The 576,716-nt window shown below is 41.9% G+C and overlaps 1 protein-coding gene across 4 annotated transcripts; it reads right to left on the reverse strand.

The window, feature by feature from the left end:
- Positions 1-91,196: 91,196 nt before the first annotated feature.
- On the reverse strand, positions 91,197-392,563 carry PRKD1 (protein kinase D1). Of its 4 annotated transcripts, none has more exons than XM_073348909.2 (19): positions 392,027-392,563; positions 234,998-235,136; positions 190,281-190,412; positions 185,818-185,978; positions 176,257-176,280; positions 135,295-135,505; positions 133,377-133,454; positions 129,228-129,432; positions 128,449-128,572; positions 127,470-127,547; positions 125,897-126,176; positions 123,468-123,520; positions 121,521-121,593; positions 119,638-119,744; positions 118,199-118,360; positions 117,009-117,107; positions 114,660-114,927; positions 94,028-94,113; positions 91,197-91,695 (listed from the first exon to the last, which is right to left on the reverse strand). In XM_073348909.2, exons 1-19 carry the CDS (start codon positions 392,216-392,218, stop codon positions 91,477-91,479), a joined length of 2,691 nt encoding a protein of 896 aa, XP_073205010.2. In that variant the 5' UTR covers positions 392,219-392,563; the 3' UTR covers positions 91,197-91,476. The 4 variants fall into 4 exon arrangements, 3 of the variants coding, with proteins under 3 accessions (XP_073205010.2, XP_073205011.2, XP_073205012.2); XR_012159485.2 differs by lacking the exon at positions 91,197-91,695 and adding an exon at positions 112,909-113,045 and having other exon boundaries at positions 94,026-94,113; positions 392,027-392,422; XM_073348910.2 differs by lacking the exon at positions 176,257-176,280 and having other exon boundaries at positions 392,027-392,422.
- Between the last annotated feature and the right edge of the window lie 184,153 nt (positions 392,564-576,716).

Consider the following 576,716-nt stretch of genomic DNA (forward strand, 5'->3'; position numbering starts at 1 on the left):
AAAATAATCTTAGTTAGAACTCATGCAATGCACAACTCAGTGATTTTATTTGCAGAATTACATTTTCAAAGCCAAATTTTGGTTCCCATTCCAATGCTGCTCTAGTGGTGCAAAGACACTGGAAAGCTGGTTTAATCTCAATTGAGGCTTCGCCTGGAGTAGTGAAATCCTCAAATGGCACAGGCCATTGCAATAATTAATTAAAACCAGTTTGCTATTTGACAGAAAGTTGGAGGTTTTGAAGAACCAGATCTATTGAATTTATGGTAAAGTTTTTGACAGGAACACAAGATTTAAAAAATGGTATCTAATATGGAGGCAGAAATAAGATGACATTGGCTAGGTGGGAGGAATCATCATGGTGACTTTCTGAAGTGAGAAATTGGGATTTTGTCCAAAGTCCATTGGAGTCAATAGGTGTCTTTCCATTGATTTCAATGGACTTTGAATCAGGCTGAGAGAGAGAAAATTGTGAGCTGCAAACCAGAAAAGGGGCTTAAGTAGAATGCACTAGAAGGAAATATATAATTTATCTAGATTTGAGCCAGAGTATGAAGAATAGCAAGGAGGAATGGTGAAGAAAGAGTTTCTACATGAATACAAGGAATCAGCATTACTTTTTTCTTGCCCAACTTTGAGTCACCTACCAAAATGTCTTGCATCTTTTGAGACACTAACCTGGTAACTGAGGCAGTCGAAGGAGAGAATTAAACTAAAACTATATACTTCCATGATAAGATATTAACCTATGTGGGGGTGATTATCTCAGGAAAACTTATGACATTATTTTTATTATTGACATTTATTTTGCTTACAGTCTTCAGTGAGGTCAGAGCCCCATAATGTTGAGCATCATACAAATGTGTAGTAAATGACTGTCCCTATTCCAAATGTCAAGTCTAAGTTAATATTTTTTGCACATAAATTATTACACACTCGCCTGGTTAGATTATATTTCAGTAGTTCACACATTAAATAATAGCAAATTTAGTAAACACTAACTGGTGTAGGACATCAACTTTTCTTCATCCCTCTCTTTACAAAATAGAATGATTGTTCAGATCAGTGACAGATATAAAATTGTTTTCTGGTGGTATTTTGGTAGGATGATCCTGTATATAGTGCATACTTCAACAGTATTTCTGGTTGTCGTGCTTAATACTATATGTTTGTCATACATTACTGATCAGGTGTAATCATTACTGATCAGTGTAACTGTATTGTTTTCTACTCCATTTATTGTTTGTAGATATATGCTTTTCACAGAGTGTTAGATCAGTAAATAAAAGGTTAATGATATGGACTAGGATAGAGATCATGTGAATTGTGTTTCTATTGGTTACAAGATCCTGGTCAAGATCAATTTAGAGGATAAATTTTTTGCAACCAAAGTTTTAGACTTCACCTGGGTTTAATTAATCTGTAGGTAGAACAGTGCTGGCTTGAGAACTGACTGGAATGACTAGAGACTGATGCTTTTATCTCCCATTCTTTGGGAGTCTCTTTATTTTCCTTATTAAAAGTTAAGAATTTGTTAAGAAAATTTTGGTGGGTACATTGAGATTCTTCAGTACACAACAATTATTGTATGTAACATCAAGTAAAAAATCTATCAAAAATAATCATCTAATAAGTAATTTAATGAGTGTATGTGTGTAGAAAGTGTAATCTGTGGTAATTATCTATAATTATGTTTTCCTTGCAATTTAAAATAACTTGTCTTTTTCAGTAAGGAACATGCCCCCTTTTTTATTTTCCTCCACCTCCTATGCCATTGACTGCCTTTCTACAATGTGAGCGTTTGCTATTTGAACCATGAGAAAAATAGAGAATATGGTAACTGTTTATAATTATTTGAGGATGTAAACACCACGCAGGGTAGGACAAAGCTATAGAATGAAACTGAGCAACAAAAAACTTAGGCTATCAGGGAAAAATCTTCCCATCAGTTAGGTCTATTAGACTGTTTGGGAGACTCTCCCCCAGAGAAGTGAAAAATCCCTTCTATCTAACTTTCAGCTTTGGCCTGATGCTCCAGTTTTACACATCTGTTCACTGGTAGGAGGAATGAGAGGAAAGAGATGGAGAACTAGAGCAACATTAGCATCTGAGAATTGTTGAGGAGAAGAAGAGCCTATGAGGTCCTGGGGGGAATTAATGTGGTAGGAGAACAGGAGTTTGGGAGAATTCACAAAACAGGGTGAGCACTGGGAATTGATGGAATGTGAAGGGAAGATCGCTGGAGCTGTAAGGGAGCATTTTATGTACCTGAAGACAGTTGTGCAGTGGGGCAGCTACTTTGGAGATTCATGCAATGCTATGCAAAAGAAGGGGAAAATGTTAGGTCTTCAATGTGCCCCTTTGGGTAGGTCTGCCCATGAATAATTTTACATGTTTGAATAAAACACTTAAGAATATATGCTGTAAATCCTGCACCGGCAGAGAGCTAGTTTAGGAAAATTTAGAATTTCTGCCAGATGGAGTTTAGCAAAATTTAGAATTCTGTTTCCTGGAAAACTCTGACATGTCAACATTGTTTTCATCCCAAGCCCTTGCACACCAAGACAGCTTAGCTTGAGAGCACACTGGTGATGCCTTTTAGAAGGTGTAGTAAGGGGAGACTCACTATACTCACCCTAGTTCTTTTCATGGCATATTGCCTCCAGACAATGCCACTCATGCTTTGGGTTTCTTCCCCATTCACAGTATGGATCAGTCTCCTACGAGACACCATAGAGGCCCTAGCTCAACAAAATCGTCTTGTGAAACATTCAGAACTTTTATTTTGACATGAGGAAAACCAAGGAAATAGATGTATCTTTTATTTATTTAGCAGAATTTACAGTACAAATAATTTATTCATAGCCAGATAGAGATAATTTATGTTATAGACAAGGATATCCCCGGAGCTCAATGAATTAAACTCTTTTGCTATTGTTCATTAGTAAGTCACATTGTCAGTATTCAGCACCTGCACCTTACCTGATGCTGCATTCTATTCACGCACATCCTATTGTGAAAACCACTGCAACTAACTGCAAATTCACTGAACATAAGATAGAGGAAGTCATAATATTCTATCAGTTCAAATCTAAGGAGAGTGTAGCGAGAAAGGATTCAAGCCTGTTTTATTAAAAAGGTTCTGAAATCTAGAGATAGGGCCGTGAGCAAAAGTTGCATGTGAATGTTTCAAATCAACATACATAATATAGTTCATAGAGTACGTACAACTGTTAAATGACATCATGCTGCTCTATTGATAAATTGTTTGTGTGCAAAGGTATAAATGCCTGATACAGTTCACCACAGAAAAGGTTATAGAATATTTGTAACTGTGAATTCTTTTAACACTGTCAGACTGTCAATCGATTTAATATTTGCTGATGGAAGCAGACTTAGTGATACTGATTTATAGACTGTGGGATAATGACAAATGACAAAGAAACTCTGGCCATATAATGTCATGCCAGGTTTGTTCTTACTTGTGAGGTCAAGTGGATAGGCCAGCGCCACCAACTTCGTCATGCTCTTGCCAACAATGGCAGGGCTCTCTTCAGTTAGACTCTCAAATATGATCTGCATAAGCAGACCTGGAGAGGCTTTTATCAGTACATGTACTGAGAGAGAGGCTGATGAGGAAGAACATTGTGATGGCTCACAGGGAACTGCTAGCTCAATTTCCTCAGAATAAAGTGGAATGTTTTCTATCCCTAACATTTACATTTTGGCTAAGTGAATTTAAACATATATGTGGTTTAAATGAAAGGTTGACATTTTCAAACTGATAAATGTGGATTTGTGATCCTAGCTGACACTAATAGCAGTTTCACTTTTAAATGTAGGGGTAAGAGGTGGAGGTGGGTGAACCATTTCAGGAACAGGAACCCTCTCAAGCCTTTTTTCCTTTAGTGAAGCCAGAGTGAATTTTTTTATTAATGGTCTGAAATGTTCTATTGGGATTTATCTTAAACTGTCAGTGCAGTTTTACGTTGGGGTTCCAGACAGTACTTGACCTGCAGCAGCCAAAATATTGCAAGGAAAGTTTATCCTTATCTTTTTCTGGCTAGGACTGAGATCCCTGGGAGGGACAAATTAGATTCATAAGAGATTTGTAGCAAAATTCTGTGGAATTAGAAAGCTTAGATAGTTGCATTACTTTGGATGAGCATAAGTTCCTACACACAGAGAAGATATCAGATACCAAAGTGCTTATTAATTTAGTAGACAAAGGCATAACAAGATCTGACCTTGTGGCCAGAAGCTGAACTCAAAGATCTAACTAGATGTAAACTGTAAAATGGTAACAGTAAGTGAAATAAACCACTGGTACAGATTCCCCAGGGATGTGGTAAATTCATCACATGAAGTCTTTAAATCAAGAGACCATGTCTTTCTAAAAGATATGCCCTGTTTGAACCACAAGTTATTGGCTAGACCCAGGAATCACTCTGTGAAATTCTATGGCTTGCATTATATAGGGCATCAGATCAGATGTTCATAATGGGCTCTTTTGCTCTTAAAAATCTGAATCTATGAAACTCAAATGGTTAGAAGCTGAATCTGTCATAATCAAATCCTGTCCAGTCTTATATATAACAAAAGAAAAAACAACACAGGGCTTGATTCACAAATATGATAACCTCTTTAGAGTTAAATTATATTTCATTATCATCCAGAAAATACATCCATCTGGCATATTCTACCATGCCTGGCATTTCCTGACATTGCATCCCTTTGAATGGATATTCTATTAAAATCTGCTATCGGAACACATATGTGTAGTGGCAACAATGAATCTTTATAAAAATACTGCAGAACTCCATGTTTATCTTTATAATACAGGGTAGTGTATTTGATTGTTACAGTAGAATACTGTAATACTTTTTTGTAAAACAAGGAAAGAGGCAACATATAAACGAAAGTATTTCTTGGAATTTACTCAAAGGAAAAACACCAAGTTAAATGTTGTCAGAAGAGGCAGTTCTAAAAAGATTAATCCAGCCTATGTTTTAAATTTTCATTCTCATTTCTTTAACCAAAAAGATTATGTCTTAATTTAGAATTATTTAATTTTCTATATTTTTCACATTCCTACTAGAATTAAAAAAGCAGAAATCTTTGGGTCTCTCTCAGACCCTCTCTCTCAGTTCAGTCAGTTCACTGCACACATTAAATTAGCCCGTCACTCACTCCGAGATGTCCTGCTTCTCTCCTTGAAAAAGAGTTATTGGTGATGCCAGATCAAGATAAAATATAGACAACACAATATACTAGCACTTCTTAGAAGCATTAAAAATAGCTTTTGCTGGATCATTTCTGATTCTGATCAAAGGGGAGAAAATATGGGGATAAAAACACTCCATTCAAGTCCATCTTAAATGGCATACCTTCAAAATATGGGTTTATGAATGGAGATGCTGCTACAAGCTCAACAAGAGTGGCATAAACAGTATGCAGTAATAAACAAAATATATAATTACATTGGAAAAAAGGTGCAATTTTTGTGGAGGTGGTGCATTTTAGTCTCAAGAAACAAGATGAATGCAAATCAGTTACATTTTGGAGGCAGAATTATGAGTAATATGCAAATAAGAGAGAAAAAACAAACATCTTTGCTATTCATATTTTAATGTAATAGATCCTTCTGCAATATAAGGGTTAAAGTTTGTAATTTATTTAAAGATACACTGGGCCAGATTTTGATTAGCATTACATCAGTGTGAATTCAGATTACTCAACTGACATCAGTGAGTTACTCCATCTCTTCACAAGCGTAATTAAGATGGTCTCCATTTTGTACAACAAAATAGTGGTAGAATAGACTTGTGACAACTACATAGGGTATGAAATAGAGTGTAACTGCAATGCAATTTTCAAATAGATTGAAAAAGATCATATCACTACAAACAGAATTATAATACTATACATATTACAGGATGCTGCTAGGATATATGTGCATGTATGTGATTAATTTATATTTCTATCTTCATGCAACAATACACAAAAAAGTAGTGAACAACTTTAAAGTGAGATTACAAGTATAAAATATGAGAAGCAGAAATGGGCAAACATGAGATTCACAGATTGGCAATGCAACGTGTACATGTGAATCCAACGCTTACAATATCTGTCAAGATGACTAAAAACCTGATATAATTGTACCTCTGGGGGTACATGAAAGCCCAGGTCTGTGGATGTGGACAAGGCAGGGCAGGAAACAGCTAGCCAAGCTCTGCCAGTTTTCTTCTTCCCCAAAACTCAAAGCAGCCTAAGTTCCCACCTCCCATGGACTTAAGCAAAGTTAATGTGATTTTAAGCAATTATTTGTTCAGGCTGCTCTCTGTGTAGTTTGCAGCTCCCTGCTGAGTGGATTTTGGGGGTGGTCAGCGATTCTTTGAGCTATTGATAGTATGGTTCCTATTAGAGCTGTAGAAGTTGGGTTGGGAAGGACAGATGGCAATGCAGAGGGGCAAGGAGCCTTTATATGAAATCCCCTCACTCTTGAGATTTACAGGTTTCAGGGAGAAGCTGGGGTCTGCTTCTTCCACCCCTCTATCAAAACAGCTAGAGGGTCTCCTGCTGGGCCAACACTACTGTTTGACTATATGAGGGAGAGGGAAAGAGAGTGAGGAGCCTGTACAAGTGTCCGAGTATGAGTGAGAATGTGGATGTAAGGGAGACAGGAGGACAACTACTGAGGGGGGCTCTTGGGCAAGATTAAATAGAGTTAAAATTGTGTACTATTTTAATCTCAGGAACACAGCAAAAATCATACCAGATCAGATCAGTGGTCATATTGGGCCCAGTGTTTCTATGGTCTCTATGTTTCTATGGTTTACCAATATAATATTGAATAATTTAGCAAAATACAATCTGCAGTAATAAGGTAAATGATTGTAAGATATTTCATTAGTGGATTATTAGTACAAGAGATTTAATGGCACCCTGAAGTCTCTACATGTCATAGCCTACTTGGGGATATCTGAATGTAGTTATTTCTGATTTATCAGATATTTGCTATATCAGAGTTAAATTGTGCCACTGGAGCAGCAGCAGACACACAGGAAACAGTTTGTGAAATTTGGTCCCAGTGTTCATCATGGATCCAACAGTGAACCTCTTGAACTTAGCTTAATTCATTCCTGTATGTGGCAGCGTTAAGGATATGGAACTAGGTTCTCTTTTCTTTTATAAAGGCTCCAATACATTTCAAAACTTTTGAAGGTAGAGTGTTTTTGATTATTGCATTGGGATGTTTTTATTATTTATTTTTAATATGGAATTTTTATAGGTGGAAACTACTCATTTCAGAGTAAACAACAGATGTTGGCACCTATATTATGAGTTGGTACTGACATCGGTATAAAACAATAATAAGAAAACATGTCAAAAACCTTAATGATAAATAAATGTGTGTCATCAAGAAGAAATATTCAACACTCTGGGGGAAAAAAAACTTAAAAAGGCGCATATCTTCTCCCAGAACTTTTTCTAACACCCAAAACCCTGAGCAGCTTCAAACAGTGGCATTAAAAACAAAAATCATAATCTGTCACAACAAGGTGTTTTCTTCCTCCCCTTATATGTAGAGGTTCCTCCAGAATTAACCTTGCCTCAAACACAAGGTAAACAAAAATTCACTCCTAGCCCAGTACCAGCTCTTCTAAACATAAAAATGGCACGGCTTTAGGCCTGGCTATCATACAGCTGTAGGGGGAAAGGAAAAAAAAACAACAACAAAAGTAGAGCTTTATATCACCCAGTACTGGGTTCATAATCTAGGAGTGTTAAACCTCATTGGAGCTTAATATTCACCGCAAGTCTTGGAGTGGCTGAGATTTTGGATGAGACATTTATAGAAACACCATTGTCTGTGGTATATTTTCTTTCCCTCTAGATTCTGTACTGTTGGACTTGAGGGGCAAAATGTTGCTTCTATTGAAGTTTATGACATAACTTCCATTGACCTTAATGGAACCAGGATTTCACTCATGGTGACTAAGGGGTCTGGATTTACAGGCATTGGGATACAAGAGAGAGTCCCAGTAACATTTTATAAACTTTCTAAAACTTTCCTAATAGTGTTTCTGTTACATGCTTGTTACACACTGATGGGGTGTTTCAGAGTAACAGCCGTGTTAGTCTGTATTCTCAAAAAGAAAAGGAGTACTTGTGGCACCTTAGAGACTAACACATTTATTTGAACATAAGCTTTCGTGAGCTACAGCTCACTTCATCAAATAAATGTGTTAGTCTCTAAGGTGCTACAAGTCCTCCTTTTCTCTTAACCCAGGAACCTATCCTTGCAACAAAGCCCATTGCCAACTGTGTCCACATATCTATTTTGGGGACACCATCATAGGACCTAATCACATCAGCCACACTATCAGAGGATTGTTCACCTGCACATCTACCAATGTGATATATGCCATCATGTGCCAGCAATGCCCCTCTGCCATGTACATTGGCCAAACTGGACGGTCTCTACGTAAAAGAATAAATGGACACAAATCAGACATTAAGAATTATAACATTCAAAAACCAGTCAAACGCTTCAACCTCCCTGGTCACTCAATTTCAGACCTAAAAGTTGCAATTCTCCAACAAAATAACTTCAAAAACAGACTCCAATGAGAAACTGCAGAATTGGAATTAATTTGCAAACTGGATACAATTAACTTAGGCTCGAATAAAGACTGGGAGTGGATGGGTCATTACACAAAGTAAAACTATTTCCCCATGTTTATTCTCCTCCCCGTCCCTCCCCCCCTCCCCCCCCACTGTTCCTCAGACGTTTTGTCAACTTCTGGAAATGGCCCACCTTGATTATCACTACAAAAGGTTCCCCCCCCCCACTCTCCTACTGGTAATAGCTCACCTTACCTGATCACTCTCGTTACAGTGTGTATGGTAACACCCATTGTTTCATGTTCTCTGTGTATATAAATCTCCCCACTGTATTTTCCACTGAATGCATCCGATGAAGTGAGCTGTAGCTCACGAAAGCTTATCCTCAAATAAATTTGTTAGTCTCTAAGGTGCCACAAGTCCTCCTTTTCTTTTTACTGATGGGATGGGATGGATTAAGGGTTTTGTTAACATAAGTTTGGGAGGATCTGCATAATGCTGATAAACACTTTATGCCACATCACATCATCACGTACTGGCGTCAGTCCGAGCCTGCTTATCTCACAAGCCTTACAGCCAAAGGTCCAGCTGGTATCTTGAATGTAATTTTTTTCTCATTATGAGGAAGAATGTAAATTCCTTTTCTACTCTGTTACTGATAGAGGATTTAAGGCCTTCCCATTCTCAACATGATTTATTTTATTATAAAGTACTGCTGTAGGGAGTCCTAATAACTGAGGTAAAGTCTGATGGTGGGACAGTTTAGAGCCTCCCAAAATGTGGGCGCAGATGGATGTCCAATTGGTGAGGGATATTTTCAGGCAAGACCAAAGAATTTGTGTAATCGCAAGTGTTATCACATCTGCAGCTGGTTGCTGATTTTATGATGCTGCCTGTCTGAAGCCTGAGCCAGCAACCATTAAGGACTTTATTTAGGATAAAATGTAGATTGGGCAATGAGGATGTCTGCTCTATTCTGAGCAGTATAAAACACATTCCTAAGTATACGCTGAAAATATTATGACACACCATTAAATTTAAAGCAAAATTAACTGACAAATAAGAGAAAAGGAAAAAAACATTTGGTCAAACCATCAATAATCATGAAAGAATTCTCATCAAAAAGTGATAGGGCAAATGATGCTTAACCCTGGGAGAAAGGAAAGAGATGGCAGAAATGGCATGGTGTCAATAGATCAGTAGCAGACAATAATGACAAATGGACACAGGTCATCAAACTCCAAATATGAAGCCCTATCCTGGGCAGACTGTACCTACCTCTGAGAGGTTGTTTTTTGTTGTGTTTTTTTTTTTTTTTTTTTTTTTTTTTTACAATTTTGCAACATCTGGATAGCTTGCCAGGCCAAAGTTTTACTCAGCTGGAAAAAAAAAAATTGAATGAGAAGGAAATACAAGAGCCTCTGTTTAACTCAAAAGTGAAGAGTACTCCAAACTGATGAGTTGACACAGAGTTGTTTGAGGGAGGGAACCTGGGCTGATGAGGAAGGGAGACTTTTTTTAGGGGAGCAACAATAGTAGCCAAAGATAAGGAGCTTTCACTTTAAAGTCCCTATACCCATTACATCATCTGTACATACTCACCCTGGGCAATTTCAGTGTTTTGATCTTCATAAGGAACCCACCCCTTTTCAAATTTAGCAGAAAAAAGTATTCAGATAATTCAGGACCATTAAATTGTGCACATAGCTTATTAACTAGTCTGTGTAAGTACTTGAACTTCTCATTGTTGCCCTCATTCTCCCCCCTCAATTCCTCCTATTGTTTATTACACTGGCTTGTTGCATTTTGCTTCAGTTAGGATTATAAACTTCTTAGGTCAGGGACCTCATACAGCATCTGGCACAGTGGAATCCTCATTGGGGCCTTTGGATGCTACAGTATAAACAATTAATAAATAATGATCTAATTTCATTTTTAAACGCTTGCCATTTCTGCCTAGCTTTAATGCCTGTTGGGAAGATGTGCATGAAATAATATTTAGCCAGTTACAACTGAAACAAACAGTTATGGAGATTAAACTCAAATGGACAAATGGAAATTCAGGGGTCTGAGTATAGTTTGGATGGAGCGTTTGACTTTAACGTAGAAAGGATAGCTTGAGTGTGGGATGTCAGTTTGTATTGCTGGATGAGGAATGTTTCAATTACTCCTGTGGGAATTCTGCCTCACTGCACAAGCACAGAGTTACTGTCCCCCCCAGATTCCCCCTCCCCCCCCAGAATAATTGATTCTGACAGGGAAGCAAAGGGAAGCTGCCATTACACGTTTCAGCCACCAGGGGCTGATGTGGCTCCAGAAGAGAGGGCAGCTAGCTCGCACAAGTCTGAGCAGCCAGCGGCAGAGAGGAAAGGGGCAGAGGCTGCCTTCCTCACAGTGCCCTGCCCACGGGGCCAGGTGATGAGGCATGGGATATGGGTGAGACAGAGTGGGGAATATGGGGTTACGGGGGGGTCACAGATTGGAGTTCAGAAGGGCTAATGGGGGGGGACAGACTGGGGCAGGGGCACAGGAGCTAGTAGGGTGGCAACGTGGGGCTGAATGGGATTAAGGGTGCAGGGGCACATGGGGACAGGGGCAGCTATGCCTAGCTGAATAAGGAGTGGGGGTGCATGGACACATGGAGACAAGGGCAGCTATGCCTGGCTGAGGGGGGGTGAAGAGGAACGTGGGGACATGTGCAGATATGCCTGGCTGAATGAGTAGTCAGAGTGCAGGGAAACACAGGGTCTGGGGCAGCTGTGCCTGACTGAATGGGAGAGGCTAGGAGTCAGCCAGGGTCTGCATGGGGAAGGCTCCACAACTCTCTAACAATGCTTCCCCACAAAAAAAACCCTGTTCCATACTTCTCCCATTCATACCCAGCACTCTCCAGGTTCACTCCCAGGCTCCTTCCCAGCAATTACTTCCCTCTCGCTCAGCTCCTCCATTACCCCTCCCACAAGGCTTTGCTCTGCTTCTGATGGATGTGGGAAATACATTTCTGTATTGTAGTTTCAATTAATTATTACTTAACGTTCTGTATTAATATGCCTAGTAAGGAATTTATTTGTCAAAAAACATTTCCTGAATCTCTTTTTATTGTCTGTATTTTACAGACATACTTGTGACAGGTATTTTGAAATAAATTACCAAAATTATTGAAACTGGCGTGATTATATTGTGTTATTTTGACAAATAAAATATGCAGAATTTTGTACAATTTTAAAATATAGTGTGCAGAATTTTTAATTTTTTGACGTAGAATTCCCCCAGGAGTATTTCAATAGAAATATCTTTTGTTAAATTCAATAGCTCTCTCTTACTATGAGATTTCCCATCTTGTTGATTAATTCACTCCATGAGGTTTCCTCTGATGAAAGAAGCTAGGGAAGGAAGACATTTTTATTTAGTTAGTGCCATGATTTCTTCAGAATTGCTTGGGAGGTTTGCTTTTGAGGGGAAAGAGTGTGGCAGGGCTATGTAGGCGTGTTTTCGCTATTGCAGAAAGATGAAGTTATTTCCCTCTAAATTGAAAGCCACAGCAGATTGTTTATGCTGTATATATCTGACAGTCTAACCACCTCTCTCATATGAAACAATAAGTAATATGGATAAAATTTTCGCAAGTACTGAAGTGACTGAAGAGCCTAAGTCCCATTTTCAAAAGCACCTAAGTCACTTAGGGGCCTATTGGCCTTAGGCACCCAAGTGACTTAAGTGCTATTGAAAAACATAATGTATACATTGAGGCTTAATCTATCCTTATGCTAAGAGCTTCTGAGACCCTTGGAGGCTTTTCAAGACATAAACTGAACCTGAACAAGAGCCTATTGAGGGTTTTAGAAAGTTTGCGCTGGTATCTTTAGGGGGAAAATACTTATGAAATAAGTAGTATGGACAACAGGTACAGCTTCAAGACTTCAGCTTTGAAACATGTTTACTAAAGGCGGTTTGCACCCATTTCTTAATTTCTCTGATGGGTTTTGGTTTGTTTGTTTTTTTTGAGATATAATGTAGGCAAAAAGTGGTTATTTTCTTTAGGTCCTTAGGGAAAGAAATGTCTAGCTTGTTTGCATTAGTTCAAGGGAATGCCAGGCTCTTTTGTACGGGGACCCATTTGTCCGAGGCATCAGTTAATGCCTCGCAGTTTACGTTGAAGCGAGAGAAGCTGCTGAACTAATAACTTGCAGGAGGATTGAGATACTGTCCTTAAGACTGGAGCAAAAGAAGATGATGTTATTTATATAAAAGGCCAGCTTTCAGTGCCAGGTTAGAAAGGCAGGGGATGTAGGTAGAAACCTTTGCAAAATGAAGGAGTACAGACCTGTTTAAGAATATTTTCCCAAATCAAAAATGTAGTGGGTGCCACTTCTCTTTCAAGAGTTACACACTAAGGGCCCAATTTGAAAAGATAAAATCTTAACTGTTTGTAATTTTAATAATCCAGATGTTTGTTGTCATTTACCTCTGTTATTATTAATAGAAACCTAATTTATAATAATTCTTCACCACAGAGAACAGAAATTTCTACTGTTCAGCTTCATGTCCCTTTGGGGATGTCACATCTTGCTGTTTCATGAATTATCTCAAAGTGAATCTTATGTGAATCTTATCATCTGTAATGGAAATCTGTGCATAAAAGCAGTTTTTCTTGGAAATACATTTTTTCAGGCTTGAAAGTTAATGAAATCTCATCTGTTAGCTAAATATCATGCATGTCATGCTTCACTTTTTAGATAGTTCACATTGTTTTCCATAATGCAATTACTAGTGCCTGGGATTTTTAAATGGTACTTCAATGTGAAAACATGGTCTATACTTTGTAATGATTATACAAATACTCTTCTATGGAATTTACTAATCTTTCCTGCCTTGCATCTCTTAACAAAATGGCTGAAATTTTCAGCCATTATGGATGAGCTATTCAGCAAATCTGTGAAAGCAATTCCACTTGAAAAGGCTAAAGCACTACTTTAAGAGACTGAATCACTTTGATTCCACAGTAGCAGGTCCTTACTATTTGTACATGATTTATTGGATTTCTAAGACTACATCCAAAATGACACCAACCACAAACTGAAAGTGAGCTGTGCAATTTATACAAACTAATACTAATTAATTTTCACTAAAGCAGAATAAATCAATTTCTCCTGGACAAATTCCACAGTATTTTTGCTATTCTTTTATTGTATAAATTATGAACCATTTCTAATTAATGTGAGCAAGGGTAATCCTATATTTCTTCCTCACCATGGTAGCTAGTCTTTACTAGTAATTGAACTGTAGCCTTAAAACAAGGTGAGGTCATGAAGCTTGTTTATCTGACACACTGAATTCTATGCCTGCCTTAAAGGGAAAGGGATGTTTTTTGCCCTCTGGGTATTAGTCATGGTCCATGGTCGTGGGAAAAACTTAGGAAGTCTCAAAATTGTGTTCCTATTATTTCAATTTCTCTTAGACTTTGTTTGAATTCCAAAGTGCATTTTCTATTATTCCTTTGTAGGGTGCATAGGAGGGTACAAACAGTCTTTGAGGAGTAACACCTGCAGTTACATTCAAAGGCATGACTTTTCCAAGCAGTTTCTGAGCTGCCTGGTATTGTCCCAGGAAGGATAAAGGCCTAGGTTCTTTACCTGACTGGCAGAAGCATTCCAGCACCAATAGGACTCTAAATGTTGTTTTATAAGTAATGAGTCCTGCTGGTTTCATCCTGCAAGACATTGAAATCCCACAGGGAAGTGTGGTTAGAAATAAAACAGAGGGCTGGGGCTTTTAATGAGTTTCCTATCCACAGATGCCATCAAGCTTTTATACTATTCATTTTATTTCTACTGCTTCAACAAAGAATTCCAGAGCTGTGGGCAATACTCTTACCACTGAAGTGCACAGAACTTGGCAGAAATCTACACTTCAGAGACAATAAGAGATCATTACAAGAAATAAAAGAAAAAGCATAATAATAAAAAAGAAGTTAAGTATGGAAAACTGTTTTGACAACAATGAATACAGATTAAGCCAGACAAGCTGGACAGCAGCTGGCACTGGGTGGGGCCAGGGCTGGGGGACCCCAACAGCTCATCAGAAATTATTTGGCAAAGGTAATGCAGCCTGGCGAGGGAAGATTACTTTTCCCAGGTAAACTGTATGGGGACAGTGCATTCCTGGAACCTGCCCCACTCAATGCTATACATCCTAGTCCCCACCAGCTCTGCACAGTTAGTGGATCCTAACTAGGTGGAGCACTCCACAGAATCAAAGGAAGGGAGGGATGGTGCCACAAAGGCAGTTGATCTCTTCCTTCCATGCCAGAATGGTAAGATCTAGGCATGGAGGGAACCCTTCCATGCTTTAGGAAGATTTATGGAACACTAATAGGTATTGCCTTTCCTATATACACTCTCTGGGAATATCTTTAAGGGAGGTCCTGGGGCAGCCATAGCTGGGAGGGAGTGGGGGAGGTGTCCTGGCTGGTCTGGCTCCATTAGAACCAGGCTACCAGAGATTCAGGTATGAGGTAAAGGCCCCAGGCCTCCAGAGCGGTACAGAAGCACAATGCCACCCTACAGAAGGCCCTAAACTGTGGGAGAATATGTGTGGTTCAATGACTCGCAGCACTTTCCCTGGGGAGAAGAACTTGCCCCGACTCCAAGTTGCCTCAGAATGGAATGATATCAGATGGATACTGGAATGACATGCTGGTTTAACTGTGGAATGGGGTTTGCTGGCTCTTCTGATAAACAAGCTGTATCAGGCTTTATATTTGGAATGGGCCAAACCAGTTCAAATACCTTAAGAAGCCTCCTCCAAATCTTCACCCAGTTTTACAAGAAAGATTGTTGTTGCCAGTTTTCCAGCCCAATTTTACAAGCTTGAAGGCTTTGGATAGCTTGGATAAGCATCCAGGCTTTCCAGTACAAACTAGATCCTCTGCAACTTCTGAAGTTCATCAGTCACGCTTTTTCATGAACTGTTACGGACTTGTTTCACATTTTAATTGCCTTTAAATGGAACAATGTGTCTTCATATCTGAAGCATTTTCTGGATTAATACAGTTTGGCCTCCTAAGGTGAATGCATTATGAACTATGAGTTGTTATCCCTGACTCTGGAGAGTTGCATTTATTTTAATTTTTACTGTTACCAGGGGAAGCCCAGTTATGAAATGTCCTGAGTTTGTGGCAAAATTATAAGGAGCAAATTGCTATATGTGGTCAGAATCTAGGGTGAGGGGCCTATTTTCAATTCTACCTCTGTAAATCTGGAGTAACTCCATCTATTTCAGTGGAGTTCCCACTATACCATGACCAGATTCAGCTCTAAAACTGGAGTTTTCTAATTCCAGGTGGTTAAAATGGAGGGAATTAAGTTCAGATATCTTAGGCACTTGTAGAGTTTCATTATTAGAAAAACAAAGACACATAGCTCTAGGAAGCATTTACACAAATGGGTTTTCAAGTTCTAGGTTTTATATTACCATAGTTTGAATGGCTTTTATTTATTGATTTTTCCTATTACTGTTTTGCATTATTTGGCTCTTCAGTGTGAATGCTTTCACATTGAATATGAAGAAGGGGGCCTCAACTTGTCCTCCTTTCTTGGGCAAAACTCTCAATGAAGTCAATCAAAGTTTTACCGGAATGACATATATACCATTGATACGTAAAGCCGTGGGGCATCAGCCTTAAACAAGAATTATCCTATTGCTACCGAGCAGCTGCAGTAAGCAAAATAATAAAGGGTAATACGGTTGGTTGGGTTTGGTTTTTTTTGTAAAATGAGAATTTAAAAGCTTCAATTTAAATATATGCCCTAAAAATGTAGTGCTCTGACTAATGGCTAGGCTGATATCCACCGGTAATTGCTGATATTCTATTTTTGCCTTATAATTAAAAAATACTTCAAATGACTGAACCATCAAGTTGTAAACATAAAATATCTAGCCTTGTTCCTATTACTATTACTTATGTGTTTTCTCCCACAAACCCTCCAGTACAAATCTTTCCATTGACTTCAGTGGGCTTTGAATCATTCTCATTGTTTGTTATACCCATTTATTGTACCTTTTCTTAAATTAAGCCCCCGTCCTGCGAGTGTATTTCCAAGGGCCAACCCCTGTGACCACACAGAGCTCCAGTGATTCTAAGGGGCTTTGCACAGGCATAGGGTTTCACACATGCAGATCAGTGTCATAGGATTGGGGCCTGTGGGGCTGGGACTGTTTTCCTCTATGTACAGTGTCTATTACAACCCTATTAAAATAAATAAATAATGAATGGAAGGTATGGGAGCTTTTTGTGCTTTATTTTTGTTCATGGCCATGTAATTATTTATTTAAAAGCTAGTTTCTGTGTAAAATAAATATCAAATGATCTCCATAGTAAAGGCTATACCCTGAACATTTTTAAAAATGCAAATATGTTCTTTAGTTAAGAATGCAAATTTAAGGGCTAACTAGTATTTTGGATACATACCATGAGATAGGAAACAGCATGTGCTTTCTATTTATATTGGTTACCAATCTCGATATTCAAGGGAAGAGTGTATAAAGTTAACAAGCAATTATTTGGCAAATTAGTACTCAACAACCCTGAGTAAATAGGAAGTTTGAAACCTATCTGTTATACAGCTACTTTAATTTGCATAGCACACTGGTGTGTTTGCTTTGCAAATACTTTGCAATGAATCATCATTTGTACTATACAGTCCAAAGAAAAGCAATCAAAATTCACAGCAAGACAATGAAATTAATTATAACTGTTGAATTCTGTGGTGGTAATTCCTCCTCATGCAGGAAGATTAATTGCATTGCACTTTCCTTGCACTCCACTAAATGATCTGATGAATGTATAATCATTTACAGATTTCTCAAATGCTGAAAATTGATTACCTTTGATTAGCTCTGATCTGCACAAAGAGCTCTGACAGAGTATCAGTGAAACATTACAACATTACAGACAAAGTAACAAATGATTTAATTACCAGTGTGCTTATTAATGTTAGATTCCCTGCAGTGATCCTGGCAAATCAGGAGCCTATAATAGACCTGTGGGTTTCGCTGAATTCCATTAGGGTTTAAATAATATTTCTCACTATTTCTCAAATCCTTCTTTTCATGGCTTCTTAATAACGCTAATTAATTTTAATTTGCACAAAAATCCATCACATCTTCACAAACTTTTAATTAGTGGAAATAAGAAAAGTCGCTGCTTTCAGAGTAGAATATACATATGATCTGCAGTTGTGTATCCCTCCAAATAAGTTTTTCATTAAAGGAAGTTATTTATGATGCTGTTTAATGGAAATTTGGAACAAATGTTGAATTGTGCATGTGGTCCAACTATGCACTTTTAGCAGCAAACATAATAATAGTGGCTTAAACATGAACCAAGTGAAAAAAACAGGATGGTAAAATGTTTAGCTAACAAATGGTAAACATCATTTTAATACTTTTTTATGTATTGCCAATACATACATTCACTCATTTTGTTAATTGTAGTAGATAAAACACACTGATTAAGCAGCTACACTGTATGCTGAAAGAGTATTTGAAAATGAAAGAGCAAGAGAACACTAGCCCAGTTAGATACAGACCGTGATGAATGTTGTTGGCACAAACAAATCAAGCTTTTCTAGGCTTCTGCTCATGAACGCTTAGATCAGTTTAGATTGGCAGCTTCTTTGGTTTTCCCTGGTTTTATGTCATTTTATATGACATTAAATTATTATGAAGCCATGACAATGGAAACCCAGATGATCAGAGAAGTCAAACAGAGTTCAAATTAAGCTCTGTTTCTGCAAGTGTTTACAGGGGAAAAAAATAAATGTTGGTAATTAAAAGCTTATTTAGCACTGAAGTATTAATACATAGACAACTTATAATAATATTTTTGCATTTCAGTTTTGCACAAAAGGAGTGACTGTGTAATACTGCAGGTGTTACTGTGTCATTTGTAATGCACAGCCTGGGAAACTTAAAAAATAGAGATATGCAGCCCCCAAGGCAGATGATTACATTTATTATATTCAGTGCTGTCAGCAGCTGAAAAGCTATCCATCACAATGAAACAGCAATGAGAGTCAGAAGGCTCTTTTTGTGGAGAAATATTGAAGTCAGATTGTTGATGTCAAAAGTCAAACTTGAGTTCAGCTATCTGTTTTATGAATCTGACGGAGACACATTGTGCCTGTGTTCAAACTGATATCTAGCAGAGCTCATTTTAGCGAATGTGTGATTTAAAAGTCAAAAAAACATTTGTATGAGCAAAATCTTAGCAGGAAATTCCTAGGACACTCATACATGATATTTAAATATAAAAACTATGTCATTCGATAGTGTTTACTATTTATCATCTACTAAACATTGAAAATTTGTTATGTCTGATACTTAAGCTTATTTTACCCATATACTGTGTACATGAAAACATTTCATAAACACTAGAAAAAAATACTGCATTTGATTTCCTTCCCTGCCTCTTGACATTTTCTATGGAATTGGAATAGATAGTGTATTTCTTATTCATAACATGTTATAGGTGTATAGGATTAGGTATAATAGATTAAGCTTGCTCCAGAAGAAAATTAGGAGGCTTACATGAAAATATATTGTTATGAAGATGAAGTAAGATTTATACATTATCTGACTGTGAAGATCCAGTGCAGGCATAGTAGGGAAAAAGCACTTTTTAGTCACAGAGAGTCTGGTTACATGTTCACGGCTGGAATTATCTATCTATATCAACAGTAGCTACTATTTGCTGAATCCTGCATTCTCATAGCAGAAATAGGATGATGTTAAAAGTAAAACAGGAAAATAAATGTCAAACATACTGTAGTTTGGACTCCACATATCTCCTCAAACCTGAATTCCGTAAAAAAGTGAAAGGAATTAACTCCCCTTTATTCATTTCACCAGAACTTTAAAAAAACACAACAGAACAATTGAGACGAAAGTTATTTATGTTTAACAAACTAAACTGTGTTGAATAAACACAAAAAATTAGGAAATATATATATGCTGCTTGGGGAATAGCATTTAATATAAGCATATTCAGCGGCTTACATTCAATATTTTTAAGAGCATTTCTTTAAGAAGGTGCTTTGTATCTCAGAGGAAGCGTATGCGCTACACATTACTGAACTTGCTATCATCACTGCAGATTTGGTTTGTTTAACAAACAGAAGCACAGTTTGTGAATTCAAATCAGGGAGATCCTTTTATTTTTGCTAATTTCACCATCCTTTTCCTTTTTAGCACAGCCCTCAGGGTACATGATGTCATAGTCACCAATGTAATAGTCACAGAGGACAAAAAAAAAGGGTATCATGAAATGCAGAATTGAATGCTATGTTTAAAAAAGAAAAATGTATGCCAGAATTACTTTCCAAGTAAACTCTTGGGAGAAAAACAAACAAACCATGCAGATAGTGTATAAAGCTTCTTAGATCAGCCCTTAGTTGTTGGTTTAAAAAAAAAAAATTGGCAATAAAAAAACCCAAAAGAAAACGGAGAGTTTTAAAAACAATAATTAAAAAAAAATACCCACTGGGGGACTGATTCAGTGATACCAGATGTAACATGCAGCACTGTGGATTGAAGGGTCATGAGTTTGAGTCAAAACTCAACTCCAAGTTAATTGGCTGGCAGTGGAGCTGCACAAATTGCCGAGATAGAATATTTGTTTGCTAGCAAGGGGCTCCGTCTTCCTGTGTTTTTGTCCCCCGTGCTTGGTAGCCAGGAACTGACACTTGTATTTGCTCTGAAGGCTCTTGCATAATTGTTGTCATCTTTTTAAATAAAAGGAAAAGAATTAACGATTCTGGTTGAGCATAAAACAGAGACGAATTTAAAAATATTTAAAAGCTGCTGAGAGCTGAATTATATGTATTACCCTCTCAGCATTTTTTTCTTTACAAAACAGTACAACACACAATAGTGTATTGTAGTTTTAGTGCACTGATTTGGACCAGAAATGTGGAATACTGTGGCATTTTATAAATCTCACTTTAACATGTTTCCTATATGTAAACAAAAAACAAAGTTCTGTCTTATAGTTCTTTCAGCACTAACCTGGTCAAAATGTTGCTATGGCTAATAGAATAAAATACTTGTGATTATTGACCTTTCTGAAAAAATTGGTCCTTAAAACATTTAAACAGGCAACTGGGAAGTACATTTTTTAAAAGCTTCTAAGTATGTGCATGGAACACTTTGGATCTATGCCAGAGATATACAGTACAAAACAACATATGGAACTCGCCACAGCCTAAAATCCCTTTCCACAAAAATTACACCACTCCCCACCACAATAAAATGACTCAAGGAGGGATGTGTTTTATGCCTCCCAGGCAGAACTCCATAGCCCACAATTAGTCTATATATTCAAGGGCCAAAAAAACGTATTGTTTTACTTGCTGTATAATTATCTGTTATGATGAACTGTGATTCTAAGGACTATTGTCTTTAAGCTTGGATCTGTGTATAGAGCAGTTGTCTGGCTGAGACCCAGGAGTGGACCTTCCATTTAGAGTCTATGCCTGAGTGATTTCTCTGGTCTCTTCCCGGCTGGGTGAAACAGGGACTGTTTCTGCATGATTTCTTGGGTTGATGAGAAGCAATTATGCCTTAAATGAAGTCATTCATGTCTGCCATTTTGTTTGCATATTTTTCAGCATTCACCTGTTATTAAACCTGTCTTCAAACTGTAAACTAGTTTCAAGTAGACTTTTGTGTCTAACACAGTTTTCTAACCAGAGGAAAACAAAGTAGATATAATGTTTTCTGCACAAATCACTCAAGCAAGAAATCCAATAAAGTGATTAAGAACCAAAATAGTCTTTAAGAATGTCCTGGGCACTTTCATTTCTGAAATTGGAAAAGATTAAGAAAATCATTCTTAGACGCAAGCTAATATTCCTAGTCTGTGACCTTTAAACAACTTCATTTTAGGGAAACAATGACCAAAAAATTATACTTCCTTAGACCATTTAAATCTGAAATGTGGGAAAGCTAATAATATACCCCATGTAATGCATGTGCATATAAAGCAAGAGATCCCACTGTATAACTCAGTTTCTGTTAAAGTGTGTAAAATCCTATGAAACATCCAAATTTTGCAAAAAACTTTTATTTCTGAAATGCCTCAGATTACTTAAAAAAAAATCCTTCATTCTGTATTGAACTTTTCTAAGTAATACAGGCATTTATCAAACTCATACAATAATTTACTACTTCCACTGTTTAGATGCCTGGTAGAGCTTTTCCTGATAGCGGTTTCCAAGGTGACGTTAGGTACAACACTGATGTAAAGGTAGTAGTGTCATGAAAATAAATAATGTAGAACAAGGTACGTTAATTCATATTAAACTGGATATACTGAATACTAATTTACAAATCTTTTCTTGTTTTGTCAGGCTTCCGAACGTATTTTTTTTTAATGAGGAACACTAAATTTTGATCTGTACAATTTGCCTTTCAAAGTCTCTTCCCAAGAACCAAACTACTTTACCATGATTTTCCCCTGTGGTAAAGACACAAAGGAAATAAAAATATGTACATCTGAGAGTACCTAATACAATGGCAAAGCTTAGAAAACAAACACCCCCAAGTTTTCAGGTATCTGAATGACTCTTAATTATTTGTGTACTTCACAGATTAACATGAAGTGAACATATTTAAGAAACCCTCCTTTTATGCTGGGAATAGTCTGTTATGGCCAAGTACATGGAAACCTAGCCAACAATATATTTTAGACTGATTTTTGAATTTCAGTGAAATATCAGTGGAGTTGCGGGTGGTTTGAAAGTGCTCAATTTATCAGCACTGAGCAGAAAGAAAAGATTGTTTTTTTGGGGGGGGAAGAGGATTGTACTAAGGTGACCTCTGCTGTTTAAAAAGAAGGCTGCAAAAAGGAGCCCATTCCTAAATCATTCTGCAATCCTAAATTACTAGGACCGATGTGGATACAGCGATGCTTAAAATTATTGCTAAATTTATTACTGTTTGGGTAACTACAAATGATTTTAAGGTTTCTTTCCTATGGCACTGGAAATTTCCCCTGTTGTTTACTGCCTTGCCATTTGCGTGCAAATTCTGCCTGCACTGGGATCCCTGCCATTACATTTTCTTCACACTGAAGGGTTTTCTCTGCTCCTGGTGGGGCAAAGTCGTGACCCAGAAAAAAATTGATTCATGAATTCTCAGGGTGCAACTAAAGAAGACAGGAAATATGCCTTGGCTGAGCTCCTACCAGTGACAATTTAAAACCTGTAATTAGTTTGGATTCAAGCTGCAAAAGGAATCTGAATTTAAAATGCATTAATTCAAACTGATATATTAACTTTAACAAACTAGATCCCTTATTATGTAGAATCATTATTACAGTCTGTTTAACTGTTGGAACTCAAGCTTTATTAACTTAAAAAGTATTAGAAAATGAAAGTAAGCACTGGGGAACTCTTTATGTATGTGATGGTTTTCATGGAGAAACCTAATTTTTTGGGGGGGTTAGTTAGCTTTAACACCTTAGTTATGGATTCTATTTTTGGAAATTCCCATCACCCACATGCAGCACAATAGCCAAGGCCACTATCCCCTGCTGGTATCAGGACCCCTCATCCCCTTTAGCTAACTCCCTGACATTTCTATGAACTACACAGTTGAAATGTTATACAGTAATTAATGTTGATCCTAGCACACACACAGCCTCCAGTACAAATTAGGATGGAAAAGGTTATCATAATATTTTGCTAGCCTGTTTGGTAGACTTCAATTGCTCCCTGTGGGGGACAAACAAAAATGGTATTTTAAAGTTATATGGCATGAAGGAGGAGCGTCTAGGTAATTTTATAACAAAAAAAGTTGGAACTATTGTGAACATTTCTTCTGAAAATAACTAGTCTTGCCATTTCAACATGTTGATACTTATTAGGTTTCTGTTCCCTTAGGACCAGTTTGTAATGTTGTGGTATGCAGGTTTGCAGGCGAAGCCAGTGTATGGTGTCTGAAACTCTAACTAAAGCTCTGTTATCTTGTGGAGTTCAAATCCAGGTACAACTAGCAGCTGGATCCTCTCGAACTGTCAGTGGTGTCTGAAAAACACCCAGAGACTAAATAATTTAGATTACACCATTCTGACCTGTATAATTGTTTAAATGAGTAATGCAGCCACTGACTGAAAGAGGTCAACCATCTGTAGAGGAAACATAGAATTTGGTTTCATTTCCAAACAAACTTTTGAAGAGCAATACTGTGGGAGGTAGGAGAAAGTCTGAAGACAGATCAATGGCTTATCAGCTAAACCAAGGTTAAAACTTCTATCACTTGCAGAAAGCAACATTAATAGAAAAATTTCCTGGGAGAGTAGCTAGCACAAACAGTTTGATCCATGCAGCATGTCATTAATCTGACTTTTTGTTTTCCGTAAGCTAATATGAATGAGCTTTAAACAGCATTATCAGTAGGGATGTATATTAATTCATTACTCAGTAAACAAGACCACAATATTACTTAAATACTTCTGAAGAAATTAGGGTCATCATGGTATCTTCCCAAGCTATGTGCATTATCAGTTTGCTCTCTGGGAAAAAAAACACTACCAAAGTTATTGCGAAGTTATCACACATGAATTACGTTCCAATTGCCAATTTTCAATGGCAGAGAGAACAGGTGCTTCCTCAAAAGCTGGCATTTGCTCATATTCATCCTGCGTTTTTATGCTTTAGCCCATGTAAATAAGTAGTAATTGGCTCCCTAGCCACGAGTTTGTGTGCACAAGTGCCATTTTGCATGGGCAAATAACGGGATTTATGAAACCCCAGTCAGTGCAAGGGGATGTATAAAAGTGCACCCACTTACAAAAGTTTGGGCTCTTCCTCTTCCCCCACCCCCGATCCCAACTCACTCACAGATTTGTATGTGTACTCCACTAAAGGCCTCCTATTTAAGTCACATTTGTAATAATTAGGTCCCTCTCTCTCAGAAAACACTGCAACATATGTTGGTAAGACGAAGGGAGGTGGATGAGTAATTGGACGCTTAACATTGTCTTTTCTTCTTGACTATTTTTCCCCCTTGCATTTTCAGGCCTTGCCATGGCAAAGCAAACTGTTTTAGAGGCTGTAAAATTCAAAACTAGGCAATACATTTTATGTGCAAGTTTGCTTTTGGGAATTAATCCATTGTGACACTGCACAAGGTGCCATCTTGTTATATGTGATGCCATCCACTGCAGAGGGCCAAACGACAGGAGAACCAAACTTCAACAGACCACTAGGTCTGCTGCTGAGAACACAAACAGCACTCCATTACACTTTGCCTGGGCTGATGTGGTGGCGTCTTATTCAGGCATGCTCTGTGGTCAGTAAATGATGAGCTGGAGGGGACTCACACAGAACCAGCCTTTGGGGCCAGCGGAAGAGAATCTCAACTTTCATATCAAAATTAAAAAGTAATTCTTCCTTGCAAATATAGCCTTGGGAACAAACCGACACAAACTAATTGCTAGGGTTGGAAGTAACAAGCTACTGGGCTCCACTTTTGCAACAGAACCCAGGAGAGAACCTAAAGTTTCCTCCTTCCCACATACCCCATTTTTTATGTAAAATGAGTCAGTTAAGTTTGGGGCTTATCCCAAAGAATTTTCTCGCGAGACCTCCCTAGAATCCTTAAGCCATCCCCATGCAATAATGGTGAAAAGAAACCCATTATATTTACAAGTGGGGTGGGAGTTGCAAACATTTGTTTGTTTGGCTTGCTTGAAAATGCTCAAGCTGGCTCTGCCTGTGACTTGCTCAACTTTCTGAAGCAGCTGATGTGGCAGGTGTGCCTGCCATTGCAATGGCAGTGGAGCGGCTGCAAGGGGAACTCTCTCCTCCTGCATGACCCACCAGTGTTCCAAAGTCACGTACTTCTCCTGGCCACGACAACAGTCGCAAGCAGTTCTGGAGGGGAGGCAGAGCAAAGCTACTGCTACATGACTAAAAGTATGGTCCTGTGGGTAAATCTAATGGCGGAGTTCAGATCCCAGCTCTGCCACACACTTGCTGTCTGACTTGGGCAAATCACTTAATCGCTCCGTGCCTCAGTTCTCCAGCAGTCAAATGGAGATAACACCAGTTCCTTTCCCCAGGCTTTGGCTCTCTTTCTATTTAGATTATAAGCTCTTCAGAACAGGGACAATCTCTTAATATGTTTTTGCTTTTTAAAACACAATGCCTGACACAATGGCTCCCTGCTCCGGGTTAGAAATACCCAATAATAATATTAATAATTAATAAAAGCAGCTATTGTAGCCTATTTCTGCTGACCCCGGAGTCTGAAAACTGCTAGTGGAAGGGAACCTAGAGCACTATTCCTTCCCAGTTTATGGAAAACCTACTCGCTCTCCTGACCTCTCCTTCTAATTCCCGATAAGCATGCTGGCTAGGGAAGACTGCCAGCACTACCCACCTCAAGAACCAAAAGAGATCAATCCACTGCTCATCTACCCAGAGCCTGTCAAGCAACCTGCCTGCTACCACCTCTGTTAGGCCTCCATGAGAAGTTCTGCAGAAGATTGATAGATGAAAGGATCAGGGAGTACTGTGAAACCAGTAGATATTTGGGGAATGGGAGTGTGTGCAGCTGGTAGTTTTTCTGAGGAGGAAATAATGGAATTGGTAAATGTTCACGGCAAGGGAACAACACAGAATGGGGTGATGGAGGGGAAGAGAAGGGAAGCTTTACTCAGGGCATGTCATAAGGAGATCATATGAAGGAGCCTTTGTTAAAATTTGGGCAGCACATCCCGGGGTACATATAATCCCATGTATGTACAGAGAATTTTACTGTTTTAGGCCCAAATCTTTATTCATTAAGTTCTAGATCTGGATATAAATTTAATTACTAAACTTTATATCGTCAAGGAAGGAAGGAGAATAGTTTTATTTTCTGTTTTGACTCACTTGTTATATTAGTCTTGTCATTTTGAAACCATCTCCATGTTATTTTACCATTGTTTCTTTTAGCTAAGAAAAGAATTTGTCTTACCACATTGGACCACTGGTCCATCAAGTCCTGTCTCCAGCAATGAACATGTGTTGTTTCAGAGGAAAGTGACGTCCTACCCTCACAGCTCACAAAGTCAATTGTGAAATGCCACCCACAGAAAGAAAAAAGTCCATCTGATCCCTGCAGTAACCTCTTTATTCCCTGAAGCATGAAGTTTGTTCATAGATTCATAGATTCCAAGGCCAGAAAGGACCACTGTCATCTAGTCTCACCTCCTGTATAATACAGGCCATAGAATTTCCCAAAAATAATTCCTAGAGCATATCTTTTAGAAAAACAACCAGTAGTTCAACCTACTTAACTAAAAATTTCCTTGGGTGAAAGCAGCAAAATTTGAATCCTTGTATTTGCTAGAAAGGCACTTGCTTGTCCAGTGTGTTTGAATGTATTTAGAGATATTGAAAAGCTGGGTCCATTTCTAGATATCATTTGTTATAAAATCTTCCAGCCCTTCTTCAAAAGCAGCTACAGTATGGGACTCAACAGTCTTTTCTATAAGGAAAGTGAAATTTTATTTACTAGGCAATTTTCATGAATACCTCAATAAAGCAAGTTTAACAAGTCTCTATTTTGGAGACAAAGGACCTTATCCTGAGAAGGGTGAAGTACCTGTAACTTTCCTTGACTTGAGTGGGCTTTACAACACCCCAGCACCTTTCAGGACCAGACCCTTCTAGTGTATTATTTTTTGAGATGGTCAAAAGATTTTAATAGGACAGTTTTCCATCAGATGATTGAGTCTCATAATCAAAATGTTTCTTTGGAACGTGTTGATTTCAACATACTTTGTAACGGGGAAAAAGTCAAAAGGAATCATTTTGACATTCTCATTTCTTTTTGATAAGGTAAAAACATTTCATGTTGACTTTTGTTTTGATTTGTTTCAAATTTAATATTACATTTAATATTATATAGCTAATATTTTATATCACATACATTGTTTTGACATTATTGAAACAAAATGTTTTGATAGTTGCAACTTGAAATTTTTTGGAATTTTCGTTTTGCTGGAAGTTAATATTCAGGTTATAGTGAGTAGTAATGTGTTATCACACAGATACCATGGCAATGTCCCTGTGGTTCATATCACCATAAGTATTTATCTAGCACATCACTGAGATTGAAAATGACACAAGGAGCCAGATTCTGATGGTCATTTACACCATCATCAATCTGAAGTCAGTGGAGTTGTTCAGGTTTCACACTGCTATAAAGAAGAGCAGAATCTGGCTGGGAGTGATGAGCATATGGAATGCCCATGTCAGGGGCTCATGTGGCAGTTAAAGACTTGGGCGGATTTTCAAAGTTTGGCTGCTCCCATGTAGCTTAGGCCTCCAAGCGGAAAAGGTCTGGGAAACGGTTACTCAGACAGTAGTTTCAGAAGGACTCATAAGGGCAGCACCAGATGCTCAAAAGTGAGTCATCTCAGACGCATACCTAAGCCAGAAGGCTCAGGTTAAGGTGCTTATGTAGAAATCCCTCACTGGTTGCTCCACAATCTGCTCCAAATTGTGCTGTCCCCCTGTCCTGACAGGGCCCAGAGTCCAGGATGTATAAACGTGATTTACACAGAGGCACGGCTCAGAACTAGGACATTTACAGTCTCTGCAGCAATTTCTTCTGCAGATAAGTGAGGTTCTTCAGAAAAAGTTTCTGAAAATAACCTTTGGTTGTGGCAGTTTGGTCTTCTCCAATGGCCAGAATAAACACCAGTATTTCTTTGTTTGTTAGATGGCTTATACAGTAACTAATATAGAAGAACATACTAGCATAATCTCCAATCTAGTAGCCAAAAAAATTGATAAACCAGAACCCAGTCAAAGAATTTTAACAAATGGTTTGTGATCTACAGTTAACCTGTTCATAGATTTCTTAGTTCTAAACATAACAGTCAAGGCTATTTTTTCTCTGCTTTAGGTTCCTGAAAGCAAAAAAGCTTGACCTTTCAGTCCTATTTGGCATTTCTGTGACAAGACCACACCCATATTTACTGAGGAGAACTCATAAGCTAAGCACCAGTGCTAACATAGAATTTACAAGTACTAGTAGTCAGATATCACTAACTGCGTGGTCTGTTCAAATATCTTATTTTATTCAGCTCAAGAACAGGAACCAATTTTTTTTAACTGAGTCATTGGGTTATTACTATAGCTAAGTTAGGCATATTTTTCTATAATAATTAAATAAGACCAAAAATAACTTCAAATACATGAGTCTTTTAAAAAAAATCCACCTTTTGCTTTTAATATCCTGGGATCAACAGGGCTACAACAACACTGCAGAGATAAATACATTAAGACAAGTTACATTTAATTTAATTTCTCCAATGAGCTTCCTCATTTGCATTTGTAATGAATATATCATCCAGATAACAGATCACGCTGCTTACAGTCTGTAATATTTGGTCCATGATACTTACTGAGATACCGGGTGGAGCATTAGCTATGTTATAGAGAAACCTATCACACTGGAACAATCCCCAATGGATGTGAGAGACTTTTGTTTAAATTCTAATTGATATAAGTTTGCAAAGTATCTAATTTTATGCATTTTGTCCCATGGCTAAAGGTGCAATCGGATATTGGCCCACATCCTGCCAGGGATTCACCTTATAGTCTCCCCCCAGTGTTGATGTGTCACTTTCCTGTGTCAGAACACTTAACTGGTGCAGCAGCCTCTTTGACAAAGTTCACAAGGGACAGGACATTTTGGCTAATTCCTCTTACTGTTCTGCAGTAGGTGCTTAGGGACCTGGTTTGGCCTTCAAAAATGACTTCTACAGTCAGATATAATTCACTCTTCTTGCTTTTACTGAACCCACTACTGAAGCAAACGCATCAGCAAATTTTTCACATTACCTTTTTAGCATATGGACTATTTCATTTCCAATGGACCAATTTAAGCATAAGTTTTTTAACTAGTTCTAGTCCAACAATCATGGACCTTCACTAACACTACACAGCACATGGTCCCCCTCTAGGAGAGGATGAAAGAACCAACCATATGTGACACCATGTAACACTACTGCAAGACACTCAGATACTATGCTGATAAGTGTAAGAAACTTTGTAGAACCTGACCCTTTCCTGTTGTTACACTGAGGCCCACATCATGCTGTTTACATCCTACTTCCATTTTTATTTTTTTCCCCATGTTTTGTTGTATACGGATATGAAGTTCACAATGTGTGTAGGTTTGAAGTGTACTTTAATCTTTTACTGTATTGCCTCTGAATTAAGATTATTACAAGACTTTCATGGATTTTCCTCCACTGTGATTGGAGTTGCTGCCTTTTATTGACTTCCTCCATAAGTCCATTAGCAAAATAATTTTAAAGGCTATCAGCAGCAAAGATGTCAGCTATACCAAACAGCCATGTTAACAGTGAATAATGTCTTCTCCACCTCCCCTCAGCAACTGGCTTTAGAATGCGGTTGTGGTGTGGTGGGAGGAAAAACTAATACTGTTCTCACAAGAGGGGAGGGGAAAGAGCTCTGCCTGAAGCCTCGATGGGCTGCTCTTCTCTTGGATGTGGGGAAGTGGAGAAGGCAGCCAATCAGAGTGGGTTTTCCCCTGTGCAGGGCTGAAGGCTGGAGCTTCTCACGTCCTGGAGAGTCTGGCTGCCCCAGTGGCTAAAATTTGCATTGCTTACAAGAGTTGGCAACCCTACTGAGTTTTAATGCTGCAAAATTGGAGCACTCATGAGAATAGTCCAAGAGTTAGCAGTCATACCCATAGCAGGAGGTGCTGCAGAGACAGCCTGCCACACCTGGAACCCTTGTGCTCAACAATCAATGTCTTCAGGTGTACAGGAAAAGTACGGCTACAGCAACATCCCTGGATTGGCTACAGTACCTGCTTACACAATGCTGGAGATAGCTCCATTGGATAGAACCAGGCCCCTCATGTCTGTGTCACCTTTAGGGAAAAAGTTTGCATTTGTGGTCAGTACAGCAATCTAACCATCCCCAACTGCTCTGTGCGGTTGCCCCAGACCAGCTCAGAGAAGTCAGCTTTGAAACAGACAAGAGAGTTTTCCAACTAGCTTACAAATACAAGAGCAGATAAACAAGTTTGCCCTATCAGTGACACCACAGTCACTGGTAGCCAATATGAACAGCTCAGACACAGAGGGTCTAATTAAGCCTTATGCTGCTGACTCAACTCCTTAGCTGCGACTAGATGCAAAGCACGTGTCTAGCAAGTGTGATGTTTGTCATGTTCTGCTCATGCACCATGAAATCATGATGCAAAGGCATCATGCCATGTCACAATGTGGTCACACAATGATCATGCAATTTCCGTCGTGTCACTTTGCAATGTGCCAGGTTCAAAGAGAACCTGAGACACCCTTTTGCGGAACCGTCAAGCAGTTAGTGGGCTTGGGGACACCTTGACGCCTGAGTCTCTTTGTACTCCCTCCTTATAAAATAATTCCTGGAAGGGGCAGAATATATTCCATCTACAGGTAGAGTCTTGATAGATGGGATTCTGCCTATCAGCCCCTGTGGCTGGTTTGATGATTCCAGCTCATAATATCAGACCAGTACCCCCAATACCTGTCTCCAACCAGGACGTACAAGTTTTAGCTAGGGATCATACTTCACAATCACTAACTAAGCCTTTAAAACAGTGGTCCCCAAAATTTTCAGGGTCATGCCCTCCCTTACCCAAGTGCATGTGCATGCGTGCACACACACACGGAGCAGGGGCCAGGGGTGAGCCATGGCTCCCGGGTGTGGGGAGGGAGCAGACGGGGTAAGGAGGCTGAGGCAAGGGTTGCCGCTATGAGGGGGCCAGGTGTGGAGCCACTGCCAGGCCATGGGCAGGGGCCAAGGCTGGGGGCGGGGTAAGGCTTGGGGCCGGGAGCTAGGGCCGCAGCTATTGGCGGGGCTGGAATAGAGCTGGGAGCGGAGTGGGGCTGGGTGGCCCTTCCTCCCCAGGCCCTGCCACATCCCACCAAATGTTCATCGAGGGGGGCGCGTCCCACAGTTTGGGGATCTCTCTTTTAAAACTTCCATCCAGGGATTTGCTATAAATATATTCTTCAAATATGACAAGAGTATTTTGAGGAAATATATTCCTTTTAATGGGAGTTGCACAGCAAAATAAAAGGTCTAATGTTGCCAACCGTCATGATTTTATCACAAGTCTCACAATAGTTTCTGGGTTTCTTCAAGCCACAGTTCCTGTGTGAATATGAGAAAATCCCAGCTTTAATTTTTTAAAAAGGAAGGTTCTAGCCCTCTGGTTGCAGAAAAGAGATTGAAAATATAATCCCTAAACCTTCAAGCACCAGCAGGCAAATGAAAACTACCCAACACATACTATGTTTACATCTCATTGTTTTTATGCAAATCTCATGATGGGGGGTGGGGTGAGTTGTGATTTTTAAACCCTTGGGATTGGCGATACTGATAGTGTCTACTGATGCCCCGACATTTGTTTATTTCTCTCTGTGAGTGCCAGAAAATTGATATGGTACAACCCATTGCACGGGACGTATCTGTAAGATGCATATTACTGTTACATTACCTTAATGTAAAGCTAAATATGAATAACAATAGCTATTATATACTGTGGCCCAATCAAAACATGGCATAAGTAGGTGAAGTATCACTGAAGTCAATACAGTGTAAGAATGGAAGTAATATTCAATTTCTAATGGGAAGAGATGCTGTTTTATAATTACAGCATTCAAATGTCGTTATTCCAGACAACATGCCTCCTCCTTTATAGCGTTTTAAGAACTGTATAAGCCACTTTTAAGTTACCAAACCTGGGACCTCTTGTACAAAACTGTGCCATCACATCAGCATGTAAGTGCACTCTGCATAAAAAGGACGGAGATTGATTTAGGCCACACTGCGGAGTCAACCCCAGGCTGAGAGTAGCTTTATTCTCTGCTTGTTTTCTCAGATTTTTATTCATTTGCAACGAAGGAGTGTGGTGCTTTTTTGAAAATGATTCTCTTGATGAGGTCCCTGATTGTAAAGTACTTTCAAACTGGGAACCTTACAACCTTTGTTGCTGAGGGAATAACTTTTACATAAAAAAAAAAATTGTCAGCCTGCCTTCCACAACAAAAAACCTCCTCATTATTCTTCATGTGCATCAAAAGTTATTTTCCACACCATACCGTTCACAGGAATCTGGCACAAAAGTAGATCAATCCCAGTGTAACCATAGCATGGCAGCCAAAATACTACCTTGCACTAGCAACAGTTTTTATAAACAGAGGTTAAGCTTTAATCTCAGACATCCCAGTCTCTGCATCCACCTATTGGCTTTTCTGTCCCATTTGCCTCTCCTCCCATGCTCAAAATGCACACAGGTGCACACACACTAGATCCATAACGGTGAAAGTCATATGATAAATTGCAGAGTCACATGATAAATTAATATATTTTCCACCTTTGACTCAAGACCTTGCTAAACTATACTTTGTATTAAGAGCCTCTCCATAAGATGTTTCTCTTCAAAAGTTCTTCTCCAAAGTATCCTTGAGTATAGTCTGTGTTTGTGCTTAACTAACCATATGACTTCAACCCTCTTGATTGGCTACTGTCCAACATTAGCCCACTTGACTTGTTTTCACATTCTCTCTCAGGGTGAGAGCAATTTCCTGCTGTCATGAAAATTGGAATTTTTTTCTCATCACCATTTGGAACTGGCCTCTCCTGTACCCTACTTACTCTTCCTTATATATGGTGACCTTGACAGCCAGATCTCCAAATCAAAGGCAAATTACTAGTAAAAAAAAAAAAAGAGAGAGAGAGAGAGAGAGAGAGAGAGAAATGCTTAACATTTTTGCATGAGTTTTGGCAATATTTAGCACCTCAGTTTTAGAGGAAGTGAGAATTCAAATTGTCAGCACTTAGCACTTTCATTCATATTCACTAATCTCAGGAAATTATGTCTTGAGAAACCAGCACATATTTAAAACTAAAGCAGCCAGTTTGAAAAACAATCTGCATTACATCATTTTTTCAGTATTCAAATTAGAGATTGATTATTTTTCTTGTTTGCATTAGGCTGGGGATCATATCTCTCCAGTGCCCAGAGCAGATTGTCTAATAGCCTATTGCTGCTTCGGTTGCAGTATCCCAGGACAGAATCTCTCACAGCTTATTTGCAAAAGACATTACCAGGATCTGTCAAATCTGGATGTGAGATTATGTTGTACATTGTAAATTACAACAGCAGATGTTCTTGTAAAAAGTTGTGGTTTCTTTAAGTGATCATAGTAGATGCAACTCTGAGTCACTGTGGTCAGAGCCAAAGTTGATGACAGGCTGATTTAATGGTGCACTTTTTAACCAACAACTTGAAGAGATTAGGAGGTTGTGAGAAAGATATCAAGGGAGGTTAAGGGATTAATTTCAAAGGTCGTTTTAAATTAACAACTAATGGGTGGCTTTCTTTGATAACTCTTTTATAGCTGGGTGCAGCTGGATGGAAAAATCAACCACAAAGGGAATTTTATTCTTTATTGTTAAATTTGGCCTTTTTTGAGCAGAGGATTTCTGAGTACCCAAGGAGCATGCTAATTTGTCTCTGTAAAGTGTGAATTGGACATTTCTTGATTAACAAATTGATTAGTTAAGTTCTTTCAACTTTTTCTTCATCCTTACAAAATACATTGAAAGGTCAGACCAGTAGCTAGCAAGACCAGCGTGCATGTTTGGGATGACAAGACTGACAATGTAAATACAAGTGCGTATCCATCATTTCAGCAGTTGTATTGAAGACAGTAAGAAGTATATTGGAGCAGCTTCCTAGCAAAGCTGTAACATAAAAATACGTAACAAATATGTAACAAAAAATTGTTATATGTGCAAGAAAAGTTCAGTGAAAAAATATTGCTGGATGTAAGCCATGAAAAGAAAGACGTTGTGTGACTGAAGCAGTCTCTGCATCATTGCTGTATTATTCTCAAAAAGAAAAGGAGTACTTGTGGCAGCTTAGAGACTAACCAATTTATTTGAGTATAAGCTTTCGTGAGCTATGGCTATGGCTCACGAAAGCTTATGCTCAAATAAATTGGTTAGTCTCTAAGCTGCCACAAGTACTCCTTTTCTTTTTGAGAATACAGACTAACACGGCTGTTACTCTGAAACCTGTTGTATTATTGATTCCAATAATGTCTGTGTGCCATTTTCAATGGAAATGTTGGCATTGAAGGTCATTGGTTGGACCTAGGTTGTTTACACCAGTTCCGTCCAGACCAGTAAGGAGTCAAATGGAATTGCTACCTGCAAGGTTGTAATTGTACATCAGCGTGCCAACCTATGTTATGAACTTTAATTTTGGAAGAGAGGTTCACCTTGGTTTCAAGGATGTGCCTTTTACTGTCCCCATGAAAATTTGCCCAAATTTGGCCAAGTTTATAAGTCTTTGAAAAATCTCAGTTTGCACATGTTCAGGAGAGACTTATTAAAGTTTAGCAGCTAAATTCTCTGAAGATTCCATGTATACTGAGAGCATGCTGCACCCTGGGGATGCAGGGCCTGTGCTGGACTATCTCTGAAATTGTTCCTCCTAACTGCTGTGGCACCAGACACTGGAACAGAGAGCAGTGTCACCTGTGCTCTCAATGCTTCTCTTGCTAGCCACCAGGAGGCATGGAGGAGGAGGAAGAGGACATGGCTTAAATCAAATGCAGCAGGGTGAGGAATGGGAGTAGAGGAAGATGGGTTTGCAGGAGCCAGAGGATGGGGAGGAACAGAGTGGGAAGGGGATAAAAGACAATGGTGTGAGGTGGACAAGAGCAGAGGGAAAATGAGGAAACCTTTTTGATGGAAAATGCATTTTCTGCAAAAAAAAAATTGAGTTTCCATCATGGTACATTATGGAGATATAGTGCGAGCAGTTAGGCCAATGCAATCCCACTTGTATTGGTTGCTCCTCCTCTCTTTAGAAACTACCATTGCAGGCGAGCTAATGTAAAAAAACTATATTTTAGGCTGAATTCCTCTTGTCATATCTCCATCCCCCATCATGTGCCCTTCCCCCATTCACACTGTCCTTATTGAGACTACGGGCCAAATCTGAAACATGGACAGGTATGTCTACAAGCTTGAGGATGTGGGCAGATGTCAGATAAATGTAGTGTTTTACTAGCAATAAACTATATGGCAAGGAAGCAGAACCATAAAAAGAACAGCTTTATTTGATTTACTAAGGATTTGTCTTAACTGCAAAGTTAACTTAAGTCAGAACTCGAGTGTTGCTCCTGACTTGAGTCCTGTCCATGCACCAAAAATCCTTATCTCAAGTGTGGTGGTGCTTTTTAACATGAATTGGCTAGCTCATCAGGTGGTGGAGGCTACAGGTCGAGTTAGCATAACTCTAGGCCAAATGGAGCCCCAGGTGAGGAGCATCTTTGGTGCCCCCTCCCCCTCCATTTGTTAAACTTTGTAATACCTTATTTTTTATTGAATTTGTAGCCCATTTCATGACTTTGATGCACAATTTGCGTACATGATATATCCCTGTCATATAAGATGACAAATTTGCACGCTAGAATATGTAAATCTGTATTTATTCATGATAATAACAAAAACAGCACCCCCCTAGCCCGTGCTTGAATCACTTGCCCCTAAATCCTCCCGAGTGGGGACACAGGATAGCTCCAAGTGAGTGCCGCTAGTCATCCAATGCCTTCCCTCATTTCTCCCCATCTGCCTTGGAAGGACAAAGAAGTTCTCCCACAATGCACTGGGAAAGAATTTATAAAGCATCTCAGCTTAGTGCAGGGCTAAGAACCATGGAATGTGCTCCCAGAATTCTTAATGACAACTGTAAGTGAGTTCAGTGCCAGTGTGGACACAACAGCTCAATTGTTTCCTGGAACAGTCACTCTTACTTGAGCTAGGTTAACTTGAGAGGAGTAACTCATGTTAACTTTGCAGTGAAGAAACACCCCGAGAGTACACTCTGACTCTGCTGTTCGTCTCCATGTCACTTGCAAGAGCAACAATCTGAGCCTACATTCCTGAACTTTTAGCCTCTAGTCTCAAAATAGTAGAGTGCACCTTCCCTAGGGAAAAAAAGATATGTTCTTGGCTCATGTTAGCTAACACATGGTAAAATCCTTGTGGAAACGATACAGTTTATCATTTTCCCAGGAGCTACACAGGCTGCGATAAAGGCAATGTGGGAGCACTAGGGTTTACTTCAACCTGCTAACTCTTGTTAAAATAACAAACTGCCTTGTCATCACAGGATTTTACCTCCTGTTAGTTACCATGTATTAGCTAACACAAGTTTTTCTCCTAGTGAAGACAAGACCCATGTGTCCTTCATGAACCTGATCCTCTTCATCCAGTTCCACTCATCTTATTTCAATGCTGTTGGCAAATCTCAGAGATAGTATCATGAGTCTCACAATATTTGGTGTTTTTCTTAAAGCCGCAGCTCTTGTAGTCTCTGCTTTCATTTTTAAAAAAGCATTCATGGTTCTGGAGAAAAGCTTGAGATTGTGAACCCTAAATGCTCAAAAAACATAAAGAGAACCCAAATTTTATTATTTCTCAAAATCCATAAAATCGTAACATTTTAAGCCAGTCTCAAGTGTTTTAGCTTCCTGATGTATAGTGTTTGAACATTCTAGCAATACTGTTAAACAGATGAACAGTTATCCAGTTCAAGCTCACAAATGCTCCTTTTCACTTGTAAATACGGGGTTTGATGTACTCAAGAAATGCATAGGTTTTTGAAGGTGCTTCCATTTTGTCTTCATGTTAAAAACATGGCCTGGTGTGTGTCTAATCCCAGCTCCTTACCCAAGCAGACATCACTGTCCAATAACTAGGGACCCCTTCCTCATCTGCAGAGTGGTGTCTAAGAAGTCCAAAGCACAGAACTGTCAGACCATCTTGAGAAAAGCTGTATTTGTTCAAGCTGTGGTTTTGTGGGCTCCTCTTTTCTATTGTCTCATTACAGAACATTACATTTCTGGTGTACTTGCACAGAGTGAGAACATCCATTAGAGAGGACAGATTTCTTTTTTACATGGTATAAACCCTCATGCTTCAGACTATAACCCAACCATTTACTGGCAAGAGTTATGAAGAAACTTCCCATTCGGAAACTAATCCATAATTTGTTACAGGATTTCTTGTAACTTCCACTGAAGCATCTGATATTGGCCACGGTCAGACAAATACTGCAGAAGACGAATTAGTGGTCTGAACCACTATGGCAACTGCTACCTTCACTTCCAATGATTCTTATTGCCTCATACCATATAGTCCCCCACTGTGAACATTGTCCCATAATTAACACATAAAATAACAAGAGTGTAAGATAGCAACTGGTAATGAGTTTTCCTAATCATAGATTTTTTACAAAGAAGATGCTAACAGATCATATAGAAGATTTAGAGTCCTATAGGACAAGAAATGAGCAATTGGTCAGATAGAATATAAATTTTAGCTCAGTCTTAGCAATCAGCTTCAGATATTCAATACTGCTTTGAGGAATGTACTAGCACCTTGGTCAGTCTCTAGTAACATGTGATGCTACAGCATATGTTTTGTTTAGAAACAGTAACTCTACTTTGATTTGGATTTAAAGCTCTGCCTAGTCCTGACATAATCCTAGCTTTAGGCTTTGTTGAACCAGCCAGTGTTTATTATGAAACTGTCATCTCAATTCCAGTAATCTAATTGTTCATTGCTGGTCATTACCTCTCCACTAATACACTGACCAGTATAAGGGGTGGGTGGGGGAAAACATTAACTACTAAGTTTCTTAATTAATTTGTTTTCTTTACATCATGCCATTTTGTGGGAATGATTGTAAAGGCTGTATTTGTGTTTCTGTTTTCAACCTCTCTCATCAGTTGTTTGCAACTATGCTAGAAAGATTCTCTCGTGGCTGGAGCCCAGCAGATTGGTGTTCAGCCTGAGAGGAAGAGTATTTTTTTAAAACTTTGAAAATATTTATCGATTCATGTTTTAATTAGCAGAAAAAACAACATTTTGTTTATTTTCAGAGCATTTTCCCCTCACATTTAAAGGGCAAATTCTACCCGCTCTGTGTTCCACTTGCATAAAGGTGACATTTTCATGGATGTTTGCTTGGCAAAAGGCAGAAGAATGTACTTGGTATCCTGCCCTTGCTTTTTGGAAGATCTAGAATTGGCAGCTCTGGCTGTGCGTGGGGGGGTCTCTCTCTACATTTTGCTACCCACATCAAATATGTTAATTTTTAACCCATATTTTGTGCTCTTTTGCGTCTCTGCTTTATAGGTGTTTTTCCTATGATGTGCTTTGTTCAGACTTTTAAATACAGAACAAGCCTATTTGTTATTTCATTGCCTGCAGTACCATTGACAATTTTATTAATTTTGTACAGTGTTATCCAATGAACAGTCAACATTATGTTACAACTTCAGGGTCCAAAAACCTAGATCTACTAAGCATAAAACTTGGGGAAAATAGGGAAAATGTTTGGAATAAATAAACGTTTAAATGAGATTGCACCCCAGTCATATGGTGTTGATCCAACATTATTCAACTTGTTTCTAGAAAAGACTCTCCTACCAACGGCACTAGTAATAGAGATGCATACATTTGATATCAAATACTGGTAGAACTTACAAAATTATTACCATTGCAGTCTGAAGGTGCTGGTGGTATTTCTTGTCTGTCATTAGTGCTTCAAGCATCTAACACTAGCTGCATTAACTTGCAGGAGAACTGAGGAAAACGATCATAAAAGGTTTTGTTTTCGACAAAAATTGCCTGTTTTCCAATTTGTGAAACTTCTGTTAATTTAGACATTTCAGAGTGATTTGTAAAAATTTTATTTTTTGTGATCTGGATCTTTGCAGAAACTTGGGGGAAAACGTACCATCACTCCAAGATTTCCACTTGTGGTTTTGTTTCAAACTTCAGGACAAGCTAAATGGGCTAGCGTCTCTAAGAGGCTGAGAATTCTGTTACCACCTCTGCCACTGGCTGCCTTAATAATACTTCATACCTGTATATAGAACCTTACAAATGTTATTCCAGTGATATGTAGCATTATCCACATTCCACCAGTGGGGGAACTGAGGCACACAGAACATATAGGATATGCTCAATGTAACACAACCATGTGACTCTCTGTTCAGAGACTGTAAGCCAGAACAATAAGCCATTGTGTTACCTCTCTGCCTCAGTGAGGGAGGGCTTTGCTGGAACTTAAGACTATGTGTCAGCTCCCTGCCACACCGATCCGTCCACCTCACCAGCAAACTCCAGGAGACGCTGCCAGTCTAGTTAGACCTTGCTTTGCAAGTAATATTCAGTCAACCCCAGTTCCTGAGTTCCCCAGAGCTGTCTCTCAGCAGCGTTCAGTCCCTCTTAGTGGACACTCACAGAAACTATTAAGTTTGCTGCCTCCGTAGAGACAGTACACACACCAGCCTGCAAGGTGTGCTGAGGACTCACTCTTTAGTTCAACATAATAGCACTGAGATGGTTTATAGTAAAATTAAGAATAAGTTGATTAATACCGAATAGAGATTTAAGTGATGGTAAGAAGAGAAAGAGAGACAGGTATGATTACAAACAAAATAAAACATGCTTTCTATGTCTAAAGCTTAATTTTAGCAAGTTATAATCGTTGCCTAAGCAGTTTTCTCACTTATATCAAGTTATCAGAATTTCTAGCCCTCCAGACCAGAGGAACCAACATTCACAGAATCGGGGTGCCGACTCCTTTGTTCCCTAAATGATGGATAATTAGCATGTCTTTTTCCTTCCCTTATATTTTCCAAAGTCCATTGTCTTTGCCTCAAGAGTCAGGAAGACTTCCTGGGCATGCAGACTCTGTCCCCCAGTGTGCTCACTAAGCTGTTTCCACCCTTGCTTGTTAGCTTGATTGCCTTGTTTACTGTAAATGTACTTTATTTGTCCTCTGCCTGTAAACAAGCTGGTCAGACAGGTAAAGTCACATTCCTTTATGTAGGACAGGCCTGATTTATGCACTGCCTCCCAAACACATTTTAAGAACATATTTCCAGCACACATACTTAACTCTTTACATACAACCTGTGCATACATCACACAATGACATTCCTGACCAACGCCTTATCAGTTTACACGTGAAACCTTACAAGATACCTTTTGGATACATATTATGAGGCAGTGCTAGCCCACTGGTAGCCCTAAGCAGAAATATTTGGGGGGGCCCTCCCACACACCACATTATAAAAAGGGAATAGGGGGCCCCCTTGAGCTGCTCGGGGCTCTAAGCAATTGTTTAGTCTGCTTATGCCTAACACCAGCTCTGATTATGACAACTGCATGTTGGGGGTAGTGAGTGTGTCAAGCCTGATGAGCAGCAGTATAGTGAGCTATCAGTGGACACGGAGGATCTCTTAGGGTCACAAGCCGTCAGTAACAGAATCAAAGTTAGGGTCCTAGGTGCCTAAAGTTAGGCTCCAAAACGTCATATTTATGCTTGTAAATAAAGGGCCAAATTGTCAACACTGCTGAGTACCCAAACAGCACCGACTGACTTCCATGGTTGCTACATGGTGCTCAGCACTTTTGAAAATAAGGCCACTTATTTACAAGCCAAAATATGGACTTTTCAGAGCCTGATTTTTTAAAATTAGGCAACTAATTTTGGCTCTAATGTACAAAATTACAGTGCACCGCAGATCAGACACGCAATCTCACTGTGTCTCTATTTCTCCATCTGTAAAATGGGCTAATGAGCTCTACTACTGACAAAATCTTAAGATATACGTAATTTACACTGCCCACAGCCACAATTACATAACTATCATTAGCTGTATTTAAAGTATTGGTGTTAAACCACAGTGTTATAATGGCCTTTATTTTATAACACAGCAGTAGAAATTAAACTCTAAACTTCCTAAAATATTGATTTTAGCACAAACTTCTACTGATCCAAGAAGACATTAAGATTTACATCCACTCTGTTATTCAATTTGTTCTTACCGTGTTTCTCTTCAGTCATTGTTGGTCTTTATATCTTGTCTGGGGGGGTGACTAATTTGAAGTCTCCAGATCCCCTCATGCCTTAAGAGTATTCTTGGCTCCTTGGTACACAGCTACTCCAACAGTTGAGTAGCTATGGATGATGGATCATCAAACAGGAGATCCATTCATTTCAGAGGCACTTAAACAGTTTCTTGGGGTTCCTGCAAAACCCATGAGATTCCTGTTTTCTTGTCTCCTGGGATGTGCAGACCCTTTTCATCACAATAAATTAATAATGTTGAAATTTAAATTGTCCTGCAGAGGCAGCCTTCAGAGTTGGCAGCCTACTGAGATGAATGAGAGGAGAGGTTCTCTGACAGGCTCTCTGTCTTCAGCACTCTCAGCACAGCCTTGGGATGTACTCCGTTCACATTTGGAAAGCTCTCTTTTCAACCACTGTGTCTAGAAACGTATTAATTATTTTGGGTTTGTTCAGTATTTTGGCCCCAAACCTTAGATTCTGCAGATGTTTATGAACCTCATGCCAGGTGGGTAGGATGTGCTCCTTTGACCCTCTGCATTCAACACTTCTTACAAATGAATTTACATGATAGACTCCATGTGGAAAGGGAGCTGTACCATGGCATAGCTATCAGTTGCATATATATATATGTGGACTAATATATGAAGGGGGACACACATTCAAGGAATTATTATATTAACTTCTACATCCAATATGTAAAACAAACTAATAATATAATATTTTTATGTACGTAGAATGTTTTCCCATCCCCTTTGGGAGCATAACTGCTACAGAAGAGCATATAATCTATACTAATAACAGCCTTTTTAACACAAAGCATTCTATAACATATTTTGATGAAAACTCAGAATGGCTTTGAAGGGCTTGTCAATATCTGATTCACAGGGATGCATCATCATTGATGTGAGATTTTCCCACTCATCAGGAGAGGAGCATCATATGTACTTTCCAACATAAATAGCTATGACTGGAGAACCCAAAGTGTTCAGAGAGTCATAGTTTAGTTTATAACCTCTCAGATTCTGACCTTTCAATACAACCAATACCACCCACACACACCCTGAACTTCTTACTAAGGGCTTCCCTATAGGGAGACATAATGGGTGGCAAGCAAGGGTGTAAATCTACAGTACATTATTGCTATGCACTAAGAGGCCATACGGATCCTTGGATCTCAATCAAAGCACACTACAGAACTGTTAATGCACTGCAGCAAAGACCACATGGCCACTTAGTGAAGGGCAGGCTAGAGTCCTGTAGATTTACACCCAGGCCTGCCCTGCACTAAGTGGCAATATAGACAAGTCCTCAGTCTTCAGCTCCTACATCTTCCCTCCCCTTGATTCTCCAGTAAGCTCCTCCTTCCTTCCCCTATTAAATTGTTGGGGGAAAAGAATTCAAGGTCTCAGGGAAGGAAGGACAACAGCGAGGCTCTACCGCTGGGGTAACCTGACACACTGCACTACTCACAAGGTGGGGAAATCAAATCAGAGTAAGATGCATTTATTTTAATCTAATTTCTCTGCATTACCAACTCTCATCATTTTATCAGAGGTCTTGTGCTTTTCTGTGTATTTCTTAAAGTTCTCTCTCCTGGAAACGTTTGATTAAATAAGAATCTCAGCTTTCTGTTTTAAAAATGTACATTTCTAGCCCTTGTAGTTGTGGGGTAACACTCGATGTAAACCTGAGTGCACTGTACAGGCTCAAAAACTAGAACAAAAATAAAATAACCCCAAATTACATTTTTTTTAAAAATCTCCTAATTTTTAAGCCAATCTGATGATTTTGGGGGGCTATAAATACTTTCAGTTGGCAATACTGTTTCTTTGTGCCATAGCTACGCCATGGTACACCTCCCTTTCCACAGGTGGAAAGGGCTGAATGGTGGAGCAATGGGAGCAGAAGGCTGTTATGTTTAGTGGGTGCTGCTGGGAACACAAGACAGACATAAGCAGCTGAGCACAGATCACAGAATACCTCCTCCCAAACTCTCTAGCTGCCCAAGGGACAGGACAGGCAAGAGTCACTCCTGGTCCATTGACAGATTTAAGGCCCAACATCTCAAGACTCCTGAGAGCTACACATTTGGATTTGGGAGATTTCCAGTTTTCCAGTGGGATACACAGACCTTGCCTCTATAACCTTGGATGGTCCTGAAATGTCAGCCTTCAGAACTGAGATATCTTAAGCTATTTTTGTCATTTTTAGAGGCTTAGAGTCTTAAAAATATTAGTTCATCATTATTTTCTTCTGCCCCTCACTTGAACATGTGGAATTTGAACAGCCTGGATTTACCAGTGAAAATTACAAACAAAAAAATCCGCCAAATTAAACACCAAATATGCCCTAAAACACTTTTTAAAATACTTATTCTGCAGCAACTGACAAAATACATGCTCCTATGGTGGGGCACAGTGCTAAAAGCATGAGTTTGGGATGACCTGTATAACTCTCTCATTTTGTCATGAAGCATGGCCATGGGAATAAAGCCTTTTAACCAAGCCATCATGTGTTCTCTCTACATAAGTTATATAAAATAGTAGTATTAAAATCCATTCATCAATCTCTAATAAGAATATCTGAAATACAGATCCAAATGATGACATCTTAGAGGATCAGACTGAGCACAGACTTGCATGTAGACTTCACAGAGGGAATTATCTATACCAGGGTTCTCAACTGTAGTTCACAGAGGTCTTCTAGGGGGGTCAACTTATCTAGATCAATGTTTCTCAAGCTGCAGGTTGCACCCCCCTGGTGGGTTGTGGGACAGGTTGGGGGGGTCACAAGTGGAAGGCTGGCATTAGGGGGAGGCAAGCAGGGCAATTACCTGGGGCCCCATGCCACAGGGGCCCCACAAAAAAGTTAAATTACATGCTTCAGCCCTGGGCGGCAGGGCTTGGGCTTCAGGGGTATAGTAGTATGGAAGGGTTGAAAACCACTGATCTATACAACCAATTCCTTTAATCTTGGAAAGAAAATTTTAGTTTTAACACGGAATGATATCTGTTGTTTATAATTCAGCTTCAGAGCAAATGTTTGATTTCATATAGTAGGTCCAAAGTGGAAAATAATATGGTGTGCGTTGTTCTCTACCAGTGGTGCAATTGCACTTTCATTGAATTGGATTAACAGGTGCAATATAGCTGTTTTCTTTGTGTATGCTATTCATGGTTCTGGTATGAACTACAAAGCTGTGGCTAGTTTGGTATGTAGCTACTTTGCAGAAAGACTCTCCCCATGTATCTGAGACCACCTGAACCTTCAGGATTAAATGGGAGGAGCAGGGCATTCTCAATGAAGAGTCCTCAGTTCTGGAACTTATTCCACACAGCACTCTGCAAGAAGCTGATTCTGCTGAATTTCAGGACATACTGCATATATTTATTCAGGTTTTGTCCAAGAAGATATATGGAATAGAGGCTAATATCTGAGATGTTGGAAGGGGATTGTGTCCTTTAATTGGCATTGTATCACTTTATGAATTTGTGATGCAGTTGATGTGTTTGTTTTTTTATTGTTCTTCTGCTTTGAGTTTCTGATCGGCACTGTATATAAATGAAAAATCATTCAACGGAACTAGATCTTCACATGCTTGAAGTAATGTCTACATCAGTCCACAAGATATGCAAGAGCAGATTTGAAGGTTTACTGTTCACTGTTCCACACTCACTGGCATTGGACTCCTGAAGAGTGACTGTGCATTAAACAAAACCACAAAACACTTGGGTTGTGTGGGCAAGATTTTGAACTATATCAATAGGGTTGGTTATTGTAAGCATTGGATTATAAATGAATATGATCATTTGTTTTTGCAATAGCCAAAATATAAGTTTTTCAAAAGAAAAAGAAAAGAAAAGAAAAATCATCTTATCCTGATACCAAGGAAAAGCATGTTTTGATTGGCAGTTTGCATTATATATATGTCCAGCAAAAAAGAGTTCACCCTTAAATGTTTTATTACCAAAGTCAATTTCTGCTCTTTTTTTTTTCCAGATAAAAGCTGTTACATGTATGATAAAGCTGCACAATGGGCAATATTAAAATGAGCACCCATATTTGCTAAAATAATATTCTTGGCCCCAATCCTGCAATCTGTTCTGTATGGGCATACCCCACTTCTGGCACAAAGTTCTATTAACTTCAATTGGGCTCTACCTGTGTGGAACAGCAGGCAGAACCAGGGCCCCTACTTCACCTAATATTTAGATTTTTCTCACTCAGCTGCACAGATGTTGCTTTTTTCCTACTTTTCCTTTTTTGCCTATTACTTTATTTTAAAAATACTGCAATAATTTAGCATTTACTGCTCTAATTATCCAGTTTAGAATCATGTTACTATGGTAGATTTCAGCAATATGCTTTAGAAGAGTTTTTAGTTCACTTTCCCAGGTATCATCCTGTTGAAATATTTGCAATCCATGCTGCTGAACACTTTTCTGTATTTTGCACCAATGTTCTGTATACCTTCCCTCAAAAGAAATTTCACCTGATGTGCAAGACATTTCTAACAATGCTGCTGGATTCTTACCCCATTGGGAACTCAAACAACTTTGATCAGAGTCTTTTAACTGTTATATAAATATATTTTTATGGACTTAGCCCTACTATTTTGCATCATGTCAGCTTGCACTACCTGATTGCTAATAATTTCTCCAAACTTTTTGTTATTTTATTAGACCATTTATGATTATATTCCTTGAGAGGCTGATATTTAAGAATATTAATTAGCTTGTCTATCAGCACAGAAGTTGAAATCATTTTTTTAATTTGTTTTATGTTAACTGCAACAGTCCTAAAAAAAATTATGAGCTTTTCTCCCTTCAAATTTTAGATAAATTAATGCTGACAGAGTATGGATACAAATGTTTATTTTCTCTCAATTTGTTTTCTCTTTTCATTACCTTCTTTTCAATGTTTTGTGACAAAGTAAGTTTGAAATACCTACAATGTACAATAGAAAGAAAATAATCATTTTAGAATAGCCAGTATAACCATTGGTCAGCAGCTCTATTTTGAAATGTAGCATTAATTTAAGTCAAAACATGCTTGTATGTCCCCTTCTCTCCTCCTTTTCTTTTTTGTAAAGCAGCATTTTAAATTTTCATATCAATATAATGCAATTTGGGATGTTTCTCAGTGTTTCTACAGAAAGTATAGAAAGAAGTCTAGAGTTAGTCCATAAATGCCCTCTCGTGACAGTCTGCAGAAATGCAAGTCTTTTTACCTTTGATTTTATACTTGCTCCATACCGAGCACAGCAGTTCAGCCAAAGGATGCCGAAATCCTCAAAGAAAATAAATAAATGGTAACTTTAAGGATCAAAGATTTATTTTAGTTGGGCTCCCTCTGAGTACTTTTTTTTGGGAGGTGGAGGGCCTGAGATTTTAGGGTAAGCATCCAACTCTTGGCATTAGCCAACACTTACTAGCTCTCATGGCCCTAAAAAGCCTACTATGAGACATATATGTTACGTACCTTTTTCAAAGAAAAACTTTACAGCAGTATAGTACATTACAATATATCTGGGTGCTGTCCAAAAGATAGAAAACAATTAAAATAAAGATGGGGCCAATAGTTCAAAGGGCTGTTTTCTGTATTGATGATATAGAAAACTAAAAAGTTGGCCAAAAAACAAACAAGCCAAACCTCCCAGACCATATGAAATATAAAAATGGTTAGAACAAAGGCCAAAATAGACTGTTTGGACTGCAATTAACCTTGCACTGCAACTTTAAAAAAGCTACAACGATTGCGATGGAATAGGGCCTATTTTAACATCTTCTGCGTAGACGGGAAAATGAATATGCATTTGAAAAAAGTAGTTAGTTCTTTGAGTTGTAACAGAATTTCATTTCATTATCATCACAGAGTATAGAATTGTCTAATTATATTCTATTTGTTGGGCAGTTCTCTTACCTGATCTGTTAGATTTTATTAACTGGTGAAATTATCTCGCTATGACACATACCTCACCCATTCTTGGATTTGCTCCCTGGTTCCTGGAATTTTGAAATTGAAATTTGTGGATAATAAAACTATTTTCCCTGCCTCTGATTATAAGAGGAGTTGAAAAATCTCCACCTCAGGTACACTCTTTTCTGCTCCCTAGATTTGTTTGTGTAGTTAGGGATTTTCTTTAGAATAGTCCCTCTGGTGGACATATTCGGGGATGAATTTCCATAGAGGAGGGTCCTTAAGCAAGAACATCCTACTCCAGCCTGATCTAGTGAAGCCTCAGAACAGAGAGCAAGAACAATGTCTCACTCCACAAGGTAGAAGTGAGACATTAGCTCTACAGTACACGGGGTCTAGAAAATTAAGAGCTTTATGTAACAAATTCTTTGGAATCATAGAATTTTAGGGTTGGAAGAGACCTCAGGAGGTCATCTAGTCCAATCCCCTGCTCAAAGCATGGAATTGAATCTGATGGTTTACTGACAACCAGTATAGGCTCCTGGCTAAATTCCCACTAAAGTCAATGGGAAACTTCAGTGGGAGCTGGATCAGGCCTCAGGATCACGGAGGCATTACTAATTTTCCTCAATTTTATACTGAGGAGCAAATGTAAAGCTGCATTTTGCATCATCCAGCTCCATTTCAACCCAATCAAATTTGCAATATTTTACTCTTAACATAGTATGCCATCATCTAATATGTCATGAATATCACTCTAATATATAGAAAAAGGAAACCTGGAGTTCCCCTCCTTCCACCTGACTATTTCTTTATGAGTATATTGAACATGTATGCCAAGGCACTAAAACAACACCAACTGTATACAGGAGTAAAGTAAGGCAGTCTAAAGGTGTCCAAAACCATTTCAGACAGTCCAGTGACTGGTAATTTAGGAATTATATAGGTCCACTTATTCTGCATTCAGCAATAAACACACACAGCATTTGTGATGGACTTCACTGCACTAACCAACACAAAACACTATGAATATTTTCTATTTATTTACACACCTCCCCTCTTGCAATTCTTTTTGGACACTTGGCCAAAAGGGGAATAGTGCACTCATCTTTTTCTATGAGCTTAACAAGAAATTCCCATCTTATATAGCACTCCAGTAATTTACGTTTCTCTGTCTAGAAAGAAATAGCACCCTACAGATGCATCAGGCACTGATTTAATTCACTACATTATTGCAAGTATATCATTAAACAAAGAAAAGATGCATATTATGCTGTTTATCTACTGGAACATTATGTCTGGGTAAAGATCTTAACAACAAAGCTACGTCAACAATATTTATCGTATTAAAAAACCCAGTTTGCTTTGCACTGCTATGTGCTAATATGCCATATCCTTAAGTTACAAGAGGATTTTCTGTATTGTTCTGGTGATGGTCATTATACCACCTATAGAAAAGCAGCCCTTTTCCCCATCCTAATTTGAATACTGAGTGCAAAGGAGACTAGTGAAACACCAGTGCTCCATTAACATACACAGTAAAAGTAGCTATCATGTTTGCACAGCTCTGAGTACAAATGAGCCCATAGATCGTTCGGGTTCTATCTCACCAGTTTAGAGGATGGCAGAATTACCCCAAAAGACTCAATCTGACTTTACATTGACAGTAAAAAAAAAAAAGAAAAGAAAAGAAAAGAAAATATTACCATGGTAAGCATGCCCCCAACTTTCTTATACTGAGAAGTGTGAAGATGTCTGTTCTCAGCGTTGACAAAATATTATGTTCTCTTCAGGAGTTTCCACACCATCTAGTGTTGTTTACTGATATTTATTTATATATATTTTTAAATGACTCAATCTGCTAATTATGCACATAGCTGGCCTGTGTAGCCACGAGTTCCTAGAGCTGTCAACCCTTTTCTTCCCCCCCTCAGTTTGCTACATCCACTTGTTGCATCTTATCTTGAATTAGATTATACATTTTTTCCAGCAGAGGCAGTTTCTTCCTATGTCTCCTATTTCCCTGCAATTGCAGGGGCCTCTAGCACTGGTGCATCTCAGTCCCTCCTATTCTTTTCCTGTGGCACATAATAGTCTAGTCCAGTATTTCCCAAACTTGGGATGCTGCTTGTTCAGGGAAAGCCCCTGGCGGGCCGGGCCAGTTTGTTTACCTGCCGCGTCCTCAAGTTTGGCCAATCGTGGCTCCCACAGGCCATGGTTCGCCGCTGCAGGCCAATGGGGGCTGCAGGAAGCGGCAGCCAGTACGTCCCTCGGCCTGTGCCGCTTCCCGCAGCCCCCATTGGTCTACAGTGATGAACCGCGGGACACAGCGGGAGCCGCGATTGGCCGAACCTGGGGACACAGCAGATAAACAAATTGGCCCAGCCCACCAGGGCTTTCCCTGGTGTCCCAAGTTTGGGAAACACTGGTGTAGTCTCCTGTGAGCTGTGATACTGTGGTCTAATTCCAGTTGTTGTGTTTAATATGCGGGCACTGAGTGGTGTTGATGGCCTGTGACACACAGGAGGTCAGACTAGATGATCTAGGGATTTCTTCTGGCCTTAAATTCTAGGACTCTATACAGTGCCTACCTTGCTGGGCCCTGATCCTGACTAAGGCCTCTGGGTGCAATATATTATAACAGTTTTGTCATAAGGGATCAGAATGTTGCATCCAAATTAGGCTTGTGCCTTTGGAAATGCTCAGTAGATATATTTCATTCAGAATGTACCCTCCGTGTTGCTGCTGGCATTGTTAGAGACACAGGGACCCTGCTTAGCATGACCACCATACTTTTGTAAAGACAAAAGTACAATGCTTCCTAGGTTATACAACTGCCTGTTCCATCTAATTTCCATATCAAAAGATACAGCTCACGGTGGGATAGGAGAATGTATTACAAGTTGTTAGGCTACTCTTTCTACCACTGCAGAAGATTCATCCCAACTACCACTTAAATCGAAATAAACTTCTGGATATGGTTGTCACATCAACATAAAATGTTATGTTCCAGATAGGACTAGCTCTACTGTGCTACATGCCATTGTGGATATATCTGCAAGACACGTCACAAGGCAGATGTTTTACCCTGACATAGGCTGGAGAACAACATCCATTAAAAAATTCTGCATCAGACTTAAGCAGCTTTAGCCTTTCCAGGGCGTCCTCTTTTATTTCTAGTTGTCAGCCATCATCCCACAGGGGGGAGGGATATCTCAGTGGTTTGAGCATTGGCCTGCTAACCCCAGTGTTGTGAGTTCAATCCTTGAGGGGGCCATTTAGGGATCTGGGGCAAAAATTGGGGAATGGTCCTGCTTTGAGCAGGGGGTTGGACTAGATGACCTCCTGAGGTCCCTTCCAACCCTGATAGTCTATGATCCCCTATCATTCAATGACTGAGATTCAGACTGAAAACCACCCAATACTAGTTGTAACTCAAGGCAGACATTTTTTCAAGTACCAAAAATGGATCATGCACTTTTCAAGGTTTGAAACTATCTTTAGGTTAGTCCCTGCATACTAGTGCTTCCATCTAGCTAACCTGCAGAAGCAAGTAAGTCAATGAGATACAATTATATATGCTCCTGTCATGATGCATGTGCAAGATGGAGGTATACTAGCTGGGGGCCAGACTGGAGCAAAGCACCGTGACTTATAAGTTGTACATACACACTTTCCCAGGAATAGAGAGCTTAGCTATTACGTGATACATCCCTATTTTTCAACTACTAGGAGGGCTGAGTTATCCATTTACATTTCACCACCTGCTTGGTACCCACAGAAAAAAAGGTCAAATATTTCAATCTTTGTTCCTCTCTAAATTTCCCCAAATATTTTATAAGAAGGTTCCTTCTTTTTTCCACTGTCTCTGTGCAGATGTGATGAAAAATCAGTACAGTTTATTTTATACTCATGCTAGTAAATATTAACTATGAATATATAGCACTCAGGTGTTAGCAGAAGCATATAATATGGTGTCCAACTCTGAAATGTTTGACAAGCTGTTAATACAGAACCATTAAAAGGGTGTATTCTTACTGAACTGTAGAGGCACTGAACAGTTAATGTACTTATAAACCAGTCTGCAAAGTTCTAGGCCCACTCACTGCATTCTGAACTCGTTTGAAAGTCACATTGATACCAGTAGGTTTCAGAGTAACAACCGTGTTAGTCTGTATTAGAAAAAGAAAAGGAGTACTTGTGGCATCTTAGAGATTAACCAATTTATTTGAGCATAAGCTTTTGTGAGCTACAGCTCACTTCATTGGTTGCATACTGTGGAAAATACAGAAGATGTTTTTATATACACCAATAGGAATACTAACTGAACTAGGCATTTAACCTAATGAGACCCATGGGCCTAGATTTCCAAAGTGACTAATGATATTTGGTACCTATTTTGGTTACTCATCTTAAGGTGGGTTTCTGAAAATCATGTCCCTTTAAAGGTGTATCAAGTTAGGCACCTAAAAATTGAAGTACCCAAAATCAATAGTCACTTTTGAAAAAAATATTGATTTTGAGCTTTCAGTTTTGTAGCTTTTCCTTGTAAACATATAGTGCAACATAGTTATAAGGAGTGAAGAAAACCTCCAAGTTTATGGTTTCTCTTGAAACAATGGCCAAGAAGTTATCATGATATCATTAATAAAGGCTGCATTCATACTATTTAGGATTTCACTTATCTACACACAATGGATTCTCTTTCTATTAATGAGCTGCTTATTATATTACCTGGTTTGCAATTCACATTTAAGTCTAAAAGTCTAAAATGTTTATTCTTAGTAAGAAAATGATGGACAAAATACTTGAATTCAATTAAAAAAAAAAAAGCTTTCTGATAGCTGAATCATCTCGATTTCACAAGCCCACCATCTACTTACTCCATAAATGTCTTGAAATTGAATTTTGAGTGCTAAATATACATGGGGGGGGGGGGTAAGATCATTTTGATTTGAAATTATATTTTGCCCCCATGGGACCTGATTATATCTATTTTTGTTAACTTATGCAATCCATAAGAATGGCGACACAGGGTCAAACCAATGGTTCATCTAACCGACTATCCTGTCTTCTGACAGTGACTAGTGTCAGATGCATCAGAGGGAATGAACAGAATATGGCAATTTCAAGCGATCCAGCCTGTTGTCTAGTCCCAGCTTCTGACAGTTGGAGGTTTAGGGACACCCAGAGCATGGATTTGCATCCCTGACCATTGACGGACTTACCTAATTTTCTTTTGAACCCAGTAATGTTTTTGGCCTTCATGACATCCTATGGCAATGAGTTCCACAGGCAGACTTTTTGTTCTGTGACAAAGTACTTCTTTTTGTTTGTTTTAAACTTGCTGCCTATTAATTTAATCAGGTGAGCCCTAGTTCTTGTGTTACATGTAGGGATAAATTACAATTCCTTATTCACTTTTCTCCATACAATTCATGATTTCATAGACCTTTATCATATCCCCCTTTAGTCATCTCTTTCGTAAAATGAACAGTGCCAGTCTTTTTACTCTCTCCTCCTATGAAAGCTGTTCCATACTCCTAACCATTTTGTTGCCCTTCTCTGTACCTTTTCCAATTCTAATATATCTTTTTTAAGCTGGGGTGACCAGCACTGCACACAGTACTTAACACGTGGGCATACAATGGATTTATATAGTGGCATTATGATATTTTCTGTTTTTATTATCTATCCTTTTCGTAATAGTTCCTAACATTGTTTGCTTTTTTGACTGATGCTGCATAACGAGCAGAAGTTTTCAGAGAATTATCCATGATGACGCCATGATCTCTTTCTTTAACCAATTTAGACCCCATCATTTTGTATGTATAGTTGGGATTATTTTTTTCCAATAGAATTATTTTGCATTTATCAACAATGAATTTCATCTGCCATTTTGTTGCCCAATCATCCTGTTTTGTGGGATCTCTTTGTAAGTCTTCGCAGTCAGCTTTAGACTTAACGACCTTGTTTAATTTTGTATTGCCCACAAAAAAAGATAATACAGAACTGTGCAAGGAAAGCTACTGAAACGTCTCAAGATATTAATGACATCAGAAAAAAACTGATTGTTGATTACATGGTCAGCAAAGGATATTATCAGAACTCCTTGATCAGACTATAAATCAATATTTCTTTGTTTACTCAAATTCTCTCATTCACATTTACACATATCTTCACATTATGGGCTTGATTCTCCTTTCAATTACACTGATTTTATACTATGTAACCCCATTTACTTCAGTGGAGTTACTTTTCATTTACACTAGTAAAAGAGGAAAATCAGGCCTTATACATAATGTATGGGTCAAATGTAGATGAAAATGCACTATAATGTTATATATCCCTAAATTCTACAAGCTTCTTTCTTTCTTAGTTTTCCTTGTTACATTAAAAATGGTCTTTTAAAAGCAAGTGTTCCACATAAATATGTGATCTTACCCAGTGTGACATAGGCTTCTAACATGTGATTTTATTTAACAAGCTAACATAAAGACATCAATTTCAGTAGCTAAAATACGTTTTAAATTTTAGTTTGGGGTTTTTTTAAGTCAAACTTTAGAAATTAGCAAAAATGTGTGAGCGGCAGGGGGGATTTAAGGCCTTTCAGAAGAATATGTACCTCCCATACAGAAACATACCTGCATTACTACATCTTACAAGAATTGCCCCCCCCTTTTGTCATAATAAAGAAGATAATTTAATTGATTGCCTATAGTATTCAAGACCCACCCACTGTTATTTACTGTATTCATTCATCTTTGATTTACATACAGATACAGCTAAGGATATTAGAGTACCTCAGGTGAGAAATCTGAACGCCATTTTATAATGACAAAGTAATTTTTCATTATTGGAATGCCTGCAATTGAAAGAAGTCTTTTCCCCAAGGTTTACAGCTTTATTTTTACTCATCAGTAAATGCTCCCTGGAGCAGCAATGGTTCACATATATTAAGGATGGTCTCAATTGATATTTTAAAAAGGTCTTTTTATGTTGCATTTTTCAGAAGGTAATCTGGCTTGTTATACTGTATGACCAAGTCATGATGTATTGCACCTTTTGTAGAATGCCTTCAGTTGTCCAAGCATCCATGAACATCTTTGACAAACCATAAAATAAAGGGTGGGGTAGACGGTGTGCATGCAAGACCAGTTATAATAGTAAATGTGTATTTCATGATAGAGATACCTGAAATACCATGTTCTTTATTTTGGTATGGTTGGTGTGCATCACACATGTAAAATGTTTGTTGCTAAGAATGTGTGTCTACAAGAGTGGAATGCCCTGAGGATGAGTAGAGCTGATATCCTCTCCTGCAGGTGCAGACTCCGAAGGCAAGTTCCTAACCCTAACCACCCGCCCTCTAACTCCCTTTTCCTTATCGTGCCTTTGGATGGTCTCAATTCACAGTAAGTATCACTTGTGCGTATAGTGGACTATATTTATTTAGCTAGACACGTAACTAGTTCTTTTCAGTGAATAAAACACAAAATACACTCATTTGAGAGAACGGAGTGGTTTAATTAAATATTTTAGGAGTGTTAGAATACTAAGAAACATTTGGAAGAACAGATAAAACTAGATAAATGTTTAGCCTTGTTATGAGTAACACACTAGCATACGATTAGGTTTACAATGGTTGTAATTTAACAAAACTGTTGTATGAAATATTTTGCTTAACGTTCATTAAAAACTGCTAATGCACTTATGTTTTTCATGGACTAAATTTTTTTTACACGTTATTAGTAGAATACAAATATGCAAAAAAGCAAACAGTTTGGAGTTAAAATGGGAAAAGAAATTTTACACCAATCTTGTCTTTAATTTGTATGGGGAAATTTTTTTTAACCACAAATTCTGTATTTTAATGATATTATCCCAACACTATTTTTTAAACTCATTTTGTCACTGTTTTGTAACAGAAACACTGTAAATATTATAGATGTGGTAAACTATTATACTTGTTTTCTTATAAATGAAATGATCTGTGCCAACACTGACAAAATGAATTAATGTGTTACTAAGGCAACAGTCACATTATATGCTTTCTCTTTCACAGTATGCGGTAGAGCATATGGTTTACTCTTAATGGAACACTAGCTTCTCATTAACATACCAGTAGCAATGTCAGAACTTACAAACCAGCATAACAGGAAAATGGGAAAAACTTATAAATTAGACCCTTTCAGTACTATTGAGAAGGAAATGACTGATGTTCTAAGGTACAATATTTAGCTAAAGCAGTGCCCTTTTCTGCACCTTCCTTTTCCAAAAAAAAAAAAAAAAAACTTTTTTCTCGTTACAAATACAAATATAAATATTGAAGTGCAAGTAATTTTTTTTACCTTGCTTAAAAATAATTGGCACTCTCGATAACTCTTTTTTTAAAATGGCGTTTCTGTGCCTTCCTCCCCCCCAGTAGGTTTTAAATAGCTGTTTTTTTCCCTATAACTTCTCAATACTAAGCAAAATTCTGAATATAAAAGCCAAAAATTGCTTCTCCCACACGCAAAGGCAAATGATGTAGAGCCACCAAGTGGTTATGTCATCATTTGCGGGAAAGGACTAACGATAGTATTTGTTGAACATCCAGACCTGCCTGACGGTTACTGCTATATTACAGCCAAGTTATTATACCTGAAATAAATATGATTTAGTTGGGGATTGGTCCTGCTTTGAGCAGGGGGTTGGACTAGATGACCTTCTGGGGTCCCTTCCAACCCTGATATTCTATGATTCTATGATCATTTGAATTTGCCTAATTAAGCATTATCTTTTTTATTTATTTATTTAAATGTATGCTTTACTAACAGTTTGGCTGGATCTGTGACAGAAGAGCAGCCCAGTAACATGTTTTAAGAATTGCCATACTGGGTCAGACCTATGTCCCTCTAGCCTGGCATCCTGTCTTCCAACAGTGGAAGGTGCCAGATGCTTCAGCAGGAACGAACACAACAGGGCAATTTATCAAATGATCCATCCCCTGACCATCTTGGCTAATAGCCATTGATGGAGCTATCCTCCCTTTCAGAAGGAATTGTTGAAAATGTATTTATTCTCTGCTTGACTAAGGGAATAGAGTTCATCTTCTGAGAGTGATCTCAAACATCTCAAAACCATAAAAAACTGAAATTCTATTATCTTTTTCCAATCCCAGTGCCCATATTAATTGTTAATATTAATTAATTAATTTCCTCTAAATGATAGAACACAACATAGTGGAAAATTACTGAAATAAATGCAAATATTCTCAGCACTGCTGGGCTTGCAACAATTTCACCTTCATGCTGCCACCACCACTAGCTTTAGGCCCCATCAACGCTGCAACAGGGATAGAGACAGGGGATCTGGTCAAAATATGGTTATCCACTGATCCAATTACAACATGGTTAAAATTGTTAAAGCCTTGGACACTCCAGGTTTTTAACCCAGTTACAGGGGCACAGTTACTAACGTACTAAATTTAACTGTATTGGGGTTGGATTAAGGCGCAAGTGTGCTCTAAACTGGTCCCAGATAGTTATAGTTGTAGTGTGGATGCGGGTTTCTTGTCACAGTGGACACACCGAGGTAGATTTGACTCTTATTTGATTTCAAAACAGGTCAGAGACCATAACCTGCTTATATGATCAAGTGCATTTTATTTATTTGTTTTTGCATGGTATCTGAAAAAGACAACTGAATAATGTGAGCACACAAACAATTTAATCTCCAAAGACTTCCAGATATAGTCCAAAAAACAAACACACACACACACACACACCTTATTTCTCTCAAGTGGAGAGAAGATGGTACATATTAATGTGTTGAGATTGTTATCATGGGCCAGACTGTAATATCTTTACTCACAGTCAGTAGCATCTTATGCCAGAAGTTGTGCTGTCGCACCACTGAAATTAGGTTGCAAGGCACTATTCTACATGACTAAGGTTACCGCAATCTTGACTTATGTGAGGTCTGAGCAATTCTGTAAGTTTGCTAAGTTTATAAATTTGTGTTCAATATTATTGTTTTTTTAAATTTTGACATGTTTAGAACTTGAGATAGCTGCTGATCAAAAGAATATATTGTTAAAGGTCAATAAATTTACAGTTCAGACACTTACCAACCTATAAATCAAACTAACATGCAATATATAATTAGCATAGAAACAGAGTTTGTATTTCCAGTTCAGCTTCAATAATTAGCCTACAGAGGATTACATTTTTCCCTGTTCACTCTCCGCTGATTAAATTGAAAGGTTTACCCTTGGTCTCCCACTATTCTTCTGATTCTTGTTTATTCTGCATCAGATTCTTAGCCTGTTTCCAACAAATTGTGAGAGATTTCTGCAACCAGGAGTTAAAGAATTTGCAATCCAACTTTAAGAAGTCAATCTGTGCCCCTGCATATTTTTAGCACAGATTGACAGTACCCTAAAGTAGCTTGAAAGACAGAATGCAAACATTGGAAGTGCTTACAATGAAGATCACCAAAGTCAAAAAAGACAAGAGCTGTTCACACCCAGGTGTGTGCATGTATATACAAGAATAAATAAACACAGTAAGGCATGCTTCATTTGTGGAAACCTATTCTTTCAATTAAAGGAAACCACCATGAAAATGAGTAATCATCAGACTGGTCGATCTTTTCTCTTTTCCCAAGCTTATCACAAAGCTGCAATTTACTATTTTCCTCACCCCAACCAACATACCTAGGCTGTCTAAACAGATATGTTCCATAAGTGGCAATTCAACTGTAATAATGCAAACTGTTAATGCAATCAGTTCTACACCGTAACTCAACAATGAATTCAATCCCCGGTCTTGTGCAGTTTTTCTAAGTGGAGTCAATAAACTTTCAGTAGTTTGCAAGATATATTTATTCAGATTCTCACCTCCACTGCAGAGCCTGAAAAAAATTGCATGTTATATCACTGGTATTTCCAGATCAGCCTTTCTTCAATAAAAGCACAAATCTCTACTCTTCACCTCTTGCACCTACATACTATTGAAAACACATTCAGCTGAAGCCAACTCTTGCCTTTCAATAAAAATAAAAACACAGAATGATGTCTATTATATAGATGCAGACGATGTCCTTGTAAAATGTCATTTGATCTGGTCACTACCTCACTGAACTGCACTAGATGTCTGCAGGCAGAGACCAGAATTTGTAAAGAAAGCCAATTACATTACAATACAGTAGAAGATAATAAACGTCTAATGATGTTACTGACTCAAAAGAGATAATTAAAATGTGAATCTATCCGACCCCAGCTTCTGTCAGCTTTATGTTGCCAGCATACTGACATATCCTTGTTTTGTTTAGGGCAAGACACTCTGTTGTGTAACAATAAAATAAGAGCAATTTTTTTACAAGTAGATGTTTGGCTTAAAACTATGAGCAAGTCGAAACACTGTTGCAACCATGTTGAAGCTCATACTACCCAGGACCCTGCAACAATGGTTGTTTTCCCTTGAGGGCATTATTTGTGTGTGTTTCTATTGGTGTCCAGGATTAAACCTTTTCATGAGTTTCATGCGATTTTAAGACACTCCTTTCAACACAGAGAGAAAAATTAATTAGAAAGCAAAGGAAGAGAGTTTGCTTATCATTTGATCAAGTCATTGACATAAGTGCTCCATGCTTAAAAAAAAAACAACAAAAACACCAAAAGCTCCCTGGTACACCTGCTCTTCAGGTCTCATCAATTTTATCTGAGTAAAGTCAGTGCTTTTAAGCTTGTCCACTAAAGAGGTCGCAATTGCAATTGGGAGGGGGGAGAGAAAGAAGTGTTGCGAGCTCTTTATCTTGATCTGACTGTTTGTTTTTGCAGTGATGTATGTAATGAAACAAAGAGGGTTTAATCGTGTCAAACAAAAGCCTTTTGATACCCAGAGGGATCTCATTTACTCTGCTCCAGTTCTTTCTTGTTTCAGGTTGCAACCTCTTCCTCTTCGCCGATCCACTAGGCTGAGTTTCTTACCTGGGGCTTAAAATTGCGAGGTGTGAAGCTCTTCTTTTGTTTTGACAGGTGCTCTTTGCTAAACATCAGCCTAGCATTGGTGGTGCTAATACACAGAAGAAAAAACTTCTACATATGCTAATGGCAGTAGTTACCAAACTTCTGACTTTAATGAGTTTTATTAGCTTACTTCACTTTTAGTTCTTAGGATAAAGTGGTGAAAACAAATTGTACTGATAGGAAGGGAGTGTGAACGTTTGTTGCTTGTCAGGCGTGTGCAGGAATAGCTCCCAATTCTCTCTCTCTCTCTCTCTCTCTATATATATAAGCCGTACTCTTTGTGGAATAAAGGCGCGTGCACAGCAAACATTTTAGCTCCTTTTATAACGCTGCCGGACGCCTCGTCTGCAATGGCAAAGAGAATGCCTGGAACATTTCAAGTGTTCCGCCACTTCGCTTGCAAAGTCCTTGGGGCAGAGATGATCTTTTCGTTATACGACGGTGCCTCGCACACTGGGGCCTTGCTCCTTAATTGGTGGCCTCTAGGGGCCACCGCAACACGAATAATGAATAGCAGCACTCGGCATTTTTTGCAAGCGAGCAAATCAGGCAGTGCGTCGTTTAGCTGGAAGTCCATAGGGTAGCAAATATTTTTTTTTTCCCCTTTGTAATTTGTGGACACACAAGAAGGTACAAGCTGCTCTGAGATACCCAGCCTGTTCTGGGAAGCAGCGATAATGGGCAAATGAGAGTTTGAAATTTGCTACTTTGAAATTTACCACTGCTCTACCTTCTAAATTTGGTAGGCACAAGCCACAAGTTGCTTTGCGGGCTAGCTAGGTAAGATTAGGAAAGGGTCCAGGTATACCTTAATTCAGCCCCTCAAGTCTTTATTTCCTCTTCCACGCTTACACAATCTTTTCCTCTCCTTCCTTCCTTCTTCATTCATTCATGCTGGGATCGATTCCCTACCTCACCTGGGAGTCTTAATTAGCACCTCCTTTACTGCACCGCTGATCTGTCCCATTGACCTGCCTACAACACAGGACATTATTTCTCATAGCAAAATAAATAAATATCCCCCCCCCCCCAGCTACTTGGCCACCACTACTTCAGATTTGTTTCATCCTTTTTAACTAACACCTTTTCACTAATGAGGACTTTCCTCCTAAGACACCGATAAATATACAGCTTGACAAGTAAATCAGAAAGATCTTTTCCTTTTTTGACAGTTAAATAATGTGGAACTGACGCAGATTTTGATCTCTTGTCGGTTTGCAGGGAAGTTAAAGCGCTCCAACTGCAATTACAAGGCTTAAAGAGAGAGAGAGAGAGAGAGAGAGAAGTTAGAGGGAGGGGGTAGGAAAAGGAACACATCGACTGCAGCAGTGAGCAAATATCTTTCACACACTCACACCCATACACACAATGTCTTTTGGCAAAGTGCAGTAACAATTTATTTCCCTATTCTGGGGAAATAAATCCAGCATCTGAAGGACAATTCTCTAATGGTTTGATTTTCATTTTTAATGCTTTGCTCTACATTGCCACAGGAGAGAAAAAGCAGAGCTGTGGGACCCTGCAACACAGGTGGACCTGACCTTTGTTTGGTTTTGTTTAAAGATATCCAGATTTTGAAATCTCTGGAGTCTATGATTTCCACACTGGCAGGGATAATTTAAAAGGTTTATTCTGTCTCTAGACTGACTCTATTCCTGGAGCAAGCTTTAGAGTCAACAAGCACCTCATTTGCCCCACCTGTGAAATGTTGGCTACAAAATGTGTATCCTACCAGCCGATTCTTCTCTTTCTGCTACGAGAGAGCATTTCCTCCTCAAGCCACATATTTCTCATTTGTGAGGACCTACCTAACCTCATGGCTTCACTCCTGAGTAATCCAGTCATCCCAAGAAAACCTTTATACCTCAGTCAAAAACCATCGCAGACAAGAGGATCCCAAAGCACTTTACAGTACAGCTGTAATTTCAACTTTTCAAAATTTCAACTCTTTGTCAAAAAAACAAACCCAAAATGTTTTGGTCAAAAGCCAAAATGTGTTAGTTTTAGAGTTTTTGTTCTTTTGATGAAAAGTCAAAGTCTTCCAGGACAGCAGCCACTGTCGATAAACATTTTCATTTAGTTGAAGAAAAAAACAAACAAAGTTTTGACAGAAAATTTTTGACCAGCCCTACTTCACAGCACTCTGCAGGTGGCACTATTGAAATGCAGCTCTCCACAGGATAAGGACAACAACCAACGACATTGTGAAATTGGGAGAGGAGAAGCTTTACCCCTTCACACCTTACCTCTTGCTTGAAGCACAGTGGGATCTTTAATGAAGAGTTGACAGGAGCTCGGCTCATCCTAAAGATCCACAGCTGGTAACCACCATACTACTTGACTTATATACTTTGGAAGACTGAAGGGCCAAGTCATTCCTGCTGAGATTTTACCTCTCTGGTTCCAGAGAGCCTAGAATCTACAGCTTTCTAACACTAAACAGCTTGTCATAGTGGAGAGAGAGGAAGGAGCATGACAAATCTTCCACAGCTGGCATTAATTCTATTATTTATAGGTTATTATATATGATCGGCATAGGTGTTCATGAGAGAGACAAGGTGGGTGAGGTAATATCTTTTAATGGACCAATTTCTGTTAGTGGATGAGACAAGCTCTCAAGCGATACAGAGTTCTTCATCTGGTCATGACACTTCACAGATGGAAGAAAGGCCCCTGGATCTAGGAGTTTGCAGTCTTGATTAGAGGTTACATGAAATACACACCAGGAGAGGGATGTCATGTATATTGATTTACCTGGAGGAAGACAAAAGAAACTTACCTGGACTTACTGCATGACTTTACTGCATGACTTTTCAATAAGTGTCTAGAGTACAGTGAGACCTGCACTAAGGACTGCCTCCATTAAACATTTCCTGTCTTAAGTGTTCTGGTTTGTTCCATCTCTATGCATCTGGCCTTTAGCATGGTCACTACCTCAAGTTTCTGTCAGGTGCTGAAGTGACATATTAAATCAGATAGGCAAGTTACAGGAGTAAGGGATTACAGAAAAACCATCGAATACTAAACATAACAGACATCACTAGATTCCTCTAGAGTTTACATTGTTGGACTCATGCCCTGACAAACTGGCCAATTCCAACAGACTGCAGCACATGTGGGTGCAAGGACCCCAGGCTAGGGGTTCCCAGAGGGAAGTAAAGAGTTAGAGCCTGGTTGCCTTCTCTGCCTAGAGTTTTGAAGCTACCCAATGCCAAGACAACCCCGTCTCCCACCAACCAGCTGTGAGACATGAAGGCATGAGCAGTGCAGTAGTGTCAGAGGTAAGGGGATGTTTGAAGTTTGTGGGATGGACAGGGGGAGGTATCAGTGTATTTTGTAGGACTAGATGATCATAATAGTCCCTTCTGATCTCAAAAATCTATGAATTTATGACCCCCTACTCACTGCTCCCTTTCTACTCCCCAACTCCTTTTGTCTCTGAATGGAGATTTATTCTGCATTCTCTTTAGCTCCAGTTCTATTGCTTCCCCCAGCTGGGGAACTCCTCTGTGCTGCATCCCTGACAAGCTGCTGCCCTAACTAGCCAGTCCTTGTCCCTTCAAACCTCTTCTTTTCTCTATCCTAAACTCAGTCTCAACCCCCCAACCAATGTACCCCTATTCCTCTCCAGCCAACCTGCCTGCAACACCCCATCTAGCTAATCTTTAATTATAGAAGTTGCCATTGTTTTGTACAATTTTAGTTGTAAGCAAGTGGTTGGAAGGGAGGCAAATAAACTGGGTCCACAACAAGCCCATTTGCATTTGAACTTGCTCGGCCAAGGGGAGCTAATCCCAAAGGCCCTGGCCTTCACCTAACAATGTCCTGCCACCCATCTCGGTCTGTTCAACTGAGGCAAGTAACAGTAGGAACCTCTCTGCCAATCTTCACAGTTGAGAAGAGGTACAGTGTATGACACAATCTGTCAAATGAGTAGGTCTAAGATCATCCAGGGCTGTAAATGTAATCATCAGGACATTGAATTGCCCACAGAAATGAATGAAAAGCCTGTGTAGAGGCTCTGCACTCAGAGGTCACCACCCTGGAAGCAGGCCGCTGTATTCTGCGCTAGCCACGGCTGTTGACAAATGGAGCCCCAAGTAGAGAAAATTACAGCACTCAAACCAGGGCAGGTGAGGCTGCTATTTGCAAGGACTATGTCAGGTTAGAGAGGCTGGGACAACATCTGTCTTTTTCAGAACAAGTGTAATATGGACCATGCAATGGTCAGCCTCACCTTTGTCACCTTCTGGCTTGACTGCAGTAACACACGCACACACAGTCTGTGTCCTCTGAGCCCATCACAAAGTCAGAATGTCAGACTACTTTTTCTTCCTTTTACTCAGCCATCTAAAAGCTCAGTATGAACCTAATGGGCAAGAGGAATCCTGGGCCTGGATATTTTAAGCATGTTTGCCAGAGTTTGACTACCTTGTGAACAGCTTACTGAAGTTCTTGTAAAAACCTATTTTTTAACTGATATCTGGTTGCACTTGCAGAAGATGAAAGATTTATCTGTAGGGCTGCGGCAGGTGAGAAACGTGAATTTAACAACAGATCAGTAACGCAGGTTGGGTTGTTCATTTGTTTTTTCGGTAGGAAGGGATAGAGGAGAGAGAGAGATAAAGCTGTTAACACTAAATCTATATAATGAGTCCTCTAAACCAAAATACCTGACATTTAGCTTCATGGAGGGTGGTAAAACAAAATATATGAAACCATCTACCACGAATCACAAGGAAGTATCTTACAGTCCAAGTATATTCCCAGCCTCAACGGCTGTTTTGATTCATGATAGGCACTATGGCCCGGTTTATTTAAAAATACCAAACAGGGATGGAGTATTCAAACATTAGTTACTTCACCATAAGGATTCAAAACTGAATGGCTCTTGAACTGAAATGAAACACATGGCAAATATTTCACTTCCTCTCACACCTGGGGCCCAATCCTGCATATGCTTTGTACACAGAACTCCTGCTGACTCAAAGTCAATGCGTGAAATCCTGACCTTATTTATAGTCAGCAGAAGTTTTGATCTTAACTTGCTGATTTCACCCACTGGGTGTTCTGCTCACAGGGGTTCAGTACTTACAGTCACAGGACCATTATGTTTCAATTCTAGGTCATTTAATCTAAAAAAAGATCCTTCTAAATAAAACTAGAATGTTTTTAATAACATTTATTGAGGTTGATTCCAGTGTCTCCAAATAATGCAGTTTTTCCAAGCTCCTCTTCTAACCTGAATCCCTGCATTATATTCTTTTACCTTTAATTGCAGTTAGTCTATTTCACATAATCAATTCTTGAGGATTTAGAAACACTTATTCTGGAAATACAGGGTCAGCCTATCCAGGTTAACATGGAACAAAAGGATAAAGAAATTGGGAAATGCATTTTCAGTCACATTTTGCAAATCAGAATTTGCTAATCTGAAATGAAAAGACCATTGAGTGATTTTGTTGATTCTTTTTCAGCATTTTACATGCTGATGCAGGGCTTGAACTGAAAACCCAAACATAGCAGTCACTAGTCACACAAGTGGTCCTTTTGCCATCACTGGGACCACTCACCTGTAAGGACTGCTCAGATGAATGATTTGCCATTTCAGGCCCACATTGAACACCTGGGATTGCCAATGCATTCAGACATACCGATGGCTGCAAAGAGCTTGTGTGTGGCTCTCAAATTATTTTGTTAATGGTGCCATCTCCTGGTGGCAATTTGCTTAACTCATTTTGCCCCCTGAAACCTTGTTAAATGGTTACACATTTATTTTAGAACTACAACAACATAGAAGGGAGATAAATTAAAAAAAACTAATTGACATTGGTAAGGCATTTGTAAACAGAAAGGCAGTTTATTAAATAATACCTTATTTAATAAAGTTTTAGAAAATAATTTATAAGATGTATGTTTATTTGGTTCTTTTTTGGAAAAGTAATTTTTTTCCATTGCAGATTTTTCCAGAAATTCTTCACTGATTACTTTTATATTTAATAAATATTGGACATAAATGTAACTGCTGTTCATAGACAGAGATGGCTCCAGCTATAATCCCAGATTCCAAATCACCAAATTTTGAGGAAATTAACATTTGGACCCAAATTTTGCAGCTTGAGCTCAGATCTAATCACAAGCCAGAGGCAATGTTCGACACATGAACACAGGAACTGCATACTGGAACAGATCAATGGTTTATCTAATCCAGTGGTTTTCAACCTTTTCTCATTTGCAGACCCCAAAAATATTTTGAATGGAGGAGCAGACCCCTTTGAAAATCATAGGCATTGTCTATGGCTCTCCAGGGGTCTGCGGGCCACAGGTTGGAAACCACTAATCTAATCCAAAGGGTATCTTGGCCCAAAATTTTAAAAGGGACCAGTGATTTTCCATACCTCAAATTTTTGGGTGCCCAATCTGAGAATTTTATAGGGGCCTGATATTCAGAAGTGCTGAGCACCAGCCCTATAAAATCAGGCCCTTAAGATGTCTCAAGTTAGGCCCCTTTAGTTGAGGCACACACTTTTGAAAATCCCTGACTCTAACAGTAGGCAATGTCACACACCTAAAAGGAAGGAAATGTCTATGTAGTACACCTCATTCAGCAGTATTGGACTATGTGAGGGAATGACTTCCTGAAAGTAACTGGTGACCTTACCCCCAATGCATAAAGGTTAGTAGCATTGACTTGTTAGTAGCCTGGTCTTGTGGTTAAGGCATTGCAACATGGACTGTGGAGATCTATGTTCTGATTCTACCTTAAACTTCTGTTGAAACCTTGGGCAAGTCACTTAATCTGTCTGTGACTCAGTTCCTTGTACCATCCCTAGTAAAATGGGGAAAATAACATTTTCTCCCTCTTGGGGGAGTTGTGAGGATAAACATTTGCAAGGTTTTCAGGTACTACAAAACTCAGAAAGCCACTAAATAACATTTTAACTAGAGCTGGTTGGGATTTTTCTGACAATTTTATTTTAGATGCAGAATCGTCAAAACTGAAACCTTTCACAAGGTTTCTGTCTTCAACAAAACTTTCATCAGGAAGGTTTCTCAGGTCTATGATAGAATCACTAGTCAAAAGCAGAAAAAAAACACCCCTTTAGCCTGGTGCTTAGAACCCTCACTGAGGATGTGAAACACCCAGATTGAAGTCCCCTTTTTGAAATCTGTCTGAGCAGGGATTTGAACTGGGTCCCATATACATATATATAATGTGTGTCCTCACCACAGTCTATTGGCTATCACAGGGGCAGCTAATCTAATTTTTTTTCCTGAAAATTTTTTTTCAAATGGTCTTGATGTCATCCCACTTCAGAATGAGAAAAATTCCAAAAATCACAACATTTTTCACAGGATGGGAAAAACATTTCCTTCCCATCTCTATTTCTAACTCGTGTAAATGGGATGCTATTCCTTCATATATACTGTATGGGCTGATTCCGCCCTTGGTTTCACAGATGAAATTCCCACTGAAGCCAGAACTGGACCTATATGTCTAATTCTTGACGTATTTTTACTAAGCTAATTACCACACTTCTTTCCTGTAGCAGTCCATTCCACAGGCTAATTACACACGAATTCATTATTTTTGTGTGATTCTCTATAGTGGATTTTACCATTTGTAAAAATGATAGAGACTAATAGCACAACCTGGAGTCATGTCTAGGGTAGACCAGCTTCTCAATAAAAACTGTACTATGGAGCCAAAGTCCTTTTGGACTTGCCATTGCAAGCTTGGATAATAATACTGTAATGGGCTATGACAAGTGTATGGTTTGAGAGAGACATTGGGTGGAGGGGGATAGATATTAAAACAAAATGTTCTTTTGATAGGTGGATTTGCCTATCTCCAGCTCTAGGGAAGACTGGTACTACTATATAAGGGCTCTGGCTGCATTCAAGTTTGTCAGACTTTTTTTGACACTGTAATAATGCCTAAATAGCCCTGTTGTTACACTCTCTTACCATAGACAGGACCTTTCATATTAAGGGTTCTCAAAGTGCTGTACAAATTTTACCAGCTGATATATATATACACTGATCTACACATGAACTGTATGTTGATTGCTTCATCCACTACTGAATTGCAGCTACCCATGATGTGAGGTGTGCCAATTTAACAGTACTCTGCTTTACTACACAACCTATGCACCACTTTCAAATGAAGAACATAATTAATCCTTCACCTCTGAATCATTTGTGGGTAAAAACCAGTTCCCCCAAAAAACACACTTACTTAATTGTAAGCTAAGGCAGACTGATGTATCCCCTCCCCCCGTCCCCCCGCCAAAATTGAATGTATACTTCATATTAACTGTTTCACTGCTAGTCATCCACTGTGGCATCTGGGTTGCTGGGGTGCTGGAACTATGGGTGCTGGAGGTGCGGCAACACCCCCTTGGTTTGAAGTCGTTTTCATCATATACACGGTTTACCGTTTTGTTCAACAGCTTTCAGCACCCCCACTATAAAAATTGCTCCAACACCACTGCTGGGTTGTGGTAGCACCCCTTCTTTCATTGTAGTCACAATGGTACATTAGGTAAACCCAATACAATGGGCCACATTGAAGGTGCATTTTCCCCATCCCAATATCATTGGTACTTTAAGCAATATGAAAGGAATGTAGCTCCATAGGGGAGCCCCTTGGGTATTATTACATTATAGCTTTTGTTTTTAGCAACACATTTTCAGGTATCCTCCTGAGGGGAAATACATTGATTTTAAGTATGTTGTTTTTGCTAACAGTAAAAGGGATTTTTTTATTTTGGAGAGTTAATTTTTTATTTTTTTAAAAATATAAAAGAGGAGCAGTTACTACAAAACATTGTAACTTGACTTCATCCAAACCATTCCAGGATTTATATTTATCTGATTAAACACCGAACCTGTTATTAGGAATCTCACTATTATCCCCTTTTTAGTGGGGGTTTTCTTTGCCATTATAAAGCAAAGGAAATTAATAAATATTGCTTACTACAATAATTCTTAGCAATTGTATAGAGGTATTTCACCCATAGTTATTTTCCAAATGTTGGTAAACTGAAGTAGAGATTGAGGCCCAGATCCACGAAGAGATTTAGGTGTTCTGATGCTGAGTGTCGCAAGGCCTAAATTTAGGTGCCTAGAACAATCACAGAAACAACACTACCAAAATGCCTGAGTTAGGTGCTAGGCTCCTATACAATCAAAGGGGATAGATAGGTGCCTTAGAATGCAATCCACAAAGCCAGCACACTGGGGAAGCTACCTAAACTAGCCAATGGGAGATGCCAGTGACTACTCCCAAGGATAGGCACCTAAATCCAGGTTGCAGGGAGGTGCCTATCTCTGCTAACAAGGCACCAACTAGGGGAAGATAGCATTTCTCCGCCTAATGCAGGGCCAATCCAGTAGGAATGCTCAGAGGCCATTTAACTCCACACAAATGAGGCGGGGGGAGGGTGCTCTTGTAACATTTAGCCCAGAGGTTAAGGTACTCACCTGGGATGTGGGGCTCAAGTCCCCCCTCTGCCTGATGAAGAGAAGGGATTTGAACAGAGAGCTGCCACATCTCAGGTGGGCATGCTAATCACTGGTCTATAGAGTCATTCTGACTCTCTCTGACCCAGTTAATATTCAATTATGTAGTTAAAGTGAAACAACTTCAATAGGAGAGGTTGAGGGAGACTCATATCAGAAAATCCCACAGTCCAGTAGTAGGGCTCTCTCGGGGGATGGCAGATCCCTGTTCATAATTCCTTCTCCTTATCAGGCAGTGGGGGAGACCTGAGCTGGTGGTCTCTTCCCACATCCTAGGTGAGTACCCTAACCACTAAAGTGGTTAAAGTTAATAAGGTTAAAGTTTATAAGGAAGCATTTCCTCCTCCACTGTTTTGTGTGGAGTTAGGTGACCTCTGAGCACACCTACCAGATTGGGCCCCCCACAGCAGTTAGGCAAAGATGTGCCTATCTTCTGAGTCTTAGGTGGGAGATAGGCATCTGGCTGCCCAAGGTGAAGGAACAGGGAATATGCCCAGGAACAGAAACATAGGTGCCTAGGGAACTTTTCCCACACAAACTTAGATGCTAAGCGAGTTCAGGCACCGACAGGGTTTGGCAGCAGCCAAGTGGGAGTTTTGTGAATCACAGTGGTAACTAGCTACCGGGGTTAGGCACTTAAATACCTTTGTGGTTGGAGGCCTAAGGGAGTCTCAGGTTCACAAAAAGCAAGGCAATGATAGAGCCTGGATGAGAGGTTTTTTGTCTCACAATCCAGTGTGTTGCCCGCTCCATCACACTGCCTCACACTTCAACAGTAAGATAATGGCACAGGCAAGTAAGTTGATAGCCTCTTTTTCTAGTTTACGTCACTCTGTCCTTTAGGGACTTTGCAAGGATCTGAGGTAAGTATGAAACATTTTTATATGCCATAAACTGCAATAATTAGCCATAAGAATTCCAAGCACACCACATATAGCATAAATGCACATTCCACAGCACCTCTCGACATGTATTGGAGGACATAGCCAGAGCCTCCACACGGGTCAAACTTCTCATGTAGGAAGAAACAATGGACTGCGTACACTACTCCTCTTCACCTCAGTTCCTGCAGTACTGGCTGCATGTTGGGGCTAAAGAATCCACCCTTTAGTCCTATGGGTTTTGAATCGGTTTCCTGAGTGCACAAGCATGTTTATTTGGGCTTTGCATTTCCCCCCCCAGTATTTGGTCCTAAGTCACAAATCCTGCTCCACAAGCAAAGCACAGATACCTTCATGAAGTAAACTGAAAATATAAAAACATAATTTCCCCCTGCTCTTTTCAGCTATAGTAACCCTCATTGCTGCTTGTAACTAGAGCAAGAATGAAATCTTCAGGCAAAAATGTGATTTCAATTTGGCTATGCAACTTCTAGCAGGTGTAAGATTTGGGTCCAGGACCTGCCCTGGACCTGCAAATAACTCCATGCAGATGGACATCTTTGCCCCACACTGAAATTATGGGTCTCTGTATGTCAATCTGTAGTTTATTACAGGATCTGGGCTCTAGTCACTGAAATAGCATATTAAAGGGTCTATTTTCAATGTACAGTTACAAATGTCTTCAAAACTAATAAAATTGTATTTAAACTTCTTCCTAAATTTCCTTACCACAAAAACACCTCATTCTAATTTAAGAATGTGATCTGAACTATGAGATCAGACCACTGTGCATGAATTCCAGTACCCTGTCTCCAGGACTGGCCATAACTTTACACACCAGAGTGAAAAGTATATACAATTTGATGTCAGCATACTTAGTCTGAGCCAGAACAAAAACCAGACAAGCAGACTGTTCACAGATAAAACATGCATCTCAAGACTTGATATTTTAGTTTCTGTTGTGGCCTATTAAATTTCAGAAGAGTCGCCAGACATAGAACCAAATTGTACCATGAGGTACAAACATGCATTCTGCAACAGCAAGATTTCCAGAATGAGCATCAGACACAAGAGGGATGATCTGCCACACGCTACTCTCAGTTTAGCTCAGACACTGGAATGGTCATGAGTGATGGCTGGAAAAGTAGCAAATGAGTCGAAAACCCAGTGGATTATCTGCTTGCTTTCATAGACTTTAAGGCCAGAAGGGATTATTCAATCATCTAAACTGACTTCCTGTATCTCACAAGCCATTAAAATTCACCCAGTTACCCCTATACTGAGTCCAATAACTTGTTTTTGACTAAAGCTTCTGTATTACATTGTAGCAGGTACATTAAAGACAGTGTCAGTAGGAAATGTGCAGAAAGATGAACACAACACAAGACAGACATTTGGGAAGATTAGGAGATTCTCAGAATACAGCACAGTTAGTCTGAGCATCTCCATAACATGCCACAAAAGGTACAGGTACAGTTGTCACCATTAAAAAGTCAACATTTTCAACACTTAATCACACAGAATTGTCTGAGATTACCACAGTTTCCACCCTTCACTTAGGGTTGGAAATAACGAATAGTTGACAAATATTTATCTTTAATGGCACCTGCTGCATGAAGGAAACCATCTCAGCTGTGGACAGGACACCATCTTGGAGGAACTAAATTAGCTGGCATTTGAGAAGCATGCACAGCTCCTGAATGTAGATTGATCCCACTCACAAACACGGATGGGCATGAATTCCACCTGCTGAAAGCTTTGCTGCGCTGAATTCCACCTCACATCCTGTACATGGTAAGCTGTTTATTTTTCTGTGAAGTACAGAAATTAATGCTGAGTAGATTCCTCTCTGCATTTGTGCAGAAGCAATGCCTTATAGGTTGATGGGTAGTGGCTCACCCCACTTTTATCCTTCTCCCAGCATGTCTCTTTTTAACATTGCATCTGTGTCACAGGCTAATGACTGAAGCAAATCAATCCTGCATTGTCATTTGCCTCCTTTGTCCATGTGTTTGTTTCCATGCTTCCCTACTTCTGTTTAAAATATAGCTACACAGCACCTTCACATTCACAACTGTAAGAATTTGCCATCACCACAGAAACAAAGGGGAAACATAACAAGAACTTGAGAATACTTACCAGCTAGAGAGAGAGAAAGGTGCAGCAAACATCCAGTCTCAAAATGACCACTTTAGGGTTGCAGCTTCTTGGCTCTGCCAAATTTAAAGGGCCAGCACCAGAAAGACATTCTGGAAACTGTTCTTGTAAAACAACACACCTAAACTGACAAGGGTTAGTAGGAACCAATCAATCACACAGGAAGATAGTCCTAGGGATCTTTCTGTGTCCCATGTAGTTCTGATTTATTGAGATACTGGTTGAGATGGTTGTGAGAAAATCAACCACAAAGGGCAGATGCTGGTCATGGTGTTTGAGGCATTACTGGAAAGTGCTCTGATGAAGTTGCTACAAGAACCTACAAAAAAAATTACTTAAGTGATGGAGAAAGTTTTATGAAAGGGAATATTGCACCATAAAATCTGAAAGCAACAGAGTATCTACTGCATAGTACTAGTACCATGCAGTCTTTAAAAAAAATACTTTATCTGGATCAGTGGTTCTCAACCTGCGTCCCACTCAGCAGAGAACTGTGACCCATGTGACATCCTCAGGTAGTATTTAATGCGACCCACATAACACATTATGGGGTGTATATGCGGCCCACAATGGTAAATAGGTTGAGAATCACTGATCTAGATATAAAAAAAGTAACTTAACAAAGCTTTTCAACAAACCGAAAGCTAATAATACTTAACATTTTACATATCTGTGAACTTCAAAAACAACGTGTTCCTCTGTGGGGAATGTGAGTACTATCCCCCATCTACAAACAGAGATACTGAGACAGAGAGGTCAAATAACTTTGCCAAGTTTACACAGTGAGCCAGTAGCATCACCAGGATTAGAATACAGCACAGGCTTCATTATAACTGATACTACGTTTTTTTTCTTTGAACACCTGTTTAGAAAAGCTATCAAGGTGTTGCTGATATTCAAACTCTTTAAAGGCCTTTATACAAACGAAGTTTTTCATAAGTGCTTGGCACGGCATGTTAATTAAGCAATTACATGGTTTATCTCACAGTGTATGCATGTGAGCTACCCTGGATTTTGTGTGCTGCTATGTTTTTATTGGCAAGAAGTGTTTGTGGACAATAAAAGCATTGTTGTAAATAATGTTCTAATCTGCAACTATTTTTAAATTGGTCTGCAGCCATCTGTCTGAAGACAGAGGTTTGCAGTAGAGCAACTTGAGCTCTGCTAGCTAGAAGGCTGCTGGTAAGAATGATGTATGGATCCTGTTTCTATATTTCAATATGTTAGACCTTTGTTAAGGAAATCCAGGTGGGTGCCTTAAATATACAGCAATTATCAGTATAGCATAATATAAATAGCAGTGATAGCTGAGAAAGATACATTCTTTCCAAAATTAGTCAGTGAGAAAAGTCAGCCATAGCTCTTTTTTCACATTACTATACTTATTAAAATCAAAACATGGGCACAATATCTATATTTGTGTGTGTGTGTGAGGTGATAACTGTAACATGCAGAGGCATTTCTGGTTAGTTCATCTGAAGACTCCTCAATTCAAGACCTAGCACACACTGTATGTCTCGGTTAACTCCTTCATGCAAATATCCAAAACAGCCACAAGGTGGCAAGGTACACAAATGCACCAAAGAAACGTATTTCTCCTGTAAGCAAAAAAGAGCAACTTGTATTATTTGTTAGGAATAGTGATTATAAGACCAGATGCACCATCTTCAATTTCCCAGAAGAAAAGTACTTTGTCGAATATAATAGTTAATACGATAAGTGTGCTTAGGGTTGGAATGCAATGATTACTAATGATTCTTACTGGTCATTTCCTGTGCTCAAGTAAAAGCTTATTCATCCCCATTCAAACTATTTGGGCCCATTGCTCAGCTAACATGAATCTGACAATATCACCTCTTGGGCCTGGATGGTTCAGGGGATTGGAAATGAGCTGTAGAGCTTTTTGCCTTTGATCACTGATTTGAATCCAGTTCAGGGTGGTAGCTGTCAATTGTTTGGCCCAGATGAGATGGACTTGGTGATTTCAGCCCGGTGAACAATTGTGCACATTGTGGAATGATGACAGCTACTTGGCAAACCAGTCTGCAGTCAAAGAAAAGAGGCTAAGGCCTTTTCTGGATGCAAGTTGTACGGCTTTAGCTATACCCAGTGAAGTTAAAGCAATAGAACCCCTGGATCAACACAGCCATACTGGAATAAAAGTGCTTATGCCTAGCTATTCCTGCATGAGAAGGGGACTAAGCTATACTGGTGTAAGACATGTTTATACTGGTATAACTGTGTCCACAGTATCACCATAATTATATCAATAAAAATTCACGCACACACCAGCCAGTGTGGTTATATTGGCACAAAAACTGTGTGTAAAATGGACACAGAATGAAATGGGCATGGAGATTATCTAGGGGTAGTCCTTTTGCTTGCAGACTGAAACATTTTGGTGGGGAATCTTATGTGACTGCTGCCTGGTTTGTGCCTTCTCTGTGGATTTCAATCTTCAGAGCTCATGAATCTGGCACCTTTTACCAGCACAAATCAAGAGATTTTGTGAACCCTGTGGCACTTTTGCTGACAAGTCTTGGAAACAAACAATCCCTGTAACTTCTCTTAAAAGTTTGTCAAATTCAAAGAAAACATCCAGCTTCTGATTATTCCCTACTTTACCCTCACAACCAATCCTGGCACTTTCCCATAAAAGAGTTCTTCACAGGGTCCTTGTGCTTTGTGTGTGATTGGCCTGCAACGAGTAGAGAAGTTCTCCAACATTTTAACCTTTTCTTGATTCCAAGTCTGTGCTTAATCCACTAGACCACAGTGCGCCCAATCAAACCACTTAATCTCTGTGTCTCTTTTCCATATCTATAAATGGGGATAAAATATATAAATATAATGGGAATTTGGCTGTGAGTACTGTAAATCCTGCATAGTTTTGGATTTTGCCTATGGTAAGTACAATTAGTTACACATTAGTATAAAAAGTTAGACATTTTTAAGTAAGCAGGTCCAGGAAAATTTGCATTCAAGAGTTTTAAAAGAGCTGGCTGATGAGTTTGCTGGACTATTAATATTGCTTTTCAATAAGTCTCGGAGCACTGGGGAAGTTCCAGAAGACTGGAAGAAATGTTGTGCCAATTTTTTTAAAAGGGTAAATTGGATGACATGGGTAATTGTAGGTCTGTCAGTCTGACATCGATCCCAGGAAAGATAATGGAATGGCTGATAAGAATTAAAGGAGGGTAATAGAGTTAATGCAAATCAACATGGGTTTATGGAAAATAGACCCTGTCAAAATAACTTGATATCTTTTTTTGATGAGATTACAAGTTGCTTGATAAAGGTATTAGTTTAGACTTCTCTAAGGTGTTAAACATGGTACTACATTTTTATCAAGCAGGTGTGTTTTCAATGGAGTACCACAGGGATCAGTTCTTGGCTCTATGCTATTTAACATTTTTATCAATGACATGGAGGAAAATAAAAAAATCATCACTGATAATGTTCGCAGCTAACCCAAAACTTGGGGGAGCGGTAAATAATGAGAAGGACAGATCACTGATTCAGAAGCAATCTGGATCACTTGGTAAACTGGGTACAAGCAAACAATATATGATTTAATATGGCTAAATGTAAATGTGTACATCTAGGAACAAAGACCGTAGGCCATAATTACGGGACTCCATTCTGGGAAGCAGTGACTCGGAAAAGTTTTGGGGGTCTTGATGGATGCTTAGAGGAACATGTGTGACACTGTGGCCAAAACAGCTAATGTGATCCAGGGGTGCATAAATAGGGGAATCTCAAGTAGACATAGAGAGGTTATTTTACCTCTTTATTTGGCACTGGTAGAACCACTGCTGGCATACTGCGTCCAGTCCTGGTGTCCACAGTTCAACAAAGATGTTGATAAATTGGAAAATAAAGTATTAGAAAATATGGCTTAGAGTGATAGAGGGAAGTTTCTGAATCAATTTAGTTTAACAAAGAGAAGGTTAAGGGATGTCTTGATTACAGTCTGTAATTATCTACATGGGGACAGTGAATTAGAGCGACTGCCCCGGGCCCTGCACCTTGGGGGGCCCCGCAGGTCGGTCCGATTGGCTAGCGTTGCATGGGCGGAAGGTCGGTCCGATTGGCTAGCCCCCTGGAGCCCAGCAGCACCACCGAAGTGGGGCCCTGGGGGTGCGGAGTGTGGACGGGGCCATGCCTGGCTGTTTGCATAGGCACCGCCTCCCCATCCTCCCCTACCTGCCCCCAGCACGGGTCGGTCCTGGAAGTAACATCACTTCCGCCCCAGGCTCCGCACCCTCCTCGGGTCGGTCCTGTACATGGAGACCAAATATTTGATAATGGGCTCTTCAATCTAGCAGAGAAAACTATAACAGGATCCAATGGCTGGAAGTTGAAGCTAGATAAATTCTGACTGGAAACAAGGCATATATTTTTTGACAGTGAAGGCAATTAACCATTGAAACAGTTTACCAATGGTCGTGGTAGATTCTCCATCATGAACAATTTTTAAATCAAGATTGGATGTCTTTCTGAAAGATTTGCTCTAGGAATTATTTTGGGGAAGTTCTATGGCCTGCATTATACAGGATGTAGACTAGATGATCACAATGGTCCCTTTTGGCCCTGGAATCTATACCTCCACTTTACAGATGGGAAAACTGAGCTATAGAAAGGTTAAGGCTCAGATCCTCCGAAGGTATTTAGATGAGTAACTCCCATTAAAATCAATGGTGCATAAATACCTTTGAGGCTGTGAGCCTAAGTGACTTGCGTGGGGAGTACTAAAATGATCAGGCATGGGAGGCAGAACACCTGTGTGCCAATACAGTTTCTGAAGCTGATTTGCTATGTGTCCTTGAGCAAGTAGTTTAACTTCTTTCATCCTCATGTTATCCCACGTGTAAAGGGGAATAGTGATATGTACCTAATCAATGAGACCTGACTAATATTTGTAAATTGCTGTATAAGTACATAGTTTTATAAAGGCCTGTAAGTGGCAGAGATGGGTATAGAATTCAGGAGGTCTGGTCTTCCAGCCCAGTGTTCATTCCATGTAAGTATGGAGACCTCCTTCCATAACCATATCTCTTCTTGAAAGGAAGTTTTTCTTTGATTTCATTGAAGTGTTGTAAATTGAAATTCAGCAACAGACGTCAAAACAATTTTTCCCCAATGAATATTTCCCCAGATTTTAGAATTGAATTAAAGACTTTAAGTTCAATGGTCTTAATATTTTGGGTCTAGTTGATAATATGTTTTGAATGTTTAGTGAGAACTTTCTTTCTATCATCTAACTATATACATTTTGAAATGGGGGAAAGGCTCTTTTCAGGCCTCTGTGAATGAGGACATTGACAGGACTCAGCATAATCACTTTTGAATCCATCTCGTTCCCTGGACCTTTTATTTACAAGACTGTCCTTCAGGATTCAGTTAAAGCTTTGCTAAATCCAGGAATGTAAGGCAAGGGCTGAATGACCAGTCCGTCATTCCCCTACAGAAGGGTTCAGTTATCATAGTTCTATCAGTTTGCCTCATTTTGCTCATTACTATTTTTTTTCCAGACATGCAAATACATAGTGTGAAACAAAGATTCACGCTAACCTTTTCACCCCCATTGTCCATTTTCAGAGGGAATTTAGGCACCTAAGTCTCATGTAAAGTAAATGAGATTTAGGTTCCTAAATCCCAGATCCCCAAACATATTTAGGCTCGTAATTCCCATTGAAATCAATGAGAATTAGGCACCTAAATACCTTAAGCTCCGGCTCCACAAAGATACTGAGGTGCCTAGCCTCCAAATTTTGGCTTCTAGTCCCAAATTTAGGTTCCACTGCAATCCACAAACCTCCCACTCAATTGCCAACTACCCCTGTAGATGCCTAAACTCACTTGGCGCCTAAATCTTTGCAGTAAAAATTCCCTTTGTGCATAAGTTTCTGTCCCAGGCATGCACACTGCTGCCTCACTCTAGGCACCCGGAGGACTATCTCCCTTCGAAGCCCATGTCTATCGCAGTATGTGTGCTTAGAGGCCTCCCACTGGATCACGTCCTATTCAAATTCTGGCCAGAAAAGGAGGTACTGACTATCTTTATAATGTTTAGCGCAGTGGTTAGAGCACTTACCTGGGATGTGGGTAGACCTGAGTTTAATTCCACCTTCTGCCAGTGGAGAAAGAAAACAGGGGTCTTCTACTTTTCAGAGTCATGTGCTTACCCCTGAGCTATAGGCTATGATGGTGTGGGGCTTCCTCAGTCTCTCCTTTTGAAATTGTTCCATGGTGTTTAAATACTTACAGTCACTGGGAAAGAAAGAGACGGCACAAGTGCAAACGATTATGCAGGCTGGTGGTTAAGGCACCCATCTGGCAGGGGGAGACCCAGCATCCAGTCCCCCTGCTCAACAATTATTTAATGCAAAGTGGAACAGCTACAATATGGGAGACTGAGGAAGCTCAGCTCAGAATAGCTGATAGCTCAGTAGTTAGATTGTGCTTCTGAAAGGCAGGAAACTCCTGTTCAAATCTTTTCTCCCCATCTCCACTGCTTGGGAAGGGGGTGGAACTGAACCTGTTTCTCCCACACTGAAGGTGAACTCATACATCCCTCACTGTTGAGGAGCAGCACTCCAGCCCATGTCCCGCATCCACTCTGGGGGCCCATATCCCCTCTCCCCTCCTTGCTGACCATGTGGGCCCATCCCCACCCACTACACAGGCCTATTACCCATCCATCCCATGAGCCCATCCCTCCCATATGTCACTTGATGGCCCATTCCATGCCCCCCCCTTCTAAACCCAGACACATCCCCCCTCCCACCCTGCATCCCCATCAGAAGCCACTCCACACTCCCTGCAGGGTCAGTGTTGGCCCCTCTCTTCTGGGAAGAGGGAAAGAAAGGGGTCCAGGAGGCTGACGAGCACAAGTGAGGGCACAAGTCTCAGCCAGATGGTACGTGGCCCTGGGCCTGGCCTACTCCTTTGAGCAGGCTCCCTGCTATGGCTGCTGTGATCCTGCCTTCATGCATCACCTCCGCCCTGCAGGTAAAGCCCAGAGAGGGACAGAGCTGTTTACATAACAGCTAAGCAGGAGTCCTCCCGCCCACCCATGACTGAGCCCAGTGGGGGCCTGTGGGGCTGGCTGGGTTACTGGGGAGTTTGCAAGACAGGGCTGGGACACCTGTCCAGGGTGCCCTACCATGGTGCCAGACTGGTGTGGGGGAGGGATGAGAATGTGGAATGGTTATATAACTGGGGATGGGGTCAGCATTAGGGGAGGTTCATGTTAAGGTGGGCAGGGGATGGAGTGAGCATATGGGACAGTAGCGTAGCAGAGGGGTGTGGTGGGGGGGCAGGGCAGTGTCACAGGTTGGCTGGCCTCTGCTGGCAGTCAGGCTCTCAGCCTACCTGTGTTGCTCTGCTGAAGAGACTGAGCCAGCCCAGACCCAGTTGGGGATAATGGATTGCCTAAGTAGCTGGCAATACTTAATTAGTTACGGCGCACCTGGGCCTTATGAAGGGTTATATGGGCTCAGGTAGGAGAAAACACTGGGAGGAAGTATCTGGAGGTAAGAATAACTCAGGGGAGCTGGCTAGGAAGAAGCTACTTCTGGGGTACTCCAGAGGTTCCTGGGGAGAGGAACAGTCCCCAGAACACAGAGATTGAAAGCTTTTAAGGGGAGGGCTTCTCATGGGGAGCCTGGTGAGGGAGCTGACCATGAAAGGAAACCAAGGAAGAGTGTTCCTAGATAGGAGAGTCTCTGTGAGGGAAGAACTAGGAACGCAAAGTCTCAGCAAAACCTGGTCCTAATGGAAGGACTTCACCAAGTAGCAACAGGCATCCCAGATCAAAGGAACTAAATGCTGTTAAGTGAAGGGGTTGTCATGGTTTACCCTTTGTGGCGATCTTGACCCAAAAGGAGCGACCCTTTTCCAACTGATGACAAGAGACCCTGACTCCAGAAGAGAGTTCTGGGTCAAGTAGACCTCAATGGTAAGGGACCTGGCCATAATTGGCACAGATGGACTAAAATTAACTCACCACCTTCTTGCTCCAGTTAAAACACTGGAGTGAAAGCCGATTTGTGTAATGCTGCACCGTAGGGATAAATAAACTCTTCCCCTGAAGGGGCACTGTTCAATATACATATGTCTCATGGGACTTATTGAAAGCCCACTAGGGGACACTAAGTTGGAGATATAGTTGTGGTGCTGTACCGGGGTGCCAGGGGTGAGATCTCCCATTACAGTTGTCCACGGGGAGAGGCTGGCATCACAGATGGGGTGGGGTGAGTGTGGTGGCATTGCATACTCAAAGGAGGGCCTTGTGGGGGCGCTATACTATTGTTGCTGTGCTGTGCCTGCTGTTTCAGGATGGTGCTAGGGAGGGGCATAAGGCCAGGAACTGCCTTTCCAGCCTCCATGTTGCCCACTTTCTTGGGATGGGTGTGGGCCCCAGCATGGGGATGGGAGCCAACAGCCAGGCCAGGCCTACCCTGCATATGATGCCTGGCCTGGCATTTATAGGCTGAGCAGCCCTGCTGCCTATAAGGGGAGCGTTCTCCCACAGGCCTTGTCTGTGCTGGCTGTTGTTTATTCCTTCTCATAACACAAGAACTAGGGGTGGTCACCAAATTAAATTAATAGGCAGCAGGTTTAACACAAACAAAAGGAAGTATTTTTTCACACAATGCAGTCAGTCTGTGGAATTCTTTGCCAGAGGATGTTGTGAATGTGAAAACTATAACAGGGTTCAAAGACTAATTAGATAAATTCATGGAGGATAGGTCCATCAGTGGCTGTTAGCCGGGATGGGCAGGGATGGTGTCCCTAGCCTCTGTTTGCCAGAAGCTGGGAATGGGTGACAGGGGATGGATCACTTGATGATTACCTGTTCTGTTCATTCCCTCTGGGGCACCTGGCATTGGCCACTGTTGGCAGACAGGAAACTGGGCTAGATGGACCTTTGGTCTGACCCAGTAGCCTAAATCTCATTTTTAAAAAATACTTAGGACACTTATAGGACACGCCTCCCTCCCCCTTTTTTTTAAAGTGAAACTTAGGCTTCTAGGCACTTTTGGAAATGGGATTCACGCATTTGGAAAACTGACTCATACTAAATTACACTCTGTAAGTGTAGGTGTGTTATTCCTCTGACAAAATAGGTTTTGGGCTTAAATTATATCATTAGGACTCAGATTTAGGTTGCAGGGCTACAGCTGGAAGGAGGTTTTGACTGCTATTCAGGGTCACTGACTTCAGTTCCATATCACCAATATTCTACTGACTGCAGGGCAGACAAAGTAAAGGGGTGTCTCCATTGAAGGTGACCTCAGCTCAGATAGCACAGTGACTTTCACCCTCTCACCAAACCAGAATAATTAGACTGTTTTACATGTGGAATGCAGGAAACCATTTGGCCTAGGTCTTAGGGATATTGGGTCCACGTAACTTCAGATTCTGTGACATGTAGCTTGGTCTGCACCTGTGCTACAGAAGGCTGGAATGGAGTTTCCTGCCATGGAATGTGGAGGGATATAGATCTCTGCTCTACAGCTGCTACCATGGCAATCATCTCCCCACAAACCTCACTGTAGGCCAGACCCGGTGGATGTTTCATTTAAAAAGATTGAAGCTGAATTCAGGTTAAGTTGAACAATCAGATCTCTGTTAAATCCCATGCCACTACTCTGTTCATGTGGCTTAGTTGCTTCCAATCTAACTACCCATATTCTCTGTTTGATTGGTGACCCCTCACTACAGCCTCTCCAGAGTACCTGGGTCCCTCTGTCTCTAGTTCCATTAATCATGATACAATACAGATGGTTTGTGCTAGTCTAATGCTGATAGACCCTGGTTCTTGGTGGGTGGGGTTGAATCTGGGACCTCTGAAGGTTTGTATATGAGCCTCTACTCCATGAGCTAAAAGCCACCTGGCTTTTAACCAAGGTTATAGCAGACTCATCAATCTTTAGATCAGGGGTCTCAAAGTCCCAGCCCACGGGCCATCTGCAGCCCGAGAACCTCCCCACTGCGGCCTGCAGAGAAGGGATGCATGCAGACACACTGCCAGCAATGTCTGCTGCAGGCACCACCCCCTGCAGCTCCCATTGGCTGGGGGAGAGGAACAGAGATACCATCACTAGTCGCCGGGCAGAGTCAGCCATGGAGGCAGCATCACTTTTTTCCACGATGAATATAAACAAGTCAAAATACTGAACACAGCTATCTGATGCACCCCTTGCTGCAATCCTGAAGGTTTCAACTGCTCAGTCACTGAGGCCAAACATCAACAAACTTACAGAACTGAAGCGTTGCCAGATGTCTGGCCAACACTAAAATCTCTCTGGCAGGCAAAGACTTGTATAAAGTTGTATGACAGTTTTATTACTTCTAAGAAATTTGAAATAAAACATACAATATAAACGTTTTCTTTTCTGAACACCATCTTCAGTGACATTATTGGCCCGCTGGGAGGATTTGATGACTGGCACTGGCCCTAAGGTAAATTGAGTTTGAGACCCCTGCTCTAATGGTCTAGGTGCCAACAGAGGGGGGACAGAGCACCATACCAAGCAGGCATGGGCTACACCAGTCCTCCACCACTGGTTGAATTTCTACTCTAATACTTACAACAGTCTGCACTATGCTGTGTAAACAGTAGGCTTGCATGTAACTGTAGCTGAAAACCCTCAGTGAACAATAGATTCCCCCCAGTACTTGTTTGTTCTGCCACTGTCGGTTTCATATACAAAATCCAATATTTTTTCCTGTATAGAAGTTAGTGGTCACTCTAATATACATTATTTAAGTCTACACAGCATGTCACTTGTTTGTTTGTTGTTAGCACTAAATTTGCTCCTGCATTCATCTGTGAGTATATCTTAAAAACTCCCCTATGAATTAGCATAAATCCAGCAGCTGATGTTTTTGAACAAAGCAAGGCTGAAACATAGAGACATTTATACTTCCTGAATACCTGCAACAGCTTTGCAAATTGGTTCAGCTATGAGAGTGCTGGTGGAAAAGTAAGGGGAAGGATCAAGAGAGTTAAAGGAAGCTCAGGAGTTTGGGTGGCCCATGGTGCTCCCGATAATCTGTAGGAAGATGGAAATGAAGTGGAAATAGCCAAGGGGGAAAAAAGGATCAGGAATAGCTGTGGGCAGAAGAGAGTACAAGAAAGAAGAGACCAAAGGAAGAGAGGCTGCACCTAGGAAAGAGACAAAGGCCTTGACCCTGAGGTGCACTTTGGATTGCTCCGTAATGGAATCTCACTTACAGAGGCTTAGGTAAAATGGAGGGGCTCTGTATGGAAAAGGTAATACCACCAATGGATTCCCCACAAGGGTTGATATTCACACATAGCATTAGCCATCCTCTTAGATGCATGGCAGCCCTCTCCTCACTGCACAAACAGGAAGCCCTGGCCCCATGGAGGACCTGCCTCAGGACTAAGGACATTGTGCTAGGAAATGCCTTCTATTTCCCTTCCCTGCAGTTAGGGGTAGACGGGTGGTCGGAGAATCTGTGGAGGATGATGACACAGCCCAAATTTACTTCAGCACATTCTGATGCTGGTGTTTTTAAAGGAGCAAGGTTTAGTTCCATGTAGACTGTCAGGCTTTGGGGGTGAGGAATATGTGAATTAAGCTGTCTGGCTGAATTGCAAACAACTCACATTTCACAGGGTAACATTTTTGAACAGCAACAGGGAAAATTTCAGTATATTATGTTGGCTAATGGCAGATTCTCTTATGAAAAGCAATAAATATTTGAACAAGAAGTTTCTTAAAATATTTGGCAAGCACCAGAGCTCATATAAAGAGGCATGGGAAAAAAAGCATCATTTGCTCCTAGTAAAAAAACAATTCCCTTGTCATATCCTCAGGTTTGGTAGCAAGTCTGAAAGAAAATCTCTTATGAAAATGATATATTCATACTCCTGGTTCAGCTGTATTTTCAAACACTTCATCATCCATTGTACATGAGAGAAAATACAAAGGTCCTGTAGTTAACAAGCTCTTAATTTATGCTATACTGTTTTGGCAGGAGTCACCAGATGGCACTGTTACTCATCGTCTTACAAGTTCCCTGTCTTAGTGCATGAGTGCTGGTCAGTCTTCGAAGAAGTGCTCTGTTGTTGTTTTCTGATGTTTCCTTTTAGGAAGCTTTTGCAAGCTGCAAGGCAGTTTTCTCTCTGCCTTAATCTCTCTAAATGAGAGTCAATTCTGGGGACAGAGTTGCTCCTTGGGAATTGGCCATTGGTGCTGAAGTTGAGATTTATGAAAGCGGGATTTACCTTTGTGCTGTTTGTGACCACCTTTGTTCAAGGACTGGTGTACATGGTGTAAATAAACAAGTTGCACTACAAAAATTCCCTGCCTCTCACTGATTTCTCTTTCAAGAAGAACCTGGCCTCCACAGTCTCAATGTCTGTTATGCATCAGAGGCGAGACATACAATGAAGTAACTTGGGCTAGATCATCACTCACTATGAACATTTATGATTCCAGTCTGAACAATGTCTATAGGACACTGATTAAGGGAAACTGAGAACAATTATCTCAAACTAATTTAATGGGCCTGACTCCCAGCTTTGCTAAACAATACTGTAGATTTCTTAATGATAAATCCACTGCCACTGTGCTGTTAAGTGGATTTGCTTTTAAATATATATTATTTTACCTATGTCAAAGGCTTGAGGTTCACAGTGTCCTTCGGTTATATAAGTTGCCAGCATTGCTAGGCAGAAATCTCTTTTCCATAATGAACAGGAACAACTTCTCAAAAGAATTCCCACTTCATAATTCATTTTATGAAACCTATTTACCACAGAAAAATTTAGGTTCAACTTCTCTTAAAAAATCAGTCTTTTTAATCCAACCCAGATTTATAGCTTTATCCACCTGCCAATCGCTGCTGCTCTTCAACTACTTCACAGCACACATTCCAGACAGGTTGGGGAGAGAACAGAGATAAAAAGGAAGATAGGAGAACATAGTCTTTCCTTGTAAAAACTAGAGGAGGTGAGGATACTCAGCAGATGGGAAAGATGCTGCAGCAAGTGGCAACATTGGTCATCAAAATAGTCTTTTTATTTGTCTGGCAAAAATTAAAGGGCCAGTCCCCAGAAAGATATGCTGAGGGACAACAGTTCTCGTGAGAAGATAACTCCACCATGGGAAGTGTTAGTAGACACCAGGCATCTACTTAAAAAGTTGCTACAGGTCCCTACAATACACAAAGGGCAAGAAAAAAATACATAGGGGGAAAAAATCAAATGTACAAATATAAAATAAGGAATAACTGGCTAGGCACTAGTATTGCTGACAAGGATCTGGGGATATAGTGGATCACAAAATTGTGATGCAGCTGTCAAAAAGGCTAATATGTTGGTGTATATTAACAGGAACATTGTATGTAAGACAGGGGAGGTAACTGTCCTGCTGTACTCAGAATGGGTAAGGTCTCAAATGGAGTACTGTGTCCAGTTTTGGACACCATATTTTAAGAAAGATGTGGATAAACTGAAAAGAATCCAGAGGAGAGAAGCAAAAATGGTAAAAGGTTTAGAAAAGTATTACCTATGAGGAAAGGTTAAAAAAATAGGGCATGTTTAGTTCTGAGAACAGAAGACTGAGGAGGGATATATCATATGTTGTCAAGTATGTTAAGGGCTGATGTAAAGAGGACTGTGAGCAATTGTTCTCCATGTCCACTAAAGGTAGGACAAAAAGCAATGGGCTTAATCTGCAACAAAGGTGATTTAGGTTAGTTCAAAAGTTTTTCCTGATTTCTGTAAGAGTAATTAAGATCTCGAATAGACTTCCAAGGGAGCCTGTGAGAACAGGTTAAAGAAACACTTATCAGGGATGGCCTAGGCACATTTAGTCTTACTTCAGTATAGATGGCTGGACTAGATGACCTTAAAGTCCCTTCCAGCCCTACATGTCTATACTCAGCTCATATGATTTGCAGGATGAAGACAGCGACATGGTCTTTCATAAAGTTCTTCACTTGAAGATTAAAGTTTACAGCTGAGATGAGGTTTGCCGTGGAAATGAATGAGGAACAATAGCCCAAGATACAAAATGTTTCAGACCCACAGTCTTTTAGACTGGTTTAAATTAAATTTGTCACAAAGATTGTCTTGCAAACTGTTTGTCATTTGGTGTGATAGAACCCTTATTTATGTTTCCTCTCAACTATAGCTTTTCATGGGAGTGGGGGAGGTTTACAAATAGGGATTTCTTCCATAAATGGTCACAGGACAAACTCCAGGATAGTACTTCATAGTTGAAGTTTCAGATATACAGACACAAGATTTAATTTAGTGGATTATCTGGTGATTTGGTGACTAAAAGAGAGAACCTGAGCATTTCTATTTTATTTCAGAATAGTTGAGCTGTTCCTGTAAGTATTGTGGAACTCCAACTGGAGTAAATGGCAGCTGTATCTGTAAATAACTTTCAGAATCAAACATACCATTCAAAATACTACTTTTGGCACCACTCTTGCAATATGATGCATGCAGTCCCCTTGAAGTCAATGGAGATCTGCAGGGATCCACCCACATAGGTTAGATTGCAAGAGTTTTGTGCATGAAACAACGTGGAGTGGATAAAAATGTCTTAGGGCTGGTCTACACTGAAATGTTACCTCAGCGTAGCTATGTCTCTTAGGGTGTGAAAAATTCAAACTCCTTAAAAACTGAGGGCTTGTCTCCATTTACTGGGGGATCGACGCACGGTAATCAGTTCACTGGGGGTCAATTTAGTGGGTCTAGTGAACCTGTCGACTCCAGTACTCCACTGGAACAAGAAGCACAAGGTAAGTCAATGGGAGAGTTTCTCCCGTCAACCCAGCCCTGTGTAGACACTGCAATAAGTCGACCTAAGGTACGTCAACTCCAGTTACCTGTATAACGTAGCTGGAGTTGCGTAACTTAGGTCAACTTAGCTCCATAGTGTAGACCTGCCCTGAGTTAGCCAACCTAATCCCTGGTGTAGACAGTGGTGGGTTGATGGAAGAATTTCTTCCATTGACCTAGCTACTGCCTATCAGGGAGTTGGAGTGCCTATAGTGATGGGAGAACCCTTCCCCTGGCTGTAGTGTCTACACTGAAGCACTATAGTGGTTTCACTCCATCTGTATGGCTAAAAAATGTCCTTAAAAGTGATTTTTATAACAGGAATAAAATAACCTCATCGCTCCTGTTTTATTCTCTTGACCATCCTTTTTCTTCAATAACCTCACTAAAACTTTAACATTCAGTGTGCTTATTTTAATCTAATTTTGGCCTTCTCCTGGCAGCAGTTAGCGAACTCCTTTTACTTTGCTCCTTCCTTCTCCACCCACACTTAAGGAAAGTGGTCTGCAAAGATTCCCCCTGTCTACCAGAGTGCATATTAAGCCATGCAGCAGCTACCCCATTTCTGCTGAGGTTTGGGTGTGGCCCATCAGATGTGCAATATGTTTGGTAGCATTGTCACATTCCTTCAATTCTAGTGGCAACTCCTCCCTACAACAGGATTGCAAGCCCTAAACATTCAAAATCACAAGTCAATTTCTTCAAAAATGAGATTGGCTTAAAAATCATGAAACTTAAACTAGTAAGTGCGGGGTTCTTTTTATTACCCCACTGGCTTGAATGTTATAGGGAGTCACATTTTTAAATTTCAAGTATGGGGGCTAGAAACTTATGGGTGTTTTAAAAATGAAAGCTGAGACGATTCTCACCAAATAACCTGATTCCTGGAGCTGAGGCTTTAAGAGAAACACACCAGATCTCATGCAAGCTGGCCAAACCAGAAATTTTCCCAGTTGATTAAAATGAATGGCCCATAGTTGGAATGATTATGGCTTGCAAACTGCTAACCTTTCCCTGAGGGAGCCTGCCTCTAGGTTTCTTTTCACTTGTTCTTCTGTCGGGAGATGTGGGAAGGGGAAGCAAGTAGGTATATGTGAAGGGGAACTAGGGGAAGGGGTCTGTGGTGCCGCTGGGTCCAGGAGGCAGGGAGCTGCTGACAAACTGGAGCTCTCCACCTTTCTCCTCTCCAGGTTGTAGAGAAAAGCTACAAGGCCAGAGATGCTAGTTGTTATATGGAAGGAAACAAGGAAAAGAGAAGGAGGAGAATGCACACCAGTCTCAGAAGATTGGAACCTCAGCTCCTGGGGTGGGTGTTCACATCTGGGCCTGTCTCAGCCACACTATGCCCAGCTGCAAGCAATCTATATGGGTGTGGCTTTAATTTGATTATATTATGCCTCTCTAAGTGCACTTACACAAATGTAATATTGCATAGAAAAGAGAAATATCAAATTTCAATAGCGCCACTAGCAACTCTTGTGACATACAGAAAAACCACCCCTGCAGGAAAATCCTGAATGAATAGACAGACTGTGTAACGTGTTCTGAAAGTCAACACATCTGGCACAATAGAGTCCAAATTTCTTGACTTTCAGGCAAAGCCATTTTATTTACTGAAAGTTTTCTTGAGGGGGATAGATGAAATTGGGAGGCTACTTTGAGTTTTAGGGGGATCGGTTTTCCTTTTGTGGGCAGTAGAGGTTTTTGGGGTTTTAAAGTCAATTTTCATAAATTTTCTTTTATATCACAAAGAGAACTGAAAATAATTTGCTCCTTTTGACAATACTCTGACCCCATTTTTCCCCTCACCCAGCCAACAGGTTACAAATGTCCAATGTGGGCCACACACATGAAATATTCCAATGTCTGAAAATCCAAACATTGTACTAAATATTGTGATTTTAATATTCATTTTTAACTTCCATCAATAAACAAGAGATACAGATAAACTTTGCACTTTTACTGCGACTACCTAACAGGACAAATGAAATTAAATAATTACACAAAATATACTGAACAAAACCTACTTTTTTAAATAACATTTGTGTAGCTTAAGAGTTTCTAAGTTCCTTATGTTTTAAAATTATTTAATGATTATTCTGAAGAGCATTATAATAAAAGGTGCTTGGATTGTCATCCGTTCATTGAAGAGTTTGAGATCAAAACAAGTAAAGTTAAAGTTAATAAGGAGCAAATAATGTCTGTGGGAGAAAGTGTTTCTTTTTGCTTTGTGCTTTGTTGAAGATTTCTGTTATCTGGTCCAATCACCCTACGTAAAAAGCTATGGATGGAGCTCTTGGCATGGACAACTTTGCAAAGAATCCCTTGTGGAGATTGCTTGTTTGAGTAGAGACCCTATTTCTCCACATTGGCTCTGTCTCCTAGTGGCCTTTCCCTGGCAATACCACTGCCCATTGTGGCTAGGGATGCCAACTTTCTAATCACACAAAACTGAACACCCCTCTCCTGCCTCTTCTAAGAGGCCCCGCCCATGTCCTGCCCCTTCTGATGCATCCCCCCTTTGCTCCCTCCCTCCTTCGTTCACTTTTCCCCACCCTCACTCACTTTCACTGGGCTGGGGCAGGGGTTTGGGGTACAGGAGGAGGTATGGTTTCTGGGCTGGGGGTGCAGGATCTGGAGTGTGGCTGGGAATGAGGGGTTTGGGGTGAAGGAGGGGGCTCCAGGCTGGGGCAGTGGGTTAGGGGGCGGGCTCCCACTGAGGGTGGGGCCGGGGATGAGGGGTTTGGGATACAGGAGGGGGTGGGGTTCCAGCAGTGCTTATTGGGGCTCTGAGGAAGTGGCCGCCAGGTCCCTGCAGCTTCTAGGCGCATGGGTGGCGGGCGGCTCTGTGCACTGCCTTCGCACCCACAGGCACCCGCTCTCCGCAACTCCCATTGGTTGCAGTTCCTGGCCAATGGGAGCTGGAGAGCCGGTACTTGGGGTGAGGGCAGTGTGCAGAGCTTCCCTGGCCACCCCAGTGCCTAGGGGCTGCAGAGACCTGGCATCAGCTTCTGGGAGCCCTGCAGAGCTAGGGAAGGCAGGGAGCCTTCCTTAGTCCCAGGCCCTTGCTGCAACGCCCATGGGAATTTTAATGGCCCGGTCAGCAGTGCTGACTGGAGCTGCCAGGGTCCCTTTTTGACTGGGAGTTCTGGTTGAAAACTGGATGCCTAGCAACCTTAACAGTGGCCTATAAGGCAACTGAATTGAAAGGAAGTGCGGCCGTATTACTTTTCTGGATAATTTCCAACAGCCATAGGGGAGAGGATATGAATCCTGAAGCTCACATATGTTAACTACGCGGTGAGCACTAATCGAAGGAGTCAAACTTAAAAGGAAAACAAACATCTCCATGTAACTAAGAGTGTTTCTTCCTCAATCTACTGATGCTGAGAAAGACCCCATTCCTGTGCTCACTGAAGTCAAAGCTCCCACTAACTTAACTGGTGCAAAAATCAGGTTCCAAATCAGACTGCACTCAGTATATTAAATCATCCAAGTGTTCATAGAGATAGCCAGGTCTTAAGGGGAAAGTAATTTTTAACTATACAACTCATCCTTGCTCTGCAGATGGCACATTCCTGCTCCCTTATGGAAGGGCTCCTTCAGTGGTTCCATATCACTCACTTCCACAGGCTGAAAGAATAATCTGAAAGATGCTCTAGTCCCAACCAAGCCAGGAAAAGCAACTCAGGATAACTTAAAAAGAATCACCATCAAACAGATCCATTTCAACAAGACTTTTTATTGAAAACATACACAAAGGCAACGTGTTTTTCAGCTTCTGAATGTACATGTTAGAGCAGAATGCTTTAAGAAAAGGGGAAATACAACTGACGTGTACTGCAGTTTACATTACTAAGGCATTCAGGCTTTAGAGCAGGTTGCACCGCATGTGTGTGTGTGCTTGTGTCTATATAAATACACATACACAGATGGTGCATCTGACTTGAAACTGTACAGTATATGAAATTTGTTATATTCATGCTTTTTTTGTATCTTTATCTTAATATATTTTTTCCATAGCAAATAAACACTTTATCCAAATGGTAGAAGTTGTTCACAGAACAGCAGTAATAATCTACTCTTCAAGAGTTTGCTTACACTTCAATACTAATGGTGCACACACAACAGAGACTGGTATGGAAAGGTTCTCCTTACCAATATGAGGCTCAAGTAAGAAAAACACTAGTTTGCAAAGGCACAGCGGAGACAGGTTTTAATGCATTTAATACATGAATTATTCACAATAACAAGTTTAGTGTGTCTGGGAACTTTTGTTAATACAACACAGTTGGTCACACAAAATAAAAATGCTTCTGTTGATTTGTCTTGGCAACTCGGATGCATCAACAGTGATAACAGTATAACAGCTTTGTTCCCATCTGACAGAAAATAATGGCAGTTCTGCAAGGCAAATGTTAAACCTGACCGTATGTATTTATTAATTCCACAGTGTTTTGACAGATGATAGGGGATGCACCTTAAAGGATGCTGACACGCTCACTAAGGGCTTTCATCTCTGCTTCCTCTGGCTCAGTATTTTCATTGTGATTAGCACTTGGATTGATAAGATGTGCTGGATACTGCAAATCATGCTCTCCTGCATACTGTTCCCATCGTGAGTCATCGCTTTCATGGGTGATGTAGCGTTCTCCGATTTTACATTCAAGCTCCCTTAAATCTAACCAGGTTTGATAGTCCTGCATGAAAAACCAAAAGGGGTAGTATTAGTTTGAGTATTTGTAAAAATAAGTAATCTCTCTCCAAGTAGTGTGAGATGTATCATTCAGTTTTGCTGTCTAAATGCCTTGCTTTCTTCAAATGTATGACAGACAAGGCAGTTTCATAATCTCAACGTATTGGTGACAAGATCAGGGGTCAGCTTGGACAGGAGGCTCTGATTTTTCAAATCCTACGCAAGCATCAATTTGTTCGGGTAAAAATACACACTTGCCTAGGATTCCAAAGTAGCCTTGAAGTTATTTGCACAGTCCATTTTACAGGTAGAAAGGGGGTCTAGGGCATTAAACTTGGACCTGAGCCCTTGCTTCAATTCCAAACTCAGCCACAGATTTCTTGTGACTTGGGGAAATTTAATTAATCTACCTTGTGCCCAGGGCTGTCCCTAGGGGGGTGTGGGGCCCAGGGCAGGAGTGATGAATCCGTCACTTCCGGGACTGACTGCACTGGTGAATTGTATGGGCCCACGGGGCCAGCCAAAGCGTGGGGCCCAGAGCAGTTGCTCTGATTAGCCGTACCCTTGGGATGGTTCTGCTTCTGCCTCCATTCCCCATCTGTAAAATGGGAATCTCTATGTCAATAGGGGTAGTATAAAGGAGAAAAATCCATTAATTATTGGGAGGTGATCAAATAATATGGTAAGGAGGGCAAAGTAAGTACCTAGTTTAACAGAAACTGGGAATTTTATTACATTTGTTAAAACAGGAAATGTAGTCAGTCTGCTCTGCAGCCTAGAGAGAAATGGCAACAAATGCTAGTGGGCTGGGGCAAACATCCCAAAATATAATATTTAATTCAGAAACTGAGTTTTATAGCTGCTTCCTAATGGAGATGTTGATATTTGAGAGAGAGATGCACAAGGGTGGAAGAGGCTCTATTACCAATGTGAATATCTTTTCATAAGAGAGCAAAAAGAGTAATTCATGACCAATTAAAAAGAAAATGTGGTGTGGAAAAATTACATAGCCTGTAAAACAACTGAACAATATGAAAGATTCAGTAATCATTAATAGCAGTGCCTTAAAGGCTTGCTACAAACCAAGACCTCCACATTCATTGTTGTGATTTATTTTGGTTTCTCACTCAAACAGGAGCTAAAATAGTTCATAAATACCTAGTCCCTGGCAATAGGAGAAGATAGACAGAAATATTCCTGTCAGTACACTTTGTATCTGTGGGAGGTGATTAAATATCACAATCGTGGGGGCTGTAGAAGAAGCTACTTATCTCTGAGCCTTTTACAGAATGAGGGAGAAAAGTACATATCTCCAAATAGTTAGGGGCAAATGCTTCTATGACCCCAGGATTCTCACTGCCTCATGACTACAAATGATAACTTTGAAACTAAAGCCTACATACCAGTACAATCTAGGAGCTCCTAATATACATGCCAGTACTTCAGGGTCATGAGCAACACAATTAGCTCCCTCACACCCCACTCTTACAGCTTGTTCCTGTGAGGTGAACAACATTCTCAACTTCTTTTGCAGGCACCTCTCTGAATGCCTGTTGACTTCAGTGGAAGATTAAGGACTTTCTATACCTTGAGGAATCAGGCCCTGAATGGTAAACCTCTCTGATAGGGGACCCAACGCACACCCACTGCCTGCATCCATTTAGTTTTCTGTACTTTACCCTGCAACAGATTTTGGCTGCTTCCAACTTAAGTCTCAACTGACTGGAAGACAGTTCCACTGGATAGTAAAGCCTAAGATTCAGTGTGAGAAACTGGTACTGTTGGACATAAAGTTTAGGAACAGCTTTAACACTTGCAAAATTTCCTTTCATTAAAAATGATAATAATGCTGTATTCTCCTTGAAGACACAGTAGAACTTTGCTAATTCACACTGATGCATGAGAGACCTGCTGCCAGTTAATTAGCTGTGTAAATAAGCAAATTAGGACCTGATCCAAAGGACACTGAAGTGAATGTCTTTCTATCAACTATAATGGGTTTAAGATCAGGATTTAAAAAAAAAAAAAAAAAGATTCTACAGCACAAAATGTATGTTATTCAGTTAGTTTGACAAGCTTAGTTTTTTATGGCATTTCATAGTACACAAGTGTATTGTAAAGTAGCATATTTTGTAAAAGTAATGAAGTCTTAGTAATATGAAACTTTGCTATCTTAAAAATAAATAATATCCTGTGCACAGGGAAAAGTCTGCTTGGAACCGAGGAAAATTATCAGGGTTTACAGCTTCTACTCTGTTTAAAGACCAAAATATGTTCATGTTTAGAATCTAAATATGGATACAGAAAGGGGGAAAAAGCATGAAGTGCAGCTTTACCTGTAACCATGGATGGCTTAGAGTCTTGTCCACACTGTAGCGCTTCCTCATTTTCACTTGCAGCAAATTATTTATGAGATCAATAGCTGAAAAAAATAATTTCAGAACATATCACACTGAAATATAAAAATGTATGGCAGGAAGGGGTTCACAGATCTCGGATAATGAGTTTCAGCTGGTCTGACCAATTCAGTGTGGTTATAATCTGTATCCAAAAGGTGTCATGTAATATGTCATTGGAAAACTAATAACTCATGATCATTAATATTCTTGTGGGATGTGTGTATTAAGAGTTATGGATCTATTCTGGAATGATGACTAAAATGTGTTTAAGCCAGGCATATCAAAAAGGAGTTGGTAATCAGGTCTGCCCTAGACAAAGGAATTTACTGTGTATTTACTTCTATGACCTGCCTGGTTATCAAAGACAATGAAGATCCATTTACATATAAAGTAAACAATGCTAAAAAGCATGGGGCAAGGGGCAGACGTGGGGGTGGGGGCGGGGGACGGGACAGATTCCAGTAGGGAAGAGAAACTTTATCTGGGCTGTAGAGACAGGGGGTCTGAATGTCTAGTAATAAGCAACTGAATCGACTGATTGTATACAATACTACTGTATTATAAATGTTTGTCAAATGAGGTGTTTATGAAAACTTATAATACACTAGTGATTAACAGCATTGTAAAATATATATATTAACACTATATAAGGAATTTTGGATACTCATTGATATAAGGCTGTACTGTCTGTCTCCAAACTAAGCGAGAGACAGGTTTCTGCCAGAAAGGAGTGAACATGATAGCTATTTACCTATCTTCCATGTACATCTTAGCATGGTGGAATTGAACACTGGAAGCCCAATTTACATACGGGGTGGCGGGGGAAGCCCACAGGAAGGGAAAAACAGCATGAGGTCACTCTGCCTCTTGAAACAAGGTAATTGAACTTTGGAAGATACAAGCAAGGGCAGAAGCCATCTTTGATATCCATCGCTATACAGACACAAAGGAACAAAGCTCTTGCTTGCAAGCTTAGAAAGGTGGGTCCTTCAAGCAAGGGTTGGGGAGTTGAAGTCTCTGGGAACTGAATATAGGTGAGAAATGCGCTTAGGAAAAGATTTTTCACCTAAGAAGACACCATCTTGTACTTCTCAGAAAGGCCCTGACTACGGGAAAGTCAGCCATGACTTGAAAGAAGGAAGATTTGGTGAGCAAAACCACATAGAACAAAGCCTGTATCTTGCTAGATTAAGTTTTACACTCTTGGATTCATGTCCTCACTTTTATTTGCTTGTAATCCTTTCTAACTTTATTCCTTTCAGTTGGATCACTTAACTTATGTCCTATTGTTAATTGTTTGTCTGTTACTGCAAACCAACTCAGTGATGTGTTTGAAGGGAAGAATGTATTTACCCCAGTTAATAAGCTGCAATGTGCTTTTGTCTCTTTAAAGAAGTAACAAACCTTTTTATTTCCCTGAGTTGTCCAGGAGAGGGCTGGACACTTCAGGACACATGGTTTTGTGGAAATTTGGTACTGGGAGTGTGTCGAGGTCACCTTGCTGGTTGTAACCAAACCTGGTGAAAGCCAGCGTGGGGCTGTAGACAGGCTGCTGGGGTCAGAGCTGCTGAACCAGCAGTTGTTTAGCACACAGACACTAAGGGTTTGACCTGAATACTTGTGAGCTGGCTGTGAGTGTCCTAGGCTGAAAGCTACAGCAGCAAAGCACTGAAAGGCACCCAGGGTTGTAGGGCAAGTGGTGACACCTTCCCCCCTGCCCACTGGTCTGAATTGAACCTCGAAGCATGGCACCATGTTGGCTATTACTTATTATCTTATTATTTTCTAGGTGCTTACAAACTGATTTAATGGTCTATAATTTCCTGGGTCCTCTTTGTTCCCCTTTTTAAAGATAGGTGCTATGTTTGCCCTTCTGCCGTCGTATGGGACCTCACCTAGGAGTTCTCAAAGATGATAATACATTTTTTTCAACCTCAGTATGAGTTTTTTAAAAAGGGCAATTCAAACAATGGAAAGAATTCTGAAAACAGACCTAATATCTGTGTTGATTGAATTGCATTATTAAAGTATTGGAGATTCACAAAGTCACACTTTGGCTATCCCTCGATGTGAGGATGATGTCTGCCAAAGGGGTTCATTAGTGGATTTTTAAGTGGCTGAGGAGCCCAATTCGTGCCCTACAGATTTTCCCACAGGAGTGACAGGTGGAATCTTGGAGGAGACACAGTTGTTGGCTGGACTGTTGTGCCCTTTCTTTCATCCTTTGTTACTTCTCTGTCTCATGAATATGTCTGTTCTCCTCAAAGTGAGCTGTGGCTTCGTGGATGGTGTGGTACCACTGTGTTGTGTTGTTCACTGAGTCCTCCCAGTTTGTTGGGTTGATGCCTCCTTTTTTAAGATGTACTTTCAGTATGTCTTTGAAACGCTTCCGCTGCCCTCCATGAGCCCTTCTTCCTTGACTTAACTGAGAGAAGAGTACTTGCTTTGGGAGGCAAGTGCCAGGCATATGTATACAGTGGCAAGCCCAGCAGAGTTGGTGTTTCTTGACCTGAACTTCTATACTACTGATGTTGGCTGCAGAGAGAATGAATCATAGAATATCAGGGTTGGAAGGGACCTCAGGAGGTCATCTAGTCCAACTCCCTGCTCAAAGCAGAACCAATCCCCAACTAAATCATGCTGATGTTAGTGTGTTCGTCTTCCCAGCTGAGAATCCTCCTGAGTCCTGAGGCAGTACTGTTGGAACCACTCCAGCTGCTTGAGATGTTGTCTGTAGGTTACCCAGGTCTCAGACCCACAGAAGGGTGGGGATGAAAACTGCTTTGTAAACCAAGATCTTGGTGCCTGTTTGCAGATCCCTATAATTGAAGACTCATTTAAGCAGTTTTCCAAAGGATGTGCTGGCACAGTGGATCCTATATTCAATTTCTGTGTCAAGGCTGGCTGTTTGGGAGAGGTGGCTGCCAAGGTATGGAAAATGATCCACATTTTCCAGGGGTTCTCCGCTGATGGTGATTTGTGGAGTACGAAGAGTATTTGTGCAGGTGAGGGCTGGATAGAATACCTTGTTTTTCCCAATGTTGAGAGAGACACCCAGGCTGTGATATGCATCTGCAAAAATATTTAGGGTACTTTACAGGTCGGTGTGTGTGAGAATGACGCAGTCACCTGCATACTGAAGGTCAGTGATGCCAATTCTTGTGATCTGAGATTTTGTTTGGCGATGTCGGAGATTGAGTATCATATGGATGGCCAAATCCTCAATCCCAATTCCATCAAGAAGGTGGTCTCGGAGGAGAATCAGGATCACAGCAAGGTAAATGAGAAAAGTGTTGGAGCAATGACACAGTCCTGCTTGACACCAGTGCTAATAATGAATGGTTTGGTCTCTGAGACATTGCATGGAATGGTGGCAGTCTTTCCATCATAGAGTAGTCTGATGATGGAAATGAATTTCTGTGGACAGTCAAACCTACATAGCACCTTCCATAGGGCATCACAATTAATGGAGTCAAAGACCTTGGTTATATCGATGAATGCCATGAATAGTTCCTGGTGCTGCTCTCTGCACTTCTCCTGAATCTGTCGTGCTATGAAGATCATGTCAGTTGTGCCTCGGGATGGCCTGAAGCCACACTGTGATTTGAGGAGGAGTTCCTTGGCAAGGGGGAGAAGGCAGTTTAGTAGGATCCGGGCAAGGATCTTCCCTGCGATGGAGAGGAGAGCAATACCTCTGTAGTTCCCACACAAAGATATGTCCCCTTTCTTGAATATTGTAACAATGTTGGCATTCTTAAAGTCAGGTGGAATTTCTTCACAGGTCCAGATTTTGTTGAGGAGTTGTTAAAGTTTGTGCTGGAGCATTGTTCCACCAGCTTTAAAAACCTCAGCTGGGATGCCGCATGAGCCTGGTGTCTTGTGATTTTTTTTTCTGTCTGGGTGATGGCATGCCAGACTTCCTCAAAAAATGGGGGATCAAGAAGGTGTTCCTTTGCTAAGTGTTGTAAAATAGACTTGGTGTCTTCAGACTTGGTGTCTTCAGAGACTGTGGATCTGCAATTTAGTAGGCTCTCAAAGTGTTCCTTCCAGTATTGTTTAATTGCTGCATTGTCCTTGAGGAGGGTAGAGCCATCCTGGGAACGTAAAGGGGTTGGGCCTTAGGAGCTTGGCCCATTTATAGCTTTTGTTGCTTGAAAGAAGCTTCTAATGTCATCCTGGTCTACGAAACCCTGGATCTCAGAGGCCTTCTCTTGTCACCACTTATTTTTGATGTCACGTAGCCACCTTTGGACTTCGTCTTTGAGCAGGTGACAAGCCTCATGTTTTCACTGGTTAGAGGAATAATTTTGCCAGTTACAGAATGCAGTTCTTTTCTGCTGAATTAATGCTAGGATTTCCTGGTTGTTTTAGTCAAACCAGTCTTGGTGCCGATGAGTGGAATATCCTATTGTTTCAGCACATGCACCGTCAACGGTATTTTTAAGTTCATTCCAGTGCTCTTGAGTGTCAATGATGTTATCAGGCAAGTTAGAGAGTTTCTCAGACAGATGGTGCTGGAACATCTCGCAGCTGGCTTGGTCCGGAAGTGTTTTGCTGTGGTACTGCTTTTGCTTAGTCTTGGGGTGTTTGCGGTGTGGTGGAACTGCGGGTATAGGATTGATCTTACTAACCAATGGTCTGTCCACCAGTGATCTGTACCTCTCATGGCTCATGTTATATGGACATCAGTGTAATCTCAAGTTCTGATTATAACATAGTCAAGGAGGTGCCAGTGTTTGGAGTGAGGCTGTTTCCAGGTGGTCTTAAATTTGTTACTCTGCCTACATTTGTTACTCTAGTATTTGTGATGAGCAGGTCATTCTCCACACATTTGCTGAGGAGGAGAATACCATTGGGGTTTACATTTCCCACCCCTTTTTTGCCTATTGTGCCGCTCCAGAGTTTGGAGTCCCATCCAGCTCTGGCACTGAAATCTCCCAGGAGGATGAGTTTGTCTGCCTTAGGTGTGGCTGTGAGGACTGCATCAAGAGCACTATCCAACTGCTTCCTGTTGTCTTCCTCCTCAAGTGTTGGGGCATATGCATCAATGACTGTGGCATATCGGATCGCTACCCCTTCCTGCTTCTCCACGTGGGCACCAATGATACTACCAAGAATGACCTTGAGCAGATCACTGCGGACTATGTGGCTCTGGGAAGAAGGATAAAGGAGTTTGAGGTGCAAGTGGTGTTCTCGTCCATCCTCCCCGTGGAAGGAAAAGGCCTGGGTAGGGACCGTCGAATCATGGAAGTCAACGAATGGCTACGCAGGTGGTGTCGGAGAGAAGGCTTTGGATTCTTTGACCATGGGATGGTGTTCCATGAAGGAGGAGTGCTGGGCAGAGACAGGCTCCATCTTACGAAGAGAGTGAAGAGCATCTTTGCGAGCAGGCTGGCTAACCTAGTGAGGAGGGCTTTAAACTAGGTTCACCGGGGGAAGGAGACCAAAGCCCTGAGGTAAGTGGGAAAGCGGGATACCGGGAGGAAGCACAGGCAGGAACGTCTGTGAGGGGAGGGCTCCTGCCTCATACTGAGAATGAGGGGCGATCAGCAGGTTATCTCAAGTGCTTATATACGAATGCACAAAGCCTTGGAAACAAGCAGGGAGAACTGGAGGTCCTGGTGATGTCAAGGAATTGGAATAACAGAGACTTGGTGGGATAACTCACATGACTGGAGTACTGTCATGGATGGTTATAAACTGTTCAGGAAGGACAGGCAGGGCAGAAAAGGTGGGGGAGTAGCACTGTATGTAAGGGAGCAGTATGACTGCTCAGAGCTCCGGTACGAAACTGCAGAAAAATCTGAGTGTCTCTGGATTAAGTTTAGAAGTGTGAGCAACAAGAGTGATGTAGTGGTGGGAGTCTGCTATAGACCACCGGACCAGGGGGATGAGGTGGATGAGGCTTTCTTCCGGCAACTCGCAGAAGCTACTAGATTGCATGCCCTGGTTCTCATGGGTGACTTTAATTTTCCTGATATCTGCTGGGAGAGCAATACAGCGGTGCATAGACAATCCAAGAAGTTTTTGGAAAGCGTAGGGGACAATTTCCTGGTGCAAGTGCTAGAGGAGCCAACTGGGGGGAGGTTTTCTTGACCTGCTGCTCACAAACTGGGAAGAATTAGTGGGGGAAGCAAAAGTGGATGGGAATCTGGGAGGCAGTGACCATGAGTTGGTTAAGTTCAGGATCCTGACACAGGGAAGAAAGGTAAGCAGCAGGATACGGACCCTGGACTTCAGGAAAGCAGACTTCGACTCCCTCAGGGAACGGATGGGTAGGATCCCCTGGGGGACTAACATGAAGGGGAAAGGAGTCCAGGAGAGCTGGCTGTATTTCAAGGAATCCCTGTTGAAGTTACAGGGACAAACCATCCCGATGAGTCGAAAGAATAGTAAATATGGCAGCGACCAGCTTGGCTTAACAGTGAAATCCTAGCGGATCTAAAACATAAAAAAGAAGCTTACAAGAAGTGGAAGGTTGGACATATGACTAGGGAAGAGTATAAAAATATTGCTCGGGCATGTAGGAATGAAATCAGGAGGGCCAAATCGCACCTGGAGCTGCAGCTAACAAGAGATGTCAAGAGTAACAAGAAGGGTTTCTTCAGGTATATTGGCAACAAGAAGAAAGCCAAGGAAAGTGTGGGCCCCTTACTGAATGAGGGAGGCAACCTAGTGACAGAGGATGTGGAACAAGCTAATGTACTCAATGCTTTTTTTGCCTCTGTCTTCACTAACAAGGTCAGCTCCCAGATTGCTGTGCTGGGCATCACAACATGGGGAGTAGATGGCCAGCCCTCTGTGGAGAAAGAGGTGGTTAGGGACTATTTAGAAAAGCTAGACGTGCACAAGTCCATGAGGCCGGACGAGTTGCATCTGAGAGTGCTAAAGAGAGAGTGCTAAAGGAACTGGCGGCTGTGATTGCAGAGCCATTGGCCATTATCTTTGAAAACTCGTGGTGAACGGGGAAAGTCCCAGATGACTGGAAAAAGGCTAATGTAGTGCCAATCTTTAAAAAAGGGAAGGAGGATGATCCTGGGAACTACAGGCCAGTCAGCCTCACCTCAGTCCCCGGAAAAATCATGGAGCAGGTCCTCAAAGAATCAATCCTGAAGCACTTGCATGAGAGGAAAGTGATGAGGAACAGCCAGCATGGATTCACCAAGGGAAGGTCATGCCTGACTAATCTAATCGCCTTCTATGATGAGATTACTGGTTCTGTGGATGAAGGGAAAGCAGTGGATGTATTGTATCTTGACTTTAGCAAGGCTTTTGACACGGTCTCCCACAGTATTCTTGTCAGCAAGTTAAAGAAGTATGGGCTGGATGAATGCACTATAAGGTGGGTAGAAAGTTGGCTAGATTGTCGGGCTCAACGAGTAGCGATCAATGGCTCCATGTCTAGTTGGCAGCCGGTGTCAAGTGGAGTGCCCCAGGGGTCGGTCCTGGGGCCAGTTTTGTTCAATATCTTCATAAATGATCTGGAGGATGGTGTGGATTGCACCCTCAGCAAGTTTGTGGATGATACTAAACTGGGAGGAGTGGTAGATACGCTGGAGGGCAGGGATAGGATACAAAGGGACCTAGACAAATTAGAGGATTGGGCCAAAAGAAATCTGATGAGGTTCAATAAGGATAAGTGCAGGGTCCTGCACTTAGGACGGAAGAACCCAATGCACAGCTACAGACTAGGGACCGAATGGCTAGGCAGCAGTTCTGCGGAAAAGGACCTAGGGGTGACAGTGGACGAGAAGCTGGATATGAGTCAGCAGTGTGCCCTTGTTGCCAAGAAGGCCAATGGCATTTTGGGATGTATAAGTAGGGACATTGCCAGCAGATCGAGGGACGTGATCATTCCCCTCTATTCGACATTGGTGAGGCCTCATCTGGAGTACTGTGTCCAGTTTTGGGCCCCACACTACAAGAAGGATGTGGATAAATTGGAGAGAGTCCAGCGAAGGGCAACAAAAATGATTAGGGGTCTGGAACACATGACTTATGAGGAGAGGCTGAGGGAACTGGGATTGTTTAGTCTGCAGAAGAGAAGAATGAGCGGGGATTTGATAGCTGCTTTCAACTACCTGAGAGGTGGTTCCAGAGAGGATGGTTCTAGACTATTCTCAGTGGTAAAAGAGGACAGGACAAGGAGTAATGGTCTCAAGTTGCAGTGGGGGAGGTTTAGGTTGGATATTAGGAAAAACTTTTTCACTAGGAGGGTGGTGAAACACTGGAATGCGTTACCTAGGGAAGTGGTAGAATCTCCTTCCTTAGAAGTTTTTAAAGTCAGGCTTGACAAAGCTCTGGCTGGGATGATTTAATTGGGGATTGGTCCTGCTTTGAGCAGGGGGTTGGACTAGATGACCTCCTGAGGTCCCTTCCAACCCTGATATTCTATGATTCTATGATGATATTGGTTGTTGCTGAGTTTGAGCTGAAGTGTCATGAGACAATCATTGAGCCCAATGGGAAGCTCCAAAAGCTGACTGGTGATCGTATTTTTGATGGCAAAGCCAATCCTATTAATGTGTTGCTCTTCAAGTGGCTTTCCTTTCCAAAAGAAGCTGTAGCCACTTCCATTCTTTCATTTGGCCCTCATCGGTTCAGCAGGTCTCACTAAGAGTTGCAATGTCAATTTTGAGTCTTGCCAGTTCTCTGGCAATTATGGCAGTTGTTCTTTCTAGGCATTCACTGTGCAGAGAGTCCATAAGGGTGCAGACATTCCAGGTGGCGAAATTCATTGTCTTATCTCTTGTTTCAGCCACGGAGTTCAGTGATCCCACTGGACGGGGCCATCCAGTTGGAAGAGTGTGAGATAGCCTCTGTTTGGGGCAACTTTTCTGTCCCCCTCCTATTTGGAGTGCGCAGAGGGGATCCTAAAAAAACCTGCTCAGTCACAGCTGCTGCTGCCGAAATGCATTTCTGTCTCATCCAAGCAAAAGACGACTGTCACACGGCTGCCCCCTGCATGCAAATTTATGTCTAAAGACTCCCAGAGATCACTGCTCCTGTCTTCACCGCCACTCGTCCGTCGCTGCAGGGCTTTGTGTGAGCCCTTTAACGTGGGGAAACCGGTGCGCAGGCATTGACCACACAAGACTTGACAGGAGGGAAACCCTGACCCAGGGGCAAGGAGAACCAAGACAGCCAGGGGCCTCCTTCCTGCTGCAGCCCTTATTTGCCTTCACAGCCACAGAGTACTAAAGGTCCTCTAGATGCGCCTAATCCATTGTTGGGGTTTTGTGAAGTTCGGACCGCGGTTAGTCAGGAGCCTCACCTCAGACCTGCTTGCCAAGGGGGACCCTACAAGGAGTATGAAAGCTCCGCACGATGTAGCTCTGAGGGTCTTTAGCCCACACAAACCTCTACATCACAACAAGGTCACAGTCCATCAGAGAGGATACACTTGGAGACTGATTTGTTTTTTTAAACCAGTTTCTAAAAAAATCAGACATCAGACTCAAACACTATGGATTGCAAACATTTTAATAGCTCTAGAAAGCCTGGTTAAATTACTTTTACAATATTATACAAAAATGATTAAAAATAGAAGGTTAAGACTAACAATGGCTGTAAGTCTTCTACTACTGGACTGCTGGCCAGGAGAGGCTTCCTTATAGCAGGCTAGGTGAAAGTGCTATGATGATTACATTGCTGCTTCTCCAAACTTCCTTACAGTACAGTACAGCACAGCACAGCACAGCACATTACTACCTGCTGCAGGTTATTCCCTTCTACTAAGTGCAGTATAAGGGCTTGTCCACACTTGAAATGCTACAGTGGCACACCTGCAGCACTTCAGTGTGACACAAAATGAAGTTACTTACCCATAACTGGAGGTTCTTCGAGATGTGTGGTCCCTATCTGTATTCCACTGAGGGTTATGCAGATATACCATGTGCTTGGAGCCAGAGCTTTTGAAAGTAGTACTGTTTGGTGGTCTGCACATGTTCCCTGTGAGAAAGGGGGCAGAGGGTCACCAGTGTCTCCAATTCCTTCTCTACCACAGATCTGTTGGATCCGCAGCAGAGGGGATAGAGGGGGTGGTGATGTTGGAACACAGATAGGGACCACACATCTCAAATAACCTCCAGTTATAGGTAAGCAACTTCGTTTTCTTCTTCGAGTGATGGTCCCTATTGTATTCCACTAAGGGTGTGTAACAAGAAGTACCTATGTGGGGGGGATGGTGCGAGGAGACTGTGGAACAGAGGATTGCTGCTCCAAATGAAGTACCCATCACAGAATCATGCACTCGAGCGCAGTGTGTGGAAAGGTGGGTACCGAACTTGCATATGTCTGCAAGGGGCATGTTGTGGAGTGCAGCTATAGTTGATGCTTGCACTCTCATAGAATGGGCCCGAATCCCTTCAGGTGGAGCTTGCCCCAATAACTGGGAGCAGCATGTAATGCACCCTAAAATCCACTTGGAGATTCTCTGGGTGGAAATGGCTTACCCTTTGACCCTCTCCACAATGGCTACAAAAAGCTGAAGAGATTTCCTAAATGACTTTGTCCGCTCTCAGGGGTCAATGGTATCCATTCCACTGGAGGAGCCAGTACCAGGAACTGCATCTGTCTAGAGACCAACAGCTCCTGAGACGCTGGCAGAACTGGAGCAGGCAGAGTCGCAGGATCCGTGATTGGTGCTGGCGGATCTGGTGACCAGTGCGGCCGTTTCTTGGTCTTATGAGACTCGGAACATGTAGCTCCTTTGTGACCAGAACTCATGGATGGCGCTGAATCCTTCTTAGACTTGGAAGATGACTCACTGCCATGCTTATGCACATGCTTCCTTGGTTCGTGGCTAGGCCCCAACACGGGGTCCTTAGCACTGGTATCGGAGGAGCCTGATGGAGGTCCCACAATAGGGGGAGCACTCTTTGCCTGTGCAGGTTGATGTACGGGGGCGGGGGGCGGTTCCCTGGTCAGGCTTCAAGACCAGTCCCATGGCAGTCTCCATAAGGTGGTTCCTGAGGTGTAGAGTCCGGTTCTCTTGAGCATAGATAGGAAAGGACAGTCAGATACTGCACCTGGATGTGAAGTGGGCTGCCCCCAAGCAGTACAAACAGCAATGGTGCTCGTTGCTGATGGAAATTGGGCGAGGGCAGGAAACACAGGTTTTGAACCCCAGCATCTTTGGCATAATCTAGTGTCCAGGTCCAGGTACTAGAGGGGGAAAGTTTGGTGGAAACACTGCCAAAGCAGCATCACCAGTGCTAAATCTAGTATGAAAGGAAATTTCAAACAAACAAAAAAACCAGAACAAAATAATAAATCTAAACTGCAAACAGTACTAAGGATATTTTTGTAAAATTTTGGAAAGTGTATCACAAGGACAATAGGAGAGTAAAAGCTCTGACTCGCTCCATCCATCAGGAGGAAGGAACTGGAGACACCAGCAGCCCACTGTCCCCTTTATTGCCTCAGGCAAAATCACAGGTGGCACAAGGTACATGTACAGACCATCAAACAGTACAGCTTTCAAAAGGGCACACAGCCCTTGGTGGAATACAATAGGGACTATCACTCCAATAAGAATTTACACAGATGGGAGGGCTCTCCTTTTGGTGTAGGTAATCCACCTCCCTGAGAGGCAGTAGCTAGGTTGGCCGAAGAATTCTTTTGTCAACCTAACACTGTCTATGTGAGGGGTTACTTTGGCTTAAGTACACTACTTAGGGGGGTTGGATTTTTCACACACCTGAGCAATGTAGCTGAGTCGAACTGACTTTTTGTGTAGACCAGGACTAAGTGTTAGCCAGCTATGGCGCTTAATGGGTCCCATTACCTGCAGACCTTGCCTCAGGCTTGGTCCACACTTCAATGTAGCTATGTCAACCTAACTTTTGCCAGGGAGTGAAAAATCCACCGACATAGCTAACCCTCAGTGTGGACTCAATTTTGTCGATGGAAGAAAGCTCCCACTGACATATCCAATTTAATTTGGAAAGGTGGTGTTCCTGCCTCTATTGACAGAAAACGCCCTTCTTGTGGTGTAGACTACATCTACACTATGGGGTTATGTTGGTGTAACTTCCCTTTACTTCCCTTCACTTTCAAGGACCTCCTCAGCATATACTCAACCTACCTTTCATCTTTCATGGGCTATGAAGATGCCTGCCTTCACTTTGCCAATTATGCCAGTCTTGATTGCCCTTTTCCTTTCCCTTTTCCAAACACTTGCTTGGTTTCTACCATGCTACCCCTCCAATGCCTGGAAGGAGCCCTCTGTAAATAGCCACAAAGCCACCTTATTGCCTCCTTCAAATCCTTACTTAAAACTCTCCTCTGCTATCATGCCTACAAAAACTCAACAATGATTAGGCAGGTAGTGTGCTCTAACCTCTGCTTATCATGCTAACCAGCATCATCACGCTGTTTACTTGTGCTTCCTGTCTGTTGAATCCACCTCAATCGTACACTTAGGGCTTGTCTACCCTACCGCTTAAGTCAATGTAACTGATGTCACTCAGGGGTATGAAAAAGCCGACATTGCTTCCGCCTCTTGTTGAAGCGGAGTAATTATGCCAATGGGAGCACTCTCTGTGGTCAGGAATAATCTTTAGGTTAAGTGTTTTTGTACAATGTGTAACACAATGGGGGGTTGATCCTTGACTGAAATCTCTAGTCGCCACCACAATACAAGTAATAAAAGATAGTCATAAGGGGGAAAACAGCAAGAAATGTAAAGACACTGAAGCAGCAAGTGTGACCTTTTTTACTTCTTTGATTTTCCTCTGGTTGTGGTCTAATACCCCATCTGTTTTATTTTGAATTTGACAATCTAAACACAAACAACAGTCCGAACAATAAGTAGTGTTAGTAAATCACATGTCCATTCTAGTTATTGTTCCTTGGAACAAACAAGCCTGTTATCAGCATTTTTGCAGTCTGCTCCTTTGGCTTGCTTTCTGGCCCTGGTTACTAGATCAGTAACCACAACAGCATTCTGAAAGGGTTACACTTTTCCATTCATTCTGCTCAGAGTGATGTCAAATATTGTGTGTGTGTAGTCCATCTATGAAATGGGGACAATGATATTCTTATATTCCTCTATAAGGCACTCTGAAATCAAGGGTCACAAATGCTATGAAACAGAAAGGTGATATTATTATATAATGCTGGTTTATGTATTGAGATTTTCAAAATCAGAAATGCCCCCTTGAAAGCTCTAGTCACTTTTTCATATATCAGTTAAAAGTTTAAAACAACTTAAAACAAGAAAAGCAAGTACTGACACTTTCTAAAGCCAAAAAGAAGAAAAGGAAAGTCCCAACAAAGCCACACAATACTCTCCAGCACACTATATTATTATTACTGCCATGTTTGTGTCTGGTTCTGGCCGCCTTAACGTATTACTCAATAAAATGTAAATTGACATTTTGGGAAACAGCCTTCAGAATTATATTTACAGCATCCTTTTGAAAATGTACACATTACAAAATTTCCTAAGAACTGCACACAGTACAATAATGACCAAAAATTCCAATCTACAAGTTTTATTGCTTTGTATCATTAGCTGTTTTATAAACCTGCTGTAATTGTAACCCAAGTTATGTCTTTAGGAATATAAAATTGTTAACTAAACATAGTAACATAAGGTTGGGGTGGGGAAGAAGCTGGTAGATTATATGAAAGAACTGTTACATTCTAACGGGCTTCCAAAACTGAACAATTCTCTCCAGAAACTTGGTAAACAATTCTAACGTAAGGTGCTTTACCACCAAGCGGCTGCATTTTCTCCACCTCTGATTTTGTGTATTGTAGTAATAACCTGTCTTCATGAAAAGTATCTTTCAAAAAGCTAAGTATATATATTAGTCTTAGGGTTTGCCTACTCTTGAAATTTGTTGTGGGTGAACTCAAATTATTTCATGTTAAAGTGCCCTGTGTCCACAAACAAAGGTGGTGGTTTGGTTCATTATTTATTTATTTATTTATTTATTTATGTAGGCAAATCACACATTAACTTCACTTTGGAAGCTGGCTGCTGTTCAATGCCTTTAAATTCTGGCGTATAACGGAAGTAATCTGGGGTACTGTGGTGATGTAATTTCTTTGGTAATCTTGCACAAAAACAGATTTAATAATGCCTTTCAACATCTCATCTTGCTATCTACTGGCAACCTTTTGTTTATATCTTCTGTCTTCAGTTACTGGCAAGCCAGCCTCAGATAATCTCTGAATTGCTCCAGGTTTCATCTGACAAGGTGCAGGTTTAATTCAGGTTTATTTTGGGAATTTTACTAGCTACAGAATGCACTTGGTTATACCACAGAATTCTCTTCTAGCTATGGATCTCCATTGGACCTGGAAGCCATTTTCAATGATCTCCTTACTTAGTTCCAACTTGAACCTCTCAGACCTAAATTAATATGACCTAAAAGGGCTTCTCACTTGACCATAGACTACTAGAACTAACTTCTTTGGGGTCAATTAAGGGTATGTCTACAATGCAAACGAACAACAATAAACAAACCCTGCAACAGTAAGTCTCAGGCTTGTGCACAATGTTCTCCGGTGCTAAAAATAGGTGTGTAGGCATTTCTGCTCAGGCTAGAGCTTAGGCTCTGAAACCGACCTCTGCCAGGCTTCAGAGCCAGAACTCCAGTCCAAGCAGGAACACCTAAGAGGTTAGTTTTAGTACTGCAGTGCGAGCATGAGTCTGTAGACTTGGGCCCTGAAACGCACTGCTGCAACCTTTTTTTGGGGGGGCAGGGGCCCACTGTAGACATACCCTAAGAAAGTAAATATACCCTCAGGTCTCTCCCCTTTTGTCCAAGAAAACATTTTATCCAGCATGTTTTCATTTTCTCTGCAGTGTTTGTTCAGGTGCACAGGCATATAGTGTACCATGTCAGAAGGCAGTGCATGCTTCATTAGGCTATATGATTTTCTTACATCATGCACTTATCCTAGTCCCAAGATTTCTAATCAAAACTCCATCAGGTACCTTCAGAGCTGCTGAAATTTGTAAAAAGAAAAGGAGGACTTGTGGCACCTTAGAGACTAACCAATTTATTAGAGCATAAGCTTTCGTGAGCTACAGCTCACTTCTTCAGATGCATATCGTGGAAAGTGCAGTTTCCACGATATGCATCTGAAGAAGTGAGCTGTAGCTCACGAAAGCTTATGCTCTAATAAATTGGTTAGTCTCTAAGGTGCCACAAGTCCTCCTTTTCTTTTTGCGAATACAGACTAACACGGCTGTTACTCTGAAAGCTGAAATTTGTATTTTTTAAAAAATGTTCTTTAATAATTTCTTCACAAAAAGTTCCTTTTTTATGTGTTGAAAGTAATTAACTTTTTCAATGTCAAACCATTTTCATAACATTTTAATAAAAATAAAATATATTAAAATAATGAAAATTTTTAAAAAATTAAAAATGAGTCTGAATATTTCAAAATAACGGAAACCCTTCAGACAGGTTTTTATTTTTTGTCCAGCTATAGTATGTTTCACCTATCACTGTAGTATCGAGAATATAATCAAGACAAGAATTGCCCCCAAAATGGATAGCATGCATTGTTTTTTGAACATACTGAAGTTAATGGGTAGTGTTTAGATTTGAGAGTTTTGTTTAGTCCATTTTAGAGATAAAATTCAGCTTGCAAAATTTGGAGTTGCATTCAGATTCCAATTCCCTGCCTGACTTTCAACAAATTCGGGTTGTTATGACTGGGGATTTTGGTTCAGTTCATCTCCAGAACAGGCTAACTGATCAAACAATTAAGTAACTGTAAATATATAAAACAACCACAATGTGTAAGCAATTTTTAAAATAAATGATCTTTAGAATTAATTGTTAAAATGTATGGTAGTTTCCCGCCCCCCCTTTTATATATGACAAGCTCAGACTCTCCATTCTGCAGTATTATATCTGATGACTCTCCTAACTAAAGCTTGAGAGTAGCAGCCTTGTTAGTCTGTATTCGCAAAAAGAAAAGGAGTATTTATGTCACCTTAGAGACTAACAAATTTATGTGAGCATAAGCTCACTTCATCAGATGCATTCAGTGGAAAATACAGTGGGGAGATTTATATACACAGAGAACATGAAACAAAGGGTGTTACCATACACACTGTAACAAGAGTGATCACGTAAGGTGAGCTATTACCAGCAGGAGAGCGGGGGCGGGGCGGGGGAACCTTTTGTCATCATAATCAAGGTGGGCCATTTCCAGCAGTTGACAAGAACGTCTGAGAAACAGTTGTGTGTGTGTGGGGGGGAATAAACATGGGGAAATAGTTTTACTTTGTGTAATGACCCATCCACTGCCAGTCTCTATGCAAGCCTAAGTTAATTGTATCCAGTTTGCAAATTAATTCCAGTTCAGCAGTCTTTCGTTGGAGTCTGTTTTTGAAGTTTTTTTGTTGAAGAATTGCGACTTTTAGGTCTGTAATCGAGTGACCAAAGAGACTGTCGTCCTTCAGGATAGGTTGCAGATCCTAGCCATCACCATCTTCTCCCAACTAAAACCTCTCCAATGCATCATCAAGGATCTACAACCTATCCTGAAGGACGACCCATCACTCTCACAGATCTTGGGAGACGGGCCAGTCCTTGCTTACAGACAGCCCCCCAACCTGAAGCAAATACTCACCAGCAACCACACCCCACACAACAGAACCACTAACCCAGGAACTTATCCTTGCAACAAAGCCCATTGCCAACTGTGTCCACATATCTATTCATCATCATAGGGCCTAATCAATCAGCCACATTATCAGAGACTCGTTCACCTGCACATATACCAATGTGCTATATGCCATCATGTGTCAGCAATGCCCCTCTGCCATGTACATTGGCCAAACTGGACAGTCTCTATGTAAAAGAATAAATGGACACAAATCAGACGTCAAGAATTATAACATTCAAAAACCAGTCGGAGAACACTTCAATCTCTCTGGTCACTTGATTAGAGACCTGAAAGTGACAATTCTTCAACAAAAAAACCTTTAAAAACAGACTCCAATGAGAGACTGCTGAATTGGAATTAATTTGCAAACTGGATACAATTAACTTAGGCTTGAATAGAGATGGGGAGTGGATGTGTCATTATACAAAGTAAAACTATTTCCCCATGTTTATTCCCTCCCCTCCACCCCCCCGTTCCTCAGACGTTCTTATCAACTTCTGGAAATGGCCCATCTTGATTATCACTACAAAAGTTCCTCCCCCACCCAGCTCTCCTGCTGGTAATAGCTCACCTTAAGAAGGCCAATGGCATTTTGGGAGGTATAAGTAGGGGCACTGCCAGCAGATCGAGGGATGTGATCGTTCCCCTCTATTCGACATTGGTGAGGCCTCATCTGGAGTACTGTGTCCAGTTTTGGGCCCCACACTACGAGAAGGATGTGGAAAAATTGGAAAGAGTCCAGCGCAGGGCAACAAAAATGATTAGGGGACTGGAACACATGACTTATGAGGAGAGGCTGAGGGAACTGGGATTGTTTAGTCTGTGGAAGAGAAGAATGAGGGGGGATTTGATAGCTGCTTTCAACTACCTGAAAGGGGGTTCCAAAGAGGATGGATCTAGACTGTTCTCAGTAGTAGCTGATAACAGAACAAGGAGTAATGGTCTCAAGTTGCAGTGGGGGAGGTTTAGGTTGGATATTAGGAAAAACTTTTTCACTAGGAGGGTGGTGAAACACTGGAGTGTGTTACCGAGGGAGGTGGTGGAACCGTCTTCCTTAGATATTTTTAAGGTCAGGCTTGATAAAGCTCTGGCTGGGATGATTTAGTTGGGGATTGGTCCTGCTTTGAGCAGGGGGTTGGACTAGATGACCTCCTGAGGTCCCTTCCAACCCTGATATTCTATGATTCTATGATCACTCTCGTTACAGTGTGTATGGTAACACCCTTTGTTTCATGTTCTCTATCTATATAAATCTCCCCACTGTATTTTCCACTGAATGCATCCGATGAAGTGAGCTGTAGCTCACGAAAGCTTATGCTCAAATAAATTTGTTCGTCTCTAAGGTGCCACAAGTACTCCTTTTCTTCTAACTAAAGCTGTGACTCTGGAAAGGGTAGAGATAACAGCACAGCAGGTGGGTTTTCCATAGATGCTGCTACAGAATCTTCAGCTGTGAATGTAGAGACTGATCTTCTGTCTGCTGTAGTAGGGACTTGTAGGAGACAATTTCCTACTGTCTGTTCTGTGTTGATTGCCGTCTGCTTATCTCTCTAATGCCAGGTAAAGCATCCTGCACAACACTCAGATTCAATCAGAATGCATAATACAAAAAGTTGTGGAGGTTTTTGGTGGTTTTCTGTGTGTACTTTTCTAGAATTACAGCATTTTTAACTTTTTTTTTCAGTTGATCTTATCAAACTTTATTCTGCCAGTGTAAATACAATATCAGACATAACTCATTCATTTACCTAGCACCTTTCATCCAAGAGTCTCAAGGCACTCTATAAACAATTAATTAGGCCTAAAAGCACTTCTATGAGGGAGGTATTATTATATATGTTTTAAATGTGTCAGTGGTGGCACAGAGAAGTTAGTTAATTTGCCCGAAGTCACATAATGAATCAGAGACAGCAATAAAAGCCAGAACTCCTGATTCCAAGTCTCTGTTTTAACAACTAGAGGAACACTCCCCAGGATATTTTAAATTCCACCTCTTTAACTCTCCCTGGTATATATTGTCATATATAGTTAAATTAGGATTGTATTATTTCTATTGATTCTTTTTTTGTTTTGCTTAAACATTCATCAAATAAGTTTAGAAAAAAAAATATTTTTGGATGTGGGGGTTGAGAGAGAAATAAGATAGAACAACTAATGTTTAGAAATGGAAACTCAACTTGGCTGAGGAAATCCATTACACACAAACACTCTGTGGTGAAGTCATGCAGCCATCATCTGAAGGCAGCTAGTTTCAGTCAGCCCTGTTTGGTTAGGCCTGGTGCAGAGACTTCACTAGTCTTGGTTGTTGATCTCCCTAGAGACATCCAAGGTCAGTTATCCATATTGATTCTTTTATATTTAACAGCAGTCTTTGATACCATTTACTAGTGCTCTAGTTCCCAGTGCCACACTTCTACTTGCTAAGCCTTTCCCTCCACAGTCTCTCCTGTGGCGCTGTTTTCATGTTCTGCTTCTGAAAACCAATCTGTTTGTGACTCCCTCTGCTCTGTAATTGTTTAATTCCCCCTTTACCTCACCTACAGAGGGGGTGGCATGATACATAAGCAATCTGTAGATGAGAAGTGGGTTGTAGAGATAGGTGGGGATGGAAGAGGAGGATGTGCAGAGGCAGGTAGGTGCAGCATTAGGGAGACAGAGCAATTTCAAATCAGGGAAAGTGATCATTTCACACAAACAGCCGAGAGCAGTCTCCAGTTGCATTTATGGTTTGGTAGCAGTGGCATGTGGTAGCTAGGGGGGTAAGCAGTATTTAGCTTACAGAGGCATGATACCCTGGAGGTAGGGTCACCACCTATCCAGCTTTTCCCAAGATCATCCTTTTTTTTGAGGCGGTTGTCCCAGGAAATCTGTAAGTCTTCCTGGGACAATAAGAATTCCAGTTTTTGTCAGTTGCGTAATATACCATTCACCACAAATTTGATCAAAGCTGAAGCCATAGAAGGGAGGGTTAAGGAGCTCAATCCGAAAAGGGGAAGGGTCACTTTGTGCCTAGCCCTGACAGCCCATGCTTCCAACAGAAACGCAAATACGGTTGCCTCCCCTTGCCCCAATGCCTTGGCCTGGCTGCACAATCCTGCTCCCCCTATCCAGGTGGCAGCTGCTGGCTATCTCGACTCTGACTGTTCCCACAGCATAACCACAACACCTCCAACTTAAGAACTGGGCTTGGCCAGGCCAATAGAGGGAGAAGGAGCCTGACTTATTGAGAAAGCAGAGACCACAAAGTAAAGGCTCCATGATGGATGTTCTGTTTTTTTGTACTTCAGAGGTGGCAACCCTACCTGGAGGAACTATGAGCAGTGAGAGCAGCAGATAAGGCAAGAAAAGAATACACTCCAACTTGCTGCTCACACACCCAGCATCTCTAAAACGTCCTTCCTGCCTGAACTTTGGGTGTCCAAGGGTCAGAAGTCACTCCAGTTTCTCCAATACAACATGTAGCTCAACGTGCTCTTTTAATCCTTATAGTGCCTGAAGAATTAAGGAACATGCACATAACTGTGCCCCTAACTCAAGGCCCTCTTGCCCAGCCTTTGTTTAACACTGCACCGCCCCCACCCTTCATCCTTCCCCCCCCCCACACTATTTCACCACAGGGCAGACAGTGCAGGAGGTACAGAAAATTAAATCCTGTGGAGACTCAAGAAAAATTCTCATTGCATCACACTATTATTTCCATAACAAAAAGCTCTGCACTGAGAACACAAAAGTTCATTGTAATTTAACAATGTTCCTCACAGTAGAAGGCCTAACAGGACTGATGTTTTAAAAAATCTGAATGATACTTGATTTGATTTGTAATTTTAATATCTTTTTGTCACTTGTCAAATGGAGATAAACCCAATATAAGGCACTATAGTTATACTGCATAGGCACGCAGATTCTAGAATCAAAAACGGGATATTACCTTCATGAGAGATTTCCTTCCAGGGATTTGGTGGGTACATGAAAGCAGCATTCTGGATTTGGTCATGAATGTCTTCATCTTCATTGAATGGAAATGTACCACTAAGGCTCACATAAATAATGACACCCACAGACCACATATCCAAAGACCTATTATAGCCTTTGTTTCTCAGCACTTCTGGAGCAAGGTAGGCTGGTGTGCCCACTACTGAGCGCCTGAATGACTTCTCTCCAATGATTCGGGCAAAGCCAAAGTCACAAAGTTTTACCTGTTTGAACAAAGTGTTATAGTAAAATCAACAGAAATAACATTTTAATTTTGTTTTACTCTCTGCCTACTTCAGATTCTTTTGTAATTCATTGCTGGAGCTCAGGGGTGAGCTGTCTTTGTCCTGTCTCTCCATAGGCACCTCTTTCAAGTAGCAGGCCTATTCATGCACTTCTCTCAGAGGGGAATCACACAATTCAACCCACTGTTAGCCTTGATGAACAGTTTCTCATCTGTGCTTTCCTCAGCAGGTTCAAGGAACTGTGATCAGTTGGTACATGCAGTGACACCAGATAGGTTGTTCAAAAGAAAAAAAAAAGTATTTATTTATCCATAGGAACATAACAAGGAGAGAGAAAAGGATTAAAACAATAAAAGCCTAAATACGTAAATGCTAAGCCTAACATTTCCTTCAGTTAGATAGGCCAGATATAGTCTTGGTATTTCCCTGCTCTCCTGAGGATCAAGCTACCGTCTGCTCTTCTGCAGACCCATGTCTCCCTGTCTCTTCAGAGGCTCAGCTTTTAATCACTTTCAAGCTCCTTGTTTAAGAGTTCCCATCTGAAAGCTCCTGGGTGTTTCAAAATGGGATCACACCCCAGGGGCCCAGTCAGATTCCCAATTCCACATTACTGTAAGCAAACTTCAAAGGAATTATAACCTCCACTAATCATTTCAGTACCAGCAACTGGGGATATCTACAGCCATTTACTTTGTTTCCTGCCAACTAAAGCTAAGACTGATTTGACCCTTAGATACCCTCTACCCTGAATTGCTATGACCACCAGACCCACAGATGTCTCTCTCTATATAAAAAAGTTCATGAAATTAATACAGATATTTCCCACATTCTTCACAATCATGGACCTAATTTTCAGACAGATAGGTGAGTGATTATTGTGGCTGTGTGTGCAAATGACCAATTAGCATGGCCAAAACTATCCATTTGCATGTGTAAAACACCTGAATTGCATGCTAATATTGTACAAATTAGATATCCAGTTGTCTGCAAGTTTCTGCACACAAAGTGACATGGCTGATTTTTTGAAAATCAGGTAAAATATTACTGCAAAAAAACAAAACAAAAAAACCCCTAAAGCCCAAGATTTTCATAAGTAACTTGTGATTTTGGATGTATCTAGTTGGGTACCCATCAACAGATGCACCCAAAATCACAGGTCACTTTTGAAAATCCTGGTCCATACAAATAACCATAGCTAAAGCAACAATTTAGTAATGGGTATTTTTAGTAAAAGTCATGGACAGGTCAAGGGCAATACATAAAAATTCATGGGTTATGACCTGTCCATGACTTTTACTAAAAACACCCATTACCAAAGCTTAAGGGGCTTGCTGCTGGGGAGCACTGGGGCTTCTGCTGGGGGAGGGGGGAAGAGGGACATCTGGAGGAGCCGCTTCTGGGGGAAAAGATGGGGGGTTGCTGCTGGGGAGGGTGGGGGTGTCTGGCGAGCTGGTGCTGGGGGACAGTCGCCCTGGGGGAATGGGTGTATTGGGGGGGGGCAGGGCCAGCCACGGCACCAGCTGCCAGGGGCTGTTGGCAGCTGCTGCACCGGCCACCCAGGCACTCCTGCCAGGGGCCACTGGCAGCGGCTGCACTGGCTGTCCGGGAACCGCCGCCGGGGGCTGCTTGCAGAGGCTACACTGGTCACCTGGGGACTGCGGCTCAGGCAGTCCCTGGGGCCAGCCGCACCAGGTGCTGCTCAGGTGGTCCCCAGAGCTAGCTGCCTGGGTATGCCTGAGCAGCAGCCAGTGCGGCTGGGCCTGGGGCCACTCCAGCAGCGGACGGTGCAGGTGGATGTGCGGCCGTCGGAGCAGCTGGCTGCAGAGCTGCTCCAACAGGCTCCCCCGGGGCCACCTGAGCAGCTGGCACCAGAGCCAGCTGCCTGGGCGGCTCTAGGGTCAGCCACACTGGCTCCCACAGAAGTCACGGAAAGTCATGGAATCAGTGACTTCTGCAACCTCCATGACAAACACGGAGCCCTAACCATAGCTAATATGATCTAACGTTGGGGCTTCTTAATATACATTGATGTTTATATAGAGAGAGTATGTTCTACTTGCCTGTGGGAAAGGATCGGCTGATGCTAGCAGTACATTTTCTGGCTTGAGATCACAATGAACAATATTTTTAAAGTGAAGATGCCTCAAGGCAACAAGGATCTATGAAGAAATACATAATCATTAACATTCAGTTTAGAATTTCATTCTCTCTATTTATTTTTAATTTCAATAGGATTCTGACAGCAATTACAATAAACAGAGGATCATTGGTTACACTTCAGTGTTTCTTAGAGAAATACACAATCACATAGAAATATAAATTTTACTAAACTTTCAAAAAATGGAATTGCTAAAAAATTCTATTATCATCACTGGCTATTATTTATAGAGTGCCTGAAAGTGTTCTAAATGCTTTACGACATGAAATAAGGTAGCTTCTTGTCCCAAACAGTTTCCATTCTAAATGAACACACAATTCACAAATTTTCACAAAATTCCTTTCCTTCAATTCTGGAGTCCTACTCCACCCCCCCCGTGAAATTTTGGGACTCCAAAAATGCTTCATGGTTTTGCTTGCAAAGCTCTGCTGTTCAAGCTCTACATTTATACTTTTCAAAATGTGCATTCAAAGTTTTCACAGCATAGGAGCCTTTTGGCAGGGGGAGAAAGGAGAATTATAGCTTGTGGAAAGATAGGGAGGCACACCTGGATCCACAGAGGAACTTAGGCATTACAGTGGTAAGCATGCCTTTAGCCCAATGGTTAGGGTGCTCAACTGGTATATGGGAGACACTAGTTCAATTCCCCTCTCTGTCTGTTGAGTACAAGGGATTTGAACAGGTGAGTGCCCTAATAACTGCAGTAAAGAGAGTCCTTCTCATTCTGTCTCTGATCCAATTAATATTTAATTACAGTGGAACAGCTTCAACAAGAGAGGCAGAGAGCCCTGTATCACAATATACCGTAGTCCAGTGGTTAGAATGTTCACCTGAGTGGCAGGGAACCTCTATTCAAATCTCCACACCACCCTAACTGCCTTGTGTGGATATTAGGCATACTGAGAGCATGCCTACTGGATCGGGCCCTGTGGGGATGATAGGCAGGGCATATGAAGGTATCAATACAGGTCTTAATAATATAATACCAGGTTTAAAAAAATTACTGGTGTAAATTATGACAACGGAAAATGTAGCAAATAATTATAACACTTGATGTTAAATACCTTTCTGGCTCTATAATTAGGTTCTTACCTGGGTAATTAAAAACTTTGTTATTCGTTCTGGCAATCTGCCTTTTTCACTTGACAAGATCATCTCCAACATGTCTCCATGGAGCTTTTCCATAACAACGAACACTCTTTCCGGTGTCTCAAACATACACTCCAGATTTACTACTCCAGGATGATGAAGGTTCTGTTAAAGATAAATATAGCAATTGAATCAAATGAGTTTTTCCCAGTACTGTAGTGAGCTCTATTTCTATATAGCTGTTCAGACTTTAGGTCCCATATACCCTGGCCACCAGTCCAGGCTCAAATGGTTTAAATAGTTTTGTCTGGTAAGTATGGGCCAAGCATAAAAGTTGTAGAGACTGTTTTCTTGGTGAGGTAGCATTAGTAGCAACATCAGCAAGGGCAAATTTAAAACCAGTTCAGCAAACATGGTATTTTTCCCAGTGTGCATGAGGCTTCAAAATTACAAATTTTTTTTCCCTAATATTTAGTATCATAAGGGTTACAAGTAAAATATCTTTGAGTTCTATACAGATTGCACCATTTTATTAAAAATAGAGAGTTGAACATTTTAGGCATGATTTCAAGATCTACAATTTTTTCTCACACATATGTGCAAACTTTCAACTCACATTTTATGACCATAAAATGGTAATTAGGTTTTAATTAATGCCCCATCACGCACATACTAGTTTCTATGGTAGCCTATCAGAACGTATGGTCTCTAAACCCATTTCATATTATTTTAAAACCAACTGTGGTATAATTTTAAAACCCATTGCTCTATGTAGTGAACCAACAGATAAGACAGTATTTCTGTGAAAAAGTTTTTAAGATTTTGAATGGTAATTTAGAAGGGCCTGTTTAAAAGAAAACGTATAGTGTATTCTAGGGCATGCCATGTGCAGAAGACCAATGCTGCAACAGCTCAATCTGTCCTATGGGGAGGAGACCTCCAGTGCAGAAGGGTAAAACTAAAAACAAAACCAAATAATCAAAAAGCTAGCTCTGTGCCTGGGAGTTGTGAAACTTTTACTGATGGTGTTCTGTGAGCCAGAAAAAACACATGACTTTACGATTCCAAGTGCAGACATTTATCTATTGGGATCAAATGACAGAGGTACAGTTACTACTCATCAATAAAAAGCACATTGACTGGCCAGCTCACAATCATAAACATCTGCAGCATTTAATTATATCCCAGTAAATTTTTTCTGTGCTCTTTATATGGATGCTGATTAGTCAAGCCAATAATATTTTGGGAAGAAGAATTATTTAAAGCAGTTGTTTTCAAATCTTTCTCAAAAAGAAGCATCACTTAACACATTTAAAATCTTTATCCAGGACTTCACTACACCATTCAAACGAAATTAGCTATCACCCAGATTGGATCATGAATTTTACATCATGATAAGTGAAGTTAAAACAGTAAATAAATGGTAATGAAAAAAAAAATACCTGTAAAATTGCAACCTCATTACGAAGTTGGCTTTCTTGTTTGGTTGGAAATCTTAGTTTGTCAATGATTTTAATTGCAACATCTCTTCCTGTTTTGCGATGTTTTCCTGCACATTATTAAAAAATACACCAATTAGCATGATTAGAGATGATAAGCATTTGATTTTTTAGATCTCATCTTCACGGTATTTTATAAGGGCAAAAATTAAGCATTTTCAGGAGAAGGCTTGCAATGAGTAGAATTGTATAAGGCATTAGAGGTTTTCTTTTGGTTTTTTTTAAGCAAATGAGCATTTCTTATGTTAAATAAATCATCATTTGACAAAGCTGCTCAAACACGATATTAATTTGGGCTATACTCAAGAAAAAAGAAAAGAACCTTAATAATTCAACCATATGATTTTCAGACTACGGGCTCAAAGCTGCAAGATTCTGAACACTATGACCCCAACCCAGCAAAGCATTTGAGTAGTTCCATTGAAACTACTCACATACTTAAATGCTTTAATGGATCATCACCTTGCAGGATTAACTCCTGAGTATTTTACATGTGATTCACAAATAGAATCTTATTATCTCAAAAATATGAACACACTTCATTGAAAATCGTTCCAAATGAGCTAATGTGCACATTGTTTATTTCTCACAGTGCTAAATCCAAATGAGGTAATTTTTTGATAAAGTCTGAAAGATAAACAGGAAATACAATTTTATGAGATTGATCCAGCTCCATTCCTAAGCATGAACCTGTATCACCACATTTACGATTAAGTTGCCCTATACTAAAAACTCCCTTTCCTTTCTCTCCGTCGACATGACATTCAGGCCATTACTAGAACCAACTTTCCGATTATGTCTTAATGTCTGTTTTCCAGAGGAAAAGTCATACTGTAATATATTTGTGACACAGTGTTTCTATTTTCTTCTTGCTTGACAAAAAACAATTATTTCCCCACCCTTCTGATATTAGTTTAAATGAAAATAATTTCCCATACCATGGAGTTGCAGTAGCAGCTCCTTATTTAATTGTTATAGTCTAATGAAAGGATTTTGTAAAAATAGCAATGACACAGTATGAAGCATTCACATTTTACAAGCAAAAAGGTTATTTCCCCCCTCTGACAGCCCTGTGAACTCAAGTCAGAATCTTAAAGTCAAGCTATGTTCTTTCTGGCTTATACACTATTGCCAGAAAAAGATTCTGCAATTCAAATTCAGTGAACAAATTCTGTTCATGATTTGCAAGCCAGAAAAGAATCCTATTTACTCTCCTCTAGCTACATTCGCTCTGCAGTGCTGACAAAAGTAAAACACAATAAAAACTTACATTTGTCATTAAGGTCAGCAGATATGACTGAATAAAAACAGGGAATTTGAGTAAACACATTCTGATTTTACATAAAAACCAGTACTTTCCATCTAAAATTCGGCATGTTTTGTCTCTTGCCAGAGGATTTTTTCCCCCAAAGTTGAAGTGGATCAGAAGAGTCATTCATGAGATATGTGACTTTTAAAAAAATAGTATTTCTCTTTCGAAAAAGGCATGATTTTTTTGTGTTCCATCTCATTCAAGAGACTTGTGTCTATGAACTTCAGGTTTACTGTGTTCACTAAGCCTTATGGAGAATTTGTGCGTAATATCTGTCCTGGGTAAAGAAATGAAGCTGCCAATTACAAGCAGAATCAAAATAAAGTAACATTGTCAAATAAAGCTAAATAAAATATGTTTAGTTTCTTAGTATGAAACATATTAAACAGACAGCTACTTTCCTGAATGTTACAGATTCATTTAAAAATCCAAATATCCTGAATGTTTAGGAAATGTTACCTGGCATCGAGACTTGTTTTTTTATATCAAAAACATATGAAACAATTGGTCCTACCTCCATAAACAATTCCAAATTGTCCCGATCCCAGCACTTCATCTGGGAAGATTTGGTATACTGTACTAATATCCTGTTGGTATGAATATAATGCATATTAAGCACTGAGATATGAAAATAAAATCTTCTTTTGAAATATTTTTCAAATGGGAACTACCATATTTTTAGAATATCACATTTTAATGACACATTAGAATAATGGAGACTCTTGGGGCATCCAGATGGATTTTCTAAAGCAAACAACTAACTGTGATGGCAGCGGGGAGTGCAGTAACCGTAAACTAGACAATATTGGCCCCCCAGTTTTTATGAGTGGGTAGAGGTGCAGAATTTAGAGGCTCCTTTTTTACTTTTTCCAAGCCCACAGCCAGAGAGAATAGTGTCAACAAGTTGTGAGTCTGAGAAAACCTAATAACTTTGGGCTTCAGATTCTTTAAACTTCTTCCCCAGCTGAGAGATGTGCAGAAAGAAAAGAGCTTCTCTCGATATTAGGGTATTCAGTGAACTCCCTCTATCAATTCCTGGTGCCTAATTGCAGGGTAGAGTAAGACAGTTGGCAGATTCACCACCTGGGGCAGACCAAATAAAGTGCAAATGCTCAAGTTTAGTTCCACATCCCTATCTTCAGGACCGTTATTTAATAAGCAGAAGATGAAGAAAGGTTCAAAATGATATAAAACTCTTTTAACAGAGCGCATTTATGTTTTCTGCACCTGGACAGAGGGAGGTAGCCCTTTCCCGGCTAAAATGGAGAGATCTATAGTAGGGCCTCCATGATCTTGGGTCTCTCTGGTCTGTGACCCCTGCCTAAACATATGTCTACACTGCAATCATGAAGTATAGACATACCTGAGCTAGCTTTAATCTGGTAACTTGGGTACCAGAGCAGTGAAGCCACAGTACTACAGACTTCAGTGTGGCTACCCCCTAAGTAAATACCCAGAGTTCCAGGCAAGCTTGTTTAGCCTGTGTTGCTGCAACTTTACTAAATCTAGCTCGAGTATGTCTACATTATACCCTTAGAGTCAGGAAGCCCGCAGGTCACATAGTTGTTCCTCGTCATGTGCCCTGTTGACTCCAGTTCCCAGTTTTAAAGGGATCAATGGCTGTAACCGGTGCACTGAGATGTGCACCCATGAGCCACAGATCCAGACCCTAGTACAGCTCCATTCTTGGGAAGATGTGCAGTGAAGAATGCCTACTCTTTCTTTGGCAACAGGAAAATGTATATTTACTAAATATAACAGGGTGCTGGTCAGAAGGCCCTGAGCCAGGCCTCTGTTAACCCAGCTCCAATTAAGAAGGATTAATTGGGGCTGGTTGAGTATGCCACACCTAATTGGTGAAAGAGAAGCAACTGCGGGCCTTATTTGCCAGGGGGCTATATAACGCTGGCAGGAGGGAAGTCAAAGGAAAGGGAGGAGCCACAGGCTGTGTATCTCTGCTGGCTGGAGAAGCTAGCTGTCCCCCAGGTTGCTGGTTTACAACTGTCTGTAAATAGAAGGTGGTGGGAGCTGATACTTAATAAAAGAAGCACTGGTGATTGCATGTGGAGGAGGTCTTTCACTGATTTGTGCGAGGGCAAGCGAAGGTGTTGTTACACTAAGATTTGAGACTATCCTCTTAGGTGTATATTTTGCAGTGCTTCTACAAACACCACCTATGCAGGCCAATTTTACCTGGTTTGCCTTTAATAATCAGCATACTGCAACAAGAGTTAACTAAGCTACCCATTCTACCTAAGCTACCAAAATGTAATTCTTCTGTCTGAAGGAAAGAGTACTACATGGGAGATTTCCTTAAGACTTAATTGTATTTCTGGAAAATATCACCAAGTGAAAAATAGCTGATGAGCAATTCTCTCAAATACTCTTCTTACCAAAACAGATCAGTTTCTTTACAAGCGTTATCATAGGGGTCTAGCACAAGCATTCAGAGAACACTCACCACATTTTCTTGAATCTGGCAGTTTGATACCGAAATACTGATGGAGATATCCCCTGGGGAAAAAAGGGAAATAAATACTCTAGATAGTTGTGCTTTTAGTTTTAACATCTACTAGACGTCTCTTCTTATTACATTACATTATATTAATGCCTGCTGATAATCCACAAAGACTGTATATAGTCCACATTTACACGATTTGAGCAATTTGGCTTCCACTTCCTTTTGGATGTGATTCATCACTTTAAACAATTCCATTCTATCCTTGGCATTTACACCCTAATATAATATTTCAGTATGTAAATGTCATTGCATGTGGGGCAAATTATTACTATTTATTATTGGTTTATGGTGTTACCCTTATTACCCATGGTGCTTTCCAGACCTTCAAGAGGGGACAGTCAGACAAAGCCTATATATTGTCTTGAGTGGCTTGAGGTTGAGTTTTCCCTTTCTAAAGGTTAGATCCCAACCACCTGAAGACAAAGAACCCTATTTTATTCTATATTGGTTCTTATAACACGCTTACCACAATAGTATCTGAGCACCTCCCAATAGTCTATTAAGCAACATGACTAATCTCGGTCATATGTGGCTCATTCTCTCTCTCAGCCTCTGCAGTGTGCAGTGGAATGCTTTAGTTTTGTGGTGTTTTATTTTTGTGAGACAGGGTTCAAAACATACATTGTGCTCCTTGTTTACATTCGAGAGGGCAGGTCAAAGAACCTCACACCTTGAGTGGAAGGTGGTGTGGACTGTGACAGTCTTTAGTTGTTGTAGGAGTTCATTCCAGTGTTGGACCAGCCCTTGAGAAAGCAATGTCTCCTGAGCAGTTGAGCTTTATTTACCCTTATGATAGAAAGTTCCATTATGCCTAAGGAGTGGAGTTGTGAGCAACATCTTCATCCCAGACTTTAGGCAATCTTTTAGATATGCTGAGCCCAGGCCATTGAACACCTTGAAAACAAGGACTGAGACCTTGAACTTAACCCTAAAACGTATGGGAAGCCAGTGAAGAGAGCAGAGGACAGATCTGATGTGATTACTGTAGCTGGTGTTGCTGAGGAAATGCGCTGCAGTGTTTTGTACGAGCCTGAGTTTCCTAAGGGCTGGAGGTTTTATGCCCAGGATACCGCATTAATATAATACTGATGGGGAGTGACAAAGGTGTGTATAACTGAGGTGAGACCATCTTACGCAAGGATGGGATGGAGTCTTCTAGTCAGTCAGAGAGCACAGAAGATGCTATTCACTGATGCTGCTAGGTGAGAGCTTAGCATGAGTGAGGAGTCCGAGAGCACTCCTAAACTCCATACTGAACTGACCATTTGTGCAAGTCTGCTTTCAATCAAAGGAGACTGAACTATAGCTGTCTTCTTGGGTTCATCTTCAATCTGCTGTTCTTAATCCAGGAGTTGATTTTGTCTCAGCACTGGGCCATCTGGGTGATAGTTGTATAAGTCATATGTGGTGAAGTGTAAGTAGAGCTTTGTGTCGTTCACAGACCAGTGATCTAGAAAGTGGAAGAAACTTTATCTTGTCCACAGGGAAGTAGCGATGGGCCCCCAACCAGCTCAGCAGACGTTTGTGTTGGCAGCAGAGCCACAATCACCCCAAGAACAGGCAGGACTACAGGGAGCTCCATATGGAGCTATGTGATTGCCTTTATCTGGCCCTGCCCACCAGCAAGCCCTCCAACAGAAAGTGATCAATGATCAGAGGAAAAGCCTACACCTCACTATTGCTCTAAATAACCCAGAACTGAGAGTGGAATATTTCCTAACCTTCCTTGAAATATCGTTTTTTCCAAAAAACAAAAGAAACTCCTATGACCCAGCTCTTGTCCCATCCCTCGGTTCCCACCCCCCTCACACAAACCCCTGCATAACTCCACTTGAGGGGAAAAGAAGGGAACCCACAATCAGAAAAGTGGGACAAAAGGAAGCGAGAACTCAATTACAGGCTCTCCAGCAACCCAAAGGTGCATAACCTTCTTTATGCTTGTTGTTCTTGCGTTGTCCTCATCCCCCAAGTGCAAGCAATGTATGTAGCCTTCTGGGACTCAGGCTCCTTCAGAACACTGTGTGCCCATGTCTGAATGCAGTCAGTATTCATGTCAGTAACTCCAGTGACGATGAGGATGATGCACTACTTTAGGACAAGCTCTAAAGTTTCTTGTACATTATTTGCTTGCTAATAAATTTGTATATTGAATATTCATAGACTCATGCAAAACTTCGCCCAAAATGTTCCAGTGAGAAACTACCAACAGCTTAAAATATATGCATGGCCAGTTCCTCCGCAGGAGTACATGGGAGGAGCCTTGTTGACTTCAGTGGAACTATCCTTATTTACACCAATGGAAGATCTAATCCATATATATTTTAATCCACTGCCTTTATGTAAAGATGGAACTGGGTAAATCAACTTACTGTGCAGGCTGGGTCCTGATCCAACCGATGCCCCTTTGGGAATGACAGGCATCAGAGCATGCTGAATTGCCATCTCCCACATTCTCGCAACATCCAGACCAATGCCACTGGTGAGAACACTATTATTCAGTGGTACACTTGAGAGGTTTTCTAGGTTTTCTCCAACATAATAAACAATATTTGCTGTGGTTATTTCAAAGCAATGAGGATTGGCTTCTTGCGACAGTAAAGAAAAGTTTTTTGCAGGTTCCAGGGACAAAATTTCAGATAATGGAATTTCCTGAGGAGAAAAGATATTTACTTTTTTCATTCAGATCTATCAACATGCTGTCAAATAAGACTAAAACATAGAGCACATTTAATTTCATTGTGGTATTAGCTGTGATATTTAACCAGGTGTAACTAAAAGCAATGTGTTTTTATGAACTAATGTAGAGGCTAACCTTGTAACTTGGACTTTACAATGCACAATTCTGTTTGGGAGGCCACTGCAAGTGATCCTTTGCAAGACTAAGTAGTGCTTTTAAATTATAATTGTGAATTTATCACAGAGATTAAGTGGGCAATGTCAGGCAGGGATGAGTAGGGCTGCTCCATACATAAGCAGACCTCCATTAGAAAAATAATTGCTACCTTTCTTATAGGTGCTGGAACTAGGGATGTGCAGGATGTTACAGCACCCCCTGGCTTGAAGTGGTTTCCATCATATACAAGGTTTACAAATTGGTTCAATGACTCTTAACACCCCCATTATAGCCATATAACTCCCATCATACGTAACACCCATTATACAAATTGTTCCAGAACCCCTGACCTTTTTTGCCATAAGTAAGGTATACATGAAGGAGAATTCAGCTGTTTTGAAGTGAGAGAGAAGACACAAATTAAGGCCCCATTCACAACACATATGCCTCTGTTTAATGACCTTTAACTTCAATGGGACCCATTTAAAGTTAAGCACATGCTTAAGTGCTTTCTTGAATTAGGGCCCAAAAGGTCAAAGATGACAGCAAAAACTTTAAAATGTTCTTTATTATTTAATATTTATATTGCCATAATGCCCAAAGGCTTCAACTATCTTTGTAACAAGGGATACCTGAGAACAAAAGCCATACCTATCGAAGTCTAAATCAGAACACTAATTGTCCAATGGACAAAATTAAAACATCTCCCTCCATATACATAGTAATTTAGATGGGTTTTATATTATGAATGATGGGAGCATTAGAAAATGAACCCTCTGCTCACAGATATGTCCTAAATGGGTTTTTCCAACAGAGTCTGAATCTCTCATCAACAGTAAAAATATTATCACTTTGACAGCATGAGTATTATGCTGGCCATTGTAACATTAAATTCTACTGCTTTTTGGTTGTGACAGGCAAGGTAAAGGTAAATGTATTCAGGTTCAACAATTAAAACAAATATTGAACAGTGTAGTTCAAAGAATTACCACTAGTGTAGTACAAATAATTATTAACTAACTCAACTATGCACTCCAATTCTTGATGATTATATGTCAGTATGGGAAAAGATTGAAAAGCCCTGCATAAATAACAGAAGCCATCTTTACCTTGTAATATTTGCTTCCAGTATCATTTTGAAAGAGTGTAATGCATTTGCTGTCTAGCCTCCAATAGTGTCGTTTCCGCTATAATAAAAATAATAATTTCTTTACAGCTTTTTTAAAGTAAATGAACAAGATATAGTTATTAAAATTCACTTTTGCAAAAGTTTTATTTAACTCTACAGTGGTTAGGTGAAGGGATACACTCTGACTGATAAAAAAATAATTTGTATTAAATGATTTGCAGGAGGACTCTGTATTTGTCTGGGGAGTAGTCTTGGATTCAGAGAGGTGACTGTTTCTGTCCCCTTGAAAATCTGTTCAGATCCATTCAATCTGCATAATGCTCAATAGAGTTTGCCAGAGGTTTGCTGCTAAAATTACTCAACATTCCATCTGCACTGAGAATGATCCCTAGTGTTTCACTTCAGCATGCCAACAAAACCCAACTTCTTATCCTTGATTCAACAGTTTCGAAGGAAAATAACCTTTTCCCCCCTCCAAGTTTTCCATGTCCCTCTTAGTAGCCATGGATGTTCTTGTATCAGATAGTATAACTTTTAGTTTTACAAAAGCCCTGACTCTCCTCTATGTCTAGCTAAGAAATGACAGTCAGAAGTTAAAGCTATTTTTCAGAACATCTCAGATAAGAGAGATATATTGATTTTGTTTTCTTAGATTTTTTTTCAAATTTCTTCATATTCTACTTGCTACAGTAAATCTGACACCTTTAGATTTGTTTTGTGCTCTAACTAATTCTCTCCTGGAGGAGTGAATATTTGTTACATGTGCTTCAGGCTTTGAGTAGTAGACCTGAGCTATAAAATAGTTACAACTTTAGGCCCCGATCTGCAAACGCTGAGTAGCTTTGAAGTCAATGGTACTATTTTTGTGAACAAAGTGTGTAAGTTATTTGCAGGATCAGGTCCTTCAGTATTATAAATTATATACAGTAAGAGAGGTCTTTTTTAACATTCTTTCTTACCAGTGTGTCCTTGCTGGTATAGTGAACCATCCATCCCTCCTTCATTACTGTGCTACTTTTCCTTTTTGTATGCTTGACAGATTGCACCACTCTCATTAGTGGAATATTGTTGCTTGTTGAAGGGCTTAAAAATCAATAACAGCTTCTTACAAATTAGACAATTTTAGACAAAACAGAAGAAAATCCTTTCAAAGCATGACATAGTATGTCATGGGTCCACATTTACTGTTACTAGCTGATTTGCCAGTGTGTGTTGGGGGGTATACCATCTCCCATTTTCAGTGACCACCCAAGTGGAGGAATCTGATGAGTCCATTACTGGTCCAGATTTTGAGAAACAAGCACACAACTAAATGTGCTACATCATTTTTCATCCCCATTGGAGAGGTGTGTACTTACATCTCAAGAGGGGGTGGGAGAACCATTCAGCTGAAACCACAAATATTCTAATACTACTTTTAGAAAATAGCAGGAAAAAAGTAAAAATCAAAGTCTATTGCATGCTAAAAAAAGAATATTCTTGTTTTATTTCATAACCAAACAGACCTAGGATGCTTGTTTTCTTTTCAATTTGCTGCTGCTTTATCTACAAGACAGTTATATATAGTCCTCTCTCAAACCCCTTATAAAAATATCCAGTGAAGCAGCTGCAAGAGTTATTTGAGACTCCATTCTGTTTAGGAATCAAAATATCTGCAGATTTTTCAAGCTTTTGACTTAGTTATAGACATAGTAGGTGCAATAAGATATGGTGGTAAAGGTTGTGCTACCCGGCTCACCTGATCATTCTGTTAGAATCATCATGGTCTGGGTCGGGATCTTGCATTTCCCCATTGTCACTGTGGCATCCTGTCATTGCCATCTCAGAATCATGAGCCATAGACTCGTCCATGTCATCCATAAGACCACTATTTCTTTCACTGTCATTGTCATCACTTCCCTCTTCCATGACCACATCTGACTCAGCACCAGGACTAAGCAAATCTGGAATATGGTTTTCAGAATTATATAAAAATAGCAGGGATAGGTCAAATCAAAACCATGGACTTAGGGAAAGTTCAGGTCCACATCTGATCACTACAGCCTCTAGGCCCATCTCTGCCACAAAAGTAAGCTTATCACACTGACCAAGCATGAAGTTTAACTAGTTATTGGTAATCACTATCCAGAACCAAAAACCTGTCAAAATGCAATACTTTCAGAAAGAAAATGTGAAATATGATCTTCTGTTAAAACTGCCAAAGTCAAAGCAGGCATTTTTAATCTATCGGCCTTTGTTCAAACTCTCTATACTCATGGGCATTCAGCCTCTATAATTCTTGGCAGATTATCTATGCAGCTTGAATGATTTGCACCATGCCTAATAGTTGTTGGCAGTCCACAGGTGCAGACTGATGTGTGGTTAGGTTGGAGAGCAGGAATTTCAAACCTAGCAATTTCCTGTTATGTGACCATAAGCTATTAAAATAAACTCCCGAGGTAATTATTTACCATAGCACTATATATATAAATCAAAGAAAAATACCACCCCCTTTTCACCACTTTTCCCTCCTTTGCATAGAAGTTGCAAAGAATGGCATGTTAATGCATAATATTGAACAGAAGGTGCCCATGTTTAACATGAAAATAGTAGATTGATCTCAACAGTTCCATTATAAAACAGCATTGCAATATGGATGCATCTCAGGATGGATGTGGAGTTGCTAGAGGTGAAACAAAGACAGGGCTAGGTGAAACCAGGGCCAAATTCACCAGTGATTAGGTTCCCCCTCCTTTCAAGTATTAAGATGAGGCACAGACTGCATCTCCTTAGTGGCTGCTAAAACTAGACTCAATCTCTAGCTGGAGCCAGTTTGATTCTGTTACGTATGAAGGTATGTGCTCCTTCAGCAGTAATTTAAATTTCATATTGTGTTTATATTTGTTTCTCCTAACATGGTGTTGAACTTTCTTCTTCACTTGAAGATATGAGTTGCCTAAGTGAGATTAGAAGAAAAAACAACATGTACTATATACAATATACCTATATATCTTTAGTTCAAGCAAATTATTTTGGCCTATTTTAACCCTGATGCTACACAGGCTATGATTCAACCACCCAAAACCTTTAGTGCTGACAAGTAGGAAAGACAGCATTAGATTTTCTGGGGTATTCCCTTTCAGTTGTTAGCACTGTAGTTGTTCCCACTCAGCTAGCCATGTACAGAAATCTGAGACAGGGAAATACCATCTGGAAGACTCTGAGCATTCTCCATGACCCACTCATTCTATCTATGGGGAAGGTTCTTCTCAAATGTCAGGTAATAAAAATAAAGTCAGTCTGACAGTAAAGGATGCCCAATGAAGAAAGAGAACATGAAAGCTTTTGCTGTCAATCAACTTCACACAGATGGCAAGAGGTTGGTGGGGAAGAGAGAGGAGGAAAGGTCCCTCTGGCAGACGATTAGGTACGTTAACCACTCAACTCAGAGGCAATAGTTTAATACAGTTTGGATTCTAATCATTTATATGTGGCGGTGCAAGGAACATATTATACGCCATCTTTGGCAGATGTAATCATATGGCCATGGATGATACATTAAGGTCTGGGACTCTATTTTTTCCCCAACATTTAAACATTTTTAATCTTTATGTATAATAAACCCCAAAGTGGTTAAAAATAATCTCTTACATTTAGTGTTCAATTTGTTTATTAATTAAATCATACTTTGAATTTCATAGCTCCAGACTTCAATTGCTGTTCTGGGGGAGAAGCATCACAGAGCAGATGGGCAGAGTGACATTTTTTAATTTTATTTATGTATTTAGATTTAAAGTATTAGGAAGACACCTATCCAATGCTCTAGTTAAATAAATACAATGCAATACTAGGATGAAACTTCCTGTTGTAGTGGGGCCCTACATTCCTGCATCTAGGATGCAGCACACAGAGTCCCAGTGCTGGGTGTGGACAGGTGATGGAGAACTTACTAGGTACTGGGGGAAAGGAACATTAAGCAGATATAGAGGGACAGGAGCTGCAGATGGCTGAGCCCTGCTTCTGAAGAGCTGTATGTGGGGAAGGGAGAACTGGCTTCCTGTCAGCACCTTCTAAACACTGTCTGCCTCCTTCCCCAGCAGCAGCTTCAGACAAGCTTGCCTCACTCTATCATTTCCACAGAGATAGCACCATGTGCCTGTCATCGGCTTGGCATCAGACACACGTGTAGGAGGGAAGTCAGTGAAAGCAGCATGGTACTTTTCCAAAGGGAAAGGCTGGAGTGACTGGGAAATGGACTGCAGCTGTCAGCAAGGGAAGCAGGTGGTTTCAGGCAGTGATTAAGGAGCAACTAAGGGAGTGCCTTGGTCATTCATCCCAGCTCTTGAACAACAGCACCTGTTTCACTGTCTGCCTGTGGCTCAACTCCTTCACGCCCACACTTCTTCTTAGCACTGCCCTACGTACCCCCAGCCAGACAGCAATGAGACTCAAGGACTCTCTCTGACCCCACGTAGCTCTGTGCTCATAGGTATTTGCACTGTCAAAATAGAAGTTGGGTTGGAAAAGCTGCATAGATTAATTTTTTAAAACCAGCTGGAAGTTCTCTAAAGAGAAGAATCAATAACATCATCAATAAAATGAACTTATGAACAATTTACAGCATATTTTTGGCCCTTGGATTTGAAAATTATGCTGTGTTCTTCCTTACTTGGGCATCATCTCCAGTTATCCTGACTGAACAGAGGTATACTACAGGAGTGGTTATGGTGAACTGAGGTATACATCTTGTCCAAGATTTTTAAAAAAGACCAGAAATTTTGGATGCCCACTCAATAGGGGTCTGACTATAGAAATTGTTGAGCATTGACTTCCTGAAAAATCAAGCCCCAATAAGTTGTCTCAAGTTGGGCACTCAAAATCACTAGCCATTTTTGAAAACCTTCACCTTCATTTTCACCCTCCCCGACTAGCAATGAACACTGAAAATTCTCATTTTTATAGTCAGTTTTCCTTAGTTTAACAACACTTTATTCAACATTTATTTAAAAATAAAAAATCTTTATTTTACTCTCAATATCTGTTTAATGAAGCACAGAATTAAAAAAAAGGTTTAACAGAGGAAATTGTTTAATAAAAACCTTGTGTGTACTTTATTTAAGTTATGAAGAGTTCAAGCTGACAACTTAAAATATTGCAACATGGATTAGGAAATGTAACACTTGACCACATTTTTTCTTCCCTTATCTCATGGAAAGTGACATTTTCAAAGTAATCAGCAACTAATCTAAAACCACCCTCTTTTCCTCCAGTGCCGTCTGTCAAGCCTACCCCTACATTCCTGCGCTTGACACAAAACTGACACCACATGCAGGGGAAAGTGGGCAGATTTTCAAGCTTTCATTTCTGGCAGGCAGTTGATGTAATGAATATCATGCTAACAGGAAGGGGTAGAATTTTTTCTTGGAGGGCCTTCCCAGTTCTTTCAGATATACATTTCTGCACAGGAAGATTACAGTAAACACATGTTCCTTCCCAGACTAAAATACAATTTTGTTTTTGTCTCCGATAGGTAAGTGCTCTCTTTTATTGCCTAGGGGTTTGGAAGTTTTTTGGCAGCCACTGACACCCCACAAAATGTATGCTACTGACAGCCCACACTGAGTGAAACATTTTATGGTCATAGCCTGCTGTCTGTTCTGCCAATATGGTACAGCTGTGCCTACCTACAGGTGCTAAATATCTTGGAGAACCCCTTTTGATGAAGATGAAATATGAACCACCAGTGGGTTTCCTCCCACACTTCATCTTCAATACATAAACAGAAATATTATAAAGCAAAAAACTATGCTAAGGCAATGGGAAAAAACTCCTCCTGAAAACTGCTTTACAAAACTCCTCCTTCCTTTAATTGTTAGTTTAAACATAAACAGTCATTAAGACAACATACCTCCATTAATGGCTACTTCACCAAGGCAGTTATTTGGCACTTTAGGTGAACAGCGCTTGTGACAATTGAACCTACAATCTGATTATTAAAAAAAAAAAAAAATTATTTTGTTGATTTCCTTTTTCACTGATACAATTACAGTTCTACACATAAAAGTTACCATCTCTGTCATTTGATTAATGTGAAGTTAACCTGAGGTGGCCAGAGAATGCTATGCTGGCCACATGCCAGCTGCCAATGCAACTCACAGGATACACACTCGAAGTTTTCCTGGGGTGTTTGGGCGGAGTGTTAGTTACGGCAATCTGGGTGGGGGCATGTTCAGAATGGAGGTGAAGTCCTAGCCTTATCCACGCGAAGACCCCAGGGCTTGGTTTAAAGACCTTTATTTGTCCTTCCAGGGAGCTAACTGCAGATCAGGCTGCAGTCTGATTAGTTGGTGCCACAGAATGGGGCACTATCTCCAATTCTGAAGACTGATACTGAGAATAAAAGAAATCTATCTAGGGTTTTAGAGAACAATATGACTATTCTTTACAATGGTACATCATTGTGTATGGTATTTCTAGGACATATTTAAGTGTTTGGTTGTTTCAGTAATTTTTCTCTCTGTTGTGATACTTTTAAACTTGGCTCAATTTGTCTTGTCTATTTTTTGCACATTTGTATATACAGTAGAACCTCAGAGTTATGAACTGACCGGTCAACCAACCATACCCCTCATTTTGAACAAGAAATACACAATCAGGCAGCAGCAGCAGAGAGAAAAAAAAAAGTAAATACAGTACAGTACTATGTTAAATGGTTTTACACTGGTTTAAGTCAGTTTACACCCACATCTTTAGTTAAACTGGTATAACTTTGACTTTAGACAAGGCCCTAGTCTAAGGTTTTGTCTATGCTGGCACTTTCATCATTAAAACTTTTGTCGCTGCGGGGTATGAAAAAAACCAGCCCTGAATGACAAGTTTTAATGACAAAAAGGGCCAGTGTGGACAGCGCTTCGTCGATGGGAGCCGTGCTCCTGGCAATGAAGCTACAGCCCCTCGTTGGGGGGTGGTTTTATTTTGTCGCGGGGAGAGCTCTCTCTCGGCAACAAAGAACAGCAACACTGCTTACCTTACAACAGCATGGCTGCAGCAGCATAGCTGTGCCATTGTAAGGTGCAGTGTAGACATAGCCTTAAACAGTTGCTTTCTAAGTATACTACTCAACATTACAAGGGGACTTAACTGTGTATAATTTAAACACAAAAAGGTTGTCTTCACTAAAGATAAAAGTGAAATGTTTGTTTTTCTAGCAGAGACAAGACCACTATATTAATATGTGCCAGCTCATCAAGTTGAACTACTAGCCTAGGCTTCAATTTGACCAGCTAACACGTACTAACATGCTACTTTCCTTGTCTACGTTAGAATTTTAAAACACATTAGTCAAAATATGTTAGCTAACATCTTATAAAATCCACATCCTTTTATCATAATCAAGACAAATCCTTAGGCCCTTAACTTTAAGCATGAGTCTTTGCAAGACTGAGGCCTTAAAGACACTTCAGATAGCTGTTGCTGTCACTAATCAATAAGGGATTATGATCATCACAACCAAAATATAAGCATGACTGTAACACTACATGGTAAATATTTTGAACTGTTATTATTGATGTTTCACATATTCAATTCTTATGCACCTGAATGGGTTCTTCCATTTGATTCTTGTAAATTGTTAACACACAAAAATATTAAAATAATTCAGTGAATCAAGTAAAGGATAGCCATATTGATGTTTTATACAAATTATAAATTACTGTACACTCAATTATTAATACATTCAGATTACAGCCTGAAAAGAATAGTATTATTAAAATTTCTGTGGTCTTCTCTTGTAATGTTGCAATTAGCACATTGTTGACCACACTTACCTTTACACTGCAAGCCCTGTCTAAAAAGCCCTTTGAGAAGCTTCTTACAGTACTGGCAAACTGTTGGGCGTGTGTAGGAGTGGATGACGAAAGTGTGAGGCACTTTAACCTTGGAAAGTAAAATCTTGTCTAGTTGAATAGGTCGTCCAATGTAGGACTGTGAATTTGACCTCTTCTCTCGCCCAGTGAATGATTCAGATGGTGTCTTTTGCTGTAAATACAGACAGAAGAAATATTTTATACATATCTAGGTTAGTCACTGATTTTTAAAGACTGCAAGGTTCAAGCCCACTTGCTCCAAAATTAAAAAGTCTTTAATCTTAAAATGTAATTATATATAGCTAAGGAAAAATCGAATATTACCCTAAAATTCATACCTAAAGAAATCCATGACTTTGGGAAAACATCTGGATTTAAAGTAAATTATGCTAAATCTTAAATGCCAGCTATAATTTTGCCAGACTCTGAGAAGTTGTTCCTACAGAAAACATTTAGGTACAAACAGGAAATGAATTGTATACGATACCTGGGAATTAAGATCTCAAACACCCTAGAAGAGCTCAATGATTTCAATGTCAAATCACTACAGCAAATGTAAAAAGATCTGGAGTGCTAAGGGAAGTATGCAATTTCGTGGCTGGGAAGAACAGCCACAGTCAAAATGAACATTTTGCCAAGGATTTCTCTCTTGTTTCAAAATCTTCCTGTAATCACCCCAGATAAAATTCCAGCAGGAATATAGAGGATGATGTTAGAATGTATATGGAATAAGAAAAGACCAAGAATGAGTGCAACTATTTGCAGAGGCACATTAAACAGGGTGAGCTAGCTGTTCCAAATATTCTGTGATACTACGAAGCCAGCCAGCTCAAAGCAGTAAGAGAGTGTGTGTGTGTGTGTAACTGCAGCAGTGTAAATTTCATTATGCTACCGGGGATTAATAACGAAAATCACACCCTCCAGAAATATATACACATCCTTTAAAAAAGGCTACTCTGTGGGTTTGGGATAGAACTAGAAATAAAAGAAGTTATTTTCTTTCACCAATGACACCCATTGCACACAATCCAGATCTTAACTCATATCACAACTGTCAAGGTTCCTCCCCCACTCTGAACTCTAGGGTACAGATGTGGGGACCTGCATGAAAAACCTCCTAAGCTTATCTTTACCAGCTTAGGTCAAAACTTCCCCAAGGTACAAAATATTACCCCCGTTATCCTTGGAATGGCCGCTACCACCACCAAACTAATACTGGTTACTGGGGAAGAGCTGTTTGGACGCGTCCTTCCCCCCAAAATACTTCCCAAAACCTTGCACCCACTTCCTGGACAAGGTTTGGTAAAAAGCCTCACCAATTTGCCTAGGTGACTACAGACCCAGACCCTTGGATCTTAAAAACAATGAACAATCCTCCCAACACTTGCACCCCCCCCTTTCCTGGGAAATGTTGGATAAAAAGCCTCACCAATTTGCATAGGTGACCACAAACCCAAACCCTTGGATCTGAGAACAATGAAAAAGCATTCAGTGTTTTACAAGAAGACTTTTAATAAAAAATAGAAGTAAATAGAAATAAAGAAATCCCCCCTGTAAAATCAGGATGGTATATATCTTACAGGGTAATTAGATTCAAAAACATAGAGAACCCCTCTAGGCAAAACCTTAAGTTACAAAAAAGATACACAGACAGAAATAGTTATTCTATTCAGCACAATTCTTTTCTCAGCCATTTAAAGAAATCATAATCTAACACATACCTAGCTAGATTACTTACTAAAAGTTCTAAGACTCCATTCCTGTTCTGTCCCCGGCCAAGACGACTACAGACAGACACACAAACCCTTTGTTTCTCTCCCTCCTCCCAGCTTTTGAAAGTATCTTGTCTCCTCATTGGTCATTTTGGTCAGGTGCCAGCGAGGTTACCTTTAGCTTCTTAACCCTTTACAGGTGAGAGGAGCTTTCCCCTGGCCAGGAGGGATTTCAAAGGGGTTTACCCTTCCCTTTATATTTATGACACGCCCCCCAAATCTCAGCTAGGGTGAAACACTGGCTGGGATTTCTTCCTGGAGCTCTAGGAAAACAGAGTTAATAAGACACATGCATCTCTAAATATACTACCAAGTACATAAAGACTAACAATATTTTCCACATCTCAAGGACGATTTTAACCAGTTGATTCTGGGAAACTTTCACGGGAGAGTGCATCAGCCACTTTGTTAGAAGCTCCTGAGATGTGTTGGATGTCGAAATCAAAATCTTGGAGAGCTAAACTCCACCGAAGAAGTTTTCTGTTAGTTTCTTTGACGGTGTGAAGCCACTTTAGTGCAGCATGGTCGGTTTGCAGGTGGAAACGCCGTCCCCAAACATATGGGCGTAGCTTTTCCAGAGCGTAGACAATGGCATAACATTCTTTTTCAGTGACTGACCAGTTGCTTTCCCTCTCAGACAGTTTTTTTGCTGAGAAACACTACAGGGTGGAATTCTTGATCAGGTCCTTTCTGCATTAAAACTGCTCCCACACCACGCTCGGATGCATCTGTGGTTACTAGGAATGGTTTGTCAAAGTCTGGGGCCCTTAGTACAGGGTCAGACATGAGTGTCGCTTTAAGCTTGTTAAAGGCCTTCTGACACTTTCCGGTCCACTGAACAGCATTTGGCTGTTTCTTTTTGGTTAGGTCTGTCAGTGGGGCAGCGATTTGGCTGTAGTGCGGTACAAATCGTCTGTAATAACCGGCCAAGCCTAAGAAGGATTGAACCTGTTTCTTTGACTTTGGGACAGGCCACTTTTGGATAGCATCCACTTTGGCCTGTAGGGGGCTGATAGTTCCTTGACCCACCTGGTGTCCAAGGTAAGTCACTCTGTTTAGGCCTATTTGACACTTCTTAGCCTTAACAGTTAGTCCTGCCTCCCTTATGCGCTCAAGGACTTTTTGTAGATGTTCCAGGTGGTCTGCCCAGGAATCCGAAAATATGGCCACATCGTCAAGGTAGGCGACTGCATATTCTCCTAATCCCGCTAGGAGACCATCTACAAGTCTTTGGAAAGTGGCGGGTGCATTTCGCAGCCCGAAAGGGAGTACATTAAATTCATACAGCCCGAGATGTGTGATGAAGGCTGACCTTTCCTTGGCAGATTCATCTAGCGGTACCTGCCAGTACCCCTTGGTGAAGTCCAAGGTAGAGATGAACTGGGCCCTTCCCAGTTTCTCTAATAGTTCATCTGTGCGTGGCATGGGATAGTTGTCTGGGCGAGTTACAGCATTTAGCTTACGGTAGTCCACGCAAAAACGTATTTCCCCATCTGGTTTGGGAACTAGAACCACTGGAGATGCCCATGCACTTTCAGAGGGGCGGATTACACCCATCTGTAACATATCCTGGATCTCCCGTTCTATAGCAGTTTTAGCTTGAGGAGACACCCGGTAAGGTTGGACCCTAATTGGGTGAGCATTACCTGTGTCAATGGAGTGGTATGCCCGTTCAGTCAGTCCTGGGGTGGCTGAGAACGTTGGCGCGTAGCTAGTGCACAGCTCCTGGATCTGCTGTCGCTGCATACGCCCAAGGGTCATGGAGAGGTTCACCTCTTCCACACCACCAGCACATTTCCCTTCGTAGTAGACACCTTCAGGCCACTCAGCGTCGTCTCCTCCCTGGGCTGTAAACTGACAAACCTTTAATTCTCTGGAATAAAAGGGCTTTAGAGAATTAATATGATACACCTTAGGCTTTCGGTTGGAGGTGGGGAATGCTATGAGATAATTAACAGCTCCCAGGCGCTCCTGGACCACGAATGGCCCTTCCCACGATGCTTCCATTTTATGGGCCTGGAGCGCCTTTAAGACCATGACCTGGTCTCCTACTTTGAAGGAACGCTCTCTGGCATGTTTATCATACCAGGCTTTTTGCTCTTTTTGAGCATCCTGTAAGTTTTCTCTAGCAAGGGCTAAAGAGGTTCGGAGGGTGGTTTGTAGGTTGGTTACAAAGTCCAGAATGTTAGTTCCTGGAGAAGGTGTAAATCCCTCCCATTGCTGCTTCACCAACTGCAATGGCCCCTTAACCTCACGGCCATATACAAGTTCAAATGGGGAAAACCCTAAACTGGGATGTGGTACAGCTCTGTAGGCAAAGAGCAACTGCTGCAATACTAGGTCCCAATCATTGGAGTGCTCATTTACGAATTTACGTATCATGGCCCCCAAAGTTCCATTAAACTTCTCCACCATGCCATTTGTTTGATGATGGTAAGGAGTGGCAACCAAGTGATTTACCCCATGAGCTTCCCAAAGGTTTTTCATAGTTCCTGCCAGGAAATTAGTCCCTGCATCTGTGAGGATGTCGGAGGGCCAACCTACCCTGGCAAAAATGTCTGCTAGTGCCTGGCACACACTTTAGCCCTGGTGTTGCTTAGAGCTACTGCTTCCGGCCATCGGGTGGCAAAATCCATGAAAGTCAGTATGTACTGCTTTCCTCTGGGTGTCTTTTTCGGAAAAGGACCCAGAATATCCACAGCTACTCGCTGAAATGGAACTTCAATGATGGGGAGTGGCTGGAGAGGAGCTTTGACCTGGTCTTGGGGTTTTCCCACTCTTTGGCACACCTCACAAGACTGGATATAGGTAGAAACATCCTTGCCCATTCCCTCCCAGTGGAATGACCCCCCCAAACGGTCTTTGGTCCTGTTCACCCCAGCATGGCCACTAGGGTGATCATGGGCTAAGCTCAAGAGCTTGGCCCGGTATTTAGTTGGAACTACCAACTGTCTCTGAGGATGCCAGTCTTCCTGGTGTCCCCCAGAAAGAGTTTCCTTGTATAAAAGTCCTCTTTCTACAACAAACCTGGATCGATTAGAAGAGCTGAGAGGCGGTGGGTTGCTCCGTGCCGCCGTCCAAGCTCTCTGGAGGCTTTCATCTGCTTCCTGTTCGGTCTGGAACTGTTCCCTTGATGCTGGAGACATCAGTTCCTCATGGGATTGTGGACCTAGGCTTGGTCCCTCTGGAAGCGATATAGGGGATGGAGCTGTTTCTGTTGACTGTGAACCGCTCTCCGCTGGTGCACTATGTTGGGATTCAGGCTCCGGCTGAGCCTCTTGTGTAGGGTTATCGGCTGCTGCCAGTTCAGGTTCGGTGGGGCCCTCTGGTGTTGAGGTTGCAAGTACTGGATTCAGTGCTGACACGGTTGTTCGGCTGGTTCCGGTTCTGGGACTGGTTCCGTCTGGGTCTCTGGGACTGGATCCACTACTGCTGTTGCAGACATTGGCCTGGGGTCCAGGTCCATCACCTCTGACTGGGTCCTGATAGAAGTTTCCGGAACAGAGCTAGGCCTCACGGCTTGTTTAGCCTGGTTGCGGGTGACCATTCCCACCCTCTTGGCCTGCTTCACATGATTGGCCAAGTCTTCCCCCAACAGCATGGGGATGGGATAATCATCATAGACTGCAAAAGTCCACATTCCTGACCAGCCCTTGTACTGGACAGGCAACTTGGCTGTAGGCAAATTGAAAGAGTTGGACTTGAAGGGTTGAATCGTCACTTGGATCTCTGGGTTGATTAAATTGGGGTCCACTAAGGAAGCATGGATAGCTGACACTTGTGCTCCGGTGTCCCTCCACGCGGTGACCTTCTTCCCACCCACACTCACAGTTTCCCTCCGCTCCAAGGGTATCTGGGAGGTATCTGGGCCTGTGGACCTCTGGTGTGATTCCGGTGCAATGAACTGTAATCTGTTGGGGTTCTTGGGGCAGTTGGCCTTTACATGCCCCAGCTCGTTACACTTAAAACATCGTCCAGCTGACGGGTCACTGGGGCGAGGAGGGTTGCTGGAGAACGGGGTGGTGGGACGATAAGGGGTCTGGAGGGTTCTTTGGGAGGTAGGTGGGGCTTTGGGCGGCCCCCGGTAATAGGGTGTGGTCTGGGGTGGTCCCTTCTGGTCTCCGCTCCAACTGCGACCAGTTTTCTTCTTCTCTGCCACCTCCACCCATCTGGCTCCAATCTCTCCTGCCTCAATTACAGTTTTGGGTTTCCCATCTAGGATGTATCTTTCTATTTCCTCAGGAACACCCTCTAAGAATTGTTCCATTTGCATTAGGAAGGGCAAATTTACTGGAGATTCAACACTTGCTCCTGATATCCAGGCATCCCAATGTTTTACAATGTGGTAGGCATGTCGGGTAAATGACATGTCTGGTTTCCACCTTAGGGCTCTGAACCTCCGATGAGACTGCTCAGGTGTTATCCCCATTCTGACTCTCGCCTTGGATTTAAACAGTTCATACTTGTTCATGTGTTCTTTAGGCATTTCAGCTGCCACCTCAGCTAAGGGTCCACTGAGCTGCGGCCTCAGCTCTACCATGTATTGGTCAGTAGAGATGTTGTACCCAAGGCAGGCCCTTTCGAAGTTTTCTAAGAAGGCCTCAGTATCATCACCTGCCTTGTAGGTGGGGAACTTTCTGGGATGGGAAGTGGTACCTGGAGAAGGATTGCTAGGGTTTGTTGGTATATTCTGCTGGGCCTTTATCCTCTCCATCTCCTCCACATGCTTCCTCTCTTTTTCCTTCTCCTCCTCCACATGCTTCCTTGCCTCCATTTCCCTCTTGTGGGCAGCCTCTTGGTGTTGTTCTGCCTCCCTTTCTTGTTCCTTCTTCAGCTGCATGAGTTCTATCTGTCTTTCATGTTCCCTTTGTTTTTCCTCAGCCTGAAATTTGGCTAATTCCAGCTGTAGTCGAGCTGAGGATTTGGCCATTCTAACCTCTCTGTTTTTAACTAACTTTACACCCGAGGTTTAGAAATAAACAAACAAAACTTGGCTGTAAAATTTTGCTGTGCTGGAATAGAATACCTATTCTCTGATAGTGATTGTCAGCCTACAGAAAAAGACAATTCCCTTGTCTCTGCTCTGGGCCCAAATTAAAGCAAAAACCCTCCAACTACTTGGAAACCTGCTTACCCAGCCCAAAGAAGAAAAAAAATTTCTTTTCAAACCTGTGCTCCTTGTAAAACAAACAAAAAAAAAAATCAAAATCCTAAAAAAAACCCTGCCACTTTTGTCTCCAGGCAAATGGGTAGAGCACACACCCCCTATTTACTTTTAGGAAGAAAAGAAAAAAAAAAAAACCTCTGGGTTGGAAGACTGTGAATTTCCCTGCAGGAGTTAAGTACCCTGCCTCCAGGCAAAGAAAACCTGCAATTCACAAGATAATCCCCTTTTGTCTCTGCTTGGCCACAAAGCAGAGAGAAACCAAGCTGCTTTCAGTTTCAAAGCTGCCTTCTGGACTTCCTAAAAATTCCTTTTTAAAATCTGTATTTCTAGTTCAAAAAATCTCAACTGGATCTCAAAATGATTTCAGGTTAATCCCACCACTGTGCCACCATGTCAAGGTTCCTCCCCCACTCTGAACTCTAGGGTACAGATGTGGGGACCTGCATGAAAAACCTCCTAAGCTTATCTTTACCAGCTTAGGTCAAAACTTCCCCAAGGTACAAAATATTACCCCCGTTATCCTTGGAATGGCCGCTACCACCACCAAACTAATACTGGTTACTGGGGAAGAGCTGTTTGGACGCGTCCTTCCCCCCAAAATACTTCCCAAAACCTTGCACCCACTTCCTGGACAAGGTTTGGTAAAAAGCCTCACCAATTTGCCTAGGTGACTACAGACCCAGACCCTTGGATCTTAAGAACAATGAACAATCCTCCCAACACTTGCACCCCCCCCTTTCCTGGGAAATGTTGGATAAAAAGCCTCACCAATTTGCATAGGTGACCACAAACCCAAACCCTTGGATCTGAGAACAATGAAAAAGCATTCAGTGTTTTACAAGAAGACTTTTAATAAAAAATAGAAGTAAATAGAAATAAAGAAATCCCCCCTGTAAAATCAGGATGGTATATATCTTACAGGGTAATTAGATTCAAAAACATAGAGAACCCCTCTAGGCAAAACCTTAAGTTACAAAAAAGATACACAGACAGAAATAGTTATTCTATTCAGCACAATTCTTTTCTCAGCCATTTAAAGAAATCATAATCTAACACATACCTAGCTAGATTACTTACTAAAAATTCTAAGACTCCATTCCTGTTCTGTCCCCGGCCAAGACGACTACAGACAGACACACAAACCCTTTGTTTCTCTCCCTCCTCCCAGCTTTTGAAAGTATCTTGTCTCCTCATTGGTCATTTTGGTCAGGTGCCAGCGAGGTTACCTTTAGCTTCTTAACCCTTTACAGGTGAGAGGAGCTTTCCCCTGGCCAGGAGGGATTTCAAAGGGGTTTACCCTTCCCTTTATATTTATGACAACAACTCAGAAAGTTTTGAAGACCAGGAAAGGCATGGAACACATATTGCTGTCCAGCTATTCAGCAAAGAAACTTTAAAAATTTATTTAGAGAACAAAAACTTTAACTAGTCCACTCTCCCTTGGTATCAGTACTTTCAAGTTAGGCATTATGGGTCTCAAATTTCTAGAAAAGCTGTTTTCTACAGAAAAATAAACTCTAATAGAAGCAATGGTGTCTGACCAATTAGGAAAACATCAAAATAACACCTAATTTTTTTCAATCTTTGCCAACAACTTTCCTAGCAGTCTGGGGAAAAGACATGATTAGACAAATTACCCCAGAGAACGAGGGTTTGATTTGGAAAAGAGGAACAGCAACCTCAGTGTGTAGCACAATAAAAGACAATTTCTTTAAGATACTGTTTCAATGGTATCTCCCACCAGTCATGTTTTCATATATATATAAGAGAATATATGCATATATGGTGGACATGCTCAGTCATTAAAGAGTACTGGGGTGTAATCTGTAACCAAACATCACAAATTATTGGCTATTTATTACTAGGGCTGTCAATTAATCGCAGTTAAGTCATGCGACTAACTCAAAAAAAATTAATTGCGATTAATCACAGTTTTAATCACACTGTTTAACAATAGAATCCCAATTGAAATTTATTAAATATTTTTCTATGTTTTTCTACATTTTCAAATATATTGACTTCAATTACAACACAGAATACAAAGTGTACAGTGCTCACTTTATATTATTTTTATTACAAATATTTGTACTGTAAAAATAAAAAATACTATTTCTTTTATCAATTCACCTCACACAAATACTGTAGCGCACTCTCTATTGTGAAAGTGCAACTTACAAATGTAGATTTTTTTGTTATATAACTGCACTCAAAAACAAAATTTCAAACTTCAGAGCCTACAAGTGTATTCAGTCCTACTTCTTGGTCAGCCAACTGCTAAGACAAACAAGTTTGTTGACATTTACTGGAGATTATATTGCCCTTCTCTTATTTACAATGTCACCTGAAAGTGAGGACAAGTGTTCATTGGCATGGCACTTTTGTAGCCAGCCTTGCAAGTTATTTACGTGCCAGATATGCTAAACATTCATATACCCCTTTATGCTTCAGCCACCATTCCAGAGGACACGCTTCCATGCTGATGTCACTCGTTAAAAAAAATGCATTAATTAAATTTTTGACTGAACTCCTTGGGGGAGAATTGTATGCCTTTTGCTCTGTTTTACTTGCATTCTGCCATATATTTCATGTTATAACAATCTTGGATGATGACCCAGCACATGTTGTTCATTTTAAGAACAATTTCACTGTAGATTTGACAAAACACAAAGAAGGTACCAATGTGAGGTTTCTAAGAATATATACAGCACTTGACTCAAGGTTTAAGAATCTGAAGTGCCTTCCAAAATCTGAGAGGGATGACATGTGGAGCATGCATTCACATGTCTTAAAAGAGCAACACTCTGATGTGGAAACTACAGAACCCGAACCACCAAAAAAACAAACAAACAAACAAAAAAACACCCCACAATCTTCTGCTGGTGGCATTGGACTCAAATAATGAAAATGAACATGCATTGGTCTGCACTGTTTTGAATCATTATCAAGCAGAACCCATCATCAGCATAGATGCATGTCCTCTGGAATGGTGGTTGAAACATGAAGGGACATATGAATCTTTAGCACATCTGCCACGTAAATATCTTGCAACACCGGCTACGACAGTGCCATGCAAATGCCTGTTCTCACTTTCAGGTGACACTGTAAACAAGAAGTGGGCAGCCTTATCTCCTGCAAATGTAAACAAACTTGTTTGTCTGAGCGATTGGCTGAACAAGAAGTAGAACTGAGTGGACTTGTAGGCGCTAAAGTTTTGCATTGTTTTATTTTTGAATGCAGGTTTTTTTTGCGTAATTCTACATTTGTAAGTTCAACTTTCATGATAAAGAGATTGTAATGGGGGACTTGAAATATACTATTTCTTTTGTTTTTTTTTACAGTGCAAGTATTTGTAATAAAAATAAATATAAAGTGAGCACTACACATTTTCTATTCTGTGTTGTAATTCAAATCAATATATTTGAAAATGTAGAAAACATCTAAAAATATTTAATAAATTTCAATTGGGATTCTATTGTTAAAATAAAAAGGTGGCTTTAAAATAAATAAAATAGGTTAGTAAAACGTATAGTAACCATGCTGCCCTACCCATATCTGAGCCCACTTTCCATAAATTAGAATGGTATTGAACACGATCTTTCCCAAAGCTTGGAGCATATATTTCATGATAAGAGTTGGTTAAAAATTTGGTCAAAGCCCAATTTTTCAGTTACAAATGGCTTTTTGGCCAAAAGGAAACCAGTTTACGAAAAATGTACATTAAATGTTTCCGCAAAAACATTTTGGCTCTTTAGCAAGAAGTCATAATTAAAAAAAAATTCAGTAACATTTTCAGTGTTCAATAACTTTTTTTGAAACCACAACTGCTTTGAAAACCTGTTTTAGTGAAAAACTGCAAAGAAAAAAAATGCAGAAAATGAAAAAGAAAAAACAAGATTTTAAATCTATTTTTTTAGATTTTTTCCATCAAAAACTAATTGCCATTTTTCAATTAGCTCTATTTATCAACCTTCATATTATCAAACCAGCCACTCTCAAATGATTCCTGAGGGGCTAGAATGGCAGCCCATAGAAAAATCTGAACAAAAAGATGTAGCCTATATTCTCACTAAATGTATTTAAATGTTTATATGGTAGGATCACATTTCACAGCAAAAGGTCTGACATGGAGAATTGCCCAACCACTGCTTACATTAACTTCTTCCTATGACAGGACAGACAGCTGAAGCATATCTACAGTTACCAGTTAGAGCAGAGCAGTAGAAGTTGGGTCTAACTAATTAGGGCTAGGGTCATTTAAGGCTTAGCAGATAGTAACAAGCACTTTGATGACACCTGGAAATGAATGGCAGGTAATAGAGTACAGACCAAAGGTGCCATGCCCTAGCAAGCTGCCCTACCTAAAAGACAGGCAGTTGTACATTGTACTAACTGAAGCCTCAAAATGGCCTTCAAAGTTACCTTCAGATTTAGGTTGTTGTAATTGTCTATCCTCAAAATAACAATAATAATATAGTCTACTATAGCAATGTCTGTATCTGAGAGGACTATATGCAATCTCCTGGCCAGCAAAAGATGAAAGAACTTTCTGCATCTTGCTATCTGAGAATCCAGGTGCACAGAGGAGTCTGCAACACCTTGAGCTAGAAAGCTCCAATAGGAGGGGGGCAGCTGAGCAGTTGTCCGTTTTGCCAATGTTTTCCCTACTGTGTGTCTTCAATACAGATCTCCCTGCCAAAAAGCATCACATCCCTCCAAAAGCTAGCTAGCTTCCTGTAGGAAGGTGGTGTGGTTCCCCGGTGCCCTGGAGGGGAACAAGCTCCACTGGACACCACAGTGGGCAGAGCCAGAGCACTCCAAGCCTGCCCCCAAGAGGGTCAGAGGCTGGACAGGAAGTATAAGAGCCCAACCTCAGTGCTCACTCAGGAGGCAGCTGCCAGAGAGGCCAGATGCCTCTGGCCCAGCTCCCGCTGGGGAGACTACAACAACCAGTGGCGGACCTAAGGACTGGGACCTAGAGATTGGCCCGATCGGCCAGTACTCAACACAGGTCAGTGTGTGGGAGAGTCACGGAGCCTAGCCCGTGCCAGCTACCCAGAAGGGTTGCCAAGCCTACCCTGTGCCAGCCCCCCTGAGGATCCCTAGCAGCCAAAGGCCCGCTGCTGTGTCAGTGGGGATCGTGGCCGCAACACACTGACATGGGTTCCGGCTGTGCTGCAGCCAGACTTGGGTCAGCTGCCCCCGGGCTACTTCCCAACTCCCCCTCTGGAGGTACCTGAGTCAAGGTGAAGCCTGGGTGAGCTATTTACCTGTGTTTGCTCAGCCCCGGCCTGAGCTCTGACTCTTTGCTGCCCCGCCCTGACCCAGGGTCTGGGCTTATTAATTGCTAATTGTTCCCTGTGTTTGCTCAGCCTCCTGTTGGATGGCTTGAGCCAGGACTCCTGTGGCCCAACCAATTCCCCAAGGGGCCGTGCAAGGACTAAAGGAGGCGGTGTGGTTCCCAGCCGTTCCGGAGAGGGATGAAGCCCGACAAACCCTCTCTACACTTCCATGCTGTGAGCAGCATTCATCTCTTTGCACTGTTGAGAAATCTGCTTGTTTCCCAGTTTAGAGCTGCTGATTGCTAGATCCATCCCTTTAGCAGGCCATGATCCCCAAATTCATCTGGAACCTCAACTGTACCTTGTTTGTGCAATGCACTCTTGTCAGATCAGGGAAATGTATACAATATATGCACTGTTCCCCTTCTTTCCTAATTTATGACTCAGCTACACATGACCACTATACACTTGCTCCAATTCATGGCGTATAGCAGAGAGAGACATTTGATCCTTCCAGTACAGACAGAAATCATCGAGTTCTATCCTATGGGACTGCAAAGTTTTACAGTGCAGTTACAGTACACGCTCTGCTATTAACCCTTTCATAGAATATCAGGGTTGGAAGGGACCTCAGGAGGTCATCTAGTCCAACCCCCTGCTCAAAGCAGGACCAATCCCCAATTAAATCATCCCAGCCAGGGCTTTGTCAAGCCTGACCTTAAAAACTTCTAAGGAAGGAGATTCTACCACCTCCCTAGGTAACGCATTCCCGTGTTTCACCACCCTCCTAGTGAAAAAGCTTTTCCTAATATCCAACCTAAACCTCCCCCACTGCAACTTGAGACCATTACTCCTTGTCCTGTCCTCTTCTACCACTGAGAATAGTCTAGAACCATCCTCTCTGGAACCACCTCTCAGGTAGTTGAAAGCAGCTATCAAATCCCCGCTCATTCTTCTCTTCTGCAGACTAAACAATCCCAGTTCCCTCAGCCTCTCCTCATAAGTCATGTGATCCAGACCCCTAATCATTTTTGTTGCCCTTCGCTGGACTCTCTCCAATTTATCCACATCCTTCTTGTAGTGTGGGGCCCAAAACTGGACACAGTACTCCAGATGAGGCCTCACCAATGTCAAATAGAGGGGAACGATCACGTCCCTCGATCTGCTCGCTATGCCCCTACTTATACATCCCAAAATGCCATTGGCTTTCTTAGCAACAAGGGCACACTGCTGACTCATATCCAGCTTCTCGTCCACTGTCATCCCTAGGTCCTTTTCCGCAGAACTGCTGCCTAGCATTCGGTCCCTAGTCTGTAGCTGTGCATTGGGTTCTTCCGTCCTAAGTGCAGGACCCTGCACTTATCCTTATTGAACCTCATCAGATTTCTTTTGGCCCAATCCTCCAATTTGTCTAGGTCCCTCTGTATCCTATTCCTGCCCTCCAGCGTATCTACCACTCCTCCCAGTTTAGTATCATCCGCAAATATGCTGAGAGTGCAATCCACACCATTCTCCAGATCATTTATGAAGATATTGAACAAAACCGGCCCCAGGACTGACCCCTGGGGCACTCCACTTGACACCGGTTGCCAACTAGACATGGAGCCATTGATCACTGCCCGTTGAGCCCGACAATCTAGCCAAGTTTCTACCCACCTTATAGTGCATTTATCCAGCCCATACTTCTTTAACTTGCTGACAAGAATACTGTGGGAGACCATGTCAAAAGCTTTGCTAAAGTCAAGAAACAATACATCCACTGCTTTCCCTTCATCCACAGAACCAGTAATCTCATCATAGAAGGTGATTAGATTAGTCAGGCATGACCTTCCCTTGGTGAATCCATGCTGTCTGTTCCTGATCACTTTCCTCTCATGTAAGTGCTTCAGGATTGATTCTTTGAGGACCTGCTCCATGATTTTTCCGGGGACTGAGGTGAGGCTGACTGGCCTGTAGTTCCCAGGATCCTCCTTCTTCCCTTTTTTAAAGATTGGCACTACATTAGCCTTTTTCCAGTCATCCGGGACTTCCCCCGTTCGCCACGAGTTTTCAAAGATAATGGCCAAAGGCTCTGCAATCACAGCCGCCAATTCCTTCAGCACTCTCGGATGCAATTCGTCCGGCCCCATGGACTTGTGCAAGTCCAGCTTTTCTAAATAGTCCCTAACTACCTCTTTCTCCACAGAGGGCTGGCCATCTATTCCCCATGTTGTGATGCCCAGGGCAGCAGTCTGGGAGCTGACCTTGTTTGTGAAGACAGAGGCAAAAAAAGCATTGAGTACATTAGCTTTTTCCACATCCTCTGTCACTAGGTTGCCTCCCTCATTCAGTAAGGGGCCCACACTTTCCTTGGCTTTCTTCTTGTTGCCAACATACCTGAAGAAACCCTTCTTGTTACTCTTGACATCTCTCGCTAGCTGCAGCTCCAGGTGTGATTTGGCCCTCCTGATTTCATTCCTACATGCCCGAGCAATATTTTTATACTCTTCCCTGGTCATATGTCCAACCTTCCACTTCTTGTAAGCTTCTTTTTTATGTTTAAGATCCGCTAGGATTTCACCGTTAAGCCAAGCTGGTCGCCTGCCATATTTACTATTCTTTCGACATATCGGGATGGTTTGTCCCTGTAACCTCAACAGGGATTCCTTGAAATACAGCCAGCTCTCCTGGACTCCTTTCCCCTTCACGTTAGTCCCCCAGGGGATCCTACCCATCCGTTCCCTGAGGGAGTCGAAGTCTGCTTTCCTGAAGTCCAGGGTCCGTATCCTGCTGCTTACCTTTCTTCCCTGTGTCAGGATCCTGAACTCAACCATCTCATGGTCACTGCCTCCCAGATTCCCATCCACTTTTGCTTCCCCTACTAATTCTTCCCGGTTTCCTTTCCTTCCTTAGCTTTAGGAATGCACGCAAGGAAGCAGCTCTACATATAACAAACAGGTGACAGTTTAGAGTTATATTTATTTATTCTTTTCAGTCAATAGTGTGACTCACTTAACATTTCCCAGAAAGTTTCAAGTTACAAAAAAATATGGAGAGAACATACAAGCTGTAATTTTAGAGACCAGAGGTCAGAACTGTGACACTGGCAGACCAGATGCCAGCTCCAGCAAAGGCCCTTAGGTCCCAACTGACACCGATAGATACATAGCTGGACATTCCCTGGCTGGCTCACCTGTGTGTTCGTATTGTTAAAATAGGTACTAGAGTTCAAAAAATATGTTTAGTGTTTAGCCTTCATGAAGTGCTTGTAAATTGCTGCATGCATTAATCTCACTTATAGTATTTGTACCCTATGTTACAAGGTACTATTGAAGTGTTTTGTTCTGTAATTGTAAATCAGACAGAGAAACATTAACAGGTGTGAAATACTAGTCTCCAATAGGAGGTGTTATCTCCTTCCCAACAAAGGCACATCAGTAGAACCCTGCATTGATACTAAAATGTGGATCTGCATTCAATCAGCATCTGCTAGTATTAACCCACGATCCACGAGCTGTCTTTTACCTGTATCCCCAGCAGCAAGCTGTCGCCCAAGGGCATCATGTGCTACTCCTGGGGACTTGTGAGCAACAGCATGCAGCAGTAGTGCATGTTGCACCACGGTGGCGTGAAGGGGTGGAATGCTGGGGCCCCGCCCGCTTCAATCCCCATCACCGGGGGTGGGCCCTGTTGCCTAGGAGCTGGCAGCCAGGCCTGGGAGTGGGAGCACAGGCAGTGTTGCCAGGCCATGGTGGGGATGCTGGTGCTGCCAGGGGGCCTGAGCTGCTGGACAGGAAGTGGAATGGCGAGCGGGTGCGGGACAATCCCAGTTCTGACCTGCCTCCCAATCCCAGTCACTGGCTGCTGGCTGGCAGCCCTGAGCACGCTGTGCTCCCCGGGCTGCCCTAGCCGGATGCCACCGGCCAGGCGCCGCTGGTGAGTAGAGCCCTGCACAGTTGTATCTGCATCCAATCCACTATCCGCAAAAATGGTCTGTGGATATCTGCATCCAGGGACGCGGATATGTGCAGATCTGAAGCAGATATACATAGATTTGCAGGGCTCTATCCATCAACATTAGACTTTGCTGATTGCTCTTCCTCCACAACGAAGAGATGTGCAAGTGAATTCCTCCCATTAGCTGATCTGGCTGCTCCGAGAATAAGATTAAAAAACCCCCAAAAGAAACAACTGTCTCTCTGTGCTGCTTGGACACTCAAGGGTAAGGTTTTCCAGGCATAAGCAAAAGATTCCCAGTGTTAGCCTGGGTTGCCTTAAGGGACATATAGAGCAAGGGTGGCCAAACTGTGGCTTGTGAGCCACATGTGGCTCTTTTACAGTTAAAGTGTGGCTCTGGAGCTCCCCCCCCATACATCTCCTCCCATTCTCCCCCTATCAGACTGGCAGTGGTGGAGAGAGCTCGGGAACTCTGTCTTGCAGTAGGGTTGTGGGGTAAGGGCTTATGCCCAGAAGGGTGTGCCTGCCAGGGCTTGGGGCTTCAGAAAGAGTGGGGCTGAAGCCCCAAGCCCCGCAGATGCCTCCTCTGGGGCAGAAGCCCTGAACCCCAGCAAGTGTGCACTGGCTTTCAAACTTCTAAAGATTGTTATATGCAACTCAGAGGGTCATAAATTTGGACACCCTGATACAGAGGTTGCTTATTATAAAAGCTTCTATTACCTTTTGAAACATAAGACAAACTCATTTTTGTACATATGTTTACCTGCTTTAACCTTGTAAAGTAACTCTTATTTTCTTTTCCTAATTGTCTTTGCTATGAGATCTAAAGTGCAATTGACCTGGGGTAAGTGACTGGTCCTTTAGGACTGGAAGTAACCTGAATATTGTTGTGATTTGCAGTGTGAGAAACCATCAACCCAAGGAGACGGTCAGTGACTCCATGGTTAGGCTGTTATAGTGTTTGAGGAGTTTATATTTGGTACTTGGTTGGTGAAATCCAAGTATAGATATCAGTCAATTTGGGGTTTGTGCCCTGAGGCTGGTACTCACCATCTTGAGCCACTGTAGGACAGCTTGACAAGAACATTAAAAGCCAACTGGATAAAAACCAAATATTTTTGGTTTCTTCAAGGCTGGCCTTACCATGAGATGAACTGAGGCAACCGCCTCAGGTGCTAGACTGGGCGGGGGGTGCCACTAGGACCCAGAGTGTAGAAAATTGTGTCTGCTGCATATGTATTCTCTCTGCTCTAGATGCACGGAAATGGTGGAGTGCTGTGCTGGAGGAAGGAGGGCACAAGAGACATAACAGGCAGGCAGGAGAAAAGGTGAGAGGGAATAACAGAAAGCAGCAGGAGCTGCAGGGAGAGAGGAGGAGGAGCCTCTTATGTACCTCTCTAGCACCCCCAGGATCCTGGACTGATTAACACCAGCTTCTCAGGGAGCTTCCTGTTTCCTGCTGCTTCCCTGAACCCACTTGAGGAGAACAGGCAGTCAACTGAAGTAGTAGGAGTCAGTTAGACCCTTAAGACGCTGATATCTTCCCTCACTCAGGCCCTGCTACCAGCCTGCTTATTTGTCCCCTTCAATTGAGTAAGAGCCACTATAGCTGGCGCAGAACAGCAGTCATGAGTGAAAGAAGAAAACACCCCTCTGGGGCAGCATTCAGAAAAAAAGCAAAGGAAGATTTTCTAAATAAGCAGGAAGGAGCTCTCCTGAGATACATAGACAAAAATGTTCATGGTGAGCCTTCCGGCCCCAGTGAGGATGTGAGTGGTGAGGAGGTGCCTGATCTTCCAGTTAGTCAGAGTTCAGCTGACCTGGCAGCTACTGCAGCATCCATATCTCCATCTCAAATGGATGTAACCATGCACATTCTTGAAGTGTAGATCAGAGAAGAGTGTGGTGGAGGCGCAAGAAACAGCTGCTGCTGAGTTTAGTTCCTTAAGTCTAGATGATCCAGGACTGTGGACCCACTTGAGCAGTAGCCTGAGAGACTTCCTTGTACTGCATAGGCCACAGCAAGTGAAAAACTTCACGTTCCCCAAGACAATGAAAATAGAAGTTTCCATCCAACACATTACTGGCGTGAACTCCCCAATGGTGACAAAGTGGAGAGGCCGTGGCTCATGTACTCAAACCCAGAATGCTGCATACTATTTTTGTTGCAAACTCTTCCAGTCTAATGTTCCAGCCACATTGGGTTCTATAGGAACAAAGGACTGGAAAAATCTGGCTAGACACTGTGGCATGCCATGAGAAGGCAGCAAATCACCAGAGAGCATTCCATAGGTGGAAAGAGCTTGAGATGAGACTAAGGTTAAAGGCCACCATAGATGATCAGCATCAAGAGAAGTTTGCATCAGAGTCTCTTTACTGGCAAAATGTTCTGAAAAGGCTGATAAGCATTCTGACAATGGCAGCTACCCAAAACCTAGCACTGTGTGGCACTTCAGATCAGCTGTGTTGTGCCAAACAATGGAAACTTCCTTAACATTGCTGATGCCTCAGTTTGATGCTCTAGGAGCATCTAGGAAGAGTCACCACACAAGAAATGTACACACACCACTACCTTGGAAAAAACATTCAAAATGAAATCATAGTTACTGGCAAAAAAAGTCAAAGAGAGGGCTGTGGCAGATCTGAAGTCAGCAAGATATTATTCTGTTGTTCTGGACTGCACACCTACATCAGCCATATGGAACAAATGACTTTAATGGTGCATTTTGTAACAACAACAGAACCTAGTGAAAATGTCCCTGCAATGATGGTCAGAGAGCATTTTCTAGAATTTATTGACATTGATGATACTACAGGAGCTGGTATGACAAACGTGCTTCTTTAAAAACTGGAAGATACGGGAATTGCGATAGCTGACATGAGAGGTCAGGGCTACGGTAATGGTGCCAAGATGAGAGGAAAGAGCAGAGGAGTGCAGACACGGATCCGAGAGTTAAACCCTCAAGCTTTTTTTGTCCCATGCAGTTCTCATTCATTGAACTTGGTGGTCAGTGAAGCAGCACCAGCTTCTAGTGAGGCTGCTGAATTTTTTAATGTAATTCAAATCATCTATGTATTTTTCTCTGCATCAAGTGAATGGCAAATTTTGAAGCAACATCTGGGAACATCCTCTGACACTGAAACCACTGAGTGCCACATGATGGGAAAGTCGAGTGGAGGTGATAAAGCTTAACACACACCAAATTGGGAAGATACATGATGCCATAGTTGCCATTATGGAGGACAATGCTATGACCGGAACTGTTTGTGGGAGAACAGTGGCAGAGGGAAATGGATTCACGAGAAACATACATAACTTCAAATTTCTGTGTGGCTTAGTGTTGTGGCATGACATACTGTTTGAAATAAATGTTGTAAGCAAGAGACTCCAAGGTGTTCACCTTGATATATCTGGAGCAATGGAACAACTTGACAAAGCAAAGTCATACCTACAGTCTTACTGGTCACATAAGGGATTTCAAAACATTCTGAAGCGTGCACAGAAGTTGGCAGAGGAACGTCACACTGAAGCTATTTTCCCACCCATTCAAGAATACAAGAGTCCCCGAAGAAGAAGACATTTTCATTACGAGGCATGGGATAATCCCGTAAGAGACCCCAAACAACAATTCAAAGTTGAATTCTTTAACCAGGTGCTAGATTGTGCAATACAGTCACTTGAAGAACGTTTCATGCAGCTTATGGAACACAGCAGTATATTTCGGATGTTGTATGATATTCCAAAACTCCTCACCCTACCTGAAGAAGACCAATGCCAGCAATGCAGGGCACTAGAGTCAGTGTTGACACATGGTGACGTGTGCGATATTGACGCATTTGATTTAGGTGATGAACTAAAAGCCCTTTCAAGATGCATTTCAGCAGGATCAACTCCAAAGGCTGTTCTGGAATATATGTGCACAAATAAGATTACCACCCTCTTCTCAGATGCTTTTGTTGCTCTGTGCATACTTCTAATACTTTCTGTAATAGTTGCCAGTGGAGAACACAGCTTCTCCAAGCTGAAATTAATAAAAACACATCTACGCTTCACAATGACACAGAGGATGGTCAGCCTTGCAACCATCTCAGCAGAGCATGAGCTGGCCCAGACTGTGGACCTTCAGGAAGCAGTTCAGTCTTTGCCATGGAAAGCACCACTTTGATTATTCAAACAGATAAAAATGCCAGTGTTTACAATGCAGACAAGAAAAGTTACATTTGCTGTTCAGATGTTTGAAAATTAAGTGTTACTTAAAATTTTTGAACGAGGCATTTTAAGTTGTTAATTCTTCTTTATTGGGGTAGGTAGCAGAGCAGTATCATGAGAGGAGTAGAATATGAAGAAGGCAGAATTGAGACCTTTCAAAGTTTTGACCCAAGCGAGGGGGCATGGAGGCACCATTTGAGCTCCCCGCCTCAGGTGCCAAAATGTTGTGGGCCGGCCCTGGGTTTCTTTGCAAGAGCTGACATTTCCAGTGCAAAATAAACAATTTATTCTGTCAGATACTTCAATAAAAACAGCCCATACATTTTAAAATTTAAGAGCCTTTTTAAAATTTGTACATTTAAAAAAGTGCTTTTTTCAACCAGTCTCTTAAGCTGTATTTCTACAAGGACATTTAGTAATTTGTGGACTGTATATGAAACTTCCTGTGACTGAAACAAAGTGAAAACCTTTCTTCAGCCAACACCTCCCATTTTGGTTTATAGATCCATTTTCCAAGGAATTTTGTAGGTTTCTCTTAAAGTACTTGCACTTAATGGGTCTGTAAAAACCACCGGGCTAAGCAACAGCTTAAAGCTAGAACAGAGTAAATAGGATTGTGTCAACCTAAGTGAAGTCATGATGAACTATCACTTTTTTACAAGCCCAGTTATGAAATGCTGGCCCTCCACACCCACAGCAAGTCCTTTGGCAGGGGAATCTGCCTGGTTCTGCAGCACAAGGAAATGTGGGAGCACAGTGTGAGCACATGCAGTGAATGGCAGAGAGCCCCACTCCACACAAGTTCTCTACGTGGCACAATTCAGGAGGAATGGGCAAGTCAGAGGATGGGTTAGAGATTTTGCTGCTACATGGATCCCCTGGCCCTCACCTCTCCCTTGGGGTGGTATAAAGGGCAAGCAGAGGATACTTTAGCCATTATGCCTCAATAACATCCTCCCAAGCATCTGCCCATTCCCAGGCCCAGATACTGAGCTCTGGATTTGCCCTTTTGCTCACACAGGACACAATCAATGATACACATGCCACACTGCGTTTTAATCTGAGCACTTTCTACTTTTGAAGAAACTAATCCTTGAAAGGGTTGCCTTATTTTTTAACCTGTTGTCTGCAGAGCATTTTTCACAATGCCCTACTGTCTGACTTGGTCTTGAAAAGTGGACTATTTTTGGATCCTTTCACATGCAGTGACATGGTTGTTTTTTTTATTATTATTATTATATTTAAATTGGAAGGGACAGATGGAAAGGTTTAAGTATGGTGGAAGGGGAATAGCAACATTCAGAAACATTCAGTTTGCTTTCATTTCATTATATTATAGGCACAAACTAGAGTTCCAATTTACAAGTCTTGTCACTAGAACTACATACTGAAAGCCTTATTCTATTCTTTTGAATTTGCCTAGCATATGCTCATCTATTGTCACCTAGCTTTGTTATGTCCCTCTGGAGTCCCTCATAACCCAGTCTTGCCTTGATTAAGATAAATAAACTTTTATCATCTGTAAATTTTGCCACCTCAATCTTCATCTCCCTTTTTCAAAACAATTTATATAATAAACAACACAGATGCCTTGAGACACCCAAATATTAACTATCTAAAAAATAACCATTTATTCCTAATTCTGGTCCTCTCTACTAGAAACTTTAGAACTTCTAATCTGACACACAATTTTATCTTTTGCCCTGTGATTCAGTTTCTTGAACAGCCTCTTGTGAGGGACTATGGCAAAGGTGTTTTGAAAGTCCAAATATGTTACATCCAGTTACCTTTTTACCCAGTTTTTTTAAAAACTTGCTCAAAAATTCTAGCAGACTGTGCTTGCACAGTATTCCTTTAATGTGAGTCAGCATGGCTTCCATTAAAGGGGTGAACCTCCAAGAAATAGTTGAATTTTGTTGGAACTAAATTGCATAATTTTAATGAGAACAAAGAGGAAGAAATTCTACCACCATTTACATTTCTAAAAACAAAGAACTGGGTCCAATGGATCTTTCAAACAATTAAGATCCATCAACTGTGTTTTCCTCCATTTTTTGGTCATCTCAAATTTCTCTCTCAGCTTTGAGGTAGGGAAGCAGCTTTCCTCAGTATATTCCTCTAGCTGTCTAAGGGGCTAGGAGTTGAGGGTGAGTCAGCACTTATGGGGATCTGACCACTCTGAAGAGTTGCTGGCAGGTGAGAGGGAGAATCAAGGTCACTTTGGGGTTTTTGAAGTGGGCCCAGGAGATATGCTGGACTAGAAGGAAGGGTCCCTTCTTGGGGGATGCGGCTACCAGTGATGCTACAAAAATACTCATTGTCTCCTCCTTTCTATCAGGGATTTTAAATGTTCCTTCAGAAGAGCATGTTTCTACAGTTGGAGCTGATTGCTTTTCTCTGACACAATTTCAAGTCTCCTGAAGGAAAGGAAGGGGAACTATTTTTGATACAGTGGTAACATCTTATGTCTTCTCAAAATCATTGCCAAAGCTAGAATCCTATCCAGTGAGCACCTACTTCTTTAGTTGATGTGTTTAGTTTGGTAGAGATACAAATTATTTTTTCCTGGTAGTCAGCCAGATTACTGACTCAGCAAGTCTGGAAGCTTCCCAGGAAATGATTGCTTAACTAGATTACATTATGGAAACTAGAACAGCCAGCACTGCTCCAAACACTAAAAAGTCTAGTATAACAATTTCCCAGCAAGGTATGATACTTTTAACAGGTCAAAATATTGTATTTCAAATGTCTTTTGTAAACACAAAGAAGTATATGCAGTTATTTAACTACATGGATGTTAAACTGAGCCAGTGAAATTGATCCAACAAAGAGACTTGAAAACTCACGAGCCAGATCATGACTTAAGTCAGGAGATTTAAAACAAACCAAACAACACAACATGGCTTGTTTACACTTTTGAAAATTCAACTCCCTAATGGTGTGAGAGGAAGTGCTACTCTTTCTGTGCTGAATGTAAAGAGGGACACTCCACAGATAACTTATTTCTACCCTCTGCCCCTGGCATTCTGTCCCCTCACTACTCTTCCTACATGTTGAAAAGAGGTTGTTCTTGCTTAGTTGCCTCCAGTCTGTGCAATTTGCGGGCTTCACTAAAGTAGCTGAAATGCATCTGTTAGTTTATACAGACACAGGATGCAGCCACTACACTAAAAAATGCCGGTTTGTGCAGGAAGGAGACAGCTGGGCCTGTAAGAAGCTGCTAACCCAAGGGAGGAAGATCCACGAGAGGAGGGAGATACAGTTGCCAACTGTCTAATCGCACAAACCCAAACACCTTTGCCCTGCGCGCTTCCCCGTGGTCCCGCCCCTTCTCTGAAGCCCTGTCCCCACTCACTCCATCCCTCCTCCCTCCATCGCTTGCTCTCCCCCACCCTCACTCATTTTCCCTCGGCTGGGGCAGGGGGTTTGGAGTGCAGGAGGGGGTGCAGGCTCTGGGAGGGAGTTTAGGGCTGGAACAGGGGGTTTTATTGCGGGCGGGGGGCAAGGGGTGCAGGCTCCAGCCAGGCGATACTTACCTTGAGCTGCTTCTGGAAGCGACCGGCATGTCCGGCTCCTAGACTCAGGGGCGGCCAGGCAGCTCTGCGCGCTGCCCAGGGCTGCAGGCACTGTCCCCAGCCAATAGGAGCTGCAGAGTCCGTGCTTGGGGTGGGGGAAGCGCTCAGAGACCCCCTTGGATGCCCCTGTGCCTAGGAGCCAGAGAGAGATGACTGTCCCTTCCGGGAGCCGAGCGGAGACAGGGCAGTTTGGGAACCTGCCTTAGCACCGCTGTGCTGCCAGACTTTTAGTGGCCTATTAAAATCGCCCAGATTTGTTTCAGAAGCCTTGGGAAGTTCGAGGCTGATTCCGGGAGACTTACGGACAATCTGGGAGGGTTGGCAACCCTAGAGGGAGATGGTATTACTCTCAACATTCCTTTTTTGCCTGCTCTCTTCCCTGAGAGTCTTGTCCTGCCTGAAACCCCTTCACTGCGACATAAAACTAGCAAAGAGGAGTTGATACCCTACCAATGGACTGACTCAGTTGCTCTCTCTGCCTGGGTGAGAATGACCTCTATCCCACACTCCCCAGACCCTTAAAGGAATGGAACTTTAGGAAGGGACAGAGAAGACAACTTTGGAGCAGAATAAGCTGGCTCAATAGGTGGAAAACTGGCCTCTTGGGGCCAAACACAGAAACTACACCGTAAAACCAACAGATCAGACTAGCCTAAAATTTACAAAAAGCCATTCGCTGCTTGAGTAATTTTAAGAGGCTTTAAAAAATATTCCTACAAATATACCCTGGAATTCTTGATAAATGTCACATGAATCGACAATCTTCTATTAGAAGAAATAGTTTGATTTCAATATCTTTGTTTGTGCCATGTTAATAAATTAAACAAAGGACCAAACTCTCCTCTTATTTACATGTATACAAGCAGGGTGAAGTCAACTTTCACCAGAAATAATTTCATGCTACACATTTACACTCTTCCATTAATAACTTTTTCAAAACCACCCACAGAGACTCCATTGCTTTGGGGTTTTTTACTACTTTTGCAGGACAAAATTTAAGCAAATGTGTGAAATTATAAAATGTACATGAAATTATTCCTGCGCACTAAAGCACTCTGTTGGCAAAGAGCATGCTTGGGACTGCAGATACTGAGGGGCTCATACAGAAACATGTTTGTTTCCACTCACTGCAGTCCCTGAATATTGTTGAAGGAATTTCTGGCTTGGTTTGCGTTTGTACTTCTATATTGTTTTGTAACTAATAAGGCTGCATTTAAAAAAAAAAAGAAAAAAGGTGTGGCAGGTCAGTTGTGCACACTGTACTAAGATTATAAATGAACATAAAAATCATACTTCTTCTCCAAGCAGTATTAAAGGCTGAAAAAGGGAAGTGATTACCATATTGTCATATATAGGGGCTTCACTAAAAAGCAGTTGTAGAGATATGACAGGTTTCAGAAGTATTCCCCGTTTTTAAAACAGGGAACACAAGAAGTGATAATACCTCTATCTAGGGGTAAGTGTACCCCCCAACACCTGTTTTCTTCAAACAATTCAAACAAACCTGCCAGATACAAGAGCAATAGGTACCATGTTTTATAAGGCAGGATTGAGCCATAATGTATTCAACAGTTTTGCAAATTTAGTATGTACTTTAAAAAAAACACATATGTATGAACGCACGCACGTGCACGTTGGTGTGTGGGGAAAACCCAAATCTGTAAGTAATATTCTGTTTGTGAATCTATAAAGGATTAGCGATTACAACAGGAAACTGACAGCCAGGACTCCATGAGTTCTATTTCTGGTTCTGCCACTGATGCACTGTACAGCCTTGGGTAAGTCACTTAATTCCTCTGTGCCTCAGTAGCCCTATGTGATAAGGGCATTATGACACTTATTGCTAATAAAGTTCTTTAAGATCCTTAAATGAAAGTGTTCATAAAATATGCTATGAGGGACAATCTTGCATTAGATGACTAAATAAATCTTTTCCATCACTAACTGCTGATGATTCTTTAATTTGCAAAGTGTTATAATTAAATATTGGCTTGAAATCCTGGTCCCATTGAGGTCAATGGGAAAAACTCATATTGACTTCAGTGGGGCCAGGATTTCATCCTTGGTCTCCAAGTAAGAGACTGTGAAGATGTGAGTTATCATGTTCCATGCATCTATTTCAACCTTTTCTGTAAAAAGTGCCAAGTTAGATTCCCACTAAAGTCAAAGGGAATCTTTCCATCCACTTGAGTGGGAGTTGGATCAGACTTAAATCCAAACTGCAGAGGCAGGTCCTGTGGTACAGAAGACAAATGTCTCAACAGTAGATTTAGTATTAGGATTGGACATAAGCAGACTAAATAGAGATTAAAAAAAATACCCAATATTTAAAGAAAGAAGATAAACAATAGTTCATTCTTGAGATATATGGAGGAGGCAACATTTCTGTGCTAACAAAGCTAAACCAAATATGTGGTATGCCATCACTCTGTTCTCTTAAATCTATTTGGAAAGTTGGATACTAATTTTTTTTTCTGTTTAATGCTGATCTGCTTTTACTTCTTTCAGCTCAGGGCAGGTTCTCAACTTTTTCACACTGTGAACCCAATTTACAACAGGAAAGAATAATTCAGGACAATTTCTCATCTAGCCATAAAGAGAGAGACAGTAGTTGCAAATCCACTGGACTTGTTCACAACCTTAGACACAATCCATTTTCATCGCCATTGCAGGTGCAACCCTATCTTGAAGCAATGCATGCAGTAGCGAAGGAAAAGAAATGGGGTAAGGTTTCAGTTCTACAAGCTGGAAAGAAAGAAGTCTTAGCCAACAATTCTTTGTGACAGTTGTGATGATGGGGAATATAAGAACCTATACAGATAGAATTAACCAAGGGAGGATCAACCCCAGGCAATAGAGTCTATATTCTCCAGAAGATAAGATACCCTTTCAGGTTATGATTCAATTACATAACACACTTGAATTATTGACTAAAATTCCTTATAGAGAATTAGAATTTTTTTTAACCCAGCTTTTTGTGATCGTCTGGAGAAGTTTTTACTTTGCACATGGCTTCTATTATCATATTTCAGCAAGTGTGGAACTTAACTTTGATACAATTTTCTCTTTTCTCTCCTATTTACTCAGGCTTTTAGCAAAGGTTGACTATGGAATCAATTTAATACAGTAACTCCTCTTTTAACACTGTAGTTATGTTCCTGAAAAATGCTACTTTAAGTGAAATGATGTTAAGCAAATCCAATTTCCCCATAAGAATTAATGTAAATGGGGAGCGGGGAGGGTTAGGTTCAAGGGAAATTTTTTTTATCTGTGTGCGTATACATACACACACACACACACACACACACACAGAGTATAAGTTTTAAAGAAAAAATTTAATACTGTATACAATGATGATTGTGAAGCTTGGTTGAGGTGCTGAAGTCAGAGGGTGGAAGAGGGTTAGATATTTCCCAGGGAATGCCTTTCTGCTAAATGATGAACTAGCACTCAGCTGAGCCCTCAAGGGTTAAAACATTGTTAATGTAGCCTCGCACTCTACAAGGCAGCACGAATTGAGGGCAGGGAGACAGTATGGCAGAGAGAGACAGAGAGACACACAGTGGGTGTTTGAGAGAGAGAGAGAGAGAGAGATGCGCATTACCCCTTTAAATACGCTGACCCCACTCTAAGTACATTGCCTTTTAAAGTAGATCAGCAAGTTGAGACAGCAGCTGCTGCCAGCAAGCTCCCTCCGTCCTATCGTGTCTCCCTGGCCCTGTGGAGATGGGGGTGCACCCCCTACTACCCTCGCACAGCAAGCAGGAGCAGTTCTCAGGAGCAGTTCTAAGGCAGAGGGCAGGAGCAGCACGGGGAGTGGGGGGAGGGACAGCTGAACTGCCCCCCAGTTGATAGCCTGCTGGGCGGCTGCTGCACAGGAAACATAGGGGAGCTGATGGGGGGGCTGCCAGTCCACCCTGGTACCAAGCCCCCACCAGCTAGCTCCAACAGGCTGCTCTTTCTGCAAGCAGTGGAATCATAGAATCATAGAATATCAGGGTTGGAAGGGACCCCTGAAGGTCATCTAGTCCAACCCTGATTAGGGGTCTGGAACACATGACTTATGAGGAGAGGCTGAGGGAGCTGGGATTGTTTAGCCTGCAGAAGAGAAGAATGAGGGGGGATTTGATAGCTGCTTTCAACTACCTGAAAGGGGGTTCCAAAGAGGATGGCTCTAGACTGTTCTCAATGGTAGCAGATGACAGAACGAGGAGTAATGGTCTCAAGTTGCAGTGGGGGAGGTTTAGATTGGATATTAGGAAAAACTTTTTCACTAAGAGGGTGGTGAAACACTGGAATGCGTTACCTAGGGAGGTGGTAGAATCTCCTTCCTTAGAGGTTTTTAAGGTCAGGCTTGACAAAGCCCTGGCTGGGATGATTTAACTGGTAATTGGTCCTGCTTCGAGCAGGGGGTTGGATTAGATGACCTTCTGGGGTCCCTTCCAACCCTGATATTCTATGATTCTATGATTCTAACCCCCTGCTCGAAGCAGGATCACGTCACTCAATCTGCTCGCTATGCCCCTACTTATACATCCCAAAATGCCATTGGCCTTCTTGGCAACAAGGGCACACTGCTGACTCATATCCAGCTTCTCGTCCACTGTCACCCCTAGGTCCTTTTCCGCAGAACTGCTGCCTAGCCATTCGGTCCCTAGTCTGTAGCTGTGCATTGGATTCTTCCATCCTAAGTGCAGGACCCTGCACTTATCCTTATTGAACCTCATCAGATTTCTTTTGGCCCAATCCTCCAATTTGTCTAGGTCCTTCTGTATCCTATCCCTCCCCTCCAGCGTATCTACCACTCCTCCCAGTTTAGTATCATCCGCAAATTTGCTGAGAGTGCAATCCACACCATCCTCCAGATCATTTATGAAGATATTGGACACAGCAGGCAGCTGCCAAACAACATTATCAGGGAGCATTGTGCAACTTTAAATGAGCATGTTCTCTAACTGATCAGCAGTGTAATAACAAAACAACATTAACCAGAAGACATTAAGTGAGGAGTTACTGTACCTGACAGGTTTCAGAGTAGCAGCCGTGTTAGTCTGTATTTGCAAAAAGAAAAGGAGTACTTGTGGCACCTTAGAGACTAAGAAATTTATTTGAGCATAAGCTTTCGTGAGCTACAGCTCACTTCATTGGATGCATTCAGTGGAAAAAACAGTGGGGAGATTTATATACACAGAGAACATGAAACAATGGGTGTTACCATACGCACTGTAAGGAGAGTGATCACTTAAGATGAGCTAATACCAGCAGGAGAGGGGGGGAGAAAATCTTTTGTAGTGATTTTCTTTTTTTGTACCTGATACATACCATCATATGTACCCTACACCCTAAAGGGGATGGACTTTATCATATAGGTCTTCTCTAACTCTACCTATGATGACCCTTTAATATAGGTAACAAAAATAGTCATATGAAGACATACAATTTTAGCTTAAAAACTTTTTTGATTTAAAGTTATTTGTGATGTCACCTAAAATATAAACTAAATAATTGCAAAACATTTAAAGTGTTAGAGAATTTGTCTCATGTAGCAAATGTCACAGATTTAAATTAAAAATTTACCCTCTAATTCGGTTTGAATCACCATGTTCATTAAATAAATTAATTATTTAGCATTAAGGATTGTCATTCATTAATGGGTGCACTGCTTTTCATATTTATTCAAGAGCAATAAAAATACATTCCTTTCTAAGCTAAAATGTACCATACTGTAATTCATATCACTAATGCGCAGATAAAGCAGTCTTGTATTCTGGTACTGTAGCACAGCGAGACTCATCAGTGCAGCACCTCCTGCTGGTTGTCTTTGGAATTAGATCTTTTCCAGCACATGGAGCGCCCTCTGCAGGCCGGTGTCTTGCCTGTCACTGGCCCCATGTCCCTCCCAGACCCCAGTGCCCTTTGCCTCAGGGTTCTGTCCCAGCAGTACCCCTACAATCTGGGTCTCTCCTCCCAGGGCAACCCCCAACCTTCTAAACTCACTTTGCCTCAATAGCTACTGCCAGTCATCATCTAGCCCATACTCACTGGGGCAGACTGCAGTCTGTAATGGCCACTGATCATTGGCAAGGGGTTAGGACCTGCTGCCTTTGCCTAACCCCGGGCTGTATGCCTGCAGACCCAATACCTCTGTAGGCCTTCAACAAGGCCTGCAGCGTGGGGTTTGACCAGGCTGGAGCTCCCGAGCTCCCTTGCCCTATTTCCCAGCACTGCTCCAGTTCATAGAATCATAGAATATCAGGGTTGGAAGGGATCTCAGGAGGTCATCTAGTCCAACTCCCTGCTCAAAGCAGGACCAATCCCCAACTAAATCATCCCAGCCAGGGCTTTGTCAAGCCTGACCTTAAAAACTTCTAAGGAAGGAGATTCTACCACCTCCCTAGGTAACGCATTCCCGTGTTTCACCACCCTCCTAGTGAAAAAGCTTTTCCTAATATCCAACCTAAACCTCCCCCACTGCAACTTGAGACCATCACTCCTTGTCCTGTCCTCTTCTACCACTGAGAATAGTCTAGAACCATCCTCTCTGGAACCACCTCTCAGGTAGTTGAAAGCAGCTAGCAAATCTCCCCTCATTCTTCTCTTCTGCAGACTAAACAATCCCAGTTCCCTCAGCCTCTCCTCATAAGTCATGTGTTCCAGACCCCTAATCATTTTTGTTGCCCTTCGCTGGACTCTCTCCAATTTATCCACATCCTTCTTATAGTGTGGGGCCCAAAACTGGACACAGTACTCCAGATGAGGCCTCACCAATGTCGAATAGAGGGGAACGATCACGTCCCTCGATCTGCTCGCTATGCCCCTACTTATACATCCCAAAATGCCACTGGCCTTCTTGGCAACAAGGGCACACTGCTGACTCATATCCAGCTTCTCGTCCACTGTCACCCCAGGTCCTTTTCTGCAGAACTGCTGCCTAGCCATTCGGTCCCTAGTCAGTAGCTGTGCATTGGGTTCTTCCGTCCTAAGTGCAGGACCCTGCACTTATCCTTATTGAACCTCATCAGATTTCTATTGGCCCAATCCTCCAATTTGTCTAGGTCCCTCTGTATCCTATCCCTGCCCTCCAGCGTATCTACCACTCCTCCCAGTTTAGTATCATCCGCAAATTTGCTGAGAGTGCAATCCACACCATCCTCCAGATCATTTATGAAGATATTGAACAAAACCGGCCCCAGGACCGACCCCTGGGGCACTCCACTTGACACCGGCTGCCAACTAGACATGGAGCCACTGATCACTACCCGTTGAGCCCGACAATCTAGCCAACTTTCTACCCACCTTATAGTGCATTCATCCAGCCCATACTTCTTTAACTTGCTGACAAGAATACTGTGGGAGACCGTGTCAAAAGCTTTGCTAAAGTTCAGGTACCTTCCTCTTAGGCAACTAGCCCTTCTCCCTTCAGGGCTGGAGAGAGACTCCTCTGTTTCCTGGCCCCACAGCCGTTTTATCAGGGCCAGCTGGGCCCTGACTGGCATGGCCCCAGCTGTGGCTGCTTCCGCAATCAGCCTGGCTTGGCTGCTTTTCACCCCTGTTCTCCAGGAATGGGGCAGCCACCCCATTACAGGTACCTTATGGCATTTTGGCTTTTATGAATTAAAAGTAATTAAATGAGTCATTTTATAGGAAAGCAGACAGTAAAAGATTAGATTTTTTATTTTAAAACCACAAAGCTTGTTTTAATTAAAAAATGACTCAGTACAAATAAGGGAAATAACAGAACACTGTAGCATTATATTCTCACAGAGCTTGTGCCAAAACAATGTGTAGAGGAACTAAATGTTAGCTTCATACCATGTCTCAATCTATTTTAACAACGTAAATGGTCATGAAACCTGAAAAGGTTCCCATATTTACCCTAAGATGCACTATATTTTTCTATATTATCCTACCTACATGTCAACGTTTTGTTATATCTTTAAACAGAACAAGAATAGCCAGAGTAGTAAAACTAAATCCAGGCAGGTTTAGCTGGAACTGCATAGAGTTATGCATAGAGTCTTTAATGCCAAATCTCCCCAAAGTTTTCTCAGCTGGAGTTGAACATTTTAATTGAGACAATATGCAAAACAAGAAAACTGCTATGTGCAATTTCTTTGCTTTCCTGTATCATGTTGCTATATTATTTTACAGTCATGCCAACTGGCTGATTCTCATTTATACATAACCACTATGGAAGCGTAAAGTGTCACCCTTACTTTGGCTATTTCTGTACTGCAATTATGGGGTTTGACTGTAGGTTGAGTAGACCTTGCAGAGCTAGCTTTAATCTAGCTGGGTCCCAGAGCAGTGATGCTTTGGCAGCACACACATCAGCATGGGTTGTACAAGCCCGCTCACAACCCTGGGTAATTACTTGTGGGGCTAGCCTTCACTGAAGCGCATGCTGCTAGAACTTCACTGCTAGTATGTGGAACTTCACTGCTTCACTGCTATATTAAAGCTAGCCTGGTTATGTCCACTCAAGGCTACATTACACCTGATGATTATGTCTACATGGTTATGTCTACATCACATCCCATGATTGCAGTACAGAGATATCGCATGAGGCTCCTTTGCTCTACCAGAGCACTGTAAAATGGCCTTAGGGAAGGAGGAAGATCTCAATATTAATGCAAAAGTGATAGTAATAAAATTATTATAACTTATTTTATTAGGTTGTTACTTGTTTTGCCTCTGTGGTGAATATTAAGACATAGCTACAAGTATGTTATCTATAAGATGCTTGAAAATATAACAATACATATTATATTTAGCTAGTTATGTTACAAAATGTTAACGCTAATCAAAGAAATTCCAGAAGATTTCTGCTTCTATCTCCTAAGAACAAGCAAATGTCAGGAAGATAAACCCTCCCTAATCCTTTATGGCTTAAAAGTGACTCAGAAAAGTTGCATTTTAAACTTTACCATGCTTTAACTTTATATTATTTTCTTTGTGATATGTTTAAAAGATTAATTGGTTATTGAAATTTGAGCTTTGTGCAAAATATTTAATAGACATTTAATTGCTATAACAAACAAATTGTAACTCTAAGAAGCTTGCGTTAAAAAGACAAACCAAGTAAAACATTCATGTCTTAGGAAAAGACCTAATTGTAAAAAGAAAGGTAGAATGTGTTGTCAGAACAATAAATCTAGGAGTAAAGTGAGCCCCGCCAAGCCCACTTTTAAACTTTTAAAACGTCAGGAAAAGTATATGTAGTTGGAAATGTTGCAAAACTTTTATGTACTTCTTAAATGTGTAAATGGCACACACTTTTGTGAAATGCTTACTCAAGAGTAAGCCAACCCCAGGAAAACCTCCTCAAGACTTCAACATGGATTGATGAGACAGTTAACTAACAGTTAACTAAGACATGGCACAAAGGGATTAGATTTAAACTCTTGTAATGATTTTACTGGGATATGAAATTGATGCTGCAACTTAAAAAACTAACAGTTTATTAATCACCAAATAGTTAAACCAGGTATTCCTGGAGAGAAGACAGGGGCAAACATTGGTAAATAGAGAAATAATTGGATTTAATTGTATTTAAGCTTTTTAATATTCATAATTGGCCTGTCTCAATACACCACATTGTATGGCTTATTCTAAGTAACTGATTTTAAATATTTTCTTCAATTTCATAGTTTTAGTTAAGATTACTGACTTTGCCCAACAGTAAACTAGCTAGTTATTTATAAAAAACCAACAGGATCTTCCCGCCCTTAAACAAATTCTTTTGCCCAACAATAAACAGTTTTAAGTTTCTAATAAGATACTAAGAATGGATTCACAATAATTTGGGAGAAATAATAGACCTTGGTCTCAAATTACCCAGAGACAAGTGCCTCACCAAAGGCAGGCTCACTCTCAAGGAAGTAATCTGTGTTAAAAGCTCTCCACAGAGAGACATACAAAACAGATTGTAATGGAAGTAAGAAATTTATCATTTGTGTTCTGTCATTTGTGTGGTTTGTTTAATGTTTTCTTTTTCTTTCTTTAATAATAAATTAGCTATGGTTAATAATTGTAATTATTTTCCTTAGTCTCAATTATGGCATCCCCTAGGTGTGTAAAAGAACCCCTTTGACTAAATAGTGGGAGTCACACCCCTGAGATGGCAGTAAGAGAAACAATTTGTAAGAGCTGGCCTACCACTTCTTTCTATAAACAAAATAGTTTTAGTAATTTTTAAAATAAAATTACTTGACTTCCAACAATTTAAATATACCCCTTTCAACCCAAAGAGAATCAATTCCTACTATAGGTAATGTATAGCATCTACACAGTGCACTACCCATTATTGTCTGACCCTTACTTTGAAATGTGCTTTCTATATCTTAACATATTTCAATTTCTTTTAAGTGCAACCTTAACTCTGAATTTCCTGGGTTTGTCATGCCTGTTTGGGCAACAATTAGAGTGTTTGTTTATTTATTACTCTCAAGTTACTGATATAAACTCTCAACCCTAACTTCCAGTTTAACTCTTTTATGTCTGGGAATTATTTGAAAAATATTCAAAAATGTATATATAAATACTAAACAAGAGACCCAAAGAGACTGCTACCATTTGATATCTATAATGAGTTGAAGAGATGTAGAGTCAACCTTAAATCATATTTTTATGTTTAACAATTACAGCCAGATTCACTTTGAGCTTTGCACTGCTCTACAACAGCACAAAGTAGCCAAAGAGTACAGAAAGTACTGATGAATCTGGCTCTTACTTTGCAACTGACTTATTGGTTTGGTTGTTTTGGGATATATATTTTACATTTTAATTATTTTTTTTAAAAATGTCTAGGCAAACTTACCAAGTAAACTTTTAGGATAAGAAACTCTGGAATTTGACTGTCATAGTTGTAAAGATATAGATTTTTTTTTAAAAAAAATATTTTGTGAATTTCTATCAAAGCCAAAAGGCAGACAGGGCAGGAGCGGCACAGAGGGGGAAGGAATGTAGGGGGAATGTGGAAGGATGACAGGGAGAAGGGGCAGAGAACTGGAATATGAAAGAAGGCAGTAGCCAACTGAAGTCTCCATCCTCCAAGAGAGGGGTTCACTTTATCCATTAGGAGTCCCATTCTAATTAACCTGATCCTGTCCACTGGAGCAGGATTTTCCAATAATGAAAAACACAGGAGCTAGCATGTAGACACCAAACCCTTAAAAGCAGTGACAGATGGAGCCTAGTATTCTACCAATGAGCCCTTGATACATATGTACAATCCTCCTCATTCAGCTTATGAATTTCAACCAAGAGAACTGCAACACACAAATTAGCTAGAAAGAAAGGAATGATTGGTTGAGTTACCGCTAATATCACAACAGTGACCTGATCTATTTATCTGACCCATCTAGGGTCTAGATGATGATAATAATAATAATAATAATTAATAATAATTAGATAAAACAATCATTAGCTTAGATGCAACATAAAGTTTTTCAAATGTAGCAAAACCACAACATTTGAAGGCATTTTAACTAATAATTCAGAATGGTCTGTTATATTCAGTTAAGATCATTCATGCCAAAACAAGTGAGATAACAATACTAAATTTCTTAAATTCCCAACTTTCATGTTATAGCAGTCTCAGATGATGACCTAGCACATGTTGTTCATTTTAAGAACACTTTCACTGCAGATTTGACAAAACACAAAGAAGGTACCCATGTGAGATTTCTAAAGATAGCTACAGCACTCGAACCAAGGTTTAAGAATCTGAAGTGCCTTCCAAAATCTGAGAGGGACGAGATGTGGAGCATGCTTTCAGATGTCTGAAAAGAGCAACACTCCAATGCGGAAACTATAGAATCCAAACCACCAAAAAAGAAACTCAACCTTCTGCTGGTGACATCTGACTCAGATAATGAAAATGAACATGTTGGTCTGCACTGCTTTGGATTGTTATCGAGCAGAACCCATCATCAGCATAGATGCATATCCCCTGAAATGGTGGTTGAAGCATGAGGGGACATATGAATCTTTAGCGCATCTGGCATGTAAAGATCTTGTGACACGGGCTACAAAAGTGCTATGCAAATGCCTGTTCTCACTTTCAGGAGACACTTGAAACAAGAAGTGGGCAGCATTATCTCCTGCAAATGTAAACTAACTTGTTTGTCTGAGTAATTGGCTGAACAAGAAGTAGGACTGAGTGGACTTGCAGGGTCTAAAATTTTACATTGTTTTATTTTTGAATGCAGTTTTTTTTACATAATTCTACATTTGTAAGTTCAACTTTCTTACTTGTATTAGGTGAATTGAAAAATACTATTTCTTTTGTTTTTTTACAGTGCAAAACCTTGTAATCAAAAATAAATATAAAGTAAGCACTGTACACTTTGTATTGTGTTGTAATTGAAATCAATTTACTTGAAAATGTAGAAAAATTCAAAAATATTTAAATAAATGGTATTCTATTATTGTTTAGCAGTGCGATTAATCGCAATTAATTTTTTTTTAATCGCTTGACAGCCCTTATTTTAACTCAAACTAAGTAACAGATTAATCAGTTAATTGCCAGTTAGTTAATTCTATACTCCAAGAGCATGTGTTGTAAAACTGGGATGTATACACTATATTAATCTAACAATAAAGAGGATGAATGAGAGAGAGCTTTCTTTGACAGGGTAACAAGTCTTGTAGATGTGGGGGAAGCAGTAGATGTGGTATATCTTGACTTTAGTAAGGCTTTGATACGGTCTCGCAAAACCTTCTCATAAACAAAATAGGGAAATACAACCTAGATGGAGCTACTATATGGTGGATGCATAACTGGTTGGAAACCATTCCCAGAGAATAGTTATCAATGGTTCACAGTCATGCTGGAAGGGCATAATGAGTGGGGTCCCACAGGGATCAGTTCTGGGTCTGGTTCTGTTCAATATCTTCATCAATGATTTAGATAAAAACACAGAGAGGACACTTATAAAGTTTGGAGATGATAACAAGCTGGGGGTGGATGGATTTGTAAGTGCTTTGGAGGATAGGATTACAATTCAAAATGATCTGGAAAAACTGGAGAAATGGTCTGAAGAAAATAGGATGAAATTCAAAAAGGACAAATGCAAAGAACTCTGCTTAGGAAGGAACGATCAAATCTGCACACATACGAAACTGGAAATGACTGCCTAGGAAGGAGTACTGCGGAAAGGATCTAGGGGTCACAGTGGATCACAAGCTAAATATGAGTCAACAGTGTACACTGTTTCAAAAAAAGCAAACATAATTCTGGGATGTATTAGCAAGAGTGTTGTAAGCAAGACACGAGAAGTAATTCTTCTGCTCTACTCCGTGCTGATTAGGCCTCAACTAGAGTATTGTGTCCAGTTTTGGGAGCCACATTTCAGGAAAGAAGTGGACAAACTGGAGAAAGTCCAGAGAAGAGCAACAAAAATGATTAAAAGTCTAGAAAACATGACATATGAGGGAAGATTGAAAGATTGTTTAGTCTGGAGAAGAGAAGACTGAGAGGGGACATAATTTTAAAATACATAAAAGGTTGTTACAAGGAGGAGAGAAGTAAATTGTTCCCCTTAACCTCTGAGGATAGGATAAGAAGCAATGGGCTTAAATGGCAGAATGGGCGGTTTAAGTTAGAAAGTTTTTCCTAATGTCAAACCATCAGGGATGGTCTAGATAATACTTAGTCTGGTCATGAGTGCAGGGGACTGGACTAGATGACCTCTCAAGGACTCTTCCAGTCCTACAATTCTATTAACCCCCACTTAAAGTAAAAAAACCCTGAATTCAGCCTTATCTATGGAATCACAACAAAGGCCTCCATAATTAATCTGTTTTAACAACTGTACCTGCCTCTTATAAAGCAATGGACAAAACTTATCAGCATTTTAGAAACATATCCAAAACCAACATTCTAATATGTACACTATTATCCTCTATTTTATATAACAATATATTTGAATGTGCAAATTCAAATATAACAATATATTTGAAAGTGCAAATTCAAAGATACTGTTTTTACCAAGGAAATGGTTAGCTTAGTTTGTCTTCCCAAAAGTGAAATCTATTTCTCATCTTGTTTCAAAAGCATTTTAAAATGCTAAACATGCAGTATAATTATGGCCTGTGTGTAAATCATGATTTCATAGAGGGCACAGGAATCGTGAAAATGCCCCCAAACCATGAACTTTTAAATATTATTTTTAAAAAGAAAATGTCTACAATGCAGTCTTTAATACAAAAAAATTACCTTAGCTAGTCAATTTCAAGTCAGAATGAATTTTACAAGTAACTTTAGTCAATTTTGTGACAGATATGGCAATTTCCTGTAATTTCTTGAACCAAACACTGAATTAAGTTAAACCTTCCTGAATTAAGTTTAAGTATCTTAGGAGTTCACTGTATTAAAAATGCAAAATTTTATGTATTATTGTGGGATTGTATATAACATCTCGTGGGGTGAAGGAAAGAGACATGAGTAATGTAAACCCTGGGAAGTGTTATAAGCTTCAGAGGACTATTTGAAACAATGTGTCAGACAAGAATGAACTTTTAAAGTTAAGTGGGTTTCCCAGGAAATCTCTAGGGCAAGGTGTGTGCAAATGTACCTCCTCCAGTTATGCAAGAAATCAGCTTTTTGAAGCTCTGCCTTGAGATGGGTCCTTGTCTGCTTATCACCTGGTTCATGAAAGCAAGATCAGAGGCCAAACCATATAAAGGAGTGACTGACAGATTCACAAGTGTTCTTGTGCTGAGCGAAAGCTGTTATGAACTTGTAACCACAGGAAAACCCCTGTGTGGGGCTTGAAGGACTGACTCCTACCAGAGACTTTGCTGAAGTTGGGGGGTGATCTCTGGTAAGCTTATTAGCATGAGTGTAGGTTCTTTTATTGTTTTAATGTTTTCTCTGTAATGGTTTCATCTTAAGAATAAATGCTTGGAAAGAGCAGTGTGGTAAGTTATAACTGTGTGCAATTATGCTGTTTATAGCCTCTGAAGAGAAAGCAAAGCAGTCTGCTTAGGCAGTTTGACTTGCTGGGGAACTCACAGTGTAGGCAGGGAACTGTCTAGCCTAGAAAAATCTCTAGTCAGGAAGGAGAGAGATGCGGGTCTCCACCTAAGAGAGGCGACAACTGAGGAGCTGGAAACCTGAGAGCAGGTGCCTTGAGTGGCCCTTACAGGGGGAATACTGGTGCAGTTGCCCTGCAAAGTGACAAATTTCAAGGACTAAATGTTACTTGTAAAATTCATTCTGTCCTTGAAATTGACTAAATTTACTTGTAAAATTCACTCCATGTGAACTCTGTGAAATTTAATACTTTGCCATTTACACAGTCATGAATTTTCTAAACAAATAACTCGTGATTTACGTAGACTACCAAGTATAATCCCTAATTGCTTGCATTTCAACTATTGCACACATCTATAATAAAGATGATGCTATGCATTACAAAAACATTTCCCTATGTATCCATTTGCATCATACTACTCTGTGGGTGGATACTTTTGGGGTTAATTGGTTGTAGTACATGCTATAGAATTAAAAAAAAACAGATTTTTTTTTTTCAGACAGAGACATGGTTTCTAATAGACTGGCCTACTAGTCTTGATATAATCTTCAGCTGAGCATTTTAATACACTCTGTACGCCTGTTAATCAATAATTCTTTCTTTCCTACCAACAATGAGGAAGTTTTCAAAGCCTGCTCTTCCTCCATGGGTGCATCTCAGACAGAGGTTACAAAGGGAAAGATGCCAAATTTTCACCATTTCAAATACTTTGGCAGTGTACAACATTAAACAAACTTCTCTGGGTTTCAACATGGATTCTTCCAGAGACAGTACCTTTGACATGCAGTCTCCGTTACAAAAATAGAAATGTGTTCTCCTTATGAAAATTAGGATTTATATACTCTTCTATTATATTACGTAAGGCTTTAGTGTTTATTGTTACTGAGTTTTTTCCAGATGAAGTCTGTGCACTGCAGAAGTAAAACCGTTTTTTAAAACACTGCCAGCCCTGAAAATTCCCAGATATCTGAAAGTGAAGCTGGGTTTTCCTCACCATACATCATCACTGGTAATAAAGATTCTACAGTCCAAATAATGTGTTCATTTATGCTTGAATGACCTCATAAACAATAAAGGTGACAATTTTACATCACCTCTTTTCATAGCAGAACCAAATTTAAGAGTTAAAGGCTATTTAGTTGTATGTTTAATTAGTGGTATTTGTTTACTATAAATATAACAAAGAACAAGCAGTAAGCTTTGAAATTCCTAACTCTGGTGGATGTGTATTTTGGAATCTGAATGTACTTTTTAATTGTGTGGCTGGTCATTCTCTCTCTCAAGGACAAATCAAAACTTTGGAGCTAAACACCTCTGAATTTGAACATGACATACAAATCTGAATTAATCCATGTGTCTCTTAATATTAACATCAGGGATATAAAATAGAAGATGCTGAACTTCTAATACATCTGCTCTTAAAAAGAAAAGGAGTACTTGTGGCACCTTAGAGACAAACAAATTTATTTGAGCATAAGCTTTTGTGAGCTACAGCTCACTTCATCGGATAAATGCAGTGGAAAATACAGTGGGGAGATTTAATATACACAGAGAACATGAAACAATGGGTGTTACCATAGACACTGTAACAAGAGTGATCAGGTAAGGTGAGCTATTACCAGCAGGAGAGAAAAAAACTCTTTTGTAGTGACAATCAAGGTGGGCCATTTCCAACAGTTGACAAGAACTCTTGTTGCAGTGTGTATGGTAACACCCATTGTTTCATGTTCTCTGTGTACATAAAATCTCCCCACTGTATTTTCCACTGCATGCATCCGATGAAGTGAGCTGTAGCTCACGAAAGCTTATGCTCAAATCAATTTGTTAGTCTCTAAGGTGCCACAAGTACTCCTCTTCTTTTTGCGGATACAGACTAACACGGCTGCTACTCTGACATCTGTTCTTGATATTATGAGAGACAATGTAGTAAATTTAGTACATACCTCATAGCCAGGGCTGAAAGGAGACTGAGACAGCAAGTTGGAAAGAGGAAAAAGCAGAACAAAGTAGGGAAAAAAAGAAAAGAAAACAATGTTACTTTTGAAGGAAGTATGAATATTTTATCATTTTACATTGAGGGGCTACTATGCAGTAGAACATAAAAATTGATTAGGTATTCAGATAGAGCTACTAGATTATGTAACCTACTCTTTAATCTTCAGGTTATTAAAATTTCTGTTGAATAAGCAGCATACTATTACTAAGTTGAGAATGAAAAAAAAAATCACTGTCAAAACTTTAGAATTCTGGATGGAGCTAGATTTTTTTAAAAACATCCTTTAAATGTAGACCCATAATCAATTATGAGCTCAAATGAAATAATTTAGATGCTTTACTGGATGATTTATGTATGCAGATGATATTTATGCTCATAAAGTGGAAAGTTAAAGTTTTCTCAGAGATCCATAAACAAATATACATTTACAGCACTATAAACAAGTTTCAAGTGTGATGGTACAAGGAAAATTAAAACATCATTCTGGCATTTCATGATTATTCTCTCAAAGACTTCCTTGTCAATTACGCATGTTGAAAGTAAAGAGATTTTTTTGCACAACTGCCTGCCCTCCAAACCAATGGCTTGTCTACACTCCCTTGTAGTTTGAACTACAAGGGCATGAATAGCAGTGCACACCAAAGTGCTGAATTGTAACTGCCCGGTGTGGACGCTGAGGGCACAAACTAAAAGGTTCATAGTTTGCGTTAATGTGGTCCTCTTCAAACAGGACGATATTAATGCAATCTAGGAACCTTTTAATACATGCATGCAGTGTCCATACAGGGGAGTTACAGAGCAGCACTTTGGTGTGCATTGTTATTCATGCCCCTGTAGTCCAAACAGAGAAGGGTAGACATAGCCTAATCTTAAGTGTCTCAAACTAACGCTGGGTTCTTTCTGGTTCACACAAAAGTCTGACTTCGTAACTTTGTGAACAACTCTGGCTTTGGTACATTTCCAGGAGTAGACTCTAACTTACTCACTGTCAGCTGTGTTGGGTCTGCAGGGTAAACCGGAGTAAAAAGTAGTTAACATTTCTTTTAGTCACTAAAGCAAGCAGAACTGACTCTGAACACACCCAAAAAATCAGCTCAGTAAGAAAGCTGTCACACTCTTTTACAGAGACTAACAAGAGGAGGAAGAGCTGGAGAGAAGACTTATGAGAAATGTATTAGATTCGGTGTGTCTGCACACCCACAATGGATAGAGAGAGCAGAATTAGAGGCAAGGTTGAATGTTCTGTGAAAACATGGCTTCTTAATACAGCATCTTCACATTTTCTTTAAAACTGCAGTCATCATTTTGCACATACAAGTTTTATGCATGCATTTTTAATGCTTAAATCCGGGCACACAAAAATGAGACTTTTTATATCTCTATTAGATATCTAGCTACCTGATTTTTTTTGTGTTCAAATGATTCAACTTATTATTTTTAGTGCCCATAAATGTTCTATGCCCATAGAACAGAGCAAACAGAGAGAAAAAAAAAACATGGTGCCTGTCTTGCAGCATCTTACAATGACATCTAAGATGCAACAAAACAAGAATAGCGAAGAAACAAATGAGGGGGACAGAGTGGAAGGAGAAAGGTTACATAGAAGTTACAGCTCGAGGTTAGTCGTTCGACTGAATATGGTGATGATGATGATGAATTTTAAGTTCTCTGGGATAGGGACGATGTCTTCCTTTTGTATGTACAGCACCTAATGCAATTGGACCCTGTCCAAATTAAGACTAGATCCTTGCAACCTGTCTCAAAACCAATGGATCTGGGTCAGGCTGGATCTGAAAACCACCTAACCCTTCTCAGGCTTGGGTCAGGTGAGGTCATCTCTGATCACTTCCTCCTGTCCATGGGATTGATGTAGCGGTGGCTGTGTGCGTCCAGCACCACCTTAAAGAGATCTGTGTGCACTGTGGAGTGAGTGTGCTGACAAGTTGTAGTGTCTCTCACTTGGCAGCATGCACGGTGCAGCGAGGCAATGGCGGCCTGCAGGAGCAGGTCACATAGCCACTGCTGCATGAACCCCATGGACACGAGGCAGCCAGAGATGAATCATGGGCCTAAGCTTGCATGAAACCCTCACCAAGCTGAGTGCTAAGGACGAGATGGCAATGCTGACACAAGTTTGTGGGGAAGTGTCAGGTTTGGGACAGGCTTGGTCTGAAAGTGACTAGAACTCTCAGGTTCGGTTCAGGTTGGCTAAGTTTGGTCTGACTCTGGATTGACCAAGGCAGATCTTTAGTTGGGGCATTTAACTATTATCACAATATAAATTACAACAAAAAATTGGCTTTAAGTGAGCACTGCAGAAAGAGAGAGTCCGAAGGGGAGATTAGAATGAAGAGTGCTACATAAGAACATAAGAATGGCACCGACTGGGTCAGACAAAAAGTCCATCTAGCCCAGTATACTGTCTTCCGACAGTGGCCAGTGCCAGGTGCCCCACAGGGAATGAACAGAACAGGTAATCATCAAGTGATCCCTCTCCTGTCGCTCATTCCCAGCTTCTGGCAAACAGAGGCTAGGGACACCATTCCTGTCCATCCTGGCTAGTAGCCATTGATGGACCTATCCTCCATGAATTTATCTAGTTCTTTTTTGAACCCTGTTATGGTCTTGGCCTTCAAAACATCCTCTGGCAAAGAGTTCCACAGGTTGACTGTGCACTGGGTGAAGAAATACTTCCTTTTGTTTGTTTTAAACCTGCTGCCTATTAATTTCATTTGGTGACCCCTAGTTCTTGTGTTATGAGAAGGAGTAAACAACACTTCCTTATCTACTTTCTCTACACCAGTCATGATTTTATAGACCTTAAGCATATCTCCCCATCGTGTCTCTTTTCCAAGCTGAAAAGTCCCAGTCTTATTAATCTCTCCTCAAACTGAAGCCGTTCCATACCCCTAATCGTTTTGTTGCCCTTTTCTGAACCTTGTCCAATTGCAATATATCTTTTTTGAGATGGGGCGATCACATCTGCACACAGTATTCAAGATGTGGGCGTACCATGGATTTATATAAAGGCAACACAATATTTTCTGTCCTATTTTCTGTCCCATTTTTAATTATTCCCAGAATTCTGTTGGGTTTTTTGACTGCCGCTGCACATTGAATGGATGTTTTCAGAGAACTATCCATAATGACTCTAAGATCTCTTTCTTGAGTGGTAACAGCTAATTTAGACCCCATCATTTTATATGTATAGTTGGGATTATGCTTTCCAATGTGCATTACTTTGCATTTATCAACATTGAATTTCATCTGCCATTGTATTACCCAGTCACCCAGTTTTGAGAGATCCTTTTGTAGCTCTTCTCAGTCTGCCTGAGTCTTAACTGTCATTAGTAATTTTGTATCATCTGCAAATTTTGCCACTTTACTGTTTACTCCTTTTTCCAGATCATAGAATCATAGAATATCAGGGTTGGAAGGGACCCCTGAAGGTCATCTAGTCCAACTCCCTGCTCGAAGCAGGACCAATTCCCAGTTAAATCATCCCAGCCAGGGCTTTGTCAAGCCTGACCTTAAAAACCTCTAAGGAAGGAGATTCCACCACCTCCCTAGGTAACGCATTCCAGTGTTTCACCACCCTCTTAGTGAAAAAGTTTTTCCTAATATCCAATCTAAACCTCCCCCACTGCAACTTGAGACCATTACTCCTCGTTCTGTCATCTGCTACCATTGAGAACAGTCTAGAGCCATCCTCTTTGGAACCCCCTTTCAGGTAGTTGAAAGCAGCTATCAAATCCCCCCTCATTCTTCTCTTCTGCAGACTAAACAATCCCAGTTCCCTCAACCTCTCCTCATAAGTCATGTGTTCTAGACCCCTAATCATTTTTGTTGCCCTTCGCTGGACTCTCTCCAATTTATCCACATCCTTCTTGTAGTGTGGGGCCCAAAACTGGACACAGTACTCCAGATGAGGCCTCACCAATGTCGAATAGAGGGGGACGATCACGTCCCTCGATCTGCTTGCTATGCCCCTACTTATACATCCCAAAATGCCATTGGCCTTCTTTGCAACAAGGGCACACTGCTGACTCATATCCAGCTTCTCGTCCACTGTCACCCCTAGGTCCTTTTCCGCAGAACTGCTGCCTAGCCATTCGGTCTCTAGTCTGTAGCGGTGCATTAGATTCTTCCATCCTAAGTGCAGGACCCTGCACTTATCCTTATTGAACCTCATCAGATTTCTTTTGGCCCAATCCTCCAATTTGTCTAGGTCCTTCTGTATCCTATCCCTCCCCTCCAGCGTATCTACCACTCCTCCCAGTTTAGTATCATCCGCAAATTTGCTGAGAGTGCAATCCACACCATACTCCAGATCATTTATGAAGATCTTGAACAAAACCGGCCCCAGGACCGACCCTTGGGGCACTCCACTTGATACCGGCTGCCAACTAGACATGGAGCCATTGATCAATACCCGTTGAGCCCGACAATCTAGCCAGCTTTCTACCCACCTTATAGTGCATTCATCCAGCCCATACTTCCTTAACTTGCTGACAAGAATACTGTGGGAGACCGTGTCAAAAGCTTTGCTAAAGTCAAGAAACAATACATCCACTGCTTTCCCTTCATCCACAGAACCAGTAATCTCATCATAAAAGGCGATTAGATTAGTCAGGCATGACCTTCCCTTGGTGAATCCATGCTGGTTGTTCCTGATCACTTTCCTCTCATGCAAGTGCTTCAGGATTGATTCTTTGAGGACCTGCTCCATGATTTTTCCAGGGACTGAGGTGAGGCTGACTGGCCTGTAGTTCCCAGGATCCTCCTTCTTCCCTTTTTTAAAGATTGGCACTACATTAGCCTTTTTCCAGTCATCCGGGACTTCCCCCGTTCGCCACGAGTTTTCAAAGATAATGGCCAATGGCTCTGCAATCACAGCCGCCAATTCCTTCAGCACTCTCGGATGCAACTCGTCCGGCCCCATGGACTTGTGCACGTCCAGCTTTTCTAAATAGTCCCTAACCACCTCTATCTCCACAGAGGGCTGGCCATCTCTTCCCCATTTTGTGATGCCCAGCGCAGCAGTCTGGGAGCTGACCTTGTTAGTGAAAACAGAGGCAAAAAAAGCATTGAGTACATTAGCTTTTCCTACATCCTCTGTCACTAGGTTGCCTCCCTCATTCAGTAAGGGGCCCACACTGTCCTTGGCTTTCTTCTTGTTGCCAACATACCTGAAGAAACCCTTCTTGTTACTCTTGACATCTCTTGCTAGCTGCAGCTCCAGGTGCGATTTGGCCCTCCTGATATCATTCCTACATGCCTGAGCAATATTTTTATACTCTTCCCTAGTCATATGTCCAACCTTCCACTTCTTGTAAGCTTCTTTTTTATGTTTAAGATCCGCTAGGATTTCACCATTAAGGCAAGCTGGTCGCCTGCCATATTTACTATTCTTTCGACTCATCGGGATGGTTTGTCCCTGAAGAATGAAGATCATCTATGAATATGTTGAATAGGACTGGTCCCAGAACAGACCCCTGGGGGACACCACTATTTATCTCTCCAGTCTGAAAACTGACCATTTATATCTACCCTTTGTTTCCTATCTTTTAACCAGTTACCAATCCATGAGAGTACCTTCCCTCTTGTCCTGTGTAGCTTACTTTGTGTAAGAGCCTTTGGCGAGGGACCTTGTCAAAGGCTTTCTGAAAATCTAAGTACACTATATCCACTGGATCCCCTTGGTCCACATGCTTGTTGACCCCCTCAAAGAATTCTAGTAGATTGGTGAGGCATGATTTCCCCTTACTAAAACCATGGTGATACTTCCTCAATAAATTATGTTCATCTATATGTCTGACAATATTGTTCTTTATTATAGTTTCAACCAGTTTGCCTGGTACTGAAGTCAGGATCGTAATTGCCAGGATCGCCTCTGGAGCCCTTTTTAAAAATTGGCGTCACATTAGCTATCCTCCAGTCATCTGGTACAGAAGCTGATTTAAATGATAGGTTACAGACTACAGTTAGTAGTTCTGCAATTTCTCATTTGAGTTCCTTCAGAACTCTTGGATGAAACCAAATATGTATACAAAACAAGCATGAGAAAAACTATTCTTGCAAAAACAATGGGTACAATTTTAGAGGTCACTTTTGAGAATTTGGCCCTAAATGAGGAGCATTTTCTTCATTCAAATTTTTACCTCTGGAAGAAAAGAAAAATCAGAAAGTTACCTATTTAATTTTTCAAGGTTTAAGCATTTGACCTGCTACTTGTTAAAGGTTTTTATTTTATCCATCTATATGTAATTCTAAACCATAATTTGGTAGGAAAATGATAGCATGGTACAAATTAATGATCTGTAAAGAAAAGAAATGTTACTAATATATATGCATTGCCACTCATTATGAATCCTACTATATTTCTTCATATTAAAATTCAGTGTAACAATCTGGATTTTTTTAAAGTAAGATTTTTTTAAAAAATGACATTTAATAAAGGTGTTTAAATAATTCAAGGAACATGTGTCCAACAACAGACAGGCAGGCCTTTAGTCACAGTATTAGAAGTCTAACAAACTTAAGTTTTCAAATTGAGCTGTACAGCTAACAGAGCACGTATATAGAGAGGCCTGAACCAAAAGCCCCGGACATCCCTAAACTTTACAAAGTGTATCAATAGGATTGTTCAGCATTCTACAGTACAGACTATCTATTTAATGTTCCAGAAAGGTGATTTAATGACAGTTCTGAAAGCCGAAGTCCAGTATGCTCAGAACTCATACAATAACGGCAGCCTTGAGACCCTCAACTAAGACACCCAATTACTATATGTAGGTCACCAACCAGACATTAGATGATCATCTGAATCATTACTTAACTGGGCTGGATACAGACAAATGGCCTAAATGACAAAGGCTCCATATTCTGTCACCAATCCTCTGACCCATCCTCCTCCCAAAATTATTTGTAATGATTATTTTTTAGGAACAGCAAATTCTCAAGATATAATCATGCATCAAGGGAAGTAAAAAAAAATGTATTGCACTTTCCATAAATATCATTCAAAATTCAGCCTAGGGTTACATAATAATCAAATATTAACATTTATATATTGTTCCTGAGAAGCATCTTATCCTTTTTAATCCAATGTGTCTTTTTTGACAGTACTCAGTCCTGCAGCAAGTTTAAGCTGTTTAAAATTTACATAAAGTGGCAGCCCCCCTTTTTAACCTCAGTTCTGGAAACAATCTAAAATAGTGTCACATTGCCTCTTAATTCCATTTTTATCAATATTGTAATGACATTAGTAAGTGTGCATTTCTAAAATAAACCTTGAAAAGTACAATGTGCAACTTTTTGTTGTTCTACTAAATATTTTAAGTAAGTTTTTATTTTAAAAATGTATGTATTCATAATGTGCATCTGAATTTCTAAGTAGGTTTATTATAATTAGTGGCATCTGTAGATAATTGGGATTCATGGATGGTGTTGCATGTAACACTAGGCCTATGTTGTTTGAATAACACTCTTGTCGTATATCAAGTTCAATAAGTGTAACATTTTAATTGGAAACAAAACAAGACAATGATTATTCTCATATGCTTATAAATTCTTTCCTCTTTTTTGAATTAAAATGTTTTTAAACTTTCATTTACTATTAGGTTCATTTCTGTGTGCACACTGCAGCTTTTTTAGCTATTAAAATATATTAATTATGGCAGTGTGTATTCCTCTCCATGACAAAAAATGTATAGTAACCTAACTTGTTCTAGGTTTCAGAGTAGCAGCCGTGTTAGTCTGTATCCGCAAAAAGAAAAGGAGGACTTGTGGCACCTTAGAGACTAACACATTTATTTGAGCATGAGCTTTCGTGAGCTACAGCTCACTTCATCTGATGCATGCAGTGGAAAATACAGTGGGGAGATTTATATACACAGAGAACATGAAATAACGGGTGTTGCCATACACACTGTAACAAGAGTGATCAGGTAAGGTGAGCTATTACCAGCAGGAGAGGGAAAAAAAACCTTTTATAGTGCAAGTAGAGTAGGGGCATTAAGGGACGAGAGCTGAGGAAGCGTTGTTCTAAGTCAGCCATAAAAATGTTGGCATACTGTGGGCCGTGTGGGTACTCATAGCAGTGCTGCTGATTTGAAGGTATACACTGTCCCCAAATGTGAAATAGTTATGGGTAAGGACAAAGTCACAAAGTTAAGCCACCAGGTTTGCCGTGACATTTTCGGGGATACTGTTCCTGACGGCTTGTAGTCCATCTTTGTGTGGAATGTTGGTGTAGGGGGCTTCTACATCCATAGTGGCTAGGATGGTGTTTTCAGGAAAATCACCAATGAATTGTAGTTTCCTCAGGAAGTCTGGGAGTGGATGTATCATTACCCAAAGTAAAACTATTTCCCCATGTTTATTCTCCGCCCCCCCACCAACTGTTCCTCACACGTTCTTGTCAACTGCTGGAAATGGCCCACCTTGATTATCACTACAAAAGGTTTCCCCTCCCCCCATCCCGCTCTCCTGCTGGTAATAGCTCACCTTACCTGATCACTCTAGTTACAGTGTCTACAGTAACACCCATTGTTTCATGTTCTCTGTGTATATAAAATCTCTCCACTGTATTTTCCACCGCATGCATCCGATGAAGTGAGCTGTAGCTCACGAAAGCTTATGCTCAAATAAATTCATTAGTCTCTAAGGTGCCACAAGTCCTCCTTTTCTTTTTGCGGATACAGACTAACACGGCTGCTACTCTGAAACCCGTGATTAGTAAAGTGCTTTAATTGTCCCATGTAAACCCTGCTGGCACGTTAATGTCAACGTGCATGAGAGTGTGCCAGAAGGAGCTATATGGGACAGTTAGAGTGCAGCATATTAGAGTCCTTGATAAATCACACCCCAGTACTTTGCTTTTCTAAAACAAGATGCACATGTAAACATCACCAAATACAAAAGGAAGATTTGCAGAGCAAACTATTCCGAGTACTAGTCAAAGTGTTGTTTGTTCTATATGAATCATTGTGGTTCATGCACTACACAGATGAAAAATGTCTGAACACACACATACACACACACACACACAAAACCAAGAGCAGAAGTTATTCAGATATTTAATGAGCCCCAATTTCAGGTGTTCTCCTGAGGCCATTTTTCGCTGTACCACAAATCAATACATATGCAGCTTTGACATGAAAGATTTTTTTTCAATTATGCAGTAAACATATCTGTCATATCAATTCTAATTTATATGGGCCAGTTCTACAACCAGACCCTCAAATACCATAATCCTTCAAAATGGATTATTATTTACTGTGTTAGGATAATGATGGAAGCAGAGTTTGACAAATATGCATTCATATGCTGAGACAGGGTCCTTCCTGTTGTGTTAAGGTGCTCTTTTTTACAACAAGGTAAAATTTGTGTGGTAAATTTACATACCCTTCTCTCACTGTGTCTAGTAGGAAGAACAAATCCCAAAATGTTAAAGTTCATTTGTTTTGGCAACTCTTATTATTTTAGTAATTAGATAATTGCATACCAGAAGGGCCTCATCTGGGGTGGTAGGTGAAAGTTCTGCAGATACTGTCCGAATAGTGCTGAGTCCCGTTAAGGAAACATTTGAGAGTCGTCTTTTACGTACACCGCTGCAGTTGTTAGGGATTTTAAATGCACACCTCTTATGGTAGTTTAGACCACATCCTGAAAAGGAAAACATGAAGCCTTCCTATTAAAGATTATTTCAGAATAAAGTAGAAATGTATTTTTATATTGAACAAAAATGCCACCCTAATTTTCTCTGAAGCTATTGGTATTCAGCATTACTATTTTGCTTTAAGTTTTGCTAGTTTAAAAAGGTGTTAAGGCAAATCTCAATGGTCTATAGATAATTCAATAAACTTCCAAAAGTTACCACCATGACCAAACCTCAGTCTTAGTCCCTCATTTGCCAAGAATCTATGAGCAGAAGGCACTACTGTGGCTGTACACTTAGTACATGGGAGGTATGGAAAAAAGATTTAATTTCATGTCAGTCATTGGCAACATTCCAACAGGAGCTGAACACAGATGCTCTGGGTAAAATGAGAATGATCACAGCAAATATCTATACTCTGATCTCTCACCAGTATTGCTCAAGAGCAACTTTAATGAAGTCAATAGAATTACACTGGTATAAAATCAGAGAAAAGAATTAGGCACAGGGTGTGAGAAATTTACATGACAGAAAGGCCTTTCCTCAGATAAAGATTAGGCATGGACAACCCGTCCGTGACACCTCCTGGGGGTACAGAGTGAGGCTTCCACCTGTCTTTAGGGTGAGGAAGCCTTGCCTGTACCTTTCGTGGGTCAGCTTCCTGACTCCACCGGCACAGACAACACAAGCACTCCCCGCTTAACATACGGAGGCTCTGCCCAGCCACTACTCCACTGGACGCTTTTAGCTTTCAAAGATTCACTGCTCACAAAGGAACAGTACACCCCAGCTTACCACATACATCTCAGATCACAGCTCCACTTAACACAGGGCCCTTAGATAAGTTTATAGGACAAATGATTAAACTTTTATTTAACAAAGTATAGAGATTCGAGAGATAGTAAGTAGAAATATTGGAAACAAATGGTTACATACAAAATAAAATCATAACACTCATTCTAGAGCCTAGACTTAACTAACAAGTTACTGTCATGTCTTATAGGGCAGAGCTCACCCAAAATCCATCCCACGTATTACAGCCAGGCTTGGCTGGGATCTTCCATTCGAGAGACAAGCTAAATTGTCAGCTTTCCTCCACAGTGTAAAAGATTCAGGGTGTCTCCCTGTACCCTCAATTATACTCCCATAACCATTATCTTTACTCATAAGCAGGACCCTCCCTGATGGTTGTTGTTTTCCTGTGTGCCTTTTTCTTGTCAATTTTACAATCTCTTGATTAGCATATGGCTCAGACTGTAGCTAGGCCTCCATTGTGAAGCGGACAATACTCAATACACACATTACCAGCCAGAGAGTCATAAAAGTGTCTCTTCCTTCCTACCTGACAGGAGCTGATCTGCCCTAACTAACATACCTTAATAATTTTCAGTACAGATACATAATTCCTTAAACATTATCCGTACATACATTTCACAATGATTACGATGACAAGTGGACTCTTGGCTCTTGGTAGAGAGCTCATATGCCACCTTTTGGTAAACTTAATATGCATACATCTGACCTTGGGGATGCCTGTAAAACTCTATGCACCCTTTGCCACCAAAAGGTTCCTGGGTCACACCCTCCTCCGGGCCTAAATTCTGGATTTATAGTATGATAAGACCTCATGAGGAAGAGAGCCTAGGCTGGCATTTGGTAGTGTGAGGGGAGGAAAATTTGAAATTGGAGACAGCAGTACCAGGTTATGGCTAAATAAAGACAGGGGAAAGTGAAAGCTGACAAAAAAGTTTCATGTTCTTTATTGATTTCTATCCAGTTCAATCCCAATGAACCCACTGGCATTCTAGAGGATGCCAGTCAATATAAGATTTTGGACCCATGAGATTTTAAAAAGTTATTATTATTATTAACAAACAACTAATATCAAACACTAAGGCTATGTCTACACTACAAATTACTTTGGTATAAATTATGTTGTTCAAGGGTATGAATAATCCATACCCCTGAGCAACGTAAGTTATACCAACCTAAATGCCATTGTAGACAGCGCTATGTCAGTGAGAGAGCTTCTCCTGCCAACATAGCTACTGCCCCTCATGGAGGCAGGAGTTATGAAGCCGACAGGAGAGCTCTCTCCCATCAGCTTAGAGCATTTTCACCAAACGTGCTGCAGCTGGGCCGCTGTAAATTATGGAGTGTAAACACAGCCTGTAACTAAACACATAAAAGTGATCAATAGTAGTAAATCTAGTTATCTTTGCACTTCAACAGTACAATATTTTGCAGCCAACAGTATTACTATTTGTCTATGAATGACATGGGATATACATTTTTTTCCCCTTTAAAGAAGCCTGGATATCTTGAAGAGTAAGGACTGCAAATGTACTCATAAAATAGCTGGACTTTCCAAAGCAGCAGACATTCAGAAAGTTTACTGTGTTGTCCCAAGAAAGGTTCCCTAGATTCAGAGTCATTCAGCTACCATTTGTTCATTTATTCTAGGCCGGAGGAGAAAGATCATCATCACTATACTTGTTACTTTAGTCATACTAAGCATCTTGTTTTGAATTCCCACAATATTTTTATTCCATTATTAGCTTTATTCCAGAAATTGCTATATTTATTTTCTTGATGTCCTTTTTCTGTCATCTCAGTTCATCAATGAGTTAGGTCAGAAAACCATACAAAATTACTCTTTATTTAAACACAATATCTTTTTTAAAAGGGAAGAGAGTAGATCCCATTTCCCCAGCAGAATAATGGCTTACGCCTTTTGAACTCCTCCTCCTAAATAATCTACTCTGGTAATTATAAACATTTAAATGTGCAAATTCAGAGGGGAGTGAGATTAATCAGATAAGGACTCTGTTCAACAGTGAATATACTTTTAGGCAAATTCACATGTCTTTCTGACTTTCTGCCAGCATATCCATCCCAACCACACCCAGAGTACAAATCATAAGACTCCATTGAGCCTGATGGCTTTGCATTACTTAATGTTAGGGAAGATAATGGAGATGCCACAAACAATTTTTAAAAAAGATTCAGGGCCTAAAACTGGATAAGACAATGAGAAAAACAAATTTATTTTTCATTTAAAAAAAATTCTCCTTAATGGCTGGAGTATAGAATCATAGAACATCAGGGTTGGAAGAGACCTCAGGAGGTCATCTAGTCCAACCCCCTGCTCAAAGCAGGACCGATCCCCAATTAAATCATCCCAGCCAGGGCTTTGTCAAGCCTGACCTTAAAACCTTCTAAGGAAGGAGATTCCACCACCTCTCTAGGTAACGCATTCCAGTGTTTCATCCCCCTGCTGGTGGTGGAGTAACCCTGATCATTGTAGCCCCTGCTGAAAACAATGAGTCATGACTCTCAACCTGCCTATGTTCAAATATGCAGTGTTTGCCAAATACCCAAAATGAAGAAAACAAACAAAAATAAATTCATGGAGGAAAATTAACATGTGGGATTCGTTTTTTAGTGCAAAAAAATCTGACTATAATCTCAGTTACATATTCTTATTTTTAATATAAATAATATTTAATAGCAAAAAGGGAATGAACACCAAATTAATGTGGAACATAGGGAACTTTGGGTCTACATTGTGCGATTGTCCCTTGAAATTAAAGCCATCCAATAGGTATGCAATGAGTTTTGTGCTCTTTTTCATACACACACGACTCCTAGTAATTTTAACTGAGGGTGCATTTACATATTGACTAGCGAAATGGTAGTGGATTTACTTGACATAGTAGTATAGGAGATAGCACAAACCATGAAAATATTTACCTTCAAATCTTTATACGAATTCCATCATTAATGTCTTTGCCTTTATTTGCTGGGAATATTTAAATAAGGAAGCATTCTTTGTCACATGGCAGAATTTCTACTTACTCATCAAAAGCCTTGTCTATATAAAAAAGTTGCATTGTTACTGCTTATACCACCATAATTAAACCAATTTAACTAAACCAACTGTGTGTTCACACTCTTGTGCTTGCACCAGTACAGCCATATTGAATTAGAAACCATGGGTGAAATCCTGGATCCATGGAAATCAAACTCCCATTGATTTCAGTGAAGCCAGGATTTTACTCCATATATTCACACAGCACTGTGCTGCACTGATTGTACTGCTTTGCTGTCTCAGTAAGTACTCTGAAGTACCTTGGATTAGCTCCAGCCTCACTATATTCTGACCAGTTTCCACAATGCATTATGGGATGTCCCTTGGAGACCAGAAGTATAGTTCTGGTGCCCACACTATTTTGAAATACTGTCAAGCACAGGAGTGGCATGCTTGACTCCAGTCTCTGACTCAGATTGGAAAGCAAATGCTAACTTACCTTCACATTTAAGTCCCTGACGCACAAGACCCCACAGCATTTCTCCACAGTGGTCACAGAAAGCTGGTGCTCGGTATGAATGAACAAACAGAGCATGGGGACGGATCTGAAAGTCTTCAAATGTGGCAGAAGCTGTAAAAACAAGAACATATAAAAGATAAAGCTAATTAATACCATAACAAATCTGTATCATTACATGATATTTTATTGTAATAGGTAATTTGATATTTCTTTTTTTTTCAGATATGATTGAAATATAATCATTGTTATCTTGAGTTTCTCTCTTGTGGTCATTATTATAAATGGAATTATTCTTTATTCATGCAAAATTTAATTTATAGAAAGAGAAGTAAGAATTCGCAATTGCTTGTAAATATAATATCCTATTCCAAGGATGAAATGCTAGTAACTATCAGCCATACCAAAATGAATGTTAGAAAAATGTAAAAGTGTGCTTCCAAGTTTTTTTTTGCCAGTACTTCAGATGTACACTAAAGTTGCAGCAAACTTTTATACTTTCCTTTCTAACTTTTGTACTGCTTAGAATAATATTGATCTCTTACCAGAGCTATCATATACACAACTATTAAAATGTGTGTATTTATGAAATCTTTGTTCATAATATCTATTGTACTCATGTCCAAGCCTGTCATTTACATTATTTTATAATCCTTCATTTTTATAGTATATTCTAATGTACTGGTCAAGGATATTTTTAAGTTTATTTTTAAATTGTTTTAAATGTTCTCATCAAAATTTAAAGGTGTGATTATTTGCCACTTTTTCATAATGGTTGTATGAGGTAGTTGCTACATTCGTCCAGATTTATTAAGACTCTCTTTGAGGCAATGTGATAAATAACATATTGGTAATCTAGAATGAGTATTATCTGTTTTCTAGCAAAGGCATAAAGAATAATTGGTGCATTAAACCTCTGCCATAAATTAGCAAAGGATTCAACCAAATTTCAAGACATTTTTCTAAGCACTATTTTATAAGATTGCATCATTATGTGAAAATAGGCAGAAGCTAAGATGCATTGCATGGGAGCATGTAGCTGCAAGTCATTATCAAACACGGAAAATGAAAGTGGATCAAGGAGGGCCACTGATGCAGACCATTTCTTAACAGGAAGCATGTTACCATTTGCCTAGTCAAATGTTAAAAAAACAAAAACAGTTACTAACCTTTCCATAACTGTTGTTCTTCAAGATGTGTTGCACGTGTCCATTCCAATGTAGGTGTGTGTGCGCCTTGCCCAGTGCTGATACATCTGTGACAAGGGACAGCGATGGATGGGGCCATGAGAACGGAACGCCAACCACCAGCGGGTCCAGCCACCAACCAAGGAAGATGAAAACTGGGGTGAGGAACCCTGAGGATTGTGTTCATATGGTGGTGTTTTGTTGAGTACACCAAAGCCAGCCATGCCTGGAGAGGTCTAAGTCAAAGTCTCGCGTACTGAACTATGTAAGTACATGAGGTCATTTGACCCAAGAGCCTCAGGCAACTCCGTGTTGTTATAATCAGGCATTCCTTGAGGTGCTCTATAAGCATCATGATTGCCTGAATCTGCCCTTCTGGGAGAAAGGCTCTGGCTTGGTCAGAGTTGAGCACCACTTCAATGGACTCTATCCTTTGTACCGGGGAAAGGGTAGATTTCTACATATTCATTAGCAGGCCTAGGTCCCAGAAGGTTGACTGGATGAGATGTATGCTGGACTCCACCTGAGCCCTAGTCCAGCCTCTGACCAGCCAGTCGCCAAGGTAAGGGTAAACCTGAACCCCTTGCCTCCTTGGGGAGACTGCTACGACCACCATGTGCTTTGTAAGCACTCATGATGTTGCTGATAGGCAGAACAGGAGAACTGTGAAGTGGCAGTGCATGTGATTCACAACAAACCTGAGGAACCTTCTGTCCCCCTGAAATATCAAAATGTGAAAATAAGCATCTCTCAAATCAAGGCTGATGTACCAGTCCCCTCTATTTAGGAAAGGGATGATGGAAGACAATGAGACCATGTGGAACATTACCTTCTTGAGGTAACTGTTGGGCTGCCACAGGTCCAGGATAGGTCTGAAACCTCCCTTGGCTTTCAGGATTAGAAAATAATGGGAGTAGAACCCTCAATCACTTAAATTCTATAGAACTTCTTCCAAGGCTTCCAACTGCACTTCTTGGCCTAGAAGTGGCTCATGAGAAGTGTCCCTGAAGAGGAATGGGAAGGGGGATGGGATGGGCAGAAGAAAATTGAATTGGAGGGTATATCCCACTTCTATTGTGCTTAGTACCCAAGGGTCTGTAATAATACGGGACCATGCCTGAAGGAAGTGGAACAAGTGGTCTGCAAAGAAAGTGCAGGTTGGATCCAAAGTCTCTGTGGCTGGCACACTGTCCCCCTGAGTCCCATCAAAAGGCCTGCTTAGAGTGTCTGGAATGTCTTGGGGAAGCAGGCATTGATGACGAGAACGACTGGCGTGCAGGTCTCTGCTTGAAGTCTCTGCTCCTCTTCCTCTGTGAGTCCTTCTTGGCCGGTGGAAGGAAGAACCAGAAGGAAGGCTGGGGCATAAAATCCTTTCTCATAGATGCTGGGGTGTATAAGATCAGGAACTCCAGAGTAGCCCTGGAATCCTTGAGGCCATGGAGCTTAGAGTCTGTCTGCTCTGAAAAGAGCAAAGTGCCCTCAAAGAGAAGATCCTGGAGGGTCTGTTGGACTTCATGTGGGAAGCCTGAGGATTGGAGCCAGGAATTTCTATGCATAACCACTGTGGAGGCCATGAACCTGGCTGCTGAATCTGCAGCTTCCAGGGTCCCGTGTAGGGAAGCCCTTGCTAAAGACTTCCCCTCCTCCACCAAAGAGGAGAACTTGTGTCTGGCCTCTTGGCCCATCAAGTCCTTAAACTTTAACAAGGAGTCCCAAACGTTAAAGTCATAACCTGCTTGTTAGTTCGTGATCCTGAGCTGCAAACCCCCAGTTGAGTAGGCCTTCCTCCCAAACAGGTCTACTAGCTTCTTAGAGTCTTTTGACTTAGGGGCCACTCATGGTAAACCCTGTTGCTCTCACTAATTGGAAGCTGAGACCACCAAGGATTCTGGGAGAGGATAAGTAAGTAAAAATTCATATCCCTTAGCCAGGACAAAGTTCTTCTTTTTGGCCTTTTTGGCTGTGGGAGGTAGGGATGCTGGGGTTTGTCTTTTACTGGGTCCCTGATGGCCTTGTTGAGGGAAAGGGCCACTCTTGACAGGCCTGCTGCAGCCAAGATGTCCAACAAAGAGGGAAGGATTCCTTAACCTCCTCCATCTGGATGCCCAGGTTTTGGGCCACTCTCTTAAGAACATCCTTATAGTTGTCATGGGAGGGTGCTATGTCAGCTCCTGCCACAGGCCTTGTCAGGAAAAGAGGAGAAGGAATCCTGCACCAGCCAGGAGCACTGGTCTTTGCTTTTGGCACCGGCCAGCTCATGTGGTTTTAGCTCCTGGTAGTGAGTACTGGTCTGGTACTGGAGCCTGGATCAGGCTCTGCTCGAAGAGGCGGCAGTACTCTTCCCTCAGAGGCCGTCGAGTAGGAGCATCTCAATTGAGAACCCTGTGTAAGGAGAAATGCCCATGGGTTCCAGAAGGGCCACTGTAACGGCACCTGCCACTATCCAGGAGGCCAAGCAACTGACAGAATGCCTGGCCCAGGTCCATCACAGGGTAGTACCAACTTGCATGCCAGGGCCGATTGCTGTGGAAGATATATGACTCCGATGATGAGGAATCGCTGTCTGGAGAACAGGGAGGAGAATTTCCCACTAGTTCCAGTGACCAGTACAAAGGCAGGGAAGACCCGGTGGATATCACTGAGGGAAAAATTTATGGTGGCTGTACTCGGAACACACACACACACACCTATATTGGAATGGAGATGTGCAATCACTCAAGAATAGGAAGTTTCACAGAAAGGTCATAAATTGGCCTGCACTCGTTGAAGTAAATTTCAAATCCTCTTGGGACAGGTGCAACAATTCCAACTGTTGGAACAGCTATGATAGTTAGAATAATCATTTTGGGATTGGCTTAAACTACAGAATAGGCAGCTACAGTATATAAAGACATTTTGGTTCCAGATCATCAGTGTTCAATTGTTTGGTTTGAATCAAAGATTTATTTGGCCTCATTACAAGAGTGGGAGTGAAACTGACAATCTGAAGGATCGGGAACAGGCTTTAAAGCGTACTACAGGGAGATAAGCCAGGGCCTTAGCAAAGACGATATATCCCTGGAGGTGTGAACAAAGTGGTGTATTTATATTTTAATCATGCAGCTAAAGCTACAAAAATGTCTTTTAAAGCTGTGTTTGAGTTTGTGCCACAGTACTAATCTGTGAATAATTTTATTGATCAGATATTGCATTCATGGGCATTACATAAAACAGATAGACAAGATATGACAATCCTTAAAGCCTCAGTTTAAGACAGGATTTAAACATATGATTAAATCAGCCCTGGTTCAGAACAGAATTTAAGCATGTGCTTAAATCCCATGGATGTGAACAGGATTGAGCACATGCTTAGATGCTGTCCTGAATAGGAATACTTTCGGGAACTGGAGCCTAAGTAATACATCACACAATGTCATGCTAATTTTTTATGGTTCAATCCAAATAAAGTCTTGAGACCCAACCACTGTTGGGACCATTCCCAGTCCTTTCACATTAATGGAGAGAGAACTGAAATACCAATCAAGGGGAGGTTTTGCAGTAGTTATAGAGCTGATTATAATAAAGGCCAGCTGTAGTTAAGTCAGTTCTGTCTCTGTATGAGGTTACACCACTTAGTAAAAACATTTCTTAGAATTTCTACAGAGAAATAGTGTTAGCTCTGTCTAATCACACTAGCTTTTAGACTTGGGAATTTGTATCACAGATCTTCATCATATCAAATCAAAAATGGGATCAAATGACTCACTACTATGGAATTAAACAAATCCTTTTCCACTTTACGCAACCCAAATCACCTAGAAATTCACTCCAGTCAAAAAGCCTTTATGAATGGGTCGTCATTTGTTTTGTACGGAGTTTCCAATTTCGGATTTTCCTAATAGACTATGTAAAAATGATTTAATATTCCAGGCCTAATAATTGCATCCTTCCTATAGACAGTCCAATAGATTACGACATCCTGATTCAGAATTAAAATAGTTTTGAATTATTTAACATGGGCTGCAGACAAACAATATACATTTATTCAGATGCATTTCAGTCAACCAAGGCTTAGATCACCTAAGAAAAACAACTGCGGGGAGTTATTGCTCTAGGGTTTTTCAGAATAAAGCGGTCAACTCCATTGTTAAGTCAATGTTGGCCTTGGGGTATCCATAAACAAAAATAATCAAAATATATTTTACATTATTTAGCAGACTCCTTCAAGAGTTTACTTTGGCTTGGACTGAACACGAATTGGCATCTACACATCCAAAGTAAGGAACTGATCCTGAGATGTGTTCCATGCTGGCAACTCCCATTGACAACAGTGTGAGTTATTCTCAGGGCTTGATCCCACAGTGCATATTTTAGGTTCTAAATTCAACTATTTTAGGGAAACAAGCTCTGTGTTCATAGGAATAATCTTTAAATGTTTGTGTTGCCTGAAACTTTCAGTTAAATCTATGCCTGGTTTGATGGCCAGTGAGATATTACACTGGTCAAAGTAAATTTGCCTTCTGTGTCATCAGCCAGAACACATAAGTAAATCAAAACTAATGTATATTGTCTATTGGGTTTGGACCTGAAACTGTTACATAATCTAGTTGCCATATTCCAGTGGTTATTTCTGTAGATGTAATATAGGCAGTTGAAAATGCAACAGCATTTTTGTTAACATATTAGTAATCAAATTACTTATTAAATGGAGAATTATAATTAACAAAAATGACTTAGGCTCCAGTTCAGCAAAACATTTAAGCATGTGCTAAAGTCCATCCCTATTCATTAAAATACATAAGCGCATGCTTAATTTAAAGCACATCCTTAAGTCCAACTGAAGTCAATGGGAATTGAACATGTATCTAAAGTTAAACGCATGCTTAAGTGCTTTGCTGAGCAGGGATGGACTGCTAAATTGCAGGGCTTAGTGAGAAATTTTTGTCTAGGCTCATTTGTGAATGATATATTAGATATCAGATACAATGCAGAAAAGGCACAGCATAGACTTTGAACAATGCAATAACTTTTATTTATCATAGAATCATAGAATATTAGGGTTGGAAGAGACCTCAAGAGGTCATCTAGTCCAATCCCCTGCTCAAAGCAGGACAAACACCAACTAAATCATCCCAGCCAGGGCTTTGTCAAGCTGGGCCTTAAAAACCTCTAAGGATGGAGATTCCACCACCTCCCTAGGTAACCCATTCCAGTGCTTCACCACCCTCCTAGTGAAAAAGTGTTTTCTAATATCCAACCTAGACCTCCCCACTGCAACTTGAGACCATTACTCCTTGTTCTGTCATCTGCCATCACTGAGAACAGCCTAGTTCCATCCTCTTTGGAACCCCCCTTCAGGTAGTTGAAAGCAGCTATCAAATCCCCCCTCACTCTTCTCTTCTGCGGACTAAATAACCCCAGTTCCCTCAGCCTCTCCTCATAACTCATGTGCCACAGCCTCCTAATCATTTTCGTTGCCCTCCGCTGGACTCTCTCCAATTTGTCCACATCCCTTCTTTAGTGGGGGGACCAAAACTGGACACAATACTCCAGGTGTGGCCTCACCAGTGCCGAATAGAGGGGAATAATCACTTCCCTCCAGGGCCGGCCCACAACATTTTGGCACCTGAGGCGGGGAGCTCAAATGATGCCCCCATGCCCTCTCGCTTGGGCCAAAACTTTGAAAGGTTTCAATTCTGCCTTCTTCCTGTTCTACTCCTCTCATGGTAACTGCTCTTCTAGGTAGCAGAGAGAATACATATGCACCAGCAGCAGACACAATTTTCTACACTTTGGGTCCCAGTGGCACCTCCCCACAGTCTGGCACCTGAGGCGGCCGCCTCAGTTCGCCTCATGGTAAGGCCAGCCCTGCTTCCCTCGATCTGCTGGTAATGCTCCTACTAATACAACCCAATATGCCATTGGCCTTCTAAGTTTGATAAGTTAACGGAAGAAAAATTCATTTTTAGTTATACCCAAAATTAGCTATTGATTTAAAAGAATTGAAGATTGTGACTGAAGTGAATCTGAAATTTAATTTTTCCATAAGTAGTTTTGCTACTGCTGCATTCAGTCCCACCTGCAATGGATAAACTGATGACAAGTTTTGGTTGCTCAGTGCATCCTCTCATTTTGATTTTGTTTGTCAGTATTATCCTCGCTTTCTCCCAGGCTGACTCAAGTGGTAAAGAAAGAATTGACATCCCTTCTACTAAAGCTGTAATTGATCCAGCTGGGGTCCCTGCAGATTAATTGACAGGTCATCATGGCTCATGCACTCAGCATAAAAATTGAGCTTTCTATCATTTACATAGTGATGGCCTACTCTATTTGTTGTTTAATTCAGACTGCAAGCAGAATATTAAACAGAACAATTTTATCTGTAACAAAGTTAAATGCAAAACATTATGTTAATGCAGCATTAAGTGTTCAGAATTCAAATAAAAATAGTCAGGAAAAATAAAAATGTAAGCAGCAGTGAACTTGGTCTTGCTGCATGCCTGCAGTATATTCTATTCACCCAGTTCTCTAGTGAAGACACATTTATCATTCTGCAAGCTAGTTTCAGTAAGGTTTAGTCATGATCCAAGATCATGTTTTATGATGACCTCATTTTCCAGTGAAGACAAGCCCAAAAGGAGCAGGATTTTATTAGGTCTTCTTTAAATTATAATAACTGTTCAAAAATGATTTTTCACTTGCTTGTAACTTTTTAAATTATTATATATACACTTGCAGACACACACACGTAGTAAAGGCTTAACATGGACTATTTACATTCTAAGTTTCAACTTTCAGATTCCTCACTGTGTGCCTGTATGTAAAAATAAAAGCTGGCTCAGAACAGAAAAAAAATATTTAGGCTGAGTGCCTCAATGCCTAAATACCTTTAAAAATATGAGTCATTAACTCATAGTGAAGGATACGATTTAGTCACAGAGGTAATGGATTCTGTGACTTTACAGGACATCCGTGACTTCTTTGGCTTCAGCTGTTAGTGGCTGGAGCCAGGGCTGTGTGCTCCCCGCCACCGCGTTGGGCTGGCCCCACCTACCTCCTCCCCCCACATGGCTGTGCCAGGGCTGGGCTCCCTACAATGGTCGTGGCTGCCAGTCCCCACTCCATAGAGCTCCAGCTATCATTCCTCCCCGCCCCCACTTATTTTTTAGTAAAAATCACAGAGAGGCAACGGGCTTCCGTGAATTTCTGTTTATTGCCCACATCTTGTCTGTGACTTTTACTAAAAGTAACCATGACAAAATCTTAAGCTTGTTCATAGTAGTAAATGCTATGCTTGGTAATGTTGCAGGATTCAGTTCATAATGGGCTATTATTTAACTCAGAACTCATTTGTTGCCATCTTTTCAAACATCCCTAAGAAATTCTAAGTCATACTAAACCATGGACATTATAACAAAAATAACTTTGGGAAGGATTCATTCATCCAGTCATAATGATTAATGAATTTACACTTTTCTTTCATTATAGAAAAGCAGAGGGAGACATTTTGTTCTTCATTGATATGACCTTTTGGCAACCAGTGCAAGGCAAGTCCTCAGCTTGTATAAATTGTCAGAGCTCCGTTTACACTAGCTTAGGATCTGACCCTGGATTTCTGAACTAGAATGGGGCTTATACTAAGCTTAACTTTTATGTTTGGGGCCCAATCATCTCATTCAATGGAAATTGTGACTTCCCTGGAAATTAAACGTACACAGCTGACAGAATGACTGTGCCACTGTTTTGTTCTCTGAATGGAAAACGAGAATTGATTTATACCCATTTTGTTTCTTTAAAGTTAATTTGTCCTGGTCCCTATCTAAAATAATTTATTAGCAATTTGTACCATTTTAATACAAATAAATCTATACTGAGATAGGGAAACTTAGATGGGGAAAACCTTTGTCTACTATGTATTCTTGACATTTATGTAAACACCTCTGAACTGTGTAAAATTTAGTTACAAGGAAATTCCACAATGAAATTAATATCCTTATTTATCCACCACAGCTTTCTGTTACTGAGGCATAAGCAATAAAATCTAGATGGTTAAATCATTCAAAAATATTTGCTTAATATATACATACATTCTTAATTTGAGAGGAAAAATATTAATATTCATAAATAGCCAATATATATGACTCATCTTTAACTTCTGTATTTCTAAAGTTCAATTTTAATATTCTTCTGTTAATTTTAGAACGATTAGACAGTTTTAAAAATACAACCTATAAAGCAGAACAGACTTTGCATTCATTTGAAATCCAAACACAGCATCCTTTCATTATGAATTTACCTGTTTTATACCCAAGGGGAAAATCAGCCTTAGCTTAGTTTATATATTCAGTCTCTGCTAATCATAAAATTGCACTTCAGAGATAATCATTTAGCACAGGAAAACAAAGTGAGTACTGTAATTAAAGTTCATTGAAGAGATGGATCCAAAATGGACATTGACTAGTGATATTAAAGAATTCAAATGACTGACAGTAAAGCAATAGCTTATAATATCTTACTCTGTTATAATCAGTCTGATTTGGATTAAAATCATATGGTAGACAAATTCACTAAACACAATGCCTCCATTACATTTATACTTGTTTCTCTCTGATTTACTATATTTACAGTCCATTGGAGAATATTGAAACAGTTGTGCCCAGGCCAAAAATTAGGCCTGAATAAAGACTGGGAATGGCTGGGTCACTACAAAAAATAATTTTCCCTCTGTTGATACTCACCCCGTCTTGTCAACTATTGGGAATGGGCCACATCCACCCTAACCGAATTGGCTTCATTAGCACTGACCCCCCACCCCACCCGGTAAGGCAACTCCCATTTGTTCATGTGCTGTGTATTTATACCTGCCTACTGTATTTTCCACTCCATGCATCTGATGAAGTGGGTTCTAGCCCACGAAAGCTTATGCCCAAATAAGTTTGTTAGTCTCTAAGGTGCCACAAGGACTCCTCATTGTTTTCACATAGGGACTATCACTTGAAGAAAAACTATGCTGTCTATGGTTTGAGAGGGGTAGACGTGTTAGTCTGTATCAGCAAAAACAATGAGGAGTCCCTGTGGCACCTTAGACACTAACAAATTTATTTGGGCATAAGCTTTTGTGGGCTAGCTTATGCCCAAATATATTTGTTAGTCTCTAAGGTGCGACAAGGACTCCTCGTTGTTTATGCTGTCTATGAACTCATGAATTATCTGGATATTTATTGTTTTTACTCATGGATGTGTAGATTACACATCAAAATCAGTCTTGGACTCTAAAGCCTCAGTTCAGGAAAGCATTTAAGCATGTGATTAAGTCACACTGAAGTCAATGGGACATAATCATTTCTTCCAGTGCTCTCCTGAATACAGATGCTCTCCTGTATCATGGTGCCAGGCCAGGACACATTAAGGCACAGGCAACCCTGGCACATGCCCAAGGCCCAATTAGTGGGGGGGGGGGACCCAATCTGACTGGCACTGCAACCCTGTGCAGCAGGTTGCAATTCTACTCACTGAGATTTGCACCCCCCTTTCTCCCTGTCATGATGGAGGGGCGAGCAGTGGTGGGGCAGCCAGAGTGGCTTCTCCTCTCTGCTGCCTTGGGGCCAGCTACTGCTCCAGTATCTGAACCAGACCAACCAGAGCTTCACCACCATCATCCAGGAGTTGGAAAGGAATGGTGGTGGGTGTCTGCACAGGGTAGATGACAGGGGCAGTGGGGAGCCCTGTGGGGGTAGACATAAGGGAATGGCTGTGCAGCAGGAGCCAGTCACTGACTGAACTGGATAGGAGTGGGCTAGCTAAGCAATATCCTTATATGTTTGCTGAGGGCCCAGTGATGGGTTAATCCAGCCCTGGTCCCAGGCCTCAAATTCTTTGCACAGGACTATGAGACCCAGAGGGAAACAAACATGACCGTATACCACTGTGCTCTCCCAATTCCTGACTCAGCTGGGACCCAGCATAATCATTTAGGTTAGATAAAACTGAGGAAATTCAGAGGGACCTACCAATGCTAAGTGAATGGACAACATGATAGCAAATGAAATGCAGTTGACTAAAAGAAAATAATGTAAATTTGAACTAGTCATACTTATTTGAATGATATTGCTAGGCTCCAAATTAACTGTAATAATTCAGGAAAAAATAAAACCTGGGAATCATTGTGTGCAGCTTAATGTAAAATCTGTGCTAAATGTGTAGTGCTGGTCAAGAAAACAAAATGCTGAGGGTGAAATCCTGACTCCACTGAAGTCTATGGGAGTTTTGACATTGGCTTCAATGGGACCAGGATTTCATGCAGGATATATAAACAGATAAGATTGAAAAAATACTGAAAACATGATAATGCCATTATATAAATCAGTAGTGTGTCCTCACTTGCAATACTGTGTTTAGTTCTGGGCACTCTACCTGAAAAGAAGATACAATAGAAAAAGAAGAAATTCAGAGATGGGAAACAAATTCCTGGAGGCAGACACTTCAATATGAGGAGAGGTTGAAAAGATTGGGGTGGTTTAGTTTAGGGAGGAAATGAGTAAGAGGAAACACAATAAATGTGCGCAAAATAAAGTGCAGTACAGAGACATTAGAGCAAGTGCTCCTATTTACCTTCTCTCATAACACAAGTACAGTACAAGAGGAAAGACAATGAAATTAAAATGCAATGAGCTTAATACTGATAAAAGGAAATACTTTCTAAAAATAAAATTTATGAGTAATCTGTGGAACACACTGCAACAAAATATCTCTGAGGTTAAGAGCTTGGTAGAATTCAAATATGGATACAAATGTTGTAAAAATAATGGTAATAGCTACAGCTTATTTGTTAGTTTTTGTTTTGGCATATGTGCTCATACTTCAGGGTGCACGAAAGGTTATTCGTTATTTGCCTATCATGAGGCATTTTTTGCCTTTCTCTGAATCATCCAATATGGATGGATATATCCTGTACAATACAAGGAAATATCCTGTTAAAGACAGCATACTAGGGCATAAGACAGAATCTACCACAATTGTTTGGTCTAATCCACTTCATCAAGTAATAGAAGGGATATGAAGGTGGGTCCAACAGAGTGCTGTGTCCAGGAGTGGCCCTAGTCATTTTGCTGGATAGGGCAGAAAAGATTTTCAGAGACCACCCACCACATCCCGCCCTGCCTGCTGCCTCCACAAGAAGCCAAGCAAATAAAAGGCCAGCCAATCAACTGGCCAATCAGAGAGTGGAGTGAAAGCGAAAGCTGAGCCACACAGTGGAATGGCACCTCCTGGAATTTGGTGTCCAGGGCGACCCCCCTGCTTGCCTACCCCTAGAACCATGCCTGGCTGGGGTCAGTTGCAGCTGCTGGAGGTGAAAGGAAAGGTCAGTAATGGAATGCAAGGCAACAAAGGGTTCTGCAGGAGTCTGGTGAGACAAAGGCGAATCCTATGCATGCTGCACAATCTGTGATTTCATAACCAAGGAAGCACTAGACTATTTCAGCGGCAGTCACAACCAAAAAATCAGGAGGAAAAAGAGAAGATTTAACTAAATTTCTCTGAGCCTCAAAAAAAGAAATTATGTTGGATTCATTTTTAGGGATGACCAAATGTTTTGGTAGGTTTCTGATTTTAACTAAACCAATTAGCCCATCCATAAAAATAACTGTGATATTGCTAATACCTTGTCATGATATATAATGCATTTCATCAGAGGCCCTCAAAGTATTGTACAAAGACAGAAGCCACATACGATGCAGTATATCCACATCCATGTTTTATATAAAGCTGGGGGCGGGAGGGGGCGAAGGCTAAATATCTCATTTGAAATTCTAATAGAGGGACATAAAATGTATTTATAATTTCACAAAAATGTGTTTGTATTCATATGGACCTTTGTTTTCTGCGATTAATTCTTTTTGCATTATAAAATAAGCACTTGATGTGAATCCAACATGCTAATCTGACAATACTGCCATAGTTAAAGGGCAAATATGTAATGAAATATCCATTTAAAAAAAATAGAGGACAGCATGTATCATGAGTTCTGAGTTTGGCTCAGGACTTCAAAGCCTTCCCTTCAAATGAGATAGGGTCATTTAAAGAGTAGGCTGCTGAATTACAGTACTTGAATAATCTATTGGGCTATTATTTCTGAAAGAGATTTGTTATAGTAGATCAAAATGATCATACACAAAACACTTCAAAACAGAGAGACTGATGTATATCATACTAGACAGAAGGCAAAAAGAAAAAAGAAAAAATGAAAGATGGTATGCTTGAGCCTGGCAAAAACAAAGATGTGGATTAAGCAAACCTTGGGTGCAGCAGTTTGTCTACTGCATAATCAGAAATAAAAATATGGAGCTAATTACAGCTACTTTGGAAATAGAGAGACATTATATTAAACAATAATTGAAATGGAACTCACTCTTCAACCTGACCATCCTTTTCCAAACCTACTGTAAATAAAATATACTGCCAAAATCATATTATATATATATATATATATATATATACTCGTTCTTCCTCTGTCCATATAGAAATCAAAGTTCAAAGTTATCAGTGTTAACTGATGTAACTTTAAAAATGTCTACTTTGCTGAAACTTTAATCTTAAAAATATTAATTGAATAATTTTACTATTGAGTACCCCATTAACCCCAGACCACTCAGGCGCTGCTTGATACACTTTCAAACAGAGTACAGCTAAAAAATCCAGCAACATAAAAACAGACAAAATATTTTAAAAGTCTATGACTTCATTCCTAAAACATAAAAAAGATAGCCTTCCATCCTCTTTTATCTACAAAGTGATCTGTAAGTGGTTATAATTGAAAAGTAGTGTTTCAAGGTTTTTTGTTTTGTTTTTTTTAAATGAGTGGAAATGAGCTAAAGGAGAATGAAATCTACAAAGTAAGGCAGTTCCAGCATCTGTCAGCTTGAAGTGCAACAACGAACCCCCCCAAAAGTGGGTAGCGCTGACACCTACCAGAATGAGGCTCAATATTTTTCAAACAAATCTACATTAATAAGGCAAATAAAAGCATGGTATGCATATTTGCAAAATATCAAAACATTAACCTCCCACCAACGGGAATATTTTACTCTCTAAGCAACCATACCATCTTCTGGTTGACTCCTCTATTCTAGAGATAACTGCAGCAATCACTGTGGGGTGGGATCTAGACTCATCTGCAACTTCTGGAAGGAACAGCTCATACTGTTTTGCATCAAAATCTTAAGGTCTGGTACTATCAAGGAAGCCAGATGGCTAAATTATTAACCCATTGCATACCCCAGAGTACCATGTTTTACCAATTCCAAAGGAAGGACAAATCAATGACTTCCACCTATCCAGGATGCAATTGGTGTCAAGGAACACTGAATCTGAAAAAAACAACTACCTTCTTAACTACTTGCACTAAAAATGGAAGACTAGTAACAGGGAAATAACTGGCAAGCACACAGAAAAGTTTGGGGTTTTTTTGAAGTGAGGAGAGAGTGATCCTCTACATATGTGAAGATGGTCTGCACCCTTCCTTAACAAAATGAGTCACCAATAAGCCTGTTAGCAATAGCCCCACAACCACCTCACTGATTTTAAGAAGTTAGGATGGACAGGAGACAGAAATGCAGTTAAGTTTCAGTAAACCCAGGAAACCACTGATATTTCTGTACCCAGTCAGAAACAGACAGTCTGCAGGATCCCAAGGTTCATACACATTCACAAAACAGAGGAAAACTTGCCTGGAGGCATTCTATCTTTCCCACAGATAACACAGCAAACTTCTTGTGATGATCAACTGAAAGGACTACTAATGGGGAGAAGCAGTCTGGTTAATCAGACTACACTAGCCAAAAGAGTTTAGATGGGTAGTTCTTGACACAGTCGTGGGTGAGGACAAATAAAGTGTCTATCTCCAACACAGCTTCTCTGTTCACCCACATGAAATCCTTGTATAAAAGACTGGAAACCAGAAATCTCCCCAACAGTACTTCAATCTACAACTAACATGCTCCAGTTCCTGTGTATGACCGCTGAACAACAACAAGGCACAGAAGACAACCAGTACACAGCAAAGGACCAAGGACTCCCCTCAATGACCAATAGCTGTTGATATGGCTACCTAGCTGATGGGGTAGTCCAAATACAGTATAGGTAAACCCCTTAATTTTCAGTTTAAACCAATTTTTACCAAAATATTCCTGGGTTTTATAAAAAGTACTATTCCATTTTTTCTGATTTTCACCCTATTTTTGTATCATTCAAATGTATAAAAAATAACTTGTTTTGTTAGGAAAATACAACATATTGCATGAGATCTATGTATTATGATAATATATTAGTCTGTGAGTCTATGTAAAGCTGCCTGTTGAAGTAAGGCTATGTATTAGTCCAGAAGATCCACACAATAAACAAACAAACACATAAGCAAGCTCTGAAGTGCATGAATATCTGAACGTACTGATGAATCTCACACCCACCATGTACACATTTCAAGCTGTTAGCAGATAACGGTTTAAAGATTTGACACACTAAAATGGGAAGAAAACGAAAATCTGTATCAGAATATGTTTCAGAACACAGCGAAGTATACAAAAGTTTTAAAAAAAGAAAAAAACAGGAGAAAAGGATGAAGCTGAGTATATGTGCACTGCAAATGGTGTGGCCCAATTATTAAATATAAATATTTACTGGTTAATAGCTCTACATCTACAACAGTAATCTGTTTATTCATATGAAAAGTTTTATTTGGGGATTAGAGATATATTGTTTTCTTAAACTCAGAGGTGGCGTTGTATTTTGAGTTCTATTTTAGTTCTGTAGCAAACCACACTAATGAACCAAATTCAAAGCATTAATCTACTGAATACTTTTCCCCTCTGTCTTTCTGTCCACCAAAATAAATCCCGATATTCACCTAGAAAATTATTAATAGTTTTTTACACTGATTTTCACCTGTTGGTTTTTTTTTTTTGGTGGTGATAAATACTGATAAATTCCCAGGAAAAATTAAATAAAATAAAAACTGAAACCAAATGGCCCCAAGTATAGGTCAGGACACTGCCGAGAGCCATAGAATTCATTCAGAGAATTCTCCATGGGCAGCCATGGTGGCTAATTTGCAGGAGTAGTATAGGCTGTATGAAGAAATACAGTAGGATGTCATAACATCCAATAGGGTGGATTCTGAGCACTCTAAATAATCAGCATACCTAAAGACAAGGTAAGCCATGTGGCAAGTCCTGAGGGAATTTTCCTCAATGTTCCAAGTCGTCCTTGCTTCCAGAAAGACATAGTGAATCAGCAGTACATTATAATTTAAACATATTTTCAGGACAAAGATAAAATGCAGTATTGCAAAGCCCAGGTGACTTATCAATGAGCATTGCAAATTAGGATTTTCATGTTGCAATAATCTTACAATAGTATGTAGCTCAATATATTTTAGAGTGTAATAATGAAAAGAAAGGTATAATATAATGTGCAATATATATTTGTTTACATAAGATGATATATGTGCATTATTGACAAACATTCTGTATTTATTTTGGGATAGAACAAGAAACTCTTCCAGTAACATTAAAGAAAAATATCCTCAAAGTAAGTTATCAACAAATTTTACAAGTAAATTCTTACAGTTGCTGTAGGACTTAGATGCAATAAAGTGACAGTATGAGTGGGACAAGTGCTAATATAAAGCAGTGTAAAATTTATAACAAGAGAGAATTTTGAAAATCTGTGCTTAATTAGACAGCTATCCTGGGAAAAATATTTTCTGACCAATTACATTTTCTTTTATGACTTTTTCATTTTTATTTTTATTTTTTTGGTTGGAATTGAACTATGACTCAGTTACTTCTCTCCCCTGTTTATCCTTGAATATAATTTGGAACTTTGATTCCCCAGTTTGTCTACTATAAACTGAATCTTTTCATTATTTTAAGAGTTCATATAAATGCCCATCTTGCATTTACAAAGTTGGCGTAAACAACTGCTTTACAAAGTAACTTAGTGCAGAGTAACTTAGCGATGCAGCTGCTTTACCACTACCTTGAATTATTTTGTCAAAGTTACTGAATAATTATTTGATTACTTCTTAGCCAATATGTTTACAGACCTCAGAACATTTCACTAACATGGTAAATATCTGAAATTTTACATAGAGGTGAATTAAGGCAACAAGAACTTTAATGACTAAGTCTTTGCATTGAACCAGGTTTCCAAGTCCCAGTCTTTTGGTCAGCATAGAACATTGTAATCCACACATTCATGATATCTAAGCTTGATAACTGCAGCTCAGATTTAGGAATCAAACCACATACACTAAGAAAGCTCAAATTAGTACAAATCAAAGTAGCCCTTCTGCTTAGCACACAGGACACTAATACATACTCTCTCTGTCTTGGCTCCCCAATTAATAAAGTTCATAATATCTATACCTTTTTATCAGGGATCATGAACTTCCATCAATATCTATATTCCCTTAGAACTGTGGAAGAGTTGACCCAAATGAGAAGGATTGGGAATGCAGGAGACACAGGACACTGGACTAGACTATGGAGCTCATTTCTGCAAGTGAAAAGACCTCACCACTATCAAAACTAAGTATCTAATTCCATACTCCAATTTAGCATTCCTCCAATAAGTGTTTTCTACATCTAGGCATATCTCATCAGATCAGTTCTCAACTGCTCAGGGGCCTCAGGCATTGGTATACCTCGGTCTCTCATATTCTCTGCCTCTGGCACATAATAGTTTAGTCTCCAGAGAGCTGTAATACTTTGGTCTAATCCAGGTTATTAGGCTCATTACAAGGGTAACTGGGTGGGTTTTAGTGGCCTATGTTGTGCAGGAGGTCAGACTAGATATACTGGGGTCCCTTCTGGCCTTAAACTCTATGGCCATGTCTACACCACGGGGGACACAGTGGCACAGCTACTGTGCAGGAGTTATGGCACTGTAGCGTTGTAGCACAGATGTTTCCTACAGAGACAGACAGTGTTTTCTGTCTCTGTAAGGTTTCAGAGTAACAGCCGTGTTAGTCTGTATTCGCAAAAAGAAAAGGAGTACTTGTGGCACCTTAGAGACTAACCAATTTATTAGAGCATAAGCTTTCATGAGCTACAGCTCACTTCATCAGATGCATATCGTGGAAACTGCAGCAGACTTTATATATACACAGAGAATATGAAACAATACCTCCTCCCACCCCACTGTCCTGCTGGTAATAGCTTATCTAAAGTGATCATCAGGTGGGCCATTTCCAGCACAAATCCAGGTTTTCTCACCCTCCACCCCCCACACACAAATTCACTCTCCTGCTGGTGATAGCCCAATAGGATGTCACAAATTTAGGGATTACATGATGGATCTTCTATGTAAAGTTGACAATGAAATAAAAACAATTTCTGAACAAAAGTAATGGACCAAATCCTTGCTTTTCCCTCAGCAAGGGAAAGCAGAGCTGCTACCATGAGATTCTCCTGCTCTAGGAAGTCTGTCAATCCAGGCATGATTCCTTACAACAGACTGGCAGAGTGCACTCTGGAGATCCTGACTAGGTGGTATGATCCAGATTCTGCTTTCCAAGGAGTGTAAAAAGTGCATGATTGGAGTTTTTGATAAGCAGACACATTACAATTGAACACTTGCTGCAAATCGTCTTTTCTGTTCTATATATGCTTTTCTGTGAACAAAGTATAGAAACTTACAATATGTATGTGGTTTTGTGGCTTAAAAACAGTTTTAATAAAATCCGTATTTTTCATCCTTTAAATAATATAGTCCCAACTAGATGTCGGCAGAGCCATCATATTCCACCTGGCTAGACAAAATTCTTATAAATTTTTACACCTTATTCATCTCCTATGCCAGCAAGAACAAAAGTCAGAAGGATTCAAAAGCAACGCCCTCTCAGTGGGTCTGGGCAGAATCAGGGTTCAGACTGAACCGGTAACATGGCAGTATGGAATGCCACCACTTCTCTAAGTGGGAATCTTGTTATACTGAATCTCAGCTTTTATTTAAAATTAAGTAACTCTAGCTGTTATGGTTGTGCAGAAAACCTAAGAAATGTGATCCAAATGTGACTGATGCAGAGAGCAATAGGTCTGAGAGTTGTGTTCTGTTCCATTCATCTCAGTGATAGGTTAAATTAGGTGCCCAGTGATCATGATTTAAGTGTCAAAATTGCTTACTATTTCATTCCTCAGGTGAGAAATGAGAGGGAGAATCACAGATCTGCACAATTTACTGTGAGTGATGTTACAAATAGGAGGCATTTAGGAGAAATCACTTTTTAAAGTTCATTCAAGTCAGAGTACAGCCCATGGGCATATCAAGACCCACACCAAGGGGAGCCAAGTTCAAGGACCCCAGTGGATCTCAGACAGCATGTACAATTTTATTTTTAACATCTGCACAACATATTGTGAAAAATCTTATTTTGACAACTCACAATTGTAGAGCTTATGTTGTGGGTGGAGCTTGGAAGAGAACCACCACCTTTTATTCCCCCGTTAGAGCAGATATTTCTGAATCATATCAGAAGCTGTCAGGACTCCTCCTATTTTGAGAGCACATTCTGTAAGACTATTTCCACATCTTCAGCAGAGAGGAAGCAGAGTTATGAGGAGATCTTCATTGATTCCGCTCAAGTGTTGGAGGCCTGTGTTCTGGGGCTAAAGCCTCGGTCTTTAATTATTATCCATGCTGGGGGCAGAAGGGATATCACATATGTGCAGTTATGGGTTCACCTCCAAACTTAAGGTATTTTAAATCATAACCACTGTCAGCCCTCATATGTAAAATCTAGAACTAAGTGAAATTTTTCGTTCAAAAATACATTTGCCAAAACATGCTATTTTGGGGCAACTGAAACTATTCACTTATTAGAGTTAAATTCAGTGAATAGTTTTGGCTGATTAAAAATAAAGAAAAAAATTCCAAAAAGTCAAAACAGTTTGTTTTTCAACATTTTTAAATAAACTATTTTGACATTTTGTTTTGAAACAATTTTGAAACACTGTTTCAAAACAAGGTTTGAAACAGTTTGTTCAACCTGAATGAAACTGTTTCAGTGATAAAAACAAATAAAAAAAATTCAGTTTGGTTCTAAATGAACTGAATTTATATGTATGTTTGTTCACTGAACTGAAAAATCAAGTATTTGCTCAGTTCTAGTAAAATCCTTTTCTTTTCCCCTGCTCCATGCACTACTTTTTCTTTTCCATTTTCCCAAGCTTTTAGTATTATGGTAGTTTCATCATGTGCCTTTGTAATGTATTTCAGATTACTGTACAGTGCTCTGAGCACATTTGTGTGGGAGGGATGAGAGAATTTCCGAAAGATACTGTTTATTTTTATTATTGAATGATAACCTACGTTGCTGATGCAACACATTAAACATCAGTCCACCTCATTGCCCAGTTAACATCAATACTGCCACCATAACAGAACTATCCTGTTTGCAATGTTGCTCTTTCCTTTAGCTACGCATTTTCTACATCCTATTTCTTTAAAATGACAGAAAATATTAGAAAATAGAAGAATAAAAGTCTTGTGTTGTGGTGCATGCAGAAGCAAGGAGCTATGAGAGGTACATGGTGCTACAAAGGACTTAAGAGCAAAATTAAGTCAACTTAAGTTACATTGACATACAGCCACCACAGTAACTGAATCGGTTTGACACATTCACATTAGCTCCTTCTATGGGCAGTGCGCGTCCTCATCAGTTGCGCTTGCACTGATTTAACTGTCAGTGTGGGGCATTGTGGAGCACTGATAGCCAGGACCCCGCCATCCAGCTCCAGCTCTCAGCCTCGGGCGGCAGGGCTCCAGCTATCAGGGTCTCACAGCCGGAACAGTCTGATGTAGCAACTGACACTACACTGTCAGTGACACTACACTAACCCTACGTCAACCTAACTACATGGACCTAAGTGCTACAGCTCTCACAGGGGTGGAGTTATTAAGTCAGGGTAGTGGGCGACTTCCATTGGTGGGAGCAACATTATAGTGTAGACGCTTACAGAGTTAGGTCAACATAAGCTGCTCTACATCAACCTAACTCTGTAGTGTAGACCAGGCCTCAGTAGTGACCTGGATCTGCTCCAGAAGTCACCTCTAATGAGCTCACTGAGCCTGACTGTATATCATTAACTCTAGAAGTGCTACCACCATGGCACAGGATTTAAGCAAAATATATTTGGATTCAAAAAGTTTAAACCAATCTGAAAATCTGTTTGTTTGAACTCTCATTCTATTGCTCTGGTATGAATGTCTGGGAATTAGTACTGCTTACTAATTGTCTCTATCTACCAGAAGCGAGGTAGATAGAGACAATATGAAACGAGGGAAATCAAAGGAGAACCTGCAGACCGCAAGACCCGTGAACCAAATTCAATTGTAGAAGAGGATGCGACATTCACCTGAAATAGTGTAAGAAATGCAGAGAAGACCAGGGTGCAGTTCTACAAATCCAAAATGGATTCTACTAATTCAGAATAAGGCACTTTTATTCCAGAATAAGCATCCCCACATGGAGTTAATCAGGAACAGCTAATCAGCAACAGCTTTTCTGGAATAATTCTGTATGTAGACAAGCCTAACTCTATTAGCTGGTAGCAGCAGTTGTTGTTTGTGGACCAGCCACTAGAAAGGGACATGACACATTTAGCCAGTGTGTTACACATACACAACCTTTATATTCTGTCAAAATCCTTTTATGCAACATAGCAAAACAGACAAACACAGGGGTCTGAAATATACTAATAATGACCATTACTACTACCATTACTACTTGTTAAACTCTGCATATTATACAGCGGATGATGTGGCTCATTACATTTCTGATCATATTAAATTTTCCGTATTGTACTGTACATCTTAGATCTAGAACAAACTTGTTAAAATTATAGTATTTGAATACTTCCAATACATTTTTCCTAAAATGGAATTACATGTTTAATAAATGATAAATAGCTTATTCTAAACCATAAATTTTCCTAGGTGACTTACTAGAGTTTTTAAAATTATGTAATGTAAACCCTAGAGTACAAAAAAAGAAAGACTCATATATTTCTATTGCCTTAAATTGTACGGCACATAAATACAATAGTAAGCACAGGGGGAAAACATGTTTAATTATTGGTTGTCAAGTCCTTAAAAAGACCTTGCAATGGAGCAAACTGCTATATACATGGGATGATACACAGTGCTGGGATTTGACAACTAATTGCACTGGCAAGTCCACTTTTTCTGCACTGACTAATATTGATGTGTATGATGATAATTAAGTGCAGAGGATTAGGATAGCTTCGGACATAAGATATCAAGGCCTCAGGGGGAGGTTAACCATAGGTCACACTGCTGGCACACAACGAAACAATAGCACTATGCACTATGTCTGCTCAAAAATATTTGTCATGTTGTATTTTGAACCTATTGTTCTTTGGAATGCATACTTTTGTTAATATTTGTAATGTAAGTTAGAAACAACTAACATTTACTTACGAAAAATCTATTAATAGGTTATCCAAACAAGCAGCATGGTTTTTTGGCTTTTACCAGTTGTCGAACTCTAAAGATGTATCTTTTGTTGTCACTAAAAGCTGACAGTCAACATGGAGAAGATTAAATGTTAAAAAAAATGCATTTGAGACATAAATATGTATTTTCAGGATATGTCCAAAACATTATTAGCTGTAGATGGAGCAAAGTATACTTATGACCCTGTGTATTATCCAACCCAGTGATCCTAAGTTCTGCAACAATGTCTACACTTTGTGATGCACCAGTGATGAATTTTGGAGTGAACTGAAACTATGTCAACCATATATATGTTAGACAATTACAGCTATTGTTTTATTCATTATTCTTTATTCTAAGACCAACCCATAGTGTTTGAATACTTTTCTGATCATTTTATATTGCTGCAAAAACTCTCAACGATTCTGTGTGGGGTTCTTCTCCACCCAGGACAGTTCCTCACCATGATACCTGATTATTACTCTGTGATAGCCCCCTCTGCTGGAGGTAGGAGCATGCCACTGATCAGCACTGTTGTACCCAAGAGAACACAGATCCCAGAAGTCTTTCTCCCTCGATCAGACTGAACCCAGAGTACACAGCAAATGAACCCAGTGACATACTTCTCGTTGTGGTCCTCCCGTCTGCTTCATGGTTAAGCTATTAAACAGTATGGCTGCTTCCTGCAGTAACTTCCATCTATGGTCTACCAGTGTTGTCAACTGCCCTATTGCTTTCTTGGAGACAGAGAATGTGGACGTACATTTGCTCAAGTATATTTCCACTTGGCTGACAAGTTTGGTTTATCACAGAAGGGATCAAACAGTGAGCTGCTGTTGGCATGCTATGATGCCCAGTCCTAGACTTAAGCTTGTAGTCACTTTCAGGAAGATGTGTGGGGGAGTGGATTCACTTCTGAAATTCTGATCAAATCTGAGAATCTCAATGATTAGTTGCAACAGTTGAGAAAATCATATGAGAGTGTTGTGCATGATAGCCCAATTCTTTTCTGGAAATGGGTAATTTTACAGTAGATTCAACTGGTCTGTGTCTTCTATCAGCGTCCAATTGTTAGAGTCTTGGAGTTATTTGCTCCCATAGTGGGACTTAGGGGTCTTAATGGCTTAGAGCTATTCATCAGGGTTCATAAGTGGTATCTTTCCAAATATATTAAGGTATGCAGCAGTTATGGGTAGAAACTAGATTTAAAACAGCTGATACCAGTGCCTTGTGGAAAACTGAAGTTAAAATTAAAAATTAACACATTAAATTAAAATTTAATAAAAAAATAACTTAAACACACTTTTTGTACCAATATAGATATTGGTTCAGAAATTTGTGCAATTGCCCTTCCCCCCAAGTTATGCTGGCAAAAGGAATGTATATCAGTATAGCTTACTGGAATAAGCTACACAAATACAAGCACCTTTATACAAGTTTAACGGCACCCACACTAAAGGGTTGTAATGATTTAACTATATCTGTTCTTAAACTGCCATAGTTAAATCAATACAGAAACCAGCCCTAACATCATGAATTAGAGATTACTCACATGTAAGCGCATTAGCTCAGAATAAATGCAATACATGAAAATTCCTTAGCATAGTTTAAGATCCTACACATCCCCTACAGGAATGTAAACCGTGTTCTTGAGAAAAAGAGACTTCTAGTATAGTTCTTAAGTAGGGAATGAGTTGGCAACATTCTCCAATGCTTGGGAACTCTGTAAGGCATGTTCTTTTATCTTTAGAAAGGAGAAATAGCTAAGCAATCAGCCAGCATGTGCACATTAAAAGAGAGAATGCACAATAGTTTCTGGTTTCAAGCAAGTGATTTTCTGATTTCAGTAGGATCATTGGTTAAGGGACTATTACTACAATATTTTTAGAGGCACCATTTAGGACTTTTAGAGATGGTTTTAGCCCCTGGTATTTATTTCTCACACACCATTATTTTTGGAAGTTTTAATGGCCGACGGGAACCATAAATGTTTTGCCTAGTTTTACTTTTGTGAAAAGACATGTATACTCTAGACTGCATAATACCAGAAATATACACATGATATTAAATGTGATCACAGAATCATAGAAATGTAGGGCTGGAAGGGATCTCAAGAGGTCCATCCTTCTACGCTGAGGCAGGATTAAATATATCTACATCAGCCCAGAAAGATGTTTGTCTCACCTGGTCTTAGCAACCTCCAATGATGGGGATTCCACAATCTCCACAGGTAACCTGTGCCATTGCTTAACTATTCTTATAGTTAGAAATTTTTTCCTAATTCTTAACCTAAATCTCTCTTGCTGTAGACTAAGCTGTCTATTTCAGCAAACATGGAGAACAACTAATCACCATCCCTTTTTATAACAATTTTTTATATATTAGAACACTTATATACCCCTCCCCCCTCAGACTTCCCTCTTCTGGATTAACCATAACCAATTATTTCAACTTTTCCTCACTAAGGTCTTGTTTCCTAAACCACTTATTTTTGTTGCTCTCCTCTAGACTCTCTCCACATCTTTCTTAAAGTGTGGTGCTCCAAATAGGACACAATACAGTAACTCCTCACTTAATGTTGTAGTTATGTTCCTGAAAAATGCGACTTTAAGAAAAACAATGTTAAGTGAATCCAATTTCCCCATAAGAATTAATGTAAATAGGGGGTTTAGGTTCCAGGGAAATTTTTTCACCAGACAAAAAACTATATATATATATATATATATATATATATACACACACACACACACACACACCGAGTATACGTTTTAAACAAACAATTTAATACTGTACACAGCAATGATGATTGTGAAGCTTGGTTGAGGGGTGAAGTCAGAGGGTGGGATATTTTCCAGGGAATGCCTTACTGCTAAATGATGAACTAGCAATTGGCTGAGCCCTCAAGGGTTAACTCATTGTTAATGTAGCCTCAAACTCTACAAGGCAGCAGGAATGGAGGGAGGGGAGACAGCATGGCAGACAGAGACACACACACACTGTGTGTGTGTGTGTGTGTGAGAGAGAGAGAGAGAGAGAGGCGCATTTCCCCTTTAAGTACGCTGACCCACTCAAGTACACTGCCTTGTTAAGTTAATCAGCAAGCTGAGACCACAGCTGCTGCCAGGAAGCTCCCTCCATCCTGAGCCCTGTCGTGTGTCCCCCTGCTCTATGGAGAAGTGGGGTGCAGGAGCAAGAGGGAGGGGGACACCCAGACATTAGCCCTCCTCTTCTCCCCCACACACCCCACAGCAAGCAGGAGACTCGGAGAGCAGCTCCAAGGCAGAGGGCAGGAGCAGCACACAGCAGTGAGGGGAGGGACAGCTGAACTGCCAGCAGTTGATAGCCTGCTGGGCGGCTGCTGCACAGGGAACTTAGGGGAGTGGGGAGCTGATGGTTCCATCCTGGTTCCAAGCTCCAACCAGCTCGCTGCAAGGGGCTGCTCTTCTTGCAAGCAGTGGACAAAGCTGCCAAACGACGTTATAAGGGAGCATTGCGCAACTTTAAATGACCATGTTCCCGAATTGATCAGCAATGTAACAACAAAACAACATTAACCGGGACGACTTTAAGTGAGGAGTTACTGTACTCCAGTTGAGGCTTCACCAGTGCTGAGTAGTGTGGAACAATTGCCTTCCAAGTCTTACTCCTATTAATACACACAGAGTGATATTTGCCTTTTTCACAACAGTACCACACTGTTAACTCATTCAATTTGTGATCCAATATAACTTCCAAATCCTCTTCTGCAGTAATGCTGCCTAACCAGCTATTCCCCATTTTGTATGTATGCATCTGATTTTTCCTTCATAAGTGAAGTAGTACTTTGCACTTGTCTTTAATGAATTTTATCTTACTGATTTCATACCAATCCTCCAATTTATCCAAATGCTTGCTATCCCTCCCTTGGTGTCATCCATAATTTTTTGTATGCATACTCTCTACTCCATCATCCCAATTGTTAATGAAAATATTGAACTGTACTGCAGCCAGGACACACTCTTGAGGGACACCATTTGATATGTCTTCACAGTTTGATAACTGAACCTACTCCTTCACCGCCCATCCACTAGCTCAGTGACCCTGTCAAAAAAGTAAAATTAGATTGCAATATATAATCTCTTCTTTGTGTATTATATGTGTGGCTGGTAGCACCACCTATTATTAAGGATACCCAACACTTCCCATTATAAAACCCTGTATTCAGTTGCTTTTAAATTTGCCAAACTTTAACCATTTGGGCTAATTTTTTACCTGACAAGTATCTGCCTCAAGCTGATTTTGGGGGTGTGGGGAAGAGAACTTTCAGGGGAAATGGTTTAGCCATTTCAAAGCGTGAGGCTAATTACAAATACATTGTTTTGCTGTGTTAAAAAATTCTGACACCATTTTCTATGAAAAGCTCTAGCACCATTCTGCCTGGAAGCAAAGACTTAAATTTTATTAGGGGGGTGGCCTTTGTGTCAGGGATGTACCTTTTGCTATTCCCATGAAAATCTGCCCAAATTTGGCCACATTATTAGCCTCTGGGGAAAAAACTGCATTTTTGCAAATGCTCAGTAAAGCCTCAGATTCCCTCCCCCCCCCCCCCCCCCCCGCAAAATTCTGTCTCCACTGATTATGCTCCTGCCTGGAGTTGAGCAGGACTGTCCATGTGATCACAGCTCTGGGCGGTTGCAAGGTGTGCTGAGCCTGGGCAGCTGAACTGATAGCAGCGAGACTGTCTTTCCTGTGCTCTTAAACTTCCTGCAGGGACCAGGTAGTGTGGAGGGGGAAGCTGTGTGATTCAAATGCAGAGGGGAAAAGAACTGGACCTCTATAGGGATAGGAGGAATAGATTGGGAGAAGGGGCTGGGGGGGGGCGGGGACTGGGTCTGATAGCTAGGGAGGAACCTGACTGGCTGGGCTAGGAAACTGGGACTAGGAGGTGGGGATACTAAAACTGGACATGGAAACCTAGAAGGAAGATTGGGACTGGGATCCACTGGGGAGAGAGAACGGGGGGAGGGAAGAAAAGGAAGACATATCAGAGGAAAAGCTAAGAGTGAAGGGAACTCGGATTGGCAGGGCAAGGAGATGAGGACTGGGATGAAAAGCCAGGAGTGAGAACGAGACAGAACTGGGAAAAGGACAAGTTAGAGGAAATAAGGCAGAAGAGGGAGATGGGTCACACTTGCGGGAAATGAGCAGAGGAATCTGTGCCCACCAGAGAACACTACTCTCTACAGCCTGGAATGGAAACCAAGATTCCCGGGTCCTGCCATTCATCTGTTGTCAGCAAATATCTATGAAACCCATTGGCAAAGCATCCCATCCTCATCTTGTGCTGCTCCACATAGAGGATGACAACCAACTTCTGCTATCAGTTATTCCATTAGCTCAAGTGACAGAGATCTGTATGGTAGCTCTAAAGGTTCTAACCCTACAGATGACCTATATGGGTATCAATATGATGCCATATGATGGAATTTCGGTTCACTTTTTAATAAACACACAAAATGTTAAAAGAATATTAATAATGTTGCAAAGTCAAGAACTCAGAACTTAGGAAATGCCAGAAATAAGATTGCCTTTGCAACCTTAATTCAGTCCCCTTGTCCATATGCACAGCTGTTGTTAATTAAATGATTGCATAGTACTTTTTCCCTAGGATCACTGCATCATTCAGTGCAAACAATGGACCACTCTGAGGATGAATCAGGATTGTGTAGCGAAGGAGGCTGTTGTATTTATGACCCCTGCCTCACTTGTTGCAGAAGTTGGAAGGTGTGCAGTGAATGAGGCAGGGGATTGCAGGAAGAAAAGGGATGATTTCACTCCTGGTTAGGGCAGCTGGATTCAGTCTTGGAGAACTGGATTCTATCCCTGCCTCTGCCACAGAGCTCCTGTGGATGTTGGACAAGTAACTTAAACAAAACTTTTCACAAATGGTCATTAACTATGTATTCCTCATTTTCTGGGTGTTCAAGCTGGGGTCTAATTTGCAGAACTGCTGAGCACTCAGAGCTGCAACTGAAAACCATGGGAACTGTGCTTTGAACATATAAAGTACTATATAACTTTAAGTACGCTGAAAAATCAGGTCATAGGCATTTGAATTTGGGCACCCAAAATCAATGGATATTTTTGACCTAAATCTCTCTGAACCTCAGCACCCCATCTGTAAAATATGGATAATAGAATCATAGACTATCAGGGTTGGAAGGGACCTCAGGAGGTCATCTAGTCCAACCCCCTGCTCAAAGCAGGACCAATCGCCAACTAAATCATCCCAGCCAGGGCTTTGTCAAGCCTGACCTTAAAAATGTCTAAGGAAGGAGATTCCACCACCTCCCTAGGTAACGCATTCCAGTGCTTCAGCACCCTCCTAGTGAAAAAGTTTTTCCTAATATCCAACCTAAATCTCCCCCACTGCAACTCGAGACCATTACTCCTTGTCCTGACATCTGCTATCACTGAGAATAGTCTAGATCTATCCTCTTTGGATCCACCTTTCAGGTAGTTGAAAGCAGCTATCAAATCCCCCCTCTTTCTTCTCTTCTGTAGACTAAACAATCCCAGTTCCCTCAGCCTCTCCTCGTAGATGATGCTCCCATTGTAGAGTTCATCTCCATTCCAATTACCCTGGACCTCTTTTAGCACCAAGCAGACGCTGACATCCCGAGCTGTCTTGCTACACTCCTCACAGTATCCCCTGCTCAGATTAGCTCTCCAGCAGACCATTAAATGGTGCATTGTCTAAAGAGAGGCTTTTATTTACTTAGCAGCTGAAGGCTGAAGAGCTTAAGGCACAATATGAGTGCTGGTGGGAGTTGTCCAGCCGTACCCTTCCCACAGCTCTATTAAGCGGAGTGTTTACCCTGTTGGCTCTTGGTGAGTAAATGGATCTAGGTGCTCAATCCAGTACGCCCTGCAACTTATAGAAATGAGAGTTTGAAAGGAGAAACAGAGAATAAAAGCCTGTTGTGTCCTTTGCTACACATGGGCCCGAATCCGTACTCCTTACTCAGGCAAAACTACCTGTTGGTTGCAGGATGAGTGTCTTAGCTTGTCTATCAATCTATCCTCATTGCTGTAGCATCTGAGCTCCCTGCTGTCATGCTCCTGACAAGAGCCCTGCGAGGTATTAGTTCCATGTTACAGATGGGGGACTGAGGCATAGAGAATCATAGAATCATAGAATATCAGGGCTGGAAGGGACCTCAGGAGGTCATCCAGTCCAACCCCCTGCTCAAAGCAGGACCAATCCCCAATTAAATCATCCCAGCCAGGGCTTTGTCAAGCCTGACCTTAAAAACTTCTAAGGAAGGAGATTCTACCACCTCCCTAGGTAACGCATTCCAGTGTTTCACCACCCTCCTAGTGAAAAAGTTTTTCCTAATATCCAACCTAAACCTCCCCCACTGCAACTTGAGACCATTACTCCTTGTCCTGTCCTCTTCTACCACTGAGAATAGTCTAGAACCATCCTCTTTGGAACCACCTCTCAGGTAGTTGAAAGCAGCTATCAAATCCCCCCTCGTTCTTCTCTTCTGCAGACTAAACAATCCCAGTTCCCTCAGCCTCTCCTCATAAGTCATGTGTTCCAGACCCCTAATCATTTAATACTATCCCCTTACCTCACAGAGGTGTTATGAAGATAAATTAATTTAACGTTTGTGAAGGACTTAGCTATTATGGTGATGAGCATCATAGAAAAGCCCTTGAGAAAATTAATAATTCTGTCTGCAGCACACAGTTTCAATAGCGTGCAGTAAATAAGCCCTGGGACCACGTATTAAACAATCAGGAGAAAACAAAATATTGAATAGCTGCCCATTAAGTGAGCACCATCCACTCAGTGCACTGAATGAGGCAGGGAAAAACACAGTATGTAATCGTGTAATTAAAGACTGTATCATAATGCATACACACACAGGGGCTGAATTAAGACTGCACAAGCAACCTTAATCCTGGGATTTCCTAACTTTTGAGTGTTTAACTTTGCAGCCTTAATAATGTTTTTTTTTTTTTAACTTAGTTTGTGTAACAGACTCAAACCATAGACTTTAATGCCAGAAGGGACCACCATGAACTTCTAATCTGACCTCCTGCACATTTCAGGCCACAGAACCTCACCTACCCACTCCTGCAATAGGCCCATAACTTCTGGTTGAGTTACTGTAGTCCTCAAATCTTAAATTAAAGGCTTCAAATTAGAGAATCCACCATTTACTTTAGTTCAAACCAGAAAGTGACCCGGGCCCCATGCTAAAATGCAAATAGTGGCATTTTCTGGCCAGTTCAGTGTGGACTATGAATTTTCACATCATATCACATTAGCTCAGATAGCTAGAAGGCATGGTGTCCACAGATGTGCAGCGTGATATTTGTCACCACTATACTGTCATTAATATTGTAAGCATACTGAATATGCATTTTTTCCTTGTTCAGGTTCTTCCTCTATAAATCATACTTGCACATTAAGTGCATATGGCTGAGTATGACTTAATGTTTCTAACTACTGTGAAGGAGCCTGTTAGGCAGTGTTCTTTCATATGACCTAATATGACAATCAGACATAAAAATGGTACTGAAAGAAAACTCAATTACATTTGCCAGCACTAAAGACAAATTCTCTTGAAGCTTTCCAAAGAATACCTGATAGACTGTGAGTCGTTTCCCTTCCAAATTGGGGGAGGGGGATAAGGATTTCTTTTTTAAAATGTCTCACATTTTACTCTCATTATATTAAGAATCCAATATGCAATGGCAGCTGCATTTCTCCAAAGGCAGAACTGAGACAATCAAATTTTTTATGGTGTATCAGCACTGACGTAAGATTTTATATTTTAGGTAAATCACACTTTAATACTTTTTTCCATTTCTTTTGATGTGATTATTCTTACAATTTGCCCAGCAGATATATTTTTAACTTTTTTAAAAAATTAAGTTTTAATGTATTCCCTGTTTGACATAACAAAATTTTAAAACTCCTACAGCTTTCTACTTTTTTTGATATTATCTAAGAACCCTGTAATTTTACATGCCAGAAAAGACAGAACACCTAAGAATAAATGCCTATTCAAATTTATAGAACAGCATTCAAAGATGCATTATGTTTCTCTAGAGGAACTAAAGGTCAGAATGTATGAGAAGACAAAAATGTTTTTCAAATAAACCTACTGAAATGTTTTTCTGATTACCCATCCTACTGCAAAATTGTCTTAAAACTGTTATCAGTATTCATATGGGACATGTCAAAGCGTAGATATTTCAAACAGAAAACTATCTGATAGATTTGAGTATTTGAAAATATAAAATGAGTCTAGGCAATAAAAAAGTGATATTTTAAATAAATACATTTTTTGTCTCCTGATTATTTGGGTTCCTTTCATCTGTGCTCGGCATTTAGGATATTTAAGCGGTGTGTGCAAGTTCACTGAGATGTCATTTTTACATGAAGAAAGAAAAGTACAGATCAGTTAGAGAAGTTCTATATAGCAAAATTCTGAAATTCCCTGAAGGAGCGCTGGCGAGTATGTCAGGCATAAAATGAAGGATAAAGACCATTTCTCGATAAGAGCTAGCTTATAACACAACTCCATTTGTCAAAAATACCCATTGCTTTTTATTAAGAGTGGAATTCATGGATCATCAGGACTCTTTGGCTACCAATGGTTTAAAGATATCTTTTTGGTGGTTTGTTCTGGTACCTATGTAGACCAAATATATGATAGAGAAGCTGGGGCTTGGGAAACATGGTAGTTTATGTGAAGATCCTTCTTACAAAGTGGTCTACAGAATTAAAAAGTTGGAGAACTATTATCCTAGGATGTTCATCTTCCTTCCCATCTTAGAGCTCTTGGGAGACTTGAGGGAAGGAGGAGAGTTAGACCGCCAGAATCCCAAATGTATGTCAACAAGTGTTTTGAGTTGAAGTAAGTTTCTGGTTTTACACAGTCTGTCTTAGTCCACCACATCAGAACAGTCTAAGAGCCCAAAGGCTATTGCATCACATCTGCCTAAGAAACATAATAAAATGAGAGAAAAGGGTGATAAGAATGCTAAGAAATATGAGAACAGAAGCGAGGAGAGATTTTTTAAGTTTGATAAATTTATGCCTTACTTAACAGGCCCACCTAGAGCTTGTGAATCACGTTTTTTGCCCTCAACTCAATCCCACCTCACACACTCTTGTGCTACAATAATTGCCAGAAGACCAAGAGATAACACAGACTGGCTACACGTTCCATTTATGCCATTTGAAGGAAAGATAGTGGTTATTCCTGCTTAGATGATTACTAGATTATTCAAAATGAAAAGCAAGTAGACAGACCAGAACCTCTTCTGCGGAACTTGAAACTGAATTACAGGCCAACCCTTCTAAAGGTCTCATTAATGAGAACATGCCAGTGGATTGGATAATTACATTTTTAGAAAGTCAAATACTGGCCAGGAATGTAAGAGTGCTGAGAATTCTTCCAGACATTCATTAGTTACATTTATGGAAGAGTTAATGTAAAATATGTTGGACTTCATGTTCAAAACACTTTACAAACATGGACCCCTATTCTCTCCACTGGAATGCAGGCTATAGCCTTTCAAAGGCAGAAAGTGTGACCAATTGTGTCTACAGAACTGGACAGCAGAGTCCAGAAAGTGGGTGGAGTTTGCTGAGGAGGTGGCTAAGTAAGGGGTCTTGAGAGATTCACTGATTCAGTGCTTCTCCATGGCACCCTACATAAGTTAGGCTTCTATGGAGCCCTATCATGTATTAAAACTGCCACCCCATTACAACAGACTTCTTCCATCCCAAGAGTATTGCTCCTCTGATATAGCACCAATGTGAATGTAGTCACTGAAGAGCCCTACTAAGGGCTGATTCAGCTCTAATTAACTCCCACAAATTTTTGGCAAGGTAGGCAGACATTAGGCCCAGTTTACAGATGAGAAAACTTAGTCTGTCTCAAGGCCACAGACAGAGTCATTGTGGGCAGAGTCAGTAATAGATGCCAAGGTTTCCAGATTCCCAGGTCAGCTTTCAAAATACTAGACCACACCACTTTCTGAAAATAAAGAAAATTCTGATAATACATTATCTGAAAATATAGCATGAAATTTTTAAGGAGATAAATTAGTTCAATCTGTGGCCCACTGACCTAAAAATTCAAACTTTAGGGCAGGTGCACAAGGTGAGGAAGATAACTTTTCTATACCCATACTGGCCTGCAGACCAGGTCCCCAAGGGGACATGCCCTGATAATCATGTGACACTTATCCTTCTCCCTGTTCCCTAAACTGGATAGGGCCTATGTTGCATTGAGCAGGTACATGTTGCTCCTTACTAGAGCAGCAAAAGTTGGCCCTGCTACACATACCCAGGCCTGTTCTGTGGGCCTGGCCAGCAGGATTCACACAGAAGAGGATGCATGTGCCATCAAACCTGCTCACTTTTATTTTTTATCTGTCCATCAACAGCAGAATTTAAAAATAGCAAATAAAACTGAAAATATTTTCAGCCTCTGAAAAACTAAAGCATTAAACATGTAAATGAAAAAAAGCCTCCTTTTTAGTATCAATAGTGCCTCACAACCTGTCATGGCCCACAACCTTGTAAACTGGAGGGAAGGGAAAGGAAGGGAGAGAAAGTATAAACAGTCCATCATCCCATGGAGAAGCCTATGACAGACTCCCCTCCTTCCCGATCCGTCCAAAAACACTCAGAACTGCTGAAAGCATTCTAAAGCATGTTTTCTTTACTAGTTGCATTTTTCTAATAAGGTAACTTTTCACATCCATTGTATGAAATAGTTATTCACATGTTTTCAAGCCAAGTCCTAATTTAAATTGAAATTATTAAGGTTTGTGGAAAATACTAAACTGCCACAGAGATAAAAGCTACAAAACAAAAAGCCTGAAGCAAATTGTAATTACTAATGACCAATATACGGTATGTATAGCCATTGGGTGAAGCCATTTATTGATTTTCAAATTTTGTTGCCATTTAAACTGTTCCTGATAAATCTTTAAAAGACTGGCCTATATTCAGATTCAGGAGCCAATTAATGGTTGGCACCATTTGCATGTTACAATAGTTTTCTACCATCAGGTGGAAAATTAGAACCCAACCAGTTGCCACTGAGGTCATTTTGCCATTGTTTTCAAGAGAGCAGAAACAGGTACCCTATGCTGACCGTCAGACATGAATGCTGAAATGGGTATGAACTATACATTGGAGGCATTATTTTCAAAAGTGTTAAGCATTTGCCTAACTCTGGTTTCTCTAAAGTGAGGCCAGCATTGAGAGCTGTTAAAAATACCTCCTTGGAAGCCTTGCTAACATTACAGCCATAAAAAAATGTAAAAAAGTATATACTATATTACATATACATGTGTATTTACACACAGAGACAGGAAAATTAACACTAATTTTAAGGTTTCATAAACCAGAGGCTCCCAAACTACAGACTTCAGAGCACTTGCTGGTAGTCATTGGATTGCTGGCTGGTGAGCATGGTGCTGGCAACATCTTCCTGGCTTCCAGAAGACCTCTAAAAGCAGCTGAAAGAAAGGGAGGCACTACTGCTACATAGGACAAGAAAATGAAACAGGATCCATTGTCACAGACCAGAACTGCCAAGAACTGGAGATGAATGAAGTTTGATTCACGTAAATAAATGCATTATATGTGAAACACACACAACATATAAAATGGGCCCTAGCTCACATCCTTAAACATCCTTAGTTTAAACTTCAGTGGGAGTTTTCTAGCTAAAGAATAAGTAGGTTGAGCCCTATTTACAAGTAAAACTGAGAAATGATGGAAGAAAATAGTAACACAATGAAAGCAAACAAAATGAAGAAATAATTGAGAAAACTGATCTTCTCTTCAGAGTACTAAATCTTTCATAAAATATTCACACTTTTTTCTTGGAGCACAGAGTCCCCCAGGTTCAAGTTATGGATCTCTCTCTATGATTAAGCCTGAGGGGAACACATATAATCCTCCAGGCACTACAACAACATAAATGTTTAATAATAATAGAGACCTCAAACAGATTGGGGCCTCAGAATGCAAGGCACTGTACAATAATATAGAAATGCAGGTGTAGTAGGAAGAGAGCCTGAGACATAAGCCCTTGTATCAAAGGCCTGGTGTGAGGCCTGAATTAAAGTAGTGGTCAAGCCTTGCTAATATAAAGCAAAAGTTAGCAAGAGACAGGCTGTGAGCTCACAGAACCTGCAAGAACTGGGCTGATATTGCAAAAACACACACAGTCCTAAGAAAGGCTAGGCACAGGATACTCACACAAACACATTCCAGAAAGATGGTACCAGAACACCTCCCACCCTCAAAGATAACAAGTACACACTGACCACTCCTAAAGATAAGGTCAGGGTGACAATGTGATGGATAGAGATGTTTTGATCAAACCAACATGTACAAGGTAATGGGTGGTAACAACCCACGTCAAGGGGAAATACGTAACTTGTTTGTATTGGGGTACAAAATGAAGTCTCAGAGGGAGTGTCTTTGGCTGGCCCAGGGCATAATGGAAAGTCCCGCCATTAACTAAGCCAGTCCATTCCAACAGACATACATGTGTTAGTGTACCTGTAACCATTGAGCTAGGACATTAGGACCGCGCTTCATTGACAATAAACCTGACCAAGTTCTTTGGGGGAAAAAAGAGAGAGAGAGAGAAGCAATTTATATTTTCATAGGTTATGATGCCAACCTGGATATGGAGACTGGGTGTAGTGGTCATGATCCAAAAGGCAAAAGGATTGTCAGATACCAAGAAGATAAATCAGTCACATCCCATGGCCAGAAACCTATTGATGCAGATTCCAAGTAACTCTACTGCGCTGGCTGCTGCAGGCCAAACCTGTCCGGCCGGAATGGTTTTAAAATTGGTGTGTGAAACAGAAGGGAAACAAGAAGAGGAACATATCCTTAGAGAATCACCTGTGGCAATACAGATTGCCTGGGCGTGAGTATGGGAGTCATGACCCAGGCACAGCATATTCCCACAAAACAATTTAGTAAAACCAAATGATGAATTGAAAAAGAACTGACTTTAACCAAAGAGACACAGAGACAGTATAATGGTTGTTGGAAGGTGGATGAGGAGGTTAACTGTGAACAAATTATTACCCTTGCTGTATCCCCTAATACCGGTTCTAGTAATATACTTGAGAGGCATCCACTGACCATGAATCCACACAGATTAAGGAACAAAAAATAGAAACACCAGAAAAGACACGAGTATTATTAACCACACAACAAATAATGGACTACCACTTGATGGGCCTGGTAGGGGATAACCTAGCTTTTCCATACAACATTCAATCATACAAAAGGAAAGAGCAGAGGTATTGATTTATTGGTTCAGAGCAGGTGACACAGTAATTGGTTGTATCAAAGGAATTGTTAAAGCATATGGGTTATGGTCAAATAGAATCACCTTTGTTAACCTGGAGGATGGGTGGAGTGCCTCCATTTATATAAAGAGCATTTAGCTAGAAGATAAGGGTATATACACAGGAACTTGGACCATGGCCTCAGAAATTAGGAAATGCATTTATCATGTACAGGTATGTGAAGGAGTCTGTCCAACTCAGACTCCCACCTTACCCCCAACCACTCACGTCACTACTGACACTATCTCATCAATGGAATGTCCAAACCTACAACCTTGGCCCGCATCAGGACTCTTCCTGAACCCTACCACAGAGTATGTGGTAGAGAATATGGGATGGATATATATGCCAATAAAACTAAATTTTGCTAGTATGACCATGCCAATACAATGTCCACAACAATACAAAATTGGTTCAATTCAGAAATTGAAATTCAATTGCTATCTTGGAAGGGTTTTCAAAATCCCTTACTAAAACAGCAAAGGAGAAAGAAGAGAGGTCTTATGGGCACTGTATTGGGAAGTTCAGGTCTTGGCATGTCCATATGGAATTCAGCAGATATTGAAAATTGCAATCTAAAAATAAACAGCATTGTTAATGGGATAGGTAAGGCAGTCAAAACAGGAGGAGGCATTAGCAGTCTATTGCTGGATCAACGTGCAATTACCATTGACAACATACATTCAATTGCTCAAGGGTTCAGCCACCTGAATTCTACTATTTTGTCAATTATTAACAGCATGGAAAAGAATGATGTTTCACTGGCAGTTGTCTGTGTGGCCTCTCTGACAGAGTAATTGAAATGATCAAACAAAGTTTATTACAATTACAAAACTGGCCACAAGTACTAGACCGCACAGCCATTTTAAAACAAATACAGGAGCAAGGAGTAAATAATATTGCTCCTGTGTTTCTGCAATTTGCTAAATTTGATAAGGTTTCAAGTTTAGATCATGATGACAGCAAAAGTCTTAACATCATGATGGCCATCCCAAGGTGGATGCAAGATCCAGTCAAGGCGTTCTATGCCAACAGTGTGGGAACTTTGGTAAATAATACTTATGTACAGCATTATCCCACTGTGCTCCTAGTAACTAAAACTGGCTTGGAAATTAATCAGGTTTGTTGCACAAAACATAATGGATGGTGGCTATGTGAACAATTGATACCAATAACACAAAAAGAGGCCGGGCTCAACTGGTACAAAAAGAATTAGCCAATCAGATGGTATAAATACAAGATGTGGTATATGCTTTGGGATATTCCAATTTTTCCATACATGGAACACTTTTGTCCCGGAATCAATACAGGATTTTGTGTGGAAGTCACTAGCACAATTCAAATTGGAACCTATGCCTTTTGGCCAACAAGTAGCCTCAGCACTGCCACTGAAATTATTACTCCTCCTGGAAACCTACAAGATTTATTAATTGAATTGTTTCCCCCAGTGGAGCAATTACAATTGGACATACATGATTTGGTGGTAAGAACCAAGGAAGACTTAATATCCATAGCTCATCTTTCCAACAACAAACAGAAGAAGTAGAAAGTGTGCAAAGAGAGGTGGAAACTCCTTGATGGGAAATTCCAAAGGATGTTAGTCTACATCCAATAATCAGGACACTTAGAGTAACATTGATGGAAATACAAGCCATAACATTAATTGCTCTGATTGCTACATGCAACGTCAACTATCCATATTATTCATATATTATCATTTATCAGAAGTTATATAGGAAATATATCTGGTATTTATCTATTCAAGGATCATGTATATATATACGCTCATATATACACCTATACTGCTCTATAAGGTATAAGCACAATACACTTATAATCGTGACCAAAGCTCTTCTCATCCACCAAAGCCCTTCTCATTGATCACCAATTAAATAAATATAAAGGCCTCCTCATGCCACCCAAAAGTTATCAAAGAACAACTCTAGACCCCACAGATTAGTTATGGTCCCGGGCCTAACATTCCTAGGTCCACCATAAGGGACTGACAATAATTGGAAAATGAAATCTGTCCATCAGTCGTACGAGGGAATGTGCAGACTATGGGACAGATGGGGCATGAAGTATGGATGGTAAAGTAAGGTGACCACATAACAGTGTTTATCCTACTGGATCATCTTCAGTCAATGCATTATGCTTTTCCGGGACAATGGGTAAACATCCTCCCCATAAAAAAGACAAAAAGTGGGGGGAATGTAGTAGGAAGAGAGCCTGAGACATAAATCCTTGTATCAAAGGCCTGGTATGATCGTGTGATGGATAGAGATGTTTTGATCAAATCACCATGTACAAGGTAATGGATGGAACAACCCACAACAGGGGGCAATACATAACTTATTTGTATCGGGGTATAAAATGAAGTTTCAGAGGAAGTGTCTTTGGCTGACCTAGGGGATAATGGAAAGTCCCACCATTAACTAAGCCAGCCCATTCCAATGGGCATACATGTGTTAGTTTAACTGTAACCATTGAGCTAGGACATTGGGACTGTGCTTCGTTGACAATAAACCTGACCAAGTGCCTTCGCTATGAATCGAGTTTGTGGTTATTGAGCAATTCGATCAAGGTCCACTGTGCCAATTATCTGCACAGAGCTGGGACAGCACACAAAGAACACACACAAGCAGCCAACATCTAACAACAGCCGGGTATATTAATTTACATAAATTATGTATTTAAAAAACAAAGATCTTATCTCTCACTTCTCATGCAATATCACATTGCAGATGCCAGAGTGGCTGTGGGTTTTGCATATTCATTTGAGATCTAGCAGTTTTCACAGTTCAGTCTCTCAGAGCATAAGAATGCCAAACTTCTTCACTGGCCTACTCAGAGATTCTAAACATTCTCAATTTTCTATTTTAATTTTGTTTCCAATCAGGATACACTGTGCAGTTACACTGTTCAATGCATTCCCTGCACTTGTAAAGGGGAAACATTCAATTATTTAAATTACCTAGAATTCATAGGTGACTAACAAATGTAATTAACTGAGATCAATCTTAGTGCTAACGCTGGTCATAAGCAAAACTAGATAAAACCATAAACCTGATCAATATTGTCAGGAATTGTAGAGCAGAGTTCTTGTTGGGGGTATATAATAGGGCACTACAGGGGTTTTGCTTAACTGAAATTTTGTTTAGTTGGACACAGAAGAGGACATCTCTATATGACATCAGCTGTCAGTCTCAAAATCCCAGGCCTTGGGCCAGCGGAATCTCAGTAAATGAGGGGTGGGAGGTGTGTGGCAAACTGGGAAAGAAAAAAAGAGTGTCTGACCAAGCCTAGGGGCTGTTTACTTTCATACAACAAGCCTGCTGCTGATTTAACTCATATAACTGGCATAAATATCATGGAGTTATTTATATTTGCACACACTCGTGCACAGACATTAGGTTCCACCAGTGATGTAAGGGCATGAATGCCTTAATACTTTCATTTTTCCCCCACTAGTACAGTTCTCCTTTACTGCCTTAAAGCTCTATATCAGGTGTTACTTTTGAAGATTTAAACAGCTGCTTTTCTAATTTTGGCAAACTGAAAAGCATTTTATGTGGTCTGCATTTCAAAAGAGAATAAGTTACACACCAGATAAAAGACTAAGTGCTGGTTGACTGTAGCATCATTACTGATTTACTGAACTGTAGCGATTACGTACTGTAGCAAATATGGCACAGAAAATAGGGATAGCTGGCATCTTTTCAAAATGAGTAATCTGCTTCCTGATATGGAAAATATGAATGCCCTCTTGCTGACTTACAGGAATGCTTCGGATCTTGACTTCTTTACTGTATAGCAGGGGTCGGCAACCTTTTAGAAGTGGTGTGCCGAGTCTTCATATATTCACTTCAATTTAAGGTTTCGCGTGCCAATAATACATTTTAATGTTTTTTAGAAGGTCTCGCTCTACAAGTCTATATATTATATAACTAAACTATTGTCGTATGTAAACAAGGTTTTCAAAATGTTTAAGAAGCTTCATTTAAAATTAAATTAAAATGCTGATCTTACACCGCCGGCCCACTCAGCCCGTTGCTGGCCTGGGGTTCCGTTCACCTAGGCCAGCAGCAGGCTGAGCGGGGCCTGCGGCTGAGACCCCGGCTGGCAAGGGGCTGAGAGCCAGAACCCCAGACCGGCAATAGGCTGAGAGGGGCCGGTGGCCGGGACCCCAGACCAGCAGTGGGCTGAGCGGCTCAGCTGCTGCCGCTCAGTCTACTGCCGGTCTGGGGTTCCATCCTCCGGCTCCTGCCAGCCAGGGTCCCGGCTGCCGACCCCGCTCAGCCCGCTGCCGGTCTGGGGTCCCAGCCCTGTCCACATAGAGTAGGTACCTACCTTCTCCCTGGTTCTAGCCATTCCCTTCCTCTCTCTCTGCACTGAGATGAGGGTGGGAGTGTGCTGAGACCAAGGCTGGGGGTGAAGGAGCAGGTTGGGGTGCAGGGTCTGGCCAGAAACTAGAATGAGGGAGGGGGCTCAGGGTTGGGGCAGGAGGTTTGGGTGTGGAGTACTTACCTGGGCGGCTCCCATTTGGTGTGAGGGGTGCAGGTGGGGATGTGGGGTGTGTGTGTGTGCAGGAGCTCCCATTTGGTGCTCAGGACAGGGGGCTGAGGGTGTGTGAGAAGGGTGCAGGAGTCAGGGCAGGGGACTGGGTATGTGTGGGGGATGCCGGAGTCCGGGCTGGGGTGTGGGGGGGGGGTGCAGGGGTGAGGGCAGAGGACTGGGGTGTGAGGAAGGTTCAGGGGTCAGGGCAGAGGGCTGCTGATTTGTGAGGGGATACAAGGGTCAGGGCAGAGGGCTGGGGTGTGAGGAGGGTTCAGGGGTCAGGGCAGAGGGCTGGGGATGTGTGAGGGGATACAAGGGTCAGGGCAGGGGGCTGGGGTGTGTGTGAGGGGGTGCAGGGGTCAGGGCAGAGGGCTGGGGTGTGAGGAGGGTTCAGGGGTCAGGGCAGAGGGCTGGTGATGTGTGAGGAGGTGCAGGGGTCAGGGCAGAGGGCTGAGGAGTGGGGATGGTTCAGGGGTCAGGGCAGGGGGGTGTGTGAGGGGGTGCAGGGGTCAGGGCAGAGGGCTGGAGGGTGTGGGGGGTTCAGGGGTCAGGGCAGAGGGCTGGGGATGTGTGAGGGGATACAAGGGTCAGGGCAGAGGGCTGGGGTGTGAGGAGGGTTCAGGGGTCAGGGCAGAGGGCTGAGGAGTGGGGATGGTTCAGGGGTCAGGGCAGGGGTGTGTGTGAGGGGGTGCAGGGGTCAGGGCAGAGGGCTGGAGGGTGTGGGGGGTTCAGGGGTCAGGGCAGAGGGCTGGGGATGTGTGAGGGGATACAAGGGTCAGGGCAGAGGGCTGGGGTGTTAGGAGGGTTCAGGGGTCAGGGCAGAGGGCTGGGGATGTGTGAGGGGATACAAGGGTCAGGGCAGAGGGCTGGGGTGTGAGGAGGGTTCAGGGGTCAGGGCAGAGGGCTGGGGATGTGTGAGGGGATACAAGGGTCAGGGCAGGGGGCTGGGGTGTGTGTGAGGGGGTGCAGGGGTCAGTGCAGAGGGCTGGGGTGTGAGGAGGGTTCAGGGGTCAGGGCAGAGGGCTGGGGATGTGTGAGGGGATACAAGGGTCAGGGCAGGGGGCTGGGGTGTGTGTGAGGGGGTTCAGGGGTCAGGGCAGAGGGCTGGAGGGTGTGGGGGGTTCAGGGGTCAGGGCAGAGGGCTGGGGATGTGTGAGGGGATACAAGGGTCAGGGCAGAGGGCTGGGGTGTGAGGAGGGTTCAGGGGTCAGGGCAGAGGGCTGGGGATGTGTGAGGGGATACAAGGGTCAGGGCAGGGGGCTGGGGTGTGTGTGAGGGGGTGCAGGGGTCAGGGCAGAGGGCTGGGGTGTGAGGAGGGTTCAGGGGTCAGGGCAGAGGGCTGGTGATGTGTGAGGAGGTGCAGGGGTCAGGGCAGAGGGCTGAGGAGTGGGGATGGTTCAGGGGTCAGGGCAGGGGTGTGTGTGAGGGGGTGCAGGAGTCAGGACAGAGGGCTGGGGGTGTGGGCTGGGGTCGTGGGGGTGCTCCCAGCCCCCTGCTCTGAGCGGCTCATGACAGGGGGCTGGAGGGGATATGCCCTGATTCCACCCCCCTCCCCAAGGTCCCTGGAGCAGAGAGCATGCTGCGGTTCCGCTTTTCCCTTTCCCCCACGTAGCAAGGGCCGTCAGCTGATTGGCCGCAGGGAGGGAGAGGAGGAGGGGCAGGAACCCAGCATGCTGGGGGAAAAGAGGCAGGGGAGGGGGAAGCTTACCTGCCCAGCAAGGAGAGAGCGGTGGGCAGGGGACGGAAAAGAGCAGGCCGGGCTGGGCAGGAATTTTAATGGCACACTGCTGTCTGCCAGGGTCCGGCAGACAGCAGCGTGCCATTAAAAATTGGCTCACATGCCGTCTTTGGCACGCATGCCATAGGTTGCCGACCCCTGCTGTATAGCCTTCATCTTTCTTGAGCAAAGGGTATAGTAAATGGACCTTCTCTCATGCAATAGCCTTATGGGAATGCTATGGTAAAGAGAACAAAATATTCTCTGTCCACCAGCAAAGAAATGCCATCGGACTGGTTTTCTAAGTCTCATAACCTCAGGCTAAGTGAGTGTGCAACACCCACTCTATATGTTTTGAAGCATAACCTGAAAATAAAGAGGACTAGGAATCGGGGCTTGCAGGAACAATTTCTGTATAGCAAACAGGAGTGAGAATCCAAGAAAGTGAGTACAAATGTTGAGACAATTAGGAGATGGCACAAAGAAAGGTGCATATTTATTTATTTAAATTTATAATATCTGTCAGCATGCATGCTTGCTTTTTCTTAATAATTTAAGAATATCAGAATTTATTAAATTCGCTAGCTGTACAACATGACTCTCTCATTTTTCGTGATGGTTTTAAACCTCAGCCTTCTTTTCCCTACCATTTTGTTTGCTAGTTATCTTCTTTTTCTGTCCCTGCCTAATTTACATTTCAAGTTCTTCGAGGCTGGGTCTATACTGTTTTAAAATCCATACAATGCCAAACAAAAGTATAGTCCTACATAAATCTGTATTACTGATAAGTAATAATAATAATGGTTTGTGCCATTGGTGTATATTTGATCCACTAAAACATTAAACAATTGCTACAAATGTTATATACCTCATTTTAAGCTAATTTTAATGTAAATGCATGCTAAATTTCATGTATTTTTTTATTTGCTATGTTTTGGTTTTACCCTATTCCACAGAAGACATTTATCCTCCCACATCAGCTTTTTTCCTTATTGTATACTGCATGTTATTACTATTCACCTATGTTAGAGATAATTTCATCCTTTATTTTTAACATTATGTTGCTGCTTTATCAGAAATTATGGCAAAATCAGGCTGTTAGAGAACATACAGTATGATGGGGTGGGGGGAAAAGGCATACCACGAAAACATTCATTGAGGGCTAATTTCTGTCCTCAGTTATGTACACAACTTCAAATTGTTGTACACATATATTTGAGGGCAGATTTTAGCTAAGCATTTAATCCATGAAACAAACTAAGATACCTAACCAACACCAAAATATTGTAGGTGTTCACAATTACAAAACACGATAACAAGCCTCAAGAAAACATACACTTTACCTGACAAGACAACCTCAATTAGGTCTCCTTCTTGGATATCAGTAGCTGATTTCACCAGCTGGAGAATGTTTTCAGAGGTAGGATCATGGCGAAAAAGTAGAATTTTATCATACATTCCATAGAAACCACATTCAGGAAACTGCAAATACACAACCATGAATATTTATTATAATATAAAATACAAATGTGTAAAATATAATTAACACAACTAACACTTATTTTTGATAATGACCTGTCCCCAGATTTACATATGACAAAGCTACACATTTACGTAGATTTTTTTTTTAGCTGATGGACCATTTCTTATCCAACAGCTACTCAAGTATGAGGTTTATTACCCATATCAGTACTATGATGTGCGTGTTATAAATACTTCAGTAGTTAGATCACCTTCAGGCTCTGGAGCTGTCTCCCCCACCCCCTATGTAGGCTCTTTTATACTTCCTTCCCTTGCAACAACTGCTACAGAACTTTCTTACAGATTTCCAGCCTACCCTTAATGCTATTGCTAATACCAGTATTTAGATCAAGTAGAAAAAGATGCCCCTGGAGTTCAACTCAAGTCACCTTCATGATATTTCTCATCTCCATGTAAATGGGAATCCTGAAATATTCTAAAAGCAGAGCCCTTTGCATATCCGTGCCATGCGTTGCAGCAGTATAGAGCCATACCTTTCTCACTCCATATATTGTTTCCTTCAGAAACCTCAAATTAATATCACCCAGTCCTGAGGCTGTCCCAAAGCAAAGCCCTGGGGAGGAAGACAGATGGGGGCAAACTCCATACTGTTTACTATGTGGCATTTTTTTGGAACCATCCCTTCTGCTTGGAGGGGTATGAGGGTTGCACTCCATTCTGTCCATCCCACTACTTCTATTCCATTCTATGCATGAGAGTAGGTACTCTTCCCTCCTTTCAGTTCAGCATGGGGCTTCATTCAAATCTCATTGGAAGAAGCTACTGGGAGAGAGGCTGATTCAGCCCATCTCCAAGCCAGCCTCATCCACTTTGTTCAAAAATAAGCTCAGTTTTTCTGGCAGCAAAAGATGGCTACTGTCCTCCTGGAGAGTGAGAGTTTGCAGTGCTGTGCTGTACCTCCAAGAAGAGTTTCTGCCACTGGAGGTCTCGAGAGATTATGGCATGGATTATGCTTCTCAGGCAGAGTCTCGGTTCGGCTCTATGAAGGTCTTGTTATATAAAGCCAGTTACTTACCGAATAAAGCAGAGTTCGTGCAAGCAACCTAAGCACCGAGTCACCACTGAACATCACATGGCCCTTTTAAGGCCTTTCAGGTTGGCACCCAAGAACAGAGAAACACAAAATCACCAGGTCACTATTGAAAATCTTGGCCTGGATGTTTAAATTTAGAAACGTAACACACTAGAAACCAAACGGCATTGTTATGCATTCATCTCAGCTATTAAAAAGCTCTTCTTAATTTGACTCATCTTCAAACATATCTTTTTAACATTTTTTTAAATAGTTTAAATCTAGTACCAACAGTGTGGAAAAGTACAACGTGGGTAAAAAAGCCATACAGTACTACTTCATTAGGCCAATGTTTCTGATTTTTTTTCTTCCTCCCAGACCTAACTGCATGATACATCTGATCTAAAAGCTATTGAATATAATGAGATCAATAACATACTGGTTACATAAAGTGAAAACATCTACAACTCAGTTAATTTCTTATTTTCCACAGATGATTCAAACTTGTTCACAAATACATTACAACCAGCAGGAATAACAACATACTCTTCAGGGCACAACCATCTTTTTGTTCTATGGACAGCACCTAACAACGAGGTTCTGCTCCTTCACTAGGCTCTCAGGTGATGGAGTACTACAATTACTACTATGAATAATAAAATCATGCAATTATTTTCATATAATTAATTGAAGAGCAGGGCTACTGATTCAACTTTTAAATAAGAATGTGCATCTAACTTAAGAATAGCAACTAATCACAAGTACAATATGTAGCTGCTTGTATCCTTAATATTCCATCCAATTGTTTTTCAGACAAAGCCCTTCTTGATTCACCAACAAGAACTCCTATTGCATTTGCTGGGCCCTTTAGAAAAGGCGTCAGTGTGATGCAGTCGAGGGCATGGAGGTCACCATGACAGCAGAGTTTCAGACACTGTTTAGTTGTCATGGCAGCAGAACCCAAGGCTTTTTTTCAGATTAAATACTTATTTATGGGACAAAACAAATGTATGCACATCAGCTTTTGATTTAACAGGAAAAAAACAGGCTGATAATCTTTCAACTATCACACCTTTAGAACAGAAACCCTGCATATGAGATTTTCAAAAACTGTTTTAAATAATATTTCAAAGGCAAAATGATCTACTGCACTGCAGGACTTGTAATAACTGAAAGAACACACTGAAAAAAGAACACACTGAAAAAAACAATGTTCCCTAATTTGGTAATAATCATCCATTTTATGTAAAGGTGTTTGAGTTTTGAAATTTGACAACCCCCATTAAGCTAAACAGGCTTTCAGAAAAGCTCAAAGCCTGTAAACTCAGCTTGAGTTTATTACAAGATCAGTGATGTTTTTTCAGAGTCTTTGTTGTTGTCAGCACAAACATCTCAGATAAGTGATTTCAAATCTCTCCCAGTTTTAAGGAGCCAAACTTGTAATTTTGAAAATATAGCCACCAATGTCTGAATTTAATATCAAAGGTTCAATTCTACATCAGCAAACGAACTCAAGGTTATCAGGGACTGACAATACTGCTGCATTTCATGGTAAATACAAGGATATCCAGTCAGTGGTGCTGGAACAATTTTTATAGTAGGGGTGCTGAAGGCAGAAACGATGTATTTGGGTTGTTGTTACTACTTCAAGCTGGGGGTGCAGCAGCACTCCAACACTCTGAGTTCCAGCACCTATGTACCCGGCACTGATCTTTATAGTAGGTTGTGGACTAGTATCTTTTAATAGTTTAATTTAATAGTGAATTTAAAGTTCAGCGTTACTCACATGTACTACAAGAAACAAAGGACTAAATCAATAGAGAAGATCTAACTAAAATGACTATGAACTATGGCTGAATTTTAGCTGAGGGTTTTCTTTTTTTATGTATGTAATTTGAGTAGATCTACAATTTACTACCATTAATTTATGGCACATAACAAACTGTAACTGACATGAGAGAGACTCATAGATATTAAGGTCAGAAGGGACCATTATGCTCATCTAGTCTTACCTCCTGCACAATACAGGCCACAGAATCTCACCCACCCACTCCTGCAATAAACCTCTCACCTCTGCCTGAGCTACTGAAGTCCTCAAATCATGGTTTAAAGACTTCAAGGTGCAGAGAATCCTCCAGCAAGTGACCCATGCCCCATGCTACAGAGGAAGGTGAAAAAGCACCAGGGCCTCTTCCAATCTGCCCTGCAGGAAAATTCCTTCCCGACCCCAAATATGGCAATCAGCTGAACCCTGAGCATGTGGGCAAGATTCACCAGTCAGATACCCAGGAAAGAATTCTCTGTAGTACCTCAGATTCCACCCCATCTAACATCCCATCACAAGCCATTGGGCCTATTTACCATGAATAGTTAAAGATCAAACATTGGCATGTGTGTGAACAGACCTGTGCCTTTGCTCAGCAACCAGTGGTAAGAACTGGGCAACTGGGGGGTGGGGTGGGGTGGGGGGAGAAGGAGAATTGGCACAGAATTCTCCCACCAGTACTTTCTATCTCAATCTTATTGGGCCTAAGCAATGGGAATAAAATCATCCCGTCTCCAGTAAACACAAGCTAACCAAGCTACGTGAATGAATGAGCAACAGGATGGACAACAAAACTCAATTTTGACAAATGCAATGTAATGTACACAGGAAGAAATAATTTAATTTAGAACCCATCTAAGTGTGTATTTAACTGTAAACACTCATGAAAAAGACTTGGGAATCAATATAAACAGCTTAACACAGATGTCAAAAAAGCAAACCAATTGTAAGGATGTGTAGAGAATGGGACAGAAAATAATACAGAAAATGATTACAAATGCCATTATATAAATCAACAGTATGCAATCTCCTGGAATATTGTGTTCGGTACTGATCACCCTCTCTCAATTAAAAAGCAGGAGAAATGAGAGTGAATAGAAATGCATCCAAAAAAGATCAGAGACATGAAAATACTGTCATTTGAAGAGATATTTAATAGGACTGTTTCATTTAGAGAGGCGATTAATAAAAGGGGACATGATTCAGGTCTAAAAACTAAGTCAGATGCTCTTTTTGACCTCCTCTCATACAAAAATTAGGGGAATGTCCATGAAATGGAAAGGCAGCAACTTAAAACTGATAAAAGGAAATACCTTTCTGGAGGAAAAAAAAAACCCATTCAGTGCCTACTTAACTTGTGGAACTCACTGCCACAAGATATTATTTGAGGACAAAACCTTAGTAGGAATCAAACACTAGATGTTTACATGGGAAAAAACATCCACCATTATGGTAGGTAAGATAAATTGATAAAGTGACACAAGCCCTCATACTTCAAGAATAGATAAACTACTAACTGCCTACAGTTGGGAAGAAGCTTCTATAGTGAGCTGTAGCTCACGAAAGCTTATGCTCAAATTTGTTAGTCTCTAAGGTGCCACAAGTACTCCTTTTCTTTTTGCAGACTAACACTGCTGCTACTCTGAAACCAGTTTATTCCATAGTTGTCCCTGATGGGAAATTTTGCACATTCAGTTATTCACCCTAGTTCTAAAAATAGTTATATAATACCACTATAACTGAAGTATCCCAATGTATAAGTATCCTCTGCTGGCTTGACATTCTCTGGGGAAAAGAGCATCTTCCCTGGAAAAAGGTAAGGAACCACTCTCAGAGAAACACTGACATCACTGATGCCTACATGCCAAAAACATTGTTAAGTTTAGCTCCATTTGAAAAAGGAAATAATACTAACAAAAGAAATGTTAATTTCATGTTACTTAAAGATAAACAATGTAGGCAGGTGGAAAACATACTAGAATAACTAACAAAATGTTTCCATTAAGCAGAAGTATTTCATTAATCTATACTTCCCTGTGGCTTACTACTACTGTGCACTTTGGATTCAATATTAGTGTAAGGAAAGAATTTCTCTCCTCTTCATAATTAGAGTAGAGGGAGGGAAGAGAGTTTTAAGTTTCAAAAGTATTGAAAATCAACTTCTAAATATACTGTAACTACAGTAACTGTCACCAAGACTTTCAATGTGGGCAACATCTGAGTAAGCATCCAAGATTCCTAGGAGCTCTATTTTTACACAGGGTTGTTTATAATCTTCATCAGTCAGGGAGAGAAGAATCTTGGAGGCTTTTTTATTTTATTTTATTTTATTATTTGCATGACCCCGAAGATAAATAAAAATACTTTAGGTATCTAAATGTTCAGGTACATTTAAAATATTAAGGACCAAAAATCACACCTAGGATATGCAAAAGCAAGCTTAAAGAAGTGGTACCTGCTTATTTCTTAAGGTCTGATTTTGTCCCCAAATTTCTTGAAGGTGACAAATTATTCAAGCTACCTCTGAGAACATTTTTCTCGTTCAGCACTGACTTATCTCAGGCCTTGAAAGAAATGGTTACTTTATCTTTTTAGCAAATTTGATCTACATCAAGCTGATGTAGGAAAGAATCAGTTTTCTAGAATAGAAGTCGGTCTGAAATGGAACTGCAAGTGGAAAGTTTAAGAGACTGGTCTTGAAATCTGCCATACTCCCCAGAGTGTATTAGTTAGCTCCGGGTATCCACTTTTGTTAAACCCCAGCAACTGTACAATGATCTAACTAGCCCTCTGGAAATTCCCAGATTCTGTTGATAATGGGTCCCTGTCACAGGGTAGGTACACCCCATCATGAGGTGTCTGATCAAAAGAAAGGGAAAGGCTGTACTGCAGTCGGGTTAGGTCCTATACTGGTGGTATAAAATGTGGTAGTATGGCCTAGTGACCAGAGTCAAAAGGTCAGCCCTTCCACACAGCTGTGTGGCCCAATGGTGGGAGTCAATAGAGCAGCCCTTCCTCACAGGGCTGCATGGACCAATGACAGGAGTCAGAGTGGCCCTTCTTCATAGGGCTGCATGGCCCAATGGCAGGAGTCAGAGTGGCCCTTCTTCATAGGGCTGCATGGACCAATGGCAGGAGTCAGAGTGGCCCTTCTTCATAGGGCTGCATGGCCCAATGGCAGGAGTAAATAGAGCAGCCCTTCCACACTGGGCTGCATGGCCCAATGGCTGGAGTCAATAAAGCTGCCCACCTCCATGGGGCTGTGTTGGCCCATTGTCTCGCTGGGGAAGTGTGGCGCCACATAAGGGCATGTGACACCTGGGATACGGGACTTGGGCCCTCCCTGTTCCTCTGAGTCCCAGCCTAGGGCCTTGGCAGTGGTCAGGGTGCTGAGTCAGCGGCAATCCTCCTGAAACATGGTGACCTGTTCCCTGGTTCTCCAACCAGAGCAATGTCTAAATCCCCTGCGCTGCTGCCTACCCTGTCTTCCTTGGTGGTGGTACACGGTTCCCCGGTCTCTGGAGGCCTCAGCCGGTGCAGCTCCCGATGGCTTGGTCCCTTCTCTGGGTTCCACAGGCAGCCTGGAATCTGTCTGGGGCTCAGCGCGCCTTGGCTCTGTGGTCAGGGCCTGCAGCCAGAAGAGAGCCTGCAGTCTGCATTCTTCCTCTTCATCAGCCTGCCAGACTGAGCTGGGCTGCTTCCTTTTATACCTTGCCTCCAGGCTAGGCATGCCTACCAGAGGCAGAGAGGTGTTGCCTCCTCAGCCTGCAATGCACAGTTAATACTTTCTGGGCCAGTGCGGGGTAGGTACACTGTCACACTCCCATGTGGAGCCTGGGAGGAGTATTGTGAAAACTCCTTAGGCTCACTGTCCGACCTCTCACTTGACAGAGGGGCATGGCATGATTGCAAGTCTATGCACCGTGCCTGGCAAAGGCTCAGTGCCGTAACCTCAGTACCAAGGGGCAGAGCGTCAGATGCCTCCATCATACCCAGGTTACCACCCTGATGGAATTTCACTGGTACCAGTTGCTCCAGTGTTGGTGTCAGGGGAGATGGAGACCTCGTCTGTACCAGTCTCTCTGGTACTGAGAGGGCTAATATTGCTGGCGGTACCAATGTCAACTTGCGTACCGGGAGCATTTTCCTAGGGCGTTTGCTCTTCTCTCTTGGTACCGAAGATTCAGAGCCCATGCCCAAAAGGTCTGTGGGCCTGTCAGAAGTACCGGACACCAATGGGCACCATGAGGCATGGGTGCCAAATTGGGGTCTTGGTGCCAGCGATGCCAAGGATACTGAGATTGCTTTTGGCTCTCCCTGGGCTCGCTGAGGGGACTTCCTGCTCTCTTTTTTGACATGTAAGAAGGGTCCCCGGTCTGTTTCTTCAACCCACTATCCTTCGAAGTTGAAGGTTGAGGGGAAGACTTATATCCGCCAGAAAGTTGGGGTCGGAGAGCTGCCTCCACTAAGATTTTTTTTTTTTTTGGCGAAGCTCTCCTTGCAGGATCTCAGCCAGAGCTGTTGGCAGCCAGAACACTTCTGCTTGGTGTGGCCTTCGCCAAAGCAGTGGATGAACTGTGAGTGCGGCACTACTTGAAGCCCGGAAAGCCAGGCATACCCTTGTCCAGGAGGCTCCCCCCACACTGGGAGTTGACAAAAGAATGAAATCCCTTTTTTTTTTTTAAGGCAAATAGTAGAATGAAAAAAGAAACAAAAGAGGTCTTCAAAGGAAGCTAAAAGTTAGCAAATGTAAGAGAGTTAACAACCCATGAACAGACAGCTAAAGATCTGTCTCTAGCTGGGGCAACTGAGAAGGAACTGAGGATGGTTAGCCCACACGCACTAATTAGCCTCATGGCGCAGCACAAGGAGAGAAAGCGCATGTGAGGGCCTAGTGGACACTGCTACCAAAGTTCTCCAATCAGCAGCACAGAGACACAGACACACCTACAGTGGAGCACCAACAGGGGACACTACTTGACGAAGAATTTAATATTCCCCTTCATACCATGAAATTTGAATAATCCAGTTTTTCATTAATAGATGAAAGGAGCAACTATTTAATGAGAAATTAATGCACATATAATTCTTATTAGAGACATTTAAAAGGTTTTCTTACATAGAAAATCTAATCTTTAAAATGTTCACACAAATCAATTATAGGTGGCAATAATTAATGAGAAGCCCTCTACTTGTTGTGTAAAAACATATTATCCTGTATTATATCCTGACAGATTATTGCTTAGTGAAAGCTATTAGTAAATCTCAGTAGGCATGCTCAAATTATTCACACAAGAATAATTAGGTGTGTGGATTTACAACTGAAAATGCACTTCACACTATCTGTCTCACACCATGAACAAAACTGTCAGTATAGCAAAGAGAAGTTTTTGCTTCATAATAAATCTGTGGGTTTTATTCATTACCTTAATGAACTAGAGGCAAGGGACACAAGGAAAATTTCTGACAGAAATTAGTAAACAACAAACTAAAGTCTTCTGTACACACAAGTTGCACTGCTTTCATTATACTGCTAGAGTTAAAATGGCACAACCCTAATAGCGAGGCTACAGCTACACCAATATGTTTTATTTCTATATGAGAAGGTACAGTAGAAACTGAGAGTTACAAACACCAGAGTTAAAAACTCACCAGTTAACCAATCACCTACCTCATCTGGAACCGGAAGCACTCAATCAGGCAGCAGAGACCCAAAAAAAGAAAAAAAAAAGCAAATACTGTACAGTACTGTGTTCAAACAAACTACCAAAAAAAGGGAAAGTTTTTAAAAAAAAATTGGGAAAGTAAGGAAACTGTTTCTGTGCTTGTTTAATTTAAATTAAGTTAGCTAAAAGCAGTATTTTTCTTCTGCATAGTAAAGGCTCAAAGCTGTATTAAGTCAATGTTCAGTTGTAAACTTCTGAAAGAACAACCATAACTTTTTGTTCAGAGTTATGAAAATTTCAGAGTACTGAACAACCTTGATTCCCAAGGTGTTCGTAACTGTAGCACCTTTATATCAGCATAACTGCACCCACCCAAGGGTTGTACTGGTATAACAATTTTGGCAAAAAAATCACAACCCTAACCAACATAGTTATATTGATACAACAGCTATGCATAGATCAGCCAAAGGCTCTGATCCTGAAATTTACAGTGCATTTGAGGGATTTCCTGAAGCCCCATTGACTTCACTATCCAGTAGTCCCACTGAAGTCAATGGGACCATTTAGGTGAGGCACATACGTAAGGGTCAGCAGGATCAGGGCCTACAGTCCTCTGCCTGCAGTGGGATTTATTCAGGTGAACACTTTTATACTGGAGCAGATGCAAATGACTACACACAACTAAGGTAGGGCAGGGTTTGTCTGGCCTTACCCAGGAAGGGTAGCTCTGCTTTGTGGTGTGGGGAGGGGAGGAAGGAGGTCAGAAACTGCTGTAAAAAAGGTGCTTGGTGGTCAGCTTTGCAGCAATGACTCGCTGCTCTATGCACATTCCTGGGGCGGGGGGGGAAGGGACGAAACCTGGGTGGGGGGAAGTCTTTGTTCCACACAGCAAGGAAGCGAGCACCTATCCTTCCTCCCCTAGTGGAGGCGAATGGCAGGCTGGGTTAGGACCTGCTGTGGGCATTACGCTAGTTACCCTTTTTAAAGGAGAGCTGGGAAGGAATTTTTCCAGCACCACCAGAATTGGCTTTGGTGGAGTGTGGTTTTTTCGCCTTCCCCACAGCAGGTGTGAATCAGGACCTTTTCTGGTGAGAAGAAAAGGTGGTAGGCCATATGTTGCAACTTATTTTGTAAGGTTGGGCAGATGTTCAGTGCAGGTACTCCATAGGGAAGGCAGCCAGTGACCAGATAAATGGCCTGGTAAAGGACTTAAAGGAGGTACTGACTAAAGGAACAGGAGGGGACTGGGGACTCCTCTGATCGGTACAGCAGGGAACCAACCCCCTCCCCGTTCTCATAGCCCTCCTTAACCCTCTTACAAGGGTGGTGGATGGTAAGGTCCAAGCCATGGGTCGGCTGGGGGACCTGGATGGAAACAAAGGGGGACTGGTGGAAGCCCTGGAGAATTGATTTGAATAAGCATGGATTTGCCTGCACTGTACACTTTATCTGCCGGGTAGTCCCAGACATCTATATAATAAAGTTGTGGCCTGATTAAAACCCATAAGTGGCGTCTCCTGTCCTTCTTGCAATGTACCCAGACAATTAATTTCAGACATGTGGATGTAAAGCTGTAATCTGACATGGTGGTCTGCTCAAATGGATTCCTTTGCAGGAATGAGCTTAACATGAAGTTTTTAAAGTTCCGAAACCCAGAATATTTCAGGATTACTCAGGAAGAGCAAAAGTATTTGCCTGGTTTAAAACGGAAGCAAGCAGCAATTTATTAAAAAGGAACTTGGTTTCAATGACTGCTGCTTGTAGTGATTAAAATGTTAAGCAGAACTTGCTCTGTTCTTGGAAGCTGGAAATTGTGAGCGTGTGTGAGAGAGAATAAAATTGGGAAATTCAGTATTTTTAGGGTCTAGATGTGGTGGTTATTCATACACAATGAACAGAATGAGGTCTGGCTAAACTGATCCATGTAACAATTGATCTGTATATACATAAATAACATACTCAAATAGCATTTTCACCAAGGCAAGTCCTTGGAGGAAATAAAATATGAATGATAAAATATGAACTCAGGAGTTTCATGTATTTTTTTCTTTTTGGTATCAAATTTTACTAACAAAGCAAGAATCTATTAAAATAGATTACTATAATTAGTGTTGCTCCTTTTTTCAACCAAGTGGCCTATTTATTTAAATTAATGTACAAAGAAAGTCTTGTTCCTTTGAACACAGAAGGAATCAAATAGCAGGAAACAGCTTCTTTTGCTCACAACACTAAGAGCACCTGTTAGCCTACATCCTGACCCAGAAACCTCCACCAGGTTTCTTCCAGGGTTAGTATTGTGCTTTCAGCTGCTCCTTCAGGCTGTCTCTCTTTCCCAGTTTTTCTGTTCTGCCTCCCCACTCACCCACCCACAGACACACTCCTACCCAAAACAATATTCAGCCAAAAACTCCTGTGTGGGTTCACTCACACCTCTTGTCTTAGGTGGGGGTTTTAACCCAACCATAACAAAATTCCACCCAGCTCATAACAATAGTATTGGTTTTAATAGATCACAGTCTCATGAATATTATCCCCAAAACAATGGATACATTATTTTCATAAATGTCAATGACAGAAATAACCCTAGTTCAACTGCCACCCTAAAACAAAGGTATGTTTGCAGAAAGCATTTCTAATCTTTGCCTCTCAGTGAAATGAAGCTAATGTTATGCTGATTTCTTCCTGCAAGTATTATAATGCTATGATATTAAAAATACATATCTTGTAAGCATTTGATAGATATTCATTCTTAAAAGCTTTTTTAAAGGCGATTATAAATAATTGTTTCAAGATTTAAATAAAACAAATGTTATATTTTACAAGTTGTATATAGTCAGTACTGTACTAGAAACTAGAAAAAAAAATAGTACTTGAAATCAACTGTGAGATTGCATTTAAAATTGACAAGCTTCTTTGCATTTCCAGAAAGCAAACTTTAACTATTGTCAGACATTGTATCCTTGGAAATGCTAAACAGCCCCTTAGAGAGAACATGACTTGTTGGGTAAAGTCCTGCACATCTGTGGATATCCACAAAAATGGTCTGCAGATTGCAGAGTGGATTCGGATACAAATTTTGTATCTGCGCAGGGCTCTATGGATGGGACTTCAAGGAATGATATGCTATTCACTAGTCTGCAAAATCTGGAAAGATGCTACCGTATGTTACCACCACTCAAGGGTCTCCTTAGCATAGAACAGAGGGATAGGTGATGTTGCGTGCCAGCTCCATCTCAGCAGTATTTGTAGAAACCAAAGTGACAGGGATCAGTTGAAAATGTTCCCAATACCTCTAACACACTTAAAGAAATTCACCTGAAGACTTCCCTCATTGGCTGGAAGACAGGCAACTATGCAAATTCTGGGTTCTGTGCCAGAGTCAGTCAAAATAACATCAAATTGTATACAGATCATTTCGTGAAAGGATTTTCATTGGATCTTTAATGACCCAAAATATTTACCTATTGGTTCATGAAGCACCTTTATGAGGATAGTCACTGAACTCAATACAATTCCTACTGAGATAGGTACAAGTGAAATTATGCCAAGCTGAGCTAACAGACTAAGGGTGAAATCCTGGCCCCACTGAAGTCAGTGGCTAAACAACTATTGACTTCAATGGTGACAGGGTTTTACCCCCCAAAATGCATCTCACATGCTGACCCTCAGTGGTATTCCAGGTGGAAACACACTGGTGAGGCAATGCAAGAAATCTTATACTGCTGCTGGCCATGCTATACCTATTCTGCAGATAAACACTTGCAGGACTGTCCAGCAAATAATGGAGAAGTAGGAATCTAACTCTGAAGCATCAGTTATAGCCCTGTCCTGGATATTTGGATCAACCTACTTGACAGACCAATGATCTAATTGGGTATGGCAAATCATGTTTTCCTACATAGAAGGCTTTAGTTTCCATTGCTGTGAGCCAGGTGAATTTGAGGAGCACCGCATTTCACTTGATATTAAAAACAAAAACAAACAAAACTTCACACCCAAGCTATCTAAAATTGTACATGGTATCCTTTTAATAGTTTCTTGCAGCTCAAGGACTCAAAGACAAACTATTGGGGAAAAATGGTTGATAACTATTAATATTTTGGGATTCCAACATTATTCCAATCAGTCAGTTGGTGTATTTTATTACTGTACACGCAGAACTTTTAAATTTTGGTATACCTAGTAATTACCACTGTTGTATGATTATATCTATTTCCAACATGAATTGGAAACTTCTTTCAATGGCTTGTATTCATCACATATGAAATGATATGGATGAGTAAGAATATTCAATTTTCCCTTTCCGCTTTATTAAAATTTTCATAAAGCTTAATCAAAAGGAAAAGGAAAGATGGAATTTTTTTAATGTAAGCAGTAAGTACACCTTTTCTTTACCAGCCGGTTTTAAAATAATTAGTTGAGTGTTGTAAAAGACTTGTATTTCTCAATGAAGAACTGTTGGAGGGAAAATAATTTTCTATCACATAAAGTACTTTCCCTGACAGATCTAAAAAAGCAGCTCCTTAAGTTTTGATGTTTCTGAGGGATTATTTTCCCCCTACTACTTCTACTTTAAATATGACAATTTATTTAATCAATTAAGATTTTAAACCAATAATATGGCAATATTTGTTAGGTTCTTGATCTTTTAAAATTATTGTATTGATGCTGCAACTAACCATCCATTTGTGGTATTACAGCATTTACTATAATGCTCAAGTGTTATGAAAAGAGTAAGAATAAATGTCACCTGAGTGCCCAAAGTGCAAAACAGTATCAGGAAATATGAAGGGGTATTTTCAGAAGCAAAAAAGGAACATTAGAACTACCGCTAGTCTCTTTCCTTTTTATCCTCATATCTTTTTTGTTCTTTCCCCCAAGTTCATCTCACCTTATATTTTATTCTATTTAGCACTATATTTATTTCCCTCTTCTCTTCTAGCTGTTCAATTCTATCTGTTATGGTCTACCTTTTTTGTTGCAAGAAAACACAATAGAAAACTCAAATGCTGAAACACTTGAGCTTTGTCCAAAGACTATAACACAACCAATATAAAGACTTCCATTGACCTTGATGTGCATCACATTGTCCTTTATCTGCAGTCAGCTGCAGAACTAAATGGATGGAGACTGTATCTAGTCAAAAAGAAAAGGAGTATTTGTGGCACCTTAGGCATCCGATGAAGTGAGCTGTAGCTCACGAAAGCTTATGCTCAAATAAATGTGTTAGTCTCTAAGGTGCCACAAGTACTCCTTTTCTTTCTGTGAATACAGACTAACACGGCTGCTACTCTGAAACCTGTGTCTAGTCAGTTTCCCACTGTAGGTGTAGTTAACGTGTGAACTGTTCCTATAATCTGAGTCCTGGGTCGAATATTGGCTTGTTCCTTTACCCTTGTAAGGAATAGTGGACAAGCCCATAATTGTTGCTGCTGGTATGGACTGTCCCTGAACACACAGGCTTGTCTACACAGTTTTTTAACACCAATTTTACTAAATTGTTTTTTTATTTTCCTACTGATTTAAATTGGTGCAAAATATGTGTGTAGACAAGGCCTTAGCATGGATCACATAAGCAGGAGACACCCTAGCAGGAACTTTTTTGGAATCCTTTCTTAGGCATGACAGAAGACTAACAATCCAACAGGACTTCAGGGTAAACATTGTTTTATAGCATGTGGATAAGGCCAATCACACTGAAAGTTTGCTCATATTTAAAAAACTTTTAAAAAACCAACAACATAAAACACATCTCACTGAACCAACAATTAACTTAAGGTGATGAAAACATCTGAATCAACTATATTTACCAAAACACCATGTTCTCCTTAAAGCTTCTTAAAATACAAATGTTCTTTATTTTTAGAACTCAGGATTTCCTTTCCCTACAGAGATTATAACACAGAAAATTTATGACAATAAAAAGTGGATAGCAGATTTGGCAAGGAGACCTATTAACAAGTCTTTAGTTCTCGCTTGTATACAACAGTCACCGTTAATGTACTACCTCACAAACATTAAAAAGTGATATACTGAAAAGACTTATCTACAGAACCCAAGGCATAATGAAAATATTTATCCTTCCTTTGTAATAATGAAAATGTTGAAAAACTTCACAGCTTTGTTATATCATGTAAGTATCTGAACCAGTATATTATTACAAAAAATTGTTTCAAATACAGCAATATCCTACTGCAGAATGATGCATTCCAGCAGTTTTGAGAGCCTGGCTTAGGGATGAGGCCACTGGACTAGCTGGTAATAGGAGGAGACAGCCTCAGGCAGTGGCACCTACAGTAAGTGCATTTAGAAAGTCCCATCTGGTTCTAGAATATTGCAGGCGTAGCAACAAACACTTCAATTTAAGAATAGGGAATCACTCTGAAACTTATTATCTCTACAACCAAAAGGAATTTTTAAGTGCACCCACAATATTTGCCTGACCTCAGCGGCCAAGTGGCAGAGGGAGTAGCGGCCTCTTCCTCCTCCTTCCCTGCCAGTCATCTCTCACCTCAACAGGAAAGAAAAGTCAGTATTTAGAAGCCTGAAGCAGCACATGCTGTCCTGCCCAGCTATGATGATATTCAGGCTTACCTAGTGCACATTGTATTAATCTCCAAGGCAGTTTTAGGCCAAGCCCATCTAGCAGAGGAACAGACAAAGACTGGAAGACGAGGAAAGAACACGGGGTATTTGGAGAAGAGACGGGAAGGAGAAGCAGTAGCAGAGGAGATCTAATGAGAATGCAAGGAAGCAGAACAGACAAAAAGGGGGAAGAGGCACAGAAGGAAAGAGGAGGCCCACAAAATATGACTAGAAAAGAGGCAAAGTAGAGAGAGCTACCTGAATGAGAGAAGGAAAGGAGACTGAAAAGGGTCAGAAGAGAGTATGACAAGGGTGAGAAGGATCTGAGTTGGAGGAAAGAGATCATGAAGGATCTCATGATAGGGAAGGGGGATCAATTTATTGATCTGGGCTAGGGGGCTAGATAGGGGAGTCCTGGTGGCTGAGTGAAGAAAAAGATGCTAAGCATGGGAGAAGTGACAATTCTCACATACTCTCACAACTTGTAAGATTGCCCTTGTGTTAAGATCTGGGTGACAGTTCAAGACACTGTAATGTAGATACACAGGGCAATACCAGCATTGCTCCCACTTTTACTGAAGCAAATTCTTCCAGTGAAAAGACAGTGGAAGTTGATTATGTAATGTAATGAGTAAGTCAAACAGAGAAGACCCATGATCATTTGGAGCCCTCCAAACATGAACTAAGCTACCGTACTAAATACTGTGATAGGTGACAGCATTACATGCTTTTTCCTTTTATCATTAGGACGTCTTCTATATTTCCAAATACAGGCAGCTTACATATTTATTATAAAACCCATTGCTCTTTTCCTCAGTCTTTTACCAAACATCTTTATTCTACTCCCTCCCACATCTCTACTCAACCAAAATTATATATCTATACCAATAACACATAGCTGACCATAAAGCAGGGAGACTTTAACAGTCAGTATGTTTTCTCAAGTGAGCTCTCAAAAGGGAAGAAAAAAACCATTGTTACGCAGCCCAAGTGATATTCATTTAAGTCAAAAAATACAAAGGAAATATTTTACACTACTTGCCCAAGTATTGTTTTAGTACTTAATAAATCTGATTTCTTCATGTAACATCCAATCTGAAGATGAACAAGTGAGTAGTTCACCCCTACACACTGACCTTACCTGGCTGCAAACTACTTCCTTTTTTTTCAGTTGCCATCTATGGGATAACCAACAACTACAGAGGAGAAGTACAGCTGAGCTCCTGAACAGAAAAGTCTATTTGTGTCCATTCGTTATTGTGTCTCTTTGACAGCCTGACCTCCTTGTGACCTTCTCGTGTGCCTCACGCAGGCTCTAAGAGAACACAAGCAGTTCCTTGTGACCAACCCTAAGCTAGACAGAGTCACTTCCTCTTAACAAACTTGGTCCTTTTGTTACTATACATGGAACAGATGTGTATCTGTTTCCCTTTTAACACAATAATCACGATGCTTGCTGCTTAACATAGTGGGTGTCCATTTTCAAAAAAGGAGACAGAGCCAACTGTGGCAACTATCGAGGCATTGCCCTCCTCTCCAACACTTGGAAGATTCTTGCTAGAATCCTACTGAATTGCCTGCTCCCTCTTGCAGAGGAATTACTTCCAGAGTCCCAGTGCAGCTTCTGACCATCACGAGGCACCACCAACAAGATTTTTGTAGCCAGACAGATCTAGGAAAAATGTCAACAACAACACCAGGAGCAGTATATGGTCTTTATCCATCTGACCAAAGTCTTCAGCCCTATCAACCATGAGTCTCTGTGGAAAACCATGTCAAAGTTTGGCTGCCCAAGCAAATTTATTACCATTGTAAGACTCCTCCATGACCAGATGACTGCCTCCATCCTGTGCAGTGTCTCTACCTCTGAGCCCTTTGTCATCCGAACTTGTGTGAACAAGGTTGTGTACTGGCACCACCCTTTTCTCCATTTTATTAGCACTATGAAACCATTAACCCAAGACCATCTACCACAGGGCATTGGCATCCAATATCAGACTGACGGCAACCTCTTCAACCTTTCTCGTCTCCATGCCAGAACTAAAGTAATATCAGCAACAGTAACCGAACTCCAGTAGGCAGATGATTGTGCTGTTGTTGCTCACTCAAAGGAGGATCTACAAACAGCCCTTAATTGCTTCTCTGAAGCTTACAAAAGCCTGGTCAATCATCAGACCTAGCAAGGAAGATCTACACTGACAAAGAAGAACTGGAAAATGTAGAATACTTTGCCTATCTTGGCAGCCGTCTCTCACAGAGGGAAGACATATAGTTGTCGAGATTCAGCACAGAATCCACTGTGCCAGCCTTGCCTTTGGCAGACTGTCTCACCAGATATTCAGCAACCATAACATCAGAACACACATTAGACTTTTAGTCTATAAAGCGGTGATAATCCCAACACTCCTCTACGGCTGTGAGACTTGGGTGACCTAGAAAAAACACCTGAAAAACCTGCAACACCAGCACGAGCACTTTCTTTGAAAGATCCTCAACATAAAGTGGGAGGATCATCACACTAATGTCCGTGTCCTTACGGAGGGTAACATCTTCAGTGTTGAGGCCATGGTTATCCAGCACCAGCAGAGGTGGAGCGGGCATTGTGTGTGCATGCCTGATGTATATTTACGAGAACAACTGCTGTATGCCCAACTCACAAAAGGGAAAGGGAAACGGGGAGGCCAAAAGAAATGCTTTAAAGATATCCTCAAGATTAACATCAAGAGATGTGGCATCGACACCACACACTGGGAGACAGTTTCCCCGGAAAGGAATAACTGGCAAAGACTTGTCAAAGAGTGAATGTCCAGTTTTGAAGAAAATCGCCTTGCCATGGTTGCAGAAAAACACCAGAAAAGACAGGAAAGACAATTGTCACACAGCAATCGTGGCACAACCCTGACTTCCAACACCACCTGCAACATCTGCCAACAAGTCTGTGGGTCAAGGATCGGACTCCTCAGGCACCAAAGGACCCATAAAAAAATAAAACCTGTGAAAGAGATCATCCTCTATCTCGAGGGATTACCAATGATGAGTGGATGTGCAGTCCCTTCACTCAAGGCTCAAGTATGCAGCCTCTGTAACACTCCCTGCTCCTGCAAGGGAAAGAAAGCAAGAGACTGGGGCTGTTGACTAAAATGGGTTCTCCTGAATGGCATGACAGAGCACTATTTCTAAGCATGATTCTTTTTAACTGATGGGAATTGGGTAGTATGGATGACAAATCTGCCACACATCAAACAGTGTGATTCCAAATGCTCTCTCAAAATCACTGATTTGGCAGACAGTGGAAACTGAAGTAGGATAACTTTGTGGCTCCTAACAACATATTAAGATAAACTGTGCTGGTTGATTTGAAGAAGTCTGAAGGGAATTAAACCCAAATAAATTTGTAGTCTTGCCCTATTTCATGCAAATTATAAAGAAAAAGAGAGATTGCTTTCCTCCTCAACAAGGACACATTTAACAAAATTAATGTCTCTTTCTGAGCCACTACATATCTCTCAATATTTTAGGTGGCTAAAGTGCGACAGGTCCTGCTCCTGGTGCAGGGAAGGCCCGGGGGGAGATGTTACAGAGTAGGCCTGCCTCTCCACTCACACCACAGTGGTGCCTCCTGCAGCTCTCGTCCTGTGGGGTTGGCTAGGCTTGTTCACCATCCCCACCCCCGCACAAAGGGTTGCAGCACTATTCAGGTTTGGGCCACCCCCTGAGCAGCGCTGTGACCATGTCCACTAGAAGCCAGACTGCAACACGCAGAGTGGGGAGCCAACTCCAGCCAGTTCTGCGGGACTGGAGCCACTTCAACTGGGCCAGGAAATTTAAGGGGTCAAAGCGGGCAGTTACACAAAACCCGGGACTCTTGGGAAGTATGCCACTATCTGAAACCAACACTCAATGTATGAAGTTCTGACTACAGTAGAACCCCAGAGTTATGAACACCTCAGGAATAGAGGTTTATTGTAACGCTAAAATGTTCATAACTCTGAACAAAATATTATGGTTGTTCTTTCAAAAGTTTACAGCTGAACATTGACTTAATACAACTTTGAAGTTTTACTATGCAGAAGAAACATACTGCTTTAAACCATATTAGTTTAAATGAAACAAGCACAGAAACAGTTTCAGAGTAACAGCCGTGTTAGTCTGTATTCGCAAAAAGAAAAGGAGTACTTGTGGCACCTTAGAGACTAACCAATTTATTTAAGCATGAGCTTTCGTGAGCTACAGCTCACTTCATCGGATGCATACCGTGGAAACTGCAGCAGACTTTATATACACACAGAGAATATGAAACAATACCTCCTCCCACCCCATTGTCCTGCTGGTAATAGCTTATCTAAAGTGAGCATCAAGTTGGGCCATTTCCAGCACAAATCCAGGTTCTCTCACCCTCCACCCCCCCCACACAAATTCACTCTCCTGCTGGTGATAGCCCATCCAAAGTGACAACTCTCTACACAATGTGCATGATAATCCAGTTGGGCCATTTCCTGCACAAATCCAGGTTCTCTCACCCCCTCACCCCCCTCCCAAAAACCACACACACAAACTCACTATCCTGCTGGTAATAGCTCATCCAAAGTGACCACTCTCCCTACAATGTGCATGATAATCAAGGTGGGCCATTTCCAGCACAAATCCAGGTTTTCTCACCCCCCCCCCCCACCCCCATACACACACAAACTCACTCTCCTGCTGGTAATAGCTCATCCAAACTGACCACTCTCCAAGTTTAAATCCAAGTTAAACCAGAACATCTGGGGGGGGGGTAGGAAAAAACAAGGGGAAATAGGCTACCTTGCATAATGACTTAGCCACTCCCAGTCTCTATTTAAGCCTAAATTAATAGTATCCAATTTGCAAATGAATTCCAATTCAGCAATTTCTCGCTGGAGTCTGGATTTGAAGTTTTTTTGTTTTAAGATAGCGACCTTCATGTCTGTGATTGCGTGACCAGAGAGACTGAAGTGTTCTCCGACTGGTTTATGAATGTTATAATTCTTGACATCTGATTTGTGTCCATTTATTCTTTTATGTAGAGACTGTCCAGTTTGACCAATGTAAATGGCAGAGGGGCATTGCTGGCACATGATGGCATATATCACATTGGTGGATGTGCAGGTGAACGAGCCTCTGATAGTGTGGCTGATGTTATTAGGCCCTGTGATGGTGTCCCCTGAATAGATATGTGGGCACAGTTGGCAACGGGCTTTGTTGCAAGGATAAGTTCCTGGGTTAGTGGTTCCGTTGTGTGGTATGTGGTTGTTGGTGAGTATTTGCTTCAGGTTGCGGGGTTGTCTGTAGGCAAGGACTGGCCTGTCTCCCAAGATTTATGAGAGTGTTGGGTCATCCTTTAGGATAGGTTGTAGATCCTTAATAATGTGTTGGAGGGGTTTTAGTTGGGGGCTGAAGGTGACGGCTAGTGGCGTTCTGTTATTTTCTTTGTTAGGCCTGTCCTGTAGTAAGTAACTTCTGGGAACTCTTCTGGCTCTATCAATCTGTTTCTCTTGTGCAGAAGTAAAGCCATTATATTCAGTTAGAGGTCAAGAACAATAGGACAGTGCATGTGTAAAGCACGTTTCTTCAATTCAAGGTTCCCTTTAAAAGGTCACATTCCTGCTACATTCTTTCAGACGACCTAAAATTCCCCCTCTAGGTTCAACTGGATAAGTTTTCCCCCTTTTTCTATTCTGAATTATTGTATAGAAATGCTCTACGTTATTAAATAGTTGCTACATTTCACAAGAGAGGTTTCTGCATCTTAGTGGTGGGTGAATACATGCCCACCCCCAATCACTCAGCACTGACAGATTATTTGACAATTTAATTTCAGTCAGGCCTATCTGCCTCAAGAATATTTGTAAACAGTTTAAAAGTCAAGATAGAAGCTGTCTTAGGTTTTAACCCATCTGTGAGGTGGTTCTCAGAAATGATTTATTCCAGAGGTGAAAGGAACCATACCATCACCCTTGAACCCTTGCACTGACTTCCTGTCTCATTTGTCTTCAACTGAATTCCTCTCACTTTCCAAGCTTTGCAAAACTGTTTCCAACTATATCTCATCTGCCCTCATTGTTAGGCAAACCTGCAGTTGGACCAGGGCTGCTAACTCAACTGTACTGATTCGTCCCTCAAGCTGAACTTGTAGTGACTCATCCCGCAGGCATGCTGCAGCAGCCTAACCCTGGGCAGGGTTTGGGTCACATGACCCGCAGGCACAGATATTTCACTGTTACCATCAGAGCCACAAATTAATCTGTGCAACAGCACCACTTGTCTAGGTATCCTCCTGCTACCTTGCAGTGTTACAGATTCCCTATGCTTGCATCCTGCCCTTGATCCTATCTCTTTTCCTGCCCCAGACTTGCCCAAGCCTTGTTCCAGCCTGCTTCAGCCTTTTCCATGCCATATTCTGAACCTGCTCCAAAGCTGTTCTTGACCCGCTCCAGCGCTGCATCCACCTTCTTTTCCCCAGACCCTTACTGACTCCAACCCGGCGTTGACAGTCAGACTGCTTCTGGTCTCAGACTACAATCCTGATTTGGCTTGTCTATGGACTCTGACCCCAGTTCTGACCCATGGCCTGTTCCCAGACCCTGGTTTCAGCACTACCCTCAGCTCAGTCCCAGCACTATATCCAGTTTCAACCCTTAGTACAGTTCTCAACCACCTCTCCAACCACCAGGCCTGACCACCTAGATCCCAGAGGCTGACACATGTGCTCTGCCAGTTTCGTGTCCTTTTGTCACCCTCTTGCTCTCAAATACTACAAGTGACTCTGCATCTTCTCTCATGCCACCACCTAGGGCTAGAATAATCCTCCCTAATCCTGGTTTCAGAGTAACAGCCGTGTTAGTCTGTATTCGCAAAAAGAAAAGGAGTACTTGTGGCACCTTAGAGACTAACCAATTTATTTGAGCATAAGCTTTCGTGAGCTACAGCTCACTTCATCGGATGCATACTGCCTAATCCTCCCTAATCCTGTCCCTGATTCAGTAAAGCACTTAAGTATGAGCTTCAGCCCCAATAATTTTCAATGGGATTTTAGCAAATGCTTAAAGTTAAGCAAATGTTTAAGTGCTTTGGTGAATAGGGATGGCTTCATTCAGTTCCTAAGTGCTTTGATCCAGGGCTGACTCCTGTTCTCTTGTCAGACATGGCTCCCTCAAAAGATATATGGAAAAAAAATTCTGATCATTTTTAACCCACTTTATACAAGTATAAATGACAACACCACATACAAAGCAATGAAAATTTAAACCTGACATTTCTAAAAATCATATACACAACTTAAAAAGAAATTATTCTAAAAATGTGCACACAACATAACAAAGACCCCGCTATTCTGTTATTCTAGAACTTCAGAATTTGTCACAAAATTAATCTTACTACAAATTTATGATCCATAATTTAAGCTTGCATTTAAAAAAAAAAAGTCTGTCATTGTAAAGGTAACCTTGAAACCAAGAATAGAGTGTAAACCAATGCAGCAATTCCCCCCTAATTTGCATGAAGCTTGAACAACAACTCTGAGAAATATGTACTGCCACGCTGGCTATTCATCTCCATGGTGGATAACAAAATCTTTGACAATATCAATATCAGCAGTTATTATCAATGCTGGTAAGTTTATCAGAAATATCAACCTAATTTTCATGTTCCAGAATTCCTAAGTAAACAATGCACACACCATTGTACCAACTGCATTATTCATTTCTATCTTTAATTCAATAGAAAACATCCATTTTTAATTAATTTTTTAATTTATCAGAAGTTGCTTCAGTATTTTCAAAATTTCCACCAGAGTACTGTGCAATTTATATCCAGCTTCCCAATATCAATATCTCTCATGATTTTTACTGTTGTAACTCTTGTCTACCCCTTACATTCCCCTCCTCCATACTCTTTGTTCATCATCCGTGCTATGCTGTATCTAACCGCTCTAAGCCCCTCAAAACAAGGATTGTTCTTTATTTGTATCTAAAGTGCCATGAACTTCTAGAGACTGATAGAAGAAGAAAAAAGAAAGAAACAGTACCTATAAAATAAATATATATATGTCACACACATATATATACAGTGGTCATTTGGTATGAAGAAGAAACATTTCACTTTACAAAAATCAAAAGATCAAGGAAGGGGTGCATTTTTGAAAATGCTGCATTTCTCCCTCCACCCCTTTACTTTAATCTACTTATACATGGTTTAGAGTTATACAAACAAACTAGAAAGCAAACCAAGGCAGCAAGCCAAAGGGTGTGTCACGGTTCCTCCCCCACTCTGAACTCTAGGGTACAGATGTGGGGACCTGCATGAAAAACCTCCTAAGCTTATCTTTACCAGCTTAGGTCAAAACTTCCCCAAGGTACAAAATATTACCCCCGTTATCCTTGGACTGGCTGCTACCACCACCAAACTAATACTGGTTACTGGGGAAGAGCTGTTTGGACGCGTCCTTCCCCCCAAAATACTTCCCAAAACCTTGCACCCCACTTCCTGGACAAGGTTTGGTAAAAAGCCTCACCAATTTGCATAGGTGACCACAGACCCAAACCCTTGGATCTGAAAACAATGAAAAAGCATTCAGTGTTTTACAAGAAGACTTTTAATAAAAAATAGAAGTAAATAGAAATAAAGAAATCCCCCCTGTAAAATCAGGATGGTAGATATCTTACAGGGTAATTAGATTCAAAAACATAGAGAACCCCTCTAGGCAAAACCTTAAGTTACAAAAAAGATACACAGACAGAAATAGTTATTCTATTCAGCACAATTCTTTTCTCAGCCACTTAAAGAAATCATAATCTAACACATACCTAGCTAGATTACTTACTAAAAGTTCTAAGACTCCATTCCTGTTCTGTCCCCGGCCAAGACGACTACAGACAGACGCAGACCCTTTGTTTCTCTCCCTCCTCCCAGCTTTTGAAAGTATCTTGTCTCCTCATTGGTCATTTTGGTCAGGTGCCAGCGAGGTTACCTTTAGCTTCTTAACCCTTTACAGGTGAGAGGAGCTTTCCCCTGGCCAGGAGGGATTTCAAAGAGGTTTACCCTTCCCTTTATATTTATGACACGCCCCCCAAATCTCAGCTAGGGTGAAACACTGGCTGGGATTTCTTCCTGGAGCTCTAGGAAAACAGAGTTAATAAGACACATGCATCTCTAAATATACTACCAAGTACATAAAGACTAACAATATTTTCCACATCTCAAGGACGATTTTAACCAGTTGATTCTGGGAAACTTTCACGGGAGAGCGCATCAGCCACTTTATTAGAAGCTCCTGAGATGTGTTGGATGTCGAAATCAAAATCTTGGAGAGCTAAACTCCACCGAAGAAGTTTTTTGTTAGTTTCTTTGACGGTGTGAAGCCACTTTAGTGCAGCATGGTCGGTTTGCAGGTGGAAACGCCGTCCCCAAACATATGGGCGTAGCTTTTCCAGAGCGTAGACAATGGCATAACATTCTTTTTCAGTGACTGACCAGTTGCTTTCCCTCTCAGACAGTTTTTTGCTGAGAAACACTACAGGGTGGAATTCTTGATCAGGTCCTTTCTGCATTAAAACTGCTCCCACACCACGCTCGGATGCATCTGTGGTTACTAGGAACGGTTTGTCAAAGTCTGGGGCCCTTAGTACAGGGTCAGACATGAGTGTCACTTTAAGCTTGTTAAAGGCCTTCTGACACTTTCCGGTCCACTGAACAGCATTTGGCTGTTTCTTTTTGGTTAGGTCTGTCAGTGGGGCAGCGATTTGGCTGTAGTGCGGTACAAATCGTCTGTAATAACCGGCCAAGCCTAAGAAGGATTGAACCTGTTTCTTTGATTTTGGGACAGGCCACTTTTGGATAGCATCCACTTTGGCCTGTAGGGGGCTGATAGTTCCTTGACCCACCTGGTGTCCAAGGTAAGTCACTCTGTTTAGGCCTATTTGACACTTCTTAGCCTTAACAGTTAGTCCTGCCTCCCTTATGCGCTCAAGGACTTTTTGTAGATGTTCCAGGTGGTCTGCCCAGGAATCCGAAAATATGGCCACATCGTCAAGGTAGGCGACTGCATATTCTCCTAATCCCGCTAGGAGACCATCTACAAGTCTTTGGAAAGTGGCGGGTGCATTTCGCAGCCCGAAAGGGAGTACATTAAATTCATACAGCCCGAGATGTGTGATGAAGGCTGACCTTTCCTTGGCTGATTCATCTAGCGGTACCTGCCAGTACCCCTTGGTTAAGTCCAAGGTAGAGATGAACTGGGCCCGTCCCAGTTTCTCTAATAGTTCATCAGTGCGTGGCATTGGATAGTTGTCTGGGCGAGTTACAGCATTTAGCTTATGGTAGTCCACGCAAAAACGTATTTCCCCATCTGGTTTGGGAACTAGAACCACTGGAGATGCCCATGCACTTTCAGAGGGGCGGATTACACCCATCTGTAACATATCCTGGATCTCCCGTTCTATAGCAGTTTTAGCTTGAGGAGACACCCGGTAAGGGTGGACCCTAATTGGGTGAGCATTACCTGTGTCAATGGAGTGGTATGCCCGTTCAGTCAGTCCTGGGGTGGCTGAGAACGTTGGCGCGTAGCTAGTGCACAGCTCCTGGATCTGCTGTCGCTGCACACGCCCAAGGGTCATGGAGAGGTTCACCTCTTCCACACCACCAGCACATTTCCCTTCGTAATAGACACCTTCAGGCCACTCAGCGTCGTCTCCTCCCTGGGCTGTAAACTGACAAACCTTTAATTCTCTGGAATAAAAGGGCTTTAGAGAATTAATATGATACACCTTAGGCTTTCGGTTGGAGGTGGGGAATGCTATGAGATAATTAACAGCTCCCAGGCGCTCCTGGACCACGAATGGCCCTTCCCACGATGCTTCCATTTTATGGGCCTGGAGCGCCTTTAAGACCATGACCTGGTCTCCTACTTTGAAGGAACGCTCTCTGGCATGTTTATCATACCAGGCTTTTTGCTCTTTTTGAGCATCCTGTAAGTTTTCTCTAGCAAGGGCTAAAGAGGTTCGGAGGGTGTTTTGTAGGTTGGTTACAAAGTCCAGAATGTTAGTTCCTGGAGAAGGTGTAAATCCCTCCCATTGCTGCTTCACCAACTGCAATGGCCCCTTAACCTCACGGCCATATACACGTTCAAATGGGGAAAACCCTAAACTGGGATGTGGTACAGCTCTGTAGGCAAAGAGCAACTGCTGCAATACTAGGTCCCAATCATTGGAGTGCTCATTTACGAATTTACGTATCATGGCCCCCAAAGTTCCATTAAACTTCTCCACCATGCCATTTGTTTGATGATGGTAAGGAGTGGCAACCAAGTGATTTACCCCATGAGCTTCCCAAAGGTTTTTCATAGTTCCTGCCAGGAAATTAGTCCCTGCATCTGTGAGGATGTCGGAGGGCCAACCTACCCTGGCAAAAATGTCTGCTAGTGCCTGATTAGGCCTATTTGACCCTTTTAGCCCTGGTGTTGCTTAGAGCTACTGCTTCCGGCCATCGGGTGGCAAAATCCATGAAAGTCAGTATGTACTGCTTTCCTCTGGGTGTCTTTTTCGGAAAAGGACCCAGAATATCCACAGCTACTCGCTGAAATGGAACTTCAATGATGGGGAGTGGCTGGAGAGGGGCTTTGACCTGGTCTTGGGGTTTTCCCACTCTTTGGCACACCTCACAAGACTGGACATAGGTAGAAACATCCTTGCCCATTCCCTCCCAGTGGAATGATCCCCCCAAACGGTCTTTGGTCCTGTTCACCCCAGCATGGCCACTAGGGTGATCATGGGCTAAGCTCAAGAGCTTGGCCCGGTATTTAGTTGGAACTACCAACTGTCTCTGAGGATGCCAGTCTTCCTGGTGTCCCCCAGAAAGAGTTTCCTTGTATAAAAGTCCTCTTTCTACAACAAACCTGGATCGATTAGAAGAGCTGAGAGGCGGTGGGTTGCTCCGTGCCGCCGTCCAAGCTCTCTGGAGGCTTTCATCTGCTTCCTGTTCGGTCTGGAACTGTTCCCTTGATGCTGGAGACATCAGTTCCTCATGGGATTGTGGACCTAGGCTTGGTCCCTCTGGAAGCGATATAGGGGATGGAGCTGTTTCTGTTGACTGTGAACCGCTCTCCGCTGGTGCACTATGTTGGGATTCAGGCTCCGGCTGAGCCTCTTGTGTAGGGTTATCGGCTGCTGCCAGTTCAGGTTCGGTGGGGCCCTCTGGTGTTGAGGTTGCAAGTACTGGATTCAGTGCTGACACGGTTGTTCGGCTGGTTCCGGTTCTGGGACTGGTTCCGTCTGGGTCTCTGGGACTGGATCCACTACTGCTGTTGCAGACATTGGCCTGGGGTCCAGGTCCATCACCTCTGACTGGGTCCTGATAGAAGTTTCCGGAACAGAGCTAGGCCTCACGGCTTGTTTAGTCTGGCTGCGGGTGACCATTCCCACCCTCTTGGCCTGCTTCACGTGATTGGCCAAGTCTTCCCCCAACAGCATGGGGATGGGATAATCATCATAGACTGCAAAAGTCCACATTCCTGACCAGCCCTTGTACTGGACAGGCAACTTGGCTGTAGGCAAATTGAAAGAGTTGGACTTGAAGGGTTGAATCGTCACTTGGATCTCTGGGTTGATTAAATTGGGGTCCACTAAGGAAGCATGGATAGCTGACACTTGTGCTCCGGTGTCCCTCCACGCGGTGACCTTCTTCCCGCCCACACTCACAGTTTCCCTCCGCTCCAAGGGTATCTGGGAGGTATCTGGGCCTGTGGACCTCTGGTGTGATTCCGGTGCAATGAACTGTAATCTGTTGGGGTTCTTGGGGCAGTTGGCCTTTACATGCCCCAGCTCGTTACACTTAAAACATCGTCCAGCTGACGGGTCACTGGGGCGAGGAGGGTTGCTGGAGAACGGGGTGGTGGGACGATAAGGGGTCTGGAGGGTTCTTTGGGAGGTAGGTGGGGCTTTGGGCGGCCCCCGGTAATAGGGTGTGGTCTGGGGTGGTCCCTTCTGGTCTCCGCTCCAACTGCGACCAGTTTTCTTCTTCTCTGCCACCTCCACCCATCTGGCTCCAATCTCTCCTGCCTCGATTACAGTTTTGGGTTTCCCATCTAGGATGTATCTTTCTATTTCCTCAGGAACACCCTCTAAGAATTGTTCCATTTGCATTAGGAAGGGCAAATTTACTGGAGATTCAACACTTGCTCCTGATATCCAGGCATCCCAATGTTTCACAATGTGGTAGGCATGTCGGGTAAATGACATGTCTGGTTTCCACCTTAGAGCTCGGAACCTCCGACGAGACTGCTCGGGTGTTATCCCCATTCTGACTCTCGCCTTGGATTTAAACAGTTCATACTTGTTCATATGTTCTTTAGGCATTTCAGCTGCCACCTCAGCTAAGGGTCCACTGAGCTGCGGCCTCAGCTCTACCATATATTGGTCAGTAGAGATGTTGTACCCAAGGCAGGCTCTTTCGAAGTTTTCTAAGAAGGCCTCAGTATCATCACCTGCCTTGTAGGTGGGGAACTTTCTGGGATGGGAAGTGGTACCTGGAGAAGGATTGCTAGGGTTTGTTGGTATATTCTGCTGGGCCTTTATCCTCTCCATCTCCTCCACATGCTTCCTTGCCTCCATTTCCCTCTTGTGGGCAGCCTCCTGTACCTCCTTCTCCAGCCGCATGAGTTCTATTTGTCTTTCATGTTCCCTTGTTTTTCCTCAGCCTGAAATTTGGCTAATTCCAGCTGTAGTCGAGCCGAGGATTTGGCCATTCTAACCTCTCTGTTTTTAACTAACTTTACACCCGAGGTTTAGAAATAAACAAACAAAACTTGGCTGTAAAATTTTGCTGTGCTGGAATAGAATACCTATTCTCTGATAGTGATTGTCAGCCTACAGAAAAAGACAATTCCCTTGTCTCTGCTCTGGGCCCAAATTAAAGCAAAAAACCTCCAACTACTTGGAAACCTGCTTACCCAGCCCAAAGAAAAAAAAAATTTCTTTTCAAACCTGTGCTCCTTGTAAAACAAAAAAAAATCAAAATCGTAAAAAAAAAACCCTGCCACTTTTGTCTCCAGGCAAATGGGTAGAGCACACACCCCCTATTTACTTTTAGGAAGAAAAGAAAAAAAAAACCTCTGGGTTGGAAGACTGTGAATTTCCCTGCAGGAGTTAAGTACCCTGCCTCCAGGCAAAGAAAACCTGCAATTCACAAGATAATCCCCTTTTGTCTCTGCTTGGCCACAAAGCAGAGAGAAACCAAGCTGCTTTCAGTTTCAAAGCTGCCTTCTGGACTTCCTAAAAATTCCTTTTTAAAATCTGTATTTCTAGTTCAAAAAATCTCAACTGGATCTCAAAATGATTTCAGGTTAATCCCACCACTGTGCCACCATGTCACGGTTCCTCCCCCACTCTGAACTCTAGGGTACAGATGTGGGGACCTGCATGAAAAACCTCCTAAGCTTATCTTTACCAGCTTAGGTCAAAACTTCCCCAAGGTACAAAATATTACCCCCGTTATCCTTGGACTGGCCGCTACCACCACCAAACTAATACTGGTTACTGGGGAAGAGCTGTTTGGACGCGTCCTTCCCCCCAAAATACTTCCCAAAACCTTGCACCCCACTTCCTGGACAAGGTTTGGTAAAAAGCCTCACCAATTTGCATAGGTGACCACAGACCCAAACCCTTGGATCTGAAAACAATGAAAAAGCATTCAGTGTTTTACAAGAAGACTTTTAATAAAAAATAGAAGTAAATAGAAATAAAGAAATCCCCCCTGTAAAATCAGGATGGTAGATATCTTACAGGGTAATTAGATTCAAAAACATAGAGAACCCCTCTAGGCAAAACCTTAAGTTACAAAAAAGATACACAGACAGAAATAGTTATTCTATTCAGCACAATTCTTTTCTCAGCCATTTAAAGAAATCATAATCTAACACATACCTAGCTAGATTACTTACTAAAAGTTCTAAGACTCCATTCCTGTTCTGTCCCCGGCCAAGACGACTACAGACAGACGCAGACCCTTTGTTTCTCTCCCTCCTCCCAGCTTTTGAAAGTATCTTGTCTCCTCATTGGTCATTTTGGTCAGGTGCCAGCGAGGTTACCTTTAGCTTCTTAACCCTTTACAGGTGAGAGGAGCTTTCCCCTGGCCAGGAGGGATTTCAAAGGGGTTTACCCTTCCCTTTATATTTATGACAGGGTGGCATGTGAAGTCTTTACAAAAGCATGTTTGGGCTTACTTCTTTGTTAGAAAAGATTCAAGTAAATATTTGTAGGGGCTGTTATCCTAAAAGGAGTGAAAGGGATGCCTTTGTTGACATGAATTTGAATCTCAAAAATTTATAGTAGAGACTAGTCTGTTTCCCTGTTGTTCTGAAACATGTAGTTTCTTTACATCAATCACAACTCTGTATTTTTAGGTGATCAAAGAGGTGCTGTCTATTTATAGAATGCTTTGCTGGGGGGGAGGAGTGTCTTGGAAATAATGTGAATATCACAAGCTGTCAGCCACATATTTCTTTAGAAGCAAGAAGAATGCCATCACATGCAGTATGTTCAAGGAGAAGAATGAGCTTTCTGAGCTGTGTCTGCTTAGGTACTCTTATCCAGAATAGGAAAGCTGTGTTTGTGACAGGTATCACTGCAGCTCACAGATCTACTACTGCAGATACTTTTTTCCAGGTTCTGCTCAATGCATAAGTCTACTGGATCTTTGAGACGTGGACAGACCCCGGTTGTCGGCGGGCGGCATCAAACCGGGGATTACTGGAATTAGTGCATGAGCCTCTACTGCAAGAGCTAAAAGCCAACCTAGCTGTTAACTAAGGCCGTAGAGCAGACTCATTCTACCTCTCTAAGTATTCTTGGTGTCACTAGATGGGACAAACACCACACCCAGGAGGTGTGTGGGTTACACCAGCACCATCCCCTTACTTATCTCTACTAAGATATGATATGGATGCATCTGCCATAGGGGCTGAAGTAAATGTATCCACTTTATTGTTTCAGATTCCAGTGGTGTTTATGATAAATTCAACTAAATAGTTTCTCACCTTTGGATTGGTGAGTGGGGTATGACCGCATGATTTTCAATGGTAAAAAAATAAATAACTTGAGTGCAATGTTCCAGTATACTGCCTAGAAGTGCCAGAATATCCATGTGTATAATACCAAATGCCTCATTCATATTCTAAATAACAATAACCAAGAAAAATACCGTTGGTTATGTTACCTTGGATTCAATTTAAGCAAATGTACTTTCACAAGCATGTGTTGATTGTTAATTGCTATGCTTCCTCAACAAGGTAAACAAGCACTTGAGAGTGCTCTAGATTGGATTTAGCGCACCCACAGGCCAAGTCAACATGCCACCATTCTCTGCAGGGTAAAAGGAGCAAGGCCATGAGTTTCAGAAGCAGTCTGGTGAGTGTTCTTATGCAAGTTGTTAAAGCTATTAACCCCATCCCCCACCCACACACACAAAATCCCCTCCAAAAAAACAGACTTGGCTGGCTCAGGTTAGTCTGTGACTATGCTAGCTTTATGTAATATACCAGCCAGCACAAATTGCTATGAACTAAAACAGCATTTCTCAAACTGAGAGTACTCCAGGGTGTCCATGGGCCCCCTGATCAACGCCTCCCCAAACCTTGCTCAACTCCTCTCCCTCCCTCCCAGCACCTCCTGCACACTGGGGAACAGCTCAGGGAATGGGGTGGAATCACATCTGGGCTGATCAACTACTCCCCCTCCCTCCCAGTGCCTCCTGCATGCCAAGAAACAGCTGTTCAGTGGTGTTCAGGAGGTTCTGGGAGGTGAGGGATGGGGCGTGATTGGGGGAGGGCACAGAAAGAGGTGGGAAAGAGGAGGGGAAGGGGTGGAGTGGGGATGGGAAGAGATGGGGCAGGGTGGGGCCTTGGGGGAAGGCATGGAGTGAGGGTGGGGCTTGGGGCTGAGCAGGGGGTCTGGGGGTCCATGAAAAATGTCAAATCAAAATGGGGGTCCTTGAGTTGCTAAAGTTTGAGAACCACTGTACAAAAAGCTTTTAAAAATTCAAAAGCAAGAATCAAAGACTTTGGCTATTGATTAACAAGGTACGTGCAAACAAAAACTATTCTTTATAAACAGATTCCTTTTCCTGCCTAAATTTATTTATGGACATCAGAATCATAACCCCTGCCATTTATGCACAGAGGAGAAAGCTTTTATTTATTCACAAATTACCTGAGACGTTGACATAATGAGAAAGAAAATAAGTAAGTTAAGGACATTTTGAAGTTAAATAAAATATTACAGTTTGCAGTTTCAGTGGGACTCTAATCTATGCATGCACAAAATTGGTGTGGATTTTGTCTCTACCAGCAAGTGCACACACAAATTTTGTATGAGCTTGCAATGATGCCTGTTGGTTTCATATAATTTTGCCCTCTCTGGCCACAGGTACTTCTTCGGCACACCACTTCATGACTAGAGATTATCGCTTAACTGAACCATGACACATACAGTATGTTACACTCAACTCTGAATTACCAGCCTCTCTGTAGAGAGCATAGATAATCTTCTCCTTCAAAAAGCTATTATCTTACTCAATATGACAGTCAGAACATGCTAAGATAAGAGGGACAAAAATGTGTCACTATTCCTGGTACAGCAGAGAATACAAAATTAAAAGAAAAAGAAAAAGGGATTTTAAACGTTGGCCACTTGAAAGTATTCATCAGGCTGTTTTAGAAAGTTTCTCTGTAACTGTTCTGTATAGTTTAAGTTACACAAGAAAGATGAGAAAAAGTACATTGATACTTTAGAGCTCCCAGAATCTATGTGCTGTTCCTTCTGCCTTTGTCAGAGCCACTTCAGCAGCAGACTTGCCTGTCTTTTGTTAAATCAATCCTCTAAAATATAGGCAAACTCTTTTTTGGTCTTAAGTTGTTACAGCCAAAAAAGGGTGGGAGAGTAACCACACTGTAGTAGCTGCTCCAGAAAAAGTTATGGCTGCGGAGACACTGAGCTGTATTCCCATGGCCTTTCCAAATGTTGCAAAGACCAAAGATTCCATGCTAACCCCAACCCAAAACTATCACTCAGTGCCTTGCACGAAGGCAGACAAAGGCTTGGTGAGGAGAGGAGTTAATTTCACCTCTAATGTCCACAGAATTAAAAAGCAATCTGATTTTGAACAAAACCTGATCAAACTATATTTATGAAAAAGCTGCAAAAAAAAAAGAACTAAGCTATGCAGAGAGAGTTTCAAATAGGAGCAGAAGTCATCACATTAGTATTAAAAAAAAAAAAACTGCAAATTATTGCTCCTGCCAAAACTGGAAAAAGTTCCTTTTGGCTAAACTAAAATATGCATAAATATACAGGAGTAGCAAAAGACCATTTTTCCTTGTAAGAGCACTATAATTTTATCTAAATGGTAGCTGTTCCTTCTGAACAGAATGGTACTTGTAAGAGACATCCAACCCTATGCTTTAAATACAGCAGTCATCTCTAGAATGCTGGCTTTAAGAAATCTTTGAAATAATAAAAAGCAAATTAGCTGAAAAATCACAAACTACATTTTGTACAAAACACACACTCATCAGGAAAATAATTCACCATTAAAAAAACCCCAAAACTTCAGTTCTTCTCAAAAGATAATAAAAGTCACTATTCCATACAGTGCCAAATATTCTAGCTTAAGGGACTAAATAACTCACCATCTGAGGTTATATTTCAGTCACTACATAAAAATGCCATTCCTAGAAGTCTGGGGAATAAATAAATAAAAATAAATGTATCACAGTGATTATTCAAATGAAATCAGTGAGATGTTTAGGATTGTATTTTACCGCTACAACTTCTGATGATCAATAATTCATGTAAACTGAAAATGCTGATCCTTTTATTTGCATTTGCATTTTATGGAGATATGGCACTGAGTCCATATGTATTAAACTGTGAAACTACTCACCCCACTAGCCAGCATATGGCTTTGGTGGGGCCCCGAGCAGTGAAGACATCCTCCAGGAGGAAATTCTTGGCCAGGAGCCACTGACACAGGTAATCCACACACCGACTCCTTTAGTCCCATCTTCACCTCCACTGGGCAGGAGCACCTGCTTCACCCTTCTCCTCTCTCTTCTTTGTAGTGAATTGTTGTGGGAAGAGGGCGGGAGGGAGACAGAAGGGAGTCACCTGCTGTATCTGGCGCTGGGGCGTGTCCCACCCACCAGTGCTGCCGTTGGGCAGTGGGGATGGTGCAGGGCCGATGGTGATGGTGGGAGAGGGTGTTGATACAGTTTGCTTCCTGGGTAGGGTAGCCACCTGGGGTAGCTCTGTTTCATCCCCTGCCTTTAACTAATAGATTCTGTATTTCCCATGCCCAAAGGGCTAGACTGATTGCCAGGTTTGGAGTCTGGAACATTGACAACACTGGCAAACTGCTCTATGGATTTTTCTACCTTCCCCTCAGCATTCAAGAAGTCTGGTTTAGGGGGATTTAAATTACAATTATTTCAACTTTGGCAGGTTCTAGTCCAGTTGGTGCATGTGGAAGGGTCCAATTCAGGGCCCTAAAATCCTAAGACATTGGTGCTGGACCCATACGGCATGGTGAGGAGGTATGCCTCTATGTCTGGACAGCTCATGGTTCCCATCATTCATCTCTCCTACTTCCAACGAGAAGGAGTGAGAGTCAGGACTCTGCCTTTCAGTCAGGTTTCCTTGGCAGACCTAACGGTGTAGAGGGTTCCTGGCCTTCACAACCACCCGCAAGTTTATAGTACATCCGGAGCACCAGTTGAGATTCACAGTGGAGCCACTCTGCCAGGTAGTTGGAGTGGTTTATCTCAGCTGGCCATTAGATGCTAGTAAAGATGCTCTCTATGCATTTAATCATATTACAGTGCCAGTGGCACAACGTTTCCAAATCCACATCAGTTACTTCTTTTACTCCTAAGAACCTGGAAAAACATATGGGCTGTTTCCCCTCAATTTTTGGAGACAAAACTAAAATTTCTAACTTTGCTTATACCATGACTTGGTATAAGCAAGAATTAGCTAGGACAAGGACTCCTGTATACTGTCCTCAATGGCTACAAAGAACTACAAACTCTAGAAAAATGAATGATCTAGAGAAACAGAAAAGTGGAAGACACTTCAGTGGTCTCATGGTGTGGGTCAACAAAAAACTAGAAAAATACCATAAATCTATAAAAAAGGCCAAACATCTATACGGGTCAAAGTATCACAAGACCTCCAGCACATGCTCTCCTATATCTGCCTCTTGTGTACTGTATAAACCACCTACAAACTGCACCCCCGCTATGACCAAGATTATTTTATTAAATTATTAGATTGTTGTGGTTAAAAACACATTGGAAAGCTACAAGAGTTTGAAAGTGAAGAAAATAAGTTCCACAGTAACCTTAATTCTGAACTGTTATCAACATGCTCTTCTCATCAACAACAGTGACCTTACTGCCATCCACCATACCTCATCCATATGTCCAATACAGAACAAAGACTGTAATTTCCCATGTGGTAAATACAGATCTATAAAATACCAATTATAACCACATATGGACTAGAAACTCAAAAAAGAAACACCAACATATCATCTCTTTTATTCTCCATATTCAGCACCAGAAACAACAGTCTTCTACTCGCAATTACATTATGAATTAAATGGGTCAGTTGGCTACTCTCACTCACCAAACAGTGTTGTGGCTGAATACCCTCCCATACAACAAAACACCCTCATTTTCCAACTCATCAGATAGTTCAGATGCCACACCACTGCACATTTACACACTGAGAACTTTCAAGTTCAACAGCAGATGACAGTCTGGTTCACAGTATCTAGCCAAGGAAAGATGTCAAATGTGGGCACACGGCAGATCTTAACTTTGGTCTCATGACTTTCAAACTTTTTTCTCAGAACTACAATATTCTTAACTAAGTCTGTCTGTAATTCTATAATTTATGGATGGACAATTTTAAATGGCCCTTTTTTTTTCTTTTGCAATCATGGGCAATCGTTTTATTCAGGTGATATATTTAACAATTTTGCTGTAACATTATATATATAGAGAGAGAGTAAAATCTCACTTTCTGTGAAGATCATACATAACTAGTATGCTATTTAAGCTATGGAATTAGTATTCGGAATCACTCTACTCACACAAAGCCTTAACATTTGAGTTCTATTATGTCAGGGAGGCAACACACACACACACTCCTCCCTGACGTTTGAGTTAAAATAGTAGCCAAAGTCCTTCTCCACCATAAATACACTCCTATAGCAACTCCATTGTCCACCCCACTGTGTCCCTGCCCTCCATACTGAGGGGACTTGAATGGAAATCTTTCCTACACTTCACAGAGGCTGTGTAGGAGGCAGTCTTGTGCAATTGCTCAATTGGCTCTTTCGGAGAGGAGAGTGGAGGGTCTTGTGCAGACCCTGCACTCCAAGGGTGAATTTAAACTTCAGTGATTAATGTACTTTATTGTATATAGTGCAACAATATATGAAAAAGCTGCACCTTTTATCAGTCACTAAGGTGAACAACCCCAGCAAATAACAGGGACAAAACATCCATTAAGAATTACATCAAAATAATTTTATTCTTCCTTAAACTTCCGACTAAATAACAGAATCACTTTTTAAGTTGACAGATATTTAGCTTTATGTATAAATCCTAGCATTCTATACATAATGCACTAACATTACCATGTGGGCACTCTAAAATTGGACCATACGCAAAACTGAAAAGAAATTTAGTGGATAATCACTAATCTTACTAAAACAGTAATTCATTACTAATTTGTTAATCAGGGTTATCCTCTTACAAATAGGTACATTAGACTACAACAGTACTGGAAAAATCTTTTGAACCAAATCAGTATGAAAGCTGAAATCAACTACCCCGTTAGGATCAATTTTCATCCATTCTATCCTACTGCTAATGTAAAGGAAGTATCACAGTGAAGCAAACCTTAATTGATAATTTAATTTTAAATATTTTAAACAAATACATTAAGTATTCTAGAAATGTCCAAAGATTTTTTTCCCCAACAGCTAGTATGTGTTTATGAAAAAAATGACACCAGGTTCTCATCAATAATGACAGCACAACAAATCAAAGAAGAAAAGCGGAGAGTTGGAAAATAATTATTAGGTCATTATGTTTAATACTTGTACCAGTGTAGGACTCTTTCATATCTATATTGGTGTTTTCTCTAGCACCTGTCCTCATAATGCCTAAATGCTGACATAATATCCATTTCAGCAGAGCTTAATATTAGTTTTAATAGTTTAAGAGAAATAACAATTTTTAACTCCAGATCTACACGTGGACATTTAGAATCAAGAAGAAACTCATTATCAAGCCTGCTTTGAACAGATCTCCCACAATTATGCATAATCCAGAGATCTACAAATAAAAAGCTTGGTCTTAAGGTAGGGCTCTGAGAAAAAAGAACATTCAGGAGATTTTCAATGATCTGAAACTCAAAAAAGAGTCCTACAAAAAGTGGAAACTGTGTCACATTACAAAGGATGAAAATATGCAAATAACACAAGCATGTAGGGACAAAATTCAAAAGGCCAAAGCACAAAACAAGATCAGACTAGCTAGACATAAAGGTAACAAGAAAACAATCTACAAATACATTAGAAACAAGAGGAAGACCAAGGACAGGGTAGGACAGAAAATGTGGAAATGGCAGAAGTATTAAATGACTTTTTTGTTTTAATTTTCACCAAAAAGATTAGTAGCAATCTAACATAGTGAATGTCAGTGAAAATGAGGTAAGATCAGAGACTAAAATAGGGAAAGAACAAGTTAAAAATTACTCAGACAAGTTAGATGTCTTCAAGTCACCAGGGCCTGATGAAATACATCCTAGAATACTCGAGGAGCTGACTGAGGAGGTATCTGAGCCATTAGCGTTCATCTTCAAAAAGTCATGGAAGATGGGAGAGATTCCAGAGGACTGAAAAAATATAGTGCCCATCTATAAAAAGGGGAATAAGGACAACCCTGAGAATTACAGACCAGTCAGTACTCATAAAGATAATGGAGCAAATAATTAAGTAATTTGCAAACACCTAAAAGATAATAAGGTGATAAGTAATAGTCAGCATGGATTCGTCAAGAACAAAATGTGTCAAACCAACCTAATAGCTTTCTTGGACAGAGTAGAGTAATAAGCCTCGTGGATAGGGGGGAAGCGATAGATGTGATATATCTTGACCTTAGTAAGGCTTTTGATACTATCTCGCATAACCTTCTCATAAACAAACTATAAAAATACAACCTAGATGGAGCTACCATAAGGTGGATGCATAACTGGTTGGAAAAAAATTCCCAAAGAGTAGTTATCAATGGTTCACAGTCATCCTGGAAGGGCACTGAGTGGAGTCCCACAGGGATTGGTTCTGGGTCTGGTTCTGTTCAATATCTTCATCAACGATTTAGATAATGGCATAGAAAGTACACTTAAAAGCTTGCAGGCAATATCAAACTGAGAGGGGTTGCAACTGTTTTGGAGGATAGGATTAAAATTCAAAATGATCTGGACAAACCAGAGAAATGGTCTGAAGTAAATAAGAAGAAATACAATAAAGACAAATGCAAAGTACTTCACTTAGGAAAGAACAATCAGTTGCACAAAATGGGAAATGACTGCCTAGGAAGGATTACTGCAGAAAGGGTCTGGGGATCATAGTAGATCACAAGCTAAATATGAGTCAACACTGTAAAACACTTGCAAAAAAAGTGAACCTCATTCTGGGATGTATTAGCAGGAGTGTTGTAAGCAAGACACAAGGAATAATTATTTTGCTCTACTCTGCGCTCATTAGCCCTCAACTGGAGTACCAGGCACCATATTTCAGGAAAGATGTGGACAAATTGGAGAAAGTCCAAAGAAGAGCAACAAAAATGATTAAAGGTTTTGAGACCTATGCCTTGCTCTGTCTGTGTGTGTCCCCCATATTGCATGCCACCTCTCCTGGCCTTGTGGGCAGGGCATTTTGATGAAGGCAGCCAATGCCCCTCTGTTTCCACGGCTGGCTGCTCTGGCACGTGAGCCAGCTGCCCTCCCTTCTGGAGCCACATCAGCCCCTGGTGAGTGAAAGGTGTAACTGCAGCTTCCCTTCGCTTCCCCGTCAGAATAAATTCTTCTGCGCGGGGTGGGAGATATGCAGGGACACTCATTCTTCACTTGCACAGTAGCGCAGTATTCCCCCAGGCATATTACCTGTTTTGTCTTCTTTATTCTCTCTATTGTGGTAAGGAACAGCGTGAAGCTGTTCGAGAAGACATTCAGGAAAATTTTATTAATACTGCACCATAAGTGAAGAACAATTACCATCCCTTCTTCATATTGAACTACAGCCCAGAAATGGTGGAACTTAAATACTATTCATTTTGCATTTATTTTTACTGCTGTTCTAAAGACATTTGGCATCACCAGGAAAACAACAAACCTTGAAAGTGCTGTTTTACAGAATCCTCCCTATTCTTACCTCCTCTTAGAAAATTCAACCTCATTCTCAGACCAAGTTACCACAGCAACAAGTGAACTTCCACAAAGCAATGAATATAATCAATGTGCGGAAAAGATAGTCTATTGGGACAAACGTCTAACAACTTAGAATATCAGCAGGTACCAAAAGAGTATTTCGAAAAGGCAAGAATGATTTGACAGGAACTTTAGCTCAATGAGAAGATATTTTTCCAAAGCGCTAAAGTTCCCAGTGAGTATACTATACACTGTTAATCATGACATTAGTCAATAGCAGTTACTCCCAGCAGAACACTAGCAATAGGTTTTAATAGGAATCTCTTCCAGAAAAAAGTATACTTACAGTAACAATATATGAAGTGATGATTTTATACACTGCAGTAATATGAATCCCTATATATTTGTAAACACACTCCAGGACAAGCAAAATACATTTAAATGTAGGACTATTGAAAACATAACCTATTTTTCACTGGGGAAATTTATCACACTAGATAAAATGTAAATTCCATCTGGGATAAATTATGATTGCAATGTAAGAAAGAAACGAGATTTGCTATCCCCATTTACAACAGGAGTTACCTGTTTTCATTTCCTCAAAATGCACCGACACGCTGACTTCATTAATAGTCTGTCATCATTGTAGGATCAACTAACCAGCCAGGTAAACACCGTTTATTCAGAGACAGAGGTCATTTTAGGAGCCTGCTAAATATGAAGTTATTACAATGTATGCTATTGATTTACTGGTAGACACTAATATACTGTTTTAAATATTTTTTTTTATCTTGTTTCATTGACAGTAGCAGGAACATGGAACTATAAACAATATATACTTATGTATCACTTTACTTCAGGGGTTATGTCAGATTTAACTACTGCCAAACAGATGCTCATTTTTCTTAAAGAAAAAAAAGGGAAATTATAAACATTCATGGAAATTTTCCACAATGGACTTGTATAAGAAGGGTAGAATCAGGAAGGGGGGAACATTCTATCATTTCACTCCCTAACCATCTTAATGAACATTTTCCCATTGTTTTGTTGAGGACTGAGGCATAAGAAGATCATAGGAACAGCAAAGACTTTGATACAGACATAGCTCTGGTGGGCAGTAACTGTGGCTCGATATTACAAATGATATGCATTACTAAAATTAGCTTAAACCTTAGTATTAACAGTATCATTAACATAGAATTCTCCATCTGTAGATATGAAAGATCTAATCAAAGACAGGTAAACATCATTATCCAGTTTTACAGATGAGAAAACAGACCCAAAAGGAGAAAGTTAATGGTACAACCAGAAAGAGTACTCAGATCTTCATTCACTGACTAGACCATGCTGACTCCTTATCAGTAAACTCTAGTCATCATTTACTCCTTGGTCTGGGCCAGAGGCAGGGCAGCAACATGCTGCCCCTTAGTGAAGACTGAAAAGGCACAGTCTAGGCCTTGTTTTGTAAATACAGTTTGTGAATACAAAAAAGTGTAAAAATATTTTGTTTCTATATATTGTGTTTCTATATACATTCCTACAAATTTTCTTGCCTGTCTCAATAAAATACATCTAAGAGGCCCCAGATGAAATAGAGAAGCAGCTTAGTATCACAAAGCAATACAAAACAGCTTAAAGAGGAAGTTGCTTCTCCCAATATTGGAACACGGGTTTTTTAAGATGGTGACACAGGCTACAACACAATGTAAATAGATACTTCAAAATAGAAGAGAGTTATTTATTTTGCTGGTTTCCTTCACTTTCATTAGTTCACTTTCATGCAATTGTAAACATTAGCTAAGATACAAAATGTATTTTCTCTTTGTGTTTGTTTAATCCAACAAGAATATGTACTGAAACTATTTTTAATCACTTACCTTAATGAAAAAATGCAGGGGGAAATGATATTTCATTCAAGTACAGATGTGTTCTGTAGTTTAAAAATGTTAATGAAACCATCAGAATGATTCAGATTCTAAAGTGAAAGTAATAAAGTAGTAAAAAGAAAAAACATCCCACTTCAGTAGTGGTCTTGAATTATCTATTCTTTCTCTATATACACTATGCTGTTTGGCACATGGCTTGCACTAATTTTCAGATTATTTATGAGACATAATCATGGTCCCTTGCTAGAGATAATTACATACTGTCAGAAAGATCCTGCACCTGAGATTCAGGTTATTAAGCAATTAGCAATGGTTCCTTTGAACATTTCAATATGAATATCAAAAACTCTACACTTAAAAGAACGTAAACTCAGAACCCCTATCAACAAAGTACATTTCAGTCAATTCTCCTCAAAGTGAAAGAGACTGTATATTAAGAAATTACATACTGTAGAAGGGACAAAAGAGAGAACTTTTCTTGGCTAAAATACAGTAATGAAAAAATATTGTGCGAAATGTTAAGTCATTATAAATAGTTTTAATACATATTCATGTAGGCCTCTCCTCTTTAACAAACACAATGAGAAAATACATAAATATTCTTTGCATAAAACAATCATTAATTGAAGAGGTACTTAATTAGAGAGTCTGGAACAAATTTACATGAATTCTCATTATGAGTTAGATCACATTTATTTCAGCCCTCTTAACCACATATTCACTTTTATTTAGAGTTTGATCCTGCCCTCTGCTACGCTACAGCATGGAGATGAAGGAAAAGGTAACACAAGTACAGCAGCAAGCAGAATACCACCTTAGAGCACCAGACATTGTCAGCTGGAATAGTGGTTTTTCCAACCACGAAAAAGCAAGTGCTAGCTGTCAGCACCACACAGAGAGAAGCAGAAAAATGCTTCCCAAGTTTTGTGTCTATGTGGGGTTTGATTCAACTTCTCTTCAGAATGTTCTTCAGCTACCATCTCTACTCCTAGTATTTAAAATAAGGAATCTAAGGGTACAAATTCTGATGGGTATACCTCCATTTTCACAAATTGCTTCCTCATCCAGCTTCTTTTCCCGGATTCATGCCGCAACAATTTTCTATTATCTCTCAGAATTTACTACTCCTTATTAAAAGGTTGTCATTAGAAATAGAGATTTACATCTACATAATAAAATCCCACTAATTCAGTCCACTAGGCAGAAGACATTGCAAATGAATGAATGTAACAGACAGATAAGTGCATGTGCCACTTTCCAGTTGCATCACATACTTCCCCTCCCTGCAGCATAGAACCTCGTTAGTTAGCTCTTTTGGAAACTGCACACACAGCCCCATAAGTATTGTGCATTTTTGGCTTTGTAGTTATCTAAAATGTAAATAAATAGGGGAAAGTTTCCTCTTTTCCACTGGTGCGTGTGGCCTTTTTTCCCCCCCCAAGCCCTACTCCACAGGAAAGACAGTTTATTTCAAATCTCAAAATGGAAACCTTGCAAGATATTTGCACCTACAACGGATGAAAGTTCACATCTCAATTCAGGCTTAAGAGGCAGGTTGTGACTAATGACCATATGAGCCATCTACAGCCAGAGTTACCTAAATGTGTTATCTCCCCACAAGAAAGATTCTTGTCCTTTCTCTGAGGCATCACCACATTCAGGTGACAATGACTAATTTTTCAGCATGGTGTTTGTCATGGCATTCACTTTATCAGAACTGTATGTTCCTCTCCAGTGGCTATTAATACAATTCAATAGGGACAATGGGTTGAACGTAATACAGTATTGACACAAGGCTATTGCCATGACAATTCAACCTGCAGAAAGGAAAACAATGTCCTTGCACATCTAGGCCCACCTTGCTAACTAGGCAAAGGGAAAACAACATCCATTCAATTCTATACCTATAGTACTACACATGATTAAAACATCTCTGAGTTTCCATCCTTATGCCTTCCACATACACACATATTAACCTGAATATAAACACGCTCCCAATTTATATTCTTAAGCATAATATGAAACTCAATTTGCGGTTAGATGGATGTATTCATATTTTTATTAGACACTTATATGGCAACTACAGTTGGGCCTACCCAACCAAAAAAGGTTTATTTTTTAACAGGAATGAATGCTTGTTAACTAGTGTGTTAAATCCTAGCATGGAAAAGGCAAGCTTTAAGTTTAACATGTGTTAGCTGGCCAAGGTAAACATTAGGCTTAACACTATTCAATCTACAACTGCTCTGTCTACACCAGGATTTTAATATGTTAGCTAACATGTTAAAATACACCTTTTTTTCCAAGCGAAGAGAAGGCTTTTATAAATGTATATAATTAACCCAGAAATTCCTTAACAATATATTTTTATTGATTGTATGAGTGGACTTTGGAAGGCCTAATATCTAGAATCTCTTAAAGCATTTACACTCAAAATTATTTTACATTTCATTTTAAGTAACACACTGCCTGCACATGTTTATGTGAATTAGCTATAAAAATGGGTAGAGTCTGCAAATTTGTACTGCTTATCATTGCATAGTAAGTATTATCCCTTTGTTAAAAACTATTTATTCACTAAACTATACCAAGAACTCACCAGGACATAATTGTTTAATCTACTATTGATCTTATTGTCATTACCCAAAGGCATGGTATATGGCTGTGCACATAAGAATGCAAGTCATAAATTCTTTCTCTGGAGCATCCTAAATATCTTGCGGTGGGTACAAGAGAAAAGGATAAAAAAATAAGAAGTAAATAGTGTATTATGATTCAGCTATCATACATACTCGCATGAAATGCACATGATTTGCTTCAAATAAAAAATTCTTAGTTTTTTGAGTATCCTACTGCTTTAAAATGTTCAGCATTAGTTAGTTTCAACAGTTGTGTCAGAATGTAATTACAACAGTGCTTGTGAACAGGCAGCAATCTCTGAAATGATTTTGTTAGGAACAAGAAAGGTTCTAAGAAATTAGCCTGATTTGTTTTTAATTGATCTCATTTGAGAATGATGACATGTCAAACTATTTCTAGGATGAGAAACTGTTCCTCCTGTTAGTGAAAATACCATTATCTTCTGATTCAAATGACTGCAAACAAAACAAAACATAACTGTTATTCAAAACATTACTATGAATAATGGATGTTAGTCTCCAAGGGATGATATTAAGAGACCTACAGGAGACAGGTGTTAAAGAGTAGAGCTCTATGCAACTTCAAGTTATGTGGGAGGTTTTTTTGTTTGTTTTACTTAAGACACCAAAAGAAAACAGTGAGTATTTAATGCTTTTGTGTGTGTATGTACATGTACATACCCATACCCATACATACATAAATACACACACACAGCCTATTTGTACGGCCTATGACTAAAATATCTGACATTTATTGCACTGGAGTACTGACCTAGGTCCCTCAAATTCCCCACCATTGTCCAGTGGGGATAGCAAGCAAAAACATGGCAGTCATTTGGAACTGAGGAAGGAATAAATTGAAGACAAGCAGGTGTGTGGTATATTTATCCCCACCACATATCTACTGACAGCTCCCACCGTTCCATATAAATGGGGGTGGGGGAAGAGGGACTCAGCTAGTTTATCCAATATGTAAAATAAATACTTTGATCACAATTAAGGGGACAGGGTTGTGGGCATGCTTTCATCACTACAGAAATCCCCTGCACTGATAGTTGAAGATTTGAGTGTTTTGCAGCATGATCTTGGGATTTGAGTAAGGGCACGTCTTCACTGGCAACGTTAGAGCTCTCCCAGGGCTCTAAAAAGCCACCTCCGTGAGGGGAATAGCTACCAGCACTGGGAGCACGACTCTGAAACTTGCAGTGCTCAGGGGGGTGCTTTTTCACACCCCTGAGTGAGAAAGTTGCAACACTGTTAGATACCAGTGTAGACAAACCCTAAATCATTTAACCATTCTTTTCTTCAGCACTTGTTAACAGCAGATAGCTGGTCACCTGGTGCCAGCTCCTCCCTCATTGTTTTCAACTACAAAAATGTCATTAAAAGAAGTTAAATACACATAATTTCCCTAATAGTTCTCCTCTCCATGTACACAATTGCTGTAATTGCCCCCAGGACAATCAGCTGCAAGGCCATCCGGTTTCTGCTCCGCTCCCCCTCCAGGTGCAAATACTTTCAGGCAATATGGCTCCACTGCAGCCAACAGCTGCCCTCAGGAAACCTCTTCAAATAAGGAGAGAAAGGATTAACCACCATGAGGTGGCAGGTGGCAACATATAATAATAGCCAGAGCTACATACAGATATGTCTATTAATAAATATTATAATGAAAACACCCTCCCAGGCAAATAGTTATACTGGCTCTTACACAGCACTTCTCATCTGTAAAACTCAAAGTGCCTTAAAAAGAAGGTCAGTATCATTATCCCTATTTTACAGATGAGGAACTTGAGGCTCAGGGAGGGGAAGTGACTTGCCCAAGATCACCCAGCAGGCCTGCAACAGATCCAGAAACTGAACCTAGGTCTCCTGAATCTCAACCCAGTGCAACCATCAGGTCCCCAAAGGACAAAGGTGGTGCTGATAGTTCTGGAGGCAGAAGCAGGAAACCAATTATTAAGGTCACTCTAGTTTTTACAACATTGTGGGGTCAGGTCAGGTCGGGGGGGGGGCGGGGGGAGGATAGAGGCGAAAAAAGAATAAAGTTGCACTTAGTTTTACTACTAGTCTTTTCCCACAAAGAATTATATGAAAGAACTCAGTGCTTTATATAATGGGCTGGGCCCTAGTTACCTCACAGACCTCTCTGTGTAATTAATTATACAGCTGCTGTGCCAAAATGAATTACCCAAACTAACACAAACCCTTAGTTGTAGTGGAGCCAGGTGTTAGGATGTTAGGATGTTTTCAGTGAGGGGATTCTTAATGGTGGAATTAGTTTCCCCAGCCAGTTCACTAACTCACCGATTTGTGAACTTGAAATAACTGAGTCTTACTTTTTGAGTTGCAGGATTTGGGAGTGTTGGTGTCAGATTAGGTCCAAGAGCACTAAAATATTCTGATTTATAAACTGAAATAAATAATTACTCTGAATCATATTATGTGAATTCTATCCATTCTGAGCTGTACTATGCTAACCATATTATGTACTGTAAGTAAGGCCATACTTGAACTGCGGGATAAGTGTAAAATAATTGTGGCTGAGTTGCAGACAAGATCATGAAAAATCATGGAAAAGTATTAATTGCGGTAATTTGGAAAAGCCAGAGAAGACCTATTTGTATAAGAAAAAATTGGTGGAACTATAAACACTCAAGTATTATGTTATGCCTGATAATTATTTTGAGAACCAGATATTTTGCTATAACTATATTACAGTCATTAATGTGAGGGGCTGACATTGGGAGCCCCTGCTGCTCAGGGCTGACAGCCTGAGCCCCAGCCGCTATCAGCTCAGATAAATGGGGTTCTACAGTACTAATGGGGAGAAAGGATGTGTTGCAAACCTCAAACTGTATGCTAAATTATGGACTGTGAAAAGTAAGCTAATTAAAATCAATATTGCAGTGGAAGCCTAATATTGTGGGATCTTCAATTTCTGCAATATCTCAAATTAAGTAGGGCTTTAACTGTAAGGAGATTAACTTTACTATGAAATAAACACATTGAATATGGCCACCCATAAACAGGATATTTTATTATTGATTCTAAACTAACACTCTGAGTTGATTTTTTCTTTGAAATCTTTTCCTAGCACAATAAAGTACTCAGAGAACAGATTCACATTACCTTATGGGGTAGGGAAAATCAATCAAGGATTGTTGCAACCTTTAATCACATTCATATTTTCATATGCATAATGTAAAAATATTACAGAAGGACAAGAAAATAATGAGTCACACTAGTACAGCGTTACAACTTATATGGTTGAAAAAGGAAGGTCTACATTCTGGTATTACATAAAATACTCTGACTCTTCATCTGCTTATTGTTTTTGATTTAGCATTTCTGACATAAGCAATTACACTTTATATATTTTCCAGGCACATAATTCCAATTAAACAAGATTCACAATGCTGAAACCCTGTGCAGTTAATGAAAATATACCCCCAAATTCTTATTTGGTGTAATACAAATATACAGTCTTGTTGTTACTGTCCTATGAACACTACATTCACACACTAATTTACCAGAGGCAATGATTTTAAAAACATAAACTAAATTATTAATTCTACTTTCTAAAGCACATTTGTACTCTAACATCTCATCTATAGCAATATTGAATATTCAGACTCAAAGATATTATAACCTATTACTTTAACTCCTAAACCACCAAAAGTGGCCCAAATTTCCACTCAATTCAAATGCTCTTATTATTTTTTTGTCTTGAATCACAATGCATTTTCTGTTTGCTTGTTTGGCTGTTGTTGGGTTGGATCGGGTTTTGTGGTGGGGCATCTGCCCCACGCTGGCAGAAGAGGGGTTAAGGCAGTCCAGGGAGGCTGTGTAGGAGGCAGCCAATTAGGAAAGAGCTTGTACAGACCTCCAATCGGGAGAAGGTTTAGAGAGACAGCCAATTAGGACCAGGTTGGGCCATATAAGGAGGACTGCTGAACAAAGTAGCTTCAGTCACTCCTTGGAGTTTGAGGAGGGAGGATTGGCTGTCTGCCCCAAAGGAGGTAAAAGAGATATCACCATGGTCCAAGCAGTGCTGGGCATAGTCAGGGGAGCACAAGTGAGCTCCTGGTTGACTGCTGCCAGGCTGAGGTCCTTATATAAGGGTGGAGAAGATGCTAGGGCTATGGGGAAGTGGCCCAGGGAAACAGATAGTGGGGGTTGGAGGTATGCAGCGTGGGACTACCTGTCTCTCTCTCTCTCTCTCTCTCTCTCTCTCTCTCTCTCCTCACCCCCTTTATCCACAGTTGCCACTGTTGCAGGTGGCTAGACCCTAGACTGTATCCTGCCAGTGAGGCAAGTGGCTGGACAGAGAACTGCTGCACACACAGAGACACCTAGTAGGGCATAGCTGGAGGACTGTATCCAGAAGAGGACACCGCAGTCCTGAGAGCAACACGGGTCCTGATAGCAGAAGCAACGGCGGCGAGATGCCACTAGATGAAGATGCACTGACAAACCAGAATTACTTCCGAGGATGGCCAGCAGTAGGAGGTGCCACAGTGGTGAGTCAAACCCTGTTACAGGTTTACTTATTTTGTTTGTGTTTTACAAAATCTTAAAAGCATGAAATTACTGCCAGCACTCTTGTACTATCTATCACAGGGGTGGCCAACCTGAGCCTGAGAAGGAGCCAGAATTTACCAATATACATTGCCAAAGAGCCACAGTAATATGTCAGCAGCCTCCCATCAGCTCCCGTGCCCACTCCCAGCGCCCCCACCCACCGGCAGCCCTGCCAATCAGTGCCTCCCCTCCCCAATCAGCTGTTTTGTGGTGTGCCAGAGGCTCTGGTGGGGAGGGGAAGGAGCAAGGGCAAGGCAGGCTCAGAAGAGGGGGCGGGAAGGGATGGAGTGGGGGCAGGGCCTGTGGCAGAGCCAGGGCTTGAGCAGAGAGCACCCCCCAGCACATTGGAAAGTTGGTGCCTGAAGCTCCATCCCCGGAGTTGGTGCCTATACAAGGAGCCGCATATTAACTTCTGAAGAGCCGCATGTGGTTCTGGAGCCACAGGTTGGCCACCCCTGATCTATCCTAACTTTGGTTTAGAAAACTTGGAACCATAGTTATTTACATGAAATATCTGCTCAATTACAGATGTCCACAATCATCTATATCACATGCTATTCCAGTCTGTGACATCATTTATTAACAATCTCAAAGCATATATACTGGTTTGTACGTCATCATTTTTAAACCTAGCTAATAAAATACTACAAAAAAACCAGAAGCACAATATTTAAATTGCATAAAAGCGCTTAACAGCTTGCTTAATTTTACCCTTTGTCTAGTCTTCAATCAAATTTCCTACCACGCTGCTATCTAGGGGAAATTGAAGTATGGGTGGGGAGCACTGTGAAAACACATTTGGGAGAGCAAGTTTTGGACTCTAATTTACATTAATTTACTTAAAGTTTTGCTTTAAAAATGCATCAGTAACTCGCATACGGTTTGCACTTTTATCCTGCAATAAACTGATGAATTGCCATATACATTTCCCATTTCTAAACTGAAGTCAAGGACATCATAGAATTTGATAAACTGCCTTGCCAGATTTTGTGTACACAAATCCATCTTCAGCTGATCCTTCAATAAACTACAGTGACTACAGGTTTCTGTTGACTTTTCCTTTCATCTTCTATACAGCTATGCCAATTCTACTATTGCTGCGGCTCTCATGACACTTTAACATTTTGGCAAATTGTAAATGCTGTCAACTAAGACAGTGCCTTCAATAAATTACACTAAATGACTCCATTACTACAGACAATGGAATACCCACATTAACAATTGATGCTAAAGATCTTGGCAGTCCAAAAGTTTACACTTCAGGTTTAGCCGTTGCTGCTGAGGATGTAAACTCTAAGGCTACATACAAAATGGAGACTTGCTTGCATTTTCTTTTATTCCACATTTTTGTTATAGACAGCCTCCAGTGTTACTTTCCCAGTATGTACAAGAAAGCCGGATTCAGTCTAAGAGAGCAGGGGCAGAAGATGGGGTGAGGGTATCACACAGAGCCAGAAGATCCTTTTCAGCTTGTTTTGGAGTTGGCTTGTTTTTAATACAAACCCAAAATGCACAGTTTACTTTTCAAGTTCATCATTCATTAGCAATTTAGTGATATTTTAGATTATGCTTGCAACCAGGTAAACTTTGCACCATTTCCGATTGTTGTGAAGGCTAGGCTGTGACCAGCCTCCCTTGCTCTAACAGACATTTTTAACAAGAGCCACTGTAGCTTTTAATACCTTCTATGCTCTAGGCAGCCCCATGTTAGTTCTTCAGTGAGTAAAACATATTAGGGCAGCTCCTTTCTTCCACCAAAAAGCTTCAGGCATGCACCTTCTGGAGGTAGATGGCCTGCCTGGCCCAACCACACTACCTGGATTTACCATTGCTATGCTCCTCTTTTAATACTGATGCTGAAAAATGCCCTAGAGTTCACTGGGATTAAGATTTCAACCTGCCTAATTTGCATGTACAAACATCATTTGTGCAGACTTAGTCTGATTCTGCTCTCAGTTATTCAGGTGTAAATTAGAAGTAATAACTGAAGCCACTGGTTTTAAGTTTAAAACTAGTGTAAGCAAGAGCAGAATTAGGCCCAAGTTCTGGCTACCACATATTAGGATTTGTAGTATTGTAGTCATGTTGGTCCCAGGATATTAAAGAAATAAGTTGGGCGAGGTAATATTGGTCCAATAAGAGATATTATTTCACCCATCCTGTCTCACATATTAGGATTTACAGACAAAAAACTGTCTGACAGGTTTGTCTGCCTCAAGAATGGCTTCCACCTGAACAATTTGACTTGCATATCTCAATGTTGTATAACTCGTGCGCTGAATACTGCTCGTTGCAAATGTAATAGCTAAATATGGTGGAAATGTGACCAAATTCCTTTATAGACTAAATACTTCATTGAAATGGTAGGACAGAGTTTATAAAAACCCAACAACAACAAGCTTTGTGACGGGGCACGAGGAGAGAGAGCGCACATATGTGGGCCTCACAGACCAAAGTTCTCTGATCAGCAGCGTAGGGACATACGCACACCTACAGTGGAGCACCCATAGGGACGCTATGCGAAGAAGTCTAATATGGTGTAACTTGCATACTGAGGGAATCAAGTTGGTGTAAATTACACCAGTTGAGACAACTCTGAATTTGAACAATGCCCTTTTCCTAAAGCTGAATGCCTAACAAAGGCCAGCCCCAATTTCTATGAAAAGGAGAATTTTCTGAGAGCACCTGATCTTCCATTTCTGTGACCATCTACAGCCACAGTTATCATAAATATTATCTTCACTCCTCCTTATGCTCATCCCTCAAATGTCTGCTTGAACACAGATCTGGGGTCGGGGAATGAGTAAAGTTGAACAAGCAGTTTCATTTCATAATGTAAAATGGTTCAGAGTTAAATAGCAGTCAAATAAACCCATGAGTTTAGAAGGGTTAAAAGTAAGCCAGGGAAGAAAAAAGGGTCATTTTCTATTAAAGGTATGTTTAAAAACAAATGTATATTTGTTAGGGTTAGTAAATCTTTTACTAAATTGTTACTCAATTATTACACAGTCCAACAGGATGCTTATAACCATAAATCACACCTTTTACTGATGTCTACAATCATCAGTAACACGCTACTCCAGTCTGTAACATCATTTATTAACAAACTAAACTGTTTATAAATGGAACCTTAATATGAAGTGTAACCTAAAAGAGATGGTTTGCGTCTGAAACTAGTGGTTTTTTATCTCTCTCTCTATCTAGCGGTTAGAAAGGAGAGAGCACAAGCAAGTACACCAAAACTATGTTAAAAGAACATTAAAGCTGAGAAGTTGAGGATGCTAAAAAGTTAGGCAACTTTAATTCTGTCATTTTCTATGCTCAGCTATGCTGTCTGTAACCACTGCTCTAACCACTGATCCACATTCCTCTCCCTGAATCAGGAACAGGCAGACACTGGAAGTTCTAACAATCCCACCTGATCTTTCGCCTTGATCACATACCCCTCCCAAAGCTGAGAACAGCACCCAGGACTCTTGCTGTCTTGCAAATAGTTCTGTAACCTATGGGTAACAGTTATGTTGCTTCACCGTCTAGTGGCTGACCCACACAGAAGATAATTCCTCTAACTGAAGAAGTGAAAGCTCTAAATAAGAGATCTGAAGTTCTAGGAGGTCCAAAAACTGATTATGACAGAGCTGTCCTTATGTTATGCATAATTCCTGTTTTCCGGGGTTTTTTATTTTATATTTTAACTGATTTAAATAAATCAGTGAGGAAATAACCTTAAAAATAGATATTACAGTGAAAAAAAATATAATCTGTCCATTATGGCATGATATCCAGCAAGACATGTTCCACATTTGGGTCATTTTTCACACATTTTGATCACTTACGGCACATTCTGGCAGGTTGGAAGATAGAGGGGCAGGGGCGGCTCTACCAATTTTGCCACCCCAAGCAGTCGCCGCCAAATTGCCGCTGTGGTGGGAAGAGCAGCGGAGCTGCTGCCGAATTGCCACCGCGGACACAAACTGCCACCCCATTCTAAATGCTGCCCCAAGCACCTGCTTGGAAAGCTGATTCCTGGAGCTGTCCCTGTAGAGAGATATGATAGCAAAGGCTTTAGTGAAATCAGAGCCAGCTTTCTTGAGAGCACTCTGTTGTTTCAAGCTGTCAAGGTTCCTCCCCCACTCTGAACTCTAGGGTACAGATGTGGGGACCTGCATGAAAAACCTCCTAAGCTTATCTTTACCAGCTTAGGTCAAAACTTCCCCAAGGTACAAAATATTACCCCCGTTATCCTTGGAATGGCCGCTACCACCACCAAACTAATACTGGTTACTGGGGAAGAGCTGTTTGGACGCGTCCTTCCCCCCAAAATACTTCCCAAAACCTTGCACCCCACTTCCTGGACAAGGTTTGGTAAAAAGCCTCACCAATTTGCCTAGGTGACTACAGACCCAGACCCTTGGATCTTAAGAACAATGAACAATCCTCCCAACACTTGCACCCCCCCCTTTCCTGGGAAATGTTGGATAAAAAGCCTCACCAATTTGCATAGGTGACCACAAACCCAAACCCTTGGATCTGAGAACAATGAAAAAGCATTCAGTGTTTTACAAGAAGACTTTTAATAAAAAATAGAAGTAAATAGAAATAAAGAAATCCCCCCTGTAAAATCAGGATGGTATATATCTTACAGGGTAATTAGATTCAAAAACATAGAGAACCCCTCTAGGCAAAACCTTAAGTTACAAAAAAGATACACAGACAGAAATAGTTATTCTATTCAGCACAATTCTTTTCTCAGCCATTTAAAGAAATCATAATCTAACACATACCTAGCTAGATTACTTACTAAAAGTTCTAAGACTCCATTCCTGTTCTGTCCCCGGCCAAGACGACTACAGACAGACACACAAACCCTTTGTTTCTCTCCCTCCTCCCAGCTTTTGAAAGTATCTTGTCTCCTCATTGGTCATTTTGGTCAGGTGCCAGCGAGGTTACCTTTAGCTTCTTAACCCTTTACAGGTGAGAGGAGCTTTCCCCTGGCCAGGAGGGATTTCAAAGGGGTTTACCCTTCCCTTTATATTTATGACACAAGCCCACTGGACATACTAGGAGATGGTGGTTGATGGAGTTTACGAGGGGCACCCAACCAGCAGTGAATTTGTGACCATTTTTACTGAGAGTATGGGTAGCTTCAAACATAGTTAAGGAAAACAGAAGCATTATGGCTGACTTAGAACAATGCTTCCTCAGCTCTCGTCCCCTAATGCCCCTACTCTACATCGATGACGACATCTTCATCATCTGGACCCATGGAAAAGAAGCTCTTGAGGAATTCCACCATGATTTCAACAATTTCCATCCCACCATCAACCTCCGCCTGGACCAGTCCACACAAGAGATCCACTTCCTGGACACTACAGTGCTAATAAGCGATGGTCAAATAATCACCACCCTATACCGGAAACCTGCTGACCGCTATACTTACCTACATGCCTCCAGCGTTCATCCAGATCACACCACACGATCCATTGTCTACAGCCAAACTCTAAGATACAACCGTATTTGCTCCAACCCCTCAGACAGAGACAAACACCTACAAGATCTCTATCAAACGTTCTTACAACTACAATACCCACCTGCTGAAGTGAAGAAACAGATTGACAGAGCCAGAACAGTACCCAGAAGTTACCTATTTCAGGACAGGCCCAACAAAGAAAATAACAGAACGCCACTAGCCATCACCTTCAGCCCCCAACTAAAACCTCTTCAACGCATCATCAAGGATCTACAACCTATCCTAAAGGACAACCCATCATTCTCACAGATCTTGGGAGAAAGGCCAGTCCTTGCTTACAGACAGCCCCCCACTCTGAAGCAAATACTCACCAGCAACCACACAACAAAAACACTAAGCCAGGAACCTATCCTTGCAACAAAGCCCGTTGCTAACTGTGTCCACATATCTATTCAGGGGACACCATCATAGGGCCTAATTACATCAGCCACATTATCATAGGCTCGTTCACCTGCACATCTACCAATGTGATATGTGCCAGCAATGCCCCTCCACCATGTACACTGGCCAAACCAGACAGTTTTGAATAAACTGTAAAAAATAAACAGACACAAATCAGATGTCAAGAATTATAACATTCAAAAACCAGTCGGAGAACACTTCAATCTCTTTGGTCACTCGATTACAGACCTAAAAGTGGCAATTCTTCAACAAAAAGTCTTCAGAAACAGACTCCAACAAGAGACTGCTGAATTGGAATTAATTAGCAAACTGGATACAATTAACTTAGGCTTGAATAAAGATTGGGAGTGGATGTGTCATTACACAAAGTAAAACTATTTTCTCCCCCCCGCCCCCCAGTACTGTTCTTCAGATGTTCTTGTCAACTGCTGGAAATGGCCCACCTTGATTATCACTACAAAAGGTTTTTTTTCTCTCCTGCTGGTAATAGCTCACCTTACCTGATCATTCTCCTTACAGTATGTATGGTAACACCCATTGTTTCATGTTCTCTGTGTATATAAAATCTCCCTACTGTATTTTCAACTGCATGCATCCGATAAAGTGAGCTGTAGCTCACGAAAGCTTATGCTCAAATAAATGTTAGTCTCTAAGGTGCCACAAGTCCTCCTTTTCTTTTAGCAGCCATTTTGAATAAGGAAAAAACTGGGAGTGATTATTTTTTACTATCATTAATAACTTTGCTTACGTACAACCTAGTCTCATTAAATTTACGTTCAGAGATAGCTAGCAATGAGTTCCAGTTATATGGAAAGCCAGCCATTTGCTCGCAAAAGGGTTATGAAGGAATATTTTAGTATTGGAACATTTTTTTAAAAGTCCACTTCTTAATTAATATATTTAACTGAAAATTCAATAATTACCCAGAGATTATGGGCTACAAATCTGGGAAAGACAGAGGAAGTGTAGTCCAGCAGCTAAATTCCCTATGAGCCGCACAGCAGCCTATTTAGTGCCACGCAGACATTCAGGGACCTGCCACAGCCAGGGGAGGGATGCACCTTCCCCAGCCTCCAACCTGCCGCAGCTGGGGTGCCCCTCCTTCACCCCCAGCTCAGCCTGCGGCCTGGACCTGCCGGGGCGCCGCAGCCAGATTGGGCCCAGCTGTGGCCCAACCCCAGGTGCGGCCAGGGTGGCGTGCTGGCCCAGACCCATGCACAGCTAGGGCAGCCCTCCCCCAGCCTGGATCTGGTGGGGCTGGGGGAGAGACATCTGTCCTGCAGCCCCAGAGCTTCTGCAGTGGGGAGAGGTGCCTCTCCCCCCCAGCCCAGGTGCTGCTGTGGGGAGAGAGGGCTGGGGGGATCCTCTCTCCCCGACACAGCCCTGGAGCACCCTCCTGCACCCCAAGCCCCTCATCCCTGGCCCCATCCCAAAGCCTGCAACCCCAGCCGGAGCCCTCAACCCCTGTACTAAACCCTCTCCCCCAGCCCTGAGCACCTCATCCCTGGCCCCACCCCAGAGCCCGCACCCCCAGCCAGAGCCTTCACACCCCTGCACCCCAATCCCTGCCCCCACCCTGAGGCCCTCATCCCCGGTCCCACTCCAGAGCCTGCACCCCAGCTGGAGCCCTTGCACCCCAGCCCCTTCCCACACACCAAACCCCTTGATCCCACCCCCACCACATGAATTTTGTTATGTGCACCAATATGAAGGTGATGTATCTCACATCACCTCCATATTGGTGCACATAACAAAATACAGGGAACACTGTCCAGCAGTCAGGGCACCAGTCTAGGATTTGGGAAACCCTGGTTCAATTTCCTGCTGACTTCCTAAGTGCCTTGGGCAAGTCACTTAGTCTCTCTGTGCTTCAGCTCCCCATCTGTAAAAAAACAGTGATAACAATACTTCCATATCTCAGACAGCTGGTGCACGGATAAATATTTTAAAAAGCATTTGAGAAGCATTTTGAGGTCTATTGATTAAAAGTGCTATATAAGGCCATATCTACATTACAAATTTTTGCCAACACAGGTTATTGTCAGCACAAAATCACCACAGTTGGTATATCACTTGTGCACTTGCATAATTGGCTTCTTGCATCACTCACCAGGAGGGCTTGTTGATTCACAGTGCAGTATAACATGGGCAGGTTTTCCAGTATGCAAGTCACCAGCGTCCAGCGCGCTGTCTTTTGGGAACTTTTGGCAATGCGTAGTGGGGCAGAAATGAGTCAGACAGTGTGACTGGGCGCAAGAGGTCAACTTCCCAGCATGCATCTTTCTCCATCCATAATGTCATTTATATCCCATAATTTTCATGTTTTTCAAAGTCCCAGAAACCATGTGGTCCTCCTTGCTCTCTGCCATTTCTTACAGAAGCATGAAGCCTGCACAGCTCTGCGCTATTGTGACAAGCACTGCAACCACAGGACACGTGATACTTGGGAATTTGCAGAGCCACAAGAAAAAATGAATCAGCAGGGAACATGACGATTTTGTGGAGGATTGCTGTGGGACATAGCGAGAACCGGTGCAAGGTTCTTGGTGGCGTTCACAGAGCAGCTTCAGATGGTGGAGCACACTTCTGGAGCCAAGAAATGAGCACGGACTGGTGAGATCACATTGTAATTCAGGTTTGGGATGAGAAGCAGTGGCTGCAAAACTTTTGGATGTACAAGGCCACATTCCTAGATCTGTATGCTGAGCTTGCCCCTAGCACTCCAGGACAGGGACACCAGAATGAGAGCTGCACTGACAATGGAGAAGTGAGTGGTGATTGCAACTGTGGAAACTTGCAACATCAGATTGCTACCAGTCCGTGGGCAATTATTTTGGAGTTGGAAAATCCACTGTGGGGCCATTGTCATGCAAATATGGAGGGCCATTAATTATCTCCTGCTACACAGGACTTCCAGCAATGTGCAGTATGTAGTGGATGGATTTGCAGCAGTGGGGTTCCCGAACTGCGGCAGAGAGATACAAGGAACACACATCCCTATTTTGGCACCAGACAACCTTGCCACAGAAAGGGCTACTTTTCTATGGTTATACAAGAGTTGGCTGAACACCAGGGACACTTCACTGACATCAGTGCTGGCTGGTCAAGGAAGGTGAATGACGTTTGCATCTTTAAAAACATAGGACTGTTCAGAGAGCTACAAGCAAGGACTTTCTTTCCTGACCAGTGGATTAAAATGAGAGACGTTGAAATGCCAGTACGGATCCTGCAAGGACCCAGCCTACCCTTTGCTCCTTGATGTCATGAAGCCAAACACCAGCCACCCCGACAGCACCAAGGAAAGATTCAACTACTGGCTCAGCAGATGCAGAATGACAATTGAATGTGCTCGTGGTAGATTGAAGGCATTGCTTACTCACAAGATTGGATCTCAGTGGAAAAAACATACCAATGATAGCTGCCTGCTGTGTCATGCATAATATCTGTAAAGCAAAGGCAGAGAAGCTGTAGGCTGAATTTGAACAGCCAGACACAAGGGCTATTAAGAGCTCAACACAGAGCTATACATCTCCAGAAGACCTTGAAAGAGCACTTTAACAATGATCCACAATAATGCATTGTAGTGTACTCTGCTCTACCTGGCCCAGCTGTTTCGGGGCCTGTTAGGAATTGTGTGATGCTTGATGTACATCTATGAACACAACACTGTCAATGCACCTATTAATTTTGTAGTGCTTACTGTACACTTATGATTATTACACTGTCACTGATCCTTATGAGTTGTCACACTGTACAGTAATAAGTGGGTGCTTTGAGTACTGCGAGGCGTTGTGCACCACATGTTGGAAACTAACAAAGAAAAATTATTTTCCAAACAGAACTTTATTGAGTAATGAAAACACTGCAAAAAAATTCTGTGCAAGTTAGAAGCAAATACATTCAACAGTTAATTTATGGAACAAAATTTAAGATGGGGGAAAAGAACATTTTAGCACCATTTTAGCAACTGAGACTCTCACAGGTCAGTGTATGTGAAGCTACCATCCATGCATTCCCTGGGTGTGGAGTGGTAGGGATAGGGATGTGGCCCCCAATGCCACATGGAATGTGGAGGGGGTCTGATAAACTGGCTTTCAGGATCTCACTGAACATGTCATCCCACGTCCTTTTTTTCTCTTCCTCATCTGGCTCGGGCATTCTGCACATGTTGAGGGGAAACCCCCTCAATGCCATAACAGCAGCAGCTATACATAAAAGACACAAGTGCAGTATAGTCACAACAGAAAGCAAAACTTAAGATTCAGAACCACCTTCCCTTACTCCCCTGAAGTTTTAAACAAGACACGCTTATTGACACTTCTGCTTTGGAGTGCTTGTGCATGGCACCACTCACAACACCAGTCCTGTTGAATATGGCCTGCCAGGGAAGAGGGAAATGACAAGGGATTGCTTGGTTACAAGAAACTATAAGTCTAAGGCAATGGCATTGAATACTGACACCTTTTTCCACAGGTGGTGATGATTTTAGTTGATATCTCACTCACGAGGGTGACAAAGGTACAGAAAGCACAGCTGCTGCTGGCATCTCAAAGCTGTCTGGGCCCGTATTCCACTAGCCTGTTTATGGCAATGATGTCTACCGAAATTATAGCCAACTAACATGGGAAAGTGTCCTACCATGGATGAAGACGTAAGGCTGCCATTCCTAGATACCTTCAGGAGAGGATTGCAGAGTTACTCCATGAAAGTTACATCAAGATCTCTCAGGAGGATTCATGGGACATCCTTATGTACATAAACAAACGCTCTGGATGTCCCCCTGTCCCTGACCTATCTCTACAGGGGACTGAAAAGCAGATGACACCTCTACCTCTCTTTGTTGCACTACGATCTCTTCCAGTCTGAGTAAATTAATGAAGAGTTCATAGCTATGTGCTGTTAAGTTGGGAGCACCATCAGTACATCATTGTAATGGCAAATACATTTGCACAGTTACCCGAGGTTCCTTTCCCAGCAACAGACTCTCTGTGCTCAACTGCTGGGACTGACTGGACTATGGTGAAGCCTCATACAGGTCCTGGCTCACAGCATAGCTGGAGCCCCTGGTTCCATGTCCCCCATCTTCCCCCTCCTTCTCCTCATCCTGGCTGTTCACAGCAAGGGCCTGTGACTTGGGCTCCTTGAAGTGATCCACAGTGGTCTGCGGGGTAGTGGTGGTGGTTCGGACAAATATGGCATGCAGCTCTTGGTAAAAGCAGCAGGTCTGCAGCTCAGCACTGGATCCATTCTTGGCCTCCCTGACCTTCCAATATGCCTCCCGCAGTTCCTTTGCTTTCACAGAGCACTACTGCCAGTCCCTATCATACCCCTTCTCCTGAATCCCCCAAACAATGTGCTCATAGATGTCCACATTTCTAAAGCTGGTCTGCAGCTGTGCCTGTACAGGCGTGGGAGATCCAATATTTTCTGTCTGCTCCAAGCCAGAGCAGGTCTCGAGCATGTACCCAGCATGGTCAGCTGGGCAGTTGCTCACAACAATGGAGAGCTGCTGGGCGTGCTTGTCAAGCTGGACAATCAGGAAAAAGAATTTCAAAAATTCACAGTTTTTAAAGGGGGAAGGGGCTTCCAGTCTCCATGACCTCTGTGAGACAGCTGAGGAAGGACTGTTAGGATCTACATAGGTAAAGCGGTGTTTACGCTCACACTATGTTGACCTCAGTACATCAGCCATGGCTCAGTGACATTCAGGGAGGTGGTGTTACTGTATCGGTATAACAGGGCACTTATACTGGTGGGAGACCAACTTAAATGTAGACACATGCACAACTAGGTCAAAGCAAGGTGGCTTACATCAACCTAACTTGTAGTGTAGACCAGGCGTAAGAGACAGGTATTTATTATTTATACAAAACAAAGAGGCTTGAATCCCAAGGTTCAGGGAGAGACTCACCTCAGCTTTAAATAATGACAATAATAATAATGGCATTACTACATTTTTATAGTGTATATATATTTTAAAACGAGGAATCTAGCAAGCAGGTTTAATTTAAAAAGAAGACGGGACCAAAAGCCAACTATTTCATATACAAAATCCCCCGCTTAAAATACAGTATCTGAAACACAAATGTACCCAGCTAAAACACAAAATACTAGTTTAAATGGACCGCATCCAGGAAATTATTAATTGAAAGTGAATCCCTCCACCCAGCAACAAAAAATGAAGACAAACAAGGCGTTTAAACCTTAAACATTTAGATTTCCCAACCCACAGCTACCACCAATTTAATGCTATCAATTTAATGCTATCATTTAACCTCTTTACAGAAATGATACCTGTAATCAGTAACAGAGAATAGCAACCAGTTCTTAAAACCAACTCTATGAACCTAATTCTTTCCATATTGTAAATTCTTTTTATATCATGATTAACTCGCTGTCTGGATCATCAGTGTTATCTGCTTCCCCAGTCACTGTTGAAAGCGATCTGTTTTTCTGGCTGAATCATTTGAATAAATAATATCCAGTCATCTGACTGAAAGTATTCATTACACTCAAGCTGCAGAACATAATCAGCAGCAGCAGATCAAATTTAGTAGCTTCAGCAACAAAGATGATGGTATTATTCTCATCCTTTTTCTCTGAAATTGCAAGAATTTGATCTGGCATTGTTCATTGATGTCAACCTCATAACATGTTTACGTCACTCATTTAAAATACTTCCACCTTAAAAAAAGGGTTCAGTCTACAATGGTATTTTACTACGATTTCAGATTTCAGAATCTTAACTACTTTTAGAAAATACTCTAGTGCTTCTGTTCAGACAATTGATGAGCTGGAGATAATCATCCAGTAAAACAAATAGGACCATATTTGCAAATAAGAACCCCATAATATAAAAAAAATACTTAGGTAAAAGCTTACTTTCTAGGAAGAAAGTCATGCAGGGATGTCAGAAAACTGAGAAAGATTTAGAAGCACATGTCAGTTGCTAGATAAGAGCAGGAGACTGTCCCTTCTTATCCTGGTTCAGTAGCCTCTGATATAATGCATTTGAAAAATCAACCATTTCCATTGTTAACTATATAACAATGTCTGTTTGTTGTTTTATCACAGTAGTCCATTCCTAACTGGAAACCACAAGTGTGTTTTCTCCATTGACTATTTTAGTTCTTATAGACTAGTGGTGAGTAGTATGATGCCATCGTTTTAAAATCTTTGTTCCCCACAAAGTGACATCCCAGCCTACTCTGCAAGCTTTCTGTTTAATCAGAACATGCACAGTTGGAAGTCAGTGCTCAAGGCACTTCAGTACTTTAATCATTCTATGTGCATTTTAAGTGAGTTATTTGCAGAAAGCAAACTCCCAGATGGTGGTCAAGTCCCAGATTTAACGGGTTTCTAACATTATCCTAAGCACACAATACAAAACAAAAATGTTTTTTCAATATTAGAGAAACGAGTGATTTAGAAAAAATAACAAAATTAACACTTCTAAAAATAGTATTCATATATGTGTTGAGGTCTATTGTAGTGGTCTTCTCTGGGTTTTCTGTCCATCTGGCTGGTGCATTTACAATGGATGTGCATTGTCAGCCAAAAGAACCTCCCCTACGGTTGCCAGGCTTCCAGCTTTTGGCTGGAGCACCCAGTTGAGACTGGGCCGGTAAAAGTCTGGCTGGCCACAGTGGCCAGCTCTGTGCAGCTCCCAGAAGCGGCTGGTATGTCCCTCTGGCTCATAGGCGCAGGGGCACCCAGGGGGTTCCAAGTGTGCTTCCCCTGCCTGCAGCGTAGGTGCCGCCCCAAGCGCTGGCTCTGCAGCTTCCATTGGCTGGGAACTGCAGGCAATGGGAGCTGCAGGGGCAGCACCTGTAGGCAGGGGCAGCACACAGAGCCCCCTGTGCCTAGCAGCCGGAGGAACATGTCAACAGCTTCCGGGAGCCACCTGAGATAAGCACCACCTGGAGCCCACACCCCATCCCAGAGCCTACACCCCCAGCTAGAGCCCTCACGCCCCACACCACATCCCAACCCCCAGCCTGGAGTCCTCTCACACATCCTGAACTCCTCATTTCTGGCCTCACCCTGGAGCCTGTACTCCCAGCCTAGAGCCCATACCCCTGTCCCAGTCCGGAGCCCCCTCCCACACTCCAAACCCCTCACCCCACCCCTCAGTCCAGAACATCCTCCTACACACCAACCCCCTCATACCCAAACCCCTGCCCCGGCCTGGTGAAAATGAGCAAGGATGAGGGAGAGTAAGTGACAGAGGGAGGGGGATGGAGCGGAGGGCAGGGGTGGGGAAGGGGTGTTCGGTTTTCTGCAATCAGAAAGCTGGCAACCCTAATCTCCCCTCAAGAAAGTAAAGCTTGACTATTATGTAGTGAGCACAAAACTTGCATTATCTGTATGGCCAGCTTCACTGTGCACTGCTGAGAGAATGCTAGATGGCTCAAGGAATAGTGAGCCTTCACTTCTAGGCCACCGGTTTGAAGTAACCCTGGTTGGGAAAAATAAAATGTTTCCATATCTGTTAAATTTTATCATTGATGTCTAGGATAACAGTTTCTTCCAAGCAGCAGACAAAAACAGAATACTGGCATTTTCAATGATCTATGTAGGGGTCTAGCCTTCTCTTATCCTTCTGCTCAATATTTAGAAAGCAGTACCAAACAAAAAATAGATTAACATTATTATTCAGGAACTATTAATTCTGAACAGCTCAGTGACATTGTCTCACTGCTGTGAATGCCAAACCAGATACCCATACCCTACAGGACAGAAGTCTGGACAGGACCCTTCTCTCTTCCATACTAAAACAGTTAAACATTTTACTGTAAGTGGGAGCATCATCTGACTACTGCTTGTAATGCATTTTTGAACAGGCAGCAGCCGTGATGCCCGTGAGTCTGATCTATAATGTTTGGCAAAGATGTGAACAGAGGTCAGGCAGCAACCTTGCAAATCTTTACTAAAAAATGCATCTCCTCTTTCTATCCATGAACATTCCACTTAACGAGTAGAGTAAACTTGAAAGGATTCCGGTGCTTCCTTTCCATTCCATGTAAATGTCTCTGATTGCCATCTCTAGTTGAATTTAAGGAACTAAATTTGGAGGCTTCTTGTGTTCTGTGTTTTGGGTTTGGCTGAACTTTGTTGTGGGTCAGGCATGGCTGCTGCGTTCCATCCAGAATAAATGTAAAGAAGCCATTGTAATCAAGTGGCTGAAACAATTGCAGTAGCACCGAAAAACACATGCCCTTGGAGACACTTAATAGAAGCTGACTCATTTAAGACAAGGAGTTTAAAGTGCTGTGGCTAGGGCTTTGATTGGTGGAACTGGTGTGCACGTCTGTGTCCGAGGGAGAGAGACAGGACAAACAGGAAGAAGGTAGACTGGGGCTGCCTGAACAAGTGTACAGTCAACAACAAGCAGCACAGTGTATCACAGAAGCTAGAGATAGCGCTTCTGGGTCTGGTGCTGGCTAAAGGAATTTGGGACTATAGGCAAAAAAGCTAACCTCCTGTTTTTGATTTCTCCTGTGTTTGGAGAAGCAGGATTTTGTACATTCCTTGTAAATAAACAAATTGCATTTTAAAAAAAAAAAGCAGACTCTATTGTCAATTTCTACTCCAAACTGAAACACCCTTGGAGCCCTGAACTTTGACTAGCCAGGCAGATTGAAAAGGGGTAAAATCTCTTTAAATTCTGGTGAATGATGAAAGATTTAGACTGATATCCCTTCTATGCATGTCTGTAGGGAACTAAGGACAACAAAGTTGCCTTCTCTAGGATTCTCAGATTTGGTGCAGAAAGTCCATAATGTCTTAAATTCAAGTGAAAGGCTGATGATACCTTTGACCTAAATTCTGGAACAGTTGTCAAAAAGATCTTATCCTAATAAAAAAATATATCATAAAAAAAATCAAAAAAATAAAAAAAATCATATGGCCGCTTGCAGGAAAGGCCTTGTAATTCCCTGACTCTTCTGACCAAAAGCACCTCTACTAGGATGAATAAAAGCTCCAGGGAGGAGACATGAGAACATTCAGCACCAGTTTCAAGTTCTATGCAGGAACCAGGGGGAAAAGGGCCAGGCTTTGTTCATTAAGTGCTTTCAGGAATCTAGAAGCATCAAGTTTGAAGTCCACCCTCCATATCCACCCCCCACTCCTATCCCCACATTCAACTCCATCCCTCTTGTGCTACCATTCCCAACTTCACACCCATCCCCATCCTTCCTCCATCCCCCTTCTCTTGCAGTCTCTGAAACACCCACTTCTTCTCTAAAAAGATGTCAGTCAGCCACAACCTCTTCATATCTCACTCCCTCCCCCAAAGATGTGAATCTCTTCCTCTGACACTGCTTCTCCAGGATGCCTCTCTTCTTCCATACTACGCGCTGGATCAGACTACAGTGAACATGCTGGACTTCTCCTCTGCTCCCGCAACTTCCAACCCCTCTTTCTTCTCCCTTCCCACTCTTTCTCCTCTTTTGAACACCAGTGCATCTGACTCTTCTCTCCTCTCTCCCTCCATGTTTGCGCTTATATATCATCCATCCCATCAGCTTTCCTTTTTGATTTTTTGACTCCCGGATCTCTCTTGTTCTCCTCACAATCTCCCACACCCATCCTCTGTGATTTCAACTTCTGCATGGATGACCCATCTGACCCCTTAGCTGCAAATTTCCTTGCCCTCATCGTCACCTCTAAATTTGAGCTGCAGTCTCGGTTCAACTCTCCTATTCCGCTAAAGAACCATTTATTTGACTTGATCTTCACCAAGCACTGCACTCTCTGCTCTCCTCCTCTAACTGCTCCACTTGCCCAGAACAACACATCCCATCCTGATCGACTAGTGCTTCTCCTTAACATCTCACTCATCTCTGGCTCTTTCCCTCAAAATACAAGTGCGGTTTAGTCTTTCCCATCTTAGAAAAAAACCCATTCTTGACCCCCACGTGACTCTCCAACTACCTCCCCATCTTCCTTTCATCTCTAAGCTTAACACAATGAACACATTGTTAATTGCTATCTGGAGTTCCTTCTCCAATTCCACTGTAGATCCTTTCCAGTGCAGCTTCCATTTCTTGCACTCCACTGAAACTACTCTTGCCAAAATCTCTAATGATGTTATGCTAGCTAAAGCTCAGAACTGATGATACACTCTCCTCCTCAACCAGTCAGCCACCTTTGACACAGTCACCATGCTCTTGTACTTCCTTTGGCTTGACTCTGTCCTCTCCTGGGTCTCTTCAAGTGTGTCCTTTTGGAGGACCCTTTCTCATACCTGCCCTTCAACTTTCTGTGAGGGTTCCACAGGTTTCTGTTCTTGGTCCCCTTCTCTTCTGTCCCTACACCTTATCTCTGAGCAATCTCATCTGCAAACACAAATTCAACTACCATCTTCATACTGTCGACTCATAGATCTGCCTCCTTCTGTCCAAACTAAAATCTCAGCCTGTCTTTCTGACATCTGCTCATGGATGTCTAGCCATCACCTGAAGCTCAACACGGAGCTTCATAAAACAGAGTTCATCTTTTCCCCCATCGCCAAACCCTCTCCACTACCTCTGTTCTCCATCACTGAGCAACACCACCATACTGCCTGATACACAAGCCTGCTACCTGGGTGGGTGCCATCTAAAACTGAAACCTCTCTCTAGGTCCTCTCATACAGGCTACATCTAAGTCTTGATGATTCTTTCTGCATAATATCTTAAGATACAGCCTTTCCCATCCATCCACACAGAAAAACCTCTTGTCCTGGCTCTTATCGCCTCACACCTCACTTACTGCAAATACCCTTCTCTCTGGCCTTTAAAATACAATCTTTACCCATTCATACCCATTCAGAATGCTGCTGCAAAGATCATTTTGCTAGGACATTACTTCAACCATGTCGCCTCTCAGTGATGGGAAAGCTTATTGGTGGTGTCACCTAATAGTTAGGTCATTGTGTGTCTCTATTCACCCTGCATCTGACGTGTCCTGTTGGCAATGATCACCCCTGTGGCATCCAGCTTTTGGTGGGTGTCAACTCGGACGTCAGGTCACCAATTTATTGTGCCCCCTCTCCAGTCTAACAGAGTCCCAAGGACTATATAGGGTCTCATGCCCTTACAATAGAAAGGGACTTCCTTCTGTCTGTCTAGTGACCCCAGTGGATGGCCCATGCCTGACACTAAGTTTTCAGAGTCTCTACCCTCTCCTTATTTCTGAGGGAGGCAAGGGTTACGTAGGTGAAGATATTCGACCTCTCTGTAACAAGGGTGGATGGTAGGAAAACCAGGGCCCTTCCACTCCACTGGGCCTGGCCTAAGGCCCTGTAAGAGGCACCAATGTCAAGAACCCAGAAGTACTTTGATGCTACCTCTGAGCCACTTCCTACCATCCACCTCCCTCACAAAAAGACTTAAAGTGGCTCACAACTGAGAATACCAAATTCAGGACAACCTGCTGGGGGAAAAGAGCAGACACACCCCAAAATTAGTGGTTATTCTTCTGAGATATACCAAACCAACAACAAAAGTAAACTTCTGTCTCACAACACTGGCTAACAAGAAGTCAGGAATGCTGCCTCCTTACGTATTCCAGTCATGGATTCAACACCCAGACACTAGACTTAATGATGAGTGGTTATTTAAAACCAATTTCCTCAAACAAAAGGGTTCTTCTGATCCCAAAGGACCAGCCACACACCCAAGTCAATATTCAACTCCAATCTTACCCAGTAATCATGCTGTTGCCAATCCTTTATTATCTAAAGGTTTATTTCTAAAAAGAAATAAAGGTGAGTCAAAATTGGTTAAAGGAATCAAATACATACAATAATTGCAAAGTTCTTGGATCAGGCTTGTAGCAGTGATGGAATAAACTGCTGACTTGTTAAGTCTCTGGTTGCTTTCAAATCATCATTGGGGTCTGGGAGGGAGCTCGGGGGTTGGGGTACAAGGTGCAGGCTCTGGCTGGGAGGCGCTTACCACATGCGGCTCCCACTTGACAATGCAGCAGAGCTCAGGGAGGCTGCCTGTCTGCCGTGACCCCACGCCGTTCCCAGAAGTGGCTGGCTGCTGGCACATCTCTGCATGTGGCCCCTGGGGGGGGAGAGCGGCAGTGTGTCTCTGTGCACTGTCCATGCTGGCCCCGTAGCTCCCATTAGCCAGGAACTGCCCCCAGGGGCCGCAGAGACCATCCAGCAGCTTCCAGGAGCAGCGTGTGGCCACCGCAGGCAGGAAGCCTGCCTGAGCCCATGCACCACAGGACTTTTAGTGGCCCAGAGATCACGATCAACTGGCCGAGGCTCCAGGATCAACCAATCGATCATGATCAATGAGTTGGTGACCACTTCTCTAGTTAGAATGTTCTCAGAAAAGTCTATTAAGTGTAGATAGGTATCTTCCATGGTCCAGTGTGTTCTTTGATGGGCTATTCAACTCGAATAGTTCTTTAACAATGTGCTGGCTAAATACCTTGTGGATGTTACCCAGAAGTAAACTATTTGAAATACAGGTATACAGCCAATACTCATAACTTCAAATACAAAAATGATATGTGCATACAAATAGGATAATCATATTCAGCAAATAATCTTTTTCAGAGACCCCTTACTTGACATACTTTGTATAAGATTTGTTGCGATTACATAATAGTGGTAGCAACAATGATCTACCTGGTCATGTTTTAATCCATATAATGTCACAGCCCCATAAGGCTCTTCAGGCAGTCTCTCCCTCCCAGTGAAAAGCTCCTGTAATGCCCTTCTTCATGAGCTCTCAGGGTAGGTCTCCCTCCCTCCCCTGTCTGCCCTCTTCTGAGCCATCTGGCTCCCTTTCCAGCTCCACCTTCAGCTGGAGCAGGCTATGCAGCTGCGAAGGGGCAAAAGTTGCCTGGGCCCAGAGCTGCTCCTTAACCCCTTCAGTTCTAGTCTGGGGTTTATATACTCCATCACACCCTCCCACCTGGGAGATGCTCCCTGTAAACATATGCAAAGCTACCTTCTTATGAACCTCAAAACTCTTACTGTTATGTCTACCAAACACATGTCAATAGTTAGTCAGCTGCTAGGCTGTGGTCTCAGCACATCAAGTTGACCAATTCTGTCTCACTGTTTCCTTATGCTCCCCCATCTGTCTGTACCCAACAACTGTCTCTTATCTTATCCTTAGATTGTAAGCCCTGTTGGGTAGGGACTGTCTCTTTTTCCGCCCCCTTTCCCCCCCAGTGTTTGTACAGCACCTAGCACAATGGGCTCTTGATCTGAGGTGCTATGGTAACAACAGTCACATGGACTCAATACACTTTAAACAAATTTAAGAAAAAATGCCATCTCAAGCCACAGAATGACTTTTTCAGCTTATTTAGTATTTTACTGGCTATGCTCTAAAGCAGTGCTTCTCAAGCTATCTGATGTGGGGGACTGGCAATTTTTTTTTTCCAATGTGCGAGCAGACCGGCAGCTGATGGCTCGCAGACCGGCACCGGTCCGCAGACCACCACTTTGAGTAGCACTGCTCTAAAGTATGACTTTCAAATGTGAACAGAGGAAAGCCATTTTCATTGAATACACTGGACCCTTGCTAGAACATGGGATTTGGGATCCATGCGGGGACTGCATTAAAATGTATTGCAATTAAAGTAATTAAATTTGGGATCCATGGCTGCGACCACATTATATGCGAATTCGTGCTATGTAGACACGCGTTCTAGTGAGGGTCTGGTGTACTTTCTAAGGCGGCAGCCCAAGCCTTACTTCGGGCTGAATATTTTTATTACATGCTGAGTAAAATGGGACACCTTGTACCAGCTTGGAATGAACGGCCACTGTTTGGCTCCATGGTGCCACATAGGAACACACTCAATACCGTCTACTTTTATGCAGCTATCTTATAATAACCTAACAACAGATGCATAACACATTTTACGATGTGTTCATCTGTAAGTACAGGTAGCCCCTATAACAAAGGCAAGGTCAGTATCTCCTTGGCTTGTGAGGCAGCCAATGCCAGCCATAAAAACTGCTTTCAGTCAGCTTTACCCTGTTTACTGAAGCTGTTAAAATTAGTTCTGGGTTTCTCACTAAAGAATCAGTGCAATTTACTCATTTGGCTGGAGACAAATATGACTTACCTGAGAGTGGACAGAGCATTTAAGAAATACAGATACTACTTCAATCTGAAGAAAGTCCTTGATGAAGGAGTAATGTATACATACATATAGCTATGAACTTAGTTTTCTTTAAACTGATTAAAGCAGCCAACCCAAGAGGATCTAGATCCTAGTTAATACTTGAAGTAGAAAAGGAGTTTAAATAACAGTTTGAAATTAGAAATAAAAATAAGTATTTTGAATAACAACTGTACATTGCTGACCGTGTAATACAGGGAATAGCCAGTACTGTATCTGCATTGTAATGACACACAATTCTTAAATTAAAGCAAAATAAGATCAGTGTTCTACCTGCCAGTCGGATAATCTGTCAGCTAAAACTCTCAAATCACGGACATCTAAAAACCAGAGAAGTTCTTCTTAAAACTTGACTCAGTTCATTTTTCTTCAAGATGTTCTAATCAGTTGTTGGAGATAAAAAATTGTTTCCATCCCAATGAAAATAAACACACATACAAGACAGGTAACCGATATATATCTTCTCTGACAGAATTCACAAAAAGCTTTTTTGTTACAACAGTTTCGCATAGACATTTGCTCTGTCTACTTCACTTGTAAATACATTTTAAATGAGCTAATTGAGACTACATAAATTTGCAAGTGCTGTTTCTTTTCCTCCAGCATTTATTCACAATTCAACTCTTAAAATAGCTAATCTACTGCATTCTGGGGCGAGTGTGTGAATACAGTATTTAAAGCACATTGTTTGAGCATCTGGAAAGCTAAAAATCTCCTAACAGCCCATCCTCCTAAACATATTATTAGAGAATAAGTATTTTGTTATAGCTATCTTAATTTTACTAAATCTGTCAAACTGACCTGGAAAAGAATTTGCATCAATAAATTAAATCTAATGAAATTGTCCAATGTTTTAATCAATAATCACAAATTTCCTAAATAATTTATTAGATTGCCTCCAAGAGACTGAATTATGGCAAACGTTCTTTGCGGTTTTTGTATTAGATGCTGTTTTCCAAGTGTTTGAAATAACTCATTCCTAGTTATTAGCCCCATACCAAACATCAACCAGTTTGTGGCACTACAGTTACTATAGCAAGACATTATGGAAAAAAAATTAATGGAAAAGTTTTATAATTGAATGCTTTATTCATTTTTAACACAAAGAATGGGCATTTAAATTACTATAGAAAGCTAGGATAGCCCACTGAAATACAGCTGAACAGGAAAACATTTTCTGGGAGTGCACAGACACAAGACGACCATAGTTAAGTTTATTTAAATTTCCGCTAACTGGGATAGCCTCTTGAGATACACAACTCATTTTCATGAGGACATCAGGACCACAACAATCATCAAACGTAACTCCAACAGGAGTTAAGCCCTAAATTGTATGAGTTTCCAGAATTTTAATGTTCTAACATATACTCTACAGAATAAGGAAGTGAGGTGAGAGAAGAAAACATCATATGTGAAATTGATTAGTGTGGTTGAAAAGGCATCCAGCCAGTTCTACAAATTATATTCGTGGACATCAGTGCCCAGTGTACCAAAAACTGCTGTGTGACCTAATAGCTAGGGGGAAATGACCCTCTAAATATTTGAAGAGCTCATAATCATTCTCCTTCCAACTTCCTCAAAACCCCAGGAACAAATTACCACAGGACCTTTCAAGAACATTCCTTTTTAAACACTACTTCATAAGTAAATTGTACACTTCTTAGATAAGTATAAGGAAAGATTTATAGTAATGAGAAGAAATATTAAAAACAATCTCTTCTGTAGATTTCAGTCACAATACTGTTTAAGGATAAAATCCAAGGTGTAATTTATTCTGTGTGTAGATTTAAGTCTTCAGTACTCCATTTGCTCACATGAAAATATACTTCTAGGACTTCAGTTCTTAATCTCTTTTACATAGCTCAATGCTTGGTGAATTATATTTTCTAAAGAATATCAATGTAACTTTCTTCTCGGTACCCTAAAGCTATTCAAGCTATGAACACAAAATATTGCTTAAGTGATTATTACAGTATCTGTGGAAGGATTTGGGGAAGGGAAAAAAAGGCGTTTTCTCACATTAGTTTGAAAACCTATTATTGGATGGTTCCTTATCCTTAGGATAGTGGACCAGGGAGGGCAGGGAAGGGCTTCACTAGAGCTGAGTGAAGTTTTTTGAACAAAACTTTTTTCCACTGAAAGTCTACTAAATCATGTTACAAAGTGTTTTGGTCAAAAAAAAAAATAAACATTTCATTTTGACATTTTCAAAACAAAAGCTTTTGACTTTAAATTAAACTGAAATTAAATTTGCATTGAAAAGTTTTTAAAACAAACAAAAAAATCCTCAACCACCACCCCCTTTATTTATTTATTGGTGAACCAAAACAAATTAAACATTTTATTTTTCGGGATGACCCAGAACAACGGAAAAAAAAAATTTGGTTCAGCCATCAAACTGAAAAATCAGTTCGTTGGACTGCTAGTAGTGCTAAGATACACTAGTGCATCCTACACTAATTAAATTGAAATATTTGTTTCAGCCTAAATACATGACCCTAGTCACTTTCACTGAGCTCTTTCCAGAACTACTGGGAACGTGCTACTGCACATGAACAAAAGCATGATCCAACTCTTTAGACTCTCTTTCTTTACTTCAGAAATACAGTCACGATAAAGAAAAACAGGTTTTCTGCGAACCAACCTTCTATTTAAAGCCTTAAGACTATGTACTGAAGTATTTAAGCAAAATGAGAATACGTATTTGATCTGAGACAGCCATAGGGACTCAATTCCCTAGCTCTTCTGCATTAGCCCCGATACATTAAGACTTATTTTGGCAGATTTTAGAGTACAATTTCTATTGCATTAGGGTGGGAAAGATGTTAATGGCAATATAACTTACATGCACATGAATTCATGATATCTTAACATTTATAATGTGATCCTTCAGGATGTAAAATGACTTAACATAGTTTCATTTTCTCTTTATACAATCTCCAGGAACCCACAGCTAAAGTCTTAAAATTTCTGTGAAAACCTTAGCACAAATTAAAATAAACAGAAAAAAATATTACCTAAATTAAGTGTCACATTTCAAACCTTTTTCCTCAAACATAAAAGGCTTGACTTCAGAATACAAACTAAGGTCCCATTCCTGCAATCAGACCTATGCAATAAGACCCCTGGGACCTGCATGTATGCAAGCTTCAGGGTCTAATGATAAATTATATTTTTCTGGGTTCTCTGTTTTTATGCTCTCCAACAGAAGTTCACAACCTTTTACATATTGTAACCCTATGTTGCAAGAGGAAAAATTTCAGACCATACTCCCATATAGCCATAAAGAAAGCTAGGTGGCTATGATTGTGAATCCCCTCATGCTCCAGAATTAAAACTGAAATATATGTGTATATATGTATAAACCACCTTTTAAATAAAAGGAAAAAAGAAATGTGTAGCTGGCTTGAGAACTTGTACAGTATCTCAAAGTCAATAATATTTACAAGGAGATAGGGAAGGCCAACCTATCTTCCAACCAGGACCTTTACATCTTTCAACTCTGATTTAAATTGTACTCTAACCCAACTATAGCCGATTGATTCTCATTGGGGATCATGTACCTGAGCCATCTCCCACTGAAAGTAATGGAAAGTCTTTCACTCAATTCAATGAGCATTTTGTCAGAAGCTATGAAAGCAAATCTACACACACACTGCAGCCTATTAAAAATCCCATTATGTCAACACACTGGTGTGATTATACCTAATTTACATATGTAACCTTGTCTCACATTGGACTAAATGTATGCAGTGTTGTAGCCATGTTGGTCCCAGGATATTAGAGAGACAAGTTGGGTGAAGTAATATCTTTTATTGGGCCAACTTTCTCTTGGTCAGAGACACAAGTTTTTGAGCTTACACAGAGCTCATCTTCAGGTGTGGGAGTACTTTTCCTAGACATGAAGAAGAGCTCTGTGTAAGCTCAAAAGCTTGTCTCTCTCACCAACAGAAGTTGGTCCAATAAAAGATACTACCTCATTGGACTAAATTGGCTGTTTCTAGAAAGCCGCAATGCACATCAGACCCTGGTTTTCATCTGATCCCTATGCACAGGTCAACATGAAATGAGCTGGTCTCAGAATAGTGAGCTGATAAAAGTGTCAATCACAAAAGCACCATGAAAACTGGAACAAGTTGTTACTCTTGTAAGCAGTGTCAGCAGAGGCCAGAGGCTGAATCTGCCTTAAGGGTAAGAGTAGCGCAGTCCTAAGTACTTACATTTCGCATTACTGTAGTATCTGAAAGTCTCGAAAATATTTATGGACTTATTCTCACAACATATCTAAGAGAGAGAGAAGTATCATCCCTATTTTACACAATGAAATACTTCTGAGCGATTTAGTGACTTGCCCAAAGTCATCACATAAGTCCATGGAAGAGATGAAAACTGAACCTGCATTCATGAGACCTAGTCTAATGCCTTAGTCAACAGGTGGTTCCTAGAGAATAGTTTAGACACACATTGGTGAGACAGTATTAGGAAGCTTGCACTACCCATGCTGTACCTGTTCCATATAGGGTCCACTCTCCAGAGCTGTCAACACCTATCCTGACCACTAAAATCACTTAAAAATAAAAGTCAAGTGCACCAAGGCAAATATGTGTTTTACTAGTGATTGACAAAGACTTTACAAATATACTTAAGTATGCAAACTTTGGAGTAAAGTAATGTACTATGCATTGATGTTAGACAAAAAGCACAAATATTTCTGACATAACTTAATGAAAAGATCATCTGAAGTGGTCATTAACAACGGAATGAACAGGACATACTGTACAATTTTGATTATACTGAGTTGCTGAGTCTGCAACACAATAAATGGATAGTATCATGCAAACAGAGAGAAATCCAAGTTGCTAATGATTCTGGTAAGGACAATAATTTACACACTGCCAAGGATGCCAAATGGTTTTATGGATACTTTATTTTCTGGTTGGCCTGTTGTATATTTATATGAAACAGTGCTGCATCATTTACCTCATTTTTATTAAAACATACAAATGTCCTCATGATTAAGGAATCTGTTAAGAAGCTGTGAAATTAACATATTTACTTTCCACTGAGAACATTAATATGCAAATTAATGAATATAAAAAAAAATAATGGATTTCACCTTTCTGTAATCAAACATTCTGGGAAAGACATTTTCCTTTAAAAGGAATACCATGCATGGATAAGGGTACCAACAGCTTAGCAATGTAAGTGAAATAAATAAAACAACAAAGGAACAAAAATGTGGCATTAAATACAAGGTTTTACCTAAACTCAACCCCTCTTTGGTTATGAGTTGTTTGCAAGTAACTAAATGTAAATTAACAGAATTTGGATTTTCTAAAGTGCCTTTAATTCTTAAGGTAACTCCCAAAGCACTTGACAAAATAATTTAGATTTAGAACTAGAAGTCTGATGACTTTATAGGGAAACATTAGCATTTTTGCAAAAAGAAAAGGAGGACTTGTGGCACCTTAGAGACTAACATATTTATTTGAGCATAAGCTTTCGTGAGCTACAGCTCACTTCATCGGATGCATTCAGTGGAAAATACAGTGGGGAGATTTATATACACAGAGAACATGAAACAATGGGTGTTACCATACACATTGTAACGAGAGTGATCAGGTAAGGTGAGCTATTACCAGCAGGAGAGCGGGGGGGCTGCTTTTCCACAATTTCATCCTGTGCATGTCGGCGGAAGCACTCTATGTAGAAGTCCAGTCTGTAGTTTCAGAAGGAGTCCACCCAGAATCCTTCTTTTTGTTTTCTTGGTAGAAAAGTCTCTGTGGGTTAGTATGTTCAGAGGTGTGTTGGAAATATTCCTTGAGTCGGAGATGTCGAAAATAGGATTCTAGGTCACCACAGAACAGTATCAAGTTCGTGGGGGTGGAGGGGCAGAAGGAGAGGCCCCGAGATAGGACAGATTCTTCTACTGGGCTAAAAATAGTTGGATAGATTAACAATATTGCTGGGTGGGTTAAGGGAACCACTGTTGTGGCCCCTTGTGGCATGTAGTAATTTAGATAGTTTAGTGTCCTTTTTCTTTTGTAGAGAAGCAAAGTGTGTGCTGTAAATGGCTTGTCTAGTATTTGTAAAGTCCCAGCCACGAGGAATTTGTGTGGAAGGTTGGTTTTTTATGAGAGTATCCAGTTCTGAAAGCTCATTCTTAATCTTTCCCTGTTTGCTGTAGAGGATGTTGATCAGGTGGTTCTGCAGTTTCTTTGAGAGTGTGTGGCACAAGCTGTCAGCATAGTCTGTGTGGTGTGTGGTATGTAGATTGTAATGGATTTTTTACCTTCAGTCCTTTTGGTATGATGTCCATCTGTTTGCATTTGGAAAGGAAGATGATGTCTGTCTGTATCTGTATGAGTTTTTTCATGAAGTTGATAGATTTCAAATCAGCGGCCCTGCTATGGGTACCTGCATGGCCCCAGAGTATGCCAACATTTTTATGGCTGACTTAGAACAAAGCTTCCTCAGCTTTCGTCCCCTCATGCCCCTACTCTACTTGCGCTACATTGATGACGACATCTTCATCATCTGGATCCATGAAAAAGAAGCCCTTGAGGAATTCCACCATGATTTCAACAATTTCCATCCCACCATCAACCTCCGCCTGGACCAGTCCACACAAGAGATCCACTTCCTGGACACTACAGTGCTAATAAGCGATGGTCACATAATCACCATCCTACACTGGAAACCTGCTGACCGCTATGCCTACCTACATGCCTCCAGCTTTCATCCAGACCACACCACACGATCCATTGTCTACAGCCAAACCACATTTGCTCCAAGCCATCAGACAGAGACAAACACCTACAAGATCTCTATCAAGTGTTCTTACAATTACAATACCTACCTGCTGAAGTGAAGAAACAGATTGACAGAGCCAGAAGAGTACCCAGAAGTTACCTACTACAGGACAGGCCCCAAAAAGAAAATAACAAAACGCTACTAGCCATCACCTTCAGCCCCCAACTAAAACCTCTCCAACGCATCATCAAGGATCTACAACCTATCCTGAAGGACGACCCATCACTCTCACAGATCTTGAGAGACAGGCCAGTCCTTGCTTACAGATAGTCCCCCAACCTGAAGCAAATACTCACCAGCAACCACACAACAGAACCACTAACCCAGGAACCTATCCTTGCAACAAAGCCCGTTGCCAACTGTGTCCACATATCTATTCAGGGGACACCATCATAGGGCCTAAGCACATCAGCCACACTATCAGAGGCTCGTTCACCTGCACATCCACCAATGTGATATATGCCATCATGTGCCAGCAATGCCCCTCTGCCATGTACATTGTCCAAACTGGACAGTCTCTACGTAAAAGAATAAATGGACACAAATCAGACATCAAGAATTATAACATTCAAAAACCAGTCGGAGAACACTTCAATCTCTTTGGTCACACGATTACAAACCTAAAAGTGGCAATTCTTCAACAAAAAAACTTCAGAAAGACTCCAGCAAGAGACTGCTGAATGGAATTAATTAGCAAACTGGATACAATTAACTTAGGCTTGAATAAAGACTGGGAGTGGATGGGTCATTACACAAAGTAAAACTATTTCCACATGTTTGTCCTCCCCTACGCCCACCCCGCAACTGTTCCTCATACGTTCTAGTCAACTGCTGGAAATGGCCCACTTAGATTTTCACTACAAAAGGTCCCCCCCCCCCCCCCCCGCTCTCCTGCTGGTAATAGCTCACCTTACCTGATCACTCTCCTTACAGAGTGTATGGTAACACCCATTGTTTCATGTTCTGTGTGTATATAAATCTCCCCACTGTATTTTCCACTGAATTCATCCGATGAAGTGAGCTGTAGCTCACGAAAGCTTATGCTCAAATAAATCTGTTAGTCTGTAAGGTGCCACAAGTGTGGGAAGAATTAGTAGGGGAAGCAAAAGTGGATGGGAATCTGGGAGGCAGTGACCATGAGTTTGTCGAGTTCAGGATCCTGACACAGGGAAGACAGGTAAGCAGCAGAATACAGACCCTGGACTTCAGGAAAGCAGACTTCAACTTCCTCAGGGAACTGATGGGTAGGATCCCCTGAGGGAATAACATGAGGGGAAAAGGAGTCCAGGAGAGCTGGCTGTATTTCAAAGAATCCCCATTGAGGTTATAGGGACAAACCATCCCGATGTGTCGAAAGAATAGTAAATATGGCAGGCGACCAGCTTGGCTTAACAGTGACATCCTTGCGGATCTTAAACATAAAAAAGAAGCTTACAAGAAGTGGAAGATTGGACAAATGACCAGGGAAGAGTATAAAATTGTTGCTCGGGCATGTAGGAATGAATTCAGGAGGGCCAAATCGCACCTGGAGCTGCAGCTAGCAAGAGATGTTAAGAGTAACAAGAAGGGTTTCTTCAGGTATGTTGGCAACAAGAAGAAAGCCAAGGAAAGTGTGGGCCCCTTACTGAATGAGGGAGGCAACCTAGTGACAATGGATGTGGAAAAAGCTAAAGTACTCAATGCTTTTTTTGCCTCTGTCTTCACGAACAAGGTCAGCTCCCAGACTGCTGCACTGGGCAACACAGCATGGGGAGTAGGTGGCCAGCCCTCTGTGGAGAAAGAAGTGGTTAGGGACAATTTAGAAAAGCTGGACGTGCACAAGTCTATGGGACCGGATGCGTTGCATCCGAGAGTGCTAAAGGATTTGGTGGCTGTGATTGCAGAGCCATTGGCCATTATCTTTGAAAACTCATGGCGATAGGGAGAAGTCCCGGACGACTGGAAAAAGGCTAATGTAGTACCCATCTTTAAAAAAGGGAAGAAGGAGGATCCTGGGAACTACAGGCCAGTCAGCCTCACCTCAGTCCCCGGAAAAATCATGGAGCGGGTATTCAAGGAATCAATCCTGAAGCACTTACACGAGAGGAAAGTGATCAGGAACAGTCAGTATGGATTCACCAAGGGAAGGTCATGCCTGACTAATCTAATCGCCTTTTATGATGAGATTACTGGTTTTGTGGATGAAGGGAAAGCAGTGGATGTATTGTTTCTTGACTTTAGCAAAGCTTTTGACACGGTCTCCCACAGTATTCTTGTCAGCAAGTTAAGGAAGTATGGGCTGGATGAATGCACTATAAGGTGGGTAGAAAGTTGGCTAGATTGTCGGGCTCAATGGGTAGTGATCAATGGCTCCATGTCTAGATGGCAGCCGGTATCAAGTGGAGTGCCCCAAGGGTCAGTCCTGGGGCTGGTTTTGTTCAATATCTTCATAAATGATCTGGAAGATGGTGTGGATTGCACCCTCAGCAAATTTGCGGATGATACTAAACTAGGAGGAGTGGTAGATACGGTGGCAGGTAGGGATAGGATACAGAGGGACCTAGACAAATTGGAGGATTGGGCCAAAAGAAATCTGATGAGGTTCAACTAGGATAAGTGCAGCGTCCTGCACTTAGGACGGAAGAATCCAATGCACCGCTACAGATTAGGGACCGAATGGCTAGGCAGCAGTTCTGCGGAAAAGGACCTAGGGGTGACAGTGGACGAGAAGCTGGATATGAGTCAACAGTGTGCCCTTGTTGCCAAGAAGGCCAATGGCATTTTGGGATGTATAAGTAGGGGTATAGCGAGCAGATCGAGGGACGTGATCGTCCCCCTCTGTTCGACATTGGTGAGGCCTCATCTGGAGCACTGTGTCCAGTTTTGGGCCCACACTACAAGAAGGATGTGGATAAATTGGAGAGAGTACAGCGAGGGGCAACAAAAATGATTAGGGGTCTGGAACACATGAGTTATGAGGAGAGGCTCAGGGAACTGGGATTGTTTAGTCTGCGGAAGAGAAGAATGAGGGGGGATTTGATAGCTGCTTTCAACTACCTGAGAGGTGGTTCCAAAGAGGATGGTTCTAGACTATTCTCAGTGGTAGAAGATGACAGGACAAAGAGTAATGGTCTCAAGTTGCAGTGGGGGAGGTTTAGGTTGGATATTAGGGAAAAACTTTTTCTCTAGGAAGGGTGGTGAAACACTGGAATGCGTTACCTAGGGAGGTGGTGGAATCTCCTTCCTTAGAAGTTTTTAAGGTCAGGCTTGACAAAGCCCTGGCTGGGATGATTTAGTTGGGGATTGGTCCTGCTTTGAGCAGGGGGTTGGACTAGATGACCTCCTGAGGTCCCTTCCAACCCTGATATTCTATGATTGTAAGTCCTCCTTTTCTTTTTGCGGATACAGACTAACAGGGCTGCTACTCTGAAATTAGCATTTAAGCATTCACCCTTTCTGTTTTTACTGGCAAGAGGAATGCTGGCTCAGACTCAAGAGTTATCCCCATTTCATCTGAGATCTGTAACTTCCACCTCAACAGCTACCAGACAAAGAAGAGCAGAAGAATGCTGGGGGGCAGCGTCTATATCAGGTCAATGCAGATACTCCCCAGCACAACTTTGAATTCCCACGGGGTCAATAATGAGGAGGAGACGAAGTCCTTTCCCGGGGACAGGAGATGAACCTGCTACTGATAACCATACTGACACTGGAACACTTTGGGAGCTATTGAAAATCCCTGGTAAGAGGGGGAGGAACACTTGACTGTACAAGTAAATACTCAAGCACAATTAACATCCAATGCAGGGGTGGACAAATTACGGCTCGCAGGCTGCATCTGGTCTGCAAGCTGTTTTAAGCCAGGCCCTCAGCTCCAGCTGGGGCACTGGATCAGGAACCGCACTGCTCGGCTCGGCTCTAGCGCTCCAGCCGGGGCACCGGGTCGGAGGCCACACCATGCGGCTCCCGGAAACAGCCGCATGGCCCCGCTACAGTGCTCTAGCAGGGTCGGGGTCCACTCCACCGTCCGGAGAAGAGACATGACACTGCTTCAGGGAGCTGCATGAGGTAAGTGCTGCTCGGAGCCTGAGCCTCTCCCCATGCCCCAACCTCCTGCCCCAGCCCTGATCCCCCTCCCACTCTCCAAACCCCTCGATACCAGCATGGAGCACCCTCCTGCACCTCAAACCTCTCATCCCCAGCCCCACCCCAGAGCCCGCACCCCCAGCCAGAACCTGATACCCCCTCCCGCCCTCCGAACCCCTCGGTCCCAGGCCAGAGCACCCTCCTACACCCCAAACTCCTCATCCCGAGCCCACACCCCCAACCAGAGCTCTCACCCCTCCCGCACCCCAACCCCAATTTTGTGAGCATTCATGGCCCACCATAGAATATCTATTTCCCGATGTGGCCCTCAGTCCAAAAAGTTTGCCCATCCCTAATGAGTGGCAACAGTGTTTGAAGAATAAAAATCAAAAGTTTAAAAAGGTGAATTGTAGAACTGGAAAGGACCTCAAGAGGTCCCAGTCCCCTGCAGTAGCTCTCAACCAGAGGTACAGGGCCTCCTGAGGGACCATGAGCAGGTTTCAGGGGCGCCACCAAGCAGGGCCAGCATCAGACTTGCTGGGGCCCAGGGCAGAAAGCTGAAGCCTCACCACATGGGGCTGAAGACCGGGGGCTGAGCCCTATCACCCAGGACTGAAGCTGAAGCCTGGGCAATAGGCCCCAGACTATTGCCCTGCTTGCTACACCCTACACCAGGCCTGGTTTTTATATGCAGAAAACCAGTTATTGTGGCACAGATGGGCCTTGGAGTTTTTATAGCATGTCGGGGCCTTCAAAAGAAAAAGGTTGAGAACCCGTTATAGACTATCCCTGACAGGTGAAGTTCTCATCCCGCTTTGAAGAGCGTCTACACACATCATACACACTCCAAATTTACCCCCTTCCTGAGGTTTGGCATTGCTGGTAACTCAGACAAATACACCTCTGCCTATACTTTCTATCTAAACCTGGCAACTACAAAGGTTTCTCCCCAGGGCTTCCTCTTCCCATTACCTAGTTATATCTGCCTCACTTCAGCCACTCTCAAATCCTTATTGAAGCTAGCAAGATCGACATGGAGGAGCTTGAATAATTATCCTGCATATGTGTGCAAGTTTCTAGAACCTGAGGCTAGGGAACCTCAGAAGAGTCTTTCATTAATATAAGAACTGTGACACTCTGACCTCCAAGTAGCACTCTGGGCTGGAACCCCCCATATTACCCACTGTGATATTGTGTTTTGTACAAAGAATGCCTTGCAAGGGATCATTTTGTAAATTTTGATCTGTTGAACATTAATATCCTGTTGGATTGTATGTGTTATCATTATATATGAAGTTATGAAGTATAGCTATGTGCGTCATAAGAACATAAGAATGGCCATACTGGGTCAGACCAAAGGCCCATCTATCCCATTTTCTTGTCTTCTGACAGTGGCAAATGCCAGATGCCCAGAGGGAATGAACTGAACAGATAATCAACTGATCCATCCCCTATTGCCCATTCCCAGCTTCTGGCACACAGAGGCTAGCCACTAGGGACCTATTGAGGGCTACTCCTTTGTTGTAACTGAAAGGTTTGTTGTGAGCAGGGCCGGCTCCAGGCACCAGCTTTCCAAGCAGGTGCTTGGGGCGGCATTCAGAATGGGGCGGCAGTCCGTGTCCCGCGGCAGCAATTCGGCGGCAGCTCCACTGCTCTTCCCGCCGCAGCGGCTTTTGGGCAGCAGCTCTGCCGCTCTTCCAGGCGCGGCAGCAATGCAGCGGCAGCAATTCGGTGGCGGCTGCTTGAGGTGGCAAAATTGGTAGAGCAGCCCCTCGTTGTGGGGGACTCCATCCCTGCCTATCCTAGCTAATATCCACTGATGGACCTATCCTCCATGAATTTATCTAATTCTTTTTTGAACCCTGTTATAGTCTTGGCCTTCACAACATCCTCTGGCAAAGAGTTCCACTAGTTGACTGTGCATTGTGTGAAGAAATACTTCCTTTCGTTTTGTTTTAAACCTGCTGCCTATTTCATTTGGTGACCCCTAGTTCTTGTGTTATGAGACAGAGTAAATAACACTTCCTTATTTACTTTCTCCACACCAGTCATGTTTTTATAGACCACTATCATAGCCTCCCCTTAGTCGTCTCTTTTACAAGCTGAAAAGTCCCAATCTTATTATCTCTCCTCATACGGAGGCCGTTCCATACCCCTAATCATTTTTTTTGCCCTTTTCTGAAACTTTTCCAATTCTAATATATCATCTTTTTTTGAGATGGGGCAACCATATCTGCACGCATTATTCAAGATGTGCTCATATCACGGATTTATATAGAGGCAATATGATATTTTCTGTCTTATTATCTATCCCTTTCTTAATGATTCGCAACACTGTTAGCTTTTTTGACTGCCGCTGCACATTGAGTGGATGTTTTCAGAGAACTATCCACACTAACTCCAAGATCTTTTTCTTGAGTCGTAACAGCTAATTAAGCTGTCATTTTATATGTATTATAGTTGGGATTATGCTTTCCAATATGCTTTACTTTGACTGTATCAACATTTAATGTCATCTGCCATTTTGCTGCCCAATCACCCAGTTTTGAGAGATCCTTTTGTAGCTCTTCACAGTCTGCCTGGCACTTAACTATCTTGAGTAGTTTTGAATCATTTGCAAATTTTGCCACCTCATTGTTTACCCCTTTTTCCAGATCATTTATGAATGTCACTGAAATATGTTGTGAGGTTGGGAACACCCACAATAAACCTTTCAGTTACAAAAAAGGAGTAGCCATCAGTAGCCAGAGAGCTTTTAATAGCACATCAGCACCCATCAAGAAAAGAATCCACTACCCCAGGAACTCCTTAGAGAAGGCACATATGCAATGGAGACTGCTTGAACCAATAGGAACTGCCTGATCCCAATGTCACAGTAAGGATCTTTCCAGCATTCTTGAAGAAACTATAAAAGACGAGAAGTTACATCATCACTCCCCTTCACCCCCCAATCTCAATACCTGGAAGAAAAAGACTTTTAACTGGGGAGGAGAGGTCCCAGACTGGAAAGGGAGTCCAGTCTGTGTATTGAGGAACTGTAACCCGCTTGTACTGTCTGTCAGGGTGAGAAAAGCTGTTTGATTCAACTCTTGCTTAGACTAAAATTTTAGAATTTAGAAAGCGTGTTTACTTTTTATTTTCTTAAGGTAACTATCTCTGACTTATATGCCTACCACTTATTATTAAGGCTAAGATTTAGTCATGGGTATTTTTAGTAAAAAGTCATGGACTGGTTGCAAGCAATAAACAAAAATTCATGGTCCGTGACCTGTCCATGACTTTTACTATAAATGTCCATGATGACTAAATCTCTGTTCCTGGGGCCCCACTGCTCTGGGGACCCCTGCTCCAGTGGCGGGGGCTGACTGCCCTCAGTGGCTGGCTCCTCCAAGGCCTTTGGGGCCGCTCTTCCGACGGCCTCCGAGGCCACCCCTGGGACTGCCCCAGGAATCACTGCTCGGGCAGTTCCTGGGGCCACCCTCGGGACTGCTGCTCAGGCGCTCCCCACGGCAGCCCAAGCAGCAGCCGGTGCAGCTAGAGCCAGGGCCGCTCCAGCGGCAGCCAGTGTGGCTGGCCACGGCAGCAGGCCCCGGGGTCAGCCACACTAGCTGCTGTAGCTGTGGAAGTCACAGAGGTTGCGGAAAGTCACAGAATCCATGACTTCTGCGACCTCCATGACAGAATCACAGTCTTACTTATAATTAAGGCTGGAGTTTGTCATGGAAGTCACAGATTCCATGACCTTCCATGACTTCCATGACTTCTGCAGCAGCTGGTGCGCCTGGCTCAGGGGCAACTCAGGCAGTCACGCTGGGACAGTCTTGGGCCACCACACCCCCTGCACCAGTAACAGCAAAGATTGGGTTTGAGTGTGGGAGGGGGGTTGGGGCATAGGATGGGGTGAGTCAGACTCTGGGTGGTGCTTACTGGGGAGCTCCCCAGAAGCAGTGACATCCCTCTCACTCAGCTGCTAGGTGGAGGTGTGGCCAGGCATCTTTGCACACTGCCTCCGCCCAGAGTGCTGGCTTTGCAGCTCCCACTGGCCATTTGCCCCCATCAAACCCCCCCCTTCCTCTGCACCAGCGGGGTCCCAGGTCACGCGCCTGTGCCCCCACCCCAAGTTTTAGTTGGGGTATATAGCAAAAGTCATAGACAGGTCACGGGACATGAATTTTTGTTTACCGCCCGTGACCTGTCTGTGACTTTTACTAAAAATACCCATGACTAAAATGTAGCCTTAATTACGATCACTTAAAGTCTATCTTTCTGCAGTTAATAAAACTTATTTTAATGTTTTATCCTTACCGTGAGTTTGTCTAAACCGCTTGGGAAATCTCAGCTCAAGTTCCAAAGGCTAGTGAATGTCCACTTTCCTATGAAAGAAATGGCAACTGAAATGGAACTTACACTGGTCAGTCTTCTGATCAGTGCACGATGGTACAGTCCTAGGGAGCAAAACTGGGGAGCAGTGACAGATTAGCAGTGACAGATTAGCCACTGGGCCAACAGGACCTGTGCAATTGGAGGCTCCTGGAAAAATGGATGCCCCTGCGCCCTGACCCACTCCACCCACCCAGCATTCCTACCGGGGAGCAGGGTTAGGGCACAGGGGGCTTGCCCCACTCCCCAGCAGCAATGCAGGGCAGGCCGAGAAAGCCTCTGCATCCTGACGCTGCTCCCTGGCAGGCGCACCCAGCAGGAGGGCGGGGCAAGTCCCTGCTCCCCGACCCCATTTCCCCAGCAGGAGCGCGGTGGGGGAGGGTCGCAGGGGGTACTGCAGGCAGAAGGGGTGCAGAGGGCCCCCTACTTGCTCTGGCCCAGGGCCCCACAAAAGCTTAATCTGCCTCTGCTGGGGAACTGGGGGAAATTGGCTGGAGCCTCTCTATTATGGTTCATAAGTGGCTGGGAGATCATTCATGTAACAGAGTTGGATGTGTCCCTGTACGTGGATGTCTGTGTAAGTGCAGTGCCTGTCAGAAGGTTGTAACTTTACCTCAGCATCATACTGTGAGAGGCAACCCAGATTGATGGGTTTGGCGGTCCCATGGTCCAGGTTACACTTGGGGACCCCATCACAAACTGACTCCTGTGATTTAGATTCACTACAAAAGACTAGGACCTGTCAATTATAAAAAGGGAAGGGAGACCGCTTTCCAGAATAGGACTCTAATTTTATAAAAATATTTATTATAGATTATTAAATGTGCTTGATTTTAACACAGTTATCCAATTATTGTACCTGCCTGCAGTGAGTATTTCATGAGTGAGATGCATGAATTGTGCCAGTGGTGCTCAAACTTCTCCAGTTACGCCCCCCTCCCGCTTATCAGTAACAATCTGTCCATGTTCCCCCTGCCCCCATCCATTACTGCACAGTCAAGACTTCCTCAGAAGTGGAGCTTGGGGTGGAACTGGGGATGGGGGAGGAGCTGGGGCTAGAGGCAGAGCTGGTTGTGGGGAGAGAGCAGGGGCAGAGTGGGTCTGCGGCTGCAATCAGAGCTAGTCTGGAAGTGGAGAGGAAGCAAGGGCAGAGCTGAGCATGGAGTCACAGACGGACTAGGGGTGGAGAGGGAGTGGGGGTTGAACAGGGTTGGAGGTGGAGCTGGTCTGGAGGCGGAGCAGGGCTAGCAGCGTAGTGCTCCCTCTGGCCCTGCCACATGTCCCCCCACACACACACTTTGAGAACCACTGCATTATACTATGATCCGGAAGCAAAAGAAGCCAATGCAGGCTAGGATCAATGTGTGAAGAAAGCTTAGGAAGTTGCATATATGTGCAAAATCTAAGGGAGTCACAGGAAACTCTCTCTCCATTTTTTATTTTGTACTTCAACATTTAGCTACCAAAATCATAGGGATACCTATCAAAAATACTTAAAGACAGACATTCAACATCCAATTCACCATTGCCCGATATTTTGTGCAGTCATTTACATCAATGCACGAGTGTAAAGTGTTACTAAATTAGAATGGAAGTGTTTTACACCCACCTTTCAACAGTGAATGTGGCCCTGTAGATGAACAAAAATACGAAGAAAAACAACAGTTTTGTGTGCAATGAACAAGCAAATATGAGTGCCCAGAAATACTATCACATATGTATTTATTTCAACACCAAGACTATATATTTAAGTGCTAAACCTAAGAACATCATCCCAAGTCCCTAACACTAATACCATTTCCCCACCCTCCACTCATTTTTGACAAGCTAAAACTACTATTTCTCCTTGGATGGATTACTGAAAAAGACAGACACTGAACCCTCAAACACCAGCATCACTAGTTTTTGAAGATAAAATAAAAAGCAAATACTGTCTTTCAAACACTTGTTGCTTAGCACTATGTTGCACATAGATAACAGGACTGGTGACATCAGCATAGATACAATTCATATACATATTGCAAATGCATTGATGAAAGAAGTGGGAACATAAAGATTCAGGTATAGAAGCTGGAGAAACAACAGATGAGGTCCACAGACATGCTTTCACGTTATAAACCCAGAAAAGAAAATTCATCCCATCTTCTTAGGAGGAAAAATGTTTAGAGATGTTACTATTCCTTGCTCTTTGAGACTCTTATAAATGACCATCCGGGGTCTGGTTCAAACTAAATGGGGGGAGGGAGGGAGAAATTCCATGGAAATACACAGTTCTTTTTTTCTATAAAAACCCTCCTCTAAATTCTATTTTAGCCAGTTTCACATACAAGAATAATATGGTAGCTAAAACAGATTTACTGTCTCTTTAAGGCCTACATTTATCTTTGATCTCCTATGGGGTCTCCAGCAGTAGTGTATTACTTTATTAGTCACCTATAAAGAACTTTGGCTGAACCAAAGATATATAATAAACATTTAAATGATCTAAAGGTATATCTAAACTCATAATAATAAAAATAATACCTAGCTCTTACATACGCATTTTCACTCAAATCTCAAAAGCAAATTAAAACAAAAGGTAAGGATCATTATCCTTATCATATAGGTCAGAAATCAAAGCCAGAATGCTGTAGTGATTTGCCCACTTGCAGGTAAGTGGCAGAGCTGGGAATAAACTCAAAGACTCCTGACTCTCAGTCCAGCGTCCAATGGTGTCTCCTGTATAACAATTTAGTGTAAACATCATCAAAGGCCCTACGTTCATCATAAACTATGTTTTCCAAATGAAAACTGAGCACACCCTATAAAGTTTGGATGTCGTCAACACCACATCTCAGAGCCCGATTTATTGTCGCCGAAATTCTCTCAAAGTTACTACAGTATTATTTGGAGGTCTTCCACACTCATTCTTTATTACACTTGCTGCTTGCTTCCTGGTTATACGCCTCCCCTCCCCCCCCCCACAATTTACTACCTACCTATGGTAATTTGTTCTTTTCACTGTTACTATTATTGTAGCTCTTATATGCTGCATCCTAGCCTATTGGCCACCGGAAGCCTACACTAGCTTGTATTTTTTTTTTAAAATGATGGTTTTTGCCTCGCATTTGTACCTTAACTGTGGCTAGTTATACAGGCTATAAAAATAAAGCATGCATTTTAAATATTCTGGTGTCCACTGGGGAAAGTGAACCTAGAAATATAAAACTCTAAAATATCTAATATCTTGCAATACAATTAACAACACAAAAAAGTTGTCAATATGAAAGCAGCAGCAATGCCACTATAAAGTAAGAACAGGGATAAAGTTACGTTCTAAGATCATAGGATAGCAACATTCACAGTAGAGAGGAAAATGGCAAAAGTAATGGTATAATACTCTCCTCTGAATCCACTACCATCTGATCCATCACGAAACACCTACAACAGCTGTGCAGTCACTCCCAGGAAGAGTGATTTGTTAAAGAGAGCATAGATCAAAGAACATAGAGGAAGAGTGGATATTTTTTTTAAAGGTTATCACAGACTATCAGCACCAATATTTCTTTAAAAAATTCTCCCAAACTCATAAAAATACACTTTGTTCTTTAGAAAACAGTGAGGAAAGAAAAATAAAGAACATACAATACATGACTTACCATATAAGCACAACTGTTTCTAAGTTGTGTTTTAACTTCGTTGTTTTTATTCACAGTATTATTGCAGCTGTGTTGGCCCCAGGACAAGGTGGGTGAGGTAATATATTTTACTGGACCAACTTCTGTTGGTGGAAGAGACAAGCTTTCAACCTTCACAAAGCTCTTCTTCTAGTCTGGAAAAGGTATTCACAGTGTCACAGCTACATACAAGGTGGGACTGATTGCTAACCATAAGGAGTTAACATGTTGCAAGAAACCACTTAAAATGAGGTAGGCAATTAATACCTCTGTAGTCATAGGAAAAAGGAGGGTTAGCAGGTTACAGATTGTTGTTGTGAGCCATAAAACCAGTGCTTCTATTGAAACCGTGATTTTTAGTGTCTACCAGAGTTACGAATTTAAGCTCCCAGGCTCATCTTTCAACAGTGATGTGCAGGTTTCCTTTGAGGATAAGGACTGATAGATCAGATGTGAAGTGATCACTTTGCGAAAAGTGTCCATCCGCAGGTGATAGGTGTTTCTGTGTTTTTATCATTTTTCTGTGTGTGTTCATTTGTGAGCATAGTGAATGTCTGGTTTCATCCACATAGTGGTTGCTGGGACATTTGTTGACTGGATAAGATACACCACATGTTGTGATAGGCATGTGTAGGACCCATGGATCTTGAAAAGTGTGCTGTGAAAAGTATTGATCATCATAGCAGTGGAGATATGCCTGCAGGCTTTGCATATGTTGTTCTAGCAGGGTTTGGTACCACTTTGAGTTGGTGTATCCTGCTCTGTGGGAAGCTTGTTTTCGATGATGAGCATGGTGAGGTTGGGGGGTTGTTTGAAGGCCAGAAGAGGAGTTTCAGGAAAGATTTTTTTTCAGGATGTGATCCCCATCAAGTATGGGTTGTTACTGTTTGATGATACCCTAGACGGGTTCCAGTGTGGAGTGGTAGGTGACAACTAGGCGTGTGTGGTCAGTGGGGATTCATTTTTTGTATTGAAGCAAGTTTTCTTGGGGTATTTGGGTGGCCCATTCCATGATGCAATCTACTTCTGATGGAGCGTCTTTGTTTGGGTGAAGGCAGTTGTAAGTGTTTTAAGGTATGTATCCCAGATTTTCTCCTTGGAGCATATTCTGTGGTTGCTGAGTGCTTGGCTGTAGATAACAGATTTTTTGATGTGCCTGGAGTGGCTGCTGGATATGTGGAAGTATGTGTGGTGATCAGTGGATTTCTTGAATACAGTTGTCTTTAGGTTTCCCTTGCTGAAGCTGAAGAAGAGTTCTGAGAAGATAGGAAGCTTGTCTCTTGAACCAACAGACATTTGTTTCTTTGTTTAACAATAGGTAGTGATAATGCTTGGTCGAAATGACACTACATGCAATGTATTATTACTCACAGTTTTGTGTTCATTTTTCAGTGGAACATTACTTGTAGCCTTTTTTCCTCCCTTGTCTCCCCCATGCCCAAAGTCCTTTGCACTTATCTTTCTTTGAATAATATATTCATTTGTTGAGCATTGATAATATGCCTGGCATTCTATTCAACAGAGTAGAAACACAACCCTACTCCCAAGATTCTTAAAATCTAAGGAGGCCCTGATCCTTTAAACTGCTCAAATTAGGTGTGCCACTGTACCCACACATAGTTCCACTGACTTTGATAAAAAGTTCACCAACACAGACCAGATTGCAGGATCAGGCCATTAGAATGCCAAGTGGCTGCTTCCATAAGACATCTGTTTACTTGGTACACAGTTTGTTTTAAAAGCAGGTCTTTTTTGTATTCTCTGGTTCATCCTCCACATATTAGCAACCTTAAACCTAATCAATATATTTGTTTGTTTCATTTATTTTCATGGTTTGTATTTGTACATGGTTTATGTAATTGCAGATCTAAAATATATATAATGGATTTTTTTTGAAGTTATTTTAGATCTCCAAATCATGCCCTCTAACCCAGCTTCTAGGGCATCATGTGTAAAATTTATAATCTTTGTCTGAAGGCAGCAAAAAAAAAATCAGACATACAATTATGAATTTAAAAAGTGGGATTATATAAACATGCTTTTATTTAATTAATGAAGGCAGTTGAAAGAAATTCAAAACAATTTAGGTACTTGAAATTATAATACCCTCTTGCCAATCAGCCAAACTTTCTCCTCACAAAGAATTCCTCAACAGGCAAACATTGAGTCTAATTTCAAAGGTCACTTTAAAACATTGATGAAATATTTAATATATTTTCTAAGGGAGCATGTAAATGTACACAATGGAAAAACTAATACCATTCAATTTCCAAATCTGAAGCAATTTCTTAATCATTTTCTGAAGTCCAGGCAGTGTTTTCAAAATGGTTTGTGTAATGTGACTATCATGTTTATAGTCTCTCTTTCTCCCCTCCACCTATTATTGCTCACACACACATTTATTAAATAGCTAACAACCAAAACAACCGGCAGCCTGTCTTTTTCAATCTGAGCATAGCTCTGTTGTGGTTTGGTCAGTGCTTGGAAAGCCCATGCCACTGGACTGACCCCAATCCAACCTTTTTATTTTTAGTTCCCAAATGTTTATTCCCATTTCCATTCTGTACTGTGCTCAAGCTTCACATTGAAAGGGGGCACTAAACTGTAACAAATGCTCCCCATCACATCCCCCAAAGCCTCAGCAGTGGGAGAGTTTTTGTCTGAGCCAGCAAGGGAAACGACACCTTGGAGCCCCTTTAAAGGATTCTCATCTCACCCCTTTTTGAGTGTGCAACATCCTCATGGGCTTGAGAGGGCAGCAACCTCGCAGTAACTGTGTGCCTGCTAGTATGGTGGTTGATTTACTGGATTAAAGGGTGTGGTGGAAGCCCATCGGCTCCTGGACAGCTGAGGGGAAGGTTTATACTCCCCTTCCCAGGGTGCACCCAGGAGTAATGAATCATGCCTGGCCCCAACACCATCAGACCACTCCCTTGGGATTAGAGTAGGGCCAAGTTTCTTGGTCTTACTACAGATAAAATGCCAGTTACTTTCTGGGGCTGGCAGGGAATTTTTTCTTCACCATCAGACTGGGCTGGGTTGGAGAGTTTCCCCCCTTCCTCTAAGCAGCCCAGAGATTTGATGGGTAAGTTAGGACTGTAAACGTTTTCATATTGTCAGAACTAGGCAGAGGTACGTGCTTAATAAATGTCCCAATTCCTGGATGAACAGGAAGCAAGATTAAGGGAAGGCCCCCTGCATAAAGAAGGTGGGGAAGGGATGGGACTCTAATGTCTGGTATACTAAGGGACCACCCCTTTTCCCCATTCCCCCTACCCTCATATGAGAAAAGGGCTGTTGGGAAGCCAACAACAGTGCTGGGGCAATGTTAAGGGGTTGGAAATGTGCAGGGAGGACTGAAGGCATCCCTCCCCACATGGTAGGGATTGTGGAAGGATGATCTGCACATGAGTTATTGTCAGATAGCTTCCCAGGTGCATTAGTAAAGCTGCATCTTAGTTAAACCACATTCCCAGTCTCATGTCTTTCTTTCTGTGGTGCTGGGACAATTAGGAATGACTGTGTTGAGCCATGCCTGTCTGCTAAGAAATACTTCCAAAAGATGCATTGGGTCTTGGGGAGCTTCTTGTTACTGTGACTCCTGGACACTGTAGTTCAAAATTGTGACTGGAGCAGTCACTGTAGTGGGGACAGGGGCACTGCTCTACTGTTGATGGAGGACTGTTTTAACAGACACAGATAATGCACTGTCCACACTGGCATTGTGCCAGTGGAAGTATGTCAACTGAAAACTTGTGTCCTTTGTGGAAGAATGTTATTCGGACAACAGAAAGGCTGGGTTTTGTCGGCTTACATCAAATTTAGATGTGGACATGTGCAAACCTGTGGTGACAAAAGACAACTTCTGTTTCCAAAACTCTGTAGCATAGACCAGGTCTTAGGTATATAAACATGCATATAATCTCTGCCGAGACCCTTGTTTGGGGCAGATGCGATCTTTCTATTTCTACAATTGCCTTCATTTTTCTTGGGTCCAGTTAACACAAAGTATGTATCCTACATAGCAAAACCCATTCAGCTAGATATAGCATGTGCCATGTTCTTTTGAAGAGGTTTTTTTTGTCTTTAGCAAATGTTATAGAACATTTCACTCTCTCATTGCATTTTTCTTCATTTTGTTCCCCCCAACTCAACAGAACACCAGAATTGCAAGCAACAATTACAAAGAGCTGGTTATAAGATTGCAATATGGAGAGATGCAGCAACAACTTGTACCCCACCCAGATTCTCCAAGATCCAGGACATGGTGCTTTGGTACATCTCAGGTGCTGAGGTAATCTTTAAAAGAAGTCGCCTTTATGCCTTGGCATAAAGAGAAGACGCTTTATGCCAACAGGAGAGCACTCTCCCATCAGCATAATAAAACCACCTCTCCAAGAAGCAGTAGCTATTTTGGCAGGAGAAGCTCTCCCACTGATATAGTGCTGTCCACACCGGTGCTTAAGTCGGTATAACATATGTCATTCCAGGGGGTGGCTTATTCACACCCCTGAGTGACATAAATTGTACCTAAGTAAGTGGTAGTGTAGACCTGGGCTTCAACATATATCTGCCAAAAGAAAACTGGGAGGCGCTAAGTTTCTTTACCGAGTTTGTCCTGCCAAGACCCTTGGCTTGCATCCAAAACTAAAAATACAGTGGTCCTCAAACTTTCCTTAAGCGTTAAAAGCATGCCAAGCAAGTTACACCCAGCACTGGAGGTTGAACACTAAGCCAATGACAGAGCAGGGCACAACATATAAATGCAGGTGGAGCCCCATGTCAAAGGCGCACAGCCATGCTAATAACTACTGTATGCAGAGCATGCAACACAGGCACATAGTAGGGAGTGTGCTGTCCCAGACACAAATTGTGCTGGCTGAATAACTGGAGCAAGCTATACACAGAGAGGCACAGCTGTCAGCTGGCCCCAGACAACTGTTGCTGATAACCCAGCTGAGAGCCATAGATAAGCAGTGCTCTCCTGGTTGAACACGTGAAGAGCAAGACACACAAAGGCCCCAACAGAAGGCAACAGTGTGAATAGGGCTTGCCAAGTCATGATGCCAAATGTGGCTGGCTGTGTTACTCTCTTCAGTGAGTTCAAGAAGCCCCACCCTCTCCTTACACATACCGCACTATTGCTGATTCCTGACGTGGGCAGGGGCATCTGCATCTGCAAGAGCAGCTCTCCCACCGATATAGTGCTGTCCCGACCAGTGCTTAAGTCGGTATAACTTATGTCATTCCAGGGGGTGGCTTTCTAACCATAAGGGCATTTAAGTTCTGGAATAGGCTTCCAAGAGAAGTTGTGGAATCCCCATCACTGAAGGTTGTTAAGAACAGGTGAAAAACACCTGTCAGGGATGGTCTAGGTTTACTTGGTCCTGCCTCAGTGGAGTGGACTGGACAGGATAATCTCTTGAGGTCCCTTCCAGTCCTGCAATGCTATGATTGTATAATGAGACTAACATGCCCATGTTCTTGCTGATTAAGCAGCTTATTTTAGGCAATAACAGGGCTATGTTTTTTCCTTTTCAGTTTTGACCCTTTCTTCTTGGTGAGAGGGATTCTGACAAGTTTGATTCCACTGTATTCAGCTATTTAGGGCACAGCATGGAGTGCTCTCCTCCCATAAGCTATAGAACAGTGGTCAAGCCATATTAGATATACATGGAAGCATCACTACAGTAGATGCTCCAGGATACCGCAGCCATGTATTTGAAGGCAAGTGTAACCTTTAATTTAGATACAAAATTTAAAATAAATATTCCAAAACACTGAAACATTCCCCTACAACTCTTGCTAAAACAAAAACACATGTACTACATGACCCAAGCTTACGCCTTGAGTCACTTCTATTAATGCCTCTTATTCAGTCATGCTAACAAACTTAACCTTAGTTAATATGAAGCCTAAACTTTAGGTCTAAAGGACTGCTCCTTACTTTCATTTCAAAACATTTTTAATTAACGTAAGCAAACATAACCCTCATGGTCTACACAATGCAGAAAGGTTTTCAGAAAGCAGGGTTTTAGTCCTTGAGTTTTATGATTAAACTTATATTGCTTCCTTTTCTCTCAGATGTCTACCAGTACTTCCACATCTGGATGCCTCTCCTGAAGATTTGTTTACTGGTTTATAAATTTGCTGTGTTATGAATACAGAAATGTCTTTCACCCAGTTTTGGGCCATTAAGGTTGAGAGGTAACGTATGTCAAGGGACCAAGCAATCAAGATTTAGGGTTATTTTGTGTGTGTGTGTGTGTGTGTGGTTGGAGGTGGGGGTTAAAAAGCAAAACAAAAAACAATGCTGTTTTTATAAAATTAGAAAAGCAAATCAATTAATTGTACTGTATTAATGCCACTTGTGCCCTCCCTGCCTTACCCCACCTCCCAAAAAAAACAGTGGTGGTGGGGAACAGGTACAGCATTTATTTTAATTTTTAAAAGAAAGAACATCATAATCCTTTGGTGATGTAGTTTTTTTTTTTTTTTTTTTTTTTAAATCAAGTTGAAAAATGTCAGGAATGTCACACAGATTTTATGTGCCCCATGAGGCATGTGCTTTTTCAAACTACCTGCCCTTTACAGAAAGTACTTGCCTCAGGGGGATCTAAATAATAGGAACTTCAAGCCCTGCACATATATGCAAGAGTGACAGCACATTTAGTTGTCTACAGGAAGTAAAGTTAATTGTGCCATTAAATTCCAACTCACTGGATTGGAATGGTGACAAATGAACCTTATTTGAGATTATGGGGTTGATTTCAATTTGCTGTGCATTTCATTATCATTAGTTTAACAAGTTACCATATATAAAATGCATTTGGTTAAAATATTAGTACTTTCAAATTTGAATTATACAATATTTTTAAAGCAGAGATTTGGGAGCAAATTAGAACCATTTCAGAAAATGAATCCGATTAATGCACAAAGAGAACAACTCACAAATGCCAATATGACTTAATAGCTGCAAGTCTTTTGATCTGGCAGCAATTTTCTTCTGGTATACTTTAAAAAAAGTGAACAGGAAACATGGGAACAAAATTCCATCATGAAAGCAACTACAGTCATCTTAACTATTTGTTCAAATGAAGTTTGGTAGGCATGCTCTCAGAGACAGAGATTAAATTTAGATTTCAGAGTAGCAGCCATGTTAGTCTGTATTCGTAAAAAGAAAAGGAGGACTTATTTGTTAGTCTCTAAGGTGCCACAAGTACACTTTTTCTTTTTAGATTAAATTTAATGTTTCAAAACCTGGAGTAGCAACTGTATATAAACTTATTTTAGTATCTGTAACTAATGATTGGGGAAGTTGCAGGATGAAAGTAGAAAACTGTCAGTAAAATATATTGAGGGCAATTTTAGGTCAGTGCTCTGCCATGTGTGTAATCTGGAAACAGGCCCTTGCTGAACTCCCTGGGCAGATACCACACACCACTCAGGGTGATGTGGTTACAGCAGCCGAGTGCCCAGCATCACTTCCTAGTGGCCACCCCTTGCCAGCTCCAGAGCTGCATTCCAGATGGAGCAATGTCCAATATTTTCCATCTAGAAAGCCTGGTCAGCCTGTCATGAGTTTTTGACGATAAATGGAATGCAGAAAATCCACATAACTTCTTAATATACAGTATATCCTGAACTCAGTTATGTAGGCACAAACACTCCAGGGCAGTTTTAGCCATGCTCAAATCTTATGGCTTAAGGGGAGGTCTTCTGAGCCAGCAATTCTCTGCTCTGCAGGGAGAGTGCATTTCCAGCCGAATAGTTTGTTCATGATTTAAATCACTAGTCAGGAAGACTTGATTTAATCCTGGTTTTCTACATAAAAGTGCCTTCTTGTTGGTTGTTATAACCTTAATACATATTCTTCACAACTCGGAGATAGATGTAGGTTTTAGAAGATACACACTACACATTTTTAAACAGTGATTTATTTTGAAAACTTTTCAGATTAGTTTTACAGCTATATCAGAAAATGAATTATTGTTTGGTTATTCCATTTACCAAAGGTAATTGAAGCAGATATTTATGAAGTCATTGGGAGGTGAACTATCTCCAATTCAACAGGTTAATTATTAATATTTGGAGGATTTTCTTGCCATGCTGTATAAGGAGCAGAATATCACCAGACAGACAATTAAATTGTTTTATTTAACTAAAACAACAATGTTAAGTATTCTGGATTTTTTTTCTTCAACAGCAAACACATAATATTTTAACAAAAAAGCATATGTCCTTCCCTTCTCACATTTATCTCCAGATTTCTTCTCCTTCTCCTATTCCGCCCCCAACAATCTTCTATTCATTTAACTTTTTGAAACTTTGCACTTTTAGAGAGAGGTAAGGGATTGACTCTGTGTACACAAATCTGCAGAGGAACAATAGAGTTGAGGTCTGTTATTTCTCACCTCTCTATATTTTTTATTTATTTAAAACATTTTTGCTGTTAACAAGCGTGTTATCTCTGGAGACACAAATCCACAGTTTAAGAACTGCAAAACTAAGCATCTCTGATAGTATCTTCTAGACTGAGCACTGAGTCCCACTGGGTAGATAGAACAAATAATAAAAGATAGATAAGTAAATAATCTATACAGAAGCCTGTGGATCCCAATAAGATTGGGTCCCTAATCCATGAACTATTGGAAATCATTTACAAAACTTTTCTTAAACATTACATGAATATATTGTCTCATACTATAGAATTAGAATTTATAATCCCTATTCCATGATGAGATATCTGAGCTATAGTGTATCTTAATTAAAACTATCTTTAGATAGGTTTTTCCTCAAAAAACATTTTATCAAAAAAATCGGATTTAAATTTTAAAAATCTGATTAAAATAAATCATTGATTTTTATCCACCCTGGGTAAGACGGATGTGATGTTTTCTGGAGGGACCCAGGATTGTGAGGTACCTTGCTACAACTTGCCCTTAACGTGAAGAAGCCTTATCTGTATCCGCTGTGGGTCAGCTCCCAAATACCACCAGCCTCTGGCAACACAAGCGCTATGTTCCAGGCCTCCGGCAGGCCTCACTTTCTCTTCACAAGTTAACAATAGACACTATGTAGCCCTGTGTTCTCAGAGTACCTCTCTGCAGTACCCAGCCCCTGCTTCACTGGATATTTACAGAATTCCCAGATCCTCTGTTCACAAAGGAAGAGCACACCACAGCTTACCAGTTACACCACAGGACACAGCTCCCCTTTTCACACAGCACTCAGATTTGTTTATAGAGAAAGCAAGTTTAAGTTTATTTCACAATTAACAGAGATCCAAATGACAGCAAGAAGAAATGTTGGAAACAAAGGGTTGTATGTAAAGTAAAATCATAACACACAAACTAGAGCCTAAACTTAACAAACAAGACATGGTCACATCACACAAAGCAGAAGCTCACCCCAAATCCCTCCAATATAACCATTTGGACTGAAAAATTTCCCTGCTAGATGTATGCCCCAAGCTGTATGTTTTGAACAAAAATTCAGCCAACCCTGTTCAGCCGTTCCTGAGAATGAGACTAGGAAAAAATGTTTGTTAGCCCATATTAAAACATTCAGGTAACCTTTTCTTTGAGAAGCTCTAGAGCCCCATGCTTTGGAGCAGGGACTTGAAATTTGGCAGGGAGGGAGCGTTTGTGGCAGAGATGTGTTGTCAAGGCCGAATCCCCACTCTGTCGCTTCAAGTGCAGAAGGTGGGGGCCCGCAAGGATTCTAAAAATTAATACTGGCCACTCCAGGCTGATATTAAACTCCCCAGGTTACAGCTTTTTTCTGACCTTGGCTTGGTAAATGCTGCCACCACCCAAATGCAACCCAGGAAGGAACACTTGGGAATTCCTCCCTGTGGGGTACCCTCAAGCTCTTTCACACCCCCCCTCCTCCCCCAGGGAAGATCTGAGAAAGAAAACAAAGGAAATTAGCTGTTGCCACCAGCTAATCAAACAGCATATGCACAAACATCTTAGAACACCAAAAATCCAATCCTGTTCTTAAAAAAAGCTAAATTTTATTAAAAACAAAAAGGAACAAAATACATCTAGAATTTAGGCTTTTGCTAGATTTTAAAAGAGCAATTCCAAAAAATTAAGCACCCAATATAGCTTTCTTGGGGGTTCAGCTTAAAGGTTACAAGCAAACAAAAGCATCTGGGGTTAGCACAGAGGAGATCCACAAGCCAAAATAAAGAAATTAACCTGATCGTGTCTATCTACACATTTTCTGTCCAATTATTTCTTCTAGGTATGGAAGATGAATTTTCATACCTGGTTCAAGCCTTACATAGCATTCCTGCTTATAACATTGCTGCTCCATGTCTCCTTCTCCGGAGAACAACAGCAAAAGGGAAAGTTTGTTTTCCATTTTAAAAAGTTCTAGCCTCCCATTGGCTCTTTTGGTCAGGTGCCCACTCCTTTTCCTTTACCTGAGGAACTTTGTTAACAATTTACAGGTAAAGCAAGCAGAGAACAGCCACAAAGAGGGATTTTACTGCTAACTGGCTGGCTGGGTGTCCATCAAAGGGAGCTACCCCACACGCACGCACACACACACACACTTTATTTATCACATGTGCTTTGTGCTGTCCCAAATTGGCCAAATCAGTGTTCTTCCCTATTTTTGAAGTGGGGGCCACTTTGGCAAAAAACCTTCAGTGTGAGAGCCACATCAACTACTAAATTAACACATTGCTTACTATTCCTTAATGATGTAATGTTACAGAGCCACTTATGTAACTAAAATGATACTCCTTTTATAAAATAATAACCAGGAAAATATATGGAATTAAACAGGCACCTATGCGAGTAAGCTTTTAGAGAGCAGAATAATGCAAAATTTACTTTAAAAACTGGATGAGCGAAAGTGTGCCTGTTCCTCCTTGACTTTGTTCATGCAGTATTTGTAATCTGTCATCGCAATCCTAGTAAGGTAGTCCAAATGTTCATTGGTCAATTTGTTCCTCTGTTTTCTTTTCACAACATTCACTGCTGAAAATGTGGATTTGCAGGTATATGTACTGACAAAAAATGACAGCATTTTTTGCACGTTTCAGAGATGGGCATTGTGTATCAGGGACCGTGTTCCAGAAATGATAAACACCTGTCTTAGCCCTGGTCTACACTAGGACTTTAGGTCGAATTTAGCAACGTTAAATCGATTTAAACCTGCACCCGTCCACACAGTGAAGCCCTTTATTTCGACTTAAAGGGCTCTTAAAATCGATTTCCTTACTCCACCCCTGACAAGTGGATTAGCGCTTAAATCGACGTTCCCAGCTCGAATTTGGGGTACTGTGGACACAATTCGATGGTATTGGCCTCCGGGAGCTATCCCAGAGTGCTCCATTCTGACCGCTCTGGACAGCACTCTCAACTCAGATGCACTGGCCAGGTAGACAGGAAAAGAATCGCAAACTTTTGAATCTCATTTCCTGTTTGGCCAGCGTGGCAAGCTGCAGGTGACCATGCAGAGCTCATCAGCACAGGTGACCATGATGGAGTCCCAGAATCGCAAAAGAGCTCCAGCATGGACCGAACGGGAGGTACGGGATCTGATCGCTGTTTGGGGAGAGGAATCCGTGCTATCAGAACTCCGTTACAGTTTTCGAAATGCCAAAACCTTTGTGAAAATCTCCCAGGGCATGAAGGACAGAGGCCATAACAGGGACCCGAAGCAGTGCCGCGTGAAACTGAAGGAGCTGAGGCAAGCCTACCAGAAAACCAGAGAGGCGAACAGCCGCTCTGGGTCAGAGCCCCAAACATGCCGCTTCTATGATGAGCTGCATGCCATTTTAGGGGGTTCAGCCACCACTACCCCAGCCGTGTTGTTTGACTCCTTCAATGGAGATGGAGGCAATACGGAAGCAGGTTTTGGGGACGAAGAAGATGATGAGGAGGAGGAGGTTGTAGATAGCTCACAGCAAGCAAGCGGAGAAACCGGTTTTCCCGACAGCCAGGAACTGTTTCTCACCCTAGACCTGGAGCCAGTACCCCCCGAACCCACCCAAGGCTGCCTCCTGGACCCAGCAGGCGGAGAAGGGACCTCTGGTGAGTGTACCTTTTAAAATGCTATACATGGTTTAAAAGCAAGCATGTGAAAGGATTACTTTGCCCTGGCATTTGCGGTTCTCCTAGATGTAGTCCTAAAGCCTTTGCAAAAGGTTTCTGGGGAGGGCAGCCTTATTTCGTCCTTCATGGTAGGACACTTTATCACTCCAGGCCAGTAACACATACTCGGGAATCACTGTAGAACAAAGCATTGCAGTGTATGTTTGCTGGCATTCAACCAAAATCCGTTCTTTCTCTCTCTGTGTTATCCTCAGGAGAGTGAGATATAATTCATGGTCACCTGGTTGAAATAGGGTGCTTTTCTTCAGGGACACTCAGTATAGCCCATTCCTGCTGGGCTGTTTGCCTGTGGCTGAACAGAAATGTTCCCCGCTGTTAGCCACAGGGAGGGGGGAAGGTTGAGGGGGTAGTCACGCGGTGGGAGGAGGCAAAATGCGACCTTGTAACGAAAGCACATGTGCTATGTATGTAATGTTAACAGCAAGGTTTACCCTGAAAGAGTGTAGCGACTGTTTTATAAAATGTGTCTTTTTAAATACCGCTGTCCCTTTTTTTTTTCTCCACCAGCTGCATGTGTTTCAATGATCACAGGATCTTCTCCTTCCCAGAGGCTAGTGAAGCTTAGAAAGAAAAAAAAACGACCTCGCAATGAAATGTTCTCTGAGCTCATGCTGTCCTCCCACACTGACAGAGCACAGACGAATGCGTGGAGGCAAATAATGTCAGAGTGCAGGAAAGCACAAAATGACCGGGAGGAGAGGTGGAGGGCTGAAGAGAGTAAGTGGCGGGCTGAAGAGAGTAAGTGGCGGGCTGAAGACAGGGCTGAAGCTCAAATGTGGCGGCAGCGTGATGAGAGGAGGCAGGATTCAATGCTGAGGCTGCTGCAGGACCAAACCAGAATGCTCCAGTGTATGGTTGAGCTGCAGCAAAGGCAGCTGGAGCACAGACTGCCACTGCTGCCCCTCTGTAACCAACCGCCCTCCTCCCCAAGTTCCATAGCCTCCACACCCAGACGCCCAAGAACGCGGTGGGGGGGCCTCCGGCCAACCAGCCACTCCACCACAGAGGATTGCCCAAAAAAAAGAAGGCTGTCATTCAATAAATTTTAAAGTTGTAAACTTGTAAAGTGCTGTGCTTAAAGTGCTGTGTGGCATTTTCCTTCCCTCCTCCACCACCCCTCCTGGGATACCTTGGTAGTCATCTCCCTATTTGTGTGATGAATGAATAACGAATGCATGACTGTGAAGCAGCAATGACTTTATTGCCTCTGCAAGCGGTGATTAAAGGGAGGAGGGGAGGGTGGTTAGCTTACAGGGAAGTAGAGTGAACCAAGGGGCGGGGGGTTTCATCAAGGAGAAACAAACAGAACTTTCACACTGTAGCCTGGCCAGTCATGAAACTGGTTTTCAAAGCTTCTCTGATGCGTACCGCACCCTCCTGTGCTCTTCTAACCGCCCTGGTGTCTGGCTGCACGTAACCAGCAGCTAGGCGATTTGCCTCAGCCTCCCACCCCGCCATAAACGTCTCCCCCTTACTCTCACAGATATTGTGGAGCACACAGCAAGCAGTAATAACAGTGGGAATATTGGTTTTGCTGAGGTCTAAGCGAGTCAGTAAACTGCGCCAGCGCGCCTTTAAACGTCCAAATGCACATTCTACCACCATTCTGCACTTGCTCAGCCTGTAGTTGAACAGCTCCTGACCACTGTCCAGGCTGCCTGTGTACGGCTTCATGAGCCATGGCATTAAGGGGTAGGCTGGGTCCCCAAGGATACATATAGGCATTTCAACATCCCCAACAGTTATTTTCTGGTCTGGGAAGAAAGTCCCTTCCTGCAGCTTTTGAAACAGACCAGAGTTCCTGAAGATGCGAGCGTCATGCACCTTTCCCGGCCATCACACGTTGATGTTGGTGAAACGTCCCTTGTGATCCACCAGAGCTTGCAGCACTATCGAAAAGTACCCCTTGCGGTTTATGTACTCGCCGGCTTGGTGCTCTGGTGCCAAGATAGGGATATGGGTTCCGTCTATAGCCCCACCACAGTTAGGGAATCCCATTGCAGCAAAGCCATCCACTATGACCTGCACATTTCCCAGGGTCACTACCCTTGATATCAGCAGATCTTTGATTGCGTGAGCTACTTGCATCACAGCAGCCCCCACAGTAGATTTGCCCACTCCAAATTGATTCCCAACTGACCGGTAGCTGTCTGGCATTGCAAGCTTCCACAGGGCTATCGCCACTCGCTTCTCAACTGTGAGGGCTGCTCTCATCCTGGTATTCATGCGCTTCAGGGCAGGAGAAAGCAAGTCACAAAGTTCCATGAAAGTGCCCTTACGCATGCGAAAGTTTCGCAGCCACTGGGAATCGTCCCAGACCTGCAACACTATGCGGTCCCACCAGTCTGTGCTTGTTTCCCGAGCCCAGAATCGGCGTTCCACAGCATGAACCTGCCCCATTAGCACCATGATGCATGCATTGGCAGGGCCCATGCTTTCAGAGAAATCTGTGTCCATGTCCTGATCACTCACGGGACCGCGCTGACGTCGCCTCCTCGCCCGGTATCGCGTTGCCATGTTCTGGTGCTGCATATACTGCTGGATAATGCGTGTGGTGGTTGATGTGCTCCTAATTGCCAAAATGAGCTCAGCGGCCTCCATGCTTGCCTTGGTATGGCGTCCGCACAGAAAAAAGGCGCGGAACGATTGTCTGCCGTTGCTCTGACGGAGGGAGGGGCGACTGACGACACGGCTTACAGGGTTGGCTTCAGGGAGCTAAAATCAACAAAGGGTGTGCCTGTACATCAAGGAGTATTTCAGGCAGGACTGCACGGAGGGTTCCAATAAGAAATGGTGCACCAAAGTTATCGTTGTTATTGGAACAAGGAGGTTAGCCTGGCCTCTGATTGATACATGGCTAGATTAACCTCGCTGCGCCTTCTCTGTGACTGACTGCAGTGTGATCTAGACAGGGGAGGAGGAAAATGAGTACAAAACAAATCTGGTCTATTTCTTGTTCTGACCCACTCCATCTATCCTTTACATCTTTGGCTGGCAGCAGACGGTGCAGAAGGACTGCATGCCATCCACATCTCATGGCTGCTTGGCAGAAGATGGTACAGTACGACTGCTAGCCATCTTCATCTCTTGCCTGCCTGGCATAAGATGGTACAATACGACTGCTAGCAATCCTCATCTCTTGCCTGCCTGGCAGAAGATGGTACAGTACGACTGCTAGCAGTCCGTATCGCCTGCCCGCTCACCATAAGACGGTTCAATAGGACTGCAGGACTAAAGAGAATGACCTGGTCAAGTCACTCCAAATTTAGTCCCTGTGCCCATGTCTGCCCAGGCGCTCCCAGCCGACGTGGCCAGGAGCACCTCGGACACGACGAGGACGACTACCAGTCGTATTGCACCGTCTGCTGCCAGAAGGCAATGGGTTGCTGCTACTGTGCAGCAAGGCCGTACCGCGTCTGCCAGCACCCAGGAGACATAGGGTGACGGTTACCTGAGTGGGCTCCATGCTTGCCGTGGTATGGCGTCTGCACAGGTAACTCAGGAAAAAAGGCGTGAAATGATTGTCTGCCCTTGCTTTCACGGGGTGAGGGAGGGTGGGAACGGGGTCCTGACGATATGTACCCAGAACCACTCGCGACAATGTTTTAGCCCCATCAGGCATTGGGATATCAACCCAGAATTCCAATGGGCAGCGGAGACTGCGGGAACTGTGGGATAGCTACCCACAGTGCAACGCTCCGGAAGTCGACGCTTGCCTCGGTACTGTGGAAGCGCTCCGCCGAGTTAATGCACTTAATGCACTTACAGCATTTTCTGTGGGGACACACACACTCGAATATATAAAACCGATTTCAAAAAAACCGACTTCTATAAATTCGACCTAATTTCGTAGTGTAGACATACCCTTAAGTTCAGACTTCATGATATCATTTGTCTGAAGTTCCACAATTTCACTCTCCCATTTAGCACGGTCAAAACAAATGTCTGTGATAACTGGTAAGAGAGATGTCACTGATACGTGGAAGGGGTTCTCAATTAAATTAAAAACTCCTTGTACTCCATTATGTCTTTGAATTGAGACTCAAATTCCACCCTCAATTCTCCCAACACTTGTACAAATGAATTGTAATTGAAGTGTTTAGGATTGCATTTTTGTTATTGGAATCAGCATACAGGATTTCCGCAGAAGCCAGAAAACACTCTTTAACAATCTCTGCGTCAGTAAATGCCTTTTTATGTCTTGCTAAAATCCATGCAATTTCGAAAGATGCCTCTGTCAAACATTCTGCAACAGACCTCGATCTCTGTATTATTTTTTGCTGGCCTTTCAGTGAAGCAGCAAGTTCTTCAATTTTACTTTTTCTTAGGTTACTTCCAGGTGGGTAATTTTCACTGAAATTTGCATGTGCTGTTGTGTAATGGCATTCTAAATTGCTGCGCTTAAAAGCAGAAGGTGTCTGCTGACAAATTAAAGAAACAGGCTTCATGCATGTTTCATTAAGCACAAAGAAAAACTCATCAGTCCACTTTTTCTTAAAACTTTCGGTTTTCATCTTCCAAAGCACGTACCTTTCTCTGTTCTTTGGCTGGCTCTGGGAGGAGCCTCAGGGCTAGGGCAGAGGCTTGGGGTGCAGGAGAGGGTATGGGGAGCTGGCCCCAGGGGGCTGCAGGTTGCGTGGTGGAAGAGAAATGCTGGTCCAGCATAGCTGGGCCCGCTGTACTCATGCTACTCCTGGACTTAATACTGCAGAGCTCTTCAGAACCTGCCCATTCAAGGGCTGGCACTTACTTTGGGCAGCCACGGCCCCACGCCACTCCTGGAAGGGACCAACGTGCCCCTGAAGCCCCTGAGGGTGCACGTGGCCATGCACGCTTCCCTCCCTGCAGGCACTGCCCCCACAACTGCCTTTGGCCACAGCTCCCTGTTTCCGGCCAACAGGAGCTGCGGGGGCAACGCTTGCCGGCAGGAGCAGCACACGGAGACCTCTGCTCCCCACACCTCACGGGGCTGCAGAGGCATGCTGGCTGCTTCCCTAGCAGCGTGGGGCCGGGGCAGTCAGGAAGCCTGCCTTAGTGGCAGCCCCTGCTGCACCACCAGAGATTGCAATTGACAGGGAGCCGCACTTAGGGTCGATGGGATCCACCACTGGCTCGTGGGTCTTACAATGAAGAACACTGCTATAAATTGCCACAGGTACAAGGTGCCACAGACAGCTCTTCCTAGGCAAGTACATGTATTCTTAAGGTGAAGGCATTACAGAGAAAACATATTAAAAACAATAACAGCCTATGCATACTAATAGGCTTACCATATATCACCTCAACTCCAGCAAGGGCTCTGGTAGGAATCAGTCCTTCAAATTCCCACACAGGGGTTTTAAATTCCTAACACCTTTTGCTCAGAACAAGAATGCCCATGAATCTGAGAGTCATTCGTTTAAGCAGTTTGAGCCTTTGAGCTTGGGATCCTGGGAATAGAAAATTAGCAGACAATGGGTTTCTCCTGAGGGTGTATCTTCAAAAGGTTGAGTGCAGAGATGGGCATATGTATTCCTCTCCTCCCAAGTATTTCCTATGAAACCCACTCAACTAAAAGTTTATTCTTGTCTGGCACATTGTTTAAAAGAGTACTTTGAAGCTCAGAATCATAGAATCATAGAATATTAGGGTTGGAAGGGACCTCAGGAGGTCATCTAGTCCAACCCCCTGCTCAAAGCAGGACCAATCCCCAATTAAATCATCCCAGCCAGGGCTTTGTCAAGCCTGACCTTAAAAACTTCTAAGGAAGGAGATTCCACCACCTCCCTAGGTAACGCATTCCAGTGTTTCACCACCCTCCTAGTGAAAAAGTTTTTCCTAATATCCAACCTAAACCTCCCCCACTGCAACTTGAGACCATTACTCCTTGTCCTGTCCTCTTCTACCACTGAGAATAGTCTAGAACCATCCTCTCTGGAACCACCTCTCAGGTAGTTGAAAGCAGCTATCAAATCCCCCCTCATTCTTCTCTTCTGCAGACTAAACAATCCCAGTTCCCTCAGCCTCTCCTCATAAGTCATGTGTTCCAGTCCCCTAATCATTTTTGTTGCCCTTCGCTGGACTCTCTCCAATTTATCCACATCCTTCTTGTAGTGTGGGGCCCAAAACTGGACACAGTACTCCAGATGAGGCCTCACCAATGTCAAATAGAGGGGGACGATCACGTCCCTCAATCTGCTCACTATGCCCCTACTTATACATCCCAAAATGCCATTGGCCTTCTTGGCAACAAGGGCACACTGCTGACTCATATCCAGCTTCTCGTCCACTGTCACCCCTAGGTCCTTTTCCGCAGAACTGCTGCCTAGCCATTCGGTCCCTAGTCTGTAGCGGTGCATTGGGTTCTTCCGTCCTAAGTGCAGGACGCTGCACTTATCCTTATTGAACCTCATCAGATTTCTTTTGGCCCAATCCTCCAATTTGTCTAGGTCCCTCTGTATCCTATCCCTGCCCTCCAGCGTATCTACCACTCCTCCCAGTTTAGTATCATCCGCAAATTTGCTGAGAGTGCAATCCACACCATCCTCCAGATCATTTATGAAGATATTGAACAAAACCGGCCCAAGGACCGACCCCTGGGGCACTCCACTTGACACCGGCTGCCAACTAGACATGGAGCCATTGATCAATACCCGTTGAGCCCGACAATCTAGCCAACTTTTTACCCACCTTATAGTGCATTCATCCAGCCCATACTTCTTTAACTTGCTGACAAGAATACTGTGGGAGACCATGTCAAAAGCTTTGCTAAAGTCAAGAAACAATACATCCACTGCTTTCCCTTCATCCACAGAACCAGTAATCTCATCATAAAAGGCGATTAGATTAGTCATGCATGACCTTCCCATGCTGACTGTTCCTGATCACTTTCCTCTCATGTAAGTGCTTCAGGATTGATTCTTTGAGGACCTGCTCCATGATTTATCCGGGGACTGAGGTGAGGCTGACTGGCCTGTAGTTCCCAGGATCCTCCTTCTTCCCTTTTTTAAAGATGGGCACTACATTAGCCTTTTTCCATCCGGGACTTCCCCCGTTCGCCACGAGTTTTCAAAGATAATGGCCAATGGCTCTGCAATCACAGCCGCCAATTCCTTTAGCAGTCTCGGATGCAACTCGTCCGGCCCCATGGACTTGTGCAAGTCCAGCTTTTCTAAATAGTCCCTAACCACCTCTTTTCATCTATTCCCCATGTTGTGATGCCCAGCGCAGCAGTCTGGGAGCTGACCTTGTTCGTGAAGACAGAGGCAAAAGAAGTATTGAGTACATTAGCTTTTTCCACATCCTCTGTCACTAGGTTGCCTCCCTCATTCATTAAGGGGCCCACACTTTCCTTGGCTTTCTTCTTGTTGCCAACATACCTGAAGAAACCTTTCTTGTTACTCTTGACATCTCTCGCTAGCTGCAGCTCCAGGTGTGATTTGGCCCTCCTGATTTCATTCCTACATGCCCGAGCAATATTTTTATACTCTTCCCTGGTCATATGTCCAACCTTCCACTTCTTGTAAGCTTCTTTTTTATGTTTAAGATCCACTAGGATCACCGTTAAGCCAAGCTGGTCGCCTGCCATATTTACTATTCTTTCGACACATCGGGATGGTTTGTCCCTGTAACCTCAACAGGGATTCCTTGAAATACAACCAGCTCTCCTGGACTCCTTTCCCCTTCGCGTTAGTCCCCCAGGGGATCCTACCCATCCGTTCCCTGAGGGAGTCGAAGTCTGCTTTCCTGAAGTCCAGGGTCCGTATCCTGCTGCTTACCTTTCTTCCCTGTGTCAGGATCCTGAACTCAACCAACTCATGGTCCCTGCCTCCCAGATTCCCATCCACTTTTGCTTCCCCTACTAATTCTTCCCGGTTTGTGAGCAGCAGGTCAAGAAAAGCTCTCCCCCTAGTTGGCTCCTCTAGCACTTGCACCAGGAAATTGTCCCCTACGCTTTCCAAAAACTTCCTGGATTGTCTATGCACCTCTGTATTGCTCTCCCAGCAGATATCAGGAAAATTAAAGTCACCCATGAGAACACTTCAGAGGGCTTATATTAGTCATGTCTCTCCCTCCCTCCAGAGAAATTACATAGAATCCCATAATAATACGTAATTATTTGCATTATTAATACACTGAACTGCTAATAAACTTAATGCAATAAGGTCTGTTCAATATACTGCAGAAAATTGCCATACCTGTCACATTGCCATTCCTCTGCTGTCATTAAATATCTGTGAAACCCACTGGCAAAGTGTCCCTCACCCACTCGTGCTGTTCCACATAGAGGACAACAACCTCCTGCTGCTATCAGTTATTCTGTGAGCTCAAGCAGCAGACATCTATGCAGTCTAAAGGTTCCATATCTGACAATGGCTCATGGGGGTGTCAATATTATGAATTTCTGTTTTTTCAGTTTCCTTTTTTTAAAACCTAGGAAATTATATGCAGAAAATTACATTTAAAAAAACATTATTAACTTTACAAAGTCAAGCACGCACTAGGTAAGTAATGTCAGAATTAAAGCTTTCTGTGTAAACTTAATTTGGCCCCCTTCTGTGTATGCATTATGATACAGTCTTTACTTACATGATCACATCCTATTTTTTCCAAGGGACACCTGTCTCATTCAGTGCACAGAATGGATGGTGCTCACTTAATTAGCAGCTGTTTAATATTTTGTTTTCTCCTCGTTGTTCAATGAGGGGCCCAAGGCCATATTTATTGCACACACTTCAAACCCTGCAATGAAGGCAGAATTATTAAATTTCCTCAAGGCCCCTATGATTACCACTATCATATCCAAGTGCTTAAGAAATAATTTATTTTCACAAGACTTCTCTAAAATGAAGGGATATTATTCCTATTTTACAGATGGAGAAATGAGGCACAGAGAAATTAAGGCCAAAGTATCCACTAATTTTGGGTGTCCAATTTGAGACACCCAAAACCTGATCTTTCAGAGTCTATTATATAATACTTCCTATGTTTTAAAGCACAGCTCTGATTGATTGCAGGTGCAGCTGTGAATGCTCGGCACTTCTGCAAATCAGACTCCAGGGTCTCAAGTCAGGCACCCAGAAAATGAAGAATGCACAAGAATAGACCACGTATGAAAAGTATGCCTTCAATGTTTTGCTTAGCATCACAAAGGAATACTATGGCAAAGCAGGGATAGAATCCAATTCCCCAGGACAGTATCCAGCTACAAAACCATGAGATCATCCTGCAGTCCCCTGCCTCATTCACTATGTACCTTCCAACTTTTGCCACAAATAAAGCAGGGGTCCTACAAACAAGTCTCCTTCACTATACAATCCTGATTCATCCCCCAGAGTAAGTCCACCTTGTGTACTGAATGAGATGGTGGGGGAGTACATAATCATGTAATTAAAGACTGTATCATAATTAATATGGACAAGGGGGATAAATAAAGATTACACAGGCAACCTGAATTCTGACTTTTCCTAACTTTTGAGTGCTTGACTTTGCAACCTTAACTAAAGTTCTTTTAACATAATTGTGTGTGTAATTATTTATATATCTCAAAATCTCAGCACTATTATCCTTGGGTACCCCCTTTCTATTCCTTTGTTTGGCTAGGCCTACATTTAAAAGTTTTACCAGTATAACTATTTGGTTTGGATTTTTTTTAAACCATAATAGTTATACTGATTATAAATTTGTATAAATTATTCCTCTTTCCATACAGGAATATGCAATATTGGTATAACTGCTATCACACTAGGACTGTATTGTTTTAACTATGCCAGCATAGTTAAAGAGTTAAAACTTTCTAGTGTAGACAAGGCAATAATTTTAAAAATGTTTAAGCAGACAAATTATCTTTACCGGTAGGACTACACAAAAAAAAGGAAAATTGAACGGTTTACACCTTACTAGCCTACTTAACCCATGCATCTTAGGTTGACTATATTCTAGAAAATTTACTACAACCATGTTGACAACAATAACTACATTGACAAGCAGCAAAATTAGTTTTCTTTTTGTACAACCCATCCCCATGAACTACATCTCCTTCCACCAACGATATCAAGACTATCAAAGCCCCAGTAGAAAACAAGACTATATAGAACAAATAAAAAAATTATGATTATCCTGAAATTCACAAGACAAGGAACAACATTAGGACTAAGTAGAGACAGAATTGCTGTTTTTATAAATGAGCCATTTTTTCCGGTAACAATACAACCATAAAAATGTATCGAATTAGGGAAAGGTGTTATTTCCCCCTCCTGTTCTCCATCTAAGAATGGCAAAACCAGTTTAAACAAAGTTTTGGTACAGGATTAATAGTGTTGTCGTTCTGAGGTACATGATTCACAATTAGGTATTACTGTTCCCTAGCAAGCTTTTTGTTCATCTTGCTGTGTTAAGGAACCAGAAATGAGTGATGCTTTGGGTGTCACTTGTGCAGTTGCCCAGTTGACATGGGTCTATTGCTATCTAATCTATGAAATGCACCAAATAAAGGTAGTTGTAGTGTAAACAAAGGCAGAGCAATGTAGGTGGCCAATAAAGGCACAAACCCTTTGGACCTTTTCTATTGAAAAAGAACAAAACTTGAAACAGATCAGTGGAGTAAGGCCAAGTAGCAGTAACCTGTCAGTGGTGAAAAATTGGATTACTGGGTTCTTTACAGGAAATTTGGGAGTTGATTCCAGCACTGAGCCTTCTGAAGAACCTGCAGATGGAATGCATCCTCACAGCTGATTAATTTCTGCTACGAGAAGCTTCTACTCCTAGAGAGAACAGCAGTACTGGGCTCCTTGAAGAGGATCCTAAAGGTAAAAGGAGGGAAAGCACTAAATTCTCCATGAAGCAGATTTTTTTTGGTGGGGGGACAATCTGAAATACTTCCTAGAAATACTTAAAGAAGCACATATGCACAAATACATCATATGCATCATTTCATGGAAAAATGAGTGGAAAATAGTATAATGTTGGAAATCTGTTGTGGATTAAAAAATTCCCAGACTGGTCTTCTATGATCTGGAAGGTCAGATTTAAGTTCAATAAGGACAGCTTTCTGTTCATTGGCAGTGTTTTATTCATCATCTGTTTTTCAGGACATCCTGGAAACTGCCCATGTCTTGAAAGAAATGTAGTAGACCTACTCTGATTACAAAAGGAGTTAAGAATTCTAACTGATTTATAATCAATGAAGGAATTGATTCTGTTTAATGTAATTCTGGCTGGATGCTATTGTAGAGACTTAAAGGACCAAACCACGAAAAGGATAACAATTTTTATAATTTCAACTGCCAACTAAAACAAAAATGTAGCATTTGCTCAATCAGCATGATCTGATTTCATTCTGTTAGGAAGAATGCCAATAACAATCAAAACACAACCTATATTTTAAGAAGAGGCTGGGCTGAAACTATGGGCAGCAATTTCTTGAACATATTTTAAGCATATTACTTCTGAGTTTAACTGTGTTTTTGTACATTTAATGAAACTGCATATTTAGGATAATCTAAGGGGAACAGAAAATTTCCATTACAAAAATGTGAAAAATTAGATTTTTTTGCTACTCAGAATTGCATTCTTGAGTCCTCCTGCTAAAACTTATTAAATTATTTGCTTTGGCTTTAATAATTTTTTACTTTGGTACAGAATGTTTTTCAAGGTTTTTTGTTTTTGTTTTTTTTTAATAAGAATAAGACATGTTCATCCCCCAAATCTGGTTTTGAATTAGCCCCCTGGATGTTTCCCCAATAGAGAAACTGATCCTGTTCTCAATTGCAATAAGAAAAATTCCCATTTTACACATCTCCCTAGTGTTTTCTACTATGTTAACTATTCTTGTGGCATTAGCCATTGCTTACATGACTGAGACACACTTCAACCAGCCTCTTCTCTGCTTTCTTGATAACACACCTCCTTACTTCACTATTACCCAAAAAAAATCATGGTAATTTGTCATTTTATTTTTTTTCCCCCAACAGGAGAAGGAGCGAAAATGGGTGCAATCAAAACTGATTAGAACCCTAGTTCAGATTTCCTCTGCATTTCATGCAATCCATGAAACGAATAAGGCCCAAATTAGTTTCAATGCATGATGAGCAAAAACACTCCCTTTCAGCTACAGTTCTTTTTCACATGCATTCATGAATACCTAATATTTTAAAGTGTAATGCTAGAGTTGGAGACGATTACAACACGTTAGAGTTTTGTTCATAAGTGGTCACTAATATCAAAGCAAACGGCATGACAAGCAGTGCAAAATTTACATCCTACAACAACAACTGCAGGTGTCCAAAATATTGAGATGTATGGCTCGGTTTCCTTGATAAAACATGGCACATTTGTATAGACATGCTAATCAATTTATCTCAAAACAGACTGAAAACCCATAACAAATTACTGCCACAATCCAACAATATTTGCCAATCTTAGACCATAGCAGCAATGCAAACACTGAAAGCTCACATTCATAGCTTGAGATTAAAATATGTATGGTAGAACCTCACAAATACGAACACCTCGGAAATGGAGGTTATTCATAATTCTGCAATGTTTGTAATTCTGAACAAAATATTATGGTTGTTCTCTTAAAAGTTTACAACTGAACACTGACTTAATACAGCTTTGAAACTTTACTATGCAGAAGAAAAATGTTGTTTTTAAGCATCTTAATTTAAATGAAACAAGCACAAAAACAGTTCCTTACTTTGTCACATCTTTTTTTTAAAACTTTCCATTTATTTTTTTAAAATTTACTTTTAATACTCTACTATATTTCCTTTCCCCTCCACCCCCCATCTCTGCTGTGTGTAGTTGACCAGTCAGTTTTTAACTCTGGTGTCCGGAACTCTGGTGTTCTACTGCATCTCCTTTTCCACTGCTTTAACAACAAACTTCAGCCTACAAACCTTACTTAATTTTGAAAGTGTCATAAATATTTAATCTAAAATTTATAGCTCCACTTGGTTTGTATACCTTGTCTGGCATTATGGGTAGCACTCTCAGGCCCATTGAGGAGACACATTTGGCAATTTCAGGACCCAGATGTCAAGCTGTCTGAGCAGGCATTGTTCTAGAATTAGCATCTTGTTTACTTAGCAATCCCTACATGGAATATTATTGATGGGTTAGACGATGACACTTGAGCTCTTCCTGTGGCTAGGAAATTAACAGACTACAAAAACTGATTTAGTCTCCTGGATTATTTTTTGTCTTTTCAGCTACTATTCAGTTTAAGTATTTGGGGTTTTTTAGAGGTTTGGTAAATCCAACAATGAGTCTATAAAAATAAAAGAGCTATAAAAATTAATAAAATAAATAAAAAGACTGTAGCAAAACCCAAAAAACCATGCAAAACTGACATGCTGCCAGGTTTGGTTACACACTGGAAACTCAGCCAAGTTTACTGAAAATCTGCTTAAGGTTTACAGAACCTTCCAGGAAACCTGAACCAATTTATAGCTTCCACACAAAACCAGATGAGACAATCAACTATTTCAGGTGGGCCTGTCTTCTCATTCAAACCAAAGGCGAGCAAGCAAGTGAAAACTCATGTGACTCAATACAAAATAAAACATTCACATAATCTTTTGCAATATTAAATAGTTGCTTTTCATATAGCTTTTTAAAAGAGAACTTTCACTGTAATCACTTAATTCCCCATGTTTCTCTTCAAATCAATACACTGTACCCAAGTACCAAATATTCTATTCAGCTTAAGGACTCTGTATTCCTGGTCATCTGGAATTAAAAATATTTATACTCATTGCAACGAAATCACATAATGCAGTACTGCTAGTTGTCTTCAGAAAAAGGTTTAATGAAACTAGGGTGAATGTTAACAGTAAAGCTCACTTTATATTTTTAAGTAGTAAGAGCAACTAACAACTTGATATATAGTTAGATCAACTGCTACATTTGTTTTCTACTAAGAGTGTTCTGGAAGGTAAGTGAGCAGACTATACATCCAATTTTCATGTCTTTAAATGGGACCCTAACACAGTGAGGAGAAAAGAAAGTTCACAATGTAAGGCCTCCATTCTGCAAACAGAAATAAGTTTAACTTCCAGCTCCTGAACAGGCACAAGGTTAAAGAAATAAATGCTCATAGAACAGAGCCCTAAGATGCCTTCATGTTTTTTAAGTTTATTTTGTAGTAAACTGATTTACTCTATTTTCACAAAGGCATATCAAAAATTAAAATAAAATCCAGACTAGAGAATGAGCTGTGGGAGAAAGGAGGGGAAGTCACTTTTTAAAAAGTATGGCACTATGTGCATTTCTGAACATTATACTGGCTTAAATCCTCTCCATTTACATGTTTGAATATTCTTCTCTTTAGATAAACAGATTACATGAAGATTTCTGTCTCCTTCCCCAGAAAAACTGTGATTAAGTTTCTTAAAGGAGCACTTGGGCATTAATTCTGTAATTGACAGAAGCAAAGGTAGCTGAGGCACACTGTTTTCCATCCACTGCATTCTGAAGCTACATTAAATAGGTTCTGGAGCTCTGTGCCATAAGTGATGCTGCAGGTCGGGAAGCAGAAACTGGAAAATAAATACAGGTCAAGAGTAGGAAAGATATATTTACTTTTGCTTTTTTCACTGGCAGCGTGGGGAAACACACACATCTGAAAAGGCAAATAATCCTTTACAAATGATGTTTCTGTTTTTGCAGCTTCTTGTTAAAGTTACCACTTATAGCAATAATAGTGCAAGTCGGCACAAAGTTGACAAGACAGAGTACATCATATTTCATAAAGAGCAAATGTTTTTTTTTCCTAACAAAAAATCCAACCTACCAAAGCTGTTAAGGGGCTAACTACATTATACAACTTGTTTTAAATGTTTACATCAGAGAACTCATGGATGGCCCCTGGCTATTCTCTTACTTAACTTAACTTAGTTGACCCAGGTTTAAAAACATAATTCAGATACAAGTTATCATTATGGGCTCATTTTTTTAACATTTAGCAGTTAGGGTAGTCTCAAAAAACAATGTACATTTTTTAGTGTGTGTTAGATTAATAGTGGGAAGAATGGCAGAAACAGGAATTTAACAACTCAAAGTTTCAACGTTTCCAGTTTCATTCTCAGTATATTTACTGAGAATACAAAGGCATCATGAATTCTTAAGGAATGCCAGCTGAGGTACAGAACAGTGAGAACTTTTGTGCTTTGAGAATACAGCCACATAAGAAGTCTCTGTGGATATTATTTAATATAGAAACAATTTACGCTATTTAATTTAACTTTAAAACAGCAGGTTTCTTTATACTTTGACAACAATAAAAATATTGTTCCTGAATGAAATTCAGAATTATATACAAAACAGAATCCTGAATCCAAACATCTCTTAACTTTGATATAGGGTTAAAACCTCAGGTAAACATTTTGAGGTTTAAATGTAAATTAAAATTACCTAGAATTTACTGTATGCGTGTTAGTGGTTTTGTGTCTCTCTCAGATTTTTCCTGTACATATAGATCTTAAATAAATTATGAAAAATTGTTAAAACAAACACTAGTATCACCCAAAACACAATAAGCGGTTTTTCAACAGCAGTGCTTTCTACCTGTGTACTATAAACATGTACTGTGTTTACACTGTTTCCCACAAATCAAGCAGCAGCACTGAGCCTGGATTGCCAATTTCCAGTTCTGTAAATGAAATAATTGTTAATAAGAGCTGCAGTGTTTGAAGCTCCATGTGAAACTAATGATCTTATATATTGCTTTTTTTTTTTCCTGTTTGGCATATTCCCAGTTACTCAACCTGCCAGGGAACAAGTGTTTATAATATCTGAAATTGTTTCTGAAAGCGTAAAACAAATAACCAAAAGCAATTTTCAGTCAGAAAACAGTAGTTTTCTGCTGTTCCAATTATTGGCACTCGAAGCAGTTTACAGGAGTACAACCACAGGTGGGGTGGGGGCGGAGGGGGGACCTTCTTGCCACATCAGAGGTTTCACATACAGTTGACTTTGATAAACATTTAACTGAAAGTCAAGATTACATGCTAAGTATTCAAGAGCTGCAAAAATTTCACTCTTATGTTTGCACACAAGTTCTATATTCTCTTTCTCTAATGAACATATCACTAAAAAAGCTAGGCCCTGGGGATAAGAAAGTCTGCAGCTGTAGATGCAGTCCCTCTACTGGATAGTGGGGCCTAGCATCCTTATTTGGACACTTGGCCCTTAAAAACCTTTTCCAAATAGTGGAGAGACAAAGTGTGTGAGAGAATATCTTTTATTGAATCAACTTTTGTTGCTGAAAGAGAGAAGCTTTCGAGCTTACACAGAGTTCTTCTTCAGGTGTGAACTTTGCAAAGACCCCAGCACAAACAGTTGGGCGGGTGCCAAGCTGAATACCCTGACTTGATTACATTTTAAATAAATGAGTCAGCTAAATTTGGAGATACTCCCACAATCACACACTAACTCTGAAATCTCAGAAGCAACTCTGTGCATAGAGGTGCAATCATATTGGATAAGAGCTAGGCCCTGGGGATAAGAAAGTCTGCAGCTGTAGATGCAGTACCTCCAGTTACATTTGGAAGTTGCGGTTCAAAAACTGTCATGCCTGCGTATCAAAAATGTTAAGGCCAGATCTAGAATCACAAATTAGAATTAGTCCCTAGCAATGTTCCCTCTAATCTTTGACAGGCCGTGTGCGCAAAAAAGTTCTTCTGTGCAAATAGTTGTGCTTCTGTGCAAATTTTTGTGTGCACGGTGTTTTGCTGTGTGTGCAGGGTTTAGCATCTGTGTGCGCACGCACACGCGCACAGCTTAGAGGGAACAGTGGTCCCTGGGAGAGTAAGATATGTGCTGTCACTAGGGTTGCTAGGCATCCGGTTTCAACTGGAACGCCCGGTCGAAGAGGGACCCTGGTGGCGCCGGTCAGCACTGCTGACGGGCTGTTAGAAGTCCAGTTAGTGGCAAAGCAGGGCTACAGCAGGCTCCCTGCTGTCCTGGCTCTACACTGCTCCTGGAAGCGGCGAGCATGTCTGGCCCCTAGGCGCAGCAGGGATGAACAGGCAAGCTCCGTGTGTTGCCCCAGCCCCAGCGCCAGCTCCGCAGCTCCCACTGGCTGGGAACTGTGGCTAATGGGAGCTGCGAGGGCGGCGCCTGTGGGCAAAGGCACTTGCAACTTGCAGAGCCACCTGGCTATGCCTCCGCCTCGGAGCCGGACATGCCAACCGCTTCTGGGAGCAGCCCGGAGCCAGGGCAGGCAGGGAGCCTGTCTTAGCTGCACTGTGCCACCGACCAGAAGCTGCCTGAGGTAAATGCTGCCCAGTCAGAGCCTGCACCCCAAACCCCCTACCCTGGTCAGAACCCCCTCCCACACCCTAACTCCTTCCCAGACCCTGCACCCCCACCTGTACCTCAACCCCCTGCCCCAGGTCAGAACTCCTTCCCAGACCCCGCACCCGCACCCCAACCCCCTGCCCATCCCTGAGCTCCCTCCTGCACCCTAACTCCCCCCCAGACCCCACACCTACCCACAGAGGGTAGTGTGCAGTGGTACCACCCTGCACACTACCCTCTGCCCCAGGTCAGAACCCCCTCCCGCACCCTAACTCCCTCCCCACAACCTGCACTCCCACATGCACCCCAACTCTCTGCCCCAGGTCAAAACCCCCTCCTGCACCCAAAGTCTGTCCCGGAGCCTGCACCTGCACCCTCTCCTGCACCCCAACCCCCTGCCCCAGTCCGGAGCCTGATCCTGCACTCCAAACCCCTCATCCACAGCCCCACCCAGAGCCCGCACCCCCAGCTGGAGCCCTCATCACCTCCCGCACCCCAACCCCCTGCCTCAGCCCAGTGAAGGATGGGGACAGTGAGCAATGGAAGGAGGGGGGCTGAAAGAAGGGGGTGGAGCCTCAGAGAATGGGCGGGGCAGGGCAGGGGTGGGACCTCCGGGAAGGGGTGTTCAGTTTTGTGCAGTTAGAAAGTTGGCAACCCTAGACACGTTAGTCATGCTACTGCTGGTGAAATAATCTTGGTATGATACTTCACAAATACATATTTAACAAAACAGATTATGTCTTGAAAGCAGCAGGGGTAACAGTGGGAAGACAGGTACTGCTTCTCTGAGAACCACTTTCTAATGTTTGGATCCATCCCCTAGATGGCTACAAAAGAAATTGATGGAAGTTTAAGTCTGGAAAGCAACTGTAATTTATTCAAGAACCGTAACAGCTTCGGTCTGTTTACAAAGGTTTTTTGGTCCTGTGCTTACTGAATTTGATGGCAAAATGCCCATTGCCATCAAGGGTGTAGGATCAGGCCTAAACATAGATAAAAAGCAGTTCTCTTAAGTCTGCATATCTGTCACTCAGCAGGAATTTTTAGAAATCTATTACGTTTCCTTCAACAAAACTCAGATTCGAGAGGATCAAAATAACGTATGACAATCAACTCTACCTGAACTACAGCCTTTGCTTCACTGAGTCACCTGCAAAGAACTAGAATTTTTTGTCCCTTGAAACTACAGATCAAATTAATTGTGAAGCTATTTGATTTGTTCAGCATATGGCCAATTACCAAATGCTTATTTCGTCAACATTTGTTGGCAAGTTAAATAGGGGAGGGGGGAGAAATATTCTACTCATCTGTCCATGAAAAAGCTTGTAGCTGCAATCAAAGGAAATTTGCATCTTTGGCAGTTGCAAGAAAAAGTCTCAACTTCTGTATAAGCTGCAAACAAAGATTCCTGCTACCATGCAATTTTTTATAATTTTAAGAATCTGAAAATAACACTGTGTCATCTGTTAAGAGTCAAGAAGTGGCCTCAGACTTGCAAAGAGTAGTATAGTCACGGAGTCTTTCAGACAACGAAGCTTGCATTGATGAGCTACTTGGAGAATAAGACTGCCAAAATCTTCCTAGTCGGAGTGCTGCTGAAATTCCTGGATCTTTGTGGATGCAAGTTAAACAAATATAAGCCATTTGTAAACTGAAATAAAGTGTGCCCACACAGGCATTTGCACCAGTTTAACTAAAATATGTATTATAAAAAATTTAAGTTAAACTGAATCAACTACTGTATATGTTTACAGGACATAGTCTGGATATTACTGTATTCGTTTTAAATAACCAAATAGCATGTTAATGTTTTGGTCCTATTGAGCTGACTTTGCCACCAAGAAAAATAAAAGCGAATAAACATAATTCAGAAATGTTGACTTGGACTTTTGTATCTAACACTTGAAATCAACCATCGCAAAAAGAAAAAAGAGTGGGTGATGCTGCTTATGCATAGTTTCTTTCATGATTAAAGGTGTGAGCTTTTTCATGAAAAGAAGGCATCATTTTCTCCATGAAAAAAGAAAATTTCCACCTCCATACTGTACTGTACATGTCTTCCTTTTCTTTCTATCTTTTCTTTGGAAGAACATTTCTATTTGACAGTTGCTATGGAGTAAATCAGTGTATACCAAGCAGTCAAAACAAAAGCATATTCATGTGGAAACTCATGCTGTTGAGATTTACGGATATTTTTGTGAGTTCATGTCTAGCCTGTTGCAAATCAAACTCCTCTCTACCCCACATATGCATTTAGTTAATGAGTGCCAACATATTATGGAGAAATCACTTCAGGAAGCAAATTAGGCCTTTTTTTTTTTAAGCCAATTATACAGGCTCCAAACTCAGAGTTAGTTTTTAAGTAAATGTGGCAGTGTGTACGAACATGTTCAGCCCTTAGTAATTCTGAACTTGGGAAAAGACTTTTTGTCTTTCAGCTTATGATCAATTATATCATAAGTGGTGTTCTAGCCCAAGGGATGGCCAAATATTATCTCTTTGGTAAGTACCTTCTACAAGCACGTCCAACAGCCCACTTTCTCACAAAATTAACCATTCCATAAGTTGTATTCTCTCCAAGAGGATTTTCAAGAATTAAAAATGAAATGACATGAAAAGAACTAAAATAAAATGGTCTTTTATCTAGGAAAGAAGATACAACTGTACAAGCACTAAAGAAACTACAGCATGAAGACACTTCAGCGACCCCTCAAAGTTGTTTTTCAGTTTTAATAACTGGGCTAAAACTGACCTACATTCATAAGTGCTAATGGACTCTGATGTAAGCATACAGTTGTCATTGTCAGGACACAAAGCTGCCCTGAGCAATGAAAACATGAACAACATGGAAATATGATCATGCCTATTTTTCTCCATCAAATAAAGTTTCTAGAAAGAAGATACAAATAATTCTGCTTTAGCTATAAAAATTTGGCTCTGTGAGCTCTTCTACACCATTGCAGATTTTAGAGGGAGCATGCCAATAATTCAGCAGATGAAGACATAGACTGAAATCAACCAGAAACAGCTGGATTGTTCCTGCTTTCTCATTAGAACATTCCCTGGCAGAGTAAAAGCAGAATGTTCCATTAGCGCTAATGGAAGGTCCTACATTTGAACTTTTGCTACTAATCACGGGGCAATAATGAGACTTTCCTGCAATGTCCTCTCTTCTTAGAGCTGTGCAACAAAAGCTACTATTTTAATATGTTACCATGTTAAGAAATACCTTGACTTCCACACAACCAGCAAATACAGAGTTGCTAGAGATTACATTATGATGAAGGGAAGGTAAACCATTCTCTTTGAGTAAACTGTACAATAATACCTAGCTCTCATATAACACTTTTAATCAGTAGATCTCAAAACACTTTAGAAAGGAGCTCAGTAGAATTATCCCCATTTTACAGATGGGGGCTACAAGGCACAGGGATAGGTAGTGACTTCCCCAAGGTCACCCAGTAGACTAGCTGTAGAGTCAGGAATAAAACCTAGGTCTCCTGAATGCCAGTCCAGTGCTCTATCTGCTTGTGTCTTGGGAGGTTAAGATTCTGAAGACTACTTTAGTCAGAAAGTTGTAAAAAGAAGGCCCTGTTCATTTTATGGTTAAATAAAAGAAATTTCTAGAAGTCATCACATCTTAATTAGAAAAACAGGTCAGCCAGCAGCAAACAGAGAATACAAATAATAAAGACAGGTCATCTGATGTGATGATTTTTAAAAGCACTAAACTTCCTATAAATATCAGGAAACTAAGAATATGGCAGGATAGATAGACAAGATGGGTGAATTAGTATATTTATTGGCCCAACTTCTATTGGTGAAAAAGACATGCTTTCGAACTTACACTGAGCTTTCTCTCTTTCATAACAGAATTTGGTCCAATAAAAAATTATTACCTCATCCACTTTATCTCTCTAATATCATGCGACCAACAACGACACTGTAAATAAGGCAATGTATCTATTTCCCCAGTATCCAGAGATTATAGACTTGTTATGTATGTCACTGCAATCTCTTGAAGGAACCTCCACGTGTGCTACCTTGAGGGATATAGGGAACTGCATTGCTGTTTGTATTGTTATTGAGTAATGAGAATCCCCTCATTTAATTTTAGATATTTGCCATAGGAAAAACCATGTTTTCAAGACATCTGTTACATTAGGAAACTGGTTTAGAAACCTCTGAAAATGTTCACCAATAGCTTTGTATATGCTATGAAACCTGCTGTTGACAACTGAAAAAAGTTTCAGTACTAGCATGGATAGATCAAAATCATTTTCAGAACTGTTACAAAAGTTTTCTTGAATCCTAGCTCCACCCACAATAGTGCTCAAAGTTGTTTCTGTTCAAGTCAGGTTATTATGCCAGATCTATTACTGTGAAGCCTGCATGCCCTATTTATCCTGTTTAAATCATTTCAGCATCGCTTCATGGGAGCTCACAGTTCACAACTTTTGCCTCCAATTGATCAATTTCCTAGGTACACAGGCCTTAGATAAATAATATCCAAACCCATACTTTGAGAGAAATTGAAAAAAATATGCTGAATTAAGAAGATCCTGCCTTCTAATTTAGTGCTAGGCAGCCATTCAGGCACAGAATGTGTAAGAGATTGAAAGAGGAAAAAGCCACTACCACTGTTCCCTCTAAGCTGTGTGCATGTGTGCACACACACAGATCCTAAACCCCACACACAGCGAAACACTGCATGCACAAAAATTTGCACAGAAGCACAATAATTTGCACAGAAGAAATTTTTTGTGCACACAGCCTGTCAAAAATTAGAGGGAACATTGGCCACTACATTTTTGGACTTGCCGTACTGAATGGCTAAACTGACAGAATTTTTGGAACTGAAGCAGGCACAGGAAGATTACTGAATCCTGAAGGAAAGGCAGAGCTCTTGGTGTTTAAAATGGCAAACTAAGGAGACAGTTCCCCAAAGCAGATTCAGCAAGCCACCATTGTATGTACATTCTGTGCAACAACTGCTGACATAGTTCTACTCATACAACATGAGCTTCATCAGCCAAGAAATCTAAGGTAGTATGAAGTAATATTCTTAGCTCCATCCTCCTACTTCTTAAAGAGGATTATCTAACTATTTGCATATACTAGAACAATTTATGAAGGCAAAAAAAATGAAAAAGGATTATAAGAAATTCAAATTCACCATGTTTTACCTGCCACACGTTTGGAAGTATTACCTTAGGGTCTGCATTAATGTAGAAGAACAGGAGAATGTACCTGTTCTTACTTATTAACATCAATGAACTGACACTTTATAAGAAATGATTGGCATTAGGCATCAAGCATTTTTCTGGAAAGAAGCTTGCACACCTCCCAATGGCACATCTGGTAGCTGCAGATGGCACTTGAGAGCATAATTTTCCAGTAAGTGATGTGTCAAAATTGGAGCCCACAAATAACTTAAGTCTGATGTCAACTGTTTGCTGCATGCCAGTTCCATTATGCCATCTTCTTGAGATAGCTCACATGTGTACTGTCCCCTGAAATACTGCAACTTAACTACCTGCAAGTTAAAGTACATTTGTGAAACAGCAACTACATGAAAATAAATGCAGGATTTTGCTGTGTGCAAAGCCTGTTAGAGATGTTCAACTAGGCTGATAGGAGGATAGATCGTGTAAGGATGATCTACTGGTTAGGGAGTTAGCCTGGGACTCTAAGACCCAGGTGCAAATCCTAAATGCGCCACAAACTACCTGCATGACCTCAGCGTACATCTACACAGTGGGTGATAAAACACACACAGCCCTGAGTTTCAGAGCCTGGGTCAGCTAACTTGAGCTCACAGGGCTTGGGCTGCGGGGCTAAAAATTGCAGTGTAGACATTCAAGCTCCAGCCCAAGCCTGAACATCTACACTGCAATTTTACAGCCTCACAGCCTAAGCCCTGAGGGCCTGAGTCTGCTGATCTGATCTTTTACTGCAGTATACACATACACTTACTCTCTTTGTCTTAATTCCCTTCTGTAAAATGGGGACAATAGAACTTCCTCACACAGGTGTTGCGAGGATAAATACTTTAAAAACTGTGAAGCACACAGATATTACAGTTGGGGGGCAGTGGGGGGGGTCTATAAATACCCATGATAGTCATGTTGCCTACATACATATTTGGATAGCTTGATATCAGGCCTCTGAATATGGTACTGTGACCCTTCTTCACATTAACGTAATGTTACATGCCCGTCCCAAAAAGGATGTAGATGAAAAAAAGCCCAAAGAAGGGGAATAAAAATGATTAAGGCATGTATATGAGGAGAGATTGAACAGACGAGGGCTTTTTAGTTTAGAGAAGTGACAAGTAAGAGATAACATGACATGAGATAACAGGAGTAAACAAACAAGGAAAATGTATAGTAAAGATAAATTGGGCATTCCTACTTACTCTCCCTCATAATAGAAGATCAAGAGGAGACAGGACCTTGAAAGGGTATTAAGACTAGAAATCTATGGGCACTGTGGGTTAAAACTTATCCACTGTGGGGGTAAATTCACGAGAAGGCAGTTGCTACATGGTTTTAATATGAACAAATATATATGAAAAGATTTATTACAAACAGGTCTAAGAGAAATTCAAAACCAACAGGAAAGAGTATTTAGAACAAAACTGTTTAAAAAAATCAGCTAGTAAGGTACAGTACCCATAATGGCAATTATCTCTGTCAGGGCCCTGCTGATGTGTGGAATTGGAGGGAACACGTACATCAGGCTCTCTGACCACAACAGGAGGAAGGCATCGGAAAGGGAGTCCTTGCTCAGACCCTGTCAAGAACAAAACTGGTGGCATTTCCTGTTCTGTCTGGTAGTGAAAAGGTCCACTTGGGGAGTTCTCCACCTTTGGAAGATCATGCAGGCTACCTCCGTATGGAGCGACCACTCGTGGTGAGAGGAGAAGTCCCTGCTGAGCTGGTCTGCCAGCATACTCCCGATGCCAGGAAGGTGTGAAGCTTCCAGGTGGATTTTGTGGCTGATGCAGAAGTTCCACAGATGAAGCACCTCCTGACAGAGAACCCCCCCCATCTTGTTTTTTGATGTAAACATAGAGACTGTGTTGTCAGTCAGGACTTGTACCACCGTGCACGGCAGGCGGAGAAAGAAGATTCCGCATGCCAGCTGGACTGCTCGGAGCTCTTTGACGTTTATGTGTAACCGCGCCTCATCCAGGGACCACAACCCATGTCTGAAGGTTGCTGAGATGTGCCCCCCAGCCGAGGTCCGAGGCGTCTGACACCAACTCAATGGAGTAAGGAGGGTTGTTGAACAGAACCCCTTCCAGGACTGTCCTGCGGTCGGTCCACCATCTCAGTGAGGTAAGTATTGCCTGGGGAATGGTAACAATCTTCTCCAGGGGTCTCTGGACTGGGAATAGACTGTCACCAGCCACTGTTGCAGGGGCCGCATCCGGCGCCTGGCATGGCGGACCACGTAAGTGCATGCTGCCATGTGGCCCAGCAGGCAGACAGACAGTCCCTGGCTATAGTCAGAGGGAACGTGGAGACTTCCGCTATGAGGTTCACCAACATGTAGAACCTTTCCAGCAGCAGGAATGCCCTGGCGCAGGTAGAGTCAAGGACCGCTCCGATGAACTCTCTCCTCTGCACTAGCACTAACGTAGACTTTTTGTCGTTCACCAGTAAGGCCCAGAAAGCGGCACATGGCTTGAAGCACTGCAACGTCCCTTCAGACTTGAGACCTGGAGCCACCCTTGATGAGCCAGTCGTTAAGGTTCGGGTAAATCTGGATACCCTAGTGCCTGAGGTAAGCCGCTACCACCAACATGCACTTGGTAAACACCCCCGATGCTATCGCCAGGCTGAACAGGAGGACTGTAAACTGTTAGTGGTGGGGCCCCACCGTAAACCAGAGGAAGCATCTGTGTCCTTGAAAGAAAACTATGTGGAAGTATGCATCCTTCAAGTCGAGGACAGCATATCAGTCTCCCGGATCCATGGAGGGGATAATAGAAGCCAGAGAGACCCTGCGGAACTTTAGCTTCTGTAGGTACATGTTGAGGTGTCGCAGAACCAGGATGGGCCGCAGACCGCCCTTGGCCTTTGGGATTAAAAAGTACCAGAAATAGAACTCCTAGTTCCTGTACTCAAGAGGAACTTCTTCCACCACACCCCACTGTAGTAACCCCTTTACCTCCTGCATGAGGAGACTCTCGTGACAGGGGTCCCTGAAAAGGGACGGGGAAAGCGGGTCTGAAGCGGGGGATAGAAAAGAACTGGAGGGTATAACCCAGTTCCACTGTGCTGAGTACTCAGTGGTCTGAAGTTATAGCAGTCTAAGCCGGGAGGAAAGGGGAAAGGCAGTCGGAGAACACTGGGAAAGATGGATCTGGGCAATAGTCTGGTAGGTCGCCCTCGGGCACACCCTCAAAACAACCATTTGGCTCCCTGCTTATTACGGGTCAAGGCTTACTGGGCAGAGGGTGGAAGTGGGTGGCTCGGGTGGCGCTTGTAACTCTTTGCTCATTTTGGGGCTGGTCCTGCCGAGGCTGGCTCCCCTGGCCCTGAGATTATTGCGGTTTGAACTGCTTACGCGCCAGGGTTGGGATGTAGAGACCCTGGGTTTTCAGAGTGGTGCGGAAGTCCTTGAGGCCATGCAACTTGTTGTCTGTTTGCCCCACAGATAGGGCCCCACCATCGAAGGGCAGGTCCTGCAATGACTGCCGGACCTCGGTGGACAACCCAGAGAACAGCAGCCAAGAGATGTGTCGCATAGAGATAGCGGAAGCCATGGTGCTGGCTGCAGTTGTGCCCTCATCGAGGATCACTCAGAACTCCTTCTTGGAAGCCTTGGGGAGCGACCCTTCGAACTTGGCCATAGCTTGCCACATATTGAAGTCATATCGGCCAAGGAGGGCTTGGTGGTTGGCTACTTTCAGCTGAACGCTGGAAGACGAATAACCTTTACATCTGAAAAGATCCAGCCTCCTCGAGTGTTTATTATTGGGGGTGGCCCTGGGGTGTCCCTGCCTCTCCTTGTGGTTAACCGCCTTGACCACAAGGGAGCTGGGGGCTGGGTGGGAGTATAGGTACTCGTGCCAACCAAATGGAACAAAGTACTTATGTTAGGTCCTTTTAGAGATAGGGGCCAGGGAAAAGGGAGTCTGCCACAGAGCATTAGTGATTTTGGAGACCCCTTCATGAAGGGGTAGGGTCACCCTGGCAGGAGCCAAGTACCAGAGGACATCAAACAGAGAGTCTGACGGCTCTTCCAATTCCTCTCCTTGAAGCCCCAGGTTAAAAGCAACCCACTTCAAAAGTTCCTGGTGTGCCTTGGTGTCATCCTGAGGAACTGGGTGAGGGAGCCCCATGACAGCCTCGTTTGGTGACGACAAGGATGATGCCGGTGCCATGGGAACCTCCACGTCCATTGGTGGTCCAGCAGCTTGCTCTCCTGGACCTGTGGGGTTTTACCCCCTAAAGCCTCGAGCATTGGAGGGGGACAGGATACTGAGGCTGCTGGCCTCTCCAAGGCTCCCAACACCATTCAGGCAGCCTGGGAAGGTTGGGTGAACACCCAGGCCACTGCACTTGGGGCCATGGAGCAGGTTTCAGTGCTGATAATGTAGTCAGCGCCAACAGTACTGGGGCTTGTCCTTGTACCAGGTCTTGTCCCGTCATCAGGAGCCGGAGCTACCAGCGGAGCGGTCAGTCCAGGCGACCAGGATCAGGCTGAGCGGTGGCTCTTGTCCAACCGGTGCCAGTCGCTGCGTCCCGAAGCCAAAGAGAGATTGTCTTGGTCAGGCTCTCAGGGACTGACGGCATTCAGTGGATCTGCGTTGGATACCCGGTGATCCACGCCTCATGCTACTCAACTGGTACTGGGATGTCGAACGGGACCGGGAGCTACTCCGGGCCAGTTGCCAGGAGGATCGTCCTGAGTAGGGCGATTTCCTTCTTGAAAACGGGCAATGACGGCCCTGCAATCGGCAGTCTCTGATGTCCAATCGGTCCCAGGATCAGTCCCAGGCCCTTGGAGATGGTCGGGGCCGGTCCCAGAGTTCTTGCCAGGTGCTGTGTGCCCGAGAGGGTCTGTGCCAATCCACCAGCAAGGTACGCCTCGATTCCCTCGATCAGTGCACCCAGTGTGAGGACCAAAGAGGTCTCAGCTGAGCCTGCCTCTCTAGCCCTGAGGCGTGACGGCTTCGGGCAGGCAAGGGATGGCAGGAGGTCCCTCTTGGTGATGCCACTGAGGCGGGGACACATGTATAGGTCCCAATGAGGGTTTTCCCAGAGACCAGGGTACCACTGGAGCCAGTGTGGGTGGCACCAGGAGGGTCAGGATCTCCTGACCACTTGAAGGGATCCAGGTGACAACGGCACCTGAAGCTGGCCTGGGCCCATGCCGCTATTCGGGATCACAGGTGATGTATGGGATGGGCTGCACCGCTCGACATGAGCTGAGGCACAAGTTCCCAATGGGGGCATTGAGCTGCCCTGCACGGGTCATGGCTCACCCCCAGCCCCCTCCTTTCCCTTACAGGAGGTAGGAGATCTTCCCCTCACAGTCTTTTTCAGCTTCTTCACTGAAGCTGTGAAGGCGGACCGGTGTCGGCTCGTGGACAGCGCTGGCAGAGCACTGCACACGGAGGCTGCGGTGCTCGGTGCAGAGTCAGACCACTGCTCCGGTGCTGGAGTGAGTGCCAACTCCATCAGGAGTGCATTCAGACCGATATCGCGCTCCTTCTTCTTACTAGGTTTGAAGGACTTGCAGATACAGCACTGGTCACTTATGTGCCCTTTGCCTAAGCATGTTAGGCAGCTGGTACATGGATCACTGACGGGCATAGGCCATTTGCAGCAATCACAGGGCTTCAAGCCTGGGGACCAGGGCATGCCCCATCCCTTGGCTGAGTCCCATTCAGGACTAACGAAGAGTTAAGAACTACTACTAAGGGTAACTAAGAACTATTAACTATATACAACTATATTACAGGTTTTCAAAGTTTGCAAGAACTGAGAACGAAACAACGTTAACCGAAGCAGCAGAAGTTCCAACAGTCACTGGCGGCAAGAAGGAACTGAGCATGGGGGGAACCGGTGGTGCCCCTTATACCGCACTATGCGGGTGGCACTCCAGAGTGCCCCAGAGCATGTTCCCTATGGATACTGATAAGGGGAAAACTTCTAGCAGCGGTGCATGTGGCAAGCACACACACCTAATATGGAATGAACATGAGCAAGCACTCGAAAAAGAACTAGTTATTTTTATTGACTACTCAAAAAATTCATCCACAATAAGTCACTAACTTTTTAAAAAAATAAGTGACCGTTAGAAGCCCATATTTTGCAAATTGTCCCTAGTTTTACTCTGTGTATAAAATATCTGTGACAGGTTGGATCACAGAAATCCCCTTGGGGCTGCCAATTTGTGTGCCAAGACTACTTCTGCCCTTGCTTTCCCTGCCAGCTTGGGACTCCAGAGCCCTGCCTGCCTGTGCCAGACATGACTGCTGACCCAGGTCTGAAACACGTCCCACAAACTACAGGTTAACTGAAAGCAGCTTAAGAAGTGTTCCTGTCTCTAACACTCAGATGCCCAACTCCCAATGGGGTCCAAACCGCAAATAAATCTGTTTTACCCTGTACAAAGCTTATACAGGGTAAACTCATAAATTGTTTGCCCTCTATAACATTGATAGAGAGATATGCACAGCTGTTTGCCGCCCCCCCCCCCAAGTATTAATACATACTCTGGGTTAAATAAGTAAAAAGTGATTTTATTAAATTCAAAAAGTAGGATTTAAGTGGTTCCAAGTAATAGCAGACAGAACAAAGTGAATTACCAAGCAAAATAAAATAGAACATGCAAGTCTATGCCTAATACAGTAAGAAAACTGAATACAGATAAAACCTCACCCTCAGAGGTGTTCCAGTACGCTTCCTTTTACAGACTAGTCTCCTTCTAGCCTGGGTCCAGCAATCACTCACAACCCCTGTAGTTTCTGTCCTTTGTTCCAGTTTCTTTCAGGTATCCTTTGGGGTGAAGAGGCTATCTCTTGAGCCAGCTGAAGAAAAAATGGAGGGATCTCCCAGGGGTTTAAATAGACTTTCTCTTGTGGGTGGACACCCTTCCCTCCCCCTGTGTAGAATCCAGCTACAAAATGGAGTTTTGAAGTCACATGGGCAAGTCACATGTCCATGCATGACTGAGTTCCTTACCAGCCAAGCCACATTCCTGGGAAAGCTCAGATGCAGATTGGCATCTCCAAGTTCATTGTTGGCTTCAGGGCTTCTTGATTGGGCACTTACTGAGAATAGTCTTTTCTCAGGAAGCTGACCAACTGCTTCACTGAGGCTATTTAAAATTAAACAAGTATACAACCAATATTCATAACTTTGAGTATAAAAATGACACATGCATACAAATAGGATGAATATATTCAGTAGATCATAACCTTTGCAGAGATATGTTACGTGGCATCTGTAGCATAAAACATATTCCATTTATGTCATATATACATTCATAAGCATATTTCCATAAAGCCTTATGGAGCACAACGTCACAATATCTACCTTACATATCAGTGACAAAAGCATTTGGGGACAAGAGGAAAGCAATCCAGCACTTCAAAAAATATACTTTGTATGTATGATTTTTGTTATTACGAGTACACGGAACATAGCTCCATGCACATGGATAACTTCTTTGGCCCATTTCCATTAACTGTCCTACACCTATTTCCCCCATCCCCCCACACATACTATCCTCAGAACTCAATTTTTTAGTAATTACTTGATGACTGAAGTACTCATCTACTCATATTATTTTACAAAACGCTGGTGCTATAACAATACCTTGGCATGAAAGGATAGGAAGCAAAACTGGAACTTTAAGACTGAATATGCACTCACTGTCAGGAACTTTCCATAAAATTTGGGATGTTCTGTTTACTGTGTTGTAGTAAAAAATCTGCCAACATTTCCACTATAAAAATCCCATTTTCCAGGAAATTATTGTCAGGAAATTATTGTGAAAATACATTTTGGAAGGAAAGCCAGTATAAAATGTCTTAATTAAAAAAATGATTTTATTCCCAAATTTTAAAAACAGTTCTGCTAAGCTTTATGACTGAATTCAGAAATGTCCATCAACATATTGCTCACATGCCAGATACTTTTTCTCTGAATTTTAATATGGATTTTTCCTATGTACAACAGACATAATACTAGGGCTGTCAAGCAATTAAAAAATTAATCACAATTAATTGCGCAGTTAAAAAAATTAATCATGATTGTGTGATTTATTTGCACTGTTAAATAATAATAGAATACTTTTATTTAAAATTTTTTGGATATTTTCTACATTTTCAAATGTATTGATATCAATTATAACACAGAATACAAACTGTACAGTGCTCACTTTACATTTATTTTTATTACAAGTATTTGCACTGTAAAAACACAAAAGAATTAGCATTTTTCAATTCACCTTATACAAGTATTGTACTGCAATCTCTTTATCATGAAAGTGCAAATTACAAATGTAGAATTATGTACAAAAAAACCTGCATTCAAAAATAAAACAATGTAAAATTTTAGCCCCTGCAAGTCCACTCAGTCCTACTTCTTGTTCAGCCAGTCGCTCAGACAAACAAGTTTGTTTACATTTGCAGGAGATAATGCTTCTCGCTTCTTGTTTACCTGAAAGTGAGAACAGGTGTTCTCATGGCACTGTTGTAGCCAGCATCGCAAGATATTTATGTGCCAGATGTGCTAAAGATTCATATGTGCCTTCACGTTTCAACCACCATTTCAGGGGACATGCGTCCAATGATGATGATGGGTTCTGTTCGACAACATCCAAAGCAGTGCGGAATGATGCATGTTCACTTTCATTAATTGAGTCAGATGCCACCAGCAGAAGGTCCATTTTCTTTTTTGATGGTTCGGGTTCTGTACTTTCCACATTGGAGCGTTCCTCTTCTAAGACTTCTGAAAGCATGCGCCACACCTCAGCCCTCTCAGATTTTAGAAGGCACTTCAGATTCTCAAACCTTGGGTTGAGTGCTGTAGCTACCTTTACAAATCTCACATTGTAACCTTCTTTGCGTTTTGTCAAATCTGCAGTGAAGGTATTTTTAAAATGAACAACATGTTCTGGGTCATCACCTGAGACTGCTATAACATGAGATATATGGCAGAATGTGGGTAAAACAGCAGGGGACATACAGTTCTCCCCCAAGGAGTTCAGTCACAAATTTAATCAACGCATTATTTTTTTAACAAGCATCATCAGCATGGAAGCCTGTCTTCTGGAATGGTGGCTGAAGCATGAAGGGGCATATGAATGTTTAGCATATCTGGCATGTAAATACCTTGCAATGCCAGCAAGAAAGGTGCCATGTGAACGTCTGTTCTCACTTTCAGGTGACACTGTAAATAAGAAGCGGGCAGCATTATCTCCTGTAAATGTAAACAAACTTGTTTGTCTTGGCGATTGGCTGAACAAGAAGTAGGACTGAGGGTCTTGTAGGCTCTGAAGTTTTAAGTAGTTTTGTTTTTGAGTGCAGTTGTGTAACAAAAAAAAATCTACATTTGTAAGTTGCACCTTCACGACAAAGAGATTGCATTACAGTATTTGTATGAGGTGAATTGAAAAATACTATTTCTTTTGTTTATCATTTTTACAGTGCAAATCTTTGTAATAAAAACATCAAGCACTTTGATTTCAATTACAACACAGAATACAATTCTTAATATACATCACAGAATATATGAAAATGTAGAAAAATATCCAAAATATTTAATAAATTTCAATTGGTATTCTATTGTTTACCAGTGCAATTAAAACTGCAATTAATTGCAATTAATTTTTTTAATCGCAATTAATTTTTTGAGTTAATCGTGTGAGTTAACTGCAATTAATCAACAGTCCTATATAATATCCATATGGAGTTGTTTTGGGGTACTGAATAGAAATAACAATTCACAAAATACATACATGGTTAATAAATGAGACACTTTAATAGATACATTACACATGTAATCTAAAAATGTTATAAGTATATTTGTATGAGAGATAGATATGCTCTCAGTCTTATGGAATAAAACTTACTTTAGTATTCAGTTATTTTAAAACACAACTTTATTTTTAAATTTTACATCTTATCAAAAAAGTGTGGTGATCATCAACTATAGGAGAGGACACAAATATATTGTAATACGGTTATAATTCCATTTAAGCAAAAAATTTCCCAGCAAACTATTAGCAATTAGTATGCATGAATGTGTACACACACGCAGAGAGGATGTCTTCTCAGAAAAAGAAAACAAGTTTTATAAGAAAGCAAACCTGCTAAAACAGTGTCACATTCAGTTTCATTTAGTTCTGCAAAAATCTGCTATTTACACATAATGAGAATACATATTAAGGTTTCACATTTAAACGATACAAAATTACTCAAGATAGTTAAATCCAAAGCAGACTGAGAAGTTTCAACGGGATCTCACAAAAGTGGGTGACTGGGCAACAAAATGGCAGATGAAATTCAATGCTGATAAATTCAAAGTAATGCACATTGGAAATCATAATCCCAACTATACATAAAAAATGATGGGGTCTAAATTAACCGCTATCACTCAAGAAAGATCTTGGAATCATTGCGGATAGTTCTCTGAAAACATCCACTCAACGTGCAGTGGCAGTCAAAAAAGCTGACAATGTTAGGAACCATTAGGAAAAGGACAGATAATAAGACAGAGAATATCATAATGCCACTATATACATCCATGGGACAGCCACACCTGGAATACTGCATGCAGTGCTGGTCGCCCCATGTCAAAAAAAGAAATACTAGAGTTGAAAAAGGTACAGAGAAGGGCAACAAAAATGCTTAAGGGTATGGGAACAGCTTCCATATCAAAACAGATTAAAAAACTGGGACTTTTCAGCTTGGAAAAGAGACGACGAAGAGGAGATTTGACAGAGGTCTATAAAATCTTGGGTGGAGAAAGTGAGTAAGGAAGTGTTATTTACCCCTTCACGTAACAAAAGAACCAGGGATCACCCCATAAAATTAACAGGCAGCAGGTTCAAAACAAATGAAAGGAAGTACACAACACACTGTCAGCATGTGGAACTCACTGTCAGGGGATGCTGTGATAGCCAAAACTATAAAGGGGTTCAAAATAGAACACAATAAGTTCATGGAGGTATTAGCCAAGATGGTCACGGATGCAACCCCATGTTCTGAGTTTCCTTAAACTCTGGTTACCAGAAGCTGGAAGTGGACGACTGGGGATAAATCACTTGATGATTGCCTGTTCTTTTCATTCCCTCTGAAGCACCTGGCATTCGCCACTATCGGAAGACAGAATTCTGGTCTAGATGGACCACTGGACTGACCCAGTATAGCCATTCTTATGTTTTTAGATACTGAAGACATAAATCCATAATCAATTATATCCAACAAGTCATCCAGCATTAACCCCTCATCTTCAAAAATTCATCATTTAGTTATCCATGTTATTATAAAGGCTAAATTCAAGGAGATAGCACAAATCCACGTTAGCATGGGGCAGATGAAGACTCAATGACTTTGATGACAAAGAATGCATATGACTTTATCTCCCTCTAATAATAATTGTCAACCGAGCCATACAAAAAACAAATATAAAGTATTCCCTTATAGCATTATCAGCCACCAGCAAGGAACTAAGGCCCCACTCCTGTAAACACTCTCAGACATAAATTTAAGCGAGTAGTACCACTGATTACTGTCATCCTGCTGTGTTGGTATGTTTTGATTTCAATAGAGCTACTCACATACTTAAAATTTAATATTTAACCTTAAGTGTTTGAGCTTAAGAGAAAATTTAGTATAATGATCTAATAAGTCTTGCTTATTATGATGTTCATCTATGTCTATATATAGTCTTATCTTCATTAAATTTTCTATTATGCTTCCTAAGGAGACATTACAAGGTTTTCTACACAGATAGCCTCCCCAAGAAAGGGAGCCAGAAGGAACAACCAAAGCGATGTCTCAAGAACTGAATACTGGATGCAATATGTCAAGGTACCAATATAGCAGGATGCCATGGAGAAGAACAAGAAAGATGAACTTCTTTATGTAAGACAGTCTTTGTCTAGAGATACTAGAAGAAACAGCTCATTAGTAGGGGAAATGGAATAGATATGTGAATGCCATGCCATGCCATGCTTCCTTAAATTACCTGTAACTACAAGCTATGACCATTATGGAGAGTCTAACGCCAAGACCTTAATTTAGGATTTCTGGAGACAGCTTTGTTTCAAAAAGACAGAGGATGCCAAATGAAGTGCAACCACTCAGCCTGGTTTAAAAACAAAAAACAAAAAACCACAAACCCATGGGAACTCATTTTTTTATCCAGGATACAGAGAAAACCTTCAGCTGAGTCAAGTGACAATTTTTAATGAGCTGTTTTGAACAATATGACCCAAAATTTAGAAAACAAGTAAATAAACTTACGCTTCACCCCAAGAGTTAGTATCTTGATAAATGGCTCAGTAACTAAAGAAATACCCAGGACAGGGGAAATGTAACAAGGATGTTGATTGTTACTACTTTTATTCGCTCTAGCAATAAAGACAGGTTTCAGAGTAACAGCCGTGTTAGTCTGTATTCGCAAAAAGAAAAGGAGTACTTGTGGCACCTTAGAGACTAACCAATTTATTAGAGCATAAGCTTTCGTGAGCTACAGCTCACTTCCTCAGATGCATATCGTGGAAACTGCAACAGTACTGTGTAGCAGGTGTTTGTTAAAAGACACAAACGAAGTACTCTGAAATTATGAAGGAGCTCTGTATATTGATAATAGAAAATCAATAAGCACCTTTCATACACAACACGCAAGTGCTTTTTCAAAAAGTTTTAAGCAGACAAGATCTGAATGTCAATTTTTTGAAAAATCTTAGTTAGCATTTTACTTACATTGTCAAGATTTACCCCAGAAATACTCATCTGAAGTACTAACAGTATAAGACATGTATTAAATTAATAAATAAATAGCATCTTTATAAACACTACATATAAAATTAACAAAAATTTAAGAATCTGTGCGTACAAATCCTACTGTTCTAGCTCTAAAAGTTAATTCTTAATTTTATTTGAATGATCAGGGTTAACAACTCGCTATTAAAAATATGTAGTTTTTAAAGAGTGCTTTTCATCGGTAGATCTCATAGCCCTTTATAAAGGAGATCAGTAGTATAATCCCCATTTTACAGACAGGGAAACTGAGGCACAGGGTGGCAAAGTGACTTACCCAGGGCCAGCAAGGATGTGAATTGCAGAAGCCCAGAAACCCAGTCTCCTGAGCCACAGTTCAATGCCCTATGCACTCGGTCAGGGGTTCTCAACCTTTGTCTTTCTGAGGCCCCCCACAACATGCTATAAAAACTCCACGGCCCACTTGTATCACAACAACTGTTTTTCTGCATATAAAAGCCAGGACCAGTGTTAGGGGGTACAAGCAGGACAACTGCCTTTGGCCCAATGCCACAGGGGGCCCCATGAAGCCAAGTTGCTCAATCTTCAGCTTCAGCTGGGGTGGCAGGGCTCAGGGCCCCAGGCTTCAGCCCCATGAGGTAGGGCTTTGGCTTTCTGCCCTGGGCCCCAGCAAGTCTAATGCCAGCCCTGCTTGGCGGAACTCCTTACATCTGCTCATGGCCCCCAGCGGACCCCAGACTCCTATTTCAGAACCACTGCACTAGGTCACACTACCTCCCCTAAATTACAATATCCAGAAAGCCAGTAGGCCAATATATTTCAATAGATTTTAGGATGAAATATTAATAAAATGTAAGCATTAATTATTCCAATGCAGAGGATTATTCACTCAAACAAAACAGAAAAAATATTGTACATATACAGAAAAATTTAATTGTTTTCATAACATTGAGTTTACATACAGTAAACAAAGCTGCTGCAAGAAGAAAGTATAAAGATACAATTTGCTCTAACAAACTTTTACTTATTTTCAAATTGTTCCAAAACCACCAAGATTAAATCATTTACAAAGAGGAGTATAAGCGTTCTGAACACAAAGCTTGGGAACAAATAATAGGATTTATCCCTGGATTAGAAGAGATTCAGTAGGTCTTAATCTTTTCAGACATAGTTGTAATTCTCATCTACTGTAATGAATCTCATTCCTACACACTGACATGTAACTACAGAGTGACTGGTGCACTGCCGTTAGTTATGGCTGCTAATCATTAATGTTTATGGTTAGCACAACCCTCAAACACTTTGTAATGCAAGTTTGGCATAAAATTCAGCAAGGAGATTGCTATTTCTTTTCTAAATCTCCTAGTTCTGGTATTTGGTTATTACGTGAGTAAACTTAAGTCTGACTTCAACATTTTTTAAATCTCCTGTTTTATTCTATATATACATTCACCATCTAGATGAAGGTGATATGCATGTGATAAACTATGCTCAGCATGCATCTTTGATCCCCTCAACTGCACTCTGCTCATTAACTCACCTCCCCAAAGACTACACCCAATGTTCCAGATCACTCAGCAGCTTCATACAGGCATCGTTTAAAAACATATCAGCCTACCACAAAACTATTTTTCTTTCTTTCCCCATACATTAGAATATTCACCCAAAATTTACAATGGGACATGATGGGAAACATTTAGATATAAGAGCAATCTTTTAAAAAATAATTTTTACCAATTATTTTCCATCTTGCTTTTTGCAATTATATCCAACTATCAAGCAAGCCACTTATCTTTTTTTCTGTACTTTCTCTTTCAATATTTTAAGTTGCCTTGTACACAGTATTATAGTAACTACTATAACGGAATAATTATAGTAACTACTATAATAGAAGAGCTGCTTGACTGCATCATACTTAAGAATACAGCGCCTCTGAATATTGCCTCTTGGAGGCATGTTACTAAAAGGCAACATATACACTGCATGTAAACCCAACTATATCCTAACCAGAGCAGCCAGAGAGTACGACTGGAATGCAAATTCACAACACACAGCAAAACCCTTGGATCACCAAAGCCAAGAAACTACACACTATACATGTGAGTTGTGCCTTGAGGATCCCAGAGAGATTCCAGCTTTGTCAGGTGGAGGGTGTTACTGCATTACTTTAAACAGAACAAAGTTTTGTAAATCACTATGCCGAAATCCACAAACTCAGGAGAAATACACAAAGCCATTGAAGGATGGAATAGAAATCAGATCAACTAAACTATTTTAACATAAAATTGGAATATAATCCCAATAACCCTTCGTTCTGATTTGAGACACTACAGCTCTGTTACCAACCTTAGCCAGGTTATTCCCCAGCAAAAATCAAGTATTTGTGCCGGAGGAGGGAGGAGGGGAGATTAGTAAGAGTATGACTGGAACTACAGCACTTGACTATGACATTAAAGTAAAAGCAGTAACTTTGTTTTCTGAATTCTGAAGTTTTCCATATCGGAGTACTCCTCTTCTTGGAAGTCATCTTGGGATAGCATGAAGATTAATGCATAGCTCACGTAGCTAAAATACAGAAGAGGAATGGCAACGTGTTTTCAATAGAATAGTGCAAGTGTTCTTTTTTCCCCAGAACTGCTCATTTTGATAATCCTTTCTGCATTGTTGTTTCTCCAGTCATTATATACTATGTGTCATCCTCTATCATTTGCACAATTATGCTTTTAACTGCTGCAGCTAAGTTTGGACAAGGTTTGACAGTCGAAACACCGAGAAATGAGAATTTCCCAATGTGCCTTTCATAACATTTCAACCAAAAATCTGGTAGGTAGGTTTAAGGCAACGCTTTCTGCTACAGTGATTTACCAATTTTGCTAAGACACAGGGGCATGCAGAGATTTCTAAAGAAATTAGAGCTGATGTTCTGTTAGATAAGAGAAATATCAGTTGTATTATGAAAAAATACATATGCCAGTGTTTTCAATCAAGAGATTTTGCCCCTTTTTTCCTTCAGACTGTTCTAAGTTTCACTACAGAGAATCTTCTTCCTCAGAAGTTGCTCTGTTCAGAACGACAACCTCCCTAGTGGAAAAGGACATTGAGAAGACTGTACTAGTGACAGCCGCACTCACATCATGCAAATGGCCACTGTGCACCTGTGCGTGTGATCATCCTGCTTGACACACTGGGGACTGACCGGCAACCTCCAGAGTTAAAAGCATGAGTTGTTACGGCTTGAGTTAAAGAGCTAAGGTGTAGGCAGGGGCCATAACAACTCAGATTCTCTGTGGGTCAGCACTCCGTGGGTCAGTAACACTCACTCACCAGTTGATTACCTAAACACAAAGAGACACAATCCTGTACGTTTAATATTTTAGCATTACTTAACCAAGCAGTCTGAATTTGTATGTGTGAAGATTTCTTTAGGGTGTGGGGATGCTGAGTTTCTTAAGATCTGGTGTGCAATTTGAACATTCAAAGGAGACACTATTTTTAATGTCTTTGGGACTGGGCCAAGTGGCCATCCCAGTCACAACTGCATCTTCCCTGTAATTTGGAAGTTGATGTGATTATTGTGGAAACTGTTCCTAAAGATGCAAATAGTTTCATTTTTAAGACAAAACCTATTTAAAATCTTAAAAAGAGGAAAAACTGAACATATTTTAAAACTACATGCACATATTAAAGAGGGCATGTGCACTTTAAAAAGGAACAAGAGTGACGTGAATACAGGAATGGGATTTGGGAATGCTAAAATTACTGTCCCAATTTACAAACGGCAGTATATTGTATGTCATGTATTTAAAATTACACTTGCACAAGCTATAGAGAGTCAGCCACTAACAGAAAGGCCTCTAAATGCAGGCACACACAAAGGAAGGGCTCACGTCCAAGTAAGTGGCAGAACATTCATGTTACTTACTTTTGTTAAGTACTATAGTTTAATACACTCAGCAGTGAACTGTCCTTAGTGATCTTTCACAACTCCTGGGCTTCAGTGACGGCAGCACATGCACAGTCAGTAGCCCACAACCATTAACCATGTAACAGACCAGCGGCATGTTGTCAGAAGATGATGCATTTTGCTTGGTGCAAGTGGTGCAAGTTTTCCTCTCATCCAAAAGTGAGGAAGCACACAGAATTGCAAGGAACCAAACAGATGATGCAGAGATTCAGGGAAACAGCAAGCGCAGATGAGAAATGAAAGTAAAACAACAAAGAAAAAAGAAGTACTACTGTATAAATTAAAATTCATACTTAAGTGAAGTATATATATGGAACTGTGCAAACTTTCAACACCATTCGTGGCAGATAGCAATTTGAAACAGAACTAGAGGTCATGGAAGTAATGCTTCCTAATCTTTAGGAAAGCTTCTCCAGCAGAAAAAAAAACTAGAAGAGGATTTAAACCACATGAGGATTTACCACATGAGGACCTGCATTAGTCAACTGTGCATATACATCATACAAAAAACCTGTTTCACAAAGTGGTAAAGCACAACAAACATGTCCTGTTCATGGCCACATGTGACAATGAAATTGGGTTCACGCTGCACACATGAGCAGAGCAACAAAGCCACCTCAAAGGAAAGGGTACAAATCTCTGGCTGAAACAGACAGTTTGCACACCTTGGAGAGACAGAATCATGGAATGACAATACTCATGCAGCTACCCCACCAGAAGCTTGATGTTCAACTCTCTATACAAGGAATATACGTATAAAATTTAAGCTTGATGCTGAGACTGGAGCAAATATTTTATCAGAACATACCTTAAGGCAGATTCTGGGTTCAGTCAAAACAAGAAGGCTCTTATTCTAAGAGCCTATACAGAAGCTCCAGGATAGAACCTGTAGCACAAGTCATTCTCACAGCAGCAACAGCCAAGGGAAAAAAATCAGATCCGATGAAGTGAGCTGTAGCTCACGAAAGCTCATGCTCAAATAAATGGGTTAGTCTCTAAGATGCCACAAGTACTCCTTTTCTTTTTGACTTTTCATTATTACACTACTACTAGACAAAGAAGTTTTCACTGAGCTCAGCCAAGTATGAAGAATGGGAACAAAACACACTAAGGCCCTATTTTCAAAGAAGCATTAGTTGTACAATACCCAAATGTCTTTCAGGGACTACTACAGTTGCCTGGAACACAACATACATTAGAAACTCAGAGTTACGAACACCAGAGTTACAAACTGACCAGTCAACCGCACACCTCATTTGGAAAAGAAGTACACAATCAGGCAGCAGCAGAGACCAAAAGAAGCAACTACAGTACATTACTGTATTAAACGTAAACTACTTAAAAAATAAAGGATGGTGTGGATTGCACTCTCAGCAAATTTGCGGATGATACTAAACTGGGAGGAGTGGTAGATACGCTGGAGGGCAGGGATAGGATACAGAGGGACCTAGACAAATTGGAGGATTGGGCCAAAAGAAATCTGATGAGGTTCAATAAGGATAAGTGCAGAGTCCTGCACTTAGGACGGAAGAACCCAATGCACAGCTACAGACTAGGGACCGAATGGCTAGGCAGCAGTTCTGCAGAAAAGGACCTAGGGGTGACAGTGGACGAGAAGCTGGATATGAGTCAGCAGTGTGCCCTTGTTGCCAAGAAGGCCAATGGCATTTTGGGATGTATAAGTAGGGGTATAGCGAGCAGATCGAGGGACGTGATCATCCCCCTCTATTCGACATTGGTGAGGCCTCATCTAGAGCACTGTGTCCAGTTTTGGGCCCACACTACAAGAAGGACGTGGATAAATTGGAAAGAGTCCAGCGAAGGGCAACAAAAATGATTAGGGGTCTGGAACACATGACTTATGAGGAGATGCTGAGGGAACTGGGATTGTTTAGTCTGCAGAAGAGAAGAATGAGGGGGGATTTGATAGCTGCTTTCAACTACCTGAAAGGGGGTTCCAGAGAGGATGGTTCTAGACTATTCTCAGTGGTAGAAGAGGACAGGACAAGGAGTAATGGTCTCAAGTTGCAGTGGGGGAGGTTTAGGTTGGATATTAGGAAAAACTTTTTCACTAGGAGGGTGGTGAAACACTGGAATGCGTTACCTAGGGAGGTGGTGGAATTTCCTTCCTTAGAAGTTTTTAAGGTCAGGCTTGACAAAGCCCTGGCTGGGATGATTTAATTGGGGATTGGTCCTGCTTTGAGCAGGGGGTTGGACTAGATGACCTCCTGAGGTCCCTTCCAACCCTGATATTCTATGATTCTAAAGGGAAAGCAGCATTTTTCTTCTGCATAGTAAAGTTTCAAAGCTGTATAAAGTCAATGTTCAGCTGTAGACTTTTGAAAGAACCACCATAATGTTTTGTTCAGAGTTACGAACATTTCAGAGAGTTAAGAACAACCTCCATTCCTGAGGTGTTTGTAACTCTGCAATTCTACTGTATACACTAAACCATCAGTTACCCTGCAATACTAAGATGCAAAAATATAACATCTTCTGAGTCTGATAGACTCAAAGTGATACTAAGATTTTGGAAATGGTGGGTGTAATAGCTAAAGTAAACACACCTACACTTTGGGTCAAACAACTGGGGTGGGAAGGGAAATTAATTTAAAATATACAAGCAATCTCTGAACAGTTAAAAATTATCTTCAAGAACTTAGAGGATGGATGAGTCCCAGCTGACTGAACAAGGGCAAACAGAGTACCCATCTTTAAAAAAGGGAACAAAGAGGCCCTGGAGAACGACAGACCACTCAGCCTAACTGGAAAGATACTGGAATAAATTAAACAATCAATTTGGAGAGACACAAGGTGGGTAAGGTGATCTCTTTTATTGAACTAACTTCTGTTGGTGAAAGAGACAAGCTTTCAAGCTACACAAAGCACTTCTTCAGGTTTCTCTAATTACCTTGGAACCAACACAGCTACAACAACACTGCAATCCGTTTGTAAGCACCTAGAGGACAAGAGGATATAAGTAATAGCCAACCTGGATTTGTCAAGAACAAATCATGACAAACCAACCTAATTTTCTTCTTTGACCGGGTCATTGGCCTAGTGGATAAGGGGAAGTTGTAGACAGGACAGTGATTATAGTAAGGCTTTTGACACAGTCCCACATAACATTCTCATAGCAAACTAGGGAGATGTGGTCTAGATGAAATTAATACAAGGTGGTGCAAAAGTGTTGAAAGACCATACTCAAAGAGTAATCAGTGGTTCAATGTCAACCTGGGAAGACATATCTCGTAGGATTCCACAAGAATCAGTCCAACGTCTGGTACTATCCAGTGTTTTCACTAATGGCTTGGGTAATGGACTGGGGAGTATGCTTATAAAATTTGTGGATGACACTAAGTTGGGAGGGGTGGGAAGCACTTTGGAGGACAGGATTAGAATTCAAAATGCCCTTGACACACTGAAGATTTGATCTGAATTCAAAAAGATGAAATTCAAAAAAGACAAGTGCAAAGTAGTACACTTAGGAAGGAAAATAGTGGGTCATAAATTGAATATGCGCCAACAATGTAACGCAGTTGCAGAAAAGGCTAATATCATTCTGGGATGTATTAACAGGAGTGTCGGATGTATGACATAGGAGGTTATTATCCCACTCTAGTCAACTCTGATGAGGCCTCAACTGGAGTATTATGTTCATTTATGGGCACTACACTTTAAGAAAGATGTGTGACAGTCTGTACGCTTATGTTCACCCCTTTTACAAAACTATGATAAATTTTGTACAAAGAGGCCTTGTGAGGTATCATTTGAAAACTCATAATTTGCTGATCATTATTATCCTGGCAAAATATGTGTGGCAACACTGTATGTAAAGTTATAAGATTCTACTATACAACATTACTGAGATATGTTTCAAGTTTGGAAAAGCTGACACAAACCAGTTCCTCAAAGACAAAAGGCAAACTAATGCATCACCCAGGTGTCAACAAAATCAAATGGACTATCATCTGGTTAAGTGGCCATGCTTTGGCAGGAAAAAAGAAGTGAGAGAAATCTACACTTTGGCAAAGAAACAGCTTGAGATTCCGGTGCCCCAGGTCTTCTGTCTCCTGAACCTCAGCTGGAGAGGATTCTCAAAGTATGAAAATGTGGAACAGATACCCCAAGGTACTCTTCCCTTTCTCTCTACTCACAGCAATACCAACACCTGAAAGGCAAGGAAATTAATACTGAACTGGGGGAGGAGTCCTGGCTGAGAGGATTCCAGCTAGTAAGACTGCTAGAGCACGTGGTGAGAGAAGCCTTTGCTTCAAATTTATTTAGCTTGTTAAATTAGATATTAAGATGTTAATTTTATCTTTTATTTTCTTGTAACTAATTCTGATTTTTATGTCTCATTACTTGTAATCACTTCAAATCTATCTTTCTGTAGTTAATAAACTTTGTTTTATTGTTTTATCTAAACCAGTGTGTGTTTGGATTGAAGTGTTCGGAAAACTTCATTTGGGATAACAAGAATTGTGCATATAATTTTCTATTAATGAAACGATGGACTTTATATAAGCTTGGATTGCCCAGGAGGGTACTGAGCAGTGTAAGATACACATTTCTGTAGGAAAGTCTAGGACTGGGAGTTTGTTGTGTTACCCTCCAGTGTAATTTATGACTACAGCACTCCTACAATATAGCTGGCAGAGATTTACATGCTGGAAGCTGTGTGTGAGCTGACCAGGAGTGGTTACTCTCAGAGCAAAGCAGTGTAAAAGGCACCCCAGTTTGCAGAATTGAGGGGACACAGCTGTCCATCAGTCCAGATTGTACCCTGGGGAATGTCACAATGTAGAAGAACTTGAAAGCATCCAAAGGAGAGCTACAGCAATGATAAAAGGTTTAGAAAACATGACCCTATGAGGAAAGGTTAAAAAAATAGGTATGTTTAGTCTTGAAAAAAAGAAAACTGAAAAGGGACCTGATAACAGTCTTCAAACCCTTACGCTGTTATAAAGAGATCAGTTATCAATTGTTCTCCACTGAAGGTAGGACAAGTAGTAATCAGTTGAACCTGCAGCAAAGAAGATTTAGTTTAGATATTAGGAAAAACTTTCTAACTGTAAGGATAATTAAGCATTGGAATAGGGTTCCAAAGGAGGTTGTGGAATGCCTTTCATTTGAGGTTTAAGAAACAAGTTAGACAAACATCTGTCAGGGATGGTCTAGGTGTATTTGATCCTTCCCCAGCATGTGGGGCAGAAATAGATGACTTCCAGCCCTATATTTGTGCGATTCTATACCCGGATCCTCCAGATCTTAATAAGGCCAATATATGTCCAGTGTTTTAACTAGGTGGCAAAAAACTGACATTAGAGGTTGCTCAAAATATGTGACAACAAGTAACTTAACATTCTGTGATGAACATTCCTTCCATCTTTACTGCATTTTTGCTAAGATTTTTCAGAATTATTATTGATTTTTCAAAGTAACACAGAAACATATTAGAAGTCATGCAAGAAAACATATCCAGGTATCATTCACAATTTAGAGGACATGAGGTCAAATTATCATACTCTCATAAAAACCAGGAAGGATCACATAGCCTAATATTCCAGTCTTTCACTCTTAAGCTTAACTTCATCTTTCTCCTCTCCCTCCCCCCACACTAACCCATTAATTTTTTCCTTCTCCAAAAATAAATCTAGAAGTCACTTGCTCATCTTTAAGTGAGTACTAAGTCACCTCAGCTGCTGCTTTTCCAGCAAGTGCAAGCACAACACCCTTAATCTTCTTTTATAAATTAGGCTCTTCAAACATTTTTATTGTTCTACAATGCACTGCCTTCAAGGAAATAACTTCCCTCATATGGTTCAATGACCACTATTGCATACGGTTCCACAGATGGGAGTCTAACCAATGTCTCATATAGTGAGAGTTTTACAATCCATCACACCACCAATAAAATCTTGTATACTGTTTGTCTTTATAGTGATTGCCCCTTAGTTCCGTTATTTTCCACAATAACCCCCAGATCTTTTTCTATCTGCTGGATGATAGGTTCCTTATCCCCAGTATATAATAATTATCATAAACCTTTCTACATTTAATTGCATTTAGCATCAATTGAGCAAGTCTCCTAAGTAATGCCAGTCTTTTTTAATCTGGTTGCATTACCCCCATTATATACTCTAGCTCCAACTTCATCATCATATGGAAACTGTAGGCAAAATTCTCTGTGAAGTTCTCCTCCATAGTCTGGATCCCTTTAATATTAAGAATGTGGAATTCCCAGCAAGGTCAATGGGATTTCAGTAAAGGAAACAGCCATAGAACAAGCAAAAGAAGTCTGCATTGAGATCTGAAATTTTGTTCTCAAATTAACTCACAATGAAATAATTATTATTAGGGCTGTCGATTAATCAGTTAACTCACACAATTAATTAAAAAAAACTATTAAAAATTGTCATTAATCACTGTTTTAATTGCTTTATTAAACAATAGAATACCAATTGAAATTTATTAAGTATTTTTGGAAGTTTTTCTACATTTTCAAATATATTGATTTCAATTACAACACAGAATACAAAGTCTACACTGCTCACTTTATATTGTTTTTTATTACAAATATCTGCACTGTAAAAATGATAAAAGAAACAGTATTTTTCAGTTCACCTCATACAAGTACTGTAGTGCAATCTCTTTATCGTGAAAGTGCAACCTACAAATATAGATTATTTATGTTACATAACTGCACTCAAAAACAAAACAATGGAAAACTTTATAGCCTACAAGTCCACTCAGTCCTAATTCTCGTTCAGCCAATCGCTAAGACAAACATGTTTGTTTACATTTACAGGAGATAATAGGGCCAACTTCTTATTTACAATGTCACCAGAAAGCAAAAACAGGCATTTGCATGGGACTTTTGTAGCCTGCATTGCAAAGTATTTACGTGCCAGATATGCTAAACATTCGTATGCCCCTTCATATTTCGGCCACCATTCCAGACGACATGCTTCCTGCTGCTGATGCTTGTTAAAAAAATAATGCATTAATTAAATTTGTGACTGAACTCCTTGGGGGAGAATTGTATGTTTCCAGCTCTATTTTACCCACATTCTGCCATATATTTCATGTTATAGTAGTCTCGGATGATGACTCAGCACATGTTCATTTTAAGAACACTTTTGCTGCAAATTTGACAAAACGCAAAGAAGGTACAATGTGAGATTTCTAAAGATAGCTACAGCATTCAACCCAAAATCTGAGAGGGACAAGGTGTAGAGCATGCTTTAAGAAGTCTTAGAAGAGCAACACTCCAATGCGGAAATTACAAAACCCAAACCACCAAAAAAAGAAAATCAACCTTATGATAGTGGCATCTGACTCAGAGGATAAAAATGAACATATGCCTCTGTACTGCTTTGGATTGTTATCATGCAGAACCTGTCATCAGCATGGATGCATGTCCCCTGGAATGGTGATTGAAGCATGACGGGACATATTTATTGCAACACTGGCTACAACAGTTCCATGATAACACCTGTTCTCACTTTCAGGTGACACTGTGAACAAGAAGTGGGCAACATTATCTCCTGCAAACATAAACAAACTTGTTTGTCTGAGCAATTGGCTGAACAAGAAATAAAACTGAGTGGACTTGTAGGCTCTAAAGTTTTACATTGTTTTATTTTTGAATGAAGGTATTTTTTGTACATAATTCTACATTTGTAAGTTCAACTTTCATGATAGAGAGATTGCACTACAGTACTTGTATTAGGTGAATTGAAAAATACTATTTCTTTTGTTTTACACAGTGCAAATATTTGTAATCAAAAATAAATATAAAGCAAGCAATGTACACTTTGTATTCTGTGTTATAATTTAAATCAATATATTTGAAAATGTAGAAAACATCCAAAAATATTTAAATTAAAAGGAATTCTGTTATTGTTTAACAGTGTGATTAATCGTGATTAATTTTTTTAACCGCTTGACAGCCCTAATTATTATATATAAATGTACAGAGTTACTAAAACAACCACGTGGAATATTCCATTTGTAACCCCTTTCAAGCCTGCAACAGTTTCAATGGTTCTGCTGATAAACCTGCTCAATCTACTACCTCACATTCCATGACTCTCCTTTTTGTAGCTTTTAATCTCTAATATGGAACCATGTCAAATGCTTTCAGAAGATATAACTATGCTATACCCACCAAATTTCCCTTGCGTATCATGGCATGGATACAACTACCCCACCACAAAAGTTACTTATCCCACTATTTCCTTTGCCTAATCCAAACTGACTCCTGTTAATCTAACTGGTTTTTTCCAGTTGTTCCCCCACCACATTCCTTAAAATAATTTCCTCAAAAAGCTACTGTTACATACATTGGCTTATAGTTTCTGGGTTTGCCTTTGGATCTTTTTTTTTTACTAGATCTTAACACTTTCAAATCTTTAGAAATCTCTCAAAGCTACTAAAAAAACTTTTAAAGACCAATTAAAAAAGGATCATATTTATCTGCTTAATTCAAAACTTACCTGGATCTTGTTCTTTGTATACTTCAAATCTATCCAATCATTTTATAATCAATTCTGTTATCTGTAAACTACTTGTAATGTTATTTACCTGCAATAATATCGTTATACTATATACTGAAGCTCTGCCTATGTTGCTCTTGGAAAAATGATCCATGACTCAGATACATCTCCACTTTCTTCTTCTGTATCAGATAAGTACACTGTTGATTTGTCTCTAAAAAGAATATTTCCTATTTGAAATTATACATGTAGTTAAGTTTTAATTAGGTATCTGTTTTGTATGAGAAAAAAAGGTCCTATATGTGATGGAGTATTTCATGAAACAGGGGGAAAAAAAGGCTACTTTATTCAGGAGGTACACAGAAGGGAGAGAGAGATTCTGAATGAAAGGCTCAAGTTAGATCAGAAAGTTCATTGAGAGTGTCACAATTTCAGGATAACTGTACCTGTACTCTCCTCCATGGTCGCATGAAGGCACCCACTTAAAGGTTTCCAGCTCCCAGTTATCACCTTGGGTGGGTGGAGACCTACATCTCCTTCTTTTCTGACCAGGGGTTTTAAGGGTTTTAAGGCTGCAGAGCTCTCTGCCCTACACTGCAATATCCCCAGCAAACCAGTCTGCTTAAAAGGCAGCATGTGCTTTGCTTTCTCTCTGGGCTATGATCAGTGTATTACTAGGGTTGCCAACTTTCTAATTGCACAAAACCGAACACCCTTGCCCTGCCACTAGCCCCCACCCCACCCCTTCTGCAAGGCCCCGCCCCCTGTTCACTCCATCCCCCCTCTCTCCGTTGCTCGCCCTCCCCCACCCGCACTCACTTTCACCAGGCTGGGGCATGAGGCTGAGGTTTGGGAGGGTGTGAGGACTCTGGCTGGGGGCACAGGCTCTGGAGTGGGTCTGGGGATGAGGGGGTTTGGGGTGCAGGAGGGGGCTCGGGCTGGGGCAGGGAGTTGGGGTGCGGGCTCCAGCTGGATGGCACTTACCTCAGGCAGCTCCCGGAAGCGTCCTGGATGTCCGGCTCGTAGGCAGAGGGGCCAAAGGCTCTGAATGATGCCAGCACCTATGGGCGCCTCCCCCAGAGCTCCCATTGGCCACGGTACCCGACCAATGGAAGCTGCAAAGCTGGCGCTCAGGGTGGGGGCAGCATGCAGAGCCGCCCTGGTCACCCCTGCGCCTAGGAGCCGGACATGCCGGGCACTCCTGGGAGCCTCACGGAACCAGGGCAGGCAAGGAGCCTGCCTTAGCCCTACTGGGCCACTGACCGGACTTTTAGCAGCCTGGTCAGCAGTGCTGACTGGAGCCACCAGGGTCCCTTTTCGACTGTTCCAGTCGAAAACCAGACACCTGGCAACCCTATGTATTGCCAGCAGTTAAATTATCACACAGCTACTTCCAATCTAGCACCTTTATTCTTAAAATAAAAACATTACAGAGAAAGCATATAAAAACAATAAATGAACCTACATGCATGCTAAAAAGCTTACCAAGACCACCTCGAACTCCAACATAAGACTCTGGTAGATGTCAGTCTTTTACACCCCAAAATTGTGTTTTCCCCGTGATTAAAAGTTCAAATTAAATCCTTAGATCAGGAACCAGAATGAAGTTTGGGCAGATCATCCATTTATACAGCCCAGGTCTTTGATCTTGCCTTCCATAATAGGGAATGAGCAGGCAGTTGGCCTCTCCTCAAGGCATAGCTTCAAAAGGCTCGGTTTTTGCATAATCAGAGATGTGGAATTTGCATTAGCTATTCCCCTGGAATTCCCCAGGAAATCCACTTACTGTCCTAGAAAGTTCATACTTATCTGGCACAGTTCAATATAGTCTCTTGAACTCCTTTACATGTCCCAGGTCTCACGTCTGTCACATCGTGCCCCTAGGGAAATTACATACAATCCCAGCCCACCTTAATACAATAAGGCCTTCCAAGGATATTGCAGGAAATTGTCATACCTGTCACAATGGGGATTCAATGCTTTGTTACCTGTCTGCATCTGTTTAAAGGTCCCAGAGAATATGGATGTGTAGGTGAGTGGAATATCCATTCCTTCTTCTATAGGACAAGATAAGGGGTGTAGGTACATCCTAATGCAGAGGTTCCCAAAGTGTGGGGCATGTCCCCCTAGGGGAGCATGGAGGACCCTCTGAGGGGGGCAGGGGGCCCAGGCCAGCTCCCCCAGGGTTGGGGAGGGAGCACTACCCAGCCCTTCCCTACCCCCAGCTGTGCTCCAGTCCACCCTCCAGCCATGTCCCCAGCCTCGGCCACTGGCCGTGACTCTGAGGCTGGTGGCAAGGCTGGGAGTGGAGCCGTACCTGTCCATGGGCCCGGCTGCCAGCCCCCACCACAGCCTGGCTGTGGCTCTGCTCTGGCCCTTGCCCCAAGCAGGCCCCAGACTCACCCACAGTTGTAGCCCTAGCCTCAGCCCCCTTACCCCGTCCACGTTCCCCCAACCCACCCTCCGCCCCAAGTCATGGCCCCGCTCCCAGCTTGGGGGGTTGGGGGGTTGCAGACAGGGGTAAGGGGCGGCACGACCCTCAGAAGTTGGGGACCACTGCCCTAATGTGTAGCAAACATAGGCATCCCTCACACTTGCATGCTTAGTGGAAGGCTATGAGTTTTGTTCACAGAGGGGAAAATCCTCTTGATTCTGAGTATCCTTCACTGCAATTAAATATCCTTATATATCAATATCCTTCACTGCAATTAAAAGAGAAGGCAAAGAAGCAATTCTCTGTCTGTCTCTCTACTAACCTCACTTCCTTAACTCCCACCCCTAGGAAGGGATTTATTTGACTACTATCAAACTCTTCATTACTTTAGGATGGTTTATGCACAGTGGAACAAAAAAACCCTATGTGTTTTCTGGGGCTGTTTGAAAACCCTTGTAGACAAGGGAAAGCACTTTTTAATATTTAATTTTTCCTTAGATAAAAGCGCCTTTTCCCCATTCAGGTCATTGATTAGAGAACGGTGGCAAACAATGTTAAGGACATAGTAGGTGCCCCTGACCAAAGACAGCCAGGAAGACCGTAAGCAGGTAACTTTCTGCAGCTAATTATGTTTATCATATGTTCATGAAAGGTGGGGTACCTGGGTGCAGCAACTCTTGAGAAGTGTCCAGGTCCAGTCTGTTACTACTCAGATGCCTGTTGCTAACAGCAAATGTCTACATCAAAATGTATATGGGTGCATTATTCTGGCTGCAATACATCTCTACCTTTGTTTTATTTTGTTTCCATTTTTCTGTTACTAAATGGTCTGTTTGTAAAATTACAACATTCTTTATTGTGGAAATTCAGTAATACTGCAAAGTTGTAATTGATTATATTTATAAGGCTCCGTGAATAAAGTTGTATGCCATACAAAGGCCAAAATCTGTCTCGCCTCACTTTTTAACAGACACAAATTAACCCTTCTGTAGCATTAGCTGTACCCATATTCTGGCCAGTTGAGGGCTCACATATATCACTGACACAGATTACTCACTCATCCCAGAAGCGATCAATATGAGGCAGTGCAGTAAACACACAAGGCACACATCATGACTGCTGAGCTCTCTGGAATGTTCATCCACAGTCCAACACATGAGCTTGAGGAATGTCAACTCTGTGGGCCTGGGAAGAAACAAGACTGGGAACCAATAGTTGCGCCCATCAGTCTACTGCTGCCTATAGCATCCATAGGGAAAAACGATGAGCCAGCCAGTGTTTGATGCTAAAATATTAACAGTTATATCTCATAAAAATCCACATCTTCACGTCAGAGAACTAAATAATGTATTCACTTGAGGATTGAAAGCTTGCAAAATGACACAATAACTTCTATGACTACCCTACCAATAAGCTGCATTTTTATTTGCAATAATATATGAATTGTCTCAATCAAACAACAGTACAACAGCACACTACCACAAGACATTAGATACTAACAGAAACAAATAATTTCAGATAATTAGAAAACTTGAATAAAATTTAGCTTTTTCCCCCCATTGTATTTATCAGAATGTGGCACAAAATAAGAGATTCTTACTTTCTTAATGACTGCCAAAACATTAAGAAAAAATGTAGAAGAAAATTGTGAAGATATTTCCTGATTAGGTAGATTAGATCAACTAAGAAGTATAGTCTTGCTGCATTTTGCTATATGCTTTCATGTAAACCTCTGCCTGAAGAAGCATTCTATTGTGTTCAGCTAAACCCCAAAAGGACAATAATTCAAGTTCTGTGTCTACAGACAACAAAACTTTAATTTTGCAATATTTTCTCAGTCTTATGGAGGAGATATTCTAAAAGTCAAGTAGTGACATTTTCTGGTAATTCTCACTCCTTTTCAACTGTATCACCACTTTGACGATTTTACTCCACCTCAGATGAAGAACAAATAACCCAACGTGAACAATCCTGAAGAATTTTGTTTTAGCAGTTCTAGCTATGAACCACATACATTCCAGGGGATTCAACTTAGTCAGCTTCAGAGCAGTTCTTAACAGATTTAGAGATGTTTGAGTTCATGCTGCCAACTGACATGTAACATTGCACCCTGCTGAGATAGTGTTGCTAAAAGGTCAACATGTTCCCCCCTCCATCTAACTATCTCGGGATGATACTCATGCAATAGCGCTTTCTGTGGCCAACACAGAACAATACACTTTTGACAACAATCTTTTTCCTTCCCTTCACTACCCATGCCATTCACATTATTAGTTGCTAATGTAACCATATTCTCTTACAAAGTCAAAACACCTTAATCTTTATATTTCAGATACTATCATTACTCACATATACATGAACACAACCCCATGTTCATGTGTATTTGGGCCTGATCCTACAAGCATGTGCTTAATTTCATGCACTGTGAGAGGTTTCATTTATTTTAATAGTGCCACTTACATTGCATAGAGTTAAACACGCATCAATCTTTACAGGATCAGGGACAAAGGCACCAGTGTTGCAGTGAGACCCAACACAAGTGAACCTCTGCATTCATGCAAAGCTCTACTGACTTCAGTTAGACTCTGTACAGGCACAGGGGTCTGTCTGCATAGACTTTCCTGCAGGATCGTGGCCTAATCTAGGGGAGACATATGTGAGCAACCCTATAGCTAGAGTGAGTTTATGATCACCATAAAAGAGGGAGAGCAGAGTTTTACAGTCTAATATGGCAACCAAAAATGAATAATTAAATTAATTTAAATTTTATCTCCTGGATCCCAGTCTAATGCCTCATGGTATAAATTTGGAACAGATTACATAAATCATAGTACTTGCTTGGTAGGTAGTAGGTACCTACTTTACAGGCACAAAAGTACTTGAGAACAGTGTGATGTTTCAGTACAACAGTCACTTCCGTGAAATTTCCTTCTTAACCTTGACAAGCAAGTTACAATTTCCTGTAATATGAAAAATAAGGAAATGCTTAAAATTTAAACAAGTTACAGTTCCAGGCTGTTCCAAAAATAACAAGCACGTGGTAAGGTAACAGGAAAACATACTCTTAATAAAAAACAAACCTTCTTTCAAGCTCTTGAGCATAAAATAGTTCAGAATAAAAATATACAGAAAATAAGGAGTTGAGGGGACACTTACTCCATAAAAGGTTGAATTGTTCTTTGTTAGATTAGCTTTTATTATACGTTTTTCATTTCTTTCGTAACTGAAAGAATCTCAGAATTCTTGTATAATCAACTGCAAGATGTTGACACTGTAGTCACTGCTACTAGTGTGCTTTCAACAGGTATACAGCCATCAGTTTCATATATTTGTACACTAACTTTATGATAACAGAAGACATTTAATTTAGACATACATATTGAAATATTCTACCCAATAGCTCGAGATGCTTGTGCAATCTTTTAAAAGAGAAAAACTAAGGCCTCAATCCTACATATATTTACAACAAAGAGTAACTTTGCTCATGCAAATAATATTGTGTATAATGAGACTACTCATGCGAATAAAGTTATGCCATGTAGGTGTTTGTAGGGTGGGAAAATTCCCACAGTACAAAGAATTTATAAATTACTCTTTACCAGAAAGATGTAAGCCACTAGCAACAATACTATCTTTCTTCAACAATTCCCCTTCCTCAGGCTATTCTATCCCCACAAAGCCTGGAAAAACAGATGACCTTTGCAGCATCTCCTGAAGAACAACAAACTGGGGCTCTGACAGACCTTGGGAATGAGAGAGATCCACATTTGAGGACACTACAAAGAAAAATTCCTCAATGTCTATTTCTTTTTCAAATGAAGTTATAAGTTACGGTGACAAAATATAACTGTTTAAGATTTTTATGCCAGTTCTTACTAAAAACTGTATATCAGACATGAGAACCAATTTATTTAAATTAGTAGTCTTTCTTTAGGCAACATAATACTGTTGTGAAATAATGTTGCAGACACAAAATATCACACACTGGGATAATTCAAAGAGATTAAATAAATATGCTAGTCTGGACACAAAACTATGAACAATGGATGCAATGATCTAGGTACGTTTCCATTATTTCCCGTACAATAAGTTATGAATGGTCGAATGGATAAAAGCACTTTCAAAGCTGGACAGAAGCAGATTGCTTTGAAAATAAACACTGTAATATTAAACAAAAGGGTATGTTTTCCATATTGAATTTAATTAAATAAGTGTGCATATCAAAACAAATAAGCTCTTCTTAAAATGCGTTTTTAAAGTAGTTATTTAAAAATCCAAGCTGACATGTTCAAACTATTTTGAAACCATGTTTATTAAATACACTGTAATAAAGAAAATGGAAAAGTTCACCATATTTAAGGAAACTTTGTAAGATTTACACCAAGACTTAAAGTGAGACCATCAACTTAAAAATACACACACACCCCTGCCTGAAATTATTTTACCTATTATATCTGAGATCATTACAATGAAAAAATTAGAGAGAAATGGTTTCCTTACTCTTTCAGTTTATTCTGGGTATCTGACAACACCATGTCTCATCATTTTCACTGTTTTTCCCTCTATAGTCAGAGTCACCTGTTTGTGTGGGTCTTTCACACTCCAACAGAAGAGAGAGAAAAATATTATTTTGAAAATGTGTGATTGCCAATTTAGGTGGGTTTACCAATGAGGGAGGTGGAGGGAGCTAATGGCAGATGTAACACCTGAAACTAGTTTTAAGTCATTTTGTGAAGTTTACTAGATTTCAAGTTGAATAATAATTATACCAGAATTCCAAATGAAAAGCAAACCAAGGAAATCTGTGTCCGCTTTACAAAGTTTGTCACTTTTCATAACTTCCTGGGACAAAGATTTCTGCTCAGCATTCTACACAGGACTTCAGTTAGTCACTGGTTCTACAACTACAAAGCTCAGAAGGGCTGTTGACAGGGAGTGATTCAATTAGCCTCATTTTACACAGAGGTCACCTGCCAATTCCCAAGGCTGAAATTCAGCACCAGCTCATTCCAGCGACCCCCCTCTCCCACACATACCTTTTATTGCACAGACTGGCGCCTGCCACTTATCACTTCCGTTTTCACCCAGCTCAATTTGTCCCCAAAATGCTTTTTAAAAGCCAAGCGTTTCATAAGGCAAAAGAGCTTGTTTAGCCTGTTGGCAGGTTTGATGGGGAAGTAGGTCAATAGATCTGAGGTTTACCCTCCCTATCATGTTACCGCCCAGCTGCAGAAAAATCGCCCCCTGTCCTCTAGAGACGCCAGCTGCCCCACATTAAAGTGTCACATAATACATGACAAGTGTTTCAGCTCGCAAGGTTAAACCCTGCATCAAATGGCATAGAGCGCAAGGGGACAGAGGGCGCCTGCATTGCTGGACATGGCCTGCCTGGGAAGGAGACCGAGTGAAACGCTGCCCGCTGGCTTGGTTCCCGGTTTGTAAAGTGGAAAGTTTCCTCCGCCACCGAGGCTGCTGGAGGGAGTTATGGTGCCAGCCCCTAGGAGCCCCCACCAGTTTCCTCCCCACCCCACCAAAGCGCACTGATGGAGGGGAGGCTTGTAAACCGGGCCCTGCCCGCATGGCATCTGAGCCATTATAACAGCAAGCCAGCCGGCCCGGCCGGCGTCCCGAGCGAGACTTGCACGAGTGCACTGGGCCAGCCGGGGAGAACAGGGCCAGCGGAAGTCTCGCGCCGCGATCGCTGTCTTCACCCCGGTGCCGAGTCCCCCGGGCGGCGGGGGACCAGCTGGGCAGCGGGGAATTTCCGAAGGCGCCGGAGGGCGCGAGCTGGGAGCGGTGCAGAGTTTGGGGCGGGAGCTCCGCCTCTGGGTCCCCTCTTACCTTTTGGTCCACGATGGAGCAAGCCATTTCCCGGACGTGCGCCAGGCTGAAATCCCCCGAGGAGTCCTGCAGCAGCAGCACGGGCTCCCGGCTCAGCCCGATCTGGAGGTGAAAGGAGATGCCGCCGCCGGGAGCAGCCCCCGCCGCCGGCTGCAAAGGGCTGGGCGGCCGGATCACCGGAGGGGCGCTCATGGAAAACTTCCCGCAGGAGCAGGAGCAGCAGCAGGGGTGGCGAGAGAGGGGCGGGGAGGAGAGAGGCAGAGAGACACAGCGGCGTGAAAAGTTGGTGGGAGCCCCAGGCGCGGTGCAGATCCCCCGCTCCCGGGTGAAAATGGCGGGGGGCGGGGGAGGAATCGGATGCAGACAGGAAAAGGCGGCGAGACGCCCACAGCGAGGGGGGAGCCCAGCCCAGCCGAGGTGCCGCCGCCGCCGCTGCTGGCTCTGGCTGCGGACTGAAGGCGGCGGTCAGCGAGCCGCACGCTGCGAGCCCGGGGGGAGGGAGGAGGCGGCGCAGCCATGAGCCACCACACGGCGGCCGCCGGAGCAGCAGTCGGCCCGGCTCCCAAGTGTCCGGAGAGGGCTGAGGTGCCCGCCTCCCTCTAGCCGCCAGCCAGGGATCTCACCCCCGCCCTTGGACCGCGTCGTTTCTCCCTTCAAGACAGCTAAGCCCCAACCCCACCGCACGGCGCCAAGTTCTTCGCTTCCCGCTTCTCTCCCGGGACACCTGGGGTCCGCACCTCCCGCCTCACCCGAGGCTTTCCTCTCCCCGCCCTCAGCCTCCTCCCGGCGCTCCCCGCCCCGAGCCGGCTCCCTCCAGGCGGGAGAGCGCCTGTCTGGTCCACGAGCATCCCCGGCCCGGGCGCAGTACCTTCAAAGCCGCCTTCATCCTGGCCGCTGCCGCTGCTGCCCGGAGGGCAGGAGGCTACGACACCTGGAGGCAGAGCGCGAAGAAAGTCGGGGAAGCTTGGGGATTTTTCTGTGGCAGCGGGGCGAGCTCTCCCGGGCTGGGGGGACCGCAAGCGTTGGCTTGCGAGGGCGGGGAGATTTGCATGAAAGTAGGAGCTCAACCCTGTCACCAGCTCCTACCGACTGTCGCACGCGTTCCCTTCCAGCGGAGCCATTCCCCCCCGGAACCAGTCACATACTGGCGGGGGAGGGAGGTGGTGAATGGCACCGCGGGAGGGGAGCTGGCTGTTCCCTGCTATTTGTCAGGGTGCTCCTCCTCGGTGATTTATTTGTAGGGGAGAGGGGGAATCCATCCCATCCTCTTCCCGAAAATAACTTCCTCTCTAGGGAACGTACAGCTTTCAGTTGCTAAGTGGGAACTGTCTGACACAAAGATCAGGCAGCCTTTCTAACTTTAAAGCACAATGCACGTGGCATCTGTTTGCATATGCCTCCATACAATAAGGCCAATGGCAGGTGACAGTTAACCTAAGCTATTAACACTGAACTCCCCTTGGAAATGAACTTTGGGAGTGAACTTTGAATAGACGGAATACCGAATTAGTGTCTCTTAATTATTCGTATGGCATCTAGGCATGACGGTGATGAGTGTAATAACATGCGTTTAATAAGCAGAGCTCGTCAAACATTTTCAAAACTTTTTTTTTCTAAACAAATTGTCAACATTTATGTTCCGTTTTTAATTGGATGTGTTGTTAGGGCACTGTTTACCTGGGTCTGCAGTTTAAAGAACTGGGTTTTATTTTCACCTAGGAATTTTTCACATACACACACACAGAACACTGCTGCTTGTTGCTTGTAAATTCTTCTGAATCATTATAATCCTTGCCAGATTTTCTTCAAATTATTTCCATTTTTATTTCTGTCTTCTACATAATACCATGCATGGCTATCTTATCATGTTTATCAGTCACTTTACAGGTCACAAATATTTCTTCTTACATTTAAAGGCTAAGATTTACATTTTAGTTTTAAATTAGCATTTCCAAACATATTCTTCTATTTTGGCTTTACTGCTGCAAATACACATAGTGCTTCTGCTATGTCTACAATGTTTCCTTTTATTATGTATGTTACATACATATGAGTTGCTCTTCCATCTTTTTACACCAATTATCCTGGTTACATCATTATGAGAAATAGTGTTAATGTTTTATAACAGTTCCTGCTGTCTTATTTTATTGTCCTCCTATCCAGTATGTGACCACTTTTGAAAAAGACAGTTTATTTGCAGTCCCTTTATAGCCACCTGAAACTAGCATTGAGTACAGGAAAACTATAGCCAAAAGTCCTTTCATTTTGGAAAGTCGCTTATCAGTTGCCTAGAAACTGTCCATTCTTGAATCTTTTTGATCCATCAAGTTCTAGTGATATCACAAATCCTTGATACTTGTTTTACAGTAGCGCCTAGAGGCCTCAATATCATATCTGGGTTAGCTGCTTCAAACACTATCCAGCGACTCCACTTTTAAAATCATATGTGATAGCAAACCCAACACCTTCCCTAGCAGTTTCCTGGTCCCTACTAATTCTTCCTGCTTCAGAGCTGCACTTTCATAGAAGTCAGGCATTTCTGGTGCTAACCCTTTTAATTGGCAGAGCAAAGCACCTGTAGTCCTTGTGCGGCTATTTGGCAAATGACAGCTGCCCAGTATATCTTGCTCTCTTCTAGCTGGCAGGAACCTGTTTCTGCAGAGGTTTTAAAAACAAAAAAAATCCTACTTCTGCCCCTCTGCCAAGGAGTAACAGATGGCCAGGGCCTTGCAGGACAGCTTCCCAGTGGAGGAGAATTCAGTAAGGCAAAGTGAGGTTATTTTATTTAGATGTATTTAGACATATACACCAGTCCTAGAACAGAGATGGTCACAAACAGCAAGCAGGTAATACTTTCAGGAATATCATCTTAATACCTCAATCCCAAGGATCATCTCATCCTCAAGAATTTACTCCAGTCACAGATCAACACAGAGAATGAACTGCTGCTCAAACAGTCCTTGACCCAAAGCTTAGCATAACAAAATTAACATCACCATACAGCATATCTTCCCAAAACTGAATATTTTGCTCACACTCTAAAGGTGCATCTGCCTTTATGGCAGAGTGCAGAGTACATACACTGCACACCTCACTAGCACAGGTATAAATAGCAGCGTAGACAATGAGGCATAGCTTTGGTGAGTAGGGTGCCCTACACACCAGAACCGCTTGCGTATGCACTGTACACAGCTCCCTACATGTCCAAGGAGTGCCTTCCATTTCTACACTGCTATATAGCAGGGTAGTGTCCTCCTGTCTCCCCACTGCCAAAGACTTTTCCCCACCACAATAAAATGCTGTGGCAGAAGGGAGCTGCCAGAGACTTTCCCTGCCATGTGTAGATATGCATCACAGTGAAAAGCATGGACACAGCATGTAGCTACAGATGTAGTGTCTTTATTCTACTACACCCCTAAGTGTAAACAGCCTTAGAAAAAGAATTTGGACAATTATGTATAACATTGCCACCTGGTGACACTAGACATATATTGTTGAAGAAATGACACATTTTCATAGGAGGAACACTCTTATCTGTTCAACATGTGTATCCAATTATGCAAGGGCTCTTTTCTTGTCCCCAGAGCAATGTATAGTGCATCAACTGTGTTGAGGAAAATTCAATGGCAAGAGCATCTCATTTCCCATTGCTTAAGCCAGGGGCAGATTGTTTCTTTACTTTGTTTTTCCCCCAGGGTTTTTAATAGGATGAGATGGAAGGCTGCTAGATCATGTTTTTCTTCCACCCCACATATATGTGATCAGGGAAATAGGGATTTCCTCTCCCTTCTTTCCCTGAGTAGGATGGATCTCTTATATGCATTGACTGGCTGGGAGGGAAATGATTTAACATAATTCCTTTGCTATTCTTCCTGTCAATTCAATTTTTGCCTCTGCTGAGCTGTAAAGATTGTTCTGTACAGAACAGTAGCCCAGTGTGGAGAAGGAAACTGACAAGACAAAGCTGGAGACAACAGAGGCAGCTTATCCTTGAACATTAACCTCCTCCACCTACAACAGAACAAAAGTTGGGAGTTACAAAAATGCTGTAATCACATCCACTAAAATGACTTCCATGCTTGCATTACTACTACTGGCTTTGTTCTGTTTTTCAAGCCTCCACTCTTCTCAGTCTAGCTATTTAAAGTGTATAGCTCATGAAAAAGAAACATCTAAAATCCCTAACATCTTTGTCTATCATGACAAGATGATGTACTTTCATTGCCACTTTTCTTTGGATGATAACATAGTTCCATGCCCAAATGAGCTTAAATTACAAGGTCCTGATCCTTCTGTACTGAAATCAAAAGTTGTTTAACTATGGATTTCAATGGAATGGAATAGAGTTGATAATGTCTAGCTTGGGACACTGCAAACTAGGCCCCCTTTATTCTTTTTTACCCTATTGCTCTGTGCTCCCTGCTATGTACATCTTCATGCAATGTCCTGCCTGAGTGACCAAGCAACAGGTTAAACTGCCACCTTGCAATGGTGAGGATCCCTTGTGGGTTAGTTTCTGTTTTACCATGGTTCTGTGGCCTGCTGGCAATATCGGTTGGTGGCTTTTCCATGGAGCTGTGAGCACAGGTGCTTGGGTGTTAGGGTTCACTGAAACCATTGACACCTGCACCTTTTCTGGCAAGAGGGAGAACCTGGTTCTTAATTATGTGCAATGTGCCAGCTTGTACCTCCTCTTCCACCTGCTCCAGCACTTTTTACTGAGGTTCAGACTGCATCTTTTCCTTGCACTTGTTCCTCTACTCACTTCCCATCTGTGGCCCCACAAAATACAAAGACTTCCTCAGCAACCTCCTCCTAGTATTAAACCAGTGGCTATCCATCAGCCCAGGAGAAAGAAGCTGGATAGGGTGGGGAGTTCTCTGCAACACTGGGTCCTTTTTCTGGTCCTTTCTCAGTTCACACATATGGGCAGGAGGATCTACTGCTTTCTTGTACTCCTCAGACAATGGGCATTGTTTGGGGTTCTCTGCTCAGTGTCTCCCACTGGATCTATGTTTTGACCCTATGACCTAAAACCTCATCCATGTATTTTTCTTTTTTTGTTCCCCCATAATTTGTTCATTTCTTGGTTCTGCAGCCCTTCCCTCACCTGAGGGCTGGTTCTTTTGCTGCTTTAATAGGCAGAGCATTCCACCATCATTACAGCATAATCAGCTGGCTAGGGGTATGAGCAAACTGTCAATACAATAAAACTCCATACAGTTTCAAAGATGTCTGACATGAATAACAGAAATTTGTTATAGAAGATTAGGTTCCATGGAGAAGTGAAGAATACAAGATGTGAAATTCCTTTGAATATGTTCCTAGTATTACACTTTCCAATTAAACTGTAATGTGTGGGGGGCGGGGTATTTAAATATCTGAATCTTGCATGAGGACAGAACAAAAACTTTGGAACAATTTGAAAATCAATTATGGCATAAATATTCAAAATGGATGTATAATTTTTTGCAACTGCTGCGATTCGGAAAATGTGCTATGCCTAGCTACAGGCACCTAAATTGCTTCTGTTTCCAGGATTATTTATTTCCAGAATCATTGCAGCCACTGGAAATTTTACTGCTTCTAACTTGTCAAAAGCCCCCATTTTAATTGGAAGCAGTCATGTCTTATGTAATAATCTTAACCATGCAGTGTATTGTGGATTTTAATTTACAGCTTTCACAGAGATGTCTGGAAATCTTCACTACTCTGTTTTTATTTGATACTTGCCAGTAATGATAAACACTATACTTCAGATAGACTGACAACACCTCCTACTTCCCATTACAAGGCCCTATTTTCAGTTGCTTGTACCTTTACCAAACTTCAATTGCACTACAGTTTTTCATGCCAGGTGTCTGCCTCAGGCTAAATTTAAAAAAAAAATTGGGTACCCAGGCAGCATGGAGGAGGCAGCTACCTGATTTGAATGCAGAGGAGACAAAAGTTAGACGGGGGGTGCGAGAAGTAAATTGGGACAAGGACTGAAACTGGAACTACTGGAGGAGAGACTGGCACTGGTTATGAAAGAAGACTGGTAACTGGAGGAGGAAGGAGAAGGCATGACTAGTTAGACAAGGACTGGGATCCAGTGAGAAAAAATGGGGCAGCCAGTTGTCTGGAAGAGGGGAAACACTGAGATTGGACATGGAGCTAGGAGGAGGAGGAGAGACTGAGGGTATGTCTACACTACAAAATTAGGTCGAATTTATAGAAGTTGATTTTTTAGAAAGCGATTTTATACAGTCAATCATGTGTGTCCCTACTAAGCCCCACTAAGCGCATTAAATCGGCGGAGTGCGTCCACAGTACTGAGGCTAGCGTCGACTTTCGGAGTGTTGCATGTGGCTCGCTATCCCACAGTTCCTGTAGTCTCTGCTGCCCATTGGAATTCTGGGTTAAACTCCCAATGACTGGATGGGGAAAAAACATTGTTGTGGGTGGTTTTGAGTACATGTTGTCAGTCACCCTTCCCTCCGTGAAAGCAACGGCAGACAATCGTTTCGTGCCTTTTTTCCGTGCGGGCGCCATACTGCTTTCAGCAGACAGTGCAGTACGACTGCTAACCATCATCGTCATCCACCGCTTCCACTGCAACTCTGCTCTCCTGGTGCTATGAATCCATCTCGCAGGTCCTCTACAGGACCGTCGTCATCCACCGCTTCCGCCGCAACTCTGCTCGGTTGCTCTTGTCTCACCATACCACGACAAGCATGCAGCCCCCTCAGCAGTTGTGTCATCGGCAGCAGATGGTGCAGTAGGTCTGCAAAACTGTTCATCCAACCACCGCTTCCCCTGCAACTCTGCTCTCCTGCAGACACCATACCACGGCAAGCATGGAGCCCACTCAGATCACCGCAGCAGTTATGAGCATTGTAAACACCTGGCACATTATCATGCAGTATATGCAGAACCAGAACTTAAAAACCAGGCCAGGAGGCGACAGCAGCACAGTGACGAGAGTGATGAGGACATGGACACAGACTTCTCTCAAAGCACGGGCCCTGGCAATTTGGCCATCCTGGTGGCGAGGAGGCAGGCTCATGCCATGGAACGCTGATTCTGGGCCCGGGAAACAAGCACAGACTGATGGGACTGCATAGTGTTGCAGGTCTGGGATGTTTCCCAGTGGCTGCAAAACTTTCGCATGCGTAAGGGTACTTTCATGGAACTTTGTGACTTGCTTTCCCCTGCCCTGAAGTGCAAGAATACCAAGATGAGAGCAGCCCTCACAGTTGAGAAGTGTGTGGCAATAGCCCTGTGGAAGCTTGCAATGCCAGACAGCTACCGGTCAGTCAGGAATCAATTTGGAGTGGGCAAATCTACTGGGGGGGCTGCTGTGATGCAGTTAGCCAACGCAATCAAAGATCTGCTGATATCAAGGGTAGTGACCCTGGGAAATGTGTAGGTCATAGTGGATAGCTTACTGCAATGGGATTCCCTAACTGTGGTGGGGCGATAGACGGAACCCATATCCCTATCTTGGGACCAGAGCAAGAAGGCAGCCAATACATAAATCGAAAGGGGTACTTTTCAATGGTGCTGCAAGCACTGGTGGATCACAAGGGGCATTTCACCAACATCAACGTGGAATGGCCAGGAAAGGTACATGATGCTTGCATCTTCAGGAACTCTGGTCTGTCTGAACAGCTGCAGCAAGGGACTTACTTTCCAGACCAGAAAATAACCATTGGGGATGTTGAAATGCCTATAGTTATCTTTGGGGACCCAGCCTACCCCTTAATACCATGGCTCCTGAAGCCATACACAGACACCCTGGACAGTAGTCAGGAGGTGTTCAACTATAGGCTGAGCAAGTGCAGAATGATGGTGGAATGTGTCTTTGGACGTTTAAAAGCGTGCTGGCGCAGTTTACTGACTCACTTAGACATCAGCGAAACCAATATTCCCATTGTTATTACTGCTTGCTGTGTGCTCCACAGTCTCTGTGAGAGTAAGGGGGAGACATTTATGGCAGGGTGGGAGGTTGAGGCAAATCACCTGGCTGCTGGTTACATGCAGCCAGACACCAGGGCAGTTAGAAGAGCACAGCAGGGTGCACTGCACATCAGAGAAGCTTTGAAAACTAGTTTCATGACTGCTCAGGCTACGGTGTGACATTTCTTTTTGTTTCCCCTTGATGAAAATCACCCCTTTGGTTCACTCTACTTCCCTGTAAGCCAACCACTCTCCCCTCCCCCCTTCAATCACCGTTTGCAGAGGCAATAAAGTCATCGTTGTTTCAAATTCATGCATTCTTTAGTAATTCATCACACAAATAGGGGGATAACTGCCAAGGGGTGGGGAAGGAGGAAAGTACTGGGTGGGATGGGGGAGGAGGGAAGCACTGGGTTGGATGGGGGAGGAGGGAAGGACAAGGCCACACTGCACTTCAAAACTTATTGAATGCCAGCCTTCTTTTGCTTGGGCAGTCCTCTGGGGTGCAGTGGTTGGGTGCCCGGAGGGGCCCCCCTCCCACGTTCTTGGGTGTCTGGGTGAGGAGGCTATGGAACTTGGGGAGGAGGGCGGTTGGTTACACAGGGGCTGCAGTGGAGGTCTGTGCCTTTCCTGCACCTCAACCATATGCCAGAGCATATCAGTTTGATCCTCCAGTAGCCTCAGCATTGTATCCTGCCTCCTCTCATCACTCTGCCGCCACCTCTCCTGTTGCTCCAGCCATCTATCCTCTCGCGTGTCCCTCCTGTCCTCGCGTTCATTTTGTGCTTTCCTGGACTCTGACATTGTCTGCCTCCACACATTCTGCTGGGCTCTGTCAGTGTGGAAAGACAGCATGAGGTCAGAGAACATTTCATCACGAGTGTGTTTTTTTCATCTTCTTATCTTCACTAGCCTCTGGCATGGAGATGCTAGTGGCAGCGTTGAAACATTTGCAGCTGCGGGAGGAAAAAAAGGGAGAGTAAAATTGAAAAAGACACATTGGCCATTTAAAAGGAGGGGTTGATGTTTTTGCTTTAACGTGCAACACAAACCCAACTAAACCTCCCCCACACACCCAGTTCTCTGGGATGATCGCTTCATCCCTCCCCACACCACATGGCTAATAGCGGGGATGATTTCTTTTCAGCCACAGGCAAACAGCCCTGCAGGAACAGCCACCTCTGAATGTCCCCTTAATAAAATTCCCCTATTTCAACCAGGTGACCATGAATGATATCACTCTCCTGAGGATAACACAGAGAGAAAAAGAACTGATGTTGCTTGAATGCCAGCAAACACCAGGACCACATGCTGCTATGGTTTCTTATGCAATGATTCCAGACTACGTGCTACTGACCTGCCATGTTAAAGTGTCCTACCATGGAGGACGCAATAAGGCTGCCCTCCCCAGAAACCTTTCGTAAAGGCTTTGGGAGTACCTCCAGGAAAGCTTCATTGACATGTCCCTGGAGGATTTCTCCTCCATCCCCAGACATGTTAACAGACTTTTCCAGTAGCTGTACTGGCCACGAATGCATTCCAAGTCATCAGGGCAAATTAATCATTAAACATACTTGCTTATAAACCGTGTATTATATTTACAAAGGTACACTCACCAGAGGTACCTTCTCTACCTTCAAGGTCTGGGAGCCTGGGTTGGGAGGGTATTGGCTCCAGGGTGATAAACAGTTCCTGGCTGTCGGGGAGAACAGTTTCTCCGCTTGCCTGGTGTGTGCTATCTTCAACCTCCCCCTCCTCATCACCTTCCTCATCCCCAAAATTCTCATCCCTGTTGCGTGAGACTCCCTTGCAGGAGTCCACATACAGATGTGGGATAGTTGTAGGGGCACCCCCTAGAATTGCATGCAGCTCATCATAGAAGCGGCATGTCTGGGGCTCTGACCCCGATCAGGTGTTTGCCTCTTTGGTTTTTTGGTACACTTGCCTGAGCTCCTTAAGTTTCACATGGCACTGCTGCGGGTCCCTGTTATAGCCTCTGTCCTTCATGTCCTTGGAGATTTTTTCAAATATTTTGGCATTTCGTCTTTTGGAATTGAGTTCTGATAGCACGGATTCGTCTCCCCATACAGCGATCAGATCCAGTACCTCCCGTTCAGTCCATGCTGGAGCTCTTTGGCGATTCTGGGACTCCATGGTCACCTCTGCTGATCAGCTTGCCATGCTGGCCAAACAGGAAATGAAATTCAAAAGTTCGCGGGGTCAGTTTACCTGGTCAGTGCATCTGAGTTGAGAGTGCTGTCCAGAACGGTCACCATGGAGCACTCTGGGATAGCTCCCGGAGGCCAATACCGTCAAATTGAATCCACACTACCCCAAATTCGACCCAGCGATGTCGATTTCAGTGCTAATCCCCTCGTTGGGGAGGAGTACAGAAATCGATTTTAAGAGCCCATTAAGTCGACATTATGGCTTTGTTATGTGGATGGGTGCAGGGTTAAATTCATGTAACACTGCTAAATTTGACCTAAACTCGTAGTGTAGACCAGGGCTGAGACTGGCTGCACAGGGAAACTGAGACTAGGACGCAGTGGAGAGGAAGGGGGGAGGAGGAGAAGAGACAGATCTGAAAAGGAGCTGAAGTAGAGATTGAAGGAACAGCCCAGGAAGGGAGACTGGGCCTGGTAGCTAGTGGGATTGGGACTTGGACAGTGAGCCTGGAGAGGGAGTGGCTGGGAAAGGAGACTGTGACTGGGATCAGAAGCCTGAGAAGTGGAGACTAGGACTAGGTAGACTAGGAGAATGGGACTGTGACAAAGATTCAGGAGTTGGGTAGAGACAGGAGTGGGACTGGGACAGGTTGGAGGGAATGGGGGAGAAGAGGGCAAGCTTAGGGGTGTTATGGTGCAGGTTGGATGTCTCCCAGCAAGCATGTCTTTGATCAATGGATTTTTACAAACTTTGTTGAAGCTGATGGCATGCCAGCTGACTTCCATTCAGGCTCACAGGCAGCTATGACCTTTGCTCCGTGAAAGACTTTTGGGGTGCTGCATTCCTGGCTACAACAATTCAGAAAGCGCAACAGCCAGTATTGGTGATTGGGCCAAAGAGAGAGATCAATTCATTGTGGAAGTTATCTAGACCAGGAAACTAAGACCACGTCTTTCCTAGCATTTATCTCAGAAAAACTTTTGTTGCTCGGGGTGTAAAAAAGCACCCCCTTGAGCGACATAAGTTTTGCTGCCATAAGTGCTTGTGTACGCAGTGCTATGTCAGCAGGAGATGCTCTCCTACCGACTTAGCTACTACTGCTTGTTGAGCTGGTTTTATTATGTCAAGTTGGTTTTATAATGTGTTTAATCCTGCATCTTGGCAAGGAGTTAGACTAGATGACCCGTGTGGTCCCTTCTAACCCTATGTTTCTATGATTCTATGAATTTGTTTACTGTTGCTTTAGTAGGACTTTTGCACCCTTTCACAAATATTTTTTATTTTGTATCATCTTTGGTGTAGAAATTTGACACATTCCTCAGGACAGACAGAACACCTTCCTCCTCCTCTTGTATTTGGACATCATTCCTACTAGGGTCTCCTGCTTTCCATGCTCAACTAACTGGAAAAGCAGGCCTTGTGTGATGTTCAGAAACTATAGTAATAGGGGACATTTTAGTAACCTAGATAGAAGTGTTGTCTCAGATGGGGACAAAGGACCTTTGTGAATGAACTCACTCCTATTTAGAAGGGGGAAACAGAGGTTATCTGTGGACAACTTGACCCGGGGCTTCAGGGGAGACCAACTTTAAATTAGACAGGAAGGACTGGTATTTAATATTTGTGTTAAACTGAATGAACTTTAAAACTCCCTTCTGACAAAATTTTGAGAGCTCTACCACCTGTGCAGTGCTTCTTTTCCTTGAAGAAAAGTTTGACAAATTCCCTATTTTCTCAGAAGTCATCCCTTCACTCATTCTGTAGCTGGGCCATGAGCCTGAGAGTTTAGTAGATCCAACATCACTTTCTTTCATTTTAGGAGTAATGATTTATAAATGAGAAACAAATTAATCCAAGAGTAAGATTTGTGGTGGAGGGAGTGCGATGGGGTATGGCAACCAGGGGTTAAGGAGATGTTCTGGGGTCAGCCAGCCATGCCACACTACACCTGTAAGAGATGCACAAACCGGAGAAGTTGTTAAAAGGGAGCAGAACAGCTCACTTTTGGGAAGACTAGGGAAGAGAAAAGACTGCTACCTTGCAACTCCTGAGAAAAGAGCTGAGAGAAGACAGACTCTCTTCCCCTCAACAACAGGGCTGGCCCACAACATTTTGGCACCTGAGGCAGGGAGCTCAAATGATGCCCCCATGCCCCCTCGCTTGGGTCAAATCTTTGAAAAGTATCAATTCTGCCATCTTCCTGTTCTACTCCTCTCATGGTACTGCTCTGCTACCTACCCCAGTAAAGGAGAATTAATAACTTAAAATGACATGTTCAAAAATTTTAAGTAACACTTAATTTTCAAACGTCTGAACAGCAAATGTAACTTTTCTCGTCTGCATAGTAAACACTGGCATTTTCATCTGTTTGAATAATCAAAGTAGTGCTTTCTGTGCCTTCTTGTTTGCAAAGATTTGAACTGCTTCCTGAAGGTCCACAGTCTGGGCCAGCTCATGCTCTATTGAGATGGTTGCAAGGCTGACCAGCCTCTCCTGTGTCATTGTGGAGAGTAGATGTATTTTTATTAATTTCAGCATGGAGAAGCTGTGTTCTCCACTGGCAACTGTTACAGGAAGTGTCAGAAGTATGCGCAGAGCAACAAAAGCATTTGGAAAGAGGGTGGTCATCTGATTTGTGCACATATATTCCAGAACAGCCTTTGGAGTTGATCCTGCTGAAATGCATCTTGAAAGGGCTTTTAGTTCATCACCTAAATCAAATGCGTCAATATCGCACACGTCACCATGTGTCAACACTGACTCTAGTGCCCTGCATTGCTGGCATTGGTCTTCTTCAGGTAGGGTGAGGAGTTTTGGAATATCATACAACATCCGAAATATACTGCTGTGTTCCATAAGCTGCATGAAACGTTCTTCAAGTGACTGTATTGCACAATCTAGCACCTGGTTAAAGAATTCAACTTTGAATTGTTGTTTGGAGTCTCTTACGGGATTATCCCATGCCTCGTAATGAAAATGTCTTCTTCGGTGACTCTTGTATTCTTGAATGGGTGGGAAAATAGCTTCAGTGTGACGTTCCTCTGCCAACTTCTGTGCACGCTTCAGAATGTTTTGAAATCCCTCATCTGACCGGTAAGACTGTAGGTATGACTTTGCTTTGTCCAGTTGTTCCATTGCTCCAGATATATCAAGGTGAACACCTTGGAGTCTCTTGCTTACAACATTTGTTTCAAACAATATGTCATGCTACAACACTAAGCCACACAGAAATTTGAAGTTATGTATGTTTCTGGTGATTCCATTTCCCTCTGCCACCGTTCTCCCATGAACAGTTCCTGTCATAGCATTGTCCTCCATAATGGCAACTATGGCATCATGTATCTTCCCAGTTTGGTGTTTGATAGGCTTTATTGCCTCTACTTGACTTTCTCATCATGTGGCACTCAGTGTCAGAGAGGATGTTCCCAGATTTTGCTTCAAATTTGCCATTGATGAGTTGATGCAGAGAAAAATACATAGATGATTTGAATTACATTAAAAAATTCAGCAGCCTCACTAGAAGCTGATGCTGCTTCACTGACCACCAAGTTCAATAAATGAGAACTGCATGTGACAAAAAAAAAAAGCTCGAGGGTTTAACTCTCAGATCTGTGTCTGCACTCCTCTGTTCTTTCCTCTCATGTTGGCACCATTATCATAGCCCTGACCTCTCATGTCAGCTATCGCAATTCCCGTATCTTCCAGCTTTTTAAGAAGCACATTTGTCACACCAGCTCCTGTAGTATCATCAATGTTAATAAATTCTAGAAAATGCTATCTGACAATCACTATTGCAGGGACATTTTCACTAGGTTCTGTTGTTGTTACAAAACGCACCATTAAAGTCATTTGTTCCATATGGCTGATGTCAGGTGTGCAGTCCAGAACAACAGAGTAATATCTTGCTGACTTCAGATCTGCCACAACCTTCTCTTTGACTTTTTTTGCCAGTAACTGTATGATCTCATTTTGAATTGTTTTTCCAAGGTAGTGGTGGGTGTACATTTCTTGGGTGGTGACTCTTCTTAGATGGTCCTAGAGTACAACATCAAACTCAGACATCAGCTCCACAATGTTAAGGAATTTTCCATTGTTTGGCACATACCGCTGATCTGAAGTGCCACGCTGTGCTAGGTTTTGGGTAGCAAGCATTCTGACAATGGCAATGAGCCTTTTCAGAACATTTTGCCAGTAAAGAGACTCTGATGCAAACTTCTCTTGATGCTGATCATCTATGGTGGCCTTTAACCTTAGTCTCATCTCAAGCTCTTTCCACCTATGGAATGCTCTCTGGTGATTTGCTGCCTTCTCATGGCATGCCACAGTGTCTAGCCAGATTTTTCCAGTCCTTTGTTCCTGTAGAACCCAATGTGGCTGGAACATTAGACTGGAAGAGTTTGCAACAAAAACAGTATGTAGCATTCTGGGTTTTTGAATACATAAGCCAGGGCCTCTCCACTTTGTCACCATAGGGGAGTTCACACCAGTAATGTGTTGGATAGAAACTTCTATTTTCATTGTCTTTGGGGAACATGAAGTTTTTCACTTGCTGTGGCCTATGCAGTACAAGGAAGTCTCTCAGGCTACTGCTCAAGTGGGTCCACAGTCCTGGATCATCTAGACTTAAGGAACTAAACTCAGCAGCAGCTGTTTCTTGCGCCTTCACCACACTCTTCTCTGATCTACACTTTTCTTCAGGAATGCGCATGGTTACATCCATTTGAGATGGAGATATGGATGCTGCAGTAGCTGCCAGGTCACCTGCACTCTGACTAACTGGGAGATCAGGCACCTCCTCACCACTCACATCCTCACAGGGGCCGGAAGCTCACCATGAACATTTGTGTCTGTAAAAAGAAAAGGAGTACTTGTGACACCTTAGAGACTAACAAATGTATTTGAGCATAAGCTTTCTTGAGCTACAGCTCACTTCATCGGATGCATTCAGGAGAGCTCTTTCCTGCTTAGATAGAAAAGCTTCCTTTGCTTTCTTTCTTTTTCTGAATGCTGCCCCAGAGGGGTGTTTTCTTCTTTCACTCATGACTGCTGTTCTGTGCCAGCTATAGTGGCTCTCAACACTCAGTTGAAGGGGAAAAATAAGCAGGCTGGTAACAGGGCATGAGTGAGGGAAGATATCAGCGCCTTAAGGGCCTAACTGGCTTCTACTACTTCAGTTGACTGCCTGTTCTCCTCAAGTGGGTTCAGGGAAGCCGCAGGAAACAGGAAGCTCCCTGAGAAGCTGGTGTTAATCAGTCCAGGCTCCTGGGGGTGCTAGAGCGGTACATAAGAGGCTCCTCCTCTTCTCTCTCCCTGCAGCTCCTGCTGCTTTCTGTTATTCCCTCTCACCTTTTCTCCTGCCTGCCTGTTATGTCTCTTGTGCCCTCCTTCCTCCAGCACAGCACTCCACCATCTCTGTGCATCTAGAGCGGAGAGAATACATATGTGCCAGCAGCAGATACAATTTTCTACACTCTGGGTCCTAGTGGCACCCCGCCCCCGACAGTCTGGCACCTGAGGCGGCCGCCTCAGTTCGCCTCATGGTAAGGCCAGCCCTGTTCAACAACTGTCTGAAGGTCCCTCCCTGAGGGAAAAGAGGACTTCCTTCTATTATACGCAGAGATGGTGGCATTTTCCCCTCTCATTTCCCCCTCTCTCCTACTAACCCAGTTTATTTGTGCTGATTCCCTGTGTTTTGTTTATGGACTACTTCAGCAAGGTTGAGACTTGGAACTGACCTGGCCGGAGGGCCAAGGCATTAAAAGAGTCAGTTGCTGCCCCAATAAGGAGAGAGCTACCATGCCATACCTAGCCTTGAAGAGGTGCCAAATGGTGAGCTGACTCCCGTCATAGCTGTGACAGATTGCAAATGCTGGACCATAGCAGGGTGCTAGGAAATGGTCCAGAGAGGGCAGCCTTCAGGTGCTCCTGGGTGTCAGACCCCTGTTTTGCCCTCACAGGGCCCTGTGCCAGAGTCCAGTGGAGTGGGGGACCTGGGTTCCCCTACCAAAAACTTATCTCTTCATGTTGAAGGGCCTAAGCCCTGAATTCTAGGCAATGTTCTCCAGGACCGAAGGACATCACAGGGAGTAATATACACAATGCATTTTGCGATGCGGCATCTGCTCCACACTAGCCCAAAAAGGGTTAATAGGACCCTGGGGAGGCTGTGCAGGAGACATCCAATTGGAGAGAGGTTGCGAGGAGCAGCCAATCAGGGCCAGGCTGGCCCATATAAGAAAGGCCGCAAAGCACAGCAGGGTCAGTTGTGCCCTGGAGCACGGGGAAGGAGGAGGACTGGCTGCCTTGCAGGCAGATGGCAGCTAGTGCCTTGGACAGAGCAGTGCTGGACAGGATCAGAGGAGTGAGTGTGAGCTCCGGGCTGACTGCTGAGTGCTAACATGCTGGGGCCCTGAGACAAGGGCGGAAAAGGTGCTGGGGCTACGGGGAAGTGGCCCAGGGAAGTAGACTGTGGGGTTGGAGGAGAGGCAGCACATGGCTGCCATTTACAGGGTCTCTGGGCCAGGACCCAGAGTAGTGGGTGGGCCTGGGTCCCTGTTGTCCCCACCCCCACACACCACTGAGGATGTGGCTGGACAGTGGACTATGGTTCCCCTGGAAGTGGGAAGACCAGAGTGTGACACAGCTGGAGGGCTGTGTCCTGAAGAGGATGCTGTGTTCTTTGGGACAACACGCTTCCTAGAGCAGATGTGATGGCAGCGAGACGTCAAAAGACGAGGGCACGTGGGCGAACTAAGCTAATTACCAGGACAGCCAGCAGGAGGCGCCACAGCGGTGAGTCAAACCCCATCACACACATCCTTGGAACATCACTCTCTCTGGGAAACTACTATATTTGTAATACATTTGTTATAATATATAACTTTGTAATATATTTCTTTTATTGCTTGTATAGACTTTAGTATATAGGGGCCAATGAAGATTAATATAAAATATCTTGCAGAATAAGGTTAAAATATTGAAATAAATTTGGACTCATTAATCTGCTTTTTATAAAGATAAATCACGAGAACTGTGATGTGTTCATATTTGTTTGCAAATATGTATCCTCCATGTGACCCATCCTATTGAAAACACTTGGTTTGCTTATGAGCAGCTTTCTTAAAATCTACACATTATACAGATTTGCATAAACTACTTTATGAGTTTTTATTAATGTATACATTTGGGGGGAAAGTATGTGTTCATGGGCAATTCATGAACAGAAAGAGGAAAAAATTAACTAGTAAATTACTAATTTTAAAGTTTTATACATCCCCTGCTTTGCATGAGATAAAGATCATTGCTTCATGTGGTGCAGAGCTTCTTTAAAATAGACCAGTTATCTACTTCTGTCAAAGTAACTTTTGGGTGATATTAGATATCTGCTGAAATGAGGATAGTTGATTTGATGCACTCAAATATTAGAGGTGCCCTGACATTGTTGGGTGTATGTCATTCTCACTGATTATATGTCACTGATGGTGTAGCACTAAACAGTCAGTGTTGCCTAAAAGTGTGCTATTTCAGGCTGATACCTGCCGTACTGAAGGCTATGGCTTCTTTCCTATGGCTAGTGCAGAGCATCAGCTACAATTTCACATGAAAGAGGTCGAGCCAACCGGCTACATCACAAATAGCACAATGTATTAGTCATGCCTCCTTCATATTTATAAATTGGGCACTACATGCTGATATGTATGATGGTATGTCATGGGGAGCCCTACCCATTGGATGTATGGTTAAGGATACTATACGTAGGGCTCCCTGACTTAGGGTTAGGGTTCCTACAGGAAGGGTTCCCCACCCTAGGATTAGGGATCCTACAGGTAGGCCACTTGGAGTACGGGTTAGGGTTCCTATGTGTAGGGATGCCCCCCTAGGGTTAGGGTTCCTTTGGGTCAGCCACTTAGAATTAGCGTTACGGATCCTATGGGTACGCCACTTGGATTTAGGGTTAGGGTTCCTATTGGTAGGTCTTCCTGCCTTAGAGTTAGGGTTCCTATGGGTATGCCACTTGGAGTTCGGGTTAGAGTTCATATGGGGAGGACTCCCTGCCCTAGTGTTATGGTTCCATTGGGCAGGGCTCCCGGCCCTACAGTTAAGGTTCTGATGGGTAGGCCTCCCCAACGTAGGCTTAGGGTTCTTATGGGTAAGCAACTTGGATTTAGGGTTACAGTGCCTATGGGTAGTGCTCCCCGACCTAGGATCAGTGTTTCTATGGATAGGCCACTTGGATTTAGGATTAGGGTTCCTAAATTAGGGCTCTCCACCCTATAGGTCATTATAGGGTTCCTATGGATAGGCCTCCCAGCCCTAGAGTTAGGGTTCCTATGGGTAGGCCACTTGGAGTTAGTGTTAGGGTTCCTATGGGAAGGGCTGCCCGCCCTAGGTTTCATGTTCCTATGGGTAGGCCACTTGGCATTAGGGGTCCTATGGGAAGGTCTCTTCACCATTCCACTACAGTTCCTATGGGAAGGCCATTTGGAGTTAGGGTTAGGGTTCTTATAGGTAGGACACTTGCAGTTAGGGTTAGGGTTCCTATGGGTATGGCTCTTCGCCCTATGCTTATGGTTCCTGTCGGTAGGCCACTTGGTATTAGGATTAGAGTTCATATGGGCAGGGCTCCCAACCCTATTAGGGTTCTGATGATTAGGTATCCCCTCCCTAGGGCTGGGTTCCTATGGATAGGCCTTCCCAACCTAGGGTTAGGGTTTCTATGAGTAAGCCACTTAGATTTAGGGTTAGGGCTCCTATGAGAAGGACTTCCCACCCTAGGATTTGGGCTCCTGTGAGTAGGCCACTTGAATTTAGGGTTAGGGTTCCTATGGATAGGGTTCCACGCTATAGAGTTAGGATTCTTATGAGTAGGTAACTTGGCATGAATGTTAGGTTTCCTATATGTCGGCTCCCCACTCTAGTGTTAGGGTTCCTATCGGTAGGTGATTTGGAGTTAGGAATGGGTACCACTGCGTGGGGTTCACTGGGTGTGGCTCCCGTTGCTTTAGGGTTGCTATGGGGAAGCCACTTTGATTTAGGGTCAGGGTTCATATGGATAGGGCTTCACACCCGACTGTTAGGGTTCCTATGGGTAGGGCTCCCCACCATATGATCAGGGTTCCTATGGGTAGGACACTTGGATTTAGGGTTAGGATTCTTATGGGTGGGCCACTTGCAGTTAAGGTTTGTATGGGTAGCCCACTTTTAGGGTTAGGGTTCCTGTGGGAAGGGCTCCCTGCCCTAGTGTTATGGTTCCTATGGGTAAGCCATTTGGAATTAGCATCAAGGTTCCTATGGGTAGGCCACTTGGAATTAGCGTTAGGGTTTCTATGGTTAGGGCTTGCTGCCATTCGGTTAGGGTTCATATTGGTAGGCCACATGGAGTTAGAGTTTGGATTCCACTGGATACGGCTCCCTGCTAGTGTTAGGGTTCCTTTGGGTAGGGCTACCTGTGCAAGGGTTAGGGTTCCTATAGGTAGGACATTTGAAGTTAGAGTTAAGATTCTTATGTGAGGCCTCTTGGAGTTAGGGTTAGGGTTTCTATGGCTAGGGTTCCACGCCCTAGGGTTAGGGTCCTGTATTTAGGGCTACACGCCCTACAATTAGGGTTTGTATGGGTATGCCATTTCTGTTTAGGTTTAGGGTACCCATGGTTTGGTCTCCCTAACCTAGGGTGAGGGTTGCTATGTGTAGGGCTCTCTGCCCGCTTAATAGGGTTCTTCTGAGTAGGCCACTTAGGTGAATTTTTAGGCTCCCCACCTTAGGGTTATGGTTCCTATTGGTAGGGAACTTTCAGTTGGAGTTCGGGTTCCTATGGATAGGGTTATGGTTAGGGTTTCTATGGGTAGGGCTCCCTAAGCTAGGGTTAGATTTCCTCCAAGTGGCCTACCCATAGGAATCGTAACCCTAGCTAAGGGAGCCCTACCCGTAGGAACCCTAACCCTAGGGCAGGGAGCCCTTCTCATGGGAACCCTAACTCTATCTTAAAGTGGCTTAGCCATAGGAATCCTAACCCCAGGGTGGGGAGCCCAACACATAGGAACCCTAACCTTTGGCAGGGAGCCCTACCCCTAGGTACCCTAACCCTCGCACAGGAAGCCATATCCACAGGGACCCTAACCCTACAGCGTGGTCTGCTACCCATAGGAATCTTCACCCTAGAATGGGGAACTGTACATGTAGGAAACCTAACCCTAACTCCAAGTGTTCTAGCCATAGAAATATTAACCCTAGGGCAGGGAGCCCTACCCACAACAATGTAAAACCTAACTCCAAATGGCTTACCCATATGAATCCTTACGTTTGGAAGGGGATCTCTACCCAAAGGAATCCTAAACCTAACTTCATGTGGCCTACCCACAGGAACCCTAAATCTAACTCTAGGGGGCCTATCCATATCGACCCTAAACTTAACTTCAAGTGGACTACACATAGGAACACTAACTCCAGTTGACCTACCCATAGAAACCCTAAACCTAGGGCAGGGTCCCTTACCCACAGGAACCCAAACTCTACAGTGGGGAGCCCTAACTACAGGAACTCTAACCCGACCTCCAAATGGCCTACCCATAGGAACCCTAACCCTATCTTGGAGAACCCTACCTGTAGGAATCCTAACCTATGGCGGGGAGCCCTAACCATAAGAATCTAACCCTAGGGCAGGGAGCCCTACCCATAATCATCACTATCCCTAACTCCAAGTGGCTTACCCATAGGAACTGTAACCCTAGGGCATGGAGTCCTACCCAAAAGAACCCTAACCCTAACTCCAATGGCTTTCCCATAGCAATCCTAACCCTAACCGTGGGGCACAGAATGCCACCCATAGGAACTCTCACCCATATTCCAAATTGCCTTCCCATAGAAACCTTAGCCTTAGGGCAGGAAGACCTACACATAGGAACCCTAACCCTAGCGCAGGGCGCCCTTCCCATAGGAACCCTAACCCTGATTCCAAGTGGCTCACCTATACCAACGCTAATCCTAACTCCAAGTAGCCTACGCATACGAACTCTAACCCTAATTTTAATTGGCCTACCCATAGGAATCCTAATCCTTGGTCGGGGAGCCCTATGCATAGGAACCCTGAACCTAACTCTATGTAGGCTTCCCCATAGCAACCCTAACCCTGGGGCATGGAGTGCTACCCAAAGGAACTGTAACCCTAACTCCAAGAGGCCTACTCTTTGAAATCTGAACCCTTCAGATGGGAACCGTACCCATATGAACCCAAAACCTAACTTCAAATGGCCTACCCATAGGAACCCTAACCCTACCACAGGAAGCCCTATGCATAGGGATCCTAACCATACTGCGGGGACCCCTACCCCTAGGAATCCTAACCCTAGAGTAGAGAGCTGTGCATATAGGAACCCTAACTCCAAGAGTCCTACCCATAGGAACCCTAACCCTCACTCCAGGTGGCCCACCCATACCGACCTTAATCCTAACTCCAAGTGGCCTACGCATATGAACCCTAACCCTAATTCTAATTGGCAAATCCATAGCATCCCTAATCCTAGGTCTGGGAGCCCTACATATAGAAACCATAACCCTAGGGCAGGGAGCCTTACCCATAAGAACCCTAATCCTAAACCTGGAAGTACTACCCATTGTAACCCTAACCCTAATTCCAAGAGGCCTACTCATAGGAACTCTAGGGCGGGAAGCAATACCCATAGGAACTCTGACCCTGACACTAAGTGGCGTACCCACAGGAATCTTAACCCTAGGGCAGGGAGGCCTATGCATAGAAAGCCTAATCCAACTGGCCTACCCATAGGAATCCTAATCTTAAATTGAAGAGGCCTACACATAGGAACCCTACTCCTAATCCAAGTGGCCTACCCAGAGGAACCCTAAACCTAGGCCGTGGAGTCCTGCCCATAGGAACCCAAATCCTAACTCCAAATGGCCTACCCATAGGGATCCTAAGCCTAACTCCAACTGGCTTAACCATAGGAACCCTAACCATAGCACAGGGAGACATACCCATGGGTACGCTTACTGAAGGGCAGGGAGCCTTACCCTTTGGTACTCTATCCCTAACTCCACATGGCCTACCAATGGCCTACCCTCCACATGGTCTATCCTATGCCTAAGTCAGGGAGCCCTACCCATAAGAAACCTAACCCTAACTCCAAGTGGCCTTGGTAATCATGGAAGATGAGAATGTTGTGGAGTTTCACTCCAAGGTATGTTGGGGTTTAAACAAATTGGAAGTGGGAGTGGAAGATGGCAGCCTTCACGCGTCCCACTCTTTTAAGTGAGAATTCTCAATGAATGCCATGAACTCGGTGACAGAACGTCGCTGAGCGATTCCCAGTCATCAGAGCAACTACTCCTCCTACTGAAGGTACTGAAAATGAAGCACCCATTTTACTTTGGAGTAAAGAACCATATGATTTGTCCAGAACTTTCTGAACACCATTCTCAGACCATTTCTAAATAGCCTATTCAATATCAAGTACCCATGCTGACAAATTCACTACTTCTTATATTGTACCATATCACAATATAGACTCGTGAATGTCACTGTAATCCTGTCCTAGAGAATGGTGGGCTAAAGTGACCTGCAGTTTCTAAGTATTACAGGCAGACTTAATAATAGTAGTTGTTTCTTCCTCAAAAATGATTGTTATGGGATTCTAACAATTCAGCTGCAGTATATTCTCAGCAAGCAGTTAGTATATACAGTACATTTTCAGATTTTTCTTTTTAATATGGTACATAGTGATTCAGTTAGTGTATATATATTTTACTGAAAACAATTAGATTGTACCATATTTTAGTTGAAAGCAGATTGGAACATGACAGATCTTGAAAACATTATAAAGCATATTTGTATATATTTATTAATACATATAAACACAGCCTATGTGCAAACTTTGTTCATCTACACTCTATGGCACTCATTCAGACTCCCCTTTCACTCCTTTTAAGGCTACAAATCTGATTTGCATGTAGTTAAAAAGGTTTACAACTGTATTTAGAGTTATAACTTGATACTGGGATGATTATATAGTTATTTGAATCAATTATTTTGGGCATATGTTGAGAATGACTGAAAGAATCCCTCTGAACACTACTCAGAGGGAAAACTTACGGGACTTAATACTGTACAGGCTATGCAAAGAGTGGCCCACGATAGATAGCAATGGTGGAGCTGTGTTTATGCCGTAAGTGACATTTATGGTGTGTGAAAGATTCAGATTTATAGATGTAAGGAAGTGATCTAAGGAAACAGTCACTGCCCTGTGATTCTATCACTTTGTACAAATATCTCTTTGGTTAGTGCCAATGAGCTCCTGCCTATTCCACATCAAATGATGTAAAGATTCAATAAAGGACCAGAGTTCTGGTGGCGGGGATTAGAACGTTGCAAGTACAATGCAAGTTCAGTTCCTGGCTGAGGTAGAGTTAATTTATGCATGTTTTTGACATTTGGGAGCTGGTGGAATGTATTGTTCTACTATCCCCATGCTCCCAAACAGTCTGGGGGAAGAGGTGTCAGCTGCTAACTACCCATCAGCAATAGTCAGCTATTATTCTTAGGCTACCACTTATGTCAGTATAACTTATGTTGCTCAGGGGTGCGAATAAACCATCCCACCCCCAACCGACATAAGTTACACCAACATAAGCGCTGGTGTGGAGAACATTATGGCAGCAGGAGAGCTTCTCCCGCCAACATAGCTACCACCGCTTGTTAGAGGTAGATTAATTGTTGACAGGAGAGCTCTCTCCTATCAACTTAGAGAAGCTACACTAAAGAGCTTGCAGTGGTATCGGTGAAGCTGTGCTGCTGTAAGCTCTCTAGTGTAGACATAGCCTAACCTTACTAGTTTTAAGCACTGAGAAACAAACTGATAATGAGCCATATGTCTCTGGAATGACCATTAACCTTCTATGGTACCACACATATCAGATCATAGAAGAGTGGCAGGCTTTATGACACTGCACAAGGATGCAGGGTTCCCCTATTGACCTGCTGTTATCAGGTGAGCAAATTCTGCTGACCCAGTGGCTATCTATTGACAAGGAAAATGAAGTGTGTTTACCAAATGAATTTTTTAGTTGGACCAACTTCTGTAGGTGAGAGATTAATTTTCAATCTTACGAAAATCTCTCGGAAAACCCCAGACTTAGAGAACAGCTCCCTGTAAGATTGAAAGCTTGTCTCTCTCTCTCTCTCTCCAACAGAAGTTGGTCCAAAAATAAAATATTACTTCACCCACATTGTCTCTATTGTCCTGCAGCCATCATGGTTACAACATTACAATTACTAACTGTGTTAGCTAACGTACTTAATATGTTTTTGAACACCACTTAGCACCTTAGACAAAGGCAGGGGTATTTAAAAAGGTGTTAGTTGGTTGTGATCAATCCTTAGTTTCAGGTAAGTGTGCAGGAATAATTTTAATTAACACATTTTTTCAACACCATTTGCACCTAGTGTAGGCCAACATGTGTTGGTAAACAAACAAACAAACAAAAAAAACTTGTCAGCTGGTCCTGCTCAGCCCTTGGTGTTCAGCTAGGGCTGTAGGATTGACCACAACCCAGCTCATCAACATTTGCTCATGGCTGCAATAGCTCCTTGCCTTCTTGTTCCCAGCCCTGTTCCTGCCCTGTATCACTCCAGGCAACCTGGTCATGACCCTTGGCTTCAATTCATGACATCTGACTTTGGCTTTTATCCTGGGCTCTGGCATCTGGGCTCTGACTCAGGTTCTTATGCTTAGCTCTTGTGTGTGCCCTCTGATTTCAGCCATGATCCTTGGCTCCAATTGCTGACTCCTGCTCTAACTATTAGACAGGACAGCCCGCATCCTGGTGGATGTTCCTAGACCTTCAGGTAAAATCATGATACTTGGAATACTCACACCAAATGTTAACTAGAATCCTGGTGTGCTCTTCCAACTAGCTAGCACCATATTAGGCTGCTGTTTGGAAAAACGGGACTGACAGAGCTGTGCAGAAACTGAAGCAGGCTGTGTGAGAAATGAACATTTAAATAGATTCAGACTAGGTCAGAAGAGACTATCATAATCATCTAATCTGACCTCCTACATCTTGCAGGCCATAGAATCTCACCCATCCATTCCTGTAATAGACCCATAATCTCTGGTTGAGTTCCTGAAGTCCTCAAATCATGATTTAAAGACTTCCACTTACAGTGACCCCCTCATTTACACTAGTTTAAACCTGCAAATGACCCATGACCCATGCTGTAACAAAAGGTGAAAAACCCTCAGGGTCTCTGCCAATCTGAATGTAGGGAAATTCCTTCCTGAATCCACATATGGCGATTGGTTGGACCCTGAGCATGTCAGCAAGACCCACCAGCCAGACACCTGGGAAAAACTTCTCTGTAATAATTCAGAGCCCTCCTCATCCAGTGTCCCATCACAGGCTGCTGGAGATATTTGCTGCTAGCCATCACAGACTGGCTACATATCATTGTAGGCAGTCCCATCATATAATCTCCACCATAAAACAAAACAAAAACAAACAAACACACCAAGCTCAGTCTTGAAACCAGTTAGGGTTTTTTTTGCCTTTATTACTCCCCTTGGAAGACTGTTACAGAACTTCACTTCTCTGCCAGATAGCTTCCAGAAATACAAGGTGGGTGAGGTAATATCTTCTACTGGACCAAATAAATACAAGGTGGGACAGATTGTAAACTGCTTATGCTTAAAATGTTGCAAGAAACCACCGACAATGAAGTGGGAAATTAACATCTCTGTAGTTATAGGACAAAAGAGGGTTAGTAGGTTACGAATTGTAGTTATGAGTCATAAAACTAGTGTATCTGCTGAGACCATGATTTTTAGTGTCTAGCAGAGTTAGGAATTTAAGCTCCCAGGCTTGTCTTTTGAAGGTATTTTGCAGGGTTTTTTTTTAAGAGGACAAGAAAGCTTCCACTACACAGAGGGCGAGTAGGAAGTGCATAGGAAGAAGGGAAGGAAGATACAAGTTCAGGGAATTGTGGGACTCGCAGTGGAACCCAGGTACCTGCACATTTGCAACTCTGCAAAGTAAGTGGGGGTGGGGAGGTCAGGTCACAGCTCAATACCCACTCTGCTCCATACCCCCTGATGAGCACACCAGCTCAGGTACTGTACTTGCCTAGGAAAGCTTGAGGGCGTTGAGTGTGGATTAAAGGGATCTGGGCAGAGGTGAATGGCACAGCACGCAGGAAGCCTGCAACATAGACATACACTATGAGTTGTTCCATATACTCCATGCAAATAAGTAAAGTATTCATTCTTACAGATTGAATCATGTTTATTTAGGATTGCCTCACTGGCTAAACACATACTAGAATCAAAGCTCTCATTCCTGTACGGAGAAAATACAATAGCAATACAAAATAATTTGTTACTGAATACTGCTCACGGAAATAAAAACAAAGTGAATGAACCTTGAATAATGCTTTCATTTAATTCACACTTCAAATTTAAGAGCAGAAAGTGAGGTGGTATTTTCCTTATTCAAATATGGGTAAGCCCTCTGCCAGATGCCAATAGGAGCAACAAGATTCATAGATTCCAAGACCATTGTGATCATCTAGTCTGACTTCTGTATAACTCAGGCCACAATGCACTGCCCCAAAATAATTCCTACAACATTTTTTAAAATCAATATTGGATATTTTTTCTTATTGTCAGTGATGGAGAATCCGTCATGACCCTTAACAAAATTGTTCCAATAACTCATTGTTAAAAATTTACACTGTTTACTGTCTGAACTTTTCTAGCTTCATCTTCCAGTCATTCAATCATGACTAGATTGCAGAGCCCATTACTAAATATTTGTTCCCCATGTAGGTACTTAGACCCAGTAATCAAGTCACCCCTTAACCTCCTCTTTGTTAGGCTGAAACACTTCAATCTATTTAGCTTATCACCATAAGACATGTTTAATCATTGTTGTGATTAAACATCACATCTGAACCATCTCCAATTTATCAATATTCTTCTTGAATTGTGGGCACCAGAACTGGATTCAGTACTCCAGCAGTAGTCACACCCGTGCCAAATATAGAGGTATAATAATCTCTCTACTCCTACTCAAGATTCCCCGGTTTATGCATCTCAGGATCACATTAGCTCTTTTGGCCACAGCATCACACTGGGCACTCGTGTTTAGCTGGTTATCCACTACAACCCCCAAACCTTTTTCAGAGTCACCACTTCCCAGGACAGTGTCCTCCAGACTGTAAACACGGCCTGTGTTCCTCAATGTATATATTTAGCCACCTTAAAGCACATATTGTTTGATTGCACCCACTTTACTAAGTGACTGGTTTCAGAGTGGTAGCCATATTAGTCTGTATCAGCAAAAAAACTGAGGAGTACTTGTGGCACCTTAGAGACTAACAAATTTATTTGGGCATAAGCTTTCATGGGCTAAAACCCACTTCATCGGATGCATGCAGTGGAAAGTACAGTAGGAAGATATATATATACACAGAGAACATGAAAAAATGGGTGTTGCCATACCAACTGTAAAGAGACCAATTAATTAAGGTGGGCCATTATCAGCAGGATCAAAAAACAACCCTTTGTAGTGATAATCAGGATGGCCCATTTCAAACAGTTAACAAGAAGGTGTGAGTAACAGTAGGGGGGAAAAATTAGCATGGGGAAATAGTTTTTACTTTGTGTAATGACCATTGACTCCCGGTCTTTACTCAAAGCTAATTTAATGGTGTCCAGTTTGCAAATTAATTCCAATTCTGCAGTTTCTCATTGGAGTCTGTTTTTGAAGTTTTTTTGTTGGAGAATTGCGACTTTTAGGTCTGAAATTGAGTGATCAGAGAGGTTGAAGTGTTCTCCAACTGGTTTTTGAATGTTATAATTCTTGATGTCTGATTTGTGTCCATTTATTCTTTTGCATAGAGATTGTCTGATTTGTCCAATGTACATGGCAAAGGGGCATTGCTGGCACATGATGGCATATATCACATTGGTAGATGTGCACTGGAGAGGTTTAAGTTGTGGGCTGAAGGTGATGGCTAGTGATGTTCTGTTACTTTCTTTGTTGGGCCTGTCCTGGAGTAGGTGACTTCTGGGTATTCTTCAGGCCCTGTCAATCTGTTTCTTCACTTCAGCAGGTGCATACTGTAGTTTTAAGAATGCTTGATCTTAAACACCTACAAGATCTCTATCAAGCGTTATTAAAACTACAATACGCTCCTGTTAATTATGATCCATATGTCACAATTTCAGGGTTAGCTGCACCTTTAATGCCATACCCCCAGCCTCATTCAAGGCTTCCACTTCATTTTGATTACCCCACAAGTTCTGACTAGGGTCCAGCACTTCTGGGTCATCTTTCTCCAGAGGCTACAGCAGCATATACCAGTTACCAATCAGCTTTCACAATGCAAACTACAATTATTCTTAGGGTAAAAGTGTCACAGAGAAAACATTAAAAAAATAATAAATGGTCTTAGAGGCATACTAAAAGCTTACCTGTGGTCACCCTCCCACTCCATATTCTAACAGGATTCTGATAGGTATCAGTTTTTCAAACCCCCCCCCAGTTGACCTCGTAACCAGGAGAGCAGACTAAGGCTAGTTGCTGAACTGCAATCAAAGATGACTCAGGGAGAGGAAATGATTACCTCATTCTCCTTTTTGGTGGTTTTATCAACTTCATCCTGTCTCCAAGAACAGAGTCTTGACTCCTGATCTCCCCTGTGAAGATTAAGTTTCCTGGGAATTAAAGAGTTGGACAAATGCATTTAAGGCAAATACTTTTGTGAAGCTGAACCTACCTTGGAAAGGAACTGTTACTAAGAAATAAAGGAAAAGGTGCTGAGGTTGTAATGCACCATAGAAGTTTTGACTTTACTTGCTGACAAGCTGTTCAGATACTTATGAGCACAAAACATCCTCTACTGCCCTGTCCCAAATGCAGTAATTTTGCACCAGTTTAAAGTACGTGTACAGCTCTACTAATTTAGAATGGTAGCATTTTACTCCAACTTCTCACGGGCATACATAATTACACAGGCTTTAAGCTATAATACAAGAGATTATCTTTGAATGTAAGGAAAACATGGAAGACTATAGATTTTCCTTGAGAAGCTCCAACATTAAGGCCTTCACTATTACACAGAATGAGATTAGATGTAGGGGAAGGAGAGGAAGCATATTTCCCTAGGTTCTCCACTATATTTGCCCCTACACAGATAGCTCTTTTTATATGGTGGTTTTGAGTTATTGCTATGAATCTTAATTCATTTGTTTTCTGAAAGGGGAGAAAAATGCATTTAAAGATACGCCTGGAATTGGGGTACCACTGATACCCTGGAATGGATACCCCTGGAATTGGGGTACTACTGAGCCCTCTGACTCACCAGTCTGGGCTCCCTTTCACACTGAAGCTGTGACAAGCTGCAGACCTGCTCCCGGTTCTACTCTTCCACCAGCATACACACACGTAGGGACACACCCAGCTGCAGTTACATGCAGGCTGACTAGCCACTGCATGAACCAACAATAGAGAGGCTACAGCCAAAATAACCACCAGCTTCCCAGCCTAGAACCCCAGAGCTGTACCATCCTGCCCTGGTCAAAACCCTGACCAGTGTGCATTTATTATCCAGTTCACCTCTCGCTGAATGTAGAGAGGAAATGCAACAGCCCCTGCCCCTTGAGCTAAGATTCCCAAACACTTCACTCCAAACTTACTGATTAAAACATAAAATAAGTTTATTAACTACAAAAGATAGATTTTAAATTATTATAAGTGATAGCAAACAGATCAAAGCAGATTATTTAGGGTATGTCTACACTACGAAATTAGGTCGAATTTATAGAAGTTGGTTTTTTAGAAATCATTTTTCTATAGTCGATTGTGTGTGTCCCCACACAAAATGCTCTAAGTGCATTAACTCAGCGGAGTGCTTCCACAGTACCAAGGATAGCATCGACTTCTGGAGTGTTGCACTGTGGGAAGCTATCCCACAGTTCCTGCAGTCTCCACCACCCATTGGAATTCTGGGTTGAGATCCCAATGCCTGATGGGGCAAAAACATTGTTGTGGGTGGTTCTGGGTACATGTCGTCAGGCCCTACCTACCTTCCTCCCTCCCTCCGTGAAAGCAACGGCAGACAATTGTTTCGCGCCTTTTTTCCTAAGTTACCAAGTTACCAGACGCCATAGCACAGCAAGCATGGAGCCCGCTCAGCTCACTGTCACCCTACATCTCCTGGGTGCTGGCAGACATGGTTCTGCATTGCTACACAGCAGCTCAGCTTGTGGCAGCAGACGGTGCAATAGGCCTGATAACCATCGTCATCATGTCCAAGGTGCTCCTGGCCACCTTGGTAAGGTCGGTCAGGAGTGCCTGGGCAGACATGGGTGCAGGGACTCAAATAGGAGTGACTCGACCAGGTCATTCTCTTTAGTCCTGCCGGCAGTCCTATTGCACCATCTTCTGGCGAGCAGCTGTGAGATGAGGATGGCTAGTAGTCCTAATGCACCATCTTCTGCTGAGCAGGCAGGAGATGAGGATGGCTAGCAGTCCTATTGCACCGTCTTCTGCCGAGCAGCCAGGAGATGAGGATGGCTAGCAGTCCTACTGCACCGTCTGCTGCCAGCCAAAGATGTAAAAGACAGATGGAGTGGATCAAAACAAGAAATAGACCAGATTTGTTTTGTATTCATTTGCTCCCCCCTCCCTCTGTGAAATCAATGGCCGACAATCGTTTCAGTGAGGTCTGTCAGGGGCACCTTGAAAAGCTTAATGGAGATTCAGTCCTGCCTGAAGTACTGGGGGGAGGGATAGCTCAGTGGGTTGAGCATTCGCCTGCTAAACCCAGGATATTGAGCTCAATCCTGGAGGGGGCCATTCTGCGTGACAGTTGGTTTTTTTTCTCTCTTTGATGTAAAGCCACCCCCTTTGTTGATTTTAATTCCCCATAAGCCAACCCTGTAAGCTATTTTGTCAGTCGCCCCTCCCTTCATTAGAGCAACGGCAGACAATCGTTCTGCGCCTTTTTTCTGTGCAGACGCCATACCACAGCAAGGATGGAGCCTGCTCAGATCACTTTGGCAATTAGGAGCACATTGAACACCACGCACATTATTCAGCAGTATATGCAGCACCAGAACCTGGCAAAGTGAAACTGGGCAAGTAGGCGACGTCAGCGCAGTGACGAGAGTGATGAGGACATGGACAAAGACTTCTCTCAAAGCACAGGCCGTGGCAATGTGGGCATCATAGTGGCAATGGGGCAGGTTCATGTGGTGGAAAGCCAATTCTTGGCCCGGGGAAAAAGCACAGACTGGTGGGACTGCACAGTGTCGCAGGTTTTGGATGATTCCCAGTGGCTGCGAAACTTTCACATGCATAAGGGCACTTTCATGGAACTTTGTGACTTGCTTTCCCCTGCCCTGAGTTGCAAGAATACCAAGATGAGAGCAGCCCTCACAGTTGAGAAGCATGTGGCAATAGACCTGTGGAAGCTTGTAACACCAGACAGCTACCGGTCAGTCAGGAATCAATTTGGAGTGGGCAGATCTACTGTGGGGGGCTGCTGTGATGCAGTTAGCCAACGCAATCAAAGATCTGCTAATATCAAGGGTAGTGACCCTGGGAAATGTGCAGGTCATAGTGGATGGCTTGCTGCAATGGGATTCCCTAACTGTGGTGGGGCGATAGACGGAACGCATATCCCTATCTTGGGACCAGAGCACCAAGGCAGCCAATACATAAATCGAAAGGGGTACTTTTCAATGGTGCTGCAAGCACTGGTGGATCACAAGGGACGTTTCACCAACGTCAATGTAGGATGGCCAGGAAAGGTACATGATGCTTGCATCTTCAGGAACTCTGGTCTGTCTGAACAGCTGCAGCAAGGGACATACTTTCCAGACCAGAAAATAACCATTGGGGATGTTGAAATGCCTATTGTTATCCTTGGGGACCCAGCCTACCCCTTAATGCCATGGCTCATGAAGCCGTACACAGGCAGCCTGGACAGTAGTCAGGAGCTGTTCAACTATAAGCTGAGCAAGTACAGAATGGTGGTAGAATATGTCTTTGGACGTTTAAAAGCGCGCTGGGCAGTTTACTGACTCGCTTAGACTTCAGCGAAACCAATATTCCCATTGTTATTACTGCTTGCTGTGTGCTCCACAATCTCTGTGAGAGTAAGGGGGAGACATTTATGGCGGGATGGGAGGTTGAGGCAAATCACCTGGCCGCTAGTTACACGCAGCCAGACACCAGGGCGGTTAGAAGAGCACGGCAGGGTGCACTGCACATCAGAGAAGCTTTGAAAACCAGTTTCATGACTGCCCAGGCTATGGTGTGACAGTTCTTTTTGTTTCCCCTTGATGAAAACCACCCCCTTGGTTCACTCTACTTCCCTGTAAGCCAGCCGCCCTCCCCTCCCCCCTTCAATCACCGTTTGCAGAGGCAATAAAGTCATTGTTGTTTCAAATTCATGCATTCTTTAGTAATTCATCACACAAATAGGGGGATAACTGCCAAGGGGTGGGCAAGGAGGGAAGCACCAGGTGGGATGGGGGAGGAGGGAAGGACAAGGCCACACTGCACTTCACTTCAAAACTTATTGAATGCCAGCCTTCTGTTGCTTGGGCAGTCCTCTGGGGTGCAGTGGTTGGGTGCCTGGGTGAGGAGGCTATGGAACTTGGGGAGGAGGGAAGTTGGTTACACAGGGGCTGTAGCGCTGGTCTGTGCTCCAGCTGCCTTTCCTGCAGCTCAACCATACGCTGGAGCATATTAGTTTGATCCTCCAGCAGCCTCAGCATTGAATCCTGCCTCCTCTCATCACACTGCCACCACCTATCAGCTTCAGCCCACCACCTCTCCTCCCGGTCATTTTGTGGTTTCCTGCACTCTGACATTGTCTGTCTCCATGCATTCGTCTGTGCTCTGTCAGTGTGGGAAGACAGCATGAGGTCAGAGAACATTTCATTGTGAGTGCATTTTTTTCCACCTTCTAATCTTCGCTAGCCTCTGGGAAGGAGAAGATCCAGTGATTCTTGAAACACATGCATCTGGTGGAGGGGAAAAAAAGGGACAGTGTTATTTAAAAAGACACATTTTATAGAACAACGGGTACACTCTTTCACGGTAAACCTTGCTGTTAACATTACATACGTAGCACATGTGCTTCCGTTACAAGGTTGCATTTTGCCTCCCCACACCACATGGCTAACCCCTCCTCCCTTCCCCCTCCTTGTGGCTAACAGCGGGGAACATTTCTGTTCAGCCACAGGCAAACAGCCCAGCAGGAACAGGCACCTCTGAGTGTCCCCTTAAGAAAAGCACCCTATTTCAACTAGGTGACCATGAATGATATCACTCTCCTGACAATAACACAGAGAGATAAAGAACGGATGTTGTTTGAATGCCAGCAAACATACGCTGCAATGCTTTCTTATGCAATGATTCCCGACTACGTGCCACTGGCCTGGTGTGGTAAATTGTCCTACCATGGTGGATGAAATAAGGCTGCCCTCCCCAGAAACCTTTTGCAAAGGCTTTGGGAGTTCATCCAGGAGAGCTTTGTGCAGATGTCCCTGGAGTATTTCTGTTCCATCCCCAGACACGTTAACAGACTTTTCCAGTAGCTGTACTGGCCACAAATGCCAGGGCAAATTAATAATTAAATACGCTTGCTTTTAAACCATGTATACTATTTAAAAAGGTACATTCACCAGAGGTCCCTTCCCCACCTTCAGGGTCCGGGAGCCTGCCATGGGTGGGTTCAGGGGGTACTGGGTCCAGGGTGAGAAACAGTTCCTGGCTCTCAGGAAAACCAGTTTCTCCGCATGCTTGCTGTGAGCTATCTTCCTCATTCCCCAAACCTGCTTCCGTGTTGCCTCCCTCTCCATTGAAGGAGTTAAAGCACTTGGTTGGGGTAGTGGTGGCTGAACCCCCTAAAATGGCATGCAGCTCATCATAGAAGCGGCATGTTTGGGGCTCTGACCCGGAGCGACCATTTGCCTCTCTGGTTTTCTGGTAGCCTTGCCTCAGTTCCTTAAGTTTCACGTGGCGCTGCTTCGGGTCCCTGTTATGGCCTCTGTCCTTCATGCCCTCAGATTTTGACAAATGTTTTGGCATTTCAAAAACTGGAACGGAGTTCTGATAGCACAGATTCGTCTCCCCATACAGCGATCAGATCCCGTACCTCCCGCTCGGTCCATGCTGGAGCTCTTTTGCGATTCTGGGACTCCATCATGGTCACCCCTGCTGATGAGCTCTGCACGGTCACCTCTGCTGATGAGCTCTGCACTCATCTGCAGCTTGCCACACTGGCCAAACAGGAAATAAGATTCAAAAGTTCATGGGCCTTTTCCTGTCTACCTTGCCGGTGTATCTGAGTTGAGAGTGCTGTCCAGAACGGTCACCATGGAGCACTCTGGGATAGCTCCCGGAGGTCAATACCATCTAACTGCATCCACAGTACCCCAAATTCGACCTGGTAAGTCTGATTTCAGCGCTAATCCCCTTGTTGGGGGTGGAGTAAAGAAATCAATTTTAAGAGCCCTTTAAGTCAAAAAAAAGGGCTTCGTTGTGTGGACGGGTGCAGGGTTAAATCAATTTAACACTGCTAAATTCGATCTCAACTGCTAGTGTAGACCCGGGCTGTGTAAACAAAACCACAAACTAAGCCTAAGATACTAGAAAGATAGGGTATGAATTAGCAAATTCTCACCCTGGCTGATGATAGAAGCAGGCTTGCAGATTCTTAAGGGACAAGCTGCATTCGCTTTGCAGCATGGGATCCCCTCCCATTCCAAGTCTTTTTCTTTCGGATCTTCTCTCAGGTGTGGAGATGTGAGGGAGTGAAGAACAACCAATACGATCACTCCTGGCCTTATATAGCTTTAGCATATTGAGGGAATCCTTTGTTCCAAACTCAGTTCCCAGACCAGCTTGTGGAAAAACACAGGCACTGCAAAATGGAGACCAGAGTCATGTGGCCTGTCACATGCCCTTGCAGAGTCAAAGCAGCCATTACTTACAGGCTGGTCCAAACGTCCACAGGAAAGTTAAGCTATTCCACAACCCATTGTCTTTGTTGATGAGCCATTAACACTGTCTGTCTTTTTCTTTGTTGTACCGGAAAGGCTGGCTGTGGGTCTTTTCCAGAATAATCCCATTTGAAATACAGATCCATAGTCAATATTTTGACTTCACATACAAAAATGATACATGCATACAAATAGCATAATCATATTCACCAAATCATAACTTTTTCAATAACACCTTACATGACCTATCTTGTACAAAATGTATCATAATTATGCTATAATCATATCATAATATCACTGTGAATAATATGAGGTGCAGAGTCACATTGGGTTTCAAAGAAATGCCACTATATTGAAAAAGGGTTAGTCTGTCCTGGAACAAGTAAAGATAATTTTTATTATAATTATTATGACCACACAGTGCTCTATGCCTTCATGTGCTGTAACTACATAACACATCCTTGTGAATAGCTTCAGACTTCCTGCTACCAACATTTTTATTTGTCCTTTTGCTACTGCATTATTTCTGTGCTGTACCTATGGTCGAGCAATAGTCTAAGTCTCAATTTTGAGATACTTCTAAAAGCAGGAGAAATGTCCACTGACCTGATATTTTTCACAATTATTTCAAACTCCAATCTTTGCCAGGGATGAAATTTTATTTGGCCACTCTTGAGGTATTAGAGCATCTATCTATGTTGGGTAGTTGTAGGGCCCCCTTTACCATGGTATCTGGGCACCTCACAATCTTGAATGTATTTACCCTCATAACATCCCTGTGAGGTAGGGAAGTTCTATTATACCCGTTTTAACAGAGGAGGAAGTGAGTCACCAAGGGTTATATAGGCACTTAACTCCCATTTGTTGCAATGAGAGTTAGGCACATGTGTACCTTTGTGAATCCCACCCCAAGATACTAAGGCCCAGATCCACAAAGGGGCTTAGACATTGTGATACTAAACATTGCAACTCCTAACTTTTAGGTTCCTTGAAAATCAGTGGTGTCACACTGTCTGGAGTTGTTCATGACTATGAATGCCAACCTCAGGGCACGCTGTAAAAAAGCAGACACCGCAAACTAGTAGTATGTTCTATAATTAGATTTCACCAGTAAATGTGAACTCCTGGATCACTGTAACAGTCTTACCACGGAGTCACAGACAGTCCCCTTAAGCTTTCCAGTCTACGAGAATAGCGTAGCTGAAGTCGATGTATCTTAGATCGACTTAGAATCACTTACTTCGCATCCTCGCGGCGTGGGATCGATGGCCACTGCTCCCCCGTTGACTCCACTTCCGCCTCTTGCAGTGATGGAGTTTCGGAGTGATCGGGGATCGATTTATCACATCTACACTAGACGAGATAAATTGATCCCCAATAGATCGATCACTACCCGCCAATCCGGTGGGTAGTGTAGATGTGACCATGACAAATGGTCATTTACACCAAAGATCAGAAAATATTCAGGTTGTTCCCAGCCCCAAGAGACCAGTCACTTACTACAGATCAATTTGTATCTTAGATATCACACCAAAAACAACACTGGTAGCCAGTCCTATAGTAAATTAGTTACAAATTTATTAGCTAGGAAAAATAAATGAGAGAGTTATTTACAGTTAAAACAGTCAATACCTATGCACAAATGAGTTCAGTCTAAGGTTCCACAAGGTGATAGAGATGTCATAATCTGTCAGCATTGATTGTCTTTTCAGGCATTACCTCAGATCTACCCTGGGGATCTCTGCTTTTTGTTTCTTAATTCAAGCTCCTATAAGAGTCCAAACAGCAAAGAGATGAAAAATCTTCATGTCAACTATTTTTATTTTCCTCTTCCAGCATTCTAACCAATGGGACGAGGCCTTGATACTTCTCCATGGGTGGACAGAGCAATTGACAAAGCTTTTGTTCTACAATGACCCACTTAATTTTGATAGCCTTTCATAGACTCTCTCTAAACACATCTTTACAAGTCTAACACCTACCTTGAACAATATTAACACATAGGTGAGCTGGACTGGTTTCCAGCTATGAATTTGTCAGTGCTCAGCTGATGGCTACAGACTTGGCAAGAGCTGGCACTTGGTTTACCAGTGTCACAAGTAGAATCAACAAAGCATGTGTTAAGTACAATCCATGGGAAGAGAAGGACAATCCACAAAAGCCAGCATGCTAGGTGGGAGCCATCTAAACTTGCCAAAAGGAGATGCTGACCAGACAGGTGCGCCCTAAGCTCTGTTCCTCTCACAGTGTTTGACACCTAAGTCCAGGCTTCTTGGAGGCACCTATCTCTGCTTGGGATCCACAACTAGAAACCCCTCTTTTGAAGTCATGTGGCCTAGATGCCTACAGTGTTTCTTATGAGATCAGCTTAGTTGCCTGTTTAACTCTACACAAAATAGTCAAGGGGAGGAGGAAGGAAACTCCCTTCTAACCACTAGGCTAAAGGTTATGATACTCATGTGGGATGTGGGAGAGCCTGGTTTATTCCCCCCTTCTGCTGAGGAGGAGAAGTGAGAGACACCTGCTCAAATCCTTTCTCAGGTGAATGCCTTAACCACTGGGCTACACATTCCTTCTCTTTGCTTTAATTAATTAATACAAAGTGGATCTGCTTCAATAGCAGAGACAGACAGAGACACACCCATAGTCCAGCGATAAAGGCACTCAGAAGAAGGGGGGGGAATCCCTATTCAAATTCCTTCTACTTATCATGCAAAGGGGGAAATTGAACTGGGGTCTCCCATATCCAGGTGAGTACCCTACCCTAACCGGTAGGCTAAAGGTTATAAGAAAGGCCTCCTCCTTTCTCCCTCTAGCTAGTGTGTAGCATGCTAAGCACACACATCCCAGAGTGGGCCCTAGAGGCAAGATGGGGGTAGGGAGAGTATGACGGGTTTGGTCACAGAGATCCCTTGAGACTGTCACCTGATGTGCTGAAATTACCTCTGAGCCTGTTTTCCCTGCCAGCCTGGGACTTTCAGAACCCTGCCTTGTTGAGCCAGACACACTAGCCTGCTGCAACACAGACCCAGGATCTGGGCCACACCTGCAAAGCTGCAGGCTTTAAGTGAAAACAGCTCTGCAGGTTACCTGACTCCAGCACCCAGACACCCAGCTCCCAATGGGATCCAAACCCCAAATAAGTCCATTTTACTCTGTATAAAGCTTATACAGGGTAAACTCATAAATTGCCCACCCTCTATAACACTGATAGAGAGAGATGCACAGCTGTTTGCTCCCCCAGGTATTAATCACTTACTCTGGGCTCATTAATAAACAAAAGTGTTTTTATTTAGTATAAAAAGTAGGATTTAAGTAGTTTCAAGTAATAACAGACAGAACAAAGTAAGCTACCAAGCAAAATAAAACAAAAACACGCAAGTCTAAGCCTAATACATTAAGAAACTGATTACAGGTAATATCTCACCCCCAGAGATGTTCCAATCAGCTTCTTTCACAGACTAGATTCCTTCCTAGTCTGGGCCCAATCCTTTCCCCTGGTACAGTCCTTGTTAGTTCCAGCAAACATCTTAGGTGTTAACAAGGGGTTTTCTCATGACTGGTCTCCTTTGTTCTGCTCCACCCCCTTTTATAGCTTTGGCACAAGATGGGAATCTTTTGTCTCTCTGGGTCCCTACCCCTCCTTCTAAATGGAAAAGTACCAGATTTAAGATGGATTTCAGCATAAGGTGACATGGTCACCTGTCTCTGTGAGACCTCATTCTTCGTTACCCAAAGGTTGGACCACACATACACAGGAAGGCTTTCAGATAAATAAACCATTTACAAAAAATTGTCCTAGTCAATGGGAGCCATCAAGATTCTAAACCACCATTAATGGCCCACATTTTACATAATTACAAAAGGACCTCAGAGTTATACTTCATATTTCTAGCTTCAGATACAAGGATGATACACACATACAAATCGGATGAACACACTCAGTCAATTATAAGCTTTGTAATGATACCTTACAAGAGACCTTTTGCATAAAGCATATTCTAGTTACATTATATTCACATTCATAAGCATATTTTCATAAAGCGCATGGAGTGCAAAATCACAGGGAGGTATGTCTATCTTCTTCACCTGGTTTGAGGATTATGCTGAGGTTTAGGCATGAGATGTATGCTTGAGGCAGTGCTGCATATACTCAAAGGAAGAAACTTTGGTACCTAGAGAAAGTTTACAGCAGAAATGTAGGTGCTAGGTGAGTTTCGGCATACAGCATGAGCAGGGGTGTCATAAATATAAAGGGAAGGGTAAACCCCTTTGAAATCCCTCCTGGCCAGGGGAAAGCTCCTCTCACCTGTAAAGGGTTAAGAAGCTAAAGGTAACCTCGCTGGCACCTGACCAAAATGACCAATGAGGAGACAAGATACTTTCAAAAGCTGGGAGGAGGGAGAGAAACAAAGGGTCTGTGGGTCTGTCTTTATGCTGCCTTTGCTGGGGATAGACCAGGAATGGAGTCTTAGAACTGTTAGTAAGTAATCTAGCTAGGTATGTGTTAGATTATGATTTCTTTAAATGGCTGAGAAAAGAATTGTGCTGAATAGAATAACTATTTCTGTCTGTGTATCTTTTTTGTAACTTAGGTTTTTGCCTAGAGGGATTCTCTGTTTTGAATCTAATTACCCTGTAAGGTATCTACTATCCTGATTTTACAGAGGGGATTTCCTTACTTCCATTTACTCCTATTTCTATTAAAAGTCTTCTTGTAAGAAAACTGAATGCTTTTTCATTGTTCTCAGATCCAAGGGTTTGGGTCTGTGGTCACCTATGCAAATTGGTGAGGCTTTTTATCCAACATTTCCCAGGAAAGTTGGGGATGCAAGTGTTGGGAGGATTGTTCATTGTTCTTAAGATCCAAGGGTCTGGGTCTGTAGTCACCTAGGCAAATTGGTGAGGCTTTTTACCAAACCTTGACCAGGAAGTGGGGTGCAAGGTTTTGGGAAGTATTTGGGGGGAAAGACGTTTCCAAACAGCTCTTCCCCAGTAACCAGTATTAGTTTGGTGGTGGTAGCGGCCAATCCAAGGAAAAAGGGTGGAATGTTTTGTACCTTGGCAAACTTTTTGACCTAAGCTGGTAAAGATAAGCTTAGGAGGTTTTCATGCAGGTCCTCACATCTGTACCCTAGCGTTCAGAGTGGGGGAGGAACCTTGACAAGGGGTTTTGTGGTTCACCATAGCACATCTGTGATTTAAGTGCCTAAATCCCTTTGTAGATCTAGGCCTAACTGACTTGCTCAATATCACACAGGGAATTGAACCCAGAGTGGTACAGTCCCCGACTAACAGCCTAACTGCTGCACCATACTTCCTATGTGGAGAAAAGTGTGTACTTACCATTTAAGGAATTTTTTTGTTTTGTTTTGTATGTGTGTGTGGATGGATAATCCCAACTGCTTCTTCAAATTTAGACTCAAGAGTGCTCATACCAATGTGGTGAGGCCATTACAAATACTTAGACAGCCATGTTCTCAATCTTCAATAAATCTGCCAAATTTGAAGAAATTTTATCTATGAATAAATTTCTAAGTATTAGAAAAGCCAGACCACGCATGTGACTTTTCTCCTCGCCTTTCTTCATGCACTGAGATGTGCACATCCCAATAGATGTAGCACAGAGCAGGCTTTTATCTGAAAATCTTCATATTAAAATCAGGGATGGTACAGTTAGGCATTTCCTGCTGGGTCCATATTAATTGGACTCAGAGGATCATGAGAAAATTGGCCTTTATAACTCTGACCTAACTTAGGTGATTGAGTCTAGGCCAGTGGTTCTCAAACTTTTGTACTGGTGACCCCTTTCACACAGAAAGCCTCTGAATGCAACCCCCCTTATAAATTAAAAAACACTTTTTTATATATTTAACACCATTATAAATGCTGGAGGGAAAGCGGGGTTTGGGATGGAGGCTGAGAGCTCACGACTCCCCGTGTAATAACCTCGCCACCCCCTGAGGGGTCCCGACCCCCAGTTTGAGAACCCCTGGTCTAGGCAATAAAGTTCATTTCTCCTGTGAGAACTCCTGTGTCACAACTTTTCCATTATGATCTAGTTTCATCTATTCATCCTTGCTAGCTGTTCCTCAGCATAAACTTCTTGTTCAATGTCAATTGGAATAGGCAAACACATTCAGTTTAAGTTTCATGGACACAGAGCCCCATAGTCCAGGAACATGCTACACCTGCAGAGTGAGCGAAGATAAACTTGATTGGTCTAGAACTGGACTGAGAGATACTTTGGGGTTACGTGGAGGTAAGAATGGAGGCAAGTGGTCAGGCAGCTTTTCTGCTATTTTCTTTCTACATACAGCCTTCAGATTTAAATTTGATAAGCATGCCACACTTTGGGGAATTTCAATCAGGGATTCGTAAGCAACGCCTATTAGCATATTTAAATAAATACTTCAGTTCATTCAACTGAATCTGTGGTTGCTAGATCACATACACGCTTTCAAATGCAAAAGCATCTGTTTTGTTATTTTTTAACCCAAAAGCAATACAGTGCAAAATGCTGTGTTACATTTAGTGCAAATATTTACTTTAATGCAAGATGACGGTTGAACTGTATGCAGAAGTCAGGAAATTTAAAAGTATGTTTCCCACAGCAACTGTCATTCAGCTCCATTGCACAGACAGAAGTTCTACAGCGTTGTACAGTAACAAGATATTACATCTGTGCAAAGGGTCTCAGTGGCTGTTGCTGCGAGAACCATAATTGTGAAGTTCTTGACTCTTGTGTATTTAAATCTTCAGATTTTACACTGGATTAAATTAAATCTTTATCTTTACTATAATGGAACAGATATGAACTATAAATCCTGCAGTCAACACTCAAAGTGCCTCATGAGAAACTTAGATTACCATTCATTATGATAGATGTTCAACACTTCTGCCAGAACTCTTTGTCAAGAAGTTTATTCTGTTGGAGACAGAGTTCTGCTGTTGTACATACAGTGTTTCAGAAGGGAAAAAAGCTGTGACTGCTTTTCTTATTCATTTGAAGAATAGCACCCTGTATGTTTGGCAGAAAAGGAATCCCATGATATCAGTCAAGACTCCCCTACATATTTGTCTTAAAATAATGGAGAGGAGTTCTATTAATATTTTCAAATTATTTTTTTGAAGTGTTAACTGGATATACCCTATTGCTCCTGCTTTTGACTTTACAGTAGTCCTTTCACTGGTTTTAATGGCTTTTTTGTTTGGCTGGTTGTTTTGTTTGTTCATTTTATTAAGACTTGGCATTTGTTCAAAGCACTAAATTAATGTTAATTAATATAAGTTGGCAAGCAGTGCCAAGAATTTTTCATAAATTTTATTTTTTGTAGTGACTTCCCCCATACCCATGCCGATTATGTTTCCTTTTCACAAACATTCAAGTGATCTGGTTTTAGTGACACAAATATACGCTGAAAATGAATTTCAAGGTCAAATTTGACATTTACATGCCAAAATATTTGTGCCGGAAATGATGATGCATTCATACAATTAGGGAATGAAAACATATGTGGGTTATCTGACCAATCACAATTAAATAGGAAGTTTAAATTGCAAGTACAGAGAGCTATTTGTGATCAATAGTTTAAAAACAATTAGCTAAAATTCACTCAGAAATCTGCAGTAAGAAATACATATAAGGAAATTGTGATCTGCTTATAGATATTCTGTGGTCACATGGAGGCTTCCTATAAAAAGTAGAGTTTTTGCCTCAACTTGTGCTTCTCAACAAGTAAGTACTGATGGCTGTGATATATTGTAATCATTCTTTATTTGAAAATAGGAGTTTTCATTTAAGTAAATATCTAAAATCTTCATCAGTGACTGTACAGTATGGCTGAAACTTAGCATCTGTTTGTACAGTTTTAATTTGGATAAAAATTAACTCTCAGAAGCCTACTTTGTCCCTGTGAGCAGCTGGACCTTGTCTACTTTGATGTATACATTGCAAAGACAACGCGGTAGGCTGCTCAGGGATGCATTAATGCGATTGTTTGTTCTACTTTAAATGTAATTTCTTTCAAGAAACAGTTAATTTACAGAGAACTAACCACTGGAAGATATACAGAGTGAGTTAACTACAAAATCTGCTGGGTGCCCTGATTAACAGTTGCCTGTTTGGCCTGCTTTGTCCCTAAATCCTTATTGTAGTAGGATAGTTTTACTTTATGGGAGGTGGTGGCTAGGAATTAAGGCCTGGTCTACACAAGGAAAATAATTTGGTTTAATTACATGGCTCATGGGTGTGAAAAATCCAACCCCCTGAGTAACATCGTTGAACTGAACTAACCTAATGCTCGGTGTAGACAGCACTAGGTCAATGGCTGAATTCTCCTGTCAACCTAGCTACCGCCTCTCGGAGAGACCCTCTCCCGTTGGTGTAGGTCATGTCTTCACTGAAGTGCTGCAGTGGCGGACCTGCACTGTTGCAGCATTTTAAGCATAGACAAGCCCTCAGAGAAATAAAATAAAGGAAAGCCAGTTGCAGATCCTTATCAATGGTATGTGCTTGCTCTCAGCCACAGGAAGAATTTGGGCCATAAACTATGTCTTTATTCTAACTCTCTTTATCATGCTCTTGCCCGCTCTTCTTTCCTGGGAAAAAAAATCTCTTTAAACTCATACTTGTTTCCTTTCAATTACACAAATATCATAAGACTTAAACATTACCCGTACCTGTGGTCTTTTAATAATTCTCTTTTTAGTCTAATTTCCATTAACGAATAATCAAAATAATTGGCATTGGAATTATTTCCCATGGCATTAACACATTCTAAATGCATATTAAGTTCCCAATCCAAATTCAAATGTTAACATTTAATGCCTAGTAACACTTACAAATACACTGCTGTGGGGGAGTGGATGGGTGTGTGCGTGTGCGTGAAGTCATAAGAACTTTCAATTTTTCTTCTAAACCTTTGTGGGGTATTTATGTAGCAGTCATTACTCTAGCAAAACTCCTTTTAACCACGGGTCCTTGTTTCTGTATTTCCCCAGCCACAGCATTCAGCCTAATTGCGAAATTATCCTCTAGAATTTCAGCTTTCATTGGGGGGAAGGGGAACATCTAGCCCTCATGGTGGCAAAAGTAGACTTGACAATATGACCTGAATGTCAGCTGGCAAAGTGATATCTCTCTGACTACACTCAGCTTGAAACAACAGGTCTGAAGTGTGAACTGCCCCATCACAATGGGTTATTAACACTGAAATGTAAAGGTAACATCAACAGTTTTTACTATTTGCTGATTATTTTATCAGAAACATCCAGTTGGACACATTCCCAAACTATCTCCCTCCTTAGGACCCTACTGCATGCACAGGTCTGTGCTAGCAGACCTTATTACAGGATCAGGCCAGGGCCTCGGTTAAGATCTGACACAGCCGCTGGATGTAGCAGAAGGTGGAGGGATTGGAGAGTGGAGGTGAGGGCCACCCTAAGGGAAACTCAAGTTTACATAGATTAGCTATATTCAAAATTTGCAGGTTGGAATTTGTTTGTTTCTCTTTTAGTCAGAGCATGCCAGTGGAGATAGGATCTACACTTCTAATGTAAACAATTTTTTTTTAAAATGCTCCCTTAAGGTAATAATATGTTACAGAAGCAAGAATTCAAGATGTCTTTTTTGTTACTGCCCCCTCTCTCCCCCAGGAGAAAAAGAATCAGACTCTGCTGTTCCCAGACCCTTCCTATCAGGAGCATCTATTTCATGGGGGTGGTTTTTCCTTACATGGGATGGGGTAGTCAAGCCAATGCATGTTCCACAAAAGGGTCAGCTACATTCCATCTCCCCATGAATGTTTTTCTAGGCTGCTTCTATGGTGATGGATTCATCCTCATGCAGGGATTGAGTCAAATGTCCTTTCCATTACATAGTTATCTAAAAATGCACATATTCCTCTCTTCATCCTAATATCAAAAACCGCTTCCCTCTGCCTCAAAAACTAGAGAATCTTTTCCATGTGATTAACGTTGGTTCTCAATTCTCTAAGATTCAATTTTTGTCATCCATTGCTCTCTTTCATTACCATCACTTCTTTAACCTTAAGGAAATACCCTGCACTTACAATCTCAGGTCACTAGAATGTGAGGAAAATTATTCTCACACTTTTTCTTGTCTCTTAAGAGTCTGGAGTTAATTACATGTCACCCTTTTGACTAATGATGTTAGTGCCAGATTGGTTAATTAGATTCCAGGGAACTAAGCCTATTGCATATCCAGCAGGTTTTTCTCTTTCTCAGGGTTTTTCTCTAGGCTCCATAAACTGAATTATCTTTTTAGTGCAGTCTTAAAATTTGTCAGACTCTGAACCACAGGAGTTTGTTTCTTGTTTCTCATGCATCTCATAGCCAGTGTTTTGGTTCCTCATGCCCTTAATAGTCAATTAATCATTTTACTAATTTGTGTTGGCTTGGTGAGAAATGTCTTCAGTGATTCATGAAGATTCCTGAAGCTTTGAAAGTCTTCGCAGTTTTTGCAAACTGTCATGCTTGTTAAAATCCCTTGTCAAATCCCACAAGTGTTTTATTTTAGCCGTGTCTTGCCACAATGCTTCAGTCAGTCCACTTCTTTGTAGAGTGCCTTATTCTTGTCCTTCCCATTTCCAATCCAATTGTGATGCAAGTGCACTGATGAATGTGTGTGGCAAGTCCTTCTCTATGCCAATCTGCAGAATCATAGAATCATAGGACTGAAAGGGACCTTGAGAGGTCATCTAGTCCAGTCCCCTGCACTCATCGCAGGACTAGGTATTATCTAGACCATTCCTGACAGGTGTTTGTCTAACCTGCTCTTAAAAATCTCCAGTGATGGAGATTCCACAACCTCCTTAGGCAATTGATTCCAGTGCTTAACTACCCCAACAGTTAGGAAGTTTTTCCTAATGTCCAACCTAAACCTCCCTTGCTGCAATTTAAGCACATTGCTTCTTGTCCTAGCCTCAGAAATTATCGAGAACAATTTTTCTCCCTCCTCCTTGTAACAACCTTTTATATACTTGAAAACTGTTATCATGTCCCCTCTGTCTTCTCTTCTCTAGACTAAACAAACCCAGTTTTTTCAATCTTCCCTCATAGGTCATGTTTTGTAGACCTTTAATTATTTTTGTTGCTCTTCTCTGGACTTTCTCCAATTTCTCCACATCTTTTCTGAATTGTGGCACCCAGAACTAGACACAATACTCCAGTTGTGGCCTAATCAGCGTAGAGTAGAGTGGAAGAACTATTTCTTGTGTCTTACTTACAACACTCCTGCTAATACATCCCAGAATGATGTTTGCTTTTTTTGCAACAGTGTAACACTGTTAACTAATATTTAGCTTATGGTCCACTATGCTCCCCAGATCCCTTTCCACGGTACTCATTCCTAGGCAGTCATTTCCCATTTTGTGTTTGTGCAATTGATTGTTCCTTCCTAAATGGAGTACTTTGCATTTGTCCATATTGAATTTCATCCTATTTACTTCAGACCATTTCTCCAGTTTATCCAGATCATTTTTAATTTTAATCATATCCTCCAAAGCACTTGCAACCCCTCCCAGTTTGGTATAATCTGCAAACTTTATAAGTGTACTCTCTATACCATTATCTAAATCATTGATATGATTAGAAGATATGATTTGTTACAGCCAGCAGGTATGGAAACTTGACTTGTTAGTGCAAGGTAGAGGAGCTCATGCTTTTAGCTCAGGAGGTCCCTGGTTCAGTCCTTGGAGTGTTGGCCACGAGGAGGCTGTCACACAAGCATAACTGTAAAACCTGTTTCACTTCTTGCTCTCAACTTTGGTGCTTCACATACTTCCTTCTCTTCTCTCAAACCTCAGTTTTCTATCCCATTTACTTGAGTGAAGAATCAACACATGATTCTAAAAGTTAGCTTAAGGACTTAAAACTTACTTGATCTGGTTAGTTTTTTTTCCCTACAGAACACTTTTGTATTGGAAAATGTTTAGTTAAAAACAAAACATTTCACAGGGATGTGTCAATTTCAACAACTTACTAAAGAGCAAATTTCAAAATGATTAAAACTGAAATGAAGCATTTTGTTTCAACTTTCTCATTTCCTTTTCTTTTGATTTTCTTGATTCATTTCATTCCAAATCTGTCATTTTGTTTCTACTTTTAATTTAAAGTTTTAAACTTAAAATCTAACCTATTTATATACATTATAATTATATCTAATATTTATATACACTTTAACGTAAGATTTTGACATTATTTAAATATTTCATTAAGATCTTTTTGATGTTTTCAAAACAAAATATTTCAGATACACAGTAAATTTTTATTTTTTTCATCATGATTTGGGGCAAAAGGAAATTCTGAAATATTGGAATTTCCCAAGGGATGGAAATTCAGCTTTCTGACCAACTCTCGTGCTTACTCCTTTGTTTCACAGTCCTGATGTCTTTCTCTCTCATTCTATAGATTCACAACAAATTTGGCTTCCAGAGTCCCTTCTCTTTTGGTTTCAGCTCAACTAAGGAAGTTATGACCCTTTATTCCCACTATTCTGCCATGGTTACAGGGTGAGCAGTGCATTATTCCGCCCCCCCCCCCTCCCTCCGCAGTCCCTCAGGTGGTTGGTTCTTCTTATCTCTGGATGGAATCCTTAAGTTCTACCTCTCTCAGATTGGCTCCTGAGGTTGCAGCCCCCTGTTTCTAACACATCAGGCCCATCTGCTCTTGGTTCCTGCAAGACATTTCTTTGCAGGTGCCTGTGACCAGCAGCTAATTAAAGTGACTCCAAACAGCTCCTTCCAAGCAGCTGATTGTCCATTCATCCAAAAATAGACAGCAAGCAGAGAGTAAAAATCAGCAAAGCTCATCATCTCTCTGAAAACTAAGGTGAACTGAGATGCCATAAATGTATTCAGCTGAGCCCCCGTCTTAGTTTCATGGCCCTGCTCTAGGCTCTGCTGATTTCTAGGCCAGGATAGGCAGACTCTACCTCTGCAGTTTCCCTTTGGCAGCATCTCTCTGAGCAGCAGCTGCCTGCTCACCACTCGCCTTGTTCCTCTGATCTTAAGCTCCAGCCTTGTAAAACCTGGCTGGCAACAGGCAGGTAGGTATTTCCCAGTGACTGGCTCACCTATTGTTCTCTTAAGGATCTTTGGTATTTTTCCTGGACATCCCTTATCTCAGTCATTGTTTCCTTCCCTGAAAGTTCCTCCTCTTACAGCCTTTTTTGATTTAACGCCATGCAGTTAGCCAGAAGAATATCAAGCAGATAAACTGAGGCATATGTAACCCCTCTTTCCTTCCGAGGTGACATAGGAGCAGCAACACTCACCTGTGTGGCAGGACATCTGATGTAGTTAACAGTAAAGGAGATTCTGAATATTCCAGTGGTGACGCTGGATAGGTATGAATCCTCTATTCACCGTTCTGCTGCAGTCCTTTTACTTTTAAAGTAAATTAATCTTGGCTGTGCCTCCAACTTTGGTGGGCACTGAGGTAATCTATGCAATAGGTTTAACCTCAAAGTATCAATTGTAAACTCCATACAAACAATATACTCTTATATAAGACATAATAAATCTTTACTTAAGAATTTAGAAAAACAGGATATAACAGATTGAGGTTAATGAAAATGTTACTGCCATTTTAAGTCTGTAGGGGGCACTTCAATAAATCAATTAATAATTAATCAAATAATACATACAGTTTATAGTAGTAAATGAAACGTACCCAACTTACTTTTACACAACCACCAGTTATCCCACCCATGAGTGTGGACTCTGCTTAATATCAGAGTTCTAGGAAGGATTCGGACCCACTCAGTAGTCCACCTGGATCTCTTGGTGTAGGCAGGGAACACTGCTACATATAATTCCCCTCCTCCAAGTAGTAATCCTGTGCGGAATGCAGAGTCTAATGGAGTTGTCAATGCCTCCTGCCAAAAAGAAGAGATTGTGCAGTTCTTAAGAAGGTTCCTACAAGAGACCAGACCCCTTTTGAAGCTAACATATGCAGCTGGAGTAACCAATGAGGTATCCATACTTACTGCACATTGTGGTGTGACTGTGTCACATGGGTCTAAAAACCTGGAGAGCCTCTAAAGATAGGGACAAGTGTTTTTCATGGTGCTGCTCACTTCAGGCTTCTTCTAGTGAGCCTATACCTGTGGTGGGCAACCTGCAGCCCATCAGGGTAATCCGCTGGCAGGCCACCAGACAGTTTGTTTATATTTGCCTGAGGCCTGTGCTGCTTCCTGCAACTCCCATTGGCCAGGAACGGTGAACCGTGGCCACTGGGAGCTGCGGGAGGCCATACAAATGTAAACAAACTGGTGGCCTGTAAGTGGATTACCCTGGTGGGCTGCAGGTTGCCCACTACTGGCCGATACTTTACCCTGCATTGAATGTTATCACAGATAGCAATAAGAAGTAAGAGTTTATAGAATATGTTGTTAACTAATAGTTGTTTTTTTTTCCTTTCTTGTTCTGGTTCCTTAATGGGGACACTCTTTCTGGTGTGGTGAGAGTGTAGGCACCCTTTATTAGAGGGGGTCTCGGAACTTAACTGGGAGTGTTCCGGTCAGTAAATTCCTGAATGCTGCAATCCAGCCTTGGAGACTACAACTCCCATGATACACTGAGGAAGAGAGACAAGGGACAGGAGAGAGAGACTTCCACTTTCAGGGCTGAGGAGAGTCTCATTGTGAATGCAGAGGCAGCATATGGTGGGCTCTATTTTTTGTGGGGAGCTAAGATCCTGGTCAGGGGACAGGAAATCACCTTGGGGAACTCTGTCCAAGGCAGAGCTGCTGCTAAGCTGCTATTAGAAAGCCAGAAGCTGCTGCTGAGAAACTGCTGGGGCTTTGACCAAGCAAGGAACCAAACATGCGATTGCTGGGCTACATTGAGCCAGGTGTAAGCATGGGAATGGTCCTACTATCGTGGGGAATCTCCCTGGCTTTTGTATACTACCCTGGTGGAATCAGATGGCAAAAATACCCAAGTCCCTCCCCCAATTCCCTGTAGCTGGCTGCCTGCCTGCCTAATCTTGAGGACTCTTCTTTCTCTCTCCTGTGCAGTGGAGTCCACACAATCTTATAAGGCTGGGCCCAGGATAGTGGTGTGACTATTTCACATGGGTCTAAAACCTGGAAAGCCTCTAAAGATGGGGACAAGTGTTTTTCATGGTGATGCTCATCTCAGGCTTCTTCTAGTGGGCCTATAGTTTACCCTGCATTGAATGTTACCATAGATAGCAATAAGAAGTAATGGTTTATGTATTATGTTGTTTTGTTTTTCTTTCTTGTTCTGGTTCCTTAATGAGGACATTAAGGATTTTGTCACAGCTCGTGCAGAACAGAGGCTAGGGTGTCCCTACTCTGGTGCATTCTCTCCTCACCAGCCACTACCCTGACCCCGATCACTAGATTGAGTTTAAACCACATACAATTTATTAAACAGCAACTGTAAAAAAATATGGGAAAAATCAAAACGGTTAAAGGACCAAGGAACCCTGTACTGGGAGCACAGGGAACAATATAAACAATAGTCTCTGGAACTAAAGAAAATTCACAGGCTATTCCTTACACATCCCAGGCCTCCTTCCCAGGACCTGGGATGTGTACTGCAGTAATACCACAGGTCAGACACCTGCTCTGGTGGTGGCTACATACCCTAGGGCTCTACGTAGCAGGACCCTTCTCCTCAGTATTTGGCCTTCCCATCAGGTTTGCATCCCCCCTCTCCAGGTCCAGCCTTCAAGGCCCTCTTGTCTAGCGCTGTCTCCCTCCATTGGGTCCTCTCTGCCCAGGATCCCCACCTTGCTTTCTAGTTGCTCACCACACTCGACTCCAGTTTATTTGCAGCATGGCAGACCTGGCTCTGGTCCCATGGTTCCCCACTGGAGCTCGGCCTTGGCTTGCTGTTGGCATGGCTGGTCTCTGCTGCTCCATCTCCCCTAGTTCTGGGCTGCTGCTCTGGCTCTGGGCTCCTGCACTTTTCCTGGCTCTTCCCTGGCTGCCCCAACTCACGTGGAGGAAGGGCCATGAGCTCCTGATTCTCTTATCACCCTTCCCGGCCTGTCAATCTGGCTGGCTTGGAGTGCTGGCATCTCCCCATTGGTCCTAGGGACCTGTCAGTCTCAGGATACTGACTTCTCTTCGGCCCTTCCCTTTTCTTCTGGTATTGGGAGAAGGCCAAAAAAAAAAACCAAAACCTCCAATAAGTTTCAGTAGGGGGCCAACAGGGCTAAGGCTGTTGTGATCAGAACTGATTGAGGTTGGCATGCAATGAAGGCAGTGTGAGTAACCACTACTTTTGTTGTTTGGGAAAGTGCTTTCCAGGGAAGGGGGATAGGGAAGAGACTTTAAGAGGTTTTCCTGAGTTTGAGAAGAGATCTTATTGTCTAATCAGGATCTAGGGGTACTGACCTCTGGCTCTAACTTCCCCCATCTTCAGTGGGGTTGTGCAGCTTGGAATGATCCCAACTCAGAATCACTCTGCCCCTTGTTGCCTTGAACTACTTTACTAGATCAACAGAGTGAGCTGTCCCTGCCTACAAGATGTTCAAGCATGCCCATGCAAGTGTCTGGAAACATCTTTCACAAGTAAAAGGGGGGAACCTCAGGCTTTAAAGGAGGTTTTTTAGCTGAACTTTCAAGTTGGTGTGGTTCAAGTGACAATATAACAGACTCAGGAGGCATATCTGAGGGTCCAGAGTACAAACATATATATGTGACACTATGCCCCATATTCTTCATAGCAATATTGTTATAATATGATTATAGCATTATAGCATATATCTAAAATGTATTTTATGCAAGATGGGTCATGTGAGATCATTGGAAAGGTTATGATTTACTGAATATGATTATCCTATTTATATGCATGTATCATTTCTGTATCTGAAGTTAGGAATATTGACTAATTACAAGTGGGGAACACCCACTAGACAGAATGCAATCAGTCTGGATGGGCCATTAGGAAGAACAATAAATTCTAATCTCCCACCTTTCTGAGCTTTCCTGGGATGCCACAAACAATCTCTGACTCATGGCTGCTTTGACACTGCAGGGTCATGTGATCACATCACCTGGTACTGGACTCCATGATAGAATACCAGTATTTTTCCGTTGGGGTGGGGAGAAACACATTGAAAAAACAAAGGGTTCCCGCCATATGTAAAACCTATTTAAGATCCGGGAGTGACTTAATCAGGGGTCAGTCTTCACTGAATCCCAGCCCAGGATGACTGTTAGAAATACCTAACAAATAAAGACAAATGGCGGGACAAGAGCTGAGCCCAGGCTGGGAAGATGTCTGGCCTGTGAAAGAAATACCTTGAGTTTTAAGCTGCAGGCAAGAGAAGTTTTGTCTTCAAGAACCTCTGCAATCTGCAATAAAGCAACATTTAGGGTAAGAAATTACTACTTGTAAGCAGTTCCTTAAGTGTATTAAGCTTAGTTTGGGTATTTGTTTCATTTGCTATGTAATCTGCTTTGATTTGTTTGCTAACCCTTGTAATCACTGAAAATCTGTGTTTTGTAGCTAATAAACTTGTTTTTGTTTTCTCTAAAACCAGTTCGTGGAATTCATAACTGGGGGAGGGAAAGCTGTTCATATGTTATGCAAATGTTATGAGCTTGCGCTGTACAGTTCTCTGTGCAGCACAAGACAATGCAATTTTGGATTTACACTCCAGAGGGGGTGTGCACTTAGCTAAGGTTTCCCATGCAGAGCTGATCTTAGCAGCTGTGTTTTTCTGCAGCTGGATGTGTCCCTACCTGTGTGTGTGCTGGAGGAGGCTTGAGGGCCTGGCTCAGTAGGACAGTGTAATGGAGCCCAGGCTGGTGGAACAGGCAGGCTCAGTGATACCCTGGTGGGGAGGGGGGTAGCAACCTGTCACAATATAGTCAGGGTAAACCTCCTCAGAATAAGTCTCTGATGGAGAACCAAGTATATCCATCAGAGTAATAGGGCCAGGAACACGATTAGTGCCATCTACATCAGAAGAGAAACTCTCAGGAATCAGGACTGGCCCCTGGCAAGATGATTTGGCAACAGTCCATCCATTATGACATATTGTCCTAGAGGAAGTAAATGGTTTTGGTGTAAGGTCTTTAATAAGTTGCCATTCTTTTCAGGCTTTAGTTGGTAGATAGGTTGCCAGGTATTTGAATTTTCATAACATAGGGCTGTGAAACCCAGCTGTTTGCAAATTTATGTTTTCTGGGGAGCCAAAGATTCCTGATAAGAACATGATCACCCATGTACAGATCACAGTATTGTACATTCTGGTTGTAACAGTCTTTATTACCCCATTTCATTTTATCAGCTGCAGACTGAGCAAGTTGATAAGCAGCATGCACATCTTTTTAAAATTAATTACATACTGGATGTAAGACTGGTGGGAAGACCCTTCCACAATTCCCAACACCTGATAATAGCATCCTCAGTGTATATGGGCACCTTACCCTGCCAGTGAGGTGTCCATATCTACCATGCATCATGGTGTGGCTGTGTTACATGGCTCTAAAACACCTGCAAAGTCTGAATGGGGAGGATGAAATTTAATATACCTGACATTTTTTGGAAATTTTTAGCCACCATGATTCAGCCATTTCTGAACAAGACTAGGGAAAAATATGTTTTGCCCATGTTAAAACAATTCTTGAGACCTTTTCTTTGAAATGGTTTAGTGCCCCCATGCTTTGGAGCAGGGAGTGTATCTTGGCAGAAGGGTGGCCTTAGTGGCAGGGATGTACTTTTTGCTGTTCCTGTGTAATTTACCCAAATTTGGTCAAGTGATAAGTCTTTGAAAAAATCACAGTTTGCACAGGCACATTAGAAACTTGTTTAAATTTTAGCAGCTAAATCTCTAAGATTCCCTCTTCACTGATCACGCTCAAGCCCCTCAGTGCTCACCAGGCTGTGCATGCACCATCCCCACAGAACAAATAAGCATGCTCCTTCCCCTGTAATGGTTGCTCCTAGCAGCTCCAGACCCACTAGAGTGGGACTGGGCACCAGAAATGAGACCAGGGAGCCTGTTTCTCGTGCATGCTTAATGACCACCTACTGCTGGCACGCAGGTGATGTGGAGGAGGAAGTTGTCTGATTCAAATGCAGAGGGGACAAAAGCCTGAACAGAAGAGAAGGAAAGGAGTAAACTGGGACAAGGAATGTGGTGAAATTGGGACTTGAGGCAGGAGATAAAGTGTGACTGAGAGTTGTAGAAGTGAAGACTGGGACTATTTGGGAAAGGAGACTGGGAGCTGTGAGGAGACTGGGAGTGGCTGGCAATGAGCCTGGAACCCAAGGGAGAGGGCAGGCTGGAACTGGTTGAGTTGGAAGCTGGAAGGGAATGGGAGCCTGGTCAGGGAGGGGAGATTGGAACTGGCTGGCAAGGAGTCTGGGGGCCAGCAGGAGGGAAGTTTGGGACAGGTTGGGTGGGGAGGCTGGGATTTGGAGCTGGTGGGGAATAGAGGGTGGGAATGAGAGTCAGCTGGCTGGGAAAGAATACTGAGATCAGTTAAGGAGTTGGTGGAACTGGAGAGACTGGGAAGACAAGAAGACTGACAGTGAACCAAGGTAGGGGAAGAGTTTTGACAAGGAAATAGGGTGTAGGGGAATTACTGGGACTGGCTGGGGAAAGAGACTGGGCCAAGGAGCCAGAGAGGAGGTAGGGGTGGGAGATTGAGTCTGGATGAACAACTTCAGTGAATTGAAGTGAGCAGTATGCAGCTTCTATTTATAGTTACCTGGTTTGGAACTGAAGCAGGGGTGCTGGAACATGGGGGGCCATGGTGCCATGGCCCCCCCACTTTTTACCAGCCATAAAGGTGAGTGGGGAGCAGGGGGGCAGAGAAGAGAGAGTGGGGGCAGTGGGGAAGGGGTAGCATGAGGGGGTTTGAGCACCAGTGGCCCCCCCTTTTAGGAAACTTCTGCCACCCCGAGTCCTAAGGTAGTGGCTGCGCCTGGGTTTCCCAGCCAGTGAAGTGGTGTAAACCCTGAGGAGGGGACAAGGCTTGTTCAGAAACCTCAGTGAAAGGCTGAATATAAAGGGCCCAGAGCTGAGGCTGAAGACTCCGGTGAGGGCAGACAGACAGTTCTGTTGGACTGTTGCTGGACAGGGTTCATTTTGACTGTGTGACCCAACTGGAGGACTGAGCAACTGATGACTAGCCAAATGAGGCTGATAATCTACTGGGGGTACTGGAGTGGGAAAAGGACTACAGAACAGCATGCAGCAGCTCGATGTGCTCAAGAGGTGAGTGCCCCTCTTACAACCACAAACTGTTTTTTTCACAGGCTCCCTGCCTCACTCAGTGCACCGGATGGGCCTACTCTAGGGATGAATCAATGTTGTATGGTAAAGGAGGGCTGTAGTCCGTAGAACACCAGTTTCATTTGTTGCAGACATACGGAGGTATGTAGGGAATAAGGCAGGGGGTTACTGAAAGAGAAAGGATTGTCTCATGGTTAAAGACCCTGAGTGCAGCCTTGTCTTAAAAAGTTGGGGGCAATGGCCCTTTGCCCTCTCCCCACCCATCTTGGGTGCCCATGGCCATGTCCCCCTAGAAAGTCCCCCCACCCCCGGTTGAGAACCTATACCTTAAGTAAATCACTTAAACCAACTTTTCAGCAATGGTCACTATCTGCATACCCAGACAACGAGAAACTCAATTTGAGACCCTGGGCCCTGACTTGCAGATATGCTGAATGTGCACAGCTTCAACTGAAGTGAATGGGAGCTGTTCTTTAAACATATAAAGTGCTATAAAAGAGCAAGGTATTATTATATAATGCTAACTACTCTGAAAAGTTAGCTCCTCGGTGTGTCAGGTTGGGCACTGAAAGCTTGCCTTTACTCTCTGTGTCTCAGTTCTCCTTCTGTAATATGGGGATAATACCACCACACCGCCCCTGTGAGGTAAGGAGATAGACTAATGCTTGTGAAGCATGCAGACACTGTAGTGATGAGAACCACAGGAAAAACCTGTGAGGAAATGAATAATACTGTTTTCAGAACAGGATTTGAGTAGTGTGCAGTCAACAAGGTATGGAGCCACACACTTAACAATGAAGATAAAATAAAATAGCTGCAGATTAACTGAGCACCTTCCATCTACTGAATGATGCAGGGAAAAATAGTGGAAAAAAATAGTATGTGATTGATTATGTAATCAAAGGCTGTATCATAATGCATATGCACAAGGGAATTACATTAATGGTGTACAAACAGTCTTAATTCTGGCATTCCTCACTCTTGACTCATCAACTCTTCAAACCTTAATATTTTAATTTAATTTTTGTAAATGTGTGTAAATATATAATGTGGTATTTGTGTATACACAAAGAAACCTGGTGCTAAAAGTTTGGGCCTTTATATGTTAGACTGTGTTGGAGTTAGATTAGTCAGCCTTCACAGCTCCTTTCCCCATGCCCCAGTTGCAATTATATATAAATGGCAGATTATTAAACAAAAATTGCTGCAAACTGATATTCAAAAATTTTCATCTTAAACTTATCTTTTAAAATCAGATGTGCCTTTATTCAAAATGGGATTGACCTAAAGCCCAGCTCCATTGATTGGAGTCTTTCTAATGACTTCAATAAGCTTTCCATTAAGCCCTCAGCATTTTAACAACTTCATCACTTCTGTTTTTCAATTTTTAATAATTACACCTCAAACTTTCTCTGGTAAAGATATAATTCTTTTGCTACAGCTGTCTGTATAGCATATTAAATGTAAAGCAACACCTTTTTAGAGATGGCAGAGTTATAAACAAGACTTATTCTTAGATTAAAGCATACGGTATTTACAAAATATGAGTAAATTGAAAATTTTGTTAGGTTTAAAAGTTTGAAGTACTGTACCTGCCATCTACTGGAAATATAAAGAACGTGCATTTAATCAGCATTGTCAGTCTTTCAACCACTAGTCAGATATGGCTGGGGTAATATCACTGCAGCTTGATGAATTTTTTTTCTTTATGAAAACTGTTTTGAGTTAGCTTAATTTTGAGCCATGTGACTTCTTTCATTACTCTGCCAAAGAACAATCCTACAATGTAACTCCTAATTTCTTTCTTACCACTTCGTAATAAATTAAACCTGTTTTATTAACAAAACTTTCCTAGCTTTTTCAGTGCAACCCTTTGTACAATCAAAGTCATAATTACCAAATACAGGATAATATGTAAAAAAAAGCCCTTACATAATCATGGGTCTCCCACCTTTACTTACAAAAGATGCCACTCATAGAGGGAGAATGAACCGTTAATAGGCAGATCAGATGTGGTCTGCAGAATGTAATTCATTTTCAGTCACTAGTTTGTTCCTATCTGGGGAAAAATACCATGTATTTTACCAAAATGCACACTGTAGCTAAGCCAGTTGATTTTACAGTATGTACATGACCTCTCCACCTCTCCTTGACCTCTCCAGTTTTGGTAATGAAGACCATAGTAATTCATTTACAGCCTGGCCAGGAAGGCTGATAGCCTGACAAAGAGTAGGTCACAACAAACTGACCCAGTCCATCAATTTTAGGCAGCACCTGAATTTTGGGCAGTATGTCTTGGAGGATTTGATTTAGTTTATTAAACAAGACTTGGCTGCAGAGAAATGCAATTTTCTGATTCTGTTAGCAATATAATGGGAGCTCCTTATGTTCCATACAATCCAATTAAAAACAATTATTTTGAGGTCTGTAAATCCAAAATGGGCAAATGTTAGCTACCTATTATGTGTATGTTTTGTGTGTGGAAGAAAATGTCCTGGGCAACGGAAGATGAAACTTTTGCCTTCTATTTGAATCATATCTGTATTAATGTAGTGATGGAAATCTACAGGTATATCCAGATTCTGGAATGCTCAGTTTAAGACAGCAGTTCACTGACTTTATTAGAAGTCTTGTTTTAGAATTTACCATCACTTTAGAAAATTCATTATTTTAAATAAAATAGTGTGCACATTGTTACATTCTACTTACTGGATACTTTTTCCCCATCCCTCCTAAAAACTTCTGTAATGTTGTCGTTGAAGTACAATAGTTATTCCGTTTCAGTCTCAAATGATGCGTGTGGAATGGTTTACAAACTATTTACAAACAGAGCATCACTGCAATACAGCTGTCTTGTGCTGGAGGGAGGCAGACTGCTAGTCCATAGCACAAGAGGAAACTTTGGCCAAGGAGGAAGCACGTACCTGTTCCTAAGTGCCATGGGAAGCTTAATGTCCATGCAGAATAGACATGTGCTCAGTCTTTGTCCTCCTCTGGAAGACTCTATTACCTTTCATACCCCTGAGTGATATAGTTATACTGACATAGCTCTGTAGTGTAGACCTGGCCTAAGAAATGGTCCATTGAGGATACAAACTTTAATTAGCTTCTTTTCAAAGGTTTAACTAACCATCTCAGATAGTGCAGATACAAGTCTGCCCAGCCAATAAATAAGTGGTTTCTGATCGGTTATACACCCTGTCTGTTGATGAAAGTAGTTTCACCTGGTCAGGTAGAACAATTTTTTTTAAGCTGAATTGTACCTCCTTGCCCCACTTTGGCCAGTCTGTCACAGATCACTGATAGCAGTTCTTAAATACACTTTACATTTACATGTATACACTTTTTTTACAATTAACATACACTCCTACATCTTTATTATCCCAGGCATACACACATACTCACTACTACTATACTACATTACGCTATACTCTTCTATAATTAAAGCTGGAAGGCTTACTCTGTACGTTGATTCTGCTGAGCTGTTTGCCGTTGCTGCTTGTTGTTTTCTCCACCACTGTCCGCTTTGCTCATCTACAGATCCTTGTGGCCAGGTCAGCTATCTGCCCGCTCTTCCGTCTCTCTCTTTTTCTCTGCTTCTGACTCCTGGCTTCTTTCTCAACCCTCTTAATCACCTGCCTTTTATACTGTGCTTGCGATCAGTTCTTTTCTACTATCTATTTTTAGTCTCAGGATTTCATTGGGTATCTGCTCATCCTATTTTTATCCTTCTACCATTGTCCATCACTTCCATGACCATTATCTGTCCATCATTGTTTACTATTTTCACACCAATTAGCCTACAGTTCACTTGTTTACACTCTATTATGTGACATTTGGCCTACTTTCGCACTGCACATGCTCAGTACCAAACATTCCTAAACGTATGCCAACATTATCTCAGTTTTTGAATGCATGCCAACATTACAAACATTTCACATGTGCTCACTGCCATTGTTTACCTCAGTTATGATTATCTCATCTGACTGTTCACCTACTTTCAGTGGTGAAATACCATGTGACCTGCAGCTTCCAATGGTGGAGTGATTATTGCTTCTTCAAAATGGAAGCTAGGGAAACAAAATGGAGTCTGGGAAATTTCTCTGGTACCAGTCCAATAAAAGAGACTACTTCACCCACCTTATCTTTCTATTAACAGTCATGTTCATTCTATCAACCAATCCCTCAAATAAATTCAGTAACATTAAGTTTTAATTTGCTTTAGAAAGATGAAGGACTGAATCAACCTCATAAGGAGTGGAATATTCCAGAAAATCTCTGCATTACAGACATAAACTTAGACCACTAAGCCGTCTCCTACCCCACACTGCCCTTTTGGCTACCGTGCAATAGTTATCAGGGAAATGCTTTCATGTTGGAAGTAAAATATTTGCATAATTCATTAGGCTCCAGGAGAGGGTAGCTAGGACTCTTTACACATAATTATTGACTATCTGTGGTGTGAGCCATTTCTTTAACTCTATTGGAGGAAGCCTGGCAGTGGAACTAGGTCTTAGGCAAAAACACTACAATGAAGAGTGCATTGAGAGAGCTTCACTTCACTGGTGTACTGTTTTCCTTAAATTTCTTCGGTGTTAGACTAAAGTGATTATTTCTATGCTTCATCATCATGACGGATAGGTTAATAGTTATGAAAACTACTTCTAATTAAATAGTGAAACTTGTTGTCTGAAGCAAACAAAAGGAAATCATGTGAGATATCACAAATATAGCAAACCAAGGTGGGATTTAGCTGTTTGAAGTCTAGATAATCTTTGTTTCTAGTAGCTGGTGTGCAATTAGAACTCAGCAGCCTCTTGAAAGCCTGCTCAAGTAAAGCTGATAAACTAGGTTTTCTGAATAGTCCTGAGTAACTTTCCCGCAGAAACGACAATAAACAGTCCATAAAACAATATGGGTTTCTTCTGAGTGAAAGGGTCTCTTCATAAATGAGTTTCTTTCTGGAGTTCCTTTTCTTATGCAGCATGTCTAAAAGCACTTTATACTTAATTAATTAAATGGTGTTAATACATGCTGTAACCATCAAGTAGCTCATGCACTGCCTTGGACACTAGAATTTTATTGCTGAAAAAGGCAATTTTGGCCAGGCTACCAGGGTGTTCTCCTGCTCACTTCAATAAATAGAAAACAGTACCCTTTTCTGTACACATCTGAAGTCTCTGCAAAATAAAAAAGGAGGGCCTTTATTCCAGTAGTTCCTTTAAACACAGGAAATAGAAACCTGAAATCTGACCTTTCCAATGATGTTACAATTTGTCTACTTGGAAGCAGTATACATTTTCTGGGGAATATGGTAACACCATTTCAGGTTTTCTGGAATGTTTGGAAAGCCTCAGATCAAACTGCTCTGAGCCTGGCCTATGAGTTCAGCAGTGCATGACTCCTTTTCTGCTTTTGAGGTGTTGAGGCATAAAAATAAGGCAGCTTGATGTCAAACAAAAGGAAAAATAAATATGGAAATACCCAAGGCCTATAAAATGCACTGATTGAAATGGTCTTCTCTCTAAATTGGTAAGGCACTCAGCTATCACAGTGAGTGACAGATTTAAAGAATTTGCTGTTGTGTACTAAAGGCAGATTTTTAGCTGTACTGCCATGGCCTATGGGTAAGGCCCTTTGTTTTCAGGCTTTATCTTTAAAAATCCCCAGGAATTTACCAGTTTATTACCAAAAAAAAAAAAACTGTTGAAAATCAGTGCAAAAGTTAATTTAGTTTTCTGGGTAAATATCACTTTATTGAAAGTTAAAAAAAAAAACCCCTTAAGTTCTGAAGCATAGCTGGATACAGAAGAGGTGGAGGAGACAGTGTACTATCCTACCTGTCATCATGATGAAGCATAGAAATTGTCACTCTCTTCTATGAAGAAACATAAGGGAAACAGTACAGCCATGAAGCTCCTCTCTCTCATTGCATGCTTCATTTTCAGAAGAGGTTGAGGAGGCAGTGTGAGGAGATGTGCATTCTAGGGGTGCCAACTTTCTAATTGCACAAAACCAAGTGCCCCTGCCCCACCCCTTCTCTGAGGCCCCGCCCCACTCACTCCATTGCTCACTCTCCCCCACCTTCACTCACCTGCTGGGGTAGGAGGTTGGAGTGTGGCAGAGGGGTGAGGACTCCCGCTGGGGGTGTGGGGTGGGGCCAGGGATTAAGGGGTTTGGGATGCAGGAGACGGGTCCGGGCTGGAGCAGGAGGTTGGGGTGTGGGTAGGGGCATGGGGTATGGTCTGGGGGTGCGGGCTCTGGGGTGGGGCCAGAAATGAGGGGTTCCGGGTGCAGTAGAAGGCTCCCAGCTGGGGCAGGGAGTTGGGGTGTGCAGCGCTGTGTGTGGGCTCCGGCTGGGATGTGGAATCTGGGATGGGGCTGGGGTTTAGGGTGCAGGAGGGGGCTCCAGGCTGTGGCAATGGGACCTGCAGGGTTGGCAAGGGAGGCTCCACGCACTCTCCCTGCACCAGAGCAGTGGCTCTCAACCTTTCCAGACTACCTTTCAGGAGTCTGATTTGTCTTGCAAGCCCCTCAAGTTTCACCTCACTTAAAAAACTACTTGTTTACAAAATCAAAATTAAAAATACAAAAGTGTCACAGGACACTATTACTGAAAAATTACTTACTTTACCATATAATTATAAAATAAATCAACTGGAATATAAATATTATCCTTACATTTCAGCATATAGTATAGAGAGCAGTATAAACAAGTCATTGTCTGTATGAAATTTTAGTTTGTACTGATTTTGCAAGTGTTTTTTGTGTAGCCTGTTGTAAAACTAGGCAAATATCTAGATGAGTTGACGTACCCCCGGAAGACCTCTGTGTACCCCCAGGGATACACATATCTGTTTGCGAACCAGTGGGTTAGAACACATTGGTTTCTAAGAGCCCTGTAGACTGGAGGTTGGAGCCAGTAGCTGTGATACCACAATGCTTTATTAAGCTACCTTTAGTGGCAGGCACACAAGGCATTTTGACCCCTCGCTATCCATGAAAGTTGAACCATTATTAAAACACATCTGACATAGCAAAAGAAAACAGGAGAATACCAGCCAGCTACTCTTGTTTTGAATGCATGATTTGTTTGGCTGTGGGATATTATTCAGTCCATAAATTAGTAAAAAGAAGTTCTATTTAATTTCAATTAATAATTCATTTAAGTTACCTAATAATGTAGATCACTTGCTACTTTAAGCAAATATTAAAAAAAAAAACCATAATTTTCTCTCAAAGTTGCATCTGGATTACTAGAATACAATTCTCTCCTTAGAACTGCTCTCAGACAAAGATGCAAGTTTTTCAGCTTCATTTCATCTAAAATAGGTGACACTCCACCTCTACAATTTATTCTATGTCTGGAGGTAATGTAGATGGTCAGCATCTGTGCTACACACGATCTCTTAGAGAGAATCTCCCAAACAGAATGAAAAGATCATTAATAGCCCAGATTTCAATCTTCTTTACACAGCTCAGGTAACAGTAAATGAGTAATTTGCTGTTCTAGCTTTACGAAGCTCGCATCTAATGGCTGCTAGGGACAGGATAATGGTATTTTAGTGATTACACCATGCTTTTCTAACCACTTTCAAGGCCTTTGCTTTCAGTTCTACCATAATGAAAAGACAGCCCTGAAAATGGGTCAGCTCTTTATTAAAAGTGCAGTGTACATCTAGGCAAAATGAACTTGCTGCTCAGATTTATCTTTCAGCAGATTAATATGCTGTTTGTAGTACAGTAGATATGATTCAATGACTTTGGCTTTGGTTAATTCCATGAGTGTCCAGAAACTTTGATTTCAAACTTCTTTTGATAAAATAATGATTCATAAATACTTTTAGTGGTGGTGAAAGGTGGTGGTTTAGTTTCACTAAACAGTAGTCCTGCTGACCTGCTATGCTTCATTCTTATGGCTACAGAGACCAACTTGACGGGGTAAAAGGATATGTTACTCACCACATCCATCCAAAACTTGGCCTCTCTGCCATGTCTAATAAGTATTGCCAATGAGATGTGTGCGCTAAACCGCACCCTTCTCTTTGAGTTTGAGGCCTGTCTCTCTAATGATCCATAAACTGCGGAAAGATAGGCATTGTGCTGCCTAACTGAGGCTGACTAACTCCCCACCCAACTTGGGGCACGGGGGAGGAGGAGGAAGACAATGATCTCCCTTATAACATTTAGCCCAGTGGTTAGGATACTCGCCTGGGGTTGAGACTCCCAAATTCAGGTCCCCCCCACTGCTTGATGAGAAAGATTTGAACAAGGATTTGCCACCTCTTAGGTGAGTGGCCTAGCCATTAGGCTATAGTCATTTTAACTTTCTCTGGCCCAATTAAATATTATTCAGTTAAAGTGGAACTTTAATAGGAGAGTTTGAGGGAGACCCACATCAGAATATCCCATAATCCAGTGTTAGGGCACTCTCCTGAGAGGTGACTAGTCCTAAATAGCTATCAAAATATGTATCCTAGTATACAATACTCCTGGGGGAATTGTGTGTCACTACGCATGGACAGAATACATGTCCCCCATAGAATCTATTTTTCCTCTGCAGAAAATACATTCTTCTGGAGAGTATCAGAAGGGTAGCTGTGTTAGTCTGGATTTGTAAAAGCGGCAAAGAGTCATGTGGCACCTTATAGACTAACAGACATATTGGAGCATAAGCTTTTGTGGGTGAATACCCACTTCATCGGGTATGCTCCAGTACATCTGTTAGTCTATAAGGTGCCACAGGACTCTTTGCCAATTCTTCTGGAGAGGTGCTGAAGTTACAACTTTTTCCCACTAGGGGCTGCTGTGGCACCAGAACAGAGGGCAGCTGCTCCTGAGATCAGGAGCAGCTAGCCAGGGAGAGGGAAGAGAAGAGGCTGCATTCCTTACAGTGCCATGCTATGTGTGTGTGTGGGAGAATAGACAGCATGGGGGCACATGGGGCTGCTGAGGGCTCACAGACTGGAATTCAGAAGGGCTAGTACGGAGACAGACTGGGGTGGGTGCTGAATGGAAGTGGGGGTACAGGAACACATGGGGACAGGAAGGAGGGGTGCAGGGCCACATGGAGATGGGGGAAGATGTTCCTGACTGAATGAGAGAGGTTAGGGGTCAGCCAGGGTCTGCCTGGGGGAGGATCGCCAACTCTAACAATCCACCCCTCCCCCCAAAAAAACCCTGTTCCATACTTCTCCCACCCACACCCTCCAGGTTCACTCCCAGGCTTCTGCTCCGCAATTAGTTCTCTCTCCCTCAGCTCCTCCATTACCCCTCCCTCAAGCTTTTCCACTGCTTCTGTGGGGTGAGTGCAATAGATTTCTGTATTTGAGTAATAATTCATTTGAACTACACGTTCTGTATTAATATGCCTAGTAAGGAATCTATTTGTCGAAAAACATTTCATGAACGTTTTTTGTTGTCTGTATTGTTAGACATACTTGTTGACAGATATTTTGAAATGAATTACCAAAATAATTGAAACTGGTGTGATTATATTGTATTATTTTCACAAAATATGCAGAATTTTAAAATATTGTGCACAGAATTTTTAAGGCTTTGGCATAGAATTCCCCTAGGAGTAATATAATGCTGTACCTTCAATCTACAGCATTTTATTTATGATCACAGTCATAGTGCACTCTATTAAAATATTATTGACAAAAGGTTACCAGCCTCGGGGCTCCCAACCATATGGTTAAACCCTAAGACAACTGTGCTTATCATATGTGCTTAAATACCATGGTGTTAGAGCATGCAGCATACTTTAAACTGAAGAGCTGTTACAGCTCTATGTATGCGATGCAGACTTTAGAAAATAGCATTTATTTTTTGTCTGTAAATAATTGTGTACAATACCCTGATGCAGATTGCGAAGAATTCTAGCCAAAGCAGATGCCACATGGTTGAAGAACCACAACCAGTACAATTGCCTAGAATGCTGCAAAATGAAATTTCTTGAGACAGGAAGAAATCACATCCTGAAGAAACAAGAAATGCCCCTAGATATTGTTCCCCTGACATAGTTATCTGAAGGGTCACTACTTCATGATTATGCTGTAAATACTGCAAATGAAAACCTTTATTTTTGTAGCACTAAGCACAGTGTTAATGCTTAAAAACAACATGGTATTTTTCATTGTGGCATATCCAGCTATTTTATGTGATTTCTTAATCTGAGTTTGGATGTATACGTCTAGCCCCTTCTTACTATTTTCATTTTCCCATTGTGCTGAGGCAATATACCAACTCCTTCTGTTAAGCTGCATTGTTACAGTACATTTTTGATTATTATTTATTACTCTCCAAATGTTTACAAATAACAGTGTACGTCCTGAACACATTCCATACATACCCAATCTTTTTCTATAATAGAAATAGTTGCAGCTTCTCTTAGGAAAAGTATACGTGGAAAAGCTTTGAAATTTCTTTTGTTGTAAGACAATTTCAGCACTTTAAATAACACTCTGGCAGAACTAGACAATAGAATGCTGCTATTAAGGCAAAATAAACATCTCCATTATATGTTTACCCTATGACATTTGTGGAAGCAGTACTATCCTTTAACGTACAATAGTAAAACAAACCTCACTCATCCCCACATATCTATAAACGGAAACAACTCCAGATGGCTTAAGCATGGAAGATGATGACTTTTTTATATTGGCTAACTGGTAAACACAATTTTTATACCAGGAATGTATGTACTGAAGGAACTGCAACATTGATCTTAGGTTAACTTTAGGACTGGTATAAATGTTCAGCTTCATACAATAATATGTTTGGGAAGAAAACAATGACATTTTTCAGTAATGTTGAAAAGTAATGTTACAACCCTATCACAGGTTGGTGTTCTGGACCTCCCTCTGTGCTCTCCCACAAGTGTTTCTATTTTCAGACCACCCACTGTGCCTGGAAGGACTCTCCTATTCTACTCTGCCAAACCACAACCCTTGTTTTTATTCAGCGCCAGGTCACCCACTGCCATGGAAATAGCTGTGGTACATAGCCTGGTGGGCAAAAACTACAAGGATCTGCAGGAAGCTCAGAGCCTTCAATGCAAATGTCTCAGCTTTCTCTAGGGAACTGGGTATCACTCTTCCACCACCTTCTCCAGACACACAGTCCCTTACAAGGGCTTTTTCTGGCTATGGTTGTCCCTAGAGTCTCTCTTAAATGAGGATCCCCAAACTTGAAGAGGCTCAGTAGAAAAGGGTAATATAGCCTATATTGTAATAATTTTCATAGTAAGGTATGAATAACAGGATGGGGGAGACTGGTGAGTTTCTATAGAGGTGCTTCCTTAACCTAGTATACAGAGGTACTAGAGGACGCTCAAAGTATGGGCTGGAGAAGCTGAAGGGATGTAATGCCAAGGAAGCAGAGTAGAACCAGTGGCTGACCACAGGCATCTGCATCATTGTAAATCAGAGCACCATGTTTAGTGATGTCAACATGCAGAAGGTGAAACCAGATGGGGATCTGGACACAAACAGCTGCTAAACCCGGTGTGTATATTATGAATGTAAAGAATAAATACAGTTACACAAGTAATTGCTCTATGACACACTGAATATCAAGCTATTTTATTGTGACCCTACATTCTACGTATAAATTTGCAACAACAAAGAAGATGTGAAAAGGTGCTTCCCAGAGACTAGGAGCTACATAAAATAATGCTTAGTTTGCCATTCATATTCTGGAGTGCCGGCGATTACAATGGAAAGTTACAGTGTGAATACATTGTATAAAGCACCTAGAAAATTGATTTTGCTTGATTTTTTTTCCATCTGACATTTCATGGTAAGAAAAAAATACATAAAAGCAAGAGTTTACATGACATTTTATGTTTCTCTTAATTCAATTTTAAACCTTGTAGGAACTGTTTCACTTTTAATTATGGTTAGCACTTCTCCACCCTGTCTTTTTTTTTCCTTCCCACATGACTAACTTTTCAACTCTTGAGGCACCATAGGTAGATATCCATCTACTTTAAAGAGAAATCTCTCTAGTATAGACTGTAAGTGACAACAAACCTACTGAACAGAGCACTACCTTCAAAATTGCATTTGTAGCGTTAAAGAAAATAACCACAAATTCAGTCAGCGTGAGAATTTCAGTTGTTAATACATTACATTTAGGCCATCAAAGTATGAAAATCAAATATAAACCAAATGTCCTCAACTTTGCACACCGCTTCCACTTAATATGAAATCTACTCTGGCAAATAAGGATTCTTTATAGGATCACTTATTTAGGAATCACCTTTTTTTCAGAGTTCTGAACAGAAACATACAGACTTTCTCTTCACTAGAGAAATAGGTGGTGGTCTTAATGCATATTAACACAACGTTGCTAATGTAATGCTAGTGAAGACAAGGCAGTTATAGTTTTTTTCATAAATTCTAAGGCCAGAAGGGACCATTATGTTAATCTAGTCTGAACCTCTCTAATACATGCTGTAGAACTTCCTCAAAATAATTCCTGGAGCATATTTTTTTTTAAAAAAACATCCAATCTTGATTTAAAAATTGTCAGTGATGGAGAATCCACCACAACCCTTGGTAAATTGTTCCCATAGTTAATTTTAAAATTATGCCTTATTTCTATTCTGAATTTGTACAGCTTGAACTTCCAGCCATTAGATCACGCCATACCTTTCTCTGCTAGACTGAAATGCCCATTATTAAATATTTGTTCCCCATATAGTTACTTAGGCCATGTGAGCTTACAGCGGTACAGTGGGAGAGCTCTCCAGGTGACATAATTAAACCATCCCCAACGAGCAGAGGTAGCTATGTCAGCAGGAGAGTGTTTCTAACTGACATAGCACTGTCCACACTGGTGCTTCTGTTGTTGTAACTTGTGTTGCTCCAGAGGGTGTTTTTTCACACCCTTTAGCCACATAAGTTATACTGACAAAAGTGGTAGTGTATACATAACCTTAGCCTGTACTCAAGTCACCCCTTAACCTTCTCTTTAGTTAGTTAAATAGATAGTGATGGAACTCCCGGAGTCTAAGACATGTTTTCTAATTCTTTAATCATTCCTATGGCTCTTCTCTGAACCCCCTCCAATTTATCAACATCCTTCTTGAGTTGTGGGCACCAGAACTGGACACAGTATTCCAGCAGCGGTCACACCAGTGCCAAATAAAGAGGTGCAATAGCCTTTCTACTCTTACTCAAAATTGGAGAGCTGGCTGTATTTTAAAGAAGCCATACTGAGGATGCAGGAATAAACCATCCAGCTGTGCAGAAAGAATAGCACATATGGCAGGCGACCAGTGTGGTTTAACAGAGAAATCTTCAGTGAGTTTATACACAAAAAGGAAGCTTACAAGAAGTGGAAACTTGTACAGATGACTAGGGAGGAGTTTAAAAATATTGCTCGAGCATGCAGGGGTTTAATCAGGAAACCCACAGCACAATTGGAGTTGCAGCTACAGTAACAAGAAGGGTTTCTACAGATATGTTAGCAACAACAAGAAGGTCAGGGAAAGTGTGGGACCCTTACTGAATGGGGGAGGAAACCTAGGGACAAATGATGTGGAAAAAGCTGAAGTATTCAATGCTTTTTTTGCCTCAGTCTTCACAGACAAGGTCAGCTCCCAGACTGCTGCACTGGGCAGCACAGTATGGGAAGGAGGTGAGCAGCGCTCGCAGGTAAAAGAACAGATTAAGTACTATTTAGCAAAGCTGGACATGCACAAGTCCATGGGTCCAGATCTAATGCATCCAAGGATGCTGAGGGAGTTGGCTGATATGACTGCAGAGCCATTGGCCATTATCTTTGAAAACTTGTGGTGATCAGGGGAGGTCCCAGACGATTGGAAAAAGGCAAATATAGTGCCCATCTTTAAAAAAGGGAAGAAGGAAAACCCCGGGACCTACAGACTGGTCAGCCTCACCTCAGTCCCTGGAAAAATCATGGAGCAGGTCCTCAAGGAAACCATTTTGAAGCACTTGAAGGAGAGGAAGGCGATCAGGAACAGTCAACATGGATTCACCAAGGGCAAGCATGCCTGACCAAACTGATTGCCTTCTATGATGAGATAACTGGCTTTGTGGATATGAGCAAAGCAGTGGACGTGATATATCTTGACTTTAGCAAAGCCCTTGATATGGTCTTCTACAGTATTCTCACCAGCAAGTTAAAGAAGTATGGATTGGCTGAATGGACTATAAGATGGATGGAAAGCTGGCTAGATTGTCGGGCTCATCGGGGAGTGATCTATGGCTCCATGTCTAGCTGGCAGCCAGTATCAAGCGGAGTGTCCCAGGGGTCTGTCCTGGGGCTGGTTTTGTTCAACATCTTCATTAATGATCTGGATGATAGGATGGATGTCACCATCAGCAAGTTTGTGGATGACACTAAGCTGTGGGGAGAGGTAGATATGCTGGAGGGTAGGGATAGGATACAGAGGGACCTAGACAAATTGGAGGATTGGGCCAAAAGAAATCTGATGAGGTCCGATGAGGACAAGTGCAGAGTTCTGCACTGAGGACAGAAGACTCCCATGCACTGCTACAGGTTGGGGACTGACTGGCCAAACAGCAGTTCTGCAGAAAAAGGGGAGGTCTAGGTTGGATATTAGGAAAACTATTTCACTAGGAGGGTGGTGAAGCGCTGAAATGGGTTACCTAGGGAGGTGGTAGAATCTCCATCCTTAGAGGTTTTTAAGGCCCAGCTTGACAAAGCCCTGGCTGGGATAATTTAGTTGGTGTTGGTCCTGCTTTGAGCATGGGGTTGGACTAGATGACCTCCTGATGTCTCTTTCAGCCCTAATATTCTATGATTCTATGCCCTGTTTAAGCATCCCAGGATTGCATTAACTCTTTTGGCTACGTCATCACACAGGAAACTCATGTTCAGCTGACTATCTTGGGAAGCAGTGTCCCTGGAAAAAAATGTAGGGGTCATGGTGGCTAGAGTACCCTAGCCTGTAAGTATGGCTTATATTCTTTGTTCCCTTAATCTGAGTTACTAGCTCCCCTCTAGTATTTACCTGGACCTGCTTTCACACATTTAAAAACTACAAACGGCCTTGAAATCACTAAGATGATACCCAGTGTTAACTAACATGTAATAAGAGCTCTAGCCTAGGGGTCTAGTTTGAGGAGTTTTTGTGTGTCTGTGTTGTGGTATTTAAAAAAAAAAAAAAGAAAAAAAAAGCCTTGTACCCATCATAACAGATTCTGCTAGTTCTATCTCAGTAATAATCACTTACGTGTCTTAGTGAAACTTGTTAATTCAGACTCTTAACAGCACAGGATTTCCTAATCTCATCTCCTTTTCTCTCAGAGTCATCTCATGCTCTCATTACTTTCTTTTAAAAGCCCCACTGCTTTATTTTCTCATTTTTCATATTATGGAATGAAGAACTTCAGGCAGTAGACCTCATTAACACTCACACCAATACTACAATTTGTTTTTCTTCCACTTTTTCCAGAGTCTTTGTATTTTACTAGTTATGTAATAGCATTAGTAAACCCCAGGGTACATTGCTGTGTCTTAGCCAAAATGCTTTATTCAACTTCATGCAAAAGACAAGCGTTCAACAGTGGTGTATCCTTCAATCGTCCTACAAAAATCAATACATCCCTCTGATCACCAAAACTGATTCTTTACAAGCAAAGCAGAATTTCTTGTTAAAGTTCTTGGGGCTTTTTGGTTCAAGTAATGTCAATCAGTTTTAAATATGCAAGCAATCTGGGAGCAAAGCTTTGTTATTCTGAAGTAAGGAGATATATTTCCCATCAGTGTAGCCTTTTATAATGAATGGCAAGTTTCTTTTTATGACTTAACCAAGGTAAAGACTATGATAGCAGCCCAGGAATGAATTTACAAATCTCTTGTGTATTGGTTAGCAAGGGCTTTTTAATTTTACACTATATCCAGGCTGAAGAGCAATGGACTAAGGACTTGGGGAAAACAAAACCCTAAGCCACCAGTCAAATGTACAGAAATACAATTTCCCGTAATGTCCCAACTTGGTGGAGCATAGAATCACAATGTGTCAAGTAATATGTTAATGTGAGATCTTTGAAGTACAACTAGATACAGAGACTGCAGAGAGACAATCTTAGTATTGGACTAACTTCTGTTGGTGAAAGGTATAAGCTTTGAAGCTACACCGAGCTCATCTTTAGGTCTGGGGAAGGAGATAGAGAGACCTGGGACGATCACTGCTACAACAACACTGCAGACTTAAACTGCAAATAGATTACATATGCATAAGCCCAAAAATGAGACATATAATTCAATCATTTGCTTAACAAATGGAATGAGTGAAAGAGGAGCAAATAAATAAACCAGTTTAATTTTACAGAATCATTATTCTGTTTTTTTGTACTGATGACAACGTTTAATAAAAGCAATAATGATTCTTAACACAACTAAGCAAAATTAATCAAGCTAAGTTGCTGAAAGCATCTAGTCTTATAAGACCTATTAGTAAATGTATAATCATATGGAAGTTCAGTTATAATCATAGTCTGCAAACACTCATGAAAACATTTTATCATACTTTCTCCCCCTGAAGTTATATGCTCTTTGTGAAGTAGTGCAAGTTGTAAATTCTTATGGCTCATCATATAATATGTCTAACACATCAGGAATTACAAAGTGAATTCAGGCTGGTTTGCAAGAGAATTTCCTGAGATAATCTTTTATATGTGGTGAACTAGGTCACAACCCCTGGGTCAAATGTCACTGTGAATTATAATAATTGCAATTTATGATAAAGACTTGAATAAGTCTTGAAACCTGTCAGTACATATAATGAAGTGGAAATAAATTACAGCTTGTCATAAACAGATTTCAGTTAGGTGCTTCCTTTTCACTCTGACTGCATCAGACCTTCATCCACACAGCAATTAACTTTATTCACATTAATATTCAGCAGTGTTGACAAGACTGACACAGTAAATCTGGGTTTGTATAAAAGTAAAGACAGATTGATGTAGAGTCATTATATTGTCTGGTGATTCATCATTGAGCAGTAGATCTTGATAAATGGAGAACAAAGCTATTGACTCTGCTGTTGACTTATTGTGCCAAAAAGGGACTCTAAGTTTCTATTTTTCCTCTATACACAAATTTTTGTTTGGAAATAAACAGTAATTTTTGTTTAAAGGCTTACTAGAAGTGACACCAGTACAGTGATATAGTTCTGTTCTATTATTTTAGCACAAAGGTTCCCTGTGGCTATTTCTTGAAAGACTGAATAATTATTGTACAATGTAATCTTAAATAAAGTCAATCACTGCATTTTAAATGCTGTATTTACTCCCTTGTGAGGAAAAGTGTGTTTGCCGCTATATACACTAGCTCTTGATTATGTAATGGCCACACAAAGAAAAGGAAAACAATTTCCATAATAAATGAAAGGGGGGGAAAGTATTAAAAATCAACATTTGGTCTGTTCCTTCTTTGCAATATCACCTAAGGTGGAGCAAAGTTAGCCACAAGAGAATACAGGTTTCCCAAAGTTTAAAAGATGCATCACAGATGTTTCTGGGAGATGTGACAATTATTCTTTATGTTTATAATGGTTACTAAAACAAGCTACCACACACTTCTGCTTTTACAATCTTGTGGATTCATTACTGCATGTATAAAGGATTGAGTTACTTTAAATAAGTGCAGCCATGCCTTTTCCCTTAATAACGTTCTGCTTTTATGTGAGGCTCAAAAAGTGCTTAATTTAATTAAAATGTATGGCAAAAGGCATTAAGCAAAAAGTGCCTACCTCTGAAGTAGAGAAAGGAGATGTACAGGGATCTCTGTATCAATTGCTGTAATGCACTAACTTCTGTGTGATGTGGCAATTAGGTAGTGTTGCCACGGGCTCTCCCAACAGTTTAAAAGAGAGGCAGGGGGGAACAAATCCTATCTAATTGCAACTGTAGATGAAAATCAGGCAGACAGAGCCTGAATTTCTGTTGCATATTGTCGTCTTTACACTTCAACAGAATGGGTGGATCTGGCCACTGGAGAATTCACCCAATGCAAGGGGAATTGCTCACTGGTGTGGAGTAGTTACACTGGATCTACAACATGCCCTCCCAGTCCCTAGAGTAGTGGGCACATTCAGGGGAGGGGATCATGGCTGGAGCATTATTGTGCTCTAGTCGTTTCCCTGATGTCAAAATGATTCCTTGGAGCCAGAGGTAGCTGAGTGCAAGTTACAGCAGCCTCAAAGCTGCTGTAACTTATGCCTGCAGCTGGCTAGCCAGCGAATAGGGCAATGATTAAGGTTCCTAAAAGCCATGTTTATCACCTCTCCCTTCTGTTCCTGTGGGAACAGGAGAGGGAATCAAGTTCAGGGTGTAATTATTTGAGAAGGAATTTTGACTAACACCTCTACATTTGAGAAAAGTGCCATGAGATCTTGAATAATCACAAGAAGCCCCACAAAATCCTGGCTTTGTCTCTTAAAGACCTGCGTGCATAGAAATAAGAGGATGGCAGAACCTTAGCCATGAACAAACAAAATGTTTCAGTACCACAAGGTTATAGCTGTATACTTTGTATTTGCTGTAACTCTCCAAAATGTATATTTCTCTTGCTATGTTACTCAGCTGACATTTATTCAGCTACTAAAATCTCCTCTTTCTCAGCTCCAAAGAAGATTGTCTAGGATTTAGACAATATGCAATAAGGCATAAGTGCCTACAAAGGAATCTGGTTTGGAAGACTTCATCACTAACAAAGAGATCTGAAAAATCACCAACCACCAAGTAGCTTTCAGAATCAGAATTAAACACTGGAATATATTTGGGGCATGTACTCTGGATGCCAACACAGATTCCCATATGAAACAGTCAAGTGGAAATCAACTGGTGTGAGGAAATAAGGGTTCTCTTGGGTGCCCTCAAGAAGAACCCTTAGCAGGAAGGGCAGAATAGTCAGTCTCAACATCATAGAAGAAAGGGAAGCAGCAGCAAATGACAGAGGAATGGAAGAAATTTAATTCTATCCTGTGCACCAACATTGGAGCATGAAGGATGTAAATGTATGTAATAAGGGCATAAACAGGGGTGGAGGGAAGACAAATTAACAGAGGAGAATTGTTTCAATAGTCACAGGTAGTTGTCAAAAAGAAAAGGAGGACTTGTTGCACCTTAGAGACTAACAAATTTATTTGAGCATAAGCTTTTGTGAGCTACAGCTCACTTCATCGGATGCATTCAGTGGAAAATACAGTGAGGAGATTTATATACACAGAGAAAATGAAACAATGGGTGTTACCATACACACTGTAAGGAGAGTGATCACTTAAGATGAACTAATACCAGCAGGAGAGCGGGGGTGGAGGGGAGAAAAACTTTTGTAGTGATAATCAAGGTGGACCATTTCCACAGTTTACAAGAACGTCTGACGAACAGTGTGTGTGTGTGTGGGGGGAAATAAACATGGGGGAATAGTTTTACTTTTGTGTAATGATCCATCCACTCCCCATCTCTATTCAAGCCTAAGTTAATTGTATCCAGTTTGCAAATTAATTCCAATTCAGCAGTCTCTCATTGGAGTCTGTTTTTGAAGTTTTTTTGTTGAAGAATTGTCATTTTCAGGTCTCTAATTGAGTGACCAGAGAGATTGAAGTGTTCTCTGAGTGGTTTTTGAATGTTATAATTCTTGACGTCTGATTTGTGTCCATTTATTCTTTTACATAGAGACTGTCCAGTTTGACCAATGTACATGGCAGAGGAGCATTGCTGGCACATGATGGCATATATCACATTGGTGGATGTGCAGGTGAATGAGCCTCTCATAGCGTGGCTGATGTGATTAGGCCCTGTGATGGTGTCCCCTGAATAGATATGTGGACACAGTTGGCAACGGGCTTTGTTGCAAGGATAGGTTCCTGGGTTAGTGTTTTTGTTGTGTGGTGTGTGGTTGCTGGTGAGTATTTGCTTCAGGTTGGGGGGCTGTCTGTAAGCAAGGACTGGCCTGTCTCCCAAGATCTGTGAGAGTGATGGGTCATCCTTCAGGATAGGTTGTAGATCCTTGATGATGCATTGGAGAGGTTTTAGTTGGGGGCTGAAGGTGATGGCTAGTGGCGTTCTGTTATTTTCTTTGTTAGGCCTGTCCTGTAGTAGGTGACTTCTGGGTACTCTTCTGGCTCTGTCAATCTGTTTCTTCACTTCAGCAGGTGGGTATTGTAGTTGTAAGAATGCTTGATAGAGCTCTTGTAAGTGTTTGTCTGAGGGGTTGGAGCAAATGTGGTTGTATCGTAGAGCTTGGCTGTAGACAACGGATCATGTGGTGTGATCTGGGTGAAAGCTGGAGGCATGTAGGTAGGAATAGTGGTCTATAGGTTTCTGGTATAGGGTGGTCAGCCAAACCAGTTCCAGATGGTAGTGAGTGGTGTGCATCAAGGCAGAGAGAGAGAGAAAGTGGTGATTTTCCAAAGTTTAACAGGGAGCCCTTATCATGGATGGGGTAGCATGTGAGAAAGGTGGTGCTGGACAAGAGGAGACATAGGTGAAGCTGGACATCTTTGGTGAAGTGAACACAGGGTTGAAAACACCAAGAATTTAGATTTGAAAAGTAGGACAGACTATATGCGGGAAGGGGAGAGCCTTAAAGATGGAGAGAAACTTGTGCATCATGCAGTGGATAAGGAAGAAAAAATATCCAAATAGGGGTATGTGGCGGTCAGAATAACAGGCCCAGAAGAGGAGTCTAGCAGCAGAAGCAGTTTTGAATAGACATGAAAGGTGCAAGGTTGGAGGCATCAATGCCAGAGAGGAGGAGATAAGGTCCTAGACAAGAATTATGGTAGTCTGTAGAGACACAAATAGACAGATCTTTGAGATGTTATAGAGGTAGAAATGGTAAGACTTTGGCATGGCTTAGGCAAGTCAAATCAAAGATGACACCATAAATATAGGCCTGTGTGGCCAGAATGCTTGTGGACTATGGTGAAAGAGAAGAATCTGTTAAATATTTAGGAAATTTTGCAGGAGTAATGACAAGTTTCAGAGTAGCAGCCGTGTTAGTCTGTATTCGCAAAACGAAAAGGAGTACTTGTGGCACCTTAGAGACAAATTTATTTGAGCATAAGCTTTCGTGAGCTACAGCTCACTTCACTGGATGCATCAGCTGTAGCTCAAGAAAGCTTATGCTCAAATAAATTTGTTAGTCTCTAAGGTGCCACAAGTCCTCCTTTTCTTGTTTCATTTTACTGTTTCTGTTCAGTTCCTATTTGTCCTTTATCAACTTCTATCTTCTCCTCTTTACTGCGATATAGAGTATCCCCTTTAATAAATCTTCCCCTAAGGGATGGGTCTCTCCAAACTGTAAGCTCTTCATCTGCACCTGTTGACTTTGCCTCCATCCCTTAGCTTAAACTCCTCTATGACCTTTTAAATTTTACATGCCAGCAATCTGGTTCTGATTATGTTTAGTTAGAGCCCATCCTTCCTGAATAGGCTCCTCCTTTCCCAAAAGGTTTCCCAATATCTACTAAACCTAAATCTCTCCTCTGAGTACCATTGCCTCATGTATGCAGTGAAACCCTGCTATTCCGCCTGTCTAGCTGGCCCTGCATGTATAACTGAAGCATTTCAGAGAATGCTATTGTGGAGGTCCTGGACTTTAATCTATCTTACCTAGTAGCCTAAATTTGGCTTCCAGTACCTTTCTCCTACTTTTTCCTTTGTCGTCATTGGTACCTCCATATACTATGACCACCAGCTCCTCCACATCACATAAGATATTTTGAGAGGTTTGTGACCTTTGTACGTGGCAGGCAATTCACCATGTGACTGACCCAGTCATCACAAAACAAACTATCTATGTTTCTAATAATCAAATCCCCCATTACTGTTTTCTGTGTCTTCCTAATAAGAGTGGTCCCCGCCCATTGAGGGGTATCCTCAATGTGAGAGGATACCATGACATCATCTGGAAGAAGGGTCCCCACTATGGGATCACTTTTCCTCCTGTAAAGCTTGATGTTCTCCTTCCTGAGACTTTCATCCTCAACAGCACAGAGGCTGTCAGGGTGTGTGTGGGGGCAGAGGAGCAGGCCCACAGTACTAAGTCCCAGAAAGTCTAGTCTATGTACCTCTCCGTATCCCTGAGCTCCTCCAGTTCAGTCACTCTGGTCTCAAGAGTCCACACTCAGTCTCTGTGCGTTGCTTGCACCAAATGCATGCATACGCCACCTGCTCACAAGGCAGGTAATCATACACGCTTCATTCAGTGCAATACGCTGGACAACCCACACTCTTCTGCTGGACTTGATCTCTACTGTATTATAATAAACTAAGTTCATTGCAATCAACTATAGACAATATAAAGACCTTTACCTGAACAAAGTCTAACGGTTGTTTAAGCTGAATATTACTAAGCCATGTGAGTTTATGCATATACCTGTTTTGTTTTTCAATCTTTCTAATTGGAATATGGAGTTATCGCATAAAAGAAAAGGTATCATTGCATGCTACTTTGTTAATTGATATATCATCTTATCAAGAAGGTGCACAGGACCTAATAGCTGGACAAGATGACATTGCTAAATGCTTTAACCAAACAGAAATAAAAATTAATTAAATAATGAGTTGATCAAAGAAAACAGTGAAGAGGCAAAGGAAAATCATGAAGGTAGAGAAACAATGTACTACCAATGGGAGTTGTGTGTTAACTACTGTAACCAGTTCATTAGGGAATATTGAAAAGAGGAAATTGCTTATCACTAATAAAATCAGGTGTCAAGGTTCCTTCCCCACTCTGAACGCTAGGGTACAGATGTGGGGACCTGCATGAAAAACCTCCTAAGCTTCTCTTTACCAGCTTAGGTCAAAACTTCCCCAAGGTACAAAATATTCCACCCTTTGCCCTTGGATTGGCCGCTATCACCACCAAACAAATACTGGTTACTGGGGAAGAGCTGTTTGGACACGTCTTTCCCCCCAAAATACTTCCCAAAACCTTGCACCCCACTTTCTGGACAAGGTTTGGTAAAAAGCCTCACCAATTTGCCTAGGTGACTACAGACCTAGACCCTTGGATCTTAAGAACAATGAACAATCCTCCCAACACTTACACCCCCCCCTTTCCAGGGAAATGTTGGATAAAAAGCCTCACCAATTTGCATAGGTGACCACAGACCCAAACCCTTAGATCTGAGAACAATGAAAAAGCATTCAGTTTTCTTACAAGAAGACTTTTAATAGAAATAGAAGTAAATAGAAATAAAGAAATCCCCCTGTAAAATCAGGATGGTAGATACCTTACAGGGTAATTAGATTCAAAACATAGAGAACCCCTCTAGGCAAAACCTTAAGTTACAAAAAAGATACACAGACAGAAATAGTTATTCTATTCAGCACAATTCTTTTCTCAGCCATTTAAAGAAATCATAATCTAACACATACCTAGCTAGATTACTTACTAAAAGTTCTAAGACTCCATTCCTGGTTTATCCCCGGCAGAAACCAGCATATAGACAGTCAGAGACCCTTTGTTTCTCTCCCTCCTCCTAGCTTTTGAAAGTATCTTGTCTCCTCATTGGTCATTTTGATCAGGTGCCAGCGAGGTTACCTTTAGCTTCTTAACCCTTTACAAGTGAGAGGAGTTTTTCCTCTAGCCAGGAGGGATTTCAAAGGGGTTTACCCTTCCCTTTATATTTATGACATCAAGCAATTAGCTAATAAAATCAGACAATTAGCTAAATGGTATTGTCCTCCATGTATAACTAGCTGTTGTAAATTGGCAACGTCCTAAATCATGTAGGCAAATTCAATTTAGCACAATTTGTAATTTAGGGTCAGTGACACTGCATCCTAATCAAGGTACATGTTTTAAACAATTCATGCTCACTGTCGGGTTCCATGCATATTTCTTGTACACAGCAATATGTAATAAGGTGGCTACTATCCACTCAGTAGGTTACCTAAAAAACAGTATTTACAAGGAACATCTGGATTTGTCTTGGCTACTGATGGGTCACTCAGCAGTGAAAACTTGGAGGGCCTTGTTCTGTTAAGGGCTCTCAGTAGTGGTTTTGTAGCAGATGTAGTGGTTTTTGACATTGTGACTCCATGATGACCTGGACAAGTACTATGAGACAGCTGGTAGTGATTCCAGTCTTTTGAGTTTATCATGTTGCAGTGACCAGAGTGACACAAATTTTTACAATTAGTTACTAAACAATACTGTCCATTCATATTATATTAATGTATGGGAACCTCGTTTGTAATGCCGCTGCTCCAAACGTCTATTTTACTCATGTATGTAACATCGTGGGTCACACTATACGAATGCCTATTCCAGTTGAAGGAGTTATAGTTGTAATTGTATTAATTATGTATTGCCACTTAGGCAGTTTATTAAAATAGTCTAAATCTCACAGAAATTATCTTACCTCTGCTTTATATATCAATATGGCAAAGGTGCCACCCTGATTTAATAATAATTGTGGTGCCAAGTGGGGGATTGTTAGCCAATGTATATGTTATATCTATTACTTATACCACAACAATATGTGTTAAGTGTATGGTATGAATATTTTATGTATGAATGTTGGGCAAGTTATACCAAATGAATTCTATTGTTTTTCCCCCACAGTGCTGTTAACTCCCATTCACTGGTATATCCTACAATCCCTTGGAACAATACAACTCAATATTTGGCATAAGTGGATAGGAAAACGGTCAAAGGAGATTACAACTGGTCATACCAAAATGTAAAATGTCAGTCTGAGGGAAGTTACTAGCAAAATACGCTAATATTTTTACCCAGTACAAGCTGGGGTGTTACCTTCACGGACCAGTACCTGGAATGCTAGTATCCAAAACAAAGATAAGAAAGGTACAGAATGACAAGTTATGGAACTGATACAAACTGGTGGGTTAGATCTTAGAAAGCATTTTATATGTCACCTAACTCGTTAGCAACCATCCTATAAATACAAATGGTTTAAGGGGTGGATCTCTGAAGCACAGCTACAGTATAAGATTAGCTTGCTGTGAGATAAGAATTGCTTCCCAGAAGGAGGGGTATGTATGTCTCCCTTTCATATTGTACTACTTTGTCTTCGACAATAAATTGGCTCAGTTTGGTTATTTGGTTTCTTGAAAATTTTCATCGGGAACCACAGGTGTAGTCAAACAATTGGCTATACAATTTATTCAGTACTACACTGTGGGGACTATAGTGGCATAGCTATGGCAATGTACTTGTGCAGGCATAACCCTGTAGTATAAAAAGCCTTCAGTGATTGAAGGGGGTTTTCCCTCACCAAAGGAACACTACCTTTCCAAGCGATGGTAGCTAGGTCAACAAAAGCATTCTTCCATCTACCTTGCTGTATCTACACTGGAGCTAAGATCAGTGTAGCTTCGGTGCTGTGAAGGGTGGACATCTCAGACCCCTGAGTGCCATAGTGATGTTGTCAATCTAATGCCATGTCTACACTACGAAAGTACTTCGATTTTACAGAAGTAAATTTTTGGGAACAGATTGTGTAAAGTCAAGTGCATGCGTCCACACTAAGCACATTAATTCGGCAGTGTGCATCCACAGTACTGTGGCAAGTGTCGACATTCCGAGCGGTGCACTGTGGGTAGCTATCCCGCAGTCCCCACTGCCAATTGGAATTCTGGACTGAGCTCCCAATGCTTGATGGGTGGTTATGGGTAAATGTCGTCAGTCAACCCTCCCTCCCTCCATAAAAGCAACGGGGCAGACAATCATTTCAAGCCCTTTTCCCTGGATTGCCCTAGCAGATGCCATAGCCTGGCAAGCATGGAGCCCGTTCAGCTCACCGCAGCAGTTATGACCATTGTAAACACCTCGCGCATTATCATGCAGTTTATGCAGAACCAGCACCTGAAAAACCAGTCGAGGAGGCGACGGCAGCGCAGTGATGAGTGATGCGTGATGCGGTCCCCGGCAATTTGGAGATCATGGTGTTACTGCGGCAGGCTCATGCCGTGGAACACCAATGCTGGGCTCAGGAAACAAGCACGGAGTGGTGGGACCTCACAGTGTTGCAGGGCTGGGATGATTCCCAGTGGTCCCGAAACATTCTAATGCATAAGGGCACTTTCATGGAACTTTGTGACTTGCTTTCCCCTGCCCTGAAGCGCAAGGATACCAAGATGAGAGCAGCGCTCACAGTTCACAAGCAAGTGGCAATAGCCCTGTGGAAGCTTGCAATGCCAGACAGCTACCAGTCAGTCAGGAATCAATTTGGAGTGGGCAAATCTACTGTGGGGGTTGCTGTGATGCAAGTAGCCAATGCAATCATTGAGCTGCTGCTATCAAAGGTAGTGACTCTGCGAAATGTGTAGGTCATACTAGATGGCTTTGCTGCAATGGGATTCCCTAACTGTGGTGGGGCTATAGACGGAACCCATATCCCTATCTTGGCACCGGAGCACCAAGCCGGCAAGTACATAAACCGCAAGAGGTACTTTTCAATGGTGCTGCAAGCACTGGTGGATCACAAGGGGCATTTCACTAACATCAACGTGGGACGGCCGGGAAAGGTACATGGTGCTCGCGTCTTCAGGAACTCTGGTCTGTATGAACAGTTGCAGCAAGGGACTTACTTTCCAGACCAGAAAATAACCATTGGGGATGTTGAAATGCCTATAGTTATCCTTGGGGACCCAGCCTACCCCTTAATGCCATGGCTCATGAAGCCATACACAGGCACCCTGGACAGTAGTCAGGAGCTGTTCAACTTCAAAACTTGTTGAAAGCCAGTCTTTTGTTGCTTGGGCTGTCCACTGGGGTGAAGTGGTTGGGTGCCTGGAACCTCCTCCCCCTCCCCGCATTCTTGGGCGTCTGGGTGAGGAGGCTATGGAACTTGGGGAGGAGGGAGGGTGGTTAAACAGGGGCTGCAGTGGCAGTCTGTGATCCTGCTGCCGTTCATGTACCTCCACCAGACGCCAGAGCATGTCCATTTGATCCCACAGTAGCCCCAGCGTTGCCTCATGCCTCCTCTGATCTTCCTGCCACCACCTCTCCTCATGTTCATTGGCCAGTTTCCTGTACTCTGCTATTGTGTCCCTCCACACATTCTGCTGAGCTCTGTCAGTGCCAGACGACTGCATGAGCTCAGAGAACATTTCATTGCACGTGCGTTTTTTTCGCCGCCTTATCTGAGATAGCCTTTGAGATGGAGGAGGGAGGCTTGAAACATTTGCAGCTGTTGGAGGAAAAAAAGGGAGTGAAGTATTTAAAAAGATACAATTTACAGAACAATGGCTATACTCTTTCATGGTGAACAACACTATTCACATCACGTAGCACACGTGATTTTGGTACAAGGTCACATTTTGCATCTTATATTGAGTGCCTGCAGCTTTGGTGTTAGAGATCACACACACACAGTGCCAGGCAAGAGAATTCGGCTTGCAGGTGGCCATGGTAAGCCATAGTCTTTCGGCTTCTGCAACGTTCATAACAGCAGCTCCTTCCCCTCCCCTACCAAGCAAAGCACATTGAGTTGGCCATTTAGTGCTGCGGTTTTCCTGCAGCAGCAGCAGCAGAAACCAAACTAACCCCCCCACCCCATCCAGTTCTCTGGGATGATTGCTTTACCCCTCACCCCATCACGTGGCTGGTATCAGGGAAGATCCCTGCTAGCCAAACACGAACAGCTCAGTACCAATGCCCCCCCCACTCCCACTGCATGGCTAACTGTGGGGAGGATTTCTTTTCAGCCACAGGCAAGCAGCCCAGTAGGAACGGCCACCTCTGAATGTCCCCTTAATAAAATTCCCCTATTTCAACCAGGTTACCATGAACGATATCACTCTCCTGAGAATAACACAGAGAGATAAAGAACAGATGTTGCTTGAATGCCAGCAAACACCAGGACCATACGCTGCCAGGCTTTGTCATGCAATGATACCAGATTACTTGCTACTAGCATGGCGTGTAAAGTGTCCTACCGTGGAGGACGGAATAAGGCTGCTCTTCCCAGAAACCTTCTGCAAAGGCTTTTAGAGTACCTCCAGGAGAGCTTCATGGAGATGTCCCTGGAGGATTTCCGTTCCATCCCCAGACACGATAGCAGACTTTTCCAGTAGCTCTACTGGCCACGAATGCATCCCAAGTCCTCAGGGATACTTAATCATTAAAAAAACGCTTGCTTTTATAACATGTATTATATTTAAAAAGGTACACTCACCAGAGGTCCCTTCTCTGGCTTGGTTGGGTTGGGAGGGTATTTCAGTCAGGGTGATAAAAAGATCCTGGCTGTCGGGGAGAATGGTGTGCTGTGTGCTCTCCTCAGGCTTGTCCTCCTCCTCCTCATCTTCCCAGTCTGCAAAATCCTCAGGCATGGCAGAGAGTACCCCATCATCGGAGTCCATGGACAGGGCTGGGGTAGTTGTGGTGGCCCCCCCTAGAATTGCTTGTAGCTCAGCATAGAAGCAGCATGACTGGGGCTCTGTCCCGGAGTATCCGTTTGATTCTTTGGTTTTTCTGGTACGCTTGTCTAAGCTCCTTAAGTTTCATGCGGCACTGTGTTGCATCCCTGCTGTAGCCTCTGTCCCTCATGGCTTCGGAAATTTTTTGAAATGTTTTGGCATTTTGTCTTTTGGAACGTAGTTCTGATAGCACGGATTCCTCTTCCCATACAGTGATCAGATCCAGTACTTCCCGTTTGGTCCATGCTAGAGTTCTTTTTCGATTCTGGGATTGCATGGTCACCTGAGCTGATGAGCATTTCCAAACAGGAAATGAGATTCAAAAGTTCCCAGGGCTTTTCCTGTACACCTGGCCAGTGCATCCGAGTTCAGAGTGCAGTCCAGTGCTGCTAAATCTGACATAAACTCGTAGTGTAGACCAGGCCTTAAGTGCCTTAACATGTGCCTGCAACAGACCTGAAGCAGTGATGGAGAACAACTATCAAAAACTTGGAGGATCTAGAACAGCATGTTTAAACTATATAAAATGCAGGTATAGTGTCTCCTGTGTGCACAGAGCTTCTCTTTGTTCCACACAGACTCTTTTTGAGGGCTTAATGTAAATGAGCACTTCTTGTTGAGCTGATTTCCCTTCCATGCCAAAGCACTACGTCTCAGAACATTGACTTACACCTTTTCTATAATTTATAAGCTTTACACAAGAGAATTCTGCTGTAAGGAGCAAATTTTCAAACTGTACTCTGAACCTGGGCCTGCATAATTGCTTGTTTATCCTTTTTTGGGCAAACAAATCATGGTGGAACTTGTAAATAGGAATTACTCTCACAAATCAGGTAAATATATAATAGCTATCTGACTTCCATGAGTAATCGTGAATTACGTACAGTACTGCTTTACAAAAAGCTTAAAAATTATGTGTACAATACTTTGAAATTCTGCATATTTTGTCAAAATAACACAGTATAATTGCACCAGTTTCAATTATTTTGGTAATTTATTTCAAAATACCTGTCAGCAAGTATGTCTGTAACAATACAGACAACAAAAAAGATTCCTTATTCGATATATTAATACAGAACTTTGAGTAATAATACATTTAATTAACAATACAGAGTCATATTTCCAGCATCCCTCAGAAGCAGTGTACAGGCTTGGGAGTCAGGCATAATGGCGGAGTGGAGGGAGAAGGACGTAATTGCTGGGAAAGAGCCTGGAAGTCGACTGGAGGGAGTTGGGTGTGAGTGGAAGAAGTATGGAACTGATTTTTTTTGTGGGGGAGGAATTGTTAGGGAGATGGGGAGTCTCCCCCATGCAGAGCCTGGCTGACCCTTAGCCTCTTTCATTCAATTAGACACATCTCCCCCTGTCTCCGTGTGTCCCTGAACTCCCACTTCCCATTCAGCCAGGCATAGCTTCCCCTGTCCCCATGTGACCCTGCATCCCTACTCCCATTCAGTTCCTGGCTCAGTGTTGTCACCCCACTAGCTCCTGTGCCCCTGACCCAGCCTGTCTTCCCCCACCAGCCCTTCTGAATTCCAATCTGTGTGACCCCTCCCCAGCAGCCCCATCTGTCCCACTCTGTCTCCCCATATCCTGTGCCTCCTCACCTGCCCTGTGGCAGGGTGCTGTGAGGAAAGCAGATTCTGCCCTCTCCTTCTCCTCAGCTGGCTGCTCCAGCCTATGAGCCAGCTATCCTCTCTTCTGGCATCATATCAGACCCTGGGTGGTGAAAGATGTAACTGCAACTTCCCTGTGCCTCTCCATCAGAATCAGTTATTCTGCAAAAGGGGAAAAAATCTGTGGGGAACATTAATTCTGTGCTTGCACTGTGGTGCAGAATTCCCCCAGGAGTAGTACAGGCTCAACTCAGTAGCCAAAATGTAGTGGCCACTCTGGAAAATCTGGCACAGCAGACATTTAATCCTCCTTTTAAAGGGAAGTTAGAGGTAAGGCAGAGCGCTATCAAAATGCCACTTATTTAATCAGTTTAGATCATGCCATCCGTTAATTGTGAGTGGAACTATAAAACTTAAACCAATCGTGCTTGCTAATACTTGGCCCAAATACAGTCTCTACCACTTGCACCCATGGACAAATGAGCTCTGTAGCTACAGGCCAAAATTAAGAAAAGGCCTGAGTTAATGAAAGTCGTTTGAACTGCATCTGAAAAACCCCTAAATGTTTTCTCTCAATGGGTGAATAGGGCAATGGATATTTTTCCTGCCTCCTCCCTCCATCACAGTCCTTTAAGAATTTTATGGACTTTAATTAAATGTTTAAAAATATGTGAAGATTTTGGGAGCATTTATTAGAAGAATTTAATGATGGTTTCATTTTTTATGGCAGTCTTATAACAGCAGATTAAGATTGTGCAAGACATGGACAATAGGAAATAGCTATATCACATTAATTATATTTTTAATGAATATAAAACCAGGGAAAATAAGTCAGGGTAAAATAAGCGTAAGCAGAATCAGGATGAGCTCCACCCTGACATCTGGTGGTGAGTTGTGGCAAGTTGTGGAAAAGAACTTCAGGAGCTGCTCTCATTTGCATAGGCACACCCACCCCGCCTAGCATGAGCCCATAGCTGCCCAAATGGTCACTTTGGCTGCTGTGGGATCCCCAGTTTCTCTATTATTGGGACAGGAAGAATAAATTGTAGTTATCCTGATTATGTGAATCAAGGACAGTGGAACTGTACTTGGCCTTTTGTTATGATGGAGGGACTCGCCATCAACTAAGTAGCACTTACTAGGCAAGGGACATGGGTTCCAAAACTCAGTGAATTGAGGGAGGTTGGGGACAGGTATTAATACCTGGTGATATGGGGGCTCTCTGGTGAGGGTTTTATATGCTAATTGCACTTCCTCCTTTTTCCACTGTGGAATATCAGAGCTAATTTTGATTCTATTAGAAGTGTAGTTATAGACTGCTGAGCTGAATTCACTTTAGACTAATAGTGCACCAGCACTGAGGCTCCCCTACTACAGGCTGAAACCACAAAAGAGCTAAACTTACTAAAAGCTGAAATTGCTGTGTGTTGTGTTAAGTAGTTGGGGAGCCTGATGCTATATTGCAGAGCACTTTGTGGGACAGCTAGCAGAGCAGAGCGGCTCTTGGAGCAAAGTAGAGTGGCTGGTGGAGTGGAGCAGTTTGTGGGATGGCTGGAGCAGCTCATGGGGTGTGGCTGGCAGAGAGGAGCAATTTGTGGGACAGCTGGTGGAGCGGAGAGGAGCCCCATGGAGAGGTGGGGCAATCGGCTTTGGACCACGTAAGGTGCCCCTTAACCCCCCCCATCTCCACCCAGGTTGGGAGGTAAAACTCTGCAGATAAACTTTTGAGCTCTGGTGCTGCACTGACCAGGGACAGAGACTTTTAGGTTGTTGGACTTTGGGTGACTTTGGGTTGCTGGACTCAAGAACCAAAGGGAAAGGACATGCTCCAAATTGCTTGGGGTGGGTTTTTTTTGCTCATGGGTTGGGTTATGAATCCTGTTGGTGGTGTTTCCCCAACATAATGCCACATTGTTTCTTTCTGTTATTAAAAGGCTTTTGCTACACTCGGACTATGTGTTTGTGAGAGGGGAAGTATTGCTTCTTAGAGGCGCCCAGTGGGCGTGGTATATATTTGTCCCAGGTCACTGGGTGGGGACTTGAGCCAGTTTTGCATTGTGTTATTGGAATGGAACCCTTAGATACTGAACCCGGCCCTTGTTGCTGCCAACTCTGAGGGCCAGAAGGGTTACAAAAGAGTATTTGACGCTGCATGACTCTGTTATGAAAGATGTGCTATGTGATGGTTAGAACTTCAGGTTACTATGGTCCTTCTGTTTCTTCCAACCTGCACTGTTTTGTAAAGGTGATGTTGGTGTGGCATGTGAGTATGTTTGTTCAGTGAAATTAGAGAGAGACATTGGGATGGAATGCAGGCACTTATTTGATAGTGTTTCACTCTAAATTTGATCTGGGTTTGTGTTAAATTGTATCCCTGAATCAAATAATATATCAAAATGCAGTTTGTTTTTTGAATGTAGAACTGACTGAGTTACTTTTTGCAATGTTGTCCAGTGAGCTGTGATTCTCATGTGATCAAGTGCATTTCTACTTATTCACATGGATATATGAATGTTTACACTACACCCGTCTCAAGGCTTGCTTTAGTCAGTTGGAAACTGTTGCTGTACAAATGTGATACTTAGCAATGTTGTTTGTACTAGTGGTCAGGCAGTAGAACTGATGCATAACAATGGAGACTCCAGTCCTCTGCTGCAGTATATCTACTCACTTATGCAGCATTAAAGGTAGCGCAATACATTTGAAAAATACATTGTGGGGAACAGATAATTTTGTACTGGCTGTAAGAACTTACATTGATCAGTGCCATGAACTGCTGTTTGAAAACTATGTTGATGATCCTCCTTTGGTGTAATAGTTGTGATAATATTTGTCATCTCAATGACTGTGTGTTGCCCTAAGAAGTTCCATCATGGGCTTATGTGTTCCTTTCGTACACCAAAAAGTGTTGCAACTAACCATAAGCCATAGTTGTGAATGTTGTAGTGTTAACCTTGTCTGGGTGATTTTGGTGTTACATTGCAGGAGGCAGACTGCTGACAATGGATATTACTGCTTTTTAAATCAAGTAAATGTTGTAAAATTATGATGGGTACACCTCAAAAGACTCAGTGGCTCACTTCAATTTGGAAGAGCTTAGTAGCTTTATCTTAACTACTCTATATTTGCAAAACTGGATTGCAACTTTTTAAGAGTAACAATTCCTGTACAATTTTAGCACTTACATCTCTGGTTTCAGTTGAAATGCAGGAATAAGGGGCATACAAAACAGCTTTCCATATGTCTAATATCATTCAAGGTAGATCCCAAATTGATATCACCTTATTTATTTTTAGGGAGGGTTTTACCCAGGACTTTCACTGTTTCTCTACAGATCAAGGGCCTTTTATAATCTATTAAAGTATCCAGCATGTTTTACCCACTTAATTGGGAATTTTGTCTTTTGTATGACATCAGTACAGTGTTGTATAGAGCTTTCCTATAATGCTACTGAGAGAGACAAGGTGGGGAAAGTAGTATCTTTTATTGGACCAATGTTTGTTTGGTGAAAGAGACAAGTTTTAGAGTTCCACAGAGCTCTTCTTCAGAATGTTACTGTGATACACAGGAAATATTGTACAGCTGTAATACTGGCTTCCAATGGAAAGTGGCAAGTCTCTTTTCAAAATCTTGTAGTGGACTTTGCAGGCTCTTGCAGATTTATTGATTCTAATGAGTCTAATAAAATGTGAACAAATTCTCTGAGGTCTTTCATAGTAATAGAGATATTTATGTATATTATATATTGTGTCTGTACATTACAGGTGTTTGTAACATGGTAGTATGGGATAAGACCTTTGTCAGCATGAGGTTGTGAAAGTGACATCAATTAAGAGTGCTGAAGCCAGGAATGAGTCCAGTCAGCCCAGTTAAACATTCATAAAACCTTTTATTCCATGGTATGCCATTACGTTTTCTGTAATATATGTGGACATTTACAGAATACACATTTTAAGAACCTTTAGAATTTTTTGAAAAAATAGTGGGCCTGTATTTTTGTATGCCTTCACCGGTAAGGTGAGTATTTGAGTTTCCATGAATGCTACAGTATGGGGCTCAGAGGAAGCCATAGAAACCTATATTGATATCCTATATTAGCATTTTACACATCAGAGACTTCAAAGTGGTGACTTTTTAATCTCAGGATTGGACCTTGTAGAACTCAGTCCCCATGAGAAACTAGGCCTGTTACCTTTCCAAGTGGTATAAAGCTTCCCTTTTTAAGATAGGTAGAACAATGAACTAACTAGACACACACAAGGCATCTTCTTAAGCATACATTTCTCTGGACATACAGACGAAAAATACCAGCATCGTAAGGGTTAAATTAAGATGTCTCTTGCTTTCCTCTTACATAATTCATGCACCAAACATCAAAATGTCTCCATGTGAAATTGTTCACAGGCATATCTTTTGTGTCATGTTATGGATCCTGCAATATCTTGATAAGGCTTTTGCGGGGAGATTTGAGTTTCCTTGTTACCTAGGTAATAGAGGCTATGTTTCCATCTTGCTTTTATCCATGAGCCAAAAGGTATAGGTAGGGAGTCTTGGCAAGCATTCTTGGAGAAAGACTGGCTGATCAGGGGGTGTTGGAATCTCTGATGAATAGTTCTCTGTAGCTCTGTATCTCGCCCTCGCATCAACCCCCCCCCCCCCCCACGACACACACTCTTAGTATGCTTGATGATCATCAGGAAACCTTTTGCTGGCACGCAGGCTGCTGGTGCATAAGGATGTAATCTACAAGAAAGAATGAAGAGAATTTAATAAAATAAGAAAAAATGTGCTGCAGTAGAGGTTTCCACCATGATCTGCTACTTTTCTATTATTTAATGTATTTTGTTGTACACAACATAATGGCAGTTTGTCTTAACCTTAAAGCATCCAGCCCTGCTAATGAAAGCTGTAGCCTAAACAACACTATTTCGGGGTTCTCCGGCATAACAATGAAAATTGATTTTATTCTTCAGAAAAAAAATTTAATTAGACCAGTAGTCGATAATAATTATAGTATCGAGCTCAAAAGAAAAGCCAACAGTTGATTAATTTAAGGAGGGCAAAGTAACGAATAAAACTGGAATGCCTTTTAATACTTACCTTTATTTTATACACTGTCATCCAACTCAACCCAGTCAGAAGGCAATATTTAGTACTGGAAAACACAGTACGTATTTAATTATTTCACTTCTTCCATAAACAAGTTTAATTGGAATCTAAAAACAGCAAGGGACAAAAGATCAGTTCATTAGGGACTAACTAACTGAAAAGGGCAGATAAAAACCTTTTGTCTGATACAGATGTACCTCCCGAGCACCATCGGTGAACACCAGGCAGCACACTAATCACAAAGCAAGAGGTGTTCTCATTAATAGACTTACCAGGTCACCACAAGCTTTGAAGGTACTGATCATCAATTATTGCACTAATTGTTTGTTCTGTTTGCATGTCTCAGGCTAAAAGGCAAGAGTCACTGAAGCAAAAAAGAGACAAATAATTGCTACCTCAGTGGCAGTTGGTTTTTAGTATCTCATTATTTATGATTTGTTTTGCTGTGCATGTGTGACTTTAAGATGACTGTATTCATGCATACTCCAAGAAGCATACTGTGTAACACTTGTGAAAGCATCATGCATATTATTCAGCAAGTCCAGGCACCAAAACTGCTTCTCAAAGCTGTGCCAGCATCTTTGTCTTGTTTTTGTAAAGAATACCCAAAATGCTCACATTAGAGCTTGAAGGTCTGCCTGTTTTGTTTTGAATTTCAAGTGTTTAGCAATATTTTGCTCCTAAATATGCTTGCTATCTGAATGAGTACTTCTTATTAAAAGTCTTAGAAAATGGTTTTAAAGCCACCCATGCCTTTTTTTTTACACCCTTTCCAGAACAGTGTCTATCTTTAAGTCATGAATAATGATATGGTCTTGGTGACAGAATGGAGTTCCAGTGAAGAACTTTTCATTATCTGGAACCGGGAAAGGGAAGAATTTACATGGAATTTAGAATATTTACATCAGTTCCCATACCAGAGGCTACATACATCTCTGAGAGTACTAAGGGAAATCCTTTATTCTGTCCAGTGTTCAGATTCCTTTTCCCAAGTTAGCTATTGCCCCACTGTCAGACCTTCAGACTTATGTGTGTATGCAACAGCAGCATAGTTGTCTTTCTGTAAAAACAATGTGTTGGCAGCAAACTTAGAGGCATAGTCCTCAGGATTGGTAAAAACATGGAGACACAGACTTGAAGGTGACATGGTGACAGAACCTGCAGTCCTGATAGAAAACTTTGAAACCATAGGCAGAAACAAAGTTCCCTAGTTGTAGCAATGATGCTTAATGAGTGAGTTGAGAAAGGAGACAAATAATGCTGAGTTGTAGGGTCATAGTCAAGGTGGTCATTTTTCATAAGCTTATGTAGCTCACACTCTTCTTACTCCCCCACAGAGATGTATACAAAACAATGAGCTAAAATCAGTGATATTATAGCAGATGGATATTCATAGAAGCATTAAGGCAGACCTCAGAGTTGGGAAAAAAATGAAATGTTGCAGTGAGAACAGGAGAGAGGTGATGCTTGCTCGGGCTGGCCAATGGAGAGAGAACAGAGAGCACAGGAGTGGGCTGGGAAACATTGGGTTGCTGGGTAGGGAAAATCAAGGAGTCTGTCTGAGAGGAAAGTCATTTTCAGAGGGAATGGGTGAGGGTAGTGGTATGAACGGGTAAATTCCTGAAGTCTTTACTCAGAGGACTGAACAAAAACTGTCAGGCAAACTTCCACTGAAATCATCAAGGGAGTTTGCCTGAGAGAGGACTGAGTAAAGACCTTGGGCTTTGGCCCATTGTCCTCTGTGGAACGGTTTAGGGACCTGTTGGTCCTTAATCAATAAAACATGCTGTACTGTTTGTTCCCCTGTATTTTTAAAAATCCTCTCATTTGACTCTGAAAACTTATCCTGGCTACTCTTACTGATTTTTACAAAATAGAGGCCAAACAGGGTAAGCCTAGGGCATATACCCTATGAATAAGCCTCCAAGTAAGATTCTCCCTCCCCCCCCCGCCCCGCCCATGGTAGGTTGTAAGGCAGATCAAGGAATTTGAAGGAATGGGGTCAGGGGAAAGTACTTTCCTAAACAATTGTAAAGGAGGAACATGATCACAAAAATGTTAGTGAGTTTGCTTCCTGTTTAATCTTAATCTACCTGTGTAGATATTTCATGTGTTTCCTAGATCCACTCCATTGTTTCTCCCTCTCTTCAGCCTTACTCCTAGACTCAGGATAAAATAGACATCTCTCTTAGAGGTTTGGGGTAGGGATGTTTATGTATAAAAGAAGTTACTGTAATTTTCACACTGATGATCCTTGCTTAAAGAGCATCCAGGAACCAGAATTCCTATCTTATTCTTACGGTATTTATGTCCAAGTGCCTGAAGGCAAATACTCCTGACAGTAAATGTAATTCTTACTTGTATTGCTTTTCTCTTTCAAAAGGCAATTTCTTCCTAACAGTTTTGCACTGCATTATGTATTTCTCATGGAAATGTCAAATCAATAAATGCAAAAGTGGCACCTTAAGGTTTTTCTGTTACATTATTATATCCCAATTAAAATTTTAACTCAAATCTAGGATTCAGATTCAGTAACTAGGTTCTTTGAACACAACCTGACCAAGGAAATGCTAAATCTATGGAGATATTGTTTATCCTAAATCATATATTTAAAAAAACACATTCATAAAATGACACTCAGTTTTCACGTGCTCTGTAGAGACTTGTTAGAGTTTAGCAGCTATCGGTTTAGAAGATTGTCTGCATTAATTATGCTCCAACCCAGCACTGCAGGTCTGAATGGGACTTTCTCTGCTACTGCTCTGCCCAGAAGCCAGGGGCCACAGGACTGCCACGCGCTGAAACTGATGGCTGGGTGGCTGTCTCTTCTGTGCACTCAGTGCTCTCACTGTGGGTGCCCAAGTAACAAGGAGGAGATGGAGGAAACAGCCTGAGTGGGATGAAGAGGGCTGAGGAGTCTGGCCAGGTGGAATGACAAGGAGGGAAACTGGGACGAAGAGTCTGAGGGGTAGACTGAGGCTGGAACCAAGGTGGGGAAGAATGTGATTGGTCAAGGAGATGAGGTGGTGGATTGGAGAATAGAGCAAGGGTGTGAAGCTGAGTACAACACAGAGTCATGGGGGGCAGGACTGAGACTCGGGCAAGGAGCTAAGTGGGGTGGGTGGGAGACTAGAGCAAGAACAGGCTGAAGGAGATTGGGCCAGCAGTGATCAGGCTTGCAGGGACAAGGGCAAAATGATCTGTAACCATTGGAGAACACAGCCCACCCCCACTATCTGGAACAGATCCCAGGATTCTTGAGTCTCACCGTTCAATGAGCAGGATTCCCAGTTCTCAGTCCATACAGCAGCATTGTCTTCTTTGCTCTACTAGGCCAACACCATTTGCTTTCTAATTCACTTCTGTAACAATAATAGACAAGGAAAGAAAATATGCCAAAATGGCAAAACAGTATTCAAATAACCTGACCATGGGATGGTGTTCCAAGGAGGAGGAGTGGTAGGCAGAGACGGGCTCCACCTAACAAAGAGAGGGAAGAGCATCTTTGTAAGCAGGCTGGCTAACCTAGTGAGGAAGGCTTTAAACTAGGCTCACTGGGGGAAGGAGACCAAAGCCCTGAGGTAAGTGGGGAAGTGGGATAACGGGAGGAAGCAAGAGCAGGAGAGCACAAGAGGGGAGGGCTCCTGCCTCATACTGAGAAAGCGGGATGATCAGCAAGTTATCTTAAGTGCCTATACACAAATGCAAGAAGCCTAGGAAACAAGCAAGGAGAACTGGAAGTCCTGGCACAGTCAAGGAATTATGATGTCATTGGAATAACAGAGACTTGGTGGGATAACTCACATGACTGGAGTACTGTCATGGATGGATATAAACTGTTCAGGAAGGACAGGCAGGGAAGAAAAGGTGGGGGAGCTGCATTGTATGTAAAAGAGCAGTATGACTGCTCAGAGCTCTGCTATGAAACTGCAGAAAAACCTGAGAGTCTCTGGATTAAGATTAGAAGTGTGAGGAAACAAGGGTGATGTTGTAGTGGGAGTCTGCTATAGACCACCAGACCAGGGGGATGAGGTGGACAAGGCTTTCTTCTGGCAACTAACAGAAGTCACTAGATTGCAGGCCCTGGTTCTCATGGGAGACTTCAACCACCCTGATATCTGCAGGGAGAGCAATACAGTGGTGCACAGACGATCCAAGAAGTTTTTGGAAAGTGGAGGGGACAATTTCCTGGTGCAAGTGCTGGAGGAACCAATGAGGGGCAGACCTCTTCTTGACCTGCTGCTCACAAACCAGGAAGAATTAATAGTGGAAGCAAAAGTGGACTGGAACCTGGGAGGCAGTGACCATGAGATGGTAGAGTTCAGGATCCTGACACAAGGAAGAAAGGAGAGCAGCAGAATATGGACCCTGGACTTCAGAAAAGCAGACTTTGACTCCCTGAGGGAACTGATGCAGCTGGATCACCTGGGAGAATAACATGAGGGGGAAAGGAGTCCAGGAGAGCTGTCTGTATTTTAAAGAATCCTTATTGAGGTTACAGGGACAAACCATCCCGATGTGTAGAAAGAATAGTAAATATGGCAAGCGACCAGCTTGGCTTAACAGTGAAATCCTTGCTGATCTTAAACACAGAAAAGAAGCTTACAAGAAGTGGAAGATTGGACAAATGACCAGGGAGGAGTATAAAAATATTGCTCGGGCATGCAGGAGTGAAATCAGGAAGGCCAAATCACACTTGGAGTTGCAGCTAGCAAGAGATGTTAAGAGTAACAAGAAGGGTTTCTTCAGGTATGTTAGCAACAAGAAGAAAGTCAAGGAAAGTGTGGGCCCCTCACTGAATGAGGGAGGCACCCTAGTGACAGAGGATGTGGGAAAAGCTAATGTACTCAATGCTTTTTTTTTTTTTTTTTTTTTTGCCTCTGTCTTCACGAACAAGGTAAGCTCCCAGACTACTGCACTGGGCAGCACAGCATGGGGAGGAGGTGACCAGCCCTCTGTGGAGAAAGAAGTGGTTCAGGACTATTTAGAAAAGCTGGACGAGCACAAGTCCATGGGGTCGGATGTGCTGCAACAGAGAGTGCTAATGGAGTTGGTGGATGTGATTGCAGAGCCGTTGGCCATTATCTTTGAAAACTCATGGCGATCGGGGGAAGTCCTGGATGACTAGAAAAAGGCTAATGCTGTGCCCATCTTTAATAAAGGGAAGGAGGAGGATCCGGGGAACTACAGGCCAGACAGCCTCACCTCAGTCCCTGGAAATATCATGGAGCAGGTCCTCAAGGAATCAATTCTGAAGCACTTAGAGGAGAGGAAAGTGATCAGAAACAGTCAGCATGGATTCACCAAGGGCAAGTCATGCCTGACTTATCTAATTGCCTTCTAGGACAAGATAACTGGCTCTGTGGATGAGGGGAAAGCAGTGGAAGTGTTGTTCCTTGACTTCAACAAAGCTTTTGATACGGTCTCCCACAGTATTCTTGCCAGCAAGTTAAAGATGTATGGGCTGGATGAATGGACTATAAGGTGGATAGAAAGCTGGCTAGATTGTCGGGCTCAACGGGTAGTGATCAATGGCTCCATGTCTAGTTGGCAGCTGGTCCTGGGGCTGGTTTTTTTCAATATCTTCATTAATGATCTGGAGGATGGCGTGGACTGCACCCTCAGCAAGTTTGCAGATGACACTAAACTGGGAGGAGTGGTAGATACGCTGGAGGGTAGGGATAGGATACAGAGGGACCTAGACAAATTAGAGGATTGGGCCAAAAGAAATCTGATGAGGTTCAACAAGGACAAGTCCTGCACTTAGGATGGAAGAATCCCATGCACCACTACAGATTAGGGACCGAATGGCTTGGCAGCAGTTTTGCAGAAAAGGACCTAGGGATTACAGTGGATGCGAAGCTGGATATGAGTCAACAGCGTGCCCTTGTTGCTAAGAAGGCTAACGGCATTTTGGGCTTTATAAGTAGGGGCATTGCCAGCAGATCAAAGGATGTGGGAAAAATTGGAGCGAGTCCAGCAGAGGGCAACAGAAATTATTAGGGGACTGGAACACATGACTTATGAGGAGAGGTTGAGGGAACTGGGATTGTTTAGTCTGCAGAAGAGAAGAATGAGGGGGGATTTGATAGCTGCTTTCAACTACCTGAAAGGGGGTTCCAAAGAGGATGGATCTAGACTGTTCTCAGTGGTAGCAGATGACAGAACGAGGAGTAATGGTCTCAAGTTGCAGTGGGGGAGGTTTAGGTTGGATATTAGGAAAAACTTTTTCACTAGGAGGGTGGTGAAACACTGGAATGCGTTACCTAGGGAAGTGGTGGAATCTCCTTCCTTTGAGGTTTTTAAGGTCAGGCTTGACAAAGCCCTGTCTGGGATGATTTAGTTGGGGATTTGTCCTGCTTTAGTTGGGGATTGGTCCTTCTGAGGTCCTTCCAACCCTGATAGTCTATGATTCTAATGTAGAATATGGGGAGAGGGAGAGCAGGCACACAGAAATCGGAGGCTTTGTATTTCCATTTGCTTTAATCTGCTTCTTCTGAAGATGTTACTTAATCAATTTTAAGGATATGCCAGGGCATGAAGCATGAAATTCCCAAGTCATTGCATGGTCACAACTTTACAGAACACAAGAGCTCTTCAGTAAATACACAGATTTTTGCAAACTGTAAATCATCTGTAAGCCACTACTGTTCTTCTAATTACAGCAAGAAGCTGTGCTCATTAGCTGTTCTCATCTGGCTCACTGCAAGAGCTAAATAGTCCGTAAATGAGCCAGCAATTACTGCTGTATTACCCCTACCACATCTTCTCATATCAAAATATCTGCACCAAATGTTGCTTCTGTTGGTATTATCAGGTTAGGAATTTCATAATCATATTGCTGCAGGTAATTGGGAGATGATTGGGGTGGGTGGGAGATATGAAAATAGAATCTACAACTAAGAGCATTTTGTTGGCTACCAGGAAGTAGGTTACACATCACAATGACCATTTCTGAATCCAGAGAGCCACATGGGTATACAAATACTGTTCTTAATTTAAAAAAAATCTGCCTTCCTCTCCATCCTGACTCTCCTCCCTCTCCCATCCTTGCTATAATAGTAAGGTTCATTAATATTAGACATAGAAAAGGTGAATGGGAGGTTTTTTGAAGCTTCTGATTTAGTGATATAGGTAGGAGAAGCTGGTCTTGGAGCAGTTAAGATGCTTTTGAACTTAGTTGATTGTTGGAATATGGCAGATGGAGTAAACCCAGTAGGAACTGGTGACATTTTCTATAAATGTTTCAGTTGGTAGTGGTAAGGAGCTGACCATTAGTGTTGTGGTAATTTTGCCAATTTTCTCTTCCCATAACTTCTGCCATGCTTCCAACATGGTGGCAATATTTGGTGGCCGTACTCGGCTGACTCTCAGTCTGGGCTTGGCCATTGTCTCTTTAAGTCTCTTGCTTTTGATGTAGGGACTGGGGCATGTATGACTATGCCTAATAGTTAGTCAGGAACATGGAATCAGAGCTGGGGTCAGAGCCAGGTGCCCCGCCAAAGGTGACAGCTGGAGATAGAATCAGGAATCAAGCTAGCAGTCAAAGCCATAGTCAGTTTCTGAAGTAGGGCAGAGAAACAGTGACCTGGAGCAAGGCAGGAATAAAGGAGGGAGATAAGGAGGATTAGAACCAAGAACAGGCAGGGCTCAGGAGTCAAGCAAGTAAGCAGGATCCATAGTAGCAGCCAGCCAAGGATTCACCTAGTTGGTCATACAATTTTCCTGTGCCTCTTTCTGGTTTAAGTAGAGCTTCCCAGCCAATTGGTTGGCTGAAAGTCTCCCCCAATCAGGAGCTTCATGAATGGGGCTCTTTGCAAGCTAGAGCTTCGCTATCCCCTTTCCTCAGTGGCTCAGGTGAGTTGCAGGATGGCAGCTGTGGTCTGAGCATACCTAGGGTCCTGGATTCAAGGCCTGTGATTCCTCATGTCATCCCCTCCCTGTCAGCACCAGCTGGGTTGTAGTAAATCAAGTTTTCCAGGGTGGTTTTTGTGTAAGACATTTACCATGTTAGGAGAGCAGACATTCTCTGCCAGTTTCCAGTAGTGCTCTTCAGGGTTATAGCCTTCCCAATCCACAAGATACCAGAGTCTACTCTGTCTGATTCTGACATCAAGGATCTCGTGGGAGATATACTATACTCATTATGGTCTTGAATGTGTATTGGTACAGGGTCTGGTGGTTGGGAGTGGTGAGGGAATGGACCCTGAATGTGGGGCTTCAAGAGTGATATATGGAAAACTAGGTGTATTTGGAGAGAATGGGGTAAGTTGAGTAAAAAGGTGACTGGGTTATTTTACTGGCAAACTCAGTAGGGGCTAAGGAACAGGTAGACCAATTTACAAAATAGGCTGTTTGTGTAGGGTTTTTTGTCAAGAGCCTTCTGGCCTCCTGTCATCAATGGTCCATATATTGTTTGTAACTCTTCTTGGCACTCTCCAAGTGAACTTTCAGTTCATCTTGGTTTTGAGTATCTGTTGTAGCCAGTCCAGGGCTGCTGGGTTGTGAAAAATTGTAAGTAGCTCTGGGTAGAACTGAAGGTGGAAACCATAGTTCAGAAAACAAAACAAAAGGGGCTTTGCATTGTAGACATGAATCCTGTATTATTGTATGCAAACTCTGCCTGAGGTATCAGCAAGGACCAATCATTCTTCTGGAAGTTTATGCGGCATCAAAGATCCTGGAGCAGTATCTGGTTGGTTCTCTCCACATAACTGTTTGTCTGAGGGTAGATTGCCTCATCAAAGCTTGAAGAGTTTCAGAGTAGCAGCCGTGTTAGTCTGTATTCGCAAAAAGAAAAGGAGTACTAGTGGCACCTTAGAGACTAACCAATTTATTTACAGTCCAATAGGCAGTCCAGGTATAGTCTGTTCAAGTCCTTCAATGCATTTACCAGAGTATTCCAACAAATTATTTGGAAAATCTCCATCTTACTGCTTATACTATCCCTGTTCAAAGTTTAAGCAGACTAGAGATGGCCCAGGGCTTTCCTTTATAGCTTTTCTAGCAGGCTAACCAGCCTCCTCACAGAAATTGTCAAAGCAGGGTCTTTCCCTGAGAAAGAATAGGTGATGCAGATCTTTGCTTTGAAGCTAATCATCTCTTTCCTATGCATACATAGGTGAAATAGTTACATAAGGCAATTAGCCTGTACTTCATTATAGCATAGATAGTTAAGCTGAAGACAATGTAGATAATATTAGTTTCCTGTAGTATCTTACATCTTTGATCTAAAGATTAACATGACACAGTCACATACATAATTAAAAATACAGACTAACAGGGATACAGACTAACAAGGCTGCTACTCTGAAACCATACGTAATTAAGACATGAAAGGGAATTGGCATCTACAAGCTAATTTGGTGTCATTGTTAAACTTCTAACAGGATATAGATAAACACAGACAAATACACTTCCCATCTACCCTTTGATTCTTATCAATACAAAATGAATGAGTTGGGGATTGTTAGCCTAAATAACATTTCTTTGATACCCATGCATAAGTAGATCATCTTGATTACAATTGTAATGTCTCCTGTTAAGTTGTTATGGGTCATACACAGTTTGGCTGATCTGCCAGGGTCAAACATAGGGTTGCCCATTTTGATTGGACGTATTCCTGGAGATTTAATCACATAACATAATGTTTAATTAAAAATTAATCTTTAATTCGTGGAGACTCCAGGCCAATCCTGGAGGGTTGGCAACCCTACAAGTGCTTCTTTCTTCCAGTACACAGGCCACAATCAGATGGTAAACATGTTGGTCTGAAGTACAATATCCAAATAGGAGCTACCAATTAAAATGACAAAGGTGGTACACTACATACATTTGAATTTTATATGTGCTACACGTCTTAAACCTTGAAAACTGCTGTAACAGAGCAACTAGATCAGTGGTGGGTAACCTGTGGGAGCTGCGGGAAGTGGCGTGGGCCTTAGGGAATGTGCTGGCCGCCCCTTCTCACAGCCTCCATTGGCCATGAACGGTGGACTGCAGCCACTGGGAGCTGCGGGTGGCCGTGCCTGCGGATGGTCAATGTAAACACTATCTCGCGGCCCGCCAGCAGATTATCCTGAAGGGCCGCATGCAGCCTGTGGGCTGCAGGTTGCCCACCACTTAACTAGGCCCAAGGCCAGCACCTTGCTTTTCCCATTAACCCAGCTCAGTCAGGAGAACCACAATATTTTAAATTTATACTACTGAGCCCTATCTCTAATGTACCAGAGACTGGGGAGCCAGGAGCTTCAATGAAATGGAGTGGGAGAGCAGTCTCGTTGCTCAGAGTAGAACAGAGGCTGCCCAGAATCCTGGATTGACTGGGACGATTCCAGGGTACTGCTGTCCTGGCCAGTGTCCCCGGCATCAGGAGACAGCAGCTTCTATCCTACCTACAGTTCAGTGTTATTTTTACTCTTCTAGGGTCAGGCGACCAGGAAGAAGGGACCAACAGGAAAGGATTGTAGAGCAGTAGACTCACTGCTAGAGCACCTCCTCATGTTTGAGTGTGGTGTAGTAGTCTCTGTCCTCTATTGCCCCTGCCAGATGATTGCTCTGGCCCTGCAGTGTTCTCTCTTTCCTTAACTCGGCCCTCCAGCCAGGTCATAATTTAGTCCACCCCTTCCAGGGCTACAAAATAAAAAATCCAAATGTCCTTACAAAATAGTTTTTGACCCTAACTCTGGGCCCTGTTGTCTTCATCCCCCTTCTCCCACACCTCTCTGTCATCCTTGGCCCCTTCTCTGGCCTCCCACCACCTCACTAGTTTCTAGCTCAGGGACCTTATAAGTAGCAGCCAAGGTCTGCTCCTTCAGACTCCTTAGTGTTGCCTCCCTGGACTTCTTCCTACTGTAACCTGTCAGCAAGACTTCTCCTGCACAATCTCTCTAGATTCACCTTACTTCCAGGACCAGGACTGTCAGGGCTCCCCCTGGAATCCTCCATTAAATCCCAGACCAAAAATACAAATGTAACCCTACTTGGTCTTGACCATACATCCTTCTTGCATTTCCCTGCACAGTTCCTCAGCTGAGCACCTCCCAAGGCTCTCTCCCTGGAAAGTCTGCTTCCTGCCCTTCTTTCAGGGCATGTCACCAGAGCCTGCTCCAACATGGTGGTTGCTGTATATCTCTCCTCGCATTTTTTACTTCAGGAGAGGATCTCCATCTTGGACTTCTCCTTACACCCTCTCTATTTCCAGTGTGTGACTGCAGAGTTCTTCCTTCTGTCTCTGCAGCCTTCTTCTTTTTCTTCTCTTTTTTTTTTTATGGCAAAGCAGACTCACCTGCTGAGTCTCTGACCACCAAGCACTGGGCACCACAGATAAATCAAGAATTAAAGTCTTTCACCTTTCCCAGTATTTTCAAAGAACTGCAATATTGTTTTTTCATAAGACCCCATTTTTCTGATGCTCTTACTAGGTGTTACAGCAAAAATGTTGATACTTTAAAGCCTCTGTTTTTCACATAAGTACCCCATTTTGATGGTACACTCTCTGCACTGCCAAAGGAGATGATCAGCTGTTTACTGGATCTTGCACATCCCCCATTGTCCATCTTTATGCTTGTTTATTAAAAATGAATTCCTATTTAAGCCAAACTGGCCTGTTAAAATTCTAAAACAAGCCACTTTGTTTCTTCTCTCAGGGCCTTGGAGTATGTCAGCATTTTTGACTCTGCTCTGAGCTTCCTCTGTTTATAGTCTTCTCCCAGCCCCACCACAGCTAGACTTCATCATCAGTTAAGCCTGGCTCACCCTCCAAATGCAGCTAGGTGGCATAATTGCCCTCATGCACCTATCCCCCTTTGGCTGGGAGGAAGTTGATGGTGGAGAAGTCTGGGCTCTGCAGCTAGGCAGCTGGCTGCTGGTACTACACCTCCTGTTCCTCAGGCAGTGTTAGTGCCACAGTATGGCTCAAGTGCTGCCTAGAAGGAGCTGCGAGAAGGGGGCTGGAGAAAGCCCAAGGGACCTGGAGGTGAGGTGGTGAGAATGGTGCACCTCTTATAGGGGTGCAGCCATTGGTTTAGAACAGGCGAGTACAGTAGGGAACCTGGAGTGATTGGTGGTTCTGTCGGGGGGATCTTTGGGCTCCCCCAGGGGATGCAGCTGTTGGGGAGGGATCTAGAGAGCAGGATGCGAACACAGCAGTTGCTGGAATGGGGGAGTGACAGGTAAAACTTTTTGCAAGGATTGAGAGTGTCCCCGGGGAGCTGAGCAGCTACATGGAGCTCCACTAACAACTGGTAGGGGAATAGAAGTGATAGCAGCTATGGCAGGAACATTAGAAGTAGCTGAAGAGGCTGCAATTCTGCGAATAGCCACAAAGGACAGTGAACTGGTCACTGCAAGTAATCCACATGAGATTGCCAAATGGAGGACGGGGGGAACCCAGTGGCAAAGCTGTAGCATGTACTGGAGGCTGTGGGAACTGCTGATGGGAAGGGGGCAACTGCTGGCTGACACACCACAGGAAGAAGAAAAGGAGAGACTGGTTCCACAGCTGGACTGGTGGGGATGCTGGTGGTGTGTACAGCTGGCGATGTCACAGGGACTGCTGACCAGAGGAAGGTGATACGGAGTCAGCCACTTGAGGTAGCAGAGCCACTGGGGCAAGAACTAGGTGAGGAGGGGTTGACAAGAGGGTACACACAGCTGTTGCTATTATGGGGCCGGTGGGACAAGATATTGGAGGGCAAGGGTAGGGTAGTCTCATTCTTGACACTGCCAGTAAAGGCTCCTGAGGCTGTTATGGGGTGTGTGAAGCTCAGGAAGAGGGAAGGGAGAGGCTGGTGAGGTTTTTCCCTGGAATGCTGGTGGGCCTGAGGAGCAAGGGAGTGCTCTGGTGGCCTCTTCTTTGTGAGCCAAGGAGTTGGACACCAGCAGAGAGATTAGAGAAATGGCATGGGGAGGCAATGTGGTACTGTGTCTGAGAGGGAACTGCTCCTCAGGATAGTGCTGCTTTGTCCCCCCTCTCTTTCTTCTCCTCAAGGGGAGATGGGTATGGTAGAGAGTGGAAAGTGGCCTGAGACAACCAAGGGGAGAATCAGACAAGGAAGAAGAGGAAAGGAGACATGGAGGAAGTGGTCAGATCCTGCTGTCCTGCATTGCAGACCAGAAATCACCAGAAAGGGGGGCCAAACAGCTGCGGACGTTGACAGGGAGTACAGTGCTCTTAGCTGGCCTGGGCACAGCAAAGTCTTTGCCTGAACCAGAACCCCAACAGCCATGGAAAGAGTAGAACCTGTCAGCTGCACAGTCACCCAGGAAGAAGAAACCAGTGCCTTCTGGTTTACACCCAGGGCGAGTGCTGGCTGGCAAACAACCTTTAGGTTCTTATGGTGTTCCTGTGGGTGGCAATGTGAGAGGAGGACATGGCCTAGGAAGTGTGGTGTTTGGGATTGCATCAGACAATGGGGAGTCAGGGGAGATGGGACTGGGGTGAATGAAGGGGAGCCATAGGGTGGAAATGGGTGGAGAAATATCTAGGGTATTTATACTACCCAGCTGTGTGTCACCCCAGGACTGAGAAGGCTGTATTGGAGAATACTCTGATTTTGAGGGGTATGCAGTTCTCTGCAGTAGATCTTTCAGCAGTGATCTAGCTGTCTGGGTCTGATTTGTGCTTTCGGAAAAATGAGCTAGTGGAAATGTTTTGGAGAACATATTCAAGGGTGTGCAAGGAGAAGAGAAGTGGGAGCAATAGTGGTGGGAACTGTGTGTGGCATAGGGAGCACAGGAGGATTCATGGAGAGTAGAACTTTAAGGGACTTTTTTCTTCAGATAAAGTAGAGGTCTGGACTTGAGTTTGATGGAGAGTTTTATTTTACAAATTTTAGGCTATACATTCTCTGGCTATTCCTTATGAGAATAAAATAACATAAACATTACCAGAATTTTCTCCCAGCCTTCTGGGAACTCCCAGACCCCCAGTTTATCTGGACAACTGTCTGTAACAAAATTACAACACCTTAACCTTTTTTAAAATTGGGGATAAAGGAAGTAGAAACAAAATCAAGTCTTAAAAACATTAAGGTAATTGGTGTTTCCACCAATATTTTTACATTGTATTTTCAAAAGCAATATATCATTGCAATTAGGCGATCCTATATTGTGCCTGGCCATTAGGGATAGGTAGATAGGCCGGTATTTGGATTTGGTGGCAGGAGAATTCTGCTATTTAGAATTCATGTACTGTCCAACATAGATAAGATGACCCCAAACACTACCAGACTCCAACACTCTCTGCCCCTATTTGCATCAAACTCCAGCCAGCCCTTTGCTCTGGGCACCAACAGCTTTCATCCAGGTTTCTGTGGTTGTTGTACAATGGTGTCCAGAATGTCCTTCAGGCAGTAGCTGGGATGCTCTTTGCTGTTTTGAATGGGGGTTGGTCAGGACTCCTTCATCCCAGAAAACTCCCCTGGGACTTGGGAGGCATTAGTCCTCTTCCTGGCATAAGACTGAAGATGGGGAAGCAGATATCCAAAGCCCCAAGAATGTTCTTAGGGAGAGAACTACCTAAGAACACCCATTGCTTCAGGTAAAGAGGGTCCCAGGGTCCCTTTGTAAGAGGGAGTTGCTGTGGTCCAGGAAGTTACGCAAAGACAGGATTGAAAGCATTTATCTTTCTGAATTTAATAACCTAGTAACCTGCAAACCCACTTGTTGACTTTTTAAATGAGTGCATTACAAAATCAAAATGAGGCTAATGTATTATGTATAATTTTAAATGCTCTTTGTTACTTTGGATTTCTGCTTTCCTGTTACATACAGTGGGCTGTATTAAACAGCATGTTTTGCATCTGAACTAGCCTGTTGCTATCCAAATCAACAAAAAGGCCAACTATAATCCAGTAAATTGCACATTTGTCTGTTCTTCCGATTTAGCCACCATTTTTTCCCTCACTCTTTGTTAATATAATTAATGTCCAATTTTAATAGATAAAAGGAGAAGAAACTGGTGTGGTGGTTGTCCTTTTTTTGCTATAAAACATGGCAATAAATTCAAAGGAAAAGGGATAAAATAAAAAGGTCATAGGTCTGATGTTTCATATAGTTTCTGTTGATCCATTAGCTGCACAGTGACTGGGAGATTTAACATCACCTTTATCTCTCATTTGCCAGCAACTAGAATTATTGCAGGTGCTGCAGTGGAAATGACGCTCTCAAATTTTATAGGAATAATCAGTGTACAAATGCTGGCAGGGTGCAACCTTTGATCCAGGCTTCAGGTGCAGCACTAAGTGCAGATGGAAACACTTCATTTGCTTTTTAAAAGGGATTTTAAAACTTGGATAAACTAAATATTCTGGTTAGAGCTTTATACAGGATGTTTTACCCCATATCTTCTCTTTAAAAAAGGCAGAATTAAAATGTGGGTTTTTTTAGTTTCCAAAGACATTAACAGCCAAACAAAATGTTGTTGATGCTGTTATCTAGGTTCTTTCACCACAGTAGTACCTCCTATAACTTGGAAGTGAGGCTTTTCACAATAGTAAAGGGTGTACAATTAGTTTAATTTTATTCAGAGAAGTGTCCTGACTGATGTGTGTGGCTTCCCCCTGCCCAGTAAAAGAATTAGTAGGACTAATATGGTATGGGTTGAGAGAACAAAGAGCATGCTGAGTCTCATCTAAACATGAGCATTTCTTAAAGGCTTTATCACTGTTCCATGAGGCTTTCGAGTCATTTAAAAAAAAATTAAAATAAAGTGATCTCACACATAGTTTAAATTATAAACCTATTTTTAAATTACAAACCTATTTTTAAAAACTTCTTTATAACAACTTCAATATAGGGCAGAAAACCCAATATTATGACCAGGTCTATTGATCAGTTCATATGCATAAATTGTTCTCCTTAATCACTGAGGACAGGACAAGTGGGCTTAAATTACAGCAAGAGAGTTTTAGTTTTAGACGTTAGGGAAAAATTCCTAACTGTAAGAGTAATTAAGCAATTGAAGAAATTACTTAGGGAGGTTGTGGAACATCCATCATTGGAGGTTTTTAAGAACAGTTTCAACAAACACCTGTCAGGGATGGTCTAAGATAACACTTAGGCCTGCCTCAGTGCACGGGACTGGACTAGATGACCTACCAAGGTCCCTTCCTGTCCTAGATTTCTATGATTAATCCCAGTCAGTTGTGAGTCTCTAGGAAATATTCTGAGTTCACAATTGCTTAAACAACATGTAAGGTAACTTGAGACCAAACAAATGTGAGCAATCTGTCTTTAAATCTTCCACCAATTCAGTGAGCTCAGATGACAGATCAGAACTATGTGACATACCATACTGTAAGACATGTATTACAATACCTGATTTATTTAGGTTCTGATATGACCCCTATCACCATAATATTTGGGTACTTTCCAATATCATGAAGAATACAAATAACATTTCACTCTCTCTTCCTTTCAGTTAGTGAGGTCTGGCCTTAGTTTATAAAATCATAGAATTGAAGGACTGGAAGGAACCTCAAGAGGTTGTCTAGTCTAGTCCCCTGCACTCATGGCAGAAGTAAATATCTAGACCATCCCTGACTAGTAAGTCCACTTCTTTTGTGGAGTGCCTTATTCTTGTCCTTCCCATTTTCAATCCAGTTGTGATGCAAGTGCACTGATGAATGTGTAGCAAGTCCTTCTCTATGCCAATCTGCAGAATCATAGGACTGGAAAGGACCTTGAGGGGTCATGTAGTCCAGTTTCCTGCACTCATGGCAGGACTAGGTATTATCTAGGCCGTACCTGACAGGTGTTTAGAGATTTTTAAGAGTAGGTAAGACAATGATGCAGATTCCATAACCTCCCTAGGCAATTTATTCCAGTGCTTAACCACCCTGATAGGAAATTTTTCCTAATGTCCAACCTAAACTGCTCTTGATGCAATTTAACCCCACTGCTTCTTATCCTAGCCTCAGAGGTTAAGGACAACAATTTTTCTCCCTCCTCCTTGTAACAACCTTTTATATACTTGAAAACTGTTATCATGGCCCCCTTCTTTTCTCCAGATGAAATAAACCCATTTTTTTCAATCTTCCCTCATAGGTCATGTTTTCCAGAGCTTTATTCATTTTTATTGCTCTTCTCTTGACTTTCTCCAGTTTCTCCACACCTTTCCTGAAATGTGGTGTCCAGAACTGGACCCAGTACTCCTGTTGAAGCCTAATCAGCGTGGATTAGAGCAGAAGAATTACTACTTGTGTCTTGTTTACAACACTCAGCAGGAGTATACATCCCAGAACAATATTTGCCTTTTATTTTTTTTGCAACAGTGTTACACTGTTGACCCATATTTAGCTTGTGATCCTCTGTGGACCCCCCCCCCCCCCCCCGATCCCTTTCTGCAGAACTCCTTCCTAGGCAGTCATTTCCCACTTTGTATTTGTGCAATGGATTGCTCCTTCCTAAGTGGAGTACTTTGCATTTGTCCTTATTGAATTTCATTCCATTTTCTTCAGATCATTTCTCCAGTTTGTCCAGATCATTTTGAATTTTAATCCTATCCTCCAAAGCATTTGTAACGCGTCCAAGCTTGGTATTGTCTACAAACTTTATAAGTGTATTCACTATGTCATTATCTGAATCATTGATGAAATATTGAACAGAACTGGACCCAGAACTGAACCCTGAGGGACCTCACTTGATATGCCCTTCCAGCTTGACTGTGAACCACTGATAACTCTCTCTGGGAACGGTTTTACAACCAGTTATGCACTCACCTTATAGTAGCTGCATCTAGACTGTATTTCCCTAGTTTGTTTATGAGACGGTCATGCAAGACCGTATCAAAAGGCTTTCTGAAGTCAAGATATGCCACATCTACCACTTCCCCCACCCACATGGCTTGTTACCCCGTCAAAGAAAGCTATTAGGTTGGTTTGACAAGATTTATACTTGACAAATCCATGCTGATTGTTACTTATCACCTTATTATCTTCTAGGTGTTTGCAAATTGTTTGCTTAATTCTTTGCTCCATTATCTTTCTGGGTACTGAAGTTAAGCTAACTGGTCTGTAATTCCCCAGGTTGTCCTTATTTCTGTTTTTATAGATGGGCACTATATTTGCCCTTTTCCAGTCCTCTGTCATCTCTCTCCCATCTTCCATGACTTTTCAAAGATAATTGCTAATGGCTCAGCTATCTCCTCTGTCAGCTCCTTGAGTATTCTAGGATGTATTTCATCAGGCCCATGTGACTTGAAGACATCTAACTTGTCATTTTAAACTTTTTCTTTCCCTATTTTAGCCTCTGATCCTACCTCATTTTCACTGGCATTCACTATGTTAGATGTCCAATTGCTACTAACCTTTTTGGTGAAACAAAAAAGTTATTTAGCACCTCTGCCATTTCCACATCTTCTGTTATTTTTTTCCCCCCTTGTTGAATAATGGGCCTACCCTACCCTTGGTCTTCCGCTTGCTTCTAATGTATTTGTAGAACGTTTTCTTGTCACCCTTTATGTCTCTAGCTAGTATAATCTTGTTTTGTGCCTTGGCCTTTCTAATATTGTCCCTACATACTTGTAATATTTGTTTATATTCATCCTTTGTAATTTGACCTAGTTTCCACTTCTTGTAGGACTTTTTTTTTTTAAGTTTTAGATCATAGAATCATAGAATATCAGGGTTGGAAGGGACCCCAGAAGGTCATCTAGTCCAACCCCCTGCTCGAAGCAGGAGATCATTGAAGATCTCCTGGTTAAGCCAGGGTGGTCTCTTGCCATACTTCCTATCTTTCCCACACAGTGGGATAGTTTACTCTTATGCCCTTAATAATGTCTCTTTGAAAAACTGTCAACTGTCTTCGACTTGCTTCCCATGGGATCTTACCTACCAACTCCCTGAGTTTGCTTAAGTCTGCCTTCTTGAAATCCATTGTCTTTATTGTGCTCTTTCCCCTCCTACCATTCCTTAGAATCATGAACTCTTGTCATTTCATGATCACTTTCACCCAAGCAGCCTTCCACTTTCAAATTCTCAACCAGTTCCTCCCTATTTGTCAAAATCAAATCTAGCACAGCCTCCTCCCCCATAGCTTTCTCCACCTTCTGAAATAATAAAAAAAAGTCTCCGATAGATTCAAAAAACTTATTGGATAATCTGTGCCCTGCTGTGCTATTTTCCCAATAGATGTCTGGGTAGCTGAAGTCCCCCATCACCACGAAGTCCTGTGTTTTGGATGATTTTTGTTAGTTGTATCTAAAAAAAAAAAAAAAAAAAAGCTTCAACCACCTCTTCTTCCTAGTTATGTAGTGTGCAGTAGAACTCTACCATGACATCACCCTTGTTTTTTACCCCTTTTATCCTTACCCCGAGACTTTCCACAAGTCTGTCTCTTATTTCCATCTCAACCTCAGTTGAGGTGTATACATTTTTAATATATAAGTAGGGCCCTACCAAATTCATGGCCATGAAAAATGCATCACAGACTGTGAAATCAGGGCTCCCCTGTGAAATCTTATGTGCTTCTTCCCTATACAATACAGATTTAATGGGTGAGATCAGTGTTTCTCAAATTGGGGGTCCTGACCCAAAAGGGAGTTGCAGGTGGCTCACAAAGTTATTTAAGGGGGGTTGTGGTATTGATATCCTTACTTCCCGCGAGCAGCAGTGCAGAAGTAAGGGTGGCAATACCATACCATGCCACCCTTACTTCTGCACTGCTGCCTTCAGAGCTGGGTGACTGGAAAGTGGCTGCTGCTGATCGAGGTCCATACTATGCCATCTTTACCTCTGTGCTGCTGCTGGCGGCAGCTCTGCCTTCAGATTTGGGTTCCTGGCCAACAGCCGCTGTTCCCCAGCTGCCCAGCTTTGAAGGCAGCAGCCCCTGCCAGCAGCAGCGCAGAAGTAAGGGTAGCAGTACTGCATCCCCCTCACAATAACCTTGTGACCCCCCCCCGACTCCTTTTTGGGTCATGACCCCTACAGTTACAACACCATGAAATTTCAGATTTAAATAGCTGAAATAATGACATTTTTAAATCCTATGACCATGAAATTGACCAAAATGGACCGTGAATGTGGTAGGGCCCTGTGTAAGCCAACACCTTCTCCCTTTTTTTTCACTGCCTGTCCTTTGTGAACAAGCTGTACCCGTCTATACCAATATTTCAGTCATGTGTATGGTTGTTTTCTTTTTTTGTATGTGTGACAGTTTGGAATCTGCCTGTGTCTTATGAATTCCAGTTTGATTTTTATGAACTTTCTGAATGTTTATACCCTTATTGTTCCATTGTATCCTTCTGTACTAGGGGCAGGGGATGCTTAGGCAATATTCTGTATAAATTTATTACATTCTCCTTCTTACTTCTTGGAAGAAGTACAGGCCAGACTTCGTCTTTGCGAGACTTTTAAGCATTATATATAATTTAAACCTCAGTCTGTTGTGTGTAAAAGCCCGATAAATGGATGCAAATAGTTCCTAGTCAGTTTCACAGAGAGAGAGAGTACCATACAGTTTTTTTAAATAAAACAAACATTCAGTGCACACAGAAAACTTTGTAAAGAACAGAAAACATTGTAAATAATATTTGAAATACTATGAATAACTTTAAACAAAAACTTTTAGACAGTAAATCTACTGGCATTCCTTTTACAGACTTCCCCCTTTTGTTTGTTACAAAATATTCAAATATGAGGTCACAACATAACATTATCTATGCTTTAGCACATACATCAAAACACATTCCCCTCTGATCTTCTCTCAGAGATGATTTCTCAGTCTTTATGGTGTGACCATTGTATATACTGTGTGTCAGAGGGACTCTTTGGAGCTTGAGAAATGCTCTCAAGGCATGTCTACACTGCATTTTGGAATGAGCCTGCCTGTGTTGGCAGACTCGGGTTAGCAGGCCTTATGCTAGTATGGAGAAACTAAATGAATTCTTTGCAGCGATCTTCACAGCTGAGGATGATAGTGAGATTCCCAAACCTGAGCCATTCTTTTTAGATGACAAATCTGAAGGATTGTCCCAGATTTAGATGTCATTAGAAGAGGTTTTGGAACAAATTGATAAGCTAAATAGTAATAAGTCACCAGGACCACCCAAGAGTATTCACCCAAGAGTTTTGAAAGAATTCAGATATGAAATTGCTGAACTACTAAGTGTAGTATGTAACCTATCATTAAAATCAGCATCTGTACCAGATTACTGGAGGATAGTTAATGTTTTGATGCCAATTTTTGAAAAAGGCTCCAGAGGTGATCCCAGCAATTACAGGCCGGCAAGCCTAACTTCAGTACCGGGCAAACATGATTTGCTGGGGAAGAGTCAACATGGTTTTAGTAAAGGGAAATGAGAGGGTCAAGAAGCATGTGGACAAAGGTGAGCCAGTGGATATAGTGTATGTAGATTTTTAGAAAGCTTTTGACAAGGTCCCTCATCAAATGCTCTTAAGCAAAATAAGCTGTCTTGGGATAAGAGGTAAAGTCCTCTCATGGATCAGTAACTAGTTAAAAGACAGGGATCAAAGGGTAGGAATAAACCGTCAATTTTCAGAATGGAGCGAGGTATATAGTGTGGTCCCAGGGGATCTGTACTCAGACCAATACAGTTCAACATATTCATAAATGATCTGGAAAACAAGGTAAACAGGTGGCAAAATTTGCAGATGATACAAAACTACTCAAGATAGTTAAGGCCAAAGCAGACTGTGAAGAGTTACAAAGAGTTACAAAAAGTTACAAAACTGGGTGACTGGACAACAAAATGGCAGCTGAAATTCAATGTTGATAAATGCAAAGTAATTCAAATTGTAAAATATAATCCCAACTATACATAGGGAATGATGGGGGCTAAATTAGCTGTTACCACTCAAGAAAGAGAGATTGGAGTCATTGTAGATAGTTCTCTGAAAATAGCCACTCAATGTGCAGCAGCAGTGAAAAAAGCTAAGAGAATGGTAGGAATCATCAAGAAATGGATAGATAATAATACTGAGAATATCATGTTGCCTCTATACAAATCCATGGTACATCCACATCTTGGATACTGTGTGCAGATGTGGTTGCCCCATGTCAAAAAAGATATACTGGAACCTGAAAAGGTTCAGAAAAGGGCAACAAAAATGATTAGGGGTATGGGACAGCTTCTATATGAGGAGAAATTAAAAAGACTGGGACTTTTCAGCTTGGAAAAGAGACGACTAAGGGGAGGATATGATAGAGGTCCATAAAATCATGACTGGTGCGAAGAAAGTAAATAAGGAAGTGTTATTTACTCCTCCTCATAACACAAGAACTTGGGGTCACCAAATGAAATTAATAGGCATCAGGTTTAAAACAAACAAAAGGAAGTATTTCTTCACACAACATACAGTCAACCCATGGAACTCCTTGACAGAGGATGTTGTGAAGGTGAAGACTATAACAGGGCTCAAAAAAGAACTGGATAAATTCATGGAGGATACGTCAATCAATGGCTATTAGCCAGGATCGTCAGAGATGGTGGCCCTAGGCCCAGTTTTGCCAGAAGCTGGGAATGGGTGACAGAGGATGGATCACTTGATGATTACCAGTTCTGTTCATTCCCTCTGAAGCACCTTGCATTGGTCACTGTCAGAAGACAGGTTATTGGGCTAGATGGACCTTTGGTCTGACCTAGTAAGCCCACCCCCCTTCCTAGGCTTCAGAGCCCAAGCTCCAGCCCAATATACAACTTCAAAGATCTTTCTAGACCACTATTTTTAAAGTGCTAGCCCAAGTCTGCTGACCCAAGTTTAAGGCTTGTTCCAAAATGCTCGGTCCTTTCAAACCCTTCAGGATTTCTCAACAAACAGTCCAGGGATTTCCACAGCTAGCAGCATTCCAGCCCTCAGGTTAATGACTAACTGGTTCTCTCAGCTGATGGAGAAACACAGCTGTAGCCTGTGTCCCAAGTGGTACAGGTATTGGGGGACCTAGCCCTCACAGTAGACACAATTTTTGGTTCTCTGTCAGTCAGCTGCTGCTTCCAAAGGGCTGTTAAACTCTTCTATTTATAGCCTTCCCCCCAGCTGCCCCTTTACTCTCTGATTGGGTCAGCTCATAAGTACATAATAATGGCCATAAAGAATCAGACCTAATGGTCCATCTAGCCCAGTATCCTGTCTTCTGACAGTGGCTGGTGCCAGATGCTTCAGAAGGCATGAACAGAACAAGACAGTTTATCAAGTGATCCATCCCCTGTCATCCAATCTCCGCTTCTGGTGGTCAGAGGTTTAGGGACACCCAGAGCACAGGGTTGCATCCATGACCATCTTGGCTATTAGCCATTGATGGACCTATCCTACGTGAACTTATCAAATTCTTTTTTGAACTTAGTTATACTTCTGGTCTTCACAAAATCCCCTGGCAATGAGTTCCACAGGTTGACTGTTCATTGTGTAAAGAAGTACTCGGAGAGTGACTAGTGTATGGCCTGGCATATGGATTGCCCACAATGAAAACTTCCTGTAAGCCCTCAGAGCAGCTACTGAGCATGTCTGGTAACTAATGCACCCTGTTCTGGAAGTTTCTGAATCTTTCTGAGTTGCCCTGCTCTGCTCTCTTCACATGTTCTGAGTCAGAGTATACAACTAAGATCTCATCTACACAGCTCCATAGCCTGACCTACAGGGGGGTAAACTGTAGAGCACTCTAAAGTGTTGCACTCTAACTGCCCTCTGTAGAGCCTGCTGTCAAAAATGAAAAGTTTCAAAGTGGTAGCCCTGTTAGTCTGTATCAGAAGAAACAACAAGGAGTCCTTGTGGCATCTTAGAGACTAACAAATTTATTTATGCCCAAATAAATTCCTTAGTCTGTAAGGTGCCACAAGGACTTCTCATTGTTTTTACAAATGAAAAGGTACCTAATTTGTATGAACATAATCCTCACTAATATAAACTAAGTATCTTTTAGTTCCTGCCAGCAGGGTCTACACTTATCAATCCACATGGGGAAGTTAGAACACAGCACTTTAGAGTACTTTACAATTTACATTCCTGTGGTCTGGACTGTGGCATTGTGTAGAGAAGGCCTGAGATGCATGCCTCCTTCTCACTGCTGCTTTCCCCCTCCCCAGAAGAAACAAAGTGAAAAGCTGCAAGTATAATATAAAACATGTGAGTTACTCTTGTATCATCCATCTTGTGTTAAGGGGAGGAGATCTGGCATCTGGGTGTCTGTCCATGAATGGAACAGACATTAAGGACCACCAACAACTGAATAAACTTGCCCTGGCAGGACAGTGAAAACTATTGGCCAAAGCTTATTGACGTGCTAATGTCTCTTATCTGTGGTAGTGAAGACAGATGGCTGGAAGCCACAAACCATAAAGCATTGGAGAATGAAAAAAAAACAACCACCAAATGTTGGGGAAGGTTTCACCTTTGGGGATTGACACAAAGAAGTTAAACTGACATTCTCTCTCTGTCAAAGGGAGATAAGAAAAAGAGGACTGGGCAGGAGGAGAAGGGGTACAGAAGAATCCTCAATTCCCTGAAAGGCAACTAAGACCCAAAAGGACTCTTAGGAAGGATGAAGAAACTGAGACAGGTTCTTACATACAGGTGTTATTTTTCTATAGCTCTGTATATCTCTTGTGCTTTCTCTCTGAGTAATGTGTGTGTGTGGTTTTGAAATTCATTTGCAGAACATATGCTCCCTTTTCTTAACTGTCAGAAAGTTCCTAAAGGGTGAAACAGTAATCCAGAGCATGCACGAGAGCGAGCCAGGGACATGGTGCTTTTGTATGGATATTGATCTCAAAGATCCAAAGAGTCAAAGGTGTTTATAAACTCTCTCACTGTCCAACATTAAAAGTGTATTGATTAAACACAAGAAAGGGCAACAAAATAAAACAGGCATTTATATTGAAACTGTGGTTGAGTGATTATGCAAAACAAATTTAGTCACTTTATCAAATTCTTTCTCCTTTTGGAGTCAAAATATCAGTCTCTTATTTTCAGAGCAACCTTCGTTGAAAATAAGGTTAATCTTACTCTCAGTTCTGATGTGAAAGGCATTCACTCATCCTATTCTTAACAAACAGACAGACACAAGATGGAGGACAGGCAGAATAGAGAAGATGGGTGAAATATGGCTTTTGTCAATGTTTATGGACCAGTGGTTTGTTAGGAGTGGATGTGTTGGCTGGCAAGTTGATGATCACACCTGCTGCTTGGACCCTGGTTAGTTATGATTTCATCAGGGCCGTTATCTGTTTGGATTCTTTCTCCCTAGAAAAGGCAGGTTTGGATGGATGCAATATGATTGACATTCCAATTGGATAAAAAGCCAAGAGAATGAGACAAAATGGGAAGAAAGAAACAGTAGGGCAGAAATTTAACACAACAAGGGAAGGGAATACAATACAGGATATTACGTGCCTTTGCGGTGCTGATAATTAGATATCTCCAATGGTGGGCTTGACGAGTGGATGTCATGATAATGTAATGACTTTCAGCACGCACAGGTGAAAGTTCCTTAAACAAGAGCAAGGCCAGTGAACCTCCCTCTCAGGAAGGAAAAAGTCCTTTAGTTGAGTCAAGATGAGTTGCAGCGCTGGTAGGTTGGGGGATGAACTGGGGGAAGACGAGACAAGATGACCTGGGATTCAGGGTGGGGTGGGAGGTGAAAAGACAGAGCTGAAGTGAACTGAATTGTTAATGTGTTTTTCAAGGTCTTTTTAAAAAAAACCCAAAAGGGTAAAAGTGGGCAGCATAGTTCATCCTTATTATTATTTTGTTCATCAACTAGGGCTAATATTCACCACGCCAATTTTGGTCTATTAACTTCTGTTTCCAAATCTTCTGTTTTTTCAAAGTATAATTTCAACAGTTTTTGGATTATATCAATGTGGCCTTTCTGGTTTAGACTAATCCAGTTTTTTTTGGTCTGGTTCTCTTGCACTTGCTACAACATTCAACATCTCAAGAAAAAAAAAGCTTAGCCTACTTTTGATGGTTATTGTAGCATCTTATGAACTTTCACATACTTTTTACATTTGAACTCACAATAGTTGTCAATTTCATTCTGTGCAGACTCTGAAATGCAACACTTGCTATTTGCATGGAAGTGAATTTTCTTAAAAAAAAAAAATTGTGATTTACACAGGGGCTGTACCTATAAGCAGAGTGAAAACAGCCCACACAGTTGGGAACCTTGTGTTTACTATATTGTGTGTAGATATGAGTAGTGTGTGAAATTAACCGTGATGCAACCTGGTTGCAACCTGGTTACAAACTGGGTAGATAATACCTTTGAGACCATGTATGTCATACTTGTGTGCTTTGAAAATTTCCACAACAGTACCAAAACCAAATATTGCTGCTAGAAATCTCTACTAATAAGCCCTAAGCTCTAAGAAGTTATCGACAATGACAAAAGGCTGCTAATTATTCATTCTTGCATTCATTACAGGTCCCAATGAAAGCAAAGTTCAGTGGGAGAAGTAAAAGGAACCTGAGGTGTCATTTCAAAAACGCTTGGAAAGGTTACGGAAGTAGAAAATCAAGCTAGTGTTGATGAGGAGACAGTTTAAAGCTGCTTGTTAGCATATGCTGAATGCCGCAGTGTGTGTTCAGAGGTCACATCATTAATTAAATATACAGTATAAGTGCCAAAACAGATGAAACCAAGTCAGCTTCAGGTTTTCTACACTCAGAGGGATGATCGGATTACTGTTGGTTGAATTAAACATGTCAGAATAATGACATTGTTTAATGAAATGACTTTACCTTGTCAGTTTGATTTGTGTGTGCAGTGGCTAAACTCAGTCATTTGGATCAAATTCAAATGCTCTCTCTTGTTCCTCTTATGGGCAGCGGGCATGGAATAGCACTGGAGTCTTTCAGTGTACTTATCTCACAGCAGCCCTGTGAAACATCAGGTGTGTTTGGTTAGTACATTTCATATCTATGTTATACTGTATATTTATGTTCTCAACTGCTCATCTAAATATTAAATCTCTTAAATAAAATTGAAGAAAAGTACAACCCGCCCCCTCTGCGCATGAGCAGGCATACAAACCTTCCCTCTTTTTCTTCCCTTTTAGCAGCAAGAGCACAAAGGGAAGGAGAATCTTTCTCCCACCCCTCCAACAGACTGGCAATCTCCTGAACAAACCCTACAGAATCAAGATGAATGTTACTGAATTAAGTTAAATTTATGGAATTAGGGTTAATAACTTTAGGGTACATTGTATTAAAAATTCAGTTGGGTATGTGTTATTGTGGCATTATATGTACCTTCTCTAGTAGGGGGGGATGCTAATGTACTTCGAAGCTGCTACTCTCCCCCTCTCGCCCCCCCCCCCCCGAGATACATATATTCTGGTTCATACTGGATTTTCCAGAGACCAACAGACAAAGACTTTTGGACAAATAGCCTGAGTCTAAACAGATTCAGGGTCTTCTTCCTGATTCAGCAACAGACAGGACCTCTGGTCCACAGAGGTCCCCCTGTCCCTAGGGAAGGATTGGAAGTATTGGGTCTACTGAAGTCCCATAAACTGGGTGCTTGTTCTGAGCTAAAGCTGTGATGAACTGTAGGTAACCCTGAGGACTCCCTTAGGATGGTGGTTAAAAGACTGCTCCTGCCAGAGCCCATGTTATGGTTGGAGTCCACGGAAAGCGTATTAGCATGTGTGTAGGTTCTATTATTGTTTTCTCTGTAGCGCTTTTTACCTGAAGAATAAAGTAAACTTGCTTAGGAAGACTGACTAATACTAAAGAAACCTTCACTCACTGCTAGAAACCATTTAAACCATTTCGTCCATTGTCTAACCTCCTTTGTCTGAGGAATCAAAATGGCAAGCTAGCGAAAAAACAATTGCAAACAGTCATTTGTCAGCTGTGAGTGTGATGAATCTCTCTGTCATGAATCAGGCCAGGCATGGTACAGAGTCTGCACTTACTGTTCTTGTAAATGATCTCCTCTTGTCCATAGAGAAGGGAAATACCTCCATAATTATTTTTCTAGACTTCTGTGTGGCGTTTGATACCTATGATCATCAAATGCTCCTGGTCCATCCCCACATTATGAACCTGCCGAGATGAGTGGGAATTGTCCCAAAGTGCTCAGTTTCTTTTTCTTAGACCAAACCCAGAGTATTGTTATAGGCAACTGTTCATCCTCCTCCAAAGCTCTGACTTTCAGTGTCCTACAGGGCTCAGTCCTCTTTCCCATATTATTCAATGTCTTTATAAAGCTGTTGCGGGAGCTGGCGAGAGAACACAGGCGGACATGGCAGCAGCAAGCAGACAGTAGCCAGCTGCATGGTTCTTTGTCAGACATAAACAGCACCAGCTCCCAGCTTGTTTGGTGCTCAGCTGAATTCAGCAATAACTGGCTGAAGAATAACTGGCTAGCCCTGAACCTGGTAAGACTGAGGTCTTGTTTATGTGGGGTGTTCACCCTGATTTCAGCCACTCTGACAGCTGCACAAGTGCAAACTGCTAATGAAGACAGACAATGAGGGCATGAGCTGTAACTTGCATTGCTGCACTTGCCCTTGATTCAGCAGGGTTAAGCTCCACCACTGCAAATTATGACTTATAGCAGCTTGACTGCTTATCCTAGGGCTTTCCACTGATGGCTGACCACTGATGTCTGAAATCCCCAGTATATGCAGGCCCTGGATTGATGCTGGTAGGGAAATCAAAGTACTTTGAATAACTTGTATCAATAATCTCTCCATACTGTTGAGGGCATCTGCCCTCACTGTTAAGTTAACCCTTGACCCTCTGCCTTTCGGTCCTTGTGGACTTTTCAGTTGGACTGGATGCAGGAAAACCTCCCTACTTCAATCTTCTAGTTAATTACAGACTAAACTCCATGCTATTAGATTGGCAGATCAGACTACTATGATATTTGGTTTTCATGACCTCTAAGCTTGATTATTCATTTTCCTATATCTAGAAATGAAGCCAAGCATCCATAAAAAGCTACAGTTGGTACAAAACATAAAAGCTCATCTGCTTAGCAATGCAGGTCAGCATGAACACATCACTGTAGTCTGCCACTCTTGCCATGTTCTTCCTATTGAATATCACATCCAGTTCAAGCTATCTGTCCTAATATACACAGCTTTTTGAGGATGGATCCTACCTGCTTGAGAGATCACCTTTCCCTCTGTGGCTGTGACATCCCACTGGACCAATTGCATTGTTCACAGGACCCATGAGTGGAGGAGATAGAATTTTCACAGGAGCTGGAGCTAGACTAGGGAACTCTCTCCCAAAAGAGATAATGACCATGCACCTCATTGCTTTCAGAACAAATTGCAAAACTTATTTCTCAATGTAGCTTTCCCTCAGTAGCTTTACTTAGACAAACTCTAAACTAATCCACCTAATTTTCAAACAGGCTGGTAAGGAAGAAAGAGTTAAAAAGAATAGAAAGAACTACAATAGATTACAGTGCTGGAGGAGCCACAAAAGTACCTAAATCCAGAGTGATGTGGCAGGGTGTATACCTCACAGTGGCAGAGAGTTAACTAGAGCCAGAAAACAGTTAGTGCACCCAGTTGTACCTAGAGGGTGGACTGGGCCCAATTTAGGATTAGGCTCAGCTGGGGAGGAGCTGGGTGTTTGTATTAAGGATGAGTCCCACCTGAGAGGAATGGGGTGACAATTTAGTAAAGGAAGGACATTAGGTTAGGAGAAGGGAGGCATAGGGGAGAGTAGGCTTGGCCCTTCTGAGAAGGGAGCTGTGGTAAAGGGCTTGGAGAGACACTGAGAAGTAATAGGAGTGGAGTAAGCTCTTGTGATGAGCCTTGGCAAAAGGGTAAGGCCCCTGAGAGAGGCAGTCTGTGGGTTGGATGTCTGCAGGAAAGGGAAAGAGACACAGACACACACAGAGTATTGGGAGAAGCAGACAGAATCTGTGCCTCCAGGGAGACTGCCCTAGGAGGCAATGCTTGATAAAAGAGCAGGAAAGAACTCTGCAGAGCCCAGGAAGAGGTGAAGTCTCTGGAGGAGTGAGGCCAGGAAAGGACTGAAGAAAAGGGGTTAGACACAGGCTGAGGTAGTGACTAGCCTGGGAAGGCATCAAGGAGAGTGAGAAAACAGATCTTAGCTGCTTGCTATGGGATTTCTGGACTGGAACTCTGAGATGTGGATAAACTCTGAAGAGGGCCTGGATTCATCTACTACCTACCGAGGAAGGTGCCAGAAAGTCCTCTCGTATAAAGGGTGGCAGGATCATTGAGCTCAGATTTGGGACAAAGACCTGGGTCAGGTCATTGAACTACTGCTTTGTGGACCTCTGATATACCAGAAGGAATGGGAATGACTGAACATGACCTGACCAGAGGGTTGAGTCATGAGAAGAAGCAGAACACTGTAGAACTGGAACAGCTGTTAGCAGGCTGTCCTCCTGCAGCATCCCCTGCCACACCCATGAGAGAGTGTACTAGCTGGTAAGTCTCTCTTCTACAAGAGGATAAGTTTTTTGTGTATTTGGATATTTTGGCAAAAGACATTGTGTAACCCACCAAATGAAACTGATTGATTCATAACTTGAATTGAGTGGATAGTGGAAGGGGGGAAAAAACTTCGAAGTGTTTAGTGAATTCAGAATTGATTTGAAGATATTCATACTCCTTTTTATTTGCTTTTCATCAATATCCATGCAAGTAAAATTCTGTTCATACAAATATTTAAAAAAAAACTTGGGCCTATGGATGAATGAAATTCATTTTGTGAGAAACCTAAACTTCTGTTGGGTATAACTAGTGTAGTAGCCATCCTAAAACTTGATCCCAGTGTAGGAGATGAGTAGATGGTAGTGGCGAGAGGATGAAGAAAGAGAAGGGAAATTGATAAGGAGGGGGAAAAAAGAAAAAGCTGAGAGGTAGGCCCATGCATTACTTCGTTGAGCCCCCTTCAGAGATTACAGGAGATGATCTCTGCCACCTGTATGAAAGACAAATGCCAAACTGCTGATAAATGAGTGCTGATGAGTGGGGCCTGTGGATTCATCTGGAGGCCCCTAAGAGGAGGATCCTCATATTAACAGTGGGATCATTCAGGACAGGGAAAACTGCCTCCATTTCAGGAAAACTCAGGCATGAGGGAGGATAGCTGGGAGTGCCCTGTATGCAATCCTTTTTTTGGATGTGTATGTGTATCTGTAGACTGGAGTAGCTCCTGCTCTGGCTGCTGTTCTCTCTTCCTGACTACCAGGTCAGATTGGTTGAAACTTTCTCATTGCCACTGGCTTTTTTTGTGGACAGAAAATTAGTGTTTTGATCAAAATTTTTCATGACAAGTGTCTGTTTTCTGCAGAAGGTTTTGACTTTTCTTAAACCAACAAAACTGACCATTTCAGCCGAAAAAGTTCTATTCAAAAAGTTCTGTTCATGGTATTTCATGGGTGTTGTCGTTCAGCTGCCTCGCTTCTCCTGTATGAGCTGGGGAACCCCACTGAACTGAATCTTCAATGATGCAGCACAGTCCCTTCAGCCAGAGGAGAGACCATGGCACATAAAAGGAGATGAAGTCCAGATGGTAGGAACATAATGGAGCCATAAGGCACAACAGTGACATTTCCAAATCAGACTTGAAAGTTTTCCGCCAAAAATGGTCAGGTTTGGCCCAAAATGTGGTGTGCATGTGTGTGGTGTGTGTGTTGGTTTTTTTTTTTTTGTCAAAAATATTCGAAGTTCCATATGGGAGGTGGGGAGTTTTCCAACTAACTCTACCTCCAGCACAGATCCTCTACCCACATCCTCGCTTTTGAGAAGAGCGAGAGGGCAACAGTAGTAAATATCTGTAAAGGAAAAGATCAAAATTCTAGGGAATTTAGAGAAGAAAAATTAAGGTGAGGGAACACTTTAGCTGAAAAACTCAGGAGTAATATGAATGATGGACAAGGTGTGCAACACTGTTTACTTCATATAATTTCAAAGAGCTAATAATCAATTCCAACATTACAGTTAAAGAAATCTAATTGTTCCAGCCTTTGTACTTCTCCAGTCAACTTGCTGAGTGGCCTTGAGGTTATTCTTTCAGGGTCCTGTAAAGCAGAACTTCCAAAGAGATGCGTGAGAGATGGTTCCAGTGTCCAAAATGTCTTTGGTTTTCCACTTCCGAGTAGCGAGGACTAATTTCCCCACACACATACCAGAATCCCTTCCCACTGCTGGTGTGCTGTGGATGTACGTGCACACTACTGGTGCTTTGCTAAGAAAGGGAGGAGCAATCAGAGGACAAAGGGAGGCTCTGACCAGCCTAAAGACCATCAGTGGAAGATCACACCAGCATACGGCTGTTGGCAATGGAGGAAGCTGCTAACATAATCCCAGTACCCAACAGAGGGCTCTGTGAGCATGCAGGGGTAGGAGTCTTTCTGTCATGCCACTGCCATCCCAGCAGAAGACTGCATGTCCTGGAGTGTAACTGCAGATCAATTTGAAGTCAGCTGGTAGGACAACTTGACCTAAAAAATATGCAATTTGATCTCTCAGACAGAATGATGCCATTTGCCCTTGGGCATACAAAGGTGGGACATTAGAACCGCTCATACCAAGAATGATTGCCTGATTAATCACTATATGTATTTTTTACTTGAATGATGCTGCACTGAATTGAGAAAGGCATTCTGTGCTAGTCACAAAGGGGGCAAGGAGTGCAAACACTATAAAAAAGGAACACCCCCAACATCTAGCAGAGTTAGAACACTAAGATAGGATGCATTTTGAAGAGGGGCATTAACAGAGACTTACATCTGCAATAAATGTCAGCAGAGGTCTGTATAACTCTTGTGCAGTGTGCTGATAGCGCACAACTACTATAATTACTGTCCCTGTAACTTTAACCAAAGCTACAGAACAGACAGGCCCAGCTCTTCTTTCACAGAGACAACACTACACAGCAAGTATAGTCAAACTATTTATTACAGCTGGCAAGGTCAGTGCTATTGCTGGGGAATGGAAAAATGTGGATTAGCTGGAGAAGTCGGATATTTTTCTGCTCACATGAAATATGGGTAGGCCAGTCCAGGGAGGAGACTCAAAGGGATTTATGAACTAATCTTCATTCTCTTTGGGTTGAGGGGGACTTGGTATGCTGTGGACTGCTGCAGTCCTGAGTGAATTAGGATCACTCCCCCCTATATAGTGGCCCCTGCTGACTGAGTGTGAAGACAGCAATCAGAGTTTCTCAGTCCCGTCCTGGCCAGAGAATTCAGCTAGAATGAGAGACCTGGGACCTGGGTAGTGAGAGGCTTAAAAGGTGTCACAATTTAAAAGGATTCTCAAGACCCCTTTTTAATCTAGCTTACTCCCAAAGACACGTCACTGGCAAAGAGAGCATCCCTGAGTAGATCAGTGTGACAAAGAAACAGAGCAGCACTACGCTCTACAGGATACTTCTGGGAGCTTGTGTGTCAGAGAAACATGCTTTGGAATTCATTTTTGCAAAGATCTTTAAGTGCTTTCCATTCCATGTCTGTCTCCAAGTACTGTTAACTTCAAGCATTAAGTCAAAATGTCAAGCAAAGTGCTTATTGTAAAGTGAGAGATCTGAAGACTGCCAGGGAATGCAGAGAAACATGACCAACTAACTGAAATGTTCAGTTTACCCAACTAAGAGTATTCACTGCTAGCATCACAATTAATACTTGAGATGTTGGCTCATAGTCTGGTGCCCTGACATGTCTGACAGCTACCCTTGCTGGAAGGACTCTGGCTAAGTGTACAATGCCTTGACTTGGGAACCTAAAAGAAAACTCCTCATAGTGAGAATAATCAAATAAAAAAACAGTTAAGTCATTTAATGTAAAGACACTACATGCTTTGCTAGTCAACAAAGTGAACAAAGACCAAAAGTACTTTGAAGTACGAAACTCAAAGAGCATTCTCTGTTGGATATTGAGATTGGGAAGATGCATGGATTTTGTGCCAGTTTGATCATAAACAAAGTGCTTATTTCTAATACATAAGTGAAGCCATAATATGAGAGAGCTAAACTTTTTTCATAAATGAATCAAATATAATAGTTTATGTATATCAGGGTCTAGCTTCTATCATCTCCTCTCCAAACTTCCTCCCCACCCCAAAAAAGTTTGCACGCCATCCAGAGATAGCTGCACTGAAATGCAACCACTTCTAGGGTAGGGGGAGACAACCACCAAGCCCATGGCACAATAGTGTGGGAGATGGGAAATTTTAATCCAAGACTTTAGTGCAAATGAGATCTTTAATGTCTATAGAAAGCAGAGTCAATCCCAGTTGAAACTGCATCCAAAAAATCCCCACTCAGCATAAACTGCATTTAATTCAATCTACTGGGAGGATGAAGGGCTGAGTTAACTCTGCCAAAATTAAGCAGAGTCTTTTATACTAAGTAGCCATATCTGGGAATCTTTTAATATTTTGTTCATTGCCTGGACTTTGTTCTGAGTTTAACTCCTTTTGAAGTCCATGTATGTAACTGAGACCATAACTAATGTTTAAATTTTAACATAAAATATGTAATCTTCTACTCTGTTAACTGAGAAATAATGACCAGGAGAGCATTTCCTGGCAGCTAATGATTGATTGTAGGAGTGAGGGCCCTTGAGTTCAGGTTAGGTCCTTTACCCCCAGCAGATCATTAATTTCCAGGAAACTAAAACTATTAACTGAAAATATTAAAAATGGTAATATGACTTTTAATGTAATACAAAGGGGAAAAGTTCATCTTAGTGGGCATGCAGTTACTAGTGTTTTCCTAGCACTTAATGGTCGGAGGCTTGAGCCTAGTACCATAGAAGTCGACCCTCATTGCCTAGTGTGGGAGTAGGGTTTGACAACAGTACATAAAACATCAGGAAAGCAAGCCTTTATTCACAGTATCCTTTTAGGAATAGAATAAATAATGGTGGCAGAAGACAACAATGGGGACTGATCAATCTGTTGCCCTCGTTTGCCTGTTCAACTAATTTAAGCTGGAGTGCTGTTTCTGAGGTAGTATCTGGAGTGAAAATTGAGGGTTGTAAATAATATATAGTGAGGAAAGAGAAAATCCTTTGAGAGGCAATTTTGCTTGATAGCCCAAGTTTGATGGCATGAGAACTAGGATTTGTGTGGATGCCTGAGGAAGCCCAGGATGATAGAAATGGAACAAGAAACAAATTACACATGTCCTAAGACTGCAGTCTCCAGTTTGAGAATATGGCTTGTGTTGGTTTTCTAGTGTAGCTTGCATGTAAACACATGCACTTCGTGACCAGATCTGTCTCATCTTTAACCTTGTCCCACATAACCTGCTATGGGAGGAAAAATCTCCACCACTAATTTAACCTTGAAAAAAGTGACATAGTGCAGTCCTTCCCCTTCATTTAATTCTATTAACTAGTATTTATGTCACAGTTAAGGAATGCAGTGGATCAGGTAAGCAGTGTCCGGTGTTAATTTTGTAGTAAGATTTTCACGTTTAATCATCCTCTTAATTGGTTTTGTGACTATTTTTCACGTAAATACAGTACACTCCCCACACAAGAAATGTTCTGATGGGTGTGGTATAAAAATGCTGATGGCTCAATATTTTGTGTATGCTGTGCAAATTTATGGGTGACAATTCCATCAGGGAGTGCGGGCATGAAATGTGATAAAAATTCTTATTCCCTGTACCTACTAAAGCAGAAAAAAGTACCAGAATGTGACAAATAGGAGAAGCGGCAATAGTTAATTATCATGACACACAGCCCATCTGTAATTAATCCTTTTTCTTTAGCAGGATTCTGCAACTGTAGCATAAAAAAACAGGTCAGATGATGCTTTAATTAAGGCTATACAGTGTTGTTGCTTCTACAGCAACAAGAACTGTTTTTGTCTATAGGTGTGTGTGAAACACTACAAATATTTTCTTAACATCTTTACACAGTGCTGTTTAAGCATCTTTGTTAGCATTGTGTCTGTTCTGTCGGCAAGCTGATCAGAATTCAGGAGTCTTTCCCTTCTTCTTACACCCATCCTAGAAGCCACTAAAACAATCTCATTGCCATGACAATTATGGGATATGAGAAGGCATATCTCTGGAAATAAAGGCCACAGATATGGCAATCTGTGGTAAGTGTCACATTAATATGCTTTTGACATATGCTAGTAGTGCAATAAACTCACAATGTCATTCACTAGACATGCATTCACTATGTCAAGATTACTTAATTCCATAAAACTATGCTATGTAATCTTGTTAGGACTGACTATTAAGCACTGGGATATGTTGTGGGTTTAGACACAGTTATTAATAAACCTATTTTTTACAAAGCAATTATGCTTCAGAAAAAAATAACAAGACCCTGAAAGAGAGAGGACGGAAACCACTGCCTCCTTTTACTTCTGTGTGATGGGAAGGATCTCTTTCTCCTTCCCACTGTTACCGCATGTCTGCTCTGCTCACACCAAAAGACCAGTTTTCTGACCTTTTTGTACCTTTTCTCCAGGAGCAGGAATGATCTGGAGTGCTCCAAACAGAGCAATTTCTTCAGTTCAAGCACTCCCCTATATACAGTAAATGGGAAGATAAGCATGTAGTCCAATAAGTAGGCCAAACAGGTCTACCATACACAAGACCTTGGGCCCAGCCAAAGCAGATGAGGTAAGCCTGAGGCTTTCTGTTTCAATTTGTCACTAAAGCAGGACAGCCCACCATATGCATTACATGGCAGTCTAGGATTTGCTACCAGCATTGGTAATGACTGCAGTGCTGCCAACAACCATGATTTGAGTGTGAGTCCCATGATATCTGGTGGTTTTCCTTAAGATCCTGGAGGAATGAGGAATCTCAGCTTTCATATTTTAAAAAAGTACGTTTCTACCCCTCATGGTTTCAGGGAAGAGCTTTGAAAATGTAAACCAAGTGCAACCTAAATGGCTCAGAAAAAGAAACCTCGATGTAGTATGTCTTAAAATTATGAGAATTTTTAAAGAAATGTTCTATCTTTTTGTGGCCTGACACATGATTTTTGAATGCTTGAGGTTGGCCATACTGTGACTAGCTTGGTCACTATTCTACAGCAAGTCTGCATGTTAGCGTGGAGTCTTTTCCATGATCTAAGATTACTCTGGCTCGTTCTTGTGATCTTTGGTTTTTTTAAGATGTCTCAAACTTCTGATATCTGGTTTTGAACTCATAAAATTTCCCCTTATTTAGAATGCCACTATTGCCCATTACTGTCAATCGGGCTAAAGGGATAGATTGCCCTTAGCAACCATGGATGCCATTTTGTAACTCTCTTAGAGGGCAAAAGTGAGACTTTAAATGCGCACCACCTTCCATTGTTTCTAATAGTGCTGAAGCTAGCATGGTATCAAAGAAAATGGCCCCTCCATCATACATGGGCCAGGCAGGGGACAAGGGAAGGTGAAGGGACAGAAAATGAAACTGAGGTGGGGCACAGGTAGCAGGAAGAGAGGTTGGGAGGCCAAGGAAGTGACATGGTGGGGGTAAAGAGAATGTGAGGGGGAGGAGAATGGTGGGGGGAGGAGAGAAAGGGGTGGGGAATGTGGAGAGAATTTTGGAGAGCAGCAAGAAGGGAATGTGCAGACAGCATAGGAATTTGGGGGCAGTGTAGAAGACAGATCGAAACACTGCACTTTGTCATTTTTAAAAATCAGATTTTCAAGCCAATATTGTAATATTTTGGGCATTTGATTCAGATTTTTTTTAAATGTTAGGATTGGCAGTAGTTACCTGGTCATACTGAAGCCCTAAAAGTCTGATCATGAAATTCTCTTAAATGTTGTCTCTTGTTTTCTCTTTCAGAGACATTTAAGCCATTTTTACTCAGTTCTTTGCAAGTCTTGGGCTGAAACATATTTGACTAGTAAATAATGAGCATGGGCTCTCCCATACATGCAGGAGAGTTGGTTGTCTAAAGGAGTAAAGTATCCAAAGTATACAAGACATTCAGTAACTGTGTACTGACTGCACATTACTGAGGTGAATACTTCCTTATTGGCCTAAATTGGCAAAATCCCTAAGACTGACCCTGTGTGGAAATTGCGATGAAAAATGGTATGTAACTGAGTGACATGGTGCTACAGTGTTTTCCCTCCTGCATTTTATTGGAGATCCTTAGAATGTTCTTATGCTAAGTGATGTTTTAAGTGAAAGTGAATGCATGAAACATTGTTTATAAACGTTCTCCCCTTTAATTTTCAGCACGGTAAACCTCTGTTTTTCTGTGTATTGTTCTTATTTGTCTTAAAGCTAAATAATATTTGAACTATTGATCTAAATTTAATGTTCGTTCAGGTCAACAAAGATAACTGCGTTTTTTCATATTCCGTTTTTGACTTAAAAATATACTGATGAAAAACATAGCAACTTTATGTTCAATTCTTTGGCTGTGATTAATAGAGCACGCTTAAACTTTCTGGTGGTTCCCCTTAGTTTTAGCTAACAACCAAAATGTTGAGTAATAATACACTTTGAGAATTAAAATTAAACCAGACCTTCAAATTAGGGTTGTGAGCAGTTTTGCGCACAGTTGAATCAATTTTATCTGGTCTCGTTGTTTAACCCACATTAGGTTACCAGCATTCTGACAAGAAGTGAATCTCTGGAATATTGTGCTATCTCTACCGTGCCTTGTCAATGCACAGACCTCATGCTGTTGTCAAACAAAAGACGCATTACACGTCTTTCTGTATAACACGGCATAGCCTGTCTCACACCAGAGTTTAAGACAGCACAGACACAGTTGCAGTTGAAACTGAGATGTTGAATTTGTTTATATTATTTCCTGTTCTGTTTATAATGAAAACCAACAGAATGGCAGCTGGTCAACTTATTGTCTTATGGGTTATGCCTTTGTCTAACAGTAAAAATTTATAATATTGGCTTTGGAGTAACTTAAGGCTTTATCCCGGGGGGGGGGCAAACTTTTTGGCCCAAGGGCCACATCAGGGTGCAAATCTTTATGGAGGGATGGGTAGGGAAGGCTGTGCACATGTCCCGAAACAGCCTGGCCCCCGCCCCCTATCTGACCCCTCCCCCTGACTGCCCCCCTCAGAACCCTCCCATCCAACCCCCCCTTTTCCCCTGATCGCCCCCTCCCAGGACCCCACCCCCATCTAACCCCCTGACTGCCCCCAGGGACCCCTGGCCCCCTTACCATTCTGCTCAGAGCAGCATGTCTGGCAGCCGCGCCCCCCGGCCAGAGCTAGACACGCCGCTTCTTTCTCCAGCTGGTAGAAAGACTAACATATTATGCTACATGGTCAGGAATGTGCTGTACAGACAACATGGATGAAATTATTTTTATAGCAGGGAATACATTGTCAGTTGGTACTGTTATTTCATCTATTTGCTCGCTGATGTTTCCCCATTTCAATATTCTTCTGTTGGCTTTCAGTAGCAACTCAGCTAGCAAATACTGAATTTCAAAGCCATGTTTCTGGTTGCGTAATGTTTTTGCTGCATCAGCATGAGCTTTCTGAAGTAAATGGTATTTTAGATTGAAAACTGGACTGTCATAAATATAAAGGGAAGGGTAAACCCCTTTGAAATCCCTCCTGGCCAGGGGAAAGCTCCTCTTGCCTGTAAAGGCTTAAGAAGCTAAAGGTAACCTCGCTGGCACCTGACCAAAATGACCAATGAGGAGACAAGGTACTTTCAAAAGCTGGGAGGAGGGAGAGACACAAAGGGTCTGTGTGTCTGTCTATATTCTGTCTTTGCCGGGGATAGACCAGGAATGGAGTCTTAGAACTTTTAGTAAGTAATCTAGCTAGGTACGTGTTAGATTATGATTTCTTTAAATGGCTGAGAAAAGAACTGTGCTGAATAGAATAACTATTTCTGTCTGTGTATCTTTTTTGTAACTTAAGGTTTTGCCTAGAGGGGTTCTCTGTTTTTGAATCTAATTACCCTGTAAGGTATCTACCATCCTGATTTTACAGGGGGGATTTCTTTATTTCTATTTCTTTACTTCTATTTTTATTAAAAGTCTTCTTGTAAGAAAACTGAATGCTTTTTCATTGTTCTCAGATCCAAGGGTTTGGGTCTGTGGTCACCTATGCAAATTGGTGAGGCTTTTTATCCAACATTTCCCTGGAAAGTGGGGGGTGTAAGTGTTGGGAGGATTGTTCGTTGTTCTTAAGATCCAAAGGTCTGGGTCTGTAGTCACCTAGGCAAATTGGTGAGGCTTTTTACCAAACCTTGTCCAGGAAGTGGGGTGCAAGGTTTTGGGAAGTATTTGGGGGGGAAAGACGTGTCCAAACAGCTCTTCCCCAGTAACCAGTATTAGTTTGGTGGTGGTAGCGGCCAATCCAAGGACAAAGGGTGGAATATTTTGTACCTTGGGGAAGTTTGACTTAAGCTGGTAAAGATAAGCTTAGGAGGTTTTTCATGCAGGTCCCCACATCTGTACCATAGAGTTCAGAGTGGGGGAGGAACCTTGACACGGACTATCTTTTTTTTTTTTTATTTTTTTTTTTTTTTACTAAATTACCCCCTTAGCTTCCGCTTCTGGACAAGGACAAGATTTACATGTTACCTGGATGCAAATTACAGGAAAAAATGTACTTTTTCCCAGTTTCAAGAAGCCCATTCCTAAGATATTGGATGCTTTGGTTTCCTGCATTTAAATCCTCATTAAATTATTTTCTGTGACATGTTGGCATCTGTACTCCTAATTTATGCTTGGACATGGTATTGTTTGAACAGGGAACCCGTCTCACTCTGCTGCAACTGACAGCAACCCATGAGCTATAAGTGTAGTAGAAATTGTGAGCAGCAAGTTTTTCATGCATGCCATGCACAATAAGATGTGGATGCCCAGGCCCCCATTCATCTACTCTGGGGCTGCTGAAAGAGGGGGTGCAGTCATTGAGGGGGCTTGCTGGGCTCAGGGCCATTGACTACCCTGCTCCATATGCCCCCACTCCTGCCCCATGGGATTAAGCCAAACCCAGCCAAGCCCTGGAGAAGGGAGGGTACAGGCAAGGATGGGGCCCTATATGACAGGATCTCATCCAAGGGGGCCAAACACTTTCACCACAAGGAGCCACTATGTGTCGCAGCCGCCACTCTGCTGAGGCTGAGATTACGCCCTTGAGGAGAGAGAGTCTAGTGCCTCTGGTCAACATCCTACCTAGCCACTTCTGCCCCATGGTGCCAACCTCCCTTCCTGAGATTGTACCTGCCCCTTCTTCCTTGCCTGATGACATACCCAGGCATTACCATCACCCTTGGAACCTGCTTCCCTGTCTGACACCATGCCCAGTCATCTCCACCCCCAGCATCTATTCCTCTGGCTGACACTGGCCAACCCACCAGATCCATGAGCAGCCCCATCAGGATGAGGACGATCAAGTTCTCACCTACCTTAGAATCATAGAATATCAGGGTTGGAAGGGACCCCAGAAGGTCATCCAGTCCAACCCCCTGCTCGAAGCAGGACCAATTCCCAGTTAAATCATCCCAGCCAGGGCTTTGTCAAGCCCGACCTTAAAAACCTCTAAGGAAGGAGATTCCACCACCTCCCTAGGCAACGCATTCCAGTGCTTCATCACCCTCTTAGTGAAAAAGTTTTTCCTAATATCCAATCTAAACCTCCCCCACTGCAACTTGAGACCATTACTCCTCGTTCTGTCATCTGCTACCATTGAGAACAGTCTAGAGCCATCCTCTTTGGAACCCCCTTTCAGGTAATTGAAAGCAGCTATCAAATCCCCCCTCATTCTTCTCTTCTGCAGGCTAAACAATCCCAGCTCCCTCAGCCTCTCCTCATAACTCATGTGTTCCAGTCCCCTAATAATTTTTGTTGCCCTTCGCTGGACTCTCTCCAATTTATCCACATCCTTCTTGAAGTGTGGGGCCCAAAACTGGACACAGTACTCCAGATGAGGCCTCACCAATGTCGAATAGAGGGGAACGATCACGTCCCTCGATCTGCTCGCTATGCCCCTACTTATACATCCCAAAATGCCATTGGCCCTCTTGGCAACAAGGGCACACTGCTGACTCATATCCAGCTTCTCGTCCACTGTCACCCCTAGGTCCTTTTCCGCAGAACTGCTGCCTAGCCATTCGGTCCCTAGTCTGTAGCTGTGCATTGGGTTCTTCCGTCCTAAGTGCAGGACCCTGCACTTATCCTTATTGAACCTCATCAGATTTCTTTTGGCCCAATCCTCCAATTTGTCTAGGTCCTTCTATATCCTATCCCTCCCCTCCGGCGTATCTACCACTCCTCCCAGTTTAGTATCATCCGCAAATTTGCTGAGAGTGCAATCCACACCATCCTCCAGATCATTTATGAAGATATTGAACAAAACCGGCCCCAGGACCGACCCTTGGGGCACTCCACTTGATACCGGCTGCCAACTAGACATGGAGCCATTGATCACTACCCGTTGAGCCCGACAATCTAGCCAGCTTTCTACCCACCTTATAGTGCATTCATCCAGCCCATACTTCCTTAACTTGCTGACAAGAATACTGTGGGAGACCGTGTCAAAAGCTTTGCTAAAGTCAAGAAACAATACATCCACTGCTTTCCCTTCATCCACAGAACCAGTAATCTCATCATAAAAGGCGATTAGATTAGTCAGGTATGACCTACCCTTGGTGAATCCATGCTGGCTGTTCCTGATCACTTTCCTCTAGAAATCCAGAACTTCTGGTATAGGGTGGTGGAGATTGTGGGGAGAGCTTGGGAGCCTGACCACCACTGGAGGTGGGGGCAAAGCCTACTGCCATAAGGGTGGCATCTTCCCTGCCTACCCCCCAGGAAATCTGGGGTTGTTGTGGAGACAGGCTCAATCCCACAACATGACCTCTTTCCCACAGTGCAGGGATGTGCAGACAGTGCAGGGATGGGGATGGCTCAGATGAATGGATGGACAATGTGGCTGGGTCCCCGCTGCCCCAGTGGAGTGCAACAGGTGCCCCTCCTCCCACAGAATCTCTTTGAAGCAATCCAGTCACTCCCTCAATTGACCATTGGCAGTCAGGGAGTGGGGGAAAATTGTAAACAGGAAGTTTGGGTGGGACAATTTGAGACCTGTGTGGTATAAGAAAAATTGCTGTCCAATTATGCATGCACATGGTTTACAGGAAATGGTGGAAGTGGGGTTAGTGATTAAGTAGTTCTTTTCTGTCTAGCAGTTTGCCGACATCAGAACTGGAAGGCATACATTCCAGACTCAAGGAGACATACCCACGCTAGTTCTTATTGAGCTAGTGTGGTAAAAATAGAAGTGCAGCTACAGCGGCTTGAGCCATGAAAGGGGCTAGCCACCCTGAATGCATGCATACCTGTTGTTTTGAATGGGATCAGACTTGAGACCACTAGCCCCTCTTGCTGCTTATGCCACTGCTGCTACACTTATATTTTTAGTGTGTTTGCTTGATCAGAGCTGTATGCGTATGTTTTCCCTGAGCCAGAATTTACATATTCTAGTCCTAGTGTAGACAGACATACCCTGAGTCAGTTCTGAACTCATGACTCATCCATTAAAAATCCTATGGCACTTTTTTTAAGAGACTGAAAGTCAATGGGACTTGTGCTCTTGAAAACCTTCCTTCTATTAATGTATTTTCAGTCAAATTTTAAGTTGGTTACCGAAAGCTCCCCTACAATGTTAATTAGGGCTTGTCTACATGGGGAAATAGTGTAATCAATCTATTGCTATTGTAGAATAAGCTATTCTGTTTCTTTTTTCCTGTGTTAGACAAGTCCTTAGGTATGTCTGTTACAACCCTTTCCTGATGACTGTCCACTGGGGGGGATTCAGCTTTTTATAACTAGACCCAACAGTTGGGTCCTATGTGCTTTTCAAGCCAGCTGGGTATGGGCAAAGTACAGCCACTATCTGTAGTTCTGGCCTCTGAAACACATTTCCAAACTCTGTCTGGCCTTCCTTGGGGTATGGGACTCAGAAGTCCAACTGCTTTAGGCCCTGAAACCAGTGCTGAACCTCCCAAATCTCTTCAGTGACTTATGCATACTTCACCTTTTGTGGATGCTCTCTGGTTTACAGTTCCACTCTCCAGGGACACATTGGCAGGTCAACTAAAACACCCGCTTAGCAAAGGAACTTCTTAAACAGACTCACTTTATTCTTAGAGGGCATGTGAGTTACAGATCTAGGCAAAACAATAAGCACTTGAATGCAATTTCCCCTTTCAGTCCTCATCACTGTTGAGAACACTTAAGTTATTGTTAGTGGGCTTGGGGAAGGCAAAACCCCTTTTGTCCTCCCAGCTCTGTCTTAGAGAGCATGTTTCTCTTAGACAACATATCACAGCATGCTTGTTTTCCCATGCTCCACCCCTGTGTGGGATTCCTGGCAGAGAGTTGGTAATTCTGTGGTGGTGTCCATAGCAACCTCATTGTTCTACCAAGGTAGAACAAGTCCACACAGATGACTCCATCATGGCCCTATTTCAACCTCCTAAAAAGTCTGTTTTCTGCTGCAAAATGGAAGTTTTAATTCACATTTAAGGTTACACTCATAAATGCGATTCACACAACAAAAAGGAATTCATAAGTTGACAGTCATAGTCCCCAATCTGTCACAATGGTATTCTTCACTTGTCCTCAGACAGTTGTGAAGAATTGCTGTGTACTATGAAATCACATTCTTTTGGGGCTCCACCTTTTTTTTTCCCTTTTCTTAAAAGGCTAGTCATACTGTTGACGCGCCCATCTGTCTGTCTGCGTTTGGATCATGCTTTGGCCTCACTTCAGTTAGAATGAAACTATTTCTAACCAGAAAAGTGTCAGCTGGATGTGATGCTGGCTGGCCAGGTGCCAGCTCTTGCCCAGGTCCCCGTGTCACAACCTGCCACTAACATACATTGCTGGAATCTGTCTGGCTCACGTGTAGGTTAATAAGGATAAAATAGATATTAGAATTATAAGAAGGTGTTTAGACTCTATTGAATGTTTGTGAATTGCTGCCTGTATTGATCCTACTTACGTCTCCGTTCCATACTGTAATGTAATATTTGAGAGGTTGTGCTGAGTCCCTGTGACAGTACATATCACCAAAGGAGAGAGATCTTAATAAATATGAAGAGCTACTCTTCTACCAAAATTATGACCCATCAAAAAGAGGAGAGACCCACTGATACCAGTTGGGCTGTGATTGGATCTTGCAACTAGAGACTCCCTACGTCTGGATTGAGAAACCATCCACAAAGTGCCTAAAGACTCCTATTATTGTTCTGATCTCCTCCCCATGAAAATGAGCCATGCAAGTAGACTCCTCCCATCAGTTGTTTTGCAGCTTAGAGCACATGGCAGGAGGTGGATAAAACCCCCGGAACTAAGGGTGTCTCTGCTGCTTGGACTCTGGGGAAGGCAGTGTTTCTAGATACAAGTAGGAGATCCCAAACTACTTAGCTGGGCTTAGCCCTAAAGGACAAATAGATCTTGCTGATTATTGAAACCTGTATTACCTTTTGAAACTTAAAACTGTAATTCATTCTTACATCTGTTTGCTTTAACTTTGTAAATAGCTCTCATCTCCCTTTTCTATTTAATAAATCTTCAAATAGTTTGCTGTAGGATTGGCTACAAGCATTGCCCTTGGTGTGAAAGCTAAGGTGCAGTTGACCTGGGCTATGTGACTGGTCCGTTGGGAGTAGGCATAACCTGACTATTGCTGTGATTGATTTTATTTATTTATTTATTTTTTGTTTTGGGGGTCATCTACAACAGAGCTACTTAGCTGAGTGGCAAGACTGACCAGAGTATCTAAGGGGATTGTCTGCGACTCTATTCAAGGCTGTTACTGTGCCTGAGGACTTTGCATTTGGTACAGTTGGCTGGTGAAATTTAAGTCTAGAACTCTCAACCAATTTGGGGTTTGTGACCTGGTTTTTAACAGTCTGCCCTGAGGTTGGTACTCATGCACTTGTGTCACTGTTGGGAGTGCCACATGGGCACAGCTGCAACTGGGACTAATTGCATCAGTCTACAACTGTCCTATGAGTAAGACATAGGTAAGTAAGTAAGACTTTTGCTTTTTTTTTTTTTTAAAGTATTCCTGTCACTTTCCAATATCTCAAAGCCATGGTACCTGAATCTGTAAAGTTGTTTGTAATATTACCAGTATAGTGATGGTTTAGTGCCACAGAACTTTCATTTAGCTTCATAACTGTGACAAAAGATTGTAGGGAGATGACTGGGAAAGTGACAGGTTGGTTAACTACTTCAGACTCCTATTTAAGATCTGGAGCATTACTGGGATATAGGTAAACCTTCACCCTATAGAGAAGAGTCTCCAAAGACTTCTGAAAACCAGATCCTCTTCTGGATAATGAAACCACTGTGTCCTTCTTTAACCTTACCATGTAGTGTTATAGGTATAGCTTTTCAAAATATTCTTCCATGCTGTGCTAATAAGTGTCAACACTGCTAACTATTTAACTGAACTCAAATATGTCTGACACTGTATTCCCCCATTGACATGAACAGGGCAGTTCACACCTCAGAGCTGTCACGTCAGACTCTCTGCAAATTCAGGAAGACTATGTTAACCATGATAACATGAGCTGAGTGTTTCTTCACAGCCATAACAGTTAGACTTTTATTTTTTCAAAAAAATGAAAGCCAAGATTCTGACGAGTGACTGAAGGGCCTGTCCATGTCTTCCCCCCTCTCCTCCCCCACCACTGATCCTCCAATGAGTCTGTCACAGCCCTTTAAAGGGGTCACACCAAAAACTTTGAGAAATGCTTCTAGAAGCGTTCACTGAATGGCCTCTTGTTCCACAGAAACTTTGCATCATGTTGCAAGCATGGCAGAAAACATTAGTTGTCCCTGAATGTGCACTGCATGTGGACCTTTCAGGAATGAGGGCAAAGTGTCCAGATCTCCTCTTTACCTGGCCCCATTAAACGAGTTCATAGTACATCTACTTTATTAAGGCAAGTGTATGCTTAGCCAAATCCGGATTCAGGGAACAAATATTTTCCTTTAATTGGGGTAATTAAAAATTCATTGAAGGCTAAAACAAAGACTAACTTTCCACTAAAGCTGATAATGTTAAACAGTTACCTATTAGACCTGCCCTCAGCTTGGAGAATTCTTACAGGAAACAAATAAATTCTTAAACCAAATGTATACACACTAAAGGGAGAATAAACATCACTCGTATTAACTTTAATGAGTATTATGCACACACACCAAGGGCAAAAATACATAAATTTATTTTTGTTGTGAAACTAACAACCCTCTTCTTCCCCCGCCTCCTTCCCCCCACCAAACATACACACACAAAATAGGATTCCTACAGACAATCAATTGAATTTTAAATAAGAAATCATCTTTTCCTAGATCTATGGCTATTTCTGGCAGGAAGAAATATACTAGGGGAAAATGTACTTATGAATGCTTTTTTCCCCCTTCAAGGTAACCAGTTACTATTTTAAAATAGGGTCATTTTGTAGACAGAACTTCAAGTGAAACTTTCACATACTGTGCATCTTGCCCAGAGACATGGAAGGAGAAAGCTTGATGTCCCTGACACCTGCTCATCTGGAAAGATGTGAAAAGCTTCTGTTTCAGTGTAGGGCTTCACAATACAATGACAAAAATGGAATCAGAAAATGCAACCAGGCACAAAAGCTGAGACTTTTTTTTTTAAACCACTGTATTTTAAATTTGTGGATTTCTTCCTCACCAACTTCTCCTTCCCCTTCTTAACTTCCATCTCCGCAAAGTTTGCAATACCATGTTCCCTAGTGTCAGAGAAGAGCAAGAGGGATGAAGTCAAATCTGTGTCCCTTCACTATGTTTGTTTAAACTTGGGAGTTAGGAAAGAGAACTTCCTGGGACTTCATCTTTGTGGGTAATTCCATAAGTGAGGAAAGAGCAGAACTCAAAAGTAGAGCTAAATTCCACTTGGCTTTATATGGGTGTGTTGGGAGGTGGGACTGGTGAATTGTGCGGAAGCTAGGTAGAATCGGTCCCACCTCCCAACGCACCTATTCCAGCCAGTTCCACAAACTAACGTTCCAAGGTAACTCACCCAATTGTACTGTTCAGCCCCAAATAGGTATGGCCAGCTCACTTGGAAGTGGATTACTGGATTCCTGCTGTCTGCGGGTATCTTTCAGCAGGCACTGTAAGTAGAGCATGTTGCCTTTTTTGGACTAGTCATAAGCAGTGCCTCTCTTTTCTCTGCCCCCGCTCCCTCCCCCTGACATTCTGCTCTGAACAGGTAAAATGATTTGGGAAACCTTGTCGTCACTGCTACAGGTCCACTTCCTTCACCCATTCCTCTGCCAACAAAACAAGAATTCAGCATTTAGATAAGGTCCATTTGCAGTGGTCATATCTTTCATTGAGCACACAGATGGTACTCAAACAAATCAATCATAATGGAATAGAAAATCTCAACCTAGAGTTTAACCAGTGGGGATGTAATTTATGAAAGGAAGTGTAGGCAAAGAGATCAAAAGTTAATAACCCTAAACAGGTTACAGCTAGGTAGACAGCATAGTATAACTAATGAAAACTAACTTATTTTGTAAGGAAGAGACACATCTGACAAGTTTTGAACTAAGAATGGTAGAAAGAAGAGAGCCCTAGAGAGTGGTTTTTTTGTTTTGTTTTTTGTCTATCTCTCTGCTAGCACATAAACAAAATACTGGAGATTATTATAGGAATAATTTTTATAAATGTTTAAATCTATAGGTAACGTCATGTTACCATGTTGTACTCTGATAATATGAACAGAAACTGACAGGAACCAAGAATCAGTTGTCTCTACCCTCCAAACTGAAATATAGCTTTAAACACTGCCAGTTGTTTGCAAGTCCCATCTTCCCCTAAAGCGATGAATGAAGATGCAAAAATATTAAAGATGTTACAATAAGTATGGCTGAAAACGGTTTGTAGCTTCATTTGAACCAGTTTTGCATGTTTTCAACTAGATTTTGTGGGCTGGCTTTAGGTTCCAGTACTGTATGCTGCTGCTTAGACCTTTTTGCAGAATCTTATCAGATGCTTTCTTTCCACCAGGAGTGCCTCATACAGGTACATTTTGATCTGGCTGACTTTCTGCTGATACACAGCTGGCCCACTAACACATTGACCCTGTCCACAAGTTAAAATAGAACCGTGTTAGCACCAGCCTTGTTTAAACTGTTTCTTTGACCAAGGTAGCAGGGGGAGGAGGGATAGTAGTTCTGAGCACTGTTCTAAAACCAGTGTTCTCTCTAGCACAATCCAGCTAGTGGGGTTAGCATAGTTTAAAAAAAAAATCCTCTGGTGATGCAAAAATGCTGGCAGACAAGGAAACCATGCTGAACCTTGGTAGCAACAATCATGGTTTTTTCACCTACCTCATTCTGCTTTGTGGGTGTAACATCTTTCCAGAATTGCAGCCAAAACATAGTGACCTTTCAAGGAGCTGCTGCCAGAATAAAGCTCCAAGGACTGCTGTCTGTTTGGCCAGTGCATAAGGGAGGTAGAGGGGGAAAACAGCAAGGCTCTTTTAAGAGGAGGTCAGTGGGAAGGGAAGCTGTCAGGTTTTCACTCTTGTCGGAGGAACTTCTAGCTACCACTGGTAATCAAGTTACTGAAGTACCTTGTAACAGGAACAATAGGGGGAGGCAACCAATTATCTACCCAGGGAAATAGAAGATATCAGTTTCTTAATCATGAGCAGATGTGATAAATGACCAAAAACATAGGGATGCTGGGGGATGAGGAAAAACACTGAGTGGGAAGGAAACTTGAGGTGTAAGAGGAGGAGAGAGTCTGAACCCCCAGAGACTTGGTGGTATAGCTGTTAAATTTTATGCAGCTCCATACTTCTATAAAAATGATCTATTTTGCATTTTGAAAATTTGCATATAACTGTAAACTTTAGTTCAAATATGGTCCCTGCCCCTCCAGTCTAGTTGGCATCCCCTGATACCAAAGGATGCTTATGGGGTCGGAGGCGGGGGGAGGTCTTTCTCAGATGCACATACCCCGAGACGTAGATCTACATCAGCCTCAGGGCTGTTTGATACTTGACAAGTCCCCATGTGGTGATCACTAATTAAAAGTATCTTGGTTTTATTTCTTTGAACACTTTACTTTTTTAAAAATAACATCATTTTGCACGGGTTGTTGAACTGCATCTTTCTTGTCTCTCTAGGCTAGAACCTACAGTTTGTAGAACATTGCATCTACACTTTGGATAGTGTTACTATACAGTTACACTGTATAACTGCATGGTGCTGAATCAGCTATTTGGACCAAACTTCTCACATTTCCATTCAAATTCATTTCCAGCACAACCAGGGTGGGGGTGGGGAATATTTTTATTGGACCAACTTCTGGTGGGGGGTGGGGGAGGAAGAGAGCACGAGAGAGAAGCTTTGGAGCCACACAAATCTCAAGAAGAGCTCGGAGTGGCTTCTCTCTCTCCCCAACAGATGTTTGGTCCAATAAACAATATTACCTCACCCACTTGTAGCTGTCAGTCCCAGGATATTAGATAATAACATTGCATTTCCACGGTAAGACATATTAAAGAAGTGAGGTTCCCTGTACTATGAAATAATTACCTATTAAATATTAATAGCCACGAGCACTGCACCAACAATGTTACACCAGTAACTTGAGCCAATATTGTCATAAAAAATACCGTCGTTTTGGAAGGTCAGTAGGGAATATAGTAATTGCACTCTTGAGAAAATTTTAAAAATTCATGAAGCAGTCCTTCCTAAAAACTAGCACTAGCTCTTACATGCTGAGGTCTTTCAACCATAGATCTTGAAGTGCATTATCAAGGAGGTAGGCATCCTCATTCCCATTAGACAGATGGGAGACACTGAAGCACAGAGATACTGTAACTTGTCCAAGGCCACCCAGCAGGACAGTGGCAGAGCCAGAAATAGAACCCAGGTTTTGAGAGTCCGGTCCAGTGCCTTTTCCTCTGAGGCATTATTTCTTCTTAAATTGTCCCACTGAATCTACATGTGTTAACTTCTTTAGGAAGTGTTCCCCCCCACACACACACACAACCACAATAACCTCACTTCCACTGGTCTTGGACAGTCCCTAAATTACCCTGAAACATACATGCATCTTTCGCTGAACAGCTATGGCCAATTCTCTCACATGTATGTACTGTAATCCCTCTTTGCTGTGGGGAAGGGAAATTTGTTGGCCCCACAAACATACACTGTAGTTCCATTTGTTACAGTTAGTCCCTTCACATATGCTTGTTTAGGTTTAGCTGCTTCCTACACTCCATTAAGAATGCACATACTGTAATGCCACAGGTGAGCTTTGTCTCCATACATAAATATGCATATACATGCTGTAATGCCACTAATTCATTTTAGCTGGTCCTTTCCCTCCACCCCATAGGTATACGTGCTGTCATGTTACTGGTTAGGTTTAGCTGTCCCCATATAGAATCGGAGGATTGGAAGGTACCTCAGAAGGTGGTCTAGTCCAGTCCCCTGCATCATGGCAGGACTCGGTATTATCTAGACCATCGTTGACAGGTGTTTGTCTAACCTGCTCTTTAAAAATATTCAATGATGGAGATTTCACAATATCCCTAGGCAATTTATTCTGGTGGTTAACCACCCTGACAGTTAGAAAAATTTTCCTAATGTCCAACCTAAACTTCCCTTGCTGCGATTTAAGCCCATTGCTTCTTGTCCTATGCTCAGAGGTTAAGGAGAACAATTTTTCTCCCTCCTCCTTGTAACAACCTTTTAAGTACTTGAAAACTGTTATCATATCTCCTCTCCATCTTCTCTTCTCCAGACTAAACAAACCCAATTTTTTCAATCTTCCCTCACAGGTCATGTTTTCTAGACCTTTATTCATTTTTGTTGCTTTTCTCTGGATTTCCTCCGATTTGTTCACATCTTTCCTGAAATGTGGCATCCAGAACTAGACACTATACTCCAGTAGAGGCCATATCACTGCAGAGTAGAGCAGAAGAATTACTACTTGTGTCTTGCTTACAACACTCCTACTAATATATCCCAGAATGATGTTTGCTTTTTTTCCCCCAACAGTGTTACACCATTGACTCATTTAGCTTGTGATCCACTGTGACCCTCCTATCCCTTTCTGCAGTACTCCTTCTCAGGCAGTCATTTCTCACTTTGTATGTGTGCAACTGATTGTTCTTTCCTAAGTGGAGTACTTTGCATTTGTCTTTTTTGAATTTCATCCTGTTTACTTCAGACCATTTCTCCAGTTTGTCCAGATCATTTTGAATTTTAATCCTATCCTCCAAAGCACTTACAACCTCACCAGCTTGGTATCATCTGCAAACTTTAAGTGTACTTTCTATGCTGTTATTTAGATCAAGGAGGAAGATATTGAACAGAACTGGACCCAGAACTGATCCCTCCAGGATCCCACTTGATATGTCCTTCCAGCTTGACTGTGAACCACTGATAACTACTCTCTGGAAACAGTTTTCCAACCAGTTATGCACCCATCCTTTAGTATGCTCCATCTAGGTTGTATTTCCCTAGTTTGTTTATGAGAAGGTCATATGGACAGTATCAGAAGTCTTACTGAAGTCAAGATACACCACATCTACCACTTTTCCCCTATCCACAAGGCTTGTTACGCTGTCAAAGAAAGCTATCAGGTTGGTTTGATATGCTTTGTTCTTGACAAATCCATGGGGACTGTTACTTATTATCTTCTAGGTGTTTTACAAATTGATTGCTCAATTATTTGTTCCATTATCTTTCTGAGTACTGAAGTTAAGCTGACTGGTCTGTAATTCCCTGGATTGCCTTTATTCCCCTTTTTATAGATTGGCACTATATTTGCCCTTTTCCAGTTTTCTGGAATCTGAAAAGTCATGGAAGACAGGACAAAGATAATCACTAATGGCTCAGATATATCCTCAGCCAGCTCCTTGAGTATTCCAAGATTTATTTAATCAGGCCCTGGTGATTTGAAGAGATATAATTTTTAACTTGTTCTTTCCCTATTTTAGCATTAGATCCTACCTCATTTTCACTAGCATTTGCACATATGTACCACATGCCACTGGTTCTACTGGGCTGCACTCCCATCCCATACACGTTCTGATTTACCTTCTCTCCACACCCACATACATTGTAAAGCCAGTGGTTAAGTATATTTTATCCCCCCCCACCACCCCCTTCCAAGGGTACCATAACGCTCTTGGGGGTGGGAAATCCAATTAAAAATAGTGTGAACACCAAAACTTCCATAATTTGTCTGTTTTTATTCAAACAGTCAAATGTTGCATTTAGAACAATACAAGTGCAGAGAGCCACTAAAATAATGAGTTAAATAGCTTCTGAATGAACATTACAGCTGGTTGAACAACAAAAATACATATTCATGAACAAGATGTGAATGCAAGGCTCTGTTCTGATGGCATTTGCAAACCACTGAAGTAAACCATGTCACTTGAATAACCAGTTGGAAGCTTGAAATCCAAATGGCAAAATTAAGTACTTTGTGAATACTCCTTAGACTGCCAATTACTCATTTGTAATGAATTTATTCCCCAAAACTGGGATGGACTTTTAATGTTTCATGAAGGAAAAATAACTATTTAGGTTCTTGTACTCCATGCATCATTGTGGTATCTGGGCTCTTTTTAACAATGAATAAAGCAACATGAGTAATATCTGCCATGTCAAGTTCACGGAGTTAAGTACTTGCAAAATATGTATCCACGAGCTCTGAAGAAAATAACAAACAGTTTATATAGTAAATATTGTGGTGTTTCAATAAATCCCTGAATGACAATCCACTTCCAGTGGTGTCACTGCCTGATTCAACTTTGCTTGTTTTATATTTTTCTGTACTTGTAAATGGCAACATGAAACAATGATCACTTTAAAAATCCCAAAACCTACAGCCATCAACTTACATGAACTGTACAAAAGTCATACTTTGCAACTAACATTCCCTCTAGATACCAATCAGGTTTGAATGCCCATCCGTCTAAGCTGGTATTGAAAAAGCAGTCTGGCGCTGTATTTATTAGCAACCTTTCCCCCTTATGTTTAATTTATTGTTACATTTTTTTTAAATGTACAAGCAGTTATGCCAGTTTTAAACACACAACCACAGGTAGGGTTTTAGCTGTCAAAATTCCAGAGGCTTGCCCTGGTACTGAGTTGAATTTATGTCCTGTGCTGACATCTAGTGGTAATTCAACAACACAGGAATACTTGTATTTTATTCCATAAATTCAGTCAAAGGCTCCTGGCTCTAAAGCTGAAGCAGTAAACAGTACTTTAAGGGATAAAATGATGCTTTGTAGAATATCTTCCCTGGAGAAAATGCCTTAAATTTGTATTTTTCAAAGTTAATATCTTAGCTGCTGTATGTAGATGGACAAAATTTTGGCCTTTCACTCTTGAGGTTGTAGGTGTAGTGGTAGAGAAATAATGCGGTCTAAGAAACAAAATCTGATTCCAGGCTTTACTTAAGCATACATTTCACAGAGAGATTGTTAAACCCTAGTCTCAAACTTCCTTTCTCTGATTCTTCTCCCCACTTCTTAAAGTGCATCCCTTCCCTACACATAATCCTTAGGAACAAAATCTGGTGCCTATTGCATTGTAACAACAAAGTGAGAGTTCATAATGCAATAGTAGAGTTTTAGTCTTTTAAATTAATTTGGTTAGCATAAACATTTCCCCCAATGCAACTTGTATTTAAAGCTATATAAATGTAAGAAAGTTAAATGAATCAGGTAGTTTTAAGTCCATTTTCTGTTGATCATCAGCCAAAAATCATTTTGTCTGGGTCTCTCATTCACTGATCATCAAGCAGGAGGGATTGATTGGCTCCCTTACCCCCTCTGCACCGGGAGAAGATGCAAAATGGATGGTCTTTTCAAAGCAGCTGAAGCTATACAAATAGGCGTCACAAATCACTGTTCCTAATATAGAGAAGATCTACCTGATTCTCCTCCCTGATCCACCCTCTGTTGGTAATGCTTCCATATGAAAACCAACTCTCTCAAGATGGTTTAAAACATGCATGCTACAATAACGCACACCAGGCTCAGCAGAGCATAATGACAATTCTTCCCTTTCCCCTAACAGAGAAAAGCCCCTCCCTATCAGGCACCATAATCTCTGGCAAGTAGCAGAATATAAGGAATATTGTGGCAACTGCAGATATATCCCAGCTTTGTCTCAATGTATCCTCAAAGAGCTGTATTTCTCTAGAGATCTTTTGATATTAAGCATCCTTGAGATGCAACATATGTTAAATCTGAAGATACTTATTTTGCTTCATGAATGTTGCACTGTATAATGGCAAGTGTTTAATTTTTATTAACTGCTCCAGGTACAGACACTTTCTCTGAGAGGCATACTCTGAAACAGCAGTGCAAATAGCTGAGCACAGTTAAGTAATCTTTGTACCTTAAGAGGGCTCTATTCAGTGGTTAATCTTTCCCCTCCTCTGCAGTCTGGAAAACCTGGATACTAACTCAGCATCCACCTGGCTCACTAAGAAATTAGCTGGCCCACAGGAACCCCAAGTGTTTGTGATTAGTATATTCCAGTCCATGGAATATCCAAGGAACTGAAGATATTCAGTGAGATCCCCCCATAAATCAGCAACTCTACTTCCATGAGGCTTTTAAGTCTTCTTTGACTACTTGAATATGTCCATGGCATTGGTGCAAGAGAGTTTTCCACAGAGGTACCCATTGGGGTGGCCCAACCCCCAGGCAAGGTCCTCATGCTCTGAAGCGAGTATGTAAAGGAAGCAGCTGCCCTGCCTCTCCTTCAGTACCATCAGCGGTTGGTGGTCAGACAGCTTTTGTGTTCCTGTGAACAAAACCTTAGTACTACCACATAATTGTACTTTTCTGCCTCATACTTTAAAATCTTAATTTTATTTTCATTTTATTTGAGAATTTTAGCTTTAGCTGTTTTTCCTAATCAGGACGGATTCCAGGCCCTACCTGGTACCAGGGGAGCATATGCCCAGGTCTCCTGAGTTCACTGTGCCCAGGCTGCAGAAAACCTATATTTATAGGTGACCCTCATGTGCACTGTCTCAAGTGCTTAGGTGATGGTCACATTAGAGAGAGGTGCTCCATTTGTGATGGTTTCAAGACCAGGACAAGACACTGAAGGAGTAACATCTGTTACATCCTCATGGAGGCTACCCATAGACAAGTGGCAGAACACCCTTAGTCATCCAAGGAAAGTACTTCAGTGCTCCTCCAGCTTTGCCCGCTGAATGGAGCCGCAGAACATCCCTGTTGCCAGGACTATGTGCTTTGAGGGCTAGGACTTCAGAACAGTTCAGGCCTCAGAAACACAGGCTGATAACAGGCTCTTTGAAGTCCAAAGTGCAGGATTCCTCTACTGAAGGTCAGTCTGGTACCAATGGTAGAGTCCGCCCTTCAGCTTGTTGCTCCCCGGTACTGGCTCATACAGACAGATCTGAGCAATAGACGCCGGTGCCCTCCCTGGGATCATTGACTGGCTGCCTCTTCAGCTACAATGCTGAAGTCATCTCTGATTACTTCAGGATAGCATCCTATGTCTATTCAAACTATGCCAGACACCTACGCCATGGCCAGGTGATTGTGCCTGTCAGTACTGCTGTCAATCTTGCTTCAACTGAAGACCCTTGTCCAGGCCTGGTGCAGCTGCTGAGATTGTCAGCTCCAGACCACTGTAGTCTGAGATCACCAGCTCTGGGCTTAGAATTGACTCTTGTCTCCTCTTCAAGGCCAGTGCCAGTGTCTCTGCTTTGCATGTTACCGGTAGTGAGGAAGATGACTTCCCCAAGTACCATGTCCATGATGCAGATAGTGATCTCAGTTACTGAGGACCCTTCCTGGTACCGCACTGCCCTGATTCCCAGAGTACTCAGTCTTCATTGGACTCTGAGGTGAGCTCTCATATGTCTTGATACTGAGAGTCCAAGATTTCATTCCTGTCTCCCACTCATAGAGGCATGAGTCTGAGTAGACTTCAGCCAGGGATTGGGATGCTTGAGCCGGACATGTCTGAGGCCTGGTACCATTCCACCTATGGCCAAATGAACAGAATGGAAGTACCAGGTTCTGTCCCAGGAGTTGGAACAGTTTTATTTATATCCTACACCTGGCTCTTTTTAGTTGTGGCTGCAGTGAATGAGAGAAGCTGGCAGGGCAGGGCTAAAGCTACCCCCAAGAACAAAGGTGTCAAAAAGTTTGGCTTTTTTGGTAGAAAAATGTATTCTATAGCGAGTTTAGAACTTCTCATTGCCAATCACAACCCTAGTGTCAAGATTAGGGCTGTCAAGTGATTTAAAAAAATATATTGTAATTAATCGCACTGTAAAACAATAATAGAATACTATTTATTTAAATATTTTTGGATGTTTTCTACATTTTCAAATATACAGATTTCAATTACAACACAGAATGCAAAGTGTACAGTGCTCACTTTATATTTTTGATTACAAGTATTTGCACTGTAAAAAAACCAAAACAAATAGTATTTTTCAATTCACCTAGTGCAAGTACTGTAGTGCAATCTCTTTACCATGGAAGTTGAACTTACAAATGTAGAATTATATATAAAAAAACTGCATTCAAAAATAAAACAATGTACAATTTTAGACCCTGCAACTCCACTCAGTCCTACTTCTTGTTCAGCCAATCGCTCAGACAGACAAGTTAGTTTACATTTGCAGGAGATAATGCTGCACGCTTCTTGTTTGAAATGTCACCTGAAAGTGAGAACAGGCATTTGCATAGCATTTTTGTAGCCAGTGTCACAAGATTTTTACATGCCAGATGCGCTAAAGATTCATATGTTCTTTCATACTTCAACAATCATTCCAGGGGACGTGTGTTCATGCTGATGAAGTATTCTGCTTGATAACAACCCAAAGCAGTGTGGACTGATGCATGTTCATTTTCATCATCTGAGTCAGATGCCACTAGTAGAAAGCTGATTTTCTTTTTTGGTGGCTTGGGTTCTGTAGTTTCCACCTCATAGTGTTACTCTTTTAAGACTTCTGAAAACATGCTCCACACTTTGTTCCTCTCAGATTTCAGAAGGCACTTCATATTCTTAAACCTTGGGTTGAGTGCTGTAGCTATCTTTAGAAATCGCACGTTGGTACCTTATTTGCATTTTGTCAAATCTGCAGTGAAAGTGCTCTTAAAATTAACAACATGTGTTGGGTCATCATCTGAGACTTCTATAACATGAAATATATGGGAGAATGTGGGTTAAACAGAGCAAGGGCCATGCAATTCTCCCCGAAGGAGTTTGGTCACAAATTTAATTAATGCGTTATTTTTTTAATGAGCGTCATCCCCATGGAAGCATGTCCTCTGGAGTGGTGGCCAAGACATGAAGGGACATAAGACTCTTTAGCGCATCTGGCACATAAATACCGTGTAATGCTGGCTACAAAAGTGCCATGCAAATGCCTCGTCTCACTTTCTGGTGACATTGTAAATAAGATGCAGCATTATCTCCTGTAAATGTAAACCAACTTGTTTGTCTTAGCAATTGGCTGAACAAGAAGTAGGACTGAGTGGACTCGTAGGCTCTGAAGTTTGACATTGTTTTCTTTTTGAGTGAAGTTATGTAACAAAAAATCTACATTTGTAACTTGCACTTTCACGGCAGAGATTGCGCTACAGTACTTGTATGAGGTGAATTGAAAAATACTATTTCTTTTATCATTTTTACAGTGCAAATAATTAAAAAAATATACACTTTGATTTCAATTACAACACAGAATACAATATATATATGAAAATGTAGAAAAACATCCAAAATATTTAATACATTGGTATTCTGTTGTTTAATAGTGTAATTAAAACTGCAATTAATTGCAATTAATTTTTTTGAGTTAATTGCATGAGTTAACTGTGATTAATTGACAGCCCTAGTCAACATATGATTTTTGCACCCGGAAGACACTAGCTCAGTTTGCAAGCAAGTTGCTAGAGGGTTCCAAAGAGCAATTCCAGTCACTCATTGCTGAGGGCCACCTCCTCTCTATCAGCTAAGGGCTTCTTTGGACACAGCTGATTCTGTAGCCAGGGTTATGGCAGTGACTATTCACTGTTCCTGTTGGTTTCAGTCCTCAGGGATTACTGTGGAGGTGCAAAAGACAACTGAGGACTTCCCTTTTGAGGGAACTGCCTTTTTCTCATCCAAAACAGATGAGACTTTGCACACGCTAATACATCTGAGAGCAGTCTTGTAGTCTTCGGGACTCCCCGCTCCAGAGACCAAGATAACAAAATACCATCCTCCGTACTAGCGCAGGCAGCAATGTTACCATTCCATCAGGCAACCAACCTAAGAGAAAGCAAAGATCACACTTCCTTGGTCTCTTCACTTTGGCATCCACAGGCCTCAAAACAGCCCATTTGACTCTTATGTCCATAACAGCATTGCACTTGACTTGGATCTCACTGGTTCTTCCCTACTTTTCTGGGACAGGTTATCCTGTTTCATCACCTCAGATAAGTTGGGACTAAGCATGGGTGGAATTGGGGTAATAACCTCTGTTTTCTTTTTCTCTCACCTCCTTATCAAGTCCCTCTTCAGGGACCCCCCACAAGTCTGTGCTAAAACAAGTGCAGACTCTACATTGTTTCAGAGCCATAGAAGAGGTGTTCCTTCTTCTTTGGGGCAGGGGGAGTTTATTCCTGATACTTTCTAATACCCAAGGCCAAAGAAGGTCTCGGACCCATCCTAAATCTTTGGAACTTGAACAAATATATCAAGAAAAAATTGGTGTGCTTTCACTGGCTAGAATTACCTCTTCCCTAGATCTGGGAGATAATGCCCTCAACTTACAGGATGCCTACTTCCATGAGGCAAACCATCTTGGCCACAGGAAGTTCTTAAGGCTTTTCATAGGAGATGACCATTACCAATTCTGTCATCAGCACTAAGGATCTTTACCAATGCATGTCAGTAGTGACCACCTATCTCTGCAAGAGAGACATCTACAGGTATCCTTACCTGGATGACTGCTTAGTTCACGGTCATTCCAGGCACCAGCCACAGGCTGCTATTCATCGAATGCTATGTCTGTTCAACATCTTGGGCCTGAAATTAAACAAAGAAGTCAACGTTATCATCTTTGCAAAGGATCTAATTAGTTGGGGCTGCCTCAATTTGAGCTCTGCCAGAGAACTCATGCCTCTTTCCAGGTTTCAGACTCTGGGGGACCTCTGTATCATCCCCGATCATCTTCAGATCACTATGAGGAATTTCCTGAGGCTCCTGTGTTTTATATGGCTGCATGGTAATATTGATTAATATTGGAAAACATTGATTAGGTTTTGCATTCTTAAATTTTGTATATGTAATCAGAATCTGAATGAACTATCTCCTGACAGCTAGTTCGGGAAGGGGAAAGACTTCAGGAGCAAACTGTATTTACATGAACACACCTACTCTGTGTAGGTATCTAGCAGACAGGAGTTATGTAGCTCCAAGTGATCAGCTTTGGCTGGTGTTGGGTTACAAATCACTTTAGTCATACAATGAAGATATCATTTCATTACCCCTGCATTCAATATTAAAGGGGAGCAGAACTGTGCTGAGCTTGTCCCAATTGAGGGGTCACCCTCAGCTGAAAGGAACTCACTAAGCCAGGGACTTGAATGCCAGGCCCCTGTAAAAGTAAGTTGGGGACAGGTGTTCAGGTAGTACGTGTGGATTCTACCCAAGGATCCCCAGTCTGGTTTAACCTGTTCCTCCCCACTGTTCAAAGACAGAGCTAAATAGGCTTCATTAAGAGCCTTTTATTACGTTAAAATGCTCAAATGAGAGCTGAAAGGACTTGTGGTGGGGCAGTGTTTCTGCCCAGTCTGCAAAGAGCTGAAAATCACTAAGAGACTGATGTGCAGTGGTCACATTAGAGAGGCAGGTGGCAGCAGAAGGTGACTGACAGCTAGCGAACGAGTGGCGGGTGAGGCGGCAAGCAGAATGAGCTGCTGGTGGGGAGGCCAGCGGAGAGGAGCAAGCAAAGTGCCTTCTTCTCCAGGTGGGAGATGCATCTGTGTGAGTTCACCTCTGAACCCTGGGTCCTAACAAACCAAGGACAACCACTGTGAGTGGGGTATGGTGAGGGAGCAGAGAGGGGCATAAAAAAGGAACTGTTGGCTGTAGAACTCAAATGAGGCAGAAGGCACTGCTCCACACACTCTGGGGTGGGTGTCTTGCTCTAGTTTTATGATTATGAATCCTGCTTGTGATATTTTCCCTAATAAATGTCAAGTGACTTCCCTCCTTTCATTAAAAGTTTCTTTTCTACACCCAGACTCTGTGCTTGTGAGTGGGGAAGTATGGCCTCTCAGAGGCACCCAGGGGTGGTGTGTAATTTTCCCAGGTTACTGAGTGGGGGCTCGAACCAGTTCTGTGTTGTATTGTTGAAAAGAAACATGTAGATATTAAACTCACCCCTTGTTGCTGCTGGCTTCACCTGGCAGAAGGGTTACATTTAGAGTTCAATTTTCCTTGTACATAGTGAAAACCGATACAGAATCACAGATGATTTCAAAGAGATCGATGAGACAGCCAATCAATTTCTCAGTCATGGAAGATATGTAGGAATTTTCCCTGCAAAACACTTTCTAGTCTCAGTCCAGGTCAGTGTTTAAAAATCTCTTGTGATGGCACTTCCACCAATTCCCAAGAGAGATTATTCCACAGCCTACTACATCTCATTATCAGGGAACTTTTCCTGATGTTGAGCCTAAATTTTCACATTCTCCTTTTCATTCTATTAATCCTATATGTATTCCTATGGACTATACCACACTAAGGAATGAATAGTGGCCTGGCTAGCATGATGCTAAAGGTAATACTCCTGTGCCCACTACCAGCATCACAGGTAGCAGCTTGGGAAGCAGGCCCAGCAAAGCTGCTACATCCTCTCCTCTGCGGGTGAGAAGCATGGAGCAGAATAGGGATGAAACTGGGCCCATTGAACAGGCTAGCATAGCTACATTGGTGAAGTGGGGATATACAGGTATTCACAGGGTGCAGTTTACTCCCTAGAGCAGCAGAGAAACTACTGGACTGGTCCTGGGGTTCACCATAGTGTTTCCCCTGGGGGCTGTCTTTTTGTTCCATATTTATATAGCAGCTAGCACAATGGGGTCCTGGTCCATGACTGAGGCTCCTAGGTACTATTGAAATACACATTAATAATAATAATCATGCTATCCTTGAACCCCAGATCAATCTTTTCCTTCCTTGGCATTCACATCTTTCATGGACCCAATCGACTGATTTTTATTAGCTTCTTTTCTTGTTTAAAAAAATAATCAGTATATGTTAGTTCTGGGAACGAAGCTCCCTCAGCTGTATGGATGGGTACATTATTGGTAGCGATTGTTATTTATTCATTATTGCTTAAGTTCCTGTAACAGAGTAGATTTTATTAAATAAAGTAGAGATTTTGATTAGCTGGATGGCATTTGTACTGGATAGTTGTAAGATAAAATGATTGGCTTGAACTGCTTAACACAGCATCTCTTTACATCTGCTAAGAAAGATGCTGGCTGTATTTTAAAGAATCCTTATTAAGGTTACAGGGACAAACCATCCCAATGTGTAGAAAGATAGTAAATATGGCAGGCGACCAGCTTGGCTTAACAGTGAAATCCTTGCTGATCTTGAACACAAAAAAGAAGCTTACAAGAAGTGGAAGATTGGACAAATGACCAGGGAAGAGTAAAAAATATTGCTCGGGGACACAGGAGTGAAATCAGGAAGGCCAAATCACACTTGGAGTTGCAGCTAGCAAGAGATGTTAAGAGTAACAAGAAGGGTTTCTTAAGGTATGTTAGCAACAAGAAGAAAGTCAAGGAAAGTGTGGGCCCCTTACTGAATGAGGGAGGCAACCTAGTGACAGAGGATGTGAGAAAAGCTAATGTACTCAATGCTTTTTTTGCCTGTCTTCACGAACAAGGTAAGCTCCCAGACTACTGCACTGGGCAGCACAGCATGGGGAGGAGGTGACCAGCCCTCCGTGGAGAAAGAAGTGGTTCGGGACTATTTAGAAAAGCTGGACGAGCACAAGTCCATGGGGCCGGATGCGCTGCATCCGAGAGTGCTAAAGGAGTTGGCGGCTGTGATTGCAGAGCCATTGGCCATTATCTTTGAAAACTCATGGCGATCCGGGGAAGTCCCGGATGACTGGAAAAAGGCTAATGTAGTGCCCATCTTTAAAAAAGGGAAGAAGGAGGATCCTGGGAACTACAGGCCAGTCAGCCTCACCTCAGTCCCTGGAAAAATCATGGAGCAGGTCCTCAAGAAATCAATTCTGAAGCACTTAGAGGAGAGGAAAGTGATCAGGAACAGTCAGCATGGATTCACCAAGGGCAAGTCATGCCTGACTAATCTAATTGCCTTCTATGATGAGATAACTGGCTCTGTGGATGAAGGGAAAGTGGTGGACGTGTTCCTTGACTTTAGCAAAGCTTTTGACACGGTCTCCCACAGTATTCTTGCCAGCAAGTTAAAGAAGAATGGGCTGGATGAATGGACTATAAGGTGGGTAGAAAGTTGGCTCAACGGGTAGTGATCAATGGCTCCATGTCTAGTTGGCAGCCGGTATCAAGTGGAGTGCCCCAAGGGTCGGTCCTGGGGTCGGTTTTGTTCAATATCTTCATAAATGATCTGGAGGATGGTGTGGATTGCACCCTCAGCAAGTTTGCAGATGACACTAAACTGGGAGGAGAGGTAGATACGCTGGAGGGTAGGGATAGGATACAGAGGGGACCTAGACAAATTAGAGGATTGGGCCAAAAGAAATCTGATGAGGTTCAACAAGGACAAGTGCAGAGTCCTGCACTTACGACGGAAGAATCCCATGCACTGCTACAGACTAGGGACCGAATGGCTCGGCAGCAGTTCTGCAGAAAAGGACCTAGGGATTACAGTTGAAGAGAAGCTGGATATGAGTCAAGAGTGTGCCCTTGTTGCCAAGAAGGCCAGTGGCATTTTGGGATGTATAAGTAGGGGCATTGCCAGCAGATCGAGGGACGTGATCGTTCCCCTCTATTCGACATTGGTGAGGCCTCATCTGGAGTACTGTGTCCAGTTTTGGACCCCACACTACAAGAAGGATGTGGAAAAATTGGAAAACGTCCAGTGGAGGGCAACAAAAATGATTAGGGGACTGGAACACATGGCTTATGAGGAAAGGCTGAGGGAACTGGGATTGTTTAGTCTGCGGAAGAGAAGAATGAGGGGGGATTTGATAGCTGCTTTCAATTACCTGAAAGGGGGTTCCAAAGAGGATGGATCTAGACTGTTCTCAGTGGTAGCTGATGACAGAACAAGGAGTAATGGTCTCAAGTTGCAGTGGGGGAGGTTTAAGTTGAATATTACGAAAAACTTTTTCACTGGGAGGGTGGTGAAACACTGGAATGCGTTACCTAGGGAGGTGGTGGAATCTTCTTCCTTAGATATTTTTAAGGTCAGGCTTGACAAAGCCCTGTCTGGGATGATTTAGTTGGGGATTGGTCCTGCTTTGAGCAGGGGGTTGGACTAGATGACCTCCTGAGGTCCCTTCCAAGCCTGATATTCTATGATTCTATGAATGGAATATAAGCAATAGCAAGTTTTAGAAAAGGAAGGTGATTATTACACAGAAACTTGTGTCATGATTAAATAAATGAAGTGAGGATTAACGTCTGATTTCTCCTTAGTAAATAAAAATACAACTGTCTTTTAAAATCTAAATAATTTAGAAAGCTTAATAAAATGTCACCATATTCTATTCAATTTAAATGATCATATTTTACAGTGATATATAGCTATAGTACTCTCTCCACAATATCTAAAATAAGCATGTAGTAAAACCATGCAAGATTGAAGAAGAAAATAAACTAATACTGTCTCCTTAAATGAAGGAACTGACCAGATAAAAGGAAATTTTTCTCTCTCTGTGTGTGTGTAATACAGTAACTCCTCACTTAACATCCTCCCACTTAACTTTGTTTTGAAGTTATGTTGCTGCTCCATTAGGGAACATGCTTGTTTAAAGTTGTGCAGTGCTCCCTTATAACATCATTTGGCTGCCTGCTCTGTCCACTGCTTGTAAGATTCTGTGGAAGAGCAGCAGCTTCACAAGGGAGTACTGCACAAGTTTCTCTTCTCTGCCTCCTCCCCTACCCTCCCAGTGCTTCCCCCGCTGCCAAACAGCTGTTTGGTGGCACTTAGGACGTTCTGGGAGAGAGGGGGAGGAGCGGGGGCATGGCGTGCTCCTGAGAGGCGGTGGAGTGGGGGTGGGAAGAGGTGGGCCTGGAGTGGAACAGGGATGGGAAGAGGCGGGCCTGGAGCATCCCCTGGCAATGTTGGCACCTGTTCTTCTGAGGGGAAGCTGCTGCTGCTGCTGTGCAAAGTGCTTCTTAGCGTCCTTGCCTGCAGTGGGCTGTGCCTGTTTGGGGTAAGCCAGGGGAACCTCCCAACCACAGTACAGTACTGTACAGTATATAATGCCTTTTGTGTGCCCCCCAAAAATTTCTTTAGAACTTAAGATTTAATGTAAATGAGGGGGGTTATGGGAAAATTGGATTAGTTTAACATCGTTTCACTTAAAGTTGCATTTTTCAGGAACATAATTACAATGTTAAGTGAGGAGTAACTGTATATACTTACTCATGGAGCAGTACTAGTCTCTCCATAGTTAAGCTGGAAGCTAGTATGCCATTGAAAGTGCAATTTTCAATCCCCATAACGTCCACCAAAAGAAACCAAACCTTCTGAAATTTCACATGCTACACCTCAGTCTAGGTTAGAAATTTTCTGTGAAGTTATGAAAAAATCTAATAGGTCTGGGGTAAGATTTTCAAAAAATGCTTCTTAAATATCTTTAAAAGCCATGGGACTGACGACCCTAAGTTCCTTAAGTACTTGTGAAAATTTTACCCCAAAAATTTTGGGGGCAGATCTTCATCAATAATTAGTAGCATTGCAGGGGACTGGACTATATGACCTCTCAAGGTCCCTTCCAGTTCTACAATTCTATGATTAAAGCAGGAAGAGAGAGAGAAAGAAGAGCTCTTTCTCTCTTTCTTCCCAGACCACAGAAGACACAAATCACGAAAGTATGTGAGCCAAAAATCCAGGATATACTGTGAAACGGTCTTCCTTGCTTACAGGATCGTATGGCTTAAAAGAAACTGTGTAAGTGAAGTCATTTGCTTTTTACTGTTGGTTGCAACAAGCCACCTTCTGTTTGCCATTTTGTTTCTTTTTGGGGATCTATTTATATAGGTATTTGTACTGTGCTCATTGCCATAGTATCTGAGCACCTTCTGCTACTGTCACGTTTGTTCTGTCATCCTCTCTGCGAGGGGGGAGGTGCGCGGCAGAGAAGATGTGCAGTTCAGTGTCCTGTTTTGGTAGGATTTTACGGTGTGTGGTGGTGTGTGGGGTTTTTTTTTTAAATATAAATATGTTGCCTTACGTTCCTTGGAGATGGCAAGGCCTTGCACTTTGGGTAGAAGGTGGTGAGGTTTGTGATAGTCCTTTGTTCCTGGAGGAGTTCATTCTAGTCTTGGACCAGCCCCTAAGGAAGTTCTGTCTCCTACACAGATGAGCTCTACCCTTGAGTTCCATTGTGCCAGAGGAGTGTAGATGCTGAGCAGAGTTTTAGGTGATCTTTTAGATATTTCTGAGTCCAGGTCATGACGCACATGGAAGGTAAGGACCGAGACCTTGGACTTGATTAAAAATTCTATGGGAAGCCAGTGTAAAGAGCAGAGGTTGTATAGATTGTATTGCTGAGATGTGCTGCAGCATTCTGTGCTAGTTGGACTGTCCTAAGTGCTGAAGGTTTCACGCCCAGGTATATTGCATTTCTGTAGTCCAGACAAAGGCATGAATAATGAACTGACACCATGTGGTCATCTGCCGCTATGGGGCAGAGTCTCCTAGCCAACAAGAGATGATAGCTCCAACTGTGGATAATACCGTCTATGTGAGAGTTTGGTGTCCGTGAGGAATCCAAGAGTACTTCCAAACTACAGAATTGTGTTGGAGAAAGCCCAAGTTCTATCTCCCCATATACTGAGCCAAGGTGGAGAAATGTTATTGGCAGAAGTGCACGTGCCTTAAACTACTCTGCTTTTTAATTCCTTGTTTTTCCTGTTTTCCTTGACAGTGGTACAGGACTTATTTGTACAGAGCTGTGTTCATGGAGTAACTTTCTAAACCAACCAAGAATATAAAGTAACCTGAAAGCTTGCTTCAGTGACTTGTTGGAGTCAGAGGTGGGGGCATAAATGGGGACAGAAGACTAGGGGGGAAATAGAAAGGAAACAGGAGTCCAGAAAGGCACAAAGGGGCTACGGAGAGGAGGCCAAGTAGACAGGTGAACTTGGGGATATATGAAGAGGTAGGGCACAGCTGTGCTCCCTGGTCTCAGAAGTGGGGTCCTGGGGAAACAGGACAACAGGGGGCAGATAACTGCAGAATGACTGATGGATGTTGCAGAAAATAGTGGGGAGGGGCATGGAGGAGGGTGTGACCAAAAGCACCCCCTGCATTCGTATACCAACCACTCTTGTAGTAATTTTTGTACAAAATATGCCTTGTGAGGTATTCTTTGAAAACTAATAACTTGCTGGTCAATAATATCATAGTGAAATATATGTAGCAACATAATATGTACAGTTATGAATTCCACCTGTATGATATGATTAGAACATGTTCAAAACCAAACATTCCTGCAGAGGCAAAAGTTGTTAAGCAGGCCTATCTTAAAGGAATATGTATTTATCTCAATTTACATGTAAACAGTAAACAGGGTCTCCAGGACAGCAGGGGGAGGAGATGGCAGGAAACCGAACAATTTGGATTTCAGCAAACACGTGGGGGAAGAAAGAGCATGCACCCTTCTTCACCACCAGGCTCCATGTTGCCGCCTTCTGTGTGTGGATAAGTTTTACTTTTAGAAGAAATCTTCAGAAAAAAAGGGGCAGAAAACCCCAGGTTATCTCTTTCACCTAAGATGACAAAGGCATGAGCACCTTTGTGCCTCAAGGAAAGATCCTGACTGGGGAGAGGGTCAGTCACCATCTTGCTGGAAGACTGTGGCTTAGGCCATCTTAAACAAAGCCTTGAACTAAAACTTGCTAGATTAAGTTTTACACTTTTAGATGTGTATTTTCATTTTTATTTGCTAGTAACCATTTCTAACTTTCTCTTATACCTCAATTCTGTTAAAATCTGATGTTCTCTTGTTAATAAACTTGCTTTATTTTTAAATCTAAACTGATTCAGTGTTATGTGTAAACTGAACTCTTTGGTAACTCCAGTTAAAGTAGCAAACTGTTGAATATTGACTCATTCCAGAGGCAACAAACCTTAATATCTCTCTGCTTATTCCAGGTCAGGGCCGGACACTTCAGAACACAGATTTTTGGGAAAATTTGTGGCTGGGAGAACATGGGGTCACCATACCAGTTGTTAACCAAGGCTGGTGCAAACCAGTGGAAAACTCTGATATTGTAGGCAGGTTCCAGGATCCAAAGCATTGGACCAGGGCTGTTCTATACATAGGGTGCATGCTTATTGCTGACTGTAGACATCCCTGGCAAAGAACCACAGTGGCAAAGCATTGTGAAGTAACTCAGGATTACTGTTCACTGGTCTGGATTGCACCCCCAGAATGAGACCGAGGGTCATGAAATAAGGACAGAAGACTGAGGCATAAGGGACATGGCAAGGTGCAGGGGGATGCCCAAGGCTGGGAAGGAACAGAAGAAAGGTCCAAAGGACAGGAGGAGGCAGAAGGAGGTACACTCTATCCACTGTTTAAAATCTTCTACATACAGACTTTAAAAACATTTAATGTAAACTGCAAAAATAACTTGAAAGAGTTTCAGTAGAGCCCAGCTAGCACTTAACTAACTTGCTTTAGAAATGTTCTGCACATTTTAAAAAATGTCTAGAAAATATGTCAGTGTCTGGAAAGGAACGTTTAATGGACCTAGCCAATTCCTCACCGCCATAAAATCTTTGACCTTGCCACCCGACTTAAACCAGATGCCAAACTTTTTCTTGCAAAAATATATTCACAGGTCAAAATGACAAAATTACTCGGAGATCATAAAATCCCATTTCTTAGTCAAGAATTTCCAGTATAAAATATGACTTGCATATAAAGAATTTTTTTCAGCTTGTTGGCAATTTTGGAGGCGGGGGGAAGTGGTTTCAGATCACTTTGGAAATAAACCATTTTTTTTTAAGTTCAAAGTGTCAAACTATTTTGACGACTCTTGGATTTTTCTTTTACATGAACAATTTGTTGAAATTGACATTAATTGGCTTTGGTGTTGCCAAATCTGCATTGTAACAAAAAAAAAGTTTCAGATGAAAAATTTTGCCCATATATTCTCTTACTCACTACAAAAAATAAAGTTGTATTCAACAAAATATAGTTAAACAAACTTGAAAGGCTACATACTTGCATAAACATACATCACCATAATATGTTGAAGTGCTCAGCATTTGAAACCAATGAGTGGTTTTTCAGTTTTTAAAAATAGTGCAGTTATTCAAACTAGTCCAATTTTATATAGATGTTTGTTCCCAAGCAGTGAACAAAAATGTAAGAGGAATGTGTCTGAACAAGAATTCAGAGTTAAGGTGTTGTCCAACTTATTGAGGTTTTGGTGGGGTTATATTTGCTTTCTTATCTTAATGGACAGTGAGGACCACATGTTCTTAAGCTAAAACTGATTGTTCACAAAACCCATATCTGGATGCAGAAAATGGATGCATTCTTACTTGCACATGAAAAATCAGAATCTGGGCTTGAAATTTTGGCCATAACAGTCCATTAGCTAATGCTTAATTATAAAACACACAGGAGTCAATGTGCCATCCATTTGACTAGCAAATTATTTCTTTTCAATGCTATTAAACCAGTACCAAAATTAGTCAAATTGAAGAGACTTTACGTGAAGTGTTTCCTGCATACTCTGTGTTGAAAGAATTTATTGAGGTGAGTTTTGCCCATGAGTGTAGGCAGATAGAAAGGAAAGAACCAAAAATTCCCAGAAGATATTCAGTGTGGGACATCAAAAAGAAATTGGCAAAGAAGCTCTGCCTCACATGTACAGTCCTATCCAGAAAAGCGTTTAAACACATACTTTAAGCATGTGGGTAGTCCTGTTGAAATCAGTGAGACCAGTCCACGTGCTTAAAGTTGAGCACATGCTTACATCCTTTGCTGGATTTGGATCTATGGGCTCTGTGAACTACAGAAAAATTACTTTGTGATCATTGTGTGCCCTTGACTTCAGAGTATTCCCGATATTTGAAGGCCATAACTCTTCTCCCATAAACTTGAGATGGTATCCCAAAGTAGATGGACATAGCAGAAACACTTATTTGTAATTTTTGGAGTTAAAGGAACACATCACTATATTTAGGAAAAATAATGTACAAGAGCTTGCAGTGTAATTGAAAACCATGGGAAATGCACAACACTGATAAATGAGTTCAGTATGAAGAAATTTAGGTTTCTCAGCTTCTCCACTTTAAGCATTATGTGCCATTTGGCCTTTTGAAACACACTTTACCAGGAGAGAGCTCTTCCATCTATGCCACTGGGCCTAGACAAGAGTGGAGTGCTCCAGTTTCATAACCCTCTTGCTTACAAACATCTTTAATGAGTTTAATGAAGTTACCTGTATGTTTTTCTCTTCAGAGAGGAAACTGCATGAACATCCCAGTCAGAGTCAAATTCTTTATTAAAATAAGGTATATTAAAAATCAGAGAAAAGAATTTAAATCAAAATAAACAGGGTCTTAACAAAACTAGATGTATAGTGTTCAAAAGCGATCTAAATTTAAATTACAGTAAACCATTTAACAACTCATGTCTTTCTTGGAGAACAAACTCTAGAATCTGACTTTTCTGTCAGTAACCTAGCTTCTCACCTTTCCAAAAGTGGTTCAGACAAAGTCTGTGCATATCCCTCCTGCCCCTTCCTATTGTTTAATATCCTTTGTTTTAGGATTCATTAGCATATCCTGGAAGCTCAGTTTTTCCTACTTCAAGGTAGTTCACCCAGGTTTGGAGAAAGCCTGATCCAACTGTCAGTAGAATTGTTTGATTGATGGCTGTGCTATTGTGGTTTAATAACCATATTCATTTCTTTGAAGACCCATTCCATAGGCCTGAAGAAAAGTGTGACCTACAGTCTCCAGCCTAAGTGAGAGGGTGTTTTCCCTTAGAGTAGATTATTAGAAGGCAGTATACAATATAACAAATATTTTGACAACCATACAGATATAAATGCTACCAAATTACCAGGCAAATTTGAAGTGTTTTTCAGTTTTAGAGTATGCCTAGCTCTGTATGGGTGTGTAAGGGATGGGAGAGCCTAATACCAACTTTGGCATTGGGCTCCCTACTCAAGCAATCCTACTCACTCTACCACATAAAGCTGGAATGGGGTAAGAGAAAAGTGAGCGCTGTACCCTATAAAAGGGCTTGTTAAAAGGGGTTACAGATGCCTACCCTCAAATAGTGTTCCCAGAAACATTGGACCAAATTCAGATGTCACTCAAAGGGTATTTAAGCTGGTGTGATTCGTGCTTTGTTCCATCCATCTCAACATGGAAGCTACACCCTATTCAGATACTGTACCACAGCAATGGATGTAATATAAGAACTTGTAAAGGATGGAATCCTTTAACTTAAACCTTCTGGCCATTTCACTTAGTTGCTTTTCCTGCCATATCCCTCTTTCCACTCCACTGGTGTGTAAGATATAACTGGCTTAAGACTCCCTTGGACATGTTTAGCTCTGGTCTGCACTAGAAACTTTTGCCCATATAGTAATATTGCTCGGGGTATGATTTGTTAATTGCATTTTTATACCAGCAGAAGTCCTAGCCTAGATGCAGTTATACTGGAAAAAACGTGCTTTTGCCTGTATAACTTATTTTGTTCAGGGAACTGGCATAAACCATCAAAAGCGTTCTTAAAAGCTGGTATAAGCTGTGTCTACGTTTAGGCCATGTCTACACTATGCACTGGATCCATGGGTAGTGATCGATCTATCAGGGATTGATTTATCGAGTCTAGTGTAGATGCAATAAATCGATCCCGATTGCTCTGCCGTCAACTCCGGAACTCCACCATGGCGAGAGGCGGAAGCAGAATCGACGGGGGAGCGGCGGCCATCGATCCCGCGCCGCGAGGATGCGAAGTAGGTGATTCTAAGTCGATCTAAGATATGTCGACTTCAGCTACGCTATTTTCATAGCTGAAGTTGTGTATCTTAGATCGATTTCCCCCCCGACCCAGTGTAGACCAGGCCTAAGAGGATTTGCTTGCAAACCCTTTCTAGTATAGATGAGGCCTTAGACTCAGTGGGCCAGTCATTAAATTTTCCTTGGCAGAGCATCACCTTTGGGAGCTACAATGGGGAGCACCAGTGCCTGGGTCCAATTACCTGGGTCCAGGTGCTGCAGGATGTGTCAGTCTAATACGGTTCTAGACTGAGACCTGCTTTTCTTCCCCTCTCAGGGTCCCAGGTGAAACAAACAAAACAGTCAGCAAATGAGCTTAAATAAAAGCATAAAGGAAAAGGAAGAAAATCTTGAGGCAGCTGCAGTCAGGGTCTTGATGCCTCTTACTTCAAAGGGCCATGGAATTTTCACAGTCAACTCCTGAGTTCACTGGGTCTCTAGTACAAATCTCAGTCTCTTTCCCTTTCTTAGTCCAGGGGATCTGTGTTCTCCGTTCTGCAAGGACAGAGGCTCTGTTGGGAGCTGGAACTACAACAATCTGTTCCCTTTCCAAGGTTGCCTCACATCTGAGTAGAATTCCCTCCTTTTAACTCCTCCTCCAGTCTTGGCATGATTTGCAGAGGGGTGGGGCCACACTCGCCCAAAGCAGCTCCTTCTCTCCTTCCCCTGGGGGTGGGGTTGTATACCACCATCACAGGGCAAAAATCACAAGTGATGATGTGTAAGAGACAATTTGACTCATCTAGATTGATATAACTTCCCCTAATGGGGTAAAAAAAAAATTTTGAAAATTAGAAGTCAATCTATTGCAGCCTAATCTCATTTGACTATAAATCATTGTCCTTGCCTGATATACAATGGAGGTCTGTCAAGTCTAAGTCAGGGTTAACTATCATGTTTCCACAAACCTTGTCCTAACTTCAACCTTTTCCCTAGTGTAGTATTGGGTTAACATCTTTTAGCTGTTCTAGGTCTACCCTGGCTAGTAAATCATGCAAAATGGTATTAACCTGCATGTAGACTAAGGGAAAGTCAGAGGTAGGTAAAACATGTTTTCTAATTCTGACCTAACCTTGACCTTTCTTCCAGTCTAGACAAATCCTAGGAATGTTGTCTAATGTGCTGCCTTCTCCCAGTGCAAAGTGTGTAAGTAACCTGCATAGGAAAAATATTGGATTTATGCCCATATAAGGCATTTTTGTATAAAGAGGGCCAGAGTGGTTAGGGATGCGTGTTGGACGGGGTTTAGAGGTTTGGAGGTTTTTTTACACACCTCTTATATTTCTCATCTTATGAATATCACTTCTGGTCTTCCTTATTTTCACTGGAGGGCTCTTTTGCAAGACCAAGTAAGTGGGCTGGGAGGTCTCTCTCAGGGCTCAGTCCTACAAACTGAGTACTCTAGCAAAGAACTTAAGCAGATGCTTAAAAGTAAGCATATAAGTAGTCCCAGTGAATTCAGTTGAACTATTTGTGTGCTAAAAGTTAAGCACATGCTTAAGTGTTTCATTGCATTAGGCTAGAGAGCTCACTGCCTTGCAGGATCAAGGACTCATTCTTTAGTTGAAGAGATGGGAATGTGAATCTTTAACAAAAAGAGCTTTTCTCCCAGTTGTTTACTAGGTATTTAAAATAGCTAACAGAACCACACACAAAGCCAGGAGCTTTAAACAATTTGCAAACAAATCCCCTCCCTGCACAATCACTTATTTGGTATCTATGATATCCTAAATCTGTCAGTACTCTAATTGTCCATAGTTTCCTGGAAAAAGAGGTAGACAAGACCTAAATTTCTAATATAAAAAATAAGCGGGGAGTTAAAAAACACAACACAATTATTTTTTCTTTAGCAGGGACACCTTTAAGTTACAATCTTACTCTTTATTCCTTTTTCTCCTTAAACACCAGATCTATTTTTTTATGTAGTACTTCTGGATGGTAATTTTTTCTCCAAGTGCCTTGAATATATTCATAATAACTGGAGCTAGTTTAGTAGTTGCAGTACTAATATGAAGTAAGTAATGAAAAGAACAATTCATTTCTTATTCTACTGCTTTAAATACAAATTAACAAAAAAAACCCACTAATCTTTTTTATAGAAGATACATGTGTAGAGTAATGTGTAGAGTACTTAAAAGCAATAAAAGAAATAACCTAAGAAAATTAAGCAAAACGAATTTGCAATTAGTTTCAGAAATTGTGATAAAGGCATTTTGAAAGCAAAGAGTAAAATGTAACTTTGTTCAATATAAATTGAAATTGCCTTTTGTGCTTAATATAGTTCATTTATAATTAGCCAATGATTTTGTTCTGGCTTGAAACAAAGTTCCATCTTGCGATTACTATGTACTGTGTACACAGAACTTTTATCAAGAAAGGCTAGTGCTTCAGGGTTTGCTTTGACAGCCTTTATCATAGCTTTATAGAAATGAAGAAGTGAAAGAACACAGCTGCTCTTAACAATGGAGCATGTTCAACATTAGACCAAAAACACTTTAGATATTGCAAAATATTGCACAATATATTTATAGCTCTATGCAAGTTTTTGAAATTCATGCTGATGCTGCTCTGCTCCAGCTTCTTGGAACAATCTGTCCCTTAATGATGGAGTTAGTGTTCACTCTGAGAAATTACGTTTTTTTAAACTGATGGCAGTAGAGCTGGTTTCAGAACTAGAGCACTTTCTAAGTCACTTTGAGAGAGCCCAAGAAATTGCACTGCAGACCTTATGATAAATTTTACAATGTCTTGCTAGTCATCAGGGCTTACCATTGCAGGTGTCAACCAGTCTTAGATTCTTTGAACTGGCCTACTTATTGTGACTGTATAAACACTTTGCCCTTTTTTCTGGCTCATTCATCTAGTGCAGTTGTCTTCTTAAGTATCAGAGGGGTAGCCATGTTAGTCTGTATCCACAAAAACAACAAGGAGTCTAGTGGCACCATAAAGAGTAACAGATTTATTTGGGCATAAGCTTTCATGGGTAAAAACCCCACTTCAGATGCATGGAGAGTTGTTTTTATTGTTGTGTTAGTTATCTTGGAGTATCAGCTGCTTAATTAACTGAAAGACAACATGAGTGGCAATTTAAAAAAAAGTTTTAAAAGGAGAAAGGCCAAGAATTGTAGTTGGCTTTCAACTTTTATTTGTAAAACTCTCTCTGTGGTGTGCTCTCCCATCAGCATCATTATTCCACCTCTGCAAGAAACATAAGCTATGTTTCCTGCTGACATAACAGTGTGGACAGCACAAAACTTGTGTTGCTCAGGGGGGAGAGTTTTTCACACATAAGTTAGATCGACTTAACCAGTAGTGTAGACCTGCCCTAAGACAATAGCTGCACATCCTCAAATCTAGGTAAAATATATTTGTGGCTATCCCTATAGTTTAAGCAAATTAATTACAGAAGGGCTTAATAGGTAGCTAATGGTATTGCTAGGAGGTCTACTAAAGCATTGTTTTAATAACCACTTTCCTTTCATTTACAATACTATGTGGTTTAACTCTTTATTGCATATTGCCACTACACAATTCAGAAGACTCAGCACAGTTTCAAAAATCCTTTTGTGCCCATGTCACTTCAGTGTGAATAGGAAAGGAGAGATGGGAATTCCTGCATCATAAGAATAAAGAGGATTTCAACGTCATACGATACTCATGAGAAATGGTTACCAGGACTCTGGATGGAACATGAAACCAGAACAAGGGTCCTCTTACTTGGTCATCTTTGGACATATGCTTAGTGGTAATGGGCTTTCTGTAGATAGGGCTGCCTGCACAATACTGCCATGATTATAGAGACACACAATACTTATTTTTTAAAAAAAGAAAGAAGATAACTAAAATTAAGGAAAATAATTTGTCATTTTTCTGTCTCTTCTGGTCTATGGCATGGTCTGAGGGAGTAAAGATGTTTATTTAGAAGCCATGGTTCAGTTCCTAGACTCATTGCTTAAGTAAGAGATTATAGTTACACATACTGCTATACAGTGGAAATCTGAAGTATGGTAGGTACTTCTTGTGGTGGTTGGAAAATATAGCAAGAAACTGTATCTACAATCTACCACAAAGGTACAGCATGGCATGGCATCTTGATTAATAAACTAGATTAATAAAAAAATCAACCTGGCATACATTAAAAGGACTAAAAATTGGTTAAATAGGTGTCAGTGTAATTATAAATGGGGAATCATCATTTAGTGCATATGTGTCTAGTAGATGGGTTCTTGACTCTACACTATTTAATTATTTTAATCATGACTTGGAAAAATATAAAATCATTATTGGTAAAGTTTGCAGATGACCCAAAGATTGGTGTGTGGGAGTGAGGGGGGAAATAATGAAAAGGATAGGTTATTAAAACAGAGATCTAGATCACTTGGTAAGCTGGGTGTTGGCATACAATATCCATTTCAATAGGGACAAATGTAAGGTCGTATATGTAGGAACAAAGAATGGAGGCTATATTTTCGGGATATCCTGGCAAACAGTGATTCTGAAAAAGACTTGGAGTTTATGGTGGCTAAAAAGCTGAATATGAGCTTCCAGTGCAACATTGTGACCAAAAAGGTGTGATCCTTTAACGCATAAACAGGGGAGTATCAAGAAGGAGTAGAGAGGTTATATTACCTCTGTATTTGGCATGTGTGTGACTGCTACTGGAATACTCTGTCCAGGTCTGATGTCCACGCTTCAAGAAGGATGTTGAAAAATTGAAGAGGGTTCAGAGAAGAGCCACAAGAATGATTAAACGATTAGAAAACCTGCCTTTTAGTAATAGACTCAAGAAGCAAAATCTGTTTAGCTCAACAAAGGGAAGGTTAAAGGGTGACTTGATCACAGTCTGAGTAGCTACAAGGGGGACAGAAGTTTGATAATATAGGGTTCTTCAATCTAGCAGACAAAGTTTAACAAAAAACAATGACTGGAAGTGAAAGCTAGGCAAATAAAGACTAGAAAAAGGTACACATTTTTAAGGGGGAGGGAATGAATCATTGGAACAAGGTACTGTAGAATGAGGTGGATTCTTCATCACTGGAAATTGTAAAATCAAGATTGGATGTTTTTTGTAAAATATATTGTCTAGTTCAAGCACAGCTATTGGACTTGAAGCCGGATTAATAAAGGGAAATCCTATAGCTTGTGTTATACAGGAGCTCATTCAAAAAAATCACAATGGTTCCTGCTGGCCTTTAAAATATATGAATCTGCAGATATCAAAAACTTCTATAGTAGGGATCCATTTAGAGCTGGTCAAAGAATGTAAATGAGAACAAAATCTTTAAGGAAAAACAAAGATGGAAATTTTCAAAGTTTCTTTTCTCATTCTTCAACAAGCTCTAGATCTACTGTAGTGAACTTATAATGATATGTTCCATCTGAAATACAGTTTCATTCAGTGGTTTTCAAACTTTTTTTCATTTGCAGACCCCTAAAAAATTTCAAATGGAGGTGTAGACCCCTTTGGAAATCTTAGACATAGTCTGTTGACCCCGCCCCGCCCTGGGTCCATGGACCACAGGTTGGACTAAGCCAGCGGTTTTCAATGTTTATAAACACTCGCAAGTACTCTAGCTACTAGTGAATAGGTCACCCTAATTTTATAGTGATCTGAAACATTTCCCTTCTAGAAAGCAGTCCCATATCCTTGAGAATAGATAAATAATTTCATCTAGTTGGCACTGCCAGACATTGAAATGTAATTTATATAGGTTCCCTTTTTGTATAGCCCTATGGAAATGATGATATTGAAGGTGGAGACTCACACTGGTTTGCAAATGGAGTAGTAGTTCATTGCATCCAGTCAGTTCCTTTATCAGAATGCAAGCAGGATCATCAAAGTTCCACTCACATCAGTGACTGTTGTGGCAGATTTATTATAGTTGTATTTATTTTTGTTACTTAAAACTTGCATTATGGTAGCACCTAGAGGCACTAGTCACATAAGAGAATAAGAATGGCCATAATGTGTCAGACTAGTTGTCCATCTACCCCAGCATCCTGTCTTCTGACTGTGATTGGTGCCAGATGCTTCAGAGGGAGTGAACAGAAAAGGGCAATTTAACGAGTGATCCATCCATCACGTGAAGAAGTGTTTCTTTATGTTTTGTTTTAAACCTGCTGCCTATTAATTTCATAGTGATGGACCCATCACTCTCACAGATCTTGGGAGACAGGCCAGTCCTTGCTTACAGACAGCCCCCCAACCTGAAGCAAATACTCACCAGCAACCACATACCACACAACAGAACCACTGACCCAGGAACCTCTCCTTGCAACAAAGCCCATTGCCAACTGTGTCCACATATCTATTCAGGGGACACCATCATAGGGCCTAATCACATCAGCCATGCTATGAGAGGCTCGTTCACCTGCACATCCACCAATGTGATATATGCCATCATGTGCCAGCAATGCCCCTCTGCCATGTACATTGGTCAAACTAGACAGTCTCTACGTAAAAGAATAGATGGACACAAATCAGATGTCAAGAATTATAACATTCAAAAACCAGTCGGAGAACACTTCAGTCTCTTTGGTCACTCGATTACAGACCTAAAAGTGGCAATACTTCAACAAAAAAACTTCAAAAACAGACTCCAACGAGAGACTGCTGAATTGGAATTAATTTGCAAACTGGATACAATTAACTTAGGGTTGAATAGAGATGGGGAGTGGATGGGTCATTACACAAAGTAAAACTATTTCCCCATGTTTATTCCGCCCCCACTGTTCCTCAGACGTTCTTGTCAACTGCTGGAAATGGCCCACCTTGATTAACTTAAGAGATCACTCTCCTTACAGTGTGTATGATAACACCCATTGTTTCATGTTCTCGGTGTATATAAATCTTCCCACTGTATCTTCCATGGAATGCATCCGATGAAGTGAGCTTTAACTCATGAAAGCTTATGCTCAAATAAATTTGTTAGTCTCTAAGGTGCCACAAGTCCTCCTTTTCTCTCTCCTTGTGGGTTCCAGAACTAGCTGCTCCAAGAAGCAGTCATTAATGGTGTCTAGAAAATTTATATCTGCATCTCATCCTGATGTGACATGTACCCAGTCAATATGGGGACAGTTGAAATCCCCCATTATTATTGTGTGTTCTGTTTTTGTAGCCTCTCTAATCTCCCTGAGCATTTCACAATCACCATCAAGATGCTGGTCAGGTGGTTGGTAGTATAGTCCTACTGCTGCACTCTCATATTATCCAAGCATAGAATTTCTGTCCTTTCTGTGGTACTGTTTGATTTACTTAAAATTTTTACGTTATTTGACTCTGCTTTCTTTCACAAAATGCTACTCCCCCACCAGCATGACCTATTCTCTCATTCCTATATATATTGTACCCTGGTAATACTACGTCCCATTGATTATCATCATTTCACCAAGTTTCTGTGATGCCTATTATATTGATACCCTCATTTAATACCAGGCACTTGAGTTGACCTATCTTAGTATTTAGACTTCTAGCATTTCTATACAAGCACTTGTAGATGTAAGCAGTGTCAGGATGAGCTCCACCCTGACATCTGGTGGTGAGGTGTGGCAAGTTGTGGAAAAGAACTTCAGGGGCCGATCTCATTTGCATAGGCACACCCACCACGCCTAGAATGAGACCATAGCTGCCCAAATGGTCACTTTGGCTGCTGTGGGATCCCCAGTGTCTCTGTTATTGGGGCAGGAAGAATAAATTGTTATTAACCTGATTATGGGAACTGTGCTTGGAACTGTACGTGGCCTTTTGTTATGATGGAGGGATTCACCATCAACTAAGTAGCACTCGCTAGGCAAGGGTCATGGGTTCCAAAACTGTGTGAATGGAGAGAGGCTGGGGACAAGTAGTAGTACTTGGTGGCATGGGCCCCTTGGTGAGGGCCTTACATGCTGATTGCACTTCCTCCTCTCTCCACTGTGGAATATCAGAGCTAATTTTGATTTCATTAGAAGTCTAGTTATAGGCTGCTGAGCTCACTTTGGGCTGACAGTGCACCAGCACTGGGGCTCCCCTACTATAAGCTGAATTCACCTAAGAGCTGAAATCACTGAGTGTTGTGTTAAGTAGTGGGGGAGCCTGAAGATATATTGTGGAGCAGTTTGCGGGATGGCTGGTGAAGCAGTTCGACGCGGAGCAGTGTGTGGATGGCAGGAGCTGCTTGTGGGCCGTGGAGCTGAGTTCGTGGGGCAGCTGAGCGAAGGAGTTCGTGGGGCGGCTGACGGAGCGGAGCGCAGCTGAGCGAAGGAGTTCGTGGGGCGGCTGGCGGAGCGCCGCTATGGAGCTATGGGGCGGTCAGCTTCAGATCACGTAAGGTGCCTCTTACCCCCGTCCCATTTCCACCCAGGTTGGGAGGTAAAGCTCCGCCGATAAACTTTCGAACTCTGGGGCTGCCCTGACCAGGGACAGAGACTTTTGGGGCATTGGACTTTTGGGACTTTGGGTGATTTGGGGTTGCTGGACTCAAGAACCAAAGGGAAAAGGGCATGCCCCAATTTGCCTGGGGTGGGGTTGTTTTTGCTCATGGGTTGTGTTATGAATCCTGTTGGTGGTGTTTCCCCAACATAATGCCACATTGTTTCTCTCTGTTATTAAAAGACTTTTGCTACACTCAGACTATGTGCTTGCGAGAGGGGAAGTATTGCCTCTTGGAGGCGCCCAGCGGGGGTGGTATATATTTGTCCCAGGTCACTGGGTGGGGGCTCGAGCCGGTTTGCATTGTGTTATTGGAATGGAACCCCTAGATATTGAACCCGGCCCTTGTTGCTGCCAACTCTGACGGGCAGAAGGGTTACATTTTTGGGGGCTCGTCCGGGATCGCCTGGGTCAGTACCCCTCGCAAGCACCTGTTGAGTGATCCACTACATTGGGAAACAATTTATATTTTTTTTTGTTTGTGCTTATATTTTGAGGAAATTACTGTTTGTATAATGGCTAATATGTCAGGTTTGTTGGGCCCTGGCTCAGCAGCTTCTAGCTCGGAGGCTGCAGCCTCGGCTGATGATTGGACAAAAGCTCTGGGGCAAATATTGGAAAAGGTTGTGCTGCCCCATGCTGAGTCAGACTCTTGTCGTAAGTTAAGATTATTTGCTGGGGAGGAGGAGTTTGAACCCTGGTTAGAGCATACCACTGAAATGCTGCAAGAGTGGGCCGTACCAGATGCAGAAAAGCGAAGATGCCTTATAGAGAGCCTTGGCGGCCCAGCATTAGATGTGATTCACACCCTGAAGCTCATTGACCCTGGGGTCAGTGTGAAGGACTGCCTAGAGGCCCTTGAACACAACTTTGGGAGCATAGAGGGCCCTGAAGACAGCTACTGTAAGTTCCTTAATTCCCGACAACAAAAGGGCGAGAAGGCTTCAGCCTACATACAGAGACTGGAGAGACTGCTTCAGAGAGCTGTCATGAGGGGAGCAGTGACTGCTGAGCAGATGGATCAGACCAGACTGGCTCAAATTGTAAGAGGAACTCAGTATCAGAACCCGATTCTACTTCATCTCCGGCTAAGAGAACGACGGGAACATCCCCCAAGTTACTCCCAGCTGATAAAAGAGGTCAGAGAGGAGGAAGAAAGGCAGGCTGCCAGTGAGTTTTGGGAAGCCCAAACATCGGAGCCAGCCAGCACAACACCACTGCAAATGGCCAGTGTACTGATGGTGAGCACCAGAGAGGAACTTGCCCAACAAATGCAGGTCCTGACGGAACGGATAGCTGAGCTGCAAAGTACCGTTGACCGAGTTAAGACTTCTAGGAATAAGAAGCCTCAAACTGTGGCGATTGAGAAGCCCGCACTTAGAGCCACCATCCCCCCCAGGAGAAGGGGGAAAGGTCAATTCTTCTGCTACCGATGTGGTCAGGATGGACACAGTGCTGCCAAGTGCCGTAATGAAGAAAACCCCTCCTTAGTGTATGGAAAGCTGAGGATCAGTTGGGAGAGATCCGGTAGCTGCCAGAGGGTCTGGGGACGGGGACCCCCCAGGTCTGCAGGATTTGAAGATTCCCCTAGAAAAGACTGTCCAGCTGGGATCCCTGCAGGACTGATAGGGCCTCGAGCAGAGGTCATGGTGAGGATCGAAGGGGTGGAGTGTAAAGCAGTGCTTGACACTGGATCTCAAGTGACTATTATATTTCAGTCATTCTACCAACAGATGCTTAGGCACCTGCCTATACAGCCACTGACTGGCCTTGGCCTATGTGGCCTCAGCATGGATGAATATCCCTATCAAGGGTATGTCATAGTGCACCTGGAATTCCCAGAGGAGGTTGCTGGGGTAAGAGAAGAGGTAGACACAGCTGCCTTAATATGCCCTGACCCTAAAGGGACTTCTGATGTGTCTGTGCTGATAGGGACCAACTCCAGTCTCTTCAAGGTACTCGCGGATTACTGCAGAAGGCGGGCTGGGGACCAGTACCTGAATACCCTGATGATCCATACGCTTTGTGCTGAAGCCTATAGGAAAATTGAGAGCGCTAAAAGGGACACATCTGAGCTACCGCTTGGGGCACTGAAGTACGCGGGCACAACCCCCTTAGTAGTGCCTGCAAGGACGGAGCAAGAAGTGCTTGTCATGAGTACCTGTCTGAAAGGCAGTAAAGGGACGTTAGCAATGATAGAGCAGCCGATGGGAGGAGAGCTCCCTGAAGGAGTGCTGGTCCCCAGTGGAGTCATAACCCTACCTGCTGAAGCCCAGGAAAGGGTGACTATACTGATTGCTAATGAAACGAGTCGTGATATTTTTGTGAAGCAAGGACAAAAGATAGCAGACCTCTTTGAGCCTGAGTCGATTGTAAAACCCCAGTATGAAACTCCAGTTTCGGCAATAGACCCAGCAAAGTTTGACTTTGGAGATTCACCAGTGTCCGAGGACTGGAAAGATCGCCTGAGGAAGAAACTTTGTGAAAGATCCAAGGTGTTCTCACTGCATGAGTGGGATGTGGGATGTGCAAAAGGAGTAGAGCACAATATCAGACTACATGACTCTCGACCTTTCAGGGAGAGATCTAGGAAGATTGCTCTCTCTGAGATGGAAGATGTGCGACATCATCTTCAGGAGCTGGCTGCGAATGGCATCATTACAGAGTCCCGCAGCCCATACGCCTCACCCATTGTGGTAGTCCGCAAAAAGAATGGGAAAATCCAGATGTGTATTGACTACCGCACCCTAAACAGCCGTACTGTGGTCGACCAGTACACTATGCCTCGAGTGCAAGACGCCTTAGACTGTTTGCTGGGAAGCCAGTGGTTCTCTGTGTTGGATCTTCGAAGTGGATACTACCAGATCCCTCTGGGAGAAGAAGATAAGGAGAAGACAGCCTTCATCTGCCCATTAGGGTTTTATCAGTTCGAACGCATGCCCCAAGGGATTTCTGGAGCACCTGCCACCTTTCAACGTCTCATGGAGAAAGTTGTGGGAGACATGAATTTACTGCAAGTGTTAGTTTATTTGGATGACCTGATTGTGTTTGGAAGAACCTTAGAGGAGCATGAAGAAAGACTTCTTAAAGTGCTTGATAGGTTGGAGGATTATGGTCTGAAGCTTTCAATTGACAAATGCCAGTTCTGCAGAACCTCAGTGAAGTATGTGGGTCACATTGTGTCCCAAGAAGGTGTGAGTACCGATCCTGATAAAATAGAAGCACTCACTACATGGCCACGTCCAAGTAACTACAGAGAACTCAAGACCTTCCTTGGATTTAGTGGCTACTACCGCAGATTTGTGAAAAACTATGCTACGATTGTAAAGCCTCTGAATGATCTTACCAGGGGACATCAGTCCAGCAAGAACAAATCTAAGTCCAAGAATAAGGGGAGGTCCCCAAAGCCTCCTGTGCAGAGACACAATGGCCCCTTTGCACCATTTGGGCCACGGTGGGATGAGAGATGTGAAAGGGCTTTTCGAGAAATCATTACTTGCCTAACTCATGCTCCAGTCCTAGTTTTTGCTGACCCAAGCAAACCATTTATCCTGCATACTGATGCCAGTTTGGAGGGTCTGGGAGCAGTCCTGTACCAGGAAGTGGAAGGCAAATGTAAACCGGTAGCCTTTGCCAGCCGAGGATTGTCTGATAGTGAAACTCGCTATCCCACCCACAAGCTGGAGTTTTTGGCCTTGAAATGGGCCATCACTGAGAAATTTCGAGACTACTTGTATGGTGCTCAGTTCCAGGTGTGGACAGACAACAATCCACTGACTTATGTGTTAACAAGTGCTAAGCTGGATGCTACAGGGCAGAGATGGGTGGCCGCCTTGGCTAGCTATGAGTTCAGCATTCAGTACCGATCAGGGAGAAGCAATGTAGATGCAGATGCATTGTCCAGGCGTCCGCAGGCTCCAGAAGTTGCTGTGATACCCACAGATGGAGTGAGAGCTATTTGCAGTGTGAGTCGCCGAGAGCCAGAGGCCCGTGAAGACTTTCAGGGATGTGTTGCAGAAGCTTTGGGCCTGCCCCCTGAATGCATGCCTTCTGCTTCGGTGAACTATATTGCATTAGACCAATCTCCTTTGCCCATGCTCAATGCGGCTGACTGGCAAGAAGCCCAGCGGCAAGATATTGACATTCGTGATACACTACTTGCCAAAAGGGAGGGGCGAAGCCCAGCTGCGGTTGTCCCACCTAACCCGGAGGGTAAACTACTATTGAGAGAATGGACCAAACTAAAACTGATTCAGGGAGTGCTACACCGAATGACCACTGACCCTTTACAAAAACAATGAGCACAACTAGTACTGCCAAAAAAGTACAGAGCCCTGGCCATGAGGGCCCTGCATGATGACTTTGGGCATTTAGGGATGGAGAGGACCCTGGAACTTATTCGTAGTAGGTTCTATTGGCCCCGAATGGCTGAAGATGTTCGCAGGAAATGTGAGACTTGCGCTCGATGTGTTCAAAGGAAAACTCTGCCCACGAGGGCTGCATATCTCAAGAACATCACCAGCAACAAACCTTTGGAGTTGGTATGCATTGATTTCTTGTCTGTAGAGGTAGACAAGAGGAATGTTGGAAACATTCTAGTAGTGACTGACCATTTTACACGGTATGCACAAGCATATCCCACACGTGATCAGAGGGCCACCACCGTTGCTCGAGTATTGTGGGACAAATATTTCTCAGTCTATGGATTCCCGGCTCGGATACACTCTGATCAGGGGCGGGATTTTGAGAGTCACCTTCTGAAGGAGGTGCTGAAGATAGCAGGAATTAAAAAGTCTAGGACAACGCCTTATCACCCCCAAGGTGATCCTCAGCCCGAGAGGTTCAATCGAACCCTATTAGATATGTTGGGAACTTTGCGACCAGAGCAGAAGGCAACCTGGAGCCAGCATGTCGCATTTCTGGTGCATGCCTACAATGCCACAAAGAACGATGCTACGGGAGTCACCCCATATCTCTTGATGTTTGGGCGAGAACCAAGATTACCCATAGACTTGTGCTTTGGTGTATCAGAGGATGGAGATAGCTATGAAACTCATCAGCAGTATGTATCCCGACTAAGAGAAAAGCTGCGGGATGCTTATCGCTTAGCTACCGCTGCGGCTCGGAAGAACGCAGACCGCAACAAACATCGATATGATGCTAGAGTGCGTTCGCAGGAGCTCCAGCCGGGGGACAGAGTCCTGCTGCGAAATTTGGGTATTGCTGGCAAACACAAGATAGCTGACAGATGGAAGGCAATACCTTACCTGGTGATGGAAAAGCTGGGAGATCTGCCGGTCTACAAGATCAAACCTGAAGACGGTCCAGGGCAAATAAAGACGGTGCATAGAAACCTTTTGCTCCCTGTGGGGGAATTGGTAAGCACCCCTTGTGAGATGGGCCACGGCAGGGCCGCCGGGCAGAACAGAGGTGCTAGACCAAAGCCGCCATCCAACACAGACAGTGGGCCCCCTGCAGCTAACTTACCCCTATTCTGCACATCTGAGAGTGAGTCTGAGGAGGAAGACACAACCCTGGTGTATCCTGGGATGGAGACAAGATTTCAGTCTCGATCAGCTGAACCAAACGAGAGTTTTCCCTCTTCCGCCCTAAACCCAATGGCGGAACTATTTAGGCCCATTTCTGACACCCCTGTGCCGCTGATGAGACCCCCGTGTGATGACACACACAGGTTATTGGACAATGGGGACAGACAGGTAGAGGATGTCCTGGGCACCTTGGACCCTCCAGCGTTAGAACTAGGAGTGCAGGGGCCTACGCCAGTAGCCGAGGGACCCTCCAGGGAAGCCTCTCCATCCGTCACTCAAGAGGATGTTCCCCCTACCTCGGCAACAGAGATTCTCAATAGACGAGACAGGGTGATAAGACCAGTGAAACGGTTAACTTATGATGCACCTGGGGTGACTAGTGAGGAGCCAATACATTTAGCACACAGGCTTGTGGAAGCTAAAGTGGGCTTCCTGAGGCCCTTTGGAGGAAACCAATGAGTTGGTATAAAGGGAGTGTGATTTGTCGGGACGACAAAGTCTCGGCTGGGGGGAGGATGTAAGCAGTGTCAGGATGAGCTCCACCCTGACATCTGGTGGTGAGGTGTGGCAAGTTGTGGAAAAGAACTTCAGGGGCCGATCTCATTTGCATAGGCACACCCACCACGCCTAGAATGAGACCATAGCTGCCCAAATGGTCACTTTGGCTGCTGTGGGATCCCCAGTGTCTCTGTTATTGGGGCAGGAAGAATAAATTGTTATTAACCTGATTATGGGAACTGTGCTTGGAACTGTACGTGGCCTTTTGTTATGATGGAGGGATTCACCATCAACTAAGTAGCACTCGCTAGGCAAGGGTCATGGGTTCCAAAACTGTGTGAATGGAGAGAGGCTGGGGACAAGTAGTAGTACTTGGTGGCATGGGCCCCTTGGTGAGGGCCTTACATGCTGATTGCACTTCCTCCTCTCTCCACTGTGGAATATCAGAGCTAATTTTGATTTCATTAGAAGTCTAGTTATAGGCTGCTGAGCTCACTTTGGGCTGACAGTGCACCAGCACTGGGGCTCCCCTACTATAAGCTGAATTCACCTAAGAGCTGAAATCACTGAGTGTTGTGTTAAGTAGTGGGGGAGCCTGAAGATATATTGTGGAGCAGTTTGCGGGATGGCTGGTGAAGCAGTTCGACGCGGAGCAGTGTGTGGATGGCAGGAGCTGCTTGTGGGCCGTGGAGCTGAGTTCGTGGGGCAGCTGAGCGAAGGAGTTCGTGGGGCGGCTGACGGAGCGGAGCGCAGCTGAGCGAAGGAGTTCGTGGGGCGGCTGGCGGAGCGCCGCTATGGAGCTATGGGGCGGTCAGCTTCAGATCACGTAAGGTGCCTCTTACCCCCGTCCCATTTCCACCCAGGTTGGGAGGTAAAGCTCCGCCGATAAACTTTCGAACTCTGGGGCTGCCCTGACCAGGGACAGAGACTTTTGGGGCATTGGACTTTTGGGACTTTGGGTGATTTGGGGTTGCTGGACTCAAGAACCAAAGGGAAAAGGGCATGCCCCAATTTGCCTGGGGTGGGGTTGTTTTTGCTCATGGGTTGTGTTATGAATCCTGTTGGTGGTGTTTCCCCAACATAATGCCACATTGTTTCTCTCTGTTATTAAAAGGCTTTTGCTACACTCAGACTATGTGCTTGCGAGAGGGGAAGTATTGCCTCTTGGAGGCGCCCAGCGGGGGTGGTATATATTTGTCCCAGGTCACTGGGTGGGGGCTCGAGCCGGTTTGCATTGTGTTATTGGAATGGAACCCCTAGATATTGAACCCGGCCCTTGTTGCTGCCAACTCTGACGGGCAGAAGGGTTACATACAATTTGTGACTTTTTAGTTGCCTCCATGTGATGTAATTGAATGGAACTCTTTTTCGTTTGAATGTTTCTTTTCAATTCCCAACTGTCTGTTATCAACTTCTGTCCCCTCCTCTTTACTAGGAAACAGAGAATCCCTGTTAATAGAGCCTCCTCTACGGGACGTCCCTGTCCAAACCATGTGCTCCATTGTACTTGTTGGCTCTCCCCAGCCTTTAGTTTAAAAACGCCTCTATGACATTTTTAATTTTACATGTCAGCAATTTGATTTCATTTTGGTTTAGGTGGAGCCCATCCTTTCTCTAGAGGCTTCTCCTTTCACAAAAGGTTCCCCAGTTCCTGATAAACCTAAATCCCTCCTCCAAACACCATCATCTCACACATGTACGGAGACCCTGCAATTCTGCTTGTCTAACTGATCCTGAGCATGTAACTGGAGGTATTTCAGAGAATGCTACCATGAAGATCCTGGATTTTAATCTCTTCCAGAAATTTTTAATTACTGTCACAAATAGTTTAATGTAGAGTCTCTAGACATACCAAATGTGAAGGGAAGAATGGAAAATAAAGTTCGGAAACTGATCTCAGAAATATTTCTCTTTTTTGGTTTCAAGCAGAAGGGTGCACCAGTAAACACTAATCAAAGAATACTCTTGGTTAACAAGTAGTCAAGAGAAAACTGTATTAATCAGAACTTTACTTTTAAATATAAACATGTGATTGCAATGTTTGGTATGAAAGCCTGAAAAACAGTGCTTATCTCCTTACTTATTAACGTCTTCCATCACTATGCTAATAAGATCACTTCTTTTACCTTGCCCAGGAAAAGAATCAACTCAGATGTTGAGACCTGGGTGTGAGCAGTAAAAGGTATTAAATAGGAAAAGGAATGAAAAATGAATATTCTACACTTTGGGTTCTGTCTGTGGCTTGGTTGAGCATAAGACAATAATATTCAATTCACAGCTAAAGTACATGTTGCAAGAACAATTTGGTAAAAGTGGCCATTTGTTTACTCTGTATACAGTGTGTGGTTGGTTTGTTTACTTAATATAATGTGTGTTGTTTTTACTTGGAATTGTACCTAGCCATATGAGTGAGTTTGATATGCATGCTTAACTGTGTTAGCTCATCATGTGTATTAAAGTTCAGTAGGAGAAAATATGCACAATGCTTCTGTTGGCTTTCATTTTTGCTTTAGCCCTGACAGTACACTGATCTGGATTTAATGGGAATGTTTCAACTAGGTATAGTATTCCCCATTTAGAGATTCAAAATTAGAGCCCTACACATCTTTATGGTTGACTTGCCAGTAATAATGTTGTTGTTCTGCATAAGAATGTGCATCGTTTACTCTGATTGTGGGAATAAGTAAGATGGATTATTTTCCCTGACTGATTTTAGAAATAAAGGATTTTTTTCTTTTTTACTTCTCACTGAACAAAACACATTGTATAATAATGTAGGCTGATGATAAAATTGGGAATGATTGCCTATCTGTCCTGAAGGGTTCTCATATGGTCAGTTTCTCCATTAATCATATGCATCCTTCTCCAGCTCAGGTATATATAAAATATTGCACTGGATACTGAAAACTTGAAACTGCATTTTTTCCCAGTATCCATGGGGGCTTGAACCATTTAGTGGAGAAGAAGCACGTGGTGGGCACCATGAGGAACTGGTCTGATACCAGCAAAGGGATTCATTTCATATGAGACAGGATGCACAGACTCCAAGTGCGGTTTGACATGGATAATGTTAATGGATGAAATCTTGGCTCCATTGGAATCATTTGGAATTGTACCACTGGCTTCGAGGAGGCCAGGATTTCACCAAAGCCCCTTCCCTGAACTGAGGGATATCAGGAGTATGCCTGAAATTTCTACATTTTATGATTAATGATATCATGTCCTAAATATGAAGTGAGGAATCCCCGTGGAAATGTGAGTGAGTTGGAAGCTAATTACTGAGGAAGTCTGCCCCTTTGCTGAGCATTAGGAGCAAGAAGACAGGAGATTTATTAAATAACTGGGGAGACTGTTTTAACAAAAAATAACAATGAATCTATAAAAGCTACTATTTGTTTTCTGGTCTGAAAATAGGATCAAAGAGAAATATCAGACTGTTGGTTTTTTCCTTTCTCCACTGATATGGAACTAGCTAATCTGTAATGGTGCATTAATGTAACTTTGCCTGCTTATGAAGAAAAACTCTATCAGTACCCTTTTGGACTTTTATGAATCCAGCAGTTCTTCAGTGAAGATTTTCAATTTTGGCTTGCCTAAATTCAGCTGGAAAAAATAGGAAAGAGAATTTTTGAACTGTGACTATAGTGAAATGCAACACTGGAGCAGCAGAAGTGATTGGTAAAGTTGGCATGCAAAGAAAATTGCAGCATTCTCTATCATTCACCAGAAAGTGTTATTACAAGTGCATATGTTCAAATATCACAAAGTCGAACACGTATATGCATTTCCTCTATTTTTATAACAGGTATGTCTGCCATTACAGCGTGACTTGTGATTTTGCAGGTCATGATGTACTGACCAACGGTGACTGGAAGATATTGTTTCCAGATGATGGGCAATGGCATGTCACTGTGATCATCAGGAACATACTCATGTTACCTCGTATTGATATAAGAGAGAGAATCAAAACTGTAGTCTGAAAATAGAACAGCTGAGTATTTTCAGAATGTTAGAAATCTTATGTTATGTTATACGGTAATCAAATTGTCAGGGTTGCATTAACTTGTATGTAAAATTGTTTACCATATACTACTTAGATATTTCACATACTACTTTATATATTTTTTGTTGTCCCACCATCAGTAGGAAAAGTCATGTTAAATTCAAAACATTCAAAACATCTTATTAATTACCCAAAGGAATCTTAGTGGTACTCTATTTAATCTACGAACAGTGGTCAGGTATAGAACCAAAGTGATAACTGCTTTATAAATGATGATAAATTAAATAGATTTTGAAATTGTCTCATGGAACAGGTAGTTTTTAAGGACAGAATTAGTAAACTGTTTAAAATTGTCATTTGAAAATTAGGCCCGGTTCTCCTGCATTGAAACAAGTGGAAAAAAAGAGAAGCGGATTTAAATACATTCTAAGACCACTTTGTTGCTGATGCATTTTTTTTCAATAACTAAAGGAAAAAACTGAGGCGAGAGAAACATTTAGGCCAAATCCATTTTCCAAATCAAAGTTATGGAGGGAAGGTGGGTGGAGGGGGGACCAACTATGAAGAGGCTAATGCATTTCCATAGCAATACAGTGACAAATAGTAATGGCACAATTATCAGGAGAGACCACAGAGCCATTAATGCATTTTGCCACAAGCTTTTGAAACATGAATTGTTCTGCTCTGTGTGTCCTAGCCCTTCACGTGTTCTCAATGGGAATCTGTGTGTCCATCACAAGATCAAGTATATGGCCTTCACCATTCTATGCAGATAGTCAGTTTGGTTGCTGAGATGTTTTGTTTGTGTATTTTGATTTCTAAAGATTCATTCATCTAAAAATCAACATGAACACACAAATATCACAAAAATACACTAAAATCCAATAGGACTACTGCCTATACAACTTCCCCTTCCTAATATTCTTTTTCCTCTTCATGCTTGCTCACACTCGCCAAACTCCTGGAAAATAAGTGGACTTTGCAAGGTGACTTGAAGGCCAACAAATTAGGGCTCTGTTGGGGCAAGGAAGAAGAAAATTCCAGAGTTGAGAACCTTGCTGAAAATTCCTTGCTGGAAGACACCTCCTGTTGGAATCTTGGATTTTTATGGTAGCTCATGCTTTTCAGCTGCACTGAACTGCTGCTCTTTAAAATGAGAAGAGTCAGTCTCTAAAATAGCTGAGATTCAAACCTTTTATTAATTAATTCAAAACCAGTGCCTTGGTTTGCACCTGGAAACTAATACAAAACCAGTGCAGACATTGCCGGAACCCAAGTGTAATATGCTCCCACTGGGACTCTCAACTAAGCAAGTGGACAGCCTCATTCTGCACTGGTTTGAGTAATCTTGAAGTGTGGCTCCTTGGAAAGCACATTGCACTAATCCAGTATGAAGGGGACTAATATATAGAGTTTCAAAGACTTGCATACATACTGGAAGTGGTTGAAGCCCCTCATACTCAAGCACTGAGGAGGGGGGAAAGCATTCTTGAACACTGCTAATACCTAGAAATCCAGAAACAGTCAATATTGTCTTTCTTGAGTGACTTTAATGTGTGGAAGTGAATGACTAATGACTACTAACCGTAGTAGAAATCCAGGCATAATGTGGGCAGGTAGTCCGTGTGCTTTTCACTAAAGCTGAATGCAATCTCCAATCTACCAGCAGTATCTTGGTTACTTCAGTGTCTCATTACCCATAAACAGGATTTGCATTTTTTGAAAACTATGTGGTAAAACTCAGTTTCACTTTGATATGAGTGAGGTTTTCAACTATGGCCAAAAGGTTCAACAATTTCACACCCTAAACAAAACACTAAACGATGTTACCAAGAAATACCCTGCAGTTTGCTATGAAGAAGATCGTTGAAATATTTAACCAGCATAAATAAATGTTTACAGAAACTGAAGCCAATGGGACTATGTGTATGAAGTTAAGCACGTACATGTTTGCAGGAATGAGGTTCTGTATTTGTTTTTCCATTGTTAAAATGGCAACAGTTATGCTCTCTCCAGAATTTTGGGTCCTGAAAATAAGGGTCATAAATATTATTGTCTCCCACTGTTATTAAGTAGGAAGGAAGAAGAGAATTGTTTCATTTCTCCAAGGTATGGGAAAGGTGAATGTGGCGTCTGTAATCTGTATTCTATAGTTCGTATACGACATCCAAATTCTGCCTCTGTGTATATGTTGTGCTCCTAGGTCCTTAATATTACAGACCTAAGGTGATTTTCTTTTGACTTAATCATTCTACCTGCTCTGTTTTGCATGATCCCCTGAAATTATAGCTCAAATGCTAGCACCAAATATAGTTAAATATTCTCAAACGTATTTATTCAAAGATCCCTAGTTGCTGATAATTTTTTCCAAGCTTAGTCTCTGGGTGTATGTATTTTGGAAAGTCTGAGCAAAAAACTGATTCAACTGTCTTTGAGAAGAAAAGAATTATGATAATAATTTCCCCCAGAGAGAGAGAGAGAGTGTGTGTGTGTGATATAAAAATTCTTGTATTTTTTTTAGTGTCAAAGTGGTTAGTAAAGAAAGTTGAAATTTGACATGGGAAGAAAAGTACCTTCTGGGTTCTGGTGAATATTGGCATTGATTTGGCAGAATTATGAGTTGTTTGAGAACCAGGCTTCCACACATACAATGATGATGATACATTTTAACACAGTTCCAAACAAAACTGGATTGTATTAAAATTATTGCCTGTATAGTAAGAAATGTCAGAACCTTGTTCATTGAATGAATCAAGATTCTGTAACAGGATGAGCACCTCTTTACGCACCAATCTATAATGTGTAAGAAAAAAAGCTGCGTGATTATCAGGGGCTTGAATTTGAGGAACATATGCTGGAGGTCTCATGCTGCCAATCCTAAAACATCCTTGGAATTTCTACACATTACAGATGGAATTCCCTAACTCAAGAATTGTGGCAGCCAACATGGGAGAATTTTTATTAGACCTTGTCTTAACAGATAAAGAGGAATTGATCACAGAACTAAAAAATAATGGTAGGTTAGGTGCAAGCAATCATAACTTGATCATATTTATAAGGTGCAAACCACAATAAACTCCAGATCAATAATATATATGTACCCAAGTATATATATTATTCACAAACCTAAAAATAATTATAAGCCAAATCAGTTAGGAGGAAAAAATTACCCAGAAAAATGAGAGAGATAATTGTGTATCACTTAAGAATAACTTACTAGATGCCCTAAAAGCCACAGGAAGTAGGCCAAACTGGTTAAAAAAATGGCCTGGTTTAGAGGAGCAGTGAAGGCAATAATAAAAAAAGTAACAAATAGAAGAAAGGGGAAATTGATAGTAATGAGTATAAATCAGAAGTTAGCAACTGTAGAAAATTGATAAGGAAAGCTGAGGAACATAGGGAAATATCTTATTGTCCTTAACTCTGCTAGCAATAAGAGTTTTTTATATAGATTTGGAATAGAAAGAATCCTGACAATGACATTGGACCATTACTAGCGGCGTCTCCCAGGGATTGGTTCTTGGCTCTGTGCTATTTAATATTTTTATCAGTGACT

This window comes from Lepidochelys kempii, chromosome 6 (genome assembly GCF_965140285.1).
Source record: "Lepidochelys kempii isolate rLepKem1 chromosome 6, rLepKem1.hap1, whole genome shotgun sequence".
In the NCBI taxonomy this organism is placed as follows: Eukaryota; Metazoa; Chordata; order Testudines; family Cheloniidae; genus Lepidochelys; species Lepidochelys kempii.

What these genes read in the sequence shown, in the direction of transcription:
- PRKD1 (XM_073348909.2), bottom strand. Translation starts at nt 392,218, where the DNA reads ATGAGCGCCCCTCCGGTGATCCGGCCGCCCAGCCCTTTGCAGCCGGCG. An exon ending in ATCAGGACCCAGCCTGCACA is followed by an intron (nt 123,521 to 125,896) that starts GTAAGTTGATTT and finishes TTTTTTCCCCAG; the next exon opens with GGGATATCTCCATCAGTATT. An exon ending in CAAAGTTTTTAATTACCCAG is followed by an intron (nt 117,108 to 118,198) that starts GTAAGAACCTAA and finishes ATTTCTTCATAG; the next exon opens with ATCCTTGTTGCCTTGAGGCA.